At 43.1% G+C, this 433,065-nt stretch overlaps 2 protein-coding genes and 1 long non-coding RNA gene across 13 annotated transcripts; all 3 read right to left on the bottom strand.

The window, feature by feature from the left end:
* Nucleotides 1-21,794: 21,794 nt before the first annotated feature.
* TMCC3 (transmembrane and coiled-coil domain family 3) lies at nucleotides 21,795-310,296 on the bottom strand. 11 transcript variants are annotated; one of them, XM_027543143.1, is made up of 5 exons: nucleotides 310,212-310,296; nucleotides 208,318-208,434; nucleotides 31,088-32,004; nucleotides 28,403-28,538; nucleotides 21,795-23,041 (listed from the first exon to the last, which is right to left on the bottom strand). In XM_027543143.1, the coding sequence occupies exons 3-5, from the start codon at nucleotides 31,987-31,989 to the stop codon at nucleotides 22,739-22,741; spliced, it is 1,341 nt and encodes a 446-aa protein (XP_027398944.1). In that variant the 5' UTR covers nucleotides 31,990-32,004; nucleotides 208,318-208,434; nucleotides 310,212-310,296; the 3' UTR covers nucleotides 21,795-22,738. The 11 variants fall into 11 exon arrangements, with proteins under 11 accessions (XP_027398944.1, XP_027398943.1, XP_027398942.1 ...); XM_027543142.1 differs by lacking the exon at nucleotides 310,212-310,296 and adding an exon at nucleotides 247,625-247,832; XM_027543141.1 differs by lacking the exons at nucleotides 208,318-208,434; nucleotides 310,212-310,296 and adding exons at nucleotides 33,639-33,724; nucleotides 35,576-35,878.
* A 22,114-nt stretch (nucleotides 310,297-332,410) lies between these two features.
* On the bottom strand, nucleotides 332,411-337,525 carry LOC113893791. The gene is made up of 3 exons (XR_003511333.1): nucleotides 337,436-337,525; nucleotides 336,928-337,058; nucleotides 332,411-332,547 (listed from the first exon to the last, which is right to left on the bottom strand). It is a non-coding gene; the product is annotated as an uncharacterized LOC113893791 (long non-coding RNA).
* Nucleotides 337,526-399,001: 61,476 nt separating this feature from the next.
* Nucleotides 399,002-425,828, bottom strand: NDUFA12 (NADH:ubiquinone oxidoreductase subunit A12). The gene is made up of 4 exons (XM_027543135.1): nucleotides 425,705-425,828; nucleotides 424,816-424,898; nucleotides 420,735-420,822; nucleotides 399,002-399,273 (listed from the first exon to the last, which is right to left on the bottom strand). The coding sequence occupies exons 1-4, from the start codon at nucleotides 425,788-425,790 to the stop codon at nucleotides 399,093-399,095; spliced, it is 438 nt and encodes a 145-aa protein (XP_027398936.1). The 5' UTR covers nucleotides 425,791-425,828; the 3' UTR covers nucleotides 399,002-399,092.
* Nucleotides 425,829-433,065: the final 7,237 nt, after the last annotated feature.

Below are 433,065 nucleotides of genomic sequence, written 5' to 3'. Positions count from 1 at the left end.
AAAGTGAAGTCGCTCAGTCATATCCGACTCTTAGCGACCCCATGGACTGCAGCCTACCAGGCTCCTCCACCTTTGGGATTTTCCAGGCAAGAGTGGTGCAGTGGGGTGCCATTGCCTTCTCCGCAATCACTCACACTAGCAACTAATTATTACAAAGTGTGGTATTTGGAGCTGTGAGAAGAGGGACTGCCTCCCAACTGCCCAAGAGTGAGGGAGCACCAAGTTGGGAGCACTAAAAGGACATCATCTGACGAGAAGGTGGAGATGCTCTGTCGGGAGAGACAGGCTGAGGGTAGGTGGATCAGGAAATTTTCTGGAGGTTCAGCCTCATCGCAGTGGGGATGAGAAAGTGCTGCAGGCTCTTAAGCAGATGGTGACAAGACCAGAGTGGATTTTGAGATAAATCCTAAAAACTAGAGCCTGGAATGCCCTGGCTGACACCTCAGGACAAAGCTCAGCCTCCCAGAGACAGCTCTGCCAGGCCTTGCGTATGTGTGGGAAGAATGGGAAGACTGGGACCTGAGGAAGCACTGGAGGAGCTCGGGGGGCTTCGGCAAGATGGGTGATGACTTGGTGGTATGCCCCATTCAGAGAAAATTGCTGTGTGTGTGTGTGTGTGTGTGTGTGTACAGATGTGTGCACACCAGTAGGCACAGTAGTTCTCAGGTGGATCCAGGCAAGCTGACCGCCCACAGGTTCAGCACATTCCCCTCTGTGGGAAGAAGACATTTCCCTCTGCTCTTCCAGCTTTGTCTCTAAGAATTAAATTGACACGAGACAGATGAATAGGAGAAAGTCAAACAGAGCTTAATAACATATACATGGGAGAGACTCAGGAAAACTGCATAACCCACCAAAATAGGTTCATAACTAAAACTCTCACCTTAACTACCATCTTCAGCTAAAGATATAAGAGGATGTTGGGGGTAGTGGTATGGGACCTCAAAGGGGAGTCAGGCAACTGACATGGAGACGGAAAAGCAACTATTTGATAGACAAATGTTTGCTGGGTGGGCAGAGATGGTGGGCCATAGAGAGGGATTTTAACAGACTTTGCTAGGTCCCTCCCTCTCCACCACTGGTTCACCCTGCAGTTGTCTGTGGTGATGGCTCCCTTCCCGGGACAGGCCCTCTGTCTACATTCTTTGGGCGGTCAAGGGGAAGATCAAAGTTTCTTCCTGAGTCTTTTGGGTCATGATTGTTTCCAGCTCAAAATAACCCATGTGTGAAAGAGACACTTTGTGGGGGGTACATTTTGCTCCCCTCCACTTCCCCTACATGTGTATGCCAACCAGTTCCAGACCCTGGTCAGCGAAGGGAGGTGGTCTTGAGATCCAGCCATCAGATCATCTTTGGCCCCCGGGGACATCTGGAGGAAATACTGAGCACTCTCACTTTAAACGGCCCACGCACTCAGTAACCCGTGGCAACCCCTAGAGGCTGCTACAACCTCAGCAATGAGGAGGACTGTACCCAGGGAACTTGGTTCCCCAGATGAGAAATGGCTGAGCCTTGGTGATCACAGGACGTGACCACCAACAGTCTGCACGTGCCCGCAGCTCTCATGTTGATGAGGTCTGAAGGGGGAGATGCCCACTCCCCTAACACCCTTCTCTGAGAGAAAAAAGAATCTCAGAAGAAATGATGTGAACAGCAGAGGACACTTCTCTGGTGGTTCTCTGATGGCCAACAGTAACTGGATGTTTCTTAAGTCTATTTCTCTACATTTGCTCAGGGGCAGATCTTCAATCCTGAGACTTGAAACAATTTCTTCAGAAATAAGTGGGCTTCCCTGGTGGCTCAGATGGTAAAGGATCTGCCTACAATGCAGGAGACACGGGCTTGATTCCTGGGTGGGGAAGATCCCTTGGAGAAGGGATAACTAACCAGCTGCAATTAGTGGTACCTCATAAAGCCCAGAAAATACTGTGGTCAGAAGAGTCCCACTGAAGAGGCAGTCAGGGAGGCTTGGGGCATGTGGATGGGACCGCTGTTGTCAGCAGTCTATGTTAAGATGGGTGACATCTGGGCCGCTGGCCCCAGGGATTTTGTACTTAGCAATGGAGGGGTAACTCTTCATTCCCAATCTTGACTAGTGGTAAAGATGTCAGATGCCCACAACTGATCAGGTGATCGTGATCGATGCATAACTCATATCACCATGCATTTCTGTATACAAATGGGGATGCTTCCAAAGGGGCCAGGGTACTGCATAGCCCCATTAGCCTCTGGGTGTCCCCTCTCTCCCTGCTCTGGATAGCATCTATTTTTATTGTATGCCTAAAAAAATACTGCAGTCCTAAGTGAATGGAAGGGCTTCCCAGCAGGCGCAGTGATAAAGAATCAGTCTGCCAATGCAGGAGATGCAAGAGAGGTGTTTGATCCCTGGGTCCGGATGATCCCCTAGAGGAGGGAGTGGCAACCCACTCCAGTATTCTCGCCTGGAGAATTATATGCACAGAGGAGCCTGGGGGCCATCGTCCCAGGGGTCGCAAAGAATCGGACATGACTGAGCAAGTGCATGCGCACAGGCAAGCGAGAGGAAAGCAACAAAGGGGAGGGCGTGGGTTCACTCAGAGAGAGGCGCATGGCGCCTGTTAAGCACATCACTTGGTGACCACAATATAAAATAAAACTAAATAGTTAATAATTTTTGTTCCAGTTACCTAAAGACACACTTCACACTAAAATAGCTGCTTTAAGATTGCTGTGTCAACACAGCACAAGTTTTCTCATACTGCTTCCCCCATTCGCCCACTGCCAGTGTCAGTTAGGAATGTCTTATGATGTGACTGAGGTCGCACAGAGTCGGACACGACTGAAGCGACTTAGCAGCAGCAGCAGCAGCAACTAACAGAGCTTAAGCAAGAGAGATATTTATGACCTCACATCACAAGTAGTCTGCAAGTAGATGATTTATGGTATTGACTGAGATGCTCAGCCAAGCTGACAAGGATCCAGCCTCTTTCCGTGTTTCTTCTGCCATCCTTAGCATGCTGGCTGTCAATCTTCACGCTTATCACCTCATGGTCACAAGACGGCTGCCAAAGTTCCACACATCATATCCTCATGCAAGGCGGGAATAAAGTGAAAAGGGCAGTAGTTAAGAGGTGGTTACAACTGAATTAAGAACTGAACCATAACCAACCTAGTGGTAGCTGAGATGAAAGGCAACAAATTTGAGACATGTTTAGAAGGTAACATTGACATGACCATGGTGGCAATGATGAGGAAGATGGACGGAGGTTTCTAGTTTGGGTGACCAGGTAGGTGATGGTGGTGGTGACTTCAATGGAAGCAATGGGTACAGAAAAAACAGATGTGGTATAAGAGAAAAATAATGACCTTGTTTTTTTTTTTTTAGTTTGAAGTACTCTAGGGTCATCAAGGTTATGTAGATATTTTATAGGAAACTTAAAACTGCATCCATGGCTCAGAAAAGATGTAACATTAACTATGTCATTAAGGTAGTACTCATCACACAGGTGATGCTGAAGCCATGGAGAGTGTGTAGAAAGGAGGTGGAGGGGAGATGATGGAGCCACGAAAGTCTGAAGAGTGGTGGAGAAGTAAAGGATACCCAAAAGGAAAACCCCTCAGGGAGGACAGAGCATCAGAGAGCAGGGAGAGATCTGCACTGTCCAATGATCTAGAGATCAAGTAAGACCAGGGATATGAAATACATCCACTGTTTCTGGCAATGAGGTAATTGATGACCTCACTGAAAGCAGTTTATGGGAGGGAGGCACTGACTGTACTTTATCATGGTTTGAAGAGCCTTAGGAAATTAGGAAGTGGAGAAAATTCCCTCAGGAAACATGTTTCGAGGTGTGGCCACATGACTCATTCTGGCCCAGGACTGATAAGATTGGTCTTATTGGGGGCCTGGAGATGAGATTTTCCTCTCTGTAAAAGGCAAGAATGAGGACAGCCTGCAATCCTGTTGTGTTTTTCTGTGTGAATATGTGATGGCTGGATCTGGGGCAGCGATCTTGTGGCCAGGAGGGGAGACATCATTAATACACTGAGGCTTAGCAGAGCAGTAGGATGGGATGAACTTGGCCCATGGCCTTCACTGAGCTGATAACTATCCTTGCAGCCACCTACCTCTAAACTTCTTTTTAGACAAGAAAAATAAATCCTTGTTGCTTAAGCCACTTTTTTTCTGCTTATAACTGGCATGTTGAACACACTGTTCATGAGATATAATAAAAAATGAACTCTATTATTGCTTCCCACCATCCCTGGAAACTATGGAGACTCGGGTTTGACCCTTGGGTCAGGAAAATACCCTGGAGGAGGAAATGGCAATTCACTCCAGTATTCTTGCTTGGAGAATCCCGGGTAGGCTGCTGCTGCTGCTGCTGCTAGGTCGCTTCAGTCGTGTCCAACTTGGTGCGACCCCATAGACGGCAGCCCACCAGGCTCCCCCGTCGTTGGGATTCTCCAGGCAAGAACACCCTGGTAGGCTACAGTCCATCAAAACTGAGCGGCTAACACACACACACACACACACACAGGAAACTATGCACTGGGGATAATATCTCCCTACTCCTAGATAAAAGCTCTGGCAGACACATTACTTTTGTCCTCACACTTAGGTAAAAGTATAAATTCTCCTCCGACAGCGAACATGGTTGCAATTTTGTAATTAAAATGGTCCAAGACCAACAAACACACTGAACCTAATTTTGGATCAAATTTCATTTCATCAGGCCTGGGTTAGGCTCAAAGCCCAAGGTGAAAAGAGCCACAAGGCTGGATTCTTTCTGTCCACCTCATGCTCCTCCTCCTTCCCCTGGAGCTTACCTCTCACCTGCCTGCTAGGGTGCATTTGACTCTTTAGGTCAGGGTCAGGGTACAGGGTCATGAATACTCAAGCCATGGGGCAGATCTTCCTTGAAGATCTGCTAGAAGCTGACTGTGGCTTTACAGTCTCAGCAGAGGTGAAGCTGACTTTCTCATGGGTGCTGCTGTGGGCTCTTAGAAGCTTCTCGTCCTTGGGGATCATCATTCCCTGCAGTTCCCTTGACTTGAGGGGATGCAAAAGGCGATGCCAAAGAATGCACATACTGCAGAATTGCACTCATCTCACACGCTAGCAAAGTAATGCTCAAAATTCTCCAAGCCAGGCTTCAACAGTACGTGAACCATGAACTTCCAGATGTTCAAGCTGGATTTAGAAAAGGCAGAGGAACCAGAGTGCAAATTGCCAACATCAGTTGGATCACAGAAAAAGCAAGAGAATTCCAGAAAAACATCTACTTCTGCTTCACTGACTACGCTAAAGCCTTTGACTGTGTGGCTCATAACAAACTGTGGAAAACTCTTCAAGAGATGAGAATACCAGACCACCTTACCTGCCTCCCGAGAAATCTGTATGCAGGTCAAGAAGCAACAGTTAGAACTGGACATGGAACAACAGACTGGTTCCAAATTGGAAAAGGAGTACGTCAAGGTTGTATACTGTCACCCTGCTTATTTAACTTATATGCAGAGTGTATCATGCAAAATGCCGGGCTGGATGAAGCACAAGCTGGAATCAAGATTGTTGGGAGAAATATCAATAATCTCAGATATGCAGATACCACCCTTATGGCAGAAAGCAAAGAGGAACTAAAGAGCCTTTTGATGAAAGTGAAAGAAGAGAGTGAAAAGCTGGCTTAAAACTCAACCTTCAAAAAACTAAGATCATGACATCCAGTCCCATCACTTCATAGCACATAGATGAGGAAACAATGGAAACAATTTTCTTGGGCTCCAAAATCACTGCAGATGGTAACTGCAGCCATGAAATTAAAAGAGCTTGCTTCTTGAAAGAAAAGCTATGACCAACCTAGATGGCATATTAAAAAGCAGAGACATTATGGCTCAGCTGGCAAATAATCTGCCTGAAATGTGCGAGACCTGGGTTCGATCCCTGGGTTGGGGAAGAGCCCCTGGAGAAGGGAAGGGCTACCCACTCCAGTATTCTGGCCTGGAGAATTTCATGGACTGTACAGTCCATGGGGTCACAAAGACACCAACTGAGTGACTTTCATTTCACTCCACATTATTTTGCAGAAGGTTTGTATAGTCAAAGCTATCGTTTTTCCAGTAGTCATGTATGGATGGAGAATTGGACCATAAAGAAGGCTGAGTGTCAAAGAACTGATGCTTTTGAACTGTGGTGTTGGAGAAGACTCTTAAGAGTCCCTTGGACTACAAGGAGATCCAACCAGTCATTCCTAAAGGAAATCAATCCTAAATATTCATTGGAAGGACTGATGCTGAAGCTGAAGCTCCAATACTTTGGCCACCTGATGCAAAGAACTGACTCATTGGAAAAGACCCTGGTACCAGGAAAGATTGAAGGCAGGAGGAGAAGGGGACAACAGAGGATGATGTAGTTGGATGGCATCACCGACTCGACGGACATGAGTTCGAGCAAGCTCTGGGAGTTGGTGATGGACAGGGAAGCCTGGCATGCTGCAGTCCATGGGGTCGCAAAGAGTCGGACCTGACTGAGTGACTGGACTGAACCTGTCCTGAAGGCTCCTTCCTCAGCCAGAGGAAGGCTGTGCCCACCTCCAGCTTCCATCTGCTGTGTTGCCCCCTGGCCCCACCCACTGGCTCAACCAAACTCATACCATGCAGATGTCTCTCCTGCGTGGCCCATGGGAAACTGGCATCCCTGTGGCTGAACCCAACACAGCCCGTGCCTCCTGGGTAGCCACAGGCCACTTCACTGTCTCACCTGTCAATCAAAGCTCTCTTGGGGACCTGCTTTTAGGTGAGGGCAGTAGAACCCTCGCCCCAGGCCATCTGAGTACCTGAAATCTGAAGACAGAAATAATTTACAAATATTCTCCTTCTCGGACTTCCCTGGTGGCTCAGACAGTAAAGAATCTGCCTGCAATGAGGGAGACCCAGGTTCGATCCCTGGGTCAGGAAGGTCCCCTGGAGAAGGGAATGGCAACCCACTCCAGTATTCTTGCCTGGGAAATCCCATGGACAGAGGAGCCTGGCGGGCTACAGTCCATAAGTAGTCCATAAGCAAAAGAATCAGATACAGCTGAGCAACTAACACTTCTCTTTCTTGCCCCTGTCTCAATCCTTTTCTGTTCTCGAATCAGTGAGAGGCTCCTGATCACCTCCTTTGGAAGTTCTACATGAACAACTTGGCTTTAGAATTCCATCTTTTATATTCTGGTGGTTTCCTCAAAACTTTGGTTTAGCCGCCCACCCCTGAAATGCTTTTGCTGAGAAAAATAAACCTCTATTGTTTCAGTTCAGTAGTCTATCACCAGGCATGCAAAGTAGTTCAACCACTTCAGCTGGCTTCATGGCTCTCCTGGCACAATAAAGTTCAAGTCGGTGATTTATAATAGTGAAAAATCAGAAATGTCCAACCACAGGAGACTCAACAAATGAAACATGCATTTGATGGAAAATTATACAGCCTTTTCAAATGATACTTGGAAAGAATTGAAATATAGGAACATAGAAAAATGTTCATATTTTGTTAAATTATAGAAGAAAATTGACTTCCCTGGTGGCTCAGATGGTAAAGCGTCTGCCTACAATGCAGGAGACCCGGGTTCAATCCACGTTCAATGGGTTGGGAAGATCTCCTAGAGAAGGAAATGGCAACCCATTCCAGCACTCTTGCCTGGAAAATCCCATGGACGGAGGAGCCTAGTAGGCTACAGTCCATGGGGTCTCAAAGAGTCGGACACAACTGAGCAGCTTCACTTCACTTCATAGAGGAAAAAGACTAACAGGAAACATGTCAGAAAGATCAAAGTCCAGTTTGGTTGGAAAACCATCACATGTACATTATATATGCACAGAAGACAGCTGGGTGAATACACAAGACACCCAGGCATCAGCATCTGCCTCTGGGGAGGTCCTGGGGATGAAGGAGGAGGGGGGTGTGACTTCAGAAGGTATCAGTCAGATGCATATATTGCATTTTCAACTAAAGAAACTGATAGTGTTGTTTTTCTTTTTTTAAGTTTGATACTTTAGAGGGAAAAGGATAAAAATAATTCTCTCTGAATGGAAGATTTAATAGAGATTTAAAAAAATCTTTTTCTTTGTTTCTCCTGTATTGCCAAATCATCATGTGTTACTAAAATAAACAGGAAAGGGGACTTTCCTGGCCATCCAGCGGCTAAGACTCCATGCTCTCCATGCTCCCAATGCAGGGGCCTGGGATCGATCCCTGGTCTAGGAACAAGATCCCATATGCCGCGACTAAGATCTAGCGGAAACAAATAAACAAATATTTACAACAGAAAGAAAATAATCAGGAAAAAAAAGCCACACACCCACAGAAAAATGCCCTCCTTCTCTGTTGCCTGCCTTTCCCTCCCTGAGCAGTTTTAAAGTCACAAGTAATAAGTGGGCGCAGACGGCTGGGCTCCATGGGGGGAGTGGATGGTCTCGAGCAGGGTGGCGGAGCTCAAGCACGGGGACAGGACTTGGTGGGGGGAGCCTGGGGGAGGCACTCAGAGCCCAGGATGGGTGAGGAGGGTTTCCTGGCGTGTTGAAGTTGGAGCAGTTGGGGAGGGTGTCCACGCACTGAGATGACCTAGCCAGGGTGACCGAGATTGCAGTAGGGTGAGAAGGGCTGCTCAGCAGAGAGGCAGCCTGGTGCTGAGTGTTGACACCCAAAACCCACCCACGCCAGGGAGAGGCAGGCAGCAGAGAGACGGAGCTGGCGACACATGGAAGTTGGGCAAATGAGGAATATTAGAGACAATGGAAGGCAGTGTTTCACTGTTGGAGAGCGGGTGCAGATACCGAAAGGAAGACAATTCGAATGAATCCGTGGGGTTGGACTGGGGTCAGAAGTATTGGTGTGCATTCATGGTTTTCAACATATAGCATCCGTGTGTGTGTGTGTGTGTGTGTGTGTGTGTGTGTGTGTGTGTGTGATCAGTCACTTCTACCTCTGCGACCCCATAGACTGTAGCCCACCAGGCTCCTCTATCCATGGAATTTCCAGGCAAGAATACTGGAGTGGGTTGCCATTTCCTACTCCAGGGAATCTTCCCATCTCAGGGATCAAACACATATCCCTGTGTCTCCCGCACTGGCAGGCAGATTCTTTACCACTGAGCCACCTGGGAAGTCTTTTCAACATACAGAGAGATACAGAAATAAGCAGAGATCTAAATGTATATTTATGTATATATATGTATATATGTATAAGCAAATATATATGCTGTCTAAGCTCAGTCTGCTATAATAAAATACCATAAACTGAGTGGCTTAAACAAAAGCTTTTTTTTCCTCCCATAGTTCGGGGAACTAGGAAGTCCAAGATCAAGGGTGCAGCTCTGAGTCCTGGTGAGGGCCCTCTTCCCGGCTTGCACTGGGTTGGCCACCTCCTCACTGTGTGCTCACCTGGCCTTTCCTCAGTGCACACTGCTCCTCTGCTTATAAAGCCTCTAATCCCGTGGTGAGGAAACCACCCTAATGACCTCATCTAACCCTAATCACCTCCCAAAGGCTCCATCTCCAAACACCATCACATCGGGTTATGGCTTCAACATATGAATTAGGGGGACACACACATTCGGTCCATGGCAGGTACATACACAGGTGTATGTGTCTCATTCCATGTTACATGTACACACCCATACACGAACACTGCGTCTAGTCCCTACCTCTGTCCACTCAGACGGCCAGGGAGTGATAACACCCCCATATCAGACAGCAAAGCTAGCACCCTGATCTTGGCTTTTAAATACTGTTTTCCACTAAAAGGGACCTGGATTCCTTGCCAAAACTGCCAGTTCCAGGTCTAGGGTGAGGAAAGCACAAGACGAACCTGGAACATCTTGTGCCCAAACGCAAAGGGTGCTCAAAGAATTGTGAGGACACGCCAGAGGGACACGAAAGACAGCTCGAATGAGTTCCCAGTGCTCAAGCAGGGGACAATATGTCCTTAAGATGAATAACTGTCATCATGAATTGCAACCTTTGAGTAAAAGAAAAAGCCATGAACCCCTACTGAGAGAAGTAAATCAAAGAATAAATTGAAAGTTTTCAGAGAAAACAGGAGGCGCAAAGTAACTTCCCCTAAAATACTTGTTAATTACCAAGAGGAAAAAATATTTTTATAGTGGTGGAGCCTGGCAGACATCACCTTAATCGAGTGTTCAAAGCAAAAGCATCCGTAACAAGACACAACAAAACTGCAGCCCATCTGATAGGATGCAGTGAGAACACAGCGTCACTTCTGCGATATTCCTGCCAAAGATGGATATGCCAAATCTAATCACGAGGAAACACCAGCTTGGGGGACTTAATACAAACAACTGTAATCTTCAAATGCGCCAAGATGAGGAAAGTCAGGGAAAGATTAAGGAACTGTTTCAGACAGGAGACAAAAAAAAAAAGAGAACTAAATGCAGCTCATGCTTCTGAACTGGATCCTCAGGCTGCAAAGGACAATACCAGGACAATTGGCGAAGTGTGAATGGGGTCTGAGGATTGGATGCCAGTAACACCTCCATTTAATTTTCAGATTTTGATGGTTGTATGCTGGTGATAGAGGAGAATGTCCTTATTTTCAGGAATCACACAGTAAAGTCTGAGCAGGTGACTGGATTTCACTCCCAAATGGTTCAGGAAAAATAAAATTCTTTGTACTAAACCTCCAACTTTTCTCCAAGTTAGTGATCCTTTCAAATCTTTTTTTTTAAACCAATAAATTCAATTTACATATATGAGTTAAATATCCCTAAATACAAAATAGGGCTTCCCCCGTGGCTCAGCGGTAAAGAATCCACCTGCAGTGCAGGAGACATGGGTTTGATCCTTTGATCCGGACGATACCCTGGAGAAGGAAATGGCAACCCACTCCAGTTTCTTGCCTGGAGGATCCTATAGACAAAGGAGCCTGGTGGGCTACAGTCGACGGGGTCACCAAAGAATCGGACATGACTTAGTGACCGAACAACAATGACGACAAAGACAGAATAGGTATGTTATGTACTGCATGTTTACTTTATTTGTGCACGAACAGGGCATAAGCAGACCATCTGTATACACAGCACAGGGGCCCAGAAGCAGACATAGACCGCCCTGTGCTGAGTCGGGGGTTGCAGCGCCTGGAGACCCGAAGAGGTTCTGGAGAGATGGGCCAGCTCTGACGGCTTCCTGACTGCAGCTGGAGGCTGGGCCCCTCCCTAGAATATCTAGCTCTACCCCCCACCCTCCCACCCTCTGTCAGTTCTGAGAGAACAGCTTCCAAACATCCTAGAAGATTCAGAAATCAGAAATTCATAATTGCTGACCTCAGAAATCATTGAAATCCCAAACATTCTTCTATTTGAGGATCCCCGGGGCATGTCCCAGACAGCCTCATACCCTGGATGGTGGCACCCACTGTGACCTGAGGGTTCAGAGTCAGTCAGAGGAGGTTCTATGCTCAAGCTTCTCTGAGTCTGTGCCTCAATCACTCCACGCATAAGATAAGAAGTGGGAGGGACTTCCCTGGCGGCCCAGTGTTTGGGACTTTGCAGGGAGGGATGGGTACAAATTCGATCCCTGGATGGGTAGCTAGGATCTCACATCTTGCAGCGAAGAGGCCAAAATGTAAAATAGAAGCAATGTTGTAACAAATTCAATAGAAGACTTTCAAGATGGTCCACATCAAAAAATTCTTAAAAAGATAAGAAGAGGGCTGTGGTGGGGAGGAGATAACATAATCCATAGGCCCCACGAGAAGAGGGCTGTGGTGGGGATGAGGTAACATAATCCATAGACCCCACGCCCTGTACCGGGTACACGACAAGCTCAGTGAACAGGAACTGCTTCCCTTTATCAGTTAAACATTCGTGTTTCCTTTCCTGGACTCCAGAAATGTGGTCACCACTTCAATAAAAGCTAGAAGTACTGAAAGCCAGTTGGGCTGGGCTCAGATGTGTGCTCTATTTTTAGCCATGTGAACTTGGGACCCCAGTAAGGTTTTATGGGACCTGCTTTATGGCTCCAGGCTTCCTTCTGGCACAGGGTGAGAGTGAGGTTACTGGGTGAGGTGATGGATCAGGGAAAGTCAAAGTGAAGGGAAGCTTTTCAGAAGCCACACTGGCCCAGTTAGAGACCCTCATCCCTTGGCAAAGTGAGGGGTTTCTGGGAGGAAGTTTATGCAGACCCTATTTTCCATACTCAGTAATATGTTGTTGTTTAGTCGCTAAGATGTGTCTGACTCTTCGTAACCCCATGGACTACAGCCCACCAGGTTCCTCTGTCCATGGGATTTCCCAAGTAAGAATACTGGAGTGGGTTGCCATTCCCTTCTCCAAGGGACCTTCCTAACCCAGGGGTCAAACCCACATCTCCTGCATTGGCAGGCAGACTCTTTATAACTGAGCCACCTGGGAAGCCCCAGCAATATGTTTTGAACACCGATTGTCTAAGAACAGCAGATAAAGAAGAAAGGAAACACTCAATCAGGGCAAGATGCTTCAGTCAAGGGGGAGCATCATAGTGGCAAATGATGTACAAATTAAGTAAAGACACAAGCTGCAAAGTAGGCACCAGATAAGCAAAGGGGTCACTGGTGACCCCACTGAGAGAAGTTGTCCATCAGTTTGCAGGCTGATACTAGTTTTTGGTGGATTAAGAAGCCTGGGGAGAGCAGAGTGGAGATTATTCCTTTAAGACACATGGTGAAGGGACGAGAAGGAGTAGTGAGTGGAGCAAGGGCAGGATGCAAAAAAGTGGGTTCAGGATATTGGCGGTGTGGACAGTGGTGTAGGCTGAAGTGAGTGTGTGGAAAAGCAGGCACGGATGGCACCGGACTTGATGATAGAGGAGCAAAGTCTCAGGAGAGGTGGGATGGGGAGAAGTGGGCACAGGTGGGTGGGTCATTGTGGCTGAGCAGAGCAAAGAAGGGAAGAGGGGAGAACCACCGAGCAAGCCTAGGCCTGATGAGTAGGGGTCCGGGGCTCTGGGGAGGGAGACCTACCGGGGAAGGGAGTGTCTTCCTCTGTACCGGCTGCAGTTGGGCACACCATGGCCCCAGATGGTGAGGAGGCTCCTGGTATCCCTGACCCAGGATTCCAGGGAAGCAGTTTCATCAGCTGCACCCCTGGCTGCAGGTGCAGGGAGCAGCTGGCCTGACCCGGGGTTGTGCCCAAGCAGGGTGACATGGGCAAGAGCCCGGGGTGAGGGCACAGAGGCTGCCAGTGAGAAGCCCCTCAGGGATGTGAAGGAGCCAGTGGGGAGCTCTGTGTACGCTCTGAGCCCAGCATCCCGCAGAGGGGTTACTCACTGCTGACTCAGACCCAGGTGCTCATTTGCATGTTATTCATTTCAAGCCAAAAAAAAAAAAAAGAGCAGGAATACTAAGAGCATCTCATTCCCCCTTCCAAAAGAGCCACCTCAGATCTTCGAGTGCTCCTGTGGCTGTGCTCAGTCTCTCTGACCTAGAAATCTTTCCACCTTGGAGGGCTCCCCTCAATCATGCCCACACAGCTGTCTGTGAAATTTGGAAAGTTCATTTCCTCTCCAAGAACACCAAGGTAAGTTTTCATTTTAAGTTAAATGCTCAGAGCATGGCCCTTAGTGCTGCCAAATATTCTGGTTGTATCATTGTCTCCTCCCACTACAATGTCACCTCCATGAGGAGAGGGGCGTCGTTTTGTATCCCTGTGCCTAGAACGGTGCCTGATACACAGTAGGTGCTCAATAAACACATTCAATGACTGAAGGCCCTGTTCCAAGCACTTTAACTACACCTTTCCACCCTGTGCATGTTCCAGTTGACGACATGGAGATTCAGAGAGGCTAAACGTTTTCCGCAGGTCATTCAGATTGCAGGTACAAATGAAGCCCCGAGTTTCAGGCGGGCCTGCCCACTCGTCATGCAATCATTCAGAAGTTGCTTGATGAGTTTATTGGGTAACCACGCCTATGAAGCTGATTCATGCTAACCCAACTCTGACAAGAACATCCCTGACAAGAAAAAGCAAACGTGCTAATTTACATTCAAACAAAAATAAACTACCAAGGAGCTGAAATGCTCTGAGCAGCTGGATGGCTCAGTCCAGCCCCAGTAGGACACGTGTTGTGACTAAGGAAGGCAGAGGAATGTTCGCCAGCTTGGCCAGGAGCCAGCTCTGGGAACTGGACACCAGGAGCCCCACTGGGCTGACGGGTCAGGGTCCTGCTTCCAGGAGGACCAGCAACACATGGCTGCCTGCGCTCTCCACTTGCAAGGAGAGCCAGCCTCCAGCCTCCAGCCTCCTCGGGTCCTCCCAGGCTCTCATTTGGGGAGAAATGCTTGTTGAATAATGAGTGGACCTTCCCCCTTCCAACTCCATATATGGTTTTCATCGACTCTTCAGTGACTGCTTCTTGTTCATAAGGGGAAACTCTACATGTACCAGGAAGTCATACTGTTTAACAACTCTGACCCCAGTGTCTAGGGAAGCCCATCTCTGTGAATCCAGGCCTCCATTTGGGTTCCTGCCAGTTTGAGCCACTGAGGGTGTTTATGTCCTGCCTATGGTTTGAATTTTGGGGATCTCTTTTATAATTATCTGTTCCCTGCAGCTACAAGGGCATGGGCTTCAAACTACAGGGGAGTATGAAATGGAAGAGCAACCAAAATGACTTCAGAGGGACTTCCCTGGTGGCCCAGTGGCTGAGACTCCACACTCCCAATGCAGGGGGCCCGGGTTCGATCCCTGGTTGGGGAACGAGATCCCACATGCCGCAAGGAGAGATCCCACAGACCACAGCGAAGATTGGAGAGCCCGTGTGCCACAACTAAGACCCAGCCCAGCTAAATAAATAAATAGATAAATAAATAAAGTATTTATGTACTAATAGGAAATGATCTTTATTATATTTTTAAAAAAATCACTTTGGGGAGTGACCAGTGGAAGTTTGGAAAGCAAACTTATAATGTGGATGGTTGAGAATCAGAAAAGAATCTAGGCCTTTCCAGAAAGAGATTCTTTGGCACATGGAGTCCCTTAACTGTTAGTGGAAACCAAGACATGACTTTGCTCCTTTTCTACTACGTAGCAGTTATTTTCAAGCAGAACATTAAAAAAAAAACAAACCCAATTCCCAGGACCTGGGCCAGAGCAAGGTAACCACCACCAACACAGCTGTTACACGGCTGACGCCCGTTGCTGTCCGCTGCTTTAGTCCAGGTAAAGGCCTGGCAGGGGAGAAATTCTGGCTGGCTTAGCAAGGAGAGGAATCTGAGAGTAGCCATCACAGATGGTGGGTAGCAGATGCTAACAGAGCACAGGGCAGAAACCAAAAGGGACCTCACCGTCTCAAAGTTGAGCAAAAAAGCTGATAAATACTCGGCCCAGCCAACTGCCAATTATACAGCCCATGAAGCTCAGGAAGCCAGGGAGGGTGTAGAAGTTTCTTTAGTTGATAGCTTTCCATTCTTTTCAACCACAGATTTGTCAGCCTATGTCTTTTCAAGGAGCAAGTATATCAGCTTCAGGGAACCATCCTCACCATAGTATGGCCAAAGAGCGGAGGTGAAAACGCACAATTTGCAACTGGGCTCCAGGAGAGTCATTTGCCTCGCAGAAGCTGGGAGTTTCCAAGCAACTGGATGCCAATCATTCAGTCTTTATATTACAGCATAGGGGGTGGTTAAGCAGTGTAGGCTCAGGGTCACACACGCATGGGACTAACAGACCCACCATACCCATGATAAACTTCAGCCACTTGGAACCTGTTTCCTCAGCTGTTAAGCAAGGATAGAAGTGCCTATGTTCTTGGGCGTTGGTATGATCATGTTTGATGGTGAATACAAACCATCTGGCACATAGAATGTGCTAGTGATGGTTTAGTTACTAAGTCCTATCTGACTCTTGCGACCCCACGGACTGAGGCCCACCAGGCTCCTCTGCCCGTAAAATTCTCCAGGCAAGAATTCTGCAGGCAAGAATACTGCAGTGGGTAGCCACTCCCTTCTCTAAGGGATCTTCCCGATCCAGGGGTCGAACCTGGGTCTCCTGCATCTCCGGTACTGCAGGAGGATTCCTAACTGCTGAGCCCCACCAGGGAAGCCCCAGCGCATAGCATGGCACACAGCAAATGCTCAAAGAACCTTAGCTGTCACTTCACAGCTATGAAAGTCCAGATGGCGCTGTTCCATATCGTCACAGACCTGCTGTATCCCATAAATTCCTCCCACTCATGGTCATACGTATCAGAAAGTAACTCTATGTACAGCAGCAGAGGCGATCTTATGGTTAGAAATTAACAAAAGCTATTATTACCAATTGCTATTATGGTCTTAAGCTACTTGGTCAAGTTGTGACTATAGATATTCTCAAGTGTCCATGATAATTTCTTCTATTAGGAGTCCAGGTATGATTCAAAATCAGAAAGCACTGCTTTCCTAGGTAGCAATAGCTTTCATTATTAGCTATAATCCAACTAAACAAATTTTTTTACCATCTCTCATTTTAAGGAAATATCAGATCAGATCAGTCGCTCAGTCGTGTCCGACTCTGCGACCCCATGAATCACAGCATGCCAGGCCTCCCTGTCCATCACCAACTCCCGGAGTTCACTCAGACTCACGTCCATCGAGTCAGTGATGCCATCCAGCCATCTCATCCTCTGTCGTCCCCTTCTCCTCCTGCCCCCAATCCCTCCCAGCATCAGAGTCTTTTCCAATGAGTCAACACTTGGCATGAGGTGGCCAAAGTACTGGAGTTTCAGCTTTAGCATCATTCCTTCCAAAGAAATCCCAGGGCTGATCTCCTTCAGAATGGACTGGTTGGATCTCCGTGCAGTCCAAGGGACTCTCAAGAGTCTTCTCCAACACCACAGTTCAAAAGCATCAATTCTTCGGCGCTCAGTCCAACTCTCACATCCATACATGACCACAGGAAAAACCATAGCCTTGACTAGACAAACCTTTGTTGGCAAAGTAATGTCTCTGCTTTTGAATGTGCTATCTAGGTTGGTCATAACTTTCCTTCCAAGGAGTAAGCGTCTTTTAATTTCATGGCTGCAGTCACCATCTGTAGTGATTTTGGAGCCCCCAAAAATAAAGTCTGACACTGTTTCCACTCTTTCCCCATCTATTTGCCATGAAGTGGTGGGACCGGATGCCATGATCTTCATTTTCTGAATGTTGAGCTTTAAGCCAACTTTTTCACTCTCCTCTTTCACTTTCATCAAGAGGCTTTTTAGTTCCTCTTCGCTTTCTGCCATAAGGGTGGTGTCATCTGCATATCTGAGGTTATTGATATGGTGTTTTCCCTAAAGCAACACTTGGGAATATGCCAGATCAGTCCCACACTTAATGTAATTATTTTAATTTTCTGTATATACATCTTCAGACATCAAATAACAATGGGTGTGCAAAATAACAGTGGGGTGCCCTAAGATTTCCAAGGATTCAGATACGCAAATAAACCAGGGCAGGGGAGGAGCTGATGCATTTACCAAGTCTCCATCCTCTAAATGTTCTAGTTATCATGTTAGTTCACGGTGGGTGCTGGAATGACCAGAGCAGAAGTTGCTCATCACACGGAGCTGAGTGGAAGTAGATAAAAAGGCAGGAGAAGGCAAAGGCAAAGAGAGTCCCAGCTCCCTCCTTCACTCGCTGTGACCTTGGGAAACCTGCATGTATCTGAGCTTCAATTCCACCCATGTACCCGGGATAACAATGCCCATGGCATAGGACTGGCTCGGCTGAGTTACAGCACTAGGAAAACAAATACTTCGTCAGCACCGAAGCACCACACAAAAGAGAGACGCCGCTAAGTGTGCGTCTTCTAGCAGAGGGTCCGCTCACTCCTGTGCCCACGCCCGCCCCAGCGAGGCCCTCCTTGTCTTGCTCACTCCAGCTCGGGATGGCTCTGCCCTGTCCTCAGCATCCCACCACACCTCCGCCCACAACGCTGGGGACAGCCCCTAGATTTCCACCCTTCTCCCTCCCCCCAGGCTCAAGGAATGGGCACGCAGACAACTTTCCCCAGAGTTGAAAGTAGTTGAAAGACTGATGGTCGGGGCGGGAAGGTAGAGAAGACAGGGAGGGATAAGAGAGGATTTTTAGGGCAGTGAAACTATTCTGTATGGTACTATTAATGCAATTAGCGGTGGGTACATGTCATTACACACTGAACCCTAATGTAAACTAGGGACTTCGGGTGATAATGATACATCAATGTAGGTTTGTCAAGTGTCACAAATGTACCCCCCAGTGGGGAATGTTGACAGGAGGGGAGAGTGTGCATGTGTGGGAACAGAGGGGTGTGTGGAAATTGTTATTCCTTCCAATCAAGCTTTTTGTGAACCTAAAACTGCTCTAAAATAGCCTATTTTAAAAAATGATTCTGTACACACAAAGAGATCTGCTATTGAGATGGGCTCTGACAAATGTGGATATTTAAGAAATCCAGCACTTTATTTAACATCAAAGCCAACATCAAGTGTTAATTTAAAAAAAAAATAACAGCCCCTGCTTTGACTCGGGTAGCGATCTACATAAAATTTACAACTCTAGGCTAACAGGAAACTATATGATGTCCCATAAAACAGAAATTCTGCAGCAGGCCTCACAATAAGCATTTCCAGTTTCTGTGCTCAGAGCCACTAACTGCCTAAACACACTAACAGAGAGCTTTGCTGAAACAAACGCAGCAGACATGCTTTAAATAAACCAAAGTTGCAACACATAAATCATTCCTAAAACAATCAAGATATGTTACTTTCAGCTTCTTATAAACAGAGAATTGCATTTACTTTAGAAAATTATAGATCTGCTTTATACCTTCTGGGTTACCACAATGATTAAATGTACCTTTCTTCTCAGCAAAGTTTCTTAACTACTTTTAATATAAATAGGCCAATTTCATTCTTTTTAGTGATCTACCTTTTTAGATTAACTCTTTCCTTAGCATATGTGCTAAACTTCTTATAACACCTCTCTCCAGATAAAGTCCTGAATTTTAAATGTCATTTCATCCTACCCCCCAGTTCCTCAAAATTATGAAAAAAAAAATGCAAAATCAACCGTTTAATCATACATGTTCATATTATTAGCAAGTATATTTAAGTGTTTTCCCGAACCAACACAACTGTATTTGGATTCAATGCAAAAATGTTCCATCTGATGCAAAATAACTTGGTATTTAAAAAACAAAGGAAAAGGACCTAAGAGAAGTAGTTCCTCTATTACTGAACCCACAATTAAACCTGATACACTAGAAGAATGACAAGGCGAGAAACATACATAGTGGGGAAACACGTAAATGAAAACCAGAGTGACAGAGCAGGAGAAAGGCTAACATCACACAAATGCCCACTGATAGACAGGGAGGGATAATAACTGCATTATGGGCTGTGGTGGAGAGGGGAGGAATTCAGATTATCAATAGATCACGGCAACCATATAAGCTAAACAACTAACTGTACATGCTAGAAACTTGGGACTCTACTTTCACTGCCCCAGATCAGCCATGGAATATTTTTATTTCCTGCTTCATTTTTGGTTTTATCTTGGTGGGGAGGGGGGAACTGAATGGGAGGATGTTCTGTTTTGACTCAACCATACTCAAAATATAAGCTGCAATAACCAACTCAAAACCCACAAGAGAGTATTCTTAGGTTCTTCTTTTGTCCTCAGCAGACTATCATTATCCTTGTGATCATGAAAATAATATGCCACCAAAAAATCCAGTGCTAGGACACAATGCCCAGTATCTTCAATCACTTAAGTTCATGGAGGGAGCAGGCACTTCCCCATCCCACAGATGGCTTTCATCTCTAGGTATGTACATGATGCTGACTGCCAGGGAAAGGTGGGGAAAGGGATTCATTAACTTAAATGTAAATTGAATACCCAATTCCAGAATGTCATAGCAAGATCACTATTTTTATTGTATATTTATAACATTTTATTTAATCTCCTTAGGCAGTGAAAAGCAGCAGCAGCGGGAGAGTTTATTCTTTGAGAAGAGAATAATAAACTGCAGAGAGTAAAAGTCTCCTTGGAGGATACCATCTTATTAAAAAGCTTCATGAACTTTCGACAAGACTTGAAAATAAATACACTGTGAGGTTGAGCACATCCAAGTGAAAATAAGGTTTTTGAAATCTAATGAGAATCACTGGAAATAAGAATTCTTAAAAATAAAAATTCACCGTCAGGTGGAGTGACTTAGACCCTACAATATTTCAGAAGAGAGTCAGTTTTGAGCAGTTTCTGTTAACAGCTCCACGTTGCAGGGGGTGAATCATGTTGCTTTCCGTTTATTTCTCCATCTCTCTCACTGGGGAGGAGAGACACTGATCATAGGTCCGGGAAGCATCAAAGCAAAGGCGCCAGGCTGAGCAATGGAGCGGAGTATGGGGGCGTGAGGAGCAGGCTCGAGCCTTCTTGGGTCCTCCCAGAGCTCTTATCTCAAGGGCCAGGGATCGATCTCCTCTCTAAACTACCAGTAGCATCCACACCCACCCCACCCCCTGGCTTGTCCAAAGTGGCCTCAGAAAGGTTCACAGAAATCAAGAGGACCCATCCAGGAGGCAGCTTGATTCAAGGGCATAAGTTACATCCAGCCCTTATCCACATGGAGACTGAGGCCCAAGGACAACCGGGAATGCTGGCCATGAAAACAGAACCAGACTCTTTCTCTGGATCCAGAAACTGTCTCCATCTCCTGGACTGGATGGATAGACCAGGGGAGAGTCTTGCAGTGAAAGGGGACAGAGCCATGAGAGGAGGTAGGACTGTAACTCCCTCTTCCCTGAATGCAAGATACTTGAAGCCAAAGATTTCATGAAACAATGTTTATTGTTGTAAATAACTCAAGTCTGGAATTAGATGGTAGCCACAGTTACATGTGAATGGACTAAAACCACTGAATTGTAAACTTAAAAAAAATAAAAGCAAGCAAATTTTAGTTGTGTAAGTCTCACCCACACTGGACTTGTACCAGATGTTCGACAGTTCCGTTCTCTCAAACCATGGCATTTGTCACATTTTTAAAGGAGATTTTCCTAAGAGCATGTGTGCATGCACAGTCGCTTCAGTTGTGTCTGATACTTTGCAACCCTATGGACTATAGTCCACCAGGCTTCTCTGTCCATGGAATTCTCCAGGAAAGAACACTGGGGTGGGTTGCCATGCCCTCCTCCAGGGGTTCTTCCTGACTCAGGGATCAAACCTGCATCTCCTGCAACTCCTGTACTACAGGCAGATTCTTTTCTGCTGAGCCACCAGGGAAGCCCTATTTGCAAAAATATTGCACTTAAAATTTAAATCCGGGTCATTTGATGTTTTCTGGAAGATAACATATACTAACACTCTTCCTTTTGTCTTCAGATAACAAAACAGGTTGTGGGAGGAGGGGATGAACCAGTTTTCACTAACATCTTCTAGAGCTTCTTTTTTTGTGACAGAGAAACAGATTTAAAAGACAGTATCATCTGGGCTCAAGAGAGTAAATGACATCCCCCAGATTGGCCAAAGATGTTGACTTCTGCATGCTCTCACCTCAGCAGAAATGTGACCGCTCCTTCTACTCCCTTAGAACTTATCCTAAGAGACAGAGGGCAACCTTGGCTCAGACACTGAATCTAATTTATTCTTACAGGTCTTTCAGGGTCTGCCAAAGACCCTCTCAATCTTCACCCAGGCCACCTGCACCCACTTAGATGCCACCCCTTTAAACCACATATTCTACTTTCTTCCCTTTTTCCAGTGTTCCCACTTCAGGGCACTTTAGCTTTAGAAACTATGATCCTGCTGTCCTTTCTTGGAGAGAGAGAAAAAAAAAAAAAAAAACCACTCCAAATGTGAGCAGCCTTTTTTATTTACTGAGTACACTTTGCCAGCCCTCACAGACTGAATAAAATGAATCACAGAAAACGAAACACATCCTGAGAGGGGCTGATCACAGTGAAAATTTGCTGGAACACAAATACAGTGCTTTTCGGACCTCAATTAAAGACACAGTTTGAAGAGGGATTGGGGAGCATCTCCATATGCCTGGAAGGTGGTACGTTCGACAGTCAGTGAAGGTGGAATCAGGACTGTGGCTCCCTGGGTGAAAGAAGGCAAGACCCGTTCATAAATCCTCACGTCTTACCATTTAAAGAGCAATGGGACAGCTAGGTTAGACTTTTGATGGACTAACAGGTGAACCGTAAGATTCCCATGTGACAGTCACACACAGTTGGCCACGGTGGACACTGGGCACACGGGGGACCAACGGCCAGCAGCAGACAGTGGGACAGATTACACGGGATCTACTGTGCTTTCACAGGCCCCACAGGCTCACAGGGTCGCCGTCTGAGCGTCTTCCCCTCCCCAAGTCCTGCCACATCTTCACTGCTTCCAGGACTCGAGGGGAAATGTAACCCTAGCAATGGTGAAGCTCAGTATCGACAGAGACTTAAGAGAGACTGAAAACCTCTCTCCTTCTGGGTCACTGATTACACCGCGTGCTTGACAACCAGAGGCTGACCATGCTGAGCTGCTCAGGTGGGCAGGAAACCAGGACTGATTAAGGCAGTGAGCAAGGTGGGGAGAGCCTGGAAACAGATTCACGGTAACCACGCACAGGGACCCAGCTGGCGAGTGCCACCGAGTGACGAGAACTGTAGTTATTTACAATGCACAGCCCTGGTCCTTGTATTCGTCCGTCGGCACAAATGTTCATTTTAAAGTTTGGTAGTATGCACAGAGTTTTCTTTAAAATAAAAACTTGAAAGGATGTGAGGACAGGAACCGGAGACTTCATCTTGGTATTATTATCCTTTCTATGGCACACAGAATGTGGTCCCAGTTTTTACAAAATATCGCAAAGAGAGTCACAGCGAAAAAGGTGCCGAGGATGTGGAAGCGGCTCTTCATCATGGGCGAGATGAACTTGGCGATGGTGGACACGCACACCAAGATGACGGTCATGAAGGCGAGGACGACATTGATGCACTTGCCCAGCAGGACTTTGGCATTCACCGTGTCCGTCTGCAGGGCTTGCTGCTCCTGCTGGTGGAGCTCCAGCTTAGAGATGCGAGTCTGGCAGGACTCCAGGGCTTCCTGTGGGCGAGAGGGAGAGCGAGGATCAAACGCTGTTGGGGCAACACAGGAGCGGGAGCCAGGACGTGCACAGGGGCAGCTTCACACTGACGCTGATGATAATGGTGGTGATGACAGACAGGTGTCAGACAAGAATCCCAGGGCTCGCCTTATCCTGCTATTCATGGATAGAACGAGCTTGTATCTACAACCGTGAAATACCATGAATAAGGAATTTAAGGGCAGGTATTTTGGTTTTTGGCCGCACTGCACAGTATGTGGGATCTTAGTTCCCCGACCCGGGGAGGCACTGGAGGCACAGGGTCTTAACCACTGGATCACCAGGGAAGTCCCACAGTTAGGTATTTTGACTCTGCCTCTATGTAGACTAAAGTGCATAAAATACTGGCATCTGGTGGAACTCTCAGGGACAAACCAGTGGAGGGGGTGGGGTCCCGTTTGGCAACAGAAGACTATCTTCAGCAGTGAAGGAAGTGGCATCTCCAACTGCTGGTCCTCACGCCACTGCTCAGAGTCTGCGCATCTGTTGCAGAGCAGTGGAGGACAGTGGGAGAGACAGGGCCGTGGACCGTGGGGCTCCCGTGGCTGCTCTCTGAATGCCGCATCCCCAGGGCCCTACCTGAGGCCACACCTTCTCCCTAGGTCTCAGCCCCCCCCAAGCTTTCATTACTTGTACTCCAAGAACATCTCCAGCCCAGGTGTCTCTTCTGAGACGGAGCTGTGTGTCTACATGAGTCCCTGACATTTCCATCACTGCTGCCGTTTAGTCACTAAGTCGTGTCTGACTCTTTTGTGACCCCATAGGCTGTAGCCCACCAGGCTCCTCTGTCCATGGCATTTCCTAGGCAAGAATATTGGAGTGGGGTGCGATTTCCTTTTCCAGGGGATCTTCCCAACGCAGGGACTGATCCCACGTCTCTTGCATCTCCTGCACTGGCAGGCAGGTTCCTCACCACTGAGCCACCAGGGAGGCCCTGACATCTCCGTCAGAGCTTCTCAGAAGCACCTCAGATGCAATGTGGCCAGTTCTGTATACACGTCCTCACCATCCTCACTCCTGCCATCAACCCCGTTTCCCTTCCAGTTCCTTTTCTCAGAAAACAGCTCTTGGTGAGCCAAATTCTCATATGAGAAGCATGAGGGGCATTCCTTGATGCCCTTCTCATGACCCAGCCCCACCCACACAATGTCTGGCATTTATCTTAACTGGTCCGTTCGTCTCCCCTCCCACAGTAACCCCCCACCTAAACCACCAGGGTCTCTGCCTGCAATAACTTTACACTTGTTTCTCTGCACATCCTCTCCATCCCCAACCACATGAATCCACTTCCCACACAGCAGCCCAGGTGACCTCTGAAAGATGTGTATCTGGTATGGCTCTTTCTCGTAGAACCTTTTAAATCTTTAACGTGGCCCAGGCCCAGCCACTCTCTCCTGCCAAGCTTACCAGATAAGCCCACTTCCTCCCCGCTTTCACTGTGTTCTAGCCATCCTGGCTTTATAAAGTGCTGAGAAGGACCATGTTCAGGGCCTTTGCACACGCGCTGTGCTGTGCCTAAAAGGTCTGCCTCCCCACACACCACCCCGCTCCATCTTTCAGGTCCCATGTTGATGGTCACATCCTGAGGGAAGCATTCCTGGACCCACCAGACTGTCAAGCCCTTCTCCGGGCCTCGTGCCTAACCAGGGGACCATGCCTGCACTGTGCCCTGAATACCTCCAGCAGGAGGCGCAGGCTGGCTGCACGCTCCGGAGACTGAATGCCAGTAAGGGGACCCGAGGCTTGAAAAAGGGAAGAAACATACACCTCCCAGGAGAAAAAGACCTAAGAGGCAGTACAATGACCTAGTTTGGTTCACCAGCCTATTTTCTAACTTATTTCCCAATATATGTTTGCTCAATTAAAATCCAGTCATGTTTTCAGATTTTAAACAAGCATAATGGTGCCAACATTGATTTACTTTCCTTTTTGTGACCATACTCTATGGGCCAAGGGTTCCCTGTTACTATAGTAACTCTCATTATACAGGCTACCGACAAAGCAGGTAAAACTTCTTCAGATCCTCACGATCCAAACAATGCTGACTTCCATAGCAACAGGCAAAGGGCCCCCCAGACCATGTATTCTTTTAAAATGCTTAGGTCCACAGATAGCATCCTCTGTTTTAGGCATGGCATGGAACTAGTGATGGAACGGGACAAAAGATCACCATTTTAGGGAAATGCATTCACCTGTGACTGGGGAGATGATTTACATATACAGAATAGATTGATTCTAGACACTGCCTTAGAACTTCGGTCAAATTTTTAGCCAAAAGAGAAAGTCAAGAAAATTAAGCAGTCAACTGTGAGGAATTTTGGTCACAGCACCCGCTAAGAAATTAAATAGTGGGCCAAAGTAAGTACTGCATTTATTGGGGATAAGGACAAAGGACAGGATTATCTTTAAACTTTTCATTGCAAATTCAGGGTTAAAAAAACTCATTTGCTCTTTAAAACAACAACAAAAGCTTTGTATCCTAACAGGCAACAGTTACCCTCATCTATGCTACTCCATCACCTTGTATAACCCTGCCTATAAGCACGAAAGAAACAAGAAAGAGGAAGCTGAGCAGGCCCAGTCACCAAAGCCCCAAGAAATAGAGCTACTCATACATACTAAATATGAAACTGACCAGCATCTGTTTTTTGGCCGCTAATGTGTCAGGTAAAGGTTTCAGTATTTTATCTATCTTATCCCATTTAATCCTTCTGACAGATGTTTGAGGTAGAGCTTGTTAACATTTCCATTTTACAGATGAGGAAGCTGAGGCATAGCACTGACTTGTGCGGGGTCACACAGTAAGAGACAGGGGCAAGATTCTAACAGCAAAGGCCCTCCAGTCACTCACACGGACACCCCTTTGCACTTCTGAGCTACAGGTAAAACTAGAAAACGGTAAAATGAAATCTGAATTTTTAAGCTCTCTCTGAAGTTCACCTCCCCCCTTATCTTACCCCTTTCATCTCTAAAGTATATTTCTTTTAAAAAAGAGTAACAATATAAACCCAAACAATCCCGTAAATAAGCAAACCATATATAATATTTAGATATAAGCCAGTGGAATCCCAGATGTATGCTAAACAGCATGCTCTAATAAAACAGACTGTGCTGTTTGCCTGGCAACACGTCACATTTAGACGGGTTCACATCTTTTACACCAGTCAGCAGTAAAGCTCAGTCTCCTAGCCCAGAGCGGAAATTCGCTTGGTGTCTTCTGCACCAAGGTCCTCAGGGGCAAATAAGTCTGATGCTTTCTTTGGCTCCCAGCATTGTCCAAGCAGACAACTGGCAGCAGCACTGGCTCAGCCCTTGACAGGAAGGAACAAAACATGGACAGCTGAAACTGGCTCACACACTGTGGGAGAAATCTGCGTTTCAGCCCCTTGTAAAGTGGGGTTGGAGAAAATAACCACGCCTACAAAGAACATTTGTAAAACTGAAGCTGTGCGTGACCTGGATAGTACTCTTTGTTTTCTTTTCTTAAAGAAGGGAATCTATGGGAATGTAAATCACTGCCGCCACCATGGAAAACAGTACAGAGGTTCCTCAAAAAATTACAGATAGAACTACCATACGATCCACAAGTCCCACTTCTGTGTACACACCAAGGACATGACATTACCATCTAGAAGAGAAATTCACACCCTCACATTTATTATAGTGTTACTGACAATAGCCAATCCGTGGAAACAACTCAAGTGTCCACTGATGGATCACTAAAGAAAATGTGGTACACGTACACACACAGGCGTACTATGCAGCCATGAGAAAGAAGAGAGCAATGCCCTTTGCAACACGGATGGGCCTAAAGGGTATTAACGCTAAGTGAAATGAGTCAGACAGACAACCAACACTGTAGAATCTAACAGGGGAAGGGAGGCGAAATGGGTGAAGAGGGTCAAAAGCACAAACTTTCACTTATAAGATGAATAAACCCTGGGGAATGCAATGTACAGCTTGGTCACTCTAGTTGACAACGTTGTATTGTATATTTGAAAGTTGCTCAGAGTAGACCTTACAAGTTCTCATCATAAGAGAACAAATTTGTAACTATGTGAGGTGATGAATGTTAATTTACTGTAGTGATATTTTTGCAATATGTACACATATGAAATCATTATATTGTATACTTTCATACAGTTGTATGAAAATTATATATGAATAAAAACTGGGGCGAAAGAGACCTTCTGGAACCCCAAAAAGGAGCTCAAGAAGCCTACGGCTGCTTCAATACAGCATTGTTGTTCACTTGCTCAGCTGTGTCTGACTCTTTTGCGATCCTATGGACTGTAGCCCATCAGGATCCTCTGTCCATGGGATTTCCCAGGCAAGAATACTGGAGTGGGTTGCCATTTCTTCCTTTAGGGCATCTTCCTGAGCCAGGGATCGAACCCAGGTCTCCTGCGTTGCAGGTGGATTCTTTACCATCTGAGCCACCAGGGAAGCACCATGACAGCATTAGTATCACATTATCACTAGAACACGCCTTTGTTTATACTGATCCATTTTCCTCCATCCACTGGGATCCCATCCACCCCTTCGAAACCCACCTTCTCCAGGACTTTGATTCAGATTCATTACTCAAGGACTACTTGTAAGACCTTGAACAAGTTCTCTGTGCCTTGGTCTCTACATCTGAGAAATGGGAAGAGTAATAGGAGCTATCCCAAACAGAAACAAATGGGCGTACAGACACCTCAAGTGCTTTGACAGTGCCTGGCACAGTATGTGCTCAAGTGCTTGAAATTCCCACAAATATGAAAGCTATTATTTTACAGATAAGCAAAGAAACTTAAAGCTTGCTCAGGACCAGGTAGCTGGTAAACAGCTGGGACTGAAATCCAGGGTCTAATCACTTTGTGGCCCCCTGCCCCACAAGTCCATAGCTTGCTAGGCACCACACGCCTGAATTTCTGAGGCTTTCAGAGCCTATAATCATGTAACTTGGCCCTCGTTCATGTTGTCTTGAGGCCCCTGGCAGCTGTGTTCCTCTTGATTTCTCACCTAAGCAAGCATGTTGAAGGCAAGGTTCGTCTCATATTTTAAAATTTGTAAAAATGTGGTGATGGTGGGGAGAGCAGAGTATAGGCGCTAGGCTTGGTGTAGGTAAAAAATAATTGTTAACTACTTTAGGCAGAAAGCAAACAGACTATAGCTTAAAGTCTGTAACAGGAGCTACTGGGGTCAACAGGGTAAAGATTAAATGTCTGCTCCTGATGCCAGAAATTCTTCCAGGCTTGCGTGTAATGTATCGGTTTGTTAAATGAATGAACGGCGGGGAAGAGCTCACGTGAGCTCTGGTGGGAGGGGGGAGGCACCTGGATGTCCCGTGAGCGCTCATAGGCCTGGTAGGCCACCTTCTCCTCGATGCTGGCTAGCTCCTGCTTCAGGTTGGCCGTCTCGTGCTGATGCAGGTCCGTGAGGTCGTGGAGCTGGTCCTCCAGTCGCTCGCACCTTTGTAAAGAGATGAATCGATTCTGAGCGCGACGTTTCAAAAGCGTACGACAGCACTTAGAAAATGACATCCTTTGTGCCTGCCGTCGCCACCGCCCTGTGGCTTGTGCTCATCCACGCAGACTGAGCTTCCAAGAGTACGTCTAGTTGTAGGGGACATGCTTTTGGATAACGCTGAACTCTAGCTCCAGAAAGGACTGGTCTCTGCAGTCTTAACTCTGTCCTCACTACTGAGGGTTCATGCAAACCAAAGTGGGCTATTCTGCCCACGCCACACCAGCACCTTGCTGGCTGTGGGGACAACAGGGCAGACTCCAGTGGCTCCTCGTTTGGGCTGGTCAGGAGGCGGGGCTGGCAAGAAGCCTGCTCAAGGCGAGGACCCACTGGCATGCTGGTGCTTCTCCCTCTTCTGAGCCCTCAGTGCCCGGTGGCTCACCGCCATAGCTCTCGTGCACCAGAGAAGCTATAAAGACAGGACTGGTTTCTATGCGGAGCCAAGTCCACTGATTTCCCAGTGTACACGGTGATGGTGAATACAGGTCTCAGTTCTTAAGTGCCAATAAAAAAAAATTCAGCTTGTTACAAATTCAAGATGGGTTAACAGGTGGCAGTTCGAAAAGTTCAAATCTAAAGAAGGACCAAGATTCTTATTCCCAATGCCCAGTCCCCTCAGAGAAGGGGAATTTTGTCTTATATCTGAAAACTTATATAATGTTTATTTTGAAACAGGAAGCACTATTTGGGGAAGATGCATTAAACCTGGATGACTTTTGAGTAATGCCAGTTTTAGACACTCCATATAGGTCACTTGAAAAAATCATTTTAAAAAACACTTTAACACAGATTTAATGATCATTCTCAGGTAGGACCTTGTAGCTGCTCAATGTTGGGTGTTTGTAAGCAAGCCTTTTAAAGACCTCTTAACAGATGAATGAATAAAGAAGGTGTGGCACACACGGACAATAGAATACTACTCAGCCATGAAAAAAGAATGAAATGCTGCCATTCGCAGCAACACGGATGGACCTGGAGGTTATCAGACTCAGAGAGATAAGTCAGACAGAGACAGACAGCACGTGATGTTGCTTATCTGTGGAATCTTTTAAAAAAAGATACAAATTAACTTATTTAAAAAACAGAAGCAGACTCACAGACTTAGAAAGCAAACTGATGATTGCCAAAGGGAAAGCATAGGGGAGGGATAAGTTAGAAGTTTGATACTAACATGGACACACTGCTCTATATAAAATAGGTAATAAGGACCTACTGTACGGCACAGGGAACTCTACCCAATACTCTGTAAAAGCCTAAATGGGGAAAGAAGCTGAAGAAGAACAGATATATGTGTATGTATAACAATCACTTTGCAGTACACCTGAAACTAACACATCGTCATAAATCAGCTACACTCCACTATAAAATAAAGATTAAAAACAAATATCTCCTAAGGTAAGCCATATAGTGAGAGACTAAACCAGGAGGATCACAAACATAACCATATAACAAAATGAGAACCAAAACTGTTTGAATTGATATTTGTGACTTGAAATAAAATTTGGACCCAAACAGAGCTGTATCCCAAACTACCTGAATGGAATTAAAGTCAATATTATTTAGAAAAACTGTGACTCAAAAATTGTTCTTATGTGACAAAGAATCCAGAGTCAAACATGCACACAGAAAGTTTTAAAAAAATTGTTTCATAAAATATAAGAGCTGGAAAAGCCACATCTCTAAACTAACACTCACATAAAATCATATATCAGATATAAAACAACATGTAAACTAAATTTAAAATTTAAATCTTATAATATGTAACAGGCATTCACTGTTTCATCTATATTCTTAGAAGTTAACATTCACTTGACAAAAAAACCTGATGCGGGGATATTTTTACTGGGAAAATGGTGGAAAATCACCTCATATTTGGACATGTACACTTTTTATGCTAGAGGCACCAAAAAGCCAGCCATATACAACACTTGAATTTAAAAATTAGCTTATATAAATCCACAAGATTTGAATTTTTAAGATTCCTTTTGAAAGGTTTTCATTTAGGGTGAAAAGTTTATTAATAAGCAAAATGTAATCTCACAAAAAAATACATGATATAAACACATTTAAAGACATTATAAAAATACATTATATAAAGAGATTTAGGTACCAAATAGAAGTTACCTTGCTGGACTGTGAATTTGTTTTTTTACTTGACAGTTATTATGGGGGGAAACCCAAATACAGACCTTGAAATTAGTATACTGAGATCTTGTGACAACTGTCTACTGAATCAGGAGCTCAATATGCATGTGAGTCATTGACTATATGGTGATATTTTAACAGACCCACATGCATGATGTCTTTCTCTAAGCTGTCAGGCTTCAAGTAGCAAATTACAATATTTAGAATTGCAAAGTATGGAAGGGACTCTCGGTTCCTAAATGCCTTTTGACCCACAATCACATTAAAAAAAAAAAAAAATTCGCATATCACTTTCAAACAATCTCTCCAATCTTAGAAACTCAAGCTCCTAAGAGCAGAGCCTGAAATACCTGTATCTCTCCTCTTGCAGTGTCTGAGAGATGAAGCCGTACTCCCTCTTGAACTGCACCTTGAGGGCCTCGATGTCCTCAGCCAGCTGCGCCTGGGTGTCCTTGATCTCCCGGAGCTCCTCCAGGATGGCGGTGAGTTTGCCCTGGCTGTCCAGTGCGCCCGAGCCCCCAGCCGCAAACGACTGGTTCCCATTGCTGTCGGCGGAGCCGGACGTGCCGCTCGAGCACTCGTCGTCGCTGCCGTATTTGGGCTTGTTCACGATGGTGGCGCTGCCCCCGTAGACCCTGGCGCTGGCCTCGGGCCGGAACTCCTCCAAGGAGTTCTTCAGGTGGGCAATGTTGTCAGCGCTGCCAAACTTATTCCGGATCAAGTTGGCGAACTCTCTGGACTTGTTGAAGACAAACACGGGCGGGGTGAGGGACACCCCCGGCATGCCCGACTTGCTGCTCTCCAGGCTGTGGGGGGCAGTGCGGGACTTGGCCTGGGCATCCTTCAGAGAGGGCGGGATGTCCTTCAGCTGGTCCTTGGCAGTGTCCTTGGCGCTCCGGAGGGCCCCGTTCTGCTCGAGCTCCCGGAGCTTCCGGTGGTACTGATCTAACTTCTTCTGCAGCTGGGCGATGGAGTGAGCCGACTTCTGGTTCTTCTTCTCGAACACCTGCTTGATGCGGCCAGCCTGCTGCTTGTCCGCGCTGTTGACCAGCTTCAGATACTCTGCCACGTTCCCATCACGGGACGTTTGCTCGATTTTTATCTGCTCTGTGACCTTGAGGATTTTCTGTCTCAGGCTGTCCGCATTGAGTTTGACCTTGTGGAAGTCCAGGATGCCATCTGGTACATCGAAGTTGAGGTTGGTGTCCGACCCGCCTCTGCGGATGTTCAGGGGCAGGCTTAGGGTATTCATGTCATGGCGTTCTACCTGGAGGAGACAACAGGTAGGGGGACGGGAAGCACTATTAGACTGGAAGTCCAAGAGAGGGTCACTGTGACCGACCCTGTACACACACAACAGACATACTTTATGCCCCAGATTTTCAAACTGCAAGTATTCACCGGATAAAAACTCCCTACTATCCTCTCAAGTTGAATGAAGGACAACCCAACTCCTTCCTGCACTCATGTACAGGGATGATGAGATTCCACTCTACCAGGTTATCCAATGTTCTGTCTGATTAGATGGTAAGCATTTGTTGCCAGTATAGAAAATCCATCACACGATGATGTTATCAGTCCTCATGGTTTTCCAAAGTGCCCAGGTAAGTGGAATGCCTGCCATGCCCCATTCACAAAGAACTTCACCATTGTGGGAAATGCGCTCAATTCAGAACTCAATCATTTAACAGAAGGGCAGAAAAATAAAAATAAAAAATAAAGCAAAGTTCCAGTAGGTAGATTTGTCCACACAAGAATCGTTTTCTTAATGGAAACATTAACAGATGTGATAGAATAATATGGTACAGGATTAATTGAGTAATACAACAGCAATATTTAGATGTGGAAACAAATAACCCAAACGACAACCAAAGTGATTATAAACAACAACAGTGACAATACTAAGACCATGAGAAACAGCTTTCTCACTCCAGGGCCACCAGGAGAAAAGAACTGCATCATTGAGCACCCTGGCCAAGGGAGGTGACTAGATTCTGCTCTAAAAGGGACAGGCAAATGGGATCCGCATGGCAGGCACTGATGATCACAGGGTTGGTCTTGTCTGGGCCTCACCATCACACTAGGCAAAGAACATGTTATATCCATATAACATGTAGAAACAGAGACTTAAAGAGCCAGGATTTGAATCCAACTCATCCTACCTCTGGTCCTCTTTACATTCTTGTCCCCAGAGGACTAAACACAGGTCTTTATAGCATCTGAACACAACCTCTGAACAAAAATTCTTAGGTTCTAAACTGAAGTATTGGAGAAGGCAATGGCACCCTACTCCAGTACTCTTGCCTGGAAAATCCCATGGACGGAGGAGCCTGGTGGGCTGAAGTCCAAGGGGTCACGAAGAGTCGGACACTTAGTGAGCGACTTCCCTTTCACTTTTCACTTTCATGCATTGGAGAAGAAACTGGCAACCCACTCCAGTGTTCTTGCCTAGAGAATCCCAGGGACGGCGGAGCCTAGTGGGCTGCCGTCTATGGGGTCACACAGAGTCGGACACGACTGAAGTGACTTAGCAGCAGCAGCAGCAGCAAACTGAAGTATCTTATTTGTAAAGCTGACAATCTTTTGATTAGAAGAATGACTTGGGAGTCTTGGGAGATGGAATGGGAGACAAGACAATGCTCACTTCAAGTTAGCTTTTTTTAACGGGAGAAGAAGCTGATACAGCCAAAAACTGCTATGACAATAACAGACCTCATACTGACAAGTGACCCAGGCTCAAATGTGGACCATTTCCAACACTTAGCATCAACGCTTTGCCATATGCAAAACCCTACCCAGTGCTTTTTCCATGGAGGGAGTCCAGTAGCCCAGGGGGACACAATCCCAGGTCAGTGGGTCAGTGGGCCTCCTTCACAGCTTAAAAAAAGTTTCTTAACTTACTTCTTGGCCCCCCTCTCTCCACACACGACTTGGCTGTAAGAGATCCTGGTTGCTTTCTTTGGCAGATGAGCATCACATAGGAAAGGCTGGAAGGAATTAAATGCCAGATCACTATTAAGACTGTAAAAAAGGATAAAGGAATTGTGACTTCACCTGGTCAAGGGGGAAGGATGGGTGTAGGAACTAAAGAAGGTACATAATGATCGCCTTCAAGTCCTGAAGAGATGACCACAGGAAGTTCAAGGAAGCCAAGCACCTACGGCTCACCCCATGGATCCAAACAGGAATAGGCTCAAAATACAGAAACAAAGGAGGCACTAAGCTGAGGAAATGTTTACTTTGGGCCGACAGAGTTAATAACAGTATAACTGTGAGGTCAGGAATTCAGTTTCACTTAAGATAGCCCATCTGATCATGCTGCTCTACTTCAGAGAAAATCTCTCTGGCTCTCTCATGCCTCTCAATTTATTTAATACAACCTGGCCCCTGTTAAGGGCCCAGCTTAGCTGTCAGGCCTCCAACATGCACCTGATGAATGCCAACCATCTTACGTGAACCATGTAAGTTCCTAGAATGTGTATGCATTTTCTATGGACTTCCTCATATGCACCGTATTTTCAATGGCAGCTACATACCCACTTCTGTTTATCAAAATTCAGTATATTCTTTATAATCCATTTCAAATGCCACTTTTTTCCTCTGAAGCTTTTCCCAGTCCTTCCTGCGATCGTCCATAGTGCTCTTGCTTCACTTTACTCCGCCTCTGAGCACTCACCCACTCCTCCAGGGGAAAGGTGGTGTCGCAACTGCCCCCAGCTCTAGAGTGAGCTCTGGCCCTACTTCACAAGAGGCTGTCAGTTACATATTTGCTGAACTAAAGTGACCTCATTCTTTATTCCCGAAGAATCTGCACTGAAGTCATTTAAGACAGGGGTCCCCAACCTCCAGGATCTAATGCCTGATGATTTGAGGTAGAGCTGATATAATAATAATAATAATACAATTCAAGTGCACAATACATGTAATAAATGTAGTGGGTCTGAATCATCCTGAAACCATCCCCCCCGCCCAACCCCAGGCCTGGAAAATGTCCTCCTCCATAAAACCGGTCCCTGGTGCCAAAAAGGATGGGGTCCCCTGATTTAAGATATATTTGAAGGGACTTCCCTGGTGGTACAGTGGCTAAGAACCCACTTTGCAATGCAAGGGACTGACCAGGTTCAATCCCTGGTCAGGGAACTAAGAGCCCACATACCATGGGGTAACCAAGCCCCTGTGCCACGACCACTGAGCTTGTGTACCCCAACAGACACCCAGTGCAGCCAATAAATAAGTAAACAAAACTATAAGATACATTTGAAGAGAATTTAAAAAATGGCCTTAGAAGTTCTGTCCAGATGGACCGACAATTTCAGGTAAAGATGTTTTCTTAATACCGAGGTAGTAATTTCTACATCATTTCAACCTGATTTCAACTGATCAGATTTTTCTAAGTATCAACGTGCAACATGAAGCACAAATAAAAACAAGGACTTCTAAACTTTAAGCTTAATTTACACACAGAAAAGAGAGTATTTGAAAAGAATAAAACTCGAATTTTCACAAACTCTAAACCTAGTGTAACCAGGACTCAGTTAAAAAAAAAAAAACAAAGAACACACAAGCTCCCCTGCGCCCCCGTCAGTCACAACAACATCATCCCCACCTCCAGAGGTAACCAGGGGCCTCGCTTCTAACAGCACACATTCGTTCTGGCTAATATATCACGTAGTCCGCTTGTCTTTTTTGCTCCACATCGTGGGAGTCATAAGGAGGAAGGCTCCTGTCACTCAGATAAAAGCAGATTAAGTTTTTTTTAAAGAAAAAAAAACCCTGCTTACAGTCCCTGTTAAAAAGTCCACCACACCTTGGAGGGTACCGGGGCTCTTAATCCTTACCTTACCAAACAAGCAAGAAGTCATCACCTGTTCCTCTTCCTTTAATTCTCAGCCCCACAGCAGCTGCCTATCCCGCCCTGGTGTCTCAGGGCACTGGCCCGGTTCCCTCACAAATGCTGGCCCCGGCCGGCGGCGTACACAGGAATGTTTGTGCTCAGACAGCTGGCTGACTTCTCGCTCACTTCAGTTACAACGCCTGGCGCGTCCTCGAGAGTCCAGGTGGAGGACAGCAACCGTGTCTAAAGCTCAATCAATGACTCCTTCTGCTGGGTCGCAAATCTTAGAAACTTCCGATGAGGGTGGAGAGCTGAAACTTGTGTTGGGCTGCAGGCCTCAGCCTTTTATAGCCCAGGCTCTGCGAGATAATTAAGAGTCAGCAAACCCATACAATCCCTGACCTCAAGCTGGGGCTGCAGGTACCGGCTGGAAGAAAGCTGAGTGAGTCCTCCAGCCACCATATCAGACTTGGCACTGAGGTCATGGTACAAACGCAGCTGTTTCGGGGCTGGGGCCCAGGGAGGAGGATTAAGGTCCACAGCTCGCCCAGAGCCAATGAGCTTGGGGACCAGGTGGGTCAGGGCACATGCACTCCAATGCTGGCACTGCATTCACTAGCTGTGTGTTCTCGGCTATACCTAATTACCTGTGTGGTCTTTGATTTCCTAATCTACAGAATGAGGAGACAGAACCAGACAACTCAGAGATAACACTGCAAAACTCCCTGACGCGTATTCCAAGCTATCTTGACTGTGAGAGGGCAACACGGGACCCTGGACTTGAAAGACAGACTGCTTTGGTTTCCATCTTGGCACCGTTCTTGCGAGCTGTGTGGCCCTGGAAAAATGACTTAGCCTCTCTGTGCTTTAGCTTCCTCTTCTGTAAAATGGAGATAGTGATTCTTTGAAGAGTTGTGAGGAATAAATTAGCTAATTCGTATCAAGCACTTAAAAGACTTCCCGGCACAGAAATTAACCATTTTGGTTTCAATAAGATATACTCTTGTTTATCATCCCTATGTTATTTACAAATGTACCTATGTAAAAACTAAAAGAAAAACAAGCTGCAAAGTGCTAACAGTGGTTATCTCTGTCCTGTGGGGTTATGAGGAGTCATTCTTTTTAAGATGCTTTTGTATTTTCCAATCTTTAAAAAATAAGGAACCCGAATTACCGTTTTGGTAGAAAAGATGCTGGTTTTAAAAATGACTGCTAAGCTTCAGTTCTCTTGGAATGATTTGTCTATTATTACCTTACATGAAAGCAGACCGCCAGCATTCTAGTGAAAAGCCATTCCTCATAATGTTTTCCTTCCAGCAGCAGTAACATTTCCACTGTCTTCTCAGTGTTCTGGAACAAAGGCTAACGAAAAGCCTTAAGCCCTGGACACACGTCAAAACCTGACACTGAATCATCTCTGCTCCAACCCAAGCCTCCAGCACAATTACCCCTGGGAGCTCACCTTCCTCACTGGGATGCCAGGCACATCTCAGTCATTACCAGTGTTGCTCAAACACATTGTTCAGGCTTCAAAAGAGGGCTGTCCCCCAGGACATCTCATGTGTACCCACTAAAGCTCAGAGAGACGTGAACAAAAAGAGCGGCATAGCCAAGCAGAGGCACATGATCCAAACCAAGAGGACTGGAAGGCAGAGTGTGGGCTCCTGTGGACGCAGACCGGCATGGACTTGAGGCAAGAGGGCCCGAAGCCCTGGGGTCACAGAGGGGCCAAAAGCTGCAGGGGCAGAGAGATCAGAGCCAGGGCAACAGATAACAACCTGCACCTTAGTCCTGAGGCCAAATACAATGAACCTCTGCTCACAGAAAAGCTGCCTGAGCTTGGCCACATAAGGAAAGGCCAGGTCCTGCAAACTGGAGGCCACTGCCCAGGCCTGGCATGTTTCAGAGCACACACAAGGGTGATTTTACAGACACACCCACAAGGGAGCTGCAGGTTCAGGATCCAAAGGTTTTCAGGGTTTCCGTGGCCCAGGTGTCCAAGCCAACACAGCTGAAATTTTGTACTATTACTCATTTTAGCCAAAATCTAACTTTCGGTGTAGCATCAGGGCTGTTCCTCTGGTGTGCTAGTCAGAATGTGCTAGGCTTTGCTGGCGTAACAACCAACATCCAAATTCTAGGGGCTTAAGAAAAAGGGAAAGGTTTATCTCTCATTCATGCTAACAAGCCTGCTGTGAGTCGGCTGAGGGACCCAGGCTGTGGCGGAGCCCCTGCATCAGGAGTGCTGCTGGTGGCCAGGGCAGGGTACTCGGTGATTGTCCACTGGCTCCTAAAGCCTTCCCCAGAAGTCTCCTGGGCTTCCTGAATTCGATGCACTGGCCCTACCTAACTTCAATCCTGCCACATGCCCAGGAGGAAAACTACCATGTTAGTGACACATGCCATATCTTATTGGCTAAAAACTCTGAGACCGGTTCTGCTGTTATTACCATTTCACAAATGAGAAACCTGGATGCTGAGAAGTAAATTGCCCAGTAAACAGCAGAACTAGGACTGAAATCCAGGCCGTCTGTCTCCAGAGCCTGTTTCCCTGACAATCATGACTGAATGCTCTTATTACGAGTCAGGCATTATGCTAAATTTGTTTATATATTCTTCACAAATATATGAATAGAATAATATACAAACACATAAATTGTGGTGCTGGAGAAGACTCTTGAGAGTCCTGTGGATTGCAAGGAGATCAAACGAGTCAATTCTAAAGGAAATCAACCCTGAATATTCATTGAAAGGACTGATGCTGAAGCTGAAGCCCCAGTACTTTGGCCACCTGATGTGAAGAGCAGACTCACTGGAAAAGACCCTGATCCTGGGAGACAGTGAGGACAGGAGAAGGTGGCAACAGAGGATGAGATGGTTGGATGGCATCACCGACTCAGTGGACATGAGTTTGAGCAAACTCCAGGGGCTAGCAAAGGACTGGGAAGCCTGGTGTGCTGCAGTCCATGGGGTCGCAAAGAATTGGACACAACTGAGCAACTGAACAACGAACCAACCCAGTTGCTGGACCCTGGACTCAAACACTTGGTTTTCTCGCCAACTAAACCAATCTGTACTGGAAAAATAATTTTGAAGGTCAATAAGCATCCTTATCAAGATGTAATTATTACATCCATGGGGACACCTAGACAGAACATTTAAGACCTCTATTCGAGAAGGAGGCCACTTCCCCTCCCATAACTATATGCTAGAAATGGAAAATCTGAAAGATGCTCACGTGGTATCCCAAAGGATATGTTATTAGTAAACTGTCTTAGTACACTGTTTGTCCTAATTTGTTCAGACAAAGAACACTTCCTTTCGTAGTTCAAATCTAACAACGGCACATTCTGTTCACGGTGTACAGAACGGGAATTGAGTCACTAGTTTTATCATAAAAGTTTTAATTTCTCCCCACCTCTTCCTCTCAGTATCACTGACAAAAGAAAACCTGTAGCGTCAAAAGTTCTATTTCTTGATTGGAAGGCAAAGTAAATCTGGAATCAAGGATCATTTGGAACTGGGGCTGAAATACATGTCCTTTTGAGAGCTCAATCTTTTATTCATAGATCCTGCTAATTAACAGTGTATGGGAGATTAGGCAAAGTGTTCAGAGATCTCAAAAATAAATTCTTCAAATATCTTCAAGCGCTTACAAACACTTAATACTGTAATTAGAAATAATTATCTTGATAAGCCTCTACCAGGCAACAGTGGTAGGTAACCTACTTTGAGTTACATATACTAGAAAAATACTTATTTCTTCAAAAGAGCTTTCAATTAATGCAAACTAATCCCTTACCAAATTAGTCTGATCTGGTAAAGATTTACCGTATACTCTATAATTTATCTAAGAATTAAATTAAAGACAGGGAGGCCAGATTTAAAAAGACTGTGCCTTGAAGAGCAGACGGGGAAGGCTATGGTGATGAAAACCAATCTACCCAGAGAACCACCTGCGGCTCAAGGACGGTCCCCGAGGGAGCGTAGGCGAGTGTGAGGCCACATGAGACAAGGGTTCTGCTGAAAAGAGGAGGGAGTCTCTGGGGACCCAGCGTACCTCGAAAACAGGCAAGCTCAGGAAAGAGAAGTGAGCCCCTCACCTCCACCAAGAACTCAGCTTTCTCTTAGGAAGAATTCGCAGTTCCTTTTTTTTTTTTTTTTCAGAGGATTTTAAAACTTTATTTCACTGAGATTAAGACTCCTCCTAATGAGGTTTCTTTTGTTTTAAAGTATCTTTTTTTTCAGAGTAGCACTGACATATATACATGCTGCTGCTGCTGCTAAGTCGCTTCAGTCGTGTCCGACTCTGTGCGACCCCATAGACGGCAGCCCACCAGGCTCCCCCGTCCCTGGGATTCTCCAGGCAAGAACACTGGAGTGGGTTGCCATTTCCTTCTCCAATTCATGAAAGTGAAAAGAGAAAGTGAAGTCGCTCAGTCCTGTCCGACTCTTCGCGACCCCATGGACTGGAGCCCACCAGGCTCCCCCGTCCATGGGATTTTCCAGGCAAGAGTACCGGAGTGGGGCGCCATTGCCTTCTCCGACATACATGCTACCATGTGCTAAACAGACAGCTGGCGGGAAGCTGCTGTGCAGCACAGGGCGCTCAGCTCGGCGCTCTGCGCAGACCTAGAGGGTGAGACTGGGGGCGGGGACGGGCACATACATATGGCTGATCACCACGTTGTGCGGCAGAAACCATCGCAGTTCCTTCTTGTGGGGAGACGTGGGATGGGGAGCTTTGAAGATGGGGAAACAGGAAGCCCCAGTTTTAATACTAAACACAGAACAAGCGTCACTGAGGCTTTTAGTTTCTATACTCAGAACAAAAGGAGGGAAGGGGTGAGTGGGAAGCCCCGGCGCAACCTAACAGCTTCGGAGGGATTCAAGGATCTGTCCCCAGCATGGTTATTCCCGGTCTGTTCCCGGCAGCATCTGTCAGTAAAACAGATCCAGGAAAGGGACCTGAGCACTTACCTTTTGAGGGAGAGGGGGGAGGACCATGTTCTGCTGCAGGAGAACCACCCAGCCCCAGGAACTGAGGGAGCAGAGGCAGCTCAGAAGAAGGCAGGTGCCAAGGTCCTGAGCTAGCGGGCAGAGCAGGGTGGTGGCCAGAGTGGCAGCCCGGGGCAGACAGCCTGCCTCCCGCTAGGCCGGGGCCCAGCCTTCTCCTTTTCCTGGAGCATTTATTCACTGCCTCCTCTCCTCAAAACACAGAGGGTGGGTGTTCTCGGGAGGGCCACGTACTTGAGCAAAGCTTCTGAATGCTAACTACAAAGCCAGCCGTGTCCTGGTGTCTTTCAGCACCCCCAATCTGAACAAGGAGAGAGAAGGAAACACATCTCCCTCTCAGACACACAATGATGGATAACTTCGTACCAGGGGCAGCGACCTGCAGCAGAAGCTACTCTCAAGAGGGAAGAATCCTTGAAATCTCATCTGGCCTAATGCCTGTTTTTAAAAGCAGCAGCCTGAGTATGTACCCAACTTACTTTTCATTGCAATCTATGCTCTCTTCATTCTAGGGGGCCTACACAAAAGGGAAAGTAATTTGACTTGGATTGACATGTATCACTGCTATACTTAACACAGATAACCACTTGACTGGGGATCAGAAGGCTGTGTGACAGTAACAGCTCTGCTCTTCAGCTGCTGTGTGACCCCTGTGGAAGCTTCAACTCAGGTACTTTAGTTGTGTATCAATATCCGGACCACACATTCAATGGACCCATCTTACTCTATAATCTTATGAACTCAATGTTAAAAACTTTCAAATAAAGTACTTAAAAAAATAAAATAGCCAACAAGGACTTACTGTATACCACAGGAAACTTGCTCAATACTCTGGAATAACCTAAATGGGAAAAGAATCCGAAGAAGAATAGATATATGTATGTATATAACTGAATCACTCTGCTGTACACCTGAAACTAACACAGTATTACTAATCAACTATATTCCAATATAAAATATATTTTTTAAAAGTACAGCTTCTTGGATCAATACATAAGATGGATATAATAGTGAATACGATAGGAATGTCTATCAGACACCAACCATCATGTTTCCCTTTTTTGCTACTAGGATACTAGGCAGTTTAGAATCAAATTCAGAGTAACTGTTAGACTTGTCAATGAGTCTATTTGCTTTTCCTTCCTTTTTTTTTTTTTTTTGAACTTTTGGATATTATTGCTACTCTGCCTATCATAATCTGACTCTTAGTGGAAATAGGCAGGTGAATTTTAATGATGCTGGGTATGTCATCTTGCCAAGAGATGAACACTAGACTCTCACTCCCATGTGTGACTGGGGGAATGTGCTTGAACACACTGAGCTCACACACTGGCACAGTAACCTCTCTCCGCCTTCCCTAGGGCACCCAGAGAAAGCCACAGCAGAGTCACAATCTGGTCCAAGTCCTTTGAAAAGACGCTATATTAAGACTGAGCCAGAAAACACACTCAGGCCCTAAAGCACCTTCCCCAAGGAAACCTAAGCCTTATAACTGAATTATTCCCTGCAGGCCAGGGGTTTAATTTGGTTTTGGTCCTGCAACAAATACTGGAGGAGGGGCACAGGTCCTGGATGATCTGTGTAGTATATAATTCTGTTTTAAACGAATCAGAACATTACTAGATATCAGACATGGCTTAGAAATAACATACTTAAGTTTTGAGGAAGCAAAGGAAAACTGATCTGTATTCATTTCTTTCCCTTTGGCAATACGGAAATTACTTCCTTTGAGCAATTTTATTTTTTCTAACGTAAGCCAGCAGTATTATCACCAAATAGCAATTGGAAATAAAAAGCTGCTTTTAGTTTCACAAAAATTATAAATAACATTACTTAAAAAAAAAAAAAACTTTAATGTCCATGAAAAGTGTACTCAATCAACATTTTGCAATTTATGTAGTATGGAAAAACCATCTGACTTTGAAGTCACGTTGGACCTTCAAATGAGACAATCAAAATAAAAACTCTGACCTCCTTGGGCTGAATAAAATTTCCTTTTTAAAAGATAAAGCAGATCATGTCCTTTTCAAAAACCCTTTCGAGATCCCTAAAGTGTGAAATCCTTAGCGAAGACTTTAAAATTCTTGATCAGAGTCCTCTCAGCCTATACTGCTAGTAGACTCATCCATAACGTGACTGTGAGCACATCTATGCATCAGCACTACAGTTAGGATGAAGCTTGATACACACTCTCATTTGAATCCCCGCAGCTCCATGAAGTAGGAGCCATTACCTATGCTTTATAGATTTAGAAGTGAGGAGCCATCACATAATTTGTGATTACAGCTAATAAGACACAGAACCAACATGTGTACCAAGGTCTAAAGCCTTTAATGTTCACTGCACTCGGCCAATAAGCTCCCGAATGCTTCACACACTTGCCGTGTTAAATACCTGCTGTTTCCTCGCCATAGCACGACCTCTCATACTTCCATCCCAAGGTGTCTTCTGAGGTCTAATCCAAATACTCTCTCTTTCACACAGCCTCCCCCATGCCAAAGCCCAGGCTCCTTTACACTCTCCCCGCAAGGACGCCCTTCAGGTGCATACTCTCCAGGTCTGGCAAGCGTGTGTGTAACATCTGTTCTGCTGTCTTAAAGCCTAGAGGAGGAGGGAATGTCTCCTAAGCCACCTGTGTCCTGGCCTACATTCCTTCTTCAACAGGACCTTGTTATCTGCTGGGTGAATCAATGGCTGACAAACAGCCAACTGGGGCAGCCAGTCATTCCGCGTGCTCACATCCTTTCAGCTGCTTGCGTCCGAGATCAAGAAGAACCTGTAGCTGAAGTGGTGCTGGACTGTCTTCAAGACAGACCGGACCGTGGACTGTTAATGGCTTTTGATTCATGCAAGAGGTCAAATATTCAAGAGACTAATGTGTCCCATGGCTCTTTGACGCTCCAAGCAGAATACAGGCGACCGATTATCAATTGATAGATACTAAGACCCTGTGGTGTTGGAGAAGACTCTTGAGAGTCCCTTGGACTGTAAGGAGATCCAACCAGTCCATTCTGAAGGAGATCATTCCTGGGTGTTCATTGGAAGGACTGATGCTAAAGCTGAAACTCCAGTACTTTGGCCACCTCATGTGAAGAGTTGACTTATTGGAAAAGACTCTGATGCTGGGAGGAATTGAGGGCAGGAGGAGAAGGGGACGACAGAGGATGAGATGGCTGGATGGCATCACCGACTCAATGGACATGAGTTTGAGTAAACTCCGGGAGTTGGTGATGGACAGGGAGGCCTGGCGTGCTGCGATTCATGGGGTCGCAAAGAGTCGGACATGACTGAGTGACTGAACTGACTGACTGAAGACCCACAATGTGCAAGAGGTGTACTCTCTTCCTAAGTGACATTTCCCCTGAGATTACCATCCTGTCACAGAGAACTAGGTGTCGGCTCCTAACACATCCATGTCTCAACTCAATCCATCCTTTGTGGTGGCATGTAAGGAAACAGTCTTGTACTGTATTAAATGACAATCTTCAAAAAATAATTTATTCAATGTGCCAGCAAGACTATCAAGAGTACAGCTGATCCCTGAACAATGTGGGTTTGAACTGGGCAGGTCCACTTGCACACAGATTTTTTTCAATCGATAGTATAGTACCGCACAATCTGTGGCTGATTGAATCTGCAGACGCAGGGCAAAGAGGGGCAGAAATGAGAGGGGAGTACGGGGCATGAGCACCCAAAGGTTTCAGTATCCAAGGTGGGGGGGTGGTCCTGGAACCAATGTCCCAGGGACACCAATGCCAACTGTAGTTCCTTGTCCCTTAGGAAATCACAATTCAATAGAACTGGAACAAAAAATAAAACAGCCCTTCTTTCCTCCAAAGCCTAAGAAGGAAATGACTTGTTTAAAGGCCAAAAGCAGGGTCCAAGAAAGAACAGAACCTTGGCAAAATAGTTCAAATTTATTTTTAAAAGGGAAGCTACTAGATATTAAGAACTTATGAAGCATCATGTAATTTTCTAAATGCCTCACATAGATTACTGTATTTCTCCTTTCAAGAATCTGGGATTAGAACAACTATTTTCCATTTTACAGATGGGAAAAGGAACTGACTTTTCTGAAGTCATAAAGCTAGCATGTAGATGAGCTATCATTCCAGTTGGCTTCAAGGGCTGGGCTCTAATAATATTCCCACCTGCTACTGAGACCTGCTGCATATAACAGACTCTTTCCTAGACATGAATGTGTTTCCCATAATCCCTACAACCCCTAAGATTTTGTTTACTTAAATCACTGTGTTACTGTTAAATGTTACAAAGTAAAAAGTATGTATGGTAGAGAAACCAGAAGGGTGAATACTAATGGACGGATTTAGACAGTTCTTGGTACCACAAGGCAATTTACTGGAGATGTCCTGAATCTGACATTTAATAAGTAAGACAAAACACTACGCTTAAATCCCAAGATACCATGGGTAATAAAAAATGCAGGTTGCTCCTGTTTCAACCATTAAAAATGATTCTCAATGCCAGGGAAACCTGCCAGCTTGTGCATCAACTCCCTCTCCTGGCTAAAGCTCCAGTGGCTACTGGAGTCATTAAAGGCTTCGCTACCAAGATGCAGTTAAGAGGGGGCTTCCTTCTCCCACAGACACAGCAGTTCACAAGCACTCGAGTCACGTTTCATAGACAACTGTCCTCTAGGAACTTATTGTTCTGTAATCTCAGAGGAAGGAAACTGCAAAGAAATGAATTGTAGACTGTGATTTTTGAGATAAACACTATACCATGACCCTTCTTAGAATCCAAGTCTATATTTGGTTTGTATTTCCAAACAGAGGCAGCAGCCTTTCAGGGCCACTTATAACACTTGCAGCAACTAGCCAACTCAGATTCAGGGGAAAGCCCTGATTCCAAAGCTGTGTGTCCTATAACTGTGTCACAGTGGTGGCATACATGAGTGGTTTAGAAGCAGAGATTCAGAGCAGGACTGTGTATGTTCATATCCCAGCTCTGCCATATTAATTGTATCACCTTGGGCAAGTAGTTACTTACTCTCTCTCTGACTCAGTCTCCTCATCTATAAAGTGGGAACAGGTATTGACTTCACAGGCTGACTGTGAGGATTAAATGAATTAATGTTTTATGAATAAACTGCAGTTAAGTGAATAAACTGCTTGGAACAGGGCCTCGTACAGAGTCACTGCTGTCTAAGTGTAAGCTATCCTTTATTAAACACAACGTACCCCCAATGGGTACTCCCCTAGGTCAGGAAGATCCCCTGGAGGAGGAAATGGCAACCCATTCCACAATACCTGCTGGGAAATCCCAAGCATAGAGGAGCCTGGTGGGCTACAGTCTGTGGGGTTGCAAAGAGCTGGACACGACGGAGCACACACGCACACCCAACAGGTGGGAACTTCAGAAAAGTCCAGAACCAAGAACAAAGGCGCTGCTGCCGCCATGACTAAGCTCTTCCAGCAGAAGCGGACCACTGCCCCCACCCCACGGAATCCGCTTGCGTCTGCATCTAGCTGCACACAGAGAAGAGAAACGACCAGCAGGGTATCACACTCACACCAGGAGGTGCCTGAAGGATCAAGTGTCAATGAGCCTGAATAGCAATGCTAAGACTTCTTTAAAAATGCCACCATCGCTCATTATTAGAGAAATATAAATCAAAACTACAATGAGGTATCACCTTACACCAGTCAGAATGGCCATCATTAAAAAAAAACCTACGAACAATAAATGCTGGAGAGGCTGTGGAGAAAAGGGACCCCTCGTGCACTATTGGTGGGAATATAAACTGATACAGCCACGATGGAGAACAGTTTGAAGATTCCTTTAAAAACTAGGAATAAAATTACCATATGACCCAACAATCCCACTATTGGACATACACCCTGGGGAAACCATAACTGAAAAAGACACATGTACCCCAGTGCTCACTGCAGCACTATTTACAATAATTGGATCATGGAAGCAACCTAGATGTCCATCAACAAATGAATGGATAAAGAAGTTGTGCTGCCTATACACAACAGAATATTACTCAGCCATAAAAAGGAAAGCATTTGACTCAGTTCTAATAAGAGGGATGAACCTACAGCCTATTATACAGTGAAATCAGTCAGAAAGAGAAAGACAAAAATCATGTATTAACATATATATAGGAATCTAGGAAGATAGTACTGATGAACCTATGTGCAGGGCCGCGGTGGAGATGCAGACATACTGAACAGACTTGTGGGCATAGTGGGAGAAGTGGGACACGTTGAGAGAGGAGACTGAAACACACACATTGCCATATGCAAAATCAGACAGCCGGTGGAAGTTTAATCACGCAAGGAGCTCAAATCTGCTGCTCTGTGATAACCCAGAGGGGTGGGATGGGGTGGGAGGTGACAGGGAAGTTCAAGAGGGAGGGGAATATGTATACCTATGGGATGGGAATACCAGACCACCTGACCTGCCTCTTGAGAAATTTGTATGCAGGTCGGGAAGCAACAGTTAAAACTGGACATGGAACAACAGACTGGTTCCAAATAGGAAAAGGAGTACATCAAGGCTGTATATTGTCACCCTGCTTATTTAACTTATATGCAGAGTACATCATGAGAAACGCTGGGCTGAAAGAAGCACAAGCTGGAATCAAGATTGCTGGGAGAAATATCAAGAACCTCAGATATGCAGATGACACCACCCTTATGGCAGAAAGTGAAGAGGAACTAAAACGCCTCTTGATGAAAGTGAAAGAGGAGAGGGAAAAAGTTGGCTTAAAGCTCAACATTCAGAAAACGAAGATCATGGCATCTGGTCCCATCACTTCATGGGAAATAGATGGGGAAACAGTGTCAGACTTTATTTTTTTGGGCTCCAAAATCACTGCAGATGGTGACTGCAGCCATGAAATTAAAAGACGCTTACTCCTTGGAAGAAAAGTTATGACCAACCTAGATAGCATATTGAAAAGCAGAGACATTACTTTGCCAGCAAAGGTTCGTCTAGTCAAGGCTATGGTTTTTCCTGTGGTCATGTATGGATGTGAGAGTTGGACTGTGAAGAAGGCTGAGTGCCGAAGAATTGATGCTTTTGAACTATGGTGTTGGAGAAGACTCTTGAGAGTCCCTTGGACTGCAAGGAGATCCAACCAGTCCATTCTGAAGGAGATCAGCCCTGGGATTTCTTTGGAAGGAATGATGCTGAAGCTGAAATTCCAGTACTTTGGCCACCTCATGCGAAGAGTTGACTTATTGGAAAAGACTCTGATGCTAGGAGGGATCCGGGGCAGGAGGAGAAGGGGACGACAGAGGATGAGATGGCTGGATGGCATCACCGACCTGATAGACGTGAGTCTGAGTGAACTCCGGGAGTTGGTGATGGAAAGGGAGGCCTGGCGTGCTGCGATTCATGGGGTCGCAAAAAGTTGGACACGACTAAGCGACTGAACTTAACTGAACTGACTGATGGCTAATCCATGTTGCTATATGGCAGAAACCAATACAATATGTAAAGCAATTATCCTTCAATTAAAAATAAATAAATTTTTAAAAAATGCCCATCAAAAGCAGATGACCTAGTATATGAGTGATTTAATCTAACTTTTAAAAAGTTACGGTATCTTAAAAGATTAAAATTTTAAAGCTCAATATCTGGTCCTTAATTTTTAAATAAATTCATTACTTTTCTATGTTGCTATTTTCGGTAAAACCAGAACTCTAAATTAAGACCTAAAGACAGACATCTAACATTTCCCATCTCTAAGTCTTTAAGCCAAACAAGAGGAAATTGTATTAGATGAGCTTATCTAATGATGATAATTTGCTACTTTTTCTAAAGAGCCTCCCAAATTACTTCTTGAGAGTATTATGTCATGGAAGCCTGTCTTTATAGATGAAGTGTGGAATTTTTTTTTCAGCCAGGTTACAGTTAATTCTATGACCTTATCTATCAATGACAACATTCTCTAATTTTGTGTAGGTTTTCTCTCCTTCAACCCTTATTCAAATTGCCACCAAATTGTTATTTCTTTGTGCAGCAATTTCTCTCTAGATTGACACTTTCTTGCTATTTCTGGGTCTGTCTTCCTGAATCCAATCCCATTCCCTACCTTACCCTACACAAAGGGCAATGGTCTAATCGGTTTTACTGCTTTCAAAATTTTACTTTTTCTATCCAGTCCATAGAGAGTCATCACGCTAATTTTCTAAGCTTCCACTTTCATCACGTTATAACAAGATACCCAAGATGTACAGTGGTTCTTCCTTTAATAAAGAAATTAGGTTCTTCCTCCTCTTGGTACTTAATCTGAGTGTTTTTTCCCATTTGAACTCTTCAATGTCTTCCTCCTTTCTACCAACCACCCACCAGACAGATCCTGATGCCATAGTACACTGAACACATTTTTGTACTTTTTTTTTTAACCTTAATACTTATTCCCAGTGGATACACCATTTCGAAAGTCTCTGTCTTACCCCAATTCTACCACTCTTTCAAGATCTCTTCTGTGAGGTCCATGTCCCATCCTTCCCGATTCATTTTGGCTCTTATTTATACGGTCCAGTTGGTTCCTACTTGTTTTATCTTTCTTGATGGACTTTTAGATTACCAGGAGTATTCACTTTTTAGATGCCACACAATACTCAGCACAGAACTGGCAATATCACTGGGTAGCAAATACTTATTATAACCAACTTCTCTATGCTATAAAGCAGTATATTCCCAATTCTGAATGAGACCAAAGTAAGAAATACACATGTACCATGACATACATGCATATGTGTTCATGTACACACACATACATAACCGAAACATAAATTTTATAAAACAAGTACTTATCTTTATACATGCAATGCAACTATATTTTTAAAAATCATGGCTAACACTTTTTTAAAAACATTTAACATGACAACTGAATATTAGTAAATTATAGTTAATTCTGTTAGGTATGTTAATTTTATTATGTAGAAAAAGTCCTTGTTTTTAAATACATTTCAGAAACAATATAACTTACTTTGAAAAAGATTACATACACACACAGACACAAAGGAAATGTGAAAATTTTTAATTGCTGAATCTGATAACATGGATGGGTGTTTGCTATACTCTTCTTCTAGTTTCCCATCTAAAAATATGATAGTTGCTAGCCATTAAATCTATTTCATAACCAACTAATGGGTTTCTATCTTGTTTGAAAAAATGTGCTTTATAATTAAGAAAAAGACATAAACCACTTGTTTCTATGTTTACTAATTATATTTAAGGAGACTCTAACATACTGAAGAGGGCTTCCCCTGGTGGCTGGCTCAGTGGCAAACAATCCACCTGCCAGTTGATGGGGTCTCAAGTCAGACATGACTTAGTGATTAAACAACAACATACTGAAGAATGTTCTGTAGTTACTTCCTGGCTAGTAGGTCAATAAGGGATTTAATCTTCCACTGCTATGAGCCACTAATCTCTCCTTTAAAATCCTTTCTATGGAACTTTCTGTGAAACATGACTATCTTAGCAGGAAGGTATAAGATTAAGGACTGATTTTTTACTTGCAGAGATCACAGAATCAGAATTTACCTTAAGACTTCTCATCCTAAGAATAATCTTTGTGGTTTTCATCAAGGCTTTAAAGAGTAACATCTGGGAATGTTAAAAAAGATGCACTGAAACTGAAACATTCTAATAAACACACACATTGGTTAAGACAGTCCTCTTCCTTTTCCTTTAAGCACTGGGTCTAGTAAAAGAGTAAGTTTCACAGTCAGTAACACCTCGATTTAACTGACTGGAAGAGGGAAGTATAGATGAGTGAAAGAAATTTCCAGGTAACTAGAATTCTTACCATTTATAGGCCAATATATTAAGTCGGGCTTCCCTGGTGGCTCAGAGGTTAAAGCATCTGCCTGCAATGTGGGAGACCTGGGTTTGATCCCTGGGTCGGGAAGATCCCCTGGAGAAGGAAATGGCAACCCACTCCAGTATTCTTGCCTGGAGAATCCCATGGGCGGAGGAGCCTGGTGGGCTACAGTCCATGGGGTTGCAAAGAGTCGGACACGACTGAGTGACTTCACTTCACTTCATATTAAGTCTTGCTGATTGCGGATTTCTAAATTACTAACTTCCCATGACTGCTTTCCTGTTGACTGAGATCATCTATATGAGCAAGTCTGAACTGTGACACAGCATCTTGACCTCAGGAAGAAACCTGGTCTAGATCCGTGTGGGACCTGGGGTCTAGTTACCCCTCCAGTCTTAGGTCCCTCACTTGAGAAAATGAAGTGGCTGAACTCTGCAACCTCCATGCCTTTGCAGCTCTTCTCCTCCACAATTCTATTACCACTAGGTCTGTAAAGCTGGCTGCTCTCAGCACATACCAATTAACATACGTTGAATATTTATACTTCTGGATAATGAATTTTACTCACCAAAATGAAAATCAAGCAAAAAGCAGTTAAAAATAATATGCAGCAAGTTAAAAAGAAAGAAAGAAAGAAAGAAAAAGAACAGTTGTTAACATACCACATAAGTGGATCTCAATAACATCATTCTTAATGAAAGAAACCACAAACCAAGAAGGACATGCTCTGTGATTCCAGTGACTGGGATGTCAAACGGGTTATGCGTGTGGGGAAGCAGAGAGGACCTGCCACAAGGTGGCATAGTGGAGTGCTGGATGCTGACCAGGCCAATGCAAGGGACACTTACATGGTGCAACACAGGCAGAAACCATTCAACTGTACATTCAGATGTAAGCACGTTACCACAAGTTATTCTTCAAAAGAGTAAAAAAATAAATGCAAAAAAATCATAGGAAATGAAGATCACTGTCAAAATTACTATTTTAACTTTACAGGGCCTAAAACATGGCTGCTACTGCTAAGTCACTTCAGTCGTGTCCGACTCTGTGCGACCCCATAGATGGCAGCCCACCAGGCTCCCCCGTCCCTGGGATTCTCCAGGCAAGAACACTGGAGTGGGTTTCCATTTCCTTCTCCAGTGCATGGAAGTGAAAAGCGAAAGTGAAGTCACTCAGTCGTGTCTGACTCTTCGAGACCCCATGGACTGCAGCCTATCAGGCTCCTCCGCCCATGGGATTTTCCAGGCAAGAGTACTGGAGTGGGTTGCCACTGCCTTCTAAAACATGGCAGGTGTTTATTAAATGCATATTGATTAACATATGAAATTGTTCAGTTCTAGCAGGAAAAGAATTTTCAACGGTGTGTCCATTCACACTTTTGGTCAGCCCTTTCACATTTTTAATGTTTCTGAAATTTTCATGATACTCTCTTACAAATATTTGTTTTTAATACCCGGATACAGAAGAGCAAATGTAAAGTACAGAAAAAGAGTAGAAATCCTCATGATACACTAGCAAGGCACTAATACCTACGATGTAACTAAATTCATCAGATTTAAATGCAAAAATATTTTATCTTACATTCTGCAAAATGCAGTAAAATCCTAAATACCATGTTGACACAGATTGAAAATCACCTGGTTCATTACATGATAGTTATTTAGAAAGCCAGTTTTTCTTAAAGAGGCTGAGAAACCTCTTTGTACACCATATATAAGACCAAATTATTTTTATGACAGTTAACAGAATTGATTAAATTAAGTTCCAAGCCAGGCCCCCTAAGATACAGAACTCACACTCAAAAAATGTTTCCTGGGCATTTTTTGAGCCACGCAGTACGCTAAAAGCACTGGCGTCAGAAAGATGAAATGATGAACTCTTCCCTAGGAGTTCACTGTTTGGGCTGGAGACATACAGAGATACACAACTGCAGAAAAATGTAGTAGGTACTCTAGGAAACAAAGAAGTGGAAATACTGGATACAGAAGGCTTCAGTGAGACATCTTCCAAGATGCTATCTGACCTGGGCTTGGAAGGGGAGGCTCAAAAATCAGCTGAGAGAGACCACAATGGGTCCACAGAGGCAGACTGCAGAATATTTAGGAAACAAAGTTTCTTCAGATGTCTAGAATTTATAACAAGTAATGGGTCATTCTAAGTCACGCTGGGGCCAAAAAAAAAGTGCAAGGCAAGAATTTCTAAAGGAAGGAGACATGAAATGCTAAAGAATATAGACAGTCTGTGCCAGGCTCTATTATACTTCATCATGCAGACAAGGTGAAGCTGGGATTTTTTAAGTGATTGGGAAATTTTTTTAACCATAAAAATAAGATACTCAGAAATAGAGAAGCTTAAATGTCAAAAAGAGTAGGGGAAAAAAATCATCCATAGCCCCACCCTAAAAACAGACGCTGCTTAGACTCTCAGTAATGTTTTTGAAACACAGAACTATGACTCTACTTACTGTACATAAGGATTTCAGACTTGGTTCATGTACTGTTCACAGTCACATAAGATTTATTCATGAATTTGTGAGACTCCATCAATACTGTGCCTGTACACTCACACTGCACTGCATAGGAACAGTACTGGGATGCAGGGATCAGGCAACCAGATCTATTAAAAACAAAATCATTTGAAGTTAAGGACAGCTGAATTCTCCCCTAAAATAATAGTGCCCATCATATGATGGTAAATCAGGCATTCTGCCTCAGAAACATGATTGGTGATTTATTCCATCTTTACTCATTTCTTTGCAAGGGATCTGAAATGCTAAACTAATTATCACAGCGGCTGGTGCTTTTTTATCAGAGGGTTTTTTGACAGATTGCAAAGGACAAAATTTTACCTAGCATGAAAGAAAAGGCCAGAATTAAAAATGACTTCCCTGAAGGGTACAATTCCTTTTGTCTTTTATTTACAGATTGAAAAAAGAAATCCTTCAATGTATGCGCGTTACAAATTATATTCTCTTCACTGTAAGCCATGGTTACAGAAACATCTCAGATTCTTCTGCCTGCAAGAAGGCACCACAGTAACCCTGCTCTACACTATATATCTTTATGACTCAAATTCTGTAAGAAAAAAATGTAAAAAATCCAAATTAGATTAGTAAAAGAGGGGAAAAAAGGCTGTGAAGGATAGAAGGTAGTTTGGGAAAATTTCGATGACAGATGCTTTCATTTCTCTTTACTGGGAACTGAAACCAAATCATAGGCCAGTACCTGGCTCAGAGCCCTAACTTTCCAACAAGACTGTAAAAACTCTGAGACAGGACACCTGCTCTGAGCTTACCACAGAACTGCTTTGTGCAGAATTACCATTGGAAAACACATTAACTTTATGCCCCAAAGGAAGAATGCCTTTCTTAAAAGGCTTTGTTTAAGCCTACTTCCCTAAGATATATGAATGGTGGGGTATTCTTTTGCCTAATACTGGGAAAGCCCATGAACTTATTAAGACTCTAAGGGCTGCTAACTACACATGAATATTCCAAAGTAGTACACTTTATTAATTAGACTCAGTCCATCTACCTTATTCAACATTCCAAAATGTTAGAGGACCATCTGTTCAAGAGTTCACCAACTGAGAAAATTATGAAAACTCATTCAGCCCAAGACGTGATCCTGAATTTGATGAACTGAAACTTCTTTGATTTGTATACTTGATGATGCCTGTGATGCCATTCATTACTTCAGATGTTCCTTTGACTCATGTTTTATTACTGAGGCCACTGTAAATATATCCATAAGGACCACAATCCCTGTGTCAGAGAAAGTTTTGCTCAACCACTTTTTGTCCTAGATTAACAAAGAGTCAACAGTTACTGAACGTGTTCTTCATACTACAGGATCGACTCATAGTGCTCCTACTTAATAGAGGGAAGGGTGTATTTATTTTATTAAGGGGCATATCCTTCAAAGAAGCTGCACTTTATATATAAATAGGGGGAAAGTGACAAACATACCTGGGCAAGGATTAAATGACAGACTTGGGCATCATCATTTATTTACCACTAATATAGCATCTGTCATCAAAAGTTTCAATAAATCTTGACAAATGTTCTCGACCCAACCTGGGATATAATTACCCGAAAGTGTTCCAAATCACTTCTGAATTTCACACTGAACAAAATAGCCATTCAGGTTTGGGGGCTCATTGCTAAGTCTTTTCTTCCCCTTGCCTCACACATCACTAAGTTTCTTTTTTTATCTTCCAACACCCAACCCTTCCTTTCTCTCCGACATCTGACACTTGCTTGTCCAGGTCTTCTATGCTGCACCTACAACCATCCCTTCACTCATCTCACTGTCTCTAGGCTGCACAGCAGGGGTCTCCAACTTCCAGGATCTAATGCCTGATGATCTGAGGTGTAGCTGATGTAATAATAACAGAAATGAAGGGCACAATAAATGGCATGGGCTTAAATGATCCCCAAACCATCCCCTACAACCAGTCCATGGAAAAACTGTCTCCCATGAAACAGGTTCCTGGGGACTGTTTCTAAATTCTGTTAGAAAAGTCAAGGTCCTCCATGTCTTGACCCAAATCTGTCTCTTTCTAGACTTTGTACACACACCCTCTTACCTAGACCAAATGACTTGATCCAGTGATCTCTGACTAGATCAACATGCCCAGATCACTTCTATTAACTCACCTCACCTTGGCTCAAGAGCACCCTGCAACATGCAGTCCAACCGCCCCTTCCACCTCCACCATCTCCCTGGTGCCTGCCACATGCCCAACAGCACGACAGATGTTTGACATGTTTCTAATCCTCACCTCAGTCCTACAAGTTATGGTTCATCTATCATGATGAGTATCAAAGAAATCAAAGACTTTGACAAATTCACAAACTGGTGACAGATCAGCTCAAGCTCGGGTCTTAGTCCATAGCCTGTGTTCTTTCTAAAACCTCAGGCTTCCTGGAATACCATCCCCAACTCTCTCCTTACCAAAACCTTGAGGTTCCTTCAGAGTCTGATTCAATTTAACCTCTTTTATCCAAAGGTGTTTCTCATCACCTCCAGTCTAGTAAACAGTGCTTACTCAGAACCTCTGCTGCTCTTACTGTCTGAGTCTCTCTGGTTGCAGTAAATTCTTTACTGCCTCTTATTATTAATTGCCTTATTTTCCCCCTTTTTCATAGTCCCACAGCCCCATGTTGCCTCTTGAACACAGAAGGCACTCAACTATCCTATAACTGAGTGGTTCTCCACTTTGGCAGCATGTCCTATGGGTAAAATTCCATACCAGCAGGATAGTTTCAGTACCGAATAAAAAATTCAATATGATGTCACAAACTAAGAAGATCAGCAGACAGGGCTAATCTGATGGCTTAAAAATGTTATCAAAGATCCAAGCTCTTTCCATTTTTTCATTATACCATCTTCAGAGCATCTGCAAGTTCTCTCAGAGAGGCAAATGAGCTACTGTGGTTTTAAGAACCACATATAGATAATTTCCAGCTAAAGACAAGTACACTGCTCTTCTTTCATATTTTGTTAGGAAGGAAACTATTTTCTAGAAACTCCTCAGCAGATTTCCCTTAGGACAGGACTTTGGATAGGACTGAGTCCTATGTCCCTGAGCTAGCTGCAAGGGAGTCTGTGGAAGCAGTACCTAACATTTTTAGCCTCTACTCTGCTGGCTCCACCAGCCAGGGAGAAAGGAAAGAAGAGGAGTATTTGGATAGACAACCAACACTGTTAGAGAAATATCAATACAATGATAAGCTCTGTATAATGAAACCCCTTCACAGTTCAAACAGACGAATTATCTTAAGAAAGTTCTGCTAATCAGGTTATAACAAGCAATCCTGTTACAACAGGGTGTTGTTTGTACACTAGGAGAGATAAGAACTGGAATCTCCCAGTCCTTTAGCCAATAGGTTGTAAATACACTCCTTTTCCTCAGGTCCTTAAATATCACAATCTCTTTCACCATCATGACCATCACAAGGAAGGAAAGACAAGCAGGGAAAAAAAAAAAAAATCAGTCCTTTTGAGCTTCCATACATTTCTCCAAACACACTAAAACATTAAAAAACACTTCTGAGAGATTTAAAGAACAGAAATGGAAATGAAAGTATTTCCAAGTCTCTGCCTCCTTGTCTTATTCTTTGCTTCTACCTAACAGGACAGTCTGCCTTGTATCACCACCATTACCACTGCCCCCACCATTATCTGTTTCTAATTCTGGAATCGGCTTAGACATCCACTAATGGAGAACCACTTAAAAACCAGTACAATGAAGAACAATGCAGTCACCAAAACAGAGGTGGATCTGAATGGAAGCTGTCCAAGCTAAACTGTTAAGGGAGAAAGATACAGAGCTACATCTATAGTACACACTCAAGCTCTATATACTTGAGCTTTAAAAGACGGGCGGTGGTGGGATTCATATAAATGTGATACAAGTGTACTTTATTGGTAGAGAAATTTCTAGAAGCATGTCTTAGGAATTGTGGATGGTAATTACTTCCGGGGAAATGGCAGAGAAAAAGCAAGGGAGTAGTTAACACAAACCTTGGGATAGCATCACCTCCTAGGTGAGGAGATTTGTGACACAGCGATATGAAATCAGGGAGAAGGTCAGAGGGTTAAGTCTGAATTTTTGCCCTGGGTTTTAGGTACAGGGGTGTCTCATATTACTTTTTAAAATGGCATATCTCTGTGTGCAATATTTTACAATTTACAAATATTTAAAAATAAGAACTATAGAACAAGAAGTGTTAGTCACTCAGTCGTGTCCGACTCTTTGTGACCCCATGGATTGTAGCCCACCAGACTCCTCTGTCCATGGGATTCTCCAGACAAGAATACTGGAGTGGGTTGCCATTCCCTTCTCCATAGAACAAATTACACAGTTTAAAAAAAAAAAGAAAGAAAAAAAACCCAGGAGTGTATGTTTAAGGCTTCCCAGGTGAGGCTAGTGGTAAAGAATCCGCCTGCCAATGCAGGAGACATAAGAGACACAGGTTCCATCCCGGGTCAGAAAGACCCCCCTGGAGGAGGGCATGGCCATTCACTCTAGTATTCTTGCCTGGAGAATCCCATGGACAGAGGAGCCTGGTGAGCTACAGTCCATGGGGTCACACAGAGTCAGACACGATTGAAGTGACTTAGCATGCACTCACCCTTGAATAGGTACCTTGAATATGTTTATGCTATGTGATGAATAACAACCTCTTTTAATCCTATCATTTTACCTCTGGATCTACACTTAACTATTTGGGTATTATCTTAAAATCTAAATTTGAGGCCCTACTTAAATTGTGACCTGGATTTAAAGGCCCTCAGGAGACCCCCTTCAACAGGGCCTGAGTTAATCTCCCTGGGGCATTATCCTCGGTGGCTCACATCCAGGAATTTGAAGGATAAAGTCCCATATGTCCCCCAGGCTACAGGTGGCTGCAAACAACTCAACTGTGTACTTTGGGCAATCCAACTGGACTCCTCAGTGGCTGGAGGAGGGGAACAGAGAGGAGGAAGAGCCTGGGGCAGAGTGGGCCAGCCAGGCTTGCAAGGGCTTCTCCTCAAGAGCTCATCCACCAGCAGCGACAGGCAAGAAGAGACCTACTGCTACACCCCTTTTGAACAGCCTCGCACAGACAGCAGCTCCAGCTGTTTCACAAGCTGTGCTCTAGCAGTTCCGGGGGGCCATTTCCCCCTTTCATTCCAATGGAAACCCTGCGTGTCAATCTCTGTCAACCACTGTGCTCACAATGCTATGAGACTATTAAGATGCTCTGTTGTTAGAATAGCTAGCCCCCCAGTTTTGTTTTTTTAGTAACAGAAATCTAATTTTCAAGATTCAAAGGATCAAACAATGACCGCAAACTTCTCCAACTCTCCATACCCCTCACTCCCCAACCAAAGCTGTTTTAGCTTCTAAAGATTGGGGGTCATTACCAACAGTAAGACCACAGTTGGGAACTTCCCTATGGCCCAGTGGCTAAGACTCTGCGCTCCCAATGCAGAGGGCCCAGGTTCGATCTCTGTTCACGGAACTAGATTCCATGGGCTGCGACTCAAGAATTTACAAATCACAACTAAAAGATCCTTCATGCTGCAGCTAAGACCCGGCACAGCCAAGTAAATAAAAGACTAATTTTGTGACATTCCAGGCAAATGCCTGATTCAGAGCTAACTGGGGGAAAATGACTGAGTTAATAAATGTGTTCAACATGTCAATGTCCAAGAAATGAAAGAAAGTTTGTATTTATTGCAGCAATACCCCCACAGTTTTCTAGGACATAGATGCAAGAGCACAGCCACAAACTGAACACAGACTTCCCATGAGATTCAGCAGCTCTCAGAAGCAGAGCACAGGTGAAATGGAACCATCCCTGCTCTCCACCCACCGCCGTGGGGTGGCGGAGGACGGCCAGAACAGCCCTGGTGCTTCAGGCCACAGCGCTTCCCCTCCGCTGCTTCCTCCCCCAACCATAGGCCACACCACACACCCTCAGCAGTCACTTTCCTGCGGTCTCAAGTTTCAAGGGGCGATGTCCACTTGTCAACAGACCGAATGTTAAAAGACAAAGTCAGACGCCAACTCAGTAAGCTCAGACCCAGGAACACTTTCAAAATGACAGGGAAGGAGCAGGACTGGCTCTTTTCCAGCCAGTAGCCGGCACACTCATGCCTAGATGTTTGTTCACCTCCTAAATCACACACACATTGGGTTTACATTTTTAAAGGACCAAGCGGTAAAGAGTTCGGTGGTTCATTAGGAGTTGCTGCAGTTTAAGGATGTAGAAATCCACTGAGAAATCACAAAAGGTGCAGGGCAAGCAAAAAAAAAAAAAAAAAAAAACAACCATTAAAAGCCCCCAAACAACTTGTATCTCTCTTTCAAGCACCTCACAGGATACAAATCACCACACAGCTCTACCATCCACACTGACACAGCCTGGCTGAAACAGGAGCGCACAGAAGAGACTTACCAAACACCACACCACACATCAGGGAGCAGAGACCTGGATCGGCGACCAGCTCACCCTCCTGCTCGAGAGGCATCTGAGCCTGGAAGGCAGGCAGGTTGGATACTGCAACAGCTCCTACTGTATGACTCACCCTGGACTTTGGAGATACTGCTCACATATCTCTGGGTATTCCCATGTTTGCCTCAGAGAAACTCCACGCCCTGTACCGTAACCACTACTACTGCCAGCCGTAATACACTGTATTCAGCCTACTGCTGACAAATGGGCTCTTTGTGCTGCCAGGAGAAAAGATACAATTCTGTATTTTCAGAGAGAGGCAGACTAGAACAGAGTCCTGTTATCACACCACTCTGGGGGTGCGAGAGGAATTTAGGGGGATGTTCGGACTGGCACTCCCGGTTTACAGACTAGGAAACGGGCTCAATTCAACCAACTTCAGTTGGGCAGAGCCAACACACACCAGCGATCTGAACACAGGAAACCCCGACAAGAACGGAGGCAGGGTGAGCAGCAAGTGGTCAGAGTGCGGAGGGAAGGGCAGTGAGTGGAGTCGGGAGAACCTTCCTTCTGTTGCTTCATGCATGGGACAGATGCTCGCTGGTGCCTTCACGTGTCAGGCGCAGCGAGGCGTGCTGGAGCTGCAGAGGGGGCACCCCCACCCCTGGGTAGAGGCAAGGCAAACAATGACAGTTGCTGATGAGCCATGGGAGGTTGTACATGGTGCTATAAGGTAGCATACGGGAGGGGCAGCTAAGGGGGAGACAGGCGGAGCAGGGCAGGAGAGGTGACAAGGCTGGCACAAGGCAGGAAGAAAGAGATTTGTCAGTCAAAGGGTGCTTCAGGTGGTGCGTCCTGAATCAGCCAGCCAGACAGCCCGTGAGGATGTGAAGGGTACCATGCGCGGCAAAGGTGGCAGGAGAAGAACTGGGTCAGCAGACAGGGATCAGACGTTGAGGATTCCAGTTAAATCATGCTAAGGTGTTTGGATTTCATCTGAGAGGACAGGTGGCTGCAGTTAAAGGGATGAGGGTAATCAGCTCCCTGTTTCAGACAAGTCATTCTGAAAAAGATGAGAAAATGCATCCCAGTGGCAGGGATTGGAGCCCGCAGTAGTGACCCAAGGCAAGAGCTGGTAGTGGCGGGATGAAGTGGTGGTGGTGGGGAGAACAGAACAGTGTCTGGGGAATACACAGGAGGCAGCATCAAAAGGACGTGATACCCATCGGATGTGGGAGTGAACGGGGGAGTCAAGGGAAACCCCACTTGTTTCTTTCTGGTGGGCGACACATCATTCATGAGATAAGCAACTGAGGACAGGCAGGAGGAAGAAGAGATCTGCAGGGAATTCAGCATCAGACAAAATGAACTTGAGGTGCCTGCGAACATTTCAGCACAGGCATACAGAGGGATGCTCAAAGAGACAGGGGTTGAAGACAGAGAACTGGAGCCTGTGGGTGACACTGCCTTGGGGCAGCTCACTCAATCAGAGGATGTGCCTGGATTTAGGGTCAGGTAGACCTGGTCAAAACTCCACTCTGCCACTTAGTAGCTGACCCCCAGCAAATAAATTAGTTCTTCTGAGGCTGTAGTTTCATCTGAGGAAATTCCTCCTAGAATGTAGTGATAGCAGCAAAGAATCTGATGTCAGGTCAGATACAAACATTAAATATTTCTCTCTTGCCCTTCTTTAATCATGAATGGCTTTTTGTAATAATAAGTTGAGTACTAACCTCTGCCACAGATTACAAGTTGCCCCGTTGTCAGTCACTTGTCTTCGAATCCTTTGACCTTCCTTGTATGAAGAGATTCTCAAATGTCTGAACTGCTAGCTCAGGCCAGAATCAGTCTAAGAGACCAAGGGTTTCCTGCCCTTGACATTAAATAACTAATGCAAAGATCTCAAAATGGTTATGTGGTTTAGGTGGTACTGATTTAATTCTGTCTTGGGGGCATGATGGGGTGGGGGGAGAAAAGAGCACTGGCTGTTTGCAAAAGACAGAAAACTGTGTGGGTCTAATAAAGCCTCGTGAAAATAACAGGACTTTTTTTTTTTTTTTCGGAAAACTATACTGTAATATTTAAGAGGAAGAGTGTCTCCTGAAGTGAGTATTTACATAGCCTCTATCCTCTGGATCAGTTCAAATAAATGTCTTAAATGTTAAATAATGAACTCCAGCAAATGGGTCTTATCTTAAACCTAACCTTAAGTTAATAGTATACTCCGAATGTAAGAAATACATAGTTTCTTTGTAAGGTTCACTTTGCTTTTTCTATTTATAACTCTCAAAATGGACATTTAAAAACTACAGTAAAATTGAAAACTCACATTTGAGTGCTAAGGCATACAGAATTAAATTTTACATAGCCAAGCCTGTTCATTTTTCTCCTGGTTTTGCCTTCAAATCTGGGTGCTAATTTGTTTTACCCATTTTTTATTGGCTGTCTTCCTAGCCTGAAAACCTAGCCTTGGTCCCTGGATATTTTATTGTATTTCCAACTTACTTGCTACAGTCTTACTTGACCCTGTTTCCTGATCCCTCCCTAGCTTCATATATTCCCATTCTTTCATCCACAGCCTAGCTTAACATACCTATTTCATGTTCTCTGTCTCAAAATATCGCCAAAAAATTCACAAAAGTTTCTAATATAAATTTGTTTTACAACCGCCTCAAAGCTCTCTTGTTGCTCGGCTTATTTAGTTAGTCTGATTAAAGACAGCTGCTGCTACTGCTAAGTCACTTCAGTCGTGTCCAACTCTGTGCGACCCCATAGACAGCAGCCCACCAGGCTCCACCGTCCCTGGGATTCTCCAGGCAAGAACACTGGAGTGGGTTGCCACTTCCTTCTCCAACGCATGAAAGTTAAAAGTGAAAGGGAAGTTGCTCAGTCGTGTCCGACTCTTAGCGACCCAATGGACTGCAGCCTACGAGGCTCCTCCATCCATGGGACTTTCCAGGCAAGAGTACTGGAGTGGGGTGCCATTGCCTTCTCCAGATTAAAGACAGAGAACGATCTAATTCAGAGCTATGGTCTTGGCCACAGGTGGTCCAGCTCAAGCATGACCAGTTTCAGAGAGCACTTTGGTCCCTCTGTGCTGAAGGAGAACACGCATCCTCTCCCCAGTGTGCCTAACCCTAACCCAAGGTTCTCAGAGACTGTCTGGATGGCTCCCTTTAAGCTCACACAACACACCTGGCCAACCCACGTTAGCCAATATCTAAGATTCTGACTCCTCAGTGACTTACAGATCCCCTCGAAGATACCCCCTAGTTCTTCCCTGCCTTGAATGGACTTGAATTTCCCACACTTGAATAAACTCAACTAATTTTCTATGTGTAAGACACTGTCCTATCTTGCTGCCACCAGGAGACACAACGAAGGCAGGGAGACAAAGGCAGATAGCGTCAGCCGGGATGGGATCTGCCACTAATCCAGCACACCCCCATGCCGCCCAACTCCAGACCTGTGTTAAGGAGATGCACACACATCTGACTGAGAGACTGTGTGCTCAAGTCGTGTCTGACTCTTTATGATCCCATGGACTGTAGCCCGTTAGGCTCCTCTCTCCATGGGATTCTACAGGCAAGAATACTGGAATGGGCTGCCATTTCCTTCTCCAGGGGAAAAGCCTATGGGATGTAATTCTTTCCATTTAAACGTTTCTTTGGGGCTTCCCTGGTGGCTCAGTGGTCAAGAATCTGCTTGCCAATCTGGGAGGAGCCCACATGCTGCAGAGCAACTAAGCCCATGTGCCCCAACTGTTGAGCTCTACAGCCCGGGAGCCACACTGCTGAGCCCAAAGGCGGAAGCTCGTGGGCCCTAAACTCTGTGCTCCACAAGAGAGGTCACCACAATGAAAAGCCTATGCACCGCAACTAGAGTAGCCCCTGCTCACCACAGCTAAAGAAAAGCTCGCATAGCAATGAAGACCGAGTACAGCCAAAATAAATACATAAATAAAATAAATAATTTTCAAAATACTTTGAAACACACACACCTAACTACTACACGGTGATTCACATTAGAGGTGTTTGAAGAGCATCCCATCCCCATCACACTTCACCCAAACTGCCCTGTGGCATCCACTAACGGAGCAGGTCAGATCCAAGAAACACTTTACCATAATCTGGAGCATGACTTTTCTCATCACCACATTCTGCTCCAGGGCTGCCTGAATTTCTTCTGAACCCTGACTTTCACCCAGTTCTGGGACCTTGTGTGACCCAAAGCTTTCTCCTTGCAAGTTCAGGATTAGCTACTTGCTTTGCTAAGCCATTCTATATACTTCGTCTCCCTCTAAAAACCTAAGATATCTTTTTAATTCTTCTCTTTCTCATGAAAGATCTCATTTAATTCCTTCAAGCAGAGACTCTGGAGACTCAGGGTTTGAGTAAACAAGGAGAGTTAGCTGCTTACTTGCTGCATCAGAACCAACTGGGGCAGGAAAGCCTTTTGAAAAGAAAAGATTTTCCTGGTAAACAGGCACAACCCTCTAGAAGGACATTTTGTTCCCATTGATCCTTATTTAAAAGACATATGTCCTTTGACCCAACGATTTTGCTTTTAAAAATTTATCCATATATGGTTAGAGAAAAAAAGATGTACAAAAATACTCAGTACAGTATTAACAAGTCGAAAGAAACATGGAAAAAAGCACTCTAGAAGGAACTTAAATTGTATTATCAATAGGAGACTAGTTAATTAAATGACAGATATGGAGGTTGTGAGCAGAGAACTTTTCTGTAAAGATACACAGGAGACGTAATAGCACATATCTCTGGGGATAAAGATGAGACATTGGAAAGAGACTCCATTTTCTAGCACCTGCCTTTTAGTGCTATGGATTTTTTTCCCTATGAAGTTGCATTTTTTTAAGTGTGGACTGTAAACAGGAAAGCAAAGTGTACCTTCATAATTTTCACTTACGTGGATGATCTACAAGACACTTCATTTAACAATGTTATTCAATCTTTGTAAACAGGAAATAGAACGAGGAACAAATAGAAACTCTACATATTAAAATGTGTTTGCTCCAGCAGGTAGTGATCTCATCATTACACATTAGAAACCCTTGTCTCAGAGTCTGAGAAGATCAGGTTTCTTTTCTCTAAAGTACCTGCTGAATGTGCTATAGACGCTTCTACAATCTAGGTGGCTCAATTTAACCATCTCCCTTGTGCTAATAAATGTGTTCTGACACTTAAACTTAGTTTTATTCTAGAAATTGAGGGAAGATTGGGAGGAGCCCACAACTTTTGTCAAAACCTCGAAAAAGGAAAAAACCCTTCAACTTAAAAAAAAAAAAAAAAGACTGATGCTCAAGCTCCATATAAGACTTACTGAACCTTTGGGTCTGGTAGTCCAATTCCTGTATCTTTTAACCAGCTCTCCAGGTAATTTCTACATGGCTGGTCCTACCTCATGCACAGCAGAAATAACCGTGTTTAGCAAACTCTATGTCTTATCTGAACAAAAGCACACACCATAGAGTAGAAAATTCTATAAACAAAGGTGTTCACTACTGCACCACTCTGAGATTTTAAAATTATTATTTTTTTGAAACACTGATACAGAGTTTGGGGCTGACGCTGGCTGCAAGCAGAACCACTGGGCACTACCATCAAAGCTTCTGGCTCATTTACTTTCTCAGATTGTGGCTGCAATCACCTGACCACACAGCCCCCTTTTTCCTACCCACTCCCACACTAATCTTATGTCAGAATATAGTCTGACAACTACTGAGCTCATCTGGTATTTCCTGAACATCTGACTATAAGATCACCTGTGTGTGCTGTGCTTAGTCACTCAGTCGTGTCTGACTCTTTGTGAACTTATGGACTATATCCCACCAGGCTCTGTCCGTGGGACCTGGGGCCCCTACTATCCTTGTCCCACGCCAGACCTAGTGAATCAGAATCTCTAATAGAGTTTCTGGGTGTTAAACCAGTGACCCAGGTTACTCTAATAAACAGAGAAGTCTAGAAAACACCAATGCAGGTCACACTCGTTTTAAGATAAGGAAGTCAAGATCTAAGTTGTTAAATAAGTTTTCCAAGGACTTACCAGCTGATCACTGACAGCTGGGACACCCGAAACCTGGTGAGGTAATTCTCGCCTCTTACACCTTTATTACTTATTATTCTGTTTACCATGAGTATCTGTGAAGTTTCTGATTCACCATGATGAGGCCCCAAGTAAGTGACTAATGAATCTGAAGGCAGAGGGCACATCATGACATGCCACTCGTTTAAACAATAACATCGCTGTAAGGCTGTCCAACATCTAGCTACCTGCACCTAAAGTTCTTTCACTTTCAGTATCAGGATGAGGGTGTGCGTGCATGCATGCGTGTGTGTGCATACGCTCAGTCATGTCCAACTCTGCGACCTCGTGGACTGTAGCCTACCAGGCTCCTCTGTCCATGGGATTTTCCAGGCAAGGATACTGGAGTGGGTTGCCATTTCCTCCTCGAGGGGATCTTCCTGACCCAGGGATCGAACCTACGTCTCTTCCATCTCCTGCATTGGCAGGCAGGTTCTTTACCACTACCACCACCTGGGAATTCCATCAGGATGAGGAGGCACATAAAATAGAACATGTAATGGAAAAAGACATACAGTTCCACACATGTATAACTAGGTGGGGAAGATTCGAAGTCCTCCGATCTCACTATCTCTTGCTCAGATGTTAGAACCTTTACCCAAAGGAGTCTAATAACCACACACTTTCATTACAGCAACAGCCCGCACCTTGCTGTTGGGAGGCAGAAGAGGACAGCTCCCACCGAGATTCCACAACCTTTCCCTGCAACCAGTATCTCTTAACCCATCGATGAGAAAAACCGATGGGAGACAAAACCCTCAGCTTGGAAAGCACACAGCAAGCTTTAATTCGGGGAGGGTTCCGTGGAGTTATAATTGCCTCTAATTGGCCCTCCCACACAGTCTCACAATTTACAGCTGTAATCGGTTCCACAAAGAACGTGTTAAATTTCTTTTCTACCTTTGAAATCAGAATCGTTTCTGGTTAGGTTCTTACAACATTATAGTTTTCTTTTCTTTTACAGAAAAGGATGAATGAGTGAATAAAAAGCAAAGATGCAGACAGACCTTTTGGAAATGAACACTGAACCCTCCGACTTAATGATAACCCAAAGGGATTCAAATTTGTAACAGAGACTGATGCCAATTCGGGAAACCTTTCCGTTCCAGGGCACATGATCCAAAAAAACACATTCATCTGGTCAGACATTTTCCATACTCTGATTTTTATCTTTCTTGGCATGCTCCACTCTCCTTTAATAAAGTCACAACCCGTTGTTGCCATGGAACCCAATCAGACTTGGAGCCTGTTACTATGACTTCCCTGCAGGTCTAAAAAAAGACCGAGTGACCAAAAAGAACAGCCCTTTCTTTAAAAAAAAATAATAATAATTTATAAGGCAAAAAGACTCCAAAAAGGACCCAACCCTTTTATATCCACTGAAGTTTAAGCTCTCGTGCTGGCTAATTTAAACGCTGGAGCCAAAGCTAGCCAATGTTTTATAAAAATTTGTCAGCTGAGACATTCCCAAAAGATGGTTTTATAAATAAGTACCTGGCAAAGAGGATAAAAATGTTCTTAGGATTCTTCCTTTTTTTTTTCCCCTTCCAGGCAGTCTTTCTGAATTCTGAGTAGCTGTTTAGCAAACATGTGTCAATCAGCAGCTACCAAATTGCAATATTCATTTCCACCAATACTTAATTTTTGCCAAGAGCTCAAGATCTCTCTGTAAAGAAAAGATAAGCTAAACAGTACAATCCACCCTGGGTTCTCTCATATCTGGAGCTGGACCAAAGCTGTAGAAAAAAATACCTGAGACAGACAGCAGAGCTACTTACAGAGCTACTGAAGGAAAGAGAATGAACACGTGTTGAGTGCCTACCATGAGCTGTGCACTTTGAGGTCATCGAGAGAACCCAGCAACAGATGCACTTCCCTATCTCTGTTTTGCAGCTAAGAGACCAAGACTCAGAGAGCTTAAAACAGCTTGCTCCAAGCTGCCATGCTAGAACGGTGTCTGGCACCCAAAGCCAAAGCTATTCATTTGTTCAGCCAACATGTATTTCTGGCCTCACAGGTGCTTTTGCATTTTGTTATGTTTCTTTTTCCTTACAATAGAGGACAATAGAGTCTGAAGCTTCTAAAGCCTGTCTGTAAAGAGGGCATGGCATCTATCTTTACTGGCACAAGGGGCCAGTTCTGGCTGTCCCCGCTTATCACAACCACCACATCTGAACAGCAGCAGTCTACTCCTGGGAGAATCATGAGTAGATGCCCTGGCCTCTTACCTGAGTTGACAGGGGGCCAGACATCCACTACATCCCTCAAAAGGCTGCCCTCTGAGAAGGCCTTCCAACCCTGAACCCTGCAGAATAGAGAGGACCAGGAAGCTCTTGGTACCTGTTTTTTGTGCAATTTCAGTGGCAAAGTAAAAGCCAAGTCAGGAAAACTCAACGACAGTTATTCTATTCAACCCTGGTTGTGGATATCCAGCTTCAAGAAATGACTAGTGAGGACGAATGTGGTAAAGCACAGAAGTTACTTTCAAAGTTATACTATTACTCATACCAGCCTTTCGGCTAAAGATACTTTGTCTGTTTCCCTGTATAACGAAATACAACTGCTTTTATTAAAAGAAATTTCAAAAACCCAAACAAAACCACAGTGAGATAGCACTTCACACCTAGTAGGACGATCACAATCAAAAGGCATAAAATAACAAGTGTTAGCAGAGACAGGGAGAATCAGAACCTTCATAACCTGCTGGTGGGAGCAAAAAAATGGTGCAACTGCTGAAGAAAATACTCTAGCAGTTCCTCAAAAGGTTAAATATAGAATTACCAGGGGCTTCTCCAGTAGTCCAGTGGCTAGGACTCCAAAGCAGAGAGCCAAGTTTCGACCCCTGATCAGGGAATTAGATCCCACATGCCACAACTAAGCCCTGGCGCAGCCAAATAAATAAATATTTTTAAAGAGAATTAGCATATAACCCAGCAGTTCTACTCTTAGGTATATATCCAAGAGGAACAAAGCTTACACTGACACAAAAACTCATCCACAAATGTGTATAGCAGTTTTAATTATAACAGCCCCCAGATGGAAAGTCCCAAATGTCCATCAACTGATGAATGGATGATAAAATGTTGTACATCCATGCAATGAACCACTATTTGGCAAAAGAAATTAGGTACTGACGTTACACCATGGAAGAACCCTGACAACATTATGCTGATTGAAAGAAATCAGAGATAAAGACAGCGTGACAGAACTCCACCCATTTACAGAAAATGTCCAAAATAGGGCAAATCCAGAGACAAAAAAGTACATTAGTGGTTGCCTTGGCCTCGAGTTTGGGAAGGGAGGAAATGGAGAATGACTGCTAATGGATACGGAGATTCCTTTCATTCTGGAATTGATTGTTGTGGTGGTGTCACAACTCTGTGCGTATACAAAAATCATTAAACTGTACACTTACAAACGGGTGAATAGTACGTGAATTACATCTCAATAAAGCTGTTTTAAGGAAAAACCAACACAACTCTTTTTCGGTTTTTTGTTGTCCTATTAAATGAAAATAACCCAACTGACAAGACCACCTGACCTGGGACATGTGACTTTGTCTCTGGGGTCTCTGTGTTTTTAAGGAAACAAGGCTCAAGCCTGAACCTGACATCCTCTTCTGCTGCCCTATGAACAAAGGAATCTTGTGACTTTTTATTTGAGGGGAAAAACCATGTGGATGAACCTCTCAGCCAGTGTTCAAACAGGGGAGTCAGACCCCATCTGTCGGCCAGGCCAGGCTCTATCCCATTCTTGCTGACTCTCTAAGTTCCCTCCTTCGGTTCTTCCCTTCACCCCAGCCGTGAGCCTTAACTGGTTCCTGAACACCTGCCATGCACAAGGTTTGATGCCAGGCGGTTTTCATCACCACTAGTTCTCAATCCACAGTCTAGAGGTATGCTCCACTTTACAGGTGCGTAACAGGCTCAGGATGATTATGCAAGGTGATGAGGGGTGCATGGCCGCACGGTGGCAGAGATGAGATTGGAACTTGAAACCAAACTCATTTCTACACCTGAGTTTTTCAAACTGGGTCCACAGGCATATTCTGGGGTTCCCTGATTTTGCTACAAACAATTTAAAAGAATGTGTTTAGACAGTGAAAAATATTAAAATTTGGAGGAGCATACAACCATCTGCTAAACAAGTTAACTGGAAACTCTGGGGTTTTAAGGCTTTTTCCACTTCTGCTCATATGAGGCCAGGTATCTGTACTTCTTTAGTTGTCACGGTGAACAGGAAATGTGTCAGCTAACTGTCTTGGGGTGCTGGGGCTGCCATAACAAGGGACCACAAAATGAGTGGCTTAAAACAACAGAAATGTATCATCTCGCAGCACTGGAGGCCTGAAATCTGAGTGCTGGCAAGGCCATGCTCCTTCTGAAGGTGTTGGGGAAGGGCCTCTCCAGGCCTCTCTCCCAGCTTCTGGGCACCTGAGGCATTCCTTGACTTGTAATTTCATCCAGTAATCCTGTCTTCACATCATCCTTCCTCTGTGCGTGTCTGTCTCCCAATCCCCCATTTTATAAGAACACCAGTCACAGTGGATTAGGGCCCACCCTGATGACTTCCCTTCAACATGTGTGGACGAAGAATGTCACCTGCCATATTGGTGAACAAAGGATGTAGTGGTCATCAAGCCATTAGTCACTGCAGCCACCTTCAACTGTGCACCCTGGATACTGGCCCCAGATGATTAAGGTGCTTATCAAGGGAATGATTTCAGTGAGCCCAGACTCCCGAAGCTTCCCGGAAGCCTGGCACACAGCAGGTGCTCAATACACATGTGATGAATTAGGCTGAAAGCAGAATCATTACAAGCGTGACTCTTACCTGTGCCGCTTCTGCAAGGAAGTTGGCCTGACATCTCCCATATAAGATGCTGCTGAGCTGGTGAAAAGGGACAGGGAGGAGACACTGGGTGGGAGGGGGTTGGAAGAAGCCCTTCAGGGGCTACAGGGAGCTCATTCTTCAATCAGTGCTGTGCCAAGATGCCTGAGTGACTCCTCTTCCCCAGCATGTGTTGAGATGTAGGTACCACCCAGCTGGATGCGCTGCATATCAGGGCTGCTGTCCATCAAAGCTCTCAATCTCAAGGTGTGGTCCTGGGGGAAGGGAACACCTCAGACCACGAAGATTGGAAAGTAAAGGGTAGCCTACTTTTCTGCCTTCTCCCAAAGTGCTAATCAATGGAAAACTCTGCCTGGCCACTCAAGGAGGCCGTTATTCTCCCAAGTTAACCCCCATCTTTTCTCCCAAGGACTCTGGAACCCCAGGTCCAGGAAACTCACCAGAGCTCCTGAAAGAAAGCCACAAGGGTTCAATCCTCCAGGAATTCTCACAGCAAAGGTGGACTCTGAACTTGCCTACAGAGTGACTGGCAGGAGTGAGATATTCTAAGCATCTCAGAGTCTGCTGAATCTACAGAGCGATGGATGGTGAAGACCCAAGCACAAAAAGACCGCTCAAGGTCAGACAGCAAATGCATTCAAGAGAAGGGAGAGGGAATACTCTTCACCAGGGAGGAGCCTGTGAAAGAATGCATAACGTCTCCCAAACTCCAAATTCAACCTCAGCTAATCCTTTGTATAAGTCCTGGCCATGTGGATTTGACTGGGGTGGGAGTAGGGTTGGAAATGGGGGTGACACATTATAATAATGGGAAAATCGTTAAGTACTGACTTCATAAAATTCTAAGGCACTTAAAGGGTGCCTTTCATCTCGGAAATTCTTCAAAGGAACCAAAATCATTGCAAGACTATTTCCAAAAAGCAAACAAAACCTCACTGAGAGATGGTACTATAATTTCTTGAGTTTGCGTCAGTCTGTTTTCTGTAGTTAGAAAAAAGGTGCCGGGTTTGGGTTACGAAGGCAGTGTTCCACTATAAAAACCTGCTGGTTGCTATGACAATGAACATCTCTGTTCCTCCCTTTTCTGTAGCATCCTTCTTACATCTGAATCAAATCAAAGGACCTATCTGTGATGGCCAGGGTTTAGTATTTCCTTTACAGGAGGATATAAAAATGCATATACACACATACACTCATACACAAAATACACCATCAAAGGGCTAACCAGGGCCTTCCCTCGGGGCTCAGTGGGAAAGAATCCTCCTGCCAGTACAGGGGACACAGGTTTGATCCCTAGTCCAGGAATATCCCACAGGACGGGGGAAAACTAGGCCCATGTGCCACAACTACTGAGCCTGTGTTCTAGAGCCCACGAGCCTTAACTACGGAGCCCAAGCACCACAACTAGGGAAGCCCGCATGCCTGCAGCCTGTGCTCTGCAACAAGAGAAACTACTGCACTGAGGAACTTGAGCACCACAGCTACAGAGCAGTCCCTGCTCACCACGAAGAGAAGCCTGCGTGCAGCAACGAAGGGCTGGCACAGCCATACATATAAATAAAAAAAATGGGGGGCTAATCAGAGGTGAACCAAAAGCTCAAAAATGGGTACTACTTTTTGTCCTCCCTGTCCTCTCCCTACAAACATCTATCAGGAAATACCTGGGCAGGAGAGTATGAATATGAAGGAAGGTGAGCTAGAAAGCCTTAGCAGTAGACACTTCATCCCGCCTAGAGCATCTCAGGGTAGACTCTCGGTCAATTCTTTTCAGAAAGGCCCACATGAGGCCAGGGCTCCCTGGAGCACTGCCATTTTCTATCTGCAAAACTGCTGACCTGAGCTCCTCCAAGGCAATGCCCACGTCTGACTGGCCATAGGGGCCAGCACAGCGCCAGGTAGGTACACAAAGCAGCACTCAGGACGATGAGGGGGCCTCTGGAATAACGCAGCCACTCCTTACATTTTCAACCAAGATCTCAAGTTAGAACCCATCCTGCTTCAACTTGTGCCTGCCTGAGAAGCCAGCCAGGGAATTCTAGATCCATGCTCTCGGGTGTACAGCTTGGGACCTGCAGTACAGCGTGGCTATTGGTTTCCATCACTGTGGTCCTGAGTCTTGACCACTGACGCTTCCCCAGACCTGGGGCAAAACAAAGAGTAAATGAGAAAGTTACAGCACTAATGTGGTTTATTGTCTCCTTTCCAGGACTAAGGCTGCTCGTCACTTAGCTAGATTTAATTGCAAAACATGTTTGTTTTAGAAAAGCTATGAAAATACCAAAAAGCCAGTGGAAGAGAAATAGAGCTCCCACTGTTCTACTTGTCCAGAGGTTGTGTGTGTGCATGCTTAGTTGCTCTGCTGCTAAGTCGCTTCAGTTGTGTCCGATTCTGTGCGATCCCATAGACGGCAGCCCACCAGGCTCCTCTGTCCCTGGGATTCTCCAGGCAAGAACACTGGAGTGGGTTGCCATTTCCTTCTCCAATGCATGAAAGTGAAAAGTGAAAGTGACGTTGCTCAGTCATGTCCGACTCTTAGTGACCCCACGGACTGCAGCCTACCAGGCTCCTCCGTCCATGGGATTCTCCAGGCAAGAGTACTGGAGTGGGGTGCCATTGCTTAGTTGCTCAGTCGTGTCCAACTCAGGTTCCTCTGTGCACGGAGATTCTCCAGGCAAGAATACTGCTATGGGTTGCCATGCCCTCCTCCAGGGGATCTTCCCAACCTAGGGATCGAACCCAGGTCTCCCGCACTGTGGGGGATTCTTCACCGTCTGAGCCACCAAGGTAGCCCAAGAATACTAGAGTGAGTAGCCATTCCCTTCTCCAGGGATCTTCTGACTCAGGGACAGAACCGGGGTCTCCTGCATTGCAGGCAGATTCTTTACCATCTTAGCCACCAGGCTGCCAGGGTCTGTATTTGAATTTCTGTGTCACTACAATTCCAGGGATTGTGGCCGTTCTCCCCATTGGTTAGAGGCAAAGGCTCGGGAAAGCTGACCAATACGGATTCAAGTTCGAGCCTTTCCACTTTTTACTGGTATAATCATGCTAGAGTCATTTTCCCCTGTTTGAGCCTCAGTTCTTCATGCATAAAATGAGGATAACTGCACTTATTTGCTTTCAGGCAAAATTAAAATGCATACAAATTCTAAACAAATACTATTCAACATACACATGGAATCTAACATCACTATGAACATTTTCTATGACAAATATTAAAATACGGCTTTAAAAAATCACTCCTGTAAGTACAATTATTTGACAAAGTTACTTAAAAATAGATGGTAAACTTAAAGATACTCTTTTTCCTCTGCCCCAGGAATGTCACTTCAAAGAATCTTTCCTAGAGAAACCCTCCCACGAGTATACAGACCTTCTCAGAATCAGCCTGCCTGCCCAACATTAGCAGAGTGGCTACATACACACTCTGGTTTATTCATATACTGAAATAATGTACATCAGTATAAATGGGAATGAAACTGGATAAATTTATAAACATCATGTTGGGAAAAAATAGCCAGTTACAAAAGAGGTGCCATTTACATAAATATTTAATACAACAAACAGTATTATAAATTGCTGACGGATTCTTTTTTTGTTTGTTTGGTTGGTTTTAATTTTCCAGAAGGAGAACTGGGCCTCTGACAGTCCTTACGGATCCTCCCCATGTGTAAAACCATTAAAAGAATCAAACACAACAAATTCAGGTTACGGAGACCTCTGAGAAGGTAGAAAGGGAGAAGATGTCAAGGTACTGTGTCTGGAACCACTTATTTCTTAAAAAAAAAAAAAAAGAAAAAAATCTGGTACAAGCATGGCAAAATATTAACATCTGTTAAATCTACGTGGTAGGTCTATGAGTGCCACACTTTAAAAAAATGTCTTTTCCATATCTGAAGTATTTAGTAACCAAAAATAAATTTACTATTTATCCAGAACTATTTGGTTAATGATTTGATATGGGTTTTCCTCATATGCAGAACATTCTCCCCTCCGTGAATTTGGTTTAATTTTAAAAAATGGTGTAAGTTGCTGTTTCTGATGGGCCATTTCGTTACCTTATCATTTTGGAATCTGATGTCACTGCATTTACTTCCATAGGACATTAACTGCAACCTTAAATTAAAATCAACAACCACAGTAGGCTTAAGAAAATTAAAATCCACTGAGAGTTTAATAAGCTAGCTGCCCTAGAAAAACATCCAGCCTCATTTTAACTTACTGTTTAAATAAACTAAGGAACAATTATCCAATGGTAAAGAACCCACTTGCCAACGCTGGAGATGTAAGAGATGTGGGTTCAATCCCTGGGTCAGGAAGATCCCCTGGAAGAGGGCGCAGCAACCACTCTGGTATTCTTGCCTGGAGAATCCCATGGACAGAGGAGCCTGGAGGGCTACATACAGTCCATAGGATCACAAAGAGTGGTCTCGACTGAAACAACTTAGCACAGACCAGCACAGGGAACTAGCTCCCACACACCGCCACTAAGAGTTTGCATGTCACAACTAAAGACCCTGCATGCTGCACCTGAGACCCAGGGCAGCCAAAAGGGGGGGAATCATGTACCAACTAAGCAACTGTGATTTCTGAAATGTCCAAAGTATCAGAAAACATAAAGTAATCTTTGTGTACAGATTTAATCTTTCTCTCAACTGTATACGTATTATTCTTAGTAAACAAATCAGCTCTCATTAACATCACCCCAAATGTGCAACAAATAATTTTTAAAAATGAAGGCTGAGAAGGCATCAACATTAATTTAAAGGAAACCACATAAATATATGACTATTTCATTCTTATTTGCCCAAAGAAAAGTTTCAAAAAATGTCTGTTGAAATGGTAGGCTCAGCAAAACCAGAGATGAGGGACGCTATAATCCTGATCTTCGCCAACAAGCAGGACCTCCCCGATGCCATGAAACCCCACGAGATCCAGGAGAAACTGGGCCTGACCTGGATTCGGGACAGGAACTGGTATGTGCAGCCCTCCTGTGCCACCTCGGGGGACGGACTCTATGAGGGGCTCACATGGTCAACCTCTAACTACAAATCCTAATGAGCATTCTCCACCCATCCCCCAGAAAGGAGAGAAATCAAAAACCCATTCATAGGATTATCGCCACCATCACCTCTTTCAATTGCCACTTTCTCTTCTTTTGAATTTGAACTCTGGAGTTACAGTTCTGCGGTTTGGGGGAGGGAGTTAGGGATTTTCTTTCTTTTCTTTTTTTGCTTTGCGTTAGGATGCTCTGATCTGACTTTTTGACATGAACACAAAGTGCTAGATGCTCTTGTTGACTTCCAGCAAATGGGATGGGGGAAATATAGCAGTTCTTGGTAAATTCCTTTATAATAATGGTTTGATTTTTTTATCTCGAGAGAATCTTCTTTTCCAATGTATGCTTTTTTCCTTTTTGCCCAGTTTCCTTATCACTTGCTGTAGATGGCTTATTTTGCATTCATGCAGACTATGTTGCAAGTCTGTTTCATCTAGTAAACTGAAAATTATTGCTTAATCAAACTGCCATTTGTCTTTTATATTTAAGGCCTTTTCCCCCGCCTTATGAGTTCTGACTTTAACTTAGTAAATTCAAATGTGACCTTTTATATCTAAAACCAGTATAGTAAACTTAGCCCACGTGGCAAATAATGAGTAATATCCTTGTAATATGTTCCAGTTCCACATCAGTATGTTAAACAGGTAATGTAAGAAGTTCTTTGAAATTTCAGCTATTAAGTTCTGAAACATACATCATGCATGAGTAAGGATAAAACTCAAGTTCCCCATTGCAAACCTAACTTACACTGCATAAAACTATGAAAATATAACCTGTCAAGGACACAGATTTTTTTTCACTGCAAAGTTAGCAACTTTGCTGTGTTTTCCCTCTTTGTTAACTTTTAAAACATACTCTTCCAGAAAATGGAGCAATAATGGTGTATAACATACACAGATGAAATATTTGTAGATATTTTAAGTGACTTTTGGGCAAAACTGGAATATATCCTTTTACCATGTTTCAAATATCTAAGACCAGTAGACTTTACATTACTGGAATGGTTATTTTGTTCATTAATAAATCATTTAATAATTCAAATTATATGCACCTTTTACCTAGTTGAAAAAAAAAAAACTGTTTCCACATTATAGCAACCTGAAGATGTCTTTTTTTTTTTTTTTAGTAAATGAGTGATCCATATCTCCATTAATTAGAACACTGGAAAAGATGTTTTATAAAAAGTATTCTATTGGATTAACTCATGCAAATAGATATCCTGTTGGTTCAAAAATACACTATCTCCTTTAAGGAAGGAAATGTGATGAATGAATGATGTGTAGACTTGAGGAATGACAAAGGGGTAGTAGGATGTAGAAGAAGAACCTACAGATGACAATGAATGTAAACTTATTTTTCTTCAAGTGTAAGCAATGTGCTTGCTGGTGATAGCCAGATCTTAACAAGATTACTTGCTTAGCTGGTTAGGACCAGTAACTAGATTATTGAGACCACTATGATAATACTTTGAACCAAATGTTAATGCTTGATACAGAATAGTGTAGCAGCATCTGGTTCTTATATAGCCTTAAGGATTAATTGTAGAGATCCTCAAGGAATTAAAACTTAGGGAATTTCAGAAATGCAGACTGCAAATGCAGTTTACAGGAAAAGGTGAAGTGGGTTTTGTTTATGAGGGTGTCTGAAAACGAAAATTGAACGGGATATCATGGTATATGATTGGGCAGTATTGGTCCTCCATGCTTTGGCCATATTGTATAATGGAGCTTTTACCAAAGATGTATGAGAAATACAAGGCTGTAGAAAATTAACTCTTCAAAGTAAAACTCTTGACAAACGTTTTACTTAAAGCAGACGAGAAAAGGTGCTATGTTGTAGGCTCCTAATGGTGCAGAGGGATTTTTGAATTCAAAATGCAACTAAAGTATCAAGTTCTCAGCGTCACTTTAGTAGAAGTATCTCTGGAAATGAAGCTGACACACACCTAAGAACATTTTCGTTGCTTTTAAAATTCCCAAAGCTCCATCATACATTTAATTACTAGTGTGTTAAATGATTACATATAAGGTACATAAACATGGGTTATACAAATATCAATGTTACGGTAACATCCTGAAGCGACAAGCACAAAGGTATAAATGCCTAAACTGGAGGAAACTTGAAACCCTCATGTTAATTCTTAAATGTAGTATTTCTAACTTGTGACAAGACAGATTGGTAGGCAGCCATTTTTGTGTCTTAAAATAACTGGGGGCATAGTTAAAATTTTATACATCAAGTGATTGCTAAGGAATGTTGCAGGTGAGATGTGGTTATTTTCAGTTTATTTGAAATGTCTTAAGGTGGGGGGAGGAGGGGAAGCAAATATCTGAAATTTGGAAAACCCTAAATCTTTTGATAAGAAATTGTAATTTCACTTACGTTATCTTTAAGGATATAAAAGGTTGATAAATTGGTGTAAATTGAGCCATAACCATTGGTGATCATGGGGACTGGTAATTAAGGCTGCAGAAAAAAATTACAATCTAAGAATTTAAGAAATAAGATCCTGAAGATTTTGTTTAATTGCATCAATTTCTGTATTTTATGTGCATTTAAAAACTGCAGTAAGTTGAATGGGTTAATCTTGTCTAATATAAGTAAATGAGTCTGTAGACTGTGATCTCCCCAAACTAAAAAGTACAGTACTTGGAATTGTGTTCTTTATGGTTGTAGTCTTGGTAAAGCACAAATACGCAGAAAATAAAGGAATTACACAGTGAAAAATAAATAAATAAATAGACAGCATAAAGCTGAAGAGCTCTCCTTTTAATTCTTTCTTTATAAATAGAGCCTAATTTGAGCCCTGAGTACTTAAAATCATTTTAAATTGCCAAAGTGCTAGTTAAGTTTCTCAACAGAATTTAATGCACTCCCACCTACCCAAACAGTAGGAGCATGTCTGGGTACTAAAACAGACAAAGATTTGGTATAAATAAGAGCCCTCACGGCTCCCATGGTGGTAAGAGTACATGAACGAGCCACGTGAATGAAAGGAGACTATCACTGTAATTTGGGTGCCCACATATCCAACAGATGATGCCAAATCAGCGAGTACCTCTAAATTGCTCAGCACATGAGGTAAACTTTGGCTGGCTCTATAAAAGAAAGATCACTTGATAATTTGTTTAAGTCAGGAGGTTTCGACAAGCACAGCGGCCTTTCCCAAATGAAAAACACGTGTAATAAAAGCATACTCGTTTCACTATTATAATACACTCATGGGTCAGCCTATGAAATGTTAAGTGTTAATTTCTGGGTACAAGAAACAGTTTCAACTTCCCTCTGTGTCAGACACGCGCACTGTAACCCATGTGAACCTCTCAGTAATTAACTTCGGTGCATACAACCACCACTAAATATTTAGTGATATTTAGCAAGCCACAGGAGTAACTTACAAATATGGGGAATTAAGCCAAATACAGCAACACCTTATTACCTACAAACATGAAATCTTGTTTTATTATGTTAACATGAGTCATAAACCAACTTAAATTCCTAGTACTGAGGATAGCACAAGGGAGCTACAGATGTTTCCTAAGGAGAGGACCAAGCTTTTCCTAAGCTTTAAAGTAGTCTGCTGAGAGTTATTCCTGTCCTTTCACCTCTGGAGCTCAGATGGTGGACCACAATGATTAATGCAGCAAGAACACATATTCTTTATACTGTAACAGCTTTTGCAAACATACAGAAGGACAAACGAAAGTGAAAGTGTTAGTTGATCAGTCGTGTGACCCCATGAACCGTAGCCCACCAGGCTCCTCTGGCCATGGAATTCTCCAGGCAAGAATATTTGGAGTGGGTTGCCATTTCCTGCTCCAAGATTTTACATTAAATAGAACTTGTTGACAGGTAACATCTAGTTCAAAAGGGTTGAAAGCAAATTTTCATTTTTAAATGAACAACTTTACCATCTCTTCTGTTTTACCTTTTGGTCTTTCCTTACCGTCAGTGATACTGGAAATATGCCTGTTGAAAGTTTCAAAATACATGAGCTAGAGTTCTCAAAATGCTCGTTTTTGCGGGGAGGAGGAGGAGAAGGGGAGGAAGGATATCATTCCAGAAAAAATGAACCAAAAGCATAACCTTTGATTCAATACATTTACAACCAGAGAAAGAAATTCATGAAGATGAAACTATACATATGGACAGCAGTGTATTTTTAAAGAGAAGTAACTGCAAAAAATGGTGCAGGAATAACTATGGCATTTATGTGCAGACATCTTAAAGAGGATCAAATTCTAACTGGATCAAAGATTAAAATATATAAAAAGAAAAATCATAAAATGTATTGTAAAACACCATGGTGTTTATGGTTTTTTAAAGAGTCATTTAAAAGGCCATTCTAAGAATGACACAAACCTTTAATAAGTGCTAAAATTTTTAAATTTCTCCATGGCAAAGTCTGGCTAGTATATATTCCATGTTTGCTACATGCTACATCTATATATATGCAAGGTATTATTAAGTCAGTGTGGAAGGCAGAATTCTAAGAGAGACCCCAGGGCTCCTACGCACTGGTGTATATACCTCATATGATAAGCTCTCCTTGTGTGTAAACAAGACTTGTGAGTAAGATGGGGTTTTACCTCCATGATTCAGTTCAGTCGCTCAGTCGTGTCCGACTTTTTGCGACCCCATGAATCGCAGCACACCAGGCCTCCCTGTCCATCACCAACTCCCAGAGTTCACTCAGACTCACGTCCATCGAGTCAGTGATGCCATCCAGCCATCTCATCCTCTGTCGTCCCCTTCTCCTTCTGCCCCCAATCCCTCCCAGCATCAGAGTTTTTTCCAATGAGTCAACTCTTCACATGAGGTGGCCAAAGTACTGGAGTTTCAGCTTCAGCATCATTCCCTCCAAAGAAATCCCAGGGCTGATCTCCTTCAGAATGGACTGGTTGGATCTCCTTGCAGTCCAAGGGACTCTCAAGAGTCTTCTCCAACACCACAGTTCAAAAGCATCAACTCTTCAGCACTCAGCCTTCTTCACAGTCCAACTCTCACACCCATACACGACCACAGGAAAAACCACAGCCTTGACTAGACAGACCTTTGTTGGCAAAGTAATGTCTCTGCTTTTGAATATGCTGTCTAGGTTGGTCATAACTTTCCTTCCAAGGAGTAAGTGTCTTTTAATTTCATGGCTGCAGTCACCATCTGCAGTGATTTTGGAGCCCCAAAAAATAAAGTCAGCCACCGTTTCCACTGTTTCCCCATCTATTTCCCATGAAGTGATGGGACTGGATGCCATGATCTTCGTTTTCTGAATGTTGAGCTTTAAGCCAACTTTTTCACTCTCCATTCTCATTTTCATCAAGAGGCTTTTTAGTTCCTCTTCACTTTCTGCCATAAGGGTGGTGACTTGTGAGTAAGATGGGGTTTTACCTCCATGATTAGGTTACATTATTTGTCAAGGGTAAAAGAATGTTGCAGATGTAATTAAGGTCTCTAATCAGCTGACTTTAATTCATCAAAAGGTGGAATCACTGAGTGGGCCTGGCCTATCAGGTTTCTAGAGGTGATGCGACAGAGACACTCGTCTGCTGGCCTTGAAGAAATAAACTACCGTGTTGTAGAGAGGGCCACGTGGCAGGGAACAGCAGGCAGCTAGGCAGCCTGCAAGGGCTGAGGGCCACAGTCCTACAACTGCAAAGAACTTAACTCGGGAAACAACAAATGAGCTTAGAAAAGGATTCCAAGCCTCAGACAAGACTGTAATCCTGGCTGACACCTTCATTTTAGGCTGATGAAACTTAAAACGAGAAGAGACACAGGTAAGCTGGGCCTGAACTCTTGGCTCATGGAAACTGTGCGATGATAAATGGGTGTCACTTTAAGTTGCTAGATTTGCAGTAATTTGTTACATGACAGTGGAAAATTAACAGACAAAAATGACAAACAGAAAAAAAAAATGTGCAAAACAGCATATTTAATAAGTAAAAACTCCTACCAATCAATTTGAGATTAATAACCCAATAAATGAGCAGAATATATAAACAGGTAATTCACAATAAAGAGAAATGTTTTTAAGTGTATAAAAATATGATTAACATATTGCACTATAATTACATAAGATGTAACCATTGGGAAAATCTAGGTGGCGGGAGAGGGTAAATGGACACCTCTGTACTACTTTCTGCAGCTTCCTCTGCATCTAAAATTATTTCAAAATATTAAAAAATACGGGTAATCTCATTCATATCAGGAAAAATATAAATTAAAATGAGGTACCAGTTTTCACCTACCAGATTAGCAAGCATCAAAAAACCTTGCAATACACTGTGTGTCAGAAAGATGTGAGCTGAGGCATGTTCATACATTGATGGTTACATAAACTGTAACAGTTTCACTCTCTACTGCACCTTCAGCTCCTACTGTCTGTACAGGTACAGTGTTCAATTTCACAATACCATAACTTAAAAGGCACATACCCTTTGATGAGCAAACCCACGTTTAAGAATTTAGCTTTCAAATGGAAGAGCCGCTGGAGAAGGGACAGGCTACCCGCTCCAGTATTCTTGGGCTTCCCTTGTGGCTCAGCTGATAAAGGATCCGCCTGCAATGCAGGAGACCTGGGTTTGATCCCTGGGTTGGGAAGATCCCCTGGAGAAGGGAAAGGCTACTCACTCCAGTATTCTGGCCTAGAGAATTCCATGGACTATACAGTCCATGGGGCTGCAAAGAGTCGGTCACGACTGAGTGACTTTCATATATTCTTCACATGTGCAAAAAGAAGCATGCCCCAGTGTGGTAAGTGAGGTGCCTATAGTAATTAAAGACTGAAAGCAATACATGTTTCCTGTAATAAGGAAATGGTTAAATAAATTATGGAATACCCATAGACTGGAATCCTGTATAGCAATTATAACAAGATTGATTAATCTGCATTGATAAAGATCAAGAGTAGAATATGTTTTCCAGCTTCTCAAGTCCCGCAGAGCAATTTCACAGCATACCCACATTCACTTATTTGGTCAGTATTTACACGTCCCAAGTATGTACCACGCTCCATGTCTGGATAAAAAGGATGTAACTATCCCCATGTGAGAAGAGGGAGCAAGTGCCCACAGGCAGAGAGGGGAGGCAGGGGAGTCCACAAAGAACGGAGACCAGGGCTCAAGGGCCAAAAGGGCATAAAAGACAAAGGTCAGATGAAGAGGCTCGGGTGACAGGCTGGGCTTCTGTCCTGCTGAAGGATTTAAAGCAAAATCTTGACAAGACATTCAGTGAAGCACACAGTTACTGTAAAAACCAAGCAGGGGTCCAGCTGGAGAAGTTCAGGATCTGGAGACCATGTGTGATTTCATGAGAGATGTCTTAGGGCATCTCAACTTGAGCACTTCCAGTAAGCTGCATCACCCAGGCACACCCCTTCACCGCATACGTGCTAAGACCTCCAGAACCATGAGGACAGCATGAAGTCCTCTTGAAACATGCCATCTTGCGTACTGGAGTCAGAGGATATACTCGACACATTGTCCTCGCTTGGAGAAACATTTACAAGCAGATGTCTCAAGCACCTGGACACGCTTCCCTTAATCATGTTCCTTTACTGGTTCTTCATCCAACATTTAAGGATGGAGTCAAAGCAGGAAACTATTCCGCTACATTTCTACAACCTTCCTGTGTTCTGAGCTCTTAATGGCTGAAGCTTTTAAGCACCATCCCTGATGCCAACACACAGCCTGAACAGCTCTTACTGAATGGACCTTATATTTTCAGATAAATTAAAATCTATGCCAACTAGTGTTCAGTCCCAAATAGAGGCCACCTGTTCCAATTAGTGAGATTAAAATAGTATACTACTGACTATCTGAAGTCGAGTCCCAAGTCTTCTGGATTATCACAAAATCTTTACAAAAGACAGAAAAAAAAAAAAAAAAAAAGAGAGAATTTTGGTCCTAACACACAGTTGCACACACAGGAGTAAATATATCCAGGTGACGAAGTATAGCTTTTGCGAAGGGACAGACTTTATTTCTGGACAAGTGCTTACCTCAAAATTTCTGAGAAAGGCTGCTCAAGGCATCATTTAATTTAATTAAGAAAAGCTCAAGGCATCATTTAATTTCCTTACAACAAGCTTACAGATACAGCTTAATTAGATTCAACTTTACTTCAGAAAAACACAGAGCTTAAATTTCTTCTCCACCCATGTTTCTGTCCCTGCCTGAAATTCCCAAAGAATCTGCATCTTCTGGATGTTCCACTCTTTAGCCCCATGCCCTCCATTGTCTCAGTTTTTCTCAGGTCATCAGAAGACTAGAAAGACAGCCTGGAACACAACTCTCAATTTCCCAAACATTCCTATCCCAACAAGGCTGCCCTCAACTCACCAGAGTGTGCTTTTGTTCATCCCAAACATTCAATTATTTAAATTTTTGCAATCCATGAGAAGAAGAAAAATCTCTTAGCATTTTCAAGACCAAAGGTCTTAACTGTTTCATAAAGGAAGAGAGTTAACACATCAAGACTGGTGTTTTCCTAAATGATTCTGAATCATTTTAGGTGGGCAAAACTGAAAGCATTAAATACACACAGAATCAGAGAGAGTGAGTTAGTCCCTTGAAAACAATCCTCAACCCAACGCAGCTGCTTGAGGCTGGGAGCACGTCTGCGTTCTGTGCTAACAGCCCCTTTACCAAGCTCCCACGCTTGCTCATCCCCTTTTTCACCTGGTGCAGAGGCCAGATGATATTCTCCTAGAGCAGTTAACACTGCTGTTGTTTTTTCAGTTGCTCAGTTGCGTCTGACTCTTTGCGACCCCATGAACTGTAGATCCCCAGGCTCCTCTGTCCTTGGGATTCTCCAGGCAAGAATATTGGAGTGGGCTGCCACTTCCTTCTCCAGGGGATCTTCCAGACCCAGGGATCAAACCTGCATCTCCAGCACTGGCAGGTGGACTCTTTACCACTGAGGTACCAGGGAAGCCCAAACTGATTTAGAAATACTAAATAAATAAAGGTGCTGGTGGTCTGCGTAGGAGGTGTGGGAATGAGTGAGGTTTGGGGAACTCTGCAGTAGACAGAGGATGACTCAGTGTCAGAACAACCCACACTGTGCTGGGTCTGCCAACCCCACTTCTCACGGTCACTCACACAAGCAGGCGGGGGAGGAGCGACATCTCAGGGTGACTCCAGACTCTGAACCCTTCACTCCAACCCTCAAATCTGGAAGCAAATTGAGGGAGTGGTGTTGGGGATGAAGAGGAAAAGGTGGTTGAGAAAATTTAGGAAGCAAACCATTGGATGTGGTGGGTAAGGGGGCTGATTGAGTGGGCTTCCCCAGCATCCAGTTTGGGGATTGACTGTATGGGAAAAGTATTCATCAGGAATTGGGGGGGTTGTGAGAGAACAAATTAAGTTTGACACACAGACTTTGAGGTGCCTGTGGAACATGTGCACAGAAACATGAGACCACAGATATGAAAGTGAAAGCTGCTCGGGCGTGCCCGACTCTGTGACCCCATGAACTGTAGCCCACTGGGCTCCTCTGTCCATGGGGTTTTCCAGGCAAGAGTACTGGCGTGGGTTGCCATTTTCTTTTCCAAGGGATCTTCCCAACCAGGGACTGAAACTGGGTCTCCTGCATTGCAGGCAGACTCTTTACCATCTGAGCCACCAGGGAAAGGGCAGAAACATACTATACAATAAAGCCACACCTAGGTTGAGCTCTCAGGTCAGCACATGAGGCAGGAAGCATACACACTTTCACAGAGGGAGATGTGCCCCTCAGGACGGACGTGCCAGCTCCCAGAAGGTGACAGACCCCACCCCTGCCTTCCCCCAGGGTGCCAGCGCATGACTGTTTCTTAGGCTAAGAAGCTGATGATGTTGCTGGTTTGTGTTTAGGGGCTGTGTTGTATGGAAATTATATATGCCAAAGACAAAGGGTGCTGGAAGATGCTCTCCAAAGAGACTCACGGGAACGGAGAGCTTCAGAGGTGACAAAAGACTGAGGCTGAAATTCTAAGTTAAATCCGTACATGATGTATTCCATGACTTTTGCATCTGGTACGTGCTTTTTCCCCAAAACCCTTTCCCAACAGGTAGAAGGTCAAGACAAAGATGAACTCACATCACAAAACTTGATTTTGGAAAAAAAAAAAAAAAGACCATAAAAGGGACCTCAGAAAAGATTTTTTTTTTAAATCTTAGTCACACCCCACAGCATGTGGGGTTAGTTTCCTGACCAGAGATTGAACCTGTGCCCCTGCAATGGAAGGCAGAGTCTTAACCACTGAACCACATGGGAAGCCCCAGAAAAGATAATTTTAAAACAGTCGCAGCAGATCCAATACAGCTAAGTAATTTAATATATGAATTGTTACCCCTCTTATTTACTCCAACCCCACCAGAAATCTGGAAATAAAGTCAGAAGCATAATGGCCTAACATTAAATTATTTAATTCACTTTTTTCACCCAAAAATCACAAAATTTTAAATCTGTTCATCAATTAATTCTCTACTGAAAATAATTAAAACTTTCATCAAGTTCAATTTTGAGATGTTTATCACATAATTTAGCAATTAGTATGGTATTAAAAGTGTTTTAAGGACTTCCCTGGTGGCTCAGACAGTAAAAGCGTCTGCCTACAATGTGGGAGTCCTGGGTTTGATCCCTGGGTCAGGACGATACCCCTGGAGAAGGAAATGGCAACCTACTCCAGTACTCTTGCCTGGAAAATCCCATGGATGGACGGAGGAGCCTGGTAGGCTACAGTCCATGGGGTCGCAAAGAGTCGGACACAACTGAGTGACTTCACTTTACTTTAAAAAGTGTTTTAAGTGGCTTTCTTTTAAGAAATTCTCTTCTAAGACAGGAGCTGGTATAATGCTTAGTCCTTAATCAGTTTGTATTCATTCTATCTGGTTACAGTCTATTTGGTTTTATTTTTGCAAAGTATCAATAGAATGATGTGGAGTTAATGTCTGAATTCTCTTCCAGTTCTAACACGGTGAAATCTTTAAGTCTAACTTTCCAACCTCTGCCTTAAGGGTTAGAAGGATATGCCTGCCCAGTGAAGCTTGAGTCCTACAGAGAGATCCTATGAGGCCAGAAGGTGACTCAACTATAACATGAAGAAACCACCCTTGTTTTGTCTTTCCACTGCTCATCCTCCAGAGAAAACACATCAGGAAGAATATGATTCTTTAATAATGTCTTTAAGTTGTAAGCTTATTCAACAGCCTTGAAGATGTCCCCAACTACTGTCAAAATTCTTACACCCTAGGCATTATAAGAAGTTTGTAAATGATCACTCTAAATTGTTCACCCACCGAATGCTTACTGGGAACCACCACCTGCAGAGCACCAGCAATGTGCAGTTTGGCGGGCCCCCAGCAGAGCACCTTCATCCCCAAGCACTGAACAGGTTTCTTAAGACAGAACTTTCTTCTGCACTCAGCTCAGAGGCAGAAGATTGGGAAGTGGCTAAAATGCAAGCTCTGGAATTAGATCTGGATTCATCAAACCCTAGCGCCACTATTTCCCAACAGCCACAGGCCTCGGACAAATCACTTAACCCACCTGGGCCTTAACTCCCCCAACTGTAAAACATAAGTATAAATAGGATATTGTGAGGATTAAGGAGTGCATTTGAATTGTTTAATATTGGCACCTGGTATATAGTGAGGAACTGGTAGCTATTGGCTATTATCACTGTCGCTGCATTCTTCTCTTTATTTACATTCTTTGTGCCTTCTTACAGAGGAATAATCGACACAGACACTACATTCTCCTTCAAGCAGCATCGCCCTCTCCCAAGTCAGTGGAAGCAGCTGGATTATGCATAGATCATATATCCCCATGTTCCTTTTCTGAGGAATGTGAAGTCCTCACTCTGATTCACAGTACAGTGATTCATGGTTCTCTTCTCTCTCACCACTCCCCCCATCACCACGCTCCACTTAAAACACAATTAAACAAAGAAACAGCAGGGCTGAAACAAAGTCAAGCTGGGCTTGACTTAGCAGCCTCTCCTAAGTCAAGACCTGGGCAATTTCCACCCAGAAGCACGAGGCTCATTTCTGACCTTAACGGCAGACCTGGAAATTTAGGCAGTGGGTCTGAAGCAAACACATCCTGTGATCCAACTGGGTAGCAGCTGTCTTGGTGTTTCACAGCGGATGTGACAAGCGGGCGTGTTGTTGGAGGCTGGCAATTCATTTTCCTCTAAAGGGAGAACCAGTGAGCCCACAGCAAAGCATGGCTCAAAAAAACACACATCAATCCATTCATGCTACACTGAAGACAGTTCCAACTCACACATTCATCTACTGACTTCCCCTTTAATTAACTCTTTAGAAGAAAACAAATCTCTGATTAACAATTGTACTCACAGACCACTCACTCAAGTTACCCCTTCACCAGGTCAGCGTCTCACCTACAGAAGAAGTCTGTTTCCACTCACTCTGGTTCCTGTTCAGGAAGTAAGCATGCAATCATCAACTTATTACATCACTGCCCAATCACTTCCATAAGTGAGAAGGGCTCTGACATCTTCCTCTCCCTGACTGCCTCTGGCCACTACTCATCATGCAGTTCTGGATCTATTTCCAAACCTCAGAAGGTTTAAAGATGTACTACAGGTGGCAGCCATACCCGACACAGGTTTTACTTCAGACACTAGAGACTCGTACTTACTATCATCACTTCCTCCTACAAAAGAGAAGGGTATTTCCTGGGGCTACAGGGATAAAAAAGATACATTCACTAGATACTAAATTTCCAGAGAGGCCAGGCTGTTTCATCACCCATACCTTGCTGATGCATGGAACAGCAGTGAGCACAGAGAAGGTGCTCCGAAACATTTGCTGAATGAAGCCTCTTGCTCTCCCAGCGCCAGCGTCTGTAGTTCATAAACATGTAAGCAATCAATTGATGAGGAATGTGCAATGGAGGAAGGTACCACATGCTAAAAATCCAAGAAAAGTCTCCATATTATTCACAAAATCAGCAGTCTTTCCATTCTCAAGCTTATGAATATGTGTTTCAGTTCAGTCGCTCAGTCACATCCGACTCTTTGCAATCCCATGGACTGCAGCACGCCAGGCTTCCCTGCCCATCACCAACTCCTGGAGCTTGCTCAAACTCATGTCTTACATAGCAATAACAAAAACTGGCCACCATCTATTGAGTCTTACTGTGTAGCTGACATTTTATAGACATGACTCATTTATTACTCACAACACCTCAACGGTGTGGAAGAGGAAACTAAGGCCTAGGATAACTATAAGGTCCAAGGTCGAGTGCTTAGTAAGCAGCCCTAACTAGCCCAGGATCTGTCCTCTGCGGGCTAGCCGCATGAAACTGGTTCTGTAGACCGAACAGTCTGGTCTGTGCAGGCAGGATGGAATAGAAGTTGATGATGTCCGAGAGTAATGAGGAAGCTAAGGCACCAGCTATCTCCTCCTGAGGTCGTAAGTGGCTAAACTAAGGTGGGATGTCTGGGGAACACAGGAAGAAGGAAAGGAATCCAGAGAAATGTCAGACCTCCAGGGGCATGGCTGACAGACTAGAGATGGGGGGAGGCAGGCACTCCAGACAACCAGCAGCTCTGATCAGTGGACCAACAGCATAAGGAAAGAAATTATTTACCTCACACATGGAGAAAAACAGCTACTACTGAGTATATACAACCACTCTTTTTACAAATTCTCTTACTGAAGACTCACAATCACTCCCCAAAGTGGGGATTATTACCACCTTTTATACATGGGCAACTGGAGGCTTGGAAAGGTTAGAGCCTGCCCAGCAGTCACCCCGTTGGGAAGTGTGAAGAGCCAGCTATGATCCAAGTCTTCTGCTTCCAGAGCCACAGCTGTTCGGCCCTAGACCCTAGTGGCTGAAGATGGCATTTTAGGACACTCAAAATTAGAACTGACAAAAATTTGATTCAGACATAATTAATAAAAACCAGTAACTGTATAGAAAGCGGACTCCCTATATTCTTAAATAGATAATAGGCTTTAACTATCTAGGGCATGGGAAAAAAAAGTAAGATTCTAATTATGTACACTCTTTCTTTTAAAATAAGGGGATATAATGTGCAGTGAGTTTTAACATGTACCATTTCTGAGTTTTACCCAGATGAAATTTAAAAATGTGAATGACCCTGACTTGTCAGCTTAGAGGCAATCACAGAATTCATCAGTTACATTACATTTTCACCAAGGGGGGTGGGGGGGAGGAATTTAGGTTAATCCACCTGGCTGTAAAAATAGACTTGTGCACTGTTAAAATAGTACACTGCCTCATTATTATTCTAGTCTCAAAGGCTTAAACAAGCTCAGCAAGCAGGATGTCTATTTTCCCTGCTCTCTCAACAGGGTATCAATTTTGAACACAGAAAGTGACCATTCGGTAAACAAGAACTTGATCTCACTGAGTCTTAACCCCCCAGGGGGAAACTTCTTATCTCTGAAAGGTTAACCAACTCCTCACACACACCTCCATTTCTCATTATAATGTTTTTAGGGGAGCTAATTTACCAAATAAGTCCACAAAAAGGTTCTTTTTAAATCCTATGTTAGAACCTTACTGTATGGCACAGGGAACTCTACTCAATGCTCTCTGATGACCTAAATGGGAAGGAAATCCAAAAGAGAAGGGATATAGGTAAACATACAGTCAATTCTCTTTGCTGTACAGCAGAAACTAACACAACACTGTAAAGCAACTACACTCCCATCGAAAAATAAATAAACGAATCCTATACTAGATGATTTGTCAAGGCAAAAGTGATATAAAGAAATTAAGTATCAGTGTTCCTTGAGGCTACCCTCAGCATCACATACTTTCTGAGTGTAAAGAAAATAAGTTTTTATAGCTACATTCAAATGAGTACCATGAAACAGTAGTTAAAATCATCTAATGGGATGCTTTCTGCGTGGGAAAATTGCTTCCGCCTGGCCTTCATTATAGCAGCCTTATGGCAGCCTTCAGGACAGATGAAAATTATATCAGCCCCATCTGAGTAAAGGTCTTTGCTGTAGAACTTGTGATCACTGTCCACTGAAGTTCTAGCCTTCCTCAATTTGATTTTGTCCAGTCCTTACCAGATTTCATTTGCCCTATATAAGCTAATTTAGAATAATCAGTATATATACGTCTAATACAGTTTTAATATATGGTCTATATAAAAACCAGGTGTCTCCATGTAGTACTTTAACAGGGTCAACAGAATTTTAAACAACATAAGAAACCCCCTTCACAAACGGTTCCCCTACTTTAACAGGAAAGATGGGTGTGGAAATGGAACAGCAGCAGATACAGCAGAGATAAAGTCTGTCGCTGACTTACACATCTGCTTTGCCACTTTCCATCTCAGTAGTTAAGCTAAAAAGAGCTGAGTTTTGGAAAGTTCCATGTGCTTTTGCCAAATTGCTTAAATGGGTTCACAATGAGCCATCCCTCCCTCAAAGATTACTAATCCTGCTGTTTACACGAAGATTATCACAGTTGTGACAAGAGAAACCCAGCTTCCACACTTTTTTCAAACCTGAAATGTCTTCCGTCAACTACAACACGATGGACCACACATGCCCCTGATTACAAAGTCATCAGAAAAAGATCTTTATCTTCCTTTGCAGTTATATTAGTCAGCCGCCATCCCTCAACAAACGTCTAACTTTAGGTAACCAAAGATTTTTTACTATCAATATTTTCTTTCAAATGCAGTTTCTAGTTATTTTCATTACAAACTGTTATGGAACTTTTAAGAAAGTGCAGAAAAAGAGAGGGAGAATTCTTTTGTGGGGAGGGAGAGCGGGCTGCATGCTGGAGATAAGTATTACTCCACTAAATGTACTTAATCCGAAAAATATTAAATCATTTTGTTAAACTGATTAACAGATGCGAGCACGATCCTACCTCCTGAACTTTAAGCAGAGAGGCTGGCAGTCAACGACTAAGATCGTGCAAGAGAGCAGTTAGCGCAAACAACACCTTCAGGCAATCCTCGCCCGAACAAATGTCAGGAGGAGGAGGTGCAGTTCTAAACGGCAGTTCAATCAGTCAACGGGAGAGCCAAGTGTTCAACCTGGACGATCAAACATTCCTGAGAGCAAAGCTATCCCCGAGGCAGGTGAGGCTTCCTCTCTCCTGAGGGACCGGCGCGCAGGCTGAGGCCTCCCTCCCCGTTCGAGCACTACATGGTTCGTCTCCGCTGCTCACTCTGAAAAGCTATTTTCGCCCACAGCCAAAATCAGCAACAGCAAATTACACAGCAAACAATGGAGAGGGCGCCTGCTCCTGACGACTAGAAACTGTACAGGCAGCGCGCAAGACTGACTTTTCACTGGGGCAGAGCCCGGAGGAGCGGCCGCGGGAAACCGGGAAGCGGGGTCTGCCGCCTGTCTACGCTCCGGCCGCGCACAGCCTCGAACCCGAAAGCCCCGACGGCTCGGGAGGCGCGGCGGCTGCTCTTGAGTTTAGGAAGCTGGGAGGCCGAACTCCGGGGACACGACGACGCGCGCGGCGGGATCCCCTCGCGTCTGGCCCCGCGCAGAGAGCGCTCCCTGGCGGAGAGGGCAGCGGAGCGCCGGTCGTCGAGGAGACCCAGGCGCGCCGGGACCCGACGAGCGGCGGTGGGCCTGGGCTTGGCGTTGCTCCCATCCCGGACGGGAACTTGAGGTCTCGGAACCGCGCGGGCCGAGCTCCTACGCCCCTCTTCCAATCCCCGTCAGCCCGAAAGGTGCAGGGAAGTCCGGGCTCCAAGCCGCAGGGAAGGGAGGGAGGGAGCCGGCGAAACGCGCAGGGCGAGGTCGTTCCAGCAGGAGCCCACGCCCACCCAACCTCTCCCCTGGGAGGGCGCCCCCACCGCCACAACGACCGCGACCCTCACCCTTCTCTTGCAGTGGTGGTGCCGGCCCGGGTCGGAATAGGTCCGGTCCACGGTGAGCGCCGTGTCGCTGCCCGGCATCTCGGCGCTGGCGCCGGGAACTTTCCCGGGGTCCAGTGCCGCCGCGCCGGGAGCTGCCGGCGTGCTCCGGCTTGGGCTTGGGCTCGCCCAGGGGAGCCTCGGCCAGGGGGCGGTGCGGGCTCCCGCAGCTGCTGCCAACACCCGCGCGGCCGCCCTGCGCCGCCGCCGCTGCTGCCGCCGCGGAGTGGAGAGGGCGGGAGAGGCGGGGCAGGGACGCAAGAGTCTCCGCCCCTCTCCCGTCTCTGCCGCGCCCCCTGCGCGCCCCGCCCTCCCGAGACCCTCTCCAGGTGCCTCGGCTCTGCCTCCCTCTCTTGCTTAAACTTGATTCCACCTGAGTGGCATCTTCACTATTTGTTGACTTACCTGATGAAAGATGGATTTTGGTCAAGATGTTGAGGCATGCCTTTAATGCTTCCTTTCACGTTAGTCTTATTCAACATGCACTTATGGGACACCGTGCTAGGCCCTGGGGGTAGGGATCCGAATTCTTTTTTTGTGTCTGAGGTGTTTTTTTTTTTTTTTTTTTTAAGTGCTCATGTTTTTCTTCTTCTGATTCCACTGAGCAAATACTACACTTCCTCTTAAACAACCATCTATAGTGTTGTGTATTTTTATTTTGCAAGTCTGGCTCACCTTTATGTTGGAAACTACTTGAAAATCAAGATACATCTTTTCATTTTAGTATGCCCTATTTCGAGTGAAGAGTTCCTCCCCACAAGAAATATGGAGTCTAGAGGAGACAGTGAAAACACCTCGTCTGGTTATTGAGACAGTGTACCAGTGGGAGAATGAGTTGAAATACTGAAAGTGCAGCTGCTCCAGAGAAGAATTAGAGTTAGACCTTACCAGCCCAGAAGGAGGAGGATTGGGATCCTCTCCTTCAAAGGGCTGAGGGGAAGGGAAGTACAGGCAGAAGAAAAATCCTGAGCATAAAAATAGAGGTGCATGCTAAGTCACGTGCAACTCTGGGCAACCCCTATGGACTGTAGACCGCCAGGCTCCTCTGTCCATGGGATTCTCCAGGCAAGAACACTGGAGTGGGTTGCCATGCCCTCCTCCAGGGGATTCCCCACCCATAGATGGAACTCGCATCTCTTACCTCCACCTACATTGGCAGATGGGTTCTTTACCACTAGCGCCACCCGGGAAGCCCCCAAAGGTACGTTTGGAAAACCTCAAGCCATCAGTTTAGGGAGTCTCTGCAGGAACAGAAAGACTGGATGGAAAAAGTAGGCAGCGACCATGTGGTGCAGGGCTCTACTTCAAGGCTGATTAGTTCAGCCCTATTGTTGGATACTGGGAGAGCTGCTGGAGGGTTCTGAAAGGGGACAAGACAGTGTCAGGATGGAAAGTAAAGAAGAAATATCTAATAGCTGTGAGATGCACTGATTAAAGATGGGTAAGGGACACCGGCTAGAAGGCTACTGCAAAAATTGAAAACAACTTCAATGTCCTTCAGAAGGAGATTGAGTAAATTACAATATAGACATCCAGTTAAGTGGTGCTGCTAAGTCACATCAGTCGTGTCCAACTCTTCTCAACCCCACAGACGGCAGCCCAACAGGCTCCTGTCCCTGGGATTCTCCAGGCAAGAACACTGGAGTGGGTTGCCATTTCCTTCTCCAGTGCATGAAAGTGAAATATGAAAGTGAAGTCGCTCAGTCGTGTCCAACTCTTCTCAACCCCACAGACGGCAGCCCACCAGGCTCCCGTCCCTGGGATTTCCCAGGCAAGAGTGCTGGAGTGGTGTGCCATTGCCTTCTCCAGTGTTAGGTACCTGTAATAGAATGGCAGCTCTCAATGTATGGCTACAGAAATAGCTCTAACATATCTGGTTAGTAAAAAAGCAATGTGCAGAGTAATATATATATAGTATTCCACCATTTATATAAAAACTATATATATATATATATGGTTAAATATGCATAACATATTTTGGGGAGAATTAACATGAAACTAGAGAAATCTACAAGAAACTGATGGCAGGAGACAGGAACTAGGTAGCTAGAAGGAACGGATGAAGGTTTATTTCTCACCGTATATGCTTTTTGAACTTGAATGCTTGAACTGTGTGCATATATTGACTATTTAAAAAGTGAAATAAAACATATCTTTTATTGAAGGGGGGTTTGGGGGAGAATGGATACATACACATGTATGGCTGAGTCCCTTCACTGTTTACCTGAAACCATCATAACATTGTTAATTGGCCTTACCCCAATATAAAATAAAAAGTTCTAAAAAAGGCAAGGATTTCTAAATATATATATGTATTTTTTTAATGAAGAGGACAAATTTATCAAAACTAACTTAAGAAACGGAAAACCCCATAGAGTCCTAAAATCATTCAAAAATTAAATCAACATTTAAAAATACTCCCCATATATGAAACAACTCCACCAGTCCCAGAGAGTTTTTCAGGTGAGTTACTCCAAAGCAGAGAAGAGAGATTTCAAATGTGAATGTGTGTATGATGTTAGCTAGGGTGGCTACAGAAGGCCTCCACGATAAGGTAACATTTGAGAAGAGATCTAGGAAGAATGGGAGCTAGCCACGTAGATGTCTGAAGACTGTTGATGAAAGGAACAGCAAGTATTAATATAAAGTCCCCAAAGCAGGAACATTTGGGAGTGTTCAGGAAGAGCAAGGAGGCCAGTGTTGCCTGGGACAACAGTAGATGAAATCAGAAACATTTCAAAGGACCAGGTCCTATAGGGTAATTTAGACTATTTTAAGAACTTTGAGTTTAATTCTGAGAAAGATGGGAATATCTGAAATTTTCTAAGCAAATGCTCTGTCTTTTCACTTGGGAGGAAAAAAAAAAATGATCCCTACCTCAAGGCATACAAAAAAATCAGTATCAGATAGATTAAAGATCTAAAGGAGAAAATACAATTATTAAAACTGCCAAAAGGAAGTGGAAGAATATCATTCTGATCTCAAGTCATAAAAAGTAGTTCACAAAAAACATAAACCACAAAGATTCGACTACACTGTTTTAAATTTTCTGCTCATGAAAAAAAATAATAAAGTGAAAAGATAAGCCACAAACAAAATGAGCTAAAAATAATCAATATAGATGAATTTCATCAACAATACTGAGAAACAAAAAAAAAGCAAACCACATAAAACTGCCTGTTGTGAGATTCTATTCAAGTAAAGTTGAAATAGGAAGAATAAATGGCATTTTTAGGAGAACAAAGATATATAGCTAAGCTATTAAGAAAAGTTAAGAGCATGATATACACAAATTTCAGGAGAGTATTTACCTCTAGTGTGGAGATAAGGATTCAAGAGGAAAGGGAAACAAGATTATAAACAATGCCATATTTACTGAATGGCTATTGTTATACTAGATATGTTTTCATGCCTACATATATACACAATATTTCATAATAATTTAAAATTCTAAAGATAACAAAGACTCAAAAGACAGATGTGATGATGGCATCCTTAATCCTGGATTTAAGTCACCAGTGGAGTATCTACTTATATACACAAATGTAATGAGCACCGAAGAATTGATGCTTTTGAACTGTGGTGTTGGAGAAAACTTTTGAGAGTCCCTTGGACTGCAAGGAGATCCAACCAGTCCATCCTAAAGGAGATCAGTCCTGGGTATTCATTGGAAGGACTGATGTTGAAGCTGAAACTCCAGTACTTTGGCCACCTGATGCGAAGAGTTGACTCATTTGAAAAGACCCTGATGCTGGGAAAGATTGAGGGCAGGAGGAGAAGGGGATGACAGAGGATGAGATGGTTGGATGGCATCACCGACTCAATGCACATGGGTTTGGGCGGACTCTGGGAGTTGGTAATGGACAGGGAGGCCTGGCGTGCTGCAGTTCATGGGGTCACAAAGAGTTGGACACGACTGAGTGACTGAACTGAACTGAATAACACTTTATAAGTATAAATCTTGATATAAAGGCAAGACAGTCTGTTGTTATTGTCTTTATGCCAATGTAATCTTATAAAGATCCATTCTGAAATCTGTTAAGAGTCTGTCTCTGGGTTTCCCCCCTTCATTTGCCTGATGCCTCATTTTTTCAGGTACCTAGGACTGTAGAAATTATATTGATCAGGTGTATGCATGTACAAGTGTGTGTAACTGTATCTGTGTGTAACTTTAGAGAGGCCAGACCTAAGTAAGTTCTCTGACAAGCCAAGATTGGGCTTTGGTTAGTGACAGCAGGCAGCTATTTTCCATTTCTATTACTGTCTTGGTGTTGCTTAGAAGAACTCCATTCTGGAAAGAAACGCTGATCCTCCACAAAACGAATGAATTAAAACTATATTAGGCTCACTTCAATTTCAATTAACAGAGGATGTTCTTTTTTAGATCATTTTGATTTTTTTCATAAGCCAGTTGCCCAAAAGCTGCTCTACTGGGCACTCATACAAAATAATGTTTTTAAAAGCCCAAATTAAATAGCACAAGAGCAAGCTCCCCAGAAAAGAAAGAAAACAAGCTGTGTGGATCACCATTGGCTCTCTTATTTGGAATTAGGACCCATGGGGAAAACAGATCATGTGCCTTCTTTTTCTCTCTTCTTCTCAGGGAGGGGGGGGGGGCGGGGGAGAGAGAGAGAGAGAGAGAGAACACACATTTTTTCTTCAACATAAGAATTATCTGTGCCTCTGATAACAGCCTCCAAAAGCCTCTCTCTGCAAAACATAATTAAAATTTTTTTAAAAACTGCACCTTTAAAGTAGCAAATGCAATCAGAACAATATGGAAGATAAAGGTACAAAATCTAGGGTGTAAACCAAGAATTTACTTCCAAAGTGTAAGGTACAATAACGCAGCATGTTCTCAGCAGGAGAGAAGCGAACTGGGTCATTAAAGCCATAATAGTGTAAAACAGTGAGAAAAGGCTTCATAAAAGAGACAGGGTTGTACTTGATTCTCATAGTACATATTTGTTGTTTCTGCCTGCCCCAGCATCCAGCCTCTTATTCTCAAAATATTAACAGTACCTGGATTTTTCTTTTGGGATCCATCCCATCCCCATCCTCAATTCAAGTAATTTAGGTGAGACTGACCACGCTGGACCTCTGGCTCCAGGAAGAGGCACGTGATCCAGACTTGGCCAATCAGAGTTGGTTCAACGTGCACAGAAAGAGGCTCATGACCCAGTCAGAGCCAATCAGAGTCTCCCCTGAGACTTCTGCTGTAACTACTGGGAAAGAACTGAGCCCATCAAGGTGGCACCAGGTTCAGCCGGTAGAATATAAGCCTGCTGCCATGGTGGGCATTCCTGCTATATGTGGTAGACACACAAACACAACTTCCTCCCTGAGGGAAACAGCCATGAAAGGGGAAAGACTCATCGCTGAATTGTTGAAGCACTGAATCCAGCTTTTTCCACTATCTACTGCCACACGACAGCTCACCCTAAGATACACTGGCTTACAACAACTACCTAATTCATTTGCTTATGAGTCTGCATTTTGAGCAAGTCTGCAGAGTTTGGCTTTTCTCTGCTCCTTGTGATACTGGCTGGAGCTGGAGTGTCCAAGATGGCTTCACTCACCTGTCAGCACCAAGAGGAATGGGGGTGGCTGGAATACCTGGGGCTGGCCAGGCCTCTATCTCAATGTGTATATGTTTATATATTTAAACAAAATATTTTTATATTTCATAGTCTCCCTTCTTCCAGGGATCCCTTCTCCCTATTGGAATAGCTGGACTTATTTACATGGTGAGTGGTTTTCAAGAGATGAAAAACAAATGATGCCAAACTTCTTAAGGGCTAGCCCGGAGTTGGCAGAGTAGCACTTCTGTCACATTCGATTGGTTAGAATGAGTCAAAAGCCCAGACCAGGCTCAAGGGGAGCAGAAGTAGCATCCACTCTTGACTGGAGTAGTAGACACATACAGGGATGGGAGAATTGTTGGATGCCATCACAGCAGACGATCCGCCACATCAAATGTGGCTAGATTCTCCCCTCCTTTCTGGTTATATGAAGCAAGGCATTTCTCATTTTACTTAAACCAGTTTTTAAAAACCGAATACATTTAATGCTGGGTCTGGGTAGACAGAAGACAGTGAGAAGGGCAGCATTTCAAGAGAAAGCAGGACCTAAGGACAACACAAACAGAGGAACAGTGAGCAGAGAATTCCAGTGAGGACAGTTTTTATCAGGCCACTAATTGAGCCTTCCTTGGTCAGTCCATGCCAGATGACCTCCTAGATTCTTGAACTAATTATAGTCTATACCTCTTGTTTGAACACAAAAGTTATCTTATCACGTTATTTAAATATTTAGTGTGGTGTTTTGTATGTGCCCTCCCCCAACTAGATTATAGGCTACCTGAAGGAAAAAATGATGCCTTCTAGGTAAGTGTGTGCAGTCCTGGTTCCTAACATAGTATCACACATTCAATGCATACTTGCTGAGTGAATGGATAGATTCAACATTTATCAAACGCCTAGTTATTTTCCCAGCATTAGGGTTTTAAAAATGAGTAAGAGGTAAGCAAAAGGTAGCTTTTGCCCTCCAGGGGTTGGAATGAGCAATATTATAAGGATGAAAATGTGCTGAGCAATGAGTGTTACTAATTTTCATACACTAAGTAGTTACTGAAGTTTGTGATTTCACAAATTTCTGCGATTGCTTAATTGAGCATCTTTGATGTGATGGGTTCTGTTCCTGGTGCTGAGGATATAAAAATGAGTAAGAGGGACGTCCCTGGTGGTCCAGTGGTTAAGTATCTGCCTGTCAACGCAGGGGACACAAGTTTGATCCTTGGTCCAGGAACTAAGAACACATATGCCGGGTGGCAACTAAGGCTGTGCACCACAAGTACTGAGCCCATGCACCTCGAACCTGTGCTCCACGATAAGAGAAGCCACTGCAATGAGAAGCCTGCATACCCTAACTCGAGAGTAGCCCACACTCGCTGCAACTAGGGAAAGCCTGTGTGCAGCAAGAAAGACCCAGCATAGCCAAAAATAAATAAATAATTTTTTTTAATTAAAAAAAAAAGAGGACAACATGGTCCAATCCTGAAAGGCTATCCCATTTAGACGGGGAGACAGACTGCCAAAAAAAAGGGGTTACTATGAATGCAAAGATAGTTATATCCTTGGTACAGTGGTGGGGCAAAGGGAAAAAGTCATCTCCTGGTGAAACTCAGTTCCGTACGTTAGGCTTCCTATCACTATAGCAGGGAGAAGGAAATAAACATAAAGGAAAGTGTGACTTTAAAGATGAAAGTGTAAGCCTCTTATAAAGTAAAGGAAAATGTATTCCTTTCACATAATATTTTTATTTAATAGTAGAGGGAAGTTTCCTTCTCCAGGGAAAATATGTAAGACAAAAAGTACAGCAAGCTTTTCTCTTAAGGATTTAAGGACAGAGAGTGGAAAGTGAAGAATAAATCAGATGTTTAAAATTTGTTCAAATAGCTTAAGGTAAATACATGCTGATATATATAAAAAATATATACATATAACTTGTTTATACCCCAGACCAGAAGCTTCCAGGGCTGATACAAATATAAATATCTAATTTTAACCACCTGATTTACAGCCAACTGGAAATGACCACTCTTAATGTTTATACTTAATTTTCAAGATAGCATGTTCTATATAACTGTAAGAAAACAATTGCTGCTATTTATTTAGCATTAGCAATCATCTGGCACAGTAACCCATAACTTCCACTTGGCAAGATTTTGATAAAAACAGGAAAGTAAAAAGATTCAAACTTTGCAGGCTTGTGAACTTGCCTTCTAAGTTTCCATTTTTCTTTTTTAATTTAACAATTTCATGCTACCAATTTCTCAAGAGCAATGAAATCTTTTTTCAATTTTTTAATTGACTGATGATTGCTTTACAAAGTTAATTTGATTTCTGTCATACATCAACATGAATTAGCCATAGATGTACATATGTCCCCTCCCTCTTGAATCTCCCTCCCACCTCCTGCCCATTCTCACCTCTCTATAGTATTACAGAGCCCCAGTTTGAGTTCCCTGAGTCATACAGCAAATTCCCATTGGCTATCTATTTACATACGTTAGTGTATATGTATGCATGCTACTCTTTCCATTCACCTTGCCCTCTCCCTCTTCTCCCTCACCCTTGTCCGTACGTCTGGTTTCTGTGTCTGTGTCTTCATTGCTAAGAGTGATGAATCTTAAAGAGGATTCTACATGGAGATTTCAAGTGTTCAAGACACTGATCCCTAACATTTATCTTCCCTGAATACATGAAGCTACATTAAGAGGTACAAAAATGTACTTTATCTCATCAAAATGAAAAGCTTTTGCTTTGTAAAAACCTTGTTAAGACAGTGAAAGGACAGAATACAGATGGGGAGAAACATTTGCAAAATCACAAATGCAACAAATTAGCTGGGTTAGAATCCAGAATATATAAAGAACTCTCAAAACTCAGCAGTAAAAAAAAAAATAAACAATCCAGCTGGATTTAAAAAAGACAGAGGAACCGTAAGTCAAATTGCCAACATCCGTTGGATCATAGAAAAAGCAAGAGAATTCCAGGAAAGCACCTATTTCTGCTTCATTGACTACACTAAAGCCTTTGATTCTGTGGATCACAACAAACTGTGGAAAATTCTTCAAGAGATGGGAATACCAGACCACCTCAACTGCCTCCTGAGAAATCTGTATGTGGGCCAAGAAGCAACAGTGAGAACCGGACATGGAACAACAGACTGGTTCTAAATTGGGACAGGAATACATCAAGGCTGTGTATTGTCACCCGGCTTATTTAACTTACATGCAGAGTACATCATGCGAAATGCTGGGCTGAATGAAAAACAGCTGGAACTAAGATTGCCAGGAGAAATATCAGTAACCTCAGATATGCAGATGACACCACCCTTATGACAGAAAGTGAAGAGAAACTATAAAGTGCCTCTTGATGAAAGTGAAAGAGGAGAGTGAAAACTCTGGTTTAAAACTCAACATTCAAAAAACTAAGATCATGGCATCTGGTCCCATCAGTTCATGGGAAATAAATAGGGAAACAATGGAAACAGTGAGAAACTTTATTTTCTTGGGCTCCAAAATCACTGCAGATGGTAACTGCAGCCATGAAATTAAAAGACGCTTGCTCCTTGGAAGAAAAGCTATGACTAACCTACACAGAATATTAAAAAGCAGAGACACTGCTTTGCCAGCAAAGGTCCATCTAGTCAAAGCTATGGTTTTTTCCAGTAGTCATGTATGGATGTGAGAGTTGGACCATAAAGAAAGATGAGTACCAAAGAATTGATGCTTGTGAACTGTGGCATTGGAGAAGACTCTTGAGAGTTACTTAGACTGCAAGGAGATCAAACCAGTCATTCCTAAAAGGAAATCAGTCCTGAATATTCATTGGAAGGACTGATGCTGAAGCTGAAACTCCAATACTTTGGCCACCTGATGTGAAGAACTGACTCATTGAAAAGACCCTGATGCTGGGAAAGATTGAGGGCAGGAGGAGAAGGGGACAACAGAGGATGAGATAGTTGGATGACATCACCGACTCGATGAACATGAGTTTGGGCAAGCTCTGGGAGTTGGTGATGGACAGAGAAGCCTGGCGTGCTGCAGTTCATAGGGTCCCAAAGAGTCAGACATGACTGAGTGACTAAACTGAACTCAACTGAACTGAACTGAAAAATGGGCAAAAGACATAAATAGATTTCATCAAGGAAGATATACAGATAGCAGGTCACATATGAAGAGATGTTCAGTGTTATTAGCCATTCAGTTCAGTTCAGTCGCTCAGTCGTGTCCGACTCTTTGCGACCCCATGAATCGCAGCACACCAGACCTCCCTGTCCATCACCAACTCCCGGAGTTCACTCAAACTCACGTCCATCGAGTCAGTGATGCCATCCAGCCATCTCATCTTCTGTCATCCCCTTCTCCTCCTGCCCTCAATCCCTCCCAGCATCAGAGTCTTTTCCAATGAGTCAACTCTTCGCATGAAGTGGCCAAAGTACTGGAGTTTCAGCTTTAGCATCATTCCTTCCAAAGAACACCCAGGACTGATCTCCTTCAGCATGGACTGGTTGGATCTCCTTGCAGTCCAGGGGACTCTCAAGAGTCTTCTCCAACACCACAGTTCAAAAGCATCAATTCTTCGGTGCTCAGCCTTCTTCACAGTCCAACTCTCACATCCATACATGATCACAGGAAAAACCATAGCCTTGACTAGACAGACATTTGTTGGCAAAGTAATGTCTCCGCTTTTTAATATGCTATCTAGCTTGGTCATAACTTTCCTTCCAAGGAATAAGTTTCTTTTAATTTCATGGCTGCAATCACCATCTACAGTGATTTTGGAGCCCCCGAAAATTAAGTCTGACACTGTTTCCACTGTTTCCCCATCTATTTCCCATGAAGTGATGGGACCAGATGCCATGATCTTCGTTTTCTGAATGTTGAGCTTTAAGCCAACTTTTTCACTCTCCTCTTTCACTTTCATCAAGAGGCTTTTTAGTTCCTTTTCACTTTCTGCCATAAGGGTGGTGTCATCTGCATATCTGAGGTTCTTGATATTTCTCCCGGCAATCTTGATTCCAGCCTGTGCTTCTTCCAGCCCAGCGTTTCTCATGATGTACTCTGCATATAAGTTAAGTAAGCAGGGTGACGATATACAGCCTTGACGTACTGCTTTTCCTATTTGGAACCAGTCCGTTGTTCCGTGTCCAGGGAAATGCAAATTAAAACCTCAATTGAGACATCACGACATACCTATGAGAACCTATCAGATTGGTAATAATAAAAAATAGTGATAGCACTAAATTCTGGCAAGGATATGGATAAACTTAATAACTCATACATTTCTGGCAGGAATGTAAAATGGTACAATCTCTCTGGAAAATAATTTGGCATTTTTCTATAAAACTAAATATGCAAATACCATATGACTCAGCAATTACACTCTTAAGTCATTTATTCCAGGGAGAAGAAAACATATGTTCACATTAAAACCTACACAAAAATGTTCATAGTAGCTTTATTCATAAAAGCCCCAAACTAGAAATGGCCCGGGATGGCCTTCAGCAGATAAATGGTTCAACACACTTTGGGACATCCATACTATGAAATACTACTTAGCAAGAAAATGGTACACACAAATGATATACAACAACTTGGGTGAGTGCTGAGGGAATTATGCTGAATGAGAAAAGCTAATCTTCCAAAGGTTATATACCACACAATGATTTCATTCATGTAGCGTTCTTGTAATGACAAAATCATAGAAATGGAATCAAGACTGGTGATTGCCAAGGATTAGGAACTGGGTGGGGAGGAAGGGGGATACAGGAGGAGGCGAACAGAGTGATAAAAGGGCAACGCCAGGGATCCTGTGATGATGGAAGTCTTCTGTATCTTGACTGTAGTGGCATAGTACTCATTCATGTGAAAAAACTGCAGAGAACTAAACACACACACACACACACAGAACTGCCCCTCAGTATCCATGGGGCATTGGTTCCAGGACCCACTGCAGATTCCAAAACCCACAGATGCTCCCATAGTCAACCCTCAGTATCCATAGTTCCACATCCTCGGATTTAACCAGCTGCAGGTATAGTATGGAATGTGTTCACTGAAAAATTATGTGTATTAGTCGACCCACGCAGCTCAAATCTGTGTTGTTCAACGATCAATTACACGAGCAAAACTGGGAAAAATCTGATTAAGGTTGTGAATTGCTTCAATGCTACCGTGTTATTTGTAGTACTACTTCTACAAAAGACGTTACTTTTGAGGAAACTAGGTAAAAGGTACCCGGGATCTCTCTGTATTATTCCTATAACTACATGTGACTGTATAATGATCTCAAAATGAAAACGTTAATGTAAAATGTATTTTAGGACTTCCCTAGTGGTACAGTGGGTAAGAATCCGCCTGCCAGTGCAGGGTTCGATTCCTGGTCCAGGAAGTTTCCACATGCCCCAGAGCAACTAAGCCCATGTGCCACAACTGCTAAGCCTGTGCGCCTGGCACCTGTGCCCACGCAACACGAGAAGCCACCACGATGCACTGCAACGAAGGGTGGCCTCCGCTCACCACAACTGGGGAAAGTCCATGAGCGGCAGCAAGGACCCAGCACACCCAAAAACACGTAATTTTAAAAATAAATAAAATAAAATGTATTTTAAATGTAGGTGCAACTGGGATGATTTTCACAGGAAAATCTTTGGGTTTGGGGAAAGGGGAACAACACAGCAAGTGGGAGTGGGTGGTGCAGGTTCAGTTCAGTTCAGTCGCTCAGTTGTGTCCGACTCTTTGCAACCCCATGAATCGCAGCACACCAGGCCTCCCTGTCCATCACCAACTCCCGGAGTTCACCCAAACTCATGTCCATGGAGTTGGTGATGCCATCCAGCCATCTCATCCTCTGTCATCCCCTTCTCCTCCTGCCCCCAATCCCTCCCAGCATCAGGGTCTTTTCCAATGAGTCAGTTCTTCACATCAGGTGGCCAAAGTATTGGAGTTTCAGCTTTAGCATCATTCCTTCCAAAGAACACCCAGGACTGATCTCCTTTAGAATGGACTGGTTGGATCTCCTTGCAGTCCAAGGGACTCTCAAGAGTCTTCTCCAGCACCACAGTTCAAAAGCATCAATTCTTCGGCACTCAGCCTTCTTCACAGTCCAACTCTCACATCCATACATGACCACAGGAAAAACCATAGCCTTGACTAGACGGACCTTTGTTGGCAAAGTAATGTCTCTGCTTTTGAATATGCTATCTAGGTTGGTCATAACTTTCCTTCCAAGGAGTAAGCGTCTTTTAATTTCATGGCTACAATCACCATCTGCAGTGATTTGGGAGCCCAAAAAAACAAAGTCTGACACTGTTTCCACTGTTTGCCCATCTGTTTCCCATGAAGTGATGGGACCAGATGCCATGATCTTCGTTTTCTAAATGTTGAGCTTTAAGCCAACTTTTTCACTCTCCACTTTCACTTTCATCAAGAGGCTTCTTAGTTCCTCTTCACTTTCTGCCATAAGGGTGGTGTCATCTGCATATCTGGGGTTATTGATATTTCTCCCGGCAGAGTGGGTGGTAGAGAGAATTTTTTCTCTGGAGGAGCGGTCCACAGAGCAGAGTGCCTCCAAGTTCTGGCCCCTTACCACACCACAGAAGGGGACCAGCTGTAGAGATCGGCAAGTAAGGGCCAGACCATAGGTGGTGTCCATGAATGAGATCGCCAACAGCAGCCCTTGGCTGCAGTGATGCTGTGTCTGAAGCTCTAGTCAACTGAAGACTTTGAGGCCAGGGGTTAGTCCTTTATCCTGAGCCAGCCAGTGCTCAGCTTTTTAACAGAGAAGCAGTCATTCTATGTTTTTGTTTGAATAAATGACTGACAATTAAGAACAACAGACCGAACAGACCGATCATTTTCAGTAAAATGCAAAAATTCATATTTTCTACATTGAATAGAGAATTTCACTGTTCTGCTGAGAGTTCCCATATTGGTTTGAGTCTCTGAATTACATTCTGTAACACACAGATGATAACATGAGTGCTATGTTATTTCTAACCTCTTGACCTCCCATTTACTAGGAAAGGGTTGCATTATCTGATCACCGTTTATGACTCTTGGCTGTCTGCTCCTGCAGTTTCCCAGAAGCCACAACAATGACAGAAAACAAACCTAGATGCAAATGCCTTACTTTGTACTCGGCACAAAGTGTTCCTTTTGGTTAAGTCTTTACCAGAGTTGTGACGCTCAGGTTCCCACTTCCCTTCACCACAGAGGCAGCAGTGTTCTGATCTCTAGCTGACTTCACGCTCTGCATGACCAGCCAAGGAGAATTCTTTCTCATCAAACACATACTGAGCCTGAAGGCTGAGATAGCTTCACTTCAGAAACACAGCGTCTGTGAATTCACTTTGCACTTCATCAATTCACTTTGCAAGATAAGGATGGTGGGAGATGAAACTGCCAGAAAAATCTGATGTGATGTCTACACAAGTCCCAGTCCAACCAAAAGGGAGGCTGCTGCTTGCTGAAGCCTTCCTTGTCCACTCCAATCCACACTCACGTATCCCTTCTCTGAATTCTGACAGCATCTGTTGCTTCTATCAGTCAGATAAACATTTAAGTAGAAATGTTCTTCTGCTGTTGCAGGAAGGCAGTACCATACACACTGGAGATAGGCATGCTGCCTGGATTCTAATCTGGATGTTACTACCTACTTAGCTATGAAGCCTTGGTTCTCTCATTTGTAAGCTGAGAATAATAAAAGAATCTACCTCATTATTGCTAAGAGTTAAAAGACATATGAAAAACATTTCCAAATGACGGCTCAATAAATGTCTACAGAAAGCAAAACAAAATCTAAAATCTGAATTCACGTGACACATTTTTCTCCTGATCAGTAAGACTTCCACGACCGGCCTTATCCTGGAACGTATCCTATTAAGGAAGAGGTGCACTCTGATGTCACACCTTATCTTCACAAATTTTGTAACAGAACTAAGAAAGAGTAGGCGCCTGTGGCCAAGCTCTGGACCAAGAAAGGTAAACTTCTCTTCACATTAACCTTTGATTCCCTTCGTCTTCAAGGTACCTGCTCCCACATATAACACAGAATTGTTTTTTGTGTTTTTTTTTTGTTTTTGGCTTGTACACTTTGATCAAATAATTCCATTTCTAGGACTCTATTTAAAAAAAAAATACAACACAGGAAAAGTTTTATAGACAAAGACTGCCCATCACAGTGTTTTATCATTCTGCAAAGTTCAGAGCAATCTAAAGGACTGTTTGTGAAACAGTTGTTTATTGTTTATAAAGATAAAAGGTTAATGATACAAATTATGATAGTTCTTCAAAAAGAGAGTATACCTATTGCAAATTATACTTAGGAAGAATGTGTAATCATATGGGAAAATGCTTATATAATAATATTATGCAAAAAATCTTGATAACCCTAATTTGTCAGATTGACAAAAATTTAAAAAGTATTCTAGTTTAGTGCTGGCAATGACCTGAAGCAGCAGGAACTCTTACACATTGGCAGTGGGAACATAAACAGGTACAAGCCCTCTGAAGCACCATCTGGCATTATCTCATAAAGTTGAGGCCATGCCTATCCTATGAGTCAACCTCTCCACTCATCAGTATGTATCCTAGAGCTGCCTATCCTATGAGTCAACCTCTCCACTCATCAGTATGTATCCTAGAGCAGTAGTCCTCAAACTTTTGGGCGCCAGGGACTGATTTCTTGATTTCATGGGAGACAATTTTTCCATGGACCAGAGGTTAGGGGGATGGTTTTGGAATGATTCAAGTACATTCCATTTGTTGTGCACTTTATTTCTAATCCAGTGCCACTGCTGATCTGACAGGAGGTATCAGCCTGGAAGTTGGGGACCCCTTTCCTAGAGGAGACTAGTCAACCAGAACAGAAAGACAAGGATGTTCAACATGGTAAGAGTCCCCAGCAGGAAATAACCTAACTGTCATCAACAACAAATGGGTAAACTGTAGAAGTTGTATTTGAGAATTACATTTTCCACTTAATGTCTGTCATCTGTTGCTGAAAATCAAATGCATGAAAATGCTAACTACAGCCTATTTCTCATTAACTTGACTAATTTTTACAAAGTATGGCTTTTTGGTTGTAGGTAGCCAAACTGATTGACCCAGAGTCAAACAAAATGCCCAGTATAAAGTATCATAAATGCTAATTCTCCCTGACCTACCCCAAATGTTCAGAGCAAAATGATTAGCAGAAGCCCTGAAACATTTTGCTACTGAAGAGTAAGGGAAAAAATCTTCCTCTACTACTTTTGTGTCTTCCTATGGCATCTGTCCAGTACTCTGTACAGAGTCAGCAAAAGATGATAGTTGTTATTGTCTTTTGGATAATATGGAGGAGGAGCAGCCTACTCCATCTGCACTGGAATTTTAAATATATCAACTCTGAATTATGCCAAACCCCTTCCCTGCCCCCATCTCTGTGATAGTACATGCTATTATTTTTTCATTTTGCTGAGTGGCAATTGGGTCTCTAAATAAGTTATCTGACCAAGGGTATTCAGCTAATAAATGGCAAAAGTGGAGTCCAAATTCCAGGCCTTTTTGACATCAAAGCCCACTTAGGTATATATCCTTGGACAATTTATTTAACCTTTCTAGGCCCCAGTTTCCTCACCTGTAGAGTGGGGATACTTGCAACCATTAACATTACCACCTCTTAACCAAAGACCTACACTAGCATCACTAAGAAAAGGAACAAGGAGGAACCTCAAGGCCTCTGGAAACTCCACTGATGCCTGGCGCCTCACTTAACATGCAGTTCATATGAACTTGCTCCCCACCTCCCGCTTGATCTTTTTCTGCACCACTTGAAGAGTTTAATGAACAGCAGCATTTTTAATAGTCCCATGAAGATGATGTCTATTTTCTAAGCTTCTCGTTTCCTGTTCTTTCCTTGAAGAAAGAAAATGAGCAGAGCTTTTAAAAGTCAAAATTATATCATTAGGACTTTATCTGAAGGCTCCTTGTAAATCTTTTTTTTTTTAATCATTTCCAAGCACTTTTAGCTTTCCAGTTTTTCATTTCAAAATGCAAAATGAGAACTCAATTTTCAGATCACTGTGGAAGGGATGGCTAAATTTCCTACCAGTATTTAGAAGTACTCACCATCCTAGCTGACACTGTTGAAAGGTATTCTACAGTTCTATTATTTCTCATTGCTTCTTGCCAGATCAGCTGTGGCTGATGCACTCCCAGTCAGTATTTCTGACATTCCATTGAGAGAATGTCTTTCACAAAAGAAAAAAAACTGCTACCCTAGGTACAAGATTTAAAATAGCTAACAAAGCATCATGCAGGGTACCCAGCTGGTAGCCACCCCTGCTTATGAGCATGAACATGCATTTAACATGTGCACACACACACATGAATTATCAGAAGTTACCAAAAATGCAACAGGGTTTGGTCATTTGGAGTTAAAAACAATAATAACCCTTTCAACTGCGAAAAGGGACTCTTGGAGGTAATAAGAGGAAAAACAAACAAACATATGATAAAAGATGAAATTGTTTATAAAGCTTGATTTGGAATATCTGTTCCCAAAGAAGAAGAAAATCCATAAATATCACTGTGGCCTCCCGACTCTGATAATTGTAAAACTATTCTCTAGACACAGCTCTATGGAGATGAAGTTTTTCCCAAGCTTGATTAGTTCCATCTGATCCTTTTACAAACGGAATTACATTTTGTCAATTCAAAAATAGCATAATGTCTTAGATATAGACGGCAGCCCACCAGGCCCCGCCGTCCCTGGGATTCTCCAGGCAAGAACACTGGAGTGGGTTGCCATTTCCTTCTCCAATGCGTGAAAGTGAAAAGTGAAAGTGAAGTCGCTCAGTCGTGTCTGACTCTTAGCGACCCCATGGACTGCAGCCTACCAGGCTCCTCCGTCCATGGGATTTTCCAGGCAAGAGCACTGGAGTGGGGTGCCACTGCCTTCTCCCAAACCATTAGAATACAGGTTATCAATTAGAATGTATATTATTCATAAAATTCCAGTGCACAAGCACCTACTTAAATTATTGTGTTTAAAATATTTTCCCTCGCTGAGATAAAGATTAGCTGCATGATAAATGATTGTCTAATGCTGCAGTGTCCAACACAACAGACACTAGCCACACGTGGCCCATGAGCACTTGCAATGTGCCTACTGGGACTGAGGAACTGAATTTTTTATTTTATTTTAATTAAATTACATTTTGAAGATTTAGTACCCCCAAATGCAAAATATTCATTAATATTTTTAGTACTGACTACATGTTAACATAAACAACAAAGGCCATTTTTATTTAGTTGCCAAAATGTGAAAACACAGAGGTTGACCAGTATTCTGTAAATCTCATTACAGAAAATATGAGACAAATATAAACATACTATTATTTATGCATACCTCTTTCTCCTCAAATGATCTCTCAGGTCAAAATTAATCTTCCTTCCCTGCTAGCATGTTATGTATAATTTTAATACCGTACTTATGACAGTCTAATATTTTTATTGACCACATCAGGTGGCTGGCAGGATTTAAGTTCCCCCATCAGGGACTGAACTCAGGCCCAAAGTGGTGAAAGTATGAAGCCTTAACCACTGGACTGCCAGGGAATTCCTGACAGTCTAATTTATATGAAATAAACTGTGCATGTCTACCACACCCTCCCTACTAGACTGTAAGCATTTTGAAATAGGAGGACTAACTTGCTCATTCTAAAAATCTGCCACTCCCCACTGTGGTTCTTACAATGAAAATCCTTTCATAAATGTTTGAAAACTTGAATACAGTGTATACAAGTTTTGTTTTTTTTTTTAAGTTCATTGTTCTATAAAAGAAAGCCTAAAACTAATCATGAGGAATTCTATGCTCATGGAAGGAAAGACGCAATATCAACTAAATGACAAGTTCCCCTAAATCAATTGATAAATGAAACCGAAACTGACCAGTTACCATGACCAGGAATAAGACCAATAGAGAGGGCTCAGAAATAGACTCAAGCATATTTAGTAGCATAATCTATGACAAAGGCAGCATTGTAAGTCAGCGGGGAAAGGAAAATACTGGTAGTTCACATGGAGAAAAGGAAAACTGCACTAGATTCTCACACCAAAATAAAAAAATTCAGGTGCAACTCACCTCTGAAAAATATGTCATGTTTTCTACTATTGATGATTCATTGAGATTTCCAAGTGGACTATGTAACACATAAATTACACACTGTGAACACACCGTCCCTACCCCATGGTAATAGAAAGGAACAGAAATGAATACTTTTAAGGACTTATTTTAAAGATGCCCACACAACAGGGTACATAAAACACATTTTTTCTTCTTTAATGTACTGAACCAAGCCAGAAGTCACTGCGGCTGAAGGTCAAAATTTCAGAACTGAGGTAGAGGCCAGTAAATCCATGGAGGGGCTCAGTTACTGTGCAAAGTACTTCTAAGGGCTTCTTTGAAGTTAACTCCATAAAGCTGGAATCAAATCCAGCTGCACAGTGACAGTGCTCCACTCTATGAAACAGCGCCTCTCGACTCAGCCCCATCTGGGTTGTTTCACTGAGGCAAAGCTCCGTGTGACCCTCACTCACTCAGATCTAAGCCAGTTACTCTCAGTGTAACCCCACACATCAGACACTCAGAGCAGAGGCAGTGCGATCCCGCACGCCGCATGGTTTGCTTACACTTTCTACAGTTCTGAGCAAGTGGTGGAATTTCTTCCCGGACTTCCAGGGAGGCCAAAACCCCAAAACCAGGCTCGGAAAGAAAAGAGTGTTTCAAACACGTTGCCTATCAATACCACATGTGCTCAGATCATCTCCCACATGAGTTTATTTCCTGCTTGAAAGCCTGTTTTCTAGATCTCATAGCTTCGATTCTCCTGAGTGGGCTTGTAGTGACCTCGTAACACAGATGGGATATTGCTATCACCATTAGTATTAGTTTGTGGGGCTGTCACGACAAAATACCTTCAATGATAGAGTGGCTTCAATAGTAGAAACATATCTTCCCCCAATTCTGGAAGTCCAAGATCAAAGGACCAAAAGGGATTGTTTTCTCTGGGGCCAATCTCCTTGGCTTGCACATGGCAGCCCCCTCGACGCTTTGCCTTTTTTCTTGGTCATCACCCGTGCCCTTATATCCTTGGTACCTCAGTGTGGTCAAAGATCCTCCTCTTACAAGGACACCAGTCAGACTGAAATAGGGCCCAACTTAACAGCCTCATTTTAACTTAATCATCTTAACTTAAAAATCCCCTTTTCCAACACAGTGATGTTCTCAAGTATGAAAGAGTAGGGCTTCAACACGTGAATTTTAGGGGGACACAATGCAGCCCCAAACACCACTTATGGGATGATTAATTTGCCAGATACATGTAAGCAGCCATGCTGTGAAGCTGGGAGGAACAGCAGCTGAGAAGTGAAAGAGAAGGGATCTCTAAGCCCACAGAGAAACTCCATGACCTGTAGGGGAGTGGGGGAGGGGGGTAGGTAATGCCTGATTTCTTTTGTAGAAAACTTCTCATTTTGATTAGGTACTCTCTTAAACTCCTACTTAAATTTCACATAGACTTATGTATAAGATTTCATCCAAAGAGATAACTAAAGAGGTGTGTGTGTGTGTGTGTGTGTGTGTGTGTGTGTGTGTGTGTCGCTCAGTCATGTCTACCTCTTTGTGACCCCATGGACTGTAGCCTACCAGGCTCCTCTGTCCATGGAATTCTCCAGGCAAAAATAGAGTGGATAGCCATTCCTTTCTGAAGGAGATCTTCCCAAACCAGGGGTAAAACCCGGATTTGCTGCCTTGCAGGTAGATTCTTTACTGTCTGAGCCACCACGAAAGCCCACTAAAGAAGTAATGGTCCATTAATTGCCTCTAACAACTCCTGCAAAATACCTAGCCTTTTCTCCAATTCTCAATGTGTCATCTCTCTGTGTAAAACATATGTGTAGGGCCTAGTGATAAACGGGCAGAAAAGGAGAGTGTGGGGAGAGAAACAGAAGAGATGGGAGAAAAGGAAAACCAGTGAATTGATATTTTTAAAGAAAGTACAGTAATAAAAATAAAATACACTCGAGAGGTAAGACCATGCTGTAACTGGCGCTTCTCTGAGTGAAATGCTAGGGCAGGATGGGCCAAGAGAATTTTGGATGTGAAAAAGACATAATGAGATGGAAAAAGAAGTATAAATCTGTTGTAAAGCTCAGTGATTCATTTTTGAAATGAGATATGATCTACTTAAAAGGACCTGGGAGACAAGGAAAGCATGGAGATATGAGGAGATGATGCCATAGCAACAGCTGGGCATGGGGATAGAAGGAAGTTCTGCTGTTGCTGGGTCAAATGAAGAGTGGGGTTTTTCGGGTCAAATAAACAGAACTGAATCTGAGGTTAGCAAAGGACTCTACAGTCCCAGACTCTGGTGTTAAAAATCTATACCATGCCTAAGTAAAAAACTATCTTTTAAAGAGCTCTGGCTAAAGATGGGGTTTTATAATTACATATTGATTTATATTGGATTTCTTAGTCTACTGCAGAGTTTGGAATCTCTCCAGGAGTACTTCCCTGCCAATTTCTAGGTAGTTTATAGCAATTTCCAAGTACCTCTGAATATACATTTTCAACAGATGGGATTATTAAATGCTTAGTGCAAACAATGATCCATAGATGTGTTACCACCCACCAGTAGACAAAGTAGATCTTCTCTCTGCTCCACTCTCATTTCAATAAATATTTACATCCTTCCATTACTCACTTCAAGACTGCAGGATATGGAATTTCATTGCTCTTTTAAGGTGAATGCAAGAACTTATTGGTGCTTTCCAAATTTTCCAATTAACTTGCTCTCAGAAAAATTTACTTTTGGCTCAAAGAACAGATCCAGTTCATGGTCTGTAGACACTTTCATTAACAGATCAGTCATAATTCTCAGCCAATATTTTTTTGGTGCCAATATTTTTTTCCAAGTAGGAACTCTTTTTTTTTCATACATATATTTTACTTTTAAAACCTAGAATTGCAGAACTTTCCAGAATCTTCAAGGGTGTATGGTCTAGCCTTGTGTTTTAGATGAGGAAACTGAGCCACAGATATGTAAAATGACTCACTAAATCAGTAAGATGGTTGGAGGAAGGGGTGGGAGAAAAGAGAGAAGAGAGACTGTGGGCAGGTCCAGAGCCAGGTCTATGTCCATGCACTTTCACACACACACACCTCGCAGCATCCTTGTCACAGTCCCAGGACAGGGGGACTGCGAGACTGAGGCTGAGAGATGTTAGGAAACCTGCCCACTGTCACCGGAGGGACTGATTTAAACCCAAGTCTGTCTGATACTGCACACCAACCCTTCCCGATTTCCCTACACTTTCAAAGAAAATAAACAGACCAAGTTATATTAAGTTCAAAGCTGATATTTACAATGGCATTATATAAAATTTCTCAAAACCTTGGGTTTATTCCTTACTGTTCAATCTCTGATTTTTACCTGTTTAAACTTTGGCAGCATAATTGACATTTACTTAAGAAAGTATGAATTACTACATATTTAATCTTCCCTGGTGGCTCAGCTGGTAAAGAATCTGCCTGTAATGAAGGAGACCTGGGTTTGATCCCTGGGTTGGGAAGATCCCCTGGAGAAGGGAAAAGCTACCCACTTCAGTATTCTGGCCTGGAGAAGTCCGTGGGGTGGCAAAGAGTCGGACATGACTAAGCAACTTTCACTTTCTCAGAAAGTATGAATTAACACATGCTGCTGCTGCTGCTAAGTCGCTTCAGTCGTGTCCGACTCTGTGCCACCCCATAGATGGCAGCCCACCAGGCTCCTCCATCCCTGGGATTCTCCAGGCAAGAAGACTGGAGTGGGTTGCCATTGCCTTCTCGGGAATTAATACATATTTAGGTATACTGCTGCTAATGCTACTGCTAAGTCGCTTCAGTTGTGTCCGACTCTGTGCGACCCATAGACGGCAGCCCACTAGGCTCCTCTGTCCCTGGGATTCTCCAGGCAAGAATACTGGAGTGGGTTGCCATTTCCTTCTCCAATGCATGAAAGTGAAAAGTGAAAGTGACGTTGCTCAGTCGTGCCCGACTCTTAACAACCCCATGGACTGGAGCCTACCAGGCTCCTCCGTCCATGGGATTTTCCAGGCAAGAGTACTGGAGTGGGGTGCCATTGCCTTCTCCAATATTTAGGTATAAATCAAGTGAAATCCCAGCTGTCTGGCCTTAATGAATCAGTGATAAAAAAAATTCATAATTTTTTGAAGGGTTATTTGAATTATTTGAAAGAAATACAATGCAGACCCTTTAGCATGTCTTACCTAAATTGGAAATTTACTGAGTATGTCTTACATGTGTGTGTGTGTGTGTACTCAGTTGCATTGGACTCTTTGCCACCCCATGGACTGTAGCCTGGGATTTTCCTGACAAAAGTACTAGAGTGGGCTACCATTTCCTTCTCCATATCTTTCATACCCATCACCTAATGTTCATGGTGAGAGGCACAAAAAGGTACAAGAAATCAGCTAGTAACTGATGCAAACTCAAGGCCATGATGGGTGCGTGCTCAGTCATGTCCGACTCTTTGTGACCCTATGGACTGTAGCCCGCCAGGATCCTATGTCCATGAATTCTCCAGGCCAGAATACTGGAGTGGGTCTCCATTTCCTCCTCCAAGGATCTTCCCGACCCAGGGATCGAGCCCACGTCTCCCATGTCTCCTGCCCTGGTGGCTGGATTCTTTATCACTGAGCCACCTGGCCCCCTGGCACCAGAAACCAAGCCAAGAAGTGGGGCAGAATGTACATTTAAAATACATCCAGCATATTTAAATATGAAAGCTTCTTAGAATTTTGTATTTGTTTCACAGAACTTACAGTCTTCTTGGGAACCATTTCATCAAACTAAGGACTGGTGCTCAATTTCTCTGGCCCTGTTAATTAGATCGGTTTTATTTGGCAGAGAGAATAAATAATTTGTATTTATTTAAAACAGGTTGGTATCTACATAGCTACTAAACTCAACACTGTTGGGCCACAGGGCTAATGAGACCTGATGCTTCACTCCTGTTGACTCAAAGTGCCATCACCACAAAGGTCATCCTTAAATCTTCATTTGGAAAATCTGAATTGCATGAGTGATTAGGTAAGAGTGTGACCTATTACTATAATAAAACAACCCACAGGTACGCATTGGGTTGGCCAAAAAGTTTGTTCATAATAGCTTCTGGAAAAACCCAAACGAACTTTTTGGCCAACTCAATACTATTACTACTTTAGGAGCCAATGGCATAATGTTAGTTTTTAATAGACAGCAAGTAACACTCATTAGCAGACTTTTTGTGTCCTTCTGCTCACATTTAATGCATGCGGTTAAAGCTATTTTAATACCCAATCTTCTTTCAGATCACTTTAAAAAATCTAAGTCTGTCTTGGGTCATCCTCAGTAGAATGGAACTGGGAAGGCAATGAATTGCTTTTGTTTTTATGTCACCATGTCCATAATGAGGCGATGTTTTTAAAAAGAAAACAATCAAAAAGTTCAAGGAACGATACCCTTGTAACTTTGTGCTCTTTTGTAACCCAAAGTGATAATACTGACAAACCTGGTAATTATGCTTTCTAAATCTCAGATAGCTTTCTCTCAGTTGCCAAAAGTACATTCAGTAAATTACATCTACTTCCGTCAGTATTTAAATTCCCATTTGTATCCCAGTAGAAACACACATTTCCTGAGGAAAAGAAGCCATGTTTTAAAGAAGGAAGCTGACATCTTTAAGCTTGGATTAAGTCTTTTTAAGATGGAAAAAACTTTTGGCAGGATCTGAGTTCATCCTACTCCAGTAGAAATTGGAAACTTGTCCCTTATTTCATGAACATTACTATACAAATTATAAAACATACTGGTACCACAACAACCAACTCCACAGAGTATATATGCAGCTTTTGATGGTAACCTGGGCAGGAGGGAAGGCAAAAAGTCCCTTTATTTAAAAATTGAAGTATAGCTGATGTAAGATAGCATATAAATTACAGGTGTAGAGTATAGTGATTCCCAATTTTTAAAGGTTATATTCCACTTATGTTACTATAAAATAATGGCTATATTTCCCTTGTTATAAAACATATTCTTTTTTGCTTTGTTTTTGTTTTACAACATATTCTTATCATTTATTTTATACATAATAGTTTGTACTTCTTAATTACCTACCCCTAAACTGCCCCTCCCCCTCCCCTTTCCAAAAGTCACTTAATTTTGAACTTGAGGGTTTGTGAGGATACTTTCTATTTTCACTATCCCAGACTTCCCTAGACTTTTCACTCAGGGAGAACATGTGATGCCGATTCATTCAAGTCTAGAGTGTGAGGAACATTATTTTACTGGGTTAGGCATATAAAGTCAGTACAGTTGACGAAACAGGAACAAGCAAGAAACCTCAAACCAGGCTGATAAATAGTCTCAGGATTATCCCAGTTTTCTTGCTCTCTGGGTTCACCATCTCCCTTGGAAAATCTATTTCCATTTTTTAAGAGGTCCGGACAACCAAATTAACGAGTGGTCATTGCAACTTTCACTTGGAAAACACTTTGTTTTATGAAACATCCTGACATTTATAGCAAAACCAAGGCAAACCGGCCAGTTGGTATTTCCGGGGGGCCCACTGTGTGTCAAGTTTTGACCAGGTTGTAGGGTGACAGCTGCAGAATGAGATCCCCAACTGCCCCTGGCTGAACGCAGCAAAGCACTGATGGGGAAGACCAGCACAGCACACTGCGGGCTTTCGAGAAGAAACAGGTGTGTTGGAGTCTCAGGGCCCGCAAACCTGTTAGGGGAAGCACACTGATAGAAACTGCCCACCCTGGCCAGGCGCCATAGTAACCATTTGCATGAGTTGTTTGACGATAGGAGATCTTGCTAAGGAACACGAAACTAATAAGCCCCCACCAATGGGAAGAGTTCAAGAAAGGTCAAAAGGAGACACCACATGTCCGACCGCCTCCCAGAATCCTTCTCTCTGGCATCCGTCTTGGCTGAACAAGGCGTGCGCCACCAGGAAGGACTCTGAGTCAGAACGATTGGCTAAGGACAACCCGGAAACTAATCCCATCACCATAAAACCCGAGACTGCAAGCCATGTGGCAGAGCAGTTCTCCTAGGTTCCCTTACCCTACTGCTCTCCACCCGGGCGCCCTTTCCCAATAAAATATCTTGCTTTGTCAGCACACAATTCATTTCTGAGTGTTAGACAAGAGCTCAGTTTCGGGCCCTGGTCCCCCTTCCTGCAACAGACCTGACCAAGTCTGGAGCTGAGAAGGATTCCCTAATAAAGAGACTCTTACGCTGAAGCCTAAAGAAAGAACAGCTGTTAAGCTGGTGCAGAAAGGATAGAGAAAGACAGCTGAGGGGAAGAGTGGTGTACACTTGAGAAATGGAGATAAATATAACGCAGCTGGAAAAAGTAAGCGATGAAGCTGAAGAAAAGGTAAGAGCCACACCATACAGAGTCTGGTGGGCCAGAAGAGGGAATCTAGAATTGATTGCTAGGGCAATTAGAAACCACTGATTTGTTCCAAGCAGAGAAGTCATACCCTGCTGCTGCTGCTGCTAAGTCGCTTCCGTCGTGTCTGACTCTGTGCGACCCCATATGATCCAATTGTTATTATTGTTTGTGGTCATTTTAGGTCACTATGGCTGCAGTTGGGGTGGAAGTAGAGAATCTAGTTTCTTTCTTCTGATAAAACTAAATAAATAAGTGAACATGCATAGGTACCACACCCACTCCTTCTTTTAATTTAAAAAAACCCTCCAATTAAGTAGGAGGGTCCTCTGAGCAGCAGGATGCAGGTTCAAAACTATTATTCAGTGTTAATAAGCTTCCTGTGGTCAAGGGAAACTGTTACAATTCATATCTGGGGTTTGCCCAGATATGATATTAAAGAAAAGCATTCTTTATTCTGGGAAGTAGCTTTCTGATCACGCAAATGTCAGTGGGATACCCACTGTCCTTTGGTAGCTCTCCAAGCCAGTAATGTAATCCAAAAGCAAATGCTCTGATGTTATTAAGTGTCTCCTTTAATAAATGAAAAGGCTGTTCCACTGTGAGAAAGACGTATCTTTACAGAAAAACTCTGCTCCTCATAGAGTTCTGCATTTTTGTGGAGAATATCATTTAAGAACCCAAGGACTTTCCTGGTGGCCCAGTGGTTAAGAATCTGCACTTCCACCACAGGGAGCAATGGTCTGTCCTCCCTGGTCAGGGAACTAAGATCCCACATGCCACATGGCATGACCAGATAAATAAATTAAAACAAACAAAACAGTTACCAGCTAGGAGGCTACTGCTCTGCTCAGTTCAGTCACTCAGTCGTGTCCAACTCTTTGCGACCCCATGGACTGCAGCACGCCAGGCCTCCCTGTCCATCACCAACTCCCAGAGCTTGTTCAAACTCATGTGCATTGAGTCGGTGATGCTATCCAATCACCTCATCCTCTGTTGTCCCCTTCTCCTCCTGCCTTCAATCTTTCCCAGCATCAGGGTCTTTTCCAATGAGTCAGCTCTTCGCATCAGGTGGCCAAAGTATTGGAGCTTCAGCATCAGTCCTTCCAATGAATATTCAGGACTGATTTCCTTTAGGATTGACTGGTTTGATGTCCTTGCAGGCCAAGGGACTCTCAAGAGTCTTCTCACTGCTCTGCCAGGCTTGGAGTAAAGAGAACAGGGGAGAGATGCTGTGGAATACAAACAAGAGGACGTGCTGATTCCCCAGATGTCATGTGCTAGGGAGGGACACTCTAAGGAGGGTTGTTGATGGTTGGTTGTGTCAGGGTGCCATTCACTGACCAGTGTGACCCCAGAGGAGCCAGAGCGGGTGTGGAGGAGCGTGAGTATATTCGGATGCACTCAGTGGCCACCAAGTGCTAGTAGAGGTAAAGAAATAAGCAAGAGTGGAGGTCAGAAGACAGGGAGGAGTGAAAGAATTGAGGGTGGGAGTTGTAGGCACATCAGTGCTCTCTGAAGCCAAGCGTGGTCTAGGAGAGAGAGCAGGATGGGAGGGGAAGGGTCACCTACAGACCCAGAGAAAGCCTGGACCCTCCCAACAGCCTCCTCTCCAGCCCCTTGCCTCCACCCTTGTCCCCAGTAGTCTATTCTCCACAGAGAATCTGGGGTTGACTTTAATTATTTTTTTGTTTGTTTGTTTTTTTTTTTAATTTTATTTTATTTTTAAACTTTACATAATTGTATTAGTTTTGCCAAATATCAAAAGTCATTGTTTTACTCAAAGCCCTCCAATGACCTCTAAGTTCACTTGAAATAAAGCCAAGTCCTTACAGTGCCTGGAAAATGTCTCAAGATCTGCCCTGCCCCTCTCCTCACCACAGACCACTTGTCTGGGTTCATCTCCACATCCACCCCTCTCCTGCTGGGCTCACTCTGCTCCAGCCTCACTGATTTCTTGCTGCTCCTCAAATATACCAAGTACTCCCCTGCCCCAGAGCCTTTGCACTGGCTGTTGCTTTTGCCTGAATGGTCTTCTAAATATTCTACATGTATTACTTCCTACTTCCTGAGGTCTCTAGTCAAAAATCAGCCAATCAGTGAGGACTTCCCTGAGTATGCTATCCTAAATTGCAGCATTCATCCATTCCCCTTTCCCTACTGGAACTTAGTAATATCTGATATATGTCCACTAGACATATGGTTCATTATATACAATATAGTGTTATACAATACAGTTGTATATATTATATACATTTACTATGTGTCAGTTGTCATCTGATACAGTATGTATTAATTTTTACAATTTCCCAGCCCCAAGCATAACTCCATGAAACCAGCAACTTAATTCTGTTCACCGCTGCATCCCTAGAGCCAAGAAAACTTCCTGGAATGAAATATGCACTTGCTAAATTATTTGTGGAATGAACAAATCCCGACATTTCATGACACCATAGAAGAGCAGAAGGGATTGAGGATGTAAGAGGAAAACAAGAAGAGTGTCACTAAAACCAAAGACGAGTGCACTGATAAAAGCAATAGTTAACACTTATTGTTGCTTATCACTATCTTGGGTTCGGAAGATCCCCTGGAGGAGGGCATGGCAACCCACTCCAATATTCTTGTCTGGAGAAACCCATGGACAAAGGAGCCTGGCGAGCTACAGTCCATACGGTTGCAGAGAGCTGGACACGACTGAAGTGACTTAACACGCACACACGTTGCTGCAGCAGACACGGTGCTCACCGTTACACGAACGATCTCATTTAGACCTGGCCACAATCCTAAGAGGAAGTTGAGTAATTCCCCAAGGTTGCCATGTGTACTACATCCTGCTAAGAGAGGAATTAAATTGAGTCCTAAAAGCTGCCCACTGAACTCATTCACGGGTGACTTTAACAAAAATCTGGCCGTTTCCGGACTGAAGAAGAGAGAGAGGTGAGAGGAAGGGGAGGAAACGAGGACAGGGAAGCAGCCACAAGTTTTAAAGATTATACTCCATTTATAATTATAAAATGTTGGCTATAATCCTTGTGCTGTACAGTATATCCTTGTGGCTTCCTTTATACATAGTAGTTCGTACCTCTCCCTCCCTTACCCCTATCTCACCGCTTCTCACTTCCCTCTCCCCACTGGTAACCAGGAGTTTGTTTTCTGTATCTGTGAATCTGCTTCTAGTTTCTTGTATTTGTTAGATTCCACATATAAGTGATATCATACAGTATTTGTCCTTCTCCAACTTATTTCACATAGCATAACACCCTCCAAGTCCTTCCACATTGCTACAAATGTCATCCTTTTTATGACTGAGTAGTATTCCAGTGTGTATATATACGTGTGTGTGTGTGTGTGTGTGTGTGTGTACACACACTCTCTCTCCAATACTTCCTAATTGAGGCTAACTTAGGGCAAGATCATACATGACCACAGCCCAGTACCAACTCCCCAACTGTGGCCATTTCTTATGGAGACATGGCCATCTCCAATTAAAGGGACAGAGAACAGAACCACAAAGGCTTTACTTTTAAAATTTAAAACATCAAGTCCTGCTCTTTAGTTATCACTGTATGTTACAAATATATATATATATGTGTGTATATACACACACACTCTCCTTTATCCATTCATCTGTTGATGGACACTTAGATTGTTTCCATATCTTGACTATTATACATAATGCTGGTATGGACACTGGGGTGCATGTATCTTTTGAGTTAGTGTTTTTAGTGTTTTCAGATATATGCCAGGAGTGGATATATGGGACTTCTATTTTTAGTTTTTTGTGAAACCTCCACACTGTTTTCCACAGTGGCCGCACTAATTTACAATCAAGGTGGGTTTTATTTTAGGTGACAACGAAATAATTTGAATTTCTAAAACCCAACCCTTTCAGAGTTTTGCTTAGCAACTCTATGGGAGCAATCAGCATAGATAAGGTATTTGTTTTCCAAGTTTCCTGCTCCAAAGAAATTCAGATTTTTTGCTTACAAATTTGGTTTTTAAAAGTCATTGGCTAGGCATAAAACTTGCTCCCTACATCCTACAAGATGGAAAAATCCACAGAAAAGATGTGTAATTGGGTCAACATGACAAAGAAACAAAAAGAAGACCTACTCCAGTTCTCTCAGGAGGCTGAAAATTCAGAGCTTTAGAAAAATCAACGGAGCCATACTGTTTTGTGACAGCCTGGAACACAGACCCCACAGTGTACATGGAGGAAGAAAACCTAGCTGGTTAGTCCTTCTGGGCGAGCCACTATTGAGCTCTGTCCCCTTGTGCAATCTGTCCAACGTCAGTGTCAGAATGATCTTTCTTAAGGCTCCCTTGGTTCTGGGCAGAATCAGAGAAGGAGGAGCCAGAAAAAGCGCTTTATGCAAATGCAACCCTATTTCTTGTGATTGAAGGTGAGTAAGCATTAAAAGGGGGCTTCCCTGGTGGCTCAGTGGTAAAGAATCTGCCTGCAGTGCAGGAGACCCAGTTCAATCCCTGGGTAGGGAAGATCCCCTGGAGGAGGGCATGGCACTCTAGTACTCTTGTCTACCTAGAGAATCCCATGGACAGAGGAGCCTGGCACCTGCAGTCCACAGGGTCGCACAGAGTCAGATACGACTCAGGCGACTAAGTAACAGCAAGCATTAAAAGATACTTCCAATAATGTATGCAAGCTGACAGTAACCGTTTGGATATGTGTACAAACATTCACCAACTGATTCAAGAGAACAAAAAAAATTCAGTGATTGCTTAACAATTACACATGTCATTTATTTAGAAACACCTGCATACTTACTGTTAATTCCTACCACTGGTGCTGCGGAAGCCGACTGACAATGAGGTTAAGCCAGGCCTAAGCTGGAAGCGCTGTCTGCTCTCAGAAAATGCAGAGTGTGACATACTTACTTTCAGCTTGCTCTGAATCTGACAGTGTAACAATTCTGTAGGCAAATCCTGGCACACAGTAAATGCATTACTAACCAAAGAAAAACCAGTACAGCCAGTCTAATTATAGACCAGACAGGCTTTAAGCCTCTCTTTAGTAGTTCCTAATTGAGGCTTACTTAGGGCAAGATCATACAAGACTGCAGCCTGGTACCTACTCTCCAACTGGGGCCATTTCTTATGGAGACATAGCCATCTCCAATTAAAGGGACAGAGAACAGAACCACAAGGGCTTTTCTTTTAAAATTTAAAACATCAAGACCTTCCCTTTAGCTATCACTGTATGTTACAAATATTGAAAATGTTGAATGGGGGCAGAGGTGGTGGATTAATTGTTACAGAGACCAAAAGCATCAGGTGTTTCACTTACGTACCATTCTGGGCTCCCAGAACCTCTGCTGCTGCTGCTAAGTTGCTTCAGTTGTGTCCAACTCTGTGCGACCCCATAGACGGCAGCCCACTAGGCTCCCCAATCCCTGGGATTCTCCAGGCAAGAACACTGGAGTGGGTTGCCATTTCCTTCTCCAATGCACGAAAGTGAAAAGTGAAAGTGAAATCACTCAGTCGTGTCAGACTCTTAGCGACCCCATGGACTGAAGCCTGCCAGGCTCCTCCGTCCATGGGATTTTCCAGGCAAGAGTACTGGAGTGGGGTGCCATTGCCTTCTCCAGAGTAGGAGCGAATCAATCCCACATCCAAGCAGATAACAGCTAAATCACCCTCTCCACACAATTCTTCCTGGCATCCTCCTCTGTCTCTGCAAAACAAGATTGGTTCTCCTTCCTCTCCCTGACCCCAGGGCCTAGGTCCTCGGCTGCCCAGTGACAGTAACACTTGAATCACACCATCTTCTGGGCTGCTGCGGCTGTAGTTAGCAACAGCCAAGGTGGGGCTGGGGAGAGCATAACTTTGATGATGTACTTGTGACTTCAAAAAGAGTCGCCTCTGGGCTTCCCCAGTGGCTCAGCAGTAAAGAATCTGCCTGCCAATGCAGGAGATGAGAGTTTGATCCCTGGTCCGGGAAGATCTCACATGCCACGGAGCAACTGAGCTCATTTGCCAAAACTATTGAGGCTGTACTCCAGGGCCCGTGAGCTGCAAATACTGAGCCCATGCACCTAGAGCCTGTGCTCCGCAACAGAAGAATCCACCACAATCAGAAGCCCATGCACTGCAACGAAGACCCAGCGCAACCAAAAATAAATAATTTTTTTTAAAAAACAAAAATAAATAATTTCTTTAAAATATTAAAAAAGAGTTGCCTCCTAAGCTTCTGGGAATTCTCCTTGCCGCCAAGTCAGCCCTGGCTAAGATCACGAGTATGCCTATGTGTGCATGCTCAGTTGTGTCCAACTCTTTGCAACCCTCTGAACTGTAGCCCACCAGGCTCCTCTGTCCATGGAATTTTCCAGGCAAGAATATTGGAGTGGGTTGCCATTGCTTCCTCCAGGGGATCATCCCTACCCTGGAATCAAACCCAGGTCTCCTGCAGCTCCTGCATTGCAAGCAGGTTCTTTACCACTGAGTCACCTGGGAAGCATCAGGATCATGAGTATTATCAATGACAAAAAAAGCGAGGAGGAGGTAGGAGAGAAGGAGTGGGAGGATGGGAAGGGGGAGAAGAGGGGTAGGAGAGGAAGAGGAAGAAAAAGGCAGTGCAATCCTTCTTTACTGGGTGTTTGGCACCCAAAACTGAAATTGGACTTCCCAACACAGGAATCGAACCAGGGTCTCCTGCATTATAGGCAGATTCTTTACCAACTGAGCTATCAGGGAATCCCCGAAATTGGACTAGGAAATAAATATGATTGAAACCAAGTCCCCCTAAGACTGACTTACCAAGTTGACGATTAATCTCCAAAACTTCATTCCCATTCTTGTCCCCTCTGACCTCAATTCTGTGCTAACTGAACACTACTCAACCAGAGTCAGATGACCAAGATTGCTGTTGTTGATAATGGTGTTAATGTACTAAAATTGTTTGTAAAGATGAGAATTGCTCTTATAGATGTCATCTTCAACGTACAAACTCAGGTTGTTTCTCCAGGGCATGATGAGCTCACAGATCCCTCATGAGCCAAGGCCAGAGAATCATAAACCAAAGACATCCTGACTCTAGAAACCACAGTTAAGAAATATCACAGAAATGTCACAAGATGATGATGACTAGTTTCTTTGTTCTTCTTTAAAAAGATTCTTAACCTCAAAGACCACATTGGAGTGGATCTCTTCCTCCCATACTTGGCGCTCTGCAAAAAATCCTCACTTTGCTGCAGGCTCCCACTGCCAGAATTTGGTTTTCTGCACCACAGGCACGCAAGCCCTTTGCTTGGTCACATGATGATGGTCAGCATGGGAAACCTTCCACAAATACCTCTGACCAGGCTTTCCCTCCTCCCTTTCTGCAGCTGGCCCGCCCTCCACACCTCAGTCAGCCTGCATTGCTCACCATTCCCTACACATGCCGACCTGTCTCATCTCCGTGCTGTTTTTTAGCTGATGGCATAACCTTTCCTCATGGCAAACAGAAGGGGAAAAAGTGGAAATAGTGACAGATTTTCTTGGCCTCCAGAATCACTGAGGATGGTGACCGCAGCCATGAAATTAAAAGATACTTGCTCCTTGGAAGGAAAGCTATGACAAACCTAGACAGCATATTAAAAAGCAGAGACATCACTTTGCCAACAAAGGTCTGTATAGTCAAAGCTATGTTTTTTCCAGTAGTCATGTATGGACTTGAGAGTTGGACCATAAAGAAGGCTGAACACCAAAGAACTGATACTTTCGAATGGTGGTGCTGGAGAAGACTCTTGAGAGTCCCTGCATAGCAAGGAGATCAAACCAGTCAATTATAAAGGAAACCAACCTTGAATATTCATTGGAAGGACTGATGCTGAAGCTGAAGCTCCAGTACTTTGGCCACCTAATACAAAGAGCCGACTCATTGGGAAAAACCCTGATGGTGGGAAACAAGACTGGAGGCAAAAAGAGAAGGGCGCGGCAGAGGATGAGATGGTCAGATAGCATCACTGACTCAATGGACATGAGTTTGAGCAAAGTCTGGGAGATGGTGAAGGACAGGGAAGCCTGGCGTGCTACAGTCCATGGGGTTGTAAAGAGTGGGATAAGACTTAGGCACTAAACGAGAACAACCCCTCCTCTCTCACAGGAACCCCACCCTTCCAGGCCCAGATCAAATGCTCCTCCCCAAAGAAGTCTTCCTCAATTACCAGAAGCAATAATCTTCTGTCTACAACAGTAAGTAAAGTTGGTAATAAGATTAGTGAGCACATACTACAAGAATCACGTGACACAGTTGATTGTTTTTTCCCTTTAATCCTCACAGTGACCTCCATGAGGACACACCATTACTGTTCCCTTCTGTAGATGAGAAAACCGAAGCTGAGAAATGTTAGATATTTTAAAAGGGCAGTGAGGGCAGTGGGCTGGAGTAGCTTGACTCCAGAGCTCACACGCTCTCCTGCAAGTTGCCTTGTACTGTAATATACACGTGTCCCATCTGCTCTGTGAATTTTGAGGTCGTATATCTTTGGCTATCCCATTATACTAACTCAGGGCCTGGCTCAAAGTGGGTGCTTGAATTTGAGCAATAGTAACTTGGTGCTGTTTTATGCATTTCTAGAGCTATCCCATTATAGTAACTCGGGGCCTGGTTCAAAGGGGTGTTTGGCTTTGAGCAAAAGTAACTTGGTGTTGTTTTATGCATTTCTAGATAGATCACTATGCCTGATTTTTCCAGGCATATGATCTCTCTCATTTCATCCAGCAAAAAGGCTTTAGGACAAGTAAAGAATGGCAATTATAATTGGCCATCCAAGGTCAAGAATCCAAGACCCAGGAAGTAGGAGAAATCTGATCCTTAAAACATTCAAGAAGCATCAAAAGGGCCCACAGGACATGGGCACCACTGTTTCCTAATTTTGGTGACCAGATATCTGAGACATGTAAGAACTGCCTTTGTGTGCATCAGGTAGATCACTGAGAATGGTGAGTCCTGGGAGGGTCTTTCTTTTCAGGTAAGTTTATTATAAATGTATGCCTGCTGCAGTCAACATTCCTTTAGATTCTCTGTTTTCAGTCTCATGGAGAATGATAAACTCTTGTTGAGAGCATAAGGCAAGGTGGCTCAAACAGCAGGCAGGCTTTCCTGCTAAGCGGACTTGGTCTGAACGTCCTGTGGAGGAGGAAAAAGTTTTCGTTTTCCACGACTCTGTTAGGGTCCCTCTTGCTGCTGTTATTTAGTCCCTCAGGCGTGACCAACTCTTTTGTGACTCTATGGACCACAGCCTCTGTCCATGGGATTTCCCAGGCAAGAATATTGGAGGGGTAGCCATTTCCTTCTCCAGGGGATCTTCCCAACCCAGGGATAGAACCTGTGTTTTCTGCATTGCATAGTCCTTTTTTTTTTTCTTTTAAATTAAAGGATAATTGCTTTACAGAATTTTGTGGTTTTCTGTCATACATCAACAAGAATCAGTGCAGGCAGATTCTTTACCAATGAGCCACCAGGAAGTCCTAGGGTCCCTGACTGGGCCTGAAAAGTAAACTGACAGGAGAAAAGCATACAACTTCATTTAACACAAGATACTTCATATGGAAATGAAGACCCCAGGAAGCAGTTAAGCCTGTGTACTTTTAAGCAAGGTTTGATGGAGAATGCCCAGTGGTGAAGGAATACGACAGGTTAAGGAATATAAAGTAACTGGAGGAGCCTGGTGGGCCGCAGTCCATGGGGTCGAGAAGAGTCGGACATGACTGAGCGACTTCACTTTCACTTTTCACTTTCATGCATTGGAGAAGGGAATGGCAACCCACTCCAGTGTTCTTGCCTGGAAAATCCCAGGGACGTGGAGCCTGGTGGGCTGCTGTCTATGGGGTCGCACAGAGTCAGACACGACTGAAGCGACTTAGCAGCAGCAGCAGCAGCAATAAACTGAGGGAAACTAGCAAAGCTTGTTTGTTGAGATTCTCTCCGAGTACCTTTGTCTTTGGAGATAAGGATGCTCCTTTGCTCAGGGTGTAGGAAGGATACCTCTTGCAGAAGGGTTTTATGATCTGTGTTGGGAGAAGGGAGAGGAAAGGTCAGAGTGACCTTCCTGCCTGTGTTGTTCATTCAGCTTAAAATATTCAATACACCAAGGGCCATACAGCATAAAATATTCATACACCAAGGGCCCCATTGGGGTAGTATGTCCTGAACCCCTTCACTCCCAATTCTGCCCCATTTTTGTGATGTACGACTTAACATTTGATCCTGGGTCTGCTTGTCTGATAATCAGCACCTGTTCATCCATAAGATGACTGGAGGACAGAATGCAATAATGCATAGAAAGTGCCCAGTACAGTGTACTCAGAAAGTATTTAATGATTACTATTACTAATATTAGAGGTCTTCCTTGGTGGCTCAGTGGTAAAGAATCCACCTGCCAACTAGGGGATTCGATCTCTGGTCTGAGAAGATCCCCTGGAGAAGGAAATGGCAACCCGTTCCAGTATTCTTGCCTGGAGAACCCCAAAGAGTTTGGCAGGCTACAGTCCATGGGGTCACAAAGAGTCAGACATGACTTAGTGACTGAACAACAACAATTACTAATATTAAATGGCCACTGTTGGAGATCATGGTTTACAGCTCACAGGAACACTTTTTTCATCTGAAAAATTCCTCATTGAAGTTTACTGGTTAGTGCTATTTTTTTCTGGTCTGCAGATCCAACAGTGAATACAGATATCCACACCTCTCAACATAAAGAAGGAGGGGAGGTAAACTGTGGAGGGACCATCTAACAATTAAAGCTGCTTGAAATCTGAGACTGTGAGCACTCCCTCTTTCCTACCCAACAGAAGATGCCTCCTATGGATGTTGCCCTTTGTCCAACCTCAGTTCCCTAAGATCCTACTTCTAAGAGCCTAGCCACTTTCCCTAGCTACTTACAATGATGATTCTTAAACTTCAGAGGCCATAAGAATCATTGAAGGTGTTTAATAAATGCAGATTCCCAGGCCCACTACAAGGGATTATGATTTAATAAAGACCATCCCAGGTGATTTCAATATCAGGGGTTCTGGGTGCCACACTTTGAAAAGCCTGGGCAGTGACTGACACCTTAGAAATACTTAACATGTGTAAGTATATTTCCTGCATCAGAAAAAGACCGAAAATCTTCTTTTACTTTTCTAACTCTCTATCTGCATTTTAAAAAACAATGCTCACTTTCAGCCTAATCCTTGGATTCTGCAATAAGGGGTGTGTCTTCTAGTTATAACTTATTAGCTATTGTCTATTAGTTATGCTGAGTAGTTTTAAAGTCTCCTTTAACTTAATGTTGTTGATGAAACACTGAAAAGTTACCCTGTTGTTCCTTCCCAAAGTTGCAGATTAGTGTATTATTTTAAGACAGGCCAAGATCTTGACATTTATTATAATATATATAATAATTTGTAAGATTATATGTTATAACTTATATAAGTGATATATATATATATATATATATAATCAATCAAAGTTCTGGAACAGAGGACATAAGGAGAGAATGCAGTTGCAAATACTAAACCTGCCTCAGAATTGACCGATGAGAGTATTCATTTCTTTCCCTTGGCTCCAGTGACTGGGGACAGCACAGTATGAATATTTAAAACCAATAAGACCATAAACTCTAGGGGCAGACTGCATGAATTTCAAATCCAGCTTCTGTACTCACTACTATGTGATTCTAGGCAAGTTATCTAATGGCTCTATGCCTTAATTTCTTCATCTATGAAATGGGATGTTGGAAGAATAGAGTTGGTTCATAGTATTATTATTATTGGATGCTATTATTGGATGGTCATGTGACCCAAACCAAGCCAAAGACACTCGGTCCCAGAACTTTGGTTGGATATACTTCTCCTAGAGTCACTAAACTGGTAAACATATGAGAACTGCCAGGGGCCACCTGTGGAGAAAGTCTTCCTGAGACTGAGTCTCCCACAGAAGAGAGAGAGCTGAGAGACAGAGCAGTCATTTCTGGGGTTTGTTATTGCTTGAGACCAGAATCTAGTCATGCCTGGACATGTAGGGTAGGACTTGTCAATGACCTGGTCTATTAACTCCCTGTTTTCTCTGTTTGAGTTGGGAGTTGGTGCTTCCCTGATAGCTCAGTTGGTAAAGAACCACCTGCCACGCAGGAGACCGTGGTTTGATTCCTGAGTCAGGAAGATCCGCTAGAGAAGGGATAAGCTAACCATTCCAGTAGTCTGGGTTTCCCTGGTGGTTCAGCTGGTAAAGAATCCGCCTGCAATGCAGGAGACCTGGGTTCGATCCCTGGGTTGGGAAGATCCCCTGGAGAAGGGAAAGGCTACCCACTCCAGTATTCTGGCCTGGAGAATTCCATGGACTGTATAGTCCATGGGGTCACAAAGAGTTGGACACGACTGAGCAATTTTCACTTCACTTCATTTCCCATTACTTGCAAAAAAAGAATTTTGACCTGGTTTTATTGAGACATAATTCAGAATATAATTCACTCCATTAAAGCATACAATTCCTTCAGTGCTTTTTAGTACATTTCCAGAGTTGTGCAACCATCACTATGATGTAGGAGTTTTGATCCAAAACTCCTCAGAAATGGCTCAGGAGGCATGAGGTGTGGAAGATGGTGGGGACAGACTTGTGCAAATCTGCTTGCAAAAGCATCACCATTTTGAAACTACCTTTAAAGTTGGAATCATCAACTATTTGATTTGAAAGTGGCTTCCAGCTCAGCACAGCATAATGGAAAAGGAAGTGAACTGGAATTAGAACCCTTAGTTTCTTTATTATTATTATTTGTTAAGGTCTATATTGAATGTGTTACAGTATTGCTTGGGCTACCCTGGTGGCTCAGACAGTAAAGAATCCACCAGCAATGCGGGGGACCTGGGTTCGATCCCTGGGTTGGGAAGATCCCCTGGAGGAGGGCATGGCAACCCACTCCAGTATTCTTGCCTGGAAAAACCCATGGACAGAGGAGCCTGGCAGGTTACCGTCCATGGGAATCATAAAGAATCAGACACGACTGAACCACTAAGCACAGCACAGTATTGCTTGTTTTCTATTTGGGGGCTTTTTGGGCTCAAGGCATGTGGGATCTTAGCTTCTCAACCAGGAATTAAATCCATACCCCCTGCATTGGTAGGCAAAGTCCCAACCACCAGACCACCAGGAAATTCTCTAGAACTCCCAGTTTCTTTTGAGGGAAATTATAAAATCCCTATGATCCCTTCATCCTCTACATAATTCTATGCTTTTAGTTAAATCCTGTCAGGTTCATGACAAAAATGAAAACCAAAGAGGGTAAGCCAACTGCCCAAAGTCGACAGAGGTATTTACTGTTAGACACATTCATGGACACAGTTCAGTTTTCTCTTGCTAGTTTCAAGTAGTTCTTACTTTTTCTGCAGGATTTCATACTCAAGATCCAGTTCTTATCTCTTGAAATGCTTGGAGGTTAGAAAGTCTTTGAAATACTAATCAAATAGTCATCCATTCATTCTAGAAATACATTGTGATTAACAGTATTCCCCAAACTTATGTTCAGTCTCGGTGTGTCTCTCTTCAGATATTATTCTACCTATAGAGGAAAATTAATATACTTTCTTTAAAGCAAAATATGATAGTTAATTGCAAAAATATTCTATAGTATTTAATATGTTAGTTAGATAACAGGCTGGCAAGTTTCTACACATGTTTGTACAATAATCTTGGTTTGCAGAATCAGGAGGTTTCATTACAAAGTCCTGCTGGGGATAAATAAGACTGATGGTTAAGGGAATAACTGCATTCTTCATCTATTAACAGCAAAAATAAAAAGATTTGATAACCAAACTGAGAATTTAGAATAATTTCACTTATAACATCTCGTGAGACTTTAGATGAAAGGCATAAAGAACTCTAGCTGTTACTAATCTCAAATCTGTCTATCTGGGCACAAAAGAACTCTATATGTAGGCTTTTGAAATTTTTGGAAACACACTTCCTGGAAGAACCTGAGAGTCTGGATCTGGCCAACAAAAGGTAATCCAGACTGGGGCAGGATGCATGGTACTTAGCCATATTCAAGGTCAGAGAGGAATTTGCTTTATCTGAGCTATCCTGGGAAAACACAATTAGAACACCCAAGGAAATATCACCAGCAGTGATAGTATTTGTGATCATCATTGTTTTTAGTGCGTGTTTTTCTCCTCTGTGAATCTAGACAAAATTAGTTGAACCCTGTAAAAAGAGTACTGGATGTTTTATTTAAGCTATAAGCAAGAGGTGGTAAAATATTTAAACTGAGTAGTGAGACCTTTGTATGGGCTTCAAGGGGTAAACAGTGAAAAAGAGAGGAACACAGTCCATAATTCCATCACCCTGCTACAACCACCATGAGGGTGTTAATGTGCGTCTGTTTACTTTTCTCCGAAGCAGTCATTATATACACTTGCAACTGAGAGGAGAAAAAGCTCTATCTAAGATGTCCTGCCAAGTCCTGCCTTTACCGAACTATCCTCTTTCCCAGCACATATATTGTCTTCCTTCAAAACCACCAAGCCCTATCCCATCACCCTTGCTACAGTGATTATACAAGCCCAGGCTCTCCAGGGATGCAGGCAAGTAAGCATCCCCGACCAGGCTGCTACCCTCATACACGCCAAAGCTCTCCACTCTGTCCTCTGTCCATAGTCTTCCAGCAGCAAATTGCTCTCTGTCCTCAAACTTCAAACATTTTCTTCACTTCCCCGTTCTAATTGAAACCTGTGGTCACTGCTTCCCCTGCTGTTTTCTCTCGCGTTTTCACTGTGCGAAGCCTGAGTCCACCTCCACAGCTGGCCTCCTCCGTGTCGGTGATCTTCCTTTCTGTCTACATTCCCACCTTTTAAAAGCTGTCATTAGATTCAACGACAGGCGGCTCCTTGCTGCAGTTATCAAGAGAAGGCCACCTCTTACCACTCCCCCCTCATTCCTTTTGGTTTTCCTTTGGCCGTACTGAACGGCTTGTTTGAACCATTCGGTTGGGATTGAACCAGGCCTTTGGCAGTGAAAGCATCGAGTCCAACCACTGGACTGCCAGGGAATTCCCCATCCGCTCTCATTCCTTAAATATATTAGTCCCTGACTCACTGTTACCTTTGCCAACGTTACTTACTTTATAAAATACTTCCTGATTTCAAAATCCACAGGGGAGCCTCCCAATACTCCTGGCCTCTAAGCTCCTTGACCACTTTCCCATCACATGTCTTGTCCTCCACCCTACCGCAGCTTCCCCCATAGTCATGCTCCAGACCATGCCACTGCCAAACCCCACTGCCACCCTCCTCCATTTCAAGCATCCCACCACCACTTGCTTGACTTCCGGCTGACTCCCTTTAGTTCCCTCACAATCCAAGGAGACCTATGAGGCACTGATCTTACCATCTTTTCACTATTAATAATATCCTGCATTATCTCCACCCAGCTTCTTCAAACAGCTTACCATTCACCTACGTATACCTCCAACTCCTTGCCTCTCCTTCCCATCCTAATATTCACACAGCAAAACCTCTGCCTTGTCTCACTTACTCTGTGCCTGCATCAGTGCAGCTCAACATGGCTGGAGAAAAACATACCCATGTGGCTGTTCTCATCTTAAATCCATGACCAGAAACCAGGATTGCCATCTGATAATCCTGCCATCTGGTCCCTCTGCCCTCCCTCTCTCCTAGACGGTTAATTCATACCCCTCTTTCCTCAAACTTCCAACACCTGCTCCTCCTCCATTCTCACTCTTGGCTCATGATTTTGCTTTCCATGTCTCTTGAAAAAAAAAAAAAAAGGTAGCGATCAGAAGAGAACTCCCACAAGCTCCCCCCCACCGCGTTGACCCACCACGTGCACCTGTGCCCATTCACACCTGCTTTCCCTCCTGTCACAGGTGAGCTGTCTGTGGTCCTGAGGCCAGGCTCCTCTTCCCGCTCTACACCCCAGAACTCCTTCCCTACTCAGGGCATATGGCCAGATTCTCCCCTCTCTTTCCCGCATCATTTTATTTTCTCCCTCGGGGATCCTTTACAAAAGCACACAAACATGCTGTCATTTTTTCATCCTTAAAAAGCCCTCTCTTGACCACATCTCGGTGAAAACTAAGTCAGACCTTGTCCATCCTGCTCAAAGGGTGTCGTCCTTGTCACCCTACTTAGAGAAAGGCCAACATCTACTAAAGACCTCCACAGGTGCTCCACCCGCTCCACCCTCTGTGCCTCAGCCCAGCCGGCATTTTCATTCTTCCAAGCACACTCACTGGGCATGCTTTCTCAGGCCTTTGTGCATGCGGTCCCCTCAGACGGGACAATCATTCACGCCTTCACCAGAGAGGCTCTGTTGGCCTCCCAGCGTAAAGCTGCAATGCAACCATATCCCCAATGTGCCCTGTCTCTTCACTGCTTTATTTTCCTTCTTTGCATGTATTGATTTCTAACATATAGTGTGCCTACTTGTTGGGTTTATTGACTGTTTCCTCCAGTCAATATTCACAGAGCTGGAATATAAACTCTGCAAGAGCAAGACATTTTTTTTGGTTTACTTTGTTTACTGCCAGTGTTTCCTCAGCATTGCAGGGCCTGGCTCACAGCAGGTGTTCAACAACCATCAGTTGGCTGAATGAATGAATGAATGGTTAAAATTAAAGATGTAAGAGTCATATTTTATCATTTTAAAGTTTTCATAATCATGTTTATTTACGGTTCTTCTATAGCCTCTGCATTAGAGTTCTCTGAATCAAACATAAGGACCTTCATTTTATCATGTTCTCCTGTAAACCTGTCCCTGCCTTTCAAACAGAATTTGATTTTAGAATGAGAAAAGTCAAAATTCTGGCGCACCTTCAGTAATTCTTTTCCTGCTTTCATTTCAGTTTATACTGAGTTTGGTTTGAAAGGAGGTGGCTTTTGTGTCTGTCTTGGGGAGCAGAGAAAATCTTGGGAGGACTTGAGAAAATACCTGGGAGGAGAAAGCATCAATCAGAGCTTAGAAAGAAACTCATTCAGAGGGTAAGGGGGAAAAATACTGACGCTGGAAACAAACGGTAGAATCAGTCATATCACTTGAGAATATGGTTCTCTGGGTCCGAAGAACACTGTGGCCCAAAGCTGCTTCCAAGATCAAAGGAAAAGTGGAATTCCACAGCAGAAATAAAGATTTTAGCCAGGATTAAAAGTACAAATAAAAACAAAACCACAACAGGGTTTGAAGGTGGTGCCAGCAGTAAAGAATCTGCCTGCAATGCAGGAGACCCCCCAGTTGGATCCCTGGGTGGGGGGCAGATCTTCCCCACTCCAGTATTCTTGCCTGGGAGAATCCCATGAACAGAAGAGCCTGGCAGGCTACAGTCCATAGGGTCGCAGAGAGTCAAACTCAAGCGACTATTAGTACTTAACACACACAAAAGTACAAATAAAACCCCAACAGGGGGACAGCGAGCCCAGGAGCTGGAAAGACCTCAAAGTGAATCTGGCTCCCCGACTTCCCAGTGCTGGGAGGGAGTTCCAAGGCGGTGGGGTTGGGGGGGAGTGGGAAGGGCTGGATGGATTTTGGCTCCTCCCCACCCCAACCCCCACTGAGTCCCCAGAGCCCAGCACCGGGTAAGAGGCTTGGATACTGAACAAATGACGTTTGGGGTGAACAAATGCCGAACTCAGGGGAAAGTGAAAGTGAAAGTGATGTCTCTCTGTCGTTTCAACTCTTTGGGACCCCATGGGGTGTAGCCTACCAGACTCCTCCATCCATGGGATTCTCCAGGCAAGAGTACTGGAGTGTGGTGCCATTTTCCTTCTCCAGGGGATCTTCCCGATCCAGGGATCGAACCTAGGTCTCCCGCATTCCAGGCAGACGCTTTAACCTCTGAGCCACCAGGGACTCCGTGCAAGGACCTTCTCAATTCAAGCTGCCTCTACAGGTGAGCCAGACTTCACAGAATTTGCTTGGTTTTCCCCGTCACTTTACTGCCCCTCTCACGGTCTGCTTAACCCACTCTCAGAATAATCTTCTCATTTGTTGTTTGTTTGTGTCTCCGCTCCACAATGGAACCGGCGTCAACGACGTCAGTCCCTCAGCTACCAAACATTAATTTCCATTTAAAAACAAAGTGTTTTAGCAGAGAACTGGGGATGCGGGAGGCACGGTGCAGAGTCTGGGCTCCACTCATTAGTCCAGGCTGACAGATTTTTCATCAGGTTCTTGTTTTTCTCCTCTGCAGGAAAGCTTATTTCCATAGAAGGATATCCCCTCTTTGTGTTCATTCTTTATTCACAGTTTTAGTGTTTACTTTTGCTTTTTGTCTTTGCACAATCCTTGCAGTTTCAAGAATCTGAAGAGACTCTGGATGGGAATGCCTTACCCTTCCCTGAAAATATCTCCGGTGCCTGCCAGTAGGAGCTGACACATTTCCCTGGTATTCCTTTCCCATCTCTGTAAGGCAAAAGGGTGCTAGTACATCATGTGGACAAGCCTCAGATAAGCTGGTATTTGTTTGTGGGATATTTTTCAAGCCTGGGGCCAAGACTGTGCAACAATAAGTTCATTTCAACGGAGTTCTGGAGAGAGGGTTCCAGATGCAGTCTGGACTACATAACCATTGACCTGTTCAGAAGTCCAGCAAAGCTGAGGAGGAGGAAGGCTTCAAAGCCCACTGCTCAGAGAACAGCTGTGCCCACTGAAGCAAGAGGCTGCTCTCCCCAACAGTTGGGGTGCGGCGAGGGGGTCGGGGAGGTGAGAATTGCTTGGTAAACACTGGAGCAGACGAAATGATAGCTGGGGACACCCCCAGCAGAATAAATCTCATGAATGAGGGCAAAGGCCTTTTCTTGTTTTGTTCACAATGTCTCCAGCATCTAACTATGTGTACAAGTTATAATTACTGTTCAGTAAATATTTATGGGATGCATGAATGAAGGAGGCAGAAAGCCTGGGCACCACAAAAATCCTTTTGAATAAAAAGGGGAGTTTTGGAAGGGGTTAGATCTGCTCTTGTCATGTTAAGTTTTTCTAGGAGATGTTTATAATTCTACTGAAACCCCAGGTTGCTGTGGCCTGAAGAATAAAATGAGTCACTAAAGTTTTTTTTTCTGCTATATATGACAAACCAAAAAAGGGGGGGGGCTTCAATCAAAAATTATGGGGCCTAGTGTGAGCAAATATAGTTGTGAGCCAAATATAGGTGTGAGCCAAATATAGCCAAATATAGGAGATGAAAAACTAAGAAAAAGACTCCTGGACACAGAGCTATATCTGTGTGCTGTTATGTATGTGTATACAGAAATATACAGTTACTATTTATTAGCACTTGCCTCATTCCAGACACCATTTAATTCATCTAATACCAATAAGATGTTGTAGCACTGTTATTTCCATTTGATAGTACAGAAATCGAGGCCAAGAAGTTTTTAAAAAGGCTAAATATAAAGCAACCTTGACAATAAAGTGCTTCTTCCTTTCCCCAATGAAAAAATTACCCTCTTTCAAAGATTCTTGGCTAACTGAAGAAAGCTTTTAAAAATGATAGTACACAATTTCTGATATGCACTGTTCAAAATAAGGAACCACCAAAGTCACTGACTTAATTCTTCCTTTGGCCAGAAGAAGAAAAGACAGAAATAAATTTTCGAGGATCTCTTTCTTGAAAGAACTTTATGTAATCTTGTGTTAGTCGCTCAGTCATGTCCAATTCTTTGTGACCCCATGGACTGTAGCCCACCAGGCACCTCTGTCCGTGGCATTTTCCCAGCAAGAATACTGGAGGGGGTTGCCATTTCCTTTTCCAGGGGATCTTCCCGACTCAGGGATCCAACCCAGGTCTCCCACACTGCAGGCAGATTCTTTACCATCTGAGCCACCACAGTTCCTAATCTGAATAATGTTATACCATGACAATTAATTGGCAGGTAATGTTATTTCCATTGGAGATACTAAATTTTAGACAATCTGGGTGTTTCCCAGTGGGTTTCTTAGAGACAACTCTAAAAAGACATTTCATGGTTACTAAAAACAGAGTAGGATTTTATTATGGGATGTTTTCAGCCTTCAACTTTATTCAACAGCTTTCTCTTCCACACAGCCTTACCGTTTAGCTCCCAGTCTCTGTACTTACATTAACACCCTCTCTTACACGCTTAGGGTTTTTTTAACCAGCAATTGCTGAAAAGGAAAACTGCTATTTCAGGCCACAGACAAGATTTCATTTGCTGAGTCTAAGTCAGAAGAATAGAAAGTAAATTGAAGGCCAAACCAAAGAATATGAGAATAAATAGATTTTAGGAATAAACATAAAATTTACAGTATGTTTCTTCCAGGGAGGTGAATAATATATAATCAATATCTATTATATTTTCATCTATCAATTTGATTCAATGTATACATTGCAAAAAGGTCTGGTAGGTCTTCATAGAACTCTTCAAGTTCAGCTTCTTCAGTGTTACTGGTTGGGGCATAGACTTGGATTACTGTGATATTGAATGGTTTGCCTTGGAAACGAACAGAAATCATTCTGTTGTTTTTGAGATTGCATCCAAGTACTGCATTTTGGACTCTTTTGTTGACCATGATGGCTACTCCATTTTTTCTAAGGGATTCCTGCCCGCAGTAGTAGATATGATGGTCATCTGAGTTAAATTCACCCATTCCAGTCCATTTTAGTTCGCTAATTCGTAGAATGTCAACGTTCACTCTTGCCATCGCCTGTTTGACCACTTCCTTTTCATTATAGGGGACTGGAATGCAAAAGTAGAAAGTCAAGAAACACCTGGAGTAACAGGCAAATTTGGCCTTGGAATATGGAATGAAGCAGGGCAAAGACTGATAGAGTTTTGCCAAGAAAATGCACTGGTCATAGCAAACACCCTCTTCCAACAACACAAGAGAAGACTCTACACATGGACATCACCAGATGGCCAACACCGAAATCAGATTGATTATATTCTTTGCAGCCAAAGATGGAGAAGCTCTATACAGTCAACAAAACAAGACCGGGAGCTGACTGTGGCTCAGATCATGAACGCCTTATTGCCAAATTCAGAATTAAATTGAAGAAAGTAGAGAAAACCACTAGACCATTCAGGTATGACCTAAATCAAATCCCTTATGATTATACAGTGGAAGTGAGAAATAGATTTAAGGGACTAGATCTGATAGATAGAGTGCTTGATGAACTATGGACGGAGGTTCGTGACATTGTACAAGAGACAGGGATCAAGACCATCCCCATGGAAAAGAAATGCAAAAAAGCAAAATGGCTGTCTGAGGAGGCCTTGCATATAGCTGTGAAAAGAAGAGAAGTGAAAAGCAAAGGAGAAAAGGAAATATACAAGCATCTGAATGCAGAGTTCCAAAGAATAGCAAGAAGAGATAAGAAAGCCTTCCTCAGCGATCAATGCAAAGAAATAGAGGAAAACAACAGAATGGGAAAGACTAGAGATCTCTTCAAGAAAATTAGAGATACCAAGGGAACATTTCATGCAAAGATGGGCTTGATAGAGGACAGAAATGGTATGGCCCTAACAGAAACAGAAGATATTAAGAACAGGCAGCAAGAATACACAGAAGAACTGTACAAAAAAGATCTTCATGACCCAGATAATCATGATGGTGTGATCACTCACCTAGAGCCAGACATCTTGGAATGTGAAGTCAAGTGGGTCTTAGAAAGCATCACTATGAACAAAGCTAGTGGAGGTGATGGAATTCCAGTGGAGCTATTTCAAATCCTGAAAGATGATGCTGTGAAAGTGCTCTACTCAATATGCCAGCAAATTTGGAAAACTCAGCAGTGGCTACAGGACTGGAAAAGGTCAGTTTTCATTCCAATCCCAAAGAAAGGCAATGCCAAAGAATGCTCAAACTACTACACAATTGCACTCATCTCACACGCTAGTAAAGTAATGCTCAAAATTCTCCACAACAGGCTTCAGCAATATGTGAACCATGAACTTCCAGATGTTCAAGCTGGTTTTAGTAAAGGCAGAGGAACCAGAGATCAAATTGCCAACATCCGCTGGATCATGGAAAAAGCAAGAGAGTTCCAGAAAAACATCTATTTCTGCTTTATTGACTATGCCAAAGCCTTTGACTGTATGGATCACAATAAACTGTGGAAAATTCTGAAAGAGATGGGAATACCAGACCACCTGACCTGCCTCTTGAGAAATTTGTATGCAGGTCAGGAAGCAACAGTTAGAACTGGACATGGAACAACAGACTGGTTCCAAATAGGAAAAGGAGTACGTCAAGGCTGTATATAATCACCCTGCTTATTTAACTTATATGCAGAGTACATCATGAGAAACGCTAGGCTGGAAGAAGTACAAGCTGGAATCAAGATTGCCGGGAGAAGTATCAATAACCTCAGATATACAGACGACACCACCCTTATGTGAAGAGGAACTCAAAAGCCTCTTGATGAAAGTGAAAGAGGAGAGGGAAAAAGTTGGCTTAAAGCTCAACATTCAGAAAACGAAGATCATGGCATCTGGTCCCATCACTTCATGGGAAATAGATGGGGAAACAGTGGAAACAGTGTCAGACTTTATTTTTTTGGGCTCCAAAATCACTGCAGATGGTGACTGCAGCCATGAAATTAAAAGACGCTTACTCCTTGGAAGAAAAGTTATGACCATCCTAGATAGCATATTGAAAAGCAGAGACATTACTTTGCCAACAAAGGTCCGTCTAGTCAAGGCTATGGTTTTTCCAGTGGTCATGTATGGATGTGAGGTATGGATATGAGAGTTGGACTGTGAAGAAAGCTGAGCACTGAAGAATTGATGCTTTTGAACTGTGGTGTTGGAGAAGACTCTTGAGAGTCCCTTGGACTGCAAGGAGATCCAACCAGTCCATCCTAAAGGAGATCCATCCTGGGATTTCTTTGGAGGGAATGATGCTAAAGCTGAAACTCCGGTACTTTGGCCACCTCATGCGAAGAGTTGACTCATTGGAAAAAACTCTGATGCTGGGAGGGATTGGGGGCAGGCGGAGAAGGGGACGACAGAGGATGAGATGGCTGGATGGCATCACTGAGTCGATGGATGTGAGTCTGAGTGAACTCCGGGAGTTGGTGATGGACAGGGAGGCCTGGCGTGCTGCAATTCATGGGGTTGCAAAGAGTCGGACACAACTGAGTGACTGAACTGAACTGAACTGAACTGATACATTGCAAATGTCTTCATCATCACTACAGCTACTTTTTGAGTCAACTAACACAGTTTCCTGTAGTCTTTACTGTGTCTGTCTGGTTTTCTTAGTAGAAACATACATGACTATAAATATAGGCCCTTTCCCCACCATGTTGTTCAAATAGCTGCACATTATTACAAAGTATATTTACCAATATGCTCTGGAAACACTGGATTGTTTCCAAATGCTCAATATTACAAAGGGCACTGAAACAAACATCCTTATGGATAAACACGTACATCTGTTCTTAATGATGTCTATAGGATTTTACTAAGTCATAAAGCCAAGCAGGACCCCATGGGATCTTCCTGGGGACAGGCCTCTCATCGCGCCTCCCCATGTCCCTAGCCTCTTCCCTGTAAAAAAAAACCTTTAGCCTCCTAGGCTCAGAAAAGTTACAGAATCAGAATAAACCAAAGGAAATCAAACAAGACAAAATTATGATAGTTTAACTAAAAAACAAAATCAAGGATCTTTAGTTCCTCCTTAAGGGCTATAGATAATATCTTGAGCCATATCTTTGAGTTGTTTTATAGATACTAAAACCCCGGCCAGGTGAAAGAAGTTAACTGCATGCTGACCAACAGCATGCAGATCCCAGATTGATTAAAATCAGAAAAGCTGATGATCGATATTTCCAAAACATCACCCTGTTACCTCACTATTAACCACTATTGTGGTTAGAGAACTGAACACAATCTGATCATCCATCTCACGAGCCTCCCTCTCACACTGTCTTAAAAAACCCTTTCCGGAAAGCCACTGGAGTGTTTAGCTCTTTTGAGCATGAACTTCCCAAGAATACCTCCCCATCCCCCCCTGGAACAAGAGATTTTCTTTTTTTAATCACCATCAGTTAACTTTACCTGTCTCTGAACTTCATACAGGGCTTCCCAGGTGGCTCAGTGGTAAAGAATTTGTCTGCCAGGGCAGGGGGCTCAGGTTTAATCCCTGGGTCAGGAAGATCCCCTGGAGGAGGAACTGGCAACCCATTCCAGTGTTCTTGCCAGGAAAAATCCCATGGACAGAGGAGCCTGGCAGGCTGCAGTCCCTGGGGTCACAAAGAGTGGGACATGACTGAGTGACTGAGCGTGAACTTCATACAGGTACTCCTTTCGTGCCTGGCTTCTTTTGCCCAACATAATACCTTTGAGATGCAGTCATGCTTTTGCATGCGTCATTGGATCATTTTTAAAATTAGCTCATCATTTTCATTGCTATGAAATATTTTACTACATGAAAGTGCCACAATTTGTCTATCCATTTCCCTGTTGATGTCCATTTGGGTGGCTAGCTTGGAGCTATTAGAAATAAGGCTGGTATAACACCATTGTTCATGTCTTTTGGTGATGAAGGAGGGCAGAACAGGCCACCCCAAAATGTGCCACTTCGCCATGTGGGTCATTTTGAGCTGAAGGCAAACAAGATCCAGCAACAGGAAAAGTTTTTCCTTCTCCCCTAACTGCCTAAAAGTAGGAAGGGGGACTGTACTAAGAACACAGTCGTTACCAACTTCTTCATTAGACTTAATCTGCAATGCAGGACAAACGTTTGTTTACCAAATGCTTGCCTTTCTTTCTTACAGTTCTGTGTGGGTTCCTCTCCTCTGAAGCTCCAGATTCCTGTCCCTTTCCTTATCTCAGGATAGGGTACAAGCCTAACTGCATGGCTGCCTTTGATTCTCATATCTTGTGGATTCCTGTATGTAATTAGATTCATTTTTCTCCCATTCATTTGTCTTTTTATTATGGGGAGTCTCAGCTAAGAACCCAGAAAATTATTTTTCCCTTCCCTCGCAGTGAACACATGCAGTCATTTTTCTTATATGTTTATTTAGGAGTGGAGCTGCTGTTCAATGGCTAGGTATAGGCATGACTTTAGTGGAAACTGCTGATTTTTCAAACTGACTGAACCAATTTACATTCCCACAAGTAATATGAGATTAGTTCCAGTTATTCCACACAGTTACCAATATGCTGTCTAAACTTGAAGATACTTGATAGATACGACATGACAGAGTCTTACACATTCCATTTATATTACAAAAATTTATTCTGGATTTTCACCATTGGAACATAGAGTACAATAACAAAGGAGGGTTTAGACATTTGTTTCAAGTGGTTGATTCTTGGTAGAAACTGTCTGTACTATTACAATCATTATTATCCTGGTCAACATGCCTGAGACCTTCTAACACACACAAAGGTCAGAGAAAAACCCCTATAACCTTTCAAGTCAAGCTGCTAACCTCCCAAATGAACCTCTAAGACATGATAGTCCATAATTAGCCACATAATTAACAAACTGAAGTCAAGGGCACTTTTATCTCCAATCAAAATGAAAGAGATTTATGTCTAATTACTAATGCATCTGATGCTCATCATAATAAAACTTATCTCCATGAGAAATCTCACAAAATGAACTGACTTTGACTAGTTGAAGCCTCACTCATCTCTGAGAAGAGCATTTTACTATGTCCAGCTTATGAAACAGTGAACTGAGACTTTGAAGAGTTCTGGCTGAGATGGTGAACAGGCTTCACAGGCTCTGTGGATATACCAGTCCAATTCTTTGTCCTCCAATTAAATCATGGCCACAGACTCTCCCACGTGTGCACTTATAAAAAGTAACTTGTGACTGTCGACCTGGTGGCTCTACCTGTTACACAGCTGGAGCCAAGAACGTTGGAACCCGCAGAAATACCAAGCAGTGTGAGAAGCTGAGTCTGCAATCCTCCTCCCCATTTCCCAGTCACACCAGGGATGGGACTGGTGTTGAGGGTCTTCCAGTTGCCCCTCAAGAATCTACTGTGCCTTCCCTGGGAGCTCAGCCCACACAGGCTGCAGCAAGAACCTCCAGGCAGGCTCACCGTGGGGCAACACTGGCAGGAAGCGGAAAAGAAGAGGGAGGCTGGGAGAGTCATTACAGCAGTCTCCTTCTCTGCGGCTCCCTGCAAGCTGGCTGCATCTTTTGACCGGAAGGCATAGCTCTGGCCAGGCAGCTCCCTGCGTACGGTCTCTGTCCTCGGTTCTGGCGACCACTCCCTTCCTCTTCAGCTCTAGGGCAGCAATCAGCCTGAAGTAGCCCTGCACATGTCCTGCGTTTTCTCTCCACCTTTATAAGGACTTTCTTTATTAATTCTCTTCAAATTGTGTCCTATTTGGACTCTAGCTAATACTATAGTCTTGTCAAAGACCCGACCTAAAGCCCTCACAGTAAATGAAAAAGAAAGACACTATTAGACATATCCTAAGGGAATATGTAACCTTAGGAGGCCTGGAGGAAGAACAAGAATGAATGGGCTTTACCTATCCACCTATAAACACACCGCCTACAGGGCTGGTGGTTCCCTCAACATGCAGTGAGCATCTGGGATGCAGCAGGTCTGGTGCAGGGACTTTCACACACTCTGTCATCATGTGCTGTGTAGCTTTGAGCAGACTTGTAACCCCTCGGCACCCCAGTTTTTCATCTGTAAAATGAGAACAATTATAGGACCCACCTTGTACGGTTATTGAGAGAACTAAACGAGATAATACTGTCAAGTGGCCAACAGGACAGAATACATGTTCAATAAATGTTACTATTAATAATAATGATTTTGAGGAGACAATAGTTATGAAGACGAGTAAGCAACTCTTAAAACAATCTTCCAAGGTAGGTATTTCCCTCGTTTTAAGAGTAAACTCGGGCCTCGTGAGCTACACCACAAAGAAGAGGCAGAAGAGAGATTCATCTGGGGCTGCTTCTCGCGGATAGAAAAGCCCACACTGATCTGTTGACTGTGCTTTCTATGTAAGAATGAATTCTTTAATGAGTCCAAAAGACAACTAACCTGTTAGTCAACTAAAATAGAAATACCTTTATCCCTCGGATTGGTTCCAGGAGCTCTGTATATACCAAAATCCAAGGATGCTCAAGTCCCTTATAGAAAACAGCTTAGTACCATTGGCCCCCCTTATTCACAGATGGAAGCCCAAGAATACTGAGGGGCCAACTGTATATTTATTGGAAAAAACTATGCATCTAAGTGGACTTCTGCAGTTTAAATCAAGGGTCAACTGTACATACATGTATACACGACACATACTGAAAACTAAAATAAAAACTATTATTTTTTAAATCAAGTACCCTGATTTTTTTTGAGTCTTTAATTATGAATAAAATATCTTACACCTACTGAATTCACTTGTGCAAAAAGAATAGGTTGATGCCTTCTCAAAGTGTTCTGTGAAGAGCTATGGCACCAGAAGTCTTAGACCTTCATCTGAAGATAAAGGTTTCCTTAGGGAGCTATAGGGAATCTACAATTTCACAACTGCATAAAGTTGGAAAAAACACTTTTGTAAAAGTGATGACATTCTTTAAAATTGATCAGCATCATGTCATTGTTCATACAACATTTAATTAATCCTAAAGAAGTATTACTGCAGATGGTGACTGCAGCCATGAAATTAAAAGACGCTTACTCCTTGGAAGGAAAGTTATGACCAACCTAGATAGCATATTCAAAAGCAGAGACATTACTTTGCCAACAAAGGTCCTTCTAGTCAAGGCTATGGTTTTTCCAGTGGTCATGTATGGATGTGAGAGTTGGACTGTGAAGAAGGCTGAGCACCGAAGAATTGATGCTTTTGAAGTGTGGTGTTGGAGAAGACTCTTGAGAGTCCCTTGGACTGCAAGGAGATCCAACCAGTCCATTCTGAAGGAGATCAGCCCTGGGATTTCTTTGGAAGGACTGATGCTAAAGCTGAAACTCCAATACTTTGGCTACCTCATGCAAAGAATTGACTCATTGGAAAAGACTCTGATGCTGGGAGGGATTGGGGGCAGGAGGAGAAGAGGATAACAGAGGATGAGATGGCTGGATAGCATCACCGACTCAATGGACATGAGTTTGAGTGAACTCTGGGAGTTGGTGATGGACAGGGAGGCCTGGCATGCTGCAGTTCATGGGGTCGCAAAGAGTTGGACACGACTGAGCGACTGAACTGAACTGAACTGAAAGAAGTATTAGGGCTTCCCAGGTAGCTCAGCTGGTAAAGAATCTGCCAGCAATGCAATAGACCCCAGTTCGATTCCTGGGTTGGGAAATTCCCCTGGAGAAGGGATAGGCTACCCACTCCAGTATTCTTGGGCTTCTCTGGTGGCTCAGATGGTAAAGAATCTGCCTGCAGTGCGGGAGACCAGGGTTCAATCGCTGGGTTGGGAAGATCCCTTGGAGAAGGGCATGGCAGCCCAGTACAGTATTCTTGCTGCAGAATCCCCATGGACAAAGGAGCCTGGTGGGCTATAGTCCATGGGGTTGCAAAGAGTCAGACATGACTGAGCAAATAAGCACAGCACAAATAAGTATTATTACCTTCATGTTTCAAAAATCATACACAATATGTATTAAGGATCTTAAAATCTTCTGTCATTTCATAGATGCCTTCTTTCTACATCTGTTGAAGTGAAGTGAAAGTGTTAGTGACTCAGTCATGTCTGACTCTTTGTGAACCCATGGACAGAGGAGCCTGGTGGCCTAAACCCATGGACTACAGCCTGCCAGGCTCCTCTGTCCATGGAATTTTCCAGGCAAGAACACTGGCATGGACAGCCATTCCCTTGTCCAAGGGACCTTCCTAATTGAAGGATCAACCCTGGGTCTCCTGCGTTGCCAACAGATTCTTTATCATCTGAGCCACGAGGGAAACATCCTACATCTGTTTAAGGCCAATAATAAAACATTTAAGAATCTTCTGTTATCCTCCTCTAAGTAAAAATTAATTAAAATTTTTAAGAAAGAAGAGAAATTAATTTGAATCCTGTTGACACTAAATCTGTATCTATTCCACCATCACCACATCACACTCCCCTCTGTACCCCCCACTCCCACCCCACGTTGCCACAATTCACAGTCTACATAAAGGATAACACAGATGTGGCCCATTGCTCTCACATTCTTCTCCCCAAATGAGTAATGGAAGAGGGTCCTCCTTCTAGCCAGTCCCCAGAAATTCTCCTAACATGCTATCCCAAGCAGCCACTAACAGTCATCAGATTTGACTTGTGACACAAACCTCATCTGCTTTCTCTGAAGGAAAACATCAATTCAGATGAACAGGGCAATATCAGATTCAACAAAGAATATTGGCTCCGTAGAATAGGAACTTTGCTATGTTCACTCCAGTTATCTCCAGGGCCTAGAACAATGCTTGGTTCATAGGAAAGAAAGAAAGAAAGTGAAGTCACTCAGTTGTATCCGACTCTTTGTGACCCCATAGCCTATAGCCTACCAGGCTCCCCCGTCCCTGGGATTCTCCAGGCAAGGACACTGGAGTGGGTTGCCATTTCCTTCTCCAATGCATGAAAGTGAAAAGTGAAGTCGCTCAGTTGTGTCCGACTCTTAGTGACCCCATGGACTGCAGCCCACCAGGCTCCTCTGTCCATGGGATTTTCCAGGCAAGAGTACTGGAGTGGGGAGAGGAAAAAGACATATATACAGATTTGGTCTTAAAAGTTCCCCAGATACAAAAGTTTAGAAAGTGAAAAGCAAGTCATTTCCTCTCCCACCTACCCCCACCTCCCACCCTCTTCCTTCAACTCCTCCCCCACCCAAAGGACCAGGGAGGTCTGCAAACTATGGCCCAAGGGTCAAACCAGCCTGCCACCTGTTTATGTACAGCCTGTGAGCTAAGAAATTGTTTTTACATTTTTTTCAATAGTTGAAATAAGTCAAAAGAAGAGGAGTATTTAGTGGCATATGAAAATTACATGCACTCAGGTTTCAATTTCCATACATAAGTTTTCACTGGCACACAGCCACATCCGCTTGCTTGTGTTGTCTGTGGCTGCTTTTTCACCAGAGTTGTAGAGTTGAGCAGCATCCCTCATCTAACAGAATAGATCCTATCAGCCTTTCTAAAAACAACTCTCTTTCTAACCCACTATCTTTTATTCATCCATCTATATATCAGATTGCTTGACACAATACCTTCTGTCTGCCTGCTTTTTTTCATTCAACTATATATCATGGCCATCTTAAGTTTCCCTAGACCCACCAACTTTCTAATAGGTATTTCATCATCAGTCATGCATTCAAGGGCATTCCTTCCTCTCCTTGCTTATCTTCCATACTAAGTACAGGAAGTGCAAATTGGAAAAGGTTCAGGAGAAATGGGAGCGATAATCCTCTGATTTCCCTTTAAAGTAAACACAACACCCTGATCATCAGTCATTCCCCAACTGCGCTGGCCAGGTCTGGTGGAACACACCCATTGTAATTGTGCTGCCTGGTTGGGAAAATTATTGCCAAACAAATGTCTTAGGTGAGTGAGCAGCCCTGAACAAAAATAACAGATTTTATTCTTCTGCCCTTTTATTTAATGTGAGTAACCAACTTTAGACTGTGTGATACTTGTACCTAATTTCCAGCAACTCACAGATTCACTTAAACTGTGAATCTGTTACATTGACTTAGTTTCTGTAATTTTTCTGATGGCACTTTCTTGACATTCCACCAACAAATGTATTTTTACTTAGATTTCAATTTAGTCAGTAAATCTGTACTAAGGTAGGTGGTCTTTGATATTTGCTTGAGAGAGGATAGAGGGGAAAAACATTTTAACTGTGCAAAAATAATTTCTGGGATTATTTTCAGGTATGATTTGAATTAAGAGTTAAGTTTCTTCTTCTAGAAGACTTCCTGTAATAGCACTGAAGTGAAGTGAAGTCACTCAGTCGTGTCCGACTCTTTGCGACCCCATGGACTATAGCCCACCAGGCTCCCCTGTCCATGGGATTCTCCAGGCAAGAACACTGGAGTGGGTTGCTATTTCCTTCTCCAGGGGATCTTCCTGACCCAGGCATTGGACACAGGTCTCCTGCATTGCAAGCAGATGCTTTAACCTCTGAGCCACCAGGGAAGCCCCAAACTAAAGAAAATGACACACAAGAGGGAGAGGATATGTGTATATAATTATGACTGATTCATGTTGTTGTACAGCAGAAACCAATACAACATTGTAATTTTCCTCTGATTAACAAATAAATTTAAAAAAGAAAACAATACTTTATTGACCTTACATTTGATTCTGGTTTATATTGGTTAAAGTTGGCAGGTGCTCCGGTCATACCATGCCAAAATTTAGTGGTTTAAAACAGAAATAGTCATTTATGCTGCTCATGAACTCTGCAACTTGGGCAGTGTTCAGTGGGGACATCTCTTCTGTGCTCCATGTGGCATCAACTGGGGTCACTCAATGGAGGCTACAGGATCCACTTGCACATGACTCACTCACGTGGTTGGTAAGCTGGCACTCACTAACCAGCATCCTTATTTCCTTTCCATGGGGGCCTCTTAATTTGGTGTCTTGGGCTTCCTTATAGCATGGTTTCTAACAGTCAGTATTCAAAGAAGCCAAGGCAGAAGCCGCAAGTCTTCTTACAGTTCACCTTGTATATCACACGGTGTCATTTCTTCTTCACTCTACCAATTAAGGAAATCATTAAAGCCAGCACAAGTTCAAGGGGAGGAGGAGAATTCAATCCCGTGTCTCAACAGGAGGAGTTTCAAGGAATTTACCTACCGTAGCACCGTTAAGCTACCATAGCACATCATAGAAACAGTGTAAATGTGTCTCTGAAAATCTGGAAATGTGTGGAGGGTCCCAGACTGTTTGAAAAGGGTGCCAGATGCCTCTCTTGGGAGGGAATAAATCACGTTAGTCAGAAGCACAGACCATTTGGGTATGATTCCTAGCCCATACACCAGCTACACAATAATGAACAATTTGCTTGATTCTTCCACATCCTCACAGCCTCAGCTACAAAATGGGGGAAAATAATGTCTATTGCATCAGGTTTGCAGGGGGAAACCAAGATTCTGCTTTTTAATTTTTTAAAAAACTTAAATATAACATATGCAAATAATATACAAAATTAAAATTTCTATGAATTTGCACAAACTGAACACATTCATCTGACACATTCATCAGGCCTGGGGAGCAACAGACAGTGGTAGGGACTTTGGCGAACAGGAGAGCATATCTCCCCTCTCAGGGAGACTCTTGGCTCCTGCCAGTGGTTGCTATGTGGGAATAAAGGTGGAGTGTGCAGAGGGTCAGACTTAGCCCAGGGCCCCTGTCTGGGACTTTGTGGGAGGTTCAGGAACAGTGGTAAGGGAATGGGAAAATCAGTGAGGGCTGAACAACAAGAGAGGCTGACATTTAGGGTGTAGCCAAGCATGCCAGTAACAGGTATGGAATTGACCAGGCACAAGGTTCTGTAGGGCTTTCCTCATGGCTCAGAAGGTAAATCTGCCTACAATGTGAGAGACCAGGGTTCAATCCCTGAGTCAGGAAGTTCCTTGGAGAAGGGAATGGCTACCCACTGCAGTATTCTTGCCTAGAGAATTCCATGGACAGAGGAGCCTGGCAGGCTGTAGTCCATGGGTTCAGGCCTCCAGGCTCCTCTGTCCATGGGTTCATAAAGAGTCAGACATGACTGAGCAACTGACACACGCAAAATTTTTTAAGGAAACTTGTCTTGAATTCTGAACACAAGAAGGCTTCTTGAGACAATCAGCCAAGGGCTGGCCCTTCACATACACCACCAATTTTCATCACTAAAGCCATTTCAGGAGCTCCACTCTCATGAACTGTCCTCAGGCTTTCTCCCCCACTGCCTTTGCCTCTGTCCACATGGTGGGAGGGGGAGGTCACGTTCTCTCTTTTCTCACTGTCTTGCTTGCTTTTTCACAAGTTGCCCTTCTGTGTGGAGATCCTAAGGCTCTCCCTCTTGTGAAATGTCTTGTGACACACATCATCCTATTGGAAGATCAAATCCTTTTTGGAAAGAGACAGACACATGTTAGGGAAATGAAGACAGTATATTGCCCATGACTCTGGCTATGAAATCTGAGGTATCTGGTAGACCTTTTCAAACAATTCTGAGCCCTCCCCACCCTGACTGTGGCGCATGGTTTAATCAGTGGCTGATGGAGTACTGAGATGCGGTGGGAGGAGGGAAAGTCTGGGATCTAACAACTAATCCCATAACTGAAAGATCTACAGAATGGCTGCCCCCGGGATGCAGCTGGTGAGAGCCACATCAGGAAGAGCACTGACTGACTTGGAAATATTCAGATCAAACTACCACCTAAACATTATATCCATGCTTGCAGCCTACTAAATGAGGCAGTGCACAGTCAGCACTCAAGCTCAGTGCTGGGCAAAGAGCAGGCGACCTATAAACCCTTCCCCTCTCCCCACCCCATTACTCTTTTCCCCTTTCTATTGTGTGTGATTACATGAAGCTTTATTTACTTGAGAATTCTGCTAGTTATAGTCAGCTCTTTTTCTCAAGCTCTACGCCCTGATCTGAACAACATGACCACATAGTTTTCTACTGACTAGGAAGATGCCTTTGAATCATTTCATTCACTTGTTAAAGATAAGGCCTCTAGTTCAGAGATTGTGAGTGTTTCTGGATATATACATTCTGTTACCTATAAATCATTATTACCTTGGAGGTAGTACAATGATACAGCTGGTTTGTTCATGTGTATAAACACATTTTTATGCTCAGCACACATTCTACGAAGAAATCTAGGTACTTTAAATACAGCTGGAAGGAGACATGACATAAATTAATGAAATCAAGTTGAAGGACAAAATTCTTAAAATATTTTTTCCACCCTATATCCTTATTTACAGTGCATTTTAATAAGTTCTGTTTGGCGTATTTTTTTTTGGTTGCACCACACAGCTTATGGGATGTTAGTTCCCTGACCAGGGATTGAACCCCAGCTCTCAGCAGTGAAAGAGTGGAATCTTACGCCAGGGAATTCCCTGGGGTATCTTAAACTACTGTAAAACAAATCAGTTAAGATAGCACTAGATTCTTCACACTGCGAATAAAAATCTTTACTCAATAATTTAGGATGAGCTATAACTTTTAAGAGAGTCAAGATTACTTTGGAAAAGGAAGTATGGGTGGTAACAGGAACATGTTTTAGGCTCTACTAGTAATAGTAATTTATGAGACAAGAATACCACTCAAATGTAATACTAAAAGTCTAGATTTTGGTTTAGATTTTAAAACATTTTTATTTTCATCAACATTTTAAAAGCATTTTAAAATTTAGCATATGTTTTTCTAGAAATGCACTTGCACGCATACACTTTTATATAAACTGGGCTATGGATTCTTTTTGAAATATGTTTTTTCAAAACAATAATGCAAGTATTTCTACTTTAGCTACATCACAATGCCGAAGTTAACTAATGGCCTATTGTTGGATACTATGTGAAACATTTCGCTATTTTAAACAATGCTAATAGAATAATTAGGGCTTCCCTGGTAGCTCAGTGGTAAAGAATTCGCCTGCCAAAACAGGCTTCAAGCCCTGGGTTGGGAAGATAACCTGGAGAAATGGCAACTCCCACTCCAGTATTCTTGCCTGGAAAATCCCATGGACAGAGGAGCCTGGTGGGCTGCAGTCTATGGGGTCGCACAAGAGTCAGAGACTAAACAACAACACAACCATTCTTTATATCAAAGCTTTACATGCCTGTCCCTTTATTTCCTTAGGATAGTCTACTAGGGGTGAAATTACTATGATAAAGAACATACACATTTTAAAGCTTGGAATATAGATTTCAAACCCTCCTCCCCCAAATCCTATCAATTTACACTCCAACAGAGAGCTCTTCTCCGCAGCTGGGCCAGCCCTGGATTGTCCATTTCTTTACTGTCCTTACCACCTCAGTGGCATTTGTTTAATGACATAGCTTTGATTCTTTGTGAAGTGTTTTTCATACATTTATTACCATCTGAATTTCTGTTGTTGTGAATCGTCTGATCAGGATGCATGCAGGTGCAGGTTTTACCACATACATTGTTAATGCAGAGCAGACATCACAGGCCTCCAGAGGACTGAATGCACTATTGAAGCAATTCTGGCTGTAAAATATACATAGAGTGACCAAAAAAAAAAAAAAAGGAATCACTCAAACAAACCTCTTACTTCTTGTCTGAAGTAAACAAAACACGTTCTCCATTTGTGGGTCAACACAATTAGTACCTCTTACTAAAGAAAAAGGGCTGGTTCTAGCTGCTGAGTCATTTAGATTATGTTCCACTTGGCAACATAACTTTCATTCCTTTTGCAAATAAAGAGATGTTCAGAACTACTCCAAGTTCCAAGCAATGCGTTAACGACAACAGGAAACACACACCCACAAAAGACAGATACACTTACAAGCAGGAATCCAGGCATTTATACAAAGTCCAATAACTATTTTATTATTTAATCGAGTTAATCTTTCTTAAGTTAGGACCTCACTGTCAAATACTGGCTGGAGATAACTTAAAACATCTGAAATCCAAAAGCCCTCTCTCCGAGTATTTTATCAGTTTAAGTATTAAACAGTATCTTGTATTTATGGATGCAACCTGGTACTCCAAGTTTGTTATTTCCCATTCCAAGCCTCAGTCAGTCAGTCAGTTCAGTCTCTCAGTCGTGTCTGACTCTTTGCAACCCCCTGGACTGCAGCACACCCGGTCTCTCTGTCCATCACCAACTCCCGGAGTTTACTCAAACTCATGTCCATCGAGTTGGTGATGCCATCCAACCATCTTATCCCCTGTAATCCCCTTCTCCTCCACCTTCAATCTTTCCCAGCATCAGGGTCTTTTCCAGTGAGTCAGCTCTTCACATCAGGTGGCCAAAAGATTGGAGCTTCACCTTCAGCATCAGTTCTTCCAATGAATATTCAGGACTAATTTCCTTTAGGATGGACTGGTTTGATCTCCTTGCAGTCCAAGGGACTCTCAAGAGTCTTTTCCAACACCACAGTTCAAAAGCATCAATTCTTCAGCACTCTGCTTTCTTTATAGTCCAACTTTCACATCCATACATGACTACTGGAAAAACCATAGCTTTGACTTAAACAGACCTTTGTTGGCAAAGTAATGTCTCTGCTTTTTAATATGTTGTCTAGGTTGGTCATAACTTTTCTTCCAAGGAGCAAGCGTCTTTTTAATTTTCCAAGCCTAACCTGCCTCTTATATTCACTATTTCTGTCTAATGGCAGGGCTTCCTTCCCAGGTACTCAGGTTGAACACTATGACATAATCTTTACTTCTCTTCCTCCTTTACCCTCCAAATCCAATCAATTGCCATATCCTGGGGACTGTTCTTGCTTAGTTTTTTTTTTTTAATATAAATGAACCATTTATTTTAGAATAGTTTTAGATTTACAACAAAGCTGTAAAGATAATAGTGCTCCCATATTCTCCTGACCTAGATACCCGCAATGTTTGCACTTCATGGTACCACAGGGCACCTGTCACATAGGAAACTCCACACTTCATTGAGACATCACTAATTTTCCCCGTGTCCTTTCTCTGTGTCAGGATCCCATTCCCAGTATATAGTACTCCTAGCCATCACATCTCCTTAGTCTCCTGTGGTTTGTGACAGGTGCTCAGGCTTGTTTTTGAACACCTGGACAGCTTTGAGGAATACTGGTCAGGTATTTGGTAGAATGTCCCTCCGTTTAGGTTTGTCTGGCGTTCTTCCCATGTTTGACTGGGGTGATGAGTTTCTTGGAGAATGACCACAGAGGTGAAGTGCCGTTTTCATCCCACAGCAAGGACACATGCTATCGACGCGACTTACGTGTAATGACAGGAACCTTGACCACCGGGCAGACAGCACTCACCAGGTCTCTCTAGAGTTACTCTTCCCCCACTCCTGCTTTCCACACTCATTTTGCAAATGAGGAAACCGGTTAGAAGTCAAATAACTATGTCAAGGTTAGAAAGTAAAGCTGAAATTGGAACATAGTACTTCTCCCCCCTAGTTCTGTGTTTCTTCCACAATACTAAGGGTTGGTAAACAATGATGGTACCATAGGCCAGATTCTACTCTCTGACTGTTTTTTTTTATTATTATTATTTTAAATTTAAATTTATTTATTTTAATTGGAGGCTAGTTACTTTACAATATTGTATTGGTTTTTTTATAAAGCCTACAAGCTAAGCATGGCTTTTATATTCCAAATGGTTAAAAAAAATCAAAATATTGGGGGGAAGGGATAGTTAGGGAGTTTGAGATGGGCATGCACACACTGCTATATTTAAAATGGATAACCGACAAGGACCTACTATACAGCACAGGGAACTGCCCAATGTTATGTGTCAGCCTGGAGGGGAGGGAAGTTTGGGGGAGAATGGATACATGTATATGTTTGGCTGAGTCCCTTTGCGGTCCACCTGAAGCTATCACAACACTGTTAATTGGCTATACTCCAATATAAAATAAAACGTTAAAAAAATAAAAGTCAAAAGAAGAATATTTCCTAACATGTAAAACTTACATGAAATTCAAATTTCAGTGTCCATAAATCAAGCTTACTAGAATATAGCAATGCTCACTTGTTTATATATTTGCCTGTAGCCACTTTTATGATACCTCAGCTGAGCTGAACAGCTGTGACAGAGACCATATGACCCCCAAAATTTTAAATATTTATTATATGGCCCTTTTCAGAAACCATCTGCCAACCCTGCACTATGCCATGATGCTAACTACCCACCAAACACCCTCATTTTTGTCAGGGGGTGGAGAAAAGAAGAATCCCTTCATCCCTAAGAAGATTTGCTAACTGTGCAATCTGCAAAGTGTAAAAAAGACCCTCAGAAATATTTCTTTGGAGCCCAGATTCAAGGTTTGCTGTGCTTTCCCATTCTTAGTGATGAACTCATATGTGTGGGGTGAAAGAGTTGGGTGGGAGTGAGGCAGAGATGCGGAGACAGGGACACAGAGCAGAAAAAGACAGAGAAACACACATTATAATGGATGTTAGGATTTGGGGGCAGATCCCTCAATGAACAGATGGTACATAAAATTAGTGCAGTGAGTCAAAAATCTGTACCCTGGGAGAGTTTGTGACAGGCCAGGGATCCTTCAATGCAAGCATTGAGATCCCCCTCCAACTTGTACAGCAAAGGCATCCTTAGAAGCATTCCCCGCATGCTTCCAAGTCGCAGCTGCTCCAGCATATTCCAGAGAAAGCCCCTCCCAGCCTTCTCCCTGGCTCAGACCATGACCCCCATCATTCCTATCCACAAACGACAAGGCTGGCCACTCGCCCAGCTCTCTAACACTGTTCTCTATTTCTAACTCTAGGAAATGAGAGACATGTCTCATGATAACTGTATTCTGGGGTGTTATTTTAAGTATCTGGTTTTATTGCGTATAAAATACAGAAAATTACTTTTTCTTCATCTTTTATGAATAATTATTTTCTTCTTTATGGGCTCTCATCAAATGCCTATGAAATTTCTGAGTTAGGAGCCCCCTCCTTTTGAAGAGGTTGTTTTTTTTTTTTTTTTTTATGAAGCAGATAAGAAGTGGGCATTGATCAAGAATCAGGAAAATGGGATCATCTTTGGAGAGGAAGATGCAACTGTTGCAGAAAGACAATGGGCAAAGGGAAGGTCATTTGAGGATAACTTGATGAAAGTAAATAATAGGCAAAGCAGCCAACCTAGGAAAGTTCAAGGATAAGGGCGCTGCTGAGGCTGTGTAAACATGTTGACCTAAAGAACTCTACAACTGCTCAATTGTTGATACTTTTCTAAATGTGTCAGCTTCCCTGATAGCTCAGTTAAGAATCTGCCTGCAATGCAGGAGACCCCGGTTCTTTCCTGGGTCGGGAAGATCCCCTGGAGAAGGGATAGGCTACCCACTCCAGTGTTTTTGAGATTCCCTTGTGGCTCAGCTGGTAAAGAACCCGCCTGCAATGTGGGAGACCTGGGTTTGATCCCTGGGCTGGGGAGATCTCCTGGAGAAGGGAAAGGCTACCCACTCCAGTATTCTGGCCTGGAGAATTCCATGGACAGTCCATAGGGTCGCAAAGAGTCAGACAGGACTGAGTGACTTTCACTTTCAAATGTGTCAGCATAGAAATCCTGTGAGGTTAAGAATTAACCTTGTTTTTCAACTAAGGCCTGAAGAAGGGAAACAGCTCATTTAAGTTATCTCCATGAAGTCATATATTGGATTTATCACTATATTCCCAGAACCTACCCTCATGCCTTGGAACACAGCAAATATTCAATAAGGAGTTGTTAAACGTGTCATTTGGCCAGTTGACCAACCTCCAGCTTGTGTCTCCAACTATTCATACTGCTCATGGATGAAGAAGACTCCTGCAATAAATGATCCTCTCCCTTCTATGCCACCTTCAAAGTACAATTTGTTGATTCATGACTTGCCAGTTTGGTTATCATCTAAGTACAGTTCGGTCACTAGTGAGTCAGTAGTAGGTACAGAGAACCAAGGGAGGGATTCAACATCCCATTTCCTGAGCATTTTAAGTTAATTCCAACTCAGTGGGTAGATTATACTAATCTCAAAAAGCAAATGTATACAACACAATATTTATAGAGGATCAGTATTTACAGGGAGAAGGCAATGGCACCCCACTCCAGTACTCTTGCCTGGAAAATCCCATGGACGGAGGAGCCTGATAGGCTGCAGTCCATGGGGTCGCTAACAGTCGGACACGACTGAGTGACTTCACTTTCACTTTTCACTTTCATGCATTGAAGAAGGAAATGGCAACCCACTCCAGGGTTCTTGCCTGGAGAATCCCAGGGACGGGGGAGCCTGGTGGGCTGCCGTCTATAGGGTCGCACAGAGTCGGACACGACTGAAGTGACTTAGCAGCAGCAGCAGTATTTACAGAGGGCTTCCCAGGTGGTGCTAGTGGAAAAGAACCCAACTGCCAACGCAGGAGACATAAGAGACACAGGTTCAACCCCTGGTTCGGGAAGATCCCCTGGAAGAGGACATGGCAACCCCCTCCAGTATTGCCTGGAGAATCCCACAGACAGAGGAGCCTGGAGGGCTACAGTCCATAAGGTCACAAAGAGCTGGACATGACTGAAATGCTTTAGCATGCACCCACAGCATTTACAGAGGAAATGTTACCTTTTAATAATTAAATCTTAAAGTTGTTTTCCAAGCTTACAGATGGGACTGGCTTTACTTAACAGTTTGGCAATAAGAAAATGAAGGGCAAGATGAGAATTCTGCAGAATTCTCTAGACTAACCTTCTCGTAAAAGCCATATCTGTAAAACAGAAGAGTATGAGGATAAACAAAAAAAGAAGAAGAAAAATTCAGCTGCTTTTTACTTTCTCATAAAAAAGCCAAATTATCAGTCACAGTACATTCTGTATAGTCTATTCATTAACCTGTATTTACATAATGATGCAAATGTTCGAGGCCACAGTTTTCCTTGGAGGAGGCATGGTTTGAAAACAAATACTATCATGATGCTACACAAGGCAGGAGAAAACCGAATGGGCAGTGTCACAGGTTTGCTGAGCCCCTTTCAAAAAATTCCCTTTTCAATCTTTAGAATGAGTAGAGACTTTCTGGCAATGCCATCTAACTTTGTATTTGAGAGACATGTGGGGGATAACAAGGCATGAAATTGCTTTGCAAAAGAACTCATTTTTCTGATTCAATAAATGGTATGGGGGAAGGGAAAGGTCCATTCAATCCTGATCTGAATTAGGGAGAGCAAAGAAAATCTTTAATGCTTTTCAAGTTAATCCTGCACTGAGATATTGGTTCTGAGAGATGATGAGAAAAGAAAATCTAGGAGCACTTGGTCATGAGAGAAAGTGACTTTGTTATTTCCAAGAAACCAATATATTGTCCGTGCATTTGCTAACAGACCACCCAGCCAGGATGGGATAACTGGATATGTAAAACTTAGTGTCTACCAATAGAGAAGGCAATAGCACCCCACTCCAGTACTCTTGCCTGGAAAATCCCATGGACGGAGGAGCCTGGTAGGCTGCAGTCCATGGGGTCGCTAGGAGTTGGACACGACTAAGCAACTTCACTTTGACTTTTCACTTTCATGCACTGGAGAAGGAAATGGCAACCCACTCCAGTGTTCTTGCCTGGAGAATCCCAGGGACGGGGGAGCCTGGTGGGCTGCCATCTATGGGGTCGCACAGAGTCGGACACGACTGAAGTGACTTAGCAGCAGCAGCAGCAGCAGCAGCAGTAGTGTCTACCAAGAGTAAACTGGTTCCTCAGGCAAAGCACTAATAAATCACTGGTTTGATTGTGGAAACAACAGTTTATTATTTTTTTTAACTAAGACAACAGAGAGCTCATAGTCCCCAGAAGGAAAAGGTACTTTCCTGCCAACATGGGACAAAAGTGCAATTCTTCAGAAGCAGTCCACCAAAGGCTTCCTCTCCCCTCTCCATCACGGCTGGCAATAGAATTTTATGTCTCAAATGAATGAACATTTTAATAATGTTTTCTGATAAATGTGATTATGAAAGTAATTTCTCTTTGCTCTGTGAAATGAAGACACATTGAAATTGACTGCATGTGGAGATTTTGTTTATTTAATAACCTGGATATGCTATGAAATCTCAAAAGTACTGGACTAAAGGAACTCAAAGACTCATTGGATCCATGGTATATTCCCTTGTTCCAAGGCATGGCCCTTGGACCAGTAGCATGAGCATCATTCTAAAGCCTGTTAGAAATGCAGAATCTTGGGCCCCATCTTAGAACTAGTGAGCCAAAATCTGCTTTGTTACAAGATAGCCAGGTATTCTGGATGTACAAAATTTGTATCCTTTCTCCTTCAGCTGTACATCTCTTGAGTTTAAGAATCCTTCGTCTAGCATGCAGATACATTAGTGGTGGTATCTAAGGATCAGAAATGCTTTGGCCATTGGTAAGATGGATGCCTGGGTACCATGCTCACCCCTGCAGGAAGGCAGGGAGTCAGGCCATGTGGACTGACTGCCAAGGAAGAAAAAATCATTCAAAGTGCTATTATAAGATAGAGAATGAGTGATGGGCAAACACATTAAAAGATATTCCCAAAGTGATGAGTTGTTAAGGATGAGCACCTGACCCAAGTCAGGTCAAGGAGGCTCATTTGTGAGTCTTTTGCCACATCTACAGAGAATGAGAAGCTCTTGGTTCTGAGGTTATAAAACTGATAAAATAGAAACCTAGGGCCACCCCTAGGGTGACCTCTTAAAAGAAGGCCTGCCGGGCAACAAAGCAAACCCCAGGAAAACAGGGCTAAGAGGTGGAGAAAGACCAAGTCCCCAGGACTTCAATATAGTGGCCCAAGCACAGGGCCACTAATTCCAGGGGCACAGCACACTGTTTTCTGATAAAACCTGAATGTGCCCCCGGGAGTGATGCAACAGCACGGCAGCCCTTCTTGGCTGAAGTTATGCCTGAACCTGGACTTCTGTTACATGTGCCAATACATTTCTCCACTTAAAAATTTTTTTTTTTTGGTTTGAGATAGATTTTCCATGACCTGAAACCAACTAAAAGACTGTTAACACTCAAGAGGTACTTTAAAAATACTCAGGCTCATATGCAGCCCAAAACTTTCTCCCCTACAACAGACAGACTGATATGGCCTAGGTAGGGGTGGGCGTTGGGGAGAGACAGTCAGATTATGCATTCTTATGCATGTCTGGGAAGGTGTAAATGAATAAATCCTGTTTAGAAAGGCAATTTGGTAATTTCTACTAATATCAAAAAGGATATACCCTATAAAATAAATAAGTCATGGGATATAATATACAGCATTATATATTAAATTATAATTAACAATACTGAATTAATTAAGCTATTATTAATTATAGCATTAAACTACAATTAATAATATTGTATTTGTATATCTGAAAGTTGCTAAAGGAGTAAATCTTAAAACCTTTTCATTAAAAGAAAAAAAATTCTATAACTATGTATGATGACAGATATTAACTAGACTTACTCTGGTGATCATTTTGCAACATATACAAATATCAGATCATTATGTTATATACCTGAGACCAAAAAAAAAAAAGAAAAATATAGATGGCCAATAAATAGAACAAAACAAAAAGGATATACCATTGGGCCTAGTAATTCTACTACCACCAACTGATTCTATATAAATCAGCACCATGTACCCATAAGTATTCACATATATTCAACTAAGTATTATTGGGATGACAAAAGCTTATACAGCCAAACTGCGCAACAATACAAGGCTGAAGTAAATGGTTTAGATGGTCCATTTGAAATATGGAACAAACATTCCACAGCTATTAAAAAGAATACGTACAGATGTAGAAAACAAATTTATGGTTACCAGGTGGTAACCATAAGCTGAGGGGAGGGATAAATTGGGAGACTGTACATGTGCCTGCTGAGATGTCTGCTCAGTCATGTCTGACTCTTTGTAGCCCACCAGGCTCCCCTGTCCATGGGATGTTCCAGACAAGAATACTGGAGTGGGTTGCCATTACCTCTTCCAGGCAGTCTCCCGGACCCAGGGATTGAACCTGAGTCTGCTGCAGCTCCAGCATTGGCTGTTGCTGCTAAGTCACTTCAGTCGTGTCTGACTCTGTGTGACCCCATAGACGGCAGCCTACCAGGCTCCCCCATCCCTGGGATTCTCCAGGCAAGAACACTGGAGTGGGTTGCCATTTCCTTCTCCAATGCATGAAAGTGAAAAGTGAAAGTGAAGTCGCTCAGTCGTGTCTGACTCCCAGCGACCCCATGGACTGCAGCCCACCAGGCTCCTCCGTCCATGGGATTTTCCAGGCAAGAGTACTGGAGTGGGGTGCCATGGCCTTCTCCCCGACCCACGGATTGAAGCTGAGTCTGCTGCAGCTCCAGCATTGGCAGGGGGAGTCTTTATCACTGAGCCACCTGGGAAGCCCCAAAATTGGGAGACTGGGACTGACATATACACACTGCTATATATAAAATAGATAACTAATGAGGACCTACTATATAGCATAGGGAACTCTACCTGATACTCTGTGATGGCCTAGATGGGAAAAGAGTGCAAACGTAAGTGGATAGATGCATATGTACAACTGATTCACTTTGCTGTACACCTGAAACTAATACAACATTGTAAATCAACTTTACTTCAATAAAAATTTTTTAAAAAAAGAAAAAATATGGCAGCTCTACATGTGCTATCCTGGAACAATTCTCAAGGTAAGTGTAAAAAGTAAGGTATGAAATACCTATTATTCCAGAGTATGCCCCCATTTATATAAATAAAAAGGATAAATAAATACATGTATGCATATTATGTGTGTATGTACATGTAGGTATAATATGTACAACATGTATATGTATTTATGAGTAGAATATCTTTGTAGAAGTAGATAAACTTAATAATAGTTGTTTCTGGGGAGATTACAGGATCGGAAAGAGATCACATCCTTTACGTTTTCTAACAACATGCATCAATTCCATATGCATTGCCCTGGCATATCTGGAACACTTCCCTCCTGCTTCCTTTAGAAACACTGGCCTGGAGAAGATGGGGATGCTTGTCCCAGGGAAGGAGTCTGGAGACTGAGCCATCAGCAGCCCCCTCCTCTCTTATTAGACCAGGAGCTGAGTATTCCACAGCCACTCAAAAATTATTGACAAATCGCTCAGAGAACTGAATGTAATCAGGGAGGGTGGACCTGCACGAACAGGAATGAGAGTTATTTTCCCCAGGAGCAGACATACACAGACTGGGCCCTGGGAACATCTGTCTTGCTGAAGGAATGCTGCCAGGCAGGGAAGGTTCCCAGCTGCCCTGCCATCAAAGCAACCCTCTCTGTGATTTCTTTCTCTCAGGTGGCCTGAATCCTCACTGACATCTGGCCTGGCCTGTTGGCCAATCAGAATTACTGAGCCCTCCTTCAGGACACCCTTTTGATTTCTAAAGACCTGCCCCTCTGAAGCATGTACAGCTGAAAACACTGAAAGCTTCAAGCCCAGTTTAAATGAAAAGTGTAAGCAATCTACGCATTAATTCTGAAGTAGCTTGACTTTCCTAATGAACTGAGGGTTAGACAGTCACTGGCATGAGTCTGGGATGTTCTGCCGAGGTCCCCATGTGCCTGTTGACAGTGAGACACAAACACAGGGACACAGGGTGACCTGAGACACTCATGGCCAAGACCACCCACACAGGGACAGCTGCCAGTGGGGGAAGCTTGGGGGCTGGCACTGGAGTCACTATCACTTTACTGCTTTGAAATGTGCAACTCAAGTGTGATGAAGCTGTTGTTTCCATTAAGCTGTGGTGAAAGTGAAGTTGCTCAGTCGTGTCCGACTCTTTGCGACCCCATGGACTGCAGCCTACCATGCTCCTCCGTCCATGGGATTTTCCAAGCAAGAGTACTGGAGTGGGGTGCCATTTCCTTCTCCAGGGGATCTTCCTGACCTAGGGATTGAACCCGGGTCTCCCGCATTGTAGGCAGATGCTTTACCATCTGAGCCACCAAGGAAGTCTATTAAGCTGTAACTCACCTACAAATTAACCTCGCTGCACTGATTCAGTTAAATGATGTTTTAGAAACAGTTCTGATCCCAGTATTTGGAAACAGAAACTCATTCTCCCTTTCCCCCCAGGAAAACCCATCCCCCCTCACTGCCCCAAACTCCATATCTTACTGGTGAGCCTTCTGAAATGGATGTGTGGTTATGTGTGCATAGGCAGGGGGTGGTAGAGGGTGAGTTGGGAAAGTGGCACATGCGTGCTATCAGAGAGCACAGAACTGGTTTTAATACTTTCCCAAATGAACACACAAACTGTACTTTATACCTTTCCAGGCCTCGGATTTCTCATCTGCCTACGCTCCCTGGGAAATCAGGGAAAAAAAAATTTTTTTTTTTTTCTCATTCATTAATGAAGTTTTTAATGTTAAAATTCTTTTGTTCCACATTATATTCCTTAAACTTTCATTTTTTTCTAAAAAACTTTTTTTTATTTTACATTGATGTATAGCTGATTAACAATGTTGTGATAGTTTCAGGTGGACAGTGAAGGGACCCAGCCATACATATACATGTATCCATTCTCCCCCAAACTCCCCTTCCATCCAGGCTGTCACATAACATGAGCAGTGTTCCCTGTGCTGTAGAGTAGGTCCTTGTCAGTTATCCATTTTAAATAGAGTCGTGTGTTACATATCAATCCTATTATTTCTTATTAGTCTTAGCACCTGCTTTGCTGTGGCTCTTTGTTTTTTAGAGAGTTTTGGTGTGGTATCTAATGTGATTTGCGGTGTCATGTAGCTGCTATTGCATTTTCTGCCAAATCAACTGTTATCTTTGAATAGGGACTTTGGCCCTTTCACATTTACTGGAACAGCTGATGGATTTCATGGGACTTACTTAGGGGCAGACTGTAGGGCAGGTACAGAGGCTCTGAATGGTCTCAGAGCCTCTTGCACTGCACTGTCGGCGCTTGGACCAAAAGCACCCGAAGAGGAGGGCTGGCACCAAAAAGAGCTAGAGGTCACAGGGAGCTCGGTGCTCTGCGATGACCTGGAGGGGTGGGATGCGGGTTCAAGAGGGAGGGGATAAACGTATACACAGGGCTGACTGACTTTGGGGTACAGCAGAAACAAACACAACACTGTAAGGCAATTATACTCCAATGAAATAAATAAATAGAGCTAGAGGTTTAGTTGTTTTGATGATTACGGCTGGAGCTGACCGTGTCGTGATCTTTCACAATGCCCACCTGGGGAAAGCTTAGTAAATACTTATTGAACTGAGCAACCTTTGTCTCCACTCCAGCTGCTATAGAACTGTGTGCATGTTCAGTTTGAACACTAAACAAAAAAGCAGAGTGCAAGTATGAAATACTGTTGAACACACAATTAAAATGTATTCAAAATGGACCCGAGTCTATTATTAATTACTGTTGTTTGGTGAGCTCCGGGGGAAATGTGGCTCTTTTCATCTGGGGGGATTTAAAAAGCCACACAGGCAGTTCCAGTTGAAACACACTTGCGAGGGGCCTCCTGGGTCTAGGCAGACTGTGACTCAAGTCCACGAGGGCTACATACTGTGCTCGGTGTATGCGGAAGTTCTTCCCCTGGGCTTCATCTGAGCCCACCTCCATCCCTCACCATCTCACAGGACAAGATACAAACTCGCAACTCATGCCAGATGCCCCATCTGACCCGAGATCTCTTCATGCAGAGCAGTCTGCCTGCCATGGACAGAGTCTGACCCTATTCACGTTGCATGAGGTCAGGTAACATGTAGTTGGGTTAGACTGGAATATGGCCAACAATCCTAACCAGAAAATGTCTAGAATGATCTGTGATCCAGTGTGAGTGAATTTATACCTCCAGCAACAATGCCAAGACTTGGGATATGATAGAGACCCAAAAATGCTGAATGAATGAAGTGAAAAACCAGACTACATCCTAAATTTTTAAGGAAGCAGTTAAACCAAATCCACAGCAAGATCTAATCTGAATCATATGAAATAAGTTTTAAGGGTTCATGTGAGGTGAATGGGATGAGAAACTGGCTAGCGATTCCTTACACCTGTAAACGACTTCCTCAGCACTTTCATATCTGTGATCTCACTTCCTTATAACGAAAACCTTATAATGGTGGTTAAACAAGTATTATCATGCTTATTTTACAGATGGGGAAACTGGCTCAGAGAAATTGTGATTGGTTTAACAACTTTATATTAAACAGAGCTAGGATACAATTCTGATGTCTTTGACCTCACCTTACCATAGGAAGCTATAGTTACTATTGTTCATCTTTTAAAATTAAGCTACATATAAACATAGCCTCACACAAGCACACAGTACTCAGAACATCTTCCTGCCTTCATCGGTGTCTGCCTCAGTGCTTCCACAGTGGAAATTGACTGACCTGGGAGGCAGACAAACCTGGATTCAGGTCCCCACTGGGATCTATGTGACTTTGAACCAGTAACCATCTCTCTACGCCTCTGCTTATGTATCTGGAAAATGAGAATAACAAGATCTGTCTCAAAGGGTTACTGTGAGGATTAAATGAGAATACAGGTAAAGTGCTTAATATGAAGATTAACACATTGTCAACATCCAGTGAGTGACAGCTCTCATGATTATTATGGTAAAGTGAAGGAGAAAAACGTAATCTGGGACTATGAATTTGAATCGAGGGTTATACAGCCTAGCTTATAGTGACTCGTAGCTGTTAGTTTCAGACTGGATTACCAATTGAAAGAGTTTAAAATCACTGAGTACAAGATATATAAAATGAGAATCTAGGAATGCATTGAGATTTTCACATTTTTAAGCAGAGAATGTCTACATGCATTTAAACATAGGCATACACACTCAACATTCAGAAGTGGAAACAGAGACAGATTTTATTTTCTTGGGCTCCAAAAGCACTGTGGATGGTGACTGCAGCTATGAAATTAAAAGACACTTGCTCCTTGGAAGGAAAGCTATGACACACCTAGACAGCATATTCAAAAGCAGAGACATCACTTTGTCGACAAAGGTTCATCTAGTCAAAGCTATGGCTTTTCCAATAGTCACGTATGGACGTGAGAGTTGGACCATAAAGAAGGCTGAGTGCTGAAGAATTGATGTTTTCAAATTGTGGTGCTGGAGAAGACTCTTGAGAGTCCCTTGGACTGCAAGGAAATCAAAACAGTCAATCCTAAAGGAAATCAACTCTGAATACTCATTGGAAAGACTGATGCTAAAGCTGAAGTTCCAATACTTTGGCCACCTGATGTGAAGAGCCGACTTATTGGAAAAAACCCTGATGTTGGGAAAGATTGAAGGCAAAAGGAGAAGAGGGCAGCAGAGGATGACATGGTTAGACAGCATCACCGACTCAATGGACATGAGTTTGAGCAAAGTCTGGGAGATAGTGAAGGACAGGGAAGCCTGGCATGCTGCAGTCCATGGGGTCACAAAGAGTCGGACATGAGTTAGCGACTGAAGAACAACAACCACATACACATGGATGCAGGCTGGGGAAACATACACTTTCCTACATTATAGCAAACTTCTTGATGAACTGCAAAAAAAACAGCTCAGTGGACTTTCTTTCAGCACAAACAACACTGCAAGTGAGAGAATAAGATCCATTCTGATATGACTCTGTACCCACTACAGGTAGAAGTTCATCCCCTGAAAGTACAACACACTATAAAGATTTGATCAATTTCCTTTAAAGTCTGGAAATCAATTCTGATCACGAACTTCACTATGATATTATATCTCTAAAAGCTCTTCAACATGTTTCAAGGCTGAAAATCCAAAAGATTCCAGGGATACTGATGGCTAACAATAATTAACCATCTTTTTTAAAAACTGAAAGCTGCTAATACAATATATCAGAGAGCCAACAGATTCTTTAGTAATAATTCACAATGAACACAGATTCTGGAACTGGATGGTCTGAGTTTTTTGTTTGCTTGGCCACACAGCATGTGAGATCTTAGTTCCCCAACCAGGGTTCAAACCTGGACCCTCTGCATTGGGAGCACAGCATCTTAACCACTGGACTGCCAGGGAAGTCCTGTCTGAGTTTAAATTCAGACTGTACCACTTCTTAGCTGGGTGATTCCTAGTAAATTATTTCATCTTCCCGTACTTCAGTTTCCTATCTACAAAAGGGAAATAATAAGAGCATATACTTCATAAAGTTTCCTATGAGTATTAAATGAGATAACTGATATAAAATTCCTAGAAAGGCACTTAGCACAGAGTCATAAATCAGTAAATGGTATCTATTGTTCTATATATACACAAAATATCCTCATTTAAAAACACTTACCACTTCAGTTCTATATCCATCCTTCCTCAGTGACCAACCTTGGAAGTTCCACCCAGACAATGATGTGAAAACTGATTTATCTTGCATTCTCTGCTCAGAAAGGCCAGGTACTGTGACTGCCACAGAATAGTTACTCGGAAAATATTTGATAAGAGAATGAAATAATGACAGCAATATTTTAAAGCACTTTGGAAATATATCATGAAAAGCATGATATTCATTGTGATCCTCAAGGGTAAGGGAGAAAGAAAAGCTATTCAAAGCTTAGATTGTCTTTCTCCCATTGGAATAAAAGGGAAATGAATAAGAGCAGCTATTGCAAGAGGCAGTGGAATTAAATTATGTCAATTTCCCGGCATGATAATAACAGAAAGCTCCATCATGGAGGCTAGGCTGGTCACCTATTCATCCACTCTGTTCTTTTAAATGACACACCATCCTCTCACAAACCCCTCTGTTACTGATCAATGTACATGAGTCACTGAGAATTCACATTATACAAAATCACAAAAAAGCAATAGGAATTCAACAATATTTTTTCTAGCTCTCACAAATATTTGGCCCCAAAACCATGGGTATCAGAGAGCTGAATTTCCAATACGCTTTTCAACTGTCATCTGACGGCAAAATCCTATGGAGGAGGCTCCGGTCAGTGGTTCCTATGGGGATACTATGCCAGGAAAGATTCATAATCAGAAGGGTGGGAGCTGCCCAAGACCTGCAATGAAAGCTCTGGTCAAAGCCCACAGAAATTCCAGGCTTCAAACTCAGGCATTCCACACAAAAAGACAAAATTATCCCCTGGGGGGCAGAAGCTGCACTGTTACAGAAGCGTGTATATATATATAGGAAAAAATCAACTGCTTAATTTTATATACATGGACAATCTTAACCACTGGACTGCCAGTGGTTATAAAAATTATAGTGGCAAAATGTCCATGATATTTCTCCCCTCTAAAAGAGAACATGTAGACCAACATGTATAGTGACTCTATTTAAACAAACCCAAGCAAAACCTTCTCCACTGCCCTTCTTTCTCTGTAATTTACACATAGAAAAAAGAGACTGTCTGCTCTCATCCGATTCCTCTTGAAAGGGAATCAACATTCCACATGTGCCTTGATCAGCTCAGAGTTCAGGGGGCCTGTGCTTCACTCATTCCATGCAGTACTTTCAAGATGGTTGTTACTGTGAACGCATTTGTGGCTTTGATTTTTAGCAGCTTCCCTCCTCCTCTGGATCAAACCAAGATTAGACTTGACTGACACTGTCCACAGCCCCACCTGGCCACATCCAAGTTAAGTGCGGCTCTGAGTCAAAGACAAGCAGGGCTGAGGGTTCAGTAAGACAGTGGCTGTCAATTCTGGCTGCATATTAGAACAATCTGGAGAGCTTTAAAAACTCTTAATGCCTCATTCTAATGCCAGAGTTTCTGTCTGGTTTGGTCGATTGGAGCATTCTTTTCAAAATCAGTATTTTTTTTTTTTTAAGCTCCCATGATTCTAATGTACAACCAGGTTTCAAAGTCACTGCAATAGGAATCCCTCTTAATAGGTAAATATGCTCTGGAATTCGTCTGTAGCTCGCTATCTGTAAATAGAGCTCAAGGCGCCTGACAGGACTTCTACAAAACAATTCATAGACTGCACTAAGCATTTAATGAACTACATTCAATTCTCCCAACAACGGGGAAGTGGATTTTATGATCACTTCCATTGACCAGATGCAAAAACCAGTCCTCAGGAATGGCAAGTAATCTGTCCCAGGCATTCACAGGAAGAAAGGGAGAGATAAGGAACATTTCTGCAGATTTCAAAGACATGTTCTTCATGCTGGAACCCTTCCCCAGTGGAGCCCCATGCCTTGGCCTTACTGAAATGTTTTACTTGCTCCTGGCGCCCTGAGAGTTGGGCTCCTCTTGGTTCTCTAGGAGACTGGGGTTCAATCCTGAACCTCTGGTTAATTCTTACCAGCCCTTCTTATCTTTTGCTTCTGATACCATTTTCTTCGCCTTGAAGGAACTCTGTCCAGTACAGCTTTGGTATTTCAAATCTAGGCATAGGTCACTCTCGGGTACAGCTCCCTCTGGTCACTGACCTCCCTCCCCACCTCACCCCAATCCACCCTACCACTCTCTCCCAGACTCCACCCATAGTCGGTCCCTAGGTCACTCTCAGGTGTCTGCATGCTATGCCAACCGCAGTATCACTTAAATCTCTCTGGGTTTTTTTTCCCCACATGAACTGTCATGAAGCTGTTCATCTGGCATGTTTATGATTATTCCTTTAAATTTATATATAGGACTGATTGTTGCTTTTTCATTAAAAACATTTTTATTTTTATTAGTTTGGGGCCATTATCCCAGTACTCCTATAGAATTCTGAAATTAAATTGCTGCATATCATCTTGAAGTCTCCTCCTGAGATCTTTTTATCATCTGTAAGTTTCATGACCATGGGCTCTATGTTTTTTCCCAGATTCCTAATAAAAGGGTTCTTCACTATTACCCTTCCTTTCGTGTGGCCTGAAACCGACAGAAATAACATTCACTAGGAAACAAATCACTCACTGGACTCTCTCCAGTTAACTGTATTAGTTATTCAGTCACCAAGACTCTTCATGACCCCATAGATGGCAGCATGCCAGGCCTCCCTCTCCCCGACTATCTCCCGGAGTTTGTCCAAGTTCATGTCCACTAAATGCATGATGCCATCCAACCATCTCATCCTCTGTTGCCTCCTTCTCCTCCTGCCCTTGATCTTTGGCAGCAACAGGGTCTTTTCCAATGTGTCAGCTGTTCATATCAGGTGGCCAAAATACTGGAGCTTCAGTTTCAGCATCAGTTCTTCCAATGAGCACTCAGGGTTGATTTCCTTTAAGACTGACTGGTTTGATCTCCTTGCAGTCCAAGAGATTCTCAAGAGTCTTCTCCAGCACCACAGTTCGATTCTTTGGTGCTCTGCCTTTTTTATAGTCGAGCTCTCACAATCATACGTGACTACTGGAAAAACCATAGCCTTGACTATATGGACCTTTTGTCGGCAGAGTAATGTCTTTGCTTTTGAACACACTGTCTAGGTTTGCCATAGCTTTCCTGCCAAGAAGCAACTGCCTTCTAATTTCATGGCTGCAGTCACCGCTCGCAGTGATTTTAGAGTTCAAGAAGAGGAAATTTGTCACTACTTCCACCTATTCCCCTTATATTTGCCATAAAGTGATGGGACCAGATGCCATGATCTTCCTTTTTTTAATACTGAGTTTTAACCTGGCTTTTTCATGCTCCTCCTTCACCCTTAGGAAGAGGCTCTTTAGTTCCCCTTTGCTTTCTGCCATTTGAATGGTATCATCCATATATTTGAGGTTGTTGATATTTCTCCCTGCAATTTTGATTCCAACTTGTAATTCATCCAGCCCAGCATTTCTCATGATGTGCTCTGCATATAAGTTAAATAAGCCCAGTAACAATAAACAGCTTTGTTGCACTTCTTTCTCAATCTGAACCAGTCAGATGTTCCATACCAAGTTCCAACTGTTGCTTCTTGACCAGCGTAGAGGTTTCTCAGGAGACAGGTAAGATCGTCTGGTAGTCCCATCTCTTTAAGAGTTGTCCACAGTTTGTTATGATCCACACAAAGGCTTTGTGTAGTCAATGAAACAGAAGTATGTGTTTTTCTGGAATGCCCTTGCTTTCTCTATGATCCAGTGAATGTAGGCAATTTGATCTCTAGTTCCTCTGCCTTTTCTAAACCCAGCATGGACATCTGGAAGTTTTTTGGTCCATGTAATGCTGAAGCCTAGCATGCAGGATTTTGAGCATAACCTTACTAGCACGGGAGATGAGTGCAACTGGCTGGTGGTTTGAACTGCCAGACAGTTCATTAGTACTGCCCTTCTTGGGAACTGGGATGAGGATTGACTTTTTCCAGTCCTGTGGCCACTGGTGGGTTTTCCAAATTTGCTGACATACTGAGTGCAGCACTTTGGTAGCATCATCTTTTAGGATTTTAAATAGTTCTGTTGGAATTCCATTGCCTCCACTAGCTTTATTGACAGCAGTACTTCCTAAGGACCACTTGACTTCACATTCCAGAACGTCTGGCTCTGGGTGAATGACCACACCATCAAGGTTATCTGGTTCATTTAAGATCTTTTTTCGTACAGTTCTTCTGTGTATTCTTTTCATCTCTTCTTGATCTCTAGTGCTTCTATTAGATCTCCTTATGGTGCTCACCTTTGAATGACATGCTCCTCTGATAGTTCCAATGATCTTGAAGAGATCTCTAGTCTTACCCTTTCTGTTATTTTCCTCTATTTCTTTGCATTGTTCACTGAAGAAGGCCTTCTTGTTTCTCCTCGCTATTTTCTGTAACCCTGCGTTTAGAAACCTTCCTTTTCTTCCTTGCTTTTTGCTTCTCTTCTTTCTTTAGCTATTTAAAAGCCTCCTCAGACAACCACTTTGCCTTCTTGCTTTTTTCTTTGGGATGGTTTTGTTTGCTGCCTCCTGTACAGTATTACGGACCTCTGTCCATAGTTCTTCTGGCACTCTGTTTACTAGATTTAATCCCTTGAATCTATTCATCACCTCCACTGTATATTCATAGGGGGTTTGATTTAAATCACAACTGCCCAGCCTAGTGGTTTTTCCTGCTTTAGTTTAAGCCTGAATTTTGCTATGAGAAGCTGATGATCTGAGCTAGAGTCAGCTCCAGGTCCTGTTTCTGCTGACTGTATAGAGCTTCTCCATCTTCAGCTACAAGAATGCAATCAACCTGATTTCAGCCATGTATAAGTCATCTCTTATGTTGTTGAAAAGGGGTGTTTGCTATGACCAGTGCATTCTCTTGGCAGAATTCTCTTAGCCTTCGCACTGCTTTATTTTGTACTCCAAGGCCAAACTTGCCTGTTCCTCCAAGTATCTCCTGACTTCCTACTTTTGCATTCCAATCCCTATGATGAATAGGACAATTTTATTTAATGTTAGTTCTTTTTTGTGTTTTTTTTTCTTTTATTTATTTTTTTGATGTTAGTTCTAAGAGGTCTTCTAGTTCTTCATAGTACTGATCAGCTTCTTCGGGATTAGTGACTGGGCATAGACTTGAATTACTGTGATGTGGAATGGTTTGCCTTGGAAACAAACCGAGATCATTCTGTCATTTTTTGAGGCTGCACCCAAATACTGCATTTCGGCTCTTCTGTTGATTTTGAGGGCTACTCCATTTCTTTTACAGGATTCTTGCCCACAGTCATAGATACAATGGTCAACTGAGTTAAATTCACCCATTCCCGTCCATTTTAGTTCACTGATCCCTAAGATGTCGATGTCTACTCTTGCCATCTCTTGCTTGACTACATCCAGTTAACGTTGATTCATGGACCTAACATTCCAGGTTCCTGTGCAATACTGTTCTTTACAGCATCACATTTTACTTTCATCACCAGAAATATCCACAATTGAGCATCATTTCCGCTTTGGCCCAGCTGCTTCATTCTTTCTGAAGCTATCAGCAGTTGTCCTCCACTCTTTCCCGGTAGCATATTGGACACTTTCTGACCTGCAGGACTCATCTTTTGGTGTCCTATCTTTTTGCCTTTTTGTACTGTTCATGGGGTTCTCACAGTGAGTATCCTGGGGTGGTTTGCCATTCCCTACTCCAGTGGGTCATATATTGTCAGAACTCTCCACTATGACCCGTCTGTCTCGGGTGGTCCTGCACAGCATGGCTCATAGCTTCACTGAGTTATGCTAGCTAACTTAGTTTTCAAAATCTGATACGGGATTTTGTGAGTACCTTGTTGAAATTAAGATTTACTATGTACTTTTCTCTGAACCAAGTCACCATAAAGAATATTCTTAGTAAATCTTTATGGCTCTTAGTGATCTCTCTACTATTTTCTCATTCCCATCATCTATTTGAGAATCTACTCTAAACTTGTTAAGGATTAAGAGAAAGGTCAAAGACTATTTGTGAAAAACAGTATAGTATTTCCCCATTTTGGGAGCCAATGCTCCTATTCTCCACAACTTTTCAAAATTTGCTAATAGTTGCCCTAGTCAACGCCCTCACACATGGAATGTAATCAGACAAGGCTTTCTTAGCCTCTCTCCACCTATCCTTTCAGTGCTCTTCTAACTCATTTATCTTTATTGTGGGCTTCTCTGGTGGCGCAGATGGTAAAGAATCTGCCTGCAATGGTGGAGACCCAGGTTCAATCCCTGGGTTGGGACGATCCCCTGGAGAAGGGAATGGCAACCCACTCCAGTATTCTTGCCTGGAGAATTCCATGGTCAGAAGAGCCTGGTGGGCTAGAGTCCATGGGATCACAAAGAATTGAAAATGTTACTGGGGTAGCATTTTCACTTTTAGTCATAAGAAATAATAGCGAGATCCTTGTGTGCTTTGCCCAGATTCTCCCAATGGTTTTTCCAAAACTGTCATATTCGATATAATACCACAACCAGATACTGATATTGATAAGATCCCCATATCTCCTTCAGACTTCCTTAGTTTTTACTTGTACTCATATGTGTGTGTGTGTATGTATGTGTGTGTGTGTGTGTGTATGTGTGTGAACTTCTCCACAACATCACTACCTGTGCAAAATCATGTATCCAGTCAAGATACAGAACAAATGGTTCTAACACCACAAGAGTCCTTCGTGTTGCCTACCCACTAATCTTTTAAACATGCTTGCTCTGTTCTTTCTGGATCAACTGTCTTAAAGGAAAAAGCATATGCAAAATACGAGTTGAGAAGTGCTTTCACTGGGCTATTGGTTAACTTCACTGCTTCCTCCCCCTTTAGAGCACGGTTTCTTAAAACTGCATAAACTTGTTTTCTGAATACTACTACTACACTCTCCAGAATTTTTTTTTAATGCTTTTAAGTCCTTAGGTGTTCTTTATTTGATGCTCATATTTATAATTTCTTTGGAGTTCTTTATCTGATGTTCATTTTTATAATTTCTTTAGAATGAAGCATGACAAATGGGTGGAGAGGTTTTTTTTCCCTCCTTTGTAGCAGAAAGGAAGATGGTTTCCAATTATAAGAATTTATGAGACATCTTTCATTTGAGTATGAAACTGTAACCAGAAGCTGTAGATCTCTTACCATGTTAAAGTATCATTTTCCCTTCCATATTAAAGTATGGCATTTGACACATTCCTTGAGGAAAAGGATCACATCCTACATTTCTTTCGTGTTTACAGTGGCTGCTGTCCTTGACTCTCAAGGACCCATACATCCCAGATGATTAATCTAAGTTAAGGATCAGTGGCTTTTGTGTAAAGGGCAGACAGTAAATAGTTTAGCCTTTGCCAGAAGATCGCTGTTGCAACTGTTCAGTTCTGCTGCTGTATCATGAAAGCAGCAACAGGCATTATGTAAATGACTGAGCCTGGCTTATGCCAATTACACTTCAGTAATACTTGCCAAACCCTGACCTGAACTAATCATGGTTAAGTCCATTTCCTCAGTCAATGACTGGCTCACAAATGGACACAGGACCCAATCCTGATATGTGGAATGTGACAAAAGTTTGCTGAGGGGCTCCTAGGAAAGACTATTTCACGTTTTAGACGGTTAAGGAAGAGACAACCCTCCTTTTCCCTTTGGATATTAGCAGATCTGGATGTGATGCCTGGAATCACTGCAGCCATCTTGCTCCTGATCTAAAAATGCAGCCATAGGAGGGCAGAACCATGAGGATCACAGAGGACAGCAGAAGCTTGACACACCACGCTTGCAGACTGCTCCTTCTTGTTATGTAAGACAACAGATTTCCTTATCACTTAAGCCCGTGAGTTGGCCAAAAAGCATCCTAATTACCATACCCCCTTCAACGCTTAGCAAAGTACTTCATAGAGGAAGCTCACACAAATGAACCTTCAATGCATGCAAATTAGAGTTCTTTCCATTGTAAATAACAACCTAGCTCCTTTTAAAGACAAGTTCAAATTTTCGGGGGAGGGGGAACAGTAACACTAATAAGAAATAATAGTAAACCTCATATTATTTAAGATGAATAGAAAACCAAAGTATTCGATAATTTTTCATTTTTCTCGAAATAAATGTGTTTCAAGATTATCCACTCCTTACAGTTCTCCTCCCTTACTTGAAGCCTTCCTCTCCCTGACTGGCCCTTGGAAGGCAAACTGCATGCAAATGTCTGTATACTCATCCGTCTTACTGGGCATGGTTCCAACTGGCCACCCCATATGAACACAATAAAAGTTAAACATCAATTAAAATTCATGCAATCCATTTAGCTCTCTGAAAAATCACTAAATAACCATACACATTTGGGGCCCAAATTAATCCTAAATTGTTTCCCATCAGTCTTTAGTCATCAAACATACTGGGCCTCATTTTAGACTCTATTAATTGCTCATTCAGCTTTCAGAGTAGGCCATGAAAAATGAACCCAGGATAAAAAATAAAGACGTGGAATGAGATGCCACACTGGGTCAAGTTCAGCTGGCCAGGTAAGTCTTTTAGTGATGGTGGCACTAGGGAAATTCCCCGGGAGGGCAAGCCCTATCCAGGGCTGAGGGGACACGCAAAGGGTTCTCTTCTGATTTATTCATCCGCTGATTTATTCGTCTGCTTTCAACACAGACCTGGATGTCTAACAGGCATCTCACATTTTAACCTGTCCAAAGCAGAATGCATAATTTCTCCTCTAAGTCTAGTTCTTATCCCATCTTTTCCATTTCAATAAATGGCACCCAACTACATAAGCCCAAAGTCAGCATCACCCTTGATTTCTTTTTTCTTACCAGCCTGATGCCATCAGCAGTTCTCACTGACTCTGCAACCAAAACCTGTCCATTCCTCCCCATCCCATGCCACCACCTTAATCTGGATCTCTGTCATATCCTTTTTGAGATTACTGCCACCACCTCCTAAATAGGCTCTCTGTTGTCCCTTCTGTCTCCCAACAACCCATTCTTTTAAAAATTAAATACAATCCCATCGCTCCCCTGCTTAAAACCCTTCAGTAGCTTCCATCTGCATTTTTTTCTATTTAAATTTTGGCTGGTTTTTTAAATTTCTTGGCCATGCCCCATGGCATGTGAGATCTTAGTTTCCCAACCAGGGATCAAACCAGTGCCCTGCAGTGGAATCTCAGAGTCTTAACTACTGAACCACCAGGGAAGTCCCCCAGCTGCATTTTAGAATTAACATCTTTATGAATTTCCTATTGCAGCTATAAAAATTAGCATAATTTGGTGGCTTAGCCCAACACAAATGTACTCTCTTACAGTTCTGGAAATCAGAAGTGTAAAATCAAGTGTCAGTAGGGCTGGGCTCCTCCTGGAGGCTTCAGAGGAGAATCTGCTCCCATACCTTTTTTGGCTTCTAGAGCTTCCTACACTCCTCAACTTGTGGCTCCTTCCTCAGCTTCTCTGGTTCTCCTGCCCTCCTCGAACAAGGACCTTTGTGATGACACTGGGCCCACCCCGGTCACTCAGTATGGTCGCCCATCACAAGATAATTAACTCCATCTCATCTGCAGTTTCTTTTACCACGTAAGTGACATTTTTACAGGCTTGGAGACTAGGACACGGATAGTTTAGAAGGGCCCTTCTTCAGCCTATCATAATACAATATTGTAAAGTTTAAAAATAAAATTAAATTAAAAAAAAAAATCAAAACCAACACATGGATGGACCTAGAGAGAATCCTACAGAGTGAAGTAAGTCGGAAAGAGAAAACCAAATATCGTATATTAACGCATATGCATGGAATCTAGAAAAATGGTATAGACAATCTTAATTGCAAAGCAGAAATACAGACGTAGAGAACAAATATATGCGTGCCCAGGGGGAAAGGGGAAGTGGGAGAATTGGGAGATCGGGACTGACACGTATACACCGCTGACACTATACATAAAATAGCTAACTAGTGAAGATACACTGGACCAGACAGGGAGCTCTAACGGTCGCCTGAGGGGAAGGAAGTCTGAAAGGCGAATGTGTGTGTGGCGGATTGATCTCGCTGTACAGCCGAAACTAACACAGTGTTGTAAAGCAACTACACTCCAATAAAAAGTATTTTAAAAAGCACAACATAAATAAACAGAGCAGCTCCTGACCATGGCTTACCAGCCTGATGTCACCCATGCAACCCAGACCCGATCGCCTCTCTATCTCTCACTTACATTCTCCTTCTACTCAGGCTCCCGTCACTCTGTCAATGTGCCAAGCTGGCTCTCCCCCTAGAGTCTTTACCCCGCTGTCCTCTCCATCCGGGCCAGTCCTTTCCCAGAAGTCCGCACAGTCGATTCATTCTTAAGAGCTCAAGTGTCATTTCCTCACTTATCACCACCCGAGACTGCCTCCTTGACCTATATCCTCACTGTCAGTAAGTCAACTCAGGGGGAAGATTCTCTGGTTTGCTCACTGTATCACCTAGAACAGTGACTGACACTTGCCGCAACTAAATATTTGTTGAAGGACTAAACTTTATGACTTCAAAACGTTGGTGATTTCCCCATAACATGCCTCCAAATCTCATTCTGGTTTTATAATCCACAGACTTACACAAATGCTTTTTCAACTCGCCCACATCTTCATCCTAGATCAGTGCGCAGGATAAGGCTAAACAAGATGAAATGTGATAAAAACAACTGTAAAGCCTGCAAAATATTGGTGGGGGAGGTGGGAGGTGGAGTGAGGGGACAGGGCTGAAAAAAATATGAATAACATAACACGGGCTTCCCTTGCAGCTCAGTTGGTAAAGAACCTGCCTACAATGAAGGAGACTTGTTTCCTGGTTTGGGAAGATCCCTTGGAGGAGGAAATGGCAACCCACTCCAGTATTCTTGCCTGGAGAATCGCATGGACAGAGGAGCCTGGCAGGCTATAGTCCAGTCCAGTTGCAAGAGTCGGACACGACATAGCAAGTAAACCACCAACATAACACGGAAAGTAGATTCAGAAGGAAGAATTACAGATGACTCTTAACTCAACATGACTTACCAATAGGACACAGCTACCAAAAACATAACCTTCTGTGCAATGGAGGTTTTCAAGCAAAAAGAAAACTACTTCTTGGACACACTTCATTAACAAAAATAAGAAATTCCCCTGCAGGCAAGTGGTTAAGATTCCATGCTTTCGTTTTCGAGAGTTTAGGTTCAATCCCTGGTTGGGGAAACGAAAATCCCATGAGGCATGCATGGTGCAGCACCCCCTGCCTCACCACTCACAAAAAGCTATCATTTACCAAGGGTACAAAATGAACTAGGCACTGTAATGAAAGCGCCACATGAAATGCCTCATTGAATCCCCAAAACACTGTTATGGAGGAGTGTGTTAGTCCCTCAGTCATGTCCAATTCTTTGCGACCCCATGTACTGTAGCCCACTGGACTCCTCTGTACATGAAATTCTCCAGGCAACAACACTGGAGTGGGTTGCCATTCCCCTCTCCAGGGGATCTTCCTGACTCACGGATTGAACCTGGGTCTCCTGCATTTCAGGCAGATTCTTTACTATCTGAGCCTCCAGGGAAGCACATTACTTATATTTCTCGTTCCACAGATGACAGAAATATAGTTCAAAGGAGTCAGGTAATTTGCTCAAATTTATAGAATTAGCATGTGTTAGAGTCAGGATTCAGGAGTCCAAAGGTCTTTAAAAGTAATGGTCTACTGTACCAGCTTTTACTGACTATGCTGGGCACAGTGAAGGGTTGATAAGAAAGCACTACCTGTTCTTTAGGAGTTGTGGGATTCAGCAATCTGAGCAGCCAGCCCTGTGTAGCCTGGTGAAGCTTATGACCCATAAACTGGAAGGTGAAGTCCTTAATTTATAACTGCAGAATACCCGCATGCTGATTAGCTCCCAAAACACTACCACCTGCCAGTAATTCAGGCTTCACGTTTCAAAAATCATCTGACACTTCCTTCTCCTTCATCTCCATCTCTCATGAATCATAAAGTCCAGCTACCAATTCTACTAATATTTCTGCTTATAATTACTGAGTTTCAAAGAAAAACATCCACTGTTAGAAAGACAGTCTAACACTATAAAAAGATAGATAATAAAAAAAGTAAGTCTCCCTCCCATTATAGACCCCAAGTGCTCTTTTCTGGAGACAACTGTTACTGTTAAAAACACACAAATGGGAAAGGGAGTGATAGGATCAGATGTGGGTCAGCCTGGGTGCAGTGGAGGGAGGGTTAGGGCAAGTGAGGCAAACACCAAGAGGTCAGCATGGAGGATACTGCAATTGCTATGGCGACCCATGATACAATTGTGAAATAGGACCATAGCAACCAGAAGAAAAGACCCTGATGCTGGGAAAGATTGAGGGCAGGAGCAGAAGTGGGTCAAAGAGGATAAATGGTTGGGTGGCACTATCGACTCAATGGACATGAGTTTGAGCAAACTCCAGGAGGCAATGACGGACAGGGAAGCCTGGCGTGCTGCAGTCCATGGGGTCGAAAAGAGTCAGAGACGACTTAGCGACTGACCGACAACAAACTTGAAGAATCTGTGGAATATAAGGGGGTTGAGTCATTTAGAGACAGCGGTGCTTGGATTTGGGGATGAAAGACAGTGAAGAGTCTGGGATGACCTGCATGCCTGGCTTGATGATGGTATTGTTTCACTGAGATCAGAGTATGCAGTGAAATCGGAGTATGAAGTTCACAAACACAGCCATGGATGTGTTTGTGGCAGTTGGGGCATACAGGAGACAGACAGCAGTGGGGGTCTAGAGCTCAAGAGGGCGGTCAGGCTGCAGCACAATGGGGCTGCTGAAGCTGTGCACAGGCTAAGTTCGCAGAGGGGGTGGCCCGAGCAGGGTGAGAGCATCCCCGTCTTGGGATGGGCAGAGGAAGCGGCATCCCGGATGTCGTCACCACTGCATGGACAACAGAAGACGCTCCAGACGCCTGTATTTATCTGGAGGTGTATTTTGACGTGTATTCAGTCCTGTTTTGAGCCTCTGTCATTTCATATGCATGTCCTTCTGTCCTGTAACACTTGCCATTCTTTCAAAGGTGGAGATTTGGCATGTTTCAAACATGAGGGATAACACTTTTTTAAAAAATTTTTTTGCATTTTAATATTTTCTTAAATTAGGGTATGTAGCTGCTAGCAGTTGGACTGGGTCTGAGCAATATAACAACTGAGGTGGGGAAGGTTTGAAATGTGCGTGCACTGCTCGCTTTGCTGCCTTGCGTTTCTGCCATAGCCGAGAGAACTACTACCCCAGTCCTGGGCTCAAAATAGGCACATGAATGGGGCAGAATCGCCCCAGCTGATCCACAGACCTGAGAGGGAGAAACAAGTGCTTACTGTCTACTAGGTGGCACTGAGGTTTTGTGGTTGTTATGCAACAGATGGTGAGGGACAGGGAGGCCTGGTGTGCCGCATTCCATGGGGTTGCAAAGAGCAGGACACGACTGGGCGACTAAACAACAGCATGCAATGGTTATTCCTTTCCCTTGTGTTGAAGTATCATTTATACACAATGAAATGTTCAGATCTTAAATACACCTTCAGTCTGTATTCACCTGCGGAACCCACACCCCTGGCCATTACCAAGTGATTCGCTGGCCCTTTTGAGTCAATCACCACCTCATGCCCAAAAGCAAACACTGACTTCCTCTAACATCATATCTTAGTTTTAAGACTTCTATCATTACAACCTACTTTGGGGGTAAGTTGATATACAAAAGAGCAGGGATTAGCAAAATCCAGCCCATTATCCATTTCTGTATGCTTCATGAGCTAAGAATGGTTTTTACATTTTTAAACAGCTAACAGAAAAATCTAAAGAGGAGTACTCGTTTGTGACGTGTGAAAATTTTCAAATTTCATCGCCTGTGATAGTTTTTTATTGGCATGCAGCCAGCTCCATTTGTTGATATATCATCTATGGCTGCTTCTGCACTATAGCTGTGGAGATGAAGAGCTGAGATTCAAGAACATATGCCCCAGAAGCCTGAAGTACTTACTACCTGGCCCATCCCCCTCTCTCCATCACACATGTGGATCCAAGTGCTGGCAGAGGGGGACGGGGGCTGGTCAATGCTGAGAACCAGGAGTTCTGAGTGCTGTTCTAATTACCCTCAATCAAGTTATATATAAAAATCATACAGGTTCATGGAGAAGGCAATGGCAACCCACTCCAGTACTCTTGCCTGGAAAATCCATGGACGGAGGAGCCTGGTAGGCTGTAGTCCATGGGGTCGTGAAGAGTCGGACATGACTGAGCGACTTCACTTTCACTTTTCACTTTCCTGCATTGGAGAAGGAAATGGCAACCCACTCCAGTGTTCTTGCCTGGAGAATCCCAGGGACGGGGGAGCCTGGTGGGCTGCCGTCTATGGGGTCACACAGAGTCGGACACGACTGAAGCGACTTAGCAGCAGCAGCAGCATGCATGTTCATGAAAGTCTAAATACTGTCAAAACACACAATGTGGAAAGTAAGAGCCTCTCATAAGCCCAGCTCTAGGGCAGAATACTCTACACTAAGATTTCCAAGCAAACTAAAGCTAAGTTACAACTAATGCATAATCATTATTATCCTGTATCGTTTTCATATGATGGTCACCATCACGAAGATCCATTACTACTGAAACAGGAAGAGTGAAGCTGTGAATAGGAATAGGCCAAAGTCAGATGGAAGAGGTAGGATGACTGCCAACATTTCACCTGTGAACTACAAGGGGAGACAGGAGTCTGATCCCCAGAATCACACTGCATTAAACACCCAAATCCCACCAGGCCAGTCCATGGGCACATCAGACCTCCAAGGACAAAAGGAGGGGTCCCGAAGGGGGACCAGCCACCACACACTGTGCTGGCTGGGCTTTGCCAGATTACAGGTGTGCATGGCTGCCTTAGAAACAGCCTGAATCTTATCCTAGAATGCAAAGTGTGTTCTCTCCCGGCTAATAAAGTACAGTGCTATTCCTCTGCTGGGAATACCGGTAAGATTTACATTCTGCCTTTAGGAATAACACCATCTGGAGACACCTTTCCAATATATGGCTTTGTTCAATAATTCCAACTCTAGAAGACCATCTCTTCAAGTTTTTCCCAACCACCTCAGCCTTCCTTAATGGAAATATTTCTCTTTTCATTCAGTGATTTCTCCTCTAATTGAGAACCATTTTGATACTCTAGAAGGGATGTGGGATTGGGGGCAGTGACAGATCTGAATATCTGCAGGGCTTTTCTTATGCTGAGTGGCAAACATAAGTCGGGATCAGAGTTCAATTTTGGAGACAACAGGGGAAAAGCTGATGCCATTTCTCATGCCATCCCTTTAAGTGTATCTGCATAAGCATTAAAGTTTATTAAAGGTGATAAAGTATTACTTTAAAGGCTATCAATTTAGTAGCCAACTGTGGATGTTCACATGCTTCTGTTTTTGGGGTAGGGGGTGGTTGTTGAGTATTTCAGGAAACCTATGAATTCTTTGCTCAGAAAAACTCACACGTGCACACCTTCCCTACACACACACACACACAAATATTCATGGTGCCTTCAGGCTCCCAGTGCATGGCGAGGGATCCCAAGTTTATAAAACTTAACTACGGGATGGGGGGGGCGGTAAGGGGAGAGTGTACCCCGAGGGGCTGTATTAGAGACAGTCTAAAATGACAGCCTCATCACCTGTGAAGTTTGCCTCAGAGGCAGGGAGATAAAATGAATAAAATAGGCTCTTAATTTGCAGCTCAGCTGGCCTTTGGGGGGAAAAAATGCAAGGGTTTGATTTGAGAGTGACTAAATTGGTATTCGTATGCTCCGTGTGTCTGTGTGTGTAGGTGCATGTAGATGTGGGAGTTTCGTGTGTTCACGTGAGTCCACCCTTGAGGGACGAATCGTCCACTCCTCTATACTGTTCCTCAGTTTAGCAGCTGAGATGAATTCACCCAGGTGAGAGCCAGCTGGTGGGGCCCCAGGCAGCCTGCCCCGGACCGGGGGGCGGGGGGGGACCCTGTTAACCTCTTCCCACCTCCAAGTGTCTATGCTCACGGCCACCATCAAGGTGAGGACACCAGTCCCCATGGGAGCCTTTCTGGCAGCTGTGAACTGTTCCAATTCCTTCTAATCGCAGAGGACTGATCTGCTGCTTACTGCTAAACCGCCTTAAACTACATCCCGCTGTGTGGCCCAAAGGGGATTACCAGCTGTCATGGAGCTTTTATCTTTCCACCTACCCAGCAGCAGACAGGAGAGCTCAAAATGTGACAGAAGTAAGAACTAGGAGTAAAGAAATTCCCAGAGGGGCAAGTCTGTGTCTCTCAGAGGCGCTGAAAGCATCCTACACAAAAGTAAAACATGAATCTTGGGTTTCCTGAATTCTCCTCTGTCTTTTCTTGGCTAAAAGCATGAGACTGATAAGTCAGTGTCTGCCAACTGCGAGCTCTGGCCAGCAAAGAAAATCAGATGGGGGAAAGGCAGGCGCCTGAGCACGGGCTTGCTAGCAGGCAAACACACACAGGCCAGACGTGGGGAGAAAGGAAAGAAAAGGCCACCGCCCTTCCTGAACTTTCAAGGACAGCCCTACAATTGTTTCAAAGGGTGGTCCAGACAACACAGGAACTCCTAAGAGTTCAGCTGAGGGAAGAGCACGTGTGCGCACCACAGGATCATCAGACTGGCTCTGTTTCCATGTCCATGATCACACACAGGTTCTGCTTCCTATGGCAGCAAAGGCTGCGCTGCCTTCAGAACTCTGGGCTGTCTTGCCAGGTCTGGCGTCTATTCCAGGAACCCTTGGGACCAAGAGACTGATCAACAGAGGAAGGGGGAAAAAAAAGAGTGTTTTATTGTGCAAAAGCCCAAGTAACTTTTTTAAAATGTGCGTTGTTTAAAATCTTCCAGTGGATTTCCACTTCCCTGAGGATAATTTCTCAGTTCCCTATGTTGGCCTTTATGTAAGACCATATACGTAGATGCTCCAAACAGGGACACCTTGGAGAATGAAAGACACTGCTATTCCTAACAATGCTGGGACAACTGTCATAAACCAGGACTGTCTACCAAGACACCAGACTCTGGGCATCCTCTGGCTCAGCCCAGGGACCCCCCTTCCCTCCCACCGCCCACAGGCTTTCTCCCACCTCCTCGCCCTGTTCCACGTGTCTGCAGGTTTCTCACCCACCCCACTCTTGCTCAGCCCTCTCAGGTCTCAGTCTGGAAGGAACATGGACAGGGAGGTCTCCTCTGACCCCTGAGACAAGGTTGGTTCCCTCTCACAGGCTCCCAGGGCACCCAGAACACTGCTCATCACTTCTGCTATCTTCATTTACTGGCTGTGGTTGCCTTCTGCAGCCGCCTCGCTGTTTGGCCTCCAGGTTGGGGCAACTCAGATCCTTGCAGTAGGCCTGATGCAAGGAGGTGTTGGGTTCTTCCGGTCTCACCCACGGCACCTGTTTCAGATGCTTCCCTTAACCACCGTCCCCATACCACGTGAGCTAAAGGCTGTTCCAAGGGCTCTCAGGGCCTTAGGCTGCCTCTGACACACGCTGCTGACATGGACCCACTCAGCACTCTGAGCCCTCCAGAGCAGAGACTGTGATCCAGTCACGCAGGCACAGTGTGCTCCTTGGGGAAGAGGCTGGAAAACGATGAGAGAGCCACGATCCCTGGTCAGAAACCTTGGGCCCAGATGCACTTTGGGCTTCAGAATTTTTCATTTGAAAATGATAGCTTGATGTAATAGTGCCAGTGGAGCTGGGGCAGCACCCAGTAATCTGCCACCACTGATATTTCTGCAGCAAAACGTGTGAATATTCACACTGAGCGGCTAAATAAAGCCTCAAAATAACCTCACCCTGACTCCCTTCGGGTCAGGCTTTGCAAGCCACTGAGTTCAGAGCAAGTCAGAATTTTCTGCCCCGGTTATGAAGGAATTTTGGTTGTCAAGAGCTTTTGGGTAAGGAAACATTCAAAGAAATAATAGCTGAGAACTTTCCTGAATTGCTGAAAGTCATTACCTACCTGGTCACAGCAGGTTCTTGAATTTTTGTCTATAAGTATTGAATAAAACTTTTTAAACCACCCCCCCCCGAAAAGTTTTTGGGTATTTTAATCATGGGAAAGGGGCTGTGGACTCGTGACAGCTGACATTTTATTAATACTCATCTTGGTGCTGTTCCAAGTTTCTATACAGTTGTATATAACACAACATATTCTACATATATCTATGAACATGTTATAAATAATATATAGGCTGCATCTATAAAATGTCATTTTGTGCTCAAAACAATCCTATAAAGTAAGTGTTCCTAAAAAAAATAAATAAATCAATCAACTAAGTGTTCTTGCTTTATTGTTCAGATAAGGAAACTGAGGCACAGAGAAGCCACAGGACACACCCAGGGTCAGCAGCAGACTCCAACACCGACACACGCGCCCCAGCTAGTGCTCAGCCACGGCTGAGTAAACGAATCAACAAAGCTCGGGTGTGCATGCAGCAAGGTGCAAGGGAAGCAGCTGAACAGCAAATCTGCCGAGGTGGCCGGGTCAGTTCCCTGGGGCTGTCTGTCTCAAACCTCTTTGATAGGCATTGCTTCTACACAAAGATTCTATCCCATCTTAAATGTTTACAAGCGGCCCGGCCTCCTGGACACAGAGCCTGCCTGGTGCAGGGGTTGGCTCCTGACTCAAATTAGGACCATTAACGACAGTTCCCTGCAACTTGGGAGCTGGCATTACAAAGACATTCTCTTGGACAATGAGACGCACGCATGTTTCAAAGGGATATAGGAAACAACCAGAGACAGCCGAGACATCCAAACCCAGCCTGACATATTCTACTCTGCAGACTATGATTTCTTTTTAAATAAAACACTGGCTGGCACACGGGACCTAGTAGGCCAGTGGGGGCTGCCTCTTTCTGCTGATATGTAACTGATTATTGTCGAGTCATTTGGCAATGATATTCTTCCACCAAGGCTTACCGCGCACTACTACGGGCCAGGCACTCTGCTTAGCAGATAATGTGGTGCGCGCTCTCCCAGGTCATGAGACTATAGTGGAACATCAACAACAAGGTGAGTGTCATGATCCCGGGAATAAATGGGCAGCAGAGAGAATTATCAGCAATGGGTTTAAATCAATTTGTAATTGGACCTGAAGTGGAACAAAAATTAATTATAGTATTTATGAGCTGTTCAAGTTTAATCCAACAAATTTAGATTACAAAACTAAACGCTTGTGAAGGATTACTGATGCAAGCAGTAGAGTTTCGTGCACTGAGTCATTCTAACGCTCCCGTGTCGAGCACAGACCATCTAGACTGACTGTTATCATTAACAGAAGATTAACATGATTTGCATATATATTGTGAACGTCTAATTAAATAGTTCAATAGTGGAAAAACTAATACAATTTGAGAGTATGGTTTCCAGAAAACATTTAGTTCAGCCAATATCTTTTGTCCATTTAAAGCCAGGTTTATCGCCAATGTAAAACTGCATTCTGCAGAAAGCACTTTGCGAAAGTATTCGGACACCTGCATTTCAAGAGATAAAAGAACAACACTAAAGTGCCTGCAGCTAGAGTAAATATGATTGTGTAGCTCTGGCAACAGAAACATATTTGATGGAACATATGACAGACCCTGTTAGCTGTGATTGCACTTATTCTTTTCTTTCTTGTGAACATGACCCCCATTTTGGTCACTACTCTAACATGCCCTGCTAAATATACTATTTTCCGGCCTCCCTTGAAGTCACAGATGGCCATAGGTCATGGTTCTGGTGAATAAAGTCCAAGTCTGTGTCTGGCTCCTAATAAAAGGAAATAGTTGGCAAAAGGAACCCTTCTCCTACTCATCTCCTAACCTGGATGTAGACGTGATGCCGGAGCTGCAGCCACCATACTGTCACCATAAGGATGAAAGTAAACATGCCAAGTAGCCCTGATGAGGAATTCAACCAGACTACCTCTAGACTTTATATTATGTGATTAAAAAAAACACACTCTTACTTGTTTTAACCACTGTTCTTTGATATTTCTGTTCTTTGCAACTGAACATTACTAACAGAATAGCCCAAGACAGGAAGTTGTACTGAGAAGTTTGAACCTTGGGTAACCAAGACCGAGAATTCTCTATAATCAGTGACTCAGTGCAGACAGAAGGAAGTAGCCAGTCTGGTACAGAGCAGCATAAAATACTGTTCATCATGGAACCATCAAGTCAGGATGGTGGCAGAGGCTGTTGGCTGTTTACTCGACATGTGTCTCTGTCTTCTTTCTCACCAACATATTCTTTTCCAGCCCCAGAGCAAGTCCCATTTGAGTCACCTGGGCAAAACCTAATAAAAGACAGGAAAGTTGGTTTGGGGCTGTGCTCTGCAACTGTGTACACAGTTAAGCTTCCAGCTTTCACTTTACATACGAGAGATTTCAATATGAGGTGCAGAAATGTGGTTTACTTCAGGGCAAGTGCAATTTACTGTTAGAACCTTCAGGCCATTTTCTCTGTTTTTTGGTAGAAGTAGGTTTCTAGGAGCCTGGTATATTTGATATAAGATTATTACTACTCCTGGACTCAACGGTAGCTGTATAAATACACATGGAAGAGGTAGCTGCACTTCCCTTGAACCTAATGACCTCACCTTTCCCCCTTTTAAATCGAGAAGCAGTCTGTGCTCTTTTACTCACTCTTGTGTTAATGCTTCATTTGTAAATAATAAAACATTATCTATTTATTTATTCTAAAAAAGGAAGGCATGGGGGGAGTCCCAGAGAACAAGGCATATTCAGAAATTCTAAGGCTGGAGAGCACCAGGAGCTAAGGTTTCATATATGGGCAGGCAGGTGTGGGAGAGTTCTGTGTCTCACACATTAAAGACTGACTTTCATTCCAGTGGCAACAAGGAGCCACTGAAGGATTTTAAACAAGGAACTGACATACTCAGATGTCTTCTTTAGAAAGATCACATGGGCTGCACTACAGGGAACAAATTGCAGGTGGCACAAGAGGCCACTTACAAATTAGTAACAAATGATGCAGGCCTGATTACGGCTATGGCAACCGACAGCTCTGAGACGCATGAAGGGAATGGGCTTGACATCAGCTTGGGTTCATTGGTACCGGACAGGAAAGCATCACAGCGGCTCCCAGATTTGACAGGGGATAGTTGATACCATTCAGAGCCATAGAAAATGCAGGGCGGCAGGTGAATGGTAGATGGCACCCGCACTTCTGTGCATGTGGTGGGGCATCTCCTGGAGATATACCACCAGACGGCAGAAACACACGGGTCAAGCCCTCAGATCTGAACAGTAACTAACTGTGCATGCAAACAAAGAGCCATCAAACTGTAGATGAACTGAATCGTGTAAAGACAACGAGTAAAATAGGAAGATGTATCAGTGAAATCACAGGAAAAAAACAACACTAACAGCAGGGATCTACAAATAAGAGAAGGAAGAGATGGCCAGCAGCCTAGGAAGGGAACCACAGAGGAGGCGGGGCAGGGAGCAGGGGAGCAAGGCGGGGCGCCCAGGGAGGAGCTGGAAGGCCTGAGTGGCCTGCAGGGCCCACCACTGCCGAGAGTGACGCCAGCAAGGCTGCTCCTCCCCAGTACACACGGGCTTTGACCCACGGCCAGTGTGTGTGCGATCCTGCTCCCCCGCCACAGCTACCCGGTCAAGAGGCGATCGTTGCCCCAAGCAGTGTAGAAGCCTGGAGTGCCATCGCCCCGCCGCGGGGACTGTGAAGCCGGCTGAGCGGGGAGGAGAGCAGGAACACAGAGTCCCGGTCCGTGTTCTGATAAATGACTGTTGTGCTAAGGTGAATTCCAGCTGGTTTTTCTTACTTGGAATAATCCCAGTCTATATCCAGTGAGAGACGCAGAAATACAAATGGCTGTATCGCCTGACAGAGTGAACTACATGCTTGATGGAGACGGAAGAGGCCGCCGTGCAAGTTCCAGAGCAGGGGAGATGAACTGGAGCTGGGTTTAGGGAATGCTTCCAGAAGGGAGGTGGCATCTGGGCTGGCACTTGAAACATTAGGAGGCTTTTCAGGGGGAAAGAAGGGAAAGAGTGCGCTCTAGCTGAAGGAGGAGCACCAGCAAATGCAGAGAAGCAGGAAATAAATGGAGCGTTAAGGCAAATGCAGGGGATGGCCATGCCCCCGCCAGTCTCCTGGTCTGATTAACTCTGGCGCTGGCACACCCTTCAGGAGCCTGCAAAGCCTTCCTGTCCTCCCTCAGCAGCCTGCCCAGCCCATCTCAGCCCTTCCCACGCTGTCTCGGAAGTCAGCTTGTGTGCGTCTGCGTCCCTCTCCAGGCTGGAGGCACGCATCCTTTTACTTCCGTCCGTCCGGGGCCTGGCACAGAGCCTGGCACGAGTGGGGATTGAGGGCAGACCTGAGCATCTCCAGTAACCTCTGCTCAACCAGTGCACTTGGAGGAGGTGGGCAGCATGAAAGTCTGAGAAGGGACCCTGGGGTCTGGTAGCAGGGAGGCTGCTCGTCAAGACTGGCTTGGATGAATGTGGGTGTAGGAACATTAAAACAACTTAAGTTTCCTTTTTTTTTTTTAGTGTGGTAAAATGTATAGAATATAAAATTAGCCATTTGAGTGTCCAGTTCAGTGGCATGGAGTGCATTTATATCGCTGTGCAAACGTCACCACTATCAATTCCCAGAACTTTTCATCTTCCCAGACTGAACCTCTGTACCCATTAAACACTTAAGTCCCATCCCAGCTCCTCTCACCCACCTGTAACCACCACACCACCTCCTGTCTCCATCTATTCTATTCCTCTAGGTACCTCAGTAAATAGCATTTGACCTTTTCAAAACAATTTAGGTTTAATCGTGCTTTAAACTGCAAACATTTACCAAGTGTTACCACTTCCTCCTCCTGAGGCAGGCAGGGTAGGACTATAGGTCTGGCTTTGGAGGCTGATGAAGCTGGGGCTCAGGAAAGTTAAATGATTCACCCAAGCCTCAGCTTTAAGGGGTCATAAGTGGCCCATGTTCCCCAAACTGCCAGGCTCAGCTAACCCTCTCACACACTCCATGGAGGCCCCTTCAAAATCTGGACTGCTGGGGGGCCATTACCTCAACGCACACCCCACATATCAGCTGGTCTCCCTTGCCTTGGCCCAAAGGTGGGTGGTTTGGGCACTTCACTAAAGATTAGCAATCAGAACAGGAAATGGCCAATTTAGTAGGGCAGGGACAACAAGGATTTAACCTTAGGCCAGGGTGTGTCTTTCCAAGGTCGGATGCTCCCTGCTTAGGAGGGAGACTCGCTCAGAGAGGTCAAAGCTATTGCCAGCATGAATTATTCATCTGTACACTTGTTTGGAGTCCACCTGAATAGGCAACACAGTACAGTCATAGCAGAAATGTGCTAAATGATTAACCCTCCTCCTGCCAGAGTCCCTGGCTGCTGGGCTGGTTGTCTTTCTACTGAACATCTGGAGAAAGGTCCTGCTTTCCATATTCAGGTCAAAAGGTTCGCTTGATTTTGTTTTCTGCAGTCATTAGTCAACACTAATGAACTATTCGGTGGTGGTTTGGTTGATAAGTCGTGTCTGGCTGTTTGCAAACCCATGGACTGTAGCCTGCCAGGCTCCTCTGTCCATAGGATTCTCCAGGCAAGAATACTGGAGTGGTTGCCATTTCCTTCTCCAGGGGATCTTCCAGACACAGAAGTTGAACCTGGGTCTCCTGCCTTGCAGGCAGATTCTTTACCAACTAAGCTATAAGGGAAGATCCTAATGACTATTTGCAGACTGCCAAAGGACTCATTGGAAAAGACCTGATGCTGGGAAAGATTGAAGGCAGGAGGAGAAGGGGACAACAGAGGATGAGATGGTTGGATGGTATCAGTGACTCGATGGACTTGAGTTTGAGTGAACTCCGGGAGATGGTGATGGACAGGGAAGCCCGGCGTGCTACAGTCCATAGGGTCACAAAGAGTCGGACACAACTGAGTGACTGAATTGAACTGAACTCAAAGGATGCAGGGTTTCTTTAAATTAGTTTGTTTGCTGGAATTAGAAATGGTTCAAACTGTGCATTCATTATCTTCTAAATCAATGTAGAAAGCTCTTAGTGAGCCTAAAGATAATGAGGCTCATTCATTCCATTCTCATCGATACCAACTAAAATAATCTATCGGGTGTTTGTGTGTGCATACATAGGATCTAACATTAAAATCTGAAGACAATCCTTTAAAGATGCTCGTACTTTTTATTTGCCTGTAAATTTACCTGAAGGATAAAATCAAAAGCTAATTAGTTTGATCCCATGTGGCTCCGTTGTGCTTAAGCCTTAAGGAAGATTATGTCTTAGAATTTAAGAATTTCCCTTTGGGCTGGTTGAAAGATGGAAATCCTGTCTCACCTTAAGACTCTGTAAGTGAACCAGAGTGGCTGGGAGACAGATATGGAGGAGGAACCAAGGAGACTGAAGAAGGAGCTGAAGCAGGAAGACCTAGATTCACAAGCTGCCTCCCACTTATGACACAGTGCTCTGCTGCTGCTGCTGCTAAGTCGCATCAGTCTGTCCGACTCTGTGCGACCCCATAGATGGCAGCCCACCAGGCTCCCCCATCCCTGGGATTCTCCAGGCAAGAACACTGGGGTGGGTTGCCATTTCGTTCTCCAGTGCATGAAAGTGAAAAGTGAAAGTGAAGTCGCTCAGTCGTGTCCGACTCTTCGCAACCCCACGGACTGCAGCCCACCAGGCTCCTGCACCCATGGGATTTTCCAGGCAAGAGTACTGGAGTGGGGTGCCATTGCCTTCTCTGACAGTGCTCTAGGGAAAGCCTATTTATCTGAGCCTCAGTTTCCTCATCTGTGAAAAGGGATCATACCTTCATCTACCAAGGAGGGATTCAGTGCAGAGATTAAATAAAATGAGAACTAATAGCAGCAACAATTCACTGAGTGCATACAATGAGTCAGGCACTGTTCTGTGGAAATTACTGCAATGCACTTTACAAATACCAACTGTAATAACAACTTTATTGTTGGCCTTTACTGGCAATTCACAGTGTTTCAATAAGTTTAGAGGATATGGACAGGTTTCTTCCACTTTATTCTTAAAATCCCATACTGTTTGAGTACCAAAGGTCTTACCTCCCAAATGCCACTTTTGAGTCCATAAGGATCTTCTTCCCGCCCGTCCTCTCTTCAAGGGATGAGGGGAGAAACTGAACCAGAAGGAAGAGGACAGGGAGCTAATATATATTAATTGAGGCACCAAACTTCCATAGCCAGAAACTTAGCCAAATGTTGGGTGTACAAGGATAATAAATAGGAGTAATGTTAAAATGTATCATTATGCTTTTTTCCACCTTTTGTATTTGAGGGCTGATGGACTGGCAGCGGCAGGGATTCGGAGGCTAGTGGTGACCAGCGCTACAGCCACTACAGCCACTGCTGGTTGCTCCCAACAAGCCACCCTGAGAAGTCAGGTGGCACCCGAGGCATTTCAGCCACTGCCCTCCAGGGAACAGTCAGGGCACAAACAGGGCTGGGCACAAACAGGGACTCAAAGACTCAGCATGTGGGCCGCTCATTCCGGCCACCGGCCACTACCAGCCACACAAACCACGCTTCCTGCTCTTCTCAGGGGCCTTTTTAAGGAGGAGCTGGAGTGCGGACAGGGCTCTGAATGACAGAGACCTCCAGACAAAACCAAATTACCTAGACAGCCGATTTGAGTCGTTGGAGGAGACGAAGCTATTGGATTAGAATAAGATTTGGTTTTCCTCCGCTACCCAAGGAGTTCAAATGAAGCCTGAGTTCACTCTAGAAAAATAAGTTACACTTTCTTTGCAAATACAAGTGGTAAGAGTAAATCCAATATTAATATCCTGCAGCCCTCAGCCATGGTCTGGGAAAGGTTGTAATTATTTCCTCTGCCTGGGAAGCTTTCCCTCACCTTTTTGCACTCCTCTTCCTAGTTAATAGCTTTTTCAGATGCTTGCTTGGAACAACTTCCTGATGGAAACTTCCCTGGAACAACCCCCCCACCCCCAATCCACATCCCCAAAGCCAGGTCAGTGCTCCCCCCTCCCCCACGGCCATGCTCCCAAGCCTGGCCTCATCAAGGCAGGGACCTCTGTGTTGTAAGTGCTTGTTTGTTTGTTTTTTTTTGCCTCTGCAGCCTGTGTAAACTTTTCAAGTCAAGGACTGTGTCTTGTTCACCACTACATTCCTGGTGCCTAACACAGCATCTGACAATACATATATGTTCAATACTGATTGACAAGTGACTCACTGATGACCATGCAAGGAATACATACTCCTTAGGTGTCAACAATTTGAATGTGGAAAGACAGCTGTCTGCCAGGGAACGCCAAGCTCAATACAGAAGGGAGAAGAAGAACCTGGGACGTGGCTGGTTAGAAAAGACCTGCTCGTTTTGAAAAGGGTTCAGAACTAAAATTATGTTTTTGTTTTGTTTTATTTTTAGTGTAACGCCACATACATGCCACACCCAGCACCCGGCCAAGCTCCGGCCCTAACTGGATATGGGACTTGGCCCCAGCTCCTCATCACTTACTCAAGTTTCACTTTCATGTAATCCCATCATCAGAGCTTCAGGGTTCTTAAGGGATGACAGAGACTTGAAGAGTCTTCTTTTAATTCTGTATTATACTGAAAATATAAAACAATAAAACGAATCATGCAGGAGTGGAATTTTGGAGTATTTCTTTCTGGTTTTCTACAATGCACATGATTATCCTTTTTGTGTTATATATTCTAACGAGGTCCATGCCCATGGACAGCTGCCACCTCTGGGCACCTCTGCTTCCCCTGCTTCTTCAGCTCCCATTCACTCTAGGGTCCAGTGAGGGCCGTGGCATCTGCGCTGGCTGTCCCCAGGGGCATCAGAGTGTGTACTGTCACTAGGGCTTTTCACATTTGTTTCCAGTATTTGGTGACCAGTCTTTTAAGTGCTACTTAAACTTGTTTTTTTTTTTTTTTCTTTTTTTGAAAAACAAACAAGGGACTTTCCCTGATGGTCCAGTGGTTAAGAATCTGCCTTCCAATGCAGAGCATGGGGGTTCAATCCCTGGTCGGGGAGCAAAGATCCCACGTCATAGGGCACCTAAGCCTGCACAATGCAACTACTGAAGCTCGTAAGCTCTAGAGTCCGTGCTCCACAACAAGAAGAGCCTGCGCACCACAGCTAGAGAGAAGCCCTGCAAGCTGCACCTAGAGAAAGCCTGCATGCCACGACAAAGACCCAGTGCAGCTAAACAAGCAAACAAAGCATAAGCAAGGTGAAGGGAACAGTATAAAGAACCCATATGCCCCTCACCCTTATTTCATATTCTCCCCCACACTGTACGTGTATTGGGAGCACTTTAAAGCAGACACCATGTACCAAATCTTCAACACCATTTTTAACTGTCCCTGTGCCCTGAAGCTGCCTTTGGAAGGCTCAGAACCTCAGAAATGCACAGAATGTATAAAGAGTACCAGTAGGTAAAGGCTGCTTATGGATGTACACGCTCACAGCATCACGCTGATTTTTTTCTCCCTGACCTGCACGAGAGGGAAACCTTCCAAGTAACTGCTTAAAAGCAAACTCAGCAAATGCCTTTGATCCCTGTGAAAACCTTAGAAGGAACCAGGCAATTTTCCAAAAGCACCAGACTTCACACAGTAACACGCCAGGTCAAATGGACATTTCTGCCTGATACCCAGTTATTTCAATTGTCACCTCTCCAGTTACTTAGTCTCCCTGCTTCATTCTGCCTGGATAGTGGAAAGGGCCACCTGGTTCACTGACTGCCGCTGCCTTTTCTTTTTCCTCACATAAAGAAGAGGGGACTAGTAATTACAGGTGTCATGAGAGCAAGTGATCTTGTCTAGACACAGAGAAAGGGGGCTCAGGGGCCTGGGGGCTGAGCTGTCTGAATACTGACCCACCCAGGGACAGACACACAGACATAACTGGGACTTGCTCAAGCACACAAAAGCACAAAATGAACAAATGAATCAATCAGTCAAAGCTAAAGAGGCTAGAGGCCCAGTGGAATGAATGCTGGAGCCTGGATCCCCCAGGCCAAGTACTGGGAGCTGCTGCTGCTAAGTCACTTCAGTCGTGTCCGACTCTGTGCGACCCCATAGATGGCAGCCCACCAGGCTGCCCCATCCCTGGGATTCTCCAGGCAAGAACACTGGAGTGGGTTGCCATTTCCTTCTCCACAAACAACTAAAATAAAACCTAAGAGATAACACAGTGAGTTTCAAACATACACCATCGCAGGACTTCCCTGATGGTCCAGGACTTCCCTGATGGTCTGGTCCCTGATTGGGGAACTGGGATCCCACACGCTGCGTGGCATGGCCAAAAATAAACCCCAAAATATCAACTCAACAAAAGAGTTACTCTCTTTCTTCAACTTAACTTCTAAGTCTTGGTCCTTGGAAGAGTCACTTCTACACAACTAAAATCACGGCATACGGGTACTTTTATACGTGCTCCTCCTCACCTAATATACCAAACACACCCCCACGTTGCCTGTCTTCCTCAGAATTGTTTTACATAGCTGCACGGTCTGTAGGTATGCCTATAAGCCCAAATGTAATTCTCTGCTCTATTCCTTCCCTCTTTCTTCAGTCACTCATCTTTTGGAAGTGAAGTGAAAATCGCTCTGTTGTGTCCGACTCTTTGCGACCCCATGGACTATACAGTCCATGGAATTCTCCAGGCCAGAACACTGGAGTGGGTAGCTATTTCCTTCTCCAGGGGATTTTCCCAACCCAGGGATCGAATCCACGTCTCCCGTATTGCAGGCAGATTCTTCACCAGCTGAGTCACAAGGCAGGGGGTGCAAAAACTGCTCTTTCGCCTCGTCTCCATCCCCTTCTGCCACAAAGCACCCATCCCCAGAGGCACCCCTGCTTCCAGGAACTAGCTTGTGCTTCTGCCTCTGTAGGCAACACTCTGCAGCCACTCATCACCTGGCCTATTCCTACCTCTGTGTAAGGGCTCAGATTAAAAGTCACTTATTCCAGGAGGCTTCCCTGACCCTCCTGATGACCTTAACTTTCTGGACTTCAAAGGTCAAGGTACTCATCACACTGTATATTGTAACCATTTGTCTAATAGTCTGTTTGATCACTAGAACCGAGCAGAAGTCATTTTTCTAAGCCCGATTAGCCAAGTGGTCTGGTCTCCCTTCAGCCTCAGTTTCCTCATCTGTGGGAGGGGATAATTATGCAGTCTCTCACATCATTCACAAGGATGTGAAAATCACATGAGGCAGTATTGCAAAGATTCTTGGTACAGCATGAAGGGCTATAAGAATGTTGATAATCATTACTGATTATACATCTGTACTTAATCCCAAGAGATAAAAAGCAGCCACATAATTTTAACTTTTTGAGGATCACAGATGAATAGTGATCGCCAACATTTACTGAAGGGCTCCCCTGGTGGCTCAGCGGTAAAGAATCCACCTGCCAATGTAGGAGACTTAGATTCAATCCCTGGGTTGGGAAGATCCCCTGAAGAGGAAATGACAACCCATTCTTGCCTGGGAAATCCCACGCACAGAGTCTGATGGGCTACAGTCCATGAGTTGCAAAAGAGTTGGACATGACTCAGAGACTAACCACCACCACCACCACTTACTGACTGCTATGGGCACTGTACCAGGCGGTGTATATACATTTTGTCATTGTCTCCTCATGCAAATGAATGGGGTAAGACCTCTTATTGTTCTCATTTCTCAGAGGCTCAGAAGACTAAATCATTTTCCGGAGGACACACTGTTTTAGAATAGGATGCTAAGAACCCATGTAAGCCTCTCTTCAACAAGTGCCCACATTCGTGTCCATAGAAAACAGTGCCCACAATGTCCATAAGTTCATGGGTTCCCTAAAGCCCACGTTCTGTGGGCTGAGCCCTTGTTCAAGGCAGAGAAATGAATTCTGCAGAAAAGTTCAAAGATTTACACACCTCGCAGTTCTGGGTGGTTATGAGAATAAAACCTGTGTCAGCAAGAATTCGAGAGCCTGGGAACAGGTTATAAATCCTGAGGTCTCACCAGACATTGTTGCCTTGGCAATTTAAGTCATCGGATGACTGAAGACTCTTGGCCCAAGAGCCACCTGGCATGAACACTGCACTCTGATAAATCAGGTGCCGGGAGAAGCTGATGGTACCAGCTGTCAAACTCCAGCCACTAGCAGCAACAGACACTTCAGGGTATAAATAGTTTCTGAAGACACTCATGGCTTGATGGAGCCCACAAACTGGAAAAGCATTTGCTAAACAGAATGTAAGCGGCCACAAGGAACCAGAGCGGGAGCAGAAACAAGAGTGTGTCGAACCATCTGGCTTTGGCCTCTCCTAATCTCAGAAAAGCTTTAGAAACTGCGAGGCATCACCATGGGTGTAAGAAGTGCGTGTGGCTCACACCGAGAAGGGTGAGAGACAGCAGCCTGGCCACCAGGCATGGTGAAACCCATCCCTCTGCAGAAAAATCCCTGGGCCTGTGCCACAAGCCAAAATAAGCAATTAAAACATGAAAGCAATCTCGTGGGCCAGGCTGCATTTTTCAGCATGGCACCGCATGGGCAAAGCCTCAGAGACCACTTGGGAATGGACTGAGATGAGCCAAACTGGTTGCCATGGTGAAGGCTCCCCGAACCAAGGAGCAAAGGCTTACAGAGTATGTGGCTTCAAGAAAAGCAGCCTGCTGAGTAGTGTGAGGTGTGATGGTCCTCACAAAGACAAGGGTGGAGACCGGCTGTTCAGGTTCCCTTGGAGACAGAAAGGGAATGTGGCTGAGGAGCTGGTTGAAGTGGGGTCAGGGGGAGCAGCCTGAGGGAATTCCCCACCCCCGAGACCTGTCACGTGTGGGCACACACACAAAGAAAGGAAACAGACACACACACAAGAAAGGTGCCAAGCAGCCCCCTAAATGTCAGAAAGGCAGAAGCCTTCTTGAAACAAGGTTTGCTTTGCTTTTAACAAAGGGCCTGGGGTTCTCGTGGCGAGAATACTGGAGTGGCTTGCTGTTCCCTCCTCCAGTACACAGAGAGGGACAGGGAAGCCTGGTGTGCTGCAGCCCATGGGGTCACAAAGAGTCGGACACAACAAGCGACTGAAGAACTGAACAACAACGCCCTCTATCAGACATTAGGTTGGCGCCCCGTAAGTTCAACTTCTATCAGAGCAAATAGGGAGGAAATTATAGGCCCACACATTTTTACCTTTAATTCTGAGACCCAGAAAGTTCCGAGATATGAAAGCTTTTTTCTAAGTGTGTGTAAATCAATCACTTGGTAACAAAAATCTGACGCCAAGTGACAACGTATTTATAGTCTTCCCTTCTAGCTGTAAGTCATACCACAGATATATCAACATGTCTGATCACAGAGTGCAACCCCAGCCCCACTGGGGGTCTGATGCAATATAAGATGTAATAAGCCAAGAATTTCCTTTAAAATTTCAGATAACTGATTCTGGACATATATTTCCTTTTCTACACATCGGTAAAAATCAAAGAAATGCTGGACCATTTGGGATGGGATGGATACAATCAAAAAGACAGCTGCAAGATCTCATTTAGACTCTTTGAAGGAACGTGGCTTTGAGGCAATTTGCATGTCCTCATAAGGTCCATGGACAAGCCTATCCTTATGTTCCAGCCCTAGTTTAGAGTTTACCTCTGATGATTAACTCTGTGAAACTCTACCTCTGCACCCAGATAAATCCAAAGCAACACCAGGCTTTTCATGCACACAGCAAAGTTGGGAAGATTTTCTACCACGATGGTAAGGATGGGTAACAAGTCAGCCACTACCTACTCCTCTCCCAAAAGTGTGTGAGCTGAGGACTTGATTCCTTTCATCTCCAAGGGTCCATGATTTTAGAAGAGGAGTATAAAAAAAGCAAAGTTAAAGATGAGGTATTTTCTCAAGGATTCAAAGAGCATTTTCAATGAACAAAAAGACCCCAAGCTTTTCTATCAAAATGATCTGCTTTTCCTGTTTCACAGCAGAAAGATCATTTTGGGCACCTGGAGACAAGGAAAGAGGATCCAAAAAAAAAAGGAGTAAAGATGGTTTATTAACAAAAAGACTTGGATTCAAAATCACACACCGCCACTTAAGAGCTGTGTAATCTTGGAAAGTTTACATCCCCGAGGCTGAATATCATCTGGAACCTAGAGGAAACAATACTTTCCTCGTAGGGTTTTTATGAGGATGAAATGACATGGAAAACATTCAATATATGGTAGCTATTATTGTGGTTGCAATTAGATTCTGGAACTTGAACAAGGCCTGGCCTCACTTCTTATTTCACCAGATTGCCTGGTTCAGCAGAGTGTAGGGAATACTGACTTCACAAGCACAGAGCCAGTGGCTAATAAACACACATAGCAACAAATCACACTGGTAAACCAATCTCCCTCCGCTAATAACTGCTTCCCAGGCTTCTGCATTTGCTTTGTTAAAGAACTCAATAGGTCCTGAGGGCTATGAAACCAAATCTTCTAGAAAAGGGTGAGTTACATCAGAATTAAAGATTCTGTTAAGGGCCTAGTACTATGGGAGGAACCCATTCAAAGCCGTCCTTATTAAAGAAGGCTAAGCAAAAAGCAGTCCATCCTAAAGGAAATCAGTCCTGAATATTCATTGGAAGGACTGATACTGAAGCTGAAACTCCAATACTTTGGCCACCTGATGCAAAGAACTGACTCATCTGAAAAGACCCCGATGCTGGGAAAGATTGAAGGCAGGAGGAGAAGGGGACAACAGAGGATGAGATGGTTGGATGGCATCACTGATTCAGTGGACATGATTTTGAGTAAACTCCGGGAGTTGGCAATGGACAGGGAGGCATGGAGTGCTGCAGTCCATGGGGTTGCAAGGAGTCAGACATGACTGAGCGACTGAACTGAACTGAAGCAAAAACACTAAGTAACTTGGCATGTTTTCTGAGGCTTACCTTACACCCTCCCCTCAACCAATCCTTTCAGGTGACAAACTTTTACTGAGATGCACTATGTACCACATTGAGTGCTGGGGCACAAAAATGAAAACATATGGCCCCTTCCCCTCAGAGAATTCAGGCTTGCAAGTGAGACAGTTGCAAGAATCAGTTAGTATGGTACATGCTATCAGTGCTAATGAGAAACACAGGTTTATAAATGGACTATCTAACACAAACAAACATCTTTTTGTTTCCTTAATGTAAGATATTTCCATAATGTTGGGATTTTATATAGTGCCCATGGCTGACTTTAGAAATTAGGGGAAATAAAAACTTTACAGGAAAAATAAAGAGCTCAATGATGGAATGATATGACTGATTTTCTAACATTCAAATACAGGGGTGAGTGCCAAAGTTCAGCAAAGAACCAGAACTTTGATGGGACCCATGAGAAGAAAGGAGGGCACCCCACACCACCTGGAGGTGAAACTGACAAGTCAGGCTTCCCCAAGAAAGCGGTACTTAAGGTGAGACAAGAACTGAGTGACAGTTTGCCAGTGAGAGTGTAAACTGGAGTAAGTGCAGCCCTTTTAGAGAGCAATCCGGGAATATCTGTCAGTATTTAAAATGTGCAGGAACTTCCCTGGTCGTCCAGTGGCTAAGACTCTCTGCTCCCCATGCAGGGGGCCTGGGTTCAACCCCTGGTCAGGGAACTCGATCCCACACGCCACAACAAAGACTGAAGATCCCACGTGCCACAACTGTGAACTGGCACAGCCAAACAAAATATTTTTTTAAAATAAAATGTGTAGACCCCTCCACTCAGATGTTCCTCTTCTACTGAGATGAATGCCAGGAAACATACACAAAGGTCTGTGTAAAAAGATGTTCACTGCATCACTTGGATGCATAAGTGATAAGTATATAATAAGTATATAAAAAGATGACACTGGAAATAACTTGTGTCCACCAAGAGGGGATTCTTTAAATAAAGTGGGAAGTACACCAGAACATAACTATGAAAATATAAAACTTACAAATAGCATATTAAGTTTTAAAAGGCAAGTTACAGAATAGCGTGATCTTATTTTTGTATAAATAATTTTATATATACTTCGTTTGTATATGAATAGGAAAAGTCAGAAAAGATACACAACAAGCCATATTAGGCCTATGAGAGCTGGTAGGGGAGGGAGAGGGGTGAGGAGAGGGAATTTCATTCTCTCACCTTCTCTATATTTACATTTTTATGACAACGTATTTCTTTAGTATTTAAAAAAGTTTTTTTTTAAAGTTTATTAATTGGATAGTTATGAGTACAAAAAAAGCAGAGATTTTAGAGAGTGTGTATTCAGAAACAGGCTTCCCTGGCAGCTCAGCGGTAAAGAATCCGTCTGCCAATGCAGGAGATGCAAGTTCAGTCCCTGGATCAGGAGGCTCCCCTGGAGGAGGGCATGGCAACCCATTCCAGTATTTTTGCCTGGAGAATCCCATGGACAGGAGCCCCGTGGGCTCCTGTAGTCCACGGGGCCTCAAAGAGTTGGGCACGACTTAGCACCTGAGCACATGTGCGTGCATTCAGAAACAGATGGTTGCTATTTGAATACAGGAGGCACCTGAGTGCAAGCGACGGGATCCAGGGGAGGCTTCACAGGAGAGACCGAAATGAGGGGTTCTCCTTGGAGAATGGAGGACAGAGAGTACGGAATGAGTAAACAGCACAAGAACAGAAGAACCGAAGAATGCTCTTCAAACGGACGAGAACAGTGCAGAGAAAAGTGGACCAGGGATTTTCAAGAGTGAAAAGCAGGAAACATCTGAAGAGCAGAGGTATCAACACATCCTTTTATTTTTTAATTTTTTTAACACATCTTTTTAAAGGAAGGTATCTACTAAACAGATTAAAAACTAAATTTTCACTAAATCCCGACTACAACTTTGTTTGCTAAGAGGGAAAGTAGAGGGAGAGAGAAAGTTGTTTTAAACAACAGAACAATTTAAATTAAAATGCCAATTTATTCACAAATTGTTCCATTACAAATACCAGTGACACAACGGAAAGGGCTTTGAAAGCAAACCTGTAGTTCGTCCAAGATGAGTTTCAGACCAAACCCCAGCCTCTCCCTCCTTCTCCCTGGTGGAGACTCACTTATCCCATTCGTTTTTGGGAGCCCAATCCTTCTCTCAGAAAGATCTAAGGTAAGTGGTTTATACTTCAGTGTGAACTTATAGTCATTCTTACCTTTCAACATATTTTAATTTTAGGTCCTAACTTCCCTGGTGGCTCAGATGGTAAAGAATCTGCCTGAAATGCAGTAGACCTGAGTTCAATCCCTGGGTCAGGAAGATCCCAAGAAGGAAATGGCAATCCACTCCAGTATTCTTGCCTGGAGAATTCCATGGACAAAGGAGTATGGCGGGCTACAGTCCATGGGGTCGCAAAGAGTCAAACACAACTGAGCAACTAACACTTTCACTAAATACAAATCCTTAATTTAGAGATCCAATGTTTTTTAAAGCAATTGTGAACATCAGGCAACAGGTGAAGATGGAGGGAGAAAGTTCCTCATGGCCATGGGTGGAGTCACCTACACTTGGAAGCTAGTCTTCTTTTCATGTCTAAACCACATGGAAACAGCCCTCTCAGAACTGTGAGCTTGGTCCAGGATCCATAGGTTGGATTCTAAAACACTGATGGAGTAGAGGTGGGGATATTAGTCCCTTGTAGCTCATTTCCTTAAAACACATCAGCAAATGAACTGAAGCTATAGCCACTTTCTGGTTAATTTAATCAACTGGAGACAAGAAAACTAGTGAATTCTGCTGAGAAAGTATCACTCTGGTGGTTAAATGGTCTCTTGGGCTGTCCACATCCATCAAATTAATTCAATAACCCTAAGCTCTCATTTCACATTGTGTTATATGAATATTACTCTGCAGGTTCAATGTTGATGACCTAATAAGCATCTCACCAGCATTTGTGAATAGCTTGGCAGCTAAAAGGTCTCTTCCTCCCTTCCTAAAGCAGGGTCTAAAACAATGCCCATGGGATCCTGGGGAAGTACCACAACTACCACAGTTGAAACCCTGCCCCACTTTTAAACAGGGGCTTCAATTACGAAAAGGTGATGGTTTAAAACGCTTTAAGTTGACTGTATGTTTCCCAATCCAAAAAATAAGTAATTTTAAGGCATCTGGCAATTGATAGGGAGAGTAAATATATGAGGGTTAATCGTCCTACACTGCCCATATTTGGAACAATAATAAAAGGGAAAATGAAATAGCAAACATTTTTTAAAGTCTTGTTAACAAGACTAACGAGTAACCATTTCTGACCTATCAGATGGGCAAATTTTTTAAAAACATTCTTCCAATGTGGGAGAGTATTTAAGAAAGCTGGTGCTGGGCTGTCCTGGTGGCTGAGTGGTAAAGAATCTGCCTGCCAGTGCAGGAGACACAGGTTTGATCCCTGATTCGGGAAGACTCCACACGCCTCGGAGCAACTAAGACTGCGCACCACAACTACTGAGCCTGTGCCCTAGAGTCTCTGCTCTGCAACGAGAGATGCGACCGCAGTGAGAAGCCGGAGCACTGCAGGTGAACTGCAGCCCCCGCAGAACAAAGACCCAGCACTGCCAAAAATAAATATACATACAATTATTTAAAAAAGAAAGCTGGGCCTGGTGAGAGTATACTTCCTTTCAAAGAATAACTTGAAATTTTGTTCAAAACATCTTTTAATGTGCATATGCTATGATTCAGCTATTTCATTTCTAGGGACATATTCTAATAAAATAAACAAGTATACAAAGAAAGATGGACAAAGATAATCTTTGTAGTGATAACCTGTAATAGTAAAAAGTTGTAAAAATCACAAATTTCCATTAGTAGTGAGCTGTAACTTATGTTATAAAATGGAATACTACACAGTCATTAGCACTGATAATGCAGAGGCATATTGGTTCATAAGTAGATTCATAACATGCTAGTAATGACAGAGGCAGGTTATAACACCATATATAGCATGAAATTTCACTTCTGTTAAGCAATACAGACACACATATACAGAATATAAATTAAAAAGTGTTAAGCAATTTATACACACATACATCCTAAACTATAAATTGAAAAAGTACAATTCTCTTCAAAATATGCTAGCATAAACTGTGATATACAGATGTGTGAGTTTTAATTTATATCCTACAAGTAAGCGCTTATTTAGCATCTTAAAGACTTAATTATATGTTGGGGCTTCCCAGATGGCTCAGTGGTAAAGAATCTGCCTGCCCATGCAGGAGACACGGGTTTGATCCTGGGTCAGGAAGATCCCCTGGAGAAGGAAATGGCAACCCACTCCAGTATTCTTGCCTGGGAAACCCATGGACGGAGGAGCTCAGCAGGCTACAGTCCATGGGGTCGCAAACAGTCAGACATGACCTAGTAATGACCAGAACAACAAATCACATGTTGACATGTCTATTATAAGGCTTCAATTACTTTTATTCTCTGATTAATATCAGAGCATTTGTTAATAACCATAATGGATATTGGAAATGATTGTTACTGATAAAAAGACACGTGTTGCAAATATATGGCTCAGCCTGAAATGTTATACCAGCAACTCTGCCACGGTCCAGCTGTGAGAATCAGGCGAGCCCAGCTGCCTCTGGCCCTCCAGCTCGTGTGGAGGTGGGTTCTGTGGTGTGAGCAGCCTGTGAGGCCAGCTGAATCCCACAGCTGCGGTGCTACAACTGCTCGCCCCACGTGCTTCCATTCAAGGTGCTCCACTTAGGGTCTGGAAGGCCAGGAACTGGGGGCTCACCGGCAGTTCCCAGCGTGGCTGTGTGCCCATCTGGTGATGCATGGTTGTCCCTGTAACAGGATTTGGTCCAGAGAACGGTTTTTGATTTACCCTTCTACCTCTTTGGGAAGCTGTGGCAATGGTCTTTGCCACGGGCCTCGCCATGGTCCTCACCTCCAGGGATCTGTAATCATTGGAGGCTACTGATACCTACCAAGCATGGCCTTATTAATTGTGAACTACTGAACTGACTTTGGTCACCGTGCAACCAAGGCTGTCGTATGCCGGAAATGCAGCAGTGATTACCTACAAATTGTGGGACACTGAGACTCCTGCCCACCCTTCTCCAAGGTTCTTTCTAATTTTTCCTGTAATGAACAGGCAGTATGTGTTTTCTAAGTAATAAATAAATAAAAGGAAACAAACTGCACAGACTGCACTGTCACCACCTGCTGGCAAATACTTAGAAGGGCCACTCAGGTTAAAGCAGACTCATCACCAGTAAGCAGCAGGGCTGAAGCTCTACTCACTGGCTTCAAGTCATTTTCTATTCAGGAGTGTAACATTTGGATTGTTCTGGAGGGGAAAAAAAAAATCACCTATTGTGATGGACAGCATACTTTAAAGTAGGAAGCTCTCTTTAAGCAAGCTGTGTTAAAAGAATTCTGACTTTTCCGAAGAAAAATACAGTTCCATTGACTGTGGTTTAAGTATAAAGAAAATCATACTCTGCTGGATGTAACATTATTAATTTGGTCATCTGTCAAATAGTCCACATGTTCTTAAATGCATCCCTCCCAACTATCAATATGTAAAGCAAAATACATGTCTACTGGACCCGTCTTCACACAAACATCTATTACCTGATGACTGTAAGCTGAAAAAGGAAATGGCAACCCACTCCAGTACTCTTGCCTGGAAAATCCCATTAACAGAGGAGCCTGGAGGGCTACAGTTCATGGGGTTGCAAAGAATCAGACATAACTTAGCAATGAAACAACTATTGACTATAAGTTAGGTCTATATTCTATAAGATGTCAATCCACATCACCACTTGACTTTTTCCCATTGCTGATGGCATTCCCACGCTTCCTTCAGCACCATCTATTGCCACAGCTGTTTGGCACTGTCTGAACAGAAGGCGTAAAAACAGCCCTTACTACCACTACCCATGTGCTGTGTGATCATCTGGGAGTTTCCTTCACAAAGCACCATCCCCAAACAAAATGTTCTCCTTTATACCTTCATTCACTCTTTTCTTATCACAGGATGGCATGTCTTTACCGTTGCCTGTCCACCCCACGCCATCTTCTTGAGGCCAGTATCAAATATCAGTAAAGCCTTGTTTAATTTATCCCCCAAGAAGTAAATGTTTCTTGCTCTATGGTCTTGGAATACTGTGTTGGTCTCTTTCTAGCAGTACTTGCTTCATCCTAACTTAGACGATACTGTTGCAAACATGAGTTGTATGAACCAGCCGACATGCACACTTAGCGCTCATGGAGCACCCCCCGCTACCATGATGTTTGACAGGGGTGCCGTAAGTATCCACTGAGTATTTGCCAAGTTGAAAGTGTGAACCTCTGAATATATGGCTCAGATCTAAATAGCCACTGACTTGGATATGTGTGAGCACACTCTTCACACACATACAAACACACATATACACCACGGATATAACCAGCTCAGGTGGTGAGAGATGATACCAACCACAGTAAGAATGCCACCGAGGTCAGCAGCTTCACATGCAAAGCCAAAACAGTGCCATGGGCTACACCCAGTTTAAATCATTTTAAGGACCTGGTTCTTTGGCTGTTTTTAATCAGGGGGTCGTCAAAATGGACTCAATCAGTAAGGCTATAATCTCTTCAGTCTTAATATCTCTGCTGAATTTCTAACAGGAATATCAGTATCTTAGCCTCAGGGTTCGGGTTCTGTAAGCAAAGCCAATCCCGCACAGGCACAGATGGCAGGAAAAGGCAGCAGTTACAACAACTCCATGACGGGACAGCCTTTCCCCAGGCTGCTCTCTGGGCAACAGGGCCTCCTGGTGGCACAGGACTCGTGTGTGCGACAGGCCACAGGTGACCGCCTCCCTCTCCCTGCCAACCTCTGCTGTCTTCTGTGCCCGACTCCCATCACCCCAGCTCAGGAAACAGGAAGGCTGCTGCCCTCAGAACATCCATCCTGCCAGTTCACCCCATTCCACCCTGTCCTCTCTCCAATGGAAGAGGATGCTACAAGGACACCCCACCCCACTTCCAACCATCTCTCTCTCCCATTACACCCCTCGCACACTACTCATCATTTCTATAAATTATTTACACATCCTATTAATAAATATGTTACTTGGAATCCTTGCTTGAAATGAATCGAAAACAGACAAATCCTTTTAACAGGGAGGATGGGGAGCAAGGGCCCACTGTGAGCGTGACACACACACACCCAGTGGTTATTCACACAGAGGGCACACAAGACTGTACCTGCAACTGGTAATCCACTCTCCACACTGGAAGGGACTACAGCGGTCCTCTAATTTCAGGAGGGCCCAGACTTTCGGATTCCAAGGCAGGTGCAACTCTCTCCCCCACACGATCATCCTACATAATTAAAAGGGAAGGAAAAACATGGAGCTGCCAATACTCTATTTTACCAATTTGGGGACTTTTTAAAATCACCATCTCTTTTGGAAAAGGATTCTTTAGTATCACAAAGGAACATGCTACCAGAATGACAATGATTAAATTTAGCTTTATGAAACTGACTTCGTTGCATTTCCTCTGTCATGGACCTGAGCTGGTTTGGGGATAGACTAATAGGAATCAGTGACCTAGATTGTTCCAAAGTTTCAGATCCTCCAAGAACCAAAGTTTTAGATGTTAAAGATATTATATCATTACTGTACATTATTTCAGTACAGTTAATATTTTTGATTAAATAAACTCACATTTTTAGTTTTCTTTTAAAAGAAAACTATAGATCATGTCCATAAAGGAAAAATCAATATCACCTGCCACAAATAAAAGCAACCACAAATGAATGCAATAAAAACAAAACATGTTATTAAATTCCAGCTAGATACTATTGCCTGGTCTCTCTCTGCACTGCCAAGGGAGATTGGCAAGTGTTAGAGCCGTTATTAAAGACTATCATTAAAAAAGCTTTCTCTTTGACAAGATCAGAGGGTTGAAATTAAATTGAAAAGAAATTACTTTCACACAAGGTGATGCAATATTATTTAGTGCTAGATCCAGGCTCCATCTAAAATCATCTCTAGTGGTTCATGTCCTACTCAAGAGGCATACTAATCAAGACACTTTGGTGGCTGAATCTCATTCATTCATTCAACACACTTCCTGAGCACCTACTACGTTCCAAGCAAGGTACACAATAGAATCAACAAAACAAACGTGGTACGTTTCACAAAAAAGCTCACCTTTCAGTGGTGAAACCTACATTAAACAAACGGCGACACAAAGTGTATTTGTGGGGACTTCCCGGCTGGTCCAGTGGTTAAGACTCCATGCTTCCGCTACAGGGGGCATAGGTTTGATCTGTGGTCAGGGAATTAATATCCCACGTGCCACACAGTGCAGTCAAAAAATGAAAAAAAAACTCAAAAAAAGTATATTTGTGCTGTTTTATATAAATATATGTAGATACGTGTAAGATATATCAAAATATGATATGCCTGTGATAAGGTTGTATACACACACACACACACAAACATGCCTTTATTTGTTAAGTGCTATAAACAAAAAAGGGCTTCCCAGGTGGCACTAGTGGTAAAGAACCCACCTGCCAATGAAGGAGATATAAGACACAAGGGTTCGATCCCTGGGTCGGGAAGATTCCCTGAAGGAAGACACGGCAACCCACTCCAGTATTCTTGCCTGGAGAATCCCATGGACAGAGGAGCCTGGCAAGCTACAGTTCACAGGGTCGCAAAGAGTTGCACAGAACTGAAGCAATTTAGCAGGCATGCATAAAGAGAAAAGAACAAGGTGTCATGGTATAGTTTTATTGGTAAGACTCTAAACAAGGGGTTCAGGAAAACCCTATGTGAATGTAACAATTAGGTTGAGCCTACAGGAAGAGCAAGATTTAGCAGGCTGAAAGTGTCGGGGGAGGGGCGGGGGAGAATGCGTGGGGCATTCTAGGCAGAGGTAACCATAGTGTAGACAAGAGCTTGGCTCCTCTGGGGAACTGGAAAAAAGAAGCGTGGCTGGAATGCAGCAAGTAGAGGAAGAGTTTTCCAGCCTCTGTCGAGTGATCAGAACCTTTCTACCTCTCTCTGCAAAGATCTCTTCCATTCTTACACCACTCCCCAGAAATGTCTCCTTTTACTAAAGAGAAACCCATCTCTCTGCCTCATTTAATGAGTTTACACATTAATATAGCAGTTCAACCCTTTGCCTCATAGACAGAAAAAAATTCAACCCTTCTTCCACATGGGAGCCCATTATATATCTGCAGAGAGCTAGCATGTTACACCTGAAGCTTCTCTTCCAAATTAAACAACACCCAAGTTTCTGCGCTACATATGGTCTGTGTCACTCTTGCATGGAAGGTAGATTTTCCAAGGCCCATTTCTGTCATGGCATTAGAATTTCCCTCTCCACATATAATCCAAAGTTTGTTTTCAGCCTTGGGTATTCTTTTATTTTGCTCTGTTAGAAACAGCTTTTCTGGATAATACCCAAATAAGTTAAGGTCAGGCCTGAATTTCTTAAGAACTGGGAAATCTCAAATGTATACCATCATTAATATTTATTTCTTCTTTCATGTCTCTTTCCCACATCTTGGAAGACATATTTCATTTGTAGGGGTGGGCTAAGGATCTTTTTCAAATAATGGAGTGGCAATAGATTCTGATCTAAACTGAATTCAAAGATATCATACTCAAAACTTGCAGTATAAAAAAACACACAAGTTATTATTGCTCAAACTGACCATCCATTTATTTGGAAGACTCTGGGAAGGTGCATGTAATGCAAGAAAACTGCTCTGGATTGCTTCACGTCCAGCCCCAGACTCCCTGGAAACTAGGGTGAGGTTACAGGGACAGTGCTGTGTAAGCAGGGCACTCTGCCAAGCAGGGCTCACATATCTCCACTTCAAGACTGGAGTGGAAAAACAGACCAAAACTCTCATGAATAAATAGTGTATCCTTGGCATGCTGGATGAAAGTTAAGTGGCCTTTAACACAATTTATCCAAATAAATTGGCATCTCTCAGTATTCCTACCCGCTGCCTCCCTGCCCTCTCCCCTCTTATCATATTAGGTCCAATTTCTAGCTGCTTCCTGTTGCAAGGTGAATTGTCCCAGGGAAAAAAAGGTTGTTTCCACGTGATCTCTTATTCCTGAAGCTTCTTTCACTCTGTGGCTGTCATATTACCCATTACCCCTTCATCAGGTGAGGCCCTGTGGTCTGAGGAAAAGCAGAAGAAATTCAAAGGCAATGAGCTGCTTCTTCCCTATTAGTCCTAATACCTTTAGGGTAGGTAGTGGGAGATACTGAATAGAACAGAGAAAGTCTGTCTTCTCATTAGCCTGCCCATCACAGCTCTCCTTCAGCATGTAATCTGAAGAAGTACCATGCAGGTATGAGTAAAATTGTATCACCAATAGCATTAAAGCTTAGTGAATTTAAGTGACAGATGAAAGGGCTTCTCTGTCTCACCAGAAGCAGCCGACACGTAAAGCTGTAGGGAACAGTGTTCCCATTAAAATACCAACTCCTAGAGGGCAGAGGGGGCTTCCCAGGTGGCGCTAGTTGTAAAGAACCCACCTGCCAATGCAGGAGACATAAGAGTTGCGGGTTCGATCCCTGGGTCGGGAAGATCCCCTGGAGGAGGGCATGGCAACACACTCCAGTATTCTTACCTGGGAAATTCCATGGACAGAGGAGCCTGAGAGGTTACAGTCCATGGGGTCGCAACAAGTCAGACACCATTGAGTGACTAACACTCACACTCGCTCTTTCTTCCACTTTACCCTTCCCTTCCCTGAAAAGACACTGTTTTGGTGAGACTCTAATGTTGTTTTCCTTTTTCCTTTTATTTTCGTGCTTTTATATTTGATGTTTAAAATCATCTTCAGGAAAATTCTGGGGGAAAAAGTGAAAGTGTTTGTGTAAATTGACACCAGTTGCTATAACAGATAACTCCCCAATCTTAGTAGCTTAACACAATCGATCTTCCCCTCAACTCATATAAATTCCCAAATGAGTGTTCTTTTTTTAAAAATTGGAGTTTAGTTGCTCTACAATGTTGTGTTAATATCTGCTGCACAGCAAAATGAATCAGCCATACATAGACACAGATCCCTCTTTGTCACCACAGAGCACTGAGTTCCCTGTGCTACAGAACAGGTTCTCATTAGTTATTTATTTTATACATGCGTGTGCTCAGTTGCTCAGTCATATCTGCCTCTTTGCTACCTCAAGGACTGTAGCCCACCAGGCTCCTCTGTCCATGGAATTTTTCAGGCAAGAATACTGGGGCAAATTGCCATTTCCTACTCCAGGGGATCTTCCCAGCCCAGGGATCGAGCTCACGTCTCCTCCGTCAGCAGGCAGATTCTTTACTACCGTGCTACCTGGGAAGCCCATTTTATACACGGTACTGTATCCACGTCAATCCCAATCCCCAAGTCATCCCACTCCCCTTTTGCCCCTTGGCGTCCATATGTTTGTTCTGTCTGTCTGTGTCTCTATTTCTACTTTGCAAATAGGCTCATCTGTACCACTTTCCTAGATTTGTTAAGTCTGCAACCCAATTTAAAAGCAAACTATGCCATCCAGTAAGCTTATTTCCTTAGAAGACATTATTTTAGAAAGTGCAGAGCAGAATATAATTTACAAGTCATTAAGAAAAACACCCTCTGCTGCTTTCCTAGCAAAACACTTCCCCACTCCTTGCTGACAGATGACTTCAAAACAGCCTCTGAAAGGAATCTTAACAACTGTGAGCAGTTGAATAGTGAACAGCACAAAGAAAGGAGGGTTTATTATGCATTTGTTTGCTTCTCAAGAAGAAGACTTAGGAGAGATTTTCTGGGGGCTCATCTTCCCCCAAATTTTTATTGATGCATGAACTTCAAACTCTTCATTGTAAAAATTTCAAATACACAAAAGAGAGAGACTAAAGAGATGAAGTAACTCTTTCAAGGTTTCCCAGCAACAGAGGCAGGATGTGAACCCAGGTCTAGTTAACTCTGCAGTCCAAGCCCTTAACGGTGCTACCACCCTACCACCTTCTGTTGACATGTTCATTGGTTCCAAAGTACAGGTGAAGGTTAATGTCCTTCTGAATCTAGTGTGTGTTGAGGATGGGAATAGATGGGAAAGGATAGAAGGAACTCTCCCGCCCAAGGTCTGGGGAAATCCCTGGGGCAGACAGGGACCCTGACAACAATTTACAGACATGACCTCGAGGGCATCAGCTTTTCCAGACCTCACCGGGAACGGCAGTAACCAACACCTATTCTGGGAAGTCCCTCTAACCAGCAGGCCACTCCAGGCTGTGGGTTCCTGTGGACCAGCCCCTGGTGCCCTGCTGAGTCAGAACATTCCCAATCCCACTAGGAAGAGGTGGATTATCAGACAAGCGTTGCTGAAGCAGACAGATGGCAAATTCAGACTATATAATCTGAAGTAAGATTACTAAAAGGATTGTTTACAAAGGTGTGGGTAGGGTATGGGGCCAAAACTCATGACCATAGGGACAGTCACCACCCAAGGCTCGATAGAGAGAAGGAAGGAACTGCTGAAGTCCCAGGAGGGAGGAATATGGAGACTCTCCTTCACCAGAGCTGAAACCTGTGGTCAAGGTGGACTCAGGAGCCAGAGGGGACTTAAGAGGGAGGAAGCTGGGAAAACTTACTTTACTATGAATCTTCTCTCCCAACCACTCTCACTGGCCTCCCCGCTGGCTGAAACCAATGGGGAAACCAGAGGATGAGGGAGCCTGGTAGCTGGTTCACAGTTCATCTCCCAGGACTCAGAGCAGGATGGAGAAGGAGGGCTGGGGCTGCCGGTGAAAGCTGGCAGGACACAGGGGCTCACAGCCACCTTCCTGATGGTACCAAGCCACGGCTTAAGTGGACACATACTCGGCAATGCCCAGGACTCTAGCTCTCCAAACATTCAATGGGCCGCCTTCTCCCCACATCTGCCTACGGTGGCTCAGAGCAGCTGAAGCGATCAGAGCACACTGCTCCTCAGTTCAAAACCTTCCAACATTGTCCACCTCATTCAGAATAAATCCAAGTCCCAGAATGGTCTGTGAAGCTCTTTATAAGCTGGCTTCTGCCGCCCTCTCTGGTCTTACTGCCTGACTCACACGTGTAAACGTGGGTGTGTACTGAATGAATTAATGAACACGCACAAGCATGAGAGACAGAACTGCTTCATTTCAGCTGAGCTCTGCTTCTGAGTTCTCACCTCAGTGCCCCAGAGCACTTGGCCAAGCCCTGTAGCGGAGCTGTACTTTCATCACACCTATTGTTAATGGTTTTTCATAACTATCAAGGTAATTCACGTTCATTGTAGAAAAAGAACAAAAATTTGAAGATTAATTCAGCCACTGTCAACAGAGCTTTTATGCATATATTTAGTATACAAAACTGGTATACTATTATGATTTTGAGAGTTTCAAAGAATAGCAAGAAGAGATAAGAAAGCCTTCCTCAGCAATCAATGCAAAGAAATAGAGGAAAACAACAGAATGGGAATGACTAGAGATCTCTTCAACAAAATTAGAGATACCAAGGGAACATGTCATGCAAAGATGGCCTCAATAAAAGACAGAAATGGTATGGACCTAACAGAAGCAGAAAATATTAAGAAGAGATGGCAAGAATACACAGAAGAACTGTACAAAAAAGATCTTCACGACCAAGATAATCACAATGGTGTGATCACTCACCTGGAGCCAGACATCCTGGAATGTGAAGTCAAGTGGGCCTTAGGAAGCATCACTATGAACAAAGCTAGTGGAGGTGATGGAATTCCAGTGGAGCTATTTCAAATCCTGAAAGATGATGCTGTCAAAGTGCTCCACTCAATATGCCAGCAAATTTGGAAAACTCAGCAGTGGCTACAGGACTGGAAAAGGTCAGTTTTTATTCCAATCCCAAAAAAGGCAATGCCAAAGAATGCTCAAACTACTGCACAATTGCACTCATCTCACATGCTAGTAAAGTAATGCTCAATATTCTCCAAGCCAGGCTTCAGCAATACGTGAACCGTGAACTTCCAGATGTTCAAGCTGGTTTTAGAAAAGGCAGAGGAACCAGAGATCGAATTGCCAACATCCGCTGGATCATGGAAAAAGCAAGAGAGTTTCAGAAAAATATCTATTTCTGCTTTATTGACTATGCCAAAGCCTTTGACTGTGTGGATCACAATAAACTGTGGAAAATTCTGAAAGAGAAGGGAATACCAGACCACCTGACCTGCCTCTTGAGAAACCTATATGCAGGTCAGGAGGCAACAGTTAGAACTGGACATGGAACAACAGACTGGTTTAAAATAGGAAAAGGAGTACGTCAAGGCTGTATATTGTCACCCTGCTTATTTAACTTCTATGCAGAGTACATCATGAGAAACGCTGGGCTGGAAGAAGCACAGGCTGGAATCAAGATTGCCGGGAGAAATATCAAGAACCTCAGATATGCAGATGACACCACCCTTATGGCAGAAAGTGAAGAGGAACTAAGAAGCCTCTTGATGAAAGTGAAAGAAGAGAGTGAAAAAGTTGGCTTAAAGCTCAACATTCAGAAAACGAAGATCATGGCATCTGGTCCCATCACTTCATGGGAAATAGATGGGGAAACAGTGGAAACAGTGTCAGACTTTATTTTGGGGGGCTCCAAAATCACTACAGATAGTGACTGCAGCCATGAAATTAAAAGACGCTTACTCCTTGGAAGGAAAGTTATGACCAACCTAGATAGCATATTGAAAAGCAGAGACATTACTCTGCCAACAAAGGTCCATCTAGTCAAGGCTATGGTTTTTCCAGTGGTCATGTATGGATGTGAGAGTTGGACTGTGAAGAAGGCTGAGCGCTGAAGAATTGATGCTTTTGAACCGTGGTGTTGGAGAAGACTCCTTGAGAGTCCCTTGGACTGCAAGGACATCCAACCAGTTCATTCTGAAGGAGACCAGCCCTGGGATTTCTTTGGAAGGAATGATGCTAAAGCTGAAACTCCAGTACTTTGGCCACCTCATGCAAAGAGTTGACTCATTGGAAAAGACTCTGATGCTGGAAGGGATTGGAGGCAGGAGGAAAAGGGGACAACAGAGGATGAGATGGTTGGATGGCATCACCGACTCGATGGACGTGAGTTTGAGTGAATTCCGGGAGTTGGTGATGGACAGGGAGGCCTGGCATACTGCGATTCATGGGGTCACAGAGTCGGACACGACTGAGCGAATGAACTGTTTGAACCGATTCTCATTTAACAATGTGGCATTAAACTTTCTTCCAAAACATATTGTTTCAAGACTGCATTGCATTTCACTGAGTCTCCAAACTAATGTCACTAACTAATCCCCTACTACTGTACATTCCATTTGTTTCCCTTTTTCTAGCTATCATAAAAAATAATAAACATTCTTTCATATCCACATATGTTTCCATTATTATATGCTCCAGACAGATTCCTATAACTGCTTGACAAATGCAAATACAAATTAGAGCATTTCGAAGTATTACTGAATTGCTCTCCAGAACAAGTGCCTCGATTAACACTCCCAGTATCGGTATTTAAATACAGTCATCTCCTTTTTCTTTCACTAATACTGGGTATTAATATTTTTAAATATATATAATACCATGTTGAAACTGTCAATTTTCTATCTCTATTAAATAATTAGATCACAGATTTCTTGAGAAAGAAAACTGTCTTTGACTTCTGATATACAGCAGGCACTTGATGTTGGAAGGATGGATGAATGGATAGATGGATGGATTGGATGGATGGACGGATGGATGGATGGATGGACTGGACAGACTAGATGGATTGAATAGATGAATTTTGTTAAGGAGTACCAAGAAAGACACTGAGCCACATGAATAAGTTGTCTTTTTCCAATTTCTAGGACACTCCTGACTGGTTTGTGTATTCATCACGGTGACAGTCTCTCCTCTTTGGTTAAATTCCACTGGGCATCACTTTGCTTTTGATTATAAAGCATTGGGCTCATATTCCACCAAATCTGGCTCTCCCTCCCAGTTGGCTTCAGCAAAGAGGTATTAAAATTACTAATTTGGGCTTACGTGTTTACAGTCTCAAGTATAACTAATTAACATTTTAACAGCAGAATAACAAGTCCCAGATTTTCCTTAGTAAAGCAAAACTGAAAGTAAACAGCATAATGGACTGCTCCATAGCATCCAAACCCACCACCTAGAAAGATATCATCACCAGGGGCTGCAGCTTACCGAGAATCTGTACTGAGAGAAATTTAACCCAGTGATGCCACCATGGGGAGCTGCCTGGTACCCATTCACCCCATGTGCAGACCACAACTTGTCAGTCCTCGGGGAATCAGTAAGGGGAGGGGCTGGAGTCTTGTCTGCTGGTGTAGCCCCTGTGCCCAGCATTGTCTGAAACACGGTAAAGTGAGGTGAAGTGAAAGTCACTCGGTTTCGTCTGACTCTTTGAGACTCCATGGACTGAGTCCATGGAATTCTCCAGACAGAATACTGGAGTGGGTAGCCTTTCCCTTCTCCAGGGGATCTTCCCAACTCAGGGATCAAACCCAGGTATCCCGCATTGCAGGCAGATTTCTTTACCAGCTGAGCCACTAGGGAAGCCCAAGAATACTGGTGCGGGTAGCCTATCCCTTCTCCAGTGGATCTTCCCAACCCAGGGCCTCCTGCATTGCAAGCAGATTCTTTACCAACTGAGCTATGAGGGAAGCCTCTGACGCATGGTAAATACCGGTTAAGTGTCTAGTGAATAAGCAGACCCCAAAGAGAGGGAATATGGGGCAAGAAGATTCATGGAAGCCTGGTTATACTGAGTGGGCTATACTGCTCATAAATTCTTGAACCTGGATTTGGACCTAGGTCAGAAACAACCCCATTCACTTTCTCTGTTCTATGCTGTCTTTCCACATTAGAGAACAATGTTTAATGCCCTCTTTCTGAAAACCTGTGCTGCAATAAATAATCTGAGTCACAGTTTCAAATTTAAAGTGCCTCAAATAATCAATCATATTTCATCTACTGTGAAGGGGTTCTCACAGCAACATTCCCCCTGTTTCTAATGACCCCAGTATGCTAAAAAGATATGGAAGCAAGAACTACTGTCTATCCACAACAAACTGGCACTGAAATCATAGGCTTCTTGGGCTGGGAAGACAGAAGCAAAATGAACAATGTACTCTCCAATTTGCTTTTGTTTTTTCATATGTACCCTGTGGCTGGAGATAAGAGTTAATCACTTTAATGACATCAAGTGCCAATAACAGCTTATGTGCAAACATAGCAGAAGAAGCCGTATAACTTATCTACTCATTTATTTGGCATTAGGCACCATGGAACCCAGGAGACCCCAGTTCAATCCCTGGATTGGGAAGATTCCTTGGAGAAGGGAAAGGCAACCCACTCCAGTATTCTGGCCTGGAGAATTCCATGGACTGTATAGCCCATGGGGTCACAAAGAGTCGGACACAACTGAACAACTTTTACTTTCAGGCACCATGGAAACAAAGACAGGAGGTTCCTCCTACCCTCATGATTGTCAACTGGAGAGATCTATACACAATCTATCAGAGTACAATATGGAAAAAGCACAAAGAGACCCATGTTCATGTTACAGGAAGTTTCTGACCAGGTTTCTCAAGGAGGTGAGAAGTTGTGGCCTTAAGAAAAAAGAATGGACTGTTAGAAAGCAAGAAGGACCATGAATTATATTAGTTGAGAATATATTAATTATACTAGAAGTTACTCATTGAGTGCCCTACTATGGAACCAGGATACCCTCACTAAGGTAGAACCTGTTATTATCCCCATTTTAGAGAGGAGGAAGCTGAAGCTTAGTTTAAATAATTTGCCCAGCTAGTTAAGTTCCTAACCATAAGGAGAAGCAACTGAAAGTAAAGATGTGAAAACTGTATATAACAATCATTGTCCCAAATACCACTTGAAAATTAGGTGTAAACTTACTGATGATCTGCTGTTACATAACAAGCTACTTTCAACACTTAATGGTATAAATAAATAAACATTTATTATCTTTTAGTTTCTGTGAGTCAAGAGTTGAGGAGCAGCTTAGTTGGGCTGTTCTGACTCAAGATCCCTCAGGAGTTTGCAGTCAAGATGGCAACTGAGGCTGTGTTCATCTGAAGACTTGACTGGGGCTGGAAGATCTATTTCCAAGACGGCTGCTGGCATGAAGCCTTCATTTTCTTGCTTTGGGAATCTCTCCACAGGAGTCAATATCCTCATGCCATGGCCCTTGGCTTCCCCAGAACTAGTACTTCAAAGGAGAGCAACACAGAAGCCACAGTGCCTTTTATGACTTACTCTCCAAAGTCTGACATCATCCCTTCCTCAACTTTCTATTAATTAGAAGTGAGTTTTGGGGGGTTTCCCTCGGGGTCCAGTGGTTAAGAATCTGCCTTGCAATGCAGGGGACACAGGTTCAATCTGTGGTTGGAGAACTAAGATCCCATATGCCAAGGAGCAACTAAACCCACGCACTGCAAAATACTGAGCCTGTGTGCCACAACCAGAGACCCAACGACGACCCCTCGTGCTGCAGCTGAGACCCGAAGCAGCCAAATAGGTATTTTTTAAAAAGAAGCAGTGAGTTGTTAAGCACAGGCCATAACCAAGGGGAAGACAATCTCTTCTACCTTTTAAATGGAGGAGAATATTTGGACATATTTTTAAACCACCACTAGACCTCAGACTGGAAATTAGAATTGACTGCAAGGACCCTATCTAGAGAAAAAGATTTGCATCCCAGAAAAAAGGGGGTGGCAAATAAACCAGGTCCCAGGTGCTGGGGAAATAAGAGGGCAGCTCTAGGCCATCAAAGGGCCAGGGAGCTGTTCACATTCATTAAAGACTGAGGTGGAATTATTTGAGAGGAGTTAGGTGCCTGGTAAAATTCATAGGTTTTGAAACAGCAACATGCAGTTTAAAAAAAATACTTCTCTACTGTTATTAATTTCTTTTGGTTTTCCCTGCCATTGAGCAAAAGCTCTTTTGAAAATGTTTTTACTTCTTAGATGTGTTTCTAGAAAGGAGTTGGGCTGGATAGAAACAAAGGAATTAAGATCTCAGGAGCAGAGGGGAGTGGCAGCCAGGACCAAGGGGAGGGAGACCAGGGGGTTGGAAGAGGAGGAGCAGGGCCCCCGGGTAAGCTGCTCCCACCAGAGAGTCTCCTTCAGGGCTCTCCTGGGCATGCTGCAGACCGGTGAAAACTGGTGTTCTGTTCAAAAGGGCGGGGCTCCTCCGTTTCAGAGCATGCAGAACCTAGATGGAAATGAACCTCCGAGCCCAGAAAGCTGAATGTTAAACAACCAATTTACATGACCTCCCAAATGCAAAAATACAGACCATGAAAGGTCTTAACATATTGCACACAGTGTCTGCACCAAGTTGGAGAAAAATAGAGGAGGCAAAGCCAAGAGAAAGATGAACATCGTGGCAAAATGAATGATGTTCAGCTGGACCTGGGTTCGAATTCTAGCGTCTTCTCTCACCAGCTGGGACACGGTGGGAAAGCTCTTCTTTCTGAGGTTTGATTCTCTTATTGTAAAGATGGGGGTACTAGCAATTTCCTCACCAAGTGGTGAGGATTTAATGAGCGACGTAAGCGTTCGATGATGGTCATATTATTAACACACAACAGGGTAGCCAAGATATGAAGTTGACCTTTAGGAATAAAAACGGAGAACGTTTGCTCATTTTCTCCATCTCGGTGTACAGTTTATGAGAAATCCTCTCAAGCGTTGCTCAGAGAACAGATGGTGAGTCAGGCACCTTCTCTCCCTCTCCCAGCCTCCCTGACCTCCAATGCTCTGCTCTCCAGGGCAAGGGGCCGGCCCCACCTCCCCTGGGCTAGCAGGGGAAAACGCAAAGAGCTGCTGTCCCCACAATACCAGCAGCATCTCCAGATGGGGTAAGTTCTGGGGAGGAGCTGGGGCAGTGAACTCCCAGGGTTCCTTCATCCCCATCTTTCTGAGACCATGGGTTTTTTTGCCCAGCATAGTTTAGGTCAGTTCAGTTGCTCAGTCGTGTCCGACTCTTTGCGACCCCATGAATCACAGCACGCCAGGCCTCCCTGTCCATCACCAACTCCCGGAGTTCACTCAAACTCATGTCCATCGAGTCGGTGGTGCCATCCAGCCATCTCATCCTCTGTCATCCCCTTCTCCTCCTGCCCCCAACCCCCTCCAGCATCAGAATCTTTTCCAATGAGTCAAGCCCTACTCAACAGCAGCTTTTTCACATCCCAGAAATCAGGCACCACGGTGGCCCTGTGGGCCTCCTGGAATCCTAGGGAACGGGATGCTGGAATACTCGGGAAAGGGGTACTAAGGGTAGGTAAGGACCCTCTCTGCAGCACACAGTGAGAAATAATCCCTTCAGGGTTATTATCACTTCAGCTTCAGGTCACAAGCCACAGAGCAATATAAGCTCATAACCAGTGGGGCTGTGTGCCTACGGCCAGCAGTGCAGTTCGAAGGCCTTTATGAAAAGGAAAACAAATTACACAGGTGTTATAAGGTACCTTAAAAGAAGCTGATGGCAACACAGATGCAACTAAGCATTATCCTAGGCGAAGTAAGTCAGAAAGAGAAAGACAAAAGCCGTACGACACCACTTATCGTGGAATCTAAGGTAGGGCACAAATGAACCTATCCACAAAACGGAGACAGACTCACAGGCAGAGAGATCAGATTTGCGGTCGCCAAGGGACAGGGGGAGGCTGGAGTGGGAATGTGGGGTTGGTAGATGTAAACCATCGCATCTAGCATGGGTAAAAGAACAAAACCCCACTGTATAGTCCAGGGAACTATATCCAGTCTCCTGGAAAGAACCATCATGAAAAATATTTTAAAAGGAATGTCTATACGTGCAAAGCTCACTCACTCTGCTATATAGCAGAGATGGAACAATGCTGTAAATCAGGTTTTTTAAAAAGCTGATGAAAGGATAATTGCTGTTTCCCACTCCACATGACCAAGTGTCAACACATCAACAGGTCAGCTGGTCAGCTCACTCCCACTCTCCAGTGGGGAAGGGGACGAGCTGCAACCCAAAGCTGGCAGAACGCGCAGGGTGGAAACCGGCTGAAATTCCTTTCCAGACCTCGTCCTTACTGTTTCCCAAGTCTCATCAGGGAAACAGTTCCTTGACCTCCTTGATACCTTGCCAGCCAAACAGGAAACTTCAGGCCCACGTGGCCACGTCCCGTTAATAACGGAAGCACTCTCCTAAAAGCAGGCAAGCCCGGCTTTAGGAAGGATCCAATCAGCAGATACAATACAAAATTTTCATAAACGATTCATGCCTCTCCAGGGCTTCCCTGGGACTTCTCAGGAGCAGAGGGAAGACGGCACTGACAGCCTCCTGGGAAGTCAAATTATTCTGGAATCTTGGGGAATGAACAGAATGTGTTGCTATTTACTTTTAATAACAAAACCGCCTAGCACCTGTCTACACTTGTCTCTCAGTCAAAGAAAATGATTATTGCTGTTACAGGGGAACGGCTGGCTCTAAGGGCTGCCAGACACACGTGCGCAGGGGAACTCAGGTGGACCCTCCGTGGAGTTAGGAGACACTTGATCGCACACCCACCAGGTAGCTCAGACTGACTCCGGCCGGCAGCTTCTGGCCCTTTCTGAGCAGTAGGAATTTTTCAAGTTCTCTGTACAATAGTTTCCTCATCCTCTGGGTCAACAACAACAGCCAAAACTTACTGAGCCCTTGTGATACAGCAGGTACTGTTCTGATACGTTATTATCTCTTTTCTTTTCACAGCTACCCTGAGAGGCAGGTTCTATCATCATCCCCGTATCCTACAAATGCAGAAAGTGAGACAAACGGAGTTTCAAGAAGGAAGCTAGCCAAGGTCCCGCAGCTGAAAGAACAGAGCTGGGATTCAAACTCACAGTCTGGTCCCAGAGCCTGTACACTTGCTACTGTGATATCCGAACTTGCTTATTGCATTCCATATGTGTTTCTGGGTTTTCTCATGACATTTGAGGATTAAGTCCTTCTCCCCTTCTTCGAAATCCTACCAAAACCAGGTGGCCTTCGATGGCAGGCATCTCATACCTGTTGGTCAGTGTCTATGTTTCAGCAGCCTCGACCCAGGAGAAGACTGCTGTTTCATGCTTTACAAAGAAAACCAAAACTTAACATTGACTTTTTGAGATTTCTTATGCCAAATGTTATTTTCTAGTGATGATGTAATTTTATTTCCCTAAAGAAGCAGAATAAAATGGTGGAACAAGGGTTTTGAAGAGAGAGAGAAAGGTTCCAATTGGCCTCCTGCCATTTCTTGATGAGTGACCTTAGGCAAGTTATTTAATCTCTCTCAGTCTGAGACTCCAAGCCTATAAAATGTGGGTAACCATACTTATCTTTGAATATTATGATGAGAAACGAAGGATATAAAGTATAGAAAGCATCTATTATAAGAGTAATTCTCTAAGGCTTTTTCCTGTTCTAAAGGCCTGTGACTCTGTAGCTATATCTCTTGGGTGGTTATACATCTTCAAGGAAGCAAGCGTTAGCTTTGCTGGCTTGCTTCATTCTCAAGCATGTCCTGGCTATGGAGCATCAACAAGCCTCCACTGAGTACTGTCCTCCAGTGCACGGCCCACGCCTTCCACCCCAGAGAGCACTAAGGCACACGTGTGTGCAAAGAGAACCAACCGTTCCAAGAAGAAAATGACCGAGCAGAAGACTGACAGGAGAAGGCACTTCCTGCTGCCCCTGTGTCAGGCTAGATGAGAGAAATTTTTAGGGAAGAGCAGACTGAGACAGGCAGAGAAGGTGAAAAAAAATTCAGTTCAGTTCAGTAGCTCAGTAGCTACTGTTGTGTTCGACTCTTTGCGACCCCATGAATCGCAGCACGCCAGGCCTCCCTGTCCATCACCAACTCCTGGAGTTCACCCAAACTCATGTCCATTGAGTTGGTGATGCTATCCAGCCATCTCATCCTCTGTCGTTCCCCTTCTCCTCCTGCCCTCAATCTTTCCCAGCATCAGGGTGTTTTCCAATGAGTCAGCTCTTCTCATCAGGTGGCCAAAGTATTGGAGTTTCAGCTTCAACATCAGTCCTTCCAATGAACACCCAGGACTGATCTCCTTTAGGAGGGACTGGTTGGATCTCCTTGCAGTCCAAGGGACTCTCAAGACTCTTCTCCAACACCACAGTTAAAAAGCATCAATTCTCTGGTGCTCAGCTTTCTTTATAGTCCAACTCTCACATCCATACACGACCACTGGAAAAACCATAGCCTTGACTAGACGGACCTTTGTCGGCAAAGTAATGTCTCTGCTTTTTAATATGCTGTCTAGGTTGGTCATAACTTTCCTTCCAAGGAGGAAGCGTCTTTTAATTTCATGGCTGCGATCACCATCTGCAGTGATTTTGGAACCCAAAAATATAAAGTCTGATACTGTTTCCACTGTTTCCCCATCTATCTGTCAGTTTCCCCATCTATCTGTCATGAAGTGAAGCCATGATCTTAGTTTTCTGAATGTTGAGCTTTAAGCCAACCTTTTCACTCTCTTCTTTCACTTTCATCAAGAGGCTTTTTAGTTCCTCTTCACTTTCTGCCATAAGGGTGGTGTCATATGCATATCTGAGGTTATTGATATTTCTCCTGGCAATCTTGATTCCAGCTTGTGCTTCTTCCAGCCCAGCATTTCTCATGATGTATTCTGCATAGAAGTTAAATAAGCAGGGTGACAATATACAGCCTTGACATACTCCTTTTCCTATTTGGAACCAGTCTGTTGTTCCATGTCCAGTTCTAACTGTTGCTTCCTGACCTGCATACAGATTTCTCAAGAGGCAGGTCAGGTGGTCTGGTATTCCCATCTCTTTAAGATAAAAAAAAATTTCAGGAAGGGCTCAGAAAGAGAGCACAGTGAGATCTGGAGTGTAAAGATGGAACATCACCAGCTATATTCAGTCAACAATAAGACAGCTGGTTAGGCAGCAGATTTAATGGCAGGAAGTTAGAATTAAACAAATAATTGATAGTGGATAGATTAGTTATATTTTGCTTTACCAAGTTCATGTATGTGACCCTACTTAATACTTACAAGGGCAATGCTAAGCTGGCATTATCTCTACTTTGCTATTGAGTCAGAGACACTCAAAGACTCTGGTGCTGGGAAAGACTGAAGGCAAAAGGAGAAGGGGGCGACAGAGGATGAGATGGTTAGACAGCATCACCAACTCAATGGACATGAAGAGGACAGTGGAGGACAGAGGAGCCTGGCATGCTGCGTCCATGGGGTCACCAAGAGTTGGACACAACTTAACAAATGAACAACAACAATGACTCAGTTCACTTTATTTCCAAATTTGATCCTCAAAATAATTAGAAAAGATGAAATATAATTAATCATATTTCATCCACTTCAAAGGGGTGCTCACGGCAACCTTCCCTCTGCTTCTGATGACCTCAGTATGCTAAAAAGATATGGAAGCAAGAACTATTGTCTACCCACAACAACTGGCACTAAAACCACAGGCTTCTTGGGCTGGGAAGACAGAAAGCAAAATGAGCAATGTATTCTCCAATTTGCTTTTGTTTTTTCATATGTACCCTCTGGCTGGAGATAAGAGCTAATCACTTAATGCCATCAAGTGCCAGTAATAACTTATGTGCAAGCATAGCAGAAGAAGTTGTATAACTTATCTATTCATTTATTTGGCATTAGGCACCATGGAAACAAAGACAGGAGGTTCCTCCTACCCTCATGATTATTATCTCCATATATAATGCTAACTTTATTATCCTGAAATGAAATCTAACTCATAAATAATGTAACAGCCATAACTGTGACAACTAAAACTGTCCCCCAAAATATCCAAAGTACTGTTGAGGGGATAGGATGCCCTCACCTACCCAAAGTCAAAGGTAGGGCCAAGTCACAAACTCAGGTCTCCAGACTTCTGGAACAAGGTTTTTCATTGAAAAGGTGGATGTGGCCAGAGTAGAGGACACAGACCACCAGAGCTATGAATGGGAAGCCTGAACATCAGTGAGGTCAGGCCTGCAGCTTCCTGTCCTTCTGCCACTGGCCACCGGTATTGAGAAGATGAAGACATTTCCATCCATCACATTCACTCCCATCCTCAGGTCTTCAGTCTCTAGAACTCATCTTGGCGAAATGGAAATTTTGTCTTCTGTTATGGTATAGAGTCCGTATCCCAGTTCTAACAAAAAGTGTAAAAATACAGGATTCTTCTTGAGAAGAATCATTTACATTCTCAATGGCCAATTCAAATCAAGTTATAATACAAAACACATTTGCTTTAAAAGTCTATGCTGGGAAGGAATGGAGACACAGAGGTAGAAAAGGGACAGTGGACACAGAAGGGGAAGGAGAGGGTGAGACTGAGAAAGTAACACTGACATATATACACCGCCATGTGTAAAACAGATAGCTAGCAGGAAGCTGCCATACAACACAGGGAGCCCAGCCTGGCACTCTGTGATGACTTAAGAGGGGTGGGATGAATTGCTCAACTGGGTAAAAGTGAAAGTGAAGTCGTGTCTGACTCTTTTGCGACCCCACAGATACCAGGCTCCTCTCTGTCCATGGGATTTTCTAGGCAAGAGTACTGGAGTGGGTTGCCATTTCCTTCTCCAGGAAATCTTCCCGACCCAGGGATGTAACCCAGGTCTCCTGCATTGTAGACAGACACTTTACCGTCTGAGCCACACCGGCTTATTTTGGGGTTATATATAGTCATGACTCGGAGAAGGCAACGGCAGCCTACTCCAGTACTCTTGCCTGGAAAATCCCATGGACGGAGGAGCCTGGTGGGCTGCAGTCCATGGGGTCGCTAAGAGTCAGGCACAACTGAGCGATTTCACTTTCACTTTTCACTTTCATGCATTGGAGAAGGAAATGGCAACCCACTCCAGTGTTCTTGCCTGGAGAATCCCAGGGACAGAGGAGCCTAGTGGGCTGCCGTCTATGGGGTCACACAGAGTTGGACACGACTGAAGTGACTTAGCAGCAGCAGCGTAGTCATGACTGATTCGGCTGTTGAATGCAGAAACCAACACAACACGGTAAAGCAATTATCCTCCGCTTAAAAAAAACAAAAAAACAAAAAAAACAGTCTGTGCTTGACTCTGGATTGGATTTACCTTCCTCTGGGTCAAGCCACCTGACAGGATGATGGCTTTAATCAACTCTACCAAAAAAAAGCAAAAGCAAAAAGACACCCAGAGCTCACATTTTGGAGCACTTCTGGTAGCTTCTAGACTGAAAATTTTAAGCACAGACTGTCAGGAACAAATGCAAAGCATTATTTTCATTCTTGTGGTTCAATTCACGTGCTCCAATGGCGTGTTAGCATGCTTGTAAACCTATGTGATGACCCATCAGACAGTGAGCAGCATGCGTGTCTCTCAGCTGGTTGCGTACCATTCTCTCAGCAGACATTAAATAACAAAACTACCGCCTAGGGACTGCTGTCCTGTGGCTCACTTCCCGAAGTTCTATCTACTCAGAATTATTCATTCCGCAAATGATTACCAAGCACCTACACGGCGCAAGGCACCATGAGAAGTTGAAAGCTGTCCCCGGTCCTCCCAGGATTCCACAATCTGATGAAGAAAAGGAGCCAGGTACCCAGGCAAAGAGCCCTGTGGGTGGGGGGTGGGGATGGGGTGGGACACGAAAGCCTGGGGAGATTGAACGGAGAGTCCAACCAATGTTTGCTTATGTGGTAAACAATGCTAGGAACGGTATGGATAAATAAAATCCACAGACAACCTCAGATTTAAACTAATCGAACAGGTCAAACCTGTTCAAAAGATTAACGGTAGCCTTAAACACATCTACTGTTGCCTGAGACTGGCTTATTAGAGGGAAGAGAGACTGCTGTTTATCGAAGTTCAGTTGAACGACTAATTCAGTTCAGTTGAGAGACTAATCACCAACTGAGAGAGAAGAGAATCATAGGCAAGAAGGAAATAACTTTAGCCGGGAAGTTTCTGGTGCTTGCAGTATAGGACAGACGTAAAGCAATATTGGGTACACATACAGTGATGTGTGTAGTCGCTCAGTCACGTCCGACTCTTTGCGATCCCACGGACTGTAGCCTACCAGGCTCCTTTGCCCATGGAGATTCTCCAGACAAGAATACTGCAGTGGGTTGCCATGCCCTCCTCCAGGAGATCTTCCCAACCCAGGGGTCAAACCCAGGTCTCACGCACTGCAGGCAGGTTCTTTACCATCTGAGCCACCAGGGAAGTCCGTGTATAGTGATATGGGTGTACAAAATTTAACAGCAAAAGACTTACAAACCAAGGGAAAGACAGAGCAAAAATATCTTTCAGATTTTTTAAAGTCCTCTGACACAAAGTTCAATTTTATTATCTCTGTCCTCACTTGTGAAAGAACAAAATTCTACAGTTTAAGAAATGGATAAATAGTGCCAAGATTTTCTTTTCTTTCTTACAACTTGGAAAATGAGATATTTTAATTTTCTTCTTTGTATTTTTTATACCAACCCCCTAATTTCTTCTCCAAAAAAGTATAGCATTCTATGCTATGGAGGGCAAAAGAAGACTGCTTTCATGATACAACACCTTCCGCTTGGAAAATGCTGTGATAGTGCTGCTAAGGTTTTTAATAGCTGCCTTGGGAAGCTATTAAAAAACATAGTTTACCCACGTAAAGTACATATTTCAGTGGGTTTAGTATGTTTATTATAGTGCAACCATCAACACAATCTAATTTCAGAACACTTTCATCCCAAAACAAAATCTTAAACCCATCATCAGTGACTCTCCATTTTCCCCTGACCCCTGACAACTGTACCTCCTCACAGGGAATTAAGTGAGGTTAAGTACAGAAGAGGAGTTCAAGAAACATAGCTCTTACCATCAAGATGATTTTTTTTTTTTAAATAGAAAGGAGTAAGAAAATAATTGAGAAAACCATTTGATCCTTGCAATTTGCTTTTACTTTGGTCTCAACTTTCAGCTTAACCATGAAATATTTATGTCAAATAATATCTGCAACACTTAAATTGTTAACACAGGATCTTTTATATGAACCTCTGTCATCAGTTAGGGTTAGATTCAGCTGTGAGTAACAGAGACTCCAGATAATGATTTAAACAAAATAAAAATGTATTTCTCTTGTGTGTGAAAGTCCAGAGGCAGGCAGCACAAAGTCCTCACAGACCCCAAAATCTTCCAGGTCACCTTTCGTACACCCTTTGAGTGTCGACCTTGGTCTTACGATTCAATACGGTGGCTACAGTCATCATAACTGTGTTCCAGGCTCAAGGATGGAAGGAGGAATAGATAAGAAAGAGAGGGCAAAGAGCACCCACCAGTTTTTTCAAAAACATTCTGCAGGGTACCAAACAACCCTTCTACTCACATCCCATCAGCCAGAACTACTTCCCTGGCCTCTTCTGGTTGCATGGGAGGCTACAAAATGTAGTCTTTATCCTGGATGGCTTGTGCCCAACTAAAAGTTGTGAGCTCTGATAAGAAACGCATGAACATGAAGTCGTTAAGTATAATGAGCAGTCTCTGCCACAACAATAATATGCGCAAAACTCAAGATATAACAAATGAGTATTTTAAAAGGAGGGTATCACTGATATCACTAAGTGCCACTTACGAGAAATTTGCAGAACTCTGGCTGCAAAGATTTACAAAAATAAAGGAAGAGCCAGTATTCAGAAGTGAGTCACAAATGAGATGAAAAGCTGTTGATAAACTGCTTGGAGATAACTAGTTCATCAACAGCTCTTTTTATCTACTTTGTGGATGATGACGTGAAAGAAAGTTCATTGATGCTTCAGAAAGTAATGCAATGGTAAAAGGGGGTATATTTTTGATCCAATAAACCTATATCCTGAATTGTCTTCAACAGTGACATAAAACTATATGTACAGATATGTTTGTTGAAGAGTATTCAATAAGAAAAAATACTTAACTGTACAGAACTGAATTATAGAATTAGTAAACAAAATGCTGTAATATATAGTCATTACAAATAAAATCCATGTACAAACTTTATCCTATGAAGTGAACAGAAGTTTTTTACTGATTGCTATTAGATATACATTAAATGCATATAATGAAAACATGAATTAAACTTTTTAATAATGACCAACTGGGATAGGTGCCCCAGACCAGTAGAAAGCTAGATGGGCTTTATATAAAGTCAAAATAATTCTCTGTTCTGTCGGCCTGAAGAAAAAATAAAAGAAATTTCAATCAACATATAGCACCAACTTAGCCAAAATGACGCCTCATGTATGACTCTAACCAAAACTGTAAAACAGCTACATAGCTAACTGTTCTGAATGTACCTCCTTCTCCTACCCTGTATCATTTAATGGCATTAAAAATAAATAGATCACTGACAATGTGGAGACTAGGAGGCAAAGGAGTAACTTCAAGAGTTTAAAAAAAAAAAAAGTGAAAGAAGCAAACTGAATGATCAAAATTAACTCATCAGTTCCCAAATAACAACTGTTAAAACTGCAATCTTTTAGGGACTTCCCTGTTGGTCCAGTGGATAAGAATCCACCTGCCAATGCAGGAGACATAGGTTCAATCCCTGGTCCAGAAGATTCCACATGCCTCAGGGCAGGGAAGCCCTTGTGCCACAACGGCCAAAGAGCACACACCCTAGAGCCTGAGCACCGCAGCAAGAGAAGTCACCACAATGAGAAGCCTGTGCACAACTACAGAACGCCCATGCACAGAAGGAAAACCCAGCACAGCCAAAAATAAGTAAGTAAAAATTTAAAGAAACTTTTAGAAATCTTTCAGAAAAGGTATACTTCCTATGGGGCTTCCCAAGTGGCGCTAGTGGTAAAGAACCCACCCGCCAATGCAGGTGATGTAAGAGACGCGAGTTCAATCCCTGGGTGGGGAAGATCCCCTGGAGGAGGGTATGGCAACCACTCCAGTATTCTTGCCTGGAGAATCCCATGGACAGAGGAGCCTGGTGGCCCACAGTCCATAGGGTTGCACAGTCAGACACAACTGAAGCGATTTAGTATGCACGCATGGGAGAAGGAAGTGGCAACCCACTCCAGTATTCTTGCCTGGAGAATCCCAGAGACAGAGGAGCCTGGTGGGCTGCTGTCTCTGGGGTCGCACAGAGTCAGACACGACTGAAGCGACTTAGCAGCAGCAGCAGCATACTTCCTATGAGACACTTGTATGCTCTCTTCTTTCCACAAGTATGAGTTATGAGCCTTATCATATTTCCTCTTTTGCTATGGCTGCCATGAGGCTCCATGTAAAATCAATCAATTTTAATACTTATGGCTTATGGTCAATTTTAATATTTATGGTTAGTATTACTATTTTAGCATTCTCTTCTTTTCCTTGCTTCTGATTTTCAATTGCTAGATCCACTTTACTAGCTTCATTAGTATACATCTGTTGAAACTCACTCCAAATTCTCTGCAGCAAGCAATACGGTAAGTCAAATGAACTCCCTGGAATTTACATTCCACCAACCTTAACATATAGTGTATCTCCTCCTATGTGAGCTCATCAGAACTAACCACTGCAGAAAGCTTTTGTGACAGCTTCTGCTAGACTATGACACATCCATGATCTCCCCCAAGGAGACATCTGGCCTTAAAACACAAACAGCATGCTTCATTCTGATGTAGAGCCTGTGGTTAGAAAGTGCTTGTTATCATTTTCTATTCATGTTTCTCATCAGAAAAAAAATTCTATTCTAATTCTTCATCACAAATATTTCAAACCATCTAACGCATGCCCTTTGTAACACCAAACTTGCTGCCTTTGTAAAGATTATAGATTTTTATCCTGTGTAAATTATTTTACAACACAGACTACAAAAGGGGAAAATAACAGGAGATTCACTCACTCTCTGGTTTATTTAAATGAAAAATTATTCTCTTGCCTCTATAAAATGATGATGTTTTTCTTTTCTGTCCATGCCATTGTTTCACGTTTTGAAAATCACATAAAATACAAACACCACCAAACCAAGCAAAACACAAGAAGGTTCTCATGAAAACTAATTCTCTTAGCACACAGGGAGGATTTCTGATACATCTTTTTGGTGGCACGTTCACTTATTAATTCTTTCAATAAATATTCGTGAAGAACCTACTATGTGCCAGGCACTAGACAAGGCAAAGACCCTGTCTGCTCTTTACTTATATAGTATCATTTTGGGCAACACAAAGGTTTTGTTCAGAGTTAAGTGTTCTGCTTGCAAGCTGCAGTAAGGTCATGTCATTTCTTTTCCACATTTTCTTATGCCTCGAGCATCTTCTGTGTCCCGTTGCCAACTGGTCTCTTCTCCAGCACCCAGACCTCCTCTGTGAACTCACAACACAGTAATACATGACACAGGAACCCTAGGGCACTGCTCTAGTAGTTACTGAGCAGTTCTTGTTTTGCATCATTTGAGAAATATTTTCAACACAGCCTTGGTTTTGCTTCTCCTTATTTCCACCTGACCCACAGATCCAACACTGCAGCCTCACTCACCCACCTCACCCATGGCTTCCCATCTTCTCATGTCACCTCGTCCCCTCTCCTGGACACAGCAGTTCTGCAGGAGATCAAAGACCTTCCCTTTTCACCTCTCAAGAGGACTAGGATCTCCATCTCTCCATTTGACTATAAGTGAGTAAGACAAGCTGGGTCTTTCAACCTTCCCCTCAAGGGAAGTTCAAAGTGTCTGCTTTGTCAGTGGCATCAAGTAGGTTTTCCCCTATTATTTTGACACATTTGGAATCGTCACAGGCAGTCTGCTTAAAACAAAAAAGTGTCGTGGTGGGGATGGGGGGAAAGTAACGGTGGGTGACAATCCACAACAGGGTTTGAAAATGATTAAAACCAGTAAGAAGACCTTTGTTCGGGTAGAATCCCAAACCAAGGCACTGGAGGGCAAGAGTGACAAATGCAAAATCTGAGGACCAACTCCAGCGATGATTATGCAAAACACTACTGGCCTTCACGCTTTGATGGCCATGCACTAATTTCTCCAGCTTCCAGCACACTAAATGCAAGCATTGTGTAATGACAGCAACTGGATGGAAAGGTAATTGGGAGCTGAAAATAGAGACTTTGCCTCATTATAATAATCCTTTACCAGAAATGTTTACTGTGTAAAAAAGCGCTATTCCCTGGGCACCTGTCTAAAGAAGTAGCCATTAAAGATGCTAAGAGTGTTACCATTTCCAGTGTTTTAAATCTATGAATGCTAAAAAGCCTATAAAAAATAAATACCTTTGCATTTATTTTTTAAATTTTTATTTTGATCAGGGGCCCAGGAGGACTGAATCCCATTTCTAGGCGAAAAAAATGTGAGAGCAATAAATTCAAACCATGAGCCTAGACTGCTTAGCTGACTTCCCTCTAATGCTACTTTTTTTTCCTCCTCTTTTCCTTTCCACTCCTAACACTCTTTCTTCAATATCAGGCATCCCACCATGCTTTGCACAACCCTTTATAAGAGGGGAGGTAAATAATGAGGAAGAGAAGAGACAAAAATCTTCAACATTTCTTTTCTTCTGCCACCCCTGTAGTCTGACTTGCTCCTGGAGGTACCCTGGGGGTGCAGATGGAATAAGGATGACAGTAACCACCACTATGTACTCACTCTGTTCCAGGTATGTTAAAAATACAGTCTAATTCTCATGAGAGCTTAATAAGGCCTAAATACTTTTTAAATCATTCTTTGATTGCAAAGAATAGAAAATATAGCTAACTGAAGCTTACATAAATAGGGGCCTATTTTTCTCGCATAACAAGAAACAGTTCCAGATGTTTCGGGGGGTTCACTAATGGTAGGACTTGGGGTTGGCAACCCTGATTTTCCTGGTCTTCTGCCTCATAGTCACAAAATGGCTGCAGCAGTTCCAAGCATCATATCCTAGCCCTGTTGCATTCAAAGCAGGAAGCAGAAAGTAGCTTAGGCAGAGGTGCTCCTCTTTTACCTCCTACTTACCCAAGGGAACAAAAATTCCTCTCAGAAGACTTCCCAATACATTTCATGGACCAGAAGGTCACATGTCTGCACCTTTAGGCCAGAAACAAGGCCCATCTTTCCTGAGTTTAAGTGGCTTTGTTAACAAGGAAAGAAAGAGTAATGGTTTGGGACTAAACAACAAATAGTCCAAAACAGTACCACCATCTCTAAACAACAGATGAGGAGACAGGGTCTTGGTGAGGTGGTATAACCTGCCAAAGTTCACAGCTAGCAGTAAGTGGCAGAACAAGGATTCAAAACTGGCGGTCAGGGTGCTTTCTGATCCCCTGAGCAAACTCTAACTGCAATAGTCCCTCCTGCTGGGACCTAATTCCTTCTGTCTACAGTGCTCCCTCCTTTTTTCTTTCATTATATGTATTTTTTCTTACGATAGCCACACTGAGTCCCTGAACTCAAATCTCACCGAAATCTGTAGAGATCAGCTCCTCCCCACCCATTTGTAAGAATTAAGTCCAAATCCATCAGGTCAAGAGCCCCTGAGTTTCAGTGTCTGCTCTGCGTAAAACAGCCACTCCCTAATTACCTATATCAGGAGCTGGAAGGGACTTCCCAGGCGGTGCTAGTGGTAAAGAATTTGCCTGACAATGCAGGAGAGGTGGGTTCAATTCCTGGGTGGGGGAAGATTCCCTTAAGGAAATGGCAACCCACTCCAGTAGTCTTGCCTGGAAAATTTCATGAACAGAGGAGCCTGGTGGGCTACAGTCCATGGGGCTGCAGAGTCAGACATGTGCTGAAAACCGCCCTCCCCAGGGGCACCAGGGGAGCACTCATTTCGTTAACAGAGCTGCAGGGACTCACAGGCCTCCGAGACACGGGGCAAGCAGAGCCTGACAAAGATGTCACCATCAAAAACACAAAAGGGCGAAGGCCTTTTATAAACCTGAAAATGTCAGGCCTGTGCCTACAGCTCAGACCCAGGTGGGATGGACTTAGCCACCCCCACAGGCAGCCCCGGAGGCAGCGGACGACGAAGGGCAGGTTCCCAGGGCAGGCTCCAACAGCCCCTGCAGATTTCCTAATCAGTGGCCGCTGTCCTTAACTGTACAGTGGAGATGACAGTGGATCTCACTGCACTTTTTTGAGAATTAAAAGATTATGTGCGTCGTACGTGAGTACTCAGTCACGTCCGATGCTTTGCAAACCCGTGGACGGTAGCCCGCCAGGCTCCTCTGTTCATCCAGTTCTCCAGGCAAGAATACTGGAGTGGGTTGTCATTTCCTCCACCAGGGGATCTTCTCAACCCAGGGAAGGGAGGAACACGCTGCTCACTAGATGAATGCCAGTGCTTTAGCAGGAGTGGCAGCAGCAGCAGCACCAGAAGAAAGAAACAAGACCAAACTAGTTTTAAAGATTCAAAGTGAAATGAAGTCAAGTCGCTCAGTCGTGTCCAGCTCTTTGCAACCCCATGGACTGTAGCCCCACCAGGCTCCTCTGTCCATGGAATTTTCCAGGCAAGAGTACTGGAGTGAGTTGCCATTTCCTTCTCCAAAAGGTGCCATTAAATTGCCTCACTGTCTGCTCAGCCCAGAGCTCACCAACTCCCTAAATTCACTCAACCATGAACAATCACCCAAGGCAACACACAAAGTATACAGTTTGATATGACAAACGTCGTGTCGTATTTTTATTTTATGTTATGTATATGTCTTCTTTGTATATTTGTTTTTGTGTGTTTGTGAGGGGGAATATATTCCAAGGAATCAAGAGAATGTACATAACAGGTGCACACATTTAAAATTAAAAAAAAAAAAGAAACACCCACACACCATCCCACAGCTTACAGAATAGAATAAAAATCAACATCTTTGAAGTCCTTTTTGTCCTTCTAGGATTCCCAGCCCTTTCTTGCCTTCCCTACCTGCTCCCACCCAGCACAGGCAAATGCCAATCTGAATTTTGAATGAACCATTCCTTTGCTTTTCCTTATAGTTTCTCTCTATATATATTTCCATGTATATATGGATATATATATATCCCTAAGCAATAAATCATATAATTGTATATGATTATATATTTTTACTAAACTTCATGTAAATGAAATGATACATTCTTCTGCAATTTGCTTTTTCATTCAATATTTATCTTGAGTTTTATCCATGTTTACACATATAATTATACTTCATTCATTTGCATTGGTATTTAGTAATAATCCACTGTAGGAATACAACACAATTAACTTACACATTCTCCTGTTATGGATATTTGCCTTGTTTCTAGTCCAAAACGCCTAACCTCAAGACGAGCTTCTTCTTGTTCAGTGGCTTAGGCAGTACCTAAATATTCAAGATAACCATATAATGTGTTGTCCAAACTTAGACATATTTGAGAGTGAAAGGAAATGCTATTAATAAATACATTAGGACAAGAAGAATTAACTATTTTGAATGTCACCCTTTAAATCCTGAATATGATTATAGGATTTCTTAATCACCCCCCTAAAGTGAAAACCAAGGCGTTTAAATCCAGTCTTGATGGTTTACATTTCAAAAGCTGTTAGCATCTTCATCTGGAAGTATAACCCTGAAGGAGAGCCCTGACAACGAATTATTTCTTTTATCCTGGGAAGAAGAGAAGCAAATTCTTTGGGAAGTAAGATGGAGACAATGCACAGCTTCCCAATCCTCTGCTGTCTCAGACATTCGCAGTTTTATTATCATTGTCTGAAGAAAATTCCAGCTATGATAACAACAGAAAGACAATGTTTGAAATGCCTTCGAATCCAAGTCCTTTTTCTGAGCCCAAGGAGGGCTAAAGGCTCAGCATCTAATGTCTCATTTAATCTTTACTTCTACGCTGGGTGGCAGGTATGAAGCTCAGAGAGGTGGGGAAACTTGTCTAAGGTCACAGTGCATGTAAGCAGCAGAGCCTCAAAGGTTGTGTCTAAGTTGATGATCATATAATTTATTGTACAAATCAGGACACTTCTGGGAGTGAGAAGGCACTGCTATTTACAACTGCACCAGGAAACCAGGTGTCACCGGCACCATGACACAGGATGGCTTTGGTTCTAAATTTTCCCACATGCTTTCCTAATCTTCCCAGTTCAGCTACGATTAACTTGGGGGACTGACCAGATTTTTTGGACCCATTCTCTAGGGTTCACATTCCTTTGGGGTAGAGAGGCAGCTCTCCAGAAGGACACCCGGAATCCGTCCCCCGTTCCTCTCCAGTAAACCTGGAAGACCTGTGTGACATCCCAGTAGCATCCTTCCATCCAGCAGAGCAGGTTGGAGAGGATCGTCATTTGCTTCCCTGATTCCTAATTAAATTAGAGCAACATTCCTCCTCCCAAAGAATCAGCAGAGTTAATGACCCGCTCACTGGAGCGAGCATCACTCTGAGCGGCTTCGGCCACGTCCTCTGACTGGAGGCTCCACAGCCCTCTCCTTCAGCAGGTTCACTGAGACTCCTAGCCTTCGCGCCTTCCTGTGTACATGAGTGTGTCCTTTCTCACCGTCTCTTATCTGTCTTTCTCACACACATATGCTGTTTTTTCTTTAATTTAATGAAATATACAGTTGGTGGGACCTGTTTCTGCATCTTCACCAGCAGCTGGGGCATCTCCAGTTTCTCTTGTGTGTTTCTGGTTTGAATTACTAGAGCTCTGTACTGTGAAGCTACAGTACCAAGTCCTGTACTAAGGAGCTCCTAAAGGGCTGCCCTGGCTAGAGAAGACTGGGTTTGTTTTTAATGTGGGTTTGTTTACACATGGAGAAATAGAGAACTACAGAACAGTATCTCCTTGGCCTGAAGAACACATCTGCCTTTGGCTATACAAAAATGCTCACATCCACATTATTTGGAAACAGCACAAATGTTCAACAAGAGTAAAATGATAAAACATGGTAGAATCATACAGTAGGAATGCATTCCAGTAGGAAAAATGCACAGATAAGTTAATAATACACACAATAAATTAATCTCACATCAACGTGCTGAGGGAAAGAAGCAAGAAAAGGGGTATTACAAACAATATGATTTTATTTATAGAAGGTTCAAAAATGGGCAAAACTCAACTACGATGTCAGAAATGAGGAGGAGGTAAAGAATAATGACTAGGTTGGTAATATTCCATTTCTTCATCTGGATAGTGATCACAGACGTGGTAACTACGCTAATTCAAGTAACACTACTGAAGACAAGTGCATTTTCCTGTATGTATGTTACACTTGGAGAAAGCTTTACTTTCAAAAAAACCTAAAACTGAAGTCTCTTTCAGTCAAATAGTCTGTAACTTGTACCAGAAGTACCTTCACTGTTAAACTATCAGTGTGCCCTTCGGCAAATCACTGCTGTGTATTTATTTCGTTACCTGCAATAGCACCTAGAAAAGGAAGTGGCACTTGGAGAAGGAAAGGGCAACCCACTCCAGTATTCTTGCCTGGAAAATCCTATGGACAGAGGAGCCTGGTGGGCTAGAGTCCATGGCGCCGCAAGAATCAGACACAACTTAGTGACTAAACCACCACCAATAGCAACAGATATGTGGCATCTACATGAGAAGTACTTAGTACAAATGAGTGAGACATACTTAGTAAGTGCCTGGTGCATAAGTGCTGCTCAGTCCTAAGTTGTATCTGACTCTTTGTGATCCCATGGACTACAGCACACCAGGGTTCCCTGTCCTTCACTAACTCCTGGAGTTTGCTCAAACTCATGTCCATTGAGTCAATAATGCCATCCAACCATCTCATCCTCTGTCACCCCCTTCATCTCTGGCCCTCAATCTTTCCCAGCATCAGGGTCTTTTCCAATGAGTTGGCTCTTCCCATCAGGTGGCCAAATTATTGGAGCTTCAGCTTCAGCATCACTCCTTTCAGTGAATATTCAAGACTGATTTCTTTTAGGATTGACTATTTTGATCTCCTTTCTGTCCAAGGGACTCTCAGGAGTCTTTTCCAGCACCACAGTTCAAAAGCATCAATTCTTTGGCGCTCAGGACTCTTTTTTACATGACTTCTGGAAAAACCATAGCTTTGACTAGATAGACCTCTGTCAGCAAAGCAATATCTCTGCTTTTTAATACACTGTCTAGGTTTGTCATAGCTTGCTCCTCCCAAGGAGCAGCGTCTTTTAATTTCATGGCTGTGGTCACCATACACAGTGATTTGGGAGCCCAAGAAAATAAAATCTTCCACGTTTCCAGTTTGTCCCCTTCTATTTGTCATGAAGTAATGTGACCAAATGCCATGATCTTAGTTTTGTGAATGTTGACTTTTAAGCCAGCTTTCTCACTCTCCTCTTTCACCCTCATCTAGAGGCTCTTTAGTCCCTCTTTGCTGTCCGCCATTAGAGGGGTGTATCATCTGCATATATGAGGTTGTTGATATTTCTCCCAGCAATCTTGATTCCAGCTTATATGAGTCATCCAGCCCAGCATTTCGCATGATGTATTCTTCATATAGGAGAAGGCAATGGCACCCCACTCCAGTACTCTTGCCTGGAAAATCCCATGGATGGAGGAGCCTGGTAGGCTGCAGTTCATGGGGTCACTAAGAGTCGGACACGACAGAGTGACTTCACTTTGACTTTTCATTTTCATGCATTGGAGAAGGAAATGGCAACCCACTCCAGTGTTCTTGCCTGGAGAATCCCAGGGATGGGGGAGCCTGGTGGGCTGCCGTCTATGGGGTCATACAGAGTCGGACATGACTGAAGCGACTTAGCAGCAGCAGCACCACCACCATTCTTCATATAAGTCAATTAAGCAGAGTGACAGTATACAGCCTTGACATACTCCTTTCCTAATTTTGAACCAGCACACAAGTAGGTACTCAAAAATGTTAGCTGTTTGAACTGGTGGTATCCCTTCTATGCCTGCCTTCCTCATATTTGGGACTTGCATCTCCATTTATCACCTACTCTGGATAGAGTGAAGACACACCGAAATGGACAAGTTCATTTACCCCAGTCAAGGGGGCTATTGAGAGGAATGGATAAGTCTCTTCCAGTGGACAATCTGGCCACACGTACCAAGAGTCCCTCAAAAATGTTTCCACCCTGCAATTCCATCCCAGTATCCTAAGGAAATGAGACATGCAAACAAGATTTGTATGTGCTGCAATGCATTTTATTTATAAAAGTGGAAAACTGGAAACAATTTATTATCTCAGGAAATAGGTAAATAAAATAAGGGTGGTGAGAAGTTTTAATGACATGAAAAAGCTAAATATGAAAAGAAGAGACCTATATGTTACCCATCAAAAAATATTAACAAATATACAGAGAAGAAAAAAGTAAAAGAAATTAAACCAAAGTTTAAGCTAATAATCTTGAGAAGATCATACTACAGGGATTTACGTTTTTCTTCCTTATACTTTTCTGTTTTTTCAATATTCTTCTATGAGTACATGTTACTGTTTATAAACATGAAACACAGAGTTTGTGTCTCCTTCTCCACAGGCCTTTATCTCTGACGTCAAGGTGACAGCCAGTTGCAATTCATCATGTTTTAGGAAGGACCCCACCACACAATGGAAAGCGTCAGAAGGAAGGTGACTGCCAAGTTGGCAAAGGGCTTCAACAGCAAGATCCGTGAAGAATGGTTGGAGGGAAGGGGATGTGTACCTTGAGGAGGACCAGTCAACAGGATAGCTTTCTTGGAATACCTATCACGTGGAAGAGGGATTACCCTTGCTCTACTAGAACCTAGAGATTGGAACCAAGACTGATGGGTCAAAGGTTCAAGGAGGCGAGAAGGGGAGAATGAAGATTTAGCTCAAGAAGCCAACACACTGTATGATCACACTATGAACCTCAGGCTTCCTTCCTGCCCCACAGCAAGGAGCTCCTTGGAGGTAGCCAATGAATTGTTTTGTTAACATTTGGGAAACCACAGTGCACCATCCTGAGGACCATCTGAGCACCATCCCAGACCAGTCTACTGTGAACAACCACATGAGTTATGATCTCTGAAATTCATCGCCTTTTAATCCCTCTCTCTTGCCCTGTAGATCAGCCTTTAAATTATACACAAACTGGGCCGCTCCTGTTTTCTCCACTGGATGATCTTAATCCAAGGCATCACCACCTCTCTTCCCTGTACCACAATGGCTTCCCTGCTGGTTTCTAGCACCTCCTGTTGCCCCCAGTCCATCTGCTACATAGAAGCTCAAGGAATGGTTTTCTTAGACTAAACTAAAAAATCATGAAGTGATTTCAAGACTCAAAGTGGAGACTCCAGCCTTCAACAGGGCCCTTCCCCATCGCTCCCCGCACTCCTACCAAATGAATCGTCTTTTCGGTTTATCATTCACAGCCAACTCTCTCCCACTCAGGGTATTTGCAGGTGCTCAAACACCCTCCATCCCTCACTGGCTTGACTCTTCTGCAACTCAAATCTCAGGTGTCATTTCCCAGTTTTAATCCTATATATAAAATGGCATCTCAATACCCTAATGAAACTTTATGTGGTTTATAGGATTTTTGTGAGTAGCCACAACTGACCAGACTACCTCCAGGCTCTCCACCAAGCAGAACCCCCTGTAGTTCCTCAAATTCGTGAGCGTTCTCTTTGTCCATCAGTTTTGTGTAGGTTGCTTTCTCTGACTGGAAAACTCTTCTTGTGGCTAATTCCTATCACCTTTAGGTCTCACCCTAACGTGACTTGGACTGACTTGAGGGAAAACGTCCCTTCCCTCTAGATACTGGGTGAGGTGCCTCCCCAGCGCATGCCTACAGCCCTTGGAATTATTCCATCACAGCACTCACTTTCCTCAACTGTATTTGTAGCTGTTGCTACTTGGCAAACTACACCAGGAATGGCACCTATATTGCTCAGAACGACCGAATAAATGACTTCATTTTAAAAATATGATGTTTTCCCCCATGAAGGAGCAAACTAGAGTTAAAAAATAGGAAAATAAAAGATTGCAGCAGGAAACATTCTAATAAGTGCTATTTTCTTTCTAGCATAATGAAACAAATCTAGACTTCACTCAATTCCCTGTCCTGAGCAAGGGTTCATTTGTTGTCACTTTTATTTTCACTACCTGGCACAGTAATTATTCTTGACCGGCACTTGAATGCCCTGGGCAATCTCCGGTATGCACACAAAAGGATTGATAGGTACTAAACAGACTGAAAAGATGTATAGTATTAAATTTGCAAAACAGCAGGAAATAAAAGAAAAGAAATCAAGAAAACACTGGAGGACAGAAGACCAATAAGCAAAAAAATAAATCTTTCATAGTCTACCTTCCCAAAGGTATATACAGCTTCTGTTCATTTGATGAAACTGTTTTGAGTGAAAGACCTTGGGAAGCCAGAAGCCAGAACCCTAGTCTTGTTCTCAGTGTGGATTCAAGGTGAAGGTGCTCTGTGGTGACCTAAATGGGAAGGAAATCCCAAAGAGGCGATATATGTACACATAGAGCTGATTCACTTTGTGTACACTTAGTCAGTTCAGTCATTCAGTCGTGTCCAGCTCTTTGCGACCCCACAGACTGCAGCACACCAGGCTTCCCTGTCCATCACCAACTCCCAGAGCCTGCTCAAACTCATGGCCATCGATTCGGTGATGCCATCCAACCATCTCATCCTCTGTCGTCCCCTTCTCCTCCCACCTTCAATCTTTCCCACTAACAAAACATTGTATGCAATTATACTTTCAGAAAAATTAATTAAAAAAAAATAAAACATCTCACTTCACTAAGGATTGGATGAGATACTGAATGTGAAGCAGTCAGCACAGAGGCTGGCATTTAAATGCCTAGTAATTATAAGAGCTATTATCATCTTTTCCATTTGGTAGAGCTGGATGTTATGATGATGAGAGCTAACAATTACTAAGCACTCTTGCATCAGGCACTGCTCTAACACATTTCATGTACTAAGGCATTTATTCCCACAGTGATGCAGGTACTGTTATTATCGCCAATCTACAGAGGAGGAAACGGAAGCAACACCATGCCAAGGTCACACAGCTTGCCCAGCTTGAGCCTCAAGTCCAGGCCGTCTGACCCCGGGCCTCTGCTCTCTGTTGCCAAAATACACCATATCCTGTGCTGTCTGGGGGCAGTGCCACGTCTCCCCACGCAACTTGGAGAGCTCCCTCGGGGCATGCCCTGCACTGTGCACTTCTCAGGGACCTCCATGACAGCTTTAGCAGGGAACCTGAGCCACCATGAGGACTCCAGACACCTGTGACATCTGATAGGCACACAAGACACAACTGACCGATTTCCAGAACACCTATTTTGTCAGATGACCTTGAAGTAGACCATCTGTCTACTGAAGAAGGTATGTCTGAAGGGAACATAGAGGGTCTCTGCCACAGGAATGCAAGCTCCCTCCCCAAATACAGCTCTTGGGCTTTCAGAGTCAGATCCCTAAAGGTTTGAAAAATTCTGAGAACAACCTGACCAGTGTTCATACACTCCTAGAGTCTAAACTGTCTCAGCTGAAGGTCTCTGTGAGTCATTCAAACTAAAATACCTGCCAGACAGAATGACATGTGCCTCAAAGCCTGCTGATCTGTACAGCACTACCATTACCCGCCTTGGCTCTGATGGACAACAAAACTCTTCATGTTGTCATCGTTACAGACACTTTCACTGAGTGTGTCACTGTGCTAATTAGGTGCTAGCAAGGCAGGTAATAGGACACAAACCTCATTAACACAGACTCCATTAATGTGGAATGTGTGAGAATGCTTACCATTCAATTTTACTTTTTCATTATCTATAAATGAAAACAATATGTATAATGCATGAATAAATAAAATCTATTTATCCAGTCTGCAAACACTTTTTGGGAATCTCTTATGTCCTAGCAGTAGGGCGGCAGTCAGAGACACTGTTTTGTATAATTCTCATTAAAAGAGAACTCTGTAACGTAAGAAGTAATGTATTCATTTTAAATAAGCTAGAAGTCTGGAAAATTTAAGTATGGTACATCCATACTGTAGAATGCCTTGCAATTATAATAAAACCAGTGGGGTAGATCGGTTGGTGCTAACATATTAACAAGAGCAATTGCTAAATGAAAAAAAGAAACAACAGGTGGAACTCTCTCTCAAATATCTCATTTATTGGAAAAAATAACAAGATGATATGAATAAGAAGCTACCTACATAAGTACATATGCAGTGAAATTCTCAGGAAATCAAGTTAAGAAAATCAAATGGCCTGGCATGGAAAAGCAACCCATTTTTTTTAACTGTACCTTTGTAATGTGGAATTCTTTATCATTTTCATGTTATTTGCATAACATTAATGCTAATTAAAAGAGCTTAGCATAAATTATTATTTATTGGCCCATGCTAAGCACAGTGTCTGGTACATAATTGGAATTCCAGTATCTATTGCATAAATGTAAATAAATAATGCTATGAATGACCGTTTAAATGTATTAGTCTTTCCTATTCACTGCATCAGGTCTCATTCTAATAATACAGGCAAAAATACAAGGTTGACCAAAAGGTTTGTTCAGGTTTTTCCGTAAGATAGAATAGAAAAACGTGAATGAATTTTTTGGCCAACCCAATACTCTGGAGTGAGTTCAAGTCCATGCATGTGCTTGTGCTGGGCTCAGTCATAGCCAACTCTTTGCAACCTTTGGACTGTAGCCTGCCAAGGTCCTCTGTCCATGGGATTTTTCAGGCAAGAATACTGGAGTGGGTTGCCACTTCCTCCTCCAAGGGATCTTCCTGACCCAGGGATCAAACGCACATCTCCCACACTGCAGGTGGGTTCTTTACCACTGAGCCATCAAGGAAGCCCATGTATGTGCTTAGAGAAATTCAGCTGTAACAGCTCTGAAAAATATTCTGTAACCCACACTGTACCTTTATGCTCCTGCCCTCTTCTCTCTCACGCTCTGTGCTACACGAACAAGTGCCTGTGTTTGCCCGTGCACATACACACAGAGTCAGGAAAGCAGTTCACTGACAGAAAGGAAAGAAAGGTCTGGAGTTACGAAAGGCTTTGCTGCAGTTGCTAAAAATGGTCATTTTTTAAGCAGATACTGACTTGAGGAAGGCAAATCGATAACCTCGTTACCGCTTACTTTGCTCTATCACGAATTCTGAAGTATGTTTTGAAAAGAGTAAGTTGCTGCAGATTCATTTGAAAAGATGCATTTTTTCCTACCAGCAACCACAGAGATGCTACTAAATAGTGAGGGTAAACCTTAAGCATCTTGAAGGCCAGCAACACTGAACTCCTGGATTGAAAGGTCTTAGGTAAAGCTGGCACGTCCGGCTGCTCCTTGTGCTGCTCCTTCCTGCATGAGAGATGGCGAGCTGGGGAGTTGAAAACTGACAGCTCTACTTTCTCAGTGCTGATAAATGGGGAACAAATCATGTATTTGCCCTGAGTGTGCAGTAGGTTGTCTTAAATTGTTTTGCTGGCATTTTTTTCCCCGAGTAGCAGCAACTAGGCAAAAAAAAAAAAAGAAAAGACATCTGGTAACTTCTTTAGGGAAAATTTGAACAGATTTGTGGGTGTAATGCTAGTCAGTTTGTTTCATAAATAAACCCCAGGCAATGTCATCAATTAAATATCTTTTTAAAGATGGCTTTAACATGAACAATGCCCTGGAAACTAACATCCCAATATCCTAATAATCTTGAGAACCACCATGTATGGAACATTCATTAGGTCCTGGCAGGCACTGTGCAAAGAACTCCTCAAGGAAAGCAACATTTTAATTCTTACAACACAATAGTGTGTCATTTTTATCTCCATTTTGTGGATGAAGAAACTGAGACTGAGGTGAATTAACTTGTCTAAAGTCACAGAGTTTGTTAGCTGAAGAACTGAGATCCAAGCCCAGTGTCTGAAGCACAGTGCTCAACAGGCTTACCAGAGAGAGAAAGGTTAAGGATTCAAGGTTAAGGATTGAAGGGAGCCACTTTCTCCATGCACTAGAGCTGCCCTTCTCTGACCTTCAGCACTTTTTAGCAAAGCAGGCCAGGTGTGGCAGACAAAACAGCAGGCCTGGCACCTGGAAGCCCAGAGTTGTCCTGGTTCTACCATGAGCAAACCTGCTTGCATCATGTAACCTGTCCAAGCCTTGCTCTTCACAGATGTGAAAGGAGGTGGCTACACTAGAATATCCTTCAGATCTAAAACTGCACGTCCAGGAGCACACACATATAGAAACCATTTTTCCTGGATGGTAAAGTAGAAAAAAGTCTACTGTAAGCCACAGTGTACAACTGAGCCCACTTTACAGAGAAAAGTCCTGACAGACGGCAACACCAGCAGTCATCTTCCAATGCAATTGCACTAATGACCTCCAGGTGCCAGTGGTCCATTTCTGGTCATCCTAACTGAGCGATCAGCAGCATCTGCTCTGCGAAGCCTCTTCTTCACTTGACTTCAGGATGCTAGTCTCTTCTATATTTCCCTCTACCCCACTGTGCTGCTACTTCTAATTCTGCTTTGCTGCTTCATCCTCGCCTCCTCAATCAACGCAGTGCCTCAGAGTTGAGTCCTAGACCCCTTTGTCTACACTAATTCTCAGGGTGTTCTCATCTGGGTTCATGGATTTAAATGCAATCTGCATGCTGCTATCAAATATCCATCCTGGAACTCCAGACGTTTATATTCAGCTGCCCACTTGACATCTCTACCGAGATATCTAGTGGGCATTTCATGCCCCCAAATGAGCTTCCGATTCCCACCTAATTCTGCCCTTAGTAAAGACATTCTACAGTAAATGGACACTATACTCATCTAGGTGTTCAGGCCAGGGTCTCTCTGACTCCCACCTTACTGAGGGTTAAAGCCAAAGTCTTGTAATACTTACAAGTCCTTCCAGGTTCTTATCACAACTCATTTCCAATCATTTCTCTGCCCTTATCTCCAATTAGTCTTCCCCATTCCAGCCACTCCAGCCAGCCCTGGCTTGGGCAATTACTATCCACTCTGCTTGGAACACCTCCCTGCATAACCCACAGGCTTGCTTCCTCACCTCTCTCAGGTATTTGCTCAAATATCACTTTACCTGATGATCTAAATTGTAACCTTTCCCTCAAAGCACACTCTTCTTCCTCTCTCCCCTGCTTTATGTCTCTCCATAAAATTTTACCATCTGATGTATTTATATTATTTTCATGTATTTCCTTACTGCCTATATTCTCCAGCTAGAATGTAAGCTCCAAGGAGGGAGGAACGTTTACTGTCTTGCTTATTGATGTATCTCTAACACCTAAACTATTGCCTAGAACAGAGCAGGCACTTTTTGTGGAAAAAAAAATATTTACTCTATAATGTTGTATACATAGCTTGTGAAGAGTAGAAGAACAGATCAGCCTCCAAATAAGCTACTTTAACGTAAGGATTATTTTGAGCTGAAGATAAATGAGATTTCCAGTTACCACATGAAAATAGTCAGAATACAGAATTTTTAACAACAACAACAACAACAAAGTATACAAGAAACAGGAAAATATGGTCATCCGCCCTTCTCTCTTCCAGGAAGGACAGAAGTTAATCACCAAGGCAGTCTAGACCCCCATCAGCTCAGAGAACTCTATACGGCACTGGAGAACTCTATGTAATTATCCGCTAAAACAAGCCCTTACCTTCCATTAGTTTCCTTATACATTGATCTTCTCACAGTCTGCCAACCCTAGGATCCCCAGGTCCTTTTCCTTTGTCTTATCACTTGTCTAGAAATTCACTGTTCTCTTGTGAAAATGCTATATAAAACCTCTTCGGTGTCTCATCTGAGTCCTCCCACAGGTATGCATGATGCACATGTTAATAAACCTCTGTCTGCTTTTCTCTTGCTGATCTGTCTTTTGTCAATTTAATTTATAGGGCTCAGCTGGAAAACCTAGAACAGCAGCGGAAAGCAGGGTTTTTTCCTCCCTCTATATTTGGGCACACCAGAGCACACACAATAGCCATTTCTCTGTGAGAGGGAGGAAAATGATGAAATACCATCTCAGACACTAGTTTCTTTTCCTCTCATCTAAAAACAGGGGCCAGTTAGGATTTAAGGAGAAGTATATATTGTGGTTGTCTCATTTAAACTTCACAGTCCCAAAAAAGAAAGAGGAACATGACATCTTTAAGGTAACTTCTTAAAAGTATTTGAATTAGGATTAGTATTTTGTTTCTATCATATATAAATTAATTTTTAACATATACACTTTTTACATATATGTTAAGTTGGAGAATCAATCATGCCAGGATTTCTATGATAATCTTGAAACTGTCTTTACATATCAACAGCCTATTTTATTTATTTATTTTAATCTATAGCAGATTGCACTGATAATTCTTTTTTTTTTTTTTTTGGTTTTTCAAATTTTAAATCTTTCACCCATCATGATTCTGCAATGGCAAATGATGTCATCAAGTAAAAAAAGTCAAAGGTCAGACACTAGCATGCTGCTGCTGCTGCTGCTGCTAAGTCACATCAGTCGTGTCCAACTCTGTGGGACCTCATAGACAGCAGCCCACCAGGCTCCCCCATCCCTGGGATTCTCCAGGCAAGAACACTGGAGTGGGTTGCCATTTCCTTCTTCAATCCATGAAAGTGAAAAGTCAAAGTGAAGTCACTCAGTTGTGTCCGACTCTTTGCGACCCCATGGACTGCAGCCCACCAGGCTCCTCCATCCATGGGATTTTCCAGGCGAGAGTACTGGAGTGGGGTAGACACTAGCATGAAAGAGCCTAAAGATCTAAGTCATAGGTTCACTGCTTTACTAGCTAATTTCATTAACTTATTTAACTTCCCTGATTCTTGGTTTGCTCATCTGTGAAAGGATGTTAGCCATCTAGTAAGATTTGTGGGAGGATCAATGAGATAATCCATGTAAAACACTTAGCACAGTGCTAGGCAAAGAGGAAGATCTCAATTATTATTATACTTTATCTGAAGACTTTGGCTCTTAAAATTCGAAGGGCTTATAGATCCCAAACTCTCCCCCAGCCACCCATCACTCTATCTCAATGCCTTACTTTATTTTCTTGGTATATTTACCACTACCGGAAATTATCCTATTTGTTTATTGGGCTTACACTTGCCTCACCACACCAGAACATAACCCCCCAAAATCAGGGGCTTTATCTTGTCAACTGAGCCTAGAGCAGTGTGCCTGGCACACAGTGGTGCTGAAATCAGCATCAGTTGAATAAATGAATATCACCTGCCCATCCATAAACATAATACCACAGAGTGCCCAGGCTAGGAATGAAAAGAAAGCGAAGTAAGATAGAGAAAGCTGTGCCATTTTGAATAGGGTGGCCAGCAAAGGCTTCTGAAATGCTGACACTGAAGCAAAGAAGAGCAGTTTCAATGACAGTGGGTCAGACAGTGTGACTGGGGTGAGATTCAGGCATGAACAGGATGTAAGACGCTGCGGGGTGGCAAGATGGGGTATTAAAGAAGCTGAGAGTGGGGCCCCTGCACTTACTACCCTTTGTCTGGACCTCAGCTAACAAAATACTTTGGTGTCTGCCAAAAAAAAGTTTTCCTTTATTCATGAAGCTTTTATAGCAGTCCTGACATCTCCCTCCTCTGCCCCTTGGGCCTTTCGTCCTTTCTTCAACTACAGCACTTCCAGCACTTCTGTGGAATTGTAAGTTTCCCATCTTACCTGCCTCTTGTCCCCTCCAGTGAGCTCCTTGAGGGCAGAGACCCCACAGGGTACCCAACAGATAAGGAAAGAAGAGAGCTTCTGGCTGATGCTTCTCCCTGTGGATACCCTTCTGCTATAAAGACCAAGTTTCTTCCATTTAAAGCAAGGCTTGCAGGAGTGATGCCATTCCCTGAAAAATGGCAGAGCAGGAAGCTCGAGGGATCATCCCGCCACTCAGGCAACCACTGAGGTGGAAGAAGTGGTGGGAATCAACTATTTGGGAACCTAGAATCTAACTGGACTCTTACAGCAACCTGGGGAGTGCCTGATGAAGAAAGAGGCTGCTCATCTTTCTTAAGCAAGCAGTGTGGGTAAACCAGCTCCCACCCTCCATTCCTCAGCTCCATCACAGCTGTGCGGGGAGCAGTTCACATTCCTGGAGTGGCTGACTGGTGCCAGGATGGGCAGCGGGGACCTCGTCCTCTAAAAATTTGGGGTTGTGCACTCTGGTTGATCTGGTGGTGCTTGAGGCACTGACACAGACAGTTGCCCTGGTTTTAGCCCTCTCAGTGGCAGCAGCTTCACTGATGGCATCCACTGGAAAATTTCAGAAGACCAAAAAAAAAAAAAAATCCCTCCTGGGATTTCCCTGGCACTCCAGTGATTAAAACTCCATTCTTTCACTGCAGGGGGCACAGATTTAATCCCTGGTTGGGGAACTAAGATCCCACATGCTGCATGGTGCGGGAGAAAAAAAAACAAAAAAAAACCCTTATTTTTGGAGCTAGACATTTAAATATATCTTTGTCAGGCCACTGGCTGACCTCCAAGATAAGGGAACAGAAACTTCAGTGACCAGATACAACAAGAAATGCATATTTGCAACAACCACTGTGGAAATGTCACAAATAGCAGCGGCCCTCAACACCACCAACAAAAAGATCAACAATCCCTGAAGAGTGGAGAATGAGATTTCCAGTTACCACGTGATAATAGTCAGAATATAGAATTTTTAACAACAAAAAAATACAAACTATACAAGAAACAGGAAAATTTCTGTTCTGGTCATTCACAGGAAAAGAAAAAGAAATAGAATGCATCAGAAGCCATCCCCAAGGAAACCTAGACACTGGAATTACTCGTCAAAGATGTTACATCAACTGTGTTAAACCTGTTCAATAAGCTAAAAGAAATGAACAAATAATCAATAGAAATAATAGAACAGTCTTTTGGACTCTGTGGGAGAGGGAGAGGGTGGGATGATTTGGGAGAATGGCACTGAAACATGTATAATATCATATATGAAATGAGAAAAAAAAAAGAAGGTTTCTTTGATTTGAAAAAAAAAAGAAAAGAAAGAAAAATGTGATATGAGCAAAAAGAATATTGACCAAAAAATAAAAATTATAAAAAGAAAATAAATTCTGGAAGTTAAAAGTATAATGACTGAGATGAAAAATGAGCTGGAGATGTTCAGCATCAAATCTGAACAAGCAGAAAAAAGAATCAGCAAGCTTGAAGATAGGAAAAATCAAAATTAACAAATCTGAGCAGCAGAAAGAAGGAAGAAAAGTGAACAGAATCTAAGTGAGGTTCGTATGTAGGAGACTTACTGTATATACTGCAAGAACCTCAACAAACTCCAAGAAAGATAAAGCCAGAGGTCCACATGGAGACAAATTATAGGCACAATGTCAAAACCCCAAGAAAGAGAAAAATTTTAAAGCGTAGAGAAGTGACTCTTCAAATACATGGGAGTGTCAATAAATTTATAGCTGCTTTGTCATCAGAAGCCATGGAAACCAGAAGACAGTGGAATAACATTTAAAGTCCTGAAAGAAAAAAGTTAACCAATAATTCTATGTCCAATAAAATTATCCTTCAAGAATGAAAGAGAAATTAAAATTAATGTCTATATAAATGAAAGATAAAGGAGTTCATTGCCAGCAAGAGCTTCCCTGAGAAATGATAAAAGAAGGCTAAAATGAAAAGAAACTAAAGCCATAGGAAGAAATAAAGAACACTGGTAAAGGTAACCACGCAGGTAAATATAAAAACAAGCATTACTGTACTTTTAATTTTTAACTTCTCTTTTTTCCTATATTACTTATAAGGCAGATACACAAGATAAATCTTGTTTGGGGGCACGCAGTGTATGGTGGGGTAAATCTGACAGTGTTAGTCACTCAGTTGTGTCCAATTCTTTGTAACCCCATGGACTATAGCCCACCAAGTTCCTCTGTCCATGCAATTCTCCAGGCAAAAATACTGGAAAGGGTAGCCATTCCTTTTCCTAGGGGATCTTTCCCACCCAGGGATTGAACCTGGGTCTCCTGCATTGCAGGCAGATTCTTTACTGTCTGAGCCACCACAGAAGCCCATCCGTGGCAATGACAATATAAAGGAGGAGGAACAGAAATGGAGTGTATACTACTGAAACTAAGTTGGTATTAGTCAAACTAGATTATTATACGTTTTCTTTTGATTTGAACGCTAATTTTAAAATAAAGTTTATAAGAAGTATGGTGTCATGGTGGAAAAACTATGAAATCAAATAAGAAAAAAGGCTGAAATTGCCTCACATCACACCAGCTTTATCCTGATTGAGTTGAAATTTTTTTTAATATTTCCTAGATATTTAGATATTTTCTAGAAGAGTCAGACTATAGAGGGGAGCATTTCAGACAGGGGGAATAATATGAGTGGCAGAGAAGTTTTTTTGGTTTTTTTTTTCCCCTTTTTCTGAAAGAGGTTCTCCTTTGCTTAACAAGATTTTTCAGAGTACTTTGGATATCAAAGACACTAGAGTATAAGAATTAAGAAACAGACTCTGAGCTAACCTATCCAGATTTTAATCTGGACCTATCATTTACTTTCTGTGTAATTTTGGACAATCTTTCAATACCTCAGTTTCTTTATCTGTAAAATGGGAATAATAATAGTACCTACTTCATGAGGTTGTTGTGAGGAATAAATGTTAATACACATAAAGCACTTAGAAGAGACTCTGGAATATAGGTAAAGCCTAACAAATATTATTTCTTCTTACAATCATACAATCATCTAAAAATCCCCTGAGAGGTTCCAGCAAGTTCTACAACTGTAGCAATAAATAAAATGTAAAATTCTTTACCTTATTTCACAGTCTAATCAATCAATCCATTTCCTTTCAGATGCAGATAATTCTTAGATCTAAGATTCAGAACAAGTGTAAAGAGTCAGACACAACTGAGTGAGTGAGCTGACTGAAAGCCTATCAATATTTTGGTAGTGCTTATTTAAAAAAAAAAAAAAAGTCTTCCACCCGCCATCAGCTCTACAAGGATCAAGTCACTAGCCACTGCAGTGGCTGACCTTTAACACACCCTGAAAGGAGTTCAGGGCAGAGACCAGCAACGAAGCACTCTGTGCTCTGGGAAAACTGAAAGAAGAGACCTTTAAACCGTTAGGTATTTTCAGGAGAAACTTTTTATAAACCTGGATTCTTTCACCTTCCCATACTTAGAAAAGTACTAAAACCATAAACTAAGATGTCTGTTCCTCCTCCTATCAACAACCTTGTAACAAGATATGTGCTTTATGTAGCCCTTCACCGATATCACATTTATAGTGACCACCCACATATGCACCGAGCAGTTCCTCAGAGCTATCTGAGAGGTTGTCTCCTCAGCTGCAGTTCCCTGGAAGTCCCCAAATGAGACTCACAGCTCTCACACTGGGCATTTTTATTTCAGTAAACAGAGTAATAATGCAGTTAGTTCTAAAAGCTTTCTTCTAAACCAGCATTACAGCATTTGTGTCTTTCTGTCATTGCCATTTCCACAGGATATACAACAGGATATAAACTGCCATGCGGCTATCTAGAAAGCTAAGACGGTTAGCCATGTGAGATTTATTCACTCCTTTAGTCATCCATTCAATAGATACTGAGTACCATTAATGTGCCAAGTACTGGGAAACAGGATTAAACAAAACAGACAGAAACCTAAGTTGACTTTCTGACAGGTAACCACACATAGGGAGGTGGCTGTTCAGGGATGCATGGGACCTGGGCAGGCAGGAACGGGGTTACTGTTCTTATCTTGCTTCCTTTCTGACCCCTCTGATTTGGAACTATATTATATCACATTGTATTCAACTCAAGACTCCTGACCCAGAGGTAAAAACCATGCAAGTGAATTCCTTAAGTCCCTGCTACTTCTCACCACCATCACCCAGTCACCCAGCCCAGAAACCGAGGAACCAAAAATGACTCCGTCTCTTGGTCATCTCCAAAGACAAATACTGTAATCACACAAGAGCCACACTAGTAAAGATGAGTTGAGAGCTGTGTATCTAGATGACCTTTTTTCAAAAAGGATCTCCATCTTCTCAGGGTGATTTAACTAGATTCCTGTCCGAGGCAGAAACGAAACCACTGTCCTCCAAAACCTGGCTTCCCAATTTGAGTCTTGGTTTGGACAAGTCATTCAACCTCTCTGACGGTTTCCTCAACTGTTAAATGGGGACAGTAATGCACATCTACAGGCTATGGTGATGAGTTAAAGACATGAAAAGTGCTTAGAACACCTAACACGTATGAAGCACTCAACACACACTGAAAAACGTGAACCTCCCAACATTCCTTTCAGTGGTTCATTTTATCTGGAGAGGATCACATCTGTGAAAAGTACAACCCAACAGATGAGTGCATAATTATCACAGCACACCAAGCAGAGAGGTGGATTTGGAGGGTGGGAGAGGCATGTCTCAGGCCACAGTTAAGGGCCTGGGCTGGTTGCAAGATTTGGCTTTTCCAAGAGCTTGGAACCCTATCAACTGGCACTTTCTGCAAAATTTCCCAGGAAGACTCTGCCTCCCACACCCCTCACCCCACCCCCAACTTCCACTTGTTTTCCTTTAAAACTGATTCAACTGACACAGTCGGGAAAGGAGAGGGTGGGATGAATTAAGAGAATAGCATGGAAACATATACATTACCATGGGAGTCCTGGGTTTACTCCCTGGGTTGGGAAGATGCCCTGGACAAAGGAATGGCTACCCACTCCAGTATTCTTGCTTGGAGAATTCCATGGACAGAGGAGGCTGGTGAACTACCATCCATGGGCTCATAAAGAGTTGGACACGACTGAGCTACTGACACACACATATACATTACCACAGATAAAATAGATAGCCAATGGGAATTTGCTGTGTGACACAGGGAGCTCAACCCAGTGCTCTGTGACAACTTAGAGGGTTGGGGTGGAGTGGGAGATGGGAGCGGGGTACAGGAGGGAGGGGACACACACACACACATATATATAAACCTGTGGCTGATTCATGCTGATGTATGGCAGAGGCCAACACAATATTGCAGAGCAACTGTCCTCTGATTAAAAAATACAAGAAAAAAATGATTTACCTAAGGAAGTATGGGCCTCGAGGCCAGGGCCTAATGTGGCTAACAGGGCCCTGGCCTGGTGCTTCCTATACAGAATCCCCCAAACCCTGTGTCAAAGGAGACCCATCAGGAGAAGCACACTGCCAGCCCTTCTCACAGCTCATCACCGTTGGAAAACTCTCCCTGCAGCTTGGCTCTCCTCTCTCCATCTGCATTCGGAGAAGTACACTGACCCTGCCCTGGAGAGGATGCTTCAGGGGATCACTGAGGGGCCGCTGGTATTCCTTTCACAGCATGTGGTTCTTTCTCCCTGAAGACCCCTCTCCCCAAGTGGTCAGAAGCCTGCATTTCAGCAGCACATCATGCTTCACCCTGAGGCTGACGGCTCTGGGTGAAAACAAGCCAGGGCTGCAGGACAACTCAGCAGACATCCAGGGGCCTCGAGGGCATTTTGCAAAGGGAAATAAGTCCAACAGGGAAAGACAAACACTGCATATTCTCACTGATAGATGGAGTCTTTTTTTTTTTTTTTTGCCACACTGCATGGCTTCTGGGATCTTATTTTCCCAACCTGTGTGGAATCTTAAAAAGCCAAACTCATAGAAATAGAGTAGCATGGAGGTTGCCAGAGGCTGAGAGGCTGGGAAACTGGATAATGATTTCCACTGGCTATCTATAGCCAATTCCCATTGGCTACCTATTTTAACTGTGGTAGTGTGTATGTGTTAGTCAGTCGCTCAGTCCTGTCCAGCTCTTTACAACCCCATGGACTGCAGCTCGCCAGGCTTCTCTGTCCATGGACTTCTCCAGGCAATTGTTGGTCAAAGCGTACAAAGCGTACTTCCAGCTATAAGTTAAGGATCTAAGGTACAGCACAATGACTTAAAATTAACAGTATATTGTATTACAGACTTGAAAGTTGTTAAGAGGGTCAATCTTAAATGTTATCACCACACCAAAAAAGGGTAATTATGAGCGGGGATGGAAGCACTAACTAACCTTATTTGGGCCATCGTTTTGCTATATATATAATACATATAGCACACTGTACACCTTAAACTTATATATGTCAATAATATCTCAATAAAGCTAGAAAAAAGTACCAAGACCTGTGGTTTCTCCCCAGCTGCCTGTCCCACTGAAGTCTAGAAACGTTTTCTTTTTGACATTTTAAAATAAAATTCAAGAAGTCAGTTTCCTTGCTGTGACTACAGAAATGCTGACTATTTGGATGATTATTCCTCTTTCTTATCTGATGACATCTCTGTGAGGATAGGGGCTGCAGCTCAATCAACTCTGCATTCCTAGCACTGAATACAGAAACTAGCCTAAGAAAAGGCTGTTGAATAAATACATAAGTAAATTCTATCTTTATAGCATCTACTGACATCTAAGAATTCCAAATTAGAAGTTATAAAATTTACATATAAAATGTATGACAGATATCTTAAGAACAAATAAGCTGCAAAATCAATTATGCACTACATACTACACAGAATTTGGTGAAAATTAGCACTCTCTTCAAATAAAAAAAATGTACTGTAAAACAAGCTTTGTTATTCATTGGTATGAACACAGAACCAATCATTCTGGCCTTCACTATTATAGAATGCTTATATTTTCCAGTTTATAAAGTGGGAAAAACAACAGTTACCTCATTGAATTTTTGTGAGGATTAAATGAGTTAATACATGAATAGTACCTGGGATAGTGCTTGGCAGACATTGACCACTTAAGAAATGTTAGCTATTATTATGGCTGTCACCATTATCAGGCACTGTCCTGGCTAAGACTATTACCCAAGTTAGAGAGAAGTTCATTTAGTTAATCTGCCTAGAAAAGTATTAATAGAAGCAAGATGCACATATAGTCTATCCCCTTGACAACAAAATTTGCCCTCAGAGCTTTAGATATCTTCTAAAAGCCATTAATGGATTCTCATCATGTAAAAATTGCCTATAAATTGTTTGTTTCTTAGAATGTGATGGTACCTTGAAGCAAAAATAGATACTTAGCAGACCCTAAATGAAGCCCAAAAGAAGTGAATTAGCAGCCTCACTCAAAGGTTCTTTAAAAAAAAAATCAGAAAGCAATTTTTACCTTCTCTTCAGGCCAGATGATGATGGTCCTGATTCAGAAAGGTCTGGGGCACTTTTATCTGATATGGGCCTGTGTGTATGTGAGACCTTCAGATGACTACTGTTTGGGTCAAAAATAGTCACTGAGAAACAAAAACTGAAATACCACTGAGAATCAGAAAGCAGAAGTATTTTCAAAGTTGCTCCATTTGCCCTCTCCCGCTGTGGGCGTTTCCCTGCTTCTTAGAACACCATCCTTCAGTGAGCAGTTCCCAAAGTGTTCCGCAGGCCGCCAGTCCCCAACGTGCGGGGCCATGCGAGGGCCCCGAGGTCAAGTTTGGGAAATATATACTATTTTCTTCTCCAGAGAGTCACAATGCCCACCAACATATCAGAGGTCTTGAGCTTCTTCCAGGAAAGAACTCGGCTAGTTGCGCTTTACCCACTGGTTGAGAATGTAAACTAAAAATGCTGCTGCCAATCCAATTCTGTGAGGATCCAGCCAGTAGCCACTGCGATCACTCACCCACGATGGGCCTGAGGGGAATTCAGGACAGAGAAAAACAGCATACTCCAAGCGGGCTTCCCTGGTGGCTCAGTGGTAAAAGAATCCACCTGCCAAGGCAAGAGATGCAGGTTCGATCCCTGGGTTGGGAAAATCCCCTGGAGAAGGAAATAACAACCCACTCCAGCATTCTGGCCTGGAAAATCTCATGGACAGAGGAGCCTGGTGGGCTACAGTTCATTGAGTAGCGAGAAACGGACATGACTTACGTGACTAAACCACCACCACCGTATTTCAAGTACTTACTGGTCCCGAGGAAGCTAAGATACATATCTAAGGAGAAATCTCAATGACTCCAGATTCCCCAATCTTCCCATAGAGAAGCATTTAACTTGAGATGCTGTTCTTTGCAATTAGCAGTAATCTTTTTATGTCTGACCACATGTTTCCCCCCCCCCCCCAGCAAACATGTCATATATATTCTGGCTCCCCCCTTACTGCTTCAGAGCTGCTTCTCAGAGCTATCTGAAAGGTTGTCTTCCAGGCTACAGCCCTCGGTTAAGGTCCTCAAATAAAACTTCTTGTGCATTTTTCTTTTAGTCAACAAGAAATCAGCCACATATACCCTTTTACCAAAATAAATAAATAAATAAATATATATATATACCAGAATTTTCACTTTGGATACTGAAATAGCCTAAAATTAATCACTTCTTTCCATTTAGGAATGACAGTGAGCTCATTACCTGGCCTGGCAAAGTCAACACTTAAAAGTAGATAGGAAAGAACCTTAACCTTATGCATTCTCACGGCCCCTCAACCAGTGCATGTTTTCATGACCAGAATCAAGTCAAAAAGAAACTATCCTCAGGATCCATATGAGGTATATCCCAAACCCAGGAAGGCAACCATAAATTCTAGGAATGGTCCACATAGGGCATCATTTCAGAAAATTTTGAGAATAAAAGAAAAGAAGAAGATGTAAGAGCAATCCAATCAACAAAAGAAATTTAATTGTCCTCCTATTTAAGTCCAGGAGAAGAATGCAAGGGCATCACAATCTAATCAGAACATGTCCAAAGTCTTTAGGAAGAAACTCACTGAGGTCAGTTTAACTCAGCCCCAACCAGAGAGGAATGCTCAAGGGGTTCCTTGTCAAACTATCTCCAAAGACCCCAATCTCTAGAACATTATCTTAAATCTACAACTGGAAAAAATTTTCCAGAATCCTGAATAGCTGTTTGCAATACAGCTTTTTCCTAGCACGTGAAACCGCACAGAAAATTAGGGGTACTGGAAGCATCTTGCCTCCCACCCTCAGGTCACTGTAACAGTCACTCGACCATTGGTCTCCCTGATGACCAAACTTACTAAAAAGGCACAGCGTCAGCAGAGAGGAAAGTGACGTTTCTAAAATAACTAAGAATAAAAGCATCCTGGGTTATGTAACTCTTTGTTTCCCAGGATTCAAAGGTGTTCAAGATCCTTGAGACTGAGAACCCCCTAAGTGGGGGAGGAAAGGTGTGGGGAAGGTTTTACTTGAATAGATCTACAGAAAAGCCTTATCTCATAGGCTCTGCAGCTGAACAGAAAGTCACCTAAAATTGCCACCATTTTGCTCCATCACTGTCCAACAGAACTTTCTGCAATGAAGAAAGTGTTCTGTATAAGCACTGTTCAGTATGGTAGCCACTAGCCACATATAGCTACTCCACCCTTGAACTGTGGCTAGTACAACTGAAGAACTGAAATCTCAATTTTAGTTAATTTTAACTTAGATAACCACTAAGCCATGTGGCCCATGACTTCTGGACTAAATAGTACAACTAGCTAATATAGTCAAAGTTCCTTCAACATGAATTCCACAAAAAGAGAGGTGGTCAGGGATCAAGGGAGGTTCTTCCTAGGTTCTGGGAAATGGATTATTTTACTTATCAAAGGAAGAAGGGAACAATTGAGTTCAGTATCTCATGAATCTTCATGTACACCACTAACTTGGCTAAGGGTGAGCATTATTCCCATTATGACTAAAGGAGAAACTGAGATACAAATCAATTAATTGATATAATCAGTAATTGCTATTAGCAGAATCTCTACATGTCCAAAGGGTTTTATGTGTGATTTTTACAACAATCTTCCAAGAGACACATTACTGTCTTTCTTTTACAAATGTGGAAACTGAAGCTCAAGGAGGTTAAGTGGCTTAGGAAATGCCACTTAGGTGGAGCTAAGAATTGAACTTCAAGACTACCCTGACCCCCAAAAAATACACGTGTGGTCTTTACCAAAAGTGACTTTTCATTTCTAGATTTAATCAAGTATTTTTTTGAGCATCATATACACAATACCATGCCGAGTGCTTGGTGAACGGGTGATACGAAGGTAAACAAGGAAAACCAGCACACTGAGCTTGAGAGTCACATGGGCTCGTTAGTCTTCTCTACAAAGTACAGTAATTATTCAATTACTCACAGTTAGCAACGTCAGCCCAGAATATAACATAAGCTAATATTTTTAGTACTTCAAACACATACAGAGCCAAAAACAAAAGTGACAAGAGAAAAAAGTGAAGAAGTTAGACTTCATCAAAATTTAAAACCTTGGGAATCAAAGTAAAAACAGCCCTCAGCAACAGAGTAAAAAGACAAGATGGGAGAAAATAATTGCAAATCACACAGCTGACAAGGGACTTGGATCTGAACTGTATTTTTTAAAAACTCTTTCAACTCAACAATCAGAAGACAATCTATACACATTTTATGTTGACATATGCTTACATTTCTAGGAGTAGAATGCTGGACCATATGGTCATTCTGTGTTTAGCATTTTGAGGAGGTAGCAAACTGTATTCCCAAGTGGCTGCACCATTTTACAAGCTCACTAGCAATATATGGAGGCTCAAATTTCCCCACAACCTCATCAACACTTGTTATTGTCTGTCTTTTTCATTTTAGCCATTCTCATTGGTGTGGAATGGCACCTCATTACAGTTCAATTTGCATTTCACTAAAGACTAGTGATGCTGAATATCTTTTCATGTGTTTACTGGCCATCTGTGTATCTTCTTTGGAGAAATGCTTATTCAAATCCTTTGCCTGTTGTTGTTGTTGCTGTTTTTCAGGGACAGGGGGACTGGGGAAAGGAAAATCAATCCATTTCATTGAGGAGCTCCAAGGAAGGATCCAAGGTTTGGGAAGACAATGAAATCCAGGTCTGGCCAGGATCTCTCCAACCTCACAGTCACTGAAAGTCTTGTCTGTTTTAAAATGGGTTGATTTTATTGTGAAGTTGTAATAGTTTCATATATATTCTGGATACAGTTTCCCTATCAGATACACAATTTGAAAATATTTTTTTCCTATTTAGAATCTGCCCTTCTATGAATCAAGTCAGGTTCTCCAGCAAACAGCCCCATTCCTTGCTCAGGAAGGAACATATCATCTGAAAACATAAAGGACAACATTTTTTAAAGGGCATTTCACTTTCTAATGTGGAGCAGTTGAGAAACCCTCTCAATCCACAGCACAGAAGGGTCACTAATGACTTGAAAATAATTATGAAGCAGGAAGATGGAGCAGACTGGGAAAGAAATGTTAGGGCTGAGCTAGTGAGTCACAGATTTTAAAAGTGAAAAATACTGCTCATCTTTTTCCTTCCTCTGTTTTGTTTTAAAATCTCTCTTTGTCACTATTTTTCTAAAAGGGCCTACATGCTTCATAATCATCAGAATGTGAGCCACACAGGGCAACGATCTGGAGAACCTGACTTGAGCCACAAAAAAAGCAGAAATGTGTTAGTTATGAGCCATGTTACCCAAGACCAGAAGGTCCATGGAGGAGTACATAAACACTTGTGCACAAGTGCAGGTAGCTCAAATCCCCACCCCTGGATCTGCCTCCTACACAGCTGTCATCACTATGAACCTGCCAAAACCAAACACAGCTGGGGAGAGAGGACATCCAGATGGACAGGTACTAGATATGCAAACATCTCTCTCAACAGACAGACAGACACAAGTTTCTTGGGAAAGAAAACAAGAAAGGGAAGAAACAAGATTCAAAGCAGTCCCAAAGGGTGAATACTGGGGAAAACCCAACAAGATCAACATGGTACATTTCCAACAGATGCCAGCTGTTAGTGTTAACATTAATATTAAATAACAACATTAACTTTAAAGTTCTGAATTTATGTTTAAAACAGCAATTACATAAAAAGAGACTAATGGAAAACTGGCTTGTGTAAAATCCACAGGAGGAAAAAAAGTTGGGAGTTTTGGTTGGCCACAAGCTTCACATGTGCCAACAGAGCAATGCAGCTGCTAAATAACCATCCCCACAAGGCTGTCAGCATCAAAGGAACTGATAGGCTCGGTAAACTCTACCAGACAGGCCATGTCTGATGTGTAGGCTTGGTGTGGGCACAGAAGATACGGATAATCTGAAGCATATCTAGCAAGGAGTGACCAGGATAGCCATAGGTCTGGAATCCAAATTAAATACAAAATAGCTGATGGAACAGGACGTGTGTGGACCTGTAAATGTGGAAGTTTAAGGTAGCGACATTCAAATATCTGAAGAAATGCCAACAGAGGATGGCCCTACGTCATTGCGTGTTGCCAAAGGTGAAAATTGCAGGGGAATGCTATGCTCCATATGTGAAGTGATTTTCCTGTACTCGAAGTCATCCGAGCATTGATCTCATGGGCTTGAGAAGCTCTATTTTGTTGGACACGCTGGGCTACTGAACAGACGATTATGTGCCAGCAAGAGCAATCTAAGGATCCTGTGGTGGGTCCCAAAACCAAGGATCCCAAAGTTTTAAAGTCTCTTCCAGCACCAAGAACCTGCAGTCCTATGATTCTGATTATGACTGAAATTCATCACACTAGTAGACAAAGCCCAGTGCTTATCTCTCCTCCAGCTCATCTTTATGTTGTGAATGGTGAACATTTAAAAGTACTCTTGGTAGGCCTGGAAAAATTATTAAGTAACATCAGAGTCTCAAATATTAACTATTTTTGTTAAATACTTTTCCATTATACTTAAACCCTATTGCTTATGTGCAAAAACGTAAATGAGATGATAAAACTGAATAAACTCTGAAGAACTCAAAGCAATATAAGGGATTTTTATTATGACTGATGGTGATCAGTAAACAGAGAAGCACCCAATAACTTTAAGAAAAAAGAAAACACTTTCATATGGAGCAGCAGTTTCTTCTTTTCTCTCAAGTATAAACTTCCAAGGCAGATCTAATTTTATCTTCATCTCAAAATTTCATAAACAGAGTGCCAGACTCTTGCATACACAATTTCAACAGAGTATCCACCACAAAATATTAGTAAGAGAACTTGGAGTCTGGGCTTTGCCTTCTGTCCTCAAAGAAGAATAAATGCAGGATCCAGGGAGAATGTAAGAGTGAAAGCTGGAGCACCTAAACTAACCACAAACCAAAGACACAGGCTAAAAGGCACAGCCTAAGCATAATCTACAAAAGGAAACAACAGATGAACTGGACTTCACCAAAATTAAAACCTTTTGTGTACTTGCCTGGCAGTCCAGTGTCAAGACTCCACACTTCTAATTCAGGGGGCATGGGTTCAATCCCTGGTCAGGGAACTAAGATCCCACAAGCCAAGGAGGCATGGCAAAAATTAAAATCCTTTGCTTTTCAAAAGTCACCATCAAGAAAATGAAAAGACAAGCCACAGATGCGAGAAAATATTTTAAAATCACATCTGAAAAGGGACTTGTATCAAGGATAAATAAAGAACTCTTACAACTCAATAAGAAGACAACCCAAGTAAAAAATGCAAAAAAAAAAAAAAAACTGAACAAATATTTCACCAAAGAAGATATATGAATATCTAATCTAATAAGCACATATAAAGATGCTCAGAATCAACAGTCATTCAGTTCAGTTGCTCAGTCGTGTCCGACTCTTTGCGACCACATGAATTGCAGCACGCCAGGCCTCCCTGTCCATCACCAACTCCTGGAGTTCACTCAGACTCAAGTCCATTGAGTTGGTGATGCCATCCAGCCATCTCATCCTCTGTCGTCCCCTTCTCCTCCTGCCCCCAATCCCTCGCAGCATCAGAGTCTTTTCCAATGAGTCAACTCTTCGCATGAGGTGGCCAAAGTACTGGGGTTTCAGCTTTAGCATCATTCCTTCCAAAGAACACCCAGGACTGATCTCCTTCAGAATGGACTGGTTGGATCTCCTTGCAGTCCAAGGGACTCTCAAGAGTCTTCTCCAACACCACAGTTCAAAAGTATCATTAGGGAAATACAAATTAAAACCACAATGAGACATCCCTACACATCCACTACCACGGCTACAACTGAAAAGACAGTTTCAAATTTGTAGAGCAACAGAACCCGTCTCATACTCCAGTAGTGTGAAAGTAAAATGATAAGCCACTTTGGAAAACAATTTAGCAGTTTCTTAAAAGGTTAAACATACATCTACCATATGTACCAGAAATTTCACTCTCAGCTATCTACCAATGAATAATGAAAACGTTCATCCATATAAGCACACACACACAAAACACACAAATGATCATAGCAGAGACAACACAGATGTCAAAGAAGTGAATAAAGGTAGTATATCCCTACAGTGAAATATTCAGCAATAAAAAGGAAGGTAATATGTATATCAATACATATTACAACATGAATGAATCTCAAAATCATTATGCTAATTGGGGGAAAAAAAAAAAACAGACCCAAAAGACCATACGTTGAATGATTTCATTTATGTGAAATTTCCAGAAAAGGCAAATTCACAGAGAAAGAAAGCAGATCAGTGCTTGCCTGGGAGTGACAACAGAGACCAGCTGCAAATGTGCCACATTTGGTAGTAACAGAAAAGTTTTAAACATGGATTATGTTGATGGTTGTACAGCTCTATAAATTTACTAAAAGTCACTGAATTTAAAACAGTTGAAATTTACAGCGTGCAAAATATTCCTCAATAAAACTCTTTTAAAATATAGTACAGCCCTGAGACCCATGAAAAAGTAGGCCTGGATCAGAGGGTAGATCTTTTAGTCATGTTCATTACATATGTCATTTTCAGTTCATAGAAATATAATGGAGAAAAAGAACAAATTTCCTTTTTCTTCTGTCTTACTTATCAAAAGCAATTTCTTCAGGTATCTCAAAATTTGAAGCCATAAGTGCCAGATTCTCTTATAATGTGATTTTGGAGTCAGGGTGCCTAGCGGTTAAAGATGGGGACTATGGGCTCAACCTGTATCTAAAAGCTGCTTTCCGACTTACTAGGCAACCCTGAGCATGTGACTGAATCTGAATCTCTGTTTCTTGTTCCTGTAAAACAAAACTCATACATTGCAGAATTCCCTGGTGGCCCAGTGGGAAAGAATCTGCCTGCCAATGCAGGGGACATGGGTTCGATCACTGGTCCAGGAAGATCCCATAGGCCACGGGGCAACTAAGCCCATGCACCGCAACTACTGAGCGCACCAGTCACAACCACTGACGACCATGTGCCCTAGAGCCATGCTCCACAACGAGAGAAGGCACTGCAACGAGAAGCCTGGGCACCGCAACTGGAGAGTAGCCCCAGCTCACCGCAACTAGAGAAAAGCTCATGACGCAACGAAGGCTCTGCACAGCCAAAATAAAATAAATAAGCAATTAAAAAACAAAACCTCACACTTATCACATGGTCTAACACACAGGAAGTACTCGGCAAATGATGATGCTCTGATTTTGATTATCAACACATCATCATTATCATCAATATTACTGCCCCTCCCTCAGGAGGCATGAAACGTGACTGATCCACACATGTTCTCAATGTACTTTTAGTGCTTCGTAACTGCTCTGGTTCATTTAATTCAGACTCCCACAGCAGAGACATCACCAGGACTCCTTGTGATCCTCATTTGTTATCTTAAAGACTCCGACTTTGAAATAAAGTCCCCAAATCACCTCATAGGACAGAACAAAAGCTGTCCCCTCTCCTGGGAAAAGCTAGGTATTTTCCAAGTACCCAACAGAAAAAACATTTACTAGGTAGGCTTTTGTTATTTGTTTCTTGGAGAACTGGATAAAGAAGAAAACGTCAGCCTTTCCTCAGAGATGCCCAACAGTGGAAAAGAGCACTAGAAAAATAAAGTCATCTGTCAGAGGAGCTGGCGCAGGGACTTGACGACCAGACCGTGCCCCAGAGGGTCACCAACACCCACCGAGTGAAGAAGGGGCCCTGGTTCAGTGTGGGCTGCTTTCTTAGTCAACAGCTGGATCCCAGCCAAGAGCAAAAACCTTTTTCTTTTTTATGTTTTTTTTTTTTTTTTAATCTATATGAAACAGGAAGGGAAACTGCACGCGAGTGAACTCTATTCTGTAAGACAAGCGTCTTCTGGTTCTCCCTGTCTTCCTTCTGGGCTTGGGGCAGGGGGCCAGAACCCTGTAAAAGTATCTGTGGTATTGAGAATGAGCTTATGTTCTCTGGGGGAAAGTCTTGGGGAAAGGGCTACTTAGGGAGTTTGGAAAGGACATGTACACACTGCTATATTTAAAATGGATAGCCGACAAGGACCTACTGTACAGCACAGGGAACTCTGTTCAATGTTATGTGGCAGCCTGGATGGGAGGGGAGTCTGGGGGAGAATGGATACATTTATGTATATGAGCTTCCTCGTAGATCAGCTGGTAAAGAATCTGCCTGCAATGCGGGAGACCTAGGTTTGATCTCTGGGTTGGGAAGATCCCCTGAAGGACAGCATGATAACGCACTCCAGGATTCTTGCCTGAAGAATCTCCATGGACAGAGGAGGCTGGCAGGTTACAGTCCATGGGGTCGTAGAGAGTCGGACATGACTGAGCAACTAGGCACAAGCACACGTGCACACTGAGTCCCTTCACTGTTCACCTGAAACTATCACAGCATTGTTTGTTAATCAGCTACACCTCAATACAACTAAAAGTTTAAAAAGGCAAAAAAAAGTACCTGTGGTACCAGGTGAACCACTTCATCACCAATGACTGGAAATGTACAATGGTTACACCTGCCCAGCCCGTGTCCCTCTCCATGGCCCACCAGCGCACACAGCCCCTCAAGAACCCAAGCCTCCCAGCACATCCCTCTGGCCAACACCTCAGAGTTCTCACATCTGGGAAGAGACACCAACAACATGACCGAGGGGCAAGTGGCCTTCAGTCTCCACACTTGCTGGTCAGCCACAAAAGCCCCAAGAACTCAAAGTCTTCGTAGGAACTATGTCATGGGATTTACCTATCAAGAGGACCGCTTTAATTCAGCATCCAAGAAGGCCTCGTGGCCTCTATGGGGCTTCTCTTGCTCATTTTTTATTTACTTATTTTTGGCTGTTCCAGGTCTTTGTTGCTGCGTGAGCTTTCTCTTGTTGCGGTGAGCAGGGGCTACTAAGTTATGGTGTGCAGGAGTCTTCTCCTTTCTGTGGTTTTCTCTTGTGGGGGAGCATGGGCTCTAGAGCACAGGCTCCGTAGTTTTGGCACATGAGCTTAGCTGCTCTGTGGCGTGTGGGATCTTCCAGGACCAGGAATCGAACTCATGTCCCCTGCACTGGCAGGCAGATTCTTATTCACTGGACAGTCAAGGAAGTCCTCCTGCTCATCCAAATAGCAGTAAACTAACAGCAATAAAAATAATAAGGAAAGAAACTTCCCCACATGAAATGAGGGCCGGATATAAATGCCCTAAAATCTGAATGGATGATGCTCTCGTCATTCTGGATCTGTCCTTGAGTGTTGCCTCTATTTTGCTTTTCCACCACAAAGGGAGAGACCTTGAAAGCTGAGAAGGCCCACAGGGGACCAGAGAAGTGAAATAACTTACCAAAGGTCACAGAACATAGAAGCAACCAAGCCAAGACTAACACCAAACTTCTTCCACACAAACTGGGAAACACTGTTGTTCTGAATTACAATCCATCCTCTCCATTAAAGCACATGTCCCTGACCCAGAAAGTGTTCACAGGGGGACTACAAAGGGAGCTGATAACAAGGTTCAAATCTAGTTCTGTCCCGTACCAAAGTGTGTGACTGCAGGCAACTTCCTTAACCTCAGTTTTCTCATCCATCATAGGAGGCTAAGACAAGTGCTAACCCTATAGGCTATTCTGAGAATGAAATGTAGCAACACGGCCTCTAAAACAGTACCTGATGTAAGCACTATAAAACTCAAGATCATCACCATTCTAAAACAGAGGGGAAGTGAAAGTGGAAATGGGGATTAAATGGAAAAAAAAAAAGTGAATGTGTGATCATTAAGTAAGTAGAACACGTTGCGACCATTTAACTTCAAAAAATTTAGACACACCAAGAATCATGTTAACAGTAGCTAGTGGGGGTTACTTCCCTGGTGGTCTAGCGGCTAAGACTCTGAGCTTCCAATGCAGGGTGCCAGGGTTCAATCTTTTGTCTGGCAACTATATCCCACATGCCGAAACTAAAGAGTTCAATGCTGCAACTAGGATCTGACGTAGCCAAATAAATACACTTAAAAAAAAACACACCAGCAGCTGCCAGGAAAATGAAAGCAAAACAAGAACACGTTTACTAAAGGTACAAAATGACTCCAATTATGTTAAATGATCATACCTATACACACACATTCAGACACACTTCAAAAAGTGAGTGAAGAAAATAGATAAATGAAAATAAATGAAACCTTCTGCTATTCTCTGAGCCATGGGATTATGGTTGACTTTCATTATCTTCTCTGTTTTCCAAGTTTTAACTCTGCAGACATGTACTACTTTAGAAATTAACATAAAGTCATTTTAAAGATTGTATTTAAAGAAGAAACTTGACACCAGGCCAAGTCTCAAATGGCTGAAGGGCTGTTATGCAGCAGCTGCAATGGGGTGGGTGGAGCCCTAAGAAGCCAGGCCTGTGTTCAGGCCTGTGTTTGGGAGGGAAGCCCAAGAGATGGAGATGGGGGACTCTCAAACCACCAAGCAAATGTGAAATTTGTTGCCTGAAGTAACAACAGGTCAGGGACCAGCAGAACTCTTTAATAAGAACAAATTTCAAAAAGAAAAGAAAATGGGAGTGATGACTTCGGCAGTCCCTAGTTAAAGAGAGAGATATGAAAGCCTGGGGAAAAGGGGGAATGAGAAAAATTCCGGAGAAAGCTAACCAGCAGCCAATTCTCTTTCTCTGGCTGAGACAGATCAGTCGCCAGAACTAAAGAGCAAAAAGATCAAAATGGCTGTAAAAAGGAACAGTGGGCCCCTACTGGGGACAAGGCTGGATGGAACAAGCCACCTGGGCTTGGTGTTTCCAGCTGCTCTCCAAGTCTAAGACCATCCCCCATCCTCAGTGAGGACCAAGAATGTCCTTCTTTGCAGCAGCCAGATGGGAGAAGTGCATCTGCTGACTCTGGGACCGCTGACACAGACATAAGCCAGAGGGCCCAGAAAGAACTTCCCGTGGGGCCTAAGAAGACTGAGTTAGCCTGCAATCTTTCTCTACACATCTTCCTGGCCTGTTTTTAGTCTCCAGTTCTTCCAGCTTGAGTTCTCAATTTCTTGTTGCTCACGCAAAGGGCAGACAAATGGAACAGAAGAACAAGACACACAGAACAGGCGGCAGAGGACAGCTTCACCCAATCCCAGCATCTCCTGTTCAGGGTCTCACTCTCCTCTGAGGAGCCGCCAACCTTGCGATCAGCTGAAGCAGGGCACATCCTCCCCCTCCCCCAATCCCAGCATCTCTGCATCTTCCCCCCCACCGCTCTTGGTGTGCTCAAGAAGGGCAGCTATCTAGGATCACTGCATGTTAAGGTTCATCCAAACCACTCACCAAGTTTCCCTATTTCACAGATGAGCAAAAGGAGGCAGAAAAAAGAGGATTCTGTGTCTGAGTCTATCAAAGTCAGATGAGGTAACACACTATCCCCAGACCATCTGATTCATGGCCTTGCCCGAGGTCACAAATCTGTGTAGTGACAGAACCAGGACAAGAAGGTCATTAGCCTGCTGCCTGCCCCTTCTCTGGCCTGTGAACTGGACTGCACTCTACACTGCTCATTGTAAAAGCTCCAGCCCAATTCCAGGCTCCTCCTGGGCAGACATCAACGAAGAAAATAATCCAGAAGGCTAACTCAAATCCAGGTGTAATAGACAGGAGTGACACTTCTTCTAAAAGGACAACTATAACAAAAATGTCTCAATCCAAGAAGTGGCCCTACAAGGGTGGACTGTTAGCACCTGTGATGACCTATGGATGAAACATTACGAATATCTGCACAGTCTTAAAGTATCATCCCCAAATATCAATATATATGAATAAAAGTATCATTAATTACTTGATTGTTTTAAAATGTGCCTACAAATTCTTTGAGACTCCTCCCTCTAGAAGATGGAGCTTAAACTCCCTTCCTCTCCCTAAGTGTAGGCAGGACTCAGTGATTTCTCTTCTAATGAACAGAATATGGAAAGGAAAAAAAGAGTAATTTAACAGCAGCAAAATCTGACAGACACCACCTCATGACCAAGCGATCGAGGTTAACATCACCAATGGTGAGTCATGTTGATGTCATCTACTTCCTGACCTGATACAATGACCAGGACATATCACTTCTATTTCACTCATTGCTATAATCTATAACCTCAAACTAACCACAAGAAAGCACTAAACAAGCCCAAATCAAGGGACATTCTACAAATTACCTGATCACTACTCTTTGAAAAGTGTCAAGGTCATGGAAGACAAGGGAAGATAAAACTAGAGGAGAATAACCACACATGACAATTAAATGCAATATGAATCGAATCCTGAAACAGAAAAGAATATTAGTAGAAAACTTGGGGAAATCTGAAATCAGAATGAAGTCCATAGTTAGTAATTAAAGTTAAGAGCATTGTACCAATGTAAATGTCTTAGTTTTGACAAATGCACTATGGTTACATAAAATGTTAATATGAAGGGAAGGCAAGTGAAGGATGTACAAAGATTGTCTATACTATCAATATATACTATTTGCAAACTCTTCTGTAAATCTAAGAATATTTCAAAATAAAACAAAACTGATGCTTCAGGAAGCTGCACTGTGCTTACGCTAAAGGCTTCAGGTCCCCACAAAACCCCTAAGAGTTTGAGAAGAAGCTACACATCTCTTGGCTATCATCTCTTGCCTAATACCATAGCTGTGACAAAGACACATCATCAAGAAACGGCATGTACCATCTTAATTATTCAGCTGTCTTTACCCGCAGACCCTTTCTAAACTCCATTCTGATAAGGAAAGGGATGAACACAGCACTGAGGCTCTGAGCACGGCGAAGCTCCAGTTCGTTGCCTCTGGTCCCATCACTCAGCACTTTGCTAGTTTCCAACACAGGATGAGTTACTGACACACCCAGAGGACGCATTCTGAGTGTGCATCAATACTAATTCATTTACAGAGAGGGTTTTGCTTCCCTCCTCTCCTTCTAGAAACAGCCTGATTTAACACTTCATGCTACCTCAGAAATAAGCTGTCACTAAACCTTCAACCATCCATAACTGAGAAGATAAAATCTTCCCAATAACCTTGAGGGAAAACATTTAAAAGTTCTCAGCATCTAAATATATGCATTTTACTTCATAGTTCCTTTCTGTAATCTTTGGGTGAGGCTCTTTTGTTTCTTCTTTATTTTGAAGACGAAATGAGGGACTTCTCTGGTGGTCCAGTGGTTAAGAATCTGCCGGCCAAGGCAAGGGACATGGGTTCAATCCCTGGTCCAGGAAGATTCCACATGCCCATAGAGGAGCAACTCAGCCCATGTGCCACGACTACTGAGCCCGCGCTCTAGAGCCCGAGAGCCGCAACCGTGGAGCCTGCGTGCTGCAACTACTGAGGTAAGCCTGCACACCTAGAGCCTGTGCTCCAGCACAATGAGAAGCCCACGCACCACAGCGAGAGAAAGCCCGCATGCAGCAGCAAGACCCAGCACAGCCCAAAGTAAATAAATAAAAAGACATAGTAGACACACCGCTTGTAAAAATGCCCACAAGTTCACTAGTCCTCTTGTATCCACATCCTTTTTCAACATTATGTGGCTTCCTCCACCAAGCGTGTGGGGGTAGGGAGCATTATTTTCCCTACCCCTAGAAGTGGGGCTGGCCTTGTAACTTGCTTTGACCAATAAAATGTGGCAGAATTGACACCATGCTGGTTCTGAAGCTAGGCTCAAGAGGCTTTGTTTCCTTTCTGCCCACTCTCCTGGAACTCCAACAGTCACGAGACCAAGCCAGGGCTAGTGGGCTTTAGGATGAGAAAACTCGTAGCATGAAGATGAGGTCTCACAACTAGACCCCAGCCAACCCATCAGTCGACTCAGATACATGAGCAATTACAGCCAAGAACAGAACTGCCCACCTGACTGAGGCCACCTGAGCCCAGCCCAAACTGCTGACCAGCAGAGTCCCAAGCTACGTAAATAAAGCCACTAGATTTGGGGATAGTTTATTGCACAGCAAAACCTAGCCAATACAATGGAAGTGTGCAATTTTAATGCTATTAATTTTTCTGATCTTAAAAGTATCACGTACTTATTGGGAAAAGGTTAGGAAAAACGGAAAAGGAGAAAATTACCCCGAATTTAGCAGTACAAAAAAACCAATACTCTGGTATATTTCTTTCCAATCTTCAGTGTGTATGAGTGAATGAAAATGGGATCAGTTTAGTTATAATTCTATATCTTGCTTCTCCCCCACAAATATTCTAGAAGTTTTATGCTGCAAAAACAATTTTTAATAATTTCATAATATTATCATAGATGTACAATTTATCACAGTGGCTCCAATGATAAAGAATCTGCCTTCTCTGGTGACTCAGATGGTAAAGAATCTGCCTACAATGCAAGAGAATCCGGGTTCAATCCCTGGATAGGGAAGATCCCCTGGAGAAGGGAATGGCAACCCACTCCAGTACTCTTGCCTGGAGAATCCCATGGACAGAGGAGCCTGGTGGGCTATAGTCCATGGAGTCACAAAGAGTCAGACGCGATTGGGCAACTAACTTTCACAATTTAAACCTGTGCCATATATTTTGTGGTTACTATAAAACGAATAAAGTTAATTTTTCATTATTATAAATAATGCTGTTCACTGGAGCACAGAAACTAGCCCCCTGCACACACACACTGCCCTCGCTTGCTGGCAGAGATCCATTTTGTTTAGTTCACCCTGTGGGCTACCATCTTTCCAGAGTCTGGGCAGGCGCGGCTCTCCCCAGCAAAAGAAAGAGAGGAAACTCTTTTGATTAGTCTAAGCTGCAGGCTAAATCCATCTCATCACCAGTTACTGTATGGTCCATTTAATGCCATTCTGGTCTGTGAGACAGAAGTCTTCTGGGAAGCTTTGGAAAAGGTTTTCCTGATAGAAAGACATCTGCGCAGGAAGGAAAGGTCCCTTTTCTCAGCTCCACCTATCAGTGTGTGAGAAAGTATTGCCAGAACTGATGCAGCCCTTTGTGACCGTCAGGAGCTACACCCGAGGGGAAGAGTCAACAGGTAAACATAGCAAAGCAGGAAAAGGAAAGAACCCACGTCCTTTTGGCTGGGGCTGGATTCCCTGGAAACACGCCACCGCTGGACAGCAAGACAAGAAACCTAAATCTCTCCTTGCTTAAACCATCCTTAACCAGATTTTCTGTTTCCTGAGGGCAAAGGGACAGAGGCTCTTTAAACACTGTAGCAATGGGCCTCTTCTTCAGCACTCTAAGGCTTATATAAAATCTATAAAAACAACTGGGTGAAAAGACACATATAAAGTACTCAATATTCTAACATCCAGACAACTGATGTAGTTCTCACTTGTTCCAACGTTTTAAAAAAATTCTCCTAGTAAATTCCTTTATTCACTTAAGTCCAAGGATGTGAGAGTTTTTCTTTGGGTCTTGTGTTTTTGGCACCACTGTGATTGGGAGCATTTTCCCATTACAGCCAACAGACTGTTACTGATACATAATACTGGTATTATTTCTTATGTATATACTCACAAGTTTACTGATGTCTCATTAATTCTAGAAGTGTCACCATCTGGACTGTTTTTATTGGTATATAATTATGTTGCTTATTAAAAAAAAAAAAACTTTCTTCTTATTGTCAGCTACACTTTAAATACACGTTTCACGCTTTATTGCACAAGCAAGCAATGCCAGAACAATAATGAATATCATCTTGGGTTTTTTAAACTGAAATCTCTAGTGTTTCCCACTAAGAAAGATGTTAGATGCTAGTTTAAGATACATGTACATGTGTGGACCCACACACATACATTATTTTTTGGTTTATCCTTAGATATAAATTATCTAAGGAAACATCTTATTGTTCTAAGAATTTTATTTTTTAAGTTAAGAATGGGTGTGCACAGTATGGTCTGTCACACTGGAATTGACTTGGTCTAATTTACAGACTTCCTAAAAAAACTTCTTTATATTTCTGACATAAAATGTTATGCCAACATCTTGAATGATTCTTCGAATTAGACTTTTCTTTTCCATGTACTTTATCAGGTTTTTTAAATCACATGACTAGGGTAGCTCTTCTACTTGAGTATGATAGCAAATATATAACATGGAAATTACCTGATATTTGGAAATTCAAATAAGTTCATAAGTAAAATTGCCTTAGGAACCCATTACCTCATGGCAAGAGAGGAAAAATCCCAACAGATCATGTTAAACAGTTTAGAAAGAAGGAAGGAAGGACAATTACTGAAACGCTGGTATTACAATGTACTGACATTTCTAGAGCTGCTGCTAGACACAAAACTATATAATACTTGCCTGATGCTGGGACTTAGCTCTGGCTTTTTGTTGTTTTGTTTTATTTTGTTCTATTGCACCAGAGACACTTCTCCATGTTTCAGACAGTATTACTCAGGAGAGCAAAGAAAACTTTAGTTTCTCCATGTGGAAACACAGAGCCAAGTACCTGTCCATTTCTCACCATCTCCATATGTATCAATTACATACTTTCACAATAATGCTGCAGAATAAGCAATACAAACACATCACTGATACACAGTAATAAGTGCTTACAGCTCCTACTGTTAGGTATGGTGATCAGTTAGGTAGTTCTCCCGATCTTGGCTGGAATTACTTACCCTGGTATAATTGTTACCCTGGAGTCAGCTGGCTCTTCACTGATTTAGGAAGTTCTTGGCTAGGAAAATTAGGGTCATTTGGCTCTGTTCTGAAAATGTTCTCATGGTAATGAGATGGAAGCACAGCAGAGCAAGCAGAAACACTCAATGCCTCTTGAGGCCTGGGCTTGGAGCTGAAACGCCATTCATCACTACTACAGCACTCTGATGGCCAAAGCGAAAATCACAAGGCCAGGCCAGATTCAAGGGGTGAGGAAATGGAGCCTGGAACTGAAAAGAGTAGTGGTAGAGAACTAGCCATGCTTGCGATCAGCCACAGTATATCTCTGCCTTTAGCTCTCTGCGTCTAAACATTAGTGACACCGCATCCTTTCCACTCACATCTCACCACTGCAACATTTGCCCATAAATCACCCTTTCTCCTCAGAAGAGAGAGGCTGCTTTTTTGCCCCAACACTTTAGCTGTCTCAGGGACCCAAGGAAGCAGCTGGGCTTTCTGCTCAGGGGAAGGAACAAGAACTGCTAAGTGAGCTGGTAAAAAGTTGGCCCAGGGGAGAGGGCAGGGAGGCGAGAGAACAGAGACTCCATGGCAGACCACAGAGGCATGGCTGGGCATGGCTCATGCAGAGTGGCTGCTGGGGAACCATGTTCTGCATCTCTGCCTTTCAGTGAGTTAAGAATACAGGAAAATGAAGTTTAAGGCTACAGAATACTCCCTTTAGAGGTGGAGCTTCTCCATGTCAGCAGTGTGTGTCAAGATGGGCAAGTGTGAGTTAAAGGCTGTGCAGTCACCGGCTGCCTGATCTTGGGGGCTCTAGACCTCTTGTTGTTTAGTCATTAAGTCGTGTCCAACTCTTTCTCGACTCCATGGACTGTAGCCCTCCAGGCTCCTCTGTCCATGGGATTCCCAGAACATGGACAAGAATACTGGAGTGGGTTGCCATTTCCTTCTACAAGCGATCTTCCCAACCCAGGGATCAAACCTGAGCTTCCTCCGTCTCCTGAACTGACAAGTGGATTCTTTACCACCGAGCCACCTGGGTGGGATTCTTTACCACCGAGCCATCTGGGAAGCCCCCAGATCTCTTAGGACACTGATTACAAACAAGGGGTTGGATAAGTCTCAACTTTTCAGCACCAACATTCCATGGCTGTGGATTTTACTTTGCTACGAAGCTGAACTCTCTTCATATATACTCTTTCTTCAGGTCAACCTGTAGTACAACTGGTTACAATTTTAAAGATCAGAGGAACACTACCAACAGCATAACCTTAAATCCAACCTCTCAAAATACAGATTCTGCCACCCTAGATGATCAAAAGCTGCCAAAGGACCATCGTATAAAGGAAACCAAAAGTGTATATTCTTCAGGGCAGTGCAGGTTCACTTTTGACTGAAGAAAGACTCAGATTTATTTTAAGCAATTGACACTGCTGAATTTTTTCACATTGAGAATTACTATTATTTCCCCCATTTCAGTTATTTTTTAAAAATTCAACTTATTTTTTGAATAGGTGATACATGAACATGGAACTAAACTCATTAAGTTATAAAATAATACAAAGTAAAATGTAGGCTTCCCTAGCATTCTTATTCGTAAAACACTCAATTACCCTCCCCTCAGGGATGATCATAGCTACCAGTATCCTATATATATAACAAGTGCAAGCATTTGTATATCACGTGTGTACACTTGGGCAGACACACACACATACACACTGTTCCTTTTAAAAACTAATAAATGGTATTATACTAAAAATATTGTTTTACATCTTACTTTTTCCCCTTTTAATGGCATATATTGGGCATTATTCCACATAAAGCTGCCTCATTCTTTTAAAAGACTGCATTATATTCTGCTGTATGGACATTCTATTGCTCAACCAGTTCTCATAATGAATAATTAGGTTGTTTCCAATATTTTGGCACTTCAAACAAAGCTACTCTGAGTAACTTTGTACACCAGCTATTTTGCATAGATGCAAGCGCATCTAAGGATAAATTCCTGCAAGTGGAATTACTTCACCTGTTGATAACTGTGTGGGTTTCCCTGGAAGCTCAGCTGATAAAGAATCTGCAATGCAGGATACCTGGGTTCGATTCGTGGGTTGGGAAGATCCACTGGAGAAGAGATAGGCTACCCACCCCAGTATTCTTGGGCTTCCCTGGTGGCTCAGATGGTAGTGTCTGTAACTTAGACAGATAAAGCCAAATCACTTCCAGATCAGATGATGGCAAATTATGATCTACAGGCCAAATCAGCCATGAGCTAAAGATAGTTTTGCATTTTTAAAGAGCTACTTTTTTAAAGAGGAGGAGGAGGAAGTGGTGGGTGGGGAAGAAAGTTTGACAGAGACCTCACATGGCCTTTAAAGCTTCAAATATTTACTATCGGGTTCTTTACAGAAAAAGTTTGTTGACCCCTTCTCTTGGTCAACTTTATATTCCCACTAGCAATTTGTGATGAGTGTCTCTCCACTATTTCAGTTTTAATCTTTGGTCAAATTAAGATTTAAAATAATGCTTCGGGTTTTGTTTCAGTTGAAGAAAAATTTGAAGCCCTATAATACTTAACACACTGGCACTGTGGTCTTTCCAGGAGAAAACATAGCTTGTCAAATATCAACTGACACTTGAATTGCTCCTGATTCAACTCTGTTGACAAACTCGAGGCAGATTTAGGACTAGAACCTGGGCCTTCTGCCTCCTGGTCTTACACACCTTTCTCCTAAACCACAATTTTCACATGTCCAGAATCACAAAACTAATAAAGAGTACAACTGGTCCGACCAACACCCCAGCCCACTCTCTACCTTCCCCATCTCACTGGGGTCCAATCTGTTTATTTCTCATGCAAAACGTGTTTTCAGTCCGCTTCATTGGGTTGGGAGTAGGGCAGGGGACAACAACAAGAACAAAATAGAAAACCTTCTCTCTTCTAAGTATCTAGAGAATTCCAGATTCATAAAGGACCAAACCCAACCATCCATGCATTCTAAATGTGTCTTTTTTCCACCAATCTTTATAAATAGCCTCTACCTCACTCACTCTATTTATGCTTCCAGAGTCTGGCTGCTTCTGCAGTGCCTGTGGTGGAAACGGGGCCGGGGGCCCTCTGGAAATACACACGGGAGTTTTTGTAGACACTTAAGAATTCATGAACAGAGGAGCTTGGCAGGTTACATTCTTTGGGGTTGCAAAAGAGTCAGACACGACTTAGCGACTAAACACATACACACAAGAATTCATACCCTGTGTTAGTTAATTTTATGTTGTCAACTTGACTGGGTTAAAAGAAGTCCAGAGAGCTGTAAAATATTATTTCTGGACGTGTCTGTGAGGTTGTTTCTGGAAGAGATGAGCATTTGAACTGATGAACTGAATAAAGCAGATGGCCCTCCCCAGTGAGAGTGGCCACGTGCCAATCAATTGAGGGCCCAAATAGAGCGAAAAGGCAGAACGGAGGGCCAGTTCCCTCCCTGCTTGAGCTGAGACATTCATCTTCTCCAGCTCCTGGATATCACATCGGAACTTCTGATTCTCTGGATTTCAGATTCAGACCAGAATTTATACTACCAGCGGATTCTAAGGCCTTTGGAATGGGACTGAATGATACCACTGCTTTCTTGGTTCTCCAGCTTACAGACAGCAAATCATAGACTTTCTCGGCCTCTATAACCACATGAGCTAATTTTTATAATAAATCTCCTCTTGTATATATATTTATACATATCCTATTCGCCTCATTTTCTAAAGAACCCTAATACATCCGCTTCCATGGAATTTGAGGGCCAAGTAAACGTCCATGGCCTTGGATATGGAGCAAGAAAAGCATCTCATCTCTGTCAGATCCAGCCCTCGCCTTCCTCTGTCCTCCCTGGTCTCCTAGGATCCAGCACTCATCTTTCTCCAGTGTGCCAGGCACTGCTCTCTTGCCCCCATGAGTGCTCACCCACGACTTAAGATGGGAGCCAGCCGCATTAAGCGCCCCCCGCCACGTGGATGTAACACTGCTGCTGGTGGAGATCCACCAGCCTCCGCCGCGCGGATACACAGACTCTGGTCTGTGCCTGCTGAGCACTATCGTTTCCAGCTAGCCCTGTGGCTAAATCTAAACGATGCTCGAGTTGGAAATGCTTCCTGTAGTCCTTCCAGCATCATAAAAAAAATGCACTTGAGAGCAGTCACCACTGATAATAGCTTTAATAAATATAATCCGTCCTATTTTCAACTAAGATTTTAGCTTTCACCCAGCAGGGCTTTAATAGAAGTCCTAAGCCGGAGAGCAGGTCGTTGAAAATGGAGAATATCTTTTTTAATGAACCAAATAGAAGGACTTTTGTTGCCATCCTAGGTTTTCTTTTTCAAGTCTTCCTGGCCCTCATCATTCTGAAACACAATTGAAGATAATTCTTTTCCCTCACAACACCACGTACTCCTTCCCCTCCACTAATTCCCACGTCCATTTTGTATTCTGTTATAGAGTTGGACACGACTGAAGCGACTTAGCAGCAGCAGCATAAAGCTTTTTAATAGGACTAGTAATATAAGAGAGAAACTAAGCAGTAGATGGAATATTTTGTTCCTTGTAATAGGCTGTGGTCAAAAAGTCATGCAAATTCTCACCAGAATACCAAGAAGGGAGAAATATATGCCAAGAAGATTCCACAAGGGGACTCGGATGTGATCTCTCTCTGCCTATACCTCAAAATAACCTCTTAAGGTTTTGGCAGCAGGCTCTGGGTAATACGACGTCTCTATAAATCAGCTCAGTCACGCAGATATGATTTAGTTAGCTCCCAGGACAACAGGATGTTTGGCTGACGTTTGCAGACAAATGAGGAGGACAGTCCTAGAGACTGCCTAGCTTCACATTGAGGCTCAAAGGGACTACCCCGCCTTCCACACTAAGCTGTTAGCTCCCTGGCTCATAGTGGACATTTTTAAGGTGCTAGACTGAAGGCCAGAGGAGACGAGGGAGGCAGAGGATGAGACGGCTAGGTAGCATCACCAACTCAATGGACATGAATTTGAGCAAACTCCGGGAGATAGTGGAGGACAGGGGAGCCTGGCGTGATGCAGTTCATGGGGTCACAAAAGGTCGGACATGACTGAGCAACTAAACAACAACAACATTAACCCACTAGAGAAGCGTGCGTGAGATGGCATGGTTGAAGCCGGCCCTCCCACAGTCATGCAGTGGTGGAGGCTGGAGCTGCCCCAGGGGTTATGAAGAAAAGCACTAAGTTAAAATGACGCAGCACAGACAGTGAATGAAACAGGGCAGGTATGTGTATATAAACACATACGACATGCCCCATGAAGAAGGCTGAGCGCCGAAGAATCCATGCTTTTGAACTGTGGTGTCGGAGAAGACTCTTGAGAGTCCCTTGGACTGCAAGGAGATCCAACCAGTCCATTCTAAAGGAGATCAGCCCTGAGATTTCTTTGGAAAGACTGATGCTGAAGCTGAAACTCCAGTACTTTGGCCACCTCATGCGAAGAGTTGACTCATTGGAAAAGACTCTGATGCTGGGAGGGATTGAGGGCAAGAGGAGAAGGGGACGACAGAGGATGAGATGGCTGGATGGCATCACCGACTCGATGGACGTTGAGTGAGTGAACTCCGGGAGATGGTGATGGACAGGGAGGCCTGGCATGCTACGATTCATGTGGTTTCAAAGAGTCGGACACGACTGAGCGACTGAACTGAACTGACATGGTTAGTGGCTTTTTCTCAAATTTTTATTCATTCATCTATTCACTCGTTCAACAAACGGTTATTGAGGGCTCACTGAGTGCCAGGTATGAATACTAAGAACTAGGGAAATGATGGTAAACTAGATAACTGCTTATGGAGCTTACAGTCTAGTGTTTACAGCTTAGTTAAGAAAGAAATTTATAACTGATGCCCATTAAAAAAAAAACCAAGTAGTTGGGTAAAGTTGATATTCTGGATAATTGAGAATTATCATATATACCATAAATGGATTCTCAGTTCACAAATAAGTAGACTTACCTATAAGTAGTCTACGTACAACTGAGTAAATCAAAATAATAGTTCTGTTCATTCAGAAAAAAAAAATGTTTATTGAGGACAAGCTGTGTGCTAGTTACTGAATTAAAAGCTGGATTACAGAAAAGACTGATAAAGTGGCCCAGTGGCTAAGACTCTGTGCTCCCAGTGCAGGGGGCCTAGGTTCAATCCTTGGCCAGGGAACTAGATCCCACATGCCACAACTAAAGATCCCACATACTGCAACGAAGATCAAAGATCCTGCCTGCCCCAACTAAGATCCCGCACAGCCAAATAAATCAAAATAAATATTATTAAAAATACTATAAAAATAAAATAACAATAAATATTAAAAATAAAAGAATGGGAGTGAGGAAAGTCATAAGGTTTGGAAAGAGGGCAACACTTAAGACTATGAGCAGAGTCTTAAAGAATGTTGAGTAAGGCAATGCCCAGCAGGCAAGGGGTTGGGAAGTTCATTTCAGATGGAGGGAAAAGAATGCACATTCCCAAGTGAAAGCAGTGCCATCAGGTGGAGCAGAGAGTGCATCTGGGCAGTGGCCAAAGATAAGCCTAGAAAGAGAAACAGAACCCACATTGTGAGCGGCTCTGTACACCCCGACAACACAGCTGCACTTTATCTGGCAAGCAGCGGAAAGCCTCTGCTGTGTTTTGAGCACGAATGGATTAAACGATTAGATTTGGCTGTTGAAATATTACGCAGGCTGAAGTAATATGCACGTCACACGCTTCTGAAGGTGTGGCTGAGGGTATAAAGGCTGGAGGAAGGGAGAATGGTGCAGGAGAGCAATGATGCAGAGGCAGGAGGATAATGACCATCAGCTGTTCTTCTCAGCTTGATTGCAAACCAAAGGGAGTGTAACTGAAAATTAAAGAAAGATATCTCAGAAGAGGTCATCCATTAAACTCTGTCCAGGCTCTTCATTAAAGCAAAACAGAACAAAAAGCAACCTAGCGTCACATCACAAGATGAATAAAACTGCCTGTGCCTTTAGACCTATTAACTGCATTAAGAGACTCCAAAGAAAACAATACTGATGAGAGAAAAACAACTTTGTTCAAAGATGTTTTTAAGTCTACTACTCAAATAGCCAACAAACAAAAATAATCCAAATGTCTAAAAATAAGAGACAGTTTAAGTCAGCTGTCATCAACATGACTAAGTACTACATAAATATTAAATATAGCCATAACTAAAAAAAAACTTATAACTAAATGCATGAATAAATACATAAAGAAAACAAAAAACATATAGCTGTAACTATCCCCATACACTATGTGAGGGGCAAGCTTCAGAATAAGATACATACAATGCTTATAACCATAAGTGCCCAGTATGTGTCAGGCCTAATGCTAAGTTCTGAGAATCCAAAAATAACCCTGGGAAAGCCAGACTCAGACAGTCATAGCAATGCAAGAAGTTCCAGACAAAGTTGGTCACCTCATGGTGCAAGAGAGAAGACCTGCCCAGCTCAGAGCCAACACACACACACAATACAAATGTGGACATTCAAATCAGTAGAAGAACTCAGTCACAAATCTGATCACCCCCAAACATGTACCTATGGATTTTATTAGCTTATCCTGGACATGAAAATAAAAACTGTGAAACTTATGATGTGTGCGTGTATGCTAAGGGGCTTCAGTCAGGTTGGACTCTCTGAGATGTTATAGACTAATAGCCTGCTAGGCTCTTCTGTCCATGGGATTCTCCAGGCAAGAATACTGGAGTGGGTTGCCATATCTTCCTCCAAGGGATCTTTCCAACCCAGGCTTCAAACCCGTGTTGCCTGAAGCTCCTCACTGCAGGTAGATTGTTTACTGCTGACCACTGGGGAAGCCTGTGTAACTTATAATGAAGAACACTCAAATCCCCAAGACCTTGGTTTGAGAGACAAAGATTTAAAAGTAAGAGGATGGCAGTGGAAGGGAAAGACAACAAAGATTCACCCAACAATATTCAGCTCCTGAGGAGGACTGAGAAAAAAGAATCAGAAATGCTGTCAAAAGACCGAAGCCTCCACATCTGGGAGAATGGTCATGGGGTTCCCTAAAACAAGAGACCCAAAGAGAAGATAAAGTTTGAGAGTAAAAACTAAGCTTCATTGCTGTTGACATTCAATGTTGCTCATTTGGGAAACGAGAGGGAGACGTATGCAGGACTGTGCTAGAAAATGACTTCTGGAGATTTGGAGCCATAGGGTAGAGACTCAGAATCCAAGTTATTCTTGTGGAGACAGCTGAAACGAGAAATGAATACTGAACAACAGGTATGAATGTGTCTACCTAACACTCCTAAATGGAGAAGATACACCCTTTTAGCCCCTCAAATATTCAAGCATCTACTCACTTTCAAAGTAGTAGTGCTATCAAATTAATAAAATAATAATAAGTGGAGCAGAGATGTTTGGATAGCATCACCGATTCAGTGGACATGAACTTGGGCAAACTCTAAGAGACAGTAAGGGACAGAGAGGCCAGGTGGGCTGCAGACCATGGGGTCACAAAGAGGCGGACACAACTTAGCAACTCACTAACAACAACAAAATGGAATAAAGACTAACAATACAATAAACTATGGAATAAAGGATCAGTCTACACACAGAGCTGATACACTGATCTATTTTTCCATGAGACCCATTCTCTACTTTTATAATGAACATAATTTGGAAACATGATTTGATTAATAATAATTAATATGAGGGACTTCTCAGGTGTTCCAGTGGCTAAGGCTCCGCACTCCCAGTGCAGGAGGCTGGGGCTCAATCCCTGGTCAGGGAGCTAGATCCCACATTAGTTGTGGCATGCACAACTAAGAGTTCCCATGCCACAACTAAAATACCCTGCATGCCACAACTAAGATCTGCTGCAGCCAAATAAATAAATATATATATTTTTAATAATAATAATTAACATGAAAGCTAACTTTTTATGCAGCCATATATTCAGAACCACCCTCCTACTAAGCCTATTTCTAAGATAAGGACTGTGGGACTATATCTCAGGTAAATTTCTAACAACATATCTGGAGGATAACAAACACTTAATATTTAGGGAAGAAATTTTGCAAACCAAGGACGACTTTGTATGGTTCTCAAACATGAGGAAGTTGCAGAGTACGATATATTGAGCATTTGAGTGTATGTACATACTACTGAGTTCTTCTGCTGAAAACAATCTGGGGTGCCAAAGTGGAGGTGGGTGCTTTCACTCATTTGAAATCTACGATTACTCATATGTAAATCAGAGGCAATGCAAGGAATGTGAGAAACTCAGAATCAATTCATCTTTTTAGTACTACTGAGATTCTTTTTGGGTTTGTGATCTGTATGTGCCAACACTACAATTGTGTTAGTTCCAGAAATAACTCGGAAAACCATTTTCAGTGATGAGCTTTGAGCAGCAAAACTGGAAAGGATATTGTCGATCTAGTGTACATTCAGGGTATGCTGAACGTCCCGCTCTTTCTCTCACACGCATGCTTCAGAGCACAGATGTGAAAACAACGCTGTAAAATTCAGGACTACGGGGAGAGAGCTGAAGAAGGAAAAACACAATTTGGGTACTTACTCTGGGTTGGATATCAAATCACCAGTTCTCCTATTTCCACTTGCTGAAACACATTCCCAAGAAGCTAAAGTGAAAATAATTCTTGTTCTTCCTGAGCCTCTATGTTTGATTCCCTTATTGTCTGTGAAGACAAATGGCATGAACTTTTAAGGGGAAAGCCCAGACGAGGATAAGAGGGAACTTCTGGTTTTCTTAAATCCATCAGCTGAGGCATACAAACAAAACAAAGCTTCCCAAACACATCATAGTTACCTAGGGAACCTGTTAACAATACAGACTTCTCACCCTCTCAGAAAAATTCTGATTCAGTAATTTCTGGGGTGGGACTGGAAATCTGTATTTTTCCAAAGCCCTCCCCATTCCCACAAATGATTCTAATAACCAGCCAGGTGTGTGAGCCATGAACAAGAAATGGTACTCAGACTCAGCAAATAACAGTAACAGTTTTCACGTGCGCAGCATCTCAGAGTTTACAAAAGCCATATTCACATGAACTATCTCATCACCATGTCACCGATGATGAGGTTCAGAGTGGTCCAAGGTCCACAAGCCTGCATGTGTCACATCTTAGTTCAGACGCCACAGTATAATAACATATATAACATAATATATAAAATATTAACATATATATAACACATATAATATGTATTATATGTATACATATACACACATACATATGTATACATATACATACACACATATATACACATATACATGCATATATACATATATTATATATAATACATTATATTATGTTATATATATATAGCTCTCCTAAGTTGCATCAGTCGTGTCCGATTGTGTGCGACCCCATAGATGGAAGCTCACCAGGCTCCCGTGTCCCTGGGATTCTCCAGGCAAGAACACTGGAGTGGGTTGCCATTTCCTTCTCCAATGCAGGAAAGTGAAAAGTGAAAGTGAAGTCGCTCAGTCATATCTGACTCTTAGTGACCCCATGGACTGCAGCCTACCAGGCTCCTCCGTCCATGGGATTTTCCAGGCAAGAGTACTGGAGTGGGGTGCCATTGCCTCCTCCGGTATATATGTATATATGTATATATATGTATATATGTGTGTGTATGTATATGTATACATATACATATGTCACATCTCAGTTCAGACGCCACAGTATAATAACATATATAATATATATAATATATAAAAATATATAACATATTAACATATATATAACAGATATAATGTATTATATATAACATACATTATATATAATGTATTATATATATTATATATTAATATATTATAAATTAACATATAATATATATTAATTAATATAATTATAATATATATGTATATTATGTATACATGCATTATATGTATATGTAAATATAATATATAATGTATATTAATTAATATACAATGTATATTATATATAGTACATTATATTATATGTTATATATGTATATTAACATATATAATATATATTATATATATAACATATATACATATACGTATATGTATATATGCATACATATATTTGTACATGTGTGTATATATGTATACATATGTATATGTATATATACATATATATGCATATATACATATGTATATACACACATGTACATTATATATCTTATATATGTATATATTAACATATATAAATATATAATATATATTATACATATTATATAACATATACATATACAAATATGTGTATTGTATATGTATATATGTATACATATATTTGTACATATATGTATATATACATATGCACATATATATGTATATATACGTATATACACACACACATATATATAACATAATATAATGTATTATATATAATACATTATATATACATTATATATGTTATATATGTATGCTGCTGCTGCTGCTAAGTCACGTCAATCATGTCTGACTATATACATATACACACATATATTATATAATATATATAACATATACAATATAATGTATTATGTAATAGATATTATATGTTATGTATATGTATATGTGCATATGTATATATATATTCATATATATGTATATATATTTGTATTAATATATTTGTATAATATAATGTATTATGTAATACATTATATCATATGTTATATATGTGTGTATATATTAACATATATAACATATACATATATTATATATGTATATACGTATATACGTGTATATGTATGTGTATATATGTATACATATATTTGTATGTATATATATATAATATATAACATAATATATAACATATATAACCTTATATATATAACATAATAACTGCACCATTACTCCAAAACCAAATTTCTGAGCACTGGTGAATTCTCACCTGATCTTGAGTCTCATTTCCCATAGTATCCATGTACCCGACTGGCAAATCACTATGGTGCACCCAGACAATTCTTACAGCTGCCCATAGTTCAGAAAGACTATCTGCATCCTAAGTGACCACTTCTTACTATATAAGCACTAGCAAAATCTATTAAATGGAACTTTAATAAATTTGTAGAATACACAGCTTGTAGCATTCTAATTTCATAACTTGTAATGATAAATTATCTGAAGATAAAGAAGACAAAGGTATCCACTTCAGAAAAGAAAGCGATGCTAACAAACCTCACTACTAATTTCCATAATAAATTTCCATAATTCTAGTTAATGAAACTCATTAGGATCTTGAAGTATGAGAACAAGATCCTTTGTAATTAGAAAGGGTGCTACGAACAACAAGTAAAGGTAGATGGGTGGATGTGTATGTTTAGGCAGCCAGAGAGACAAGCAGGGAAATGCAATATGAAATGTCTTGGTTTGGAATGGGTTCCTGGTTTTCTGTCCATGTGGTTCTGCATAACTTCTGAGTGCTGTGGCAAGAAAAGCTGGTTCACATACTGGAAGGCAAACTGCAGACACACGTGGGACACAGGCAAAAACCCAACACTACCAGAAAGCCATGGCCAGATCCAGCCGCCTGTCTTGCATGTGTGTGCGATCCATAAGAATGGCTTTAACATGTTTAAATGACTGAAAAAATCGGAAGAATTATATTTCATAATGTGTGAAAATTATATGAAATTAAGATTTCAGCATCCATAAATAAAGTTTTACTGGGACACGGCCACATCTACTTATTCTGTGTCATTTTATGTACTGCCTGGAATGGGTGAATTTAACTCAGCTTACCATTATATCTACTATTGCGGGCAGGAATCCCTTAGAAGAAATGGAGTAGCCATCATGGTCAACAAAAGAGTATGAAATCCAATACTTGGATGCAATCTCAAAAACGACAGAATGATCTCTGTTCGTTTCCAAGGAAAACCATTTAATATCAGAGTAATCCAAGTCTACGCCCCAACCAGTAACGCTGAAAAAGCTGAAGTTGAACAGTTCTATGAAGACCTACAAGACCTTTTAGAACTAACACCCAAAAAAGATGTCCTTTTCATTATAGGGGACTGGAATGCAAAAGTAGGAAGTCAAGAAACACCTGGAGTAACAGGCAAATTTGGCCTTGGAGTATGGAATGAAGCAGGGCAAAGACTAATAGAGTTTTTCCAAGAGAGCACTGGTCATAGCAAACACCCTCTTCCAACAACACAAGAGAAGACTCTACACATGGACATCACCAGATGGTCAACACCGAAATCAGATTGATTATATTCTTTGCAGCCAAAGATGGAGAAGCGCTATACAGTCAGCAAAAACAAGACTGGGAGTGGACTGTGGCTCAGATTATGAGCTCCTTATTGCCAAATTCGGACTTAAACTGAAGAAAGTAGGGAAAACCATTAGACCATTCAGGTATGACCTAAGTCAAATCCCTTATGATTATACAGTGGAAGTGAGAAATAGATTTAAGGGACTAGATCTGATAGAGTGCCTGATGAACTATGGTCTGAGATTCATGACATTGTTCAGGAGACAGGGATCAAGACCATCCCCATGGAAAAGAAATGCAAAAAAGCAAAATGGCTGTCTGGGGAGGGCTTACAAATAGCTGTGAAAAGAAGAGAAGCGAAAAGCAAAGGAGAAAAGGAAAGATATAAGCATCTGAATGCAGAGTTCCAAAGAATAGCAAGAAGAGATAAGAAAGCCTTCCTCAGTGATCAATGCAAAGAAATAGAGGAAAAGAACAGAATGGGGAAGACTAGAGATCTCTTCCAGAAAATTAGAGATACCAAGGGAACATGTCATGCAAAGATGGCCTCGATAAAGGAAAGAAATGGTTTTGGACCTAACAGAAGCAGAAGATATTAAGAAGAAATGGCAAGAATACACAGAAGAACTGTACAAAAAGATCTTCATGACCCAGATAATCACGATGGTATGATCACTCACCTAGAGCCAGATATCCTGGAATGTGAAGTCAAGTGGGCCTTAGAAAGCATCACTATGAACAAAGTTAGTGGAGGTGATGGCATTCCAGTTGAGCTATTTCAAATCCTGAAAGATGATGCTGTGAAAGTGCTGCACTCAATATGCCAGCAAATTTGGAAAACTCAGCAGTGGCCACAGGACTGGAAAAGGTCAGTTTGCATTCCAATCCCAAAGAAAGGCAATGCCAAAGAACGCTCAAACTACCGCATAATTGCTCATCTCACACACTAGTAAAGTAATACTCAAAATTCTCCAAGCCAGGCTTCAGCAATACGTGAACTGTGAACTTCCTGATGTTCAAGCTGGATTTAGAAAAGGCAGAGGAACCAGAGATAAATTGCCAACATCCGCTGGATCATGGAAAAAGCAAGAGAGTTCCAGAAAAGCATCTATTTCTGCTTTATTGACTATGCCAAAGCCTTTGACTGTGTGGATCACAATAAACTGTGGAAAATTCTCAAAGAGATGGGAATACTAGACCACGTGACCTGCCTCTTGAGAAACCTATATGCAGGTCAGGAAGCAACAGTTAGAACTGGACATGGAACAACAGACTGGTTCCAAATAGGAAAAGGAGTACGTCAAGGCTGTATATTGTTACCCTGCTTATTTAACTTCTATACAGAGTACATCATGAGAAATGCTGGGCTGGAAGAAGCACAAGCTGGAATCAAGATTGCCAGGAGAAATATCAATAACCTCAGATATGCAGATGACACCACCCTTATGACAGAAAGTGAAGAGGAACTAAAAAGCCTCTTGATGAAAGTCAAAGAGGAGAGTGAAAAAGTTGGCTTAAAGCTCAACATTCAGAAAACGAAGATCATGGCATCCAGTCCCATCACTTCATGGGAAATAGATGGGGAAACAGTAGAAACAGTGTCAGACTTTATTTTTCTGGGCTCCCAAATCACTGCAGATGGTGACTGCAGCCATGAAATTAAAAGACGCTTACTCCTTGGAAGAAAAGTTATGACCAACCTAGATAGCATATCAAAAGCAGAGACATTACTTTGCCAACAAAGGTCTGTCTAGTCAAGGCTATGGTTTTTCCAGTGGTCATGTGTGGATGTGAGAGTTGGACTGTGAAGAAAGCTGAGCACCAAAGAATTGATGCTTTTGAACTGTGGTGTTGGAGAAGACTCTTGAGAGTCTCTTGGACTGCAAGGAGATCCAACCAGTCCATTCTAAAGGAGATCAGCCCTGGGTGTTCTTTGGAAGGAATGATGCTGAAGCTGAAACTCCAGTACTTTGGCCACCTGATGCAAAGAGTTGACTCATTGGAAAAGACTCTGATGCTGGGAGGGATTGGGGGCAGGAGGAGAAGGGGACGACAGAGGATGAGATGGCTGGATGGCATCACTGACTCAATGGACGTGAGTTTGACTGAACTCTGGGAGATGGTGATGGACAGGGAGGCCTGGTGTGCTGTGAATCATGGGGTTGCAAAGAGTCGGACATGACTGAGCGACTGAACTGAACTGAATTGATGGCTGTTTTCACATTGCATAGTTAAGTAGCCGTGACAAGAAGCCATATGACCCAGGAAGCTCTTACTATCTGGCCCTTCAAAGAGAAAGCCTACCAATCTCCGCTTTAGGGCAGGTGTTAGATTACTTCCTGAAAAATGACTCTGATCATAAATAAATAAAATACTGAACTTAGAATTTATCTTATTTATTTTCTTTGATATTGACCTTAAAAGCATACATACCACCATCGAGTAACCTCTGCTTGGGTGTCCTGATATTGAACTGAAACTATTCCCATGGTTTCTGAATCCAGAAGTAGGGGCAGGTGAGGGCTTCTGCACATTCAACTCCATCATTACAATGACGGATGCATGAAGAGGCAGCCAAGCAGACTAATCCCGCAGGGCTCTCTGCATGGGCTGGGTCTGAGCCTTCCTTTTATTGAGGGGTAACAAAGAGTCGGACACGACTGAGCAACTGAACTGAACTGAAAGAGCTTTTTTCTCTGTCAACAAATATCTCAGGCACTATTGCCACTTTCCCAGCCTTAATATTCAAAAATCTGAAATGCGGGACACAACGCATAATTCAAAGTAGAATGGCAGGAGCCACTGCCCTCCCTTTCACAAGGCAGGAAGGTGGCCGGTCAGCATCCAGACAGTCCTGGCCTATTATAAATAGTCTTGTTTCTGCCATCTCTGAAGGCAACACAAATCATGTATAAAGTGTTTTATAGTATTGCACCAGTCAGCTAACTCAATTGTCAGGATACCTCAAACCCTGTGATTTAGACTCAAAAGAGTGGGGAGCCTCACACCTTTGAACTGCCTTTTTGACTATTCCATGTCACAGCTTGCTTGAGGTGAGGGGAGGAAAACCAAAATGTTCTCCATTAGAAAATCAATGTAAATACCCTGGAAAGCCAGTTAATAAGCATAATGGTTTAGAAGAGAAGTAAACAGAGTGGTTTATTATTCACAGCACAAGTACGTATTTTAAACTGTGGCTGTATCACACACATCGATTGCTGGTTAACTTTTTATTTTTTTAAGGCTTCTTGTTTGGTTGCTTATGTGTTATGGTTGAATTCTTAAGGTATTTTACTCACATTCAAACAGCACCTAATCCAAGCCTCTTTCCCAGTGTTTTTACCTAAACCCTCTGTGAACCACAGTTTCCAGTTTCATAACATATCCAGTCCTTAGGTGCCAAGTTAACAAAGAAGGTGCCCTCATACTGAAGACCTCTGTGGGCTCATTTCCCTGTTGAAAACCTGAATGTGCTTTCACAAGCTGTAACTCTAGCACGAATCCCAGCTCTGCCTGGTGGATGTGCACAGAGACGATACGGCATTTCCCCAAGCTCCAGTTTGCAGCTGACGACCGAGGTTAAGACTACTTTATAAAAAAATAAATAAATAAAACACACACACACAAAAGACTACTTTAAGTGATGATTTTGACTCAGGAAATTTACTAAATATCACTGAATTACACACTTACCATTGGCCAGTTGCATAATATGTAAACCATTCCTCAATAAACTTGTTAAAAAGTTAGTTTTTTAAACTTGTGGTGAAGGCAAGAAGCCATCAGTGAAAATGAGCAAGTAGAGAGACAGGCTCACTGAGGAGAAGAGATCAGGGCGAGGCGGGAGTAAACAGGCGAAGCCAGAGGCCCAGACAGAGGCCCTCAAGTGTTCCCAGGTGTCACGTCCTATTTAAAACCCTCTTCCTAGATTCCCCTGACTCTCTTCTGCCCCTCAGAGTTAAACAGGCTCTTTTCTAGGCTGTATTTCGGATATGCTTTTGTAAATGCAATTATCACATTGCATAGCAAATATTTCTTTAAAAGTCTGCTTTCCACTTAACTGTGAGTTTTTGGAGTAGCAGTCCTGGTCCCTAATTTAGTCTAATAAGGTTTAAGAAAATCAGATGAATGAAAAAATGAAGAATTACCATTGCTGCAAAAAGTAAACAAAAAAAGATGGCTTTGAAGAATCAATTAACTGTACACGTATATGCAAAGCACTTAGTACAATGTTTTCATGTCAGGAGTGTTAGTAGACGGTGTTTTTCTTTATTAACAACAGTTGCTAAGAACTACACTACAGAAAGAAGTCTTTTTTGAAACTACTCTAACCTGCAAAATAGAGATGTCCAAATGCATAGAAGGCCTAATTTTAGGGGACCCTTGTCTTATTTCCAAAACTTAAGGGCCCAGATACTGGCCAGATTTCAAAGAACCTCACAGAGCTATCTACAATTTGTGATCAAAATCCTCCAAGGTCACAATTAGCAGCAATCCCACTCTCAATTAACCTTGTACTTGCAAGCTGAAGCCATTATTGAGTAGTACTTGTTGGGCTGGCTGAGAATTCATTCTCCTCAAGTTTGATCTGAATAAAAAGAGACAAAAGGCAGCAGAGAGTAAGGGAGGGAAGAAGCGAGGGATGGTGTTCCTGACTGTCTCCTCCTCCTCTTCCCAAAGGTAAGCTACTGTCCAGAGTGTCAGGAACCGCTGGACTATTGACTTAGCTGGCACCATAGGAGACTGCTTCAGCCATTCAATAGTATTTACTGAGCCCCTCCTATGGGTCTGCCATTGATCTAGGCACTAGACACATCAATGAACAAAGCATTTAAACATACTCAAGAACAATGAGGTAAGGTGACACTACTATCTGACATCAGGCATTAGCAAGATCTGAAAAAAGAGACCACAGATTCATCCATATATGGAAACCTGATAAATGCAAAAGGTGGCACTTCACATTCGTGAGGAAAGGATGGGAATTCAGTAAGTGTTGCTGAAGTGGTTGGTTATCAACATGGGGGGAAATACTAAATTCCTAACTCACTTAATATGTTGAACTTAATATCAAGTGGGTTAATGGTCTAAATACTAAGTTCAGTTCAGTCACTCAGTCGTGTCTGACTCTTTGCGACCCCATGAACCGCAGCACGCCAGGCCTCCCTGTCCATCACCAACTCCCTGAGTCCACCCAAACCCATGTCCATCAAGTCAGTGATGCCTTCCAACCATCTCATCTTCTGTCGTCCCCTTCTCCTCCTGCCCTCAATCCCTCCCAGCATCAGGGTCTTTTCCAATGAGTCAGCTCTACGCATCAGGTGGCCAAAGTATTGGAGTTTCAGCTTCAACATCAGTCCTTCCAATGAACACCCAGGACTGATCTCCTTTAGGAGGGACTGGTTGGATCTCCTTGCAGTCCAAGGGACTCTCAAGAGTCTTCTCCAACACCACAGTTCACAAGCATCAGTTCTTTGGTGCTCAGTTTTCTTTATAGTCCAACTCTCACATCCATACATGATCACTGGAAAACCATAGCCTTGACTAGACGGATCTTTGTTGGCAAAGTAATGTCTCTGCTTTTTAATATGCTGTCTAGGTTGGTCATAACTTTCCTTCCAAGAAGTAAGCGTCTTTTAATTTCATGGCTGCGATCACCATCTGCAGTGATTTTGGAGCCCAGAAAAGTAAAGTCTGACACTGTTTCCACTGTTTTCCCATCTATTTCCCATGAAGTGATGGGACCAGATGTCATGATCTTAGTTTTCTGAATGTTGAGCTTTAAGCCAACTTTTTCACTCTCTTCTTTCACTTTCATCAAGAGGCTCTTTAGTTCTTCTTCACTATCTGTCATAAGGGTGGTGTCATCTGCATACCTGAGGTTATTGATATTTCTCCTGGCAATCTTGATTCCAGCTTGTGCTTCTTCCAGCCCAGCATTTCTCATGAGGTACTCTGTATAGAAGTTAAATAAGCAGGGTGACAATGCATAGCCTTGATGTACTCCTTTTCCTATTTGGAACCAGTCTGTTGTTCCATGTCCAGTTCTAACTGTTGCTTCCTGACCTGCATATAGGTTTCTCAAGAGGCAGGTCACGTGGTCTGGTATTCCCATCTCTTTCAGAATTTTCAGTGTTTGTTGTGATCCACACAGTCAAAGGCTTTGGCATAGTCAATAAAGCAGAAGTAGATGTTTTTCTGGAAGTCTCTTGCTTTTTCCATGATCCAGCAAATGTTGGCAATTTGATCTCTGGTTCCTCTGACTTTCCTAAGACCAGCTTGAACATCTGGAAGTTCACAGTTCACATACTGCTGAAGCCTGGCTTGGAGAATTTTGAGCATTACTTTACTAGCGTGTGAGATGAGTGCAATTGTGCGGTAGTTTGAGCATTCTTTGGCATTGCCTTTCTTTGGGATTGGAATACAAACTGACCTTTTCCAGTCCTGTGGCCACTGCTGAGTTTTCCAAATTTGCTGGCATATTGAGTGCAGCACTTTCACAGCATCATCTTTCAGGATTTGAAATAGCTCAACTGGAATGCCATCACCTCCACTAGCTTTGTTCATAGTGATGCTTTTTAAGGCCCACTTGACTTTCCATTCCAGGATGTCTGGCTCTAGGTGAGTGATCATACCATCATGATTATCTGGGTCATGAAGATCTTTTTTGTACAGTTCTTCTGTGTATTCTTGCCACCTTTTCTTAATACCCTCTGCTTCTGTTAGGTCCCTACCATTTCTGTCCATTATTGTGCCCATCTTTGCATGACATGTTCCCTTGGTATCTCTAATTTTCTTGAAGAGATCTCTAGTCTTCCCCATTCTGTTCTTTTCCTGTATTTCTTTGCATTGATCACTGAGGAAGGCTTTCTTATCTCCTCTTGCTATTCTTTAGAACCCTGCATTCAAATGGGTATATAAATACTAAAGACAAAGCTTAAATTCTTTTTAGGAAAAACATATGTAAATATCTTTAGTTTGCAGACAGGGCAGGACTCCTTATGAAACAAAAAGCACAAACCACAAAGGAATGAACTGGCAACCTCAAATACATTAAAATTTAAAATATTCTATTAAAAAAGATAAAGTGGAAAAATTGCAACTCAGTAAGAAAAAGACAATATAAAAGACAAATAAGCAAAATATATGAACTGATATTTCACAAAAGAGGAAAGTTGAATGGCAAATGAATACATAAACCTATGTTCAACTATACTTGTAATCAGAGAAATACAAATTAAAACCAGTGAGATAATATTCTACCCATGTCTGATTTGCAAAAAAAAAAAAGTTACACTCTTGACAGTACCAAGCATTTGGTAAAAATACAGGCCATTCATAAACTGCCAATCAATCTCTTTAGAAGAGTATGGCAATATCCAGCAGAATGGACAGTATGATTACCCTGCAGTCCCACTACCCACCTCTAAATACCCTGGCAAACAAGTAGATACACAGAATAATACAGCAGCACTGCTTTAAAACAACCTAAATGTATGGCAAAAAGAGAAAGGATAACTTAATTACACAGTTATTTCATTTTGTGAACATACTATAAAAATCCATTATCAGCTATTGGTATCAAATGGATAAATGCCACATCATGCAAAAAAGCAAATTATAAGAATACATAATACATTCATATGCACACATATGGTGTATATGTTGGGATACATACAAAATTTAAAGACAGGCAGAATAACAGTGTGTCTTACTTAAGGATCTATGCATATAGAATAAAGCATAAAAGGTCATGGAGTCTGTCACGTTAACCCCTGTCCTCCCTGATCCTCTGCATCCTGCTGCTGTTACTTAGCTCCTCAGTCGTATCTGGCTGTGCAACCCTACGCTGCAGGCTGCCAGGCTCCTCTGTCCCTGGGATTCTCCAGGCAAGAATACTGGAGTGCGTTAGCCATGTCCTCCTCCAGATCTTCCCGACCCAAGGGTTTAATCTGGATCTCCTGCATTGCAGGCAGATTCTTTACCGCTGAGCCACCAGGGAAGCCCCCACTGCATCCTATCAGTCATTAAGTTCTACTGACTCTACTGCCAAAACACGACTCAAATAGAACAAGCCCTTTCCCTTTACCCCCTGGTCATGGTCATCAGGATCAATGACTGATAGCCTCCTAACCAGGTTTCCTACCCCAATTTTCCACCTCCAGTCCATACTCCACATTATGGGCAACGGAAACTTCTGAAGCAAATGTCTGATTTTCAGAAGTCTGCTTAGAAGCTCTCAATGGCTTTTGGTTGTTCTTTGGACACTTCTCAACATGACCTCCACAGCCAACGGGGCCTTTCCCCTTCTCTTTCCCTCCTCAACTATTGTGTGCTCCCTTGCGCTCTAGGCAGCAGCTACTCTACATGCCTCTCGCTTCTTTTGGCGTGCTACTCCTCTCCCCATTTTGCACACACTGTTTATCCCACATGGAATGAAATCCTCCTCCTCTTTCCTGGTTGCCCTGCTCAGGCTTCAAGTCTCTGTCAACAGTCACTTTGTCTGAAAGCTTTTATGAACCTTCCCTCCACCCCTGCCCTGAGTAAGAAAGGACCTTCTAGCTTGCCGACAAAGGTTTGTATAGTCAAAGGTATGGTTTTTCCAGTAGTCATGTACGGATGTGTGAGGTGGACCATAAAGAAGGCTAAGCACCAAAGAACTGATGCTTTTAAAATGTGGTGTTGGAGAAGGCTCTTGAGAGTCCCTTGGACTGCAAGGAGATCTAACCGGTCAACCCTAAAGGAAATCAATCCTGAATATTCATTGGAAGGACTGATGCTGAAACTGAAGCTCCAAAATTTTGGCCACCTGATGCGAAGAGCCAACTCATTAGAAAAGATTCTGATGCTGGGAAAGACTGAAGGCAGGAGAAGAAGGGGATGACAGAGGACAAGATGGATGGATAGCATCACCGATTCAATGGACACGAGTTTGAGTAAACTCCGGGAGTTGGTGAAGGACAGGGAAGTCTGGCGTGCTGCAGTCCATGGGGTCGCAAAGAGTCGGACACGACTGAGCGACTGAACAACCACCTCCACCACCTTTGCAACAGCATGCCACCACTCGCAGAACTGCTTCACCACCTCCTCAGACAGACTCCAAGCCCTCTGACAAGATCAGTGCCGCTCAGAGCTCGTTCACTCACCATGATGTCTAGCACACATTAGGAGGTTCATTTGAAATATCTGTTCCATGAGCATTACCACGTTACATTTAGTCCACGTACAAACAACGCTTGCGAAACCACCTCAGTTGTTTCCTTTAACCTGAAGATATGCAGGGCTCTAAATTCAGAAAGCCATGAATTACCTGCAGTGTTTATGTTTTATCCCCTCTGCTGCTTTGGTAAGCATTGTTTGCCACCAGAGAAGCACTCCATCAAAAGGAGCAAGAACTGGCAAGACTCAGAACCAGCTAGCTTGATTCTCAAACCTTAAAAAAAAAAAAAAAAAGCTCCATGTATTTTCAAAGGTCAACACCTCGGTTACAAGAGAGACATAATGCCTGAAATCTTGTTAGGATTACCATGATTAAAGTGGAAAGGTTTTTGGCAAAAGGACTGAAAGTTTATTCATTTATGTTTTTTTGCCCAAAGATTTTTGGTCTAAGGCTCATGTGGCTATGCTTAACAGCTGCCAAGGATAGAGGCTGCCTGCGAGTTCACCAGCAGTTTACCTAGAGCTGCTGTTGCTGCTACTGCTAAGTCACTTCAGTCGTGTCCAACTCTGTGTGACCCCATAGACTGCAGCCCACCAAGCTCCCCCGTCCCTGGGGTTCTCCAGGCAAGAACACTGGAGTGGGTTGCCATTTCCTTCTCCAATGCAGGACAGTGGAAAGTGAAAAGTGAAAGTGAAGTTGCTCAGTCATGTCCGACCCTCAGTGACCCCATAGACTGCAGCCTACCAGGCTCCTCCATCCATGGGATTTTCCAGGCAAGAGTACTGGAGTGGGGTGCCATTGCCTTCTCCGTTACCTAGAGCAGAAGCTCTCAATTTTAAATCCCCAACCTTCCATCCCATTCTTTTTTTTTATTAGCATAAACATTAAGAACACAGACTCTGGTGCCAGGATGCCTGGTTTAAAATCCCTGCTACATCATTTATTGGCTGTGGTATCCTGGGCAAATTACTTAGCTGGTCAGCATCTCTAGCTTCCTCACTTGAGCACGGGGATAAAATGGCACTTATTTAAGAGGTTTGCTGTGAGGATTAAATGGGCTAATTACACATAAGGCACCTAGAGTAAAGGCTCCATAAGCGTCAGACATATCTAGGGCAGAAGAATAGCTTTGGAGGAGCAGGGATGTGAAACAGAATGGACAACACGGAAGCAAAAGTCATCTGCTACATAATAGTAACAGAGCACTTTGGACGGATTATTACTCAGCCTTCAGAAAAATCCATTAATGCAAGTGAGCCAATCCAAGTCACATGGCTAATAAACAGCTGAGCTGGATGTGAATTCAGGCAATCTGTTTCCAGAGATCAAGTCCTGAACCACTATGAAATCGTGTCTCCTACCTTCACATCTGCCCCTTCGGGAATGGGATTCCTGCCTCGAACAGGAGAAAGTGAAGGAAAAAAAGATGTAAGGAGTGGAAAAGAAGAAAGAATAAACAAAATAAGGTCAGACTCAACTACTTTCTGAATTTAAGTGATAAAGTGACAGGTTTCCCTTTATCATCCCTTCGCACAGAGCCTACTATCTCTGTGGTTGACACTCTACTGTGAATCTGGTGAGCCAGGATGAAATTAAAGTCACTGTGAAAGACTGCAACAGGATCACAGATCCCTCTCGACTTGGTAAGACCCAAATGTGAAGTGGACCTCACAGTCATGAAATGAGAGGGTGGGCAGGAGTGCCGTGCACTGAGTATCAGGGACACAGAAATGGTACCCCTACCCAGAGCATCAGGACAAGCTGCAGGGCTTTAGAGTTAGACACACAAAGGATTCACACTGTTGTCTGGCCCAGAGCATCTGAAAAAAACGACTTGACATCTCTGAGCATCACTTTTTCTATATGTGAAATGGGAACAAGAACACCCCCCTCTTCACGGATAAACCACACTGCTACAGTGTCAGGAAAAAACGGGAAGACAGCACTAACACATGGCAAAGGCAGGTGAAGAGCGAGGGCAGACTGGTAACTGGTGGTGGTGTTCAGTCACCAAGTTGTGTCCGACTCTTTGTGGCCCTATGGACCGCAGCACGCCAGGCTCCCTGTCCTTCACTATCCCCCAGAGTTTGCTCAAACCCATGTCCATTGAGTTGGTGATGCCATCCAACCTGTGTCACCAATCTTGTCTTCTGTCACCCCTTCTCCTCCTGCCCTCAGTCTTTCCCAGCATCAGGGTCTCTTCCAGTGAGTTAGTTCTTCGAATCAGGTGGCCAAAGTACTGGAGTTTGAGCTTCAGCATCAGCCCTTCCAATGAACATTCAGGGTTGATTTCCTCTAGGACTGACTGGGTTGGATCTCCTTGCTGTCCAAGGGACTTTCAAGAGTCTTCTCTAGCACCACAATTTGAAAGCATCAATGCTTCAATTTGGTGATACCTCTTTCTTTTTTCAATTTAACAAACTTACACAGCACTTACAATACGCCAGGCACTGTACTAGTCAGTCACTTTACAATTATTAACTTATTCAATTTTTGTGGCAGATTGTTTGCCAAAATGGGAAACATTTGGCAAACTTACTGTATCCCTGTCCTTGGAGAGTCCCCTCCCACATGGACTCTAAGGCTGGCCGGATACCTGATTTGGTCAATGGGACAACAGCAAATACGACATAAGCAGAGATCTGAAAAACGCTTGTGCTTTGGGGTTTGCCATCTCTTGCTGCTTTTTTGAACCCTGAGACCTCCACATGAACATCTGCCACCCTAAATGAGGTCCCCGAAGACCAACTCGCTTGTTGACTGCCAGACATGAGTGAGGCCACCCTAGATCCTCCAGCTACCAGCTGACCCACCAGGACCACAAAGCTGGAGAGGACTCAGTGGAGCTCAGTCGGGTTGGCCAAGCCAAGAAGAGCCACCCAGCCAACCTACCGACTCACAAGCTGAGTAAAACAGTTATTGTCTTAAGTCACTAAGCTTTGGGATGATTTAACAAATCAACACAAACTGATACAACCTTCATAACTATTGTGTTAAATAGGTATTACTCTTATTCCTATTTTACAAGTCAGGCAAGGGAGTTAAAGAGAGGTTAAGTGACATGCACATACTGTTAAATGGCAGTCAAGTCCACCCCAGGCAATCTGGCTTCTAAATATGGGCTATATTTATGTGTCTATATATTTATATAGATACCTCCCCAACACTATGCTGCTTTACCTAACAAAGGTAAAGACATTTGTATCAGTTGATCCAGACATTTATCACACAGATATACTCATATGAAATCATGTATATATAAGAGTATTCAGCACTGCTGATAGTAGCAAGGCTAGAAAAACCAATTCCAGCAGATCCATGTAAAGATACCACGTGAGGCCATAAAAAGAACAGGTAGCTCTACAAACACCAATCTTGTGTACACAGAAAAAAGCAAAATGCATTTATATGTTAGCATTATATGCTAACATTTACATTTGTGTGTAAAAAAGCAGGGTGGGGGACGTGAGTATACATCTGCTGTGTCTCTGCACAGACTATTTCTGAAAGTACACAAGAAATGGGTTTAACCTCAATCATTTCTAGGGGAAGGGAAGCAGCTAGCTGAGCAACAGAGTAGGAGGAACAATGTTCACTGTAACCTTTGTATCTTTTAAATTTTATGTAAATGCATCACTTATTAAGTGTCACTTTAAAGCTGTTACAAACATGAAGGGAGATGACCCATGGCTGGCACAGATAAGCCATCAATAAGTAGTAACTACCGTTGTCCTTATTTTTCCACAGTTGATTTCTAACTCCTTTTTTCAAACTTTAAACTTTTTTTTGGGGGGAAGAAATAGAATGGTGTTTTTATTCTCAGCTGGCAGTGAAGGGAACACAGCATGCTCCTGCCTCAAGAACTACACCCCTAAGGCAAGTGCTCCCAGTCAGGAGTCTGTGACAAGGAAGCAAAGGTGGCAGGATCTTGCTTTCTTCCTCTTGCACTGTTTCAAAGGCAGTCATAAACTGGCGTCAGTAACCCAGCGACTGCATCTGGCAGTTTCTGACATGTAACTACAAGGGGAAGGGTGTTGTAAAGGTAAACACCAGATAGGGGATGTATGTATTTAGCATAGAGGCAAGTGAAGTGTAGCTCCTGCAGAGTTAGAGGGCAGAAAAACAAACTTAGTTACAGACGTGCAGAATTAGGAGCACTTTTATCTTTTTCCATCAGAGGGCAGACAGACTGAAAAGCACAATCAGAAAACTAACCAATCTGACCACATGGACCACAGCCTTGTCTAACTCAATGAAACTATGAGACATGTCGTGTAGGGTCACCCAAGATGGATGGGTCGTGGTGGAGAGATCTGATGAAATGTGGTCCACTGGAGAAGGGAATGGCAAACCACTTTAGTATTCTTGCCTTGAGAACCCCATGAAGAGTATAAAAAGGCAAAACTATAGGACACTGAAAGATGAACTCCCCAGGTCGGTAGGTGCCCAGTATGCTACTGGAGAAGAGTAGAGAAATAACTCCAGAAAGAATGAAGAGACAGAGCCAAAGCAAAAACAACACCCAGTTGTGGATGTGACTGGTGATGGAAGTAAAGTCTGATGCTGTTAAGAGCAATACTGCATAGGAACCTGGAATGTTAGGTCCATGAATCAAGGCAAATTGAAGTGGCAAACAGGAGATGGCAAGAGTCAACATTGACATTTTAGGACTCAACAAACTAAAATGAACTGAAATGGGTGAATTTAACTCAGATGACCATTATATCTAATACTGTGGGCAAGAATCCCTTGGAAGAAATGGAGTAGTCATCATAGTCAACGAAAGAGTCTGAAATGCAGTCCTTGGATGCAATCTCAAAAAACGACAGAATGATCTCTGTTCGTTTCCAGGGCAAATCATTCAGGAACACAGTAATCCAAGTCTATTCCCCGACCAGTAATGCTGAAGAAGCTGAACAGTTCTATGAAGACCTACAAGACCTTCTAGAACTAAAACCCAAAAAAGATGTCATTTTCTTTATAGGGAACGGGAATGCAAAAGTAGGAAGTCAAGAAACACCTGCAGTAACAGGCAAATTTGGCCTTGGAGTACAAAACAGAGCAGGGCAAAAGCTAATAGAGTTTTGCCAAGAGAATGCACTGGTCATAGCAAATACCTCTTCCAATAACACAAGAGAAGACTCTACACAAGATCACCAGATGGTCCAATACAGAAATCAGACTGATTATATTCTTTGCAGCCAAAGATGGAGAAGCTCTATACAGTCAGCAAAAACAAGACCTGGAGCTGACTGTGGCTCAGATCATGAACTCCTTATTGCCAAATTCGGACTTAAATCGAAGAAAGGAGGGAAAACCATGAGACTATTCAGGTATGACCTAAATCAAACCCCTTACAATTATACAGTGGAAATGAAAAATAGATTCAAGGGATTAGATCTGATAGATACAGTCCCTGAAGAACTATGGACAGAGGTTCGTGACATTGTACAGGGATCAAGACCATCCTCATGGAAAAGAAATACAAAAAAGCAAAATGGCTGTCTGAGGAGACCTTACAAATAGCTGTGAAAAGAAGAGAAGCAAAAAGCAAAGGAGAAAAGGGAAGATACAAGCATCTGAATGCAGAGTTCCAAAGAACAGCAAAGAGAGACAAGAAAGCCTTCCTCAGTGATCAACGCAAAGAAAAGAGGAAAACAACACAATGGGAAAGACTAGAGATCTCTTCAAGAAAATCAGAGATACCAAGGGAACATTTATGCCAAGATGGGCACAATAAAGAACAGAAATGGTATGGACCTAACAGAAGCAGAAGATAAGAAGAGGTGACAAGAATACACAGAAGAACTGTACAAAAAAGATCTTCACGACCCAGATAATCACAATGGTGTGATCACTCATCTAGAGCCAGACATCCTGGAATGTGAAGTCAAGTGGGCCTTAGGAAGCATCACTATGAACAAAGCTAGTGGAGGTGATGGAATTCCAGTGGAGCTATTTCAAATCCTGAAAGATGATGCTGTGAAAGTGCTGCACTCAATATGCCAGCAAATTTGGAAAACTCAGCAGTGGCCACAGGACTGGAAAAGGTCAGTTTGCATTCCAATCCCAAAGAAAGGCAATGCCAAAGAATGCTCAAACTAGCGCACAATTGCACTCATCTCACATGCTAGTAAAGTAATGCTCAAATTCTCCAAGTCAGGCTTCAGTGGTACGTGAACCGTGAACTTCCAGATGTTCAAGCTGGTTTTAGAAAAGGCAGAGGAAACAGAGATCAAATTGCCAACATCTGCTGATCATCAAAAAAACAAGAGAGTTCCAGAAAAACATCTATTTCTTTTTTTTCTTTAATTTAAATTTATTTATTTTAATTGGAGGCTAATTACTTTACAATATTGTATTGGTTTTGCCATACATCAACATGAATCCGCCACGGGTGTACACATGTTCCCAATCCTGAACCCCTCTTTCACCTCCCTCTCTATTTCTGCTTTATTGACTATGCCAAAGCCTTTGACTGTGTGGATCACAATAAACTATGGAAAATTCTGAAAGAGATGGGAATACCAGACCACCTGACCTGCCTCTTGAGAAACCTGTATGCAGGTCAGGAAGCAACAGTTAGAACTGGACATGGAACAACAGACTGGTTCCAAATAGGAAAAGGAGTATGTCAAGGCTGTATATTGTCACCCTGCTTATTTAACTTCTATGCAGAGTACATCATGAGAAATGCTGGGCTGGAAGAAGCACAAGCTGGAATCAAGACTGCCAGGAGAAATATCAATAACCTCAGATATGCAGATGACACCGCCCTTATAGCAGAAAGTGAAGAAGAACTAAAGAGCCTCTGATGAAAGTGAAAGAGAAGAGTGAAAAATTGGCTTAAAGCTCAACATTCAGAAAACGAAGATCATGGCATCTGGTCCCGTCACTTTATGGTAAATAAATGAGGAAAGAGTGGAAACAGTGACAGACTTTATTTTCTTGGGTTCCAAAATCACTTTAGATGGTAACTGCAGCCATGAAATTAAAAAACGCTTATTCCTTGGAAGAAAAGTTATGACTAACCTACACAGCATATTAAAAAGCAGAGACATTACTTTGCCAACAAAGGTCCATCTAGTCTAAGCTCTGGTTTTTCCAGTAGTCACGTATGGATGTGAGAGTTGGACTATAAAGAAAGCTGAGCGCCCAAGAATTGATGCTTTTGAACTGTGGTGTTGGAGAAGACTCTTGAGAGTCCCTTGGATTGCAAGGAGATCCAACCAGTTCATCCTAAAGGAAATCATCCCTGAATATTCATTGGAAGGACTGATGCTGAAGCTGAAACTCCAATACTTAGGCCACCTGATATGAAGAGCTGACTCACTGGAAAAGACTGTGATGCTGGCAAAGATTGAGGGCAGGAGAAGAAGGGGACAACAGAGGATGAGATGGCTGGATGGCATCACTGACTCAATGGACATGAGTTTGAGTAAACTCCAGGAGTTGGTGATGGACAGGAAGGCTTGGTGTGCTGCAGTCCATGGAGTCACAAAGAGTCAGACACAACTGAGCGACTGAACTGAACTGAACTGAACTCACCAATGGGAGTGGTTGGAGTGGCTGCAGACAAATAGGCCAGGTGGCAGGCATTTCCCTTTCTCGGGGTCTGCTGACTCAAATTGAAGGGCTGCAATCGCTGATCCATGTCTCAGGTCTTTCCTTCTGGGCCACGGATGAACATTATCCTCCTGGAATTTAGGCTCCAGGTCCTGCTTCAAAGTTATTTATAAGTGATTCACTGCTGACTCCTCCTTCTTCCACCACCCCCAACTACTCCAAACTTTAAACTTTCTATTTTTTTATGGTAATGATAACCCTATATGCGAGGCAGCAAAAGAGACACAGATGTATAGAACAGTCTTTTGGACTCTGTGGGAGAAGGCAAGAGTGGGATGATCTGAGAGAATAACATTGAAACACGTATTTTATCATATGTGAAACAGATCAACAGTCCAGGTTCAATGCATGAGACAGGGTGCTCTGGGCTGGTGCACTGGGATGACCCAGAGGGATGGGATGGGGAGGGACATGGGAGGGGACTCCAGGATGGGGAACACATGTACACCCATGGCAGATTCATGTCAATGTATGACAAAACCACTACAATATTGTAAAGTAATTAGCTTCCAATTAAAATAAATAAATTAAAAAAAATAAACTTTCTATTTTGTATTGGGGTATAGCCAATTAACAACCTTGTCATAGTTTTAGGTGAACAGCAAAGGGACCCAGCCATACACATACATGTATCTATTCTCCACTGAGTACAAATAAGTTTTTAAAGTAACTCTTGAAACCCTTGGCTCTCATAGGAAGGAGCTCATTTTGGATGCAAAATAGAGAACAAAATGTTAAACCAGCTACATGAAGAGGTGAAAGAAGAATCGAGCAGGTGGCTTCTCTAGAGGTCACCTGAGGTTCAAAGCAGAGTGGTGTATGCACCATGCCAGCTTCTCCCGGCAGAAACCCAGTTACTGGGCATCTTCTGTGCTGCCATTCTGAACACCCTCATGCACTTTCCCTTTCAATCAAAAACTCCAGGGAAAACAGTCACTGCTTTCCACATAATAGAATTTACTCTGCATTTACTGATCTACAATGGCTGAATGGTCACCACATGCATCTTCCTAACAGCAAAATTATCTCTTCAGGACCAGAAAAAGTCCGAGACAGGAGCGGACAGTTTGCAGGCAACAGAGTAGACTGGCAAGAGAAGGGTTTTGGGGTCAGGCAAGCCCGGGTCCAATTCCAGCTCCAACACTTAGCTGGGTGGCCTAGAGCAACATACTCAATGTTCCTGAGCTTGTGACTGCATCTGTAGAATGGTGACAAGAGTTACTATTTCAGGGGGCTCTTATTAATACATGTACCACAGTAAATGTTCACTGAATGCTCACTATTTTCATTATCACTGGGGCATTTTAACCAAGGCCCAACCACCTTTTTCTATATCTCTCTCTCGCTCTCACATACACACATTCACACAGTTAGCAACCTTAAACATACATGTGGATTCCTATCCCTTCCTTCCTCCCACGTCAGCAACTTCAGTTGACTTTACCTCCAAAATACCTCCCCCGGCTCCATCACTCCTGCACTCAAAGGTGGCCTCCCTCTACCACTACCATTCCCATCCCATAATCCATTCTACACACATAGCCAAACTGATCTTCAAACAAGTAAAGCAGACCACATCATTCTACTCCTTTAGTTAAAATTCTCTTCTAAAGAGCATTCCTCTAACCAACAAGGACCTACGGTATAGCACAGGGAACTCTGCTCAATGTTATGTGGCAGCCTGGATGGAAAGGGAGTTTGGAGAATGGATACATGTATATGTATGGCTGAGTTCCCTCACTGTTCACCTCGAACTAGCACAATATTGATAATCAACTATACTCCAATACAAAATGAAAAGCTTAATAAAGTGGGAAAAAAAGAGCATCCCTCTGCATTTAGGCCTAAATCCAAATTTCTTACCAAATTTCTCCATTCCACTCTCCTCACCCCACTCTGCTTCAATTCTGGTATCTTCTCTCTGTTTTTCACACAGGCCATGCCTGCTCCTACCTCAGGGCCTTTGCATTTGATGTTCTTCAGGCTATAGCACTTTCCTCAAAACTTCACATAGCTGACTTCCTTTCCTGTGTAATTCACAGTTCAAATGTCAACTTCTTGGAAACATCTTCCCTGCCCACACAAATTAAAATGGTTTCACTCCCGGATCCACTTTCCATTCTGTAACAGAACAAACCCAACTCCATATTGACCTATTCCTTTAGCTCTAATCTTTGAGCTCTGTTGCCTGAGCTTAAGTCATAGAGGTTCTCCATCCGTTTGTAAAAGAAAATTGCCTATAGCCTGAAATACACAGGACAGCCCATTCCCAAGGCTCTGACCTTTAAAAGTATAACACTTTCCCATCCATATACAGACAAAAAGTTGCAGAAGAGAGAATAACTTTAGTCTTGTTGAAGATTTATGGGAACATTGTGACTAGACCCTCCTGGACAGCTGCAAGAACAAGCTTGATTCTGGCACCAAGGAGTTTGCAACAGTCAGCCACACTCCCTCCCGTTTTAGTAGTATAAAAGCAGCCGGAATTCTAACTTAGGTAAGATGGATTTTGGGGACATTACTCCACCATCTTCGTAGTCTGCTGGCTTTCCAAATAAAGTTGCTATTCCTTGCCTCAACAACTCATCTCTTACTTTATTGGCCTGTGCTTTATTGGCAGTACAAGCTTCGGCTGGCGACAATTCCATTATCCTGCTTTATTTTCTTCATAGCACTCATCACTATGTAAAATTATTTGAATATTTGTTTACTTCTGTATCATCTAATTTCTCAACCAGAATGTAGCCTCCAAGAAAACAAGGTTTTTAGCTATCATCTGCTCTCTGTACTCCTAGAGCTTAGAACAGTGTCCACACATATGTTTAATACATATGCCTTATGGTGGTGGTTCCCTCGTGGCTCAGATGGTAAAGAGTCCCCCTGCAATGCAGTAGACCTGGGTTCAACTCCCTGGAGAAGGGAATGGCTGCCCACTCCAGTATTCTTGCCTGGAGACTCTCATGGAGGGAAGAGCCTGGAGGGCTACAAAGAGTCACAAAGAGTTCATGGGGTCACAAAGAGTCAGACATGACTGAGTGATACTAAAAGACAGTAACACTTTTCACTCCTTTATAGTGGTGGTGGTGGTGGGTGTTTAAAATGCAAATTGCTGAGCTCCAGTCCTAAAAGTTCTCATTTAAAATAACTGAGGTTGAGCCCAGAAATCTGCCATTCTAGCAAGCATTCACCTCTTTCATCCTAAAAAAGGTAGTATGCAAATCTCATTTCAAAATACTTTGGTCAGTGCCCTCCATCCTCAAATCTAGATTCTCCATCTAACACACCTTACCTAGTCCTACAGATCCCATCTCAGTTGTTTCCTTAATAACCCTAGTGGCACTCAAGGTAAAAGGAGGTTACTGAAATTGGAGTTTAAACAAGTAACCCCGCCAGTTTCCATTTCTGCTGCTCTTCTGATGCCAGGCGTGTCAAACTAGCTGGCCAGCCCCACTGGAATCCTGTTCTCCCCAGACACACCTGAGCAGGTCTGGACTCACTCCAAAGGCAAGCCAGGTAAATTTCCATGTCAGCTCACTAATAGATTTTCCAGAGGCAGCTGAGGCCAATTCACACTTGCTCTACATAAACTCACTCTAAATATCACCCACCCCCACCAAACATTAGACTTACCCTGGCACCACCTGCTAAAGGACAGGCCAGAGTTCCCTTTGAAACACCCTAGCCCCTGAGAGGAAGAAATCTTTGAAAGGGTCACAGGTGACCAAATTAATAAGCACCATACATAGGGCTTCCTAGGCGGCTCAGGTGGTAAAGAATCCTCCGTCAGTGGGATTTTCTGGGCAAGAGTACTGGAGTGGGTTGCCATTTTCTTCTCCAGGCAATCTTCCCGACCCAGGGATCGAACCCAGGTCTCCTGCATTGTAGACAGACGCTTTACCATCTGAGCCACCAGGGAAGTCTTGAAAGGGTCACAGGTGACCAAATTAATAAGCACATAGGTAGGGCTTACCTAGGCGGCTCAAGTGGCAAAGAATCTGTCTCGCAACACAGGAGACATAGGCAAGAGAAACCGGGTTTGATACCTGGGTGAGAAAGATCCCCTGGAGGAGGAAATGGCAACCCACTTCAGTATCCTTGTCTGGAAAATCCCATGGACAGAGGAGCCAAGACGCACTCTCAAAAGAGTCAGAGGGGACTGACTGAGCTGAACACACACACACATACCTTAGTCACAAAGCAACCCCAAACTCCAACCCAGAGAAATTCACAAGCTCTGGTGAATTACTGTTTTTCCCATTTCCTCTCTCAACCTTGTCTCTTCAGAAAACACTCTCTGCTCTGGCACATAAACTGTCACGAACGTTGGTGTTTAGGAGGTTTGGGGAAATGTCACAGTATCTACCTGGATCTCCTTGAATTTCCTCTGCTCTCTCTTCTACTCTGTAAGTGCCGAGATCCTGCATTTGATTAAAGCAACCTGGTCCCCAAGATTAAGATCCAAACGGCATGTGGGGACTGATAACTCAGAAAATCACCAACACTTCCATGTCAATCACCGACACTTCCATGGCAATCACCAACACTTCCAGGTTAATCAGCTCCCGCAGACAGGCAAGATTAAACTGCGCAGGACATGTGAGCGTGCTTTGCAGGGCGGACAACAAGCATCACCAACCTTCAGACTGTTCCTTGGGGTGGAATAAACCCTGCACTTCAGCCTGTGGATTGGAGTTCCCAGCCACCCCCCACCCCCTCCTCCAGGAGCTCTGGTGAAGGGGGAACGGTGTGAGCAAGACCCTCACACTCGCGGTTTGGGGAAGGAGCCGCTGTCGAGGGCGCCCCCAGCCCCGACGGAGGTGCTGGGAGCCGGCCTCTGGGACTCAGCGCGGGTTCCCGTCGGTGGGCAGCGCCTGGCTAGCCGGAGCGACTAGAGTTTACACTCCGCGCCTTCCAAACGCCATGAGCGAGCGCATTTCTGGAGAAGACTGGGGACCACTACCTCCTCCAAACGCACGCACCCGCCGCGGCGCCGTCACTTGCAGGACTCGGGCTGGGGCCCGCCGCTCCCTGCGTGTGCGCCAGAGGAGCCCGAACCGTGCCTGCCGGCAAAGTTTCGAGGCTCCCGAGGAGCGAGCGAGGCGCCGAGCTCAGAACGCAGCGGCGAGGCGAGCCGGCTTGGGGAACGCGGGGAAAGGGGCTCTCCTCAAAACGGGGGGCGCAGGGTGCGGGGAAGAGCCCACCTCGGGCTCGGGGAGGCGCGGACACAGAGCTCTCGACGTGTCCGCGCGGCCGCAGGCAACCGATGAACCCGATGCCCTCAGGCGAGGAGGGATCCCACGGTCCCCAGTGTACCCCCAAGCCGTCCGAAGGGCGCCGCCCCCCTCCGCACGCCCAGGCTACGGCCGCGGCCCCGCGAGACCCACCGTCCCAGCCCTCTGCCCTTCCCCCCGGCTCCCCAGTCGCCCGGAGCGGGGCGGGAGGGACGCGCTCTCACGCTCCCCGGCCCCTCGCGCTTCCGAGGCGGGGCACACTCACCCTCCGCATGGTGCCGGGACGGTGCTGGCCGGGCTCTGCGGCGCGGGCGCGAGGCGACGGGGCGGGAGCGCCGCTCAACTAGCCAGGAGGGCCGCGCTGCCCCCACCCGCACACGCGTGCGCCGCGGCTGGCGAGCCGGCGGACCGGCGGGCCGGGGCGGGGCGGGGCGGTGGCTTCCCGGCGGCTGGGTCCTCGGGTCCGCCCCCTCCCGCGTGCCTAGCTCGGGGACCTCCCGCTCCAGGGGCCTTCCTCCCCGGTCGCGGCGGCCCCACCTTCCTCGCGGCGCGGCGCCCTTCTCCTTCTCGAGGTCGCGCCTCACCCGAAGAGGAGCCGGTCCTCGCGGCCACCTCAGCACTGGGAGACGGCTGGAGTTGAACGTGGGGACCCTGCGGGCACCCAGTTTAAGGAGCAAGAGGGATTGGTGGAGAACTGAAGTGAGAGTTCTACCCACTTTGAAAGTACTTCTGTACTGCTCGTTGGATGGGAGGATGCCTGCTAGTGTCCCATCCCCTCTATAATAGAGTCAGCGATTAGGTCTTTTGGAATCAAGAAACCTTTGTCGGGGGAGCGGGGGTGGGGGAGAGTTAAGTGTGGGAAACCGCAGATCAGCCTGAGGCAGGAGGAAAGACAGCCTCACGGAACAGAGATGATCTAGTTTTCCAGATGAACGAACTCGGTAGGGCCAGGGCATCCTCATTACTGAAGAACCCACAGGTCTTCCTGGCAAACCCCTGCTTGCTAAGCTTCCTCTTCACAGTCTCCCCACCCCCACCCCAACTGATCCAAACAACAGAGAAAGCCCATCCCCAACTGCTGATGCTGGGAAAAGGATGAGGGGCACGGGATCTAGTCCTCCGGATCAAGAAAACACTGCACACCTGGAGCCAGAGTATTCAGGAGCCAAATCTTGAAGAACAAATTAGAATGGAACGATGTGTGCAGGTCTTCGGGAAGAAACCTGGCCTTTGTCTTTTCAGCTTCTATTGCTGAACAAAGTAAATCAAATAGCAAAGAATTCAAGGCAGCCTAAATTCAATGTAGAAGAGAAGAAAAAAAAAAAAAAAAAATCCCTGTTTTCCAAAAGAGCCTTTGAAAAACTTACAAGGACGCTTGTGTTTTCAAACCCAGCTGTGACAGGTAAGCAGGCAACAGCAGTAGAAACACAAAGGCTTGTGCTGGGTAAACACTTGTGAGAATGTTGCATCTTTTACATTGCCTGACTGCCAGTTATTCTGGCAGCTCACCGCTTACCGCTGTCAAAGATACACTGTTATAATTTTCTAAGGTTGATAGTGTCAACGGCACCAATTATTAAACAGACTAAGTACTTTTATGATCAAATGAATGAAAATATTTTGTCTAGATATCTCTTGGGTACCTACCAGCACAGATAAGAGGAAAGACTGATGATGTATTGGGAGAAAAAGTAAAGAAAGGAAATTCATGAACTCTGCTAACCCACTTTTTACGTATTTATGATCTGCATGCATAAATACATGAGGTTTTTGCTCCCTTGATCTGAATCCTTCAGACTGGCCTTTGATGTTTTGCCTTTGGGGAAATAACAGTTGTAGCCAGTGTACTCATGCACCATAGGCTTTACCTCTGTTACCACTTTCAATCTATACAACCCTATGAAGTGAGTACTACAATTTTATGGTTTTTCAGAGAGCGCTACAGAGAGGGTCAGTCATTTGCCCAGGTTCATACAGCTTGTTAGTGGCACAGTCAGAATTTGAACTCAGGCAGTCTGACTCCAGGGCCCATCCACTTAATCCCAATGCTTTACTACCCTCCTGTGCTCTGCTTCATGTAAAAGATGCAGCAGTGAAAAATGTTACTCAAAGTTAACATGAGCTCCTGTCATAAATCATGTAAGTTGCTTGCCATCTCTGAACCTTGGCTTCCTCATCTATAAGATGAAAACTTGCACTAAATAAATGCATTAAAGATCTGTCAAGAAATAAAGAGTTTTAGTTTAAAGTATTATGTACAAGTGAAAGTCCCTCAGTCATATCCGACTCTTTGCAAACCCATATTTTATACAGTCCATGGGATTCTCTAGGCCAGAGAATTGGAGTGGGTAGCCATTCCCTTCTCCAGGGGATCTTCCCAAACCAAGGATAGAACCCAGGTCTCTCACATTGCAGGCAAATTCTCTACCAGTGAGCCACCAGGGAAACCCAAGAAAACTGGAGTGGGTAGCCTATCCCTTCTCCAGTGGATTGTCCCAACACAGGAATCAAACCGGGGTCTCCTGCATTCAGGCAGATTCTTTACCAGCTGAACTACTAAGAGCAGTTTAGAGTATTCAGTTCAATTCAGTTCAGTCGCTCAGTCGTGTCCTACTCTTTGCGACCCCCATGGATTGCAGCACACCAGGCCTCCCTGTCCATCACCAACTCCTGGGAGTTTACTCAAATTCATGTCCATTCAGTTGGTGATGCCATCCAACCATCTCATCCTCTGTCATCCCCTTCTCCTCCCGCCTTCAATCTTTCCCAGCATCAGGGTCTTCTCCAATGAGTCAGCTCTTCGTATCAGGTGGCCAAAGCATTGGAGTTTTAGCTTCAACATCAGTCCTTCCAGTGAATATTCAGGACTGATTTCCTTTAGGATGGACTGGTTGGTTGGATCTCCTGCAGTCCAAGGGACTCTCAAGAGTCTTCTCCAACACCACAGTTCAAAAGCATCAATTCTTCGGTGCTCAGCTTTCTTTATAGTCCAATTCTCACATCCATACATGACTACTGGAAAAACCATAGCCTTGACTAGATGGACTTTGGTGGCAAAGTAATATCTTTACTTTTTAATATGCTGTCTAGGTTGGGCATAACTTTTCTTCCAAGGAGTAAGCGTCTTTCAATTTCATGGTTGCATGAAATTATGTTTAGAGTATTACCATGTGAATGTATTGTGCTCAGCATTGCGGGAAATCTTAACCTAGAGGTACGGAGTTAGTAACTTCATGGGTTTCTATAATATCTCACCAGAGCCTCTGGTTTTGTAGTGCTTATGCTGCTTTCTACAACACTACCTCTCTCTCCTCCTTCTAATGAAAGTCCTTTCCTTTGTGAATGCAATTTCTAATCTAATTAATGTTAATTTCTTACTCAACTTGAATAAGGACCCTGGTATGAGGGGGGAAGTTTGAGTTAACTAATTGTTATGGTGATCTTCAAGCCTTAGTTAGCGTTTAGTTTAAATAATTAGTTTAGTTTAAATAATTTTTAAACTCCTTTCAGAAACCAACAGGATTATTCAACTGTATCAAATAAATGACAACATATCATTTGTTAATGGAACAGAGTGATACTGAAGCTCATCTATGGAAATCCCCATGTTTCCAATACTATCATTAACTAATTTGAAGAACCAATTTAAAAGTGGAACTAGATTGAATCAGATTTTCCTCTTTTTGCAGGGGAGGGCCTCTGTTTCCTTTATATAGATAAAGCATATTCAAAGGGTTTTAATGATAAGTTATATTGCTGGTTCATATTATCACATCTCCATCAGCCTTCTATACTGAGATATATTACTATTTGTTTCTCTGAAAACCACCTAATATTTGAGAACATATTTTTTTCCTTTTTTTTTTTTTCAATTGTGTAACAACATTTCCACCAGTCTCAAACAGTGGTATTTAGTCCTCTTGATCTTCAGGCCAGATTTATAGGTCCTCCACTTAAACACAGCAGGAAATGTACTAAGATTATGAGGCCAATTTAACTTCTTCCATTAGTTATTAACAACCATAGGCATTTGATATAAAATTGGGCAAAAATGAACCCATTTGCAATTTCACATAAATAGTAAAAGAGAAATGAATAATTTGTCTACTTTTTGTAGATAAGAAATGTTGCCAATTAGCATAACTTCTTACCAGTCTATCATCAGCTTGAAATGACTTAGCAATGGAATATTGTTTTTCTTTGCCAATGTTCTTAAATCAGATTCCTTCAGAAAGCATCTATTAAATACCTACTAAGAAGGAATAGGGTATTGGTTGAATCAACCCATATTTCCCTGAAACAGATCAAGAATAATATAAGGAAAAGAAATGGTCATAACTACATATGCCCCAGGCACCATGACAAACCATTTTACATGTATCAATCTGTTTCATCCTCACAAAACCCTACCAGATATTTGTTATTATCTCCATGTGATAGGTTAGGAAACTAAGGTTTATCATGAATAAATCCCTTCCATAGGTATCAAGATTGCCGGGAGAAATATCAATAACCTCAGATATCCAGATGACACCACCCTTATGACAGAAAGCAAAGAAGAACTTAAGACCCTCTTGAAGAAAGTGAAAGAGGAGAGTGAAAAAGTTGGCTTAGGGCTCAACATTCAGAAAACTAAGATCATGGCATCCAGTCCCACCACTTCATGGGAAATAGATGGGGAAACAGTGGAAACAAAGACAGACTTTTTGGTGGTGGGGGGGGGGGGCGCCAAAATCACTGCAGATGGTGACTGCAGCCATGAAATTAAAAGACGCTTGCTACTTGGAAGAAAAGTTATGACCAACCTAGACAGCATATTAAAAAGCAGAGACATTACTTTGCTGATAAAGGTCCATCTAGTCAAAGCTATGGTTTTTTCAGTAGTTATGTATAGATGTGAGAGTTGGACTATAAAGAAAGCTGAGCACCGAAGAATTGATGCTTTTGAACTGTGGTGTTGGAGAAGACTCTTGAGAGTCCCTTGGACTGCAGGAGATCCAACCAACCAGTCCATCCTAAAGGAAATCAGTCCTGAATATTCATTGGAAGGACTGATGCTGAAGCTAAAACTCCAATACTTTGGCTACCTGATATGAAGAACTGACTCATTTGAAAGGATTCTGATGCTGGGAAAGATTGAAGGCAGCAGGAGAAGGGGATGACAGAGGATGAGACGGTTGGAGGCCATCACCTACTCAATGGACATGAGTTTGAATAAATTCCAGGAGTTGGTGATGGACAAGGGAGGCCTGGCTTGCTGCAGTCCATGGGGTCACAAAGAGTCGGACATGACTGAGTGACTGAACTGAACTGATAGGTGGCATGGCTAATAAGTGGTGCAGATTTAACCCAAGTCTGTCTAACTCCAGAGCCCATGAGATTAACCAGTGACAAGTGGATGCTGATACATCACAGACTCCTCTGTCTAGAACTTCTTCAAAGCAGTGGAAATGTGAGCCAAGAGTTTCATATCCAGTAAAGCTGACTTTCAAGTCTTTCTACTTGAATAGATTGGATTTAACTAAGAAAGTGGAGAAGGCAATGGCACCCCACTCCAGTACTCTTGCCTGGAAAATCCCATGGATGGAGGAGCCAGGTGGGCTGCAGTCCATGGGGTCGCTAAGAGTCAGACACGACTGAGCAACTTCATTTTCACTTTTCACTTTCCTGCATTGGAGAAGGAAATGGCAACCCACTCCAGTGTTCTTGCCTGGAGAATCCCAGGGACGGGAGAGCCTTGTGGGCTGCCGTCTCTGGGGTCGCACAGAGTCAGACACGACTGAAGTGACTCAGCAGCAGCAGCAACTAAGAAAGGGTTCTTGAAGAAGATGATTGTTGTTTCGGTTGCTAAGCCCTGTCCGACTCTTTTGTGACTTCTCTGTAGCCTGCAGACTTCTCTGTCCATAGGATTTCCCAGGCAAAAATACTGGAGTGGATTGCCATGCCCTCCTCCATGGGATCTTCCCAACACAGGGATCAAACCTGCATCTCTTAGGTCTGCATTGGCAGGCAGATTCTTTACACTGAGCCACCCAGGAAGCTCTGAAGAAGATGAATCCTTATCTTTTTTTAAAGAAAGGACGAGATTTGAATTAAAAGAGTGAAGACTGTTCTTGAGAGGGGTCAGCACAATGGCCAAAACATGGAGAAGATGACAATTAAAAACAAACAAACAAAAAAAGACCTGATCTCCTAAGGAGTCCTGGGGCACATGACTGGGGAGATATGCCTGGTGGCCAGTTAATAAGAGGCTGAGGATACTCATCAGGGTACAATCATACACATTCCCTTCATTTTTATTTGCACTATCACAATCACTCAAAAATATCCATTTATTTTGCTGTAGAAGTTCAGTGTGGTTGCTATGCCATTATTTTTCTTCTTGCCCTTGCCAAGACCTCTTTGACTTCTCTGAGCCACAACCAAGGAATCGGGCACTCCATTAATATTATTTTATTTTTTTAGGTGCCTGAGGATGCATGATTGGAGAAAGAGTAAGGAAGAGCTTACCTGGAGTTGTATGTAGACTTTGAGAAATTTGGTTCTGCTCTCTCCTGAGGTTCTTTGCAGGGTTGGCTCCCTAATTGGTATTTGAAAAGATAAAAATTCACCTAAACTCCTCATATTGTTTACATATTTCCACATCCCTTTCTAGTCTCAATCCAAATGCATACCTGCTTGCAATCTATTAACATGGCTTTCTCTTCTGTTAGACTCCTTTATAGAAGGCTTCTTAAAGTGTTATTAACTCAGTCATATCCGGTTCTTTATGACCCCATGGGCGTAGCCCACCAGGCTCCTCTGTCCGTGGAATTCTTCAGGCAAGAAAATTGGAATGGATTGCCATTCCCTTCTCCAGGGGATCTTCCTGATCCAGGGATCAAACCAGGGTCTCCTGCATTGCAAGCAGATTCTTTACTTTCTGAGCTACTATCGCCCATCTCCTTAAAGAAGGGACTGTCTTAATCCTTACATCTCTATGGCCTATCACAAAATAGGTACTCAGTATATGTTTAATAAATGAATGAATGATGTTAAAATCATATTGTAGTCTTCTCCTTTCCATTGACAAAAGATTTTCTATATTAATAATTATCTTTATTGATGCTTATATGGACATCTCATTGGTGCTGCTTCCCAGGTGGCTCAAGTGGTAAAGAATCCACCTGCCAACACAGGAGATGCAGGAGACATGAGTTCAATCCCAGGGGTGGAAAGATCCCCTGGAGGAGGGCATGGCAACCCACTCGAGTATTCTTGCCTGGAGAATCTCATAGACAAAGGAGTCTGACAGGCAGCAAAGAGTCATGACATGACTGAGTGCATGCATGCATTGTGAACATTGATATATTATCATTTAACCATCCTTTCAAGTCATTCGAGTTCTTTCTACTCTTTAGAAATTCTTTGTGAGTTACTGAGTAGAGACATGACTTAATATAAGCAAAAATTTAGAGGCAAATAATATGAATGAGGTTGGTCAAATGGTCCAGATGTAAGGAGGCCAGTTAGGAGACTCACCTCAGTCACACAAAAGGGTGCTGATGAGGTGGCTAAGGCCAGGATTAAGATGATGGCTGTGGAAATGCGAAGGGAGAATTCATTTCTATGTCTACTGCTAAAGCTGGAAAGTTGTAATATGGGTTTATGTCTGCTGCTGCTGCTGCTGCTAAGTCGCTTCAGTCGTGTCCGACTCTGTGCAACCCCATAGACGGCAGCCCACCAGGCTCCACCGTCCCTGGGATTCTCCAGGCAAGAATACTGGAGTGGGTTGCCATTTCCTTCTCCAATACATGAAAGTGAAAAGTGAAAGTGAAGTCGCTCAGTCGTGTCCGACCCTCAGCGACCCTATGGACTGCAGCCTTCCAGGCTCCTCCGTCCATGGGATTTTCCAGGCAAGAGTACTGCTGCTGCTGCTGCTGCTAAGTCACTTCAGTCATGGCAAGAGTACTACTGAGGGCTAAATATATGACAGACAATAGCAACATTGTTCTGTGTTGAAGGGCATTGTTTTAGCACCACGGACAGCTCCTGGCTTGCAAGGCAGGGGCTGTGGGTGGAATGGGGCCATTATCACTGTCTGATGGCTCCTCTGAATAAAAAGCAATAAATAGCATTTGTTGAGCATGTACTCAGTGAAAGCCTTCCATGCATTAACTTATTTAATTTTCACAAGGAAGTAGGCACAGAAAGGACCCCCAAAGTCAGACAGATAACAAATGAGGCAGAGCTAACTTCTGAACCTAGGCATTCTGGCTCCAAAGTCTATTACATCATATTGTAAAAGACAATTACAGTTAAGTATGATAAATTATATGACAGGAAAACCACAAAAGAGAGGTATCTGAACTACACCATGGAGGGAAAGAAAGGGAGGAGTATTCTGGGAAATTTTCTGACAGAAGAGAACACTGGAACTAAGTTTTGAAGGATGAATGGGATGTACCTAGAGAAGAAGAAGGCTAATAGTTTACTTGAAGCCCTGCGTTGAGAAGGGTTCCGAGGCCAGATCCAGGCTCAGCAAAAAGCCTCCTGTGATCAATTAACAAATGAGGTAGAGAACAATAGAAAACCTGAGCTATCGAGGTATGTGGGCCAAATAATAAAGGATCTTGCATGTAAGTTAAGAAGTTTAGGGCTTCCCTGGTGGTCCAGTAGTTAAGAATCTGCCTCGCAATTCGAGGGACATCGGTTCAATCCCTGATCCAGGAAGATCCCATGTGTGCATGTGTTAGTCATTTAGTTGTGTCCAACTCTTTGTGACCCCATAGGCTGTAGCCCGCCATGCCTCATGGCAACTAGGCCCTTGAGCCCTAGAGCCTGTGCTGCACAACAAGAAAAACCACTGCAGTGAGAAGCCTTCACAACAGAGAATAGAGAATAGCCCCCACTTCCCACAACTAGAGGAAGCCTGCACGAAGCAGTGAAGACCTAGCACAGACAAAAATGATTAATTAAAAAGAAGAAGTTTAGACATTTTTTTCTAAAAGCTATGAGAAATCACCAAGGAGTTTTAGGCAAGACATGGCAGGATAAAATTTGCATTCTAGAAAAAGCATCCTAAGATGTCCTAATACCTAATGTAATGAACAAAAACTAGCTTAGAGAGAGGGCAATACATTCATCCTAGATAAGATGGGAACAGAGGCAAACAGACTACATTCACTCAACAATAGTTACAAGAAGCTCTGATTGGAGATGCCCTTATTAAATAAGAGTGAGATGAAAAGAAATTCGGAGGAGGCAATGGCACCCCACTCCAGTACTCTTGCCTGGAAAATCCCATGGACGGAGGAGTCTGCTAGGCTACAGTCCATGGGGTCACTAAGAGTTGGACACGACTGAGCGACTTCACTTTCACTTTTCACTTTCATGCATTGGAGAAGGAAATGGCAACCCACTCCAGTGTTCTTGCCTGGAGAATCCCAGGGACAGGGGAGCCTGGTGGGCTACCATCTATGGGGTCGCACAGAGTCAGACACTACTGAAGCACCTTAGCAGCCACAGCAGCAGAAAAGAAATTACATGGCAACCATGTAAATACCGTACAATCAAACATGGGAGAGACAGGGAGGAAGGAAGGTAGTGGGTCAACTATGAAGAAACTAGTCTGGAAGAAAATATAATTCCAAGATACAGGAGATCCTCAGGGATTATACTAGACAAAAGGGCCTTAATAAGAAAATGAATCTGAGAAAAATAAGACCTCAAAATTCAGATGATAAAATGAAAGAGGGAGATTAAAGAGATTTCAGAGCTAAGGAAATGAATCGAGAACAGAAGCAACACCATTATATATCTAATACACAAATTAGAAATGTCAAAGTAACAGGAAAGACATGATTGAAAATTGAATTAATGGCATGGATAAAAGACTTGAGATAATTATGGGAAATACAATGGAAAAACACACAGGGAGTAAAGCAATTAGGGAAAAGATAATAAGAGAACAAAGAGACCATCAAACATAAGGATAATTGGTGCCCCTAATAAAGAATCCAATAAATGCAACAAAATATGCATGCAGAAACACAATACATGGACATTTTTCCTAAAATGAAGGGAGAACTGAATCTGCAGAGGAAATTTTCCATTGTGCACCAGGGGGAAAAACTGCTTTCAACAAACAAGATATTAATTTTCAAGGGGAAATAACTTAGACATTGGGCAGAAAAGGCAAATCATCCATGGAGGTAGAGGTGGGTAGGGATGGAATCAAGCTGGATACAAACATTTCCAAACAGCCTCAATGTAAGAAGACAATAAAACAATGTCTAGAGAGTTTGGAGAGAAAAAAGTGTGACCTTGGAATATTACAACTAGCCACAAGTAGATGTCTCAAACATGAAAGAACAGAATGAAACACCCATGAATCTTTCTTGGAAAAAAAAAAAACAAAACAAAACAGGGCTTCCCTGGTGACTCAGTTAAAGAGTAAAGAATCCACCTGCCAATGCAGGAGACATGGGGTTCCATCCCTGATCTGGGAATGTCCCACGTGCTGCAGAGCAATTAAGGCCGTGTGCCATAACCATTAAGCCTGTGCTCTAGAGCCCGAGAGCCGCAGCTGCTGAAACCTGCACGCCCTAGAGCCCATCCTCCGTAATAAGAAAAGCCACAGCAGAGAGAAGCCAGCCTGCACGCTGCAACTACAGAGTAGCCCCTGCTCACTGCAACTAGAGAGAAGCCCGTGTAGCAAGGAAGACTCAGCACAGCCAAATAAATAAATAAAAGTTTCCTAAAACTCCAACCAATCAGGACCAAGAAATGAATTTTTTTTAAAAAGAATTCAGGAACAGAAGACACCAAGGTAAGAATCCAAAGAATATGGTGATAGGATGGGCAGATAAACCAGATAAACTGTTTATATACAGAATTAAGACAAAGGACGGATGGAATTCTAGTTATGGAACAAAATGTAGATATTACAAATCCTGACAAAGTAAAAATAATAGATTTTACAAATCAGAAGGTGGGAGAAGGAAGAAGTAAAATGCTAATTACTTCATCTCTCACCTGCAGGGATCCAATTGCTATCACCTAAAATTGAAGCATAAACCAAGGGAAATAGTGTAACTTCCTAACAATTTCCTAACTTTTTTCTTAAGCTCAGGAATGCCTTATAAAAACACTTCTCCCAGGTGAGGGGGAAAAGTTGTCTGAAACTAAATTACCAGTTTAATTTTAGTTTTTCCTTTTGTAAAGTGAAAGTCGCTTAGTCGTGTCCAGCTCTTTGCGACCCCATCGACTATACAGTCCATGGAATTCTCTAGGCCAGAATCCTGGAGTGGGTAGCCGTTCTCTTCTCCAGGGGATCTTCCAAACTCAGGGATCGAACCCAGGTCTCCCGCATTGCAGGCAGATTCTTTACCAGCTGAGCCACCAGGGAAGCTTAAAATTCAGTACTTCAATTACAATAACTTTGGTAATTAATCATAAAATTCTTTCCATCTGTCTGTCTCTCATCTTCTACCTTTATATATACATAAAAGAGACCTTGAATTATGTTACTGTTTCTGGGTGGTGAGATGTTTTCCCAGTTTTAATGAAATATAATTGACATATAACATTGTATTAGTTTAATCAATATGTACCACATACTTATTTGATGTATATATTGTAAAGTGACTATCACAGGAAGTCTAGATAACATCCATCACCTCACATAGGTATAATGGCAGGATTTCCTTCTTTTTTGGGTGGTGAGATTCTGAGGAATGTGCTGCTTTTATTTTTTCTTTGTACTTTTCTGTATTGCCTGAAACTTTTGGTAAGGAACAGGTATTTTTATTTTAAAACAATTACCTTTTTATTATAAATGAATATGGCTGCCCTAAGTGATTTGACATGGAAAGACGTCCATGATACATTGCTGAGTGAAAATATTGCTGGTTTCAAAATTGCATCTGCAGTATATCATTATTTGAGGTAAAACCTACATAGCATACATGCTAATATATAAATTAATAAGTCTGAAAAGGCAAGCACCTAAATGTTAGCAGTATCTCTGAAGCTGGGATAAAGAATTTAAGAGAAGGGTTTATAACTTCAGTATCATTTTTTAAAAACCTTTTTTAATTGAAAATGAAACACAGGTACAAACACAAACAAAAAGGAAACGTGTAGTCTTTTAAGTTCCTAAGGTGAACATCCTGTAAATACAACCCAGGTCAACAAGTATAACACTGTCAGTAGCCCCAAAACCTGTCTGGTGCCCCATCCTCTTTCCTCCCCACAAAATATCAGTATTATCATGACTTTTGAAGTACTGATATCCTTACATTTCTTTATGGTTTTATCATTCAAGTACACATGCACTTAAAAATACTTTGATATGTTGTCTCTTTTAATCTATGTCTTGTTCTCCCTCCATTCCTTTCTTCTCCTATATTGGCTGAAAAACCGTGGGGGGTCTGTCTTGAGTTTCCCACAGATGCAAGCTGGACTTGGTTGCTTGCACAGTTATGATGCACTTTAATGTGTCCCTCTGTCTGTCCTCCATATTTCCTGCAGAAAGACAGCTGGATCCAGATTCTCTTTGGCAAGACTACGGGTGATGTGATGCTTTTATCAAGTGCTATAGCATGTCTGCTCGACTCTTTTTGGGTGATGTTAGTAGCTATTATCAATATCTCAATTCATTGACTTTTTAGGATTGCAAAATATTTCTACATACCTCAATAAAATAATACGTATTAACAGAAAGATTTCTAGGGAATTCCCTGGCAGTCCAGTGGCTAGGGCTCCACACTTCCACTGTAGGGGGCACCAGGTTCAATCCCTGGTCAGGGAACTGAGATCCCACAAAAATGTTTTGAGTTCTACTTTTCTTTCTCATTCATTAACTGAAATGCTTTTATATGGAGATAATTTCCCTCATTGGTTACCCAGTGTTGCAATTTATACAGAAAAGGCAAGATCATTGTTTGATTCTGTTTTCTTTACCAGTTTTGAAGATAATGAATTGGTTCCCTATCATATTTGGAAAGTAATCAATTATTTTTAATATCCATATGAATTCATGGGTTAAGCATATTTGGTGGATTTTAATCAATTGCGATGATCATCCTTCCTGAAGGCTCTGTCTCATCTTTGGCCACACCCTCCAGTGAACATCTCTTGGCTGGGGATTCTCCTGCTCTCCATCCAGGAGCTGCCCCACTGCTCCCTCAGCTTTGTTAGCACAGATGTTGATACCACACAAGTCTTCCTGTATTGGGGGATTCGGCGGTAATCTTGTCACCCAGTTTTGCTAGAAACATGTCCACGGGTTTTGGATTTAGCCCTCTAGTTTCTCTGTCTGTATTGCCTCATCTTTGGCCAGTTAAAGCCTCTTCAATTCAGCTTGTGGGTTTTATTGTTTGTTTTCTGTTTGGCCATATCCCTAAAATGCTTCATACCTTCCCTGCTCTCAGATTTCCAAGTTCAACTGGTAGATCTTCTGTCCCAGATAGGAATCAACTATTTCTCTGAGACTTAACCATTTCTCCAAGAAGCCTTAATTTAATTGAGAGGTAGATTAAGAGAGGCAAATATTTCAAGACCACAATATTGGTACTAGGCATGCTCCATGTTTCTGCCTTGCTCACAAATTTTAGGCCTCTGGATATATGTGATTTATGTATAGTCTTATGGTCTTAGCTCTGTCCCCAAAGACACCTACCACCTGTATATAATCTATAGACCACAGGCTATATATACATAGACGAAAGACTTTGTCTCTTTCGCTCCACTTAACTCTGAACTTGGCTTCCCTTCTCTACTGTCTATTTCCACTCTTTCTCTTTCAAGGCAATACCCTACCCTGAAAAGGATCCCTGGCTGGTCAGCTAGAAGAATCTGTAAAGGTTACACTGCTCCAGCTCCTCTGGCTTTTACTGCGAACCCACTTCACTCTCCAGCTACTGGAGCTGACGGATATCTACCCATGACAACAGCTCTTCTCAGGTTACATTACCATGCCTTCCAGTGAACGCCCCTTGACTGGGGATTCTCCTGCTCTCCATCCAGCAGGTGACCCACTGTTTCGCTCTGCTTTGTCAGCACAGATGTTGATACCATGCAAGTCTTTCCAAATTGGGGGATTCAGTGATATCTTGTCACCCAGTTTTGTTGGAATTGTGTCCATGGGTTTTGGATTTAGCCATCTAGTTTCTCTGTCTGTATTTGTCAATTCAGAGAAATTTCAGAAAATATGCTGGAGCTACGATCTTCCCAGCTCATCTTATTTTACTATATTTTTACAATGGTTATGTTTAGGCTGTTATGTTTTCTGGGAAGGAGTGGAAAGCAACAATATTTTCATTTGGAGAAGGAAAAAAAGATAAGTCTGGCTGCATTGTACTGTTTGGCTTTGGGGGAGTTTAACAGATAAAATCAGCTGGTACGCACTAGTACAGCTGTACCACTAGTAAAATATTTAAATACATCCATTTCAGCTGGCACCAGGCTCAACTACTCCCAGGTGGCGCTAGTGGTAAAGAACCCCCCTGCCAGTGCAAGAGATGTAAGAGACCAGGGTTTGATCCCTTGGTCGGGAAGATCCCCTGGAGGAGGGCATGGCAGTCCACTCCAGTATTCTTGCCTGGAGAACTGCATGGTCAGAGGAGTCTGGCAGGCTACAGTCCATAGGATCGTACAGAGACAGACATGACCAAAGCGACTTAGCAGCAGCAGCATTTCAACTAGTAAATACCACTATTTCAACCCCAAGTTCTCGTACCTTGATATTCCTTTCCTGTGCCCCCAACCCGCCCCCGCTCCCCGTTCAGAAAAGTTAATGTCTACCCCGGGAAGGGTCCTCCAGGATTCCAGCTCACTGGCGGCTTGGTTAGTGCCCAGACTACACTGTTGGTTCAATATCCCAACCGTGGGGACTTCCCTAGGGGTCCAGTGGCTAAGACTGCACTCCCAGTGCAGGGGGCCCTCATCCAGTTCCTGCTCAGGGACTAGATCCCACGTGCTGCAACTAAGATCTTGCAGTTCGCGTGCCACAAGGAAAATCAGAGATCCAGAGTGCCACAGTTAAAACCAGGCATGACTGAATGAATGAATGCATAAATAAATAATAAAAAATATATCCTGACTATGACCTCTGGGAAGACTACACAGGGTTTTGAGACTGGCAGTACATGGAGATAAGAGAGAGGATGAAATGGGTATGTGGCTTCTGAATGGGCCTCAGCTGAATAATTCAACCAGTATTTCTGAAGCATTCCCTGTGTGTTAGGCACTGTGCTAAGCTACACCCTGAGGAGCCCACAAAGTTCTGTGCCTTGGGGCCATGGGGAAGGTGACAGTTTTGCCATAGAGAGGTACAAACCTCAGTCCCTGAGTGGAAATGGGAGGAGCAATGAAAGTGCAGACCCAGTGTCAAAGCTCTTAATTTGACATCACCTAACAAGCTCACATCTCTCCACCTTTGGAACACTGACTGCCATGAAAGTCCCGGCAGCTAATTAAACACACAGTAAGTAAGCCAGGCAAGGAACAGCCTGTCCTTGTACACAATGAATCCAGCAGTCTCCTTAGACACAAAAGCTGGCATCTTTATCTGTAGAGTGAATCAGTTATTTAACAATTCATGTTCCGTGTCCTAATTGGACCAGCAATGGTTTCTTTGAATACTGAGGAAAAGAGACCTAGAGTAAAAGCAGGTCGGCAGCACAGTGTTTGTCTAAATAAAAACAAAATTTTTTCTTAAGAAAGACTTTTACAGTCAGGAATGTAACATACTTAAGAAGATGCTCTAATTGTATTTGCCCAGTTACTGGAAGCACAAATCTCTTGGAGAAAAAAAAAAAAAATTAAATAGGACTAGCTGTCTACTGTCAGAGCCCAAAAAGCACCAAGAGGAAAAATAAATAACCGTGACACCTTCATTCCCCCAGAGTCAACAAATTCCAATTGATTACATGTATTACTGCTGCTGCTGCTAAGTCGCTTCAGTCATGTCAGACTCTGTGTGACCCCATAGACAGCAGCCCACCAGGCTCCCCCGTACCTGGGATTCTCCAGGCAAGAACACTGGAGTGGGTTGCCATTTCCTTCTCCAAAGCATGAAAGTGAAAAGTGAAAGTAAAGTCACGCAGTCGTGTCCGACTAGCAAATACATATTGTTATTCAGTCACTCAGTCATGTCTGACTCTTTGCGACCCCATGAACTGCAGCACACCAGGCTTCCCTGTCCATCACCAACTCCTGGAGCTTGCTCAAATTCATGTCCATCAAGTTGGTGATGCCATCCAACCATCTCATCCTCTGTCATCCCCTTCTCCTCCTGCCTTCAATCTTTCCCAGCATCAGGGTCTTTTCAAATGAGTCAGTTCTTTGGATTAGGTGACCAAAATATTGGAGTTTCAGCTTCAGCATCAGTCCTTCCAATGAATATTCAGGACTGATTTTCTTTAGAATTGACTGGTTTGGTCTCCTTGCAGTCCAAGGGATTCTCAAGAGTCTTCTCCAACACCACAGTTCAAAAGCATCAATTCTTCAGCGTTCAGCTTTCTTTGTAATCCAACTCTCACATCCATACATAACTACTGGAAAAACCATAACTTTGACTAGATGGACCTTTGTCAGCAAAGTAATGTCTCTGCTTTTTAATATGCTGTCTAGGTTGGTCATAGCCTTTCTTCCAGAGAGCAAGTGTCTTTTAATTTCATGGCTGTAGTCACCATCTGCAGTGATTTTGGAGCCCCCCAAAAGAAAATCTCTTACTGTTTCCATTGTTTCCCCATCTATTTGCCATGAAGTGATGGGACCAGATGCCATGATCTTATTTTTTTGAATGTTGAGTTTTAAGCCAACTTTTTCACTTTCTTCTTTCACTTTCATCAAGAGGCTCTTTAGTTCTTCTTCACTTTCTGCCGTAAGAGTGGTGTCATCTGCGTATCTGAACTTACTGATATTTGTCCCGGCAACCTTGATTCCAGCTTGTATTTGTATTCCAACCAAAGTATTGGAGCTTCAGCTTCAGCATTAGTTATTTTAATGAACATTCAGGGTTGATTTTTTTTTTTAGGATTGACTGGTTTGGTCTCTTTGCAGTTCCAAGGGACTCTCAAGAGCCTTCTCCAACACCACAGTTCGAAATACATACTAAGCATCTACTATGTATCAAGTGTATCAATACTTTGGCCACCTGATGCGAAGAGCCACTCTTTGGAAAAGACCCTGAGGCTAGGAATGACTGAGGGCAGGAGGAGAAGAGGGGGACAGAGGACGAGATGGCTGGATGGCATCGTCAACTCAATGGACATGAGTTTGAGCAAGCTTTGGGAGAGGGGAAAGGACAGGGAAGCCTGGTATGCAGGTTCCTGGGGTTGCAAAGAGTCAGACATGACTTAGTGACTGAACATCAACAACAATGTATGAGGTGCAGTCTCTACGATTACCAACTTCCACCTTAATCATCAGGGAAATCAGTATGCAGACATGACTGTTGTAGAGGTCAGCCTTGCTTCTGTAGAAGAAGTAAGAAATTCAATGTTTCCCACAGTGGAGGTAATACTTAAATAGGAACCAGACATATATTGTGAGTAGGACATTATTGTTTATACCTTCAGTTGGGACTTCTGAGAAAATGAACAATCACAACAGTTTGATTAGTCTGTAGGAGTTTATGACGAATGTGGGAACCCCCTGTCTTGGATCCTATTTCCAAAGCAGAAGAATCAGACCCTGTAAAATATCAGCCGACAAAGTCAGAATGTTACATTGACAACTGCTACCATTAACTTCTAGTAATACAGTGGTTTGCAAGATGGGAAGGCGATGTATCAAAAATCTTGGTGGGGTGACAGAGGGAACTAAAAGGGATGTTTTTCAAATTACACATCCCCTTAATAAGAGATTTTATACAGAAATGACTATGAGCACAGGCTTTGGATTCAGACTGCCTAAATTCAAATCCTGGCTTTAGTATGTATTAGTTGTGTGACTTTAGAGAAATTATGAAGCCACTATATGATTCTGTTTTTGCAGTTGTAAAAGGGGAACAATGACAGTAGTAGTATCTGTTCATTCAGCTGTTTTGAGAACTGAGCGAATTAAAATAGCTAAAGCCCTTAGAAACGTGCCTCCCTCTCAGGCCCCTTTCTACTGCTGCCTCTCGCTGACCTACATTGACTTTCCTGGGGAGGCCTCAAGTCTTAGACCATGACAGAATCAAGAGCGGGGAGGAATCTTGGAGGCCATCTGCTCTCATCCATTCTGGAATCCTCTCTCTGAAATCTTGGCCGAGTCATCTGGCTCCTACTTCAACACACTGAAAAAAATCCGTTCCATCTCTGGACATTTGAAAGAACACACTGAAAAAACCTGTTCCATCTCCAGACATTTGAAAGGCCTCCCTTGTATTGAGCTGAGTCTGTTTCTGTCTTCTCTGACTTTTGCTCTCTCTGTTGGAATCAGAGACAATAAGGTTATTAATATCCCTTTAAATAATGGAGGACAGCTAATGGTGTACAGTTAAGCCTGTGGGCTCTATGGGCAGATTGCATGGATGGACTGACTCTCAGCTTCCCCGTTTGCTGATTGTCTGATCTCGGGCAATTTAATCTTTCTATGCCACAAGATTCCTCATCTGCAAAAAAGGCATACTAATTCTGCCAATTTCATAGGGTTGTTGTGGGGACTGAATGAAATAGCATACTTAAGGAACCTGTTGCATGATATTCAATCACTGTCAGCAATGTCATCATACATACATGGTTCCTAAAACTCAATAAATGGGGACTTCCCTGGTGGTCCAGTGGTTAAGAATCTACCTGCCAATGCAGGGGACACAGGTTCGATCCCTGGTCCAGGAAGATCCCACATGCCACAAAGCAAGCAAGCCCAGGCACCACAACCACTGAGGCCGCACACCCTAGAGCCTGTGCTCCACGACAAGAAGCCTGCGTTCTGCAACTAGAGGTAGCCCCCCTCGCGGCAACTAGAGAAAGCTCTCATGCGGCAATGAAGACCCAGCACAGCCAAAAACAAATAAATGAATTTAAAAATGAATGTCATCAACACCGATGCTGTTGATAACCCTCTTGGGCATTTGTTTTTTGGGATACACATCTGTATTTCCTTCACTTATTCCTGATGCAATTCCAGTGCCCCCTCAGCCGTTCCCTCTGAGCGAGCTCTGGTTGCCAGTCTTCCTCTCCAGGGCTCCAGCTCCCTTTCCCTCTTTCACTGCACCCCCCATATGGAGCCAGGACTCTGGGGGCTTCTGGTCCACATAGACCAGAACGAGCCACTATCTTGCTCGTTTGGTTGTTGCTTCATCTACTGATTCATTCACAAATGATTTTAAGCATTTATATTTTTATAAATGGATCCTAAGGGAGAACTGGCTTTTTTAGCAAGCGCATCACGGTCTTGATTGACAATGAATGCACAGTGACCTGACTCCTCTTTAGTTAGAAATTTTACGAGGCATTTCCTTTGCACTCACAGCTGAACGTTGAAGGTTGAGACTTTGGATTTGTTTCTTTTATGTAGCTCACTCAGCTCCTTAAAATATACTCACCTTTAAATCAGAGTAAGGGTTGCAAACTGGTGGCTCCAGGGCCAAATCCAGCTGGCAGAAATGGGCAGTGTCATCTTCACCCCTGCCTCCCTCCCTCCCTTCCTTCCTGCCCGGTATAAAATATCTGACTTGCTTTTAGCAAAGCACGGACTCCCCAGCTTAACCAGGGTTTCCTCCATTCTCTGTTACCCCATACAGGGTATATACACATTTAAATGACCTTCCTGGCCCTGAAGGCATTGAAGGTTTAGATCCCAACATTTGGGACAGTGAGCAATTTGCAAAAGGGAGGGGTCATTATAGCAGTTTTTATTTTAGAGCATTTACTGTGGACAGGCACTGGGCTATATATACATTCCATACATCCTACAACTTTAATAGACTGAGAAAGAAAAGCCAGCCCAGAGCCACAGAGCTGGGGGCAGCCCTGGGACCCATGCAGGCCTGGGTAGGCCAGAGCAGCCACTGCTGTGCTCCATGGAAATGGGTGCTTTTCTGAAGCAGTCACACCTGGTCTCCTTATTCTTAAACATTTAAGGAAATACAGAGGCTTTAATTCAGCTGAAAAACCGAAGGAGAGCAGACTGCTACCCCCAAACATTATATTGTGGCATACTGATTATTTTGATCTATAGTTACTTGAGAAACAGCCAGTTTAAGAAGGACTCTCTGACCCTTCTCTGTCCCCCTGAAGGCAGGAAACAGATCTGTCATCCGAAAGCTACCTTCCCTGTCCCAGGAAGGTAGAAAATATTATTTATCACCAGAAATCGGGAATTTAGGACAGGGAAGGCTGTATAAACAAATTTTGTTACATCTTCACTAATTTGTTACTCTAAGTCCAAAATCCTTTGTCTTGTCAATTCTTTATAAATTCACTGTTTTTTGTGTGTAAAAGCTGCCTGTTTTGGTCTCATACTTTTATGGGATTCCCATACATACAGCATTAAATGTTTTCTTCCTGTTTATGTGCCTTAAGTCAACTTACATATTAGGCCAGACAAAGAACCTATTGTAGAAGGGAAGAGGGGGACATTTTTCCACCCCTATGAAATTATGACTAGATGTGAAAACCAAAACCCAGAAAAGAGAATAAGCAGATAAGCCCCAGAACAAAATGATAAAAACTCTCCTAGCTTTTAAGAGGAAATTCTAAAAAGCCTGAGAATGAGAGTTTTTCTGAAGCTATTATTATTAAACTAAGTGGTCACATGTGCGTGTGTATCTATACTATATTTTATTTTGTTGAATATGCTTTTATGACACCATAGCCCATGTGTAAAACTTGATTTCTCTAAGGACAGTGCAGACAGAGCACCAAAACTGATCATTACTAGCTGTGTCTTCAGAAGCAGAACCAGATAGGGCAAGGAGCAGCAGAAAATTAACTGCCTCATAAAAATTCCAGACTAGCCAGCCCTCAATGACAGCAGGGGCCTCCCTCCCTCCCTCCTTTGTGTTCTCAATAGGGATCAAATGAAGGCCCACAAACTACTGATACTATCACGTTTTTAGGAAAGACCCCCTTTGGTCAGTTCACATGTTTCCGAGGGCCAACTGCTGTGTCCCATGTGAAATACTGAAACACAGTGCTTGCCTGCCCTCCTGGAGCTTAGAATCAAGACGATGCAAGTTCTTTCCTTTTGAGTGTCACTTACTCAGAATTCTAAATATTTCTTGTAATCATTTTCCAACATGTCTCTGAAACAGAGATGGATTATAGTTTCTGGAAGTATCTAGTTCCCAGGATGCAATGGACTGAATTATGTCCCTGCCAAATTCATATCTTAAAGCCCTGACCCCCATGTGACTGTACTGGACACAGGGCCATTCAGGAGGATTAAGGTTAAGTGAGGTCATTAAGTGTAGCTGCTGCTGCTGCTAAGTCGCATCAGTCGTATCCAACTCTGTGCGACTCCAGAGACGGCAGCCCACCAGGCTCCCCCGTCCCTGGGATTCTCCAGGCAAGAACACTGGAGTGGGTTGCCATTTCCTTCTGCAAAGCGTGAAAGTGAAGTTGCTCAGTCGTGTCCGACTCTTAGCGACCCCATGGATTATAACCCACCAGGCTCCTCCGCCCATGGGAATTTTACAGGCAAGAGTACTGGAGTGGGGTGCCATTGCCTTCTCCGCATCAAGTGTAGAGTCCTGATCTAATAGGACTGGAGTCCTTATAAGAAGAGGAAGAGATACTGGTGCTCTCTTTGTGTGCACACACTGGGGAAGGCCACGTGGGCACGCAGCAAGAAGGCAGAGCTCTGCAAGCCAGGGAGAGGGTTCTCGCCAGAACCCAATCTTGCTGGCGCCCACATCTCAGACTTGCAGCCTTCCAAATTATAAGAAAATAAATCCCTGCTTAACTGACTCAGCCTGCAGTATTTTGTTATGGCAGCTCTAGCGCACTAATATATGTGGTGTGATATTAGCATGTGTAGAGTAACTAAGGGTACAAAAGCATCAGTATGAAATAGCATCACTCAGATGCCCCTCATCAGTTCAGGGGCCTGGTGAGCATCTACTATTTTGCCTGCTCTGCTTCTCTGACTTGTTTGGGGAACTCCTCATCCCCAGTCCATAGAGTTCATGTGGAGTTGTCACTCACTGTTTACTGCCCTATGCTGACCATAGGCTTGCTTATTACGGTACCCAATCACCCTGATGACGGTGACGGTAACTGGTACAGCAGCTGGCATGCCACACAGACAGGACATCAGAGCCTTTCTCTGCATTTATATGCAGTACTTACCTTGGACATTTGATATGCATTGAGAGAACTTGCTTTTTCTGCTAGGCTTGCAGAAAAGTGAAAGTGTTAGTCACTCAGCAGGGTCCAACTCTTTGGGACCCCATGGACTGTAGCCCACCAGGCTCCTCTGTCCACAGGATTTTCCATGCAAGAGTACTGCAGTGGGTTGCCGTTTCCTTCTCCGGGAGATCTTCCCAACCCAGGGATCGAACCTGGGTCTCCTGCATTGCAGGCAGACTCTTTACCATCTGAGCCACCAGGGAAACTTGCAGAGCTGGGTCTTAAAAGGCTGGCTGCATGTAGGAAGCCTGACTATAATGGTAGAGAGCAAGCCTGGAGGAGAAATGAGAAGACAGAGAGTGCATGTTATGTCCGGCCATGTCCCAAACCTACTCCTGGCTCCCCACTCCCCAAAGCAGCGTACTGCTTCTCTTTTAAGCTTAAGCTAGCTTGAGTTTGATTTCTGTCACTTGTATCTAAGAATCTCAACTTATCCAGTAGGTTCACTGGTCCCTTTGAGTCCTTTGCTGGCCAGATTTGGCCAGAACCCAGGCTCAAAGCGACTTTCATCCTCCGATTGTGCTGATCCTTTTCTTTTCAGAGGAGGGCAAGTTTTATCATCAGATTTCCCATGACTAGACACATACTTTCCCTGCATTCCCCTCTAGGTTCTTCCAGCTAAACACCTCAGTTTTCCTGTCTTTAAAAGGGCAACAGCTACCTGTAAAAACACCGAATCAGTATGCTGTACACTCAAAACTAATATAATATTATAAACCAACTATACTTCAATTTTGTAAAAATCGGGAAGTGTTGCTGTGAAGTAATTTCAGGAGGTATCTAGCATATTATTGGGCAGTAGTCAGTGCTTGGGAATGTTAGCTCCAATCATGGAAAATTCTCTGTATGGTGCCTGAGGCCCTCTCTTAGGCTTCCATATAACAACCTCTTATTTTTCCTCATGAAAAGCAAAAGCAATGAACAGATCACAGTCAATATCTGTTGTTTTCACAGTAAGATCTTAGTCCCCTCCCAGAGGAAGGTTGTCTATCTGTAACAAGGGAGGAGAACACATGTGCATAAATGCTCTGCTTAAAATTGTGCTTTTTTAGAAATCATTCTTGCCTACTTTTCCTCTTCAATTCAAGAATGAGAAGAAACCATTTCTTCAGCATCCGTTAGCATAATGTAACATAACATGCTCAGTCCCGTCTGGATCTTTGTGACCCTATAGACTGTAGCCTGCCAGGCTCCTCTGTCCGTGGGATTTCCCAGGCAAGGAGGTTGCCATTTCCTCCTCCAGGGGATCTTCCCGACCCAGGGATGGAACCCCCATCTCCTGCATGTTCTTCACTGGTACTCGGGTTCTTTACCACTGAGCCAAATGGAAAGCCCAGCATCCAGGAAGGAGAACTGAAATGAAAGATTACCAGGGGCACTCAATTACTGCTCTGAGGAAATTAACAAAGAGGGCTGGCAAGCCTGCCCTCCCTGGCATGGTCACTGGATGGGCTTGCAAAGATTTGGTTGGGTCCTGGGGAAACTCCTCTGCTGTCTGCCGTCACCACCAAATGGGAGGTACCACCGCACCCCTCCAGGGGAGGATAGTTTGGGAAACAGAAGAACCTCAGGTTCAGGCTGAAGCGGGAGCTTCATAAGGTTGCTACCTGGATGGTACATCTGGTATAATAGGGATAAAGGAAGTGCAAAACCCTTTTGACTGGTCTCAGCCTCCTGGGATCCTGAAATCTCCATTACTTGGGATAAAAAAGAATTGCAGTACAAACTGCCCCACAGAGGAGAAGCTTCTGGTCAACAATTAGGGCTTGCTAAACAACCAACCAGAGCAGGGTAGTGCTGACACAGGCTTGGCGAACCATTAAATCATCACACTCAGTGGGTCAGCCTCAGTCAGGGCCACCGGCCTTCGCTGTCGTGGACAGAGCTCTGAGTCACACTGCACGCACTCATCCACTTTAGTCTCGCCCTGTGAGGTGGGTTACCTATCCTCCTTACATAGAGGAAGAAACCGGCTTAGAGATACGAGGTAACCAGTTGGTAAGCAGAACTTGCTAGTCTGTATAAATACAACACCCACATTCTTCCCCACTGCAAAAAAGTATTCACATATTTAAGACTCTTGTTTCTAAGGCATGCAATGAGGGCAGTTAGGCCAGCACACCCCTAATTAACTAGATGGGCTTCATCTTCCTAATAATCTTCATCATTTTGACTCTAAAATAAAAAGCCATCCTATCAGCACCATTCAAAATGCTTGGAGAAGGAAATGGCAACCCACTCCAGTGTTCTTGCCTGGAGAATCCCAGGGACACAGGAGCCTGTTGGGCTCCCATCTATGTGGTCACACAGAGTTGGACACAACTGACGTGACTTAGCAGCAGCAGCAGCAGCATAATGCTTCCTTTCCCAGAGAAGAGGCTGTTCTCCGGTATTTTCTCAATCAACCTCATGAGAGCCTGGCACATTGTTTCTCAGTAATCGTAAGCAGCGTTCATCTGCATCTCTTCATTCGCTGAACACTGAATGGGTCAGGCCTTTTTGCTCCATGTCCTGGGTCCTCAGAGGGGCCTGCAGCCCTTTTATTGTTATCCCTCGTCTGGCCTAGCCAAAGACCAAAGCAGATGGCCCAGCTCTGGGGGTAGAGACCTCCTCTGGTTTCCCCACTTGAAGACCAGTTAATCACCTGCAGTAGTTCATGCTTCTTCCTCTTCCGTACAAATAAGACCCAGGCACTTCTTGAGAAACCTCTGGTTTGCAACGTTTTGAAAACTTTTCAAACAACCATCACTTGCGCTTCCACTCAGCAGCTGAAGTATCAATGTGGTGGGGTGGAAGTCAGGGCAACATTGCTGTCCTGCAATTGCTGCATTTATTTCACTCATTTCACATATTGGCAGGGGCATAAAGGGTTAGGTGTTTACTTCTTCATTGGTTTAGGGCCCTCTCTCACCCCGCACCCAGTCTCATTCAGCAGTAACTGGAGACAGCTGTCTACAAGGAGTCTTTATGGTGTTTTAATGTTATTTTATTTTCCTAAAATGTCAGTTGGACAGCCAAGAAAATTTCCCCTTAGAGTCCTTGGAGGTTGTTCTGAGCTGAAATCACCACCCCCATGGTTGGCTGAGCACTAGATGAAAAACAGTGTTATAAGTCAAATTAATATTTTAGGGAAGAAAATGTGTGAACCCACACCGGCAGTTCCGCCAGCATAATTTCAAGCTTTAGCCACAAAACTGCAGAGGAACGACTGAGGGCCAGAGTCATCCCTGGCCATCAGTTAGGGAGCCGAAATCCAAGAGAAGGAGAGAATGAATAATGGTGATGAGGTCTCCGTTCATCCACTGTGGCAGATTAGAAGGCCATCAGAAGGCACGAGTGATGACATTTTTAAATGGATTCATTCTGTGAGAAGACAGCTGGGTGAAAAGCAGTGGGTCAGAGCTTATTAGAAACCACAGCTGAAGCCGTAAGGAAAGAACATAAGACACTGTAGAAAAATAATGATGATGAGAGATAAAGCAGCTTGACAAAAGCAGTTTACAAAACTGAACGTACAATACTGTCCAATTTTTGAAAACTACAAGAGAGATACAGACAGGCAAGCAATAGGCATGAGTTGAGTGCCAGGGTTTTTAAAACTGACTTTGCAGTAGAATGTTCTGGAATTTTTTTTTTAAACACAGACCCATCATCCCTATCCCTGCTGCTGCTGCTGCTTCTAAGTCGCTTCAGTCGTGTCCGACTCTGTGCGACCCCATAGACAGCAGCCCACTAGGCTCCCCTGTCCCCGGGATTCTCCAGGCAAGAACACTGGAGTGGGTTGTCATTTCCTTCTCCAATGCATGAAAGTGAAAAGTGAAAGTGAAGTCGCTCAGTCGTGTCTAACTCTTAGCCACCAGGTAGACTGTAGCCCTCCAGGTTCCTCCGTCCATGGCATTTCCAGGCAAGAGGGCCAGAGTGGGGTGCCATTGCCTTCTCCTCCCTACCCCTAGAGGTTCTGATTTATTAGCTCTGGTTTGGCATCTTTATTTTAAAAAGCTCCCCAGGTTGTTCTGATGCATTGTCAGCACTGAGGACCACTAGTACATACAGAGAAAAATTTAAAAACCAGAAATGGCTTTATGGGATATGTCTGATTTAATTTTAATGCAGTTTTTCTGTGTTCCTACATATTGTTCTATGAACATGCATTACATCTCTGATCAGAAAAGGTTATTAATAAAAATTATAACTGAACTTATTAGGAAAAATCACCCCAGGCAACAAGAAATAATAATAATGACTAACATTTTGCTGAGAGCCAGATATGCTCTTTGTCTTGTTTTTGTTTTGTTTTGTTTTTCAGCAATTGGGAATGTTGGATCTTTGTTCCCTGATCAGAGATTGAACTGAACTCATGGCCCCTGCAGTGGAAGCACAGAGTCTTGACCACTGAACCACAAGGGAACTCCCAGACACTGGCTTTATCAATGTCCTTACAACAACTCTGTGACTGAGGTACTGGTATTTCAGCCATTCTACTGATAAGGAAGGTGAAGTCCAAGAGGTTCCAGCTCAGACACCAAGACAGTGACAGACACAGCACAAACTCAGGACCAGTTACTGGAGAACCTGAGGCTTACCCTAAAGAAGTCCTGTGTGGTCCCTCCCCTCCATCACACCATCACGGGCCCTCTAGATCCAGGGCCTCACCTGTGCCTGCTTCCGGCTTCCCAGGGCTCATGGGAAGTTTCCTCTCTGAATTCCCATCAGTGTTCTACTTCTTCCAAAGACTTCCCACAGTTTGCTACTCCCCTCAAAGGAGAACCCTGTCTCCAGGCAAGCTAGAGAGAGAGGAAAAAGAAAGAAGAAATTGAACACCACAGGATACTGACTGTCTAATAAGACATATTATAAGAATCCTTTTTTAAAAGTATTAATTGATTTTTTTACTGGAGTGGAGAATGAAGAGGAGGTGCCCCAGGCAATTATACTTGGGGATACAGATGGGAAATTCTACAGGGTTTTCCCCTGGGGAGATGACAGAGTGCTTATCAGATTATTTCCCCATTTCACAGATGGTGGTGCCAAATTCTTAAGAAACAACATGAAAGAGAAAAAAAAAAATGAGTGATGCCCCAGCCAGAACCAAAAATCCTTTCTAGTCCACAAAAGGTTTGTGGATTTTAAAAGATTTTTTAAAAAATCAACAGCTATTTACCTTCATCCTCTTTCATGATTAGGTTTCCAGATAAAACACAGCATGTCCTGTAAGATGTGAATTTCAGATAAGTAATTTTTTTGGTAAAAGATGTCCCAAATATGGGACATATTTATACTAAAAAATTATTGTTTATTTTATTGATAGGTCAGTTTTAACTGGGAGTCCTGTACTTTTGTGTGCTGAATATGACAGACCTATTTCATGAGAAACATGATTTTCTTTCTTCCTTGGACATTGTTTTTCCTTCTCAGTGTCATCAGCTCAATGATTTGAAGAAGCATAAACCAGAAAATTGAGCTCATCAACTGAGCTCATCCTTTTGTGTCAAACAACCCACTGAGCCAACTCCTCTGGTAGTCAATAAGTGTTACATCTTCCAAAGGCGCACACACACACCCCTTATACACATGCATTCACAGACACCCACACACCTTCAGACATGCCCAGGCACACACTTTCACATATATGTATACATATGCATACACACAGAGTACAAACAGATTTTAATTTCTCCTAACACTCTAAAATGCAGATCCCTCATTCTCTTTTCACATTTTCATGGCTTTCCAAACACATTTTCTTATTTGTTCAAGGAGAAAAAGCCATGTCTCCAGTTTACTTTACATGCCCAGCTACACTAACCGGGCTTCCCACAGAGATGGTTGGCAATAAGACCTCGTCTTTTGTATTTCAGAAATGTTGAATGTTCTTTTCTTGCCACTGTATTAAACTGCTATTTTAGTATAAAGGGGATGACAGTTGTCTTAGGGTCAGATACTAAACACAACTTCATAACAAGGAAAAATACAAAACTGCAAATTGAAAACTTGAACCATATAATAAAAATACTTGAAAATGAGAGAAAAGAAAAATTTTAAAGTATTTTCAAGAAGGATAGTAGTTAAATGAATAATTCCTAGATCCAGCCTACTTGAGTAACTAGCTGGCCAAGTTACTTAACTTTATCTGTAAAGTAGAAGTAACAATAGTTTCCATCTCATGGATTGCTGTGATATTTAAGTACATACATAATTAAAGATGTACAAAATAGTGGCCAACACACATTTTTTACTATTACAATTACCTCTTATTTGCCACACACAGGGGTAGCCTCTTTACATACATAATTATATTTGATTATCAAATGAATGTGAGCTATGTAGTCATGAGGAAACTGAAACTCACAGAGGTTAAGAGACTTCCCTGAGGTCACACAGCTAGCATGCAATAAGCCAAGATTTAAGTACCAATCTCAGTACAAAAACACTGTTCTCTTGATTACCCAGTTTTAAGGTAACAAGCAGAAAGTACACAGGTGGCAAGGTGGTAGCTTTTCAAGGAGAAGACCTCTATGGTCATTGCTTCTATGGAGTGGGGTGGAGGTGGGGTATTCAGAAAGATTTGGACTGGTGCATCAGGTAAAGAGTACAGGACCCTCTGTCTAGTTGCAAACCTCACCCAAACATTTGCCAACCAGATTAGGACCCTACTTTTTTGTGACCTCTCCATGTAAATCCCAAGGAGGTGGAAAGCCCTGACCCTAACTCTGCCTGACTCTCTGTTTTAAGGCAATTAAGGTAGGGCTGATCCACCAGCACTGGGTGTGTTCTAGCAGCAGCCCCAAGGACTCGATCCTTTATCACATTTGTCTACTCAGCTTCTCCACCTGGATATCTAAGACTCTCATCTCAGACTTAAGTCCAAAACTGGCTTTACCTCTGAGGGCCCCAGTTCAACAGATAACAACTCCCTTCTTCTGGTTGAGCGGACCTAAAGGCGTGGAGTTGTCCTTCACATCTCTTTCTTGTGCCCTTGATATCTAATCCATTGACTCATCCCTCATCCAGTCCTGATGGTTCTACCTTCAGAATACATCCAGAACCTGACCACCTCCCTCCATCTCCACGCCCACCCTCCCAGTCTGTGCATCGCGCCTTCATCAGCACCACTTCCATCCTTGTCTTCTGCCATCACGTCATCTTCACACAGTGGCCAGAGTACTCTTGTTACATTTGCCTCCGATCGCCAGGCTCCTCTGCTCAAACTCCTCCAAAGTCTCCCACCTCAGAGGGCCTGAGAAGCCTGTCATTATCCACAACTCTGCCTCAGCTCTCTCGGACCTCCCCTCGCACCACGATCCGCAACCCCATCTGTTCCAGCCCCTACCCCTCCACACCAGTCCTTGTACGGGCTGAGCCAGCTCCCGCATTAGGCCCTTCGCTCTCTGTCTGCTGGAAGTACCCCACCACATTGCCGCCGTGACTCACTCCCCAGCATCCTTCAAATCACTGTGCTCCTCCATCTCACCCTACCAAAGGACCACCCTGTCCACCTACATAAAACAGCGATGTACCACCCTCACCCGGGCACTCCCTCCCCCTTAACCTGCCTTATTTTTTTCACAGCATTTGTCACTTCCTGATGTGCTCTATTCACCTATTTGCTTATTGTCTCCATCCTCTAGAAGGGAAGATCCAGGTGGATAGAGATTTTATCTGTGTTATTGACTGCTGTTTATGTATCCTCAAGGCCTAGAAGCCTATGTACACGCAGTAGGTACACAATAAATATTTGACAAATGAATGAATGGAAAGAGCCTCATGTCATCTGAACAGGACACCTCTGCTGATTGCTTCAGCTTTCCTACTCTAAAGTCAGCCTTTAGAAAGACTCTTGAGACCTCCCTGGTGGTCCAGCGGTCAAGACTCCACACTTCCATTGCAGGGGATGTGGGTTGGGGAAATAAGATCCTGTAGGCTGTGAGGTGTGGCCAAAAAATGGAAAAAAAAAAAAAAAAAGACTCTCCACTCTGCATTCTTTTCCATCTTAGGAGTCAAAACTCCAGGGTGATCCTGAACAAATCTTTTCTGGCTGGCGTGCTGCTGCGTTTGTGTAGTTCTGCTCGGTTGGGTTGAACAGAACAGGCTCATGGACAAAGCCACGTGCAAGGCTCCCTGTGTGTCTCTGGCTTCCCATGCGTTCTCGGTGGAAACGTGTCTGGGGCCACTGTTCTAAAGCCTCCAAACCAACCAGCGCATGACGAAAACCTCATCACTCAAGCAGAGAAGAAAACAAATCCATCCACCTCAATACCCACTTCCATGGAAACTTGGCATTAGTTCAAAAGGCCAGTGCTGGCAACACTTTTGACTTTTATTATCCTCTTTTGTCATTCCAGGGATTGTGTTTACAGGCACATGCTGAGAGGAGGCGGCCTTTCGAATTGAATGCACCAAGCAGGAAACCTTCCAAAGCCCAAATTAATTATCTTCAGCAGCATCTAAATAATTATTATTTTGTGAGGAGTTTGCCAGTCAGAGACTTTGGCACATCCATTAGGGACCCTGAAACCCCGCCAAGGACTTAGCCTTTCACTGCAGAAATCCCTTTACCCCCCCAAATAAGCAAGGCTGTTAGAGAAAGTCTTTGCTGATCCAGGTGGGAAGCCTCACCCAACCCTCTGGCTTCTGCTGCATCTCCTAACAGCTGAAGTGTTGCCTACAGGAGCCTCACACAGACACTGAACACTATGAAGGCAGAATGCTAGAGTATGCAGTTGCTAAATGTCCAAGGATCATTCCTAAAAGGATTCAGGCATATCCAATCACCACTGTGTTGGTTAGTCATTTCTCCAGGATTACACTGGCAAAACTATCAATAAGTCTAGAGTTCCTGTTAATGGGTCCCAGGTTCATGTACACGCATGCTACCCACATGAAGAGGACAATGCCCGGTGGAAGTACTTGAACTCTGTGGTTTTTCTGGCACTTGCTTTAGCCATGTCCCCTCTAAGATTCCTGAACATTCAACCAGCACAAATTTCTAGATCGTTTTAAAGTATATTTAAGACACTGAAGGCTCAGATGGTAAAGAGTTTGTCTGCAATGCAGGAGACCCAGGTTTGATCCCTGGGTTGGGAAGATCCCCTGGAGAAGGGAATGCAACCCATTCCAGTATTCTTGCCTGGAGAATTCCATGGACAGAGGAGCCTGGCATGCTATAGTCCACAGGTCACAAAGAGTCAGACAAGACTGAGCAACCATCACTTTCACTTTCGCACCATACTTTAATTTGTCATCCATTTTAAGATGCACCATTATTTTATGTTGGAGAAGGAAATGGCAACTCACTTCAGTATTCTTGCTTGAAGAATCCCATGGACAGAGGAAGCCTGATGAGCTACAGTCCATAGGGTCGCAAAGAGTTGGACACAATTGAGTGACTAACTCATACCTACATACATTATTTTATGTAAAGCTAAGAAAGACAACAATGCTGTCAATTAAATTAGAACAAGCCATTGATTGTAGATTGGGTCCTGATCAGAAATAAGTTGTCAAAAATTGTGTATCTTATAATACAATCATGTGTGTGTGTGTGTGTGTGTAGGGAGAAAGAGAGAGATGTAGTGGGGGAAAAAGGAAACTCATATAAGTGGTTTGGAGCAGTTTTGATATTTCATATTTTTACCATTTCTAAAATTAAAGAAAATTACTATACTGCTTTAAAAATCCACTTGGGATTTTAATAGAATTTTTTATATTATCAACTGTACAAATTTATTTCTATCTTAGACTCTACTGAGCAGGCACCAAGTTCTCTAACATGAAAATGAATTATGTAATTGCTTTTTCTGCTTGCTCTTCTTGCAAAGGGCCAAACCAAGTTCAGTGTTGCTGCCTCAGCAGAGCACATATGATTAAGTAATGCAGTAAATGGCCATCGTTCTAAGATCTTGAATCCACTCACTCACTCTTTCAGGACTGCCATCTAAACTCCGGTCACTGGTAATTTTCTGAGTTTATCTCTCGTTTCTCATTTACAGAATGAGAAGCTAGAACTAAATTGATTTCTAAGCACCTTTTCTGCTTTAACATTCAGCTTTATACTAACTCCAGTTTGATTTCTAAAATATAGGAATCATCTGGAAAACATTTAATGAGCATACGTTCAAGGCACTCTCATTATTGCTTTTCATATGGTGTTTCATTTAACCCTGAGGCAGCTCTGTGAGGTATAACAGATGTTACTATGACTATTTTACAGATGCAGAAGCTGCAAATAAATGCCGAGCAAGGTCTTTTGTTTTCTGTTACAGATTGAGTGACATATAATTCACATCCCATACAACTCACCTTTTAAAATGTAAAATTCAATGATTTTTAGTATATTCGGGGCTTCCCTGGTGGCTCAGAGGATAAAGCATCTGCCTGCAATGCAGGAGACTGGGGTTCGACCCCTGGGTTGGGAAGATCCCCTGGAGAAGGAAATGGCAGCCCACTCCAGTATTCTTGCCTGGAGAATCTCATGGACAGAGGAGCCTGATGGGCTTCAGTCCACAGGGTCGCAAAGAGTCGGACACGACTGAGTGACTTCACTTTCACTTTCTTTCTTTAGTATATTCACAGTAGTGCAAACAGCTGTTGTTATTGTTTAGCTGCCCAGTTGTGTCCAACTCTTTTGCAACCCCGTGGACTGTAGCCTGCCAGGCTCCTCTGTCCATGGGATTTCCCAGGCAAGAATACTGGAGTGGGTTGCCATTTCCTTCTCCAGGGGACCTTCCTGACCCAGGAATTGAGCCTGTGTCTCCTGCATTGGCAGGTGGATTCTTTACCACTGAGCCACTAGGGAAGCCCATGCAAACCATGTACCAAACTCAATAAAACCATGTATCATAATCAATATTAGAACCTTTAAATCACCTTAAAAAGAACCACCCCTTTTAGCAGGCATTCCCCTCATTGCCTACTTTCTCAGCCCCTGGCTACCATTAGTCTACTTTATGTCTCTAGAGTTGGCTAGTCAGGATATGTGCTACAAATGAGATCATACAATACAGTCGTTCCCTTTGTATCCACGAGGAATTGGTCCCAGGAATCCCCACAACCCTAAAGGTATGCAAATCCCATAGATAAAATGGCGAAGTACAGTGAATACAGTTGGCCCTCCATGTGCATAGTTTCATATTTGCAGATTCAACTAATCATGGGTATGGAGGGCACATTGTATGTGGTCCTTCCTAGTAGGGTCTTGAACCCAAGTTTTCCGGACTGCAGGATTATATACCATACTGCCTTGGTGCCGGGTATTTTGAAGGACATAGATAACGTAGGATGCTAATCCCTGCTCAAGTTTGAGTGAGAAAAGTGTTAGTGGCTCAGCTGTGCCCAACCCTTTGCAACTCCATGTATTGAAGCCCACCAGCTCCTCTGTACGTAGAATTCTCTAGGCAAGAATACTGGATTGGGTAGCCATTCCCTTCTCCAGGAGATCTTCCTGCCTAGGGAACGACATGCATTCAAAACAAGAGCAGACATCCTTATCAAATTACTGATGGCATTTTTTGCAGATCTAGAATTTTTAAAAATCTTAAAATTTGTATGGAAATACAAAAGATGCCAAATAGCTAAAGCAATTTTGAGAAAGAAAATGAAGCTGGAGGAATCGGGCTTGCTGGCTTCAGACTACACTATGAAGCTATAGTAATCAAAACAGCACAAAGTCAGACCTATAGATCAATGGAAAAGGATAAAAAGCCCAGAAATAAACCTTCGTACCCATGGTCAGTTAATCTATGACAAAGGAAACAAGAATATACAGTGGAGAAGACAGTCTCTTCAGTAAGTGGTGCTGGGAAAACTAGACAGCCACATGTAAAAGAATGAATGAAATTAGAACATTCTATAATACCATACAGAAAAATAAAATGGATTAAAGACTTAAATGTTACATCAGATACTATAAAACTCTTAGAGTAAAATATAGGCAGAATACTCTTTAACATAAATTGCAGCAAGATCTTTTTGGATCCACCTCCTAGAGTAATGAAAATTAAAAAAAAAACAAAAACAAATGGGGCCTAATTAAACTTAAAAGCTTTTACACAGCAAAGGAAATCATAAACAAAATAAAAACAGAACCCACAAAGTGGGAGAAAATATTTGCAAATGATGAATCCAACAAGGAATTAACCTCCAAAAGATAAAAACAGCTCATGCAGCTCAATATTAAAAATAAAAAATATTTAGAAGATTTAGATAGACATTTTTCTAAAGAAAATGAAAGTTATTCAGTCATGTCCGACTCTTTGTGACCCCATGGACTATACAGTCCATGGAATTCTCCAGGCCAGAATACTGGAGTGGGTAGCCTTTCCATCTTCCAGGGGATCTTCCCAACCCAGGGATCCAACCGAGGTCTCCCGCATTGCAGGTGGTTTCTTTACCAGCTGAGCCACAAGGGCCAAAAAGCACATGAAAAATGCTCATATAGCTAGTTATTAGACATATGCAAATAAAAACACAATGGGAAAAAAACCACAATGAGATATTACCTCACACTGGTAAGAATGGCAATTGTCAAAATGTCTACAAGCAATAAATGCTAGAGAACATATGGAGAAAGGAGAAGCCTCCTACACTGTTGGTGGGAATGTAAATGGTACAGCCACTATGGAGAACAATAAGGAGGTTCCTTAAAAAACTAAAAATAGAGCTACTGTATGATCCAGCGATCCCACTCTGGGGCATATATCTGGAGAAAACCATAATTTGAAGATATATGCACCCCAATGTTCATAGTAGTGTTTACAATAGCCAAGACATGGAAGCAACATAAATGTCCATCAACAGATGAATATATAAAGGCAATGTACTACATGTATACAATGGAATATTATTCAGTCATAAAAAGACTGAAATAATGCCATTTGCAGCAACATGGGGGCCTTCCTACGTGGCGCTAGTGGTAAAGAACCCACTTGCCAATGCAGGAGACATAAAAGATGCGGGTTCGAGCTCTGGGTCAGGAAGAACCCCTGGAGGAGGGCACAGCAACCCACTCCAGCATACTTGCCTGGAGAATCCCATGGACAGAGGAGCTAGCAGGTTACAGTTCATAAGGTTGCAAAGAGTCAGACACCACTGAAGTGACTTAGCACGCACGCATGCAGCAACAAGAATGGACCTAGAGATTGTCACACTAAGTGAAGTCAGTCGGACAAAGACAAATACAACGTGATATCACTTATACGTGGAATCTAAAAAGATAACGCAAATGAACTCATTTACAAAACATAAACAGACTCACGGACTTAGAAAACAAATTTATGGTTACCAAAGAGGAAAGGCAAGGGGAGGGATAAATTAGGAGGTTGGGATTAACACACACACACACACACACACACACACATATATATATATACATAAAATAGATAATCAACAAGGACCTACTGTATAGCACAGGGAACTCTATTCAATACTCTGTAATAACCTATATGGGAAAACAATCTGAAAAGAATGCTGCTAAGTCACTTCAGTTGTGTCCGACTCTGTGCGACCCCATAGACAGCAGCCCACCAGGCTCCCCTGTCCCTGGGATTCTCCAGGCAAGAACACTGGAGTGGGTTGCCATCTCCTTCTCCACTGCATGAAAGTGAAAAGTGAAAGTGAAGTTGCTCAGTCGTGTCCGACTCTTATCGACCCCATGGACTGCAGCCTACCAGGCTCCTCCACCCATGGGATTTTCCAGGCAAGAGTACTGGAGTGGGGTGCCAGTGCCTTCTCCGTGAAAAAGAATAGATGTATGTGTATATATAACTGAATGACTCTGCTGTACACCTGAAACTAACACAACAGTGTAAATGCACTATACTCCAATATGAAATTAAACATTTTAAAATAATTAAGAAAATAAAACAATAACACAATATAAGATAACAGGGGAGACAAAAGTGTGATCGGATAGATCTCCCTGACTTCCCATTTCTATTCTTCTCGGTCTGCATATGGAGGTTTAGCAGGTCCTCAGAGGCACTTGGTTCTGAGCAGGAACCCACGCCCACACACTCTGAGGTTCACTCAGAGCTATAAAACTGTAAAGAGAAAAAGCAGGTAACTTTCCTGGCCCTTTATGGTCAAAGAGGGGACAGACTGTGGTCTTGTTTCTGTACTGAGTCTTGAGCTGACAAAGCATTCCTCAAACACCTCCAAGCCACAGTTCAGGATTCTCCCTTCCTGTACCCTGGCTGGAAGTTTCAGTCTTTGTACTCAAACTGCTGCAAATCTTCTCACCGTATAGGCCAGCCCCTTTCCCTAATGTGTGGAAGGACACAGGCTGGCACCTTGCAGAGGTGACTATGCTGGATATTCTCTATTTGTCCCACACCATCTTCGCCCTCCTCTCCCTGCTCTGGACTCTGAAGGCTGGTCTCTGGGCTCACCAGGCTCCCTTGCTCTTAGGTTAGATCCAGGCAGCTGCTTGCAAAAGACAGAAGGGCAAGAAGATGGAGAGCCTGGGGTCTTTAGTCTCTGGCCCCTCTCTCTTGGGTCCAGGGCTAGGCAGCTGCCTTCTCTTGCTAGCTTCCAGATATCTAGCCATCCTTTGATGGTTCCCTTCAGTCCAGTTCAGTTCAGTTCAGTCACTCAGTCGTGTCTGACTCTTTGCAACCCCATGGACTGCAGCACACCAGGCTTTCCTGTCTATCACCAACTCCCGGAGCTTGCTCAAATTCATGTCCATCGAGTTAGTGATGTCATCCAATCATCTCATCCTCTGTTGGCCCCTTCTCCTCCTGCCTTCAATCTTTCCTTAATCTTTCCCAAATCTTTGAAAATCATCTCTCCATTAATTTTTCAGTTAAATTCTTCTGATTGTGTCATCTGTTTCTGCTAGGACAGCTAGCAGCCTTCAGAGATAGCTACTGAGAGCTACGTGCATGCATGTTCAGTTGCTCAGTCATGTCTGACTCTGTGACCCTATGGACTGTAGCCCTCCAGGCTCCTCTTTTCATGGAATTCTCCAGGCCAGAATACTGGAGTGGGTTGCCATTTCCTCCTCCAGGGGATCTTCCTGACCCAGGGATCAAACCCGCCTCTTTTGAGTTTCCTGCATTGGCAGGTGGATTCTTTACCACTGAGCCACCTAGGAAGCTTCAAATAATCACTCCAAAAGGGGTAGGCAGAACTAGCTGTCTATTTATCAACTTTCCTTCTGCCTTAATGGGCTTCCTTGATAGCTCAGTTGGTAAAGAATCAGCATGCAATGCAGGAGACCCTGGTTGGATTCCTGGGTTGGGACGATCCTCTGGAGAAGGGAGTCTACCCTCTCCAGTATTCTTGGGCTTCCCTTGTGGCTCAGCTGGTAAAGAATCTGCCTTCAATGAGGGAGACCTGGGTTGGATTCCTGGGTTGGGAAGATCCCATGGAGAAGGGAAAGGTTACCTACTCCAGTATTCTGGCCTGGAGAATTCCATGGACTATATAGTTCATGGGGTCACAAAGAGTTAAACAAGACTGAGCTTCACTTCATTTCTGCCTTAATAATAATAATAATAATAATAAAAAACCCACTTTATTTGTAGCTAGACATGTAGCTACTCCTAATTTTCTCACCCTCCTTTGCAATTAGCTATTATGGCCTTATGACTCAATACTGCCTGGTAAGATGTAAGCAGAAGTCAAATGTAGCAGTTTCTGGGAAAGCTTAAAAGAAAGCTAGATAATGTCATTTGGCCTTTTTTCTGTGTTCCTTCCTCTACTACTTGAAACATGGTAATGATGGCTAGAGTTCCAGTAGCTGTCTTAGACCATGCGAATGAAGGCTATACCTTAGTAATGGTGGGATGGGACACCTGAAGGAGCTTGGGTCTTTGCATGTGTAGAGTTCCTATACCAGCCTGGACTGCCTACTTCTGATCTCTTGCACAACCCATGCTTGCTTATGCCGCTGTTATTTTTGGCTGTCTGTACGATGCAGCTGAGTTCAGACTAAAATTGGGGAGTGAGATTGGAAAAGAAGTGTGGTTTAGGAGAAAGAACTTTAGGCCAAAAGGCAGAAGATGCTGGTTCAACCTGTAGTTCTTCTACTAAGAGCTCTACTACTAAGTTGCTTCAGTCATGTCTGACTCTGTGTGACCCCATGGACTGCAGCCCACCAGGCTTCTCCATCCATGGGATTCTCCAGGCAAGAACACTGGAGTGGGTTGCCATTTCCTTCTCCAATGCATGAAAGTGGAAAGTGAAAGTGAAGTCGCTCAGTCGTGTCCGACTCTTAGCGACCCCATGGACTGCAGCCTACCAGGCTCCTCTGTCCATGGGATTTTCTGGGCAACAGTACTGGAGTGGGGTGCCATTGCCTTCTCCCACTAAGAGCTCTAGAATATTGAGAAAATCACCTGGTCTTCCTGAGACTCAATTCCCTATCCATTAAGTTGGAAAAATAGTATCCACTTCACATGATCATTGAGAAGATTACATAAGATAAATATGTTTCAGTGTGCTGCAAACAGCAAGCGCATGGTTTTAAGTGTATGGCTCTAGAGTTGGACTGGGAGTTATAATCCTGCCCCCACTCCTTACTAGCTGTGTGCCTTTGAGAAAAGCTGTGTACCTTTGGGAACTGACTTGGCCTCAGTTCTCTCATCTTTAAAAGTGCATTATAATAATACATGCCTTACAGGGCTTCCCTGGTGGCTCAGATGGGAAAGAATCTGCCTGCAATGTGGGAGAACTGTGTTCAATCCCTGGGTCAGGAAGATCCACTAGAGAAGGGAATGGCAACCCCCTCCAGTCTTCGTGCCTGGAGAATTCCATGGACAGAGGTGCCTGGCAGGCTACAGTCCACAGTGTCACAAAGAATTAGACATGAATGAGCAACTAACACTTTCATTTTCATAGGACTTTGAGTATAAAATTCGGGAATTTGTGTAATTACCTTATTTTATTACCTAGCACACAGTAAACATTCATTAAATGAGTAAACTACTGCTATTGTTATTTTCTGGTCATCACCCTCTAATCATTTTTATATATTCTTATAATGATTATTTTCATTTTAAGTAATGGATTGCATATTTCTATGACAAAGGAATGTCTATATACTGTTACAGCCTTTACTGCTCCAAGCTCAATGCCAGACCCAGAAGTACTTAATTAAACAGCTCACAAATCATTTTGCATGCTTCAGTTGTGGAGGTCCAGTTTTTCAGTGAGGTTGAGATTCCTGTTCTCAGAAAAACAGCTAGATTTACCAAAGAGGAATGAGATGGGGAGAGGCTGGGAGAAGAGGCTGAGAAGTGTTGAGATTTCAGAATTAGTAGGGCATTATATAAATTGAGAGTCCTTGTTGCAGACAACAGAATTCACTCTGGCTGGCTTAAGTAGAAATAAGAACATGAAAGAAGCTAAAAAGCTCACAAAATCTTTGGGAAGAACCAAGCTTGAATGCAATGCAGCCAGAAAAAAATGCCCTGCCACAATATGGAGCTGTTTTAATGCAAGTCTACAAAGAACCATAAGAAAGTACCTTGGAGGTTTACAGAGAATCTGCTCTCCTTCCCTCCCTCCCTCTCTGTTTCTGGACTCAGCTGCCTTCTTACATCTAGGCCTCATAAGTTGGGCAGAAACTATCACATGTCTCAGTCTATCTGCAAGGGAGTCTAAGAATGTAGATTTTAGCTTTCTTGACAGAAAGGGGTTGGAATATGAGTTTACTGAGTCAACTTATAGTATCTGCCACATAAATTTTAGGACTTTCTGTTTGCCTATGGCTTCATCAGTGTGATGTGTCAGAAAGACCATGAGGTATAGTGAAAAGATCACAGGCCATGATAACAGATAAATGTGCTTCTTTCTTTTCTTTGCACAGACCAAATCTGTTCCTATCTTAGAGTCGTTGCGTATGTTCATCTTTTACCTGGAACTCTCTGCCCCTGTGACTTCTCATGGTTCATCCATACCTGTCCTCAAGTTCTGGCATGAATGTTAGCTCCTCAGACAGGCCTTCCCTGACCACCCATCTACATGATTCCATCTCACCCAGCCTCCCATCATGTCATCCTTTTATTTTCTTTTTAGAATTTATCTGCTATCTTCTTGTTCCTTGTTGTTGTTGCTTTTGCAGCCTGTACTCCTCTTACCTCTAAATAGAACGGAAATTCCATAAGAGCAGAGACTTAGTCTGTCTTATTCACAGCTGTACTCCTGGAGTCCTGAAGAGTGGCTGACACATGACAATATTTATTTTATTATATATATCTATATATATAGGCTTCCCTGGTGGCTCAGATGGTAAAGAATCTGCCTGCAGTGTGGGAGACCTGGGTCCAATCCCTGGGTTCAGAAGATCCCCTAGAGAAGGGAATGGCTACCCACTCCAGTATTCTAGCCTGGAGAATTCCATGGACAGAGGAGACTGGCGGGCTACAGTCCATGGGGTTGCAAAGAATCGGACATGACCGAGCAACTTTCACTATGTATACTTATATACATGCATATGTAAGTCTGGCTCTAGAGCCTGAGCATGCTAAATATAGCAGGTTAATTCTTGGATACATGTGTGCATGGACGTCTCTGAGTCATCTCATTGGCCCTCTCTATTATATTTAACACTGCTAATTATCTCTTTCTCTGTCTCCTCACGGGCTTCTCATCCTCAATCCCCTTGTCCCCTCTCTTTACCTGCTAGTGTTCTATAGACTTCCATCCTGTGTCAACTGCTGTTTTTGCCACATGCTCTCCTTGGGTTTTATTCAGCATCACGATATGCTGAATATGAATGCCTATATTTTGTGCTCAATTTCTAGTGCTGATTCTCCAAGGGGGACAGAACTAAATGTTCTTGGCTTCCTGATGTCACCATTTGAGCATCCTTTATGCATCTCAAACTCAGCAAACACAAAGTTGACTTCATCTGCTATGTGTAGTCAAGTTAGTATCAGCCGGTCTGAGGAGAGGGTGCCATTTCATCTTCCCCCCAAACAAAATCTACTCCTTCTCCACATCCCCCACCTCAGTCAACATCACCAACCATTTAGCCAGTCTTCAGGACCAACAACCTGGAATTCACTTTAGAATTTCCTCCCCTCTTCTCATAGCCAATCTATGACCAACTCCTATGGATTTTACTACTTAAATAGTTCTCTAGTCCATCCTTTCTTTTTATTCTGGCTCCCAACAGGATTTCTGCATTTCCTTCCAAAAATATATATCGCAATAGTGTCCTAACTACTCTACCTGTCTCTGGTCTTGCTCCCTCAAATCTGTTTCTGAGTATCACTGGTGTGATCGAACTACAATAAAATTTTGTTTGCTCTAAGCTACGCTCTGCAGTGGCTCTGCCATTCATTGCCCTCAAGATAAAGTTCCCCCTTGTTAAAAATCAACCTTGACCTGGCCCTCGCCCACATCCCAAATCTACATCAAGCCCCTTCCCTACTCCCAACCTTCACCATCATCTATGCTGCAGAAATGACCAGTTGGGGACTTCCCTGGTGGCTCAATGGTTAAGAATCCACCTCCAGTGCGGGGAACATTGGTTTGATCCCTGGTCTGGGAAGCTCCCACATGCCATGGGGCAACCAAGCCTGTGTGCCACAAGCACTGGGCCCACATGCTGCAACTACGGAAGGCCCTGGACCTAGAGCCTGTAGTCCACAAGAGAAGCCACTGCAATGAGAGGCCATTGCAGTGAGGAGCCTGTGCACCACAGCAGAGAGCAGCCCCAGCTCAGCGCAACCAGAGAAAGCCGGCACACAGCAGCAGAGACCCAGCGCGTGCAAAAATGAAAATAAATAAATCAATTTAAAAACAAATGGCCAACTGGCCAGTTCACTGCTTTTCCCCACCAAAGCCCACATATAGAGGCCTGTTTTGCTCCTGTGGAGTAGGGATCAGGGAAAGTCAGTCAACTGGAGAGGAAAGGAAACGTTACGGTAGCTTTTCGGTTCCCCAGTTTCTTCTTGAAGCCCAGCTGCAGTCCTGCCATTTCACTTCTCCAGACCCTCCAAGAGCTTTATAATTCAGTTCTTTTATTCACTTCTGGCTCAAGTTGTGTCTGCTATTTGAAACCAAAAGAGTTTCAACAAATGCACTGATGAACTGAAAGAAAAGGCATCTGTTTACATAAGATGATTTGCATGAGAGGAAGGAAAGAGCCCCGTCACAGGAAGAGGGAGATGACTGGGGAGGCTGGCCCAGCCAGGCTGGGAGGGATGCGTGTCTGAGCAGCGAGTGGAGCAGGAGAAGCTGCTAAAAGACGATGAAGACTATTTCACAGAGCCTCCCTCCTGCAGAAGCACAGCTTCTGGGTCCAAGTGACCGAGCACCACACAGGGCAGAGCGTTCTCCACCTTCTGTAAGGGACGCAGCTGTGGCACATTTAGGGCTCCAGGGACAATGGAACTGCTTTGGCATCTCCAGGTTGGCTGTCTGGGGATCCCAAAAGAGAGGGCATTCATGGCACAGTCCTCAGCGTTACCACCTTGGACACTAGCAGCATGGGTGTGGAAATGCACCCTCCCCAAATGGCTCAGTGGGCAACAGATATCTTTGAGGGGAGGAGATGAGGGCCCAGGAAGAAGACGTCACGGATGTCCCTTGGTAACGGTAGTGGACAGACTGGTTTGCAACACAACCACTGGGGAATCACAAAAATAACTGAACGAGACGTGAATGGGGACACTCAGGCTCTGAAACTTGAAGATGTGAGATGAATTCAGCAAAATGTGGGTTATCACCATTAGTGCGCCCCCACTGCGACCCCCAGGCCAGGGAAAGCTGAGGAAATTGAAGGTCACGGTATTAGATCTACTTAAAAATGGTTTTAAGTGAAGGAATAAAATAACCCTAGGAAAACTAAGTTGGAATTATCTATGGGACTTTCCTTCAAAGCCTTGTCTAGAACTCACAAGATGTTTATGAAATGTCATCCACTAAAAGATATAATTTATAATTTAGTATGCCAAGATTTTCCTACTGACTCAACAAAGTAGAGGAGGACAATAGAAAGCTTATATTCCAGGGTAACAAGTCTGAATGTCCCCTTTATAAAATTAGGATCTCTGGGTAGTTAGCCACAGAGATCTTGTCAATTATTCTCGATCTCATTTGGGAAAGAAGTAGACAGACATTTTTATAACCTTACTTTTAGTTCTGCATTTCACATGGAGTGCTTGACCCAATTGTGAAATGACACATTTTCCACAGCCTGGTTGGGATAAACCTGACTGAACATATAGCAAATCAATTCACCCATGGAATGGATGGATGTCAACCTAGCCTTAAAGAGAAACTTTCTCTCTAAAGAAACTTTGAACTAAATTGATACTTAATACAACTTTTGGATCTTTGGTTCTTTTTCATTCTTATAAGTGATAATACTGAGTTTCAAATTGAAGTTGATGAGTTATAAAAACCTTCATTTATAATATCCTAACTATGTTTACAAGGAGAAGGCGATGGCACCCCACTCCAGTACTCTTGCCTGGAAAATCCCATGGATGGAGGAGCCTGGTGGGCTGCAGTCCATGGGGTCACGAAGAGTCGGACATAACTGAGAGACTTCCCTTTCACTTTTCACTTTCATGCATTGGAGAAGGAAATGGCAACCCACTCCAGTATTCTTGCCTAGAGAATCCCAGGGACGGGGGAGCCTGCTGTCTATGGGGTCACACAGAGTCGGACACAACTGAAGTGACTTAGCAGCAGGAGCAGCAACTATGTTTACAGACATTTTAATAACACTCAGGAGACATAAAATGCAGGATCATTAGTTCATTGGAAGATGAAGACTTGGGGAATTAAAATGTTTCTCAAACATAAATTTTCTAGTAAATGAAATCCAGAAATCAAACTTCCTATGTGAGAGGAATCGCTCAAAGCAAGTAACAAAACCTTCTGAGACAGATGTCATTTTTTCCCTATTTCACAGATGAAGAAACATAGGCTTGGGACTTCTCTGTGGTCCAGTGGCTAACACTCCAGGCTCCCAATGCAAGCAGGCTGCATCCGATCCCTGGTCAGGCAACTAGAACCCACATGCCACCACTGAAGGTTCACACGCCGCAACCGAAGATTCCATGTGCTGAACCAAAAGATCCCATGTGCCTCAACTGACACCTGTGCAACCAAATAAGTAAACAGAAATAATTTTTAAAAATGAGAAGGAAAGAAACAGAAATTTGGAGAACTTAAGTAACTTGCCTAAGAACCCACAGCTAGTAAGAGCTGGGCAGGGATTTAAGACAAACTGACTAGAGAGACCAGATGTGGTATCAGCATAAGTACACAGTGTCCCGACTTCTGCTAGCTCCTTCTTTAGCCAGTATCTGTACCTTTGGACTGTTTTGGTGCCAACTCTGATCCCATCTCTATGTGATCTTATCCTTCAAGCATGTAACCGCTTTTCTAGGAAGTCTAACTGACCTAGGATGAATTAGTGTCTTCACTATGGGTTTTTCATTTTGACATGACCAAGTAATTCCATAATTCTCAGCAGACACTAGCTGGGTCCTGAGTGTCCTAAACTAACTCATTTCTGGCACTATCTACCTGGAGATAGCATGAGATCCTACAGGTTAAGGGCTCAGTCCAAAACACTGCTCTTCCTTAGCCCCCAACTTCAGATGCCAATCACAAGTTCAGGCTGTCACCTGAGCTTCTGATTTACTAGCTAGAGATGACAGGTCCCTGTGACTGAATTCTGGGGTTTGATTAACTTACTAGAGCAACTCACATAAGCGTTTTACCTGCTAGATTACTGGCTTATTAGGAAAGGATATAACCCAGGAAAAGCCAGATGGAAAAGATTCATAGGGCAAGAGATGTGGGAAGGGGCTCGGTCTCCTAGCACCTCCTTGTGCTCACCAATCTGGAAACTCCAAATCCCGTCCTTCTGGTTTTTCTATTTGTTTAGTTTGCCACACTGCATGGCCTGTGGGATCTTGGTTCTTCAACCAGCGATTAAACCCAGGCTGCAGCAGTGAAAGCACCCTGTCCTTTTGGTTTCTATGGAGGCTTCATTACATAGGCATGCTTGATGAAATCTTTGACCATTGGAGAACAATTCAACCTCCAGTTCCTCTCTCCTCCCCAGAGGCAGTGGGAGGAAGAGGGACTGAAAGTCCCTTTCTTCAGAGAAGGGGTTAGATGCTTGAAAGATAAAACCACATATAGATGGGTTCAGAGTTGATACCAAAGTAGTCCAAACAGCTGTGGTCCATTCCCCTGGCAACTACCATCCATCCTTAGGTGCTTTCCAAAAGTCACTTCTTTAATATAAACTCATGTGTGGCTCAAAAGAGTTTGTTGTGAATACTGAGACACCTTTATCACTTAGAGACGTCCAAGGGTTTTAGGAGCTCAGTGCCAGAAAGGAGGGCAAAGACCAAATATATATTTCTTATAAATCACAGCTTTCATGTTTAAGTTGTGGGGACATTAACTGGAAAAACCCCTCAAATGCACCTACTACATCTTAGTGAGTTCTTTATAATCAAGACTTGAAAAACAACCACAGGCAAAAATATTGGAGAATCACAAGGTGGAGGATTACCAGTGTCGATGACCTACAATGTGCCATGAAGTGAAAGTGAAAGTCACTCAGTCATGTCCGACTCTTTGCGACCCCATGGACTATACAGTACATGGAATTCTCCAGGCCAGAATATTGGAGTGTGTAGCCTTTCCTGTCTCCAGGGGATCTTCCCAACCCAGGGGTCAAACCCAGGTCTCCCATATTGCAGGCAGATTCTTTACCAGCTGAGCCACAAGGAAAGCCCATTATGTGTCAAGCACTGTGCTAAGAGTTCTAAATGCATTACCTCATTTATGTTTGTAACAACACAAGAACTAACTGTAACAACACAAGAACAAAGACTATCAAAGGGTCAGTTAGAACAATCAACAATGTTAAAGAACAATGACAATGCAAGATATTAGAAGACTTCAACAGCCTAAGAGGAGACAGACTAGGAAGATGGTCCTTGGGAAGAGCCTCAAACAAATGGATTTAAATTCTTCTTAATTTATATTTTGAATGGGTATTATATGCAAAATTCAAAAGGTACAAAGAAAGTCTTTTGACTATTTTATCTAATCAAAATAGTTTATTGATTGGGACCATAAACTTTTTTGTCCCAAGAGTTTTATAATGGACATTTGATATTTGTGTTTGCTCCGCATCTTTTCTTTGTAGTTCTTTTATATTGTGAATTCTCCTTTCCATAAATAGAAACAAAGATAACACATATCCTGAAACCCTTTGCTGCTAGGATATAGACATGTGACTATACTCCAATAAACCCCAAATCTAAGCAAGACTGGAAATACAAGCAAAAAAATTACACATTATTCTCCTGGTAAGTATGGCCCTGGGGAATTTGCCTTTCTGCAGGAACTGCAGTGGGTCCAGGCTTTACAGAGGTTGAGCATCCCCTGCCTGGCAGCCACAGCAGGACTTCTGCTAGAACACTCCGATGGTGTGTTCAGACATTTGGGATGTCGTTGGACATTTCTCCTGGATGCTTTGCTTCTGACTGTTTGACATGCAGGTTTTGTTGTTGGCCTTCCCAGAAATTCTAGTTAATACCATGTAATGAAGTTCTACTGAAACTGGATAGAATGGATTCTTTCTTTGAAAGAGGTCACAAGGTACTGGCAATCTGGGGTAGATTAGATGACCTGGTTGGCTAAGAAAGCAGTAAGGGGACTTCCCTGGTGGCTCAGTGGTAAAGAATCCACTTGTCAGTGCAGGAGACACAGGTTCAACCCCCTGGCCCAGGAAGATCCCACATACTGCAGAGCAACTAAGCCCGTGCACCACAACTATTGAGCCTGTGCTCCAGAGCCTGAGAGCCACAACTACCGAGCCCACGCACTGCAACTCCTGAAGCCTACACACCCTAGAGCCGGCGCTCCACAACAAGAGAAGCCGCTGCAATGAGAAGCCTGCACATCACGAGAGCAGCCCTGCTTGCCACAGTTAGAGAAAAGCCTGCACAGTAACAAAGACCCAGCACAGTCAAAAGTAAATAAATAAAACAATTTTAAAAAATAAAGCAGTAAGGATGGGATGCAGGTAAAACAGTGGCACCCAGTGGTAAAAGAGTCATGAAAACTACTGCAATACAAGTTAGGATGATGCTGTTTCTTCCTCAGTTTAGTCAGACACATCACTAGATTATATCTCAGGATGCCACAGTTAGAGTGAGGCCGGCCCCTATTCCCCAGTCTCCCCACTATTAGGCAGGATTTGTAGGGCTGAAAAAACTGCCCCACATCTCCTGGGCTTCTCAGAGAAATCAAGAATGTAAACAGGGCTCAGACTATTCGGAGAAAATGGCTGAGAAGATCTTTTTTGAAGAGGTTTCAGCTCTAAGTCTTTTCTCCTTTGACAAGGGTGGAGGGTGCTTGGTGCTATCTCCCAATCTCAAGCCTGGTGAAAGAAATTTCCAGTAGACCACTGAGTAAGTTGCAGCAGCCTCCTGCAGCTGGCAGACACGGAAGACCAGGGTCTAATGACCAAGAAAGTGCAATCCAGTCACGGAATGAAGTCCAGGTTCTCCAGCAAAATGTTGAATGTTAAGAAGGGCTGGTTAAGTGCTCTGGAGAGAACAGACCCAGGAGGTGCTATGCTGGAATCATCGGGCACTCTCAGAGCTTGCTGGGGCAGGGAAGGGATTTCCCATGACTACTTGCAGGTTGCACAGGAGAAAGCCTTGGATCCTAACAATAGGTCTTTTTAGACAGACCTTGACAATCAAAGCTGAGCATGTACTGCTGGATATCCAGGGGCCAAGGAAAGAGTTGAAAGAACCACCCAGAACAGAGATTTGTCCTATTGAGGGAATTGCAGGAGAGGAGGACTGCAGGGAGTGTCCAAAATCCCTAGGCCAGTACACCGAGGGAAGAATCCTCCTGAGCTAAACTATGGCCCCCTGGGGGTCACCAGCTTTAATCATCTCCAAGGCCAGAGAACATGAAGCCGCACGTTAAGTCATAACTCACTGGTCTCTTTCCCTCTCATCTTACCCAATCTTCAATCTGAGAGAAAAAGACAATGATAGCTAGCAGGTGGAGGTGAAGGTCATTGGGGACAGCAAGAGAAGCTGTCAGAAGTTTCATCTGCGGGGAGAGGAAGATCAGCTCTCCTCCTCCATCCCTGAGTGAAACTGAGAGAGTTGGTGGTAAACATAAAAGTGCATTTTGATTATACCATGAGTTGTGTTCATACTGGGGCTTCCCAGGTGGCTCAGTGGGAAAGAACCAGCATGTCAATGCAGGAGACACAGGTTTGATCCCTGGGTCGGGAAGATACCCTGGAGTAGGCAATGGCACCCCACTCCAGTTCTCTTGCCTGGGAAATCCCATGGGTAGAGGAGCCTGGTGGGCTACAGTCCATGGGACCACAGAGTCGGACACAACTGAGCGACTAAGGACAAGCCCACACACCCAGTGGCCAAACTGATCACCTGCTGCTGTGCAGAATGAAATGTCAGGGGAAGCAGGGCTCCGGTGGGTGGAGAAGGAAGGAATATGAAAGCTCTCAGGTGAGAAGTTCCATCTAATCGCAGAAAACAAATTAAAGAAAAAAAAATCATGGGCTTAGGAGTTTAATTCTCACTTCAGAGCATGGTCAGTGAATGAGAAAGGTTCTATGACCTCCCTAAAATACTCTTTCATCTCATGAAGGCACAGAGCTAATGAAGCTGAAAAGTCAGAGGCAGAGACAGAGCCTGAAGATCGATGGATTATAAAACAGACTGAATTCACAGTCTCACCAGGTCTTTCAGGGCATTTATTGGGAAAAAGTGACTCTTGCCCTGAGTATTGGAATGGACATATTTTGGAGGTGTCACATAGCCCCCAAAATCTAAAGTCCCAGAACAGAACTCCCTGGATCAACAAAAACAGCCCGTCCTCCCACTCCGATGAGGCTGGTCCCGTCCTGTTCAAAGACACCAACTTCACATGGTGGTGACCTTGCAAGGGGATGTCCCCACGGTCCACCCCTACCTCTGCTCACTGACTCCAGACCCACAGTTACAGTCCGATTCCAGCATGCCCTGAATCAAAATCAGACCTGGGAAGAGCAGGCTGGCACACCCAAAGCACTGCAGGACTGTGGGAAAGTATTCTGACATTGTTAGGAAGAGAAGGTCCTCATTTTAGATTGGATCGATTTCATTTTATAGGTGCCCTCACCAAAAAGTTCTGGATTCAATGTGCTAGATCAAACAATCAGAAGAGGTGTCAATTTCTTGCCTGGTTGTCTGAGACTGAGTCTCAGCGGCAGCCTGTGCATGTGAAGTTCAGAAGCCACACATTCCTTGATGGAATGTACACCCCAAGTTATCTCATTAGTAAAGATACAGGTGTGCTCAGAAGGGTTTCCTCACGAATAACGAAAGACTATCATATCACTCAGGAAATTCCAAGGGTTTTAGGAGCTCTATGCCAGGAGCCAGGAATGAAAACCAAATATATATATTCCTTAACATAAGTCATAATATCACATATATGTACCCCAATGTTTATAGCAGCATTATTTACAATTGCCAACATGTGGAAGTAACCTAAGTGTTCATCAAGAGATGAATAGATAAAGAAGATGTAGTATACACACAATAGAAAACTACTTACCCATGAAAAAAAAATGAATGAAATTTTGCCATCTGCAGCAACATGGATGGACCTAGAGGGTATTATGCTAAGTGAAGTAAGTCTGACAAAAAAAGACAAATACTGTGTGGTATCACTTATACGTGGAATCTAAAAATGCAAGTAGTGACAAGAAGGAAACAGACTCATAGATAGAGAACAAACCAGCGGTTACCAGAGGGGAGAGGTGGGGGTGGGCAAGACAAGAATAGGAGATCAAGAGGTACAAACTGCTATGTAGTAAAAAATTAGCTACTGGTATATATTGTACAATACAGGCTGCTGCTGCTGCTGCTAAGTCACGTAAGTCGTGTCCGACTCTGTGCGACCCCATAGACGGCAGCCCACCAGGCTCCCCCGTCCCTGGGATTCTCCAGGCAAGAACACTGGAGTGGGTTGCCATTTCCTTCTCCAACAATACAGGCTAGGTAGCCAATATTTTATAATAAAAATAAATGGAATATAATCTTTAAAACTGTAAATCACTATGCTACATACCGGAGAAGGCAATGGCACCCCACTCCAGTACTCTTGCCTGGAAAATCCCATGGACGGAGGAACCTGGTAGGCTGCAGTCCATGGGGTCGCTAAGAGTTGGACACGACTGAGTGACTTAGCAGCGGCAGCAGCAGCACGCTGCATACCTGTAACTTATATAATATTGTACATCAAGTGTGCTGTTGTTGTTCAGTCACCTAGTTGTGTCCAACTCTTTGACACCACGGATTACAGCATGCCAGGCCTCCCTGTCCCTCACCATCTCCCGAAGTTTGTCCAAGTTCATGTCCATTGCATCAGTGATGCCATCCAGTCATCTCACCCTCTGACACCCTCTTCTTCTGCCCTCAATCTTTCCCAGCATCAGGGACTTTTCCAATCAGTTGGCTGTTCACATCAGATGACCAAAAATACATCAACTATACCTCAATTTAAAAAAATCACAATATCAGAGTTATCCGTTTCATTAGATTGTAAGGTCCATGAACATCCATTTTTTTCTTCTTCACCACAGTATCCCCAGAACTGGTGCAGGGTTCTCTGTACATGGGATTTTCTCAATAAATGTTGGAATAAACGACTCACTGATTTTTAATATGATAATTGTATTGTCAATTATCTATTCCTAGATAACAAATTGCTTCAAAGTTAGAAACTTAGAACAGCACACAGTTATCATCTTGGTTAACTGTGAGTCTAGACCTCATGGTTCTTGTGAGTCTAGAGTCCAGGCAAGACTGTTGGTTCTCTACTCCAGGGTCTCATCTGAAAGCTGCAATCACTGTCTTGGCCAGGGCTGCAATATTAGCTCAAGATTTGACTGGCAAATGATCCACTTATAAACTCACATGATTGTTGGAAGAATTCAGCTTCTCGAGGATGGTTAGCCTGAGGGCTGCAGTTCCTTCCCCACTGTCAGTGGGAAGTTACCCTCAGTTTCTGCCATCTCAGAACATGGTCACTTGCTTCCTCAGAGCCAGCAAGGAAGAGGGTCTATTAGCATGATGGACGTTAAAATCTTACGTAATAAAATGATATACATGCAATCACGTACATTCCATTATCTATTGATCAGAAACAAATCTCAGGACCCACTCACACTCAAAGGGAGAGAATTACACAATATCATGGATACCAGGAGGTAAAAGTCTTTGGGGCCGCCTTATAGCCTGTCTGCCTCAGTGATGCACCAAATACCCTTATTGAATCAGCTAAGCTGTAGCCATTCTCTAAAGAAGGTTGGACAGTTAATGTCTGTGAAATGCCAGAGGGTCCTCATTAGCTCAGGCTTCATTACTCAAGTCCCAGCTATTGTCAGGTTACATAGGGAAGCAAAGGTCATCTCAAGATAAAAATATTCACTAATATCAAATTAGTTCCCATTCGAAAAACATTTCTTCTCTTAATGCTAGTATCTGTCCTCTTAGATCACATTTTGCCAGAGTACCTCCTGCTAATTGTGCGAGCCTGCAATGCAAATACAATCAAAACCAATTGCATGGGCACTTCAAAAGAAAATTATTTGACTATCAGAGGCTTAGGAGAGGCCCTTGGGAAAACCAATGAATCCCTAAAATAACTTTGTAAGAATATTCTTATTTGGACCACGTTGGGAAATTTGATCATGAAATATTATGCATCCTGCTGTCGTACCAGTTTTGGATAAATATTATGAAAAACTGTCAGCAAAATATTCCTTTTTCTTATGCTAAGAAAATTGCCTAGATGCAGAATAATTAAGTAAACTAACCTTAAATATAAGAGAAAATAACATAGTCCCATAATTTTATTTTTTTACTTACTATAACCTTGAGTCTTTTGTGGCCTGGGTTCAAATCCTAGTTATATTAATTACTAGCTGTGAGATAGGCAAATTAATATTTCTGTGCCTCAGACCACATGTCTATAACATGGAGATGCTAGTAATAATACCTGAATCACCTTGTTCCTTATTTGACCCTAATGACAACACAAGGAGGCCAATGTTAAGGCAGGTGCTCTTGATGGGATTAATGACTGTGATTGGAGTAAGATGACCAGATGTTCCTTTTTTTGCCTTTAAAATGCTGGGCCTCCACAGCATAAATCATAGAGGCCAACTAATTACGGTCAGGGGAGTCTGCAAGTTCAGGATAACTTCCTCATCTCATAGGTTTTTTAAAAAGTCCATACAACATGAATCCACCAAAAACAAAGACCAGATGATACACTGCACCTCATAAGATATAAGAGCATTTAAGTAACTTTCCAAAGGTCAATAGATTAAAAGTGATGGATTCAAAGCCCTGTGTAACTAACTGCAAAGCCCACTTTGATGCTTTTTTCCCATAACTTTCTCTGTGCACAGCCCTGTGGATGGGAGGATGAGTAGTAGCAGGGAGGAGTGGGCCGACTAGGAGAAATACCCAGTGCTCAGATCCATAGCCAGCCCCAGAAAATCGCCAGCCTTGCTTCCCCACTCCCTTCTTCCTCAATGAACCCTTCATTCCTTAGCTCTCCCCTCCCTCCCCCACAGCTCTTATGTTCCTCCAGGCTGCTGCTTAAGAAGGTTTTTGAACAGTGCCCTTGAGATCTCAGGAAAAGAGAAACAATCTAAATCGAAAAAGCAAATAAACATTGAACCATCTTCCAGCTGTTCTGTTTGAACAGACAGAGGAACCCGAAGCAAGGCCCAGGAGTGTTAAGAGTTCCTTTTCAAAGCACAGCTCAGAGAGTGCTCATGCTTAATAAACCAATGGAGTGAGACAGAATGTAGAGACTGGGGAAAGGGTCATTGCTTGACAGATCAATGCCACAAACATAAACAGCCAAGTCCACACACATGCAAATACAGATTGAGGTGCTGCTCGGGGCCAGGAAGCATCAACTGTGTCTCTGGAACTTGTGGTTCCAAGCACGAAGCCTGGCTTTCCCACTTGCTAGTCACAGCATCTCTGCTCCTTCGTATGTGAGGAAGAGAATAATCAAAATCCTTAGAGATCAAGTTGGGAATGGCAAAGAAAATGAAATGCTGGGATCCAAGTGGTATTGCCTTGGAAAATAATCATTGTGAGGGAAGGAAAGTATTATTCCATAGCTGGTGCTGGGTACAGTCTGAAGAGTGAAATGAATTCATTCCACTGTGGAAATATTTAACTGAAACAAAAAGGACTGTAGATAACATGCTACATGGTATTTAATGATAAGGTCTGAGAGGCAAATCTCATGAACAAAAGCACACAGAGAATTCCAAACCCTGAGGTTATATTATCATCTCAGTACAATGATGAAAGAGGATTAGCGAATATTCACACCCCAGAAACCTCAAAAAACCAGGAACAATAAATATCATCCAGGTGGGTCAAATATCTTAAGTTTAAAATGTCTTATCCCCAATAGTCCTGCTTAATACAGTTTATATATATATGTATATATATTCACACACATATATAGTGTTTTTTTCAGATGTTAATTGAAATCTCAAAAACATATATTTAACCAATCAAGAAAAATAAATCTTGTCTTGTTTTCATTTTAGTCACTCAGTTGTATCTGACCCTTTTGTGACCCCATGGACTGTAGCCTGCTCTACAGGCAGGCTCCTCTGTCCATGGGATTTCCCAGACAAGTATACTGCAGTGGGTGGCCCTTTTCTTCTCCAGAGGATCTTTCTAACCCAGGGATTGAACCTGTGTCTCCTGTACTGCAGGCGGATTCTTTACCACTGAGCATATATACCATAAAAAGATATCTCAAAGAAGGTTATGATTGATTCATTGATTGATTGGCTAATGGGGGACTTTAGGTACATTATCTCCAATCATCATAAAGGCTCCCAATGCGCTTTACAGAAGGGAAAACTGAGGCTCAAAGTATCTAAAATCATCCAACTGATAGAGATGTGCTTAGTTTCAAAGCTTCTATTCTCAGACCACAGCTTCCTGGCTGGAAGAAGGAAGGGAATGAGCAGAGATTCTGATGCAAAACTAGAGGCTGGCCAGGGAGGAGGCCACTGGGCTCTGGATCTGGTGGGATAGGTTTGTGTGGTCAAGCGCATCAGGAAGCAAAAGCTTGGCCACTCTGTGTTGTTAGTGGTCATAATATGAATAACTGGCTGAATATTCCAAGTGTGGACTGCTATCAGTACAATGGCTAGCCGACAAGAAGGTGTTTCTTTTAACCATCCCAGTTTACCCCAATCCCCCAGTGAGAACAGATTGAAGGCTCATATCAGGACCTACTGAATGAGATAGAACATTGTCTGAGTGAGTCTTACTGACATCAGGAACTACTAAACACTGCCCATAGTTCCAAGTGTTATACATTTTTGCCACTAATACTTGTGCATGAATTAGCTTGTTAAGGAAATAAGCAAACTAATGACTTCCCAAGACCAGAAGAAAGGAGGTTCAGATGAATACGTTTTGTAAGGGAAAGGGACTGTGGTTGGGAAGAAGCAGAGGGTAGAACCAAAGTGGGTAGAGCCAGAGCGAGAGCTGGACGGAGGTCAGGGGGACGGAAGGCCCTGAAATAACAAAAGGGATCCAAGGAAGAAAGCTCAGAGGACACAGAAGATGAGATCTCACTTCTTTCCAAACCTTATTGCTGTCCATGAAATTGAGCCATCCATGGGCAGCTGTCCCTTCCTATGTAAACCAGGGGCCCCTGGGATGGGTCTGCAGTCATAGGCAAATATCTCTTTTGTTTTTATGTCTCAGATGAATATAGACAGCACAGTATAATGGAGAGAGGAAAGGCTTAGCACTTTGGAGCTAGAGTTGGAGGGGACAGCTGCCTCTTTCACCTACTGGCTTAGAAATTACTTACCTTCCATGAGAGTCAAGTCCCTCATCTATACAAAAGTTCAGAGCAATTTATTAAGGTAACACCATATGCCGTGCAATACTTGTTAGGTAAGCAGGTAACACCTACTAAGGTAACACCTCAGCACACAGTCTCATGTTCCACAGATGAGTGCGTCCTTCCCTCATCTATAACTCCAGTCCTGCACTCTGCCCACCCCAAGCAAGCAGAAATCACTGAGTTCGTTCACTCCACTGCCTGGCCCTGAGCCATCTGAGGTCAGCACCTCTCCTTCCCCTTGCTGGCACCCTAACAGTTTGCTCTCTTTATTTTCCTACTGCCCCTGCTCTGAGGACCTCTGAGGACTTGGCAGACTCCAGAGGGGAAACATAAACCATTTCTATGTTATCAAGAGGGAAGTCAGGACACAATGAAAAATAAGTGGTTTTTCCAGAAAACATTTGAGAGAAATCCCAAATTGTCATCCTTTCCCACCATCCACCCCACTGTTTGAACTGCTGCCCTGGACACTGGAAGAAAGCAGCTGGCTATCAGGGACTGTGGTCCACAGGGAATGCTTATCAAGGGCTGGGTTGGGGTCAAATTTTCAGGTGTCTCATCTTCTTTTTATTTTTTATTTTTTTTATTTTTTTGTGTCTCATCTTCTGAAGCCCTCGGAAACTGCCTCTCCTGAATGACGGCAGCTGCAGCACCAAAGTCATTTTATCCTGAAACAATTGCCAAGCACCAGGCATACCCAGCCTGTGGCGCTGGAGAGGCATGAGTGACATGCTTCCTCGGATTATGTCCATCCCTTTGAGGAAAAGCATATTGCTAGGTGATAGTAACCTCTGGTGTCAGCCTCTGTTTTTAGTCTCCAAGTGAGTGATGAATCAGGTTCTAATCTGACAGTGTGCTTAAAGACATATTAAAGTCAAATTAAATTACAGTGCCTCAGACACCACACACATTTCTAAAGAACAGAGCCAGAAGGCATTATACCTGCTCAGTTTCAACACGCACCCATTATAACCTAAATTATTCTTATTACATATCCCATTATACCTCAGAAGGTTAAATGTGACTCTAAGATGAAGTAAGTTTCCTCCAATTTTAATCAAGCCTCCTATATTCCGGTAGTTCATTCCAAAAGTTGGAGATAGAAATGATTTCTCTTGAATATTATCACTGTGCTGTGAGCTCAGACACTGCTGGTAGAATCAATACTCTCAATCACTGAGATCGATCTGGAACACTTGTGACATTGGCAGACACTGCCTCGGGCACTGGGGAGACAAGGGTGAACAAGAGCAAGAATTATTCTTGCCCTTGTGGAGCTAGTTGAGGGAGAAGCGAGATAATAACCAAATAATCAAATAAGTAAATGGTTAGAATTGAGTGCTGAAATTATATTACTAAGTCTCTGATTTTATCTCCTCCATCCATCTCTTAGTTCTGTGGTCTTCTATTCCAGCACCTGTCTCTATGTGACTAAGATGGCCACTTGCAGCTCCTGACTACTACAGTGCTAATGAATGATGATCCTAAAGGAACAATTGTCCCTAGAGCTCCAGCCTGTCCTGGAGAGGATGCTGATAGGCCTGGATCAGATCACATGCTCCTTCTCACAATGCGATGGAGACCTGGGAAAGGAATATTCTGATTGGCCAGCGTAGGTCACATGTGCACTCAAGGTGGCAAAGGGAGGGGTGGTGTTAGTTTCCTTGTTCCACACACCTAAGCAGGATTCCTATGGCATGGGAGACAGTAGCTTCCCAAGTTAAAGGATGATGGGCCAATGAACATTTGTCCATGAAAGTGTCAGAAGGTTGATATTTAAAGTTAATCAAGTGAAAGAAGAAAAGAAGTAGCAACGTAAGTTATGCTTTCTCTACATTTCCTTCCTGGTCCTCTAAGGCCAGGAACTGAGGCATGCTACAGGGTAGAAAGAGAGAGGGTTTCAGGACTAGACAGACATGGGCTCAAATCCTGTCACCACCACTTTTTAGAGGCTATGTGGCCTTCAGCAAATCATCCAACCCTCTAAAAGAGTTTCTTCACTGGTAGCAAGGGGATAATAGTTCCACTCCATAGGCTCGATAGGGACATGAAATTGTACAGTGTAAGCAAGGAGGTGCAGCAATGGGACCACTGGAGCTACTTGATGGATGGTGGGTATTTAGAAATCTCCCTGAGGTACCATACTGTGCAACAAAATATTGTAGACAGACAGGGTCCTAATATGGAATGGAGGGAGGGAATGGTGTTTAGAGACAAGAGGAAGAAACAAAATATATACAAATAAATAAATAAATAAGCTTCCATTCATATTTTGAAAGTGCTCTGATGGAAATAAACAAGGTAGAAAAAACAGGAGAAAAACAAATACAACAGAGTAATAAGAGTGGAGGCCTCCTTTAGACGGAATCGGCCAGGAAGGCCTCCTTGAGAAGGTGATATGTGTCCTTCAGAAGTCCTGAAGGCTGAGAAAGAGACTGCCACACAAGGAGTCCAGGGAGTGGGTTCTGGACAGAGGGAACAGCAAGTGCGGAGGCTCAGAAGCAGGGAAGGGGCGGTCATATTCAAGGAACAGAAGGAAGGACAGAGGTGGGAATGGTAAGGTTAAAGAGAAACCCGAAACAGATCCTAGTAAGTATGGATCCTTTCAGTCCATAGTAAGGTAGTTCAAGTTCCACACTAAATGATGTATCTGGCTAAAAATTCTAATAAGATAATTAGAGTTGTTGGGTGGAAAACAGAACAGATAAGGGCATGCGTGGGGCAACCAGTTGGGAGACAATTGCAGTCATCTAGGTAATAAGACCAAAGAAGGCAATGGCACCCCACTCCAGTACTCTTGCCTGGAAAGTCCCAGATGGAGGAGCCTGGTGGGCTGCAGTCCATGGGGTCGAACAGAGTCAGACACGACTGAGCGACTTCACTTTCACTTTTCACTTTCATGCATTGGAGAAGGAAATGGCAACCCACTCCAGTGTTCTTGCCTGGAGAATCCAAGGGATGGGGGAGCCTGGTGGGCTGCCGTCTATGGGATCTCACAGGGTCAGACACGACTGAAGAGACTTAGCAGCAGCAGCAACAGGTAATAAGAAGTGGGAACCTAGCCTACTCTGATGATAGTGGAGATGGGGATAAATGGCTGGATTAAAGATATATTTTGGTTGTAGAACCAGGAAGACTCAGAGATGGATTTGTATGTGGGAGGTGAAGGAAATGAAAGAATTAAAGATAAATCTTGCCTCTGGGGATTGAGCAACTACTTGGGCAAATGTGGGCCATTTAGTGAGCTAGGGACACCTTGGGAAGAGACAGATTTAGGATACTGAGATTGAAGTCCCTATAGAGACTCAGGGGGTGACAAAATGGATTAGGCAGTTTGATGACAAATCTGGGTCTTAAGGGAGAGGCCAGGGCTAGGGTACAAATCTGAAACCATAGAACTGGATGAGATCATCCAGGAAAGAGGGGAGATAAGAAGAGAAGGGAGAAGGTCCTTGCATGAGCCTTGAGACTCACAGAGGAAGAGCCAGCAAGAAAGAGAGGCCATGATCTAGAGGGAAACCAGAGAGTCAGAGGAACAGAGGTCAGGAGAGGACATCATTTCATAAAGAAGGAAGCAGTCAATTCTGGTGAAAACTGTTGAGTGATTAGTAAAATGAGGACAAGGAAATGAACTTTAAATTTAGAAACAAGTGAAATGAAGCAGGAAAAAGGCTAGCAGAGTTTTGTCAAGAGAACATGCTGGTCATAGCAAACACCCTCTTCCAACAACACAAGAGATGACTCTACACATGGACATCACCAGATGGTCAATACCGAAATTAGACTGATTATATTCTTTGTAGCTGAAGATGGAGAAACTCTATACAGTCAGCAAAAACAAGACCTGGAGCTGACTGTGGCTCAGATCATGAACTTCTCATTGCAAAATTCAGACTTAAATTGAAGAATGTAGGGAAAATCACTAGGCCATTAAGGTATGACCTAAATCAAATCCCTTACAATTATACAGTGGAGGTGACAAATAGATTCAAGGGACTAGATCTGATAGACAGAGTTCCTGAGAACTATGGATGGAGGTTTGTGACATTGTATAGGAGGCAGTGATCAAAACCATCCCCAAGAAAAAGAAATGCAAAAAGGCAGAATGGTTCTGAGGAGGCCTTACAAAGAGCTGAGAAAAGAAGAGAAGTGAAAGGCAAAGGAGAAAAGGAAAGATATACCCATCAGAATGCAGAGTTCCAGAGAACAGTACGGAGAGATAAAGTGAACCATGCAAAGAAATAGAGGAAAACAATAGAATCAGAAACACTAAAGATCTCTTCAAGAAAATTAGAGATACCAAGGGAACATTTCATGCAAAGATGGGCTCAATAGAGGACAGAAATGGTATGTACCTGACAGAAGCAGAAGAGATTAAGAAGAGGTGGCAAGAACACACAGAAGAGCTATATAAAAAAGATCTTAATAACCCATATAACCATGATGGTGTGATCACTCACTTAGAGCCAGACATCCTGGAATGAGAAGTCAAGTGGGTCTTAGGAAGCATCACTAAGAACAAGCTAGTGAAGGTGATGGAATTCCAGCTGAGCTATTTCAAATCCTAAAAGATGATGCTATGAAAGTACTGTACTCAGTAACATGCCAGCAAATTTGGAAAACTCAGCAGTGGCCACAGGACTGGAAAAGGTCAGTTTTCACTCCAATCCCAAAGAAGGGCAGTGCCAAAAAATGTTCAAATTACCACATGATTGCACTCATTTCACATGCTAGCAAAGTAATGCTCAAAATCCTTCAAGCTAGATTTCAACAGCCTGTGGACCGAGAAGTTCCAGATGTACAAGCTGGATTTAGGAAAAGCGGAGGAATAAAGATCATACTGTCAACATCTGTTGGATCATAGAAAAAACGAGAGAATTCCAGAAAAACATCTACTTCTGTTTCATTGACTACACTAAAGCCTTTGACTGTGAAGATCACAACAAACTTTGGAAAATTCTTAAAGAGATGGAAATACCAGACCACTTTATCTGCTTCCTGAGAAACCTGTATGCAGGTCAAGAGGCAACAGTTAGAACAGGACATGGAACAACAGACTGGTTCCAAATAGGGAATGGAGTACGTCAAGGCTGTATATTGTCACCCTGCTTATTTAACTTATAGGCAGAGTATATCATGCTAAATGCTTGACTGGATGAAGCACAAGCTGGAATCAAAATTTCGGGGAGAAATATCAACTTCAGATATGTAGATGACACCACCCTAATGGCAGAAAGCAAAGAGGAATTAAAAAGCCTCTTGTCTTGTTGAAGGTGAAAGAAGAGAGTGAAAAAGCTAGCTTGCAACTCAACATTCAAAAAATGAAGATCATGGCATCCGGTTCCATCACTTCATGGCAAATAGATGTGGAAACAATGGAAACAGTGACAGACTTTATTTTCTTTGGCTCTAAAATCACTGCAGATGGTGACTGCAGCCATGAAATTAAAAGGCGCTTGCTCCTTGGAAGAAAAGCTATGACAAACCTAGACAGCACATTAAAAAGCAGAGACGTTACTTTGCCGACAAAGGTCTGTATAGTCAAAGCTCTGCTTTTTCCAGTAGTCATGTACGGATGTGAGAGCTGGACAATAAAAAAGACTGAGCACAGAAGAATTGATGCTTTTGAACTGTGGTGTTGGAGAAGACTCTTGAGAGTCCTTTGGACAGCAAGGAGATCAAACCAGTCAACCCTAAAGGAAATCAACAGTGAATATTTATTGAAAGGATTGATGCTGAAGCTGAAGCTCCAATTCTTAGGCCACCTGATGAGAAGAGTCAACTCACTGGAAAAGACCCTGATGCTGGGAAAGATTAAAGGCAGGAGGAGAAGGGGATGATAGAGGATGAGATGGTTGGATGGCATCACCAACTCGATGGACATAAGTTTGAGTAAGCTCCAGGAGATGGTGAAAGACAGGGAAGCCTAGCGTGCTGCAGTCCATGGGGTCAGAAAGAGTCGGACATGACTGAGGAACTGAATGATGACAAATAAACAGAAGTCCACCCTTGACAGTGGTGCTCTCAAACTCATCTTTCCAAAACACATCTGATTATGTTACTCCCCTGATTACAAAATTCAGTAGCTCATCTCCAAAGCCTTAGCAGGGCGCATGGGCCGGGTCCTTCCCACCAAAGCCTCCATCTGCTCTCATCCACTCCCCACTTCTCTGCCTGTGCTTCCTGTGAGCAGCGACCACAGATAGTCCTGCCTCTCCGGGAAGCCCCTGCTCTTTGGGTCTGTGGACATAGTTTCTCAGATCTGCCCTCCTGCACTGCCTTTCCCTTGCTCCTGGCGGATGCCATACCCTGATTCCATCACGAGACAGTGTTGTTGGAGCCACAAATCCCCTCCTTAGCTCTCTAATACAGCACTTCTCAGGTTGCGTTAGAATTGTTTTCCTATTCATGGCACCCACTAGACTCTGAGTGAGATTCTTTACAGCTGGGAATTTGTTTTGTTTATCTCTGCGCTCAGCACAGTACCTAATGCATAGCAGCTGCCTACTAGGCATTTGTTGAATCAGTTTCCTAAAGACAAAGTTTTAACTACTCTTTAAAAAGCAATTTTAAAGTAAATCTCTTAAACCTGAATGCATATACAAGTTCCCCTTACTCAAAAAATCATCTTGCAGGGTACAGAAACGTGATCACTCCTATTATCACTTGAACTGTGTTCTCCACTCCTTATTGAAGTCTTAACTCTCAATACCTCAAAATGGGACCTGAGTTGGAAATAGGGTCTTTACAGAGGTAATCAGGTGGCGGGGGGGCTAGTCCAATATACCTAGTATCCTTACAAAAAAGGAAAATTGGGACATGGAGGCAGACACACCCAGAGGGAAGACCATGGGAAGACAGGGAGAATGCCTCGTGAAGACAGAAGATTAGAGTGATGCATCTACAAGCCAAGGAATGCCTGTGGCCACCAGAAGCTAGGAAGGAAGTCTGGAAGTTTCCTTCCTCAGCACCTTCGGAGGGAGCGTGAACCTGCTGACACTTTGATTTTGAACTTCTGGCCTCTGGAACCAAGAAAGTAAATTTCTGTCATTTTAAGCCATGTAGTTTTTGCTGCGTTGCTTTGGCAACTCTAGGAAGTTATCAACAGTACAACCCCTGACATGCAGGAAGCCCCAAATGTATTTTCTTTCTCTTGTCACTTTGGCAGTCCATAAGTTGAACTCAACCCATTATGCTGAAAATGTTTAAAATACAGGAAAAAAAAAATCACTCTCATCAATTTTGCCTAACAGAGAATGAAGAATCCCCAAAGACCTGAGTTTAATCAGATTTAAATTAATCTACATTTTGTATTTGTAGTAATATTAAATTAACCAAATGCATTTTATAATAATAATGTAGTCTGAAGATGGAAATTGGATTATATTAATTTGAGCACTCTATTTTTATTTAGTAAAAGAAAGTTATGCCTTTTCTTCTGCTCATTTTATAACCCTGAGTGAGTTCCTTGTAAAATAATATAGTCTATTAATTAAAAAATACTCTATGAAAACCATAAAGTTCTGTAGTGAAACAGTGAAACACGTGGTTTCACTGAAAATTAACAGTGGCAGTTAATTTTATGTCAACTTGACTGGAATAAGAAACGTCCAAATAGCTGGTAAAACATTATTTCTGAATATGTCTTGTGAGTGCTTCCAGAAGGAATTAGCATTTGAAATGGAAAGCTGAGTAAAGAAGACCATCCTCACCAGAACATGTGGGCATCACTCAACCCATTGAGAGTGTGAATAGAACAAAAAGGAAAAGGAAGGGCAAATTTGTTCTTTGTTTGAACTGGGGTGACCGTCTCCTCCTGCCCTCAGACAATGATACTTATTGGTTCTTGGGACTTGAAGTCAGCCAAGAAACACCACTGGCTTTCTTGGGTCTCCTGCCTGCAGAAAACTGTTCAGGTGACTTTTATATATCTATCTATCACCTATTGGTTCTGTTCTTCTGAAGAACCCTGACTAATACAGATGGGGACGTGGCAGAGAAAGTATCATTGACTTAGTTGAGTAGAGAAGAAAAAAGTAAAGAAGCTGAGCTGATACTTTGGGAAGGCATTAGTCAATTTAACCAAAAAAAAAAACAGAAGCCACTTTAAGTGTTTAAACAGAAGGAATTTAATACAGGGGATTGGTAACACATAACAGAAGAGATGGGCTTCCCCAAAGGCTTAGGTGGCAAAGAATCTGCCTGCAGTGCAGGAGACCCGGGTTCGATCCCTGGGTCAGGAAGATGCCCTGAAGAAGGAAATGGCAACCCACTCCAGTATTCTTGCCTGGAAAATCCCATGGACAGAGGAGCCTGGGGGGCTATAGTCCATGGGGTGACAAAGAGTCTGACACAACTGAGCAACTAACACTACTACTACTACTATTACTACTACTACTACTACTATTACTACTACTACTACTACTACTACTACTACTAAGGGCAGAGCTAAGCACCAAACAGAACAATGAGGCGAACCTGAGATGAACAATGGAAGGAGCCACTATTGCCTTTAGGCTGGAGCGGGTTTCTCAATCGGGAACTATTGGTGTTTTGCACCAGATGATCCTCTGTTATCAGGGGCTATGCCCTGTGTAAATAGGATGTTTAGTCTTTATCTCTGACATTCAGCCACTAGATGCCAATAGCACCACCGTCCCAAGCTGTAACAACCAGAAATGTTTACAGACATTGCTAAATGTCCCTTGAGTAGAGGGAGTGGGGATTAGGTAGAAATGTCCCTAGGGTGAGAACCACTGAACTGGAGAGACAAAAGGAGGAAGTGGTGTTACTGGAACTTAGGTACAGGGTCACCTAGGAAACGCTGGATCCACAAAGCAAGAGGTTTGTCCAGTGAGAATTAGAGACATGGAAAAGAGGCTTTAGGCAGAGAGGGAGAAGGAGAAATACCCTGGCTTTTCCCCTGCCCCCTCAATTTCCTGCAGGTTGGTGTTGGTTTCCGGAGATATGCATGCAAGCATGCATACTAAGTTGCTTCAGTCGTGTCTGACTCTTTGCTACAGGCCCCATGGACTGCAGCCCACCAGGCTCCTCTGTCCATGGGATTCTCCAGGCTAGAATACTCGAGTGGGGTGCCATGCTCTCTTCCAGGGGATCTTCCCAACCCATGTCTCTTATGTCTCCTGCATTGGCAGTTAGGTTCTTTACCATTAGCGCTACCTGGGAAGCTCCGACATACAGAGCAGATCAAGGCAAAGGCAAGAAATGGCCTAAGGGTGCAGAATTGGTGCAGAGATTCCCTTAAAACTTTGGCTCTGAATGGAGTAAGTATTTTAATCTGAGGTCCAACTTTGAGATGTTCCAGATCACCAGATGATCACCACGTGTCATACAGAGGTAACTTACTGTGAAACCAAAGACCAACTTTGAGATGTTCCAGATCACCAGATGATCACCACGTGTCATACAGAGGTAACTTACTGTGAAACCAAAGAAATCCCTTGTTTGCATGGGCCCCTCCAAGGTGCCAGGAGGACTCTAGTAATGTGTTCAACATGGTCTTACATTTTAGTAAAATGCATTTCACACTCCTCCTCATGTTGGGTGGACCTGAAGTGGGTGTGGGCACTTCAGAGCAACAGGGGCGCCTGCCCTGGGGCCCACACATCAGAGAGCCACATGGAGCCTCCTCCTGCTGCACCATTCCCTCTAGATGAGAAGTCTGCAGTGTCTGGGGCTATGCCCACGGAGAATTTATACCCTCCCCTTTTGCCCGTACTTTGAGTACCCAGGGCTATAAAATTGCCTGTCCATATGGTCCTGAGCCAGCTCCCAGGGTCTACATGGGCCTCTCCTCTGAGTCCAGACTTCCAAGACTGGAATGCACACCCTTAGGAATAGGAATGCACACTCCTAGGCCCAAGAGGGAGCCAAGGCATAGCAGTTTGCTGGGGTTTATAGATAAAGCTTGGTTGTATGGACTGTAGTGTTTGCACATGTGATGAGGCCCTGCAGGGTGCAGAAGGGAGCTCGATAGGAATAGGAAGAGAAGGGGAGTCATAAATAAGCAATAAGATCAGTATAAATTATTCCAACATTAAGAAGCAAATTCTAAGTCCTCCGTTTTTATTCAAATTATATCCAAGGAAGTAATTCACAAAGAAGAGAGAAGTTTTGAATAAAAGGAAAGAATCAGCTTTTATATTGTTTGATATCTGTTTCTTCTTGATCTAGCATGACATACTGACATCATAATCTACCCAAACAATGACAAACTGGTTAATGAGGGTCCTCAGTTCAAAAAGTATTGAACATTAGTCCCTGTGCAAGAGAATTTGAGATACGTATGAATTCTTACAGCTTATATGTAAAAGAAAGTTGATGTAGGATCTCCCAAATTTGACAATTTAAAAAAACTACATGACTTATCAGTAACCAGTTATGAGGCTGAAAAACTTTTTCTATCATATCAATAAAAATATTTATTCAACCAGGCTAGAAGAAAGACTGAGTAATCTTGCTATAAGGTGTACAGGGACTTCCCTGGTGGTCCAGTGGCTAAGATGCCACACTCCCAATGCAGGGGGCCTGGATTCAATCCCTGGTCAGGAAATTAGATCCCAAATGCCACAACTAAGAATCCACATGCTGAAACAAACAAACAAAAAATATCCCATATGCCAAAACCAAAAATATCCTGCATGCCACAGTGGAGATCGAAGATCCCATGTGCTGCAACCCAGGCCTGCTGCTGCTACTGCTAAGTCACTTCAGCCGTGACTGACTCTGTGTGACCCCTTAGACGGCAGCCCACCAGGCTCCCCCATCCCTGGGATTCTCCAAGCAAGAACACTGGAGTGGGTTGCCATTTCCTTCTCCAATGCATGAAAGTGAAAAGTGAAAGTGAAGTCGTGTCTGACTCTTAGCGACCGCATGGATTGCAGCCCACGAGGCTCCTCCGTCCATGGGATTTTCCAGGCAAGAGTACTGGAGTGGGGTGCCATTGCCTTCTCTGAACTCAGGCCTAGCTCAGCCAAATAAATAAATGGATATTAAATAAACTAAATATTTCTTTAATATTAAAATTAAAAAAGAACTTTACAGAGGTATGTCACCAATCAATATAGAGAGAAGGATATTAAAGAGATGTGTCAAGCCATCAAATAATGATGGTATTATTATTTTTCTAGATTTTTGTAGTATTTGTCAGTTTTTAAAATTTTGTGACTTGCTGTAGTTCCTTTTCCCATTTCATGTAAATATTAAACTTCATGTTTAGTTGTTCACAATTTTTAATTCTCTTCTCTAAAGAAAGAGCCCGCCTCCCTCTAAATTGCAAAGCTTTGGTTTCCACAAAATCTGGCTCTTCCCCTGGCATCATAATTTATTCTGTGAGTTGTTTGAGTGTGGAGAAATGAAGTAAGAGGGGCTTGAGGGCTATGCCTGGAGATATTTATAGAAAATTATCTGAATGGGCAGCTCATCCTGACTCCCAAAATGTCAAGACGTTTTATTTCCAGGTGAGTCAGTAAGTGGCGCTTCTCGAATACCATTTTCAGATGACTGAATTACGTCCTCTTTCCTCCTTGTTTTTGTTCTGTAGTCATGGTGGCAGCTGATGACAGGAGATTGAAGTGGGTGAGGGGCAGATGTTTAGCTATGACTCCTCCGTCTCTCACACGGTAGAGAGCAAAAACAGACGACTAAAAAAGAAAAAAAAAAAGAGGCCACCAGAACACGCCTTCAACCCTGGCAAAGAGTTTTGCTATTGGGAGCCCCATCCATTTTGGAGCCCCAAGGTCAACCCAAAGTAGATAAAGCAGGAGTGTGGGTATAAAGTCATAGAAGCCAAAGTTCAGGGGCTTCATTTGTGAGCCTATAGGCTGCAGAGCAGTGACTATTCATCTCACTGAACAAAGCACAGGGATTAATTCTTAGTGTGTAATTTATTATTTCTTTTAAAAAGAAGCTATTTTATCTTGAAGTTATTAGGGTTCCTAAGTGTTCACATTTCCTCAGAAACAGTTATTGGGATTTGCTGATGTAATTCCTACATAATTCCTTGGTGTGGTTATGTAGTTCCTTGCGACAGAAGAGCTGCCCTGAGCAAGGCTGCCAGTCCATTTTCCAGCAAAGGTTTTTTAACTCCTCAAAAACTTTCTGGTTAAAGTGGGTTGAACACAAACTCTTTATCTCTGCTCCCTTCCATGATCCCAAACACAACTGAAAAAAGAGTGAAATAGGAAAACTTCACAAGGACAAAAAGAATGAAAGACAATGGCAGCAGAACAGGATTCAACAATCCTGGAGACCGTAGTCCTGGAAAGTGGGACTCAGCAGGAGAGTGGATCAGAAGTACTCGCCCTCCCTTACCACTTCTAGGCCAGAACAGAAGAACTTTCACAAAGTGACTTCAAACTTATATTTTCTGGGGTTATTTTCTTTTATAAAACGGATCACTTCAACTTATAGAATAGAAGCTTTCATTGACTTAACAGGGAGAGTTAATCAGGAGCAAGTCAATTATTACCTCCAGATCCATCCTCTATCCCTGGTCAGGAAGTTCTCTTTCTGGAGAGATGGGACCAGCAGATCCTGGATTCAGAGAGGGCTTAGATGAGATGTTAGATCAAAAACAGTAGTCAAGGCGGAGTCAGCTGTCTCTGAAACACAGATACTGGAGGAAAGGAGAACAATTTCCCAAAATGAAGTTGGGTAACAGTGACAACAGCTGATACATACACGGCGTGTGACGCAGTTTCTGAAACACTTTATACACATTAACTCAATTCTCACAACAACCGTATGCTCGGGGAACAATTATCACTTTATTTTATGTGCAAGGAACTCAAGGCACAGAGAGTTTCAGTACATTCCCGAAGGCCACACAGCCAATTAGGGGCAGAACAGGAGATGAACCCAGACAGTCTGGCTATACTGAGAGGGGGACATGAATCCCAGGGGGCAAAACTCACGAAGGTTTACCACAGGGAGAACTGTGGCTTATGTTCCAAAAGTTTCATAGATTGTGGAGGTTATATGCGGTTAACTTCTGGTAGCTACAATGTGAGCCAAGCAAACAACAATGCCACGCTCATTCATTCTGAGCAGATTCTTTTCTGCAGCAGCAGGTCCCTCTATAGCTACAGGTCTATGGTGGCCTGATTAATGACCCCCTCCCCGCCAAAAGATGCCATGTCTCAATCCTGGGAACCTGTTACATTACATGGTAATAGGGGCCCTGTGGGTGTGGATCTTGAGATCTAAATGCAGAATCTTGAGATGAGGGTTCTCCAGTCCTCAGGCCTTTCGTACTTACCCAGCTCAGAGTACCAGGTGAGACGCTCACGGACTACACACCCCTCTGCTAATACCACACGCAGCCCACATCACGATTCCAATCACCAGTAAGAAGCTGCTGACAAAGGTGAGTGGGAGTGGACTTCAGATAGATCTGTGTCTTAACTGGGATATGAACTGAAAATTGGTACTGATTACACACCACATACACTGAGTACATACCCACAGGATCCCCATGTAAGAAATGGTTTCTAATCACAGAATAGAAAACTCTCTCATTAAGGATAAATGTACTGTGACAAAAAGAAAAAAAGTGCTATGACATTTGCAGAGCTTGAACGCCAACACAAATGGATTTTGTGCAGGAATCAGAATTTCTAGAGTGCCAAAGATGTTGCTGTGATTTCAAGGAAAGAACTGTGAATAAAGCTTGGCTCAGCCGTGTCTGTAGAAAGGATGAAACGTTATTAGTCATGGATGGAGACTGGTGTGGAATCAACAGCCCACCTGTTCTCTTGGTAGAAATCATCTCTATTCCTGTTTAAATAATTTTGATATTGTGAATTGATAATCCTAAAATGATCTTTGAAGCTTAGGAAGGAGGAGGGAGGAGGAGCTTAGGAAGGAGGGAGGAATACCATGGGGGCACCTAAATGAGACACCAGAAATGAGCAGATGGAAGCTACAAACAATATATGACAGGGAGGGGCCAAGCAAGTCATTTTTCCAAGGGTGTGTCAGTCATGTCAGGTCTGCAAGAGAACTATGAACCTGATGTGTTCCTTAGACAAGAAGCAGAAGGTTATTGGGTATAGAAGTCCTGAACCAGGAAAAGATACATTGAGCCAGGAGCTGCAGAGAGACATCTGAAAGGCTATGTTACTATTAGAGGAGCTAGGCTCAGACCTTGACTTAGAACAGTGATAGCAAACGCACAGTTACTCTCTACCCCATGCCCATGGCAGACATCACTTACACTTTCTCGCTGAAGCCAGAGGCAGCCTCAGAATCTTTCTTAGCTTGGATCTCAGTCCTAATACTTATTGATCAGAGTTGACAGACGAGATGAAATCTATTTGCTATCCCTGGTTTAGAACAGGGATACAAGAACAAGAGGTAAAAGAACCAAACATTGGTTAGAAAGGCACACACATTAGTATCTTGAAAAAGCACCAAGGGCAAGTTGAGTAGAACAGAAAGATTTGGGCAAGAAAGAAAGGAAGGACTTCCAGGGTCTGAGGCCAAGGGGGTATCCAGGAAGTTGCAGGAAATGACACTAGCCAGGCTGAGGTCTAGAGGGAGAACTTAGCAAATGTTTCCTCATGTCTCTATGGCTTTAATGGGATTATGGGCCCATCCTGAACTGATCACTGTCATCACATGTGGGCTCTGCTGATTGGTTTAAGTTAATAAAGCCCACCTGTAGAGCAAAGGGCATTCCCACCTAAACCTCATGACTAAGAGTCAGCAAGAGGTGGCTTCCCGAAGGAACTGGGGTACCCCTCCCATGAAGGAAGAGACGTAATGCTGAGGAATAACAACAGGCTTTACCTACACTGGGTAGGATTTACAAGGACCAGATTTGGAGAGCTCTTATAGAAGGGCAGTGGGATATCCATCGAGTAGGTGCAGGGTGGCTCAAAGCCCACAAAAATAATTTCTGGGGACCACGTAGGAATTTCTTTCCTCTTCTAAGGAGACCAAAGAATTCATACCTGCCACAGAAATGAGGAAGCAAGTTTAGGTTGCAACTCAGAATATTCCCAGACCTAGTAGAGACACAAGCTTGAATTTCCTTGGCTAAGCATTTCAGGCCAGCTTTTCAACGTTATATGAGGGTGACACCTTGGAACCAGCCAGGAACTAGATCCTACAGCTCAAAGACAACAATAGCAAGTGCTTTCTGCAACCGTGAAAGCATCCTGTGTTTGTAATTTTGCTTCCATGAATGTTTCCTCGAGATGCGTGACAGCCAATTCCTGAGGTCTGAAAGTCCCGAGTGACTGCCTTCTAGAAAAGAAAAGAAAAAGGAAATGGGGCGATTGTGTCCTAGGTCTTTGTCACTCCTGGAAACAGAAAATTCCCCAGGGCTGGAGAGGGGATGGCAGCTTTGAAAAGAAAGGGAGTTTGGATGTTTGGGATACATGGAAAAGAGGAAACGTGCAGAAAGGCAGTGATGAGAAGCAGGTGTGGGTTTGATAGGCAGAAAACCCCATGGGTTATAGAGGAGGAAGAATTTGTAAATAAGAAGAAAGCCATCAGTGGAAAGACAGGTGTTAGTTTGCTGCAGTTTGTTCACAAATAGTATCAATTGTGTTAGGTATCTGCCAGGTGTAAGCATTAGGAAATCTTTCCCAAATTGTCTTTAGAAAGAAAAAGAATTTATTAGCTCATGTATTTGAAGGGGAGGGCTTTCCTGGTGGCTCAGTGGTAAAGAACCCACCTGCCAACGCCGGAGATGTGGGATCCATCCCTGGATCGGGAAGATCCCCTGGAGAAGGAAATGGCAACCCAGTGCAGTACTCTTGCCTGGGAAATCCCATGGACGGAGAAGCCTGGCATCACAGAGTCATACACAACTTAAAGATCAAACAACAATAACAAAATTAGAAAGAGACAGATGTAGAATGGACTTTGGGCAAGATCTGATCCAGTAGGGACTTCCCCGGTGGTCCAGTGGCTAAGACACTGCACTTCCAACACAGGGGGACTGGGTTCAATCCCTGGTTAGGGAACTAGGTCCCACCTGCCACAGCTAAGAGTTCTCATGCTGCAACTGAAAGATTGTGCCTGTTGCAACAAAGATGGAAGATCCCATGGGCCGCAACTAGGACCTGGCACAGCCAAGTAAGTAAATAAATATTAAAAAAAGATCTGATGCAGCAACTCAAAGGATTCCACTTCTTCCCATCTCTACTCTCTTCATCCTAAGGCTGGCTCTTCTCATTGCTGCAAGATGCCTACCAGCAGCTCCTGGGGGAAAGGAACATGCTTCCTCATTAACACAGACGGAAGAGAAAGGATGCTGTGTCCCAGAATCCCTATCAAAGGACCTCTGATTGGACTTACTTAAGTCCTGTGACGACCTTTGAACCAATTACTGTGTTCAGGGGAAGGGAAATCAGGTTCTAATCATAGGTGGCTATACAGCCCCTCACATCAAATCTGCATGGCTGAGAATGGTCCAAGTTGTGGTTTTCTTAAACAGGAAGTTATTATGAAGGAAGAGAACTAAAGGCTGGAGAGCCAATAGCAGATCTCCTCGTATCAAATGTATGGAGAAAGGAGGAATATACTTAACATATATTTCTAAATTAAAGATAAAGGCAAATAGCAGAAGTCTCTCTCCTAGAAGAGACTTTGGCTTAAAAAAAAAAACAAAAACTGATGACCAGAAGAGAAAGGCTCCCATGGTTTGACCATGGCCTTGCTTGGCTGGCTGGCAGCTGCTCCACCAAATGAAATGAGGCTCGCGGTAACAACTCGCATGGATCACCTCTAAAGAGGGATCTTGATATACATACTTAACCTCACATTCTTAGAGGGACTCATGGGCACATCGCAAAGAGGGAGTTAATGTTCTGTTAAGTTCTTGCTTTATTTATTCGCAAAGATGGTTTTTTCCTGAAACCCAGCACTGTGTTAGCATCCTGCAAGTCCCTCTGATTCAAGTAAGCCATAGGAAGATGGATGACTGTTCACTCACTGAAGAATTTCCCAAGTTAAGAAGACATACAATTAATGGTGGAGCAACTCAGCTAGAAACTCTTATATGCCACGGAAGACAGAGAATAATGAGAACATTCTTCGGTGCCCAGAAGAGAAGAGTGAAATAGAGTCAGTAGCATGATAACTGTTCAGTAGATCTTTTTTTCTTCCTGGGCTTGTTGTCCTTGGTTCGTGGCATGGGCCTATGGAGCTGAGAGAGCCAAAACATCCATCTGAAACAGAATTCTCCAACCACTATGTCAGACTGTAGCAGCAGATTCCAAAGTCTTGCGTGGTAATGAGATGATTCTTTAAACAAATTATGTTATATCCCTACAATGGAATTCTATTCTTTCACTTAAAATGATGCTGTAGATGAAAATGTATTGACTTTGTTTTTTAAATATTTATTCGTCTGGCTGTGCTGGGCCTTAGTTGTGGTACATGGGATCTAGTTCTCAGGCCAGGGATCAAACCCAGGCCCCCTGCATCGGGAGCATGGAGTCTTAGCCAGTGGACCAAAAGTGTATTAACTTTAGCCAGTGGACCAAAAGCCAGGGAAGTCCAAAAGTGTATTAACTTAAAATGATGTTCAAAATATATTATTGGGTAAAAAAGCAAATTAAAAAACCACATGGAGGTTACAACCGTACTTTTCAAAAATATGAAAATATTTCGGCACAGAAACAGTGAGAAAATATATTTTAAAGTGTTTCCAGTAGTTTCCTCTGCATGATGGAATCATGAATATTCTTTTTTTTTTTAAACCGGAGGATAATTACTTTACAATATTGTGTTGGTTTTTGCCATACATCAACATGAATCAGCCACAGGTACACAAACGTCCCTTCCCTCCTGAACCTCCCCCCACCTCCCTCGCCACCCCACTCCTCTAGGTAGTCAGAGTACAGGGTTGAGCTCCTGTGTCACACAGTAAATTCCTGCGGGCTATCTATTTTACATATGGTAATGGATTTGTTTCCCTTCTACGCTCTCAATTCATCCCGCCCTGTCCTTCCCCCCACCCCCCCCACCCCCCTTCCGCTGCCCAGCTGTGTCCACACGTCTGCTGTGTCTGCATCTCCATTGCTGCCCCGCAAATACGTTCATCAGTACCATCTTTCTAGGCAATCATGAATATTCTTTGTGGATCTTTTTTATATTCTCTAAATTTTCTATAATGTTTATCTATGGCTTTTGTTATAAAAATACAGCAGAGATATTTTGAACTAAAAAACTATATCCGTTACATCTGTAACTCTTTAATTGTACTTCCATCTTATTCTTTTAAAAGTGTGGCATTCTTGGTAAGCAGCCACAGGTCCTCTGTGGCATGAGGCAGGGGAAGAAATGCATGCATGCATATATAAACGAGTGAATGAATAAACACGGCCCCAATTACAGCAGGAAAGGAAACTCTGGGGAATCCCAAGCCCGACCCTCTGTTCTCTCACTTTGATTTAGTTAACATTGAAATGAGATCCAATTCCAGGAGAATAGTCCCAGCCCTGGCCACATGAGACATTTTAATGCTTCTGGGTCTGCTGACAGAGTTTTCTTGCTCCCAGGAGAGGCATCTCAAGAACATAGATTCTCAGACTCGAGTCAGGGGTCCATCACTCCCCTCTGGGCCCCAAGAGGCCTTTCTCATCCCATAATCTCTAGATCACACTCTCCTCCCCAGGCAGGGCCACATTTGGCCTTGGAGGGAATGCCACCACCCGGACCCAGAGGTACTCCTTGACCTTCACACTCACTCCAAGGTTTCTGGTGCTGCCCCCTGCTTCAGACACCTCTAGTCCTGCCCCCCTATGCAGCCAGCATCACGGCAGCAAGCCTGCTCCCAATATGTTAGAAGTCCCTCCCCTCCGCTTTAGTCCCGAACAAAGCTGCAAACTCCCCCTCAACAGCTGCCAGCATCTAGAAACACAAAGGCCTCTTCACAGAGCTGTTCTCAGGTGGGAAGAGGGTGGACACATCAAGGTCCAACTCAGTCCCACAGTACCCCCACCTTTCTGCTCACCAGGCTGCTAGACGTGGGGACACGAAGTGACAGAAGTGGAGGTGAAAGAAACTCAAAAGCCTGCAAGTAACATGTTATCTACAAGTTGCTGAGCTGCAGTAATTGTTGCCAAGGGTAATACAGGCCTAGTATTGATAGGTTTGTTTTTTTAGGAGAAAGTAGAAATTTAGGTTATATTATCTGTAATCCCCAATTTTTAAATACTGGCCATATGCCATATATATATATGCATTTAATATTTGTTTATATTTGTTTCTATATTTATTTGCACCGGGTTGAGTTGCAGTGTGGGATCGAGTTCCTTGACCAGGATTTGAACCCAGGTCGCCTGCATTGGGAGTGCAGAGTCTTAGCCACTGGACCACCAGAGAAGTCCCATGTGTTCTATATTTTTAATCCCAAAATAAGTCTGTCCTGGTTAGGAATTCTGTCCAGTTGCAATAATAGAGATGAGAAATAATACGACTGATGGTAGAGTCTTGGTTCTCTCTCACCTGAAAGAAATCCAGGGCAGTGCAGGGCTGTGGGCAGCTCCACGAATATCACGTTTGAATCACTTGGCTTGGCTTTCTGCCTAGTGGTTGCTAAAACACTGGAACTCGAATTCAAGATAAACCAGCTGAAAGTCCCTGGGCACAGCCATTTATCTTTCTATGCTGGTTTCCTCTTTTGTAAGATGGACTAGAATGGTATCTGCCTCACAGGATGGATGTGAGATGGAATGAGGTAATACATGAAAAGAGCCTGGGGCACAGTGAAACCCGTAAATGTTGTATAAGACACAGAAAACCCCATCCTAGATCCTTCTACATGGTAATGACAAAGTAGCCTTTAGAGAGCTGAGCATAGGACAGATAAGAGATGAATTGTTCTGTATGTTAAAATGAGAAGAGCTCAATTTCCTATCTTTTCCCCCTCTTAGAGCAGGAAATGACAGAAAGAGAAGGGAGGAGAGAAGCAAGTAGCAAAGCAGTGTGCAGAAGGACATTTACAAAGATCTGATCTTATTTTTTGACACTGATGATCTTTTTTGAAACGTAAGCCCGTCTGTCACCCCAAATCTTTAAAGTCTGCTAGGCACTAAAGTATCTATTATAAGTAATTTTAAATAAAATATGAGAAGGGGATGAGTTCTGTGGATATCGACGTAGGATACAAGTGGACAGCATATGAAAATGAAGTCACTCAGTCATGTCCGACTCTTTGCGACCCCGTGGACTGTAGCCCACCAGGCTCCTCCGTCCATGGGATTCTCCAGGCATGAATACTGGAATGGGTTGCCATTTCCTTGTCCAGGGGATATTCCCGACCCAGGGATCGAACTTAGGTCTCCTACATTGCAGGCAGACCGCTTTAACCTCTGATCCACCAGGGAAGCCCAGCAGACAGCATGTATAGGACTGTATATTCTAATGAATAACTAATGCAACAGAAATGAGAAGGATTGGGAGTTTGGAGTTAGCAGATGACAATTAGTATGTATAGGATGGATAAATATCAAAGTCCTATGTTAGAGCACAGGGAACTATATTCAATATCTTGTGATAAACAAGATAATGGAAACAAGTATGAAAAAGAATATAAATATGTATAACTAAATCACTGTGCAGTTCAGCAGAACTGGAGCCATTAACCTCTGGAGCCAGAGGTTAATCTGTAAGAACATGAACTCTACCCTTCCCCAAATCCTTGGAGAGATTACTGGATTTTCTTCAAATGTGAAAGGAGGGGTGAGAGTTTGAGTCAATTTTATTAATACCTTGATCTAAAGCAGCAGCAACACCCTAATAGACATTTGATTTGCATAGCTACTACCTACCCTCCTCCAGTCCTCAACCACACTCCCGATGACCCTTCACAAAACTGAAGGGGAATCTTCTGACACTGCCTCTGCATTTGTAACACTCTTCATCAAATCAGGAAGAGCTTGAGTTGACTGTAATTCTAAAGGATGAATGGATGCTGATGGTGTTTCCTAGCAACAACTGGAAAGAAATCAAGGTTAAGTGATAGAGTGCCATGAGCAGAAGCAAAAGATCCACTGAAACAGTCAGAAGTAACATAGGCTTAAGCACGGACCGTCAGACCAAAACTGGCAATTGCACGCTGCTCCCATTAGGACGCTGCACAGATGAAGCAACAGCAAGAGACAAGGTAGGCTAAAGGAGGCCTCATAAAAATGACCCCGATCACATTGCTCAAAACCCAGGTTTGGCGGGACAGCCTCAGCCAGAGAAAACCATTTCATCTATAGACAACTGAAGGTCATAGAAGGCTGTCAAATAAATCCCTTTGATCTCATTACAATGACATTTATTTCTATAAAGCCATATAGTATTAAATAAGACACTAATAATCACATTTCAGAAGGATGAAAACAACTCTCTTCACTACCGTATTAGTAAATTTAACAAGCACTGATTGTTACCCAAGTACCAGCTAAAGAATACTAGTGTATCCTACGGCGTTTGTCAGAGGTATTTTTATTGCCAAAACAAGAAATTCAGCGTGAGCTTCACTTGAGCAAAAAGAGGATTTGGGGGAAGGAGTGAGTCGTGGAATCAAAAACATCGAGGAATCAGGGCAGCGCCGAGGAACCAGAAACCAGGGATTTAACGCGCCTGGGACTCTTTCTGCTTTGCTGTGACTTCTTCATTTCCTCAGGCTTCTCTCTGAGGCTACAATATGGCTCGTAACAACCCTGGAGCTGTGTAGTTTTGTGGTCCCAGGAGGGAAGAGCACTTTCCTTACTAGTTTCACTTAGGAAAAATCCCAGGGTGGGATGCGTTACCCCACGCTGGGCTGCGTGTCTTCTGGGCTGCTCACTGGGGTCGGGAAGAAGGTGCGAGCATCGGTCAGGCTTGGGTCACACACTCACCCCTGGTGTCGGGACAGGAGGTAGGATACACTGGTTAGCAGGGTTGGGATGGGAAGAAGTCCCACAAAGAAAGGGATGCTATTTTCCAAGGGAGAAAAACCTGGCACCGAGCAGAAAAGAACACATGCCCACCACATTTCTTGAATCGGTGAGGAGAGTGATTTTCATAACCCACTACTATCCTTAGCTTGTCTAAGTTGTCTTGGTAAAGGCAAATCATTACAGAATCCACAGCTGTCTGGAATGTACTGTGGATTTGGTTTAACCTTGCAAAATTGCAATTAGCCACCGTAGGAAGGGGGACTTTAGTTGTTCATCTCTGAAAATACCAAATCCCATTTTCTCCATAAGTAAAAAGATGATAAAGATAACATCTAATATAGTAGCTACATTTGAACTCTGTTTCCAAATAGAACAGTTACATTTATTAAGGATTTTTTAGTCAGTAAAATAACACAAAATTGAATTTTTATTAACATTTAAAGGAATATTACATACAATAATTTTTTAAAATTACTCATTCCTATAGTGATCTGGCTTCCTGGGTAGCTCAGCTGGTAAAGAATCCACCTGCAATGCAGGAGACTCTGGCTCAATTTCTGGGTCAGGAGGTTCCCTTGGAGAAGGGATAGGAGATCCACTCCAGTATTCTTGCCTGGAGAATCCCATGGACAAAGGAGCCTGGCGGGCTACAGTCTCTAGGGTCAGAAAGCGTCAGCCATGACTGAAGCGATTGAGAGCGCACACACACTAACAACTGTCTCAAACAATTATTGAATCATAAATTGTATAATTGTGTCTCATATTTGGGCAAAGAAGCTAATCTCTTAGACTTCAAAATGTTCTCTCAAACAAGACACATTTGCAGTGTGCAAAATGAAACAGTTGCTAATTCTAAGTGAGTGAAGTGGAAGTCATGTTGGACTTTATATGAACCCACGGACTCTAGCCTACCAGGCTCTTCAATCGATGGGATTTCCCAGGCAAGAATACTGGAGTGGGTTGCCATTTCCTTCTCCTGCTAATTCTAAGACCCTAAGAGAAATCTCAACATCAAACTTGATGTGAGAAACCACCGATCAACAAAAAATGAAGGCAAGAAAGCTGTTATCCAGTCAAAAATCAAGGAACAACTGTGCCCCGAAAGACCACAAAAGAAAATGTGAGAATAAGATCTTAGCTCTTCTTCACCAATGGGAAACTAGATAAGGGGGTTTTTAATTTAGGGTGTGAGGACAGTTAGGGAGCTGGGGCAAGCACAGTTATATGACAAATATTAATGGCCATCTCAATTCTCTAACTGAAAAACTCAGGTCAGTTTGTATAGGGGAAGCTGTCTCCAAATGCAACAGGCTTGTTTGAGATTCACTGGAAAAGCCTACCTAAGCAAGGGAAGTCATCTGAGCAAACAGAGAAGTACATAATTCAGAACAAAGAGATGTCTGTCAATAGAGTACAGACTTGTGGTTGCCAAGGTGAGGGGGTAGTTGGGAGGGAAGGATTGGGAGTTTGGAATAGATGCAAACTAGTATGTATAGATGGATAAGCAACAAGGTCCTACTGAATAGCACAGAGAACTCTATTCAGTATCTTGTGATAAACCATAATGGAAAAGAATATGAAAAAGAATATATATATATATGTAAAACTGAATCACTTTGCCCTACAATAGAACTTGTTTTAAAGTCGCTAAGTCATGAATGATTCTTTTGCGACCCCATGGACTGTGGCCCTCCAGGATCCTCTGTCTGTGGGATTTCCCAGGCAAGAATACTAGAGTGGGTTGCCATTTCCTTCTCCAGGGAATCTTCCAGAGCGAGGGATCGAACTCGTGTCTCCTGCATCGGCAGGTGGATTCTTTACCACTGAGCCACCTGGGAAGCCTGCGGTAGAAATTAATACATTGTAAATCAACTATACTTCAATAAATTTATAAAAAAGAAGAGATGTTAGTTAAAACATCCCTACATTTTTGGACAAAATTCCAGCAGAGTGGTAGTTTTCCCAGTGGACAAGGCAACTTTTCTCCACTGGGAATATTAATCATGATACAGTAAAAGCTGGTCGGACACCACCAAGCTTGGAGTAGGTTCTCTATGACAGATATCATTAATGCCAACCAGGAGTTATTCCTCCAGCTTTTGTTAACAGAATCCTAGTTTTGCTTACCCTTCATGTCTTTCAACAAGGCTGAGTCCTGGTCCAGCCACTGGGGATGACCACTGATTAATAAAACAAATATGGGCATCTCATGAGCCTTGCCAGGTGACTGGTTTAGACATGGGCATGAGATGCAATTCTGCTGAAAGTTTCTGGGGAGATGTTCATGCTCTCAAAAAGGGACATAAGACAGGGGCATCCCCCTTTCCTGACTCTAGATATTGTCCTCTGCGTGTGATGTCTAGAACTGCAGCAGCTATTTTATGAAAGGAGCCAGACTAAGAGAAAAAATCCCCATATTGAGGATGGCAGAGTGGAGAGATGGGAAAACCCATCTCTTGATCCCTTGATAATGTTACTGGGCCCTTGAACTTAGAAACTACAAACTACTTCAGTTACTTAAATCTTAACTATAGATTGTTTATAGGTTTGTTACTAGTGTATTGAAGGCACTTCTGAATTGGTTTTCTTTATAAGCCAAAGCTTCTTGAAACTGTACCCAAGCCAGAGGTATCAAAATCCAATTTCAGGACATGATGGTCAGATCAGCCTTCCAGCCTCCTCTACTTGCTGCCCAACTTTGTGTGTGATCTTTTAACGTTCAAAAACTTGGCATCCCCATCCTCCTTTACCTCCCCTCTCTTCCTTTCCATCCCCTCAACCCCCCACCAGACCTTTACTTCAAACCTTATCCACCCTCAAGTCACACTGCACTTAACTGCAGGTAATGGAATTTTTAGGAGACTCAACTCAATCTATATCAAGCCCAACTGCAAAAAGGTGGAATAATCATATGGTGCTTGCCCAAGGACGGGGTAGTTTTTAAATGGATCTATAGTAGGGTGAATGTCACTTTCTTTTATGCTGAGGATACAGTATATAACCCATTAGAATTGAGTTTTAAAATCATTTTTTTTTTAACTGAGACAAAATTCACATAGCACAAAATTCACCTTATAAACCATTTTAAAATGTGTAATTCAATGGTTTTTAGTATATTTACAATATAGTGCAACCATTATCACCACCTCACTCTAGAATGCTATCTGATCCCATCATTCCTCCCCGCAAAAAATCCCAGGCCTGTTAGTGTATGTGTGCATGCTAAGTATCTTCAGTCGTATCTGACTCTGTGAAACCCTATGGACTATAGCCCACCAAGCTCCTCTGTCCATGGGATTTACTACGCAAGAATACTGGAGTGGGTTGCCATTTCCTTCTCCAGGGCATCTTCCCGACCCGGGGATCAAACCCGTGTCTCTTACGTCTCCTGCATTGGCAGGCAGGTTCTTTACCAGTAGTGCCAGCTGGGAAGCCCAGGCCTAGTAGTGAAAGTGAAAGTCACTCAGTGGTGTCCAACTCTTTTCGATCCCACAGACTATACTGTCCATGGAATTCTCTAGGCCAGAATACTGGAGTGGGTAGCTGTTCCCTTCTCCAGGGGGTTGTTCCAACCCAGGAAGTGAACCAGGTCTCCTGTGCTGCAGGCAGATTCTTTACCAGCTGAGCCACCAGGGAAGCCTATTAGTTGTAAACTTACACGTCTTAAAGGACTTTTACTGATTTTGTTTCTTGTAGTTTGTATTATGAAAATAATAGGGTGGATTGTTTTTATTCACTTTTCCAATGCAAAATTACGTTTTACAACTTCCCTGGTGGTCCAGTGGTTAAGAGTCTGCCTGCCAATGCAGGGGATGCGAGTTTGATCCCTGGTCTGGGAAGATTACGCATGCTGTGGGGCAGCTGAGCCCAGGCACAACTGCTGAGGCCTGAGTGCCTACAGCCCATGCTCTGCAACAAGAGAAGCCACTGGAGTGAGAAGCCCACACTGCAACTAGGGTAGCTCCCCACCCCCACCATCATAGCAGCTGGACAAAGCCTGCATGCAGAAATGAAGACCAAGCACAGCCAGAAATAAGTGAATAAATTGGAAAAAGAAAACTCAAAAAAATAGAATCACAATACCACTGTGATTTATGTTTTATTGTCGTTTGTGCTTTTTCAAACTATAGATGCCTCCCAGATTCTGATGGGCAAACCCATCTCTGCAGGCATCCTCTCTCGGCAATCAGGACTATGCTCTGATAGAGGATACTTGTAAGATGTGCATATTTTGTGTGCATGGTTCTTATATGGCCAACTGCTTCTTCCATGAGTGAGTTCTTGTTTTTTTCCACCTAGCTCAAGTTAGAGTTAATGGTTCTAGTGATTTAGATGAAACTCTTAACATTACAAATTTACTGATTCTACCTGCAAAAAACTGCTTTTCATAAATGAAATAGTTTTAATGATAACTTAATATTTAAATTTCAAATTAGAACACAGACTTTTTCTGTCACATACTTTTTATCCTCTTCCTATTGCTTTGAAAGAAGTATCATAAACCCCTTAAAATGTGGGAGTTGATGCTTAGCCTTATTTAGTGACATAAAAATGATTGTCTGTTTTTTACCCATTTTATTGTGGCCCAAAGTCCCATGTCCAGGCTACATGCAGTCAGATCTGCAGACCTTTCTAACTGGAATCATCCAGTAGAGTCATAACATACACGAATTGTAAAGACCTGGATATATCCTCAAATGCACATGCAGATACCTCATGGAATGTGGGCATCCACTTTAACACAAACTTTTTTTTAAAAAGGTTTTTTTTAATTTTAATTATAGTAATAAATCATAACAGACACCACAGGCCATCAAATACCCATATTTATAAATCAAAAATTCATAATCAGAGCTACACCTAATAAGAAAGATGGTGCAGACCAGTAACAAATTTCATTATTACAGAGAAGTGACAAAGTCATAAGAATGTTATATCCATGAGGACAGGCAAAGAAATCAGTGTATATTCAGAAAACAAACTAACAAACAAAACCAGTGAAATTCATTGGTTTCACTAAAAAGTCTAAGTGAATTCCACATTCAGGCACAGTTGGAGTTGGGAGTTAAACACTCTTAATAAGTCTGTCCTGTGTCTTCTCTTGGCTCCACTTTTCCTTTCATTGTTCACTTTCAGGCTCCCTTCCGAGGTGCAGTGGCTCCCAGCCACACCTGGGATCTATCCTCCAAGCTTCAAGTCTTACGTGTGTGTGTGTGTGTGTCCAGTCATGTTCAACTCTGCGACCCCATGGACTGTAGCCTCCCAGGGTCCTCTATCCATGGAATTTTCCAGGCAAGAATTCTGGAGTGGGTTGCCATTTCCTTCGCCAGGGCATCTTCCCGACCCAGAGATTGAACCTGCGTCTCTTGCATCTCCTGCATTGGCAGGTGGGTTCCTTACCAGGTAAGCCTTATAGAACGAGGCTTCTATAGAAGCCTTATAGAACGAGGAATTCTATTTTCCAGTATTTCTAACTAAATCCTACTAGTTGAGTTGCACTGGTCTGTCTTAGTCACCTATTCATTCCTGAACCAGTCACTGAAGCCAGTGAAACACAATACTCTGAGAATATTTAGAGTGGGTACAAACCCACTGACCCATATGGACTACAAGCAGGGGTATGATAGTTCTCAAGGTAAGTCAGGATTCTATGACAGAAAAAAGGAAAAGGGATGCTGGGCATCCCCAGCAACAGATGTCCAGACATATGCTTCCCAGGAACTGGATTAACTCCCTGACATGTCCTGGTGGATAACCCAGAACTAATGTGTGGCACAGCTCCAAGGGGCACCATTCATACTGTATCCACGTAGGTGAAAAGTGCAACACAGGAGCTATTGTGCCCAACCTTTCTTTGGACAGGAAGGCTGGATCAACACCAGATGAACCTGGGAAACAATTTTTGTAAGGCCAGTTCTGTCCCCAAGAATTTGTTAGACAGTTTACCACCACATCTCGACTTCGGTAATCCCATTCTTTCCCTGAGTCTTAAGACAGACATTACCCTCCTGGAGCCGGCGCTAACAAATGTGCCCTGATTATAGGGCACTTATGAGGCAACTGCATTTCATACTGATGGGCACTTGGCACCAGCAGATGGATCATTTTGTATTTGAGAAGAATGTTATAAGTCATTTTCTTCTGTAGGAGCATGATTTAAAACAGGGATGCAGGCCTGGAGGTCTCTGCAAACTGATCACACAAAGTGATTGCAAACCCTTGATATAATCACCAATCTTTTTGGAAACACAGCACGACATCCTGGCAATTAGTGTGCTTTTTTCTTTCTTCTATAAAAACTGCTCAATGAAACATTTTCAGTTCTCTATTTATAACTAGTTGCATGCTTTAATGCTATCCCCTACAGATCCTTTCACTTCCTAAAATTTCAGATTTTGCTATTCAGGGCTGCTGCCGTTTTAATTTCAGTCATCACACCTCTATCAAAAATACGAAATCTGATCAATACTGTTTTACTTTAGGTGTTCAGTCAGTGCTGAATACACAGGTTATTTCCTGGAATAATTTTGTTCATCTTGTTTTTCAAAAAGGAACAATAAATACTACGAAGAAAATAAAACAAGCAAATTTATATAAATAGAATTCTTAAATAAGAGGAAGTTTCAAGAGAGCTCCTTTAGATTAGACAGACAGGGAGCATCTCGCTGTGGAAGCGATACTGGTTAAGTGAGACACCAGTGATACAACAGAGGGTAGAACACAAAGATGTTACTGGTCTAGACGGAAGGAAGAGTAAGTGCAAAGGCCCCAACTCAAGAATGAATCCTGTTTTGAAAGGGGGCTGGTGTGACTCACATATGGTGTGTTATAGAGGGAAAAACAAGAAAGATAATGTCTGAGAAACGGGCACATCAGGAATACCAGACATTGTTCCCACAGACACTGGTTCATTGCCGCTTTCGGTGAAGTCGCCTGTATTCTTGAGCACAGGCACTCTTCTGCGTATGACAAAGCAAAAGGCATTCTCAGCCCATGAATGTTAGTGCTGGCCAAGGTATGGCAGGGTCCATACTCAGAACAACCGTCTATTTCCATGGGAACAGATCACAGCTCCATCCACAATGGAAGCGGTCCAGGGAAATGAACTTGTCACCAGGTGGCTGCTGGACTTTATGCTGGGTTCCCTCAGAGTCTGGCACTAAGTCAAGGACTTGTGCTCAGGAGGTACTCCTGGTAAGCACTTAGCTGCTTTGTTCTAATCTTAAATTCTAGGTCCCATCCTCAAGGTTCATTGGTAAAATCCTTCCTAAAACCTTTACACCAATTGTCAACATTGCTTTTTTCAGGTCTCTGACCATATAGCCAGTGATCGTTTTAGAGCCTGGCTCAGGTCATGCTTTCTTCAAGTCAAAGTATATGGTAAAAGGCATTGCTTGGAACCTCCCTGGTGGTCCACTGGCTAACACTCTGCACTCCTAATGCAGGGGGGCCGAGTTCGAGCCCTGGTCAGGGAACTAGATCCCACATGCCACAACTAAAGATCCTGCATGCTGCAGCAAGACCCAGCACAGCCAAATATATATAAAGGCATCGCTGTACGGCAGAAACCAACACAGCATTTTAAAACAATTATCCTATGCTGGGATTTGCCCTCTACGGTCCTTCAAGATCACTGTGAATGGGGCTGCAGGATACAGCAGTATACTTCCACCTGGTAATACATATTGTTCAACAATATCTATAAGCCAGGCTTGACTTTTTCCATTCTCAATTAATTGGCCAACAACTCTCCACCAGGGCAAAGGGACAGATTGATAGGGGCACTGAGTGGGAATAGGGTACTTAAAGGCACAGAGTGGGGAGAAATCTGCTTACCCAAAGTTAGAGTGCCTTCACGGTCTGCTCTGGTCCCATCTGCTATGGCAATGCTACTGGAAATGCCAACTTTTTGAGTAGGTGAATTACACAGCACCTGACGTCACAGGCTCTCCAACATACCAGTAGCAAATGGGAGCCGTATCACAGAAGGAAAAGAGTAATTTTTCTGAAGGGGATGTGGCCTTGTTCCAAAATCCTGTGGGCTTCCACTGTGACTCTCCTAGAGATTTGTTTCTGACTTTAGTAAAGCATTTCAATCTTTCAGATACTTCGAGAGGGCCGAGCAGCAGAGCTGCTTGGTCTACAGCCTAGGTGGGCCACCGAGAGAGGCTGCTTCTGCACTGCCAACTTTTCAGGTCACTTGGGAAATAAATACGAGCAAAACATTTGTATGCTATATGCTGTCTCTAAAATCCAGAGCCTTTCTTAATTGTAGAACAGGCAAGGTGCAGCAATTTGCCCTTTAACACTGAAGAGGCCCATCTCAACATGCACTAGACCACTGAATCCCTGAGAAAATCACGAAGGAATCAAGTCCCTCCCTTTGTATGATATTCAGGTTCCATCCTTGGCATATGTTGTGTCTTATCAGGGCATTTGGGTATCTGATATTTCATGCTCTGCATCAACACAGTGGGCTAATGTGACATCCTACAGTTTGATGAGGCATTAAATGTCCTCATGTAGCAACTGGCTAGAAGTGACATCCATTCTGTCCCTGTCAGGTAAAAGCAAACAATTGCTGATGGATTCTACCAACCAAAATGGGTAAAAATACAGTGGTTAGACCAACAGTTACGTATCAAATGCCAGAGGCTGTACTAACTTGCTCCAGTGAAGAGACCATTGGATAGCATCTACAATTCAAATCACCTCAAGGTTAAGTTTGATCATTATAAACTGCTGTCACCCTCCAAGGCCTTGCTCGCTGGTCAAATGGAAGTACACTATATTTGAGGATGACAGGAATGTCCACATTTGTACCTTTCTTCCCACCAATGGTTGCATTTAACTGTCATTACCCCAAAGACATACTGCTTTTTCACTTAGTATTTTGGTAAGAATGGAATGCTCCAATGTCCTTCCCTTGGCCTTTTGCCACAAGTGTATTTACTCCTGAAGGCAGGGATCCAATGCTGGGCTTCTGCAAAGGGTGTCCAACCATCTACACTTAGGAACTGAAGAAATAAAGCATGGGGTAGAGGAAAGGGAAGAGGAGTTCAGCCTTTCCCATGGGCTTCGAGTGAAATGGGGTCCAACGTGCCACTCACAGCCTATATTTTTATCAGTGGGCCATGGTGTTCTCAATCTTCCCAAAGTTGGTCTAATTTGGAACAAATGTCCACTGAAACACTGATATTTCTTTTTTCTAAGTACACATATCTATTAATATAGCACAGCCCTTGAGGGTTTCAGATCAGATCAGATCAGTCGCTCAGTCATGTCCGACTCTTTGCGACCCCATAAATCGCAGCACACCAGGCCTCCCTGTCCAGCACCAACTCCCGGAGTTCACTCAGACTCACGTCCATCGAGTCAGTGATGCCATCTAGCCATCTCATCCTCTGTCGTCCCCCTCTCCTCCTGCCCCCAATCCCTCCCAGCATCAGAGTCTTCCAATGAGTCAACTCTTCGCATGAGGTGGCCAAAGTACTGGAGTTTCAGCTTTAGCATCAGTCCTTCCAAAGAAATCCCAGGGCTGATCTCCGTCAGAATGGAGCCCTGTGAATTAACTCAGGTGTGAAATCTAGAGAGAAGCTGTGATCTAGCTTGATTCAGGTGTCTATTATCCAGACCTATAAAGTTGTTTTCAAGAAAAACCAGATTAAGAACTAAGGTAGCGAGTTGGGGGCGGGGCTGTAGAAAAAAAAAAAAAAAAAGAACTAAGGTAGCTGCCTACTGCTTTCATTCCTAGAAGCCCCAAGCTAACCATCAGCAGAGATCGCTGCAGATCAGACCATTTCCTCGTTACCATCTCTGTCCACCTTCCCCCTCCTTATGAGAACCACACCCACTTTCCTTCTAACAGGTGAACCTCCAGCATAGCCAATCCAGAAAGAACAGCCAGGACAGAACTTCTAATTTTTCACATTTCCCTTTTCAATCTATTCCTAATTGCACTAGAAAGCCATGCTTTAGGCACTGACAGAAAAGTCAGTGAAGTGGTAGACAGAGCATACAAAATCTCAGTCTAGCACAGGCTAGCTTTTAGCGCTTAGTGCTGCTCTGCTTTGGTCAATCAACAAATTGCAGACAGCTGCCCCAATAATATGCCGACTATCATATCTCCTGAGAGCACCACATTCAACCTGATCCAGCTAAGTAGGGAATACTCAGCAGCAAAGCTATGGGAAAACCTTAATTTCTTATGATTGAGAAAGTTTCAGAACTCAGGTTCAGAAACCTGAGGAATTGGCTAAGTCATATAATTGCCCTGAGTTTCACTCAACACCTTGAGTGGAGATTTGGGGATTAAAGTTCATTCTCTCCCTTAAGTTATCCAGTATCCTTGAAAGCAATCACATGACTCTACAACCTTTTTCCATCACTAAATTGTTCCATCTCTGTTCTGCTAAACTATTCTATGGTAGCTGCTAACTGGTATCCAAGGGCCTTATCCTTCAGGGGCTTATGGACCCCAGTGACTAAGGACAAGAGCTTGATAAGCTGATCACTGCAGCTGCTAGCTTCCCATCCAGAATACGAAGAGAGGTGGTGGTGCCTTTCATCCTACCCAACATCAGTGTGGATGACAACTGCAGCCATGAAATTAAAAGATGGTAGCTCCTTGGAAGAAAAACTATGACAAACCTAGACAGCATATTAAAAAGCAGAGACATCACTTTGCCTACAAAGGTCCATACAGTCAAAGCTATGGTTTTTCCAGAAGTCATGTACGGATGTGACAGCTGGACCATAAAGAAGGCTGAGCACAGAAGAATTGATACTTATGAATTCTGGTGTTGGACTTCTCCACTCCCTTGGACTGCAAGGAAATTAAGCCAATCCTAAAGGAAATCAACCCTGAACATTCACTGGAAGGACTAATGCTGAAGTTGAAGCTCCAATACTTTAGCCACCTGATGTGAAGTGCCGATTCATTAGAAAAGACCCTAATGATGGAAAAGATTAAAGGCAGGAGGAGAAGGGGACGACAGAGAATGAGACGGGTGGATGGCATCACCAAGTCAACTGACATAAATTTGAGCAAACTCTGGAAGACGATGAAGGACAGGGGAGTCTGGTGTGCTGTAGCCCATGGGGTTGCAAAGAGTCAGACACAACTGAGCAACTGAACGACAACATAACCAGTTCCAAAGATTTCTTATTTCCCGGAAGGTCTTTTGCCTACAATCCATTCTTTGGAACCAATCTGGATATTAGTTAAAGCTCTTTTATTTGCAAGCAAAAAAAAAAAGAAAATGTCAGTGACCTTACTTGGCTTAAGGAAATAAAAATATATTGGAATGGATCCTGGGGTAGTTCAAATCAACTATGAAAGAACCAAAACTCAGGAAATAGGAAACCTCTCATAACCTTCTTACAGGCCATCATAAAATCATCCAACTTTGATGTCTCTCAGTCTCTCCATTTAAGTTTCAAATTCCCATGAGAAGATCTGTTTGGCTCAACTCAGTGTTAGGTCTCCCCATCAATCAGCTATGGCAGCAAGGCAGGGACACAAAGTACAGAGACCACCACACAGGTGACAGGGGACCGTACACCACACAGCTGCCCCAACAGAAGTCTACTTCAATTACCCATGTTTGTAAGCTTCTATTTTGCAGCTGATAAATAAAAAGTTAAGGGCAAAAAAGCACAAAGTGAAAGTGATGTTGCTGAGTCGTGTCCGACTGTTTGCAACCCCATGGACACCAGGCTCCTCCGTCCATGGGATTTTCTAGGCAAGAGTACTGGAGTGGGTTGCCATTTCCTTCTCCGGGGATTCTTCCCAACCCAGGGATCGAACCCAGGTCTCCCGCATTGTAGACAAGACGCTTTACCGTCTGAGCCACCAAAAAGCACAAAAGACACTGCTTAATCAAATAACTTTAATCAAGTTAACAGTAAGCAGTACAATTATAGGAAAAGCCCCATATTTTACACGTAAATTGCTTTTCGTTGTCTTTACTTGTAAGGTGTCGAAGGTGGGACCCACTCCTGAATCTTCTTTCTAGTGGTGGAATAAGGTACGTACTGTTGTGGAGTGCCACTCAGATTGAATTTATGGTTTGTCCAAATGAATTTACGAGCAGTAGGTGGTTTTACTGTTGGAGGATCATCAGTCATACAGTGAAGCCAACGATGCCTTAAAGAGAGAGAGAGAAAAAAAAAGACAGTTATGAAGAGGTAGCCTAGTGTAGGAGGAGGAGCGCTAAGAGAGCAGTTCTCAAGTTATTACGTTGCTTGAGCTCAAATCTCAGCTCTGACTAGCTGAACTTTCCCATGCCTTGGTTGTTTCATCTGAACACTCTTACTAAGAAAAGTATAAGGATTAAATCAGATAATACCTAGAAAAACTCCTGTGCGTGGCAGGTACTCAATGTTAGCTACTGCTTTTATGATTATTATATGTCATCAAATCTAGGACCCCATCAATTTTAAGATACACCATTATTTTATGTATCACTAAGAAAGAAAAGAAGATGCTGCTAATTGCGGCACTACTGATTATAACATGCATCTTAATTTTAGATATAAAAATGTAGTTTAGAACTGATGACATACAGCATTATTCTATTGGATGCTAGAGGCTGCCTCCGCGGTTTCAGCACACTCAGGATGCTCTGGTTCATGAAGCTCTAGTTTGAAACCCTTCAGGCTCTTGTCGAAGAGGAGGGTCTCTGCGTGCATCTTAAGTCAAAGCTTAAGTCTGAGCACTGGAGGACATACAGTTTGTTATAATAAAATTGTTCAACCACAGCCCAAAGTTCACGAGTGTTTCAGCTTCAAGTGTTTGTAAAAAGATACTTGGGGGGAAGTGCCAGAAATCTGGCCTAAAGAAGGAAGCCGGGCATTTCCTTGGAGTACAGAAAACTCTCTAATAACAGAAAAGAAAGAAACTAAGTCCAAGGGACAAAGAGTAGAACTGAGCAGAAAACCAAGCTGAATTTATATGAGAAAGGAAGGGGAGAGAGAATTTATAACAAGATTCTGAGCTCCTAACACAAAGATGACTCTATAAGAAAAGGGAATGAGGTGACAGGCATAGAATTGCAGCTCCTGAGGAAAAAAAGGGCTGGGGTGGGGTGAGGGGGGATTACCCGGCTAGAGAGGAAAGGGCAAGTCAAGGAAGTTTCAGTAAAATAAGACTAAAGCTTGGACTGCAAGGAGATCCAGCTAGTCCATTCTGAAGGAGATCAGCCCTGGGATTTCTTTGGAGGGAATGATGCTAAAGCTGAAACTCCAGTACGTTAGCCACCTCATGCGAAGAGTTGACTCATTGGAAAATACTCTGATGCTGGGAGGGATTGGGGGCAGGAGGAGAAGGGGACGACAGAGGATGAGATGGCTGGATGGCATCACTGACTCGATGGACGTGAGTCTGAGAGAACTCCGGGAGTTGGTGATGGACAGAGAGGCCTGGCGTGCTGCGATTTATGGGGTTGCAAAGAGTCGGACACGACTGAGCGACTGAACTGAACTGAAAGCTAATGAGAAAAATGCATGATGCTATGTAAGTTTAAGAATATCTGCTAACAGTAATTGATAGATACAGCTAGGTAATTGTCTAAGATCAATAAGATATTATTACAGTTGCTATATTTGTGTCTAAGATAATTATATCATGACCAGCTAACACAATGAAGAATGAGGAAGTCTAAACCCACCGGGCTGCTTTCTCTCTTACATCCTCCAAAGGAAAATGGGGATTAGTCAAAGTAACCTGGACCAATAAATCATGACATAATGAGACACCAGTGGTGAGACAGGAGGGATTAGCTGTGAAAACCAAAGCTTTTACTTACCAAGGGGTTTTATGTAAGTTAAGGCACAGCAGAAATATTTAACTTTTGCCTTTTGAGTCAGCCTAAGTAACTACAAAAAAAGTGTGTTCAAAAAAATGTTAGTTGCTCTGTCACGTCGGACTTTTTGCAACCCCATGGACTGTAGCCTGCCAGGCTCCTCTGTTCATGGAATTCTCCAGGGGAATCTTCCCAACCCAGGGGCTGAAACCAGATCTCCTGAACTGCAGGCAGATTCTTTACTGTCTGAGCCATTTTTATTCAAATAATTGTCATCAAGACTCCTGAAAGTTAAAATGATATTTAAAGAAGCAGACTCCAAAGCTTTTATATGCTTATTCAGTAACTTAACTGAGAGCTCACAGAGAGAAAGAAAATGCTAAAAAGAGAGAACTATAAGAGGAGGGAATTCTCTGGTGGTCCAGTGGTTAGGACTCAGCAGTTTCAGTGCCAAGGGTCCAGGTTCAATCCCTGGTCAGGGAACTAAGATAAGATACTACAGGCTGCATGGTGAGGCCAAAAAAAGGAAAAAGAACACTAAAAGAAATTTTTACCGCCAACACATAAAATCTGAAAATGTTCATCTAGTAAGGCTATTGACTGGAGTCAGGGAATGAGTAAACAATCATTTATTCTCATTCTGTTAGAATAAGAAGCTACAAGAAATAAGAAAATGTTTATAATCTGCTAGCCTAATTTAACCCTTCTAACTATATTATTAAATAAAGCGTAAAGAAACAATATCTTTTAGATTTTCACACTGAAGAGTTTGCGCAAACAGGTTTTCATTTGGGTCATTTTTATTCCAATTAATTAAAGGCACCAATGGACTAAGAGTACTGCCTAAAAACTGTGTTGAGCTGGCGTCAGACCCACTTCAACTTTATATCACTGTTATTATCTTACAGGACAAAATATAAACTTCAACTTGATGATAAAGTCAGTAAGACTATAAATAAGGAGACTGGCAGAAAGGCAGAAAGTTCTAAATACAAAAGAGATAAGTATTTGTCATGAAAACAGATTACACTTTGGGAAAAACTTAGTACTCAAATATATTCAAGTATGTCAAAATTAATAACAAAGATATTAAACCATAATTACAACACAGCTCAAATGGAAATAAATCCCACAGGTGGTTGACCCAATTTTCAGTTGTTAATGAAGAAAACAGAGACTGGAACACAAAAAGAAGTGTAGAAAGGAACAGGAAAGGACGACCTTCTCTTTCTTTGAAAACATACTACTTCACTTAAGTTTGAGGTTGTTAGCCACTCTAAGTACAAAATGGAGGGATTTATTTCTGAAGAAAGAATAAAACAGCCTAATAGGAAATTTAAGAAATAAAAATATACACCATATAAAACAGATTGTAAGATGGTAAACAATCTTTAAGATGGATATTAATAACAAAGATAAAAAGTTTAATTTTCCTTTTCAGAAATATAACAGCAACAAAAATACAGGCAGTTTTGAATCTTTTCCTTGGATAATAAACATTGTTAACTTTGGGAATCAAGGCTGGAGTTTGTGTTCATGTTTCAGATATTTTTACCTAACATCACTGAGCCTAGAAACAACAAAGATTTTTCAACTTTTCAAAAGACAGACTAAGAAAAACCACACAAACCCCTCCAGATGGTTTTCTGAGGTAAAAATATTCATTATACTAAAACTATTATTACTCCATCTCACTTTAGTTTATGAAACATTCTCATGCATACCACTCAATCACTTAAATTAATACTAAGTATTTTGTATTTTAAAACTGAGGAAACAGAGTTGAAACCACCTTCCAAGGTCCCACAGCACGTATGTCACACAGCTGAGGCTTGAACAGTTTCCCAGAAGCCGAAAAGAACATCCTGATCACGAGCTTACATACGAGCAACAGATGAAAACTGGCTGGGATGATGATAGCACTTAAGTATCTGTCAAAACCCTGAGATCCAGCTAACCATAGGATAAGACTGACATATTTAACAAAATAAAAACCAAAGACAATTCATGACAAAATAGCCAACTCAAACTTCTTTAGCTCAGTAACTACTGTTTTTAATTAAATGCAATCTGAATCAAAATCTCAATAGGGTTTGACAATTATAATTCTAAGGATCAGCTGCAAGCCTATCTTAAGAACACTTTGAAAACACAACAATCAGGAAGGCTGGCAATACCAGACTTTAAAGTCACAAACATTAGAACAATATAAAAATTGGTACAAAAACTCTGTACTAAGAATTTTGTACAAAAGTATAATAATAGAACAAAATCCCCTAGACTTAAGGATATATAAAGTAAGGTTGGCATATCAAATTATTGGGGAAAGTAAATTTTTCTCAATAAATTATGCTAGGACAATTAATTTTGTTGAGGAAAAAGTGCAAGAATATTTATATTCATAAGACGTGTTGATACTAACAGAATATGAAGGACCATTTCTGAGCTTAACATCAAAGTCCAAAAGCCATAAAGAAAAAAAATGGTAATTTTATTACATAAAAATTGAAGTATGTTTATGTCCTAAAACTCTGAAAACAAGATTAAAAAATAAAAGAAATGGGGAAATATACAGAAAAGTAGTTAATCTATCACTACAAAACAGAAAAAGTTAAACATCCAATAGCAAAACAGATAAATGATGTTAAAAGATAAGTCATAAAAAAAGATAAAAAATTTTAACCAAGGGAATAAAAATTAAAACAAGATATAACGTTTTACTTGCTAAGCTGGTAAAGATTTAAAAATAAAATAATATCTAGTATTGGTGAAGTTATAGAGAAATCAAACTCACATACTGTGAATGTATTTACCCTGAGAATGTCAACTGAGGGTAATTTGGCAGTAGGTACTAAACACTTCCAAAACATGTACATTTCTGGACTCAGCAATTTTACTTGTAGGAATGTGCCACAGAAAATAGGATGTGTGGATAAACACTTACATACAAGGATACTGACCAAAGTTTACTTATAATAGTAAAAACACAGAAAAAACAAAACCAAGAATAATATAGGGAATACTTTAACTCAGGCCATAGCCACATGACAGAGGATTAAAGCCTTAGTAAATATTATGTTAACAGAGAATATTTTATGACTTGAGAAAACACTCACCAAATATTAAGCTTAAAAAGCAGGTTATTTACTTAATTTACTGAACGATCAGATCAGATCAGATCAGATCAGTTGCTCAGTCATGTCTGACTCTTTGCGACCCCATGAATCCCAGCACGCCAGGCCTCCCTGTCCATCACCAACTCCCGGAGTTCACTGAGACTCACGTCCATTGAGTCAGTGAGGCCATCCAGCCATCTCATCCTCTGTCGTCCCCTTCTCCTCCTGCCCCCAATCCCTCCCAGCATCAGAGTCTTTTCCAATGAGTCAACTCTTCGCATGAGGTGGCCAAAGTACTGGAGTTTCAATAGTAGATAGCATTTGTAAGTCATGGCACTGTTCTAAACAATTTATAAATATTAACTCATTTAATTCTTAAAACAACTCTATGAGACAGATGTTATTAACCCGATTTAATAAATGAGGAAACTAGAGCACCAAGAGTTTAAAAATAACTCGCCCATGATAGTGAAGCCAGGATTCAAACACAGGCTACCACTTTAAAAATCCACTCACATTAAAAACAAAAGCAAAGGATATATATGCACAGGAAAAGGGGAAATGAGAAGAATATATATCAAAACATCAACAGTATTTTGTCTCTGTGTGGTAGGGTAATAGGTTACTTTTATTTGCTTTGTGATTTTCTGAATTTTCTGTAACAAACATGTACTACTTGGTAAGACAAAAGAAAGCTATTAAAAATTAAAATCCTAATTCAAAACAACTAGCAGGGTTTTAAATCCTCCTTGAAATCATCTGTCATTTATTTGAGACTATAAGTAGGTTCTTCTACTTCTAACCCCACTTCACCCCACTTTAGACCATCACTTAAAAAAAAAACAAAACACTCTCTTTAATGTACTGAATGTTTTAGTGGCAGATAGACTGCTTCTCTCAGTCTACCTTAATGGGAATTCTTCCTATGTCACTTCCACAGCACAACGTCTTTCACTATAGTTACACAGAAAAGGTTCAAACTGTTTTTCTAATTTAGAAACCTCAAAAATTTCTACATATGACTATGTGTGCCATATTTTATACTTTGATAACCTGTGAACATCAAATAGATTTTGTCTGGAAATTGCAGATAGTTCTTTGTTCAGCAAACTACCCAGTTTATTTCCACAATCAGGTATGAAATTTCCCAACAACACATCTTTGTAAAATGTTACATTGAACAGTGAATAAAATGTGTTATTTATTATAAAGCAATATTCTGTAACACCTACATATCTACCTAAACATGCATTTTATAGTTTCTTAAAACACAGCCACTTAATACTCTCATTTTCTGGAACAGAAAATAAACATTAGGAAGGAACTATTTTGAAAATAACCTGTAACCCACTGTACTGAGTAACACTTATTTCAATTCAGAGTATTTTATACAACACTTACTATCTGAAGAAGGACAGACTGAGCAGATATATCAAGAGGAAGACAATATTCTCTGGCATTGAGAGATGGCAATTTACTTAGGAAAATAATATTCTAAAAGACTAAGATACAATTCAGTGGGACAAGATATTAAAAAGGACAGGCTGAAGTTAGAGTGGAACTCAGAGGTAAATATATTACAGCTTCAAATTCATACAAAAGCTATGAAAGGAGTGACAGATATACCATTTTTGGATCAGCCAGCAGAAGCAAATAAAATTACTGTATCCAAAAAGCAAAATAACAGTTGTTTCAAGTAAAACAGTATGCCCACATTCATCTAACAAAAGTTTACTGAGCGACTACTACGTGTGAGACACTGATTCAGGCATTAGCAACACAAGAGTGAACGAGATTCTTACCAAGAAGCATGGCAGCTGGAGAAACAAACCATGAGAGAAGGACGGGGCTCTTTCAGCTAGGGCAGTCTAAGAAGTCACTGGAACAGACACTTGAACAACCTGCAGGCCTGAGCCATGCAATCTGGGGAAACATCCAGTGCAAAGTAACTGAGGTAGGAGCGTGGTCACTCCGTAAGAAAAGCCAGAAGGCCATTGTGGCTAGTAAGTCAAGAGTCAGCAAGGTGGTGAACTGGGCAGGGCGCACAGACCTGGAAGGGCCAGGACGGCATATGGCCTTGCAGACCGAGTGAAGTGAGAGCCGCTCAGTCATGTCCGACTCTTTGCGACCCCATGGACTATACAGTGCATGGAATTCTCTAGGCCAGAATACTGGGATGGGTAGCTTTTCCCTTCTCCATGGGATATTCCCAACCCTGGGATTGAACCCAGGTCTCCTGCATTGCAGGTGGATTCTTTACCAGCTGAGCCACAAGGGAAGCCCAAGAATACTGGAGTGGGTAGCCTATCCCTTCTCCAGTGGATCTTCCCGACCCAAAGAATTGAACCAGCGTCTTCTGCATTGCAGGTTGATTCTTTACCAACTGAGCTATTAAGGAAGCCCTGCAGACCAAGTAAGGAGTTGGAATTTTAATTCTAATCATAATGGAAAGCCAATGGAGAGAGTTCTGAGCAGAGTACTGATATAATCTGAGTTAACATTTTAAAATAATCACTCTAATCACTTAATCATCTTCCCAGGTGGCTCACTGGTAAATAATCTGCCTGCCAATGCAGGACATGCAAAGAAACATGTTTGATCCCTGGGTCAGGGATATGCCCTGGAGTAGGAAATGGCAATGCACTCCAGTATTCTTGCCTGGAAAATTCCATGGACAGAGAAGCCTGGCTGGCTATATAGTCCATAAGGTCACAAAGAGTAGGACACGACTGAGCAACTGCACGCGCGTGTGAGCGCGCGCGCGCACACACACACACACACACAATCATTCAGTATGTTGGGAATACTGGTATATTGTAAGAATGTAAGCCAACTAGTTAAGTGGTTGCAGAAGTCCAGGCAAGACATTACTGTGTTCTGGACTGGGGTAACAGCCATAGATGTAGTGATTAGGCATGGGATATATTCAGAAGATAAAGCAGAAAGAACATGTTGATAGAACATGTTCCTAGAGAAAGAGTTTAAAAGGACCCTTAAATTTTTGGCTTGAATAAACAAGAGTCATTTAATGGCTTAGGAACATTTTGCCTGAAAGGTTCATTAACCTACCTACACTGGGAATCTGAAGATATTTTAAAAAATCAAATATATTAAATTTCTAAATGTGCCCTAAAATGCTTTAAGGGATGTAATTAACTAACATTGCAAGTGGAGATAACTCCTTAGGAGAATTTCTTTCCATTAGCGTTTATTAACCATTCATCAAAGAACAAGAGAATATAATTGTTTTTTATTTTTATGCACAAATATTCAAGTTACTAATCTTGCTATTCTATTCATAAACAAATCCTCAAAGCTTAAGAGCAACTACATTTTAAAGTTTGCAGCTATAGTTAATAGAATATTCATTTTAAACCCAAATTGCCATTAGTCCTGTCTATATTCAAAGCCCCTCTACACTAAAACACTAAAACTGACAAGCAGCATATTAAGTGAAAACATCTGTGCTATATTAAGTGAGGGGAGGGGGAAGGGAAACAAAATATTGTATATAACAAATATATTTGTATACACACATTTACCTATATATAGTTATTAAAATTTATAACCACAAATCTTCTAAAGAAGACGTGACCAATAAACTACAACCTGTTCTCCACATTGTGGTCCTTTGAAAACATTCCTTCTCTACTCAAAAGCCGACAAACTGGTATCTGTTCAATCAGTGAACAAAACCTTAACAGTGCTTATTTCTTGGCTAAGGAATTATAGTTTATTTTTGTTTGTCCTTCTATGGATTTTCCAAGTTTTCTATAACAACTGTACATTTTTACCATCATGATTATAAGGATTCTTTTTAAAAAGGAAAATTGCTTATATTATACACTGAAAAAAAAGAGTAAATAAAACTGAATGATTAGGAACACAACTAACATAAACATTTATTTTAAAAGACTAAAGGAAATATGGCAAATGCTGACAGTGGTTGCCTCTTAGGGGTGTATGTGGATTATCCCTGCCCACCCAACAGATTTTTAAAAATTTTTCTGATCTCTCCACATTTTGTTCAAGAACAGATTCCATTTAGATTCAATGAAGTTCATACTGCCAAATGTACGTGGACACTTCTCTGTCCTTATATTACTTAATCTCAGCAAAAATCAACACAGTTAGACTTCCTATGATTATTGAAATGCTCATTTCTCTTGTCTTCCTTACTTTGCTGCTGCTGCTGCTAAGTCGCTTCAGTTGAGTCCGACTCTGTGTGACCCCATAGACGGCAGCCCACCAGGCTCCCCCATCCCTGGGATTCTCCAGGCAAGAACACTGGAGTGGGTTGCCATTTCCTTCTCCACTGCATGAAAGTGAAAAGTGAAAGGGAAGTCGCTCAGTTGTGTCTGACTGTTCGCGACCCCATGGACTGCAGCCTTCCAGGCTCCGCCGTCCATGGGATTTTCCAGGCAAGAGTACTGCAGTGGGGTGCCATTGCCTTCTCCGCCTTACTTTGCTGCTGCTGCTGCTGCTCAGTGGCTTCAGTCGTGTCCGACTCTGTGCGACCCCATAGACGGCAGCCCACCAGACTCCCCTGTCCCTGGGTTCTCCAGGCAAGAACACTGGAGCGGGTTGCCATTTCCTTCTCCAATCCTCACTTTGCTAGTAACTACTTATTCTTTACTGGCTCGACCTCTGTCCTAAGCTACAGATTCATCTATCCTGCTGTTTACTTAACATAATTGTTCACTTGGATTTCTGGCACGTATCTCAAATTTCCTTCATCCAAAAAGGAGGCTTCTGATTCCTACCCTCCACCCTCACAGGCTACCCTTCTCCTAGTCTTCCCATCCTAATGAAAGGTACCACCACCACCCAGTCTCTCAAGCCCGAAGTAATCATCTCCAGGTAATCCTCCCCACCTGCTACCTCACTTCTCTAAAAGGCTTCTAGAACATCTTCTGTCAAGTGAAAAAAAAAAAAGCTGACTAAAATGATGTTGTGTGTATGTATGTGTGTGTGTTAAGTTGCTTCAGTCATGTCCGACTCTTTGCAACCCTATGGACTGTGTTAGGTATCCTAAATAAATTAACCCTACAAAAGGAAAACCATTGTCAATGTCACCATGGCACTAAAAAAATCTTCAAGGACAAATTACTTTCTGTTAAAAAAAAAAAAAAAAGCGAAAACTTTTGAAAATAAGCTATAATTTCTTTTAAAAAGTACTTATGTATTACTTGAGTAATTTAACCGTTAATTTTAATAAGAAAAATATATGGGGAGGAGAGACCAGTACACTACACGGAAGAAGGAAGGGCACGTTACTTTAAAATGAACAGAAGGTGCCACCAAGTGGGAAAAAAGTATATCCACAGTAAAGAAAAATCCAGGCAAGCCATGGTTTTTTCTTTTTTAACTTGGTTCAAAGGATTTCAGAGTTCAAATATTTCAAACCACACATAAACAAAACTTTGTTTCTCCTGATGTAAATGAAAACAGCAATTTTATACTATTATGCAAAAAACTGCCCAAAATTTTCTTTCTATTGGTATTCAACAACATTTTATCGTGTCAAATTTCATGTAGATACTGATTATTTACTTGGTTTACTACCATAAAAATGAAAATAAATATTATTATGCATTACTGTATAGATGGTGGCAATTAGCTAACTTAAAGATAAAATTAAGGGTACTCCAAAATGGTATAAGACAGTATTTGTAATCCACTGAAATAAAGACTTTGAGTATTCTATTCAGTCAAGTTAAAGGAGAAATTAAAATCTAATTGTTGACCCCATAAATGAATAAAGGACTTCCATGGTGGCTCAGACGGTAAAAGCATCTGCCTACAATGCGGGAGACCGGGGCTCGATCCCTGGGTCGGAAAGATCCCCTGGGAGAAGGAAATGGCAACCCACTCCAGTACTCTTGCCTGGACGGACTGGGGAGCCTGGTAGGCTACAGTCCATGGGGTCGCAAAGAGTCGGACTAAGCGCCTTCACTTTCATTTTAAATGAATAAAACAGATAAGAAAAGGAAGGTACTGTAACAAAGAAAAATAACAGTAAGTTACAATACAGTATTAGTCTACCAGCCAGTACTCATTAAGTGACTATAAACTCCAGGATAGGCTCATATATTTTCATCCGTATAAATGTACAAACCCATGAGTACCTGAAACATAGTGGGGTGCTTAATAAATATTCACTCAATGGCATGAACTATTTGTAAGCTGGGTGCTGTGCTGGGCTCTAGGCAATAATTTTTTTCTTTAATTTTCAAGGTTCGAGTGGCTCCACTGCCCATCCAAGATGTTTGCACCACCACGGATACCTTTTGTTTATCTACTAATAGACCTTACCAACTGCTGACACATTCAAAGAAAAGGAAAGCTTTGAGACAAGACCGACAAAATGAACTCATTTTCCCACACAATTTCTCATGTTACCACAAAGATGGGGAACATTAAGTGAGCTACTGCTGCTGCTAAGTCACATCAGTCGTGTCCGACTCTGTTGGACTTCATAGACGGCAGCCCACCAGGCTCCCCCGTCCCTGGGACTCTCCAGGCAAGAACAATGGAGTGGGTTGCCATTTCCTTCTCCAATGCAGGAAAGTGAAAAGTGAAAGTGAAGTCGCTCAGTCATGTCCGACTTTTAGCAACCCCATGGACTGCAGCCTACCAGGCTCCTCCGGCCATGGGATTTTCCAGGCAAGAGTACTGGAGTGGGGTGCCATTGCCTTCTCCGAAGTGAGCTACAAGTTCATTAAAAATATGCCCTGGTTCTACCAAAAACACTGAAAGGATGCCACTGAAGGGAAATCCTTCCCCAGGTGAGACTATGTAACTACTCAACAGACTCAGAGACTGTCAGAGGCCACAGAGGGCCCCTGAGAACTCAGCAGGGCCAAGCACGGGAGCCACAGCCTGAGAACACAGGGACGCATCAGGTGTCACTCCCACAGGGAGTCTTTGCAGTAGTTCGTCGGGGGACGCGGCTCACTCAGACATCCATCTTTCACTCTGTAGATGACACAGCACAGGCTCAAGGGAGATGAGAACCACACAAGGCAGGTGCCGGAGCTGCCCTAACTTTAAAGCTTCACGCCCACAAAAGCTAACATCTCTGCTAACAACTACACAGGCACGGCTTCAGGACCGCCGTTCCCAGCAGGGACATACCGGTTCTAAGAGCAACAAGACAGGGGAGCCAAAACATAGCTGACTCATCAGGCATTTGCAAGTCCTCTCAATCTAGATGCAGTTTGCCAATCAAGGATCAGTTTTATCCAGCACTATGACTGATACAATCTAACCTGGTTTCCAGGGTGACAGAGCTAGATATTTAACTGAAGATCAGAGTCTCTCAACCCTTTTACCCATAATTTATGAAAACTGCATACTATGCTAGGTAAAATCACACTTGAAGTCCTATCTCCAGCACCAACCTCTATTCTGACCTCCGGACTAATGTTTTCAACTATCTACCCACCACACTCACTTGGCTGTCTAACAGACATCTCAGATGGAACTCTTGATTATCCCTTCCAATTGTGCTTCTCCCATTCTGCCTGCTCCTCCTCTTCCCAGCTAATATACCACTAGTAGTTCAGGCCAAAATCTTGAAGCTACCCTTTTCTCTCAAAATCCAATCTATCAGCAAATCTAGTTGAGTCCATCTCACTTCAAAATGCGTCTCTGTGGTGGGCAGCCTCTAAGATGACCTCCAATGACCACATCCTCCTGGTGGACATACCTCTCCTTGACTGTGGGCTAGCCCGACGGACTCAACTAACAGAATACAGCACCAGTGTGGGGTGTCACTTCTGAGATTAGGTTTAAAAAGACTGCAGCTTCCAACTATGGTGCTCCCTTTCATTTGCTCCTGATTGTAACTCTGGGAAAACCAGCTGCCGCATCATGAGGTAGTCTTGAGGGGAGGCCCACACGAGTGTTCTAAGGTCTGTGAATGAGTTGAACAGTGGATCCTTCCAAATGTAAACCTCAATATGACTGCAGCCTCACATGGCAAAGAGATGGGGAAACAACGGAAACAGTAACAGATTTTATTTTCTTGGGCTCCAAAATCACCGTGGACAGTGACTGCAGTCATGAAATTAAAAGACGCTTGCTCCTTGGAAGAAAAGCTATGACAAACCTAGATAGCATATTAAAAAGCAGAGACATTACTTTGCCGACAAAGGTCCATATAGTCAAAGCTATGGTTTTTCCAGTAGTCATGTATGGATGCCAGAGTTGGACCATAAAGAAAGATAAGAGACAAAGAATTGATGCTTTTGAACTGTGGTGTTGGAGAAGATTCCTGAGAGTCCCTTGGACTGCAAGGAGATCCAACCAGTCCATCCTAAAGAAAATCAACCCTGAATATTCGTTAGAAGGACTGATCCTGAAATTCCAATACTTTGGCCACCTGACGCTGACTTATTAGAAATTACCCCGATGCTGGGAAAGATTGAAGGCAGGAGGAGAAGGGGATGACAGAGGATGAGATGGTTGGATGGCCTCACTGACTCAATGGACATGAGGGTGAGCAAGCTCTGGGAGATGGGGAAGGACAGCGAAGCCTGGCGTGCTGCAGTCCATGGGTCGCAAAGAGTCGGACACGACTGAGCAACTGAACAACAGCAAACACACGGTGTCTTCTGTGTGGCCTTGTGAGAGAGTCTAAGCCAGAGATACCCAGCTAAGCTGCACTCAAACTCGTACCCACAGAAACTGTACGATAATGTTTACTGCTTTAAACTAAATTTGAAAAATCTGTTACACGGGAGTAGACAACAGTGTGTGCGTGCTCAGTCGTGCCTGACTCTGTGAACCCAGGGACTATACAGCCCCCCAGGCTCCTCTGTCCATCCTCTGGGATAACGCCGGCAAGAACACTGGGATGGGTTGCTGTTTCCTCCTCCAGGGGATTTTCCTGACCCAGGGAATGAACTCGCATCTACTGCGGGTCCTGCACTGGCAGGCAGATTCTTGACCTCTGTACCACCAGGAAAGCCCCCGAGAGCCATTAGCTGGGGCTAAGCAAAGTAAGCATCTGTCTGCTTGGCACAGTGGGTGGAGAGGAGGAGTGTGGCAATAGACTAGTAAGGTGATAGAGCCTGCACGGGGAGAAGAAGGCATTCCCGTGGGGAGGGAGGGGGAGTTGCCAAGCTGATGTGGGGTGCTGGAAGCATAGTGGGGTAAGAAGGGCGTTCAGAGGTGGGGAGTGGGAAGGAAGCAATGAGAACTTCAATACATAGAGTGGAATTCATCAAATAAGTAACTCTATTTAAAAAAAAAAGAAACAGAAATATGGAAAGAGAAAAAGCTGGAATATAACCTATGGTGTTGGACTGGATTCAGTGGCACTGCTGTGGATGCATGGTTTTCAATATGTATACTAAAAAAGACAGAGATATAGATGTATACACACATACACACAATTGTTAGAGCCAACTAAGCTTGTCCACTGAGAGAGCCTGGGAGCAGTGATGTCCCAACAGCAGTGAGCATACTTTGCACTTAGATATTATTATAGTTTCTAAATACTATACGGAAAAACAGCAAGAAAACAAAACAAACACAGGGCTCCTCAAAGAAATGGCTGTTTTCATGGGTGGGGAGGGGAAAACATAAGATGAACCTGGAAAAATTGTTGTCAGAAAGAATGTGCTCCAAGAATGCTGGAGATGTTTTAAAAGGACCACAAATGCAGACTGAATGGACTCCTACTGGTCAAATTTGTTCAATCTGAGCAATAAAAGAACAAATTATATTAACAGATTATGCTGCTGCTGCATTGCTTCAGTTGTGTCTGACTCTTTGCAACACTATGAACTGCAGCCCACACTATGGACAGAGCACCCTCTGTCCACGGGGATTCTCCAGGCAAGAATCCTGGAGCAGGCTGCCATGCCCTCCTCCAGGGGACCTTCCCGACGCAGGGATGGAACCTGTATCTCTTATGTCTCCTGCACTGGCAGGCAGGTTCCTTACCACTAGTGCCACCTGGGAAGCCCATTAAGGGACTATAACCCATGGATTAAAATAACAGTTCATACTGCTATAAATAAATTGAAGTTTCTTGAGTAACTGGATAGTTATATAACTTCAAAGTTTCTCCCCACAAAATGCTAATTGTAAAGGGAAAATGAGTAACTTGAGAATGCAGAAATCTGGGGAAATCAGAAGCCATTTAATAAAATGCAACAAGAAGAACCTGACATTGCTTCCGTGACATTCCTGTCACAGATGCACAGCTCGCATGGAGTTATGAGGAAACACACCGAGAAGCACTCCACAACACAACTGGCCTGCAATCTTGTAAAGTGTTAAGGTCATAAAAATCAAGGAAAAACTGATGAATCAATCCAGTGTGGAAGAGACTAGAGAGAAATGAGGTCTACATGAAAGGCATGACCAGACCCTCCTGCTATAAAGGACATGGTTGGGAACACTGATGAAACCTGAAACAGGGTCTGACCATTACACGGCAGTGTGTATCACTGTTCATTTCCTAACTTTGACGGTTACATCATAGCTATGTATGTAGGAGAATGTACTTGTTTGTAGGAATTATATACTAAAGTTAATTCTGTCGTAATATGACATCATTTTGGAAACTTACTTTGAAATGATTCAAGTACTTGGACTTTTCAGAAAATTTGGGATTGTTCCCAATTTTTAAAAAATTGTAAAACAGGACTTCCCTGGTGGCGCAGTGGTAAGAATCTGCCTGCCAATGCAGGGGACACTGTTTCCATCCCTGGTCCAGGAAGATCCGACATGCCACGGAGCAGCTAAGCCTGTGTGCCACAACTGCTGAGCTCACGCTCTAGAGCCCGCGAGCCGCAACTACTGAAGCCTGTGTGCCCGAGAGCCTGCGCTCCGCAACACGAGAAGCCACGGAAATGAGAAGCCTGCACGCTGCAACCAAGAGCAGCCCCCACACTGCAACAAGAGAAAGCCCACGCACAGCAAAGAAGGCCCCTCCCAGCCAAAACTAAATAAAGAAATAAAATGTAAAAACCTGTAAAACGGATCACACTCTATCTTGCCTTCCAGTGACTTTCTAAGAACTTTAAAAAAACAGCCAAAGGATTTACCCATGACTTACAAGATCCGCATGCAGATGTAGCTACTGTAGGCCCTAGCTAGTTCTCCTTCCTCGTCTCCTGACATCTTCCCCTCACTCATTCCATTCCAGCCCAACTGGCCACTTTGCTGTTCTTTTGAATACAAGCAATACATCTCAGACACAACGGGCCTTTGCACCTGTGGTTTCTGCTGTCTGGAACTCTTCATTTCCCCCACCTCAGTCCCCTCCCCTTTTCAAATGTCACTTCTTCAAGAAGCCTTCCCTAACCCCTGTATAAAACAGCCACCTCCCCCTCAAGAGAAGGCCCTCACTCTTTATGAATATCAGCTCCCTTGCATTTACTGTTTCCTAAAACACATATTTGTTTTTCTGCTTCCTCTCATGAGAGCAAGGGCTTTGTTTCACTCACTTGTTGTATTCACAGTGCCCACAATTGTTCCTGGCATCCAGTAGGCATGCCATAGGTTTTTTGGTTTTGTTTTTTTTGCCATAGGTATTTGAATGAATAAAGATGACAGACTGTAGTTCATTACTCTATACGTAATACCTGGCTCTCTAATGAAAGAAAAATCAACCCAACTTCAGATTTATTCATGGATCAAATCAAAGGTAAGATCAGAGTTCCACAATGCATTGCACTCACTCAGAAAAGGGGGTTCTGAGAAACAAACAGCTGAAGCCAATCCAAACCACTCTCTCCAAGGCAGATTTATCACAAGCCTTTAAGCTTCCTTTACAAACAAGGGTCCTCAAAGGTGCTCAGAACTTAGGGGGCTCCACTCCACAAAGAAACCCAGCTTTGTATCCTCAACTGCCCCCAGGCAGCACCCTAGCGGGTGATGTTATCTTCTACAGCTTTCAGCTTCTTTTTTATGTGATCTCAGATCTTACATATAAAAGGACTGGCTTGGCTGAATAGTACTTATCATTTCAGATCTTTAACTATTTAATGGCTTAAAATGTGTTTCATCCCACATAATTTAAATCAATTCCCTCCCCAACCCTTAATCTAGATAGGTACTCTGAAGGAGATGGCCATCCATCTGAACAAGACAGCCCACAGACCTTCTACACACTCTCGGGACCAACCCCTCCCCAAAACAATCAACCAAATAAATGAAAACTGCAGGATACCTCGTCACCTAAAGCCAACACTCCACTTTGAGATCGTGGTCTCAAATAGTGCCCCTGACACACAGAATACCCCTTCAGAGAAGGCAGGTAGCTCCAGACCTAAAATCACAGCTCCTCACATTTTCACAGACCACAGATTATTGTTTCCCATTAAAAAGAGCACAAAAATCCAGCCTCAAATAACATCAGTGCTGCTTTCTCATGTTAAGAGCCAATGAGTTTTATTAAAGACACACTTCAATACCGTAGTCTTCAAACTACGTCACTGACCGGGGTAAATGCTCCTAAGCAGTCCAAGCAGGGGACCACAAGTTGAAAACTGCACGTACGTGAACTCTTATAAACATACTTTCCTTAGCTCACATAATATTTAAAAAAACAAAAAAACTACTCTGTCCAATCAAGTAGACTGTTCAATTTAAATAAAATATTAGATTAGTTCACTTCCTTAGTCACATTAGCCGCATTTCAAGGCGCTCTGGGCTACATGAGGCTGGTGGTTTTGTTGTAGTTCAGTCGCTAAGTCGTGCTGGACTCTTTGTGACCCCACGGACTGTAGCCTGCCAGGCTCCTCTGTCCATGGGATTTCCCAAGCAAGAACACTGGAGTGGGTTGCCATGCCCTTCTCCAGCGGATCTTCCCAACCCAGGGACCAAACCTGCGTCTCTTGCACTGGCAGGTGGAATCTTAAACACTCACTGAGCCACCAGGGAAGCCCCACTGGAAAGCACAGTTATAGAACGTTTCCATCATCACGGAAAGTTCTATTGGACAGTGCTGTATTAAACATTCAATAACAAACAAACAGAAAATAAATCTCATAAAGAAATACAGATTTCCACTTTCTCTTGAAAAATTGTATCTGGAAATCCTTGGCTGGACCCCCACCTGGTGGAGCTGGAGAGGGAGCAGCACGCTGCCCTCACTGACTGAACGCGTGCATTCAGCTCACTGTAGCGCCCAGAACCCCCAGCCGTCTCACAGCAGCACTTCCGCCACTCACTCAGTGCCTGGGTTCCTACTTGAGCCTTTAGAATGAAAGTGAATACTATGAGATTATCTCAGTTTCTACTCAGTAGAGCCCCAAACTACTTCTGACGATCAAGTTCAACTAAAAGATCACAATTAACCTGATACTTTATTTTTAGGTGTGTGCTTTTTTTGTAAAATTTTCTAGACCAGGATCTTCTAGAAAGGATCTCTAGAGTATATCAACCAGCAATCTATGAAATAGATATAAATACTTTTTTTGAACTATTTTTATTAAAAATTTGGTAATTCAAGTAAGAGGATTTGAAATTTCATTTTTAAAATAGACATATTAGAAATCATAGTTTTTAGAGACCAAAGGAATTTGAGGGAATCTCACTTAACAGATGAGAAATCCAAACTCCAGAGAGGTTAAGGAATGTGCTTTAAGTTGAACTGCTGAATAAGATCAGGGCCAGAGCTCTTTTAGCCTTTCTCTTCACTATGGCCAAGTGATACCACAGCATCCTGCTTTTCCTCAAAGATGACCATACCATTATGTAACCCAACATATAATACGATTGGTGATACCTCTCCATCAAGAGAGAGTCTACACCTCTCCTGTTAAACATGAACAGAGTTTTCTAACTGCCTCGGCCAAGGGAATGCAGACTAAGTACTGGATGATTTCCAACACTAACTCAGATAAAGCAACATGGCTTCTGCCTGGTGCTCCCTCTCAGAGCATTTGCTTAAGTAGGCTCAGGCTACCTGAGGGTATTCCAACCCAACACTCAGCCATGTTCCCCGCTAAAAGCCAGCATCAATTGCCAGACGGAGACAGAACATATCTCCAGACTGTTGTCAGAGCTGCTCCAGGTCTTTGCTCAAACCCTCCAACCTCCACCTTCGGCCAGGTTGTCCTTGCTTAAAACCAGCAAACAAGCCACTACCTCCACCCACACGTTTAGTAAAAGTGAACATAAATTTTTAAGTTAAAGGGTACAGAGATAAGAAAGGAAGCTACAAGCAAAAACACAGATGGAACCAGATGAGACCAACCAATGAATCTGACCTCCAACTATAATAACCCTGAGTCATCTTATACATTGATTTCTATGATATTAACATATTAAATGGCACACCTACCAACAGTGATGACCAGACATTAATAACAAAAAAAGGATAAAAAGGGAGTGGCACCCCACTCCCTGAGGATGAGGGGAGCCCTACCTTTCCTGGCAGACTAATGCATATGCCTCCCCATCATTAGGCTCACTTCTCCTCCCTTTGTCTTTACTTTTTAAAAAAAAATCCCTCTTGCCACTGATTTGAGTAAGATGGAGGAGGAGAAAGACATGTGCTCATCTCCTCCTAAGAGAACACCAAAATTGCAACTAGCTGCTGAACAATCAACAGGAACCCACCAAAAAAAAGATACCCCACATTCAAGGGCAAAGGAGAAGCCGCAACAAGATGGTAGGAGATTGCATGGCTGCAATCGAGTTTAAAATCAAACCTCATACCAGCCAAAGATGCTTGGAGAACACACACAAAAAAACCTTGTGTGCACCAGGACCCCAGGGAAAGGAGCAGAGACTCAGCCAGACCTGCCTGTGTTTGAGAGTCTCCTGGAGAGGCATGGGGCCTCAGGAAGCATTATGACGAAGAAAGTCAGTAGAGGTGATGAAATTCCAGCTGAGCTATCTCAACTCCTAAAAGATGATGCTGTTAAGTGCTGCACTCAGTAACATGCCAGCAAATTTGGAAAACTGAGCAGTGGCCACAGGACTGGAAAAGGTCAGTTTTCATTCCAATCTCAAAGAAGTGCAATGCCAAAGAATGTTCAAACTGCTACACAATTGCACTCATTTCACATGCTAGAGAAGTAATGCTCAAAATCCTTCAAGTTAGGCTTCAACAGTATGTGAACCAAGAACTTCCAGATATACAAGCTGGATTTAGAAAAGGCAGATGAACCAGAGATCAAATTGCCAAAATCTCCTGGATCATAGAAAAAAGTAAGGGAATTCCCAAAAAACACCTACTTCTGTTTCACTGACTATTCTAAAGCCTCTGACTGTGTGGATCACAACGAACTGTGGAAAATTCTTAAAGAGAAAGGAATACCAGACCACCTTACCTGCCTCCTGAGAAACCTGTATGCAGGTCAAGAAGCAACAGTTAGAACGGGACATAGAACAATGGACTGGTTCCAAATAGGAAAAGGAGTACGTCAAGGCTGTATACTGTCACCCTGCTTATTTAACTTCTGTGCAGAGTTTCATGAGAAACGCTGGACTGGATGTAGCACAAGCTGGAATCAAGATTGCCAGGAGAAATATCAATAACCTCAGATATGCAGATGATACCACCCTAATGGCAGAAAGTGAAGAGGAACTAAAAAGCCTTTTGATGAAGGTGAAAGAAGTGAAAAAGCTGGCTTAAAACTCAACATTCAAAAACTAAAATCATGGCATCCAATCCCATCACTTCATGGCAAATAGATGGTGAAACAATGGAAACAGTGACAATTTTCTTGGGCTCCAAAATCATTGCAGATGGTGACTGCAGCCATGAAATTAAAAGACGCTTACTCCCTGGAAGAAAAGCTATGACCAACCTGGACAGCATATTAAATAGCAGAGACATCACTTTTCTGACAACAGTCCGTCTAGTCAAAGCTATGGTTTTCCAGTAGTCATGTACGGATGTGTGTGGTGGACCATAAAGAAGACTGAGCACCGAAGAACTGATGCTTTTTAACTGTAGTGCTGGAGAAAACTCTTGAGAGTCCCCCGGACTGCAAGGGGATCAAACCAATCAATCCTAAAGGAAATTTATCCTGAATATTCATTGGAAGGGCTGATGCTGAAGCTGAAGCTCCAGTCCTTTGGCCACCTGATGCCAAGAGCCAACTCGCTGGAAAAGATCTTGATGCTGGGAAAGACTGAGGGCAGGAGAAGGGGGCAATAGTGGATGAGATGGTTGGATGGGATCATCAACTCAACAGACATGAGTTTGAGCAAGAGTTTGGGGAGACAGTAAAGGACAGCAAAGCCTGGCGTGCTGCAGTCCCTGGGGTCGCAAAGGGTCAGACACGACTAAGCAGCTGAACAACAACTACTGCCACCTGGGCAAGAAGCTGATCTGTGAACATGTTCTCGCTTCTCCACTCTTTGGCCAGTGAATAAAGCTTGTGCTGAGTCAATCTCAGTCAGGGTCCATGGGATGTAATCAGGAACAAGATGATTCCAGCATCAGCCCTGAGTCTTCCCCTTGAAGCCTCAGACATCCTGGAGCAGAGATAAGCCATTCCTGCTCTGTCTTGTCTGAACTCCTGACCCACAAAAACCCCAAGATAAATACTTATTGTTGTTTTAAGCTACTAAGTTCTAGGATAACTAGTCACACAGCCATCACAATTGGGACCGATGCTTTCAGAACACCACCGATTAACTTAGCAATAGAATTTCAACAAATATTTGTGTAGTACTGCCAACTTAAATAAAATGCTGATGCAGCCTACCATTCAGGGGGCACCATGCTTCCATCCACATCCCAGAATGTGTTTTTGCCATTCATTTCAGTAGTATATATAACCCATCGGTGTCGGCCTGGATGGAAAGATCAACGTGTAGTTTAGAGAGATGTGAGGAGATAAAGACCAGCTTTCTAAAACAGCGTAATTGCGTAGTATCAAAGTAAGCTTTTTATTAAGAAAAGACTTTTATATGCTCTTATGTAAGAGAAAAGTTAGAGAACTATAGAGACCCGGGTGTATTATTGAAGGTAAACTCCAGGAAGTACATGGCAAGGTTTATCAACAACCCAGAGGCCACCTCAGGAAAACCCCTCTAGGGCAATGGACTCGCTCTGTGGGTGGAGCTCAGGCCTTTTCCACAGTGCAGAACCCTTGCTTCTCCCCAGGTGCCCTGCCAAGCGGGTATCAGAGAGGGAAGGGGAATACGTTCCCAGTCATTCTGGGTATTCAGGAGAGAAAAGTGCTCCTCCTGAAACTGGGGCAAGAGAAATGTATTCACAGCAATCACACTTGAGGAACAGGTTTCCGTATAAATATTTTTAAATAACCATCAGAGATTCTTTAGGAAATTGGTGGTTACTACATAATAAGCAAGCATTACATATGATGGTTAGATAAGTAGAACAGCTCATGTTATCAAAATAGTATGGCTACATGTTTTAACAAATTTCTATGAAACAGCTGAGAGCCTAACCACAATTTACAAAACTGTTAGGCAAAGGCCTATATTTTAAGGAACATTGTCACTTTTTTTTCTTTTACTTTTTACTGGGGTATAGTTGATTTACAATGATGTGTTTCAGGTGTAGAGCAAAGTGAATCTGTTTTTATATATATATATATATATATATATATGTGTGTGTGTGTGTGTGTGTGTGTATCTCCACTCTTTTTTGAGATTCTTTTCCCATATAAGCCATTACAGAGTGTTAAGTAGAGTTCCCTGTGCTATACAAGACTGTCATTTATTATCAATGGCTGTTAGGCAAGTTATAAGCCTCAGTTTCTTTATCTATTAAAAGTGGCTGATTATACCCACATCTTAACGTTGCTATGAAAACTAAATGTCACACACACACACCTAGTTTGGTATCAAGCACATAGGTGCATAATAAACATTAATTTCTTTCATCTCTTCCTCACTGCCCTCACCCCCACAAAGGGAATACTGAATTCATCCCTGTAATGAATTTTAAGCCAATAAGCAAAATGATGCCATGATAGAGCTGGGCTTTAACAATCTCATAATCTATACATATCAAAATTTTAAATGTGCATACTCAGACTCAGCAATTCCACTTACAGGAATTTACTCTTAACTTAAACAAGTGAATGTGGACATTGTTACAATCAAGTTCACTGCAGCATTGTCTCTAACAGCAAAAAGTTGAAGGCAATGTAAGTGTCTACCAATAGTGAACTATCCAAGAAAATAATGGTTCTTCCATACAGTGGAATACACTGTTGCTATTAAAAAGAATGGTGTGAAAATTTGTAAAATAAGAAAACACAAGTGTTCAAACAGAAAAGAATGCTGTAGATACCTTCAACTTACTATGGGAAAAATGACCCATGATTTTTAAGTAAAAGTATTTCAGTTTACAAACAACATGCATGACATAATTTTAAAAAATGAATGTTTACACATGCACTGAGGAATCTTGAAATATATATATATAATACTATTAAAATGGGGTAAAACTATGAGACAAGGAAGCTTTCCTTTTTCACTTCATACACTAAGTTTCAATGTTTTACAACAAAATACATCATTTTTTAAATTAGCAAAAGTAAAGATATTTCCAATGTGAGGCAAAAATGGAAAGAAGAAAAGGGGAAAAAATGAAGGAAGTTTATTATCATACTAGTTTGTAACAAAGCGATGAATAGAAAGAATTTTGGCCTGGGGCTCTGCCACTACCTAGCTGTTATTTAACTAAGTTCCTTCTGGATAAGACATTTTCTTGGGCCTCAGTTTTTTTCTCTATTCAAAAAAAAAAGCTTTTTGATAATCTCTTAAAATCAACTGCAGGCCTAGAACTCTGATTTGCCTAAATATTACAAAATTATGGTTACAGAGTGTTAAGATACTGCTGTTTACCCCTTGTAGACCAACTTGCATCCTGTGCAATCACACATGGATACATGATTTGTATGTTCCTAAAAATATTAAGGTCCATGAGCAAGTTTCCTCTGTAAAATGAGGGAGGGGGAGATGTTAAATATTAAAGTAGATAATGTATGTTATATGTGTTTAGCAAGCACATGGCACTCAAGGCCATTATATTTCACCTTATCAGTTTTTCCCCTGGATAAAGACTAACTATTCCCTCTCTGATACTTTTAATCTCAATCAAAAGATAATTTATTATAAAAGTAACAAATGCACATGGCAAAAAATTTCCAACACTTCAAGAAGGTAATAATACTAACAACAGTAGTATAGTATTTTTTGAGCACTTACAGCCCGAGCAATAGGCCAGTGGTTCTCAACGGGGGACAACTCTGTCCCCCAGGGGACATTTGGCAAAGTCTGGAGACATTTTTGGTTGTCACAACTGCAGAAGGGAAGTGTTTCTGGTACTTGGTGGGTCGATGCCAAGGATGCTAAGCATTCCATAATGCACAGACCAGCCCCTCACAACAGAGAAGTATCTGACCCACAGTGTTAATCTTGTTGAGGCTGATAAATCCTACATTTAGATAAGCTCCTCCCATTCACTTATCTATTTTTTATACAAGTTTATGAGGCAAATATTATTATGATGATGCTACTTTATAACATGAGGAAGCTGGGGCTGAGAGACATTAATTAAGTAAACTTCAGAGTTACAAAGTTTTAACATGCAGAAACAAAATGTTGAAACCTTACCATCTGATAATACTTCTAAGTTTCTTGTATTTCCTTCCAGCATTTGGAATATGAACACAAAAAGCTTAATTTTCTTCCTGTGAGGCAATAAATTGTTCTGCATCTGGAGTTTCTTGTGTTACAAACATCTTTGACATCTTTCTACATAAAATGTATTGGTTTACATCATTCTTAATAACAACAAAGTATTATAAAAAATGCAATTCATCAGTATCCAATTGATGCACAATTAATGTTGCTTTTAGAATGTACTAGTAAAACAATGCTGCAATGGTTGCTTTTGGTTTGCAAGAATATTTAAGGTGGATTCCTAGAAGTTGAATTGCTGGGACAAAAGATACGTGCAATGTAAATTTTAAGAAAATTTACGGACTGTCCTCCAAAAGGACTGTACTAATGTATATACTTAAAAAAAAAAAATTATTTATCTGGCTACACCAGGTCTTAGTTGTGGCACATGGGATCTTCAATCTTCCTTGTGGCACGCAGGATCTTTAGTTGTGGCATGTAAACTCTTAGTTAGGACATATGGGATCTAGCTCCCTGACCAGGGATTGAACTTGGGCCCCCTGCACTGGGAGCATGCAGTCCCAGCCACTAGACCACCAGGGAAGTCCTAATGTATATACTCATGGCATTTCCCCAGTAAGTATTTATCAGATTGGCAAATGCTTCAAAACTCAACAGGTGAAAAAAGATAACGCTGTTTTTTTGAACTGCATTTCTGTAATTACAAGTGAGGATGAGAGGGATAAGTTAGGAATTTAGATTTAAAATATACACATACTATACATAAAATAGATAACCAAAAAAGACCTACTATATAGCAGAGGGAACTATACTTAATATGTTGTAATAACCTATAATGGAAGAGAATGTAAAAAAAGAATATGTGTATTTATACACGTATACATGAATCCCTTTGCTGTATACCTGAAACACTGTAAATCAACTATATTTCAATAAAAATTGAAAAATAAAATCATGTATTCTTTTAATAAAAAATAAGAATGAGCATCTTTTCATGCCTTTGTTAGTGACTTAATTTTCTTTTCCTATGGATTATCTTTTTCTTTTTTCTATTGAGTTCTTCATCCTTTTACAAGTACCTTGTAAAAATACATTACGGAAAACAAAGTAAAATCAAACCCCAATCTCACTCCCATTACTTATACCCCAAAATACTGCACTTACCAAAAAACTGCTTGTTGTCTTCATAGTATTTATTTCCATATTTGTCTTCTCCCACTAATGTGCCAACCCTCACATCATTTGCCCTGGGAATGTCCAAAAGAAAACAGACATTTTGGAAAGATTTTTTATTTACAACACATAGGTAAAAAAGAGAGTATTAACTTTCACAAACATAGGCAGCTGTGCCAAGGAGAAAAACGAGGAGATGCTGGATATGGTCACCGATTGTATACTTTCAGCACAAGCGAAGAGAAACTGAGCCAACTGATGTGCCTTAAATGCACTAAATATTTACACGCAATACCTTCAAATTACAAGACTACTTTAAAAAATCTATTATCCCTAGGTCTGAGCCACTGAAGTTAGCAATAAACTTCAGGAAACCTGGAAATTAAAGTGTTTCATCTTAAAATGATACGAACATCTGGCTCTTTCATTCGGCTCTAGGTCTCCAACTCCGTTTCCCCGGACGATGCTGCTCGTCCAATTCACCGAGTTGAAGGACTACTCGGGGAAAATTGTAATCACTTGGTTTAACTCCTTACAGTACATGGAAGGAAAGGGAAGGAGGAAAAAAACCCCAAAAGTTTCCCAAGGTCACACAGTGTGAGCTTTTGGCAAGCTCATTACTCTCCAGGAAGCAGAGCAGGGGTGCAGCCCATACACGCCCTCACCTCTATGTCACAGCCCTGTCTCTACAGCCGGCTTTGATCCCGTCTCCGGGAGACCCCGGGACAGACTTCCGCCCGGGGAAAGCCAGGCTGACTTGGCCGGTTGTCCTTGAGAGGAGTTGCGGATTCTCCAAGGTGACCCAAGCCCGAACCCCCTTCCAAGAAACCAGCCAGGGTAAGTCCAGTCCCAGAAGCCAAGAGCATGGCTGGCTGCCTACCTGAACAAGACTCGTAGATAGCCGCGGAGGCCACCGTGGCCGCTGACCTGCTGCAGCCCGCGCTTCAGGACCTGCAGCAACTCCATCTTGTCCTGCAGGCCCCGCCTCTCCGGCGCGCCGCGGAAAACCCACCGGCGGAACCAGCCACTCAGCGGCAGGGAGCCGACGACAGAAAGTTTCCAAGCACGCGCGGCAGGAGGAGTTGGTTTTGCGCATGCGCGGGTCTGGAGCTCCCCCTTGTGGCCTCCTCCCGTTTTCCAGAGAAGATGAGCTTTGTTGTCCCTCCAGAGCTGCGTTTTCAGAGATGCCATTTAGAAGACAGGACAAGTGGAAAAGTCACCTATACTAGGGTTTCCCAGGTGAAGTTTTCTCCTTTGGGGACCTCAGTTTCCTCATCTAAAGTGATTGCTTCAGACTACTCCAAAAATCCTTTCTAGAGTCAAGATTCTTTAGAAACAATTACCATCAAGGAATTCAATATTAAGCACAAAATGATTATTGCACATTTGAAAGTAAGTACATTTAATACTACAGTTGTATAGGTAGGCCATTGAGGAGGAGGAATAGAAAAATACAAGATTAAGTATCTACTTTAAAGGACTTAATGATTCAGTTTCAAGTTTTGAAATAATAAAAAACTATTTTCTAATTTAAATTAGATGCATATTTAATTTTTTAAATAATCAGTTCAGTTCAGTTGCTCAGTTGTATCCGACTCTGAGACCCCATGAACTGCAGCACGCCAGGCTTCCCTGTCCATCACCAGCTCCTGGAGCTTGCTCAAACTCATGTCCGTTGAGTCTGTGATGCCATCCAACCATCTCATCCTCTGTCATCCCCTTTGCCTTCATTCACTCTTTCCCAGCATCAGGGTCTTTTCCGAAGAGTCAGTTCTTCACATCAGGTGGCCAAAGGATTGGAGCTTCAGCTTCAGCATCAGTCCTTCCAATGAATATTCAGGACTGATTTCCTTTAGGATTGACTGGTTTGATCTCCTTGCTGTCCAAGGGACTCTTCAAGAGTCTTCTCTAGCACCACAGTTCAAAAACATCAATTCTTTGGTGCTCAGCTTTCTTTATAGTCCAACTCTCACATCCATACATGACTACTGGAAAAACCATACTGGAAAAACTAGACGGACCTTTGTCGGCAAAGTAATGTCTCTACATTTTAATATGCTGTCTACGTTTGTCATGGCTTTTCTTCCAAGGAGCAAGCGTCTTTTAATTTCACGGCTGCAGTCACCATCTGCAGTGATTTTGGAGCCCAAGAAAATACAGTCTGTCACTGTTACCATTGTTTCCCCATCTATTCGCCATGAAGTGATGGGACCAGATGCCATGATCTTCGTTTTTTGAATGTTGAGTTTTAAGCCAACTTTTTCACTCTCCTCTTTCACTTTCATGCAGAAGCTCTTCAATTCCTCTTTGCCTTCTGCCATAAGGGTGGCATTTCTGCCATTTTTAAATAATAAAAGGAATTAAATGAACATTATTTTTTCTAGCATCTAACTTTATGACTTTCAATATGCTTTAAAACACACACTCCTTGATCTGTCAGTTTGAAACAGTCCTCTGAGTCCCAGCTATTTGAGATGAGAAACTTGGCACATGGTTACTTCTTCATCTCTTCTCATCTTCTGTGCTTCCAGATGCCAGTTTACCATATCATTTCTTTAAAAAGGCCAAGGCTTATAAGATTTACACTCTAACCCATAACTGAAAGTCTTCATAATTGTCTAAAGAGTTTTAAAAATGGAAACACATTATTTCCTGAGAGGACTGAGTAATAAGATTGGACCCAGACATGTAATGTCACACTACTAAATCTTCAACCCCAGAAGAGAAACCTCCAAATGTTAGGATCAAATTTTCTTTTCTTAGACTCACTCAAAATTATGTCACACAGGAATTTATTTTATGCTTAAGTGTGACTTTCATGGTCTTTCCACAGGCTTTTTTGTTTTTAAAAAATTCCATCTGTCTTATTTCACAATATAAAAATTACTCTAAAAGCATAACCATATTATTACTATCTCACCTGAAAAAGTTAATAACTGCTTAATATAAAATATCTGCTGAGGAAGGTTCAAATTTCCACAATAATTTAATACTTTTTTTTAGTTTGTCCAAATAAGTTCCATATTTTGTAACTGATTTTCTTTTAATATATGATTCTCCCCATTTCCCACACCTTGTTTTTGGTCCTTCTGGTTTATTTGACAAACACACTGGTAATTTCTCCTGTAGAGTTTTCCACTGTCTGGATTTTGTTGATTGTGTCCTTGTGTTCTTCTAGCCCCTGTATTTCTGTTCAGTTCAGTCGCTCAGTCGTGTCCGACTCTTTGCGACCCCATGAAATGCAGCATGCCAGGCCTCCCTGTCCATCACCATCTCCCGGGGTTCACTCAAACTCACGTCCATCGAGTCGGTGATGCCATCCAGCCACCTCATCCTCTGTCGTCCCCTTTCCCTCCTGCCCCCAATCCCTCCCAGCATCAGGGTCTTTTCCAACGAGTCAACTCTTCGCATGAGGTGGCCAAAGTATTGGAGTTTCAGCTTTAGCATCATTAAATCTAGGCACCTAACAAGATTTGTGTTCATTTTTTTGTTATCTTTCCATTCAGGAGCATATATGGTGTCTGCTTGTCTCATTTTTTTGGTGATTTTAGCTGTCACTGCTAAGCATTGTCTAAATACTTTCATTCCTTCATTAGCCTCAAATCTCCTATAAAGAGAAAAGTGTGTGTGTGTGCTCAGTCATGTCCAACTCTTTGCAGCCCCACTGACCTTAGTTCGCCAGGCTTCTCTGCCCATTCATTTTTCCAGGCAAGAATATTGGAGTGGGGTGCCATTCCCTCCTCCAGGGGATCTTTCTGACCCAGGGATCGAACCCATGTCTCCTGCATCTCCTGCACTAGCAGGCAGATTCTTTACCACTACCACCACCCTGGGAAGCCCTGTAAAGAAAAAACTTCCTCTCAACTATTTGGTTCCTAAAATACTGTTCATATAGGAAAGATGCTTGATTCTCCCTTATGGAACAGTTTTCAAAAGTACAATTTGGTTTCCTAGCATCCTGTGTATATGTGGGGGGAGAAGCAAAAAAACCCATAAAATTTACCATCTTGTTTTAAAGTGTATAATAATGTTAACTATATATATAGTTGTGTAGCAAATCTCTAGAACTTTTGTATCTTGCAAAACTGAAACTCTCAACCCACAGAACAACACTCCCCTTTCTCTCTATACTAGGTTGTGCTGTGCTTTGCTAAGTTGCTTCAGTTGTATCTGACTCTTTGCAACCCTATGGGCCATAGCACGCCAGGCTCCTCTGTCCATGGGATTCTCCAGGCAAGAACACTGGAGTAGGTTGCCATGCCCTCCTCCAGAAGATCTTTCCCACCCAGGGAACACCCAGGGATAGATCGAACCTGCATCTCTTACGTCTCCTGCATTGGCAGGTAGGTTCTTTACCACTCCCTAATAGCTCAGTTGGTAAAGAATCAGCCTGCAATGCAGAAGACTCCAGTTCAACTCCTGGGTCAGGAAGATCCGCTGGAGAAGGGATAGGCTACCCACTCTAGTATTCTTGGTGGCTTATCTGGTAAAGAATCCTCTCTCAAAGCGGGAGACCTGGATTCAATCCCTGGGTTGGGAAGATTCCCTGGAGAAAGGCTACCCACTCCAGTATTTTAGCCTGGAGAATTCCATGGACTGTATAGTCCATAGGATCACAAAGAGTTGGACACAACTGAGCGACTTTTACTTTCTTTACCACTAGCACCACCTGGGAAGCTTCTATTGGAGCTCCTATTAGGTCACCAGAGCCCAATAACCACTATTCTACTTTCTGAGAGTATGACTACTTTAGATACCTGCTATAAATGAAATCATGCAGGCCTTGTTTTGGCTCAGACAGTAAAGAATCTGCCTGGGTCAGGAAGATCCCCTGGAGAACGGTATGACAACCCACTCCAGTATTGCCTGGAGAATTCCATGGACACGGGAACCTGGTGGGCTACAGTCCTTGGGGTCACAAAGAGTCAGACACGACGAACACTTTCACTTTTATCTTACTTAGCATACTATCCTTCAGTTTCATCCACGTTGTAGGATGAAATCCATGTGACAGGATTTCCTTTTGTAAGGCTAATATTCTACTGTGTGTACATATCACTTTTTCTCTATCCATTCATCTTTCAGTGGGTGTTTTTGGTTGCTTTCATCTCTTAGCTATCACGCAGTAAACATGGGAGTGTATACATCTCTTCCAGATCTGTTTTCAATTCCCTGGGATATAAGTCTGTGTGTGTGTGTTAAAAGGATGTGTTAAAGGCATAATCTTTAACCATGGATTGATTTTTAAGATTTCATTTTTTCCTAGTGTTGTTTCTGCTTGTTTTAAAATGTTTGTTCCCCATTGCTGTTCCCGTTTCTTGCTTTTTTGTGGGGGTGGGAAAGAAAAGTTTATTGCAAGGCCAACCAAACAGAATGGGTGGCTCATACTCTAAATTCCCAAACTCCCCAGTGGTTTTCAGGGAAAAGTTTTTATAGGTAAAATTTGGGTTGAGAGCTACAGGGTATGTGACTTTCTTCTGATTGGTTGGTGGTAAGGTAACAGGGCAGTGCAGGAATCTTTTGCTCAGCCTGCAGTTGCTATCCTCCACCTGGGTGAGGGCCTCAGATTTGTAAAATTGCCAGGCCTGCTATGAAACCAGGTAAACCATCTAAACGACTTGGTTCTTCAGTCTCTCCCTTGTTTGCACGGAGACCACCATCCTATTCAGGATTTCTGCTGGCCCCACGACTTTTCTAAGTTCACTGCCCATAATGCTGACTGACAAAATCAAAGTTCAACTCTCTCCACTGTGGGTGCCTAACAGACCCAACATATGTGCTCAGTGTCCACCCAAGCCAACTCTGCTACTTATTTTTTTTTAAATAAACATATATATATAATATATATATATATATATATATTTTTTTTTTTTTTTAAAGAAAAAGGCAGGTCAGTGAGAAGGACAGAGATGGGCTGGTTGAAAAGGCCTGGGGAATTACCTCCATCCCTGGAAGCAGAGGGCAGAGGATGAAGAGCAAAATGCAAGTGAAGGTGAGTGGGGGCAGCACACCCAAAGGGGACAGGGACCTTGGTGTGTCCCACAGACACACAGGGAGAAGGCTGAAGAACTGGGCCTGAGTCAGTCACACCCCTCAGGGCTCCAGAGACCATGGGAGGCAGCTGGGACGTGTCCAGTTGGCAAGCGGGTCCATGGAAGGGTTGTTAAGAAGGGAATGGACGGGCGCAGACAGATGTGCTTCAGAAGGTTCTCAGTGGTGCTGCTGGAGAAGGCTGCCGGGGGCAGAGGCACACACACAGAGGTGAAGGGATCTGTGACCAACTCTGGAAGCTGAAGCTTCAGGGGTTACTGTTGAACTCGATGGGGGTGGGAAGATGGAAGAGCTGCCCTAGGTGTTGGCTCAGGTGAGTCGGTGGCTGGTGGTGTTGGTCACCAAGGCAGGTCACTGAGCCAGCAGTGCTGGGGACTCCGAAGTGCCTACAACCACAGCACACAGTAGATGCCCAAAAGGATACTGGTTGAACCAGAACACCCACCTCCTTTTCGATTTCATTTTTTTCTTCTTAAAACTTGTTATGTACACTTTGAATCATGTACAGATAGGACAATTTCAATATTTTTTAGGATCTATATGTATTGCTTATTGCTGACTCATTCAAATTTCCTTCTAACTTTGATAATTTTGTGAGCTCATATTTGGTTGAGCTTAATGTGTGACAAATTGAGGTTCTAAATTAAGAGGTCAGCCAACTACACTCGAAGGGCTAAGTCCAGTTCACTCCCTGTTTTTTAAATGTTTTACTGGACCACTGCCATGCCCATTCACTTATGTACACTCTACAGCTGCTTCTGAACAACAGCAGAGTAGTTGATTCAGACATGGTAAGGTCCTCAAAGTAAAAAACACTGATGCTCTGGCCCTTTACAGAAAACTGTGCAAAACTCTGATGTAAATTAATGTTTTCCCCAGAGTTTTGATTCTGCCAGGACAGGGAGGGTTCATGACCTGGGACAACTTAAGCCTGCTTTGAGAACTCATGCCATATTTCTTTCAAGTCCAGCAATAGATGAAAGGCCTTCAGAGTTATCTATTCCACAATACTGTTAGAAGCAGTAATACACTATCTTCTTTGATTATGCTGTTCTCATTTCAAGATGGTATGTATCTTTTTCATTTAACAGGTCAATCATTCAACCTGAGAAGCACATGTCCTTCTGTGGAACTTTTCTTGTATCAAGTAATTTTCTTACCTCGTCTTTTGTTTTCTCTTAAGTCCTTACTATTAAAATGTTAGACGTCCTGTTCTCTTTTCTCATTTTCTATTTCTCTGTCTCTTGGTTAGAGTTGACCCTTAAAATCATGGGTTTGAACTGTGTGGGTCTACTTACATGCAGACTTAAAAAAATACACACACACTACAGTGCTACAGGAGCTGCAGGTGGTTGGTGCCCCTAACACCCATATTATTCAAGGGTGAATTGTACTTTGAAGGTTGTTGAAACCTTGAAACCTTTCCTCAACAACTTTATCTTGCAACCCTTCTAATGAATTGTTTTGGCTATCAGTTTAAATTTCCAGGGGCAGTTTCTTCCTTTAAATTTTCCTTTTCAAAGCATCCTATTTTCATTTAATGAATACACATTTCTTTCAAAATATTAATAATATTTGAAGGTGGGGTACTTTTCTGATCACTGCATTGTTATCTTCCCCCACCATCAGATTATAGCTGATCTCTTATATATTAAAAATTTTCCTCAAATATCTGATGATCCTGGCTCTATGTTCATATTTAACAATAGACATTAGAGAGCTGAATGGGAACCCCATGTATACATATATGACTTAGAAATACTGGGATTCACTGAAGAGTGATAAAATGGTAGGCAGTCTTCTTATCAGGGACAACCAAAAGTTGAGTGTCAGATCTTTTTTCCAGACAAATTAGTTTTTCCTAAAGAAAAAAAATCCTGGCATTAGAAGCCTATACCCAGTGGTCAGCATTCTGGGAACATGCTTCAGTTCAGTTCAGTTCAGTTCAGTCACTCAGTCGTGTCCGACTCTTTGCGACCCCATGAATCGCAGCACGCCAGGCCTCCCTGTCCATCACCAACTCCCGGAGTTCACTGACTCACGTCCATCGAGACAGTGATGCCATCCAGCCATCTCATCCTCTGTCGTCCCCTTCTCCTCCTGCCCCCAATCCCTCCCGGCATCAGAGTCTTTTCCAATGAGTCAACTCTTCACATGAGGTGGCCAAAGTACTGGAGTTTCAGCTTCAGC

The sequence above is a fragment of the Bos indicus x Bos taurus genome, chromosome 5, assembly GCF_003369695.1.
Source record: "Bos indicus x Bos taurus breed Angus x Brahman F1 hybrid chromosome 5, Bos_hybrid_MaternalHap_v2.0, whole genome shotgun sequence".
In the NCBI taxonomy this organism is placed as follows: domain Eukaryota; kingdom Metazoa; phylum Chordata; class Mammalia; order Artiodactyla; family Bovidae; genus Bos; species Bos indicus x Bos taurus.
This window is presented reverse-complemented; position numbering and strand designations above follow the sequence as displayed.

What these genes read in the sequence shown, in the direction of transcription:
- TMCC3 (XM_027543136.1), bottom strand. Translation starts at nt 92,287, where the DNA reads ATGCCGGGCAGCGACACGGCGCTCACCGTGGACCGGACCTATTCCGAC. An exon ending in ACCACCACTGCAAGAGAAGG is followed by an intron (nt 32,005 to 92,209) that starts GTGAGGGTCGCG and finishes TGTCTCCTCCAG; the next exon opens with GTAGAACGCCATGACATGAA. An exon ending in AGCGCTCACGGGACATCCAG is followed by an intron (nt 23,042 to 28,402) that starts GTGCCTCCCCCC and finishes TCTCGCCCACAG; the next exon opens with GAAGCCCTGGAGTCCTGCCA.
- NDUFA12 (XM_027543135.1), bottom strand. Translation starts at nt 425,790, where the DNA reads ATGGAGTTGCTGCAGGTCCTGAAGCGCGGGCTGCAGCAGGTCAGCGGC. An exon ending in TATCTACGAGTCTTGTTCAG is followed by an intron (nt 424,899 to 425,704) that starts GTAGGCAGCCAG and finishes GGACATTCCCAG; the next exon opens with GGCAAATGATGTGAGGGTTG. An exon ending in AGACAACAAGCAGTTTTTTG is followed by an intron (nt 420,823 to 424,815) that starts GTAAGTGCAGTA and finishes CTTTCCATCCAG; the next exon opens with GCCGACACCGATGGGTTATA.